Source organism: Pimephales promelas, chromosome 2 (assembly GCF_988280905.1).
Source record: "Pimephales promelas chromosome 2, fPimPro1.hap1.1, whole genome shotgun sequence".
Classification (NCBI taxonomy): Eukaryota; Metazoa; Chordata; class Actinopteri; order Cypriniformes; family Leuciscidae; genus Pimephales; species Pimephales promelas.
The window spans coordinates 15,390,354-15,867,077 of NC_142770.1; the positions used below are offsets into that span (position 1 = coordinate 15,390,354).

Here is a 476,724-nt window from a genome sequence, read left to right on the forward strand (position 1 = left end):
TCTGTCTGCCCGCATACTGATTTATTTATTTTACTTTCTTTTATTTGTTCATTTAATTTAACTTTTTTTTGCAGAACAATATTGTTTACAATCATTTACAATGGATGGGATGACTAGTTGACTATAAATAATAAATGATAGTTGTTGTTTTTTTGTTGATAAATGTTCATAATACGCATCTTTTCTTGATTTAGATGTTAAATGTTCAACAATTAAGTCTAAGATCTTGAGTAATAGGGTAAAGGGTAACCCTTTATTCGGTGCTCGGGCCCTCTTGGAATTGCTCTGTTTATTATCATTCTTCTCCGAAATGAATCGCATTTTTGAGGGCCTAAACATGCACGAAAACTCACGAAAATTTGCACAAGCGTCAGAACCGGCGAAAATCTACATCTGATGTGCATTTCAGAATTGGGCGGGTGAATGACTCGATAGCGCCACCTATAAAGGTTCAACGGAGTCCGCCTCCCGCTATGTTTCGCGTACATGTGAGAAATTCGGTACACATGTATAATGGCCCAATACCTATTAAAAAGTATCTTGGAGTGTATCCCTAAACGCACAAGGAAGTCAGCCATTTTGAACTTCCTCTCAGATTATTGTGCAGTTTTTGACATACTTTAACGAACTCCTCCTACAGTTTTAATTTTACATTTGTCTTTGTTTACAGGTCAATTATGCAAACTTAAATTAAACTAAGCCTAACGTAATCAGATTACTTTTTTCAAGTAACTAAAGTAACGTTACTTTTAAATTTACAACAAAATATCCGGGTTACATTTTCAAACCCAAGTCGCTTTGTTTCCCATGTATTGGCTGACATATCTCCTGTCCCCATGTTGAGAGAAATGTTGAGTAAGTGCAGAGGCGTTGTGTGTGTGAACATGATGGCTATTGTACTGTAGTTTTTAAACTAAATGTGAGCAGGCATTTAATTTTCACTTGTACGAGAACAGATTCAGGATTCCACACTATGAATAAAAATTTACGAATATTACGCAGACATACAATAATTACATATGTTAAATTAAATACACAAATATACTTACCCTAGGTTTCACAGACAAGTCCCAGACTAAAATGCATGTTTGAGCTGTTTTAACTGAAAGCTTAAAATATATCGGAGCCATTGTTCTGTCTCAATGTGCACACCAGTTTTTTTTTGTTTTGTTTTTTTTGTTTTTTGGTTTTTATTTTATTTTATTTATTTTTTTACTATGGCATGTTTATAAAAGTCCTAATTGAACTAAGATCTAATCCTGGCTTAATCTTAGCCCTGTCTGTGTAATCTCACTTTATTATCAATGTCTTTTTGCATGACTTATAAACATCACATTTGTGTTTCTTTAGTTTTTATTGCTGAAGTAAGAGTAAAACTTTCTTCTTCTGCAATTCAGAATGGCAGCACCACTGAAAGGTTTGTTTGAGCTGCGCCATCTACTGTACAGGTATATGTCCTTCAGCCTGAGGTGTATTTGTTTTGTAAGGATCTTTACATTTGCCAAAAATAGAACTTTTGTTTTTAGTTATTAAAACATAAAATGTTTTAGTTAAAAAGTATGGAAGCGTATTGCATTCACTTGAGGAAACAAAATCTACTCTGTTTTCCTGAAATAACAAGTTAATTATCTCAGAATTACGTGAGAATTTTGCATGGAAAAAAGTTTTTGCTCTATTTTTCTGAATTAATGAGTTAATTATCTCAGAATTACAAGATAGTTTTTCATGGAATTTTTTTTTTTGCTCTGTTTTTCTGAATTAATGAGTTAATTATCTCAAAAACTCAGAAATTCAGAAAAACAGAGCAAAAACTTTTTTCCACGAAAAATGATATCGTAATTCTGAGACAATTAACTCATTAATTCAGAAAAACAGGGCAAATACTTTTCCCATGAAAAATTCTCTCATAATTCTGAGATAATTAACTCGTTATTTCAGAAAAACATAGATTTTGTTTCCTCAAGTGAATGCAATATGCTTCCGTACTTTTTAACTAAAAATTGTATGTTTTAATAACTAAAAACAAAAAATCTACACTGTTTACTGAAATAATGAGGTAATTCTGATAATATTTTGTTTCCTCAAGTGAATGCAATATGCTTCCGTAAAAAAGTAATTAAAACTTTTTAAAGTGTCCCCAACATTGATATTAGTTCTTAAATGTATAATTACACTTTAACAAGGGAAGTGCACCCTTAAATAATGCCCTCAGATTTTCCCCTACTTTTTTTTAAACTCGCCTCAAAAACCAAATAAATCAGAAGTGCTTGGTTTCTAGGATGATGGCTTCACTTCATCTTTCGATAAGAAATGAAACCCAGACAGGAAATCTGCCATTTATTTGGTACCTGCCCAGATGCTGATTTATTTTATATATATATATATATATATATATATATATATATATATATATATATATATATATTCATAACATGATCTATTTTACGTTTGCAATTGCAATGAAGCATTAAGCCGCTGAAAACAGGCTAAACAATGGCACCAAAATTAAATAAAAATGACTAGTTGACTATAAATAATAGATAGGTTTGGATTTATACATTAGAAAAAGCATCTTTTCTTGTCAAGAATTAAGTCCAAGATTGAGTATCAGAATAAATGAAGTATTTATCAATATCTTAAGACTGAAAAACATTTGACCAAATTATAGATGTGTTGTCTCCTTTGCTTCACACACCTGAGTAAAATTGCGTAACATTACGCAATAGACGCTGAAACAAGTCATTCACTGGAATGACTCATAAACAAGTCATTTAGCCTATACAATCTGACTTCACTTGAACTTTAAAAAACGATGAAACTTTCTCTCTTCAAACTACAGTTCTTCGCCTCATGATGATAAGATGAAATGCAAATTTCCCGTAGCCTAATTGCCCTTTAAGAAAACCTCGTAATGTTATATTTGCTTTTTTCACAATTGAAAGCAGTCAGTGTTGTCTGACCACGCCCTCGGAGACTATCTGTGACTCCCGTCCCGCTCTCCTCCCTAAAACTCTCGAGATCAAACTTCAGCAGATACTTCACCGAGAGAGTCGCGCAGTCTTGGAGTCACGCCGGATTCGAGCCATACTTCGGACTAACGTTACTAATGGAGAGTGAGCTGAGAACCTGACGAGTCTGTCTAGGTAAGAGAGCTTTTATCTATCACTGCACATTATTGTAGCTACGAGTTTCATACATTTAGTTATGCTTTTAAGGGTATAACGTTAATAGCCTACTCCTGAAACTTGTTTTCACGTGAAATTTTGATTGATTTGATTTGTTTTGTTAGTGTCCTGAGGTGGAACATGTATGTAAAACTATTTGATTAAAATTGTGCTAAAATAAGGGACTTGTTTGGACTATTAAAAAAAAGTATAACAATTCAGTAAAAAGGTATGAACTTAAATGTTATTAAACCCTTCGTAAGTTTATAGTTTATTTAACAATTTAATACAGATACTTTTATGGTAAGATGTAATTTTATTTATTTTACAATGACTTTTTTGTGGAAATGAATGGAAGCTTATTTATACCACGGAATACAAAAGGTAGCAGGTCTACCTTCCAATTCAGACTTTTTCCCTTGCACTTATAAAGAAGAAGAAAAAAAGAAAAAACAGTATAGCAAGATATTTAAACTCAGAATGTGAGATAAGTACAAGCAATTCAAGAAAATTCAGATTTGTGAGATGTAAACTTGAAACTTTAAGGGGGAAAAGTTGAATTGTGAGAGAAAGTTAGAAAAACAACAACAAAAACATTGTTTTATTTCATGGCGGAACCAAGCTTCCATAGAAAGGGCCACCATAATCACATTTATTTGGATTTTATTGAAAAAGTTAGTCTATCGTTTATCAGTCATGTACATTTGAGTATTTGTTGCATTTTATGTTGTTAAGTATTGCATTTGTCTGTATTGCGTCATGTCTGTTACCCTGATGGCATTTATTTGTCTTTAAATCATAGGTTTTCCTATAAATGAGTCATGAAAAACAAACTGAACCATTATAGTTCAGACAGTACACTTATATTGTTGTTTTTCTTTCCAGTCATAGTGTTTTTTTGTCTAAAGATGGCAAAAAATAACACTTGCAACTATGATAAGCCCATGGACTTTTTCTACAACAACAGCAACATAACCTCAGATGAATGGGACCAAACGCAGCTCATCCTAGTTCAGTGTGCTGGATCCATCTGCTGTTGCTTCATCCTAGTGGCCAACGCCATGATCATTGCAGCGGTGGTGACAAACAGGAGGTTTCACTACCCCTTCTACTATCTCCTCGCCAATCTCGCCGCCTCAGACTTTCTCGCCGCGATCGCCTACGTGTACCTCATGTTCAATACAGGCAAAATATCTCGGGATCTAACCGTTCAAGGCTACTTCTTTCGACAGGGTTTGCTGGATGCGAGTCTCTCCGCATCCCTGACCAACCTCCTGGTGATCGCTCTCGAACGTTACATCTCCATCATGAACTGGAAGGTCCACAGTAACCTCACCAAACGTCGAGTGACCCTGTTGATCGCCTTTGTGTGGGGTGTATCGATATTCATGGGGGCCGTACCTAGTTTGGGCTGGAACTGCATCTGTAGTCTTGACCTGTGCTCCAAACTGGCTCCCATCTTTAGCCGGAGCTACCTGATCTTCTGGTCCATGTCCAACCTGGTGCTCTTCCTCATTATGGTGTGCATATATTTGAGGATATACATCTATGTAATGAAAAAGACTGCCGTCTTGAAGGCGCACACTGCAGGATCTTTAAATCGGAAGAGGACGCCAGTCAAACTCATCAAAACTGTGATGACCGTACTAGGTAAGTTCTTGAGATGTTCCTGTAGATTTGGTCTTCCGAAAGGGATAGTGGGCTACATCCAAAAATGAAAATTCGCACTTTATTTTAAGTTGTCCTTGTTGTAATGTAATTATACATTTAAGGTCTGAGTAATAATAATTAACTACATGCACTTATGATAGGGTTAGAATTAGGGTTTGGTTTAGGCTTAGTTGGATGTAATTATGCATACTTTACTGTTATCACTAGAGTAAGTGCATGTAACATATGTAACAAGGACACTGTAAAATGAAGTGTTACCAAAAACTCATGTCATACCAAACTTGATTTACTTTCTTCTGTGTAACATAAAATAATTGCTTTTGATTTCTTTACTTTATTCTTTCACCGTTAAAACATTCATCAAAATATTTTCTTTTGGATCTTTCTTTATACAAGTTTGTATTAATGCACTGAAATTCTATCAAACGTAGATAATTTTTGATTTTTGGCCTTAATAGTTTTTGATGGCTCATTTTGTGCACACAGCATGGATTAGCTACTGCAGGTAAATATCAGCAATGATGACACAATTTATCAAAAATATTTATTTTTTAGTTTAAATAGCAATATTTAAACTACTTAGCTGAAATATCGAGAGGCGACTCGTTGCCAAAGACCTGTAATATGAAGTATTTTTATACACCCTGAATAGCATAAAGAGTTGAATTACCCATCCCAAACTTCAATTTTAGTTTTGGTTTGTAGCTAAATGAAAAATTCTGTGGACAACTGATATGGTAAGTACTAGAGAGAGATGTGACTTTAGATTGTTTTTTGATAAAGGGATCGTTCAACTGTCATACCAAACCTGTATGACTGACTGACTTCTGTAAAACACAAAATCATTTATTTTGAAACTTAGTGGTGTCCAATTTGTGGTTTTGGACCCAATTGACTTTCATTTTATAGTCAAAACAGTTGAAACATTTATTCTTTCCATTTAGGGCTGTCAAACGATTAATCGCGATTAATCGAATCCAAAATAAAAGTTTGTGTTTATTTGTGTAATTATATTATATAAAATATAATAATTTTTATATATATAAATACACACACGTACGCTTGTATATATTTAAGAAATATTTTCATGTATATAGATTTATATACAAGTTGTATATAAATATAAATATCTTTTTAAAATTGCTTATACAGACTTATGATTAGTATTTTAATGATGTGTACTGTAATGATTATTTTTGTATTCCTTTTGTACTTGTATTTTACTTGTTTTTATTGTTTGTAGCGCTTTGGGTTTTAGAAAAGCGCATTATAAATAAAATGTATTATTATTATTAAATATTTTATATATGAATGATTTTTTTCTTAAATATACATGTGTGTATACTTATATATAAACAAAATAATTATACACAGTCCACCCACATATATTATGTAAACACAAACTTTATTTTGGATGCGATTAATCGCGATTAATCGACATGATGTTGAGGAAATGATAACTGAATTATTCATGGGTGATATATCCATTAGTATAGCAATACTACATTAATACAAGCAGCCTGACAAAATGGGAAGTGGAGTCATTGCAGCGTGTTGATGCACCACATGCATTCCAGGCTGTGATGTATGTATTCGCCAGAATGCACCATCACTCCTCAGTCACTCAAAGTTCAATGGCAATTAGAGTATATGTTGGTTTATAGTTTCCCCACAAGCATTCATAGCTCTGATGAGCTGTCCAAAGTCCACGCCTTTGGTCTGTAAGTGTGATAAACGCTCCCAGACTGCTGAATATGTTAATTTAGCTCACAACATAGGCCTGTGGGGTCTGAAACATTTCTTAAGAAACCCGTAACCCACCCAACGTTGGGTGATGTGGGACTGGGTGGGTAAATATTTTTGTGATGTTTTTTCTTTTCTTTTTACAGCCATAGCAAATATTTAGATTGGAAGGATGTGCTCATATCCTGTTAACCACAGGCAGACATCAAGTATATATACATTATACATCTTGCTTCTAAGAATTTGAGAACTTGATGAGATGTACACGATAAACTGAAGAGTTAACGTGCAATGAGACGCAGGTGTTAAAAATGAGACTCGGAACACGAAACCTCCCACCCTTGCGTTAGCTGATTGCTATCAGAAGTTCAAAGGTTGGGTTTCTTTAGCCTCTTGTATTTCTTTCTTTCATTATGAGTCTCATGTTCAAACAATCAACCAGACGTTTTGTCTGTGGGCAGGCCAATGATAAATAAGAGGGCACTTGATACATTTTTTTAGCAATCTAATATCAAGTTTTTAGAAATGTGCTTGTTCATGTAAAAACAAATTACATATTTTCCTACACCCGGAATATATGAGAATGGATGAGAACATGTACACATCTTAATTCTTTTTTAGAATTTAGAAGTAAATTCCTGTTCACACCGACGTTTAACGCCTCATGACTAAACAATGGGCGCCAATGTGAGTGTTCACACCGACGCGAAAAACGGCACACGTAAAAGCGTCATTTTTAAAAAAAACGCCTCGGGTTCGTTTTTTTGGTTTGACGCGCCGCATCAAAACCTATCCGACCAACGAGATTGGCGGGTTTGCTCACATGTCTGGTACTTCTGAAGTTACAGTTAAGACAAACTGCTGCTGTACAGTATAGCATAGTATATGAATTACCTATAGCAGATCTATACAGGTGGGCCTGGGGAAGGTGGGGGGTTTCTGAAAGCGCGCTGAACTGCTAAGGCTACGTCCACATTAATCCGGATACATTTGAAAACGGCGTTTTTGTTTAAAAACGCTCTCCGTCCACACTAGCGTTTTCAGGCGTTTTCCGACGTTTCAGTGTGGATGAGAAACTTCTAAATTCACCTTACTGAGCATGCGTGAAAACTCACCTAGACGAAACAGATGGAAAAATAAATAATAAAGTTCTCGCGCAATTCTTCTAACAGGATAATTTTATTTAGCAAAATACCTCACCATCACTGATGGTCGCACTCAGTCACCATATGTTTGGTCTAAAACTCAACTGCTATCCTGTAGCTATTGCCGCAGGACAGCAAATGTGACTACATTATCTGTCATCTTTGCAGTACTGTGCTATGAAGAATGTGCAAATTGACACATTTTAGCAACAGCGTAAAAGTGAATAGCACATAACAGGCACTATACCTGTAAACATGAATATCTATTGGTACTACATGGATCACATGACTGAATTGACATCATCGTTTTCAAATACCTCCGGCTTCACAGTCCACACTAAAACGCGAAAACTGTGTTTTCGAATTTATCAGCTTTGGAGAGCGTTTTCCAAAAGTTACATTTTCATTGACTTAAAACGCCGTCTCCGTGTGGACGGAAGGCCAAAATGGAGAGAAAAATATACGTTTTCAAACGAAAACGTATTAGTGTGGACATTGTCCATTGGCCGTGTGTCCACCAAAGCGTTTTTCCACGCGCCTGTCATTTGTTTTCAATTGTTTTCAATGGGAGCGCCGCGTTTTTTAAACGCCATTAGCGTACAGAGGCGCTGAGCGTTTTTTTTTTTCACACTGAAGCGCCGAGCGCCCAGCGTTTTTTACTGAAAATGTTCAACTTTGGATAAACCGCAGCAGCGCTCATCACTGTCACTTTTTACCCAGCCGTCCAATCACAGTGGAGAGGGGCGTGACTAATACCACACCGACCAACTGTCACAACATTCAAACGGCTGCAGATATTCTGTATCATAACAACGAAACGTCTTAACGGAAAAAACGCTGCGCTGCCAAAACGTTCTCTGGCGTTTTCAGCTGGCTAAAAACGCTTTGGTGGACACACAGCCTAAGGCAAATGCTAACCGAGTGTTTGAAGGTTGAGCAGTGAGCTCATTCACTACTGATACAGCAGGAACCTATCAGGTGTGCCCTGTAGATAATGATGTGTTTACAAGCAGATTGAGTTACGGACCTTTCAGCCTGTGACATCTAGAGTTTCATGACACAACCTTAGATATTTTAGTCTAATATTATATAAATCATATGTTTTTTTTGGAGTTGCACTACATGACATTTTACAACCCGAACGAACCTTGACTTTGAAAGTAAAACATGTGTATATATAAAAGGTTGTACCAAACTTATTTTTTTTCATAAACTTTTTATTTCTTTTAATACATCATTTACTTTGCCCCTTTTTACTTTTTACATAAAGCTGGTTTTAGGAGTATCTCTTACTACTGCAAATTGCAGATAGGGCCAAAGTGGAGGAGCCGTCTCTTCCCAGCACAACAGACTTCCTCAGGCCTGTATAATTATCTTGCACAAGGTCGCTCTTTACACTGCCTGGCATCTGAATCGAACCACCAGCGCGAGTGGCCTGTGGCCTTGAAGAGAAACAACATGAACCTCATAGTAGATGCGTGTCTCTCTTTCAAACCAATTGCTCACATGTGTGAAACCCCGTTTTTGGTCTGACGAGTTTGATTTGAAGGTTTACAAAATGTGTCTGGGAGACTTTGGATAATGCCGATATGTGAAGATTCACAGTCCGTTACTCATCAGTTATTTTCTTGAACGAACTGCTAATAAAAGCAGACGCCTGCGTTTCAGAAGCACGCTACATTCTTGCTTTTGTTGTTTTGTGGCATGTTTGGAGGTAAAGGTTACATTAATCTGTTGCACGACTCTTCTTTTGAAAAGGGAGAAAATTCTTTGTTTAAAAAGAAAAAAAAGCCCACTTTTGTCCTGTAAATATTAACTTCCTCACAGCTATATTTGCTTACATTCTGTGCAAATGTTGACAGTTTGAGATGTTTTGTTCTTCAGCTTGTATCGAGATAAAAATTGCAAGCATTACAGGATCATTTCTTGAAAATGCCTGTGCACACTGAACGTGAAACTGCTGGGTGACGTGACACTATCACACCCGATCAGAAAATATTTGATTTTACTTCGACTTGATGTACACTTTTTGAGTTCCTGCTACTTCTTTTGAATAAATGCATATTTTGCGAGTATTACAAAAGAATGTTCTATATGTGTGTAGAATGAATAGTCAGTAATACAATCATCATATTGTCATCAGCATCAGTTGCATTGTTCACAAACCCTCTCCTGTGGCCTCATGGGATAGTAAAGTGTCCGACGTGGGCACTTCAGAATCTCGCCAGAAGTAGTAGGTCATGTTTTGTGAATACTGTGAATTCTCACATACGACTCGCATGCATTAGATGCCAAAGTTGTTTATGCCTGTATGGTGTTTCAGCCGTGCTGCCATTATAGGGGTTTTCACCCACATTTAAAGTCTTCTTTTAAAATAGTTGTGGCCCCTTTGAGATTCTGTGGCCCTGTGGTACCCGGCCCTTTCAGCACTGCTGTTCATTATGCTTAGAAAACACGCTGTGTAATAAATTCATGCATGCAAAGAGCGCTTATACCACTGTGCACATCTGCAACAAACATGGCGTGCCGTTCTCCTCCAGACGCTGTTTGATATGATTAAAGAGAAAGAGTGTTCCCTTGAATGGGGAACTTACTAGAACCCACAGAGGAGCCCCCATTTGATGAGGTTTTGTCATAACCTCCGTATGTCCTTCTCTAGTAAGCGCTTCTGGAGCCAAATAAGCACATTTATCACACTTTTAACCTTACAAAAACTTTTAATCAGTGTGTATTTCATGTTTCAAGGAAGTTTAGATATTTATTTTTATATTTAAAAATATTTAATATTTAAAAATATTTAAAAAGTTACAAAGTTATAAAGTTAAAAAGTTTAATATTTAAAAAGTTACTTCGCTAAAGAAATGAATGAACAAAATAGTAAAGAATTATATATTTATATTGATTATTTCTTGTTTGAAGCAAACATCTTTATGCAGAAACGTTTATTCAAGAGTCTTGGAGATGTTGCCGCAGTTCTTCTGCATTTAGTCCATCTCAGTTTTTTTCTGTTTCTTCATGTAATCTCAGACAGACTGGATGATGGTGACATCATTATCATTCCAGCGGTTGTCAGACTCAAATACAAACATACAAATAATATCACTGGATTATTACAAGTAATGGGAAAATGAATGAATATGTCCGATGACACACTACAGCAAGAGAATGAAGAGATATACTGTAAATAACTGGCTTAACCATTTTATTTAGGGTGGAAATACTAACGTGCCCAAGACTTTTGGACAGTACTGTGTGTGTGTACATGGATCACAAAACGTACCAAATGTAAGGATGGGTATTCAATATTAGCTAATCAATAGCTACTATTTTTTTTTATACATACCAGAGGACTACTGATAACTACCATATTCAGGTTCATAATTAACTTGAATAATGCATAATATATCATTAATTATAAAGTGAAGGTACTGGTAACCCACACTAGTAATGACTTGAGCGTCATTGTGAGGTTTGGTATTTTATTTATTTTTTTGTAAGGTTTTGGGTTGTAATTCCTTCCATTGGATTTGGTAACACTCGAGTCATTACTAATGTGTTAACATGATCCTCACATTAGAATACTGATCCAAATAATTAATAATTCCTTCTGAAGGATTTGTCATTAGTTTGGACTAGTCATTACTAGTGGGTTACCATGATCTTTACTTTAGAACTAATTGTACATTATCCACATTAATTATGACCCTGTATAGTAATTATTATTAGTAGTCCTCTGGGAGGTATGAAAAAATAGTTTTTGATCAACTATAATAGTGAAAAACCACATTCAACTGAGCGCTATCACTTACTATCCATTAATGATGGAACAGTATTCGAAAGTGTTACCAACAATCTTTATATGAAGCGTAACATTAGTTTGGTCAATTACTCAGTTTGTGGCTGCAAAATATTTTCATGATTTTAATCACAACATTTTTCTTTCGTCAAATCAACTTAGATAATGTATGTAGTTCAGATAACATAATATTTTGAGTTTCTGATGATTACATCAATCTCCTTCATTGTATTAACTCAATTTTTCCATTTCAATGAACTTAAAATTTTAAGGAACTTTTAAATTTTAAATATATATATATATTTTTTACAGTGTACCAATAATGTTTGCAAAACAGAACTTATATATATATATTAAGAAAACTACTTTTCTGTAAAACCAGAGATTGGTTTTCAGGAGAAGCTCTGCCATTTGCAAACAACCATCTCCTTTGTTCATTATAGTCACACGAGTGTTTTCGACCTTGAAAGACATGCCGCTACATGCTCTCCACCTGAGATCCGTCCTGTTTGTCTAATCTTGTTTTGTGGTGCAGGCAGGACTTGATGGTGCTTGAAAGAATTAAGTGGAACTGCGACTAAAGGCTGGTTTGTTGCTGTGAGTCACCATATCGAAGCTCGGAAAAGAGTTTTTTGAACATGTTGGGGCAGAGAAACGCATTCTCTAAATTAAAACACACTATGAAAAAAATCACTGCGGTGTCTACAGCAGTGCAAGATAACAATTTGTGTTAAAGGTTTAACTTAGGGGTGCAGCAAAGCCATACTTTTTATGAGAAATTGTGGAACCTGCTTGCACTAGAAACCAATGACAACTTTCTCTGTTTTCATTTCCTTAAAATGATTCACAACACAAGGCTAGGTAATTAACCTATAAAACTGTCAACACGTATATGTATTTGTAGATTTTTTTGGGGTTTTCTTTTTCGTAGGTTTTTACACTCGAAAAGAAAAGAGGTAAATGATCTTGCACACTTGTTTTTTGCAAGTCTTTTTTTCCAGCAAGTGTTTTTTTAATTTTCAGGATTATGCATATATTTTTGTATACTTTTTAAAGGTATGCATATTTACACATTTTGTGCCTAATTGTTTGTGTGATATACACAATTATACATGTAAATTGGAAGATATGTGATGCGATCTAGGGAAACCCGTCGGATGTCGCGCTGGTACGTTTCAAGGTCTAAAAACAGATCGAATGTCAGTCTTTTTTGTCAAAATTGGGTTTTCAGTGAATTATTATTCTATAACATCTGGCTTATCATCTCTGAAAATATCTTGGGAAAATTCACTAGTTTAGTGCAGAAAAATAGATTTATACTGGCAAGCTGAAATTGTCTTTCTCTTTAAGAACATGCATGGCGTAGCAGAGAGGCAAAAAACAACAAAATCGCCATTTAGCTGTCATCTTAACACTACAAAGACAGTTCACCTATCAAAATAAACCACATAACAGAATAAAGGTCCCGCCAGTTCTGTGTAAACTACAACGGCACGCAAGTTTTTATTTATTTGTTTTTATTTTAATATTTTATTTGTTGAATTTTGAGTTTGTATAAGCTTTCGAATGATACCTAATCTATGATTATTACTAAAATATGTGATACGAAAAAAAGGAGCGCCAGTCGTCCCGCTAGCAGGACGTGACCGTTAATTAAACCTGTTTTTTCTCAAAATTCCGTTTCTGAAACGGACTTCAGGACTTTGTTACAGACAAACAATAAAAGAAATAAAAACAGATTTGGAAAGGACTAGAACCCAGCTTTAATATGATCTCAAAACCTGTAATATGTCACATTTGACCATGTGGTGGGTTTTCCCAGATCGCATCACATATATCTAGATCAGTCATGAAACCCTAGTTCAGGCTGATCTCCTCAACAACACCAATGTGCAGCATCCACTTGGTATGTCTATTTATGCAGCAGCAGCATATCTTACATGCTTGCTCACAGCAGTGTGTCGGTGTATCTATTAGCAGTAGCAAGTCCATCCTTAGTGCTATATATATATATATATATATATATATATATATAGCTATATATTAGGGCTGAAACGATTCGTCGACAATAAAAAATTGTCGACAAATATCTTTGTTCTTGAGTACTCGTTTGATCTCACGTGACCTAATGTAAGGCCGTGCGATATCGCGATTTGACCGCCTACGGCACTGTGGCGCTAGAGTGTAATGCAGCCCTTGCTGTTGCGGTAAAAGAAAAAACAGCGCGAATAGTTGACGGGAAAACAACTATTTCAAAAGCTGAACTGATTTTCATTTTTAATATATTAGAGTAAGAATACAGTATGTTAACTCAATGTTTTAACTAATTGAAAAAGATGAATAACCGTTCCAGACTTACTGATAAGCCGGCAAAATAATCGACGATTAGTCGACTAATCGTTCTAATAATCGTTAGATTAAGCAATTATCAAAATAATCATTTGTTGCAGCCCTATATGCTGTTTATATATGCATTTTACATTGTAAATGTACAGTATACGTGTTAAAATTTTAAAAAAAAATTGTGTCTTTTTTAGGGGCCTTTGTGATCTGTTGGACCCCTGGACTTGTGGTTCTGCTCATGGATGGCCTCGATTGCGATCGATGCGATGTCCTGAAGTTCAAACGCTGGCTGCTGCTCCTCGCCGTCCTCAACTCCGTCTTAAACCCGATCATCTACTCCTACAGAGATGAGGAAATGTGGACCACCATCAAGAACCTGATGCGCTGCGTTCGCGTCGGGACGAGGCGACAGAGGTCGTCCAAAGCCAACATTCAACGGGGCTCCGGTCGGGAGACAACCAGCAGCCTGAAAGAGAATGCAGAAGAGGACAGCAAGGTGTCCACACAGGAGATGCTGAAGTCTTGAAGGTGAAATCTCGTTTTTAACTCCACGAAAACCATTCCTAGCAAGATGGCTTGCCATTGCTCTGAAATACTTCCGCAGACTGCGGTCAGAGATGAAAAATTAGACCAGAACTCAAAGAGAGAATTTAATGATGACAGTACAAAGCAATGCACTTGTGCAACTTATATTGTTAGTCACCCACATGAAACATGTCTGAGGATGTGTACTACACCCACCAGGCCACATCTTCAATAGCAATGCTCATTAAGTCAGCATTTACAACGGTTTTTCAGAATCAGAAGCGGCTTTCATACCAGTGTAAAATCTGTGTGAACTTGTTGATTACTTCCTAAGTGTACTGTATCTTTTAAACAAACTCTTGACTTTTTTTATAAATCTTAAAATGATGTATGTAGATGTTGTAGATATTAATGTAAGCATTTGAGTGATTTCATATGCATTTCACAGTCATCATATGTAAGAATAATGATTATTTAAAGGTCTGTACTGTATATTGCCGATTACTATCATGATTATGTGGTCCTGCATGATTAAGTGGGCAATTATGCCAATGTAAATACATAGCGGTACTGCTAATTTGTATCTGTGGTTTCATGTGAAAAAAATAAATGTCTTTTATAACAAATGTTAAAAGTAAAGTCGTGGTTCTATTGGAGTTGTTAAAGTGCTCATGAGAGTATTAAAGAGTCGTTTTTTAATGGAAACTCACCAAAGACTCACTTTTAGAGGGAGAAAGGAAGTTTTAAGTTCTCTAAAAGTATGGAAAACATTAATAATGGTGTCATACAGTATTTTCTGCAGTTATGTGGATGAATCTAAATGTAATTTAGATAAAGTTGAAATATTAGATAACTTATTTTTTATAAATTAAATATAATAATAATATAATTTTATATACTAAATTAAATAAGTATTAACTCTGAAATAAAAATAAATATCAAAATGAACAACATTAAATTTAATTAAAATTACTAACATGTAAAATACATTTGAAAATGAAAACTTAAAATAATAAAATATCCCCTATTTATTCTGAAGTGGAAACTAGCTTCCAAAATATGAACAATTTATTAAAATATTAAATGGTTAACAATCTTGGGTTCTTATTGAAGGTTTCATCTTAACCACTCCCAATATGTGTTAAGATGATGGTCTGAAATACAAACTGCTGGGTCAGGGGTACAGAATAAACCGGTTTCCTTTCTTCCCTTTCCTAACTTGCGCAATTCTGATGCAATGAGCTGCTGCACATCGTCTCACCTGAGCTCCTCAGTCAAGATCCTGGAGTTGCGCCACAGGCTAATTACAACATGATGAAACCACCGTGCTTCAGTTTGTGAATCCTGGGAAACAAGCTTTTCCTGTTGACGCTTGGACAAAAACGTTCTCGATGACCACCCGCAGGTTCTTTTGAGAGTGTCACGTATTCAAGCCCGAACATGATGGTTTATTCCGGTGTGGGCACTGATTCCAGAAAGATAAACTACACTGGAATCATGTCACTTCACTGCTGTAAACAGGAAAGTACCCATCGTCTAACATAGTGGCTTTTGTTTTAGTGGCTCGTAACACTCAGGCTGCATCCAAAAGTATACTTTCCCTACTTATGTGACAAATTAAGTATGTCTGAATTCACAGTGCTCATAAAAAAGTATGCAAAAAGTACCCGGATGACCTACAGTACTTTGTCCGGCGAGATTCTGAAGTGCATGCGCATACGATGGATACTTCACTATCCCATAAGTCCATTGGAGGGAGAGGAGTTGTGAATGGCAGTGAAGCGACACAACTGATGCTGGTAGGTCATGGTGAATGCAATACATCCTTACACAATCATACTATTTAGAACACACTTTTACCGCGGTCGTTAGGTAGACTTATTCAAAATAAGTACTTTTAGCGCTTTTAACAATATGGACACGAAGCAGTTTCAAAGCAGCTTTACAGAGAAGTGGTCAATACTGCCGACTCATCTGAGAGACATTTGTTGACTCGAGCAGGCAGAGTAAGCCAACCCAATCAGCGTTGTCAGGACTAAGTCAGTACTTGGCTAAAAAACTAAACTAAAATCAAGAATGGAAATTATAACTAGGTGTCCCTCGTTAATTAAACCAACTTTGTTTGCTCATACCTCACTTATACTTTATTTATCTACTATTGATGTTAACGTCACTGTGGCGACCCCTGTTAAAGGAATTGGGTAACACAAATAAAACCAGTCTAGTGTCTACACTCACATGAGGTGCATGTGTATTTCTCGACATTCTACAATTATAAACATCGTATTTTGCCTGTTAATGCCTGCAGTGCAGAAAATTATATGACAACTATAAGGTCTAAACGTAACTGGCCCCAGCTTGGCCCCTCCAGTTGAAATGGTCTCGAACCACCACTGTTCATCTGGGAAGTGGGAACGCAACGCAGTGCTTGCCATTTCACAAGATTTGTAACGTAACTCATTAATAAATATAGCCTATGCCAACACAGGAGAATACATAAATATTTTTCTAAATATGCAAATTGTTGTTCATCGCGATTTCAAAATAAAAGTTTAACCCCTCGCTCCGAATTTGCATGTGCACATGTTCTTGTTCAAGAAATTACAGCGGCTGTTGCATTTTATCGTACAGAAGTGACCAAATATTAAAGATTAAGTGGACATTTGAATTAAAGATTTGATCATTTCGTAATGTAACAACAAGTAACACCACGCCAATTATTGTTGCTTATTATTTGTATTTTAAGTCGCTTTACAGGCTGTTGTTCACATTGTTTTTTTATCACAATTTTATATCCGATTACTCGATTAATCGATTAAATAATCGACAGAATACTCCATTACTAAAATAATCGATAGTTGCAGCCTATCCCACATGTATAGTATATGGTATCAGTATATGGTTTCTGCATGTGTGCTGACACATAACCTAAACTACAAGTGGAGGCTGAAGGTGAGTTGGATCTCCTTGGGAGAGTGTTTGTGATTAGCGTGAGCTCTCCAACTGATAGAATAATTAGGGGGCTATTGAGGCCACAAGAAAAGAAAGAAAAAATAGACAAGAGGCAGCCCCTTCTTACCAAGTCAGTCTACACGGTGCATCCAAACAGACAAGCAAGACAATATGGGTCTGCGGGAAACTTGCGCTGTCCTTTTCCTTGTGGTAAGTGTTGAATTATTTGATCACTTTGATAGGTCTGAAACCGGTGATGGTGTTTTGGTGTTTAAGATACCATGTTTTATAGTGATAGATGTATTCATTGAAGGGACTGGATCAGACAGTATCACGCTTGGCTTTTGTGGCCGTGTCAGAAACACTTGTGGCCAGAATTAGGCGGTAAAGGACAAACCTGTGATTTCACCAAAAACGGAAATGAGTTAGAGTTATATTTTGCACATCATGGTGATATATATATATATATATATATATATACAGTATATATATATATATTTTTTTTACATACCATGGTAATAGTCAGAGCTACTGGGAACCACAACAAATTCCTTGTGTGTTTATGCACATTTGGTGAATATTGAGTGTTTATGCACATTTGTTGAATAATGAGTTGCCATATTTTATCAGATAAAAACACAAATAATTATGAAATGTTTCAGATTCTGACTGTTGATGGATGGCATGACCTGGACAACACTGAATATGACTGCTGGCCCATAGTTGAACCAAATGATTACAACATGATTAGCTGTGGCGGTAAGTGCGTCTTTTTAAGATAATGAGTGTAATTAGCTACACTCTTTCATTGTTGATGATAATTCCTTAAAGACACAGTTCACCCAAAAATTAAATTTTTGTCTTCATCCTAACATCGATATAAACCAGTATGACTTGTGTACTACCGAAAAATATGGTCAAATTCATGAACAAATAGTTGTTTTGATTCAGATCTTTTCAGTGAATCATTGATCAAGTTCACTAAAAAAACAGTAAATGATTCGTTCATGAACCTTTTTGATGAACTGTCCCTTTAAGAATTGCAGACGAGACCTTAAATTTACAAACCAACAACTTAAAGGAAGTTTCTAATCAGGAGGCCAACAAAATAAGTGCCGTTCATTTGAAAATTGATTCAACAGTGCGTCTATACCGTATACCATGCAAGAAGATAAACATTTGCTTTGCTAGATCTCTTGGATATTTCAGAGGGTTAAGCTTCCTTTAACACTTTACACCCACATGTTTTCACAGGCTTAGAAATGGCTTGGGTTCACCGTCCACCAGAAAAGGTCACAGATGGGGAGGAGTTCAACGTTACCTATTCTGTCACTGCCACAGATTCCTTTTATGAATATGCCGTTCAAAACAAGATTTTCCAGTTCAGGTTAGCACGACTCACAATGCCGGCCATCTCAAATGTGCTTCATTATGTTTAGAAACAACCATTTACTCCATTGAACTTTTTGTTGTCGCATTGAACATTGAGTTTTCCTTGAATGTAATATTATGTTAACAATGAATGTAGGAATGTTGGCTTATGTTACTATACGCTCCACTTTCTCCCACAGTAATGCTTCCGAGGCCAAAAGATTCTGCCTTGAGCACGAATGTCCCACAAACTGGAACAACGCCAATGAAGACAACTGCTGCGTGTACCATGCCAACATTCACTCCTGTCCTCTTACGCTCATGGTCTGTATCGTTATGGTCGATGTAAAACCTACACTGGTGCAAGCGATTTAATCACACTGGTGCTGAAATGTTTGAAATAAAAAGTCGACTAAACATGGCACATTTTGGCATGATATCAGAGGCCACAAAATGATAATATTGCAGACCAATTGCAATAAATGCCCTGTGGCGGTTGCACACAGTATATGAGCGTGTGTTTGAGTTTCAAACCTAGGCTTTGGGAAACAATTTGCTGAAACTTTGTAAGCTAAATCCATAGACAGTAAAAGAAATGGACAGAGCGATCTCATTGGAACTCCATTGAGACGATTGAAGCCCATTTTTGGCGATTTTTTTTTTAGCACTTCCGTCCCTGACGCGCAGACTCAAACAGAGCTTCACTACGTAGTGGGACGTTAGTGACCCGTCTGTCTTCTAGTACTGTGGCATGCGAAATCTGAATCATTCCCTTCCGAAACATGCAGAGGCGGAGAATGTGAATAGGAGCTGTCCATGAGCTAGGAGAAGGAGACAATTTTAATAGGTATTCTGAATTATTTTGTCATTTTGCCTCCACGGTTCCCCGATTGCGCGCGAGCTTCTTCTCCTGTCCATACGGTAATCTCTCTAGGTGCGACAGAGAGTCACGTGGGGATGACGCAATCGTTAGCCTACTTTCACTAAAACTGCTTCTACGGGGCCATAACATAAGCTACAAGGTAATGGAGCTATTTATACATTGTCGTGTTTCTTTAGAAATAAATAAAGGACAAATGGGGTCTTCAAACGCCTCAGATGTAAAGTTATTCGCTGTCAAAGTGACGCCAAAATGAATGGGAGTCAATGGGAATGCTAACGCAAGTAAAGTTCTGCTACAAGATGTCAGCTCCCGCGAGGCTTCAATTTCCGGTCGATGGATTACCCCCTTGGCTAAATCTGATGAAACTTTTCACGGATATCATATTGTTTTTAAAAAGTGATTAAAAGAGATTTAATTGAATTAATTAATACTTAAATGAAAAAAAAAATGACTATGTATATATAAGTATATTTTTGCTCACTGAGACATTTGATCAAAATCACAGCAAAAAAACAGTAATATTGTCAAATATTATTAGAATTTTAATACCAGTTTTGTATTTTAATATAGTTTAAAATGTAATTTAGTCCTGTGTATCAAAGCTGAATTTTCAGCATTGTCATTAGTCACATGATTCTTCATTCTAATATGATGATTCTACGCTACCTCACGACCAATTCATACGAATTCGACGAATGATTAAAAAATGGCTAATTCGTACCAATTCGTACGACCTCACTCGTATGAATTTGTACGATTCGTCTAAACCCACGTGATGGGTAGGTTTAGGGGCGGGGTAAGGGGTAGGTCATTCGTACGAATTCATACGAATTGGCCAATTCGTAAAATATGTACGATTTAGCAAAATCGTACGAATGAGGTCGTATGAATTTGTACGATTTGTCTAAACCCACGTGATGGGTAGGTTTAGGGGCGGGGTAAGGGGTAGGTCATTCGTACGAATTCATAAGAATTGGCCAATTCATAAAATATGTACGATTTAGCAAAATCGTACTAATTCGTACGAGTGAGGTCGTATGAATTGTTACGAATTAGCCACTTTTTAATCATTCGCCGAATTCGTACGATTTGGTCGTGAGATCGGGTTGGATGATTTGCTGCTCAAGAAACATTTCTTATTATTATCAGTGTTGAAAACAGTTGTGGTTCGTATTTATAAATCCATTATGTAGATCATACATTATAAATGTCTACTAATGCCAAAAATGTTGAACAGTGGTGTATATTTGGATAGAGTAGGTATACAGTATAAGCTTTAAATACTGTAATACGAACAGGAGAAGTCTATGGTAGGTCCTGTGTTTGTGTGTGAGAGAAAGTGCTGGGAGGGGCAGACCCTCATCAATGGGAAGTGGGCCAACCTTGATGAGCACTTAATCAGGTTCTATTTAAACTGGTGCCATTGATTGTTCAGTATGGTAAGCTGTTATTAAAGTTTGTGCATGATGTTTGAGAGTCAATATTACCCTTGATTGCTCCACATCCCATTAAACCTTGAAACAGTCACTATCAGGCAACTACATTTTGTCTGTTTAGAGAGGTGGAGGGATTTGTGGTCCCTGGATTCCAGATGATGGCAAAATTGTAACCCACACAGTATCTAAAGCTGGCAAAATAAACCAACTGCTCTGGACGTCAAAGGTTACAAGCAAAGCTATATGAATATAACGTTTTTTTATTAAGAGTTTTATTTCTAAGTTTTATTTTATATTTCATGGGGATTTTAATTTTTTAACACAGGTGGTGCTGGTCCATTTAGGAGTAACCTCGGTTATTGCTCACATCAAAGTGGGACAGATGCATGCAGCACTGGAGTCCAAAGTGCTAGTAGTGAGCGCTCAAGGTTAGTAAAATTATGTCTATAAACAACTGGTACAACAAGGATATCGATGTTACTTAAAAAGCACCTATAGAAAGTGTTTGAATAAGCAAGGCTAATTGTTGACATATTCTAATATGGTCCAGGAAATAATTTTTCATGTTAAAAAGAAAGTAATATTTGTCTATGGATGTTTATGTGGACTTTCATTTCTGCATGTGCGTCAGTGTGTGGAGACAACACCTGTGAGCTGGAGGAGAATTGTCTGACATGCCCTGCTGACTGTGGTGTTTGTCCTATGCCTACATCCATCAAAGTGGTCATTGGGCTTCCTGTTGCCTTGTTCTGCAGTGGTTTTTTCTTTACGTTGGTGGTGAGAATGCTGGTTCAATGCTTGACAAATGTTTGCTCATATGCAAATGCAAATATTTCACAGGGAAGCACCACTCACATTTTTACAGAGTTTAAAGGGACATGGTGATGGAATAATATGAGATTGGAGAATGATCAATTGTTTTGCCATTCCCCAGAGCAATTTTGCGTTATTTCATAAAAAGCATTATGTTTCCTCAAAATACTTTTATTCTCTCAAAGAGTATCGTGTTCCCTTTAGAGTACGCTCAAGGCCCTGTAAAGGTTACATCTGGCCTCAAGGGTAAGGCTTATGAGGCAGTGGGTCAGGCTGGTGCGTCGCTGCATACAATGCACAACGCCAATTCGCACCCTTCCATTGGTGAGAACTGCAGCCGTCAGTGTCCCTAAATGGCGCTGACATCTTGGGACTTGAGTCTGCGCAGTAGCGATCTCGGGACCAGACCTGCACAATAGTGAGCAGGAAGTAAAGCCACAAAATCAATGCCCTGCCCTCACTCTCTGTTCTTTAGGCTGTTTCTCTGAGAGTGTGTGAGAATGCGCACTCCCAGCACCTTTTTTTAAAGGGCCTATGTCTGGTCTGTTGCTCTGTTTTGCTCCAATTTTGATGTCTGTTGATTGCAGTACAACAAGAGGCTTGTTTAAATAAAGTAAATACAATCTCCTCAGTCCTCTGATGCCCCAACAGACTTTTTTTCAGGATCTTCGGTGTCAATCATAGCTATCAATCATGACGTTACACACTACCGTTTTTATAGCATCACGAAACAAATTAAAACAAACTTATTTTAAAAACAGACACCACCTTTGGAAAAAAGATATTTGAAGTGTAATTGAAATGTTTGGTTGATCTCATGACCCGTTGAATACCATGGGGAGGCAGGGTTTAAGACCTATACTAGGACCAGCCATCGAGACGCTTTGGCTTCACTTTTCAGGGCTTGGGGACACTCTTGGTGTAGGCGTGCCAGCCTGACCTACTGAAAGACCTAGACTCTGGCGAGGGAGTAGACCCTGTGTCAGTGAGGGAACTCTGGAGACCATAGATCTGGCTGGTTGTGCCACAAAGCAGACAGCCTGCTTCATCGGCCATGCAATGTTTGCCACGGAGAGACATCTGTGCCTCAACCTCTTTGGCATCAAGGAAAAAGACAAATGATTCCAGTTGGATGCCCCAGTTTTACCTCTGGCCTATTTGGTGATGCAGTCAATACTGTTGTTGTTAGTTTTGAAGCTTTCGGCTTCAGGAGGGATCTGGGTGTCGCTCATAGCCATCCAAGCCCTGATGGTCATGGCCACAGAGAGTTGAGGGCATGCCCTCTTTGGAGAAGAGATTGTGGCACCACTACATCGTGCCTCATCTCTTCCTCAAAGCCCTTCTGAGGACTGCTCTGTTTACCACACCAACTCTGGTGTTTCCAGGGCTTTCATTTGGGCTGGAATCCTTTCCAAAGTGGTACACTTTCCCCCCAATCGCTCTGCTCCCATGTGTTCTAGCTAGAGTCGGCGGGATAGAGTTAGGCTATTGCTAGTTGACCTTTTCCGGCTGGTCTGGAGTGTGGACCTTTCTCAGACCTGATGTCTCTCCCTGGGAGATTCTGTCTAGGCGGGATCTTCTCTTCCAGGCCTGGGCCACGATATTTCACCCCAGGCCAGAGATTTGGAAGCTGTGGGTCTGGTTCCTGAGGGGTACCAGCTCATATATTGCACTCAAGACCGGGTTACTTTCCAAATGTGCCGTTTTTGACTGTCTATTCACTTGTCCTTCAAACCTATTTTCCTCCGCAGTTTCATTTGCTAGAACAAGAAAATCTTCCTCTCTTGTGTCCAGTCAGAGCCTTGAGGATGTACGTTTACCGCTTAGCCTTGTAGCGTAAATCCGATCAATTAATTGCCACGACAGAGGTTCCCCTGTCCCCAACCAGCGTCTATCCCGTTGAATTGTTTGCACAATTTCTTTTGCCTATGAGGCACATGGAATGGCTTTTCCTGTAGGCATCAGAGCTCACTCTACTAGGAGTATGGCTTCTTCAAAGGCACTAGCAAAGGGTGAACCGTTGCAAGATATTTGTGCTGGCAGGCTGGTCCTGGATTCAACCCAAGGATCTCAGGCCCTTACTGGTTAATCCTTCTTTACTGGTTGAATGTTTATAAAGGCATCAACCTCACCATACTAGTATCAACCTCATCATACCAGTAGTGGGGTTTCTTTAGGTGCTTTAGGTGGGGATTCGAGAGGCTTTTTCTGAGGATACACCTTCAGTTCCTCTTCAGGCCTATAAGGTGTGCGGCATGCTTCGCCACTAGGGTATCCTAAAGAATACACCCCTCAGTATTTCAAGTTTACCTGTGGGATGCACAGTGGGCCTCATCCCTGAGTAACAGAGCCTACTTCACAGAAAAGGAGTGTGTGTCTCTTGGGAATTTATTTTATTTATTGCGGCAGGCTGGACCTTTCCACACACATTCATGGATATTATTGAATTGGATTGACCTCAGGCTTGAGTCCTTTGGGTTTATCCATTCCATTCATTTCAGGCCTCTATTTATGGTCCCGGTTTTGCGCTGACACTATGTCACCTGACCACACATGTTTCCACACATGCTTCAGACACCGGCTCATGCAGGAGCGTTCCCTGTAGCGTCATTGTCATCGCTCAGTGTTAGTAATGTATTATTCTGCCTATGTTTTACAATTTGTTACAAACTATATACTGTATTGTTTTGTCCCATTATGAATATTTAAAATTATTACATTTTCCTAGTGGCTGCAGTACCAAAAACAGAAAATGTTTTGGGATGAGAGCTGGATCATCAACTACAATAATATCATATTTGGTAAGAGTTTTTAGACTCATCCACTGCCTTTAAATGTGTCGCTGCCAAAACATTTTTTTTTAAGTATAATTTAGCATGAGAAAATAATTTACATAATTTCAAGTCAAATCATTGTTTTGCTCCATTATCACATTTTACCTTAAAAAAAAAAAATGTTTGGGCCTTATATGTAAAGTATGCTACACAGGTTTTTGTAGCACCACTAGTCTTTCTACAAAGAGGAACTCCAGTGTGAGTAGAGTTACAGATGTGACGGTCTGCACTGCAGTGAACACAAACTTCAAACCGCGCTTCATTCAGGCCGGCATCTAGTGAGTGTTTGCCAGTGATACTGCCTATTTGGCACTGTAATGTATTTTCTGAAAACTAATGTTTTGTGTTTGTTTGATTGTATTGTCTTGTCTTTGTTTTGTTGTCTTTTGTTGTTTTATTTTGTTTTGTTTTTACAGTGATGGAAGGACTGTAGCGATAAAACACATCCAGAAGAAATACTTCACCCTGACTAAAACAATCAGAAAAGAAGTCAAAGAGGTCAGGTGAGTAGCCGTAGCCACGAATCTTAGAAATGACATTAACCAGACCAAATCATTATACGCCTATGTTAGATTTTAACTAACATGTAAATTAAGATTTTTGCCAGAGTTTTCTTTTCCTGTTTTTTTTTTTTTTTTTTAACACCAGGGAGCTTGATCACCCAAATCTCTCAAAGTTCATTGGAGGCTGTATTGAAGTTCCGTTCATAAGCATTATCACAGAGTACTGTCCAAAGGGAAGCCTGGCAGACGTGCTGTTGAACGAGGACATCCCCATCAACTGGGGTTTCCGGTAAATATGTCTTGTGGCACTGTGGGAAAGCTCTTTATAAGCTCCATAATGGAACTTTATAGATAAAAAACACTTTTGTCTAGATTGTCTTTTGCTACTGATATTGCCCGAGGGATGGCTTACCTGCACCAGCACAAAATGTTTCACAGCCGCCTTCATTCGCATAACTGTGTGATTGACGATCGGTGGGTCTGCAAAATATCAGGTAGACACGATTTTTAAGAGGTGCATTTATCCAACAATTATCCTATAATGAATTAGGACATATTTAATTATACAGATTATGGGCTGATTGCCTACAGAAAGGAGGACTTTGAGGACATAAGCACCAATTACGAATGTCAAAACCTCTATCACATTTACTGCGCCCCTGAAGTTCTTCTGAGACTCAGCACTAGTTTCACAGCCGCAGCTGATGTGTACAGGTAGGAGAAATGTTTTTTTTTTTTTTTTTACCATCCGTTTAAGGATTTTTCTAACAAAAACATGTTTGGAAATGCTTTAAGTGAGGTTAAAAATCTGGAAAATGTTTTAATTAAAAAAAGCCTGAACATTCACTTCTCTGTTGAATTATTTGTGACAAACAACAAACATAAATATATATATATATATATATATATATATATATATATATATATATATATATATATATATATATAACTGATAAGAAAATTGTCAATAAATAAGCTAATAATCAATAAATAGACATGATGGGGACTATTAAATGTACTGCAACAGTTGTGACAGTGTTTTTTTTAATTAATTAAATTTTTTATCTTTGCACACATGGACATGCTTTGTATATTTTAAATATGCATCCCAGAGCAGCAATTTGTTCTCAAATAAAACACAATCTCTCAGAAGCATGAAATAAACATTTCTTTTCTTCCCATATCTCAAGCTACTCTGTTATTTTGGTGGAAATCGCCACTCGCCGTGACCTCATTTCAGTAAGTATACAAGCATCAGGAAGTTTTTTTTGTTGGTTTTTTTTTTGGATATGAGGTGATGATAAGAAGTCCAATTATTGAGCAGGAACAGGCAGATTCAGTGAAGCTTGATGTTACGTGGCGCCCACCGCTTCCCAAACTAGAGGCTGGGAAATCAGACAACGATTGCCCGGATCCAGATGATTACTGTGAGGTTTGTATTGATGTAACTGATGCATTGCACTTGAACGCTATTTACTTCAGCACATTTCCTCTTTTTGATTTACTTTGAATGAATTTGCTCTTGATGAGATAAATGAAAAGCACTCAGTGTTCATAGTCAAATTTCACACAGCTAATAAAGAGATGCTGGTCCCACAATGTCACCATGAGGCCGACGTTTGAGCAGGTGAAAAAGATTCTTGAAAAAATGAACCCGCACAAGGTCAGCCCTGTGGATATGATGATGAACCTGGTATGTATCTTGTCTTGTCAAGCTTTTCAAGTTTTATTCCAGTTTGGACACATACACACACAAACACACACACACACATATACACGCACACAGTACTGTGCAAGTAAAAGCTTATTCGAAAAAGTTAATAAAATTATATACAGTTTATATATATATATATATATATATATATATATATATATATATATTAGGGCTGTCAAATTATTAATCGCGATTAATCGCATCCAAAATAAAAGTTTGTGTTTACACAATATATGTGGGTGCACTGTGTATAATTATTTTGTATAAATAAATACACACACATGCATGTATATTTAAGAAAAAAATATTATTTATATATAAAATATTTCAGTAAAATTCAGTTTGATATTTAGTAATTTTATTATGTTTTTAGGTCTAATTTTTACTTTTTTTTGTAGGTTTTGTTTTTTATTTATTTACAGTTAATACAATTTTACTTAATTCAGGTTATTTCCAAGGCAACACTTCTAATTTTCCTTTAGTTTTAGTTTTTATTATTGTTATTTTCATAATGTTTTTTTTATTATAGTTTATTCTATACCAGATTTATAATGTTTCTAAAAGTATTATTAAATAATAATAAAAAAAAATTAAATCACCTTTGTTGTTTTGATTTTCTAGATGGAAAAGTACAGTAAACATTTGGAAACCATTGTAGCTGAGAGAACACAGGATCTTCTTCAGGAGAAGCAGAAGACAGACCGTTTACTCTACAGTATGGAAGTGTTTATGGCTGATGAAAGTTAATTATCCAAAATCATTTTTTCAGACAAGAAAAAAAAAAGACTTTCAATGAATGAATTTCCAAATGGTTCCACCTACTGGACATTGAAAGTACTTGTGCTGTGACGGTTTCCAGCTTGACCATTTGTGTGCATTTATTACATAAATTGTGTATATATATATATATATATATATATATATATATTTTTTTTTTTGTGTCAGGCATGTTACCAAAGCCAGTAGCTGATGATCTTCGTCAGGGATGCACAGCAGAGGCCCAGAGTTACTCCAATGCCACTGTATATTTCAGGTAAGAATGAAAACTATTAAGGACTGAAACAATAAATATTTGCTTTTAAAGTGACTTTGGGTTATATATAGTACTACTGTTCAAATGTTTAGGTTTGTTAAGATTTTTTTTTAATTTCTTCTCTGCTCACCAAAGGCTGCATTACATCAAAAAAAAAAAACAGTACTATCCAGCAATATCATTCCAATTTAACTTTTCTTTGAGTATTTTTTTAAATGGAGTCAGAACAGATTTTTTTTATTGTACCAGTTACTTACAGTTTAATCTATTCTTCTGAATAACAGTTCCAATCTTGAACTCGTTAAAACTATAAATTATTATATGATATATTAATGAATATAAATTATTTTGGGCAGTGACATAGTGGGATTCACACAACTCTCAGGCTCCAGCACTCCTCACCAGGTTGTGGATTTTCTCAACAAGCTTTACACAACATTTGATGACATCATCGACAACTATGATGTCTACAAAGTGGAAACTATAGGAGATGCATGTGAGTGCGATTACAGATATCCTGCTTCCATTGTTTGTCACACGTTCGCATCAAATTGCACAAAAATCAATGAAAATCCCCTTCCTCCACAGATATGGTAGTCTCAGGAGTACCGAAAGAGAACGGGATCAATCACGCTGGGGAAATTGCCAGCATGGCGCTGGACTTGATCAGCGTCTGTCACACGTTTAAAATCCCACACAAGCCCACCACACAGCTGAAGATACGGGCTGGGATTCACTCGGGTCAGCATGGCTTCCATTAATCATCTTTCCTTGAAATTAGCCGTCAAGCTGGCTACCATTTTAAACACATTCTAAACTCTGTCCTTTGGACGAGACAGTATTTCATGAACATTATTTACAGTGTTTTTATGTTATCTTAGGCCCCGTTGTAGCTGGGGTGGTTGGCACCAAAATGCCCCGATACTGCTTATTTGGTGACACGGTAAACACCGCGTCCCGAACGGAGTCCACCAGTGAAGGTATTTGGGGAAAACGCAGCTGTTTACACAGCGTCAATTAGTAACTGACCCTGTCTGACACTTCCGGGGCGAAAGGAATCTTGTAAATATTTGTCTTTAAGTACTGTTTTATTGGACATAAAAGGATAAAACTGAATGTTGGTTACGGTTGGATCTAAATAATAGCTAAAGCGTGTTTTGGATCATTATACAACTTTTTGAAAACTTGTCTTTTCCATTCCATGTGCCTTTATATTTTGTATTGTTGTTATGATGCTTATAGCTTTAAAGATCCAGTGCAGTGGCTCTTCTGCTGACCTTCTACACACACTTGGCGGATACGTGCTGATGTGTCGTGGGTCTCTCAATGTGAAGGTAAGATGGTCAGTTCAGAGCACTTGTTTGCGTATGCAAAGAAACCACCCACAGAGCTATCATTTTGCCTGTCGTAAATTTAGTGGCAAAATATTTCGTCCATTCACCCTGGTTGCCATGGTTAACTTGTAATCTTTGCATACTATGAAGCCCCTAAAGGGATTTGGTGATGAAAAGAAAAAGTGATGAAAAGTTTCCTCAAGAAAGTTTGTGTTCAAAATAAGTTTTTACTATAAAATAGACATCAAATAAGCTTTAGTTAGACAGTTTCTGCTCGTATGTTAAATATATAGTATGTTTTGTCAAAAAATAAACTAATCAACTGTTATACAATGCAAGCTAATGCAATGCACATATCAAAATAATGAATCCTTAACTTTGAAATATTTCTTTTTAAGATGTTTCCAACTCTAGATTTGAACCAATTGTACACAATGGCCCATATAACCTATTTGACCAGGATTTGTTTCCAGGTATGACTAAAAATGGGTTTTTGACTTTCATTTATATTTTGACGCATAAACAATATTCTCTCAAAAATACAAACATGTGCATACATGTTGCTCACATATTATGGTAGCCCTCTTTGTGCTAAATATAGTGTAATTTCACGTGTGCCATTGATATGTTTATAAGCAACTGAAAAAAAAAATACAAATGTCAGGGCATGTCAGAACATCTCAAGGACCCCAAATACACCTTGGTCCCCAGGGGGTTAAACTTTTGTGATGAAATGACACATTTCGGAAATTTGTAACAATTTTACATTTTGGCAAATTGGTGGCAAATTTGTATGAATCCGTAAAATCTTTCATGTTTTTGTACGATTTGCTTATGTGTTCTTGATGTGTATAGGCCTACTTTTTTTTCTAACAATCATACTTTTTTGTAATATTCACATTGTACAAAACATTTGTAAGAGAACGCAAAAGTTTCTCGGTGGAACGCAATATTTTGTAAGAGAATGCAAAAGTTTTGTGAGTGAATGGAAATTTTCTTGGGGGAAAGCAATCCATTTGAGAATGCAAAATATATGTGAAGGATTACAATGTTTCTCCGTGGAACACAACACCTTTGTGAGAAGAAGCTACATATTTATGAGCAAGCAAAAAGACATTCTTTTTTTTCCTCCCATCAAATGTTTCTTCAATCTTCATATCCCTTAGGTGCTCCATCGCATTAGCTTGACACGAAGATTAATGTGCTGATACATGTTGTGGAAAAAATAAACACCATATTATCGGTTAAAATAGATGCATAGCTTAGCCTAAATAATGTTTAAAAAAAGAGTAAGTAACTCAATGACAGTTATGAAGTAAGAAATATTTTTGCTCAAACTAGGCGCGCTCAACTGCCAAGACGTTTTTTGGGTGCGAGTTATAAAACAGTGATCAAAGTAAAGAAGAAGAACCGCACTCTCTAGTTAAATCTCATGAAGATGTATTCATTCACCATGTCCACAGAACTAAGAAATAATTTTAAGAAATATTTTTGTCAAAATGATTTTTGAGCTCATCCTCATTATTTTTTTTTTCAAATATTTATTTTATTATATATTATTGTCTACTAATTGTCTATTATTGTCCCGTTGTTACCAATGCAATTCAACGAAACTTGACTAGTTGGCTTTCAGAAAACGCAGCTCTGGTAGATCTACCAAATCAATCTTCTATTGATATTTTTCTTCCTGAAATGATGGTATATGGTCCCCAGAGGCTGAACTCTGATCTCAGCTCAGCTGTGCCTCTCAATTAGGACTTGTCCTCAGCTGGCTTTTGTGTTTTCACTTGTGTGTTCATTATGTACAAGCAAATACACACCTCTGCTCAGTCGTGCTCTCTCCCTTCGTCCCCTCATTGTTTCTATTGTGTGATGCTGTCCTTCAGGGCATTGTGTTTAGAAGATTTACTGATTGCGACTTTTTGTTAAACAGGGCAAAGGCGAAATGACAACTTGGTGGCTGGAGGCCAAGATAGATCCTTTGTCACGGGAAGACGAACCTTTGGGTCTTCCCATTCCTGTTAGCAATTAACTTATGTGCTGCAGTATAAGCACAGTCATGACAGAAACTTTAACAAATAAAAGTGTTTAGCAAATATGCTAAAGGATTTCTACTGTAGGTGTATATGCATGTGCAAAGTATTATGATTGCTGCTATGCCGAAATGTTGCTGCTTTCATTGTATATTTGACTACAGTGTTGTAAAATGTATTTTTTTTTTTCTGGAATAGGCTTTTGTCATAGGAATGTATTTGTACATTTCATTAAAAATGTGCTTATTTTATCTTCATCAGTAAATAGTTGTGTTTGAAAGTTATGCTGAAATAAAATGGACAGACAAAAACGTTGCTTGTCTGATGTAAATGTCCTTATATTTAGTATAGCATTTTGGTATATTTTTACTATAACTAGCCTATTTTTATGTTCTTAGCACCTGCATTGACTGCGACGAAGTCTATTGGTCTGTATTTCGCGGGGGTGCATGAGTTACAGCCAATGACACGCCCTCGTATTCGTTGCATGGCAACGCGTTTGCTTGTGACTGTTTTCGTTCAAGGTTGAGCCTGTGGAGAACAGAACGCGGTGCCTGCATCAATGTAACTACGTGCCACAATAAGACGGTTTATTACGCAAACTTCCCGGGAAAATGTATCAGTCTGTGCAAATGTCTTGAAAAGAAGCTGTCAAGCCTCACAACACAAGTGCTCTTGAATCTCAAAATATACGCGGTAAGTCTTCGTTTGTTAACCATCTGTATGTTATTCTATAGACTATAGTATAGTAAAGATGTAAATATCGCTTATATGTCTCATTATCATCATGTCATTTGAGTAAATTCAGCGTCCTAATGCAGAAATCCTTCTTCTCACCTTAACCTACTTTATACTTGATCATTTTGGTGTGTTGCTTACTATCCAATAATAGCCTGAGCTTCTCATGGATTGCTGTGTTCATATATATATATATATAACATAGCCTAGCTTTATAGCAATTTTGTGTTTTCCATGCATGGAAGAGTAATGTTACATTTGAAAATATTGGAAATTGCTACAGTGATTTTTAATCACTAGGCCTATATATAATTGGTTATAAATGCTCTTTATGAGTGCAATTTCTTTAAAATGAGGACTAGAAAAGTCATTGAAAATGAGGTGGAATCTTATAGATGGAAAAAGTGGTTGTTGGTCATTTAAACCTTTAACATGCCAGTTTTATTATTTATACTAAATTTTTTCTAGACTTTTAAATGGAGAATTTTCTCCATAAAGCTTGTGTGATATATTCCAAATACCATATGATATGTCTGTGAGGAAAAGACTGAATTTTAAGTAGCTTTAATAAGATTCTTGTCAATGGATTACGATCACCTCACATTGGATTCATTGGTTATCACCTTCATTGGTTATCATTTTCTTTGTAACTATGTTTACACGTCAACTATGTACTACAAACAGACAACAACGTTGTCAAAACGTTCCCGTTCACGGTGATCTGCGAAAAGGTTGTATTAGGCTGACAGGCCTGTAGTTGGCGATGTCACTTTGTCAAGAAACACTCCGTAAACACGTAATATGCATACAGTAGGTGACCATGAAATACGCATGCATGATGTCACGTTTTCACAAATTCACGTTTTTGTTGTTTGCATGGAGACCATAAAGAGATTATTTTGGACTTTGAATCATGTTTTCAAAAGTTTGCGTTTTCAGGCCCCCAAAACTCGAAATGAACGGCCTTCTAACTATACCATGCAGTATTTTACTTGAGAACTTTGGTGGATGGTGGAAAGTTTTTAATTCTTAACCTAAATTTCAATCTGTTCTTTCGAAAAATCTATCGCTAAACTTCATTATTCAGACTTTTGATATGGTGCACGAGTCATAGTTTATATCTAGAGTGTTTTCATTGAGTTTTTTCTCCATTTTTGAGCTTGGCAAATGTGGTAACAGAGGTGCTTGTACAAATTAAAATCTTAAAAATGCCTGCTTCGGAGGGCACATTGCAAGGTAATTATGACATGGCTTGAATGCAGCACATCATAACAGTTTTGGCATGACCAAGGCAAGTAAATAATGAAAATGTCGAAATATTCATCAATTGCATTTGGCATATTAAGTCATTACTGAGAAAATAGTTGATATTAGTAACAGAGATTTCACATCCGTGCTCCAGATAACCAAAGTCCTGTGGGAAAAGGGAAGGATTAGGTGACTCAAAATACTGTGGAAAGTTATTTTAAGGACAGGCTCCCCTCCTAACCTCATTTAGGGCAGTATTCACATTCACTTGTTGTAACCGTAACAGCATGTACTAGTAATCATCTGAGAAATCTTTACACTTATTAGTGTTTTTTTGATTGTGGATTATTTTATGTATGTGTACGTTTCTTTTCCTTTCCAGAACTTATACGCATTATTGACTAAAATGTCTCCTTCAAGACTCTACACAGCATCTGTGATGCCTCCTCTGCCTTTAAGTTCTTTCAGTGTCTCAAGCAACTTCTGCACGGAAGAAAATATCAATGAGTGCATTCTGTACATCAATCAGGTAGGTGCTCTTATGTAAACAGCTTTTCTTGTACTGTACAGTATGTTTGAAGAAGAAGAATCTTAAATCTCGTATTATTAATGGACTCTTTACATTCACAGGAGTTGTCCTCCCTGTGCTTTCCACCAATTTCCCGTAACTCAGACGGCATTCGTGATCTGGATGCTGTGGTTTCCCTAAACAACATACATGGCTTGCTTCAGCTACACCGTCGAGCTGTTGGAATGATGGAGGATCTGGAGGTGGAGCAGCTCAAGTCCAGCAGTGACCTCCACTACCAACACCTCACCAACTCCAGACTAAAGGTATGACTTTGTTACTACATACAAACATATAATAATTTTTTTTTTTTAATGAAAGCTTGTTTTCGCCATGGAATAAAAAAAAAAGTAAAAGATAATTGCATCTCACATTTTTTTCTATTTTAATTGCGAGTTATAAATTATATGATATAAACTCGCAGTTGCGAGAAATTAAGCTTTTTTTTCTCCAACTGCGAATTTCAATCTCAAAATTCTGACTTCTTTCTATAAACTCACAATTGCAATAAAAAAGTCTAAATTGTGAGATATAAACTTAGTTTAATTTCTCACAACTGAGCTATAATTTATAACTCAATTGTATAGAAAAAAATGTGACTTCATTTCTCTTTCTATAAGAGAAAAGTTAAAATTGTGAGGAACAAAAAGTCAGAATTGCAAATGATCTCAAGTCTGACTTTTTTGCTCGCAATTGTGAGTTCTGGAAATTCAGACTTTTTCCTCTGAATTGTGATATAAATGTGCAATTCTGACTTTTTTCTCAGGATTGTGATATAAACGTGCAATCGCGAGTTATAAAATCAGAATTGTGAAATTCAAATTTGCAATTCTGACTTTTTTTCCTCAGAATCAGAATTGTGAGATATAAACCCACAATTCTGAGAAAAAGTCAGAATTGCAAGTTTGTATCATGCAAGAATTGTGAGATTAGTCGCAATTACCTTTTTAATTTTTTATTTAGCAGAAACAAGCTTCCATAAATTTTCAGTAAAACTAAAAAAACAAAAACAAACTTGTAACTGTTTTGTAGGACCAGCTTGATCTTTCGAAGAAGGAAAACATGCGTTTGCACGAGAGAGAGCGTCAGCTGGAAACAAATATAAAGACTTTGCAAAATTGCCTAAAAGATGCAAAAGAAGAGGTATGAAAATTGAATGAGAAAGCTGCGAAGTTGGTTTTTTGGTTCTACAGTGGTGGTGATCCTCAGTCGTCTGTCAAATCAGATTTGGTCTTTACTTTAATAGATCCAAAGGCTACAGGGTATCATTGCAAGCCGTGCCACACAATACAACCATGACATCAAAAGAAGAGAAAGGGAGCATAACAGAGTAAAGGAGCGCCTCAATCAACTACTCATTGCCAAAAAGGAAAATAAACAAGGTAATATGAATTACTTATATATAAACCAATAATATTACTGCATACAGTATAGTGAATATTTTTAATAATAGATACAATATTAGGAAGGCTGTGTCACCAAGGCTGCATTTATTCTTTCAAAAATATTTTGAAATATTATTACAATTACTTTGTCAGGAATGGAAGTTTTGAATTATGTTGGAAGGTCAGACGGGAGGAGATGTCTTTGGAAAACTGGAAAAACGGAATCCAGGTAAAGTACATAATCGTTTGTTTTATGTTGTTGTTGCAGTTTTAATTGTTCCCCTTCAGTATAATATCATTAATATATATATATATATATATATATATATATATATATATATATTTGTTATTTTTTTTAGACATGAGGGAGAGATGTACAAAACTCTTCTCAATGAATTGGATACCCGTCAGAGGGAGCTAATGATGGAGAACATAGAGCTAAAGAAAGTGCTTCAACAAATGAAACGAGAAATGGTGGTCGTCTTAAATTCAAAGAAGACATGCCAAAAGGAAGAGAAACAAAGCAATAATATGGATCAGGTTTGAATGTCCATATCAACCATTTTACACTAAAGACTTATAACATGCTTGCTGTATAAGTGTTTTTTTTATTTTTAAGATGAAGAGTTGATCTCTCAAACGTTTTGCACTTTATAGGACCTTTTTTTTTATCTTTTTGTTGCCTCTGTTGAAGTATAATAAACAAACTGCCCTATTTGTTGTGTACAGATCCTTTATTCTACTTTTTGATTTATGCTCCCAGTAAGTTTTGTGACATATACATTTGGCGCTACACCATTTCTTTCACCATATTTTTAAGCTATTGACATTTTTTTATCCAACAAAAAGAAAAAAGAAGAATGATTTTGGTCATATTTCAGTTGACTCTACAGACAAATTCAGATGACGAGGAACCTTTGAAAGGACATCCCGAGATGTCCTGTGATCACGCTCGGGAGAAACTGACCAACAGCATTCGTCAGCAGTGGAGGAAACTCAAACATCATGTTGAGAGACTGGACAGCCAAGGTAGAGGATTAGAATTAAGAGTGTGTTTACACTTGGCAGGTTTGGTTCGATTAAAACGAACTCTGGTGCGATTGCTCTTTTAGTGCAGTGAACCCTGGTGCTACGTTGCCTATTACGTTCGAAACAGGCGTCAGAAACTGTCTCCTTGCAGCAGATCTTTATTTGTTTTGCAGGGAAGGTTTTCTGCCACTGTTTTGACTCCTTTACACAGACTCATAAACTCTTCATGAGTTCTCGGGTGGTAAAAAGACCATCGTTGTGCGCACATACAACGAGCGCATTTAGTCCAGCATTGTTTTGGATGTTCGGTAAAGTCCGTCACAAAATATACCTCATGAAAGCTGTTTTGTTACATGTGTAGTAGTAAAAATGTCAATGTGAATGCTAAGCAAACCTGGTCTGAAGGGCCGTTCACACTAAAAATGATAACTACAAACCACTTTAAATGCTCAAGCTCATAAAAAAGAATTGATTCTGATTGGCTGTCGATGTTTTTATCGTTCTGAAATATTGAATTGCACAATATATTGAAGTGTGGACCCTGCTATTCTTTTACTGTATGTTTAGAATGATTTTTATAACAACTGTATATCTTCATCATTTTCATTACAATTACAATGCAGCCTCAAATGTTTCGGTCCGGACCAAAAGAACCAAGAGAACTGAACTACAAGTGCAAACACACCCTAAGTCTCACCTTTTTGTTCATCACCGCCTTTTCTGATTTATTTATTTTGTGGCTTTATCAGTCAATACACACAACTTAGACACACAAAGTTATTGTAAAATAAATACACAGATGCTGTTTTATTTTATTATGCAACATCAATGGTGTAAGCTGGAGACAGCGAAGAGATGATGGCCAAACAACTCCATGAAGAGGAGATAGAGAGGCTCAAACAAGAAATTCAGCAGTGCAAGGAGTTTATTCAGACTCAACAACAACTTCTGCAAGTGAGTAGAGGCACAGTCAAAAAAATCCATTCCGATTTGAAGCTTGTGACATATAAACACGCCCATCACTTTATTTAGCGTTCCGATTCATTAAGATGTCTGTTTAAATATAGCTGTTAATGCTTAAAAGTACAAGTAAACACAGCTGCTTTCCTAGACCAGCTTTTGTTTTTTACAGCAACAGCTCAACACATCCTGTGATGAGGAGACTGCAGCTGTTCTGAACGATTCCTACATGCTGGAAGAGAAGGAACGCTTGAAAGAAGAGTGGAGAGAGTTTGAAGAACAGAGGAAAAATTTTGAAATGGAAAGGAGAAATTTTACAGAGGCTGCCATCAGATTGGGCCATGAGGTTCTGACCTGTGTCCAGTTTTTATGGACTTCTGAATTCAGTTCTTTATTCATCTTGATTTTACCACGTTGTTCTCTTCTTTCAGAGGAAGTCTTTCGAGGACGATCGTGCAACATGGCTCAAACATCAGTTTCTGAACACAACATTTGCAGACCAGATGAAACCACAAAGTCGCACGACGGAAGAACTTTCAAAGTGTGAGTGATTTTTTTTTTTTTACTAGTTTAATTTCTCTTTAAAATAAAACATGAAATTAGTTTTCTGATTTTGCAGACTCCGCTCATGAGGAGAAACTCATTTCAATTTCTGGTAAAGTCAGTAAATCTCATCTTTAGTCTTTCCATGTGGAACTGCTTGCAAATGGAGCTACATTTTCTTCCAACATAGGAGGAGAGATACTCGGAGCCAATATGAACGAGTTTGAATGTGATTTAAGTCCACCAATATCTTTATGAAGAAATTACAACAACCAGACAGGAATATTTAACAGAATCGTGGAAAAGATTGTCAGAGACTTAATCGTGCTGAATCTTACAAACCTCTGAATTGTGTACGTTTTGAACGAAGCGATGTTTTAAATATGATCATGTTGACTTTTTGAAACATTTTGCATTTTCATTTAGCAAATCCATTTCATTTTAAATCCATTTCCATTTAGAAATTATTTAGAATTTTATTCATATTGTGTTTTGCTAGTAGATATTAAATGTATTAGTTATTTTTTATGGTTTACTTTTAGGTACTTGGATAATCTTATGCATCATGTGTTGTTACACCTTTTATTTAATTTTATTTTTATTTTTTTTACTGAATATGGCGTAAGTTGTAAGGAAAAAGTATGACTTATCTAGATCAAATAGTTTATATGTCTATTGTATTTATTGTGCATTTGCATTTAAACGATTTATTTTATCTTTTAGACTTTTTATAGCTAATCAGTGTACCACCATTATTGTTTACATCACCTCCAAAACCACAAAGTTTTGATTTCCTGTTTCATATGGATAAAGTGCTTAATATATCATACTAACAAGGGACTGATTCTAAAATTAATGTATTTTAGATATAAAACAGGCTTTTAAGGAATAAGCATTGTTTAACTGAAATAATACTGTAGACAGTGTTTCGTAATGCTATAAGTAATATTTATTCGAATAAAGATGTTGTCTCAATGCAATGGTAAATGTTTTTGAAAAATAACATTTTACTTTTTGAAGCATTTACATGTAATTTGTCCGTTGGGATGTAAACTTACTTTTGGTAAAGGATTAGTTCACTTTAAAAAAAAAAAAAAAAAAAAAAACTTTTGCTGATAATTTACACCTAAGATGTCTTTGTGTTTCTTTCTTCAGTCAAAAAGAAATTAAGGTTTTTGAAGAAAACATTACAGGATTTTTCTCCATATAAAGGACTTAAATAAACTGTCAACACAGTCAAAGAGTCATTTTGTTTGTTGAATGAACGAAATAACTTTAAGATTTGTTCATTTTGATGAACGAGTTCGAACAGGAGAGTCACAAACGCGCATCACAGAAGAGAGAAAGGCGAGCATTTGTGCTTGTAAAACTTAAACTTTTTTATTTATTTTTAAAATGACCAATTGTTTCACTAGATAAGACCCTTATTCATCGTCTGTTAGTATTTAAAGCCCTTTGAAACTGCACTAAACTCAGTTGGACCTTGAAACTGTTGGAGTCCATTGAAGTCCATTATATGGAGAAAAATCCTGCATGTTTTCGTCAAAAACCTTAATTTTTTTTCGACTAAAGAAAGAATGACATTGATATCTTGGTTGACATGAGGTTGAGTAAATTATCAGCAGAAGTTTTTTAAAGTTTTTTGTGTTCTCATCATTTTAATGACGAATCATTCAAAAACATAAATTCAAATGTGGATTCGCAAGCCGGTTGTTCCCGAAGGAGGGCTCAGTATCCAGCATATGGATCAGGTTCGTCCTACTCCGAATCACAATCTGTAAGTATTATTAATAATGTTTGCTGTTAATGTTTTCTGTAGCATGCACAATATAGTTATATTGTGTTGTGTGTGTTGTGTACACCCCGCGCAGCTTCTAAGCGGGGTAAAGTTAGTTTTGTTTTTGATATTCACCAGACATTGAAAAATGGCTATTACCTCCTAAACGACTTGGCCAAATATGACTTAGCTCTCTATAGACCATTTCACAAGATGTAAACAACACTGGTCCAGAAACACTTCCTGTTTCAGTTTGTAACTGTTTTCTTTATTTCACATGTAAAGAAAACATCTTAAAGATGTTTGTTTAACTTTTTGATTCAGTTTTAAATGTTCTGTTGGTTGTATTTTATCCCAGCTTTTATGGGATACCTGATCTTCAGAACAAATCTGTAAATCTGAAAGAACATTATCTGCTTTATTCGGAAGCCCTGAATTGCAATGTAAAAAATAAATAAAAAATATCTAGCATTTTGTTGCAACGTTGCAAATCATAAATGTGCAAGAACCGGCAGCGTGGTCTGCTACATTTACCCGAATTTAAATGGTTACAGGATTTGCACATTTGTAGCTTCTGTGGCGGTGCTCATGCACATTTGTAGCTTCTGTGGCGGCGCCTATACAGGGTTACAGGGTCTGCTCTCAACAAAAGAGGAGACTCTCCTATTGAAGTCGTTTGCACTGGTTGTGGCGTGAGGCACGTAGCTGGTGCATTTTGCGGTGCTCGTTCCCCGGGCAGGAAAGAGAGGCATGATGCTGTTGAGTGGGCCTCTGAAGTGTGACCAAAAACACATCACAAAACAGCTATACAGCATATTACAAAACAAAATAATAATTCATAATTTCAATTTCTGAACATTGACTCTTTATTCAACTTTTTTATGCATGGTTTCTCAGTAGAAATCATAGAAGTAACAGAATATCACAGTTCTAATAGGGGCTCATTGTAACACAGACTCTTGGAAATGCAGAAAATAGACTCACCTAAAGGATTAGGAACACCATACTAATACTGTGTTTGACCCCCTTTCGCCTTCAGAACTGTCTTAATTCTACGTGGCATTGATACAACAAGGTGCTGAAAGCATTCTTTAGACGCCCCAAATTGATAGGATAGCATCTTGCAGTTGGAGATTTGTGGGATGCACATCCAGGGCACAATAAAGCTCCCGTTCCACCACATACCAAAGATGCTCTATTGGGTTGAGATCGGGTGACTGTGGAGGCCATTTTAGTTCAGTGAACTCATTGTCATGTTCAGGAAAACAATTTCAAATGATTCGAGCTTTGTGACATGGTGCATTATCCTGCTGGAAGTAGCCATGGCTGTGCCAAGAAAAAGTGTGCCAATAAAACATCCCCCACACCATCACACCACCACCACCAGCCTGTGTAAGGATGATAAAATTGATGTAATAGCCTGATACATTGAATGGGTTGATGCAAGTTAGAAGATACTTAATATTGTTCATATCAATGCATTGCTGCACTGTTTGGTTAAGAAATATTTAATTATAAGAAACATTCATTTCTTTAAAACAGGAGAAAGAAAAAACATGATCGGTAGATCAGTGATCCATTGCTTTGTGAGTAAAGGAGGCTAAAGAGCTTAATAGGATAAACAGACGATATGTGTTTAAAATCCTTATTTAACTTCTATAACATTTTTGCGTAATGCACTTTAATTTACATTATGCAGTGTTTGCTTGTTTATATAAGTTTCACTTTCTTTTGCTGTAAATTTAAGTTCCGGTTTGTGATGGGAGGATCTGTTAACGATTGCTAATGCCTTGTTCAGCCTGTGTACGGATTGGAACGTGCGGCTTACGTTCGTCCACAACATTGGACTTGACTGAGGCCACATCGTGGCCGTGTCATGTTTTCTATTTCCCTTTTTAACAGGTAAGAAAGTGGGCTGTAATTTGTTTGAACGATTATATGTTTAATACCATAAGGAACATGCAGGGAGTAAATTTAGTGATTAGTAAATTTGATGCACATTTAGCAGGCTAACCGTGATGTGTTGCTCCAGTGTTGCCTGTATGCTAGCTATGTCACGTGGGCCGAGATTAAAGCGTGGTGGTAATGTAATAGTGCAGGCACCGCCATTTTCTCTGTGTATTTGTTTTATATCATAAAAAAAGGTAAAAGTGTTAGTTTATGCCAAAATAGTGTTTAATGTGAAGAGGCAATATACTTTCTGTGTTAAGTGCAATGAAACTACTGAGGTTAAAAATGTGTATTCTAAATGAATGACTATAAAACAGTAGTATTTAGCATTACAGATGTTCTATTGTGCTGTTTGTATTTTCCAAGTAATTCAAAGGGTTAAGTTAAATCTTTGTTTAAATAGTCTGTTTTATTAATGTACTTTTTCAAGGTTATTTGCCAGTGTTGTTTTAAGATGCTGTAAAAATACTTTGATATATTTTTGGGTAAATAACTTTAAAGGTTAATTCAGATATTTTGTATGGAGTTATTACTGACTAGGTGATGTTTTTCCTAATTGTGTAATTCTTAGAGGGTCATTATTATGTCGTGTAAAGAGAAAATTACATGGTTAATTGTAGGGCTGACTTCTAATAGTTGAGGATTCGACGATTCGATTCGGAGAGGTCTGATTCGACTATGAACGTTATAGTCGAATAGTACACGGCCAGTTCAACCTGGTATAAATCAGGTTATGTGTGTCTCCCGCTCCCGAGCGCTCACTCTTAACAGTCACACGAACAGACACACTGTCCCCGGCGCTGCTCGCGCGTCACAGAATGTTCATCAAGCGCTCCCCGTTCACAGTAACCGGGTCGTCTCATTCAAAACAGCCAGCCGTTGCTGTCAGCGAGCCGACGCACATTGAATACTCATGAGTCAGGCTGCGAATGTAAGTCACGTGCCCGCCCCAGTGCGCTCACATTAATAAAAGCCTAAACACCGGCGCCGCGCACTCGCTACATTCCCAGCACATCTAGCATAACTTAGACCCAGTCAAACGTTTGACTGCAGTATCTTATGCGCCTCATAATCCGGTGTGCCTTAAAGTGCGGAAAATACAGTATACATGCGTTTTATATTTAGCTTGAAATAGACAAGCATTCATGCGTGACAAAAAATCTTTACGTTTTAGGAGGCAAAATATATTTTTTGTAATTCTGTGAATTACACTGCTCAAATGAGAGGTAGGGTTGGCTCTCCACAAAACATAAAATGTTATTTTTCGTTTTCACAGAGGAAAAAACAATGTTACAGACGTGACAGTTCTCCGACAGGCACGAGCGCTCTGAAGCAGCACTTAAAGGTGCAATACCTAAGATTTTTGCATTAAAATATCCCAAAATCACAAGGCCAGTGTTATATATTTAGTAAAGATGATAACTCACAATATTCCAAATGTTTCAAACAATGTTTAAATCCCGAGAAAATTGAGATTTTAACCAAGGAAACGGAACGTGTCAGCAGGGGTGAGCTGGGAGTCGCGAGTCAATCGCGTCATATCCGCTTACCTCGGTTTCCGCTCTTACTACGTGTAGTCCTGGACAAATGCGGTAGTTGTAGTTGTGCGTTAGCGTCTATCAAACGACAACTTGTTTCGCGCATTTGTTATGGAATGGAGCACATATATTCTTTTCATTTATTCTCGGAATGTGAACTGTTGGCTGTAAAGGGGGTCGCACACCGGACGAGAAGCGCCGCGCCACATTAGGACAACTCCGCAGTAACGTTATCGAACACCGGACGCGCACTTTCTCATCAGTGCATGGCCAGCAATATTGTTATGTTTAATGACAGAAAATGAAGATAATGTCTGTTCTATGTTATTGTACTGTACAATTAAGTACAATCGTTGCTGAGTCTGCATTCTGAAAACTTTACCTCAGAGAATCCGTTCACAGAATGAATTGAGAATCTCACCTGAAAAATCTAATAATAATCAGTAATTGTCATTCAAGCAGCTGATTTCTGTAAATTACTGCAAAACTAAATGCATATTGCAGCATAGGGCAAAGTCAGGATCCATTAGCAACGGTTTGAGGCAAAAATAATTGCAATTTTATATAAAACTATGTAAATGGCGCTCTGTGGCGCAGCAGGGTTTTGAATTGAACACGGTCCTGAACAGACGCGGACAGACGCCGAATGGCGCCGCCGGTATGTGTACACTTGTAGATAATAATGTGTTCGAATAATTATGTGGTGCGACGCGGCGCTGCAGCTTCTCGTCCGGTGTGCGACCCCCTTAACCTTAACCCTTTCACGCGTACGATCACACCGGTGTGATCAGTCTTGGCTGGTCCCTGGAGCGTACGATCACACCGGTGTGATTAGAACGTTCAGTGCACACGTCAGCAACTGCTAAATTCAAACTTGCTCTCGCGCGTTGGCTGGCGCTCAGCCAGAGACAGACGCACTCAGTGCTGTCATATATCACAACTATTGAGAGTTTTCAACCACATAATGTTTATTTTAGGTTTCAGACATTTAAATACACATATGTACTAGCAAAACAATGATTTTGAGTTTGTAAAATACTATGGAAGCGGCAATAATAATCCTTTCAATTATAATAAGACGACACATTTTATTCATATCAGATACACATTGTGTAAGTAGCTTAACATTTGATCCTATTCTTCTCCCAGTTCACCAGCCACTTACTATCATGTATTTCGTGAGAAGTGGATGAATTGACGTTATAAATCCAACAGATCCGATTCTCTGAACTGAAAACGAAACTAAAATGGCGCCGCCCGTTGTGCATACAGCTCAACTAACGCGATCGTTATAAAGATGTCTAAACAACAAAACCCATACACTTGCACATATTTGACAATCGGAATATCAGTGTTTCATGATATAGCTAATACATTTTTGAATATTTTTAATAAAAAAGGAAAAATGACATAAAAGCAGATCATCATTCATTCCGCGCTCTGTTCTGGTTATGCTGTGTCACGTGACAAGCAATGACGCGTCGCCATGGAAACATTAAAGTGGCAAGTTCTAAATAACGGTCGCCTTGAAAAACTCACGCTGGGGGGTCAGTTAGAATATTTTAAACTTACGTGTGAAAGGGTTAATTTTGTGAAAATGTAGCTGTGGTTGAATACTTACACGACATGAAAAGATGTGTCAAATGTACATTGCAGACATCCCAAGTCTCCCGTAAGTTCCGGGAGTCTCCCGCATATTGATAGCGTTTCCCTGATGCCCGCAAATTAGTTCAAATCTCCCGGGATATAATGTTAGAGCGAGACATACTGCGCGCATAACATACAGCGCGCTGCGCGTGCACTGTACAGAGGGAGAGACTTTGCGAGTGTGCCTCGCGAACGCGAAAGTTAGCCTTCCCTCCCACCCCCACAATCTTGTTATCGAAATATACCTCCCGGAAATGAATTCTTGCAGGTTGGGATAACTGATTAAATTGATTTTTTTATTTTTATAAAGTTACCAAGTAGGACCAACCACGTCAACTCCTTGCAAGAGACCTGCCCCTTCAAACCCTCTCCACCATAGCTTCGTCCAGTGACTCGTACAGTAACATCTGTGATAACTAATTTACTTTTAAACCTGACTTTTCTTGCGCGGTTATTTCAGTTTAATGAAAAACAAGCATGTCATTAAACGCAACGTTTATAGAAATCGAACTTTACCTCATCCATGACAACTAATTTTCGATTCCCATCTGACTGATTTATCCACGGTGGAGTTGAAAACAACAGTTCCCATCATTCCGCGTTCCTCCACGTCGTCATCAAGCAAAGCCATTGTTGTTGTTTTGAATGTAGCGCCCTCTAGCGGCATCTAAATCTTAGGTATTGCACCTTTAAAGACTGCTTTAAAACTTTCACAGACCTCAAATAGATTTCTGTGAGAGCAATTTCTCTGTTTTTAACAGGGGTGCAACACCTGCACAGTGGTAACAAGGCATGATGGATCCATGTTCTCATTCTGTTTACGCCAAATTCTGACTCTACCATCTGAATGTCTCAAACGATATCGAGACTCATCAAACCAGGCAACATTTTCCAAGCCTTCGACTGTCCAATTTTGAGCTCTTGAAAATTGTAGCCTCTTTCCTATTTGTAGTGGAGATGAGTGGTACCCGGTGGGGTCTTCTGCTGCTGTAGCCCATCCGCCTCAAGGTTATGTGTGTTGTGGCTTCACAAATGCTTTGCTGCATACCTCGGTTGTAACGAGTGGTTATTTCAGTCAAAGTTGCTCTTCTCTCAGCTTGAATCAGTCGGCCCATTCTCCTCTGACCTCTAGCATCAACAAGGCATTTTCGCCCACAGGACTGCCGCATACTGGATGTTTTTCCCTTTTCACACCATTCTTTGTAAACCCTAGAAATGTTTGTTTATGAAAATCCCAGTAACTGAGCAGATTGTGAAATACTCAGACTGGCCTGTCTGGCACCAACAACCTTGCCACACACAAAATTTCTTAAATCACATTTGTTTCCCATTCTGACACTCAGTTTAGAGTTTAGGAGATTGTCTTGACCACACCCCTAAATGCATTGAAGCATCTGCCATGTTATTGGTTGATTAGATAATTGCATTAATGAGAAATTGAAGACTGACGACTCACTTTCCATTTACCTTAGTCCATAATATAAACTAAAATATATGCTCATACTTCATAAAAATCATGTAAACGTTATATTATCTCTTACAAAGTCTCATTTTCATACCTAAATTCTGTTATGATAACCGTTATCGCTAACTATTAGGCTGATAGTTTGACTTTGGTGGCCACCTAGCTGTCAACATAATCTTACAATGAACAAATACAACTAAAAACAACTGTCTTGTCTGTGGAAGGTAATTCCACAAGATCTGGTTTGGATCAAACAACGGTTTGTAAAACCTCAGAATAGTCAGGCACCTTTTTTTCAGTTATGAGAGTTAGGGAAAGTTGCCTGTAGAAATATGGCGTCGCTGTTGACATACACGGCCAATGTATTTATGACAATCACAACACACTTGGCTAGCTAACCAATCACATAACATTTTGTATTTCGGAAGCAGAGGCTTCATCAAAACAAGAAATAAAGGGCACATTCTAGTCAGTCTAGGGAGAGAGGTGCTGTAATAATGTAAAATATGTGAAAATTGTCTTTTGAACAGTCAAGTATGAAAGAATATATTAGTACAACCCCAAAACAAAATCAAGACTTCATAAAAGAGTATTATTATAGGACCACACATCAGTAACTTGCAGGGTGTTTATTAGTGTTACTTGCATTAAAACAGTGGTAAAATAAAATAAAATTGTCAAAGAACAATCAATTCCGCATAATCAACTCCACACTGCTCACTTACGAAAATGTTAAATGTAATTCTTCATTTCTTATTCTTCCTTGATATGTTTCTGGATCCAGGAGAGAATGTCCTCATCGATATGAATGGAAAAAGTTCCATCTGGATTGATGGGAACAGCGACAGGGAGACGAATATCCATCCTTGAAAGTGTCATCTAGAGCAGGAGGAAGAAAAATAATTAGTTGTATTTTCTTATATCTCTGTGAGAGTCATAATTTAACAGAAAACTATTTCACCTCTGGAATCCTAGCAATGACATTCAAGGATCTCTGAGTTGGCAAGGCTGCAGTCAGTTCAATCTCTTTCTCACTGTTCGTCGCTCTTTCAAGTCTAAAGCCCGCCTGTAAAGCCGCCATAGGAATGTACTTAGACAGCCTAATTGGGAAGGGATGCACAAAGAAGAGCAGATTAAACCAGTGCCTTTTTCTAAACTCTACAATACATTTGTCATTTAGTGTTACTGAACATTACTTTTTGGCGTATGTGGTGACAATTATTGGCAGCCTCTCCCATTCCAGCTCTAGACGTGCAGCAGGGAATTCGCCCAGGACACCGGCTTCAGCTTTAGCAGTGACTGCATACTGTTGGCATTCTTGACCCCAAGCAACCTTGGCCTGAAGGACATTTGTGTTCAAAGGATGGTATTGATATAAATTATTTCACTTGAGAAATTAATTTCTGACAATAGTTCCAGTCTTACAGTGACTTTGTGCTTGCTCAGCAGGGCACCATCAGCACAGATCTTCAGATTGTCATTTTCAGCGATGGAGGAAACGATGAGCTGCACTCTTGCTGTTGGCTTGTCAAAGTATGCAGCAAGTTGGTAACCCAGCAGCTTGTGGTCAACTCTCACAGCACGGGCAATGACAGCAAAAACAGGTGGAAGAGCACTTCCAAGGAACTTAGCCTGAAAGCATAAACAATATTCGATTCATTCTGATTTTAGTGCAAATTCTTTGGGGTTTTATGTTATTATGAAAAAAAACAAATTACTCTAATTGATTCACCTGTTTCTGGAGAGCCTCAAAGCTAGATGCAGTGCTTCCACTGCTAACTGCCTTTGAGGTGCCATGGGGTGCCATGAACTGCAAGCAAAAGACATTACAGACATGATAATTGATTTTCTAAAAAGAAAAGAAAAAATTTAACAAAAATAATTATTGGTATAGTTACCCGGTCTTTGTGGAACTTCCTGAAGGGCTCTATGATGGTTGCAGTCTGAAAATCCATATAAAATGAGTGTAAATGCATATTTATAACACAAATATTGGCTACCTAACCAACACACAGTGGTGGTTCTACTTTGAACTACACCCAGGGCGAGACCACTTTCGAAGTTATTTTGCTAGATTAATCTAACTTTCAAGGGAGGAACCATTAGCACATTGGTTACTGCCTTGAATTATATGCATGGCACACTTTTAGTTATGACTTGTTAAACTATACTTTTTCACGAAATGGAGTTTTTAAGTGAAAGGGTCAGAGAGATACTTATGTAGTAACACAATATTTAGGCCATCTCTTAAATAATTTTGAACAGCTCTCATATTAACAACTATCCAAACTGTTATAGACCTAAAATAGCTTTTGTAGCCCTATGTCACTCTTAAAATGTTAGAGAAAAGGACAGAATCAGAGATTATTTAGAAAATAGAAAATTGTACTTTGCATATTATAGGCTACTGTAAAAACACATAATTAAAGTTGATTTTAGTTGATCATTATGGAAATTATTTTCATTTCATGAATATAGTGACCAAAATGATCACATACACAGAATATTGTTCAAAAAGCCTAATACACAAAGAAATCAATTCACCAAGTTAATAACATTAAAGATTTCTTTTAAAGGAGTGTCTTTTATGTTACCTACTAAACTTAAAAAAGGTTAACACAAAAAAGGTTTTACAAAAAGATAAACCTCATATTTCAGCATTTAAATCATCTCTATAAAAAGAATGAGTTAATAAAGATACATTCCTGACATTTATATTACAAAGTAGCTAATCTTTTATTATTAATAGTAAAATTCGGTCCGATTTCCCCTTGGCTGTCATTGCTTTACAACTGCTTTAGCACTGCGCTCTCCACAACGACTAACACTTGCTGTAGCTCTGCTCTGCTAAAAGATTTATTTACGGAGACGAGAAAAAACACAAGTGTTTGGGTGCATGTGCTGAAAAGTTTATGAGCGCACTTCCCCTGAGTGCATAATGAGCACACTTCCTGTGTGCCTATTTGAAATAACGACCTTGCGCGCACAAAAGACGCGATACGTGAACTGGAGACGCCCTTGACATCGCTTCTGTTCTGTGCACGCCTCCTTCTCAGCAAGCATTGCCAATAATTGAATCAAAATGATAAAAAATAGAAAACCTTCGCGGCACAGAGGATTTTTTTAACTGCTCGTGCCGCCCCCCGTGTGACATGAAGAAATGCCGCCCCGGGCGACTGCCCGGTTCGCCCGTGCCTAAAACCGCTACTGCCAACACGCTTTCACATCCTCACCTTACTCATACGAGAGCTGGACATGGAGGAGCTTGAACTGCTGCTGCTGCTGCTACTGCTGCGGCTCCTGCGGCTGCTACTGCTGCTTTCAGAAGAGACAGGCGCATTTTTGTCTTCAGTCTCGAGGATTTCCCTCAGTTTCAGCAGGAAGGCCTTTCCTTCTGGAGTCTCCTCATCAATGAGGCTGATTTGCTTAAGGAGTCTCTCAGCAGCTCTAGGACCAACTTGGACTTCAAGCTCCAGTCTTTCAACTGCAGGACCTTCAGCTAAAGCCAGGATGATAATTATAATTTTGTCTGCAAATTTATGATTTTAATCAATGTAATCTTTCCTGAATGAATACCTCTTGACAGTGCAGCACGAGCTGAGTGCTGTCCAATTATGTAGAAGAGAGGAGAATTTCTGATAAAAGCAGCGTTGTGAGAGTGCACCTCAACGCACCCCTTGATTTCAATGTATGGGACAGCAAGACAGAGAGTCTTTTGAAATGGTGTAGCAGCTCTCACAGAATTCTCATCTTGTGTTTCAGAGGACTGAAAAGAATAATTAAATATTTTATGCCTTGCGGTTTTAAAACTTAAAGCAAAAGAATATTCATAATACTAACACATCCATCATGTGGGTTCAAAATTTACCAAATAATCAGCACGAGTCTCGGGTACTAAGGGAACAATCCTCTCAGCGCTGGGCTCTTCAATGTTTCTGACCACAGCAAGAGTCTCAAAGCTGTTGAAACAAAAAAAGATGAATCTCACTTTCAGAAACCTTTTGAATTGTTTAAGCATTGTTTCAGTATGTTTGCTACACTGGTCTGACTAATATTCCATTACCTGACATCAGCAATGTGTTCAGGAAGATTAACAGGCAGAGCCTCCACCTTGTAGTTGCCCTTGAGAATGTCTGCTCTTGCAACCATTTTTCCTGGGGCAATAGTACGGATCTTTCCTCTTGCCATAACAGCAGCTTGGATCAAGGCAGTGTTCACTCCCATCACAGCAAAGGTCTGGAGAGCAACACTGAAATAAGAATAAGAGAGATTGTTTGTAAAACTGTTGTCGAGTATATTATATCTCATCTTCATGAATGTAGCTTCAAAAGTCTACCTTGGTCTAGCTTCAGCTTGGAGTTGAACATCAGTCTTCTTGAGCTGTTCAAGAGTCATAGTCTCAATCTCCTCAGGGAGAGGAGGTGTAATGGTGGCCTTAACTAGAAGGATGAACAGAGGAACATCAAACTTTGACGTGACTCCCTCTTATCCAAGGAAAGATCAAAACATTCTAAGAAAAAAAAAACACACCATTGACACTTGCAGCAGCAACAGCAGCAGTGTACAAACTGAGCTCCATGGGCAAACCAACTGCTGTTGGCAAGATACGACGCACTTCAGATGCAAGCAGGGGTTTGGCATACTGGAAGGCAACTCCTTCCTGCAAAGCTTTAAGGGCACGCTTCAACAGTTCACGTGGTTTGGGTCCAGAGGCAATCTGAGGATAATGTTTATGAGAAAATTTATTCTAATTGTGAGAACAAATTTTTAGACAGATCACAAACAAATGTTTTAATGAGAGAGAAGATATAAAGTACAGCACAGTACCGGTATTGCTTCTTCAATGATGGTCTTGTCAATGTTGATATAAGCCACTTCTTGTCCAAGTAATTTGACATAGGCTGAAGCCAATGGCTGATTGGTTGGTAAGTCCTTCCAGTTTGTGAGCTTGAGGTGTTAAAACAGAGAAGTTATATACATTTTGCCTATATCATGTTTATAATATTACTTAAAAGTACACAATTATACTGTACACTGGACATGAAAACTTACAGCTCTCAGGGTGCGCTTGATCTTTGTGATACGGTCAACACTTTCATCTGCAGCAGGAGATTTCAGAAGAGCCTCCTGGATTCCTTCAGTTCTCACACCGATCTGTTTGAAAGGATCAATTGATTAAAGCCTGGAAATATTTTAAAACCATGAATCTTTTTTTTAAGTATTGGTTGTCAAACCTCAAGAACATCAGCAGCAGCTCCAGCCAGGTAAGCACGTGCTTTAGCTACAACAGCTCTGGGCAGGATGGTGGCGGCGTCATTGATCATGTAGGCACTACCAGCAGCTCCAATCATAAGAGGAGCTGCACAGGGACAGAGGTAAGAATACATTTAATGTGTCAGGAGAATTCTTTACACATTTTAAGAAACTATTTTTTAGCTCTCTCTCTCTCACTCAAAAAGTGGCAAGACTCACTGTGATAGAAGTCCAGCTGAATGGCTCTGCTGAAACGGAAACTAAGCCTGTCCAGTTTGCGACTCATGAGCTTGATGGCAACATTAGCTGCACCCGCACTGAAATGGAAATACCACAATTACCTCTGGCTTGTGCTCAGTTCTGTCTGTTAAATTAAAATATATGAAAACAAATATTTGTTAATCTTACACAGGTGCCATATCGGGTGCAGTGATTCTGGTCAAGGACTTGATGTGGGAATAGGCAAAGCTTGCAACATGCATGTTCGTCTCAGTCTTCAAAGCACCAGCAAGATTGGAGACGAGAGCCACTGAGGGCTTGGCCTCGAACAACACAATACAAGCAACCATACGCAGTTCAGGGTGGAGAGCCCTGTCCAATACAAGTTGCAGGGCCACTGGCTGAACCTGGGGCAGAAAACAAGGTTAGTATATTCTTGAATGAAAATGTTTGTAATCTTTACAGTAATTGATTCCTACAGTGTCTGACACTGACCAGTTTGTGCTCTTTCTTGGCAATGTTCCTCAGAGCCAAGATGGCATCAACCTGGACTTTAAGAGGCAGAGAAGTAGCTGCAGTTCTCAGTCCAGGTAGGAGCTTCATGATGGTTTTAAGACTAGCAGGGTGACCAGCATTTCCCAGAACTTTCAGAGCCAAAGTGATTTCAGGAATGTCATTCTTGGAAATGGCATCTGCAGCAATATCATGGATGGGCTGAGGAGTTTGAGGCACATACAGTTAGACAAATATAAAATATTATGTTATGTCCATGACAGAAATGTATGGATGTCTTGAGGTGTTTACCCTGAGGAGCTCGGCGGGGCAAGTGGGAACTGCAACGCAGTGTTTGGCAATCATGGAGCCATATCCAAGCATGACGACTTCACGCAGAGCTGGGATTGTGGCGATTTTCTCGTGCATAGCCAAACTCTGTTCAGCAACATACAGAAATTATTCATTTCACTTAGGTAAGATTTAAAGAACAGCACTTTGAGGTTAGTAAGATGTACCCACAGCTGTCAACTGGATGGTCTCCAAATCAGCAGTGACCATTTGCAGAGCAACCACAAGAGCCTGAATGAACTCAGGAATGGTAAGATCACCAGCCAGGAACTTCTCCTTGATGAATTTTACAATGACTGGTGTGCCAACAGCAGGAAGAGCATCCAGAAGCCATCGCCTAACAGATTCAGTGTTTAAAATATATTCATAATAAAAAAATTGCCATTGAACTTTATTTATATTAACTTATTGCTCAAATATTGTACCTGTAAACTGGTTTGTCTTTGAACTGAGCCCAGATAGCCTCAGTATTCTCCAAGGTGGCAGCACGCAGGAGCTGGATGAGCTCAACAAACTTAAGTGGAGCATCATCATGGACCATGGCCACATTGTTTTCAACAAGGTGCTTTAAGACCTCAGTAATCTAGAAAGAGTAAGGGCAACACTCAGATGCCGTCTTCATGGATCAAAGGCTTTGACTTGGAGACTTTTAAAGATGTTAAGTAATGAATTATACCTGAGCACGTGCATCACTGATCTTCATGAGTTGAATGGGGGTCTGAAGAATTTCAGTTGATAACTCGTACTGCAAGGAGCCACGGGCCAAGTAATCAGCTTTGATTGGAACAATGGGCGTCTTCTCCATCTCAACAAAAGCCAAAGTTTGTCTGGGAAAAAATGATTATTATTAATATTGTTACTTAATATTTTAAGAAAAATCTCACAAAGGATCAATCTTACTTTGCTTCCATCTGGGCAGCACCATGGATCTCATTGAAGGGTGAAAACTGATGCACTTCCTCAACTGTGGCTTCAGCGATCAGTACACCGGCGGCAGATGGTTTCATGATGTAGTTGTAAGATGCAGTTTCAATCAGACTCTTGACCCTCTGTCGGGAGAAAGGTATGTGACCACTTTACTCTTGGCATTTTCATTATATTGAGTAAATATTTCAATTCTTTCTAGTCTTTTTCATTACCTCTGTGCATTCGGCACACCTCTCAGTGTATGCCAAACCAACATCCTTCATGATTCTCTCCTGACACTGGTTCAGATCCTTAGACTTGGTGACAATAATGTGGTTGGCCTTTGTATCCTCATTGATGATGTAGTGGGTCCTGCACACTCCCTGAACTCCAGCCTTGAAGGACAAGTCAAAGAATTAGATTGCAGAACTCAAAATGGATCAAGTGTACTAGGATCACTTTCTTACCTCTTGCAGCTCATAGATGTTCTGGGTCTTCTTGAGGTTGAGCTGAAGGATGTTGAGGATTCCTCTGTGCAGATTCAGTACTGTAGGGGAGACTCCTGCAGGGGCGAATACCTTTCCAACCACACCATTAGCATACTCAAACTTGATGGGAATCTGAAGCTGAGCAGCCAGAGCTGAGGTGAGCTTAGTGGCAGGAACAAATGGATCCTTGGGCCAAATGCCAGCATACTCGTGGAGTAGAGGATCAATGAGCTGTAAGGAAACATATTTACTTTAAATGAGGGAATTGTTGCTATTGCAGCTAGAGCTTGTTAACACTTTAGTTTCCTGTCAGTGTGGAACACCTACTGTATTTACAGTTCTCAATAGTCATTACCTTCATCAGGAAGGTGTTCTCTGTCACGGCACTGAGGTGAACCTTGCTGCTGACTTTTATTCCTGCTCTGGCCAGACCTTCTTGAGGAAGACCACCCAAGAGCAGAGCCTCATACTTGTACACATAGGTCTTATCAGGGGCAAACTCAGGAACTGAAATGTGTACAGTATTTTTGATCTCAGTCAATTGTTAGGGTCATTATTTTTAAGCAATAATGTAGTATAAATTAACCTTAAAACTAATTTGCTATATCATATTACTTACCAAGGTTGATCTGTTGAGCCGCTGAAAGAAACAGAAAAAATTGTTAATGAAATCATTTTGGGGTAACACTTTACGGTAAGGGTACATGAATTATCATGAATGTATAAATTCATTCATGAATTATGCATTAATTCATGCATTAATATCTTATGAATCATCAGGAACCAACACGAGTTCAACGTTTTTTATTCATGACTTCATGGATGAACAACACCTTAATTAAAACATTAACATGTACATCATCATGAATCATGAGTACATCATCATGAATTATGATTTATTACGCATGATCATGATGTTTTTTTTTTTTTGCTCAAAGTTATGCCACTTTTAAGAGCACATTGTTCATCAGTGTTTCAAAGGACCAAGTCACCACTTTAGTTAAGGGGCCACACACGATAAAGTCATTGATAGATAATGCTTAGTTAATGATGACTTCTGTATTTGATTTACAGAATGTGTGCGCTATGAGCTGTGATTGGTCTATTATGGTGTCTGTCCAATAGTCATCATTAACTAAGCATTAATATATTAATGACTTCATCATGTGTGTGGCCCCTCAACTAAAGTGGTGACTAGGTCCTTTGAAACACTGATGAACAATGTGCTCTTAAAAGTGGCATAACTTTGAACAAAGAAAACATCATGATCATGTGTAATAAATCATAATTCATGATGATGTACTCATATTAGTTAATGTTTTAATTAAGGCGTTGTTCATCCATGAAGTCATGAATGAAAAACGTTGAACTCGTGTTGGTTCCTGATGATTCATTAGATATTAATGCATAATTCATGAATGAATTTATACATGAATTCATGATAATTCATGTACCCTTACCGTAAAGTGTTACCCATTTTGGTTTTCAAAAATGTGGTTTTCAAGAGGTTCATAATTTTCCAAACAAGTTCTTCTACAGAGCTAAAAAGAGAGAGATGGAAAAATATATAAATCCATTTTCACTTACCCACAAGGGCTACAGTCAGGGCAAGCACAACAGCTCTCATGGCTGATGGTTTGTGAAGAGCTACTCAGAGAAACGGACCTTTTATAGCATTTTCTTGCTGACCAAGTACTAATTCTTAATTTAATTATTAACCAATGTCTTTAAAGGAATATCAAATTGTACACAAGACAAGACTTCTGTCAACTTATTTGAACATAATCACCAGTAGAGGTTAGGTTACCCTGGCCTGTCATCACGTCATTCTTCAGCCAATATCCACAGTGAAATCATGCTGATCATTTGTTTTTTATGTTCAAAAAGGTGATTTTTTTCCCCCCCGTATCATATAAAATAATGCTAAAACAACAAAATTATCTTTGGAGATATTGTTACAGAACATGGTAACACTTTAAATAATAGTACATGAATCATCATGTACTAACACCTGAATTAATAATTAGTTTACTATGAACTAATGATGAGTCAATTCCACTGATCTATATAGAATGATATGGATATGACATGTCATTATATATTTCAGTGGTTAAGACGTATACTAATGAGGAACTAACCTTAACTACGACTTGAGTCATATGAATCCCTCCATGAAAATACCATCTTAACTACACGTTAGTAAGTGCTTGTTAATTAATGTATTAATTAACATTTCGGGGTGAACTAAATCAAACTTGCTCTAGTAAATGGACATATTTTGTGGCCCAAAAGTAGAGCAAGAACCCTAACTGACTAACATTCAACTGCATTATGATATAAAGACAGTAAACCAATCCATAAAATAACCATATAAATAACCATCTAATCATCTGTGCTAACACTGATTTTAATTTTGAAAATTGCATCTGTCAATGACTATGTTAGTGTATTTCAGTCTTGATGGCAGCAGTAGAATTACTTAAAACAGAATGAGATGAAATTGTTTTTAATGCTGAATGCATCATTGTGTGTTCAATGAGTACGGTTAAATGTAAACATTGCAACATTGCACATTTATGAACAATTTTACATTGTGCTCTTTTAGTACATATTTCTTTTGATCTAGAACATGTTTGATATAGTTTACCCCAAAATGTTAATTAATGCATTAATTAACAAGCATGTTCTAATGTGTAGTTAAGATGGTATATTCATACAGGAATTCATATGACTCATGTCATAGTTAAGGTTAGGTCCTCATTAGTACATGTCTTAATTCATCATTAGTTCATAGTAAAGTAATTATTAATTCAGGTATTAGAATATACATTGAATATTATTCATGTACTGTTATTGTAAAGTGTTACCCAGAAAACGTATTCAATATTACTGTAAATTGTTATACAAATAATAATTGTGGTTAACAGCCTTGAATTGAAGGAAAATCTTAGCTATCAGTTTTGGGTTAGGTTACCCTGGCCCTTAATCTAAAAACTTGTTAAAGTCCATATTTATACATGTTATTGAAAGACTGGTCAAATAACATTGGATGGACTTTGGAACTAGATGTGGAATGATCTGTGGACAGTTTTATAATTGTTAATGCAAGTAATATTTGTCAAACACATAAAAACTATTAGTACAACCTACAAAGAAAAACTATAATGTACTCAACAGCAGTAGACTGCATATGAGCTCTGCACCTCGTATTAAAAGTCAATAGTGATAGAATCGGAGGCAGCCGGTCAAAAAAATAAAGAATTGTATTTAGTTTGTTTTGTGTGTGTGAGGCTCCGGATAAATGGCTGTCCATAAACTTTTGAAACGCTTGTGACTATTGAGGCTGAGCTCTAATAGGCTTGTTTCCTCAGGGCGTAGAGCGCCGTACCCCAGACCCTCCTGCTTTTGATTTATGTAAATCATCCATCCATCCATCTTCTTCCGCTTCATCCGGGGCCGGGTCGCGGGGGCAGCAGTCTAAGCAGAGATGCCCAGACTTCCCTCTCCCTAGACACTTCCTCCAGCTCTTCTGGGGGGACACAGAGGCGTTCCCAGGCCAGCCGGGAGACATAGTCTCTCCAGCGTGTCCTATGTCTTCTCCGGGGCCTCCGCCCAGTTGGACATGCCCGGAACAACTCCCCGGGGAGGCGTCCAGGAGGCATCCGCCATCCTGAGATTGTGCGCGTTGTTGAGAGGTTCCGACTAGAGATAGAGATCACCTCTACGCATGGCTTGGGCTCTGGAACCACACTCCTTATGTAAATCAATATAGTCTATATGTTGAGGGTCACATGACCAAACCAGAATTCTGAGCTTGTTTAGCACCGACAAAAGGTTGCAAAACTTTTCTTAAACGGAAATGGTGATGCATTGAACACCCTGTTCTGATGACGCAAGAGTTGCAACTATGGCAGCTGAGAAGGCCATTCTTTTTGTTCTTTTCAAATAATTTTGGAGCCTGATGAAATCAGTTCTACCAGAAAGACTCGAGAGAATAAATACTGTAACATTAAATACATTTATTGATAGCCCAACAAGCAATAAAGTTATTTGGCGTAGGCCCCGTCCATAGCTCTCAAGTTGAGGGTCCGGACTCTGCATTTCCTGCCTGAAGACGAAGCGCAGCCGACCCATCTTGGAACCATCTTGGAGGTGGTGGGGAGGATGGAGGTCAATGGAAGCATCAGCATCTGCAAACTCAAACATGTGTAAGTACCGGACTTTTATACCACAAGCATTAGACATTAGACACGAGGGAGACAGAGCAACACAGCGCTCGCCCGTGTTGTTTGAAGACATGAGAGTGCGCGTGGCCGCGGAGGTATTTCTGGAGGTATGCTGCCTCCATCTGGTATGGAATATGGTGTATGATTTGATTTTTTTATCCCAGAGGGCACCTTTAAAGCTCTGCATGGACTGGCACAAAAATACATTTCTGAGCTTTTTTAAAATTTTAGTTGCTCTCACAGGTCTCTGACATGCCAAAATCCGCTGCTCCTAGAAATTCCTCGGTCACACTTAATAAGTTAAGGAGATTAAACTTTCTCAGTTGCTGCCCATGTTCCATGTTGTGGAATGGTTTACCAATGTCTGATCATCTACCTCTGTAAACATGTTTAAAACTCGTCTTAATGTTACAATATGTAATTATTTTTTCGCCGCTAAGGGGTCGCTAACCTCTTACAATAACCAAGGCCATTGGTTGATGCCGCAAAGCATTTAAGCGGAAATCTTGACATCAGGTTGATGGATCTAATAATGTTTATGGATGAGTGAATACATTGATGTTTTTAACATGACTGTGGTATGAAGCAAGGCATGATTGCTATTGAGAGACAGATATCAGTGCCACATGTGAGTCCCGTGGATAAGTAGAATTTAATTCTACCGAACTACATGCAATTGGGTCCCACCGTGGCAGTCTTGCCTGTTTTGTCACTGTTTAATGTTTCCTTGTTTGTCTTGTGCTTGAGCACATGGCTTTGGCTTGAGCACATGGCTTTGTCTTTGTATGTGTTGGCCATGTGCTCCTCTTGTCCCGTCTCCTTGTTTTCCTTATGTGCTCTCGCCCACAGATATCCATATAAAGGCTAGATGTCTCATGGCGGAGTCTTTATCGTCATCACCGGTGGCCATCTTGTCACAGGTAGGCTTTCTGGCGGGCTCTGTAGTATCTGATGTAAGCTGAGTGATCAGCACAAACACAAATACTCCAGTTCAAATCTCGTTAAAATCTTGACGGATTTACAACTGTTTGGTTTCTTACAAACGTTAATTCTGGATGATTATTTATTTATACACTTATTATTCATAAGTATGCAGTCACAGTGTCATCACTACGTCTTGACGTTTATAACAAACCAGACCGGTAGAAAATTAAGCAAGTTATGGTGATTTAAAAAGTACATGCACCATTAAAACTATGTTACGAGTGAGCGAGCTGCCTGTGACAAGATGGCCGCTAGGTGCAGACGTCGACCTCCATTGGCCAGCAGCGCGGACGAGATATCTAGCCTTTATATGGATATCTATGCTCTCGCCACTTTATATTGTGCCTTTGTAACGGAGGCCAGCTAGTAGTTGCTGTGTGAGTAAACCTCACTCCCTGATCTCAATAGCGACAGACTCTAGAGGCTGCAGTCTTTAGCCTCCTTGTTAGAGCGCCTGACTCTCATGTCGGAGACCCGGGTTCGAGGCCCGCTCGGAGCGGGTTGAGTGGGACCCGGGTGTGAGGGGTTACACCTTTTTCCCTCTAATCTTTGCTGGTTCGTTTTGTGTGCTTTGTGTATGGTTAAACCGAGTTCTTGTTGTGATATTGATCTATCTGGCTTTAGTGTCTCCTTCTGTTTTTTTTTTTTTTTTTTTGTTTGTTTGTTTTCTCCTTGCAGTCTTAGTCTAGTTAGTTTTAGTCTTTTGTTTTTTATAGAGATGCACCGATTACAGTTTTTTTTTTTCTAACCACTTTAAAGCACACAAACATTTATTTTCTCTCTTTTCTTTAGTAGAACATTTTCCATAGAACATTTTGAACAGTAATCGCTATAAAATAGGATTATATAAATTACTCCTGGTGTGGGAAATTCACACACATCTAAAGTGCAGTGTTATAGAAGAACCATTTCCTTCTTTTCACATCTAATATCAAACAAAAAAAATGTGTTCATTTTAAAAAGAAAATTCATTTTCTTTTCTGACATATACTCCAGTTCTTGACAAAACACCCCAGACATGCAAATTTTGGGCACTTTTGTGTGGACACTCTGTGCTGAAACCCGCGCTTCACCGCTGCTCTTGCTCAACGATCACGCGCCGCTCCTGCTCCCGTTGTGAATGCACTCACTGATTTACATTCATGCCGGAAATAATACGTGCTGCTCACGTTTGCTGTGTGAAATGGCCGTAATTCACGAGGTTTCCTGCATGTGCGTTTCATGTGCACGTGTGATGCTGAACGTACCACTGGGCATAACCCAGTTGTCAATGTCTGTCCCATGATTACTATGGCTGTACGAGTGGAAAGCGAGAGTAATGCGGATATGACGCAAATTGACTGGCGCTCCTGTTCAAATGTCCCGGTTCCTTGGTTAAAATCCTTGGAAAATTTAGGATGTTGTAAGTAATCAACTAAACAAAATATATAGCACTGACCTGGTGGATATTTTTTTGCAAAATTCTTACATAGTTCACCTTCAAGACGTTTTTCTTTTGTTTGATGAGGACTTTTAGTGTTATTGTAAAATGAAAGCAGTTCACACATTGCTGACACTTGCAGGGTATTTATTAATATTAGATCGCATTATATTACACATCATAACATTGTTAATGTATTTAATTAAACTGTCAAAGACCAATAAATTATTTAAATACAGCTCACATTTTCTTGTGTAAATGTGAGCAGTAAAATGTATTTCTTCAAGTCTTATTCTTCCTTGATATGTTTCTGGATCCAGGAGAGAATGTCCTCATCGATATGAATGGAAAAAGTTCCATCTGGATTGATGGGAACAGCGACAGGGAGGCGAATATCCATCCTTGACAGTGTCATCTGGAGCAGGAAGAAAAATAATTAGTTGTTTTTTCGTATATCTCTGTGAGAGTCATAATTTAACAGAAAACTATTTCACCTGTGGAATCCTAGCAATGACATTCAAGGATCTCTGAGTTGGCAAGGCTGCAGTCAGTTCAATCTCTTTCTCACTGTTCGTTGCTCTTTCAAGTCTAAAGCCCGTCTGGTTAGCCGCCATAGGAATGTGCTTAGACAGCCTAATGGTGAAGAGATGCACAAAGAAGAGTAGATTAAACCAGTGCCTTTTTCTAAACTGTACAATACATTTGTCATTTAGTGTTACTGAACATTACTTTTTGGCGTATGTGGTGACGATTATTGGCAGCCTCTCCCATTCCAGCTCTAGACGTGCAGCAGGGAATTCGCCCAGGACACCGGCTTCAGCTTTAGCAGTGACTGCATACTGTTGGCATTCTTGACCCCAAGCAACCTTGGCCTGAAGGACATTTGTGTTCAAAGGATGGTATTGATATAAATTATTTCACTTTAGAAATTAACTTCTGATAATAGTTCTACTCTTACAGTGACTTTGTGCTTGCTCAGCAGGGCACCATCAGCACAGATCTTCAGATTGTCATTTTCAGCGATGGAGGAAACAATGAGCTGCACTCTTGCTGTTGGCTTGTCAAAGTATGCAGCAAGTTGGTAACCCAGCAGCTTGTGGTCAACTCTCACAGCACGGGCAATGACAGCAAAAACAGGTGGAAGAGCATCTCCGAGGAACTTAGCCTGAAAGCATAAACAATAATCAATTTGAAGTGGAATTTAGTACAAAATGTCACCTTTGGATTATATGTTATTAACAACACTAATTTATTCACCTGTTTCTGGAGAGCCTCAAAGCTAGCTGCAGTGCTTCCACTGCTTACTGCCTTTGAAGCACCATGGGGTGCCAAGAACTGCAAGCAGAAATGAGTTTTGTAATAAGTAATCAACATAATCTAAAGTAATAATATTAAAAATATTATTTTTAGTAGTTACCCGATCTTTGTGGAATTTTTTGAAGGGCTCCATGACCATGGCAGTCTACAAAATCATATAAAATGATTCAGAGAAAAAAAATATTTATGACAAAAATATTGGCTACCTAACCAACACGCTACATTTCCACGTCCTCACCTTACTCATACGAGAGCTGGACATGGAGGAGCTTGAACTGCTGCTGCTGCTGCTGCGGCTCCTGCGGCTGCTACTGCTGCTTTCAGAAGAGACAGGTGCATTTTTGTCTTCAGTCTCCAGGATTTCCCTCAGTTTCAACAGGAAGGCCTTTCCTTCTTGAGTCTCCTCATCAATGAGGCTGATTTGCTTAAGGAGTCTCTCAGCAGCTCTAGGACCAACTTGGACTTCAAGCTCCAGTCTTTCAACTGCAGGACCTTCAGCTAAAGCCAGAATGATAATTATAATTTTGGCTGAAAACATTTGATTTTAATCAATTAAATCTTTCCTGAATGAATACCTCTTGACAGTGCAGCACGAGCTGAGTGCTGTCCAATTATGTAGAAGAGAGGAGAATTTCTGATAAAAGCAGCATTGCGAGAGTGCACCTCAACGCACCCCTTGATTTCAATGTATGGGACAGCAAGACAGAGAGTCTTTTGAAATGGTGTAGCAGCTCTCACAGAATTCTCATCTCGTGTTTCAGAGGACTGAAAAGAATAATTAAATATTTTATGCCTTGCGGTTTTAAAACTTAAAGCAAATGAATGTTCAGAATACTAACACATCCATCATGTGTGTTCAAAATTTACCAAATAATCAGCAGGAGTTTCGGGTACTAAGGGAACAATCCTCTCAGCGCTGGGCTCTTCAATGTTTCTGACCACAGCAAGAGTCTCAAAGCTGTTAAACAAAAAAGAAAAGGTGAATCTCACTTTCAGAAACCTTTTGAATTGTTTAAGAATTGATTCAGAATGTTTGCTACACTGGTCTGACTAATATTTCATTACCTGACATCAGCAATGTGTTCAGGAAGATTAACAGGCAGAGCCTCCACCTTGTAGTTGCCCTTGAGAATGTCTGCTCTTGCAAACACTTTTCCTGGGGCAATAGTACGGATCTTTCCTCTTGCCATAACAGCAGCTTGGATCAAGGCAGTGTTCACTCCCATCACAGCAAAGGTCTGGAGAGCAACACTGAAATAAGAATAAGGGAGATTGTTTGTAAAACTGTTGTTGTGTACATTGTAGCTCATCTTCATGAATGTAGCTTCAAAAGTCTACCTTGGTCTAGCTTCAGCCTGGAGTTGAACATCAGTCTTCTTGAGCTGTTCAAGAGTCATAGTCTCAATCTCCTCAGGGAGAGGAGGTGTAATGGTGGCCTTAACTAGAAGGATGAAAAGAGCAACATCAAACTTCGAAGTGACTCCCTCATATCCAAGGAAAGATAAAAAAAAATTCTAAGAAAAAAACACACACACCATTGACACTTGCAGCAGCAACAGCAGCAGTGTACAAACTGAGCTCCATGGGCAAACCAACTGCTGTTGGCAAGATACGACGCACTTCAGATGCAAGCAGGGGTTTGGCATACTGGAAGGCAACTCCTTCCTGCAAAGCTTTAAGGGCACGCTTCAACAGTTCACGTGGTTTGGGTCCGGAGGCAATCTGAGGATAATGTTTATGAGAAAATTTATTCTAATTGTGAGATTTATTTTTGAGACAGATCACAAAAAATATATTAATGAGAGAGAAGATATAAAGTACAACACAGTACCGGTATTGCTTCTTCAATGATGGTCTTGTCGATGTTGATATAAGCCACTTCTTGTCCAAGTAATTTGATATAGGCTGAAGCCAATGGCTGATTGGTTGGTAAGTCCTTCCAGTTTGTGAGCTTGAATAGTTAAAACAGAGAAGTTATATACATTTTGCCTATATCATGTTTATAATATTACTTAAAAGTACACAATTATACTGTACACTGGACATGAAAACTTACAGCTCTCAGGGTGCGCTTGATCTTTGTGATACGGTCAACACTTTCATCTGCAGCAGGAGATTTCAGAAGAGCCTCCTGGATTCCTTCAGTTCTCACACCGATCTGTTTGAAAGGATCAATTGATTAAAGCCTGGAAATATTTTAAAACCATGAATCATTTTTTTAAGTATTGGTTGTCAAACCTCAAGAACATCAGCAGCAGCTCCAGCCAGGTAAGCACGTGCTTTAGCTACAACAGCTCTGGGCAGGATGGTGGCGGCATCATTGATCATGTAGGCACTACCAGCAGCTCCAATCATAAGAGGAGCTGCACAGGGACAGAGGTAAGAATACATTTAATGTGTCAGGAGAATTACATTTTAAGAAACTATTTTTTTTAGCTCTCTCTCTCTCTCTCTCTCTCTCTCTCAAAAATGGCAAGACTCACTGTGATAGAAGTCCAGCTGAATGGCTCTGCTGAAACGGAAGCTAAGCCTGTCCAGTTTGCGACTCATGAGCTTGATGGCAACATTAGCTGCACCCGCACTGAAATGGAAACCACCATAATTACCTCTGGCTTGTGCTCAGTTCTATCTGTTAAATTAAAATATGTTAAAACTTTTTGTTATTCTTACACAGATGCCATATCAGGTGCAGTGATTCTGGTCAAGGAATTGATGTGGGAATAGGCAAAGCTCGCAACATGCATGTTCGTCTCAGTCTTCAAAGCACCAGCAAGATTGGAAACGAGAGCCACTGAGGGCTTGGACTCAAACAACACAATACAAGCAACCATACGCACTTCAGGATGGAGAGCCCTGTCCAATACAAGCTGCAGGGCCACTGGCTGAACCTGAGGCAGAAAACAAGGTTAGTATATTATTGAATGAAAATGTTTGTAATCTTTACAGTAATTGATTCCTACAGTGTCTGACACTGACCAGTTTGTGCTCTTTCTTGGCAATGTTCCTCAGAGCCAAGATGGCATCAACCTGGACTTTAAGAGGCAGAGAAGTAGCTCCAGTTCTCAGTCCAGGTAGGAGCTTCATGATAGTTTTAAGACTAGCAGGGTGACCAGCATTGCCCAAAACTTTCAGAGCCAAAGTGATTTCAGGAATGTCATTCTTAGAAATGGCCTCTGCAGCAATATCATGGATGGGCTGAGGAGTTTGAGGCACATACAGTTACAAATCTACAAATCTAAAATATTATAGTAGGTTCATGACAGAAATGTATGGATGTCTTGAGGGTTTTACCCTGAGGAGCTCGGCGGGGCAAGTGGGAACTGCAACGCAGTGTTTGGCAATCATGGAGCCATATCCAAGCATGACGACTTCACGCAGAGCTGGGATTGTGGCGATTTTCTCATGCATAGCCAAACTCTGTTCAGCAACATACAGAAATGATTAATTTCATTCTGGTAAGATTTGAAGAACAGCACTTTGAGGATAGTAAGATGTACTCACAGCTGTCAACTGGATGGTCTCCAAATCAGCAGTGACCATTTGCAGAGCAACCACAAGAGCCTGAATGAACTCAGGAATGGTAAGATCACCAGCCAGGAACTTCTCCTTGATGAATTTTACAATGACTGGTGTGCCAACAGCAGGAAGAGCATCCAGAAGCCAGTGCCTAACAGATTCATTGTTTTCAAAATATATTCATAACAAAAATTTGCTCTTGAACTATATTGCAATGAACTTATTGCTCAAATATTGTACCTGTAAACTGGTTTGTCTTTGAACTGAGCCCAGATAGCCTCAATATTCTCCAAGGTGGCAGCACGCAGGAGCTGGATGAGTTCAATAAACTTCTGTGGTGCATCATCATGGACCATCGCCACATTATTTTCAACAAGGTGCTTTAAGACCTCAGTAATCTAGAAAGAGTAAGGGCAACACTCAGATGATGGATCCAAAACTTTGACTTGGAGACTTTTAAAGATGTTAAGTAACGAATTATACCTGAGCACGTGCATCACTGATCTTCATGAGTTGAATGGGGGTCTGAAGAATTTCAGTTGATAACTCGTACTGCAAGGATCCACGGGCCAAGTAATCAGCTTTGATTGGAACAATGGGCGTCTTCTCCATCTCAACAAAAGCCAAGGTTTGTCTGAAAGAAAAATATATATATTTATTAATAGTAATTTTGTTACTTAATATTTTAAGAGAAATCTCACAGAGGATCAATCTTACTTTGCTTCCATCTGGGCAGCACCATGGATCTCATTGAAGGGTGAAAACTGGTGCACTTCCTCAACTGTGGCTTCAGCGATCAGTACACCGGCGGCAGATGGTTTCATGATGTAGTTGTAAGATGCAGTTTCAATCAGACTCTTGACCCTCTGTTGGGAGAAAGGTATGTGGTCATTTGACTCTAGGCTTTTTCATTATTTTGAGTAAATATTTCAATTCTTTCTAGTCTTTTTCATTACCTCTGTGCATTCGGCACACCTCTCAGTGTACGCCAATCCAACGTCCTTCATGATTCTCTCCTGACACTGGTTCAGATCCTTAGACTTGGTGACAATAATGTGGTTGGCCTTTGTATCCTCATTGATGGCGTAGTGGGTCCTGCACACTCCCTGAACTCCAGCCTTGAAGGACAAGTCAAAGAATTAGATTGCAGAACTCAAAATTGATCAAAAACATAATAGGATCATTTTCTCACCTCTTGCAGCTCATAGATGTTCTGGGTCTTCTTGAGGTTGAGCTGAAGGATGTTGAGGATTCCTCTGTGCAGATTCAGTACTGTAGGGGAGACTCCTGCAGGGGCGAATACCTTTCCAACCACACCATTAGCATACTCAAACTTGATGGGAATCTGAAGCTGAGCAGCCAGAGCTGAGGTGAGCTTAGTGGCAGGAACAAATGGATCCTTGGGCCAAATGCCAGCATACTCGTGGAGTAGAGGATCAATGAGCTGTAAGGAAACATATTTACTTTAAATGAGGGAATTGTTGCTATTGCAGCTAGAGCTTGTTAACACTTTAGTTTCTTGTCAGTGTGGAACACCTACTGTATTTACAGTTCTCAATGGTCATTACCTTCATCAGGAAGGTGTTCTCTGTCACGGCACTGAGGTGAACCTTGCTGCTGACTTTTATTCCTGCTCTGGCCAGACCTTCTTGAGGAAGACCACCCAAGAGCAGAGCCTCATACTTGTACACATAGGTCTTATCAGGGGCAAACTCAGGAACTGAAAAGTGTACAGTATTTTTGATCTCAGTCAATTGTTAGGGTCATTATTTTTAATCAATAATGTAGTATAAATTAACCTTAAAACTAATTTTCCATATCATATTACTTACCAAGGTTGATCTGTTGAGCCGCTGAAAGAAACAGAAAAAATATTTGATGAAAATCATTTTGGTTTTCAAAAATGTGGTTTTCAAGAGGTTCATAATTTTCCAAACAAGTTCTTCTACAGAGCTAAAAAGAGAGAGATGGAAAAATATATAAATCCATTTTCACTTACCCACAAGGGCTACAGTCAGGGCAAGCACAACAGCTCTCATGGCTGATGGTTTGTGAAGAGCTACTCAGAGAAACAGACCTTTTATAGCATTTTCTTGCTGACCAAGTACTAATTCTTAATTTAATTATTAACCAATGTCTTTAAAGGAATATCAAATTGTACACAAGACAAGACTTCTGTCAACTTATTTGAACATAATCACCAGTAGAGGTTAGGTTACCCTGGCCTGTCATCATGTCATTCTTCAGCCAATATCCACAGTGAAATCATGCTGATCATTTGTTTTTTATGTTCAAAAAGGTGATCCCCCCCCCCCCCCGTATCATATAAAATAATGCTGAAACAACAAAATTATCTATTGAGGTATTGCTACAGAACATGGTAACACTTTAAATAATAGTACATGAATCATCATGTACTAACACCAGAATTAATAATTAGTTTACTATGAACTAATGATGAGTTAAGACCACTGATCTATATACAATGATATGGATATGATATATCATTATATAGTTCAGTGGTTAAAACTAAAATCCCTCCATGAAAATACCATCTTAACCACATAAATAACCATCTAATCATCTGTGCTAACACTGATTTTAATTTTGAAAATTGCATCTGTCAATGACTATGTTAGTGTATTTTAGTCTTGATGGCAGCAGTAGAATTACTTAAAACAGAATGAGATGAAATTGTTTTCAATGCTGAATGCATCATTGTGTGTTCAATGAGTACGGTTAAATGTAAACATTGCAACATCGCACATTTATGAACAATTTTACATTGTGCCCTTTTAGTACATCTTTCTTTTGATCTAGAACATGTTTGATATAGTTTACCCCAAAATGTTAATTAATGCATTAATTAACAAGCATGTTCTAATGTGTAGTTAAGATGGTATATTCATGCAGGAATTCATATGACTCATGTCATAGTTAAGGTTAGGTCCTCATTAGTACATGTCTTAACTCATCATTAGTTCATAGTAAAGTAATTATTAATTCAGGTATTAGAATATACATTGAATATTATTCATGTACTGTTATTGTAAAGTGTTACCCAGAAAACGTATTCAATATTACTGTAAATTGTTATACAAATAATAATTGTGGTTAACAGCCTTGAATTGAAGGAAAATCTTAGCTATCAGTTTTGGGTTAGGTTACCCTGGCCCTTAATCTAAAAACTTGTTAAAGTCCATATTTATACATGTTATTGAAAGACTGGTCAAATAACATTGGATGGACTTTGGAACTAAACGTGGAATGATCTGTGGACAGTTTTATAATTGTTAATGCAAGTAATATTTGTCAAACACATATAAAAACTATTAGTATAACCTACAAAGAAAAACTATAATGTACTCAACAGCAGTAGACTGCATATGAGCTCTGCACCTCGTATTAAAAGTCAATAGTGATAGAATCGGAGGCAGCCGGTCAAAAAAATAAAGAATTGTATTTAGTTTGTTTTGTGTGTGTGAGGCTCCGGATAAATGGCTGTCCATAAACTTTTGAAACGCTTGTGACTATTGAGGCTGAGCTCTAATTGGCTTGTTTCCTCAGGGCGTAGAGCGCCGTACCCCAGACCCTCCTGCTTTTGATTTTTGTAAATCAATATAGTCTATATGTTGAGGGTCACATGATCAAACCAGAATTCTGAGCTTGTTTAGCACCGACAAAAGGTTGCAAAACTTTTCTTAAACGGAAATGGTGATGCGTTGAACACCCTGTTCTGATGACGCAAGAGTTGCAACTATGGCAGCTGAGAAGGCCATTCTTTGTGTTCTTTTCAAATAATTTTGGAGCCTGATGAAATCAGTTCTACCAGAAAGACTCGAGAGAATAAATACTGTAACATTAAATACATTTATTGATAGCCCAGCAAGCAATAAAGTTCTTTGGCGTAGGCCCCGTCCATAGCTTGCAATCCGAGGGTCCGGACTCTGCATTTCCTGCCTGAAGACGAAGCGCAGCCGACCCATCTTGGAACCATCTTGGAGGTGGTGGGGAGGATGGAGGTCAGTGGAAGCATCAGCATCTGCGAACTCAAACATGTGTAAGTACCGGACTTTTATACCACAAGCATTAGACACATTTGATATATGAGAAGGTAATTAGTGATGCAACAATTGAGTCTTCCTGGCAGAACTTAACGCTAAAGCTTCCATTTTCAAGCAGATGTCTTAATAAATGTAAGTAGACTTTACATGAAGACACTAAAGAATCATACCAACTTGTGGAAAATGGGCACCTGATAACCCCTTTAAAGGCTACCGGTTTGCGCAGATTCGGATAGCTTTTTGATTGCTAAACTGGTTTTAGTTCTTGCCGCACGCACTTGCAAACTTCCCTAAGCACTTCTCCCCGGGGGAATCCCTGCTGCCATTTTGAATTGCGTTCCAATTCGTGAAGTAGATGAGGGAAGTTTATATGAACAGACCCTCTGATTATTTATTTATATACTTATTATTCATAAGTATGCAGTTTCATCACTACATCTATGACGTTTATAACAAACCAGACCGGTAGAAAATTAAGCAAGTTATGGTGATTTAAAAAGTACATGCACCATTAAAACTATGTTACGAGTGAGCGAGCTGCCTGTGACAAGATGGCCGCTAGGTGCAGACGTCGACCTCCATTGGCCAGCAGCGTGGACGAGATATCTAGCCTTTATATGGATATCTATGCTCTCGCCCCTTTATATTGTGCCTTTTTCCCTCTAATCTTTGCTGGTTCGTTTTGTGTGCTCTGTGTATGGTTAAACCAAGTTCTTGTTGTGATATTGATCTTTCTGGCTTTAGTGTCTCCTGTTTTTTTTGTTTGTTTTTTCTTGCAGTCTTAGTCTAGTTAGTTTTAGTCTTTTGTTTTTTATAGAGATGCACCTATTACAATTTAATTTTTTTCTAACCACTTTAAAGCACACAAACATTTATTTTCTCTCTTTTCTTTAGTAGAACATTTTCCATAGAACATTTTGAACAGTAATCGCTATAAAATAGGATTATATAAATTACTCCTGGTGTGGGAAATTCACACACATCTAAAGTGCAGTGTTATAGAAGAACCATTTCCTTCTTTTCACATCTAATATCAAACAAAAAAAATGTGTTCATTTTAAAAAGAAATTTCATTTTCTTTTCTGACATATACTCCAGTTCTTGATAAAACACCCCAGACATGCAAATTTTGGGCACTTTTGTGTGGACACTGTGCTGAAACCCGCGCTTCACCGCTGCCCTTGCTCAACGATCACGCGCCGCTCCTGCTCCCGGTGTGAATGCACTCACTGATTTACATTCATGCCGGAAATAATACGTGCTGCTCACGTTTGCTGTGTGAAATGGCCGTAATTCACGAGGTTTCCTGCATGTGCGTTTCATGTGCACGTGTGATGCTGAACGTACCACTGGGCATAACCCAGTTGTCAATGTCTGTCCCATGATTACTATGGCTGTACGAGTGGAAAGCGAGAGTAATGCGGATATGACGCAAATTGACTGGCGCTCCTGTTCAAATGTCCCGGTTCCTTGGTTAAAATCCTTGGAAAATTTAGGATATTGTAAGTAATCAACTAAATAAAATATATAGCACTGGCCTGGTGGATATTTTTTTTGCAAAATTCTTACATAGTTCACCTTCAAGACGTTTTTCTTTTGTTTGATGAGGACTTTTAGTGTTATTGTAAAATGAAAGCAGTTCACACATTGCTGACACTTGCAGGGTATTTATTAATATTAGATTGCATTATATTACACATCATAACATTGTTAATGTATTTAATTAAACTGTCAAAGACCAATAAATTCTACATAAATACAGCTCACATTTTCTTGTGTAAATGTGAGCTGTAAAATGTAATTCTTCAAGTCTTATTCTTCCTTGATATGTTTCTGGATCCAGGAGAGAATGTCCTCATCGATATGAATGGAAAAAGTTCCATCTGGATTGATGGGAACAGCGACAGGGAGGCGAATATCCATCCTTGACAGTGTCATCTAGAGCAGGAAGAAAAATAATTAGTTGTATTTTCTTATATCTGTGTGAGAGTCATAATTTAACAGAAAACTATTTCACCTGTGGAATCCTAGCAATGACATTCAAGGATCTCTGAGTTGGCAAGGCTGCAGTCAGTTCAATCTCTTTCTCACTGTTCGTCGCTCTTTCAAGTCTAAAGCCCGTCTGGTTAGCCGCCATAGGAATGTACTTAGACAGCCTAATGGTGAAGAGATGCACAAAGAAGAGTAGATTAAACCAGTGCCATTTTCTAAACTGTACAATACATTTGTCATTTAGTGTTACTGAACATTACTTTTTGGCGTATGTGGTGACGATTATTGGAAGCCTCTCCCATTCCAGCTCTAGACGTGCAGCAGGGAATTCGCCCAGGACACCGGCTTCAGCTTTAGCAGTGACTGCATACTGTTGGCATTCTTGACCCCAAGCAACCTTGGCCTGAAGGACATTTGTGTTCAAAGGATGGTATTGATGTAAATTATTTCACTTGAGAAATTAATTTCTGACAATAGTTCCAGTCTTACAGTGACTTTGTGCTTGCTCAGCAGGGCACCATCAGCACAGATCTTCAGATTGTCATTTTCAGCGATGGAGGAAACAATGAGCTGCACTCTTGCTGTTGGCTTGTCAAAGTATGCAGCAAGTTGGTAACCCAACAGCTTGTGGTCAACTCTCACAGCACGGGCAATGACAGCAAAAACAGGTGGAAGAGCATCTCCGAGGAACTTAGCCTGAAAGCATAAACAATAATTAATTTAAGTGGAATTTAGTACAAAATGTCACCTTTGGATTATATGCAATTAATGACACTAATTGATTCACCTGTTTCTGGAGAGCCTCAAAGCTAGCTGCAGTGCTTCCACTGCTTACTGCCTTTGAAGCACCATGGGGTGCCAAGAACTGTAAGCAAAAATGAGTTTTGTAATAAGTAATCAACATAATCTAAAGTAATAATATAAAAAATATTATTTTTAGTTACCCGATCTTTGTGGAATTTTTTGAATGGCTCCATGACCATGGCAGTCTACAAAATCATATAAAATTATTCAGAGAAAAAAAAATATTTATGACACAAATATTGGCTACTTAACCTACATTTCCACATCCTCACCTTACTCATACGAGAGCTGGACATGGAGGAGCTTGAACTGCTGCTGCTGCTACTGCTGCGGCTCCTGCGGCTGCTACTGCTGCTTTCAGAAGAGACAGGTGCATTTTTGTCTTCAGTCTCCAGGATTTCCCTCAGTTTCAGCAGGAAGGCCTTTCCCTCTGGAGTCTCCTCATCAATGAGGCTGATTTGCTTAAGGAGTCTCTCAGCAGCTCTAGGACCAACTTGGACTTCAAGCTCCAGTCTTTCAACTGCAGGACCTTCAGCTAAAGCCAGGATGATAATTATAATTTTGGCTAAAAACATTTGATTTTAATCAATGTAATCTTTCCTGAATGAATACCTCTTGACAGTGCAGCACGAGCTGAGTGCTGTCCAATTATGTAGAAGAGAGGAGAATTTCTGATAAAAGCAGCGTTGTGAGAGTGCACCTCAACGCACCCCTTGATTTCAATGTATGGGACAGCAAGACAGAGAGTCTTTTGAAATGGAGCAGCCGCTCTCACAGAATTCTCATCTTGTGTTTCAGAGGACTGAAAAGAATAATTAAATATTTTTATGCCTTGCGGTTTTAAAACTTAAAGCAAATGAATGTTCATAATACTAACACATCCATCATGTGTGTTCAAAATTTACCAAATAATCAGCAGGAGTCTCGGGTACTAAGGGAACAATCCTCTCAGCGCTGGGCTCTGCAATGTTTCTGACCACAGCAAGAGTCTCAAAGCTGTTGGAACGAGAAAAAAGGTGAATCCCACTTTCAGAAATCTTTTGAATTGTTTAAGCATTGATTCAGAATGTTTGCTACACTGGTCTGACTAATAATTCATTACCTGACATCAGCAATGTGTTCAGGAAGATTAACAGGCAGAGCCTCCACCTTGTAGTTGCCCTTGAGAATGTCTGCTCTTGCAAACACTTTTCCTGGGGCAATAGTACGGATCTTTCCTCTTGCCATAACAGCAGCTTGGATCAAGGCAGTGTTCACTCCCATCACAGCAAAGGTCTGGAGAGCAACACTGAAATAAGAATAAGAGAGATTGTTTGTAAAACTGTTGTTGTGTACATTGTAGCTCATCTTCATGAATGCAGCTTCAAAAGTCTACCTTGGTCTAGCTTCAGCTTGGAGTTGAACATCAGTCTTCTTGAGCTGTTCAAGAGTCATAGTCTCAATCTCCTCAGGGAGAGGAGGTGTAATGGTGGCCTTAACTAGAAGGATGAAAAGAGCAACATCAAACTTCGAAGTGACTCCCTCATATCCAAGGAAAGATAAAAAAAAATTCTAAGAAAAAAACACACACACCATTGACACTTGCAGCAGCAACAGCAGCAGTGTACAAACTGAGCTCCATGGGCAAACCAACTGCTGTTGGCAAGATACGACGCACTTCAGATGCAAGCAGGGGTTTGGCATACTGGAAGGCAACTCCTTCCTGCAAAGCTTTAAGGGCACGCTTCAACAGTTCACGTGGTTTGGGTCCGGAGGCAATCTGAGGATAATGTTTATGAGAAAATATATTCTAATTGTGAGAACTAATTTTTAGACAGATCACAAACAAATGTATTAATGAGAGAGAAGATATAAAGTACAACACAGTACCGGTATTGCTTCTTCAATGATGGTCTTGTCGATGTTGATATAAGCCACTTCTTGTCCAAGTAATCTGACATAGGCTGAAGCCAATGGCTGATTGGTTGGAAAGGCCTTCCAGTTTGTGAGCTTGAGGAGTTAAAACAGAGAAGTTATATACATTTTGCCTATATCATGTTTATAATATTACTTAAAAGTACACAATTATACTATACACTAGACATGAAAACTTACAGCTCTCAGGGTGCGCTTGATCTTTGTGATACGGTCAACACTTTCATCTGCAGCAGGAGATTTCAGAAGAGCCTCCTGGATTCCTTCAGTTCTCACACCGATCTGTTTGAAAGGATCAATTGATTGAAGATTGGAAATATTTTAAAACCATGAATCATTTTTTTAAGTATTGGTTGTCAAACCTCAAGAACATCAGCAGCAGCTCCAGCCAGGTAAGCACGTGCTTTAGCTACAACAGCTCTGGGCAGGATGGTGGCGGCATCATTGATCATGTAGGCACTACCAGCAGCTCCAATCATAAGAGGAGCTGCACAGGGACAGAGGTAAGGATACATTTAATGTGTCAGGAGAGGTCTTTACACATTTTAAGAAACTATTTTCTCATTTAAACTATTTTTAGCGCTCTCTCTCTCTTTATCAAAAGTGGCAAGACTCACTGTGATAGAAGTCCAGCTGAATGGCTCTGCTGAAACGGAAGCTAAGCCAGTCCAGTTTGCGACTCATGAGCTTGATGGCAACATTAGCTGCACCCGCACTGAAATGGAAGAAAACATAATTACCTCTGGCTTGTGCTCAGTTCTTTCTGTTAAATTAAATAAAAATTTGTTATTCTTACACAGATGCCATATCAGGTGCAGTGATTCTGGTCAAGGACTTGATGTGGGAATAGGCAAAGCTTGCAACATGCATGTTCGTCTCAGTCTTCAAAGCACCAGCAAGATTGGAGACGAGAGCCACTGAGGGCTTGGACTCAAACAACACAATACAAGCAACCATACGCACTTCAGGATGGAGAGACCTGTCCAATACAAGCTGCAGGGCCACTGGCTGAACCTGAGGCAGAAAACAAGGTTAGTATATTATTGAATGAACTATTGAATTGTAATCTTTAAAATAACTGATTCCTACAATGTCTGACACTGACCAGTTTGTGCTCTTTCTTGGCAATGTTCCTCAGAGCCAAGATGGCATCAACCTGGACTTTAATAGGCATAGAAGTAGCTCCAGTTCTCAGTCCAGGTAGGAGCTTCATGATGGTTTTAAGACTAGCAGGGTGACCAGCATTGCCCAAAACTTTCAGAGCCAAAGTGATTTCAGGAATGTCATTCTTAGAAATGGCCTCTGCAGCAATATCATGGATGGGCTGAGAAGTTTGAACAACATAGAGTTAGAGACGTAATATAAATATTATTAGTAAGATCATATTTACTATAATAGAAAAAAATATTATAGTATGTCCATGACAGAAATGTATGGATGTCTTGAGGGTTTTACCCTGAGGAGCTCGGCGGGGCAAGTGGGAACTGCAACGCAGTGTTTGGCTATCATGGAGCCATATCCAAGCATGACGACTTCACGCAGAGCTGGGATTGTGGCGATTTTCTCGTGCATAGCCAAACTCTGTTCAGCAATATATAGAAATTATTAATTTCATTTAGGTAAGATTTGAAGAACAGCACTTTGAGGTTAGTAAGATGTACTCACAGCTGTCAACTGGATGGTCTCCACATCAGCAGTGACCATTTGCAGAGCAACCACAAGAGCCTGAATGAACTCAGGAATGGTAAGATCACCAGCCAGGAACTTCTCCTTGATGAATTTTACAATGACTGGTGTGCCAACAGCAGGAAGAGCATCCAGAAGCCAGCGCCTAACCGAGTCATTGTTTAAAATATATTCATAAAAAAAATGCCCTTGAACTATATTTATATTAACTTATTGCTCAAATATTGTACCTGTAAACTGGTTTGTCCTTGAACTGAGCCCAGATAGCCTCAATATTCTCCAAGGTGGCAGCACGCAGGAGCTGGATGAGTTCAATAAACTTCTGTGGTGCATCATCATGGACCATGGCCACATTGTTTTCAACAATGTGCCTTAAGACCTCAGTAATCTAGAAAGAGTAAGGGCAACACTCAGATGACGTCTTCATGGATCCAAAACTTTGACTTGGAGACTTTTAAAGATGTTAAGTATTGAATTATACCTGAGCGGGTGCATCACTGATCTTCATGAGTTGAATGGGGGTCTGAAGAATTTCTGTTGAAAACTCGTACTGCAAGGATCCACGGGCCAAGTAATCAGCTTTGATTGGAACAGCAGGCGTCTTCTCCATCTCAACAAAAGCCAAGGTTTGTCTGGAAAAAAAATAATAGATAAACATCTTCAAGAGTATTATTGTTGCTATTTATGAGAATTATTGTTACTTCATATTTTAAGAGAAATCTCACAAATCTTACTTTGCTTCCATCTGGGCAGCACCATAGATCTCATTGAAGGGTGAAAACTGGTGCACTTCCTCAACTGTGGCTTCAGCGATCAGTACACCGGCGGCAGATGGTTTCATGATGTAGTTGTAAGATGCAGTTTCAATCAGACTCTTGACCCTCTGTTGGGAGAAAGGTACGTGGCCATTTGACTCTAGGCTTTTTCATTATATTGAGTAAATATTTCAATTCTTTCCAGTCTTCTTCATTACCTCTGTGCATTCGGCACACCTCTCAGTGTACGCCAAACCGATGTCCTTCTTGATTCTCTCCTCACAGTGGTTCAGATCCTTAGACTTGGTGACAAAAATTTGGTTGGCTTTTGTATCCTCATTGATGATGTAGTGGGTCCTGCACACTCCCTGAACTCCAGCCTTGAAGGACAAGTCAAAGAATTAGATTGCAGAACTCAAAATGGATCAAACGTACTAGGATCACTTTCTTACCTCTTGCAGCTCATAGATGTTCTGGGTCTTCTTGAGGTTGAGCTGAAGGATGTTGAGGATTCCTCTGTGCAGATTCAGTACTGTAGGGGAGACTCCTGCAGGGGCGAATACCTTTCCAACCACACCATTAGCATACTCAAACTTGATGGGAATCTGAAGCTGAGCAGCCAGAGCTGAGGTGAGCTTAGTGGCAGGAACAAATGGATCCTTGGGCCAAATGCCAGCATACTCGTGGAGTAGAGGATCCATGAGCTGTAAGGTAACATATTTACTTTAAATGAGGGAATTGTTGCTTTTAACAGTCAGTGCTTGCTAACGCAGTTTTAGTTTTTTTTGGTGTAAGCAGTTTTAGTATGGAATCAGCTGCAATCATTGCACCAGGTTACCAAATCTATAGACTTGATAGAGTGAAATCTAAAGGAGGCGGAGTTATGGTCTATATAAAGAATAGTATTTAGTGTGAGGAGATAAACTTGACAAACTGTGACCTGGAATGTATCGGGCTGAAAATTATTTTATCACCACATATGTATTTTAGACCATGCTCGTACGCTCTAGGGACCAGCCAAGACTGATCACACCAGTGTGATTGTATGTACGAAAGGGTTAACAGTCAATGCTTGCTAACGCAGTTTGAGTTTTTCTAAAATGAAATGGTCATTACCTTCATCAGGAAGGTGTTCTCTGTCACGGCACTGAGGTGAACCTTGCTGCTGACTTTTATTCCTGCTCTGGCCAGACCTTCTTGAGGAAGACCACCCAAGAGCAGAGCCTCATACTTGTACACATAGGTCTTATCAGGGGCAAACTCAGGAACTGAAAATGGTAGAGTATCTCGTTGGTTGAGTTTAAGCAATTATGCAACGGTTGTAAATGAACTAGAATTTACAAATGACCAAGTTACAATTTTGTTACTTACCAAGGTTGATCTGTTGACATGCTAAAAGAATGAGAAAATATTATTTGAAAATGACTTAATTTAACTAATTTATTTTTTAAGCGGTTCTAATTTACATTCTTAAAGATAAATATTTTATGAAAAGAGATACAGGAACGTCTTAAGTTGGAAAACAAAACTTACCCACAAGGGCTACAGTCAGGGCAAGCACAACAGCTCTCATGGCTGATGGTTTGTGAAGAGCTACTCAGAGAATCAGATCTTTTATATTAGTTTTTTGCTGACCAAGTATTAATTTTTAAATGAATTATTAACAAATGTCTTTAAACCTAAAAAGACTGTTGGGTCAACTTATCTGAACATATCAATTAGAGATTAGGTTGCCCTGTCCTGTCATGTCACCCTCAAGAGCAATGACCAATGTCAATTTTGTATTTGTCTTCATTTGCCAGAAAGTTGATTAATAAAATGTATCATTGCCTAATTATTTCATGTATACATGTCCACTGCAAAATTATCAGTTTCTCTGGATTTATTATTTAGAGCAAAAGAAAACAAGTTTTTATTCACTTTTAAACAACACAATTCTGTTTTAATTTAGGTGAGTTCAGAAATCAATATTTGGTGGACTAAGCCTGATTTCCATTCACAGCTTTCATGGGTCTTCTTGGCATGCTCCCAATCAGTCGGTCACATTTCTTTTGGTTTACTTTAATCCACACCTAATGAAAAACTTTATTTGATGGCTGGTGACCATCTTGCTTACATTCTAGAGGTTTTAATTGGTTTCAGCTTTGGAGATTGTGATGGCAATTACAGGGGCTTGATCTGGTGGTTCTTCATCCACACCTTGATTGGCCTAGCAGTGTGGATTGAAGCTTTGTCCTGCAAAAAAAAAAAAAAATCCTTTGAGTTGAGGAACATTGTCAGAGTTTATACACTGAACAAAATTATAAAAGCAACACTCCTGTTTTTGCCCCCATTTTTCATTTTTCACAAAAGGCATATTTCTCTCAAATTTTGTTCACAAATCTGTGTTAGTGAGCACTTCTCCTTTGCCAAGATAATCCATCCACCCCACAGGGTAACACTTTAGAATACGGTTCCTTCGTTAATGAATAACTACACAAGAACCAATAAGTAACACAACTATTATTAACTAACAAGAAACTCTGATTAACGAACTAGTAAGTAATTATGCACAGATGAAAGTGGTAGTTCACTATTAACTAATCAAACTAATGCTTTCCAAAGAACTACTGAAAAAGTTTATTAACAATCTAGTAACTACTATCAAAAAAAGAAAAAAAAACTCTGATTAACAAATTAGTAAGTAATAGTGCACAGATGAAAGTGTTACTACATACTTCTATGGGAATTACTAATTATTTGGATCCGTATTATAAAGTGAAGATCATGGGAGCTAATTAGTAATGACTCAAAATAACCGTGATTTTAACGGTAAAATACTGTAAAAATGCTACAGTGCAAAACTGTTTACAGGAGGTTTTCGTACTATACAAGGTAAATAACTGTGATATAATTTTACAGTAAAATACCGTTAAATTTACAGTTTTTTTAAAGTGAAAAAGAACAAATCATTGTATAATTTACAGGAAAAAAAAAACGTAAATTGACATTCCCACAATTCCCTTTGTGACACTTCACAATTGATGAGTTTTGGTTGAAATAACTATAGTTCCTCATAGTTTTTTTTTTTTTCCCTAATCAGTTATGTACATTAGGGTTTTATTTTACATTTAATGTTGTTAAATGAATGTTTATTGATTTTTTTTTTTATTTCATGTGTGTTACCATGATGACACTGTGCAGCTTCTTTATATAAGTATTACTTTATATAAGTATTCACATGTGATGAACTGTGATTGCGCATGTAACTCTCATCACTGCTGTGATGATTGTTGGTTGTCAGAATATTACAATTGTCTAAAACTAACAGATATCAATAAGTCAACAAGTTGGTAAATTAACTTTTTATCAGAAAATAAAATATGGTTTATTACTGTAAATTTTAAGTTTAGTCTGTAAAACCATTAACGTTGCTATCGTATTTTTAACGGTAAAGTTCTGGCAACCACAGCTGCCATTTTTTACAGTAAAAATTACGATTTTATTTTTTACAGTGTACATACTTCTAAAGAATTTTTCTAAAAGTGTACTAAAGTTCACCAAGGACTTTAGTGTTTGGTTGCACAAGTCATGACTTGTAGATCATGTAACACTTGAGTCATTAGTTAGTTCCAATGATCTTCACTTTAGAATACGGAACCAAATAATTAGTAACAATTATGAAGTACCACTTTACGTGTGCTATTACTTACTAATTCGTTAATCAGAGTTTTTTTTTTAAAGTTAAGAGCAGTTACTAGATTGTTAATACATTTTTCAGTAGTTCTCTGGGAAGCATTAAAAAATTGTAGTTATTGATTAGTTAATAGTGAACTACCACTTTCATCTGCGCTATTACTTACTAGTTTGTTTAATCAGAGTTTCTTGTTAGTTAATAATAGTTACTAGATTGTTATATTGTGTTACTCTTTGGTTCTTGCATAGTTAAGTTAAGTTAGTTGTGGCATATCGAGATGCTGATTAGACAGCATGATTATTGGATCATGGATGGATTATCTCGGAAAGGAGAAGTGCTCACTAACATAGATTTAGACAAATTTGTGAACAATATTTGAGAGAAATAGACCTTTTGTGTACATACATTATCATTGAGCTCAGTTCATGAAAAAAGGTGGCAAAAACAAAAGTGTTGCATTTCTAATTTTGTCTATGCCTGTGTGAATGCGTGTATAATCAGTGTATGTATGTATATGGGCCATTCTACAGAATTGGTTTAAAGAACACACAGAAACTAAATTTTATTGAATAAAAATAAGTGTTTGGTAGCTATGTTACTTAAAGTTACACACAGATTGTAAGACTTTTAAACTCATTTACCTCAATATGATGGGCCCTATCTACTCACCTATTGTACATCAAGCCGGTTGTTCTCTCAAAGTAAACCCCCAACAGGCTAATGTTTCCATCAGCCTGAAGTGGGTTTGTTTTGAGAGAACAACAGGCTGGATGTGCATTATCCTGCTTATTACAGGGCTACTTTCCACATAAGTAAATAATTAGAGACGAAATATTGATCTGAGTTGAAATATTTTATTAGCTCTTTAAAAACAAAACTTCTGCAGAGAAAGCTGTTGCAGCAGGGACATTCAAGAGATACAGTACAGTCATACCACTTATTACACAGTATTTTGTCACATAAATATTAATGAGATAAGAGATACTGATTTCTGATTAAACTGTTTTAAAACCATACCTGTTAGTATCTTATAACCCAACAGTGTACAAAACTGAAGTCACAAAATGGCACCAATTGCATTTGTATGAAACAAGAGAGAGTGAGTCAATGATAATGGATGTCATTATTAAATAACTGTAAAAAAAAAATGATTTGTAGTTTTATTAGCTCAGCAAATGCAAAACTTGCACAAGGGGAAAAAAAAAAAAACGTTCCTATAGCAGGCGCACAGCATGCTGACTTCAGTAACCCAGATGAGCCTGCGTTATCTGTTTTTAGAGGTTTGGGAATAACATCCCGCTCAATGACACGATTGACCAATCCGAATCAAGTATTCCACAGAGCTGTGTAATAAGTAGCTAAAAGAGAGAGGGACACAGGAATATTTCCTAATCAAAAATCAGTCTCAGACAATTAATGGACTAAAACGAACACTGTTTCGGTAGTGACATAAAAATATGGGACACATTCTTTTGTGACATAAAAAGAAAATATAATATAAATATTTTATTTATATTTATAAAATATTTATTTATATTATATTTTATACAACAACAATTATTTTAATATAATTTACATAAGTTGAAATTTAGGGGTTAGGGTTCAGGACCAATGTCCCCCAATTGAAAGTTCCCAATAAATTATGATTGTATATATATTAAGCTTACTGATATTTTAAATGTCATTGTGGGCTTCAAAAGATAATAAAAGGATCTTCATTGACATCTAAGATTTTAAAATTTTTTTTTTTTTTTTTTTTTTTTTGGGACAGCAGTTTGCAGCTTGGACAAAACGGTATTAGATTTTCTTTAGATTGCATTCAGTAATTTTACTGAATCTGAATACAAGCCAATAAAATAAAATAACCACACTTTTATTTAAAGTAACACACCAAAATTGGACAGAAAATATATTAAAATAATATTAAATGTCTACATATTTGTCACAGGCTGGTTGAAGCAGAATCTGAATGCAGCAGTTTTGAACTTTAATTGCAAGAACAAACTGAATAGAATAGAATAGAACATAATAAATGGAACAAGGGTCACAAACAGAACAACCAGCGTGACATACTGTACAACTGACAATGAAATGAAAGAGAAACAGCAAACACAGGAACTACTGAGACTAATTAACGAGAAACACCTGAACAGAACTAACTCAGTTACCATAGAGACGCTTCCGAGTTTCATGGGCGGGATTTGTCAACTTTGTGCATGTCCACTTCCGACGCAGTTCAACAATGGCTGAGACGAAGGCTATATATGTCACTGCTCTGTTCCACTTTGTAAATCTAACCAACAACGCCCAAAAATTACCAAAAATTAACCAAAAATTAAAATGGGCAAAGAGGCGGGACGCGGGTGGAGCTGAGGTGCTAATGCTATGCTACTGCCCTCACGCTGAATTGACAGCTGATTGAAAAAGTAAAGCCAGTGGTTAAAGTTCATGTTTTGCCCTTCGAAAAATTATAATAGTTAAGATGTAACTAAAAGTGAGACTATTTACTTTTCTATCAACTTTATGCGAGGGAAACAGCTGGAAACACAGCGCTGGTTGTTCTCTCCATACTCAACACGACGGAATCCAACGGCGTGCACGGGCGAAGGTGTAATACATGTATTAAATTGTATGAAATAATCCCGGAAAAGCACAAACACAGGGCGACTGTGAGACAGCAGACAAACGACTAGTGAAAGCGGTGGCAAGAATCCACCTGTCACTCAAGTGGCCACGCCCTTAATTATGCAGAGGCTTAAATATAATTTAAACAGATGAGTTGTAAAAAAATTCACCCCCCTCACAGTTGTCATGAAGGGAAAAATGAGCTCTATAGACCAAAGCCACTTTTTGCTCCAGGCTGTAAACATGTTTTTTTCTGCTGTAAAGTTGGGCATTTTAACATGGGGGAGATACAGATTTGACTCGCTTCTGCAGCCTGCCTCAAGTGGCCAATAAATAAATAAATCGATAAATTGCAGTTTAATTCACTTCCGTGTTGGCTTCAAGAGAGAGACGACGGGGAGGTTGCCGCTTGATGAAAACATACACAACACGTGACACTGCCCTTTCCCTCATAGAAGGTGTGTGGGCGCAGGCAGCTCAGGCTAAATGTTTCCTTGTTGGCCTATATTATTTTATGTTCTTACATAATCTTTTAACATTTATTGCTAATGAACTTAATTTGAATGATGTCTAGCGAACAATATAATATATTATTATAAAATAAAGGTTCAAATTATAATTTCTTCTGCACTTTTTTAATCCTTACGTTAAAATATTATTTTATGACCAATATCTATTTCTGATATATTTCCATGTTGCTATGGCCACAGTTTTTTTTTTTTTATCACATTAAACTCATGGCCACAAGAAATACAGTGTATGTTGTTCCCTCAAAATAATAATTCATGGCCACAAGAAAAGTATGTCTTAACAGGATCATAAGCCACGACTTCACATATTGTGCCCATAACATAAAAATGTTGTTGTTTCCTCGACAAAATACACCACGACATCTTACGTTCCCAAAAATGAATATGTCATGATGACCACGACAAAACTATGCAAACCAAACGTCCCTTCTCGGTCGAGGTATTTTACATATCTTTCATAAATAAATGATAACATTCACCTTTATGAACTTAATTGTCAAGTCTTAAAAAAATAATGTTTACTGTTTATGTTTATGATTACTGAGTAATTTTGTAAAATAAAATCAGTTCACACAATTCAGACACTTGCAGGGTATTTATTAGCATTAGATTGCATTACATTACGCATATCACAAAAGAGGCAATGTATTTAATTAAACTGAATGTGAAAATGTAATTCATTTCTTATTCTTCCTTAATATGTTTCTGGATCCAGGAGAGAATGTCCTCATCGATATGAATGGAAAAAGTTCCGTCTGGATTGATGGGAACCGCGACAGGGAGGCGAATATCCATCCTTGAAAGTGTCATCTAGAGCAGGAGGAAGAAAAATAATTAGTTGTATTTTCTTATATCTCTGTGAGAGTCACAATTTAACTGAAAACAAGTTCACCTCTGGAATCCTAGCAATGACATTCAAGGATCTCTGAGTTGGCAAGGCTGCAGTCAGTTCAATCTCTTTCTCACTGTTCGTCGCTCTTTCAAGTCTAAATCCCGTCTGGAAAGCTGCCATAGGAATGTGCTTAGACAGCCTAATGGTGAAGAGATGCACAAAGAAGAGTAGATTAAACCAGTGCCATTTTCTAAACTCTACAATACATTTGTCATTTAGTGTTACTGAACATTACTTTTTGGCGTATGTGGTGACCATTATTGGCAGCCTCTCCCATTCCAGCTCTAGACGTGCAGCAGGGAATTCGCCCAGGACACCGGCTTCAGCTTTAGCAGTGACTGCATACTGTTGGCATTCTTGACCCCAAGCAACCTTGGCCTGAAGGACATTTGTGTTCAAAGGATGGTATTGATGTAAATTATTTCACTTGAGAAATTAATTTCTGATAATAGTTCCAGTCTTACAGTGACTTTGTGCTTGCTCAGCAGGGCACCATCAGCACAGATCTTCAGATTGTCATTTTCAGCGATGGAGGAAACAATGAGCTGCACTCTTGCTGTTGGCTTGTCAAAGTATGCAGCAAGTTGGTAACCCAGCAGCTTGTGGTCAACTCTCACAGCACGGGCAATGACAGCAAAAACAGGTGGAAGAGCATCTCCGAGGAACTTAGCCTTAAAGCATAAACCATAAATTTAAGTGGAATTTAGTACAAAATGTCACCTTTGGATTATATGCAATTAATGACACTAATTGATTCACCTGTTTCTGGAGAGCCTCAAAGCTAGCTGCAGTGCTTCCACTGCTTACTGCCTTTGAAGCACCATGGGGTGCCAAGAACTGCAAGCAGAAATAAGTTTTGTTATAAGTAATCAATAAAATCTAAAGTAATAAATTAAAAATAGTATTACTAGTAGTTACCCGATCTTTGTGGAATTTCCTGAAGGGCACCATGACCATGGCAGTCTGAAAATCCACATAAAATGATTCAGTGAAAAAATATATTTATAACACAGATATTGGCTACCTAACCAACACGCTACATTTCGTCCTCACCTTACTCATACGAGAGCTGGACATGGAGGAGCTTGAACTGCTGCTGCTGCTGCTACTGCTGCGGCTCCTGCGGCTGCTACTGCTGCTTTCAGAAGAGACAGGCGCATTTTTGTCTTCAGTCTCCAGGATTTCCCTCAGTTTCAGCAGGAAGGCCTTTCCTTCTGGAGTCTCCTCATCAATGAGGCTGATTTGCTTAAGGAGTCTCTCAGCAGCTCTAGGACCAACTTGGACTTCAAGCTCCAGTCTTTCAACTGCAGGACCTTCAGCTAAAGCCAGGATGATAATTATAATTTTGTCTGCAAATTTATGATTTTAATCAATGTAATCTTTCCTGAATGAATACCTCTTGACAGTGCAGCACGAGCTGAGTGCTGTCCAATTATGTAGAAGAGAGGAGAATTTCTGATAAAAGCAGCGTTTTGAGAGTGCACCTCAACGCACCCCTTGATTTCAATGTATGGGACAGCAAGACAGAGAGTCTTTTGAAATGGAGCAGCAGCTCTCACAGAATTCTCATCTTGTGTTTCAGAGGACTGAAAAGAATAATTGAATATTATATGCCTTGCTGTTTTAAAAATTAAAACAAACGAATGTTCATAATACTAACACATCCATCATGTGTGTTCAAAATTTACCAAATAATCAGCAGGAGTCTCGGGTACTAAGGGAACAATCCTCTCAGCGCTGGGCTCTGCAATGTTTCTGACCACAGCAAGAGTCTCAAAGCTGTTGGAACGAGAAAAAAGAAAAGAAAAGGTGAATCTCACTTTCAGAAATCTTTTGAATTGTTTAAGCATTGTTTCAGTATGTTTGCTACACTGCTCTGACTAATATTCCATTACCTGACATCAGCAATGTGTTCAGGAAGATTAACAGGCAGAGCCTCCACCTTGTAGTTGCCCTTGAGAATGTCTGCTCTTGCAAACACTTTTCCTGGGGCAATAGTACGGATCTTTCCTCTTGCCATAACAGCAGCTTGGATCAAGGCAGTGTTCACTCCCATCACAGCAAAGGTCTGGAGAGCAACACTGAAATAACAATAAGGGAGATTGTTAGTAAAACTGTTGTCGAGTATATTATATCTCATCTTCATGAATGTAGCTTCAAAAGTCTACCTTGGTCTAGCTTCAGCTTGGAGTTGAACATCAGTCTTCTTAAGCTGTTCAAGAGTCATAGTCTCAATCTCCTCAGGGAGAGGAGGTGTAATGGTGGCCTTAACTAGAAGGATGAACAGAGCAACATCAAACTTTGAAATTACTCCCTCATATCCAAGGAAAGGATAAAACATTCTAAGAAAAAAAAACACACCATTGACACTTGCAGCAGCAACAGCAGCAGTGTACAAACTGAGCTCCATGGGCAAACCAACTGCTGTTGGCAAGATACGACGCACTTCAGATGCAAGCAGGGGTTTGGCATACTGGAAGGCAACTCCTTCCTGCAAAGCTTTAAGGGCACGCTTCAACAGTTCACGTGGTTTGGGTCCAGAGGCAATCTGAGGATAATGCTTATGAGAAACTTTATTCTAATTGTGGGATTTATTTTTGAGACAGATCACAAAAAAAAAAAAAAAAAAAAAAAAAAAAACACCTATTAATGAGAGAGAAGATATAAAGTACAACACAGTACCGGTATTGCTTCTTCAATAATGGTCTTGTCAATGTTGATATAAGCCACTTCTTGTCCAAATAATTTGACATAGGCTGAAGCCAATGGCTGATTGGTTGGAAAGTCCTTCCAGTTTGTGAGCTTGTGGTGTTAAACAGAAAAGTTAAATACATTTTGTCTATTTTATGTTTATAACATTACTTAAAATACACAATTAAACTTTACACTGGATATGAAAACGTACAGCTCTCAATGTGCGCTTGAGCTTTGTGATACGGTCAACACTTTCATCTGCAGCAGGAGATTTCAGAAGAGCCTCCTGGATTCCTTCAGTTCTCACACCGATCTGTTTGAAAGAATCAATTGAGTAAAGACTGAAAATATTTTAAAACAATGAATCAGTTTTTTTTTAAGTCTTGGTTTTCCCACCTCAAGAACATCAGCAGCAGCTCCAGCCAGGTAAGCACGTGCTTTAGCTACAACAGCTCTGGGCAGGATGGTGGCGGCATCATTGATCATGTAGGCACTACCAGCAGCTCCAATCATAAGAGGAGCTGCACAGGGACAGAGGTAAGGATACATTTAATGTGTCAGGAGAATTACATTTTAAGAAACAGCCAAGAAACCATTTTTTATTGAGTTGTTGCTCAAAAATGGCAAGACTCACTGTGATAGAAGTCCAGCTGAATGGCTCTGCTGAAACGGAAGCTAAGCCTGTCCAGTTTGCGACTCATGAGCTTGATGGCAACATTAGCTGCACCCGCACTGAAATGGAAACCACCATAATTACCTCTGGCTTGTGCTCAGTTCTATCTGTTAAATTAAAATATGTTAAAACTTTTTGTTATTCTTACACAGATGCCATATCAGGTGCAGTGATTCTGGTCAAGGACTTGATGTGGGAATAGGCAAAGCTTGCAACATGCATGTTCGTCTCAGTCTTCAAAGCACCAGCAAGATTGGAGACGAGAGCCACTGAGGGCTTGGACTCAAACAACACAATACAAGCAACCATACGCACTTCAGGATGGAGAGCCCTGTCCAATACAAGCTGCAGGGCCACTGGCTGAACCTGAGGCAGAAAACAAGGTTAGTATATTGTTGAATGAAAATGTTTGTAATCTTTACAGTAATTGATTCCTGCAATGTCTGACGCTTACCAGTTTGTGCTCTTTCTTGGCAATGTTCCTCAGAGCCAAGATGGCATCAACCTGGACTTTAAGAGGCATAGAAGTAGCTCCAGTTCTCAGTCCAGGTAGGAGCTTCATGATGGTTTTAAGACTAGCAGGGTGACCAGCATTGCCCAAAACTTTCAGAGCCAAAGTGATTTCAGGAATGTAATTCTTAGAAATGGCCTCTGCAGCAATATCATGGATGGGCTGAGGAGTTTGAGGCACATACAGTTACAAATCTACAAATCTAAAGTATTAAAGTATGTCCATGACAGAAATGTATGGATGTCTTGAGGGTTTTACCCTGAGGAGCTCGGCTGGGCAAGTGGGAACTGCAACGCAGTGTTTGGCAATCATGGAGCCATATCCAAGCATGACGACTTCACGCAGAGCTGGGATTGTGGCGATTTTCTCATGCATAGCCAAACTCTGTTCAGCAATATACAGAAATGATTAATTTCATTCTGGTAAGATTTGAAGAACAGCACTTTGAGGATAGTAAGATGTACTCACAGCTGTCAACTGGATGGTCTCCAAATCAGCAGTGACCATTTGCAGAGCAACCACAAGAGCCTGAATGAACTCAGGAATGGTAAGATCACCAGCCAGGAACTTCTCCTTGATGAATTTTACAATGACTGGTGTGCCAACAGCAGGAAGAGCATCCAGAAGCCAGCGCCTAACCGAGTCATTGTTTAAAATATATTCATAAAAAATGCCCTTGAACTATATTTATATTAACTTATTGCTGAAGTATTGTACCTGTAAACTGGTTTGTCTTTGAACTGAGCCCAGATAGCCTCAATATTCTCCAAGGTGGCAGCACGCAGGAGCTGGATGAGTTCAATAAACTTCTGTGGTGCATCATCATGGACCATGGCCACATTGTTTTCAACAATGTGCCTTAAGACCTCAGTAATCTAGAAAGAGTAAGGGCAACACTCAGATGACGTCTTCATGGATCCAAAGCTTTGACTTGGAGACTTTTAAAGATGTTAAGTAATGAATTATACCTGAGCGCGTGCATCACTGATCTTCATGAGTTGAATGGGGGTCTGAAGAATTTCTGTTGAAAACTCGTACTGCAAGGATCCACGGGCCAAGTAATCAGCTTTGATTGGAACAACAGGCGTCTTCTCCATCTCAACAAAAGCCAAGGTTTGTCTGAAAGAAAAAGAAAAAAATATATATATATTGTTATGTTAACAATGAAGTATTGTTACTTCATATTTTAAGAGAAATCTCACAGAGGATCAATCTTACTTTGCTTCCATCTGGGCAGCACCATGGATCTCATTGAAGGGTGAAAACTGGTGCACTTCCTCAACTGTGGCTTCAGCGATCAGTACACCGGCGGCAGATGGTTTCATGATGTAGTTGTAAGATGCAGTTTCAATCAGACTCTTGACCCTCTGTTGGGAGAAAGGTATGTGGCCATTTGACTCTAGGCTTTTTCATTATATTGAGGAAATATTTCAATTCTTTCTAGTCTTTTTCATTACCTCTGTGCATTCAGCACACCTCTCAGTGTACGCCAAACCGATGTCCTTCATGATTCTCTCCTGACACTGGTTCAGATCCTTAGACTTGGTGACAATAATGTGGTTGGCCTTTGTATCCTCATTGATGGCGTAGTGGGTCCTGCACACTCCCTGAACTCCAGCCTTGAAGTACAAGTCAAAGAATTAGATTGCAGAACTCAAAATTGATCAAAAACATAATAGGATCACTTTCTTACCTCTTGCAGCTCATAGATGTTCTGGGTCTTCTTGAGGTTGAGCTGAAGGATGTTGAGGATTCCTCTGTGCAGATTCAGTACTGTAGGGGAGACTCCTGCAGGGGCGAATACCTTTCCAACCACACCATTAGCATACTCAAACTTGATGGGAATCTGAAGCTGAGCAGCCAGAGCTGTGGTGAGTTTAGTGGCAGGAACAAATGGATCCTTGGGCCAAATGCCAGCATACTCGTGAAGTAGAGGATCCATGAGCTGAAAAGGAATAATTTCACTTTTAAACAAGGGAATTGTTGCTTTTAACCCTTTCACACATAAGTTTAAAATATTATAACTGACCTCCCAAGGTGAGCTTTTTCAGGCGACTGTTATTTAGAACAGTCATTGCTTGTCACGTAACACAGTGCAACCAAAACACAGTGCTGAATCATTGATAATCTGCTTTTGTCATTTTTCTTTTTTTTATTAAAATATTCACAAATGTATTAGCTATAGCATGAAACACTGATATTCCGTAATTTGAGCTGTATGCACGATGGGCGCCGCCATGTTAGTTTTTGCCGTAGACGCAGTTCAGATAATTGGATTAGATGGATCTACAACACATAAATTCCTCCACTTCTTATGAAATAGATGAAAGTAAGTGGCCGGTGAACTGGGAGAAGAATAGGGAAAAATATAAGGCTACTTACACAATGTGTATTTGATGTGAATAAAATGTGTCGTCATATTAAAATGGAAAGGATTATTATGCCGCTTCCACAGACATCAGTGTATATTTTACAAACTCAAAATCATTATTTTGCCAGTACTAATGTGTATTTAAATGTCTGAAACCTAAAGTAAACATTATGTGGTTGAAAACACTGAATAGTTGTGATATATGACTCCAATGAGCACATCAGTCTCTGGCTAAACTCACGAAAGCACGTTTGAATTTAGCAGTTGATCACTTGATGCACTGACCGTTCTAATCACACCAGTGTGATTGTATGCTCCAGGGACCAGCCAAGACTGATCACACCGGTGTGATTGTACGTGCGAAAGGGTTAACAGTCAATGCTTGCTAACGCAGTTTGAGTTTTTCTAAAATGAAATGGTCATTACCTTCATCAGGAATGTGTTCTCTGTCACGGCACTGAGGTGAACCTTGCTGCTGACTTTTATTCCTGCTCTGGCCAGACCTTCTTGAGGAAGACCACCCAAGAGCAGAGCCTCATACTTGTACACATAGGTCTTATCAGGGGCAAACTCAGGAACTGAAAATGGAAGAGTATCGCGTTGGTTGAGTTTAAGCAATTATGCAACGGTTGTAAATGAACTAGTATTTACAAATGACCAAATTGCAATTTTGTTACTTACCAAGGTTGATCTGTTGACATGCTAAAAGAAACAAATGAGAAAATATGCTTTGAAAAATACTTAATTCAACTAATTTATTTTTAAGAGGTTCTAATTTACTTTCTTAAAGATAAATATGTTACGAAAAAAGATACAGGAACTTCTTAAGTTTGAAAACAAAACTTACCCACAAGGGCTACAGTCAGGGCAAGCACAACAGCTCTCATGGCTGATGGTTTGTGAAGAACTACTCGGAGAATCAGATCTTTTATATTAATTTTTTGCTGACCAAGTATTAATTTTTAAATGAATTATTGACAAATGTCTTTAAACATAAAAAGACTGTTGGGTCAACCTATCTAAACATATCAATTAGAGATTAGGTTGCCCTGTCATGTCATGTCACCCTCAAGAGCAAAGACCAATGTCAATTTTGTATTTGTCTTCATTTGCCAGAAAGTTGATAAGCAAAAGTTATCTTTGCCTAATTCATCATGAGCCCACTGCAAATTAACAGATATTTATATGAATCTGTTTGAGTAAAATTAATATTTTTTTATAACTACTGACAACATCTCTTGCAAAGTTCAAATAGAAATTTAGTAATTTAGAGCATTTATTTTGCAGAAAATGACTACTGGTCATAATAACGAAAAAATATTTTCTGTTTCAGTCCTCAAATAATGCAAAGAAAACAAGTTTTTATTCACTTTTAAACAACACAATTCTGTTTTAACTTAGGTGAGTTCAGAAATCAATATTTGGTGGACTAAGCCTGATTTCCATTCACAGCTTTCATGGGTCTTGCCATGCTCCCTGTCAGTCGGTCACACTGCTGTTGGGTGACTTTAATCCACTCCTGGTGAAAAATTTAAAGCAAGACTTTATTAGATGGCTGGTGACCCTCTTGCTTACATTCCAGAGGTTTTTAGTGGGTTTCAGCTCTGGAGATTGTGATGGCAATGACAGGGTCTTGATCTGGTGGTTCTTCATCCACAACTTGATTGGCCTAGCTGTGTGGATTGGAGAAAACCAGTCAGTATCTGGTGTGATCACCATCTTCCTCACGCAGTGCAACACGGCTCCTTCGTTTAAAGTTGATCAGGTTGTTGATTGTGGCCTATGGAATGTTGGTGCACTCCTCTTGATTGGCTGTGCAAAGTTGCTGGATATTGGAAGGACCTGGAACACGCTGTTGTGCCGATCCAGAGCATCCCAAGCATGCAATGACAATCCAATCACGTTTGAGAGGGAAACAGCAAATTGAGGGTTTCCGAGATTTTTCTTTTTCCATTTTTTTTTTTTTTTTAAGTAGTAACGAGTATTCACGGTGGAAGAGTAGATGAAGAAGAAGATGAAGAAGAGTACAATACTTCCCTCTCAAACGTACTTGAGTAAAGTCCTCAAGTACTTGAGTACTTGACCCAGATAGCAAACTGACATTGAATCAACATGGAACCGACGTCTCTCATGACATTGAAACAACATTGATTTTGCTCATCGAATTAACGTTGAACCAACGTCAGACGCGGCATTCTTCAAAGCTAAATGAAAATCGAAAATTGGTTTGCTTTCATAACGTTGAAACAACGCGTTGATTTCAAGTTGATTTTCCGTTAGTTTTGAAAGAATGACGCGTCTGACGTTGGTTCAACGTTAATTCGATGAGCAAAACACTGTCTGATCAACGTTGTTTCGATGTCATATTTCCACGTTGATTCAATGTCAGTTTGCTATCTGGGGAGTACTCCCCAAAAATGATACTCGAGTAAAGTACAGATCCCTCAAAATTGTACTTAAGTACTGTACTCAAGTAAATGTACTCCGTTACTGTCCAGCTCTGGTGTAGTTACACATGGTCTTCGGTTGTGAGGCTGGTTGGATATACGCCAAATTCTCTGAATTGCCTTTGGAGGCTTGTTTATTGTAGAGAAATTATAATTCAATTCACCGGCACCAGCTCTGGTGGACATTTCTGCAGTCAGCATGCCAATTGCATGCTCCCTCATACTTGCGACATCTGTGGCATTGTGCTTTGTGATAAAACTGCACATTTTAGAGTGGCCTTTTTGTGGCCGGCCTAAGGCACACCTGTGCAATGATCATGCTGTTTAATCAGCATCTTGATATGCCACACCTGTGAGGTGGATGGATGATCTCTGCAAAGGAGAAGTGCTCACTAACACAGATTTAGACAGATTTGTGAACCATATTTTTGAGAAATGTGCCTTTTGTGTACATAGAAAAAGTCTTAGATCTTTGAGTTCAGCTCAAAAATGGGGGTAAAAACAAAAGTGTTGCGTTTATTATTTTGTTTAGTCTATGTATTCGGGCCATTCTACATAACTGGTTTAAAGAACACACAGAAACTTACATTTTATTGAATAACACCCAAAACAGTGTTGAATCTGGACGTTATGTCACGCCCTCTTTTATCAAAAGTGCGTACACCAAATTTTCAGCGTACACCTTGCGTAAAACCACGGTGACTTTGAGATTTATCAATATGGACGTTGGCATACGGCACGCTCAAATCCTACACCAGCTCAGGAGGTGGTGTACGCACGTTTTGAGTTAGTGAGGAAATGCGCAGAAAAATTCCTAACACCACAAAACGCACTGACAAACTAAAAGATATGATATATTATGACCCACTGTAAAAAAAATTCTAAATAAACAAACAAAAAAACAGCATAGTACTTATAAATTTCAGTGTTTATTTTTGTGCAATGTGGACTTCAATGTTTAATTTGTGTGACTTTACCAAAGCATTTGATTTGTAAGCATATGTATTCCTTCAGTTGCTAGCCTGTGCGCTTTACCCTGACGTTTCAGGATTATCCCCAGCATGCGCACGGTTCGGTAATGAAAGGCTTTCAATGACCAAAAAATATTTCAGACTGACAAAATAATAAAAAATACATTCTTCTTCTTTTAAATGATAATAATATTACAAATAATAATAACGACATCCTTCTTCTAAATAACAATAAGCGTCATTAAAACAAATCATAATAATAAGAAGAATATTACAAATTGTCATACATTTATTAATGTGAATGAATGGTACTTCACATCACATCATCATCGTCACTATTATACATGTGACGTGATTCGAAATTAAATGCTCAAGTCATTTCAAAAGACGTGCTGTAAAATAATGCATTGTGATAGGTCATTTCGGCTCCACGTCTGAGAAGTTTCTTTTCTTTGCCGTATTCTGTGTGTCCATAGTGTAAAATGAGGGCGTGGGGGGAGCGGAGACTTGAATATTTTAGGGCGTATTATTCTAATGACGATCATTTTCGGCCGCGGGATTTATCAAGGGCAGGTATTGCATACACCTGGATTTCAAAGGTTCGCACAGCTTCATAAATCTGGCGGTGAGAGGAGTGTAAGCATAATCTTACGCCAAAATACACGCCCGTTTCTTCGCAAAAATGAGGGCCATTGTTTATGACAAAACAGGCAAACAAAAAGACAACATGCAAATTCCAAAATTTATTTATGGAACATTTTGCCTGATCTCATGAAATGGCATTTCCATATCTTCCTCATGTAATTCGTATTTCCATTTTTGGCGTGCTATCAACACGCATGATCGTTTTTCAGCGTGTTTATGAACGCCATTGACTTAACGTTACATTACTGTATAAATAAATAAATGACCTACCCCAACCCTGTCCCTAAACCTACCCGTCACTGGGGTTAATACGATTTATGAGTCTCCCCCTACCATCCTAAGAAAAAAAAAATATCGCTCTCAAGATGTAGATCAACATTTTGCTTCGTTTCGCTCGGACATTTCACGGTGTAGACATATGTGTCGTGTATGTTTAGTATCTCAGTATTTGTGAATGACTGTCAAGTCAGCATACATTGAGCAAACTAAAAGTTTGAACTTTTGAAAGAAAAGCAAAAATTAATTAACAAAAAACAATATCTGCCTTGTAGACCTCTACTTTAAGCATTTTTTTTTCCCTTGACCTTGTTTTTGGTTATTGTGCTTTAGAGAAGCTCTGCCCATGTACATTCAAGAGAATCTTCTGCATCACTTCAAAAGTGCATTTGAGGTCTGGTGGGTAGCTCAGATTCAGACAGTATATTAGTACAAATAACAAAGCACAGGCCTCCCCAATATTTCGCAATCCACACCTTCGACCAGGACACTGATGTCCTCTGGGTCATCTCCAGCACACGCACCATCATTTTGAATGACATACACTCCCATCTCAGTTTGCTCCATGGAAGCGCTGGCCTCGAGATCTGTGTTTTGTGGGATGTTTTAGGTTAAATGTTTTATGAGAGCTTGAATATGAAGTCATTTATATTCATTTTATTTCATGTGTGTAAATACGTTTACATATGGATACACACACACACACACATTAATAAAACACTTAATACTAGTTAGTTAACACTTAGTAATTTTTGAAAAAAAAAACACCAATTAATTTTTCACATTGCACCTTCTCTGAATTTATCATACCAAGTAGTGATGTAACAATACGCTCAACATCAACGCCACTTTGAAATCTTGCTGTTTTCATTAATACAAAATTTGTGTGACAAAATTTGCTAATAAACTTAATTTTAATCCTGTCTAGCACACAAGATAATATGATATAGTATAACATAGGTTTATATAATAATTTCTTCCGCACTTTCATTCTTTCTTTTAAATAAAATATTCATTTATGAACAATATCAATTTCTGACATACCCATGGTGCTATGGTCACGCAGGTTTGTTATATGGCCACAAGTAATAGAGTTGATGCAAGGACCCAGAACCAGATATATGATGAATGAAGACCCAGAGTCAGAATTATAATAAATTTAAGAAAAGTTTTACTGAAGATAGTTTGCAGTTTCATCAACAGAAGCGTGCTTCAAGACTCACACAGGAGATTGTAGGTTGCCCCACTTACAATTACAAAGATCACAGCAATTATACCCTACACCAAGGTCTAAGCTATGTCCTTGCTTCAGGTCAAAGGTAAGAAATAGATAAACATTGTAATTATCCACACATATACAGATAGACTGAGGCCTATCTCCATCGATTATGTAGCTGACACTCGGACCCTGAATTTAGGCATGTCGTGACCTTCCAGGTCGAAGGTTTGGGTTGCTAGGTGCCGACATGCCCAGAACAAAAACTCAGTCAATCTCCAATAATGCCAGTGGTACCTTAAAGGGTTAGTTCACCCAAAAATGAAAATTAAGTCATTAATTACTCACCCCCATGCTGTACCAACCCCGTAAGACCTTCGTTCATCTTCGGAACACAAATGAAGATATTTTTGATTAAATTTGAGAGCTGTATAACTACCACATTGGCTCCTAAGGGACTGCCTCTTGACGGCCCAGAAAGTCAATGAAGAAAATGTTTGTTTGTTTTTTCGCACAAAAAGTATTCGCGTCGCTTGATAAACATATAGTTGAGCCACGGTAGTCACTTGGGATATTTAAACATTTTCTTCATTGACTTTCTGGGCCGTCAAGAGGCAGTCCCTTAGGCAGCCAATGTGGTAGTTATACAGCTCTCAAATTTAATCAAAAATATCTTCATTTCTGTTCCGAAGACGAACGAAGGTCTTACGGGGTTGGTACAGCATGGGGGTGAGTAATTAATGACTTAATTTTCATTTTTGGGTGAACTAACCCTTTAACCTGTAAGCAAAAGGTCTAACACAAACACCGACACACAGCTTTTCCCAGGTTGGATTTGGTCAAATCTAATAAGCCTATAGAAGTCATCCAACTCATGTGATGTTTAGAAGGAAAAATATTGATTAAAGTGGGAGTTGATTGGAATTTCACTTTTTTCATTTTAAATAGTGTGTAATGTTGCTGTTGGTGCATGAACAGTATCTGCAAAGTTACAGCACTGAAAGTTCAATGTAAGCAGAGATATCGTCTTTTTAAAATCAGGAAGTTTAATGCCTACAAAAACGTCTCAAATGGGGCTACAACGGGTTTTATATGTAACTAACCCATACATTAACCCTCCCTTAGCCAATCACAACACACCGGCCCAAACTAACCAATCTGAGCCCACTGCCTGTTTCTGATGGAGTGGTTTCATAGACTCAGGAAGTCAACCGGTCGTTCAAATGACAGAGGAGAAAGCGGCATACAATTAAAGGGAAATTTATGAAAAATAAGACTTTTAAAAAAAGAATATATATAAACAGCAGTGGATTCCAAAATCCACCCCCTCAACATAAGAATTCATGGCCACAAGAAAGATACGTTATTCCCTCGACATAGGATCTTAAAACCACGACTTCGCATCATGTGGCCAGAACATACAAATGTTGTTGTTACTCGACACAATTATCTTTTGGTCACGACATCACATTTCCACAAATTAATATGTCATGAACACGACAAAATATGCAAAGCGAACATGTCCCCTCTCGGTCAGTGTAAAAAATATATACTTTTGTAAGTACGATTGTAAAATAAAAACAGTTCACACAATTCTGACACTTGCAGGGTATTTATTAGCATTAGATTGCATTACATTGCATGTACAAGATTAAGTTCAATTAAACTGAATGTGAAAATTTAAAACGGGAAGTCTTATTCTTCCTTGATATGTTTCTGGATCCAGGAGAGAATGTCCTCATCGATATGAATGGAACAAGTTCCGTCTGCATTAATGGGAACAGCGACAGGGAGGCGAATATCCATCCTTGACAGTGTCATCTAGAGCAGGAGGAAGAAAAATGATTAGTTGTATTTTCTTATATCTCTGTGAGAGTCATAATTTAACAGAAAACTATTTCACCTGTGGAATCCTAGCAATGACATTCAAGGATCTCTGAGTTGGCAAGGCTGCAGTCAGTTCAATCTCTTTCTCACTGTTCGTCGCTCTTTCAAGTCTAAAGCCCATCTGGTTAGCCGCCATAGGAATGTGCTTAGACAGCCTAATTGGGAAGGGATGAACAAAGAAGAGTAGATTAAACCAGGGCCATTTTCTAAACTCTACAATACATTTGTCATTTAGGGTTACTAAACATTACTTTTTGGCGTATGTGGTGACCATTATTGGCAGCCTCTCCCATTCCAGCTCTAGACGTGCAGCAGGGAATTCGCCCAGGACACCGGCTTCAGCTTTAGCAGTGACTGCATACTGTTGGCATTCTTGACCCCAAGCAACCTTGGCCTGAAGGACATTTGTGTTCAAAGGATGGTATTGATGTAAATTATTTCACTTGAGAAATTAATTTCTGATAATAGTTCTACTCTTACAGTGACTTTGTGCTTGCTCAGCAGGGCACCATCAGCACAGATCTTCAGATTGTCATTTTCAGCGATAGAGGAAACAATGAGCTGCACTCTTGCTGTTGGCTTGTCAAAGTATGCAGCAAGTTGGTAACCCAGCAGCTTGTGGTCAACTCTCACAGCACGGGCAATGACAGCAAAAACAGGTGGAAGAGCATCTCCGAGGAACTTAGCCTGAAAGCATAAACAATAATCAATTTAAGTGGAATTTACAAAATGTCACCTTTGGATTATATGCAATTAATGACACTAATTGATTCACCTGTTTCTGGAGAGCCTCAAAGCTAGCTGCAGTGCTTCCACTGCTTACTGCCTTTGAAGCACCATGGGGTGCCATGAACTGCAAGCAGAAATAAGTTTTGTTATAAGTAATCAATAAAATCTAAAGTAATAAATTAAAAATAGTATTACTAGTAGTTACCCGATCTTTATGGAATTTCCTGAAGGGCACCATGACCATGGCAGTCTGAAAATCCACATAAAATGATTCAGTGAAAAAATATATTTATAACACAGATATTGGCTACCTAACCAACACGCTACATTTCGTCCTCACCTTACTCATACGAGAGCTGGACATGGAGGAGCTTGAACTGCTGCTGCTGCTGCTACTGCTGCGGCTCCTGCGGCTGCTACTGCTGCTTTCAGAAGAGACAGGCGCATTTTTGTCTTCAGTCTCCAGGATTTCCCTCAGTTTCAACAGGAAGGCCTTTCCTTCTGGAGTCTCCTCATCAATGAGGCTGATTTGCTTAAGGAGTCTCTCAGCAGCTCTAGGACCAACTTGGACTTCAAGCTCCAGTCTTTCAACTGCAGGACCTTCAGCTAAAGCCAGGATGATAATTATAATTTTGGCTGAAAACATTTGGTTTTAATCAATGTAATCTTTCCTGAATGAATACCTCTTGACAGTGCAGCACGAGCTGAGTGCTGTCCAATTATGTAGAAGAGAGGAGAATTTCTGATAAAAGCAGCGTTTTGAGAGTGCACCTCAACGCACCCCTTGATTTCAATGTATGGGACAGCAAGACAGAGAGTCTTTTGAAATGGAGCAGCAGCTCTCACAGAATTCTCATCTTGTGTTTCAGAGGACTGAAAAGAATAATTTAATATGTTATGCCTTGCTGTTTTAAAACTTAAAGCAAATGAATGTTCATAATACTAACACATCCATCATGTGTGTGTTTAAAATTTACCAAATAATCAGCAGGAGTCTCGGGTACTAAGGGAACAATCCTCTCAGCGCTGGGCTCTGCAATGTTTCTGACCACAGCAAGAGTCTCAAAGCTGTTGGAACAAAAAAGAAAAGAAAAGAAAAGGTGAATCTCACTTTCAGAAATCTTTTGAATTGTTTAAGCATTGATTCAGAATGTTTGCTACACTGCTCTGACTAATATTTCATCACCTGACATCAGCAATGTGTTCAGGAAGATCAACAGGCAGAGCCTCCACCTTGTAGTTGCCCTTGAGAATGTCTGCTCTTGCAAACACTTTTCCTGGGGCAATAGTACGGATCTTTCCTCTTGCCATAACAGCAGCTTGGATCAAGGCAGTGTTCACTCCCATCACAGCAAAGGTCTGGAGAGCAACACTGAAATAACAATAAGGGAGATTGTTAGTAAAACTGTTGTCGAGTATATTATATCTCATCTTCATGAATGCAGCTTCAAAAGTCTACCTTGGTCTAGCTTCAGCCTGGAGTTGAACATCAGTCTTCTTGAGCTGTTCAAGAGTCATAGTCTCAATCTCCTCGGGGAGAGGAGGTGTAATGGTGGCCTTAACTAGAAGGATGAACAGAGCAACATCAAACTTTGAAATTACTCCCTCATATCCAAGGAAAGGATAAAACATTCTAAGAAAAAAAAAACACACCATTGACACTTGCAGCAGCAACAGCAGCAGTGTACAAACTGAGCTCCATGGGCAAACCAACTGCTGTTGGCAAGATACGACGCACTTCAGATGCAAGCAGGGGTTTGGCATACTGGAAGGCAACTCCTTCCTGCAAAGCTTTAAGGGCACGCTTCAACAGTTCACGTGGTTTGGGTCCAGTGGCCATCTGGGGATAGTGTTTATGAGAAACTTTATTCTAATCGAGAGAATTTTTTTTGATACAGATCACAAAAAATATATATTCATGAGAGAGAAGATAAAAAGTACAGCACAGTACCGGTATTGCTTCTTCAATGATGGTCTTGTCAATGTTGATATAAGCCGCTTCTTGTCCAAATAATTTGATATAGGCTGAAGCCAATGGCTGATTGGTTGGAAAGTCCTTCCAGTTTGTGAGCTTGAGGAGTGAAAACAGAGAACTCATTTACAAATGCCTATGTCATGCTTATAAAATTACTTAAAAGTACACAATTATACTGTACACTGGACATGAAAACTTACAGCTCTCAGGGTGCGCTTGATCTTTGTGATACGGTCAACACTTTCATCTGCAGCAGGAGATTTCAGAAGAGCCTCCTGGATTCCTTCAGTTCTCACACCGATCTGTTTGAAAGGATCAATTGATTGAAGACTGGAAATATTTTAGGAGCATGAATCTTTTTTTTTTTTTTTTTGGTATTGGTATTGACAAGTATTGGTTGTCAAACCTCAAGAACATCAGCAGCAGCTCCAGCCAGGTAAGCACGTGCTTTAGCTACAACAGCTCTGGGCAGGATGGTGGCGGCATCATTGATCATGTAGGCACTACCAGCAGCTCCAATCATAAGAGGAGCTGCACAGGAACAGAGGTAAGAATACATTGAATGTGTCAGAAGAATTTAACACATTTTAAGAAAAACCCAAGACACTGTTTGTTTTTTAGCTTTCTTATAAAAATGGCAAGACTCACTGTGATAGAAGTCCAGCTGAATGGCTCTGCTGAAACGGAAGCTAAGCCTGTCCAGTTTACGACTCATGAGCTTGATGGCAACATTAGCTGCACCCGCACTGAAATAGACAACCTCAATTACCTCTGACTTGTGCTCGTGTGATGAAGTAAAATACGTGAGAAATGTTGTTCTTACACAGATGCCATATCAGGTGCAGTGTTTCTGGTCAAGGACTTGATGTGGGAATAGGCAAAGCTCGCAACATGCATGTTCGTCTCAGTCTTCAAAGCACCAGCAAGATTGGAGACGAGAGCCACTGAGGGCTTGGCCTCAAACAACACAATATAAGCAACCATACGCACTTCAGGATGGAGAGCCCTGTCCAATACAAGTTGCAGGGCCACTGGCTGAACCTGAGGCAGAAAACAAGGTTAGTATATTATTGAATGAACTATTGAATTGTAATCTTTAAAATAACTGATTCCTACAATGTCTGACACTGACCAGTTTGTGCTCTTTCTTGGCAATGTTCCTCAGAGCCAAGATGGCATCAACCTGGACTTTAAGAGGCAGAGAAGTAGCTGCAGTTCTCAGTCCAGGTAGGAGCTTCATGATGGTTTTAAGACTAGCAGGGTGACCAGCATTGCCCAAAACTTTCAGAGCCAAAGTGATTTCAGGAATGTCATTCTTAGAAATGGCATCTGCAGCAATATCATGGATGGGCTGAGGAGTTTGAGGCACATACAGTTAGACAAATGTAAAATATTATAGTAGGTCCATGACAGAAATGTATGGATGTCTTGAGGTGTTTACCCTGAGGAGCTCGGCGGGGCAAGTGGGAACTGCAACGCAGTGTTTGGCAATCATGGAGCCATATCCAAGCATGACGACTTCACGCAGAGCTGGGATTGTGGCGATTTTCTCATGCATAGCCAAACTCTGTTCAGCAACATACAGAAATGATTAATTTCATTCTGGTAAGATTTGAAGAACAGCACTTTGAGGATAATAAGATGTACTCACAGCTGTCAACTGGATGGTCTCCAAATCAGCAGTGACCATTTGCAGAGCAACCACAAGAGCCTGAATGAACTCAGGAATGGTAAGATCACCAGCCAGGAACTTCTCCTTGATGAATTTTACAATGACTGGTGTGCCAACAGCAGGAAGAGCATCCAGAAGCCAGCGCCTAAACAACAAATTAATTGTTTTCAAAATATATTCATACCAAAAATTTGTTCTTGAACTACATTGCTATGAACTTATTGCTCACACATTGTACCTGTAAACTGGTTTGTCTTTGAACTGAGCCCAGATAGCCTCAATATTCTCCAAGGTGGCAGCACGCAGGAGCTGGATGAGTTCAACAAACTTCTGTGGTGCATCATCATGGACCATGGCCACATTGTTTTCAACAATGTGCTTTAAGACCTCGATAATCTAGAGAGAGTAAGGGCAACACTCACTTGATCATGGATCAAAGGATTTGACTTGGAGACTTTTCAAGATGTTAAGTAATGAATTCTACCTGAGCGCGTGCATCACTGATCTTCATGAGTTGAATGGGGGTCTGAAGAATTTCTGTTGAAAACTCGTACTGCAAGGATCCACGGGCCAAGTAATCAGCTTTGATTGGAACAACAGGCGTCTTCTCCATCTCAACAAAAGCCAAGGTTTGTCTGGATTTTTTATATTTTATTTAATTATTAGTCATTCATTTTACAACTTCAATTTTAAAGGGAAATCTCACAGAGGATCCATCTTACTTTGCTTCCATCTGGGCAGCACCATGGATCTCATTGAAGGGTGAAAACTGATGCACTTCCTCAACTGTGGCTTCAGCGATCAGTACACCGGCGGCAGATGGTTTCATGATGTAGTTGTAAGATGCAGTTTCAATCAGACTCTTGACCCTCTGTTGGGAGAAAGGTATGTGATCACTTTACTCTTAGCATTTTCATTATATTGAGTAATTATTTCAAGTCCTTGGTGTTTTTTTTTTTCATTACCTCTGTGCATTCGGCACACCTCTCAGTGTACGCCAAACCAACGTCCTTCATGATTCTCTCCTGACACTGGTTTAGATCCTTAGACTTGGTGACAATAATGTGGTTGGCCTTTGTATCCTCATTGATGGCGTAGTGGGTCCTGCACACACCCTGAACTCCAGCCTTGAAGGACAAGTAAAAAAATTAGATTGCAGAACTCAAAATTGATCAAAAACGTACTAGGATCACTTTCTTACCTCTTGCAGCTCATAGATGTTCTGGGTCTTCTTGAGGTTGAGCTGAAGGATGTTGAGGATTCCTCTGTGCAGATTCAGTACTGTAGGGGAGACTCCTGCAGGGGCGAATACCTTTCCAACCACACCATTAGCATACTCAAACTTGATGGGAATCTGAAGCTGAGCAGCCAGAGCTGAGGTAAGCTTAGTGGCAGGAACAAATGGATCCTTGGGCCAAATGCCAGCATACTCGTGGAGTAGAGGATCCATGAGCTGTAAAGGAACATTTTCACTTAAACAAGGGAATTGTTGCTTTTAACAGTCAATGCTTGCTAACGCAGTTTTAGTTTTTCTTTACTGTTGGTAATGGTCATCACCTTCATCAGGAAGGTGTTCTCTGTCACGGCACTGAGGTGAACCTTGCTGCTGACTTTTATTCCTGCTCTGGCCAGACCTTCTTGGGGAAGACCACCCAAGAGCAGAGCCTCATACTTGTACACATAGGTCTTATCAGGGGCAAACTCAGGAACTGAAAATGGTAGAGTATCTTGTTGGTTGAGTTTAAGCAATTATGCATACCTATTTACAAATTACTAAATTACAATTTTGTTACTTACCAAGGTTGATCTGTTGACATGCTAAAGGAAACAAATGAGAAAACATGCATTGAAAATTACTTAATTTAACAAATTTTATTTTTAAGACGTTCTAACTTACTTTCTTAAAGATAAATCTTTTAAGAAAAGAAATACAGTAAACAAAACATAAACTTACCCACAAGGGCTACAGTCAGGGCAAGCACAACAGCTCTCATGGCTGATGGTTTGTGAAGAGTGACTCAGAAAATCAGATCTTTTATATTAGTTTATTGCTGACCAAGTATTATTTTTTAAATGAATTATTAACAGATATCTTTAAGCACAACACGCCTGTTTGGTCAACCTATCTGAACATCAATATCTGTTAGAGGTTAGGTTACCCTGGCCTGTTATGTCACCCTCAAGAGCAATGACCAATGTCAATTTTGTATTTGTCTCCATTATAAAGTTGATCAGGAAAAGTTATCTATATCTAGAGTAAATGTATCTGTTTGAGTAAAATTTATATTTTTGATTTATTCTACAAACTACGGACAACATTTCTTGCAAAGATCAAATATAAATATATTAACTTAGAGCATTTATTTGCTGAAAATAACGAAATAATGCAGAGAAAACAAGTTTATATTAGTTTTTAAACACAAATCCATTTAAACTTAGGAAGAAATCAAGTTTAGTTAAGAAATCAACATTTACTGGAATAAGCCTGATTTTCAATCTCGCTTTCAAAGCTTTCATGCGTCCTATCAGTCAGTCACATTGCTTTTGGTTGACTTTATTCCACTCCTGATGAAATATTTAAAGCTGTGTGGATTAAAACATTGTTTCCGAAAAAAAGAAAAAGAAAAAATGTTCTTGATTGTGGCCAATGGAATGTTGGCCCATTCCTTTTCAATGGCTGTATGAAGTTGCTGGGCATTGGCAGGACCTGGAATACGCTGTCGTATACACTTATCCAGAGCATCCCAAACCTATTCATTTATGCTGACTGCAGGAATGTCCACCATAGCTGTTGCCCATTAATTGAATGTTCATTTCTCTACCATAAGTCATCGCCAAAGGCGTTTCAGAGAATTTGGCAGTACATCCAACCGGCCTCGCGACCACTGACCCCGTGTAACTACACCAGCCTCTACATCTAGCTTCTTAACCTCCAAGACCGAGACCAGCCACCAGCTGCTGCAACAATCAGTTTGCATAACCAAAGAATTTCTGCGTAACCTGTCAGAAACCATCTCAGAGAAGTATGTTCGTCAAGCATCTGCATGCTCGTCATCCTCATCTGGGTTTTGACCTGACTGCAGTTCGTCGTCGTAACCAACGGCAAGTGGGCAAATATCCAGCTAATTCGCTCAGCCATTGAAGAGGAGTGCACCAACATTTCATAGGCCACAATCAACAACCTTCTCCCTCATCAACAACCAAACCCATCAAAGGTTAAAAATGTAATTGATGTTCAACAAATAAAAACAGATCTAATAAAGATGAGCAAACGACGAACCTAGGGTTGCTGAATATTCAGTCCCTTAATTCAAAAGCGCTCATAGTTAATGATATGATTTCAGATTATAACCTAAATGTGCTGTGTTTGGCAAAAACATGGTTAAAACCAATTGGTTACATTCCTTTAAATGAGTCAACCCCACAAGATTACAGTCATAAACATGAGCCTCGTCCGTAAGGCAAATGGGGGAGGTGTAGTATCGTTAATTTATAGTAATATTTTCAAAAGATACATCTAGTTTTATATATACTTCTTTTGAAGTGTTGGTGCTTAATGTAAAATTATATAGTGTAAACAATAAATCACATTTGAGAATTCTGCTGGCCACCAGGGCACCATAAAGATTTTATCAGAAATGGTATTGGCTGTAGAAAAAGTACCAATAGTTGGTTATTTTAATATACGAATAGATAATGAAAAAGATGCATTGGGATTGGCATTTAAAGGCGTTGTAAACTAAATTGATGTAAAATTAAATAAAATCAATATTTACCTAGTAATAATAGCAATCTCTCTCTCTCGTGTCCCGCAAAATCAGGTCTGCTGATATAATCAAATAAAATCGTAGTTGTAACTCTATATTTACAGAAGGCATAATTCTCATTGTGTACATGCAGCATGAGACCAAGACAATCTTCTGTTCGTGAACAGTTGTATTTCATTCATTAATCTGACTTTGCATCCATGCATTTAATTGCCATTTGCTCGTGTGATAGTAATATATATCTCAGTAGTATTTTAAATGATATAGTTAATTCTATAAACAACTATAAGAGATAATTTTCGTCTTTCTGCGGCTCTATACCGGTGTAAAGCGAAACCGGAAGTGTCCAGTCGCACACTCGCAGATCAGAAATCCAAAATGGCAGCCACGTGCAACTAGGGAATGGTCAGTAATTAGGAGAACCTGCTCATTTAGATGATACCGTATCCAAGGATTTTCCACAATTCTACAAATTATTCAGACATTTATATCCTGTGCAAGTGGATGTCTTAATATTCGGTATCTGATAGTGTAAGCCCCTAATGTTTTATTTTAATTCATCTTAAAATATCATAACTATCTGTCATTGAAAACCCCATTGTATCTAACCTCCCACCCAGTATCTATCGTTGCTACAGCAGAAGTATAGGCAACAATTCGAGGTAGAGCTCCAGTTGTTAAATAAAGAAAAAAGCAGTTGACAGGAGACAAATTTTGAGAATGCTCATTCAGATTTATTGAAATTAAGGCATTATTTTACAGTAGCTTCAAAAATGTTCCATTAAGTTCTGCTGAGCCAAGAATTGGGTTTAAGCACACTGCTCAGAGCAGCGACAGGCCACATGAGCATCTGTAGTCTCTCTCAAGTCCACACTCTTCTCATAGATTCCATCAAACATGTTGAGGTTGGAGTCTGTAACACAGGATATAAAAATGGAAGTGACATTTAGAAACCAAAATGTTATATTTTCCCATTCATATGGGCTGACACCGCCATTAGTGTATGAATGAGTGTATGAATGGGTGAATGTGAGGCAATAATGTACAGCGCTTTGGTGACCATTAGGTCTATGAAAGCGCTATGTAAATGCAGTCCATTTACCTTGTATCATGTTAGTTCATGATAATATTATAATGTCAGCGCTTAATTTTAACTTAAGGTAACGCTTGTAGTTAGTTAGGAGTTAACATGCGCAAAACATGTTAACTCCTAACTAACTACAAGCGTTACCAACGCTTGTAGTTAGTTAGGAGTTAACATGTTTTTCACTTTAAAATAATGGGCCACATCACTAGTAGTTCCTGCGGGATGACAAGGTAACGCTTAAGTAGTTATTGAGGAGTTAACATGTTTTTCACAAATGATACAAGTAATTTAATTTTATATTTGACACATACTGTACAGGTTCTGTGAGGCACTAATATTCTAACAAACACTGTAATCTGGTAGATGTGGTTTTGCGCTTATCGTAACATAAATGCAGCCAATTTCTTCCTTAAAGATACTAATTGTTTTTGACAAGTGAACTCCATTGCTACAGAGAAACAGCTGATTGAAGTTATGAAAAACACAGGTATATATAGGTATAAATACATATGGTTTAACAAAATAACAAGACTCACCTCGGAACAATCAAGACTAATGAACAGGTGAACCAATCAACAAAAGGACTATAAAAGTCGACAAAACCTAACACTGGAACTGAATATAGGCAGTGAACACAGAAACAATAGCAACAGAAAAAAAAACACAACACAGGGGAACACAAGACAACATCTTAAATGTCAGATTGAAAAAAAATCAACAGTTTCATAAAATGACCCCATTTTCTGGTCTGTCAAGTTATGTCTTACCTTCCACTGGTCAGAGGAATAATAGACCTCTTGAAGACCATGGCCTGGTGCATAGAGAGCAACACCTTGACCTTTCTGTTCAATTCGTATGGTTCCTACATAAACATAAAAAAGCCTAATAAATGTACAGTAGAACACACCAAGACTTCCTTCCCAAGGCATTAACCAGCATCCCATTAAACGTTATATTTAATTGCATAAAATGCATTTGAAATCCTTTTTTTTTTCTAAATGCATGTCAAGTCTAAAAATGTAATTGCCAATGCAAGCAACAAACTTAATGTGGAGGAAACTTCAACCTGTTGGGTGCTGGTATGAAATATTCTTGGTTGGCACATCAATTCCATTCACTTTAACCTTCACTGCACTCTCCTGGTGGTATATGTCAACATCACTGTTGTGGAAGGAAACATTCAATATTGCAGTGAGGTTGCATTTGTATAATGGAACTAGTAATATCAGTAAGCTGGACTTACATGTCTGACACCTTAATGTTTAAGTCTTCATGCTCAAAGACATTCTCTTTTTCATTAGAACTACGAATTTATGTTCTGAAGTGCAGTCTTGAACTAAGACTTGGTAGCAGGACAGGGGAATTTCATAGTTGTACACCCTACGGTTAAACGTAGCCAAGGTCTTTCTGACCACACTGCATTTAGCTAAACAGTGAGAAAAAAAAACAATTTGTGAAAAAAAAAAAAAATCAATTTACAAAAAACGAAAGGCCACTTATTACACTTTACTAACCTGAACTAGCCTCTGTATAAAGGTTTTGATTTATGTTCATGACATCTTCTTCTGGATAGGCCTGGACAGCCTCAAAAGGCAAAGCGATTGGAAGAACCAAGTTTGACTTCGACGTGGTCATCTGCAAATTGATAAATTTCATAAATTGCTTTTAAAAAAGGCATAGTAAACCAATCTTTGGATTGTTGCTCACCTTTGGGGTCTTAATAATGATGTCCAGGGCCCTTTCAGTTGGGACAAGTATGAACAGTTCAATCAGTCTCTCTGAGTTTTTTTCATAGCTAATGGCCAATCCCGTCATTTGAGCTGCACCAGGAATGTATTCAGCCAAACTTGAATAGAAAATAAAGGTAAAACTTTATTTTACGACCCGCAAACAACTGTGTAAGTACACTGAAATTACGATTTACGTTTCTGTAATTTTAGTGTACTTCCGTGTAGGTAAGGGAACAATATGTTAAGTTTGGGGTAATAAAGGGGTAACAAACATATACAACCTGCAAGTAACTTTGTAAGTACACTGAAATTACGGTGTACGTTTCTGTAATTGTAGGGTACTTCCGTGTAGGTAAGGGAACAATATGTTAAGTTTGGGGTAATAAAGGGGTAACAAGTAGATATACAAGCAAATTATTTAATTAGTTAAAAATAACAGGTACCTATTCTGTTAATCTATTCCAGGAAAAAAAATGTACATCTGTTGTTTATAAAACATATCACATTTCTGGCAAAATATGTTCTTATGCAATGTTACAGGGTAATTTTGACATCTGTGGGTTAAAAATTAAACACACACACACACACACACACATATATATATATATATACCATGATAAAAATTAAATTTATTGGCTTTTCTTACTAGATTACTTAATGTTAAGTCAAAATAATTTGTTTTTGCTATGATTTTAATTTAGACCTTACCATGTTGTAATTAGTACTTACCTTATCCCATTGAATTGCAATGAGACTTAAATGCCAGGGCAAATATATTGTGTAATTAACTTTTTTTTTTTTGATAACAGTACCTTTCTCTGTAATTATTACAGTGCAACTAGTGTTGATTTGTATTGCTACATAGTAAGCAGCGTTTGTTACCCCCTTGTTCTGTGTAGTTACAGGGTAAGTGTAACTCCTGCGAGCTGTAAATTAAAGTGGTGCTTGATACACCCTTGTTCTGCATAGTTACTGGGTAAGTGTAACTCCTGCGGGCTGTAAATTAAAGTGGTGCTTGTTACCCCTTTATTACCCAAAACTTAACATATTGTTCCCTTATACCTATACACGGAAGTACACTATAATTATAGAAACGTACACCGTAATTTCAGTGTACTTACACAGTTGTTTGCGGGTCGTAAAATAAAGTGTTACCAAAATAAAAATAAAAAATGTGTTTATTTTTTGGCAATTTTTAAGTGGAACCTTTGTGAAATGAAGAGTAACCAAACCTCTTGGCATAGGTGATAATAATTCTGGGCACCTTCTCATACTTCACTTTGAGATATGCCATAGGACTTGAACCATGTTGGCCAATCCCTGCGTTAATGGAAATTGCATATTGTTGGCACTCTTCACCCCAGGCAATCCTTGCCTAGATAGAGAGTGATAGATTGTCCAGTCCTGGCCACTATCCTGTAGAGTTTGGCTCCAATCCCACTTAAAGAGTATTACTAAACACAATTGTTTTTTTATGCAGGTTGAAGCTAAACTCTACACAACACTGGCCATCCAGGAGCAAGATTGTATTCCCTTGACATAACAAAAATGGGTAACCCGAAACCTAAACCCATTTCATCAAATTTCTTACAGCCGCTTTGTGCCTGCTCGGTAGAATGCCATCTGCACACATCTTCCAGTTGTCCTTCACTGCAATGGAGACCACAATGATCTGCACTCTTGAGGTGGGCCTGTCCAGGTAAGCAAAAAACTAGTACCCCAACAACTTGCGATCAACTCTCACAACTCGTGCAATGATAGCCATCACTGGAGGAACTGAGTCTCCAATGAATCTAGCCTGCTGCCATGTAAATACATTTACCAATTAATTGATGTAAAAAAAAAATTAAAAATAGTTTATCAGAGATATTCTGATAGGATCTATGTCATACCACCTCTTGAAAGGCATTGAAACTTTCACTACTTTGTCCACTGGGGAGTTCCTAGTGATCCCGAATAAAAATAAAGTAGTTTTAAAAGTAAAACACTTACACATTGACTTCAGTAAATTATTGTTTTTCTTTTATATATTTCCTAATGTCAGCCACACGCTACACAATTTTAGCCCATAGTTGAAGGAGATCACCATCAAAAGCCCAAAATTCGAGGCTCTTTCACAAACACAGTGACGATCACTGTGCTATTTGAGTGAAACCTGATTGGTGGCAGTTGCCTGAGAGATGTTTAGCAGGTTAAATATCTAGACCTGACTGGGGTCTGACCAAGTCCTGTTTTCCGAGAAGTGATTTAACTAGAACTGACATCGGAGATGATAGTTGTGTAGTATGAAAAGAACAGTAATCTAGTGACTTTAAAAGTTGTGTAGCGTGCGGGCGGCATAATAAATAGAAAATTCTGAAATGACCTTTGTGATAATGAAACAAAAACTCACTTTGGACAGATGAGAGTTGGAAAAGTACACAGAACTGCTGGAACTAATGCTGTGGCTGCTGGTGCTTCTTGGGGAAAACAATATATTTTGGTTGAAGAACCTGGAATTATTGTTCCTCTGTCCACCCTTCAGGTGGACTGGAATCTTAACCTTGGGAGTCTCTGCGTCAACAATGTTGATTTCTTTTAGGAGCTTTTTAGCAGCTCTTGGACCCAGTTTGACCTCTAGCTCTAGTCCCTCAACAGCAGGAACGTCAGCTATCAATTAAAAATGATAAGATAACAAAATGTTCAATAACAAATACACAGTTCTGGACAAATTCTGAAGATGTCATTTATATAGGTTTAATTTCAGATACTTGCCTCGAGCTATTGTAATATGTACTCCATGCGTTCCAATCATGTTATAAAGGGTAGTGTTTTTGATGAAGTCAGCATTACAGGACATAATCTCCATGCATGCTTTGACTCCAATATGAGGTACAACAGAACAAAGAGTTCTGTGAACTGGACCAATAGTCCTCATTTCAGGTTCCTCGGGAAGTGGCTTAACAGTCTGTATGGATGAATAAAACATTAGACAACAAATCATTAGGAATTCTCTTTTTTAACATGTATGTCTTTTTACAGTAACATACCAAATCTCCAGGTGACATCATGGAGGTAAGTTTTTTCTTGGGAATGTTGCACAACTACCACCTCTGGTACAATGGGTGTAATTCTCTCTGCATTGACCTCCTTAATGTTTCTGGCTGCTACCAAAGTTTCAAAGCTAGTGTAAGACAAGAAGCACAAAATTCCACTTGAGTTATGAGGTAGACAGTGGTGAAATGAGACAGACAGTGGTGAGGGACTACTCAAAATATTCTGCACCGTGCAGTCACAGCATGCACCGGAAGTACAATAGGAAAGGCCTGTATCTTAAAATTAGCATTCGGAAGGTCAAACTTTACTTCCACTTTTAGATGAAAAAAATGTACTGATGTTTCCTCTGGCCATAGAAGCAGCTTGAATGAAGCCAGTGTTCAGTCCCATTACAGCAAAAGTCTGTAAGGCAATTCTCGGTGAAACTTCAGCAGTTCACTTCACATCTGTTTTCATTAGATGAGCAACACTGATGGTTTCAGTTAGAGGTGGTGTAATAATAGCCTGGACTGGACATGATGGTAATAAGAAAGAAGTTAAAAGGTACATTTCTGTATGTATTTCTCTGTTCCCAAAGAGAACAACTTTAAACTGACTACTGTGCTTTTTAGACTGTTTTACCCTTCAGATTAGCAGCAGCCACAGCAGCAGTGTACAAACTAAACTCCATGGGTACACACCAGCTACGGATGGGAAGATATGACACACTTCAGACACCAGGATGGCCTTGGCATATTTAAAAGCAATGCCATTCTGCAGTGCTTTAAGTGCTTCCCCTGCCAGCTCTGGTAAATAGCCTCCAGTAGTAAGCTGTAAATAAAATGTGATTGTTAGCCCCATGTTTAAAAGTCTTTTTTAAAGTTTTAGAAGACAATGCAAATCATTTCATATGACAGGATATGTTCACACTTGTAGTTTGGCTTGGTTCTTTTTTGTCCGGACCAAAAAGAAACTGATACATTTAGGTTTACTTAGCATTCACAGTCTAGTTTTTAACACTGAACTTCAGGCATATACAGTATTTTGCAATGGATCTCATAAAAAATCCCAAACTATACTGTTTTGGGCTATATGTACTTGTTGTATGTTTATACATATGATTATATTTTTAACCCCCTCAGACCTGAAATGTTTCAAGTTTCTGAAAAATATAAAAGTACATTTTCCCAGCTCATGAGGCTTCTATAAATTAAAACAAATGAAAAAAAATATATATATAATTGCTTTGATTGTGATTTTTTTTGTCCATTCCAATGGACATCAGGTCAAAACAGGTGTACTTCCAAAAAATTTACCAACGTGAAATAAATTAATAAACATGAACTTTGTTGGTCTATACTTTAAGCTTTTTCTCAAGGTCAAAAACAGTCCAGCAGTATACCATTTCAACTATAATTTTGAGGTTTTTGTTTTACAGATTGCACATTGTTTGTAACAAACTAAATATCTTTGAATCAATCAATCTGGTCTTATGAGAGTCATTTTCTGTGTGCAACATTCTGTGTGCAACCTGAACATTATAACATTACAACTTTAATCGTAAAGTTTTTCCTTTATAAATTGCACATTTGTTAATTCATGACAAAACAAACCTAGGAATCAATCAATGCATTCATGTTAGAGTCATTTCCTGTGTGCATTGGACGAGTTCCCGGACACACCCCCATCCCACGACCCACTTTTTGTCCAATAACCCACAATTTTTTAAAAGTACTAACCCTGGCCTTCATGTGTCAGTGTCGTTTTTTTTTTTTTTTTGGTTGCGAAAAAATATTTTTCTCCAATCTTCTAAAAACTCTGGATTCTGATATAGGGCCATGGGACTTAAGGCCAATTTATACTTCTGCGTAGGGTGCGCGCAGTAGGTACGGCGTTGCATACGCACAGACGCGTCCCATTGCGCGTACCCTTCGCCGTCGCCTGAAGGCCAATTTATACTTCTGCGTCGAGGGTACGCCGTAATGTGCGGCGTTGGCTACGCACGTAGGCGACGCCGTTATGAGCATTTATACTTCTGCGTTCAGGTCTTGTTGCTCTGCAGTACTGCTCCGAAACGCTAGTTGGCGGCGGAGAGTTTTAATGTTCCACTGTGTTTAGATTCCTCACGGCTAGGTTACTACAAGCAATAGCGATTGAAAGAGAGTGGATCATGTTGGAGTTGGAGCTTATTGAGGTGGAAAAACAGTTCACTTTAGTGAAATTACTAAAACTGAAAGGCAGAAATGAGAGAAGACGTCGGAGGAGATGGTACGTGTGGAAATCATAGACAGTGATGGAAATGTGTGAGAAGGTACGTGCGGAAATGCGTAGGAGGAAATGCGATGCTACCAAGCCGACCAATCACCGATCTTGCGGTCCACGTCGTCGCGACGTGTAGTTACATTTTTGAGGAGGTGCGCGTCAGGCGACGGCGAAGGGTACGCGCAATGGGACGCGTCTGTGCGTATGCAACGCCGTACCTACTGCGCGCACCCTACGCAGAAGTATAAATTGGCCTTGACGCGCACCTCCTCAAAAATGTAACTACACGTCGCGACGACGTGGACCGCAAGATCGGTGATTGGTCGGCTTGGTAGCATCGCATTTCCTCCTACGCATTTCCGCACGTACCTTCTCACACATTTCCATCACTGTCTATGATTTCCACACGTACCATCTCCTCCGACGTCTTCTCTCATTTCTGCCTTTCAGTTTTAGTAATTTCACTAAAGTGAACTGTTTTTCCACCTCAATAAGCTCCAACTCCAACATGATCCACTCTCTTTCAATCGCTATTGCTTGTAGTAACCTAGCCGTGAGGAATCTAAACACAGTGGAACATTAAAACTCTCCGCCGCCAACTAGCGTTTCGGAGCAGTACTGCAGAGCAACAAGACCTGAACGCAGAAGTATAAATGCTCATAACGGCGTCGCCTACGTGCGTAGCCAACGCCGCACATTACGGCGTACCCTCGACGCAGAAGTATAAATTGGCCTTTAGACCTGAGTGCTAAAATGGAGGCTCTAGACCCTTCCAGAGCTGAGATATTGAGATCCCACGTAGCATTTATGCCAGTTACATCTGAGTAATGTAATGTTATGTGTGCTATTATGAAGGATAATTCACTGTTGTCAACACTACTTACATTAGACAAATGTGCTGTAAATAAGTTAAATAAACAAATCTATAAAGTAACTAAACATGTTATATTTAATTTGTCCCTTATTAGTGTTGATGTATTGAGGAACATTTAAGTTAAGTAATCAACCTCAGCATGTAAATTCAGTGTTGAGCTCGTAATGTGAATCTTGTCTGTATGTTACAGGGACAGAAGAACACATGTGTGTTTATCCAGTGGAGAGAGGCTCATGATGCTGAATGCTGTCATCAAGGGCTTTGAGTGAGTATACTACAGAAATGGATAACAAAATCTATTAAATCTTAAGTTGTAGTTTATTTGAATTATTGTAAATTCAAGTAGAGAAATTACAACACTTTTCTGATTCTTGATTTCTGTGCATTTGCTGCAGAGCTTTTGTGGTGGAGCAGGACCTGCAAGGAAAGATGATGGCAGCATTTGTTTTAGGGATTTTACTCAAATGTAAAGTAAGGTTATTTTTAATACATAAATCAAATGACATTGTGTGTTAAAATGACTGCTTTTGTATAATGTTTGTGCATTTTTGTAGGATCTGAAATGTCTGCAGACTGCATCCTGGAAGTGGTCCCAGAGCCCAGAGATGCATCCTGGAAGTGGTCCCATAGATGAGACCCTCCATCGCTCCACCTGCCCTTACGAGACCCTCTATCTCTCCACCTGCCCTTATGAGTCCTTCTATCGCTCCACCTGCCCTTATTGCCTCAGATCGTGAAGCGCAGCAACAAGCTCTGGGACGAAGGCACAGTCCCCTCTGGTGAATTCATCAGAATAAAGCTGCAGAATGGGAACCGCTGTGTTGAGACGGCAGTAGGATGTGGTGTTCAGCGCCTGTAAATACATGCTTGTAGTTTGAATAAAGCTTTGTTTCATTTGTTGTTGACTTGTATATGCATTTGTTTATTAGGGCCCAAGCCCTGAAAGGGCGAAGGCCCTATTGTTTTCCTTGGGATTATTTATTCTTATTATTATTTTACTACCTTTTTGGCACTTTTGGAGCCCTTAACATGCTCAAAAACTCTTGAAACTTTGCACACGGGTCAGAACCCGTGGCCATCAGAGCCGGGCTGAAGCTGGTACCGGGGCGTGGCAGGGGGCCTCGTCAGCGCCCCCTGGAACGGGGTCCGAACACTCAGTCCATAACTCAAACACGATTGCATGTAATAATATGAAACTCGCTACACATGAAGATCTCATCGTTTCATCTATACCTCGCACTCTTACTTTTTACCCCAGCCCAACAGGAAGTCGGCTTTTGAGGTTTGTTTGTAAAACGCTCGCAATGGAATTTGAAATACTCCTCCTAGAGAATTCAAACACATGGCACGAAACTCGGTCAGCATGAAGTCAAGACATTGAGGATGAAAGCTTGTGTGGGGATTTTTGATGTCTCGAACGGTTTGGCCGTGACGAGGAAACAAAATTATGGCGAGAAACGTGAAACAGGAAGTGTGTTATAACTTCAGCATACTTTAACTGATCTTGATGAAACATCAGCAGTGTGTTCGCTGTAAGAGGCCGATCACATGGATGTGACTATTGTGAGTCAAATTTATAGCGCCACCAACTGGCAGCAGGAAGTGTGTCAGTTTCAAAATGCTTTGAAATCACCCTCTTATTTTTACCCAATTTGCTTCAAACTTCATCTCTATAATGTAAATACATAGCAGATGAAGACCTGTGAATGGATTCTTGATATCTTTGATACTGTTGCCGTGGCAACGCATTAAACTTTAAAATTATTTTTTTTTGATGATTTTGAGACTCTTAGCGGCTTTTGGAGCTCTTAACGGGTTTGAAAACTCTTGAAACTTTGCACACAGGTCAGATCCCACAGCCATCAGGCCCGGGCTGAAGATGGTACCTGGGCGTGGCAGGGGGGCTAGATAGCGCCCCCTGGAACGGGGTCCATAAATCAAACACGCTTGCATGTAATAATATGAAACTCGGTACACAGGTTGATCTCATCGTTTCATATATACTACTACTCTTACTTTTTACCCCAGCCAAGAAGTCGGCTATTGAGGGTTGTTTGTAAAACACACGCAATGGAATGTGAAATACTCCTCCTAGAGCACTGATCCAAATTCGACGAAACACAATCAGGGTGAAGTCAAGACATTGAGGATGAAAGCTTGTGTGGGGATTTTTGATATCTCGAACGGTTTGGCCGTGGCGAGGAAACGAATTTATGGCGAGAAACGTGAAACAGGAAGTGTGTTATAACTTCAGCATACATTAACTGATCTTGATGAAACTTCAGCAGTGTGTTCGCTGTAAGAGGACAATCACATGGACTATTGTGAGTCAAAGTTATAACGCCACCAATTGGTAGCAGGAAGTGTGTCACTTTCAAAATGCTTTGAAATCACCCTTTTATTTTTACCCGATTTGCTTCAAACTTCATCTGTATAATGTAAACATACGACAGATGTAGACCTGTGAATGGATTCTTGATATCTTTGATACTATTGCCGTGGCAACGAATCAAACTTTGACATTCTTTTTTGATGCTTTTGGGACTCTTAATATGCTTGAAATTGCTTTAAACAGATAGATACAGATAGCTCGACAGATACATCACATTTATTAGCAAGTAGACATGTGCAACTATGGCAAAAGATTAAAGTAATGTCAAAAAAGTAAACACTAAAAGCCTCATATCTTCTAAAAATGTAATTATACATCATTTGTTTATAAATTAAATTATACAAATATTATAACTAAACCAATTTTTCCCTTTTTTTCATTTAAGAATTATGTTTACGTTCAAAAACAGCCAGAATGGTTGTAAAATTCTGAAGAAAAAAAAATCTGAGTCATGCGTATTGTTATACTGCCCTCTTGTGTTCAATATCAGGTAGGCCTGTTGTGTATATTCCCACCGGTTAATCAACGTGCGACTCCGCTGGGACTTGGGAGCTTTTAAATCGCTTACTTAAAACCGAAAGTCAAGGTGTGGTGTGGAGTAGAGCGAGCGTTTTAAATAAATTCCTATTAAGTAGGATTGAACTAAACAGAAAGAATGTTCACTCTGTTCTGCTGGTTCCTCGCTGGTGGATCATATGATTATTTTGTCATAATCTATGACACAAATGCTATTATAAACTATATTAATGGATAACATGCATTGCTCTTTGTATTGTTGAAAAATACATTCATGAAAAACAAGATAACAAGAATCAAAAAGATATAGCCATGGCTACTATAAAATTGCTACTAAACATTTTTGAAATGTATAGCACAGATGTTTAATGAGGCAGCAACATATAATTGAAAGGCAATTAATAATCTGTCATTGCGTCACTGCATGATGATATTAAAGGCTCCAATACAGTGCAGCACAAAGCGCTTATGTGCATCCCGAGCGGAGAATGATGTGCTTGAAGCCACATGAAGTTGCGTGTTGAGTTCAAAAGTTCAAAGCACAAAGGAAATACATATTTATGAACAGTGTATTATACATTATCTATCTATGCAATTAGTTTATTGAGCCTTTTCTTTTAACAGTTTTAAATATCAGTTACTGTGTGCGTGAAGAACAATTATATTGCTCTGACTCTACTGTTGTGATCTAACCGACAGCGTCCGACACCCGGTAGAAAGTAACACGATTAAGTTAAAGCAATAAAGTCCAGCAAGAAAAAGTTTCTTCACTTGAAACCATAGATACCTTTATCTTAAAGATCAAGTATAATAGGATTAATATTGAATCATCTTGAAGATCGTTTCATCATTGACTGTAACCGAATGCGACGCGCTATTTGAATGCTGAATGGAGAATGACTGACAGCCGCAGAGAGGGAAAAGTTTACGTGTTCTTGAATTTAATGACTTAAATATTAACTTATATATCACATAATGGCTTCAGAACAATTATAATACAGTACACGAAAACTTTATGGTACTTTAGAAAGTTTTTGTGCCTTTTGTGGGGATTAACAATAACATAGAATAGCATGTGCACAATATAGGATTTGAATCAGCCTCGTCTGATCAATACCTGATCCGGCAAAGATGGCAGTATCAGAGCCGATACCGATCCTGAGTATGTAATCGGCGCATTGCTAACTACTAAAATGTAAACACATGGCAGATATAGACCTGGATGTACACTTGACCTTTCAGAAGGTTGCTCACGCATACTTTGTGGTTGATATGTGCCCTCGACGCGCACTTTTGCAGAGCCCTCACTGATGCAAGCTCTTCAGCACACTTCTTTTCGACAGTCAAAGCGGGGGTTACGTTTTTGCACATCGTGCAGAACAGAATAACCCTAAAGGCACCAAGGTGGCGGTGCCACCAGCTACAGACACATACACATATATATATATATAGCTGTGAGCAGGATGTGATGAAGGGCCAAAGCAGGCGGTACCACAACCCCGGTGCCTTTAGGTAACTAAAGGCACTGTTCGCAATCGCTGTTCGCAATCGTTTTATTAAATTATATTTTTAGTATGTAAAAAAGTTTTATTATTAAGTATTGGTCAGCATTTAATATTATTGTTGTGTTTAAGTTTTGCAGTGTGTGTGTGCGTGTGCACCTGCTGTCTGGTCTAGTGCACAGTAGTGCAGTGCCAGATCAGTGTTGTGTGTATTAAGCCCAGCAGTGTTTATGTCGATGAGGGCGTGTTGGCACTGATTGTGTCCTCTTCACATCCGTTCCTCCAGCACCTGACTGCCAACACTCACTTCAGTCCCTAATATGAAGTCATGATGTGATCGATCCGTGTCAATATCGGGATTCTGATAACACCTGCTTTGGCCTATACATCCTTTAACATTCCCAGTTATTTAAGCCTCTAAATGTGTGTGTTGTGTGCCGTTATAACCGATCTTCAGGCAGTTTCAGGGGATTATGTAACACATTGGCCCCCCCTTTTTTGTAGGGAAAGTGTTGGATATATAATGGCATAAATGCTATGTTGGGATCTTCATATCTCAGCTCTGGAAGGGACTAGAACCTCCATTTTTGCACTCAGGTCTAAGTCTCCTGGCCCTCTGTCAGAATCCAGAGTTTTGAGCAGATTGGAGAAACTCAAAATTTCGACCCCCCAAAAAAACGACATAGGTTCCCCTTTCGTTTTTCTTTGGGGGGGCCAAAAATTAAGTTTCAAAACTTAATTGGCAAAATGGAGGCTCTAGCCCCTTCCAGAGCTGAGATATCGAAACTCAAAAATTCGGCCCGAAAAAAAAAACGACAGTGGTACCCCTTACGTTTTTTTTTGGGGCGAAAAATTAAGTTTCTCCAATCTTCCCGAAACTCTGGATTCTGATAGAGGGCCATGAGACTTAGACCTGAGTGCAAAAATGGAGGCTCTAGCCCCTTCCAGAGCTGAGATATCGAAACTCAAAAATGCAGCCCGAAAAAAAAACGACAGTGGTACCCCTTACGTTTTTTTTTTTGGCCGAAAAATTAAGTTTCTCCAATCTTCCCAAAACTCTGGATTCTGATAGAGGGCCATGAGACTTAGACCTGAGTGCAAAAATTGAGGCTCTAGCCCCTTCCAGAGCTGAGATATGGAAACTCAAAAATTCGGCCCGAAAAAAAAACGACAGTGGTACCCCTTACGTTTTTTTTTTTTTGGGCGAAAAATTAAGTTTCTCCAATCTTCCCAAAACTCTGGATTCTGATAGAGGGCCATGAGACTTAGACCTGAGTGCAAAAATGGAGGCTCTAGCCCCTTCCAGAGCTGAGATATCGAAACTCAAAAATTCGGACCGAAAAAAAAAAAACGACAGTGGTACCCCTTACGTTTTTTTTTTGGGCGAAAAATTAAGTTTCTCCAATCTTCCCAAAACTCTGGATTCTGATAGAGGGCCATGAGACTTAGACCTGAGTGCAAAAATGGAGGCTCTAGCCCCTTCCAGAGCTGAGATATGGAAACTCAAAAATTCGGCCCGAAAAAAAAAAACGACAGTGGTACCCCTTACGTTTTTTTTTTTTTTTTGGGCGAAAAATTACGTTTCTCCAATCTTCCCAAAACTCTGGATTCTGATAGAGGGCCATGAGGCTTAGACCTGAGTGCAAAAATGGAGGCTCTAGCCCCTTCCAGAGCTGAGATATGGAAACTCAAAAATTCGGCCCGAAAAAAAACCGACAGTGGTACCCCTTACGGTTTTTTTTTTTGGGCGAAAAATTAAGTTTCTCCAATCTTCCCAAAACTCTGGATTCTGATAGAGGGCCATGAGACTTAGACCTGAGTGCAAAAATGGAGGCTCTAGCCCCTTCCAGAGCTGAGATATCGAAACTCAAAAATTCGGACCGAAAAAAAAAAACGACAGTGGTACCCCTTACGTTTTTTTTTTGGGCGAAAAATTAAGTTTCTCCAATCTTCCCAAAACTCTGGATTCTGATAGAGGGCCATGAGACTTAGACCTGAGTGCAAAAATGGAGGCTCTAGCCCCTTCCAGAGCTGAGATATGGAAACTCAAAAATTCGGCCCGAAAAAAAAAACGACAGTGGTACCCCTTACGGTTTTTTTTTTTTTGGGCGAAAAATTACGTTTCTCCAATCTTCCCAAAACTCTGGATTCTGATAGAGGGCCATGAGGCTTAGACCTGAGTGCAAAAATGGAGGCTCTAGCCCCTTCCAGAGCTGAGATATCGAAACTCAAAAATTCGGCCCGAAAAAAAAACGACAATGGTACCCCTTACGGTTTTTTTTTGGGCGAAAAATTAAGTTTCTCCAATCTTCCCAAATTTTGATAGAGGGCCATGAGGCTTAGACCTGAGTGCAAAAATGGAGGCTCTAGCCCCTTCCAGAGCTGAGATATCGAAACTCAAAAATTCGTCCCGAAAAAAAAACGACAGTGGTACCCCTTACGTTTTTTTTTTTTGGGCGAAAAATTAAGTTTCTCCAATCTTCCCAAAACTCTGGATTCTGATAGAGGGCCATGAAACTTAGACCTGAGTGCAAAAATGGAGGCTCTAGCCCCTTCCAGAGCTGAGATATCGAAACTCAAAAATTCGGCCCGAAAAAAAAAACGACAGTGGTACCCCTTACGTTTTTTTTTTTGGGCGAAAAATTAAGTTTCTCCAATCTTCCCAAAACTCTGGATTCTGATAGAGGGCCATGAGACTTAGACCTGAGTGCAAAAATGGAGGCTCTAGCCCCTTCCAGAGCTGAGATATGGAAACTCAAAAATTCGGCCCGAAAAAAAAAACGACAGTGGTACCCCTTACGGTTTTTTTTTTTTGGGCGAAAAATTAAGTTTCTCCAATCTTCCCAAAACTCTGGATTCTGATAGAGGGCCATGAGACTTAGACCTGAGTGCAAAAATGGAGGCTCTAGCCCCTTCTAGAGCTGAGATATCGAAACTCAAAAATTCGGCCCTAAAAAAAACCGACAGTGGTACCCCTTACGGGTTTTTTTTTTTGGGCGAAAAATTAAGTTTCTCCAATCTTCCCAAAACTCTGGATTCTGATAGAGGGCCATGAGACTTAGACCTGAGTGCAAAAATGGAGGCTCTAGCCCCTTCCAGAGCTGAGATATCGAAACTCAAAAATTCGGCCCGAAAAAAAAACGACAGTGGTACCCCTTACGTTTTTTTTTTGGGCGAAAAATTAAGTTTCTCCAATCTTCCCAAATTCTGATAGAGGGCCATGAGACTTAGACCTGAGTGCAAAAATGGAGGTTCTAGCCCCTTCCAGAGCTGAGATATCGAAACTCAAAAATTCGGCCCGAAAAAAAAACGACAGTGGTACCCCTTACATTTTTTTTTTGGGCGAAAAATTAAGTTTCTCCAATCTTCCCAAATTCTGATAGAGGGACATGAGACTTAGACCTGAGTGCAAAAATGGAGGCTCTAGCCCCTTCCAGAGCTGAGATATCGAAACTCAAAAATTCGGCCCGAAAAAAAAACGACAGTGGTACCCCTTACGTTTTTTTTTTTGGGCGAAAAATTAAGTTTCTCCAATCTTCCCAAATTCTGATAGAGGGCCATGAGACTTAGACCTGAGTGCAAAAATGGAGGCTCTAGCCCCTTCCAGAGCTGAGATATCGAAACTCAAAAATTCGGCCCGAAAAAAGAAACGACAGTGGTACCCCTTACGTTTTTTTTTTTGGGCGAAAAATTAAGTTTCTCCAATCTTCCCAAATTCTGATAGAGGGCCATGAGACTTAGACCTGAGTGCAAAAATGGAGGTTCTAGCCCCTTCCAGAGCTGAGATATCGAAACTCAAAAATTCGGCCCGATAAAAAAACGACAGTGGTACCCCTTACGTTTTTTTTTTTGGGCGAAAAATTAAGTTTCTCCAATCTTCCCAAATTCTGATAGAGGGCCATGAGACTTAGACCTGAGTGCAAAAATGGAGGTTCTAGCCCCTTCCAGAGCTGAGATATCGAAACTCAAAAATTCGGCCCGATAAAAAAACGACAGTGGTACCCCTTACGTTTTTTTTTTGGCGAAAAATTAAGTTTCTCCAATCTTCCCAAATTCTGATAGAGGGCCATGAGACTTAGACCTGAGTGCAAAAATGGAGGCTCTAGCCCCTTCCAGAGCTGAGATATCGAAACTCAAAAATTCGGCCCGAAAAAAAAAACGACAGTGGTACCCCTTACGTTTTTTTTTTTGGGCGAAAAATTAAGTTTCTCCAATCTTCCCACATTCTGATAGAGGGCCATGAGACTTAGACCTGAGTGCAAAAATGGAGGTTCTAGCCCCTTCCAGAGCTGAGATATCGAAACTCAAAAATTCGGCCCGATAAAAAAACGACAGTGGTACCCCTTACGTTTTTTTTTTTGGCGAAAAATTAAGTTTCTCCAATCTTCCCAAATTCTGATAGAGGGCCATGAGACTTAGACCTGAGTGCAAAAATGGAGGTTCTAGCCCCTTCCAGAGCTGAGATATCGAAACTCAAAAATTCGGCCCGAAAAAAAAAACGACAGTGGTACCCCTTACGTTTTTTTTTTTGGGCGAAAAATTAAGTTTCTCCAATCTTCCCAAATTCTGATAGAGGGCCATGAGACTTAGACCTGAGTGCAAAAATGGAGGTTCTAGCCCCTTCCAGAGCTGAGATATCGAAACTCAAAAATTCGGCCCGATAAAAAAACGACAGTGGTACCCCTTACGTTTTTTTTTGGGCGAAAAATTAAGTTTCTCCAATCTTCCCAAATTCTGATAGAGGGCCATGAGACTTAGACCTGAGTGCAAAAATGGAGGTTCTAGCCCCTTCCAGAGCTGAGATATCGAAACTCAAAAATTCGGCCCGAAAAAAAAAAAACGACAGTGGTACCCCTTACGTTTTTTTTTTTTGGGCGAAAAATTAAGTTTCTCCAATCTTCCCAAAACTCTGGATTCTGATAGAGGGCCATGAAACTTAGACCTGAGTGCAAAAATGGAGGCTCTAGCCCCTTCCAGAGCTGAGATATCGAAACTCAAAAATTCGGCCCGAAAAAAAAAACGACAGTGGTACCCCTTACGTTTTTTTTTTTTTGGGCGAAAAATTAAGTTTCTCCAATCTTCCCAAAACTCTGGATTCTGATAGAGGGCCATGAGACTTAGACCTGAGTGCAAAAATGGAGGCTCTAGCCCCTTCCAGAGCTGAGATATGGAAACTCAAAAATTCGGCCCGAAAAAAAACCGACAGTGGTACCCCTTACGGTTTTTTTTTTTGGGCGAAAAATTAAGTTTCTCCAATCTTCCCAAAACTCTGGATTCTGATAGAGGGCCATGAGACTTAGACCTGAGTGCAAAAATGGAGGCTCTAGCCCCTTCCAGAGCTGAGATATCGAAACTCAAAAATTCGGACCGAAAAAAAAAAAACGACAGTGGTACCCCTTACGTTTTTTTTTTGGGCGAAAAATTAAGTTTCTCCAATCTTCCCAAAACTCTGGATTCTGATAGAGGGCCATGAGACTTAGACCTGAGTGCAAAAATGGAGGCTCTAGCCCCTTCCAGAGCTGAGATATGGAAACTCAAAAATTCGGCCCGAAAAAAAAAAACGACAGTGGTACCCCTTACGTTTTTTTTTTTTTTTGGGCGAAAAATTACGTTTCTCCAATCTTCCCAAAACTCTGGATTCTGATAGAGGGCCATGAGGCTTAGACCTGAGTGCAAAAATGGAGGCTCTAGCCCCTTCCAGAGCTGAGATATCGAAACTCAAAAATTCGGCCCGAAAAAAAAACGACAGTGGTACCCCTTACGTTTTTTTTTTTGGGCGAAAAATTAAGTTTCTCCAATCTTCCCAAATTCTGATAGAGGGCCATGAGGCTTAGACCTGAGTGCAAAAATGGAGGCTCTAGCCCCTTCCAGAGCTGAGATATCGAAACTCAAAAATTCGGCCCGAAAAAAAAACGACAGTGGTACCCCTTACGTTTTTTTTTTTGGGCGAAAAATTAAGTTTCTCCAATCTTCCCAAATTCTGATAGAGGGCCATGAGGCTTAGACCTGAGTGCAAAAATGGAGGCTCTAGCCCCTTCCAGAGCTGAGATATGGAAACTCAAAAATTCGGCCCGAAAAAAAAAACGACAGTGGTACCCCTTACGTTTTTTTTTTTTTTTTGGGCGAAAAATTACGTTTCTCCAATCTTCCCAAAACTCTGGATTCTGATAGAGGGCCATGAGGCTTAGACCTGAGTGCAAAAATGGAGGCTCTAGCCCCTTCCAGAGCTGAGATATCGAAACTCAAAAATTCGGCCCGAAAAAAAAACGACAGTGGTACCCCTTACGTTTTTTTTTTTGGGCGAAAAATTAAGTTTCTCCAATCTTCCCAAATTCTGATAGAGGGCCATGAGGCTTAGACCTGAGTGCAAAAATGGAGGCTCTAGCCCCTTCCAGAGCTGAGATATCGAAACTCAAAAATTCGTCCCGAAAAAAAAACGACAGTGGTACCCCTTACGTTTTTTTTTTGGGCGAAAAATTAAGTTTCTCCAATCTTCCCAAATTCTGATAGAGGGCCATGAGACTTAGACCTGAGTGCAAAAATGGAGGTTCTAGCCCCTTCCAGAGCTGAGATATCGAAACTCAAAAATTCGGCCCGAAAAAAAAAACTACAGTGGTACCCCTTACGTTTTTTTTTTCGGGCGAAAAATTAAGTTTCTCCAATCTTCCCAAATTCTGATAGAGGGCCATGAGACTTAGACCTGAGTGCAAAAATGGAGGTTCTAGCCCCTTCCAGAGCTGAGATATCGAAACTCAAAAATTCGGCCCGAAAAAAAAAACGACAGTGGTACCCCTTACGTTTTTTTTTTTTGGGCGAAAAATTAAGTTTCTCCAATCTTCCCAAATTCTGATAGAGGGCCATGAGACTTAGACCTGAGTGCAAAAATGGAGGTTCTAGCCCCTTCCAGAGCTGAGATATCGAAACTCAAAAATTCGGCCCGAAAAAAAAACGACAGTGGTACCCCTTACGTTTTTTTTTTTGGGTGAAAAATTAAGTTTCTCCAATCTTCCCAAATTCTGATAGAGGGCCATGAGACTTAGACCTGAGTGCAAAAATGGAGGTTCTAGCCCCTTCCAGAGCTGAGATATCGAAACTCAAAAATTCGGCCCGAAAAAAAAACGACAGTGGTACCCCTTACGTTTTTTTTTTCGGGCGAAAAATTAAGTTTCTCCAATCTTCCCAAATTCTGATAGAGGGCCATGAGACTTAGACCTGAGTGCAAAAATGGAGGTTCTAGCCCCTTCCAGAGCTGAGATATCGAAACTCAAAAATTCGGCCCGAAAAAAAAACGACAGTGGTACCCCTTACGTTTTTTTTTTTCGGGCGAAAAATTAAGTTTCTCCAATCTTCCCAAATTCTGATAGAGGGCCATGAGACTTAGACCTGAGTGCAAAAATGGAGGTTCTAGCCCCTTCCAGAGCTGAGATATCGAAACTCAAAAATTCGGCCCGAAAAAAAAAACGACAGTGGTACCCCTTACGTTTTTTTTTCGGGCGAAAAATTACGTTTCTCCAATCTTCCCAAATTATGATAGAGGGCCATGAGACTTAGACCTGAGTGCAAAAATGGAGGTTCTAGCCCCTTCCAGAGCTGAGATATCGAAACTCAAAAATTCGGCCCGAAAAAAAAAAACGACAGTGGTACCCCTTACGTTTTTTTTTTGGGCGAAAAATTAAGTTTCTCCAATCTTCCCAAATTCTGATAGAGGGCCATGAGACTTAGACCTGAGTGCAAAAATGGAGGTTCTAGCCCCTTCCAGAGCTGAGATATCGAAACTCAAAAATTCGGCCCGAAAAAAAAACGACAGTGGTACCCCTTACGTTTTTTTTTTCGGGCGAAAAATTAAGTTTCTCCAATCTTCCCAAATTCTGATAGAGGGCCATGAGACTTAGACCTGAGTGCAAAAATGGAGGTTCTAGCCCCTTCCAGAGCTGAGATATCGAAACTCAAAAATTCGGCCCGAAAAAAAAAACGACAGTGGTACCCCTTACGTTTTTTTTTTCGGGCGAAAAATTAAGTTTCTCCAATCTTCCCAAATTCTGATAGAGGGCCATGAGACTTAGACCTGAGTGCAAAAATTGAGGTTCTAGCCCCTTCCAGAGCTGAGATATCGAAACTCAAAAATTCGGCCCGAAAAAAAAAACGACAGTGGTACCCCTTACGTTTTTTTTTTTTGGGCGAAAAATTAAGTTTCTCCAATCTTCCCAAATTCTGATAGAGGGCCATGAGACTTAGACCTGAGTGCAAAAATGGAGGTTCTAGCCCCTTCCAGAGCTGAGATATCGAAACTCAAAAATTCGGCCCGAAAAAAAAACGACAGTGGTACCCCTTACGTTTTTTTTTTGGGGCGAAAAATTAAGTTTCTCCAATCTTCCCAAATTCTGATAGAGGGCCATGAGACTTAGACCTGAGTGCAAAAATGGAGGTTCTAGCCCCTTCCAGAGCTGAGATATCGAAACTCAAAAATTCGGCCCGAAAAAAAAACGACAGTGGTACCCCTTACGTTTTTTTTTTTGGGCGAAAAATTAAGTTTCTCCAATCTTCCCAAATTCTGATAGAGGGCCATGAGACTTAGACCTGAGTGCAAAAATGGAGGTTCTAGCCCCTTCCAGAGCTGAGATATCGAAACTCAAAAATTCGGCCCGAAAAAAAAACGACAGTGGTACCCCTTACGTTTTTTTTTTGGGCGAAAAATTAAGTTTCTCCAATCTTCCCAAATTCTGATAGAGGGCCATGAGACTTAGACCTGAGTGCAAAAATGGAGGTTCTAGCCCCTTCCAGAGCTGAGATATCGAAACTCAAAAATTCGGCCCGAAAAAAAAACGACAGTGGTACCCCTTACGTTTTTTTTTTCGGGCGAAAAATTAAGTTTCTCCAATCTTCCCAAATTCTGATAGAGGGCCATGAGACTTAGACCTGAGTGCAAAAATGGAGGTTCTAGCCCCTTCCAGAGCTGAGATATCGAAACTCAAAAATTCGGCCCGAAAAAAAAACGACAGTGGTACCCCTTACGTTTTTTTTTTTGGGCGAAAAATTAAGTTTCTCCAATCTTCCCAAATTCTGATAGAGGGCCATGAGACTTAGACCTGAGTGCAAAAATGGAGGTTCTAGCCCCTTCCAGAGCTGAGATATCGAAACTCAAAAATTCGGCCCGAAAAAAAAACGACAGTGGTACCCCTTACGTTTTTTTTTTCGGGCGAAAAATTAAGTTTCTCCAATCTTCCCAAATTCTGATAGAGGGCCATGAGACTTAGACCTGAGTGCAAAAATGGAGGTTCTAGCCCCTTCCAGAGCTGAGATATCGAAACTCAAAAATTCGGCCCGAAAAAAAAAACGACAGTGGTACCCCTTATGTTTTTTTTTTCGGGCGAAAAATTAAGTTTCTCCAATCTTCCCAAATTCTGATAGAGGGCCATGAGACTTAGACCTGAGTGCAAAAATGGAGGTTCTAGCCCCTTCCAGAGCTGAGATATCGAAACTCAAAAATTCGGCCCGAAAAAAAAAACGACAGTGGTACCCCTTACGTTTTTTTTTTCGGGCGAAAAATTAAGTTTCTCCAATCTTCCCAAATTCTGATAGAGGGCCATGAGACTTAGACCTGAGTGCAAAAATTGAGGTTCTAGCCCCTTCCAGAGCTGAGATATCGAAACTCAAAAATTCGGCCCGAAAAAAAAACGACAGTGGTACCCCTTACGTTTTTTTTTTTGGGCGAAAAATTAAGTTTCTCCAATCTTCCCAAATTCTGATAGAGGGCCATGAGACTTAGACCTGAGTGCAAAAATGGAGGTTCTAGCCCCTTCCAGAGCTGAGATATCGAAACTAAAAAATTCGGCCCGAAAAAAAAAACGACAGTGGTACCCCTTACGTTTTTTTTTTTGGGCGAAAAATTAAGTTTCTCCAATCTTCCCAAATTCTGATAGAGGGCCATGAGACTTAGACCTGAGTGCAAAAATGGAGGTTCTAGCCCCTTCCAGAGCTGAGATATCGAAACTCAAAAATTCGGCCCGAAAAAAAAACGACAGTGGTACCCCTTACGTTTTTTTTTTTTGGGCGAAAAATTAAGTTTCTCCAATCTTCCCAAATTCTGATAGAGGGCCATGAGACTTAGACCTGAGTGCAAAAATGGAGGTTCTAGCCCCTTCCAGAGCTGAGATATCGAAACTCAAAAATTCGGCCCGAAAAAAAAACGACAGTGGTACCCCTTACGTTTTTTTTTTTTGGGCGAAAAATTAAGTTTCTCCAATCTTCCCAAATTCTGATAGAGGGCCATGAGACTTAGACCTGAGTGCAAAAATGGAGGTTCTAGCCCCTTCCAGAGCTGAGATATCGAAACTCAAAAATTCGGCCCGAAAAAAAAACGACAGTGGTACCCCTTACGTTTTTTTTTTTTTGGGCGAAAAATTAAGTTTCTCCAATCTTCCCAAATTCTGATAGAGGGCCATGAGACTTAGACCTGAGTGCAAAAATGGAGGTTCTAGCCGCTTCCAGAGCTGAGATATCGAAACTCAAAAATTCGGCCCGAAAAAAAAACGACAGTGGTACCCCTTACGTTTTTTTTTTCGGGCGAAAAATTAAGTTTCTCCAATCTTCCCAAATTCTGATAGAGGGCCATGAGACTTAGACCTGAGTGCAAAAATGGAGGTTCTAGCCCCTTCCAGAGCTGAGATATCGAAACTAAAAAATTCGGCCCGAAAAAAAAAACGACAGTGGTACCCCTTACGTTTTTTTTTTTGGGCGAAAAATTAAGTTTCTCCAATCTTCCCAAATTCTGATAGAGGGCCATGAGACTTAGACCTGAGTGCAAAAATGGAGGTTCTAGCCCCTTCCAGAGCTGAGATATCGAAACTCAAAAATTCGGCCCGAAAAAAAAACGACAGTGGTACCCCTTACGTTTTTTTTTTTTGGGCGAAAAATTAAGTTTCTCCAATCTTCCCAAATTCTGATAGAGGGCCATGAGACTTAGACCTGAGTGCAAAAATGGAGGTTCTAGCCCCTTCCAGAGCTGAGATATCGAAACTCAAAAATTCGGCCCGAAAAAAAAACGACAGTGGTACCCCTTACGTTTTTTTTTTTTGGGCGAAAAATTAAGTTTCTCCAATCTTCCCAAATTCTGATAGAGGGCCATGAGACTTAGACCTGAGTGCAAAAATGGAGGTTCTAGCCCCTTCCAGAGCTGAGATATCGAAACTCAAAAATTCGGCCCGAAAAAAAAACGACAGTGGTACCCCTTACGTTTTTTTTTTTTTGGGCGAAAAATTAAGTTTCTCCAATCTTCCCAAATTCTGATAGAGGGCCATGAGACTTAGACCTGAGTGCAAAAATGGAGGTTCTAGCCCCTTCCAGAGCTGAGATATCGAAACTCAAAAATTCGGCCCGAAAAAAAAACGACAGTGGTACCCCTTACGTTTTTTTTTTCGGGCGAAAAATTAAGTTTCTCCAATCTTCCCAAATTCTGATAGAGGGCCATGAGACTTAGACCTGAGTGCAAAAATGGAGGTTCTAGCCCCTTCCAGAGCTGAGATATCGAAACTCAAAAATTTCGGCCCGAAAAAAAAAACGACAGTGGTACCCCTTACGTTTTTTTTTTTTGGGCGAAAAATTAAGTTTCTCCAATCTTCCCAAATTCTGATAGAGGGCCATGAGACTTAGACCTGAGTGCAAAAATGGAGGTTCTAGCCCCTTCCAGAGCTGAGATATCGAAACTCAAAAATTCGGCCCGAAAAAAAAACGACAGTGGTACCCCTTACGTTTTTTTTTTTTGGGCGAAAAATTAAGTTTCTCCAATCTTCCCAAATTCTGATAGAGGGCCATGAGACTTAGACCTGAGTGCAAAAATGGAGGTTCTAGCCCCTTCCAGAGCTGAGATATCGAAACTCAAAAATTCGGCCCGAAAAAAAAACGACAGTGGTACCCCTTACGTTTTTTTTTTTTGGGCGAAAAATTAAGTTTCTCCAATCTTCCCAAAATCTGATAGAGGGCCATGAGACTTAGACCTGAGTGCAAAAATGGAGGTTCTAGCCCCTTCCAGAGCTGAGATATCGAAACTCAAAAATTCGGCCCGAAAAAAAAACGACAGTGGTACCCCTTACGTTTTTTTTTTCGGGCGAAAAATTAAGTTTCTCCAATCTTCCCAAATTCTGATAGAGGGCCATGAGACTTAGACCTGAGTGCAAAAATGGAGGTTCTAGCCCCTTCCAGAGCTGAGATATCGAAACTCAAAAATTTCGGCCCGAAAAAAAAAACGACAGTGGTACCCCTTACGTTTTTTTTTTTTGGACGAAAAATTAAGTTTCTCCAATCTTCCCAAATTCTGATAGAGGGCCATGAGACTTAGACCTGAGTGCAAAAATGGAGGTTCTAGCCCCTTCCAGAGCTGAGATATCGAAACTCAAAAATTTGGCCCGAAAAAAAACGACAGTGGTACCCCTTACGTTTTTTTTTTTGGGCGAAAAATTAAGTTTCTCCAATCTTCCCAAATTCTGATAGAGGGCCATGAGACTTAGACCTGAGTGCAAAAATTGAGGTTCTAGCCCCTTTCAGAGCTGAGATATCGAAACTCAAAAATTCGGCCCGAAAAAAAAACGACAGTGGTACCCCTTACGTTTTTTTTTTCGGGCGAAAAATTAAGTTTCTCCAATCTTCCCAAATTCTGATAGAGGGCCATGAGACTTAGACCTGAGTGCAAAAATGGAGGTTCTAGCCCCTTCCAGAGCTGAGATATCGAAACTCAAAAATTCGGCCTGAAAAAAAAACGACAGTGGTACCCCTTACGTTTTTTTTTTTGGGCGAAAAATTAAGTTTCTCCAATCTTCCCAAATTCTGATAGAGGGCCATGAGACTTAGACCTGAGTGCAAAAATGGAGGTTCTAGCCCCTTCCAGAGCTGAGATATCGAAACTCAAAAATTCGGCCCGAAAAAAAAACGACAGTGGTACCCCTTACGTTTTTTTTTTCGGGCGAAAAATTAAGTTTCTCCAATCTTCCCAAATTCTGATAGAGGGCCATGAGACTTAGACCTGAGTGCAAAAATGGAGGTTCTAGCCCCTTCCAGAGCTGAGATATCGAAACTCAAAAATTCGGCCCGAAAAAAAAACGACAGTGGTACCCCTTACGTTTTTTTTTTGGGCGAAAAATTAAGTTTCTCCAATCTTCCCAAATTCTGATAGAGGGCCATGAGACTTAGACCTGAGTGCAAAAATGGAGGTTCTAGCCCCTTCCAGAGCTGAGATATCGAAACTCAAAAATTCGGCCCGAAAAAAAAAACGACAGTGGTACCCCTTACGTTTTTTTTTTCGGGCGAAAAATTAAGTTTCTCCAATCTTCCCAAATTCTGATAGAGGGCCATGAGACTTAGACCTGAGTGCAAAAATGGAGGTTCTAGCCCCTTCCAGAGCTGAGATATCGAAACTCAAAAATTCGGACCGAAAAAAAAACGACAGTGGTACCCCTTACGTTTTTTTTTTCGGGCGAAAAATTAAGTTTCTCCAATCTTCCCAAATTCTGATAGAGGGCCATGAGACTTAGACCTGAGTGCAAAAATGGAGGTTCTAGCCCCTTCCAGAGCTGAGATATCGAAACTCAAAAATTCGGCCCGAAAAAAAAAAACGACAGTGGTACCCCTTACGTTTTTTTTTTTGGGCGAAAAATTAAGTTTCTCCAATCTTCCCAAATTCTGATAGAGGGCCATGAGACTTAGACCTGAGTGCAAAAATGGAGGTTCTAGCCCCTTCCAGAGCTGAGATATCGAAACTCAAAAATTCGGCCCGAAAAAAAAACGACAGTGGTACCCCTTACGTTTTTTTTTTCGGGCGAAAAATTAAGTTTCTCCAATCTTCCCAAATTCTGATAGAGGGCCATGAGACTTAGACCTGAGTGCAAAAATGGAGGTTCTAGCCCCTTCCAGAGCTGAGATATCGAAACTCAAAAATTCGGCCCGAAAAAAAAAAACGACAGTGGTACCCCTTACGTTTTTTTTTTCGGGCGAAAAATTAAGTTTCTCCAATCTTCCCAAATTCTGATAGAGGGCCATGAGACTTAGACCTGAGTGCAAAAATGGAGGTTCTAGCCCCTTCCAGAGCTGAGATATCGAAACTCAAAAATTCGGCCCGAAAAAAAAAACGACAGTGGTACCCCTTACGTTTTTTTTTTTTGGGCGAAAAATTAAGTTTCTCCAATCTTCCCAAATTCTGATAGAGGGCCATGAGACTTAGACCTGAGTGCAAAAATGGAGGTTCTAGCCCCTTCCAGAGCTGAGATATCGAAACTCAAAAATTCGGCCCGAAAAAAAAAACGACAGTGGTACCCCTTACGTTTTTTTTTTTGGGCGAAAAATTAAGTTTCTCCAATCTTCCCAAATTCTGATAGAGGGCCATGAGACTTAGACCTGAGTGCAAAAATGGAGGTTCTAGCCCCTTCCAGAGCTGAGATATCGAAACTCAAAAATTCGGCCCGAAAAAAAAAACGACAGTGGTACCCCTTACGTTTTTTTTTTTGGGTGAAAAATTAAGTTTCTCCAATCTTCCCAAATTCTGATAGAGGGCCATGAGACTTAGACCTGAGTGCAAAAATGGAGGTTCTAGCCCCTTCCAGAGCTGAGATATCGAAACTCAAAAATTCGGCCCGAAAAAAAAACGACAGTGGTACCCCTTACGTTTTTTTTTTTGGGCGAAAAATTACGTTTCTCCAATCTTCCCAAATTCTGATAGAGGGCCATGAGACTTAGACCTGAGTGCAAAAATGGAGGTTCTAGCCCCTTCCAGAGCTGAGATATCGAAACTCAAAAATTCGGCCCGAAAAAAAAAACGACAGTGGTACCCCTTACGTTTTTTTTTTTGGGCGAAAAATTAAGTTTCTCCAATCTTCCCAAATTCTGATAGAGGGCCATGAGACTTAGACCTGAGTGCAAAAATGGAGGTTCTAGCCCCTTCCAGAGCTGAGATATCGAAACTCAAAAATTCGGCCCGAAAAAAAAACGACAGTGGTACCCCTTACGTTTTTTTTTTTTGGGCGAAAAATTAAGTTTCTCCAATCTTCCCAAATTCTGATAGAGGGCCATGAGACTTAGACCTGAGTGCAAAAATGGAGGTTCTAGCCCCTTCCAGAGCTGAGATATCGAAACTCAAAAATTCGGCCCGAAAAAAAAACGACAGTGGTACCCCTTACGTTTTTTTTTTCGGGTGAAAAATTAAGTTTCTCCAATCTTCCCAAATTCTGATAGAGGGCCATGAGACTTAGACCTGAGTGCAAAAATGGAGGTTCTAGCCCCTTCCAGAGCTGAGATATCGAAACTCAAAAATTCGGCCCGAAAAAAAAACGACAGTGGTACCCCTTACGTTTTTTTTTTTGGGCGAAAAATTAAGTTTCTCCGATCTTCCCAAATTCTGATAGAGGGCCATGAGACTTAGACCTGAGTGCAAAAATGGAGGTTCTAGCCCCTTCCAGAGCTGAGATATCGAAACTCAAAAATTCGGCCCGAAAAAAAAAACGACAGTGGTACCCCTTACGTTTTTTTTTTCGGGCGAAAAATTAAGTTTCTCCAATCTTCCCAAATTCTGATAGAGGGCCATGAGACTTAGACCTGAGTGCAAAAATGGAGGTTCTAGCCCCTTCCAGAGCTGAGATATCGAAACTCAAAAATTCGGCCCGAAAAAAAAAACGACAGTGGTACCCCTTACGTTTTTTTTTTCGGGCGAAAAATTAAGTTTCTCCAATCTTCCCAAATTCTGATAGAGGGCCATGAGACTTAGACCTGAGTGCAAAAATGGAGGTTCTAGCCCCTTCCAGAGCTGAGATATCGAAACTCAAAAATTCGGCCCGAAAAAAAAAACGACAGTGGTACCCCTTACGTTTTTTTTTTCGGGCGAAAAATTAAGTTTCTCCAATCTTCCCAAATTCTGATAGAGGGCCATGAGACTTAGACCTGAGTGCAAAAATGGAGGTTCTAGCCCCTTCAAGAGCTGAGATATCGAAACTCAAAAATTCGGCCCGAAAAAAAAAAACGACAGTGGTACCCCTTACGTTTTTTTTTCGGGCGAAAAATTACGTTTCTCCAATCTTCCCAAATTCTGATAGAGGGCCATGAGACTTAGACCTGAGTATCGAAACTCAAAAATTCGGCCCGAAAAAAAAAACGACAGTGGTACCCCTTACGTTTTTTTTTTGGGCGAAAAATTAAGTTTCTCCAATCTTTCCAAATTCTGATAGAGGGCCATGAGACTTAGACCTGAGTGCAAAAATGGAGGTTCTAGCCCCTTCCAGAGCTGAGATATCGAAACTCAAAAATTCGGCCCGAAAAAAAAACGACAGTGGTACCCCTTACGTTTTTTTTTTTGGGCGAAAAATTAAGTTTCTTCAATCTTCCCAAATTCTGATAGAGGGCCATGAGACTTAGACCTGAGTGCAAAAATGGAGGTTCTAGCCCCTTCCAGAGCTGAGATATCGAAACTCAAAAATTCGGCCCGAAAAAAAAAACGACAGTGGTACCCCTTACGTTTTTTTTTGGGGCGAAAAATTAAGTTTCTCCAATCTTCCCGAAACTCTGGATTCTGATAGAGGGCCATGAGACTTAGACCTGAGTGCAAAAATGGAGGCTCTAGCCCCTTCCAGAGCTGAGATATCGAAACTCAAAAATGCAGCCCGAAAAAAAAACGACAGTGGTACCCCTTACGTTTTTTTTTTTGGCCGAAAAATTAAGTTCCTCCAATCTTCCCAAAACTCTGGATTCTGATAGAGGGCCATGAGACTTAGACCTGAGTGCAAAAATTGAGGCTCTAGCCCCTTCCAGAGCTGAGATATGGAAACTCAAAAATTCGGCCCGAAAAAAAAACGACAGTGGTACCCCTTACGTTTTTTTTTTTTTGGGCGAAAAATTAAGTTTCTCCAATCTTCCCAAAACTCTGGATTCTGATAGAGGGCCATGAGACTTAGACCTGAGTGCAAAAATGGAGGCTCTAGCCCCTTCCAGAGCTGAGATATCGAAACTCAAAAATTCGGACCGAAAAAAAAAAAACGACAGTGGTACCCCTTACGTTTTTTTTTTGGGCGAAAAATTAAGTTTCTCCAATCTTCCCAAAACTCTGGATTCTGATAGAGGGCCATGAGACTTAGACCTGAGTGCAAAAATGGAGGCTCTAGCCCCTTCCAGAGCTGAGATATGGAAACTCAAAAATTCGGCCCGAAAAAAAAAAACGACAGTGGTACCCCTTACGTTTTTTTTTTTTTTTTGGGCGAAAAATTACGTTTCTCCAATCTTCCCAAAACTCTGGATTCTGATAGAGGGCCATGAGGCTTAGACCTGAGTGCAAAAATGGAGGCTCTAGCCCCTTCCAGAGCTGAGATATGGAAACTCAAAAATTCGGCCCGAAAAAAAACCGACAGTGGTACCCCTTACGGTTTTTTTTTTTGGGCGAAAAATTAAGTTTCTCCAATCTTCCCAAAACTCTGGATTCTGATAGAGGGCCATGAGACTTAGACCTGAGTGCAAAAATGGAGGCTCTAGCCCCTTCCAGAGCTGAGATATCGAAACTCAAAAATTCGGACCGAAAAAAAAAAACGACAGTGGTACCCCTTACGTTTTTTTTTTGGGCGAAAAATTAAGTTTCTCCAATCTTCCCAAAACTCTGGATTCTGATAGAGGGCCATGAGACTTAGACCTGAGTGCAAAAATGGAGGCTCTAGCCCCTTCCAGAGCTGAGATATGGAAACTCAAAAATTCGGCCCGAAAAAAAAAACGACAGTGGTACCCCTTACGGTTTTTTTTTTTTTGGGCGAAAAATTACGTTTCTCCAATCTTCCCAAAACTCTGGATTCTGATAGAGGGCCATGAGGCTTAGACCTGAGTGCAAAAATGGAGGCTCTAGCCCCTTCCAGAGCTGAGATATCGAAACTCAAAAATTCGGCCCGAAAAAAAAACGACAATGGTACCCCTTACGTTTTTTTTTTGGGCGAAAAATTAAGTTTCTCCAATCTTCCCAAATTTTGATAGAGGGCCATGAGGCTTAGACCTGAGTGCAAAAATGGAGGCTCTAGCCCCTTCCAGAGCTGAGATATCGAAACTCAAAAATTCGTCCCGAAAAAAAAAACGACAGTGGTACCCCTTACGTTTTTTTTTTTTGGGCGAAAAATTAAGTTTCTCCAATCTTCCCAAAACTCTGGATTCTGATAGAGGGCCATGAAACTTAGACCTGAGTGCAAAAATGGAGGCTCTAGCCCCTTCCAGAGCTGAGATATCGAAACTCAAAAATTCGGCCCGAAAAAAAAAACGACAGTGGTACCCCTTACGTTTTTTTTTTTGGGCGAAAAATTAAGTTTCTCCAATCTTCCCAAAACTCTGGATTCTGATAGAGGGCCATGAGACTTAGACCTGAGTGCAAAAATGGAGGCTCTAGCCCCTTCCAGAGCTGAGATATGGAAACTCAAAAATTCGGCCCGAAAAAAAAAACGACAGTGGTACCCCTTACGGTTTTTTTTTTTTGGGCGAAAAATTAAGTTTCTCCAATCTTCCCAAAACTCTGGATTCTGATAGAGGGCCATGAGACTTAGACCTGAGTGCAAAAATGGAGGCTCTAGCCCCTTCTAGAGCTGAGATATCGAAACTCAAAAATTCGGCCCTAAAAAAAACCGACAGTGGTACCCCTTACGGGTTTTTTTTTTTGGGCGAAAAATTAAGTTTCTCCAATCTTCCCAAAACTCTGGATTCTGATAGAGGGCCATGAGACTTAGACCTGAGTGCAAAAATGGAGGCTCTAGCCCCTTCCAGAGCTGAGATATCGAAACTCAAAAATTCGGCCCGAAAAAAAAACGACAGTGGTACCCCTTACGTTTTTTTTTTGGGCGAAAAATTAAGTTTCTCCAATCTTCCCAAATTCTGATAGAGGGCCATGAGACTTAGACCTGAGTGCAAAAATGGAGGTTCTAGCCCCTTCCAGAGCTGAGATATCGAAACTCAAAAATTCGGCCCGAAAAAAAAACGACAGTGGTACCCCTTACATTTTTTTTTTGGGCGAAAAATTAAGTTTCTCCAATCTTCCCAAATTCTGATAGAGGGCCATGAGACTTAGACCTGAGTGCAAAAATGGAGGTTCTAGCCCCTTCCAGAGCTGAGATATCGAAACTCAAAAATTCGGCCCGAAAAAAAAAAACGACAGTGGTACCCCTTACGTTTTTTTTTTGGGCGAAAAATTAAGTTTCTCCAATCTTCCCAAATTCTGATAGAGGGCCATGAGACTTAGACCTGAGTGCAAAAATGGAGGTTCTAGCCCCTTCCAGAGCTGAGATATCGAAACTCAAAAATTCGGCCCGAAAAAAAAACGACAGTGGTACCCCTTACGTTTTTTTTTTCGGGCGAAAAATTAAGTTTCTCCAATCTTCCCAAATTCTGATAGAGGGCCATGAGACTTAGACCTGAGTGCAAAAATTGAGGTTCTAGCCCCTTCCAGAGCTGAGATATCGAAACTCAAAAATTCGGCCCGAAAAAAAAAACGACAGTGGTACCCCTTACGTTTTTTTTTTCGGGCGAAAAATTAAGTTTCTCCAATCTTCCCAAATTCTGATAGAGGGCCATGAGACTTAGACCTGAGTGCAAAAATTGAGGTTCTAGCCCCTTCCAGAGCTGAGATATCGAAACTCAAAAATTCGGCCCGAAAAAAAAAACGACAGTGGTACCCCTTACGTTTTTTTTTTTGGGGCGAAAAATTAAGTTTCTCCAATCTTCCCAAATTCTGATAGAGGGCCATGAGACTTAGACCTGAGTGCAAAAATGGAGGTTCTAGCCCCTTCCAGAGCTGAGATATCGAAACTCAAAAATTCGGCCCGAAAAAAAAACGACAGTGGTACCCCTTACGTTTTTTTTTTGGGGCGAAAAATTAAGTTTCTCCAATCTTCCCAAATTCTGATAGAGGGCCATGAGACTTAGACCTGAGTGCAAAAATGGAGGTTCTAGCCCCTTCCAGAGCTGAGATATCGAAACTCAAAAATTCGGCCCGAAAAAAAAACGACAGTGGTACCCCTTACGTTTTTTTTTTTTGGGCGAAAAATTAAGTTTCTCCAATCTTCCCAAATTCTGATAGAGGGCCATGAGACTTAGACCTGAGTGCAAAAATGGAGGTTCTAGCCCCTTCCAGAGCTGAGATATCGAAACTCAAAAATTCGGCCCGAAAAAAAAAACGACAGTGGTACCCCTTACGTTTTTTTTTTTGGGCGAAAAATTAAGTTTCTCCAATCTTCCCAAATTCTGATAGAGGGCCATGAGACTTAGACCTGAGTGCAAAAATGGAGGTTCTAGCCCCTTCCAGAGCTGAGATATCGAAACTCAAAAATTCGGCCCGAAAAAAAAACGACAGTGGTACCCCTTACGTTTTTTTTTTTTGGGCGAAAAATTAAGTTTCTCCAATCTTCCCAAATTCTGATAGAGGGCCATGAGACTTAGACCTGAGTGCAAAAATGGAGGTTCTAGCCCCTTCCAGAGCTGAGATATCGAAACTCAAAAATTCGGCCCGAAAAAAAAACGACAGTGGTACCCCTTACGTTTTTTTTTTTGGGCGAAAAATTAAGTTTCTCCAATCTTCCCAAATTCTGATAGAGGGCCATGAGACTTAGACCTGAGTGCAAAAATGGAGGTTCTAGCCCCTTCCAGAGCTGAGATATCGAAACTCAAAAATTCGGCCCGAAAAAAAAACGACAGTGGTACCCCTTACGTTTTTTTTTTTTGGGCGAAAAATTAAGTTTCTCCAATCTTCCCAAATTCTGATAGAGGGCCATGAGACTTAGACCTGAGTGCAAAAATGGAGGTTCTAGCCGCTTCCAGAGCTGAGATATCGAAACTCAAAAATTCGGCCCGAAAAAAAAACGACAGTGGTACCCCTTACGTTTTTTTTTTCGGGCGAAAAATTAAGTTTCTCCAATCTTCCCAAATTCTGATAGAGGGCCATGAGACTTAGACCTGAGTGCAAAAATGGAGGTTCTAGCCCCTTCCAGAGCTGAGATATCGAAACTAAAAAATTCGGCCCGAAAAAAAAAACGACAGTGGTACCCCTTACGTTTTTTTTTTTGGGCGAAAAATTAAGTTTCTCCAATCTTCCCAAATTCTGATAGAGGGCCATGAGACTTAGACCTGAGTGCAAAAATGGAGGTTCTAGCCCCTTCCAGAGCTGAGATATCGAAACTCAAAAATTCGGCCCGAAAAAAAAACGACAGTGGTACCCCTTACGTTTTTTTTTTTTGGGCGAAAAATTAAGTTTCTCCAATCTTCCCAAATTCTGATAGAGGGCCATGAGACTTAGACCTGAGTGCAAAAATGGAGGTTCTAGCCCCTTCCAGAGCTGAGATATCGAAACTCAAAAATTCGGCCCGAAAAAAAAACGACAGTGGTACCCCTTACGTTTTTTTTTTTGGGCGAAAAATTAAGTTTCTCCAATCTTCCCAAATTCTGATAGAGGGCCATGAGACTTAGACCTGAGTGCAAAAATGGAGGTTCTAGCCCCTTCCAGAGCTGAGATATCGAAACTCAAAAATTCGGCCCGAAAAAAAAACGACAGTGGTACCCCTTACGTTTTTTTTTTTTGGGCGAAAAATTAAGTTTCTCCAATCTTCCCAAATTCTGATAGAGGGCCATGAGACTTAGACCTGAGTGCAAAAATGGAGGTTCTAGCCCCTTCCAGAGCTGAGATATCGAAACTCAAAAATTCGGCCCGAAAAAAAAACGACAGTGGTACCCCTTACGTTTTTTTTTTCGGGCGAAAAATTAAGTTTCTCCAATCTTCCCAAATTCTGATAGAGGGCCATGAGACTTAGACCTGAGTGCAAAAATGGAGGTTCTAGCCCCTTCCAGAGCTGAGATATCGAAACTCAAAAATTTCGGCCCGAAAAAAAAAACGACAGTGGTACCCCTTACGTTTTTTTTTTTGGGCGAAAAATTAAGTTTCTCCAATCTTCCCAAATTCTGATAGAGGGCCATGAGACTTAGACCTGAGTGCAAAAATGGAGGTTCTAGCCCCTTCCAGAGCTGAGATATCGAAACTCAAAAATTCGGCCCGAAAAAAAAACGACAGTGGTACCCCTTACGTTTTTTTTTTTTGGGCGAAAAATTAAGTTTCTCCAATCTTCCCAAATTCTGATAGAGGGCCATGAGACTTAGACCTGAGTGCAAAAATGGAGGTTCTAGCCCCTTCCAGAGCTGAGATATCGAAACTCAAAAATTCGGCCCGAAAAAAAAACGACAGTGGTACCCCTTACGTTTTTTTTTTTTGGGCGAAAAATTAAGTTTCTCCAATCTTCCCAAAATCTGATAGAGGGCCATGAGACTTAGACCTGAGTGCAAAAATGGAGGTTCTAGCCCCTTCCAGAGCTGAGATATCGAAACTCAAAAATTCGGCCCGAAAAAAAAACGACAGTGGTACCCCTTACGTTTTTTTTTTCGGGCGAAAAATTAAGTTTCTCCAATCTTCCCAAATTCTGATAGAGGGCCATGAGACTTAGACCTGAGTGCAAAAATGGAGGTTCTAGCCCCTTCCAGAGCTGAGATATCGAAACTCAAAAATTTCGGCCCGAAAAAAAAAACGACAGTGGTACCCCTTACGTTTTTTTTTTTTGGACGAAAAATTAAGTTTCTCCAATCTTCCCAAATTCTGATAGAGGGCCATGAGACTTAGACCTGAGTGCAAAAATGGAGGTTCTAGCCCCTTCCAGAGCTGAGATATCGAAACTCAAAAATTTGGCCCGAAAAAAAACGACAGTGGTACCCCTTACGTTTTTTTTTTTGGGCGAAAAATTAAGTTTCTCCAATCTTCCCAAATTCTGATAGAGGGCCATGAGACTTAGACCTGAGTGCAAAAATTGAGGTTCTAGCCCCTTTCAGAGCTGAGATATCGAAACTCAAAAATTCGGCCCGAAAAAAAAACGACAGTGGTACCCCTTACGTTTTTTTTTTCGGGCGAAAAATTAAGTTTCTCCAATCTTCCCAAATTCTGATAGAGGGCCATGAGACTTAGACCTGAGTGCAAAAATGGAGGTTCTAGCCCCTTCCAGAGCTGAGATATCGAAACTCAAAAATTCGGCCTGAAAAAAAAACGACAGTGGTACCCCTTACGTTTTTTTTTTTTGGGCGAAAAATTAAGTTTCTCCAATCTTCCCAAATTCTGATAGAGGGCCATGAGACTTAGACCTGAGTGCAAAAATGGAGGCTCTAGCCCCTTCCAGAGCTGAGATATGGAAACTCAAAAATTCGGCCCGAAAAAAAAAAACGACAGTGGTACCCCTTACGTTTTTTTTTTTTTTTTGGGCGAAAAATTACGTTTCTCCAATCTTCCCAAAACTCTGGATTCTGATAGAGGGCCATGAGGCTTAGACCTGAGTGCAAAAATGGAGGCTCTAGCCCCTTCCAGAGCTGAGATATGGAAACTCAAAAATTCGGCCCGAAAAAAAACCGACAGTGGTACCCCTTACGGTTTTTTTTTTTGGGCGAAAAATTAAGTTTCTCCAATCTTCCCAAAACTCTGGATTCTGATAGAGGGCCATGAGACTTAGACCTGAGTGCAAAAATGGAGGCTCTAGCCCCTTCCAGAGCTGAGATATCGAAACTCAAAAATTCGGACCGAAAAAAAAAAACGACAGTGGTACCCCTTACGTTTTTTTTTTGGGCGAAAAATTAAGTTTCTCCAATCTTCCCAAAACTCTGGATTCTGATAGAGGGCCATGAGACTTAGACCTGAGTGCAAAAATGGAGGCTCTAGCCCCTTCCAGAGCTGAGATATGGAAACTCAAAAATTCGGCCCGAAAAAAAAAACGACAGTGGTACCCCTTACGGTTTTTTTTTTTTTGGGCGAAAAATTACGTTTCTCCAATCTTCCCAAAACTCTGGATTCTGATAGAGGGCCATGAGGCTTAGACCTGAGTGCAAAAATGGAGGCTCTAGCCCCTTCCAGAGCTGAGATATCGAAACTCAAAAATTCGGCCCGAAAAAAAAACGACAATGGTACCCCTTACGTTTTTTTTTTGGGCGAAAAATTAAGTTTCTCCAATCTTCCCAAATTTTGATAGAGGGCCATGAGGCTTAGACCTGAGTGCAAAAATGGAGGCTCTAGCCCCTTCCAGAGCTGAGATATCGAAACTCAAAAATTCGTCCCGAAAAAAAAAACGACAGTGGTACCCCTTACGTTTTTTTTTTTTGGGCGAAAAATTAAGTTTCTCCAATCTTCCCAAAACTCTGGATTCTGATAGAGGGCCATGAAACTTAGACCTGAGTGCAAAAATGGAGGCTCTAGCCCCTTCCAGAGCTGAGATATCGAAACTCAAAAATTCGGCCCGAAAAAAAAAACGACAGTGGTACCCCTTACGTTTTTTTTTTTGGGCGAAAAATTAAGTTTCTCCAATCTTCCCAAAACTCTGGATTCTGATAGAGGGCCATGAGACTTAGACCTGAGTGCAAAAATGGAGGCTCTAGCCCCTTCCAGAGCTGAGATATGGAAACTCAAAAATTCGGCCCGAAAAAAAAAACGACAGTGGTACCCCTTACGGTTTTTTTTTTTTGGGCGAAAAATTAAGTTTCTCCAATCTTCCCAAAACTCTGGATTCTGATAGAGGGCCATGAGACTTAGACCTGAGTGCAAAAATGGAGGCTCTAGCCCCTTCTAGAGCTGAGATATCGAAACTCAAAAATTCGGCCCTAAAAAAAACCGACAGTGGTACCCCTTACGGGTTTTTTTTTTTGGGCGAAAAATTAAGTTTCTCCAATCTTCCCAAAACTCTGGATTCTGATAGAGGGCCATGAGACTTAGACCTGAGTGCAAAAATGGAGGCTCTAGCCCCTTCCAGAGCTGAGATATCGAAACTCAAAAATTCGGCCCGAAAAAAAAACGACAGTGGTACCCCTTACGTTTTTTTTTTGGGCGAAAAATTAAGTTTCTCCAATCTTCCCAAATTCTGATAGAGGGCCATGAGACTTAGACCTGAGTGCAAAAATGGAGGTTCTAGCCCCTTCCAGAGCTGAGATATCGAAACTCAAAAATTCGGCCCGAAAAAAAAACGACAGTGGTACCCCTTACATTTTTTTTTTGGGCGAAAAATTAAGTTTCTCCAATCTTCCCAAATTCTGATAGAGGGCCATGAGACTTAGACCTGAGTGCAAAAATGGAGGTTCTAGCCCCTTCCAGAGCTGAGATATCGAAACTCAAAAATTCGGCCCGAAAAAAAAAAACGACAGTGGTACCCCTTACGTTTTTTTTTTGGGCGAAAAATTAAGTTTCTCCAATCTTCCCAAATTCTGATAGAGGGCCATGAGACTTAGACCTGAGTGCAAAAATGGAGGTTCTAGCCCCTTCCAGAGCTGAGATATCGAAACTCAAAAATTCGGCCCGAAAAAAAAACGACAGTGGTACCCCTTACGTTTTTTTTTTCGGGCGAAAAATTAAGTTTCTCCAATCTTCCCAAATTCTGATAGAGGGCCATGAGACTTAGACCTGAGTGCAAAAATTGAGGTTCTAGCCCCTTCCAGAGCTGAGATATCGAAACTCAAAAATTCGGCCCGAAAAAAAAAACGACAGTGGTACCCCTTACGTTTTTTTTTTCGGGCGAAAAATTAAGTTTCTCCAATCTTCCCAAATTCTGATAGAGGGCCATGAGACTTAGACCTGAGTGCAAAAATTGAGGTTCTAGCCCCTTCCAGAGCTGAGATATCGAAACTCAAAAATTCGGCCCGAAAAAAAAAACGACAGTGGTACCCCTTACGTTTTTTTTTTTGGGGCGAAAAATTAAGTTTCTCCAATCTTCCCAAATTCTGATAGAGGGCCATGAGACTTAGACCTGAGTGCAAAAATGGAGGTTCTAGCCCCTTCCAGAGCTGAGATATCGAAACTCAAAAATTCGGCCCGAAAAAAAAACGACAGTGGTACCCCTTACGTTTTTTTTTTGGGGCGAAAAATTAAGTTTCTCCAATCTTCCCAAATTCTGATAGAGGGCCATGAGACTTAGACCTGAGTGCAAAAATGGAGGTTCTAGCCCCTTCCAGAGCTGAGATATCGAAACTCAAAAATTCGGCCCGAAAAAAAAACGACAGTGGTACCCCTTACGTTTTTTTTTTTTGGGCGAAAAATTAAGTTTCTCCAATCTTCCCAAATTCTGATAGAGGGCCATGAGACTTAGACCTGAGTGCAAAAATGGAGGTTCTAGCCCCTTCCAGAGCTGAGATATCGAAACTCAAAAATTCGGCCCGAAAAAAAAAACGACAGTGGTACCCCTTACGTTTTTTTTTTTGGGCGAAAAATTAAGTTTCTCCAATCTTCCCAAATTCTGATAGAGGGCCATGAGACTTAGACCTGAGTGCAAAAATGGAGGTTCTAGCCCCTTCCAGAGCTGAGATATCGAAACTCAAAAATTCGGCCCGAAAAAAAAACGACAGTGGTACCCCTTACGTTTTTTTTTTTTGGGCGAAAAATTAAGTTTCTCCAATCTTCCCAAATTCTGATAGAGGGCCATGAGACTTAGACCTGAGTGCAAAAATGGAGGTTCTAGCCCCTTCCAGAGCTGAGATATCGAAACTCAAAAATTCGGCCCGAAAAAAAAACGACAGTGGTACCCCTTACGTTTTTTTTTTTTGGGCGAAAAATTAAGTTTCTCCAATCTTCCCAAATTCTGATAGAGGGCCATGAGACTTAGACCTGAGTGCAAAAATGGAGGTTCTAGCCCCTTCCAGAGCTGAGATATCGAAACTCAAAAATTCGGCCCGAAAAAAAAACGACAGTGGTACCCCTTACGTTTTTTTTTTTTGGGCGAAAAATTAAGTTTCTCCAATCTTCCCAAATTCTGATAGAGGGCCATGAGACTTAGACCTGAGTGCAAAAATGGAGGTTCTAGCCGCTTCCAGAGCTGAGATATCGAAACTCAAAAATTCGGCCCGAAAAAAAAACGACAGTGGTACCCCTTACGTTTTTTTTTTCGGGCGAAAAATTAAGTTTCTCCAATCTTCCCAAATTCTGATAGAGGGCCATGAGACTTAGACCTGAGTGCAAAAATGGAGGTTCTAGCCCCTTCCAGAGCTGAGATATCGAAACTAAAAAATTCGGCCCGAAAAAAAAAACGACAGTGGTACCCCTTACGTTTTTTTTTTTGGGCGAAAAATTAAGTTTCTCCAATCTTCCCAAATTCTGATAGAGGGCCATGAGACTTAGACCTGAGTGCAAAAATGGAGGTTCTAGCCCCTTCCAGAGCTGAGATATCGAAACTCAAAAATTCGGCCCGAAAAAAAAACGACAGTGGTACCCCTTACGTTTTTTTTTTTTGGGCGAAAAATTAAGTTTCTCCAATCTTCCCAAATTCTGATAGAGGGCCATGAGACTTAGACCTGAGTGCAAAAATGGAGGTTCTAGCCCCTTCCAGAGCTGAGATATCGAAACTCAAAAATTCGGCCCGAAAAAAAAACGACAGTGGTACCCCTTACGTTTTTTTTTTTGGGCGAAAAATTAAGTTTCTCCAATCTTCCCAAATTCTGATAGAGGGCCATGAGACTTAGACCTGAGTGCAAAAATGGAGGTTCTAGCCCCTTCCAGAGCTGAGATATCGAAACTCAAAAATTCGGCCCGAAAAAAAAACGACAGTGGTACCCCTTACGTTTTTTTTTTTTGGGCGAAAAATTAAGTTTCTCCAATCTTCCCAAATTCTGATAGAGGGCCATGAGACTTAGACCTGAGTGCAAAAATGGAGGTTCTAGCCCCTTCCAGAGCTGAGATATCGAAACTCAAAAATTCGGCCCGAAAAAAAAACGACAGTGGTACCCCTTACGTTTTTTTTTTCGGGCGAAAAATTAAGTTTCTCCAATCTTCCCAAATTCTGATAGAGGGCCATGAGACTTAGACCTGAGTGCAAAAATGGAGGTTCTAGCCCCTTCCAGAGCTGAGATATCGAAACTCAAAAATTTCGGCCCGAAAAAAAAAACGACAGTGGTACCCCTTACGTTTTTTTTTTTGGGCGAAAAATTAAGTTTCTCCAATCTTCCCAAATTCTGATAGAGGGCCATGAGACTTAGACCTGAGTGCAAAAATGGAGGTTCTAGCCCCTTCCAGAGCTGAGATATCGAAACTCAAAAATTCGGCCCGAAAAAAAAACGACAGTGGTACCCCTTACGTTTTTTTTTTTTGGGCGAAAAATTAAGTTTCTCCAATCTTCCCAAATTCTGATAGAGGGCCATGAGACTTAGACCTGAGTGCAAAAATGGAGGTTCTAGCCCCTTCCAGAGCTGAGATATCGAAACTCAAAAATTCGGCCCGAAAAAAAAACGACAGTGGTACCCCTTACGTTTTTTTTTTTTTGGGCGAAAAATTAAGTTTCTCCAATCTTCCCAAAATCTGATAGAGGGCCATGAGACTTAGACCTGAGTGCAAAAATGGAGGTTCTAGCCCCTTCCAGAGCTGAGATATCGAAACTCAAAAATTCGGCCCGAAAAAAAAACGACAGTGGTACCCCTTACGTTTTTTTTTTCGGGCGAAAAATTAAGTTTCTCCAATCTTCCCAAATTCTGATAGAGGGCCATGAGACTTAGACCTGAGTGCAAAAATGGAGGTTCTAGCCCCTTCCAGAGCTGAGATATCGAAACTCAAAAATTTCGGCCCGAAAAAAAAAACGACAGTGGTACCCCTTACGTTTTTTTTTTTTGGACGAAAAATTAAGTTTCTCCAATCTTCCCAAATTCTGATAGAGGGCCATGAGACTTAGACCTGAGTGCAAAAATGGAGGTTCTAGCCCCTTCCAGAGCTGAGATATCGAAACTCAAAAATTTGGCCCGAAAAAAAACGACAGTGGTACCCCTTACGTTTTTTTTTTTGGGCGAAAAATTAAGTTTCTCCAATCTTCCCAAATTCTGATAGAGGGCCATGAGACTTAGACCTGAGTGCAAAAATTGAGGTTCTAGCCCCTTTCAGAGCTGAGATATCGAAACTCAAAAATTCGGCCCGAAAAAAAAACGACAGTGGTACCCCTTACGTTTTTTTTTTCGGGCGAAAAATTAAGTTTCTCCAATCTTCCCAAATTCTGATAGAGGGCCATGAGACTTAGACCTGAGTGCAAAAATGGAGGTTCTAGCCCCTTCCAGAGCTGAGATATCGAAACTCAAAAATTCGGCCTGAAAAAAAAACGACAGTGGTACCCCTTACGTTTTTTTTTTTGGGCGAAAAATTAAGTTTCTCCAATCTTCCCAAATTCTGATAGAGGGCCATGAGACTTAGACCTGAGTGCAAAAATGGAGGTTCTAGCCCCTTCCAGAGCTGAGATATCGAAACTCAAAAATTCGGCCCGAAAAAAAAACGACAGTGGTACCCCTTACGTTTTTTTTTTCGGGCGAAAAATTAAGTTTCTCCAATCTTCCCAAATTCTGATAGAGGGCCATGAGACTTAGACCTGAGTGCAAAAATGGAGGTTCTAGCCCCTTCCAGAGCTGAGATATCGAAACTCAAAAATTCGGCCCGAAAAAAAAACGACAGTGGTACCCCTTACGTTTTTTTTTTGGGCGAAAAATTAAGTTTCTCCAATCTTCCCAAATTCTGATAGAGGGCCATGAGACTTAGACCTGAGTGCAAAAATGGAGGTTCTAGCCCCTTCCAGAGCTGAGATATCGAAACTCAAAAATTCGGCCCGAAAAAAAAAACGACAGTGGTACCCCTTACGTTTTTTTTTTCGGGCGAAAAATTAAGTTTCTCCAATCTTCCCAAATTCTGATAGAGGGCCATGAGACTTAGACCTGAGTGCAAAAATGGAGGTTCTAGCCCCTTCCAGAGCTGAGATATCGAAACTCAAAAATTCGGACCGAAAAAAAAACGACAGTGGTACCCCTTACGTTTTTTTTTTCGGGCGAAAAATTAAGTTTCTCCAATCTTCCCAAATTCTGATAGAGGGCCATGAGACTTAGACCTGAGTGCAAAAATGGAGGTTCTAGCCCCTTCCAGAGCTGAGATATCGAAACTCAAAAATTCGGCCCGAAAAAAAAAAACGACAGTGGTACCCCTTACGTTTTTTTTTTTGGGCGAAAAATTAAGTTTCTCCAATCTTCCCAAATTCTGATAGAGGGCCATGAGACTTAGACCTGAGTGCAAAAATGGAGGTTCTAGCCCCTTCCAGAGCTGAGATATCGAAACTCAAAAATTCGGCCCGAAAAAAAAACGACAGTGGTACCCCTTACGTTTTTTTTTTCGGGCGAAAAATTAAGTTTCTCCAATCTTCCCAAATTCTGATAGAGGGCCATGAGACTTAGACCTGAGTGCAAAAATGGAGGTTCTAGCCCCTTCCAGAGCTGAGATATCGAAACTCAAAAATTCGGCCCGAAAAAAAAAAACGACAGTGGTACCCCTTACGTTTTTTTTTTCGGGCGAAAAATTAAGTTTCTCCAATCTTCCCAAATTCTGATAGAGGGCCATGAGACTTAGACCTGAGTGCAAAAATGGAGGTTCTAGCCCCTTCCAGAGCTGAGATATCGAAACTCAAAAATTCGGCCCGAAAAAAAAAACGACAGTGGTACCCCTTACGTTTTTTTTTTTTGGGCGAAAAATTAAGTTTCTCCAATCTTCCCAAATTCTGATAGAGGGCCATGAGACTTAGACCTGAGTGCAAAAATGGAGGTTCTAGCCCCTTCCAGAGCTGAGATATCGAAACTCAAAAATTCGGCCCGAAAAAAAAAACGACAGTGGTACCCCTTACGTTTTTTTTTTTGGGCGAAAAATTAAGTTTCTCCAATCTTCCCAAATTCTGATAGAGGGCCATGAGACTTAGACCTGAGTGCAAAAATGGAGGTTCTAGCCCCTTCCAGAGCTGAGATATCGAAACTCAAAAATTCGGCCCGAAAAAAAAAACGACAGTGGTACCCCTTACGTTTTTTTTTTTGGGTGAAAAATTAAGTTTCTCCAATCTTCCCAAATTCTGATAGAGGGCCATGAGACTTAGACCTGAGTGCAAAAATGGAGGTTCTAGCCCCTTCCAGAGCTGAGATATCGAAACTCAAAAATTCGGCCCGAAAAAAAAACGACAGTGGTACCCCTTACGTTTTTTTTTTTGGGCGAAAAATTACGTTTCTCCAATCTTCCCAAATTCTGATAGAGGGCCATGAGACTTAGACCTGAGTGCAAAAATGGAGGTTCTAGCCCCTTCCAGAGCTGAGATATCGAAACTCAAAAATTCGGCCCGAAAAAAAAAACGACAGTGGTACCCCTTACGTTTTTTTTTTTGGGCGAAAAATTAAGTTTCTCCAATCTTCCCAAATTCTGATAGAGGGCCATGAGACTTAGACCTGAGTGCAAAAATGGAGGTTCTAGCCCCTTCCAGAGCTGAGATATCGAAACTCAAAAATTCGGCCCGAAAAAAAAACGACAGTGGTACCCCTTACGTTTTTTTTTTTTGGGCGAAAAATTAAGTTTCTCCAATCTTCCCAAATTCTGATAGAGGGCCATGAGACTTAGACCTGAGTGCAAAAATGGAGGTTCTAGCCCCTTCCAGAGCTGAGATATCGAAACTCAAAAATTCGGCCCGAAAAAAAAACGACAGTGGTACCCCTTACGTTTTTTTTTTCGGGTGAAAAATTAAGTTTCTCCAATCTTCCCAAATTCTGATAGAGGGCCATGAGACTTAGACCTGAGTGCAAAAATGGAGGTTCTAGCCCCTTCCAGAGCTGAGATATCGAAACTCAAAAATTCGGCCCGAAAAAAAAACGACAGTGGTACCCCTTACGTTTTTTTTTTTGGGCGAAAAATTAAGTTTCTCCGATCTTCCCAAATTCTGATAGAGGGCCATGAGACTTAGACCTGAGTGCAAAAATGGAGGTTCTAGCCCCTTCCAGAGCTGAGATATCGAAACTCAAAAATTCGGCCCGAAAAAAAAAACGACAGTGGTACCCCTTACGTTTTTTTTTTCGGGCGAAAAATTAAGTTTCTCCAATCTTCCCAAATTCTGATAGAGGGCCATGAGACTTAGACCTGAGTGCAAAAATGGAGGTTCTAGCCCCTTCCAGAGCTGAGATATCGAAACTCAAAAATTCGGCCCGAAAAAAAAAACGACAGTGGTACCCCTTACGTTTTTTTTTTCGGGCGAAAAATTAAGTTTCTCCAATCTTCCCAAATTCTGATAGAGGGCCATGAGACTTAGACCTGAGTGCAAAAATGGAGGTTCTAGCCCCTTCCAGAGCTGAGATATCGAAACTCAAAAATTCGGCCCGAAAAAAAAAACGACAGTGGTACCCCTTACGTTTTTTTTTTCGGGCGAAAAATTAAGTTTCTCCAATCTTCCCAAATTCTGATAGAGGGCCATGAGACTTAGACCTGAGTGCAAAAATGGAGGTTCTAGCCCCTTCAAGAGCTGAGATATCGAAACTCAAAAATTCGGCCCGAAAAAAAAAAACGACAGTGGTACCCCTTACGTTTTTTTTTCGGGCGAAAAATTACGTTTCTCCAATCTTCCCAAATTCTGATAGAGGGCCATGAGACTTAGACCTGAGTATCGAAACTCAAAAATTCGGCCCGAAAAAAAAAACGACAGTGGTACCCCTTACGTTTTTTTTTTGGGCGAAAAATTAAGTTTCTCCAATCTTTCCAAATTCTGATAGAGGGCCATGAGACTTAGACCTGAGTGCAAAAATGGAGGTTCTAGCCCCTTCCAGAGCTGAGATATCGAAACTCAAAAATTCGGCCCGAAAAAAAAACGACAGTGGTACCCCTTACGTTTTTTTTTTTGGGCGAAAAATTAAGTTTCTTCAATCTTCCCAAATTCTGATAGAGGGCCATGAGACTTAGACCTGAGTGCAAAAATGGAGGTTCTAGCCCCTTCCAGAGCTGAGATATCGAAACTCAAAAATTCGGCCCGAAAAAAAAAACGACAGTGGTACCCCTTACGTTTTTTTTTGGGGCGAAAAATTAAGTTTCTCCAATCTTCCCGAAACTCTGGATTCTGATAGAGGGCCATGAGACTTAGACCTGAGTGCAAAAATGGAGGCTCTAGCCCCTTCCAGAGCTGAGATATCGAAACTCAAAAATGCAGCCCGAAAAAAAAACGACAGTGGTACCCCTTACGTTTTTTTTTTTGGCCGAAAAATTAAGTTCCTCCAATCTTCCCAAAACTCTGGATTCTGATAGAGGGCCATGAGACTTAGACCTGAGTGCAAAAATTGAGGCTCTAGCCCCTTCCAGAGCTGAGATATGGAAACTCAAAAATTCGGCCCGAAAAAAAAACGACAGTGGTACCCCTTACGTTTTTTTTTTTTTGGGCGAAAAATTAAGTTTCTCCAATCTTCCCAAAACTCTGGATTCTGATAGAGGGCCATGAGACTTAGACCTGAGTGCAAAAATGGAGGCTCTAGCCCCTTCCAGAGCTGAGATATCGAAACTCAAAAATTCGGACCGAAAAAAAAAAAACGACAGTGGTACCCCTTACGTTTTTTTTTTGGGCGAAAAATTAAGTTTCTCCAATCTTCCCAAAACTCTGGATTCTGATAGAGGGCCATGAGACTTAGACCTGAGTGCAAAAATGGAGGCTCTAGCCCCTTCCAGAGCTGAGATATGGAAACTCAAAAATTCGGCCCGAAAAAAAAAAACGACAGTGGTACCCCTTACGTTTTTTTTTTTTTTTTGGGCGAAAAATTACGTTTCTCCAATCTTCCCAAAACTCTGGATTCTGATAGAGGGCCATGAGGCTTAGACCTGAGTGCAAAAATGGAGGCTCTAGCCCCTTCCAGAGCTGAGATATGGAAACTCAAAAATTCGGCCCGAAAAAAAACCGACAGTGGTACCCCTTACGGTTTTTTTTTTTGGGCGAAAAATTAAGTTTCTCCAATCTTCCCAAAACTCTGGATTCTGATAGAGGGCCATGAGACTTAGACCTGAGTGCAAAAATGGAGGCTCTAGCCCCTTCCAGAGCTGAGATATCGAAACTCAAAAATTCGGACCGAAAAAAAAAAACGACAGTGGTACCCCTTACGTTTTTTTTTTGGGCGAAAAATTAAGTTTCTCCAATCTTCCCAAAACTCTGGATTCTGATAGAGGGCCATGAGACTTAGACCTGAGTGCAAAAATGGAGGCTCTAGCCCCTTCCAGAGCTGAGATATGGAAACTCAAAAATTCGGCCCGAAAAAAAAAACGACAGTGGTACCCCTTACGGTTTTTTTTTTTTTGGGCGAAAAATTACGTTTCTCCAATCTTCCCAAAACTCTGGATTCTGATAGAGGGCCATGAGGCTTAGACCTGAGTGCAAAAATGGAGGCTCTAGCCCCTTCCAGAGCTGAGATATCGAAACTCAAAAATTCGGCCCGAAAAAAAAACGACAATGGTACCCCTTACGTTTTTTTTTTGGGCGAAAAATTAAGTTTCTCCAATCTTCCCAAATTTTGATAGAGGGCCATGAGGCTTAGACCTGAGTGCAAAAATGGAGGCTCTAGCCCCTTCCAGAGCTGAGATATCGAAACTCAAAAATTCGTCCCGAAAAAAAAAACGACAGTGGTACCCCTTACGTTTTTTTTTTTTGGGCGAAAAATTAAGTTTCTCCAATCTTCCCAAAACTCTGGATTCTGATAGAGGGCCATGAAACTTAGACCTGAGTGCAAAAATGGAGGCTCTAGCCCCTTCCAGAGCTGAGATATCGAAACTCAAAAATTCGGCCCGAAAAAAAAAACGACAGTGGTACCCCTTACGTTTTTTTTTTTGGGCGAAAAATTAAGTTTCTCCAATCTTCCCAAAACTCTGGATTCTGATAGAGGGCCATGAGACTTAGACCTGAGTGCAAAAATGGAGGCTCTAGCCCCTTCCAGAGCTGAGATATGGAAACTCAAAAATTCGGCCCGAAAAAAAAAACGACAGTGGTACCCCTTACGGTTTTTTTTTTTTGGGCGAAAAATTAAGTTTCTCCAATCTTCCCAAAACTCTGGATTCTGATAGAGGGCCATGAGACTTAGACCTGAGTGCAAAAATGGAGGCTCTAGCCCCTTCTAGAGCTGAGATATCGAAACTCAAAAATTCGGCCCTAAAAAAAACCGACAGTGGTACCCCTTACGGGTTTTTTTTTTTGGGCGAAAAATTAAGTTTCTCCAATCTTCCCAAAACTCTGGATTCTGATAGAGGGCCATGAGACTTAGACCTGAGTGCAAAAATGGAGGCTCTAGCCCCTTCCAGAGCTGAGATATCGAAACTCAAAAATTCGGCCCGAAAAAAAAACGACAGTGGTACCCCTTACGTTTTTTTTTTGGGCGAAAAATTAAGTTTCTCCAATCTTCCCAAATTCTGATAGAGGGCCATGAGACTTAGACCTGAGTGCAAAAATGGAGGTTCTAGCCCCTTCCAGAGCTGAGATATCGAAACTCAAAAATTCGGCCCGAAAAAAAAACGACAGTGGTACCCCTTACATTTTTTTTTTGGGCGAAAAATTAAGTTTCTCCAATCTTCCCAAATTCTGATAGAGGGCCATGAGACTTAGACCTGAGTGCAAAAATGGAGGCTCTAGCCCCTTCCAGAGCTGAGATATCGAAACTCAAAAATTCGGCCCGAAAAAAAAACGACAGTGGTACCCCTTACGTTTTTTTTTTTGGGCGAAAAATTAAGTTTCTCCAATCTTCCCAAATTCTGATAGAGGGCCATGAGACTTAGACCTGAGTGCAAAAATGGAGGCTCTAGCCCCTTCCAGAGCTGAGATATCGAAACTCAAAAATTCGGCCCGAAAAAAGAAACGACAGTGGTACCCCTTACGTTTTTTTTTTTGGGTGAAAAATTAAGTTTCTCCAATCTTCCCAAATTCTGATAGAGGGCCATGAGACTTAGACCTGAGTGCAAAAATGGAGGTTCTAGCCCCTTCCAGAGCTGAGATATCGAAACTCAAAAATTCGGCCCGATAAAAAAACGACAGTGGTACCCCTTACGTTTTTTTTTTTGGGCGAAAAATTAAGTTTCTCCAATCTTCCCAAATTCTGATAGAGGGCCATGAGACTTAGACCTGAGTGCAAAAATGGAGGTTCTAGCCCGTTCCAGAGCTGAGATATCGAAACTCAAAAATTCGGCCCGATAAAAAAACGACAGTGGTACCCCTTACGTTTTTTTTTTGGCGAAAAATTAAGTTTCTCCAATCTTCCCAAATTCTGATAGAGGGCCATGAGACTTAGACCTGAGTGCAAAAATGGAGGCTCTAGCCCCTTCCAGAGCTGAGATATCGAAACTCAAAAATTCGGCCCGAAAAAAAAACCGACAGTGGTACCCCTTACGTTTTTTTTTTTGGGCGAAAAATTAAGTTTCTCCAATCTTCCCACATTCTGATAGAGGGCCATGAGACTTAGACCTGAGTGCAAAAATGGAGGTTCTAGCCCCTTCCAGAGCTGAGATATCGAAACTCAAAAATTCGGCCCGATAAAAAAACGACAGTGGTACCCCTTACGTTTTTTTTTTTGGCGAAAAATTAAGTTTCTCCAATCTTCCCAAATTCTGATAGAGGGCCATGAGACTTAGACCTGAGTGCAAAAATGGAGGTTCTAGCCCCTTCCAGAGCTGAGATATCGAAACTCAAAAATTCGGCCCGAAAAAAAAACGACAGTGGTACCCCTTACGTTTTTTTTTTTGGGCGAAAAATTAAGTTTCTCCAATCTTCCCAAATTCTGATAGAGGGCCATGAGACTTAGACCTGAGTGCAAAAATGGAGGTTCTAGCCCCTTCCAGAGCTGAGATATCGAACTCAAAAATTCGGCCCGATAAAAAAACGACAGTGGTACCCCTTACGTTTTTTTTTGGGCGAAAAATTAAGTTTCTCCAATCTTCCCAAATTCTGATAGAGGGCCATGAGACTTAGACCTGAGTGCAAAAATGGAGGTTCTAGCCCCTTCCAGAGCTGAGATATCGAAACTCAAAAATTCGGCCCGAAAAAAAAAAAACGACAGTGGTACCCCTTACGTTTTTTTTTTTTTGGGCGAAAAATTAAGTTTCTCCAATCTTCCCAAAACTCTGGATTCTGATAGAGGGCCATGAAACTTAGACCTGAGTGCAAAAATGGAGGCTCTAGCCCCTTCCAGAGCTGAGATATCGAAACTCAAAAATTCGGCCCGAAAAAAAAAACGACAGTGGTACCCCTTACGTTTTTTTTTTTTTGGGCGAAAAATTAAGTTTCTCCAATCTTCCCAAAACTCTGGATTCTGATAGAGGGCCATGAGACTTAGACCTGAGTGCAAAAATGGAGGCTCTAGCCCCTTCCAGAGCTGAGATATGGAAACTCAAAAATTCGGCCCGAAAAAAAACCGACAGTGGTACCCCTTACGGTTTTTTTTTTTGGGCGAAAAATTAAGTTTCTCCAATCTTCCCAAAACTCTGGATTCTGATAGAGGGCCATGAGACTTAGACCTGAGTGCAAAAATGGAGGCTCTAGCCCCTTCCAGAGCTGAGATATCGAAACTCAAAAATTCGGACCGAAAAAAAAAAAACGACAGTGGTACCCCTTACGTTTTTTTTTTGGGCGAAAAATTAAGTTTCTCCAATCTTCCCAAAACTCTGGATTCTGATAGAGGGCCATGAGACTTAGACCTGAGTGCAAAAATGGAGGCTCTAGCCCCTTCCAGAGCTGAGATATGGAAACTCAAAAATTCGGCCCGAAAAAAAAAAACGACAGTGGTACCCCTTACGTTTTTTTTTTTTTTTTTGGGCGAAAAATTACGTTTCTCCAATCTTCCCAAAACTCTGGATTCTGATAGAGGGCCATGAGGCTTAGACCTGAGTGCAAAAATGGAGGCTCTAGCCCCTTCCAGAGCTGAGATATCGAAACTCAAAAATTCGGCCCGAAAAAAAAACGACAGTGGTACCCCTTACGTTTTTTTTTTTGGGCGAAAAATTAAGTTTCTCCAATCTTCCCAAATTCTGATAGAGGGCCATGAGGCTTAGACCTGAGTGCAAAAATGGAGGCTCTAGCCCCTTCCAGAGCTGAGATATCGAAACTCAAAAATTCGGCCCGAAAAAAAAACGACAGTGGTACCCCTTACGTTTTTTTTTTTGGGCGAAAAATTAAGTTTCTCCAATCTTCCCAAATTCTGATAGAGGGCCATGAGGCTTAGACCTGAGTGCAAAAATGGAGGCTCTAGCCCCTTCCAGAGCTGAGATATGGAAACTCAAAAATTCGGCCCGAAAAAAAAAACGACAGTGGTACCCCTTACGTTTTTTTTTTTTTGGGCGAAAAATTACGTTTCTCCAATCTTCCCAAAACTCTGGATTCTGATAGAGGGCCATGAGGCTTAGACCTGAGTGCAAAAATGGAGGCTCTAGCCTAGGGGTGTCCAAACTACGGCCCGCGGGCCAACTGCGGCCCGCGGCCCAGTTTTTATTGGCCCGCAGCAAATTCTGAAAATATAATTGAATATGGCCCACACAAGAAACTTGAGCTCAACTGTTCTCTGCACTTCTCAGTTTTAACACTAGATGGAGCCAGGCAGCCCACCACAGAAACGGTGCCTCTCGTAGCTAGTAGAAAAACTTTTACCGCGAGTCACCAGAAATGGCAGCACCCAAGAAACGAAAAATAGCAAATGAGTGTAGAAGATTTCAAACAAGGTGGGAAAATGACTATTTTTTCAAAGAAATCAACGGAAAGTGTGTCTGTTTGATTTGCAATGAAGATGTTGCTGTGATGAAAGAGTATAATGTCCGTCGGCACTATGAAACCAAACATCAGAGCTACACATCGTACACCGGTGCCGAACGAACGCAGAAAGTCAAACAAATGGCAGCTAGCCTGCAAGCTCAACAACAGTTTTTTTTCCGTGCTAACAAAATACAAGAAAACGCCACAACAGCAAGCTATGAAGTCGCTAAACTTATTGCCCAGCACGGCAAACCGTTCTCAGATGGTGCTTTCATAAAGCAGTGCTTCATTAAAGTCACAGAAATAATGTGCCCGGAGAAAGTGCAGGATTTCAACAACGTGAGCTTATCCAGAAATACTATAGTGCGGAGAATCGAGGACTTGTCTGCTAACTTGAAACTTCAGCTGAGAGACAAAGCTTGTGCTTTTGATTTTTACTCGATTGCATGCGATGAGAGCACGGATGCTACAGACACCGCGCAGCTGTTAATTTTTTTGCGGGGAGTAGATGATAATTTTTGCTGTACGGAGGAGCTGCTTGATATGAAGAGCCTAAAAGGCACAACGACAGGTAGAGATATTTTTGAAGCTGTGTCAGAGGCAGTTGAAAAGATGGGGCTTAAATGGGACAAGCTCTGTGGAGTAACAACTGATGGAGCTCCGGCCATGACGGGCGATCGCAAAGGAATGGCATCGATGGTCTGCGCCAAGGTAAAAGAGAGCGGGGGCGAGGCTTTTAAGATGCACTGCATAATTCACCAAGAAGCACTGTGTGCCAAGACTGTACAGCTGGGCGATGTGATGAACACTGTTGTAAAAACTGTCAACATAATTCGAGCTAGAGGACTGTACCACAGAGAATTTCAAGCTTTCCTTTCTGAGGTGGATGCTGAATACGGGGATGTGCTCTACCACTCTGAGGTGCGCTGGCTGAGCCGGGGCTTAGTGCTGCAGCGGTTTTATTCATTGAGATCAGAAATCGATCGGTTTATGAAAGAGAAGGGCCGACCTCTTCATGAACTCAGTGACCCTCTGTGGCTGGCCGACCTGGCATTTTTAGTTGATCTTACTCATCATCTGAATACACTAAACAAGAACCTACAGGGCAAAGAACAGCTGTTGCCACACCTGTATGCGCACGTGAAAGCCTTCCGTGTAAAGCTCCGCCTGTTTGAGACACAACTACGAAGCTTTAATGTTGCTCACTTTCCTGCACTGTCTGAAATCAAGTCTGCTTTTCCAACGGCCGACCTTTCTTCTAAAAAGGAGAAATATGTGTCTGTGTTTGCATCTCTCGTGACAGAATTCAACCAGCGTTTCCAAGATTTTTCTGTCATTGAAAAACAAATCAAGCTGTTCTCGACCCCCTTCCTGGTGGATGCAGAAGAAGTGGAAGAGAATCTGCAGTTAGAACTGATTGAAATGCAATGCGATGATTCTCTGAAGAGTCAACATCAGCTTCTCTCCCTCCCTGACTTCTATCAGAGTTTGGATAGTGCTAAGTTTCCTCTGATGAGACGCCAGGCAAAAAGAATGATGAGCCTGTTCGGCTCAACATACATATGTGAACAAACGTTTTCTCTGTTAAATCAGAACAAAAGCAGATTGAGAACCAGAATGGCTGATAGCCATCTCTGTGAAGTCCTTCGTGTCTCAACCACCAAACTTTCTCCTGACATGTCAGCCATCCTTCAATCCAAAGGACAGCATCACTGCTCCCACTGAGTACAATGTTCTTCACATTATAGAATTATCAGTTCACATTAAACAGCAATAAAGCTAAAAGCAGCGCACACATGACCTTGAACCTTGTTGCACCTTCTTCCTCTTTGTCGCTTTTGAATTGTGTGCATTAGTTTTGAAGTATTTTATTTATTTATGAGAATTGTTCTTTAGGCGAATTAACAGTCTCTTGAAATTGCCTCAGATTAGTCTGTCAAGTCCTGCTAAATATGGCAAACCTTAATTACAGACAGTTTACACATGTTCATGTTTTCAATGAATATAATTGAAAGTAGAACGGGGCTAGTTGTCACAAGGGCTCTATCCAAGTAAATAGGAGGTTTTGAGTAAAAAAAAAAAAAACTATCAACATCTGTATTTTCTCCAGCAAGGTTTTGTTTCATCAAAGTATGTTGGTTTTCACTTAACCTTAAAAAAAAAAAATGTATATACTAAAAGTAGTTTTTAAACTGAAAGTATTTTTTTTCATAAATATCAACCTGGGGCAAATTGTCACATGTTTTCACTATCCATTGATATGTACATTGAGTGCAATGTTCTTCACATTATAGGTGAGTTACAATGTTAGGACCACCTGTGCCACCTACAGGCCTGTCCAGTGCATGGGCAGTGCAGTTCCAGTTATTAACCTGACTCTTTGCAAACACACACAACTGACACTGTATTAAGTGTATTTAATTCATACCACATTTTTTACTTTAATAATAAACATTTCTTTATTTATTTAAAATGTTAAAACCCAAACTGTTTGTGTGTGTTTCTTTTTTATGTAGAGACCTTGAGTAACAAGCCAGGTCTTAAAAACGCAGTATTCATGTGTCAATATAGTGTGTGGCCCGGCCCACTGTTTATTTTTCTGTATTTGGCCCTCACTAAAAAAAGTTTGGACACCCCTGCTCTAGCCCCTTCCAGAGCTGAGATATCGAAACTCAAAAATTCGGCCCGAAAAAAAAACGACAGTGGTACCCCTTACGTTTTTTTTTTTGGGCGAAAAATTAAGTTTCTCCAATCTTCCCAAATTCTGATAGAGGGCCATGAGGCTTAGACCTGAGTGCAAAAATGGAGGCTCTAGCCCCTTCCAGAGCTGAGATATCGAAACTCAAAAATTCGTCCCGAAAAAAAAACGACAGTGGTACCCCTTACGTTTTTTTTTTTTGGGCGAAAAATTAAGTTTCTCCAATCTTCCCAAATTCTGATAGAGGGCCATGAGACTTAGACCTGAGTGCAAAAATGGAGGTTCTAGCCCCTTCCAGAGCTGAGATATCGAAACTCAAAAATTCGGCCCGAAAAAAAAAACGACAGTGGTACCCCTTACGTTTTTTTTTTCGGGCGAAAAATTAAGTTTCTCCAATCTTCCCAAATTCTGATAGAGGGCCATGAGACTTAGACCTGAGTGCAAAAATGGAGGTTCTAGCCCCTTCCAGAGCTGAGATATCGAAACTCAAAAATTCGGCCCGAAAAAAAAAACGACAGTGGTACCCCTTACGTTTTTTTTTTTTGGGCGAAAAATTAAGTTTCTCCAATCTTCCCAAATTCTGATAGAGGGCCATGAGACTTAGACCTGAGTGCAAAAATGGAGGTTCTAGCCCCTTCCAGAGCTGAGATATCGAAACTCAAAAATTCGGCCCGAAAAAAAAACGACAGTGGTACCCCTTACGTTTTTTTTTTCGGGCGAAAAATTAAGTTTCTCCAATCTTCCCAAATTCTGATAGAGGGCCATGAGACTTAGACCTGAGTGCAAAAATGGAGGTTCTAGCCCCTTCCAGAGCTGAGATATCGAAACTCAAAAATTCGGCCCGAAAAAAAAACGACAGTGGTACCCCTTACGTTTTTTTTTTTCGGGCGAAAAATTAAGTTTCTCCAATCTTCCCAAATTCTGATAGAGGGCCATGAGACTTAGACCTGAGTGCAAAAATGGAGGTTCTAGCCCCTTCCAGAGCTGAGATATCGAAACTCAAAAATTCGGCCCGAAAAAAAAAAACGACAGTGGTACCCCTTACGTTTTTTTTTCGGGCGAAAAATTACGTTTCTCCAATCTTCCCAAATTATGATAGAGGGCCATGAGACTTAGACCTGAGTGCAAAAATGGAGGTTCTAGCCCCTTCCAGAGCTGAGATATCGAAACTCAAAAATTCGGCCCGAAAAAAAAAAACGACAGTGGTACCCCTTACGTTTTTTTTTTTGGGCGAAAAATTAAGTTTCTCCAATCTTCCCAAATTCTGATAGAGGGCCATGAGACTTAGACCTGAGTGCAAAAATGGAGGTTCTAGCCCCTTCCAGAGCTGAGATATCGAAACTCAAAAATTCGGCCCGAAAAAAAAACGACAGTGGTACCCCTTACGTTTTTTTTTTCGGGCGAAAAATTAAGTTTCTCCAATCTTCCCAAATTCTGATAGAGGGCCATGAGACTTAGACCTGAGTGCAAAAATGGAGGTTCTAGCCCCTTCCAGAGCTGAGATATCGAAACTCAAAAATTCGGCCCGAAAAAAAAAACGACAGTGGTACCCCTTACGTTTTTTTTTTCGGGCGAAAAATTAAGTTTCTCCAATCTTCCCAAATTCTGATAGAGGGCCATGAGACTTAGACCTGAGTGCAAAAATGGAGGTTCTAGCCCCTTCCAGAGCTGAGATATCGAAACTCAAAAATTCGGCCCGAAAAAAAAAACGACAGTGGTACCCCTTACATTTTTTTTTTTGGGCGAAAAATTAAGTTTCTCCAATCTTCCCAAATTCTGATAGAGGGCCATGAGACTTAGACCTGAGTGCAAAAATGGAGGTTCTAGCCCCTTCCAGAGCTGAGATATCGAAACTCAAAAATTCGGCCCGAAAAAAAAAACGACAGTGGTACCCCTTACGTTTTTTTTTTTTGGGCGAAAAATTAAGTTTCTCCAATCTTCCCAAATTCTGATAGAGGGCCATGAGACTTAGACCTGAGTGCAAAAATGGAGGTTCTAGCCCCTTCCAGAGCTGAGATATCGAAACTCAAAAATTCGGCCCGAAAAAAAAACGACAGTGGTACCCCTTACGTTTTTTTTTTGGGGCGAAAAATTAAGTTTCTCCAATCTTCCCAAATTCTGATAGAGGGCCATGAGACTTAGACCTGAGTGCAAAAATGGAGGTTCTAGCCCCTTCCAGAGCTGAGATATCGAAACTCAAAAATTCGGCCCGAAAAAAAAACGACAGTGGTACCCCTTACGTTTTTTTTTTCGGGCGAAAAATTAAGTTTCTCCAATCTTCCCAAATTCTGATAGAGGGCCATGAGACTTAGACCTGAGTGCAAAAATGGAGGTTCTAGCCCCTTCCAGAGCTGAGATATCGAAACTCAAAAATTCGGCCCGAAAAAAAAACGACAGTGGTACCCCTTACGTTTTTTTTTTTGGGCGAAAAATTAAGTTTCTCCAATCTTCCCAAATTCTGATAGAGGGCCATGAGACTTAGACCTGAGTGCAAAAATGGAGGTTCTAGCCCCTTCCAGAGCTGAGATATCGAAACTCAAAAATTCGGCCCGAAAAAAAAACGACAGTGGTACCCCTTACGTTTTTTTTTTCGGGCGAAAAATTAAGTTTCTCCAATCTTCCCAAATTCTGATAGAGGGCCATGAGACTTAGACCTGAGTGCAAAAATGGAGGTTCTAGCCCCTTCCAGAGCTGAGATATCGAAACTCAAAAATTCGGCCCGAAAAAAAAACGACAGTGGTACCCCTTACGTTTTTTTTTTTGGGCGAAAAATTAAGTTTCTCCAATCTTCCCAAATTCTGATAGAGGGCCATGAGACTTAGACCTGAGTGCAAAAATGGAGGTTCTAGCCCCTTCCAGAGCTGAGATATCGAAACTCAAAAATTCGGCCCGAAAAAAAAACGACAGTGGTACCCCTTACGTTTTTTTTTTTGGGCGAAAAATTAAGTTTCTCCAATCTTCCCAAATTCTGATAGAGGGCCATGAGACTTAGACCTGAGTGCAAAAATGGAGGTTCTAGCCCCTTCCAGAGCTGAGATATCGAAACTCAAAAATTCGGCCCGAAAAAAAAACGACAGTGGTACCCCTTACGTTTTTTTTTTGGGGCGAAAAATTAAGTTTCTCCAATCTTCCCAAATTCTGATAGAGGGCCATGAGACTTAGACCTGAGTGCAAAAATGGAGGTTCTAGCCCCTTCCAGAGCTGAGATATCGAAACTCAAAAATTCGGCCCGAAAAAAAAACGACAGTGGTACCCCTTACGTTTTTTTTTTTGGGCGAAAAATTAAGTTTCTCCAATCTTCCCAAATTCTGATAGAGGGCCATGAGACTTAGACCTGAGTGCAAAAATGGAGGTTCTAGCCCCTTCCAGAGCTGAGATATCGAAACTCAAAAATTCGGCCCGAAAAAAAAACGACAGTGGTACCCCTTACGTTTTTTTTTTTGGGCGAAAAATTAAGTTTCTCCAATCTTCCCAAATTCTGATAGAGGGCCATGAGACTTAGACCTGAGTGCAAAAATGGAGGTTCTAGCCCCTTCCAGAGCTGAGATATCGAAACTCAAAAATTCGGCCCGAAAAAAAAACGACAGTGGTACCCCTTACGTTTTTTTTTTCGGGCGAAAAATTAAGTTTCTCCAATCTTCCCAAATTCTGATAGAGGGCCATGAGACTTAGACCTGAGTGCAAAAATGGAGGTTCTAGCCCCTTCCAGAGCTGAGATATCGAAACTCAAAAATTCGGCCCGAAAAAAAAACGACAGTGGTACCCCTTACGTTTTTTTTTTGGGGCGAAAAATTAAGTTTCTCCAATCTTCCCAAATTCTGATAGAGGGCCATGAGACTTAGACCTGAGTGCAAAAATGGAGGTTCTAGCCCCTTCCAGAGCTGAGATATCGAAACTCAAAAATTCGGCCCGAAAAAAAAACGACAGTGGTACCCCTTACGTTTTTTTTTTCGGGCGAAAAATTAAGTTTCTCCAATCTTCCCAAATTCTGATAGAGGGCCATGAGACTTAGACCTGAGTGCAAAAATTGAGGTTCTAGCCCCTTCCAGAGCTGAGATATCGAAACTCAAAAATTCGGCCCGAAAAAAAAAAACGACAGTGGTACCCCTTACGTTTTTTTTTTCGGGCGAAAAATTAAGTTTCTCCAATCTTCCCAAATTCTGATAGAGGGCCATGAGACTTAGACCTGAGTGCAAAAATTGAGGTTCTAGCCCCTTCCAGAGCTGAGATATCGAAACTCAAAAATTCGGCCCGAAAAAAAAACGACAGTGGTACCCCTTACGTTTTTTTTTTTGGGCGAAAAATTAAGTTTCTCCAATCTTCCCAAATTCTGATAGAGGGCCATGAGACTTAGACCTGAGTGCAAAAATGGAGGTTCTAGCCCCTTCCAGAGCTGAGATATCGAAACTAAAAAATTCGGCCCGAAAAAAAAAACGACAGTGGTACCCCTTACGTTTTTTTTTTTGGGCGAAAAATTAAGTTTCTCCAATCTTCCCAAATTCTGATAGAGGGCCATGAGACTTAGACCTGAGTGCAAAAATGGAGGTTCTAGCCCCTTCCAGAGCTGAGATATCGAAACTCAAAAATTCGGCCCGAAAAAAAAACGACAGTGGTACCCCTTACGTTTTTTTTTTTTGGGCGAAAAATTAAGTTTCTCCAATCTTCCCAAATTCTGATAGAGGGCCATGAGACTTAGACCTGAGTGCAAAAATGGAGGTTCTAGCCCCTTCCAGAGCTGAGATATCGAAAATCAAAAATTCGGCCCGAAAAAAAAACGACAGTGGTACCCCTTACGTTTTTTTTTTTTGGGCGAAAAATTAAGTTTCTCCAATCTTCCCAAATTCTGATAGAGGGCCATGAGACTTAGACCTGAGTGCAAAAATGGAGGTTCTAGCCCCTTCCAGAGCTGAGATATCGAAACTCAAAAATTCGGCCCGAAAAAAAACGACAGTGGTACCCCTTACGTTTTTTTTTTTCGGGCGAAAAATTAAGTTTCTCCAATCTTCCCAAATTCTGATAGAGGGACATGAGACTTAGACCTGAGTGCAAAAATGGAGGTTCTAGCCCCTTCCAGAGCTGAGATATCGAAACTCAAAAATTCGGCCCGAAAAAAAAACGACAGTGGTACCCCTTACGTTTTTTTTTTCGGGCGAAAAATTAAGTTTCTCCAATCTTCCCAAATTCTGATAGAGGGCCATGAGACTTAGACCTGAGTGCAAAAATGGAGGTTCTAGCCCCTTCCAGAGCTGAGATATCGAAACTAAAAAATTCGGCCCGAAAAAAAAAACGACAGTGGTACCCCTTACGTTTTTTTTTTGGGCGAAAAATTAAGTTTCTCCAATCTTCCCAAATTCTGATAGAGGGCCATGAGACTTAGACCTGAGTGCAAAAATGGAGGTTCTAGCCCCTTCCAGAGCTGAGATATCGAAACTCAAAAATTCGGCCCGAAAAAAAAACGACAGTGGTACCCCTTACGTTTTTTTTTTTTGGGCGAAAAATTAAGTTTCTCCAATCTTCCCAAATTCTGATAGAGGGCCATGAGACTTAGACCTGAGTGCAAAAATGGAGGTTCTAGCCCCTTCCAGAGCTGAGATATCGAAACTCAAAAATTCGGCCCGAAAAAAAAACGACAGTGGTACCCCTTACGTTTTTTTTTTTTGGGCGAAAAATTAAGTTTCTCCAATCTTCCCAAATTCTGATAGAGGGCCATGAGACTTAGACCTGAGTGCAAAAATGGAGGTTCTAGCCCCTTCCAGAGCTGAGATATCGAAACTCAAAAATTCGGCCCGAAAAAAAAACGACAGTGGTACCCCTTACGTTTTTTTTTTTTGGGCGAAAAATTAAGTTTCTCCAATCTTCCCAAATTCTGATAGAGGGCCATGAGACTTAGACCTGAGTGCAAAAATGGAGGTTCTAGCCCCTTCCAGAGCTGAGATATCGAAACTCAAAAATTCGGCCCGAAAAAAAAACGACAGTGGTACCCCTTACGTTTTTTTTTTCGGGCGAAAAATTAAGTTTCTCCAATCTTCCCAAATTCTGATAGAGGGCCATGAGACTTAGACCTGAGTGCAAAAATGGAGGTTCTAGCCCCTTCCAGAGCTGAGATATCGAAACTCAAAAATTTCGGCCCGAAAAAAAAAACGACAGTGGTACCCCTTACGTTTTTTTTTTTTGGGCGAAAAATTAAGTTTCTCCAATCTTCCCAAATTCTGATAGAGGGCCATGAGACTTAGACCTGAGTGCAAAAATGGAGGTTCTAGCCCCTTCCAGAGCTGAGATATCGAAACTCAAAAATTCGGCCCGAAAAAAAAACGACAGTGGTACCCCTTACGTTTTTTTTTTTTTGGGCGAAAAATTAAGTTTCTCCAATCTTCCCAAAATCTGATAGAGGGCCATGAGACTTAGACCTGAGTGCAAAAATTGAGGTTCTAGCCCCTTTCAGAGCTGAGATATCGAAACTCAAAAATTCGGCCCGAAAAAAAAAACGACAGTGGTACCCCTTACGTTTTTTTTTTCGGGCGAAAAATTAAGTTTCTCCAATCTTCCCAAATTCTGATAGAGGGCCATGAGACTTAGACCTGAGTGCAAAAATGGAGGTTCTAGCCCCTTCCAGAGCTGAGATATCGAAACTCAAAAATTCGGCCTGAAAAAAAAACGACAGTGGTACCCCTTACGTTTTTTTTTTTTGGGCGAAAAATTAAGTTTCTCCAATCTTCCCAAATTCTGATAGAGGGCCATGAGACTTAGACCTGAGTGCAAAAATGGAGGTTCTAGCCCCTTCCAGAGCTGAGATATCGAAACTCAAAAATTCGGCCCGAAAAAAAAAACGACAGTGGTACCCCTTACGTTTTTTTTTTCGGGCGAAAAATTAAGTTTCTCCAATCTTCCCAAATTCTGATAGAGGGCCATGAGACTTAGACCTGAGTGCAAAAATGGAGGTTCTAGCCCCTTCCAGAGCTGAGATATCGAAACTCAAAAATTCGGCCCGAAAAAAAAAAACGACAGTGGTACCCCTTACGTTTTTTTTTTTTGGGCGAAAAATTAAGTTTCTCCAATCTTCCCAAATTCTGATAGAGGGCCATGAGACTTAGACCTGAGTGCAAAAATGGAGGTTCTAGCCCCTTCCAGAGCTGAGATATCGAAACTCAAAAATTCGGCCCGAAAAAAAAAAGGACAGTGGTACCCCTTACGTTTTTTTTTTTGGGCGAAAAATTAAGTTTCTCCAATCTTCCCAAATTCTGATAGAGGGCCATGAGACTTAGACCTGAGTGCAAAAATGGAGGTTCTAGCCCCTTCCAGAGCTGAGATATCGAAACTCAAAAATTCGGCCCGAAAAAAAAAACGACAGTGGTACCCCTTACGTTTTTTTTTTTGGGTGAAAAATTAAGTTTCTCCAATCTTCCCAAATTCTGATAGAGGGCCATGAGACTTAGACCTGAGTGCAAAAATGGAGGTTCTAGCCCCTTCCAGAGCTGAGATATCGAAACTCAAAAATTCGGCCCGAAAAAAAAACGACAGTGGTACCCCTTACGTTTTTTTTTTGGGCGAAAAATTACGTTTCTCCAATCTTCCCAAATTCTGATAGAGGGCCATGAGACTTAGACCTGAGTGCAAAAATGGAGGTTCTAGCCCCTTCCAGAGCTGAGATATCGAAACTCAAAAATTCGGCCCGAAAAAAAAACGACAGTGGTACCCCTTACGTTTTTTTTTTTGGGCGAAAAATTAAGTTTCTCCAATCTTCCCAAATTCTGATAGAGGGCCATGAGACTTAGACCTGAGTGCAAAAATTGAGGTTCTAGCCCCTTCCAGAGCTGAGATATCGAAACTCAAAAATTCGGCCCGAAAAAAAAACGACAGTGGTACCCCTTACGTTTTTTTTTTGGGCGAAAAATTAAGTTTCTCCAATCTTCCCAAATTCTGATAGAGGGCCATGAGACTTAGACCTGAGTGCAAAAATGGAGGTTCTAGCCCCTTCCAGAGCTGAGATATCGAAACTCAAAAATTCGGCCCGAAAAAAAAACGACAGTGGTACCCCTTACGTTTTTTTTTTCGGGTGAAAAATTAAGTTTCTCCAATCTTCCCAAATTCTGATAGAGGGCCATGAGACTTAGACCTGAGTGCAAAAATGGAGGTTCTAGCCCCTTCCAGAGCTGAGATATCGAAACTCAAAAATTCGGCCCGAAAAAAAAACGACAGTGGTACCCCTTACGTTTTTTTTTTGGGCGAAAAATTAAGTTTCTCCGATCTTCCCAAATTCTGATAGAGGGCCATGAGACTTAGACCTGAGTGCAAAAATGGAGGTTCTAGCCCCTTCCAGAGCTGAGATATCGAAACTCAAAAATTCGGCCCGAAAAAAAAACGACAGTGGTACCCCTTACGTTTTTTTTTTCGGGCGAAAAATTAAGTTTCTCCAATCTTCCCAAATTCTGATAGAGGGCCATGAGACTTAGACATGAGTGCAAAAATGGAGGTTCTAGCCCCTTCCAGAGCTGAGATATCGAAACTCAAAAATTCGGCCCGAAAAAAAAAAGGACAGTGGTACCCCTTACGTTTTTTTTTTTCGGGCAAAAAATTAAGTTTCTCCAATCTTCCCAAATTCTGATAGAGGGCCATGAGACTTAGACCTGAGTGCAAAAATGGAGGTTCTAGCCCCTTCCAGAGCTGAGATATCGAAACTCAAAAATTCGGCCCGAAAAAAAAAACGACAGTGGTACCCCTTACGTTTTTTTTTTCGGGCGAAAAATTAAGTTTCTCCAATCTTCCCAAATTCTGATAGAGGGCCATGAGACTTAGACCTGAGTGCAAAAATGGAGGTTCTAGGCCCTTCAAGAGCTGAGATATCGAAACTCAAAAATTCGGCCCGAAAAAAAAAACGACAGTGGTACCCCTTACGGTTTTTTTTCGGGCGAAAAATTACGTTTCTCCAATCTTCCCAAATTCTGATAGAGGGCCATGAGACTTAGACCTGAGTATCGAAACTCAAAAATTCGGCCCGAAAAAAAAAACGACAGTGGTACCCCTTACGTTTTTTTTTTGGGCGAAAAATTAAGTTTCTCCAATCTTTCCAAATTCTGATAGAGGGCCATGAGACTTAGACCTGAGTGCAAAAATGGAGGTTCTAGCCCCTTCCAGAGCTGAGATATCGAAACTCAAAAATTCGGCCCGAAAAAAAAACGACAGTGGTACCCCTTACGTTTTTTTTTTTGGGCGAAAAATTAAGTTTCTTCAATCTTCCCAAATTCTGATAGAGGGCCATGAGACTTAGACCTGAGTGCAAAAATGGAGGTTCTAGCCCCTTCCAGAGCTGAGATATCGAAACTCAAAAATTCGGCCCGAAAAAAAACGACAGTGGTACCCCTTACGTTTTTTTTTTCGGGCGAAAAATTAAGTTTCTCCAATCTTCCCAAATTCTGATAGAGGGCCATGAGACTTAGACCTGAGTGCAAAAATGGAGGTTCTAGCCCCTTCCAGAGCTGAGATATCGAAACTCAAAAATTCGGCCCGAAAAAAAAAAACGACAGTGGTACCCCTTACGTTTTTTTTTTTGGGCGAAAAATTAAGTTTCTCCAATCTTCCCAAATTCTGATAGAGGGCCATGAGACTTAGACCTGAGTGCAAAAATGGAGGTTCTAGCCCCTTCCAGAGCTGAGATATCGAAACTCAAAAATTCGGCCCGAAAAAAAACGACAGTGGTACCCCTTACGTTTTTTTTTTGGGCGAAAAATTAAGTTTCTCCAATCTTCCCAAATTCTGATAGAGGGCCATGAGACTTAGACCTGAGTGCAAAAATGGAGGTTCTAGCCCCTTTCAGAGCTGAGATATCGAAACTCAAAAATTCGGCCCGAAAAAAAAACGACAGTGGTACCCCTTACGTTTTTTTTTTCGGGCGAAAAATTAAGTTTCTCCAATCTTCCCAAATTCTGATAGAGGGCCATGAGACTTAGACCTGAGTGCAAAAATGGAGGTTCTAGCCCCTTCCAGAGCTGAGATATCGAAACTCAAAAATTCGGCCCGAAAAAAAAAACGACAGTGGTACCCCTTACGTTTTTTTTTGGGGCGAAAAATTAAGTTTATCCAATCTTCCCAAATTCTGATAGAGGGCCATGAGACTTAGACCTGAGTGCAAAATGGAGGTTCTAGCCCCTTCCAGAGCTGAGATATCGAAACTCAAAAATTCGGCCCGAAAAAAAAACGACAGTGGTACCCCTTACGTTTTTTTTTTTGGGCGAAAAATTAAGTTTCTCCAATCTTCCCAAATTCTGATAGAGGGCCATGAGACTTAGACCTGAGTGCAAAAATGGAGGTTCTAGCCCCTTCCAGAGCTGAGATATCGAAACTCAAAAATTCGGCCCGAAAAAAAAACGACAGTGGTACCCCTTACGTTTTTTTTTTTGGGCGAAAAATTAAGTTTCTCCAATCTTCCCAAATTCTGATAGAGGGCCATGAGACTTAGACCTGAGTGCAAAAATGGAGGTTCTAGCCCCTTCCAGAGCTGAGATATCGAAACTCAAAAATTCGGCCCGAAAAAAAAAACGACAGTGGTACCCCTTACGTTTTTTTTTTTGGGCGAAAAATTAAGTTTCTCCAATCTTCCCAAATTCTGATAGAGGGCCATGAGACTTAGACCTGAGTGCAAAAATGGAGGTTCTAGCCCCTTCCAGAGCTGAGATATCGAAACTCAAAAATTCGGCCCGAAAAAAAAACGACAGTGGTACCCCTTACGTTTTTTTTTTTGGGCGAAAAATTAAGTTTCTCCAATCTTCCCAAATTCTGATAGAGGGCCATGAGACTTAGACCTGAGTGCAAAAATGGAGGTTCTAGCCCCTTCCAGAGCTGAGATATCGAAACTCAAAAATTCGGCCCGAAAAAAAAACGACAGTGGTACCCCTTACGTTTTTTTTTTCGGGCGAAAAATTAAGTTTCTCCAATCTTCCCAAATTCTGATAGAGGGCCATGAGACTTAGACCTGAGTGCAAAAATGGAGGTTCTAGCCCCTTCCAGAGCTGAGATATCGAAACTCAAAAATTCGGCCCGAAAAAAAAACGACAGTGGTACCCCTTACGTTTTTTTTTTTGGGCGAAAAATTCAGTTTCTCCAATCTTCCCAAATTCTGATAGAGGGCCATGAGACTTAGACCTGAGTGCAAAAATGGAGGTTCTAGCCCCTTCCAGCTGAGATATCGAAACTCAAAAATTCGGCCCGAAAAAAAAACGACAGTGGTACCCCTTACGTTTTTTTTTTCGGGCGAAAAATTAAGTTTCTCCAATCTTCCCAAATTCTGATAGAGGGCCATGAGACTTAGACCTGAGTGCAAAAATGGAGGTTCTAGCCCCTTCCAGAGCTGAGATATCGAAACTCAAAAATTCGGCCCGAAAAAAAAACGACAGTGGTACCCCTTACGTTTTTTTTTTTTGGGCGAAAAATTAAGTTTCTCCAATCTTCCAAAATTCTGATAGAGGGCCATGAGACTTAGACCTGAGTGCAAAAATGGAGGTTCTAGCCCCTTCCAGAGCTGAGATATCGAAACTCAAAAATTCGGCCCGAAAAAAAAACGACAGTGGTACCCCTTACGTTTTTTTTTTTGGGCGAAAAATTAAGTTTCTCCAATCTTCCCAAATTCTGATAGAGGGCCATGAGACTTAGACCTGAGTGCAAAAATGGAGGTTCTAGCCCCTTCCAGAGCTGAGATATCGAAACTCAAAAATTCGGCCCGAAAAAAAAAACGACAGTGGTACCCCTTACGTTTTTTTTTTTTGGGCGAAAAATTAAGTTTCTCTAATCTTCCCAAATTCTGATAGAGGGCCATGAGACTTAGACCTGAGTGCAAAAATGGAGGTTCTAGCCCCTTCCAGAGCTGAGATATCGAAACTCAAAAATTCGGCCCGAAAAAAAAACGACAGTGGTACCCCTTACGTTTTTTTTTTCGGGCGAAAAATTAAGTTTCTCCAATTTTCCCAAATTCTGATAGAGGGCCATGAGACTTAGACCTGAGTGCAAAAATGGAGGTTCTAGCCCCTTCCAGAGCTGAGATATCGAAACTCAAAAATTTCGGCCCGAAAAAAAAAACGACAGTGGTACCCCTTACGTTTTTTTTTTTTGGGCGAAAAATTAAGTTTCTCCAATCTTCCCAAATTCTGATAGAGGGCCATGAGACTTAGACCTGAGTGCAAAAATGGAGGTTCTAGCCCCTTCCAGAGCTGAGATATCGAAACTCAAAAATTCGGCCCGAAAAAAAAACGACAGTGGTACCCCTTACGTTTTTTTTTTTTGGGCGAAAAATTAAGTTTCTCCAATCTTCCCAAATTCTGATAGAGGGCCATGAGACTTAGACCTGAGTGCAAAAATGGAGGTTCTAGCCCCTTCCAGAGCTGAGATATCGAAACTCAAAAATTCGGCCCGAAAAAAAAACGACAGTGGTACCCCTTACGTTTTTTTTTTTGGGCGAAAAATTAAGTTTCTCCAATCTTCCCAAATTCTGATAGAGGGCCATGAGACTTAGACCTGAGTGCAAAAATGGAGGTTCTAGCCCCTTCCAGAGCTGAGATATCGAAACTCAAAAATTCGGCCCGAAAAAAAAAACGACAGTGGTACCCCTTACGTTTTTTTTTTTGGGCGAAAAATTAAGTTTCTCCAATCTTCCCAAATTCTGATAGAGGGCCATGAGACTTAGACCTGAGTGCAAAAATGGAGGTTCTAGCCCCTTCCAGAGCTGAGATATCGAAACTCAAAAATTCGGCCCGAAAAAAAACGACAGTGGTACCCCTTACGTTTTTTTTTTGGGCGAAAAATTAAGTTTCTCCAATCTTCCCAAATTCTGATAGAGGGCCATGAGACTTAGACCTGAGTGCAAAAATGGAGGTTCTAGCCCCTTTCAGAGCTGAGATATCGAAACTCAAAAATTCGGCCCGAAAAAAAAACGACAGTGGTACCCCTTACGTTTTTTTTTTCGGGCGAAAAATTAAGTTTCTCCAATCTTCCCAAATTCTGATAGAGGGCCATGAGACTTAGACCTGAGTGCAAAAATGGAGGTTCTAGCCCCTTCCAGAGCTGAGATATCGAAACTCAAAAATTCGGCCCGAAAAAAAAACGACAGTGGTACCCCTTACGTTTTTTTTTTGGGCGAAAAATTAAGTTTCTCCAATCTTCCCAAATTCTGATAGAGGGCCATGAGACTTAGACCTGAGTGCAAAAATGGAGGTTCTAGCCCCTTCCAGAGCTGAGATATCGAAACTCAAAAATTCGGCCCGAAAAAAAAAACGACAGTGGTACCCCTTACGTTTTTTTTTTCGGGCGAAAAATTAAGTTTCTCCAATCTTCCCAAAATCTGATAGAGGGCCATGAGACTTAGACCTGAGTGCAAAAATGGAGGTTCTAGCCCCTTCCAGAGCTGAGATATCGAAACTCAAAAATTCGGCCCGAAAAAAAAAACGACAGTGGTACCCCTTACGTTTTTTTTTTTTGGGCGAAAAATTAAGTTTCTCCAATCTTCCCAAATTCTGATAGAGGGCCATGAGACTTAGACCTGAGTGCAAAAATGGAGGTTCTAGCCCCTTCCAGAGCTGAGATATCGAAACTCAAAAATTCGGCCCGAAAAAAAACGACAGTGGTACCCCTTACGTTTTTTTTTTCGGGCGAAAAATTAAGTTTCTCCAATCTTCCCAAATTCTGATAGAGGGCCATGAGACTTAGACCTGAGTGCAAAAATGGAGGTTCTAGCCCCTTCCAGAGCTGAGATATCGAAACTCAAAAATTCGGCCCGAAAAAAAAAACGACAGTGGTACCCCTTACGTTTTTTTTTTTCGGGCGAAAAATTAAGTTTCTCCAATCTTCCCAAATTCTGATAGAGGGCCATGAGACTTAGACCTGAGTGCAAAAATGGAGGTTCTAGCCCCTTCCAGAGCTGAGATATCGTAACTCAAAAATTCGGCCCGAAAAAAAAACGACAGTGGTACCCCTTACGTTTTTTTTTTTGGGTGAAAAATTAAGTTTCTCCAATCTTCCCAAATTCTGATAGAGGGCCATGAGACTTAGACCTGAGTGCAAAAATGGAGGTTCTAGCCCCTTCCAGAGCTGAGATATCGAAACTCAAAAATTCGGCCCGAAAAAAAAACGACAGTGGTACCCCTTACGTTTTTTTTTTCGGGCGAAAAATTAAGTTTCTCCAATCTTCCCAAATTCTGATAGAGGGCCATGAGACTTAGACCTGAGTGCAAAAATGGAGGTTCTAGCCCCTTCCAGAGCTGAGATATCGAAACTCAAAAATTCGGCCCGAAAAAAAAAAACGACAGTGGTACCCCTTACGTTTTTTTTTCGGGCGAAAAATTACGTTTCTCCAATCTTCCCAAATTCTGATAGAGGGCCATGAGACTTAGACCTGAGTGCAAAAATGGATGTTCTAGCCCCTTCCAGAGCTGAGATATCGAAACTCAAAAATTCGGCCCGAAAAAAAAAACGACAGTGGTACCCCTTACGTTTTTTTTTTTGGGCGAAAAATTACGTTTCTCCAATCTTCCCAAATTCTGATAGAGGGCCATGAGACTTAGACCTGAGTGCAAAAATGGAGGTTCTAGCCCCTTCCAGAGCTGAGATATCGAAACTCAAAAATTCGGCCCGAAAAAAAAAACGACAGTGGTACCCCTTACGTTTTTTTTTTCGGGCGAAAAATTAAGTTTCTCCAATCTTCCCAAATTCTGATAGAGGGCCATGAGACTTAGACCTGAGTGCAAAAATGGAGGTTCTAGCCCCTTCCAGAGCTGAGATATCGAAACTCAAAAATTCGGCCCGAAAAAAAAACGACAGTGGTACCCCTTACGTTTTTTTTTTTTGGGCGAAAAATTACGTTTCTCCAATCTTCCCAAATTCTGATAGAGGGCCATGAGACTTAGACCTGAGTGCAAAAATGGAGGTTCTAGCCCCTTCCAGAGCTGAGATATCGAAACTCAAAAATTCGGCGCGAAAAAAAAACGACAGTGGTACCCCTTACGTTTTTTTTTTTGGGCGAAAAATTAAGTTTCTCCAATCTTCCCAAATTCTGATAGAGGGCCATGAGACTTAGACCTGAGTGCAAAAATGGAGGTTCTAGCCCCTTCCAGAGCTGAGATATCGAAACTCAAAAATTCGGCCCGAAAAAAAAACGACAGTGGTACCCCTTACGTTTTTTTTTTGGGCGAAAAATTAAGTTTCTCCAATCTTCCCAAATTCTGATAGAGGGCCATGAGACTTAGACCTGAGTGCAAAAATGGAGGTTCTAGCCCCTTCCAGAGCTGAGATATCGAAACTCAAAAATTCGGCCCGAAAAAAAAACGACAGTGGTACCCCTTACGTTTTTTTTTTTGGGCGAAAAATTAAGTTTCTCCAATCTTCCCAAATTCTGATAGAGGGCCATGAGACTTAGACCTGAGTGCAAAAATGGAGGTTCTAGCCCCTTCCAGAGCTGAGATATCGAAACTCAAAAATTCGGCCCGAAAAAAAAACGACAGTGGTACCCCTTACGTTTTTTTTTTTGGGCGAAAAATTAAGTTTCTCCAATCTTCCCAAATTCTGATAGAGGGCCATGAGACTTAGACCTGAGTGCAAAAATGGAGGTTCTAGCCCCTTCCAGAGCTGAGATATCGAAACTCAAAAATTCGGCCCGAAAAAAAAACGACAGTGGTACCCCTTACGTTTTTTTTTTCGGGCGAAAAATTAAGTTTCTCCAATCTTCCCAAATTCTGATAGAGGGCCATGAGACTTAGACCTGAGTGCAAAAATGGAGGTTCTAGCCCCTTCCAGAGCTGAGATATCGAAACTCAAAAATTCGGCCCGAAAAAAAAACGACAGTGGTACCCCTTACGTTTTTTTTTTTGGGCGAAAAATTCAGTTTCTCCAATCTTCCCAAATTCTGATAGAGGGCCATGGACTTAGACCTGAGTGCAAAAATGGAGGTTCTAGCCCCTTCCAGAGCTGAGATATCGAAACTCAAAAATTCGGCCCGAAAAAAAAACGACAGTGGTACCCCTTACGTTTTTTTTTTCGGGCGAAAAATTAAGTTTCTCCAATCTTCCCAAATTCTGATAGAGGGCCATGAGACTTAGACCTGAGTGCAAAAATGGAGGTTCTAGCCCCTTCCAGAGCTGAGATATCGAAACTCAAAAATTCGGCCCGAAAAAAAAACGACAGTGGTACCCCTTACGTTTTTTTTTTTTGGGCGAAAAATTAAGTTTCTCCAATCTTCCCAAATTCTGATAGAGGGCCATGAGACTTAGACCTGAGTGCAAAAATGGAGGTTCTAGCCCCTTCCAGAGCTGAGATATCGAAACTCAAAAATTCGGCCCGAAAAAAAAACGACAGTGGTACCCCTTACGTTTTTTTTTTGGGCGAAAAATTAAGTTTCTCCAATCTTCCCAAATTCTGATAGAGGGCCATGAGACTTAGACCTGAGTGCAAAAATGGAGGTTCTAGCCCCTTCCAGAGCTGAGATATCGAAACTCAAAAATTCGGCCCGAAAAAAAAAACGACAGTGGTACCCCTTACGTTTTTTTTTTTTGGGCGAAAAATTAAGTTTCTCTAATCTTCCCAAATTCTGATAGAGGGCCATGAGACTTAGACCTGAGTGCAAAAATGGAGGTTCTAGCCCCTTCCAGAGCTGAGATATCGAAACTCAAAAATTCGGCCCGAAAAAAAAACGACAGTGGTACCCCTTACGTTTTTTTTTTCGGGCGAAAAATTAAGTTTCTCCAATTTTCCCAAATTCTGATAGAGGGCCATGAGACTTAGACCTGAGTGCAAAAATGGAGGTTCTAGCCCCTTCCAGAGCTGAGATATCGAAACTCAAAAATTTCGGCCCGAAAAAAAAAACGACAGTGGTACCCCTTACGTTTTTTTTTTTTGGGCGAAAAATTAAGTTTCTCCAATCTTCCCAAATTCTGATAGAGGGCCATGAGACTTAGACCTGAGTGCAAAAATGGAGGTTCTAGCCCCTTCCAGAGCTGAGATATCGAAACTCAAAAATTCGGCCCGAAAAAAAAACGACAGTGGTACCCCTTACGTTTTTTTTTTTTGGGCGAAAAATTAAGTTTCTCCAATCTTCCCAAATTCTGATAGAGGGCCATGAGACTTAGACCTGAGTGCAAAAATGGAGGTTCTAGCCCCTTCCAGAGCTGAGATATCGAAACTCAAAAATTCGGCCCGAAAAAAAAACGACAGTGGTACCCCTTACGTTTTTTTTTTTCGGGCGAAAAATTAAGTTTCTCCAATCTTCCCAAATTCTGATAGAGGGCCATGAGACTTAGACCTGAGTGCAAAAATGGAGGTTCTAGCCCCTTCCAGAGCTGAGATATCGAAACTCAAAAATTCGGCCCGAAAAAAAAACGACAGTGGTACCCCTTACGTTTTTTTTTTGGGCGAAAAATTAAGTTTCTCCAATCTTCCCAAATTCTGATAGAGGGCCATGAGACTTAGACCTGAGTGCAAAAATGGAGGTTCTAGCCCCTTCCAGAGCTGAGATATCGAAACTCAAAAATTCGGCCCGAAAAAAAAACGACAGTGGTACCCCTTACGTTTTTTTTTTTGGGCGAAAAATTAAGTTTCTCCAATCTTCCCAAATTCTGATAGAGGGCCATGAGACTTAGACCTGAGTGCAAAAATGGAGGTTCTAGCCCCTTCCAGAGCTGAGATATCGAAACTCAAAAATTCGGCCCGAAAAAAAAAAACGACAGTGGTACCCCTTACGTTTTTTTTTTTCGGGCGAAAAATTAAGTTTCTCCAATCTTCCCAAATTCTGATAGAGGGCCATGAGACTTAGACCTGAGTGCAAAAATGGAGGTTCTAGCCCCTTCCAGAGCTGAGATATCGAAACTCAAAAATTCGGCCCGAAAAAAAAACGACAGTGGTACCCCTTACGTTTTTTTTTTCGGGCGAAAAATTACGTTTCTCCAATCTTCCCAAATTCTGATAGAGGGCCATGAGACTTAGACCTGAGTGCAAAAATGGAGGTTCTAGCCCCTTCCAGAGCTGAGATATCGAAACTCAAAAATTCGGCCCGAAAAAAAAACGACAGTGGTACCCCTTACGTTTTTTTTTTTGGGCGAAAAATTAAGTTTCTCCAATCTTCCCAAATTCTGATAGAGGGCCATGAGACTTAGACCTGAGTGCAAAAATGGAGGTTCCAGCCCCTTCCAGAGCTGAGATATCGAAACTCAAAAATTCGGCCCGAAAAAAAAACGACAGTGGTACCCCTTACGTTTTTTTTTTTGGGCGAAAAATTAAGTTTCTCCAATCTTCCCAAATTCTGATAGAGGGCCATGAGACTTAGACCTGAGTGCAAAAATGGAGGTTCTAGCCCCTTCCAGAGCTGAGATATCGAAACTCAAAAATTCGGCCCGAAAAAAAAACGACAGTGGTACCCCTTACGTTTTTTTTTTCGGGCGAAAAATTAAGTTTCTCCAATCTTCCCAAATTCTGATAGAGGGCCATGAGACTTAGACCTGAGTGCAAAAATGGAGGTTCTAGCCCCTTCCAGAGCTGAGATATCGAAACTCAAAAATTCGGCCCGAAAAAAAAACGACAGTGGTACCCCTTACGTTTTTTTTTTTTGGGTGAAAAATTACGTTTCTCCAATCTTCCCAAATTCTGATAGAGGGCCATGAGACTTAGACCTGAGTGCAAAAATGGAGGTTCTAGCCCCTTCCAGAGCTGAGATATCGAAACTCAAAAATTCGGCCCGAAAAAAAAACGACAGTGGTACCCCTTACGTTTTTTTTTTTTGGGCGAAAAATTAAGTTTCTCCAATCTTCCCAAATTCTGATAGAGGGCCATGAGACTTAGACCTGAGTGCAAAAATGGAGGTTCTAGCCCCTTCCAGAGCTGAGATATCGAAACTCAAAAATTCGGCCCGAAAAAAAAACGACAGTGGTACCCCTTACGTTTTTTTTTTGGGCGAAAAATTAAGTTTCTCCAATCTTCCCAAATTCTGATAGAGGGCCATGAGACTTAGACCTGAGTGCAAAAATGGAGGTTCTAGCCCCTTCCAGAGCTGAGATATCGAAACTCAAAAATTCGGCCCGAAAAAAAAACGACAGTGGTACCCCTTACGTTTTTTTTTTTGGGCGAAAAATTAAGTTTCTCCAATCTTCCCAAATTCTGATAGAGGGCCATGAGACTTAGACCTGAGTGCAAAAATGGAGGTTCTAGCCCCTTCCAGAGCTGAGATATCGAAACTCAAAAATTCGGCCCGAAAAAAAAACGACAGTGGTACCCCTTACGTTTTTTTTTTTGGGCGAAAAATTCAGTTTCTCCAATCTTCCCAAATTCTGATAGAGGGCCATGAGACTTAGACCTGAGTGCAAAAATGGAGGTTCTAAGCCCCTTCCAGAGCTGAGATATCGAAACTCAAAAATTCGGCCCGAAAAAAAAACGACAGTGGTACCCCTTACGTTTTTTTTTTGGGCGAAAAATTAAGTTTCTCCAATCTTCCCAAATTCTGATAGAGGGCCATGAGACTTAGACCTGAGTGCAAAAATGGAGGTTCTAGCCCCTTCCAGAGCTGAGATATCGAAACTCAAAAATTCGGCCCGAAAAAAAAAACGACAGTGGTACCCCTTACGTTTTTTTTTTTTGGGCGAAAAATTAAGTTTCTCTAATCTTCCCAAATTCTGATAGAGGGCCATGAGACTTAGACCTGAGTGCAAAAATGGAGGTTCTAGCCCCTTCCAGAGCTGAGATATCGAAACTCAAAAATTCGGCCCGAAAAAAAAACGACAGTGGTACCCCTTACGTTTTTTTTTTCGGGCGAAAAATTAAGTTTCTCCAATTTTCCCAAATTCTGATAGAGGGCCATGAGACTTAGACCTGAGTGCAAAAATGGAGGTTCTAGCCCCTTCCAGAGCTGAGATATCGAAACTCAAAAATTTCGGCCCGAAAAAAAAAACGACAGTGGTACCCCTTACGTTTTTTTTTTTTGGGCGAAAAATTAAGTTTCTCCAATCTTCCCAAATTCTGATAGAGGGCCATGAGACTTAGACCTGAGTGCAAAAATGGAGGTTCTAGCCCCTTCCAGAGCTGAGATATCGAAACTCAAAAATTCGGCCCGAAAAAAAAACGACAGTGGTACCCCTTACGTTTTTTTTTTTTGGGCGAAAAATTAAGTTTCTCCAATCTTCCCAAATTCTGATAGAGGGCCATGAGACTTAGACCTGAGTGCAAAAATGGAGGTTCTAGCCCCTTCCAGAGCTGAGATATCGAAACTCAAAAATTCGGCCCGAAAAAAAAACGACAGTGGTACCCCTTACGTTTTTTTTTTCGGGCGAAAAATTAAGTTTCTCCAATCTTCCCAAATTCTGATAGAGGGCCATGAGACTTAGACCTGAGTGCAAAAATGGAGGTTCTAGCCCCTTCCAGAGCTGAGATATCGAAACTCAAAAATTCGGCCCGAAAAAAAAACGACAGTGGTACCCCTTACGTTTTTTTTTTGGGCGAAAAATTAAGTTTCTCCAATCTTCCCAAATTCTGATAGAGGGCCATGAGACTTAGACCTGAGTGCAAAAATGGAGGTTCTAGCCCCTTCCAGAGCTGAGATATCGAAACTCAAAAATTCGGCCCGAAAAAAAAACGACAGTGGTACCCCTTACGTTTTTTTTTTGGGCGAAAAATTAAGTTTCTCCAATCTTCCCAAATTCTGATAGAGGGCCATGAGACTTAGACCTGAGTGCAAAAATGGAGGTTCTAGCCCCTTCCAGAGCTGAGATATCGAAACTCAAAAATTCGGCCCGAAAAAAAAAAACGACAGTGGTACCCCTTACGTTTTTTTTTTCGGGCGAAAAATTAAGTTTCTCCAATCTTCCCAAATTCTGATAGAGGGCCATGAGACTTAGACCTGAGTGCAAAAATGGAGGTTCTAGCCCCTTCCAGAGCTGAGATATCGAAACTCAAAAATTCGGCCCGAAAAAAAAACGACAGTGGTACCCCTTACGTTTTTTTTTTCGGGCGAAAAATTACGTTTCTCCAATCTTCCCAAATTCTGATAGAGGGCCATGAGACTTAGACCTGAGTGCAAAAATGGAGGTTCTAGCCCCTTCCAGAGCTGAGATATCGAAACTCAAAAATTCGGCCCGAAAAAAAAACGACAGTGGTACCCCTTACGTTTTTTTTTTTGGGCGAAAAATTAAGTTTCTCCAATCTTCCCAAATTCTGATAGAGGGCCATGAGACTTAGACCTGAGTGCAAAAATGGAGGTTCTAGCCCCTTCCAGAGCTGAGATATCGAAACTCAAAAATTCGGCCCGAAAAAAAAACGACAGTGGTACCCCTTACGTTTTTTTTTTTGGGCGAAAAATTAAGTTTCTCCAATCTTCCCAAATTCTGATAGAGGGCCATGAGACTTAGACCTGAGTGCAAAAATGGAGGTTCTAGCCCCTTCCAGAGCTGAGATATCGAAACTCAAAAATTCGGCCCGAAAAAAAAAACGACAGTGGTACCCCTTACGTTTTTTTTTTTTGGGCGAAAAATTAAGTTTCTCCAATCTTCCCAAATTCTGATAGAGGGCCATGAGACTTAGACCTGAGTGCAAAAATGGAGGTTCTAGCCCCTTCCAGAGCTGAGATATCGAAACTCAAAAATTCGGCCCGAAAAAAAAAACGAAGTGGTACCCCTTACGTTTTTTTTTTTGGGCGAAAAATTAAGTTTCTCCAATCTTCCCAAATTCTGATAGAGGGCCATGAGACTTAGACCTGAGTGCAAAAATGGAGGTTCTAGCCCCTTCCAGAGCTGAGATATCGAAACTCAAAAATTCGGCCCGAAAAAAAAACGACAGTGGTACCCCTTACGTTTTTTTTTTGGGCGAAAAATTAAGTTTCTCCAATCTTCCCAAATTCTGATAGAGGGCCATGAGACTTAGACCTGAGTGCAAAAATGGAGGTTCTAGCCCCTTCCAGAGCTGAGATATCGAAACTCAAAAATTCGGCCCGAAAAAAAAACGACAGTGGTACCCCTTACGTTTTTTTTTTTCGGGCGAAAAATTAAGTTTCTCCAATCTTCCCAAATTCTGATAGAGGGCCATGAGACTTAGACCTGAGTGCAAAAATGGAGGTTCTAGCCCCTTCCAGAGCTGAGATATCGAAACTCAAAAATTCGGCCCGAAAAAAAAACGACAGTGGTACCCCTTACGTTTTTTTTTTCGGGCGAAAAATTAAGTTTCTCCAATCTTCCCAAATTCTGATAGAGGGCCATGAGACTTAGACCTGAGTGCAAAAATGGAGGTTCTAGCCCCTTCCAGAGCTGAGATATCGAAACTCAAAAATTCGGCCCGAAAAAAAAACGACAGTGGTACCCCTTACGTTTTTTTTTTGGGCGAAAAATTAAGTTTCTCCAATCTTCCCAAATTCTGATAGAGGGCCATGAGACTTAGACCTGAGTGCAAAAATGGAGGTTCTAGCCCCTTCCAGAGCTGAGATATCGAAACTCAAAAATTCGGCCCGAAAAAAAAACGACAGTGGTACCCCTTACGTTTTTTTTTTTGGGCGAAAAATTAAGTTTCTCCAATCTTCCCAAATTCTGATAGAGGGCCATGAGACTTAGACCTGAGTGCAAAAATGGAGGTTCTAGCCCCTTCCAGAGCTGAGATATCGAAACTCAAAAATTCGGCCCGAAAAAAAAACGACAGTGGTACCCCTTACGTTTTTTTTTTTGGGCGAAAAATTAAGTTTCTCCAATCTTCCCAAATTCTGATAGAGGGCCATGAGACTTAGACCTGAGTGCAAAAATGGAGGTTCTAGCCCCTTCCAGAGCTGAGATATCGAAACTCAAAAATTCGGCCCGAAAAAAAAAACGACAGTGGTACCCCTTACGTTTTTTTTTTTGGGCGAAAAATTAAGTTTCTCCAATCTTCCCAAATTCTGATAGAGGGCCATGAGACTTAGACCTGAGTGCAAAAATGGAGGTTCTAGCCCCTTCCAGAGCTGAGATATCGAAACTCAAAAATTCGGCCCGAAAAAAAACGACAGTGGTACCCCTTACGTTTTTTTTTTGGGCGAAAAATTAAGTTTCTCCAATCTTCCCAAATTCTGATAGAGGGCCATGAGACTTAGACCTGAGTGCAAAAATGGAGGTTCTAGCCCCTTTCAGAGCTGAGATATCGAAACTCAAAAATTCGGCCCGAAAAAAAAACGACAGTGGTACCCCTTACGTTTTTTTTTTCGGGCGAAAAATTAAGTTTCTCCAATCTTCCCAAATTCTGATAGAGGGCCATGAGACTTAGACCTGAGTGCAAAAATGGAGGTTCTAGCCCCTTCCAGAGCTGAGATATCGAAACTCAAAAATTCGGCCCGAAAAAAAAAACGACAGTGGTACCCCTTACGTTTTTTTTTTTGGGCGAAAAATTAAGTTTCTCCAATCTTCCCAAATTCTGATAGAGGGCCATGAGACTTAGACCTGAGTGCAAAAATGGAGGTTCTAGCCCCTTCCAGAGCTGAGATATCGAAACTCAAAAATTCGGCCCGAAAAAAAAAACGACAGTGGTACCCCTTATGTTTTTTTTTTTGGGCGAAAAATTAAGTTTCTCCAATCTTCCCAAATTCTGATAGAGGGCCATGAGACTTAGACCTGAGTGCAAAAATGGAGGTTCTAGCCCCTTCCAGAGCTGAGATATCGAAACTCAAAAATTCGGCCCGAAAAAAAACGACAGTGGTACCCCTTACGTTTTTTTTTTGGGCGAAAAATTAAGTTTCTCCAATCTTCCCAAATTCTGATAGAGGGCCATGAGACTTAGACCTGAGTGCAAAAATGGAGGTTCTAGCCCCTTTCAGAGCTGAGATATCGAAACTCAAAAATTCGGCCCGAAAAAAAAACGACAGTGGTACCCCTTACGTTTTTTTTTTCGGGCGAAAAATTAAGTTTCTCCAATCTTCCCAAATTCTGATAGAGGGCCATTAGACTTAGACCTGAGTGCAAAAATGGAGGTTCTAGCCCCTTCCAGAGCTGAGATATCGAAACTCAAAAATTCGGCCCGAAAAAAAAAACGACAGTGGTACCCCTTACGTTTTTTTTTCGGGCGAAAAATTAAGTTTCTCCAATCTTCCCAAATTCTGATAGAGGGCCATGAGACTTAGACCTGAGTGCAAAAATGGAGGTTCTAGCCCCTTCCAGAGCTGAGATATCGAAACTCAAAAATTCGGCCCGAAAAAAAAAACGACAGTGGTACCCCTTACGTTTTTTTTTTTGGGCGAAAAATTAAGTTTCTCCAATCTTCCCAAATTCTGATAGAGGGCCATGAGACTTAGACCTGAGTGCAAAAATGGAGGTTCTAGCCCCTTCCAGAGCTGAGATATCGAAACTCAAAAATTCGGCCCGAAAAAAAAAACGACAGTGGTACCCCTTACGTTTTTTTTTTCGGGCGAAAAATTAAGTTTCTCCAATCTTCCCAAATTCTGATAGAGGGCCATGAGACTTAGACCTGAGTGCAAAAATGGAGGTTCTAGCCCCTTCCAGAGCTGAGATATCGAAACTCAAAAATTCGGCCCGAAAAAAAAAACGACTGTGGTACCCCTTACGTTTTTTTTTTCGGGCGAAAAATTACGTTTCTCCAATCTTCCCAAATTCTGATAGAGGGCCATGAGACTTAGACCTGAGTGCAAAAATGGAGGTTCTAGCCCCTTCCAGAGCTGAGATATCGAAACTCAAAAATTCGGCCCGAAAAAAAAAACGACAGTGGTACCCCTTACGTTTTTTTTTCGGGCGAAAAATTAAGTTTCTCCAATCTTCCCAAATTCTGATAGAGGGCCATGAGACTTAGACCTGAGTGCAAAAATGGAGGTTCTAGCCCCTTCCAGAGCTGAGATATCGAAACTCAAAAATTCGGCCCGAAAAAAAAAAACGACAGTGGTACCCCTTACGTTTTTTTTTTTGGGCGAAAAATTAAGTTTCTCCAATCTTCCCAAATTCTGATAGAGGGCCATGAGACTTAGACCTGAGTGCAAAAATGGAGGTTCTAGCCCCTTCCAGAGCTGAGATATCGAAACTCAAAAATTCGGCCCGAAAAAAAAACGACAGTGGTACCCCTTACGTTTTTTTTTCGGGCGAAAAATTACGTTTCTCCAATCTTCCCAAATTCTGATAGAGGGCCATGAGACTTAGACCTGAGTGCAAAAATGGAGGTTCTAGCCCCTTCCAGAGCTGAGATATCGAAACTCAAAAATTCGGCCCGAAAAAAAAACGACAGTGGTACCCCTTACGTTTTTTTTTTCGGGCGAAAAATTAAGTTTCTCCAATCTTCCCAAATTCTGATAGAGGGCCATGAGACTTAGACCTGAGTGCAAAAATGGAGGTTCTAGCCCCTTCCAGAGCTGAGATATCGAAACTCAAAAATTCGGCCTGAAAAAAAAAACGACAGTGGTACCCCTTACGTTTTTTTTTCGGGCGAAAAATTAAGTTTCTCCAATCTTCCCAAATTCTGATAGAGGGCCATGAGACTTAGACCTGAGTGCAAAAATGGAGGTTCTAGCCCCTTCCAGAGCTGAGATATCGAAACTCAAAAATTCGGCCCGAAAAAAAACGACAGTGGTACCCCTTACGTTTTTTTTTTTGGGCGAAAAATTAAGTTTCTCCAATCTTCCCAAATTCTGATAGAGGGCCATGAGACTTAGACCTGAGTGCAAAAATGGAGGTTCTAGCCCCTTTCAGAGCTGAGATATCGAAACTCAAAAATTCGGCCCGAAAAAAAAACGACAGTGGTACCCCTTACGTTTTTTTTTTCGGGCGAAAAATTAAGTTTCTCCAATCTTCCCAAATTCTGATAGAGGGCCATGAGACTTAGACCTGAGTGCAAAAATGGAGGTTCTAGCCCCTTCCAGAGCTGAGATATCGAAACTCAAAAATTCGGCCCGAAAAAAAAAACGACAGTGGTACCCCTTACGTTTTTTTTTTTGGGCGAAAAATTAAGTTTCTCCAATCTTCCCAAATTCTGATAGAGGGCCATGAGACTTAGACCTGAGTGCAAAAATGGAGGTTCTAGCCCCTTCCAGAGCTGAGATATCGAAACTCAAAAATTCGGCCCGAAAAAAAAAACGACAGTGGTACCCCTTATGTTTTTTTTTTTGGGCGAAAAATTAAGTTTCTCCAATCTTCCCAAATTCTGATAGAGGGCCATGAGACTTAGACCTGAGTGCAAAAATGGAGGTTCTAGCCCCTTCCAGAGCTGAGATATCGAAACTCAAAAATTCGGCCCGAAAAAAAACGACAGTGGTACCCCTTACGTTTTTTTTTTGGGCGAAAAATTAAGTTTCACCAATCTTCCCAAATTCTGATAGAGGGCCATGAGACTTAGACCTGAGTGCAAAAATGGAGGTTCTAGCCCCTTTCAGAGCTGAGATATCGAAACTCAAAAATTCGGCCCGAAAAAAAAACGACAGTGGTACCCCTTACGTTTTTTTTTTCGGGCGAAAAATTAAGTTTCTCCAATCTTCCCAAATTCTGATAGAGGGCCATTAGACTTAGACCTGAGTGCAAAAATGGAGGTTCTAGCCCCTTCCAGAGCTGAGATATCGAAACTCAAAAATTCGGCCCGAAAAAAAAAACGACAGTGGTACCCCTTACGTTTTTTTTTCGGGCGAAAAATTAAGTTTCTCCAATCTTCCCAAATTCTGATAGAGGGCCATGAGACTTAGACCTGAGTGCAAAAATGGAGGTTCTAGCCCCTTCCAGAGCTGAGATATCGAAACTCAAAAATTCGGCCCGAAAAAAAAAAACGACAGTGGTACCCCTTACGTTTTTTTTTTTGGGCGAAAAATTAAGTTTCTCCAATCTTCCCAAATTCTGATAGAGGGCCATGAGACTTAGACCTGAGTGCAAAAATGGAGGTTCTAGCCCCTTCCAGAGCTGAGATATCGAAACTCAAAAATTCGGCCCGAAAAAAAAAACGACAGTGGTACCCCTTACGTTTTTTTTTTCGGGCGAAAAATTAAGTTTCTCCAATCTTCCCAAATTCTGATAGAGGGCCATGAGACTTAGACCTGAGTGCAAAAATGGAGGTTCTAGCCCCTTCCAGAGCTGAGATATCGAAACTCAAAAATTCGGCCCGAAAAAAAAAACGACTGTGGTACCCCTTACGTTTTTTTTTTCGGGCGAAAAATTACGTTTCTCCAATCTTCCCAAATTCTGATAGAGGGCCATGAGACTTAGACCTGAGTGCAAAAATGGAGGTTCTAGCCCCTTCCAGAGCTGAGATATCGAAACTCAAAAATTCGGCCCGAAAAAAAAAACGACAGTGGTACCCCTTACGTTTTTTTTTCGGGCGAAAAATTAAGTTTCTCCAATCTTCCCAAATTCTGATAGAGGGCCATGAGACTTAGACCTGAGTGCAAAAATGGAGGTTCTAGCCCCTTCCAGAGCTGAGATATCGAAACTCAAAAATTCGGCCCGAAAAAAAAAACGACAGTGGTACCCCTTACGTTTTTTTTTTTGGGCGAAAAATTAAGTTTCTCCAATCTTCCCAAATTCTGATAGAGGGCCATGAGACTTAGACCTGAGTGCAAAAATGGAGGTTCTAGCCCCTTCCAGAGCTGAGATATCGAAACTCAAAAATTCGGCCCGAAAAAAAAACGACAGTGGTACCCCTTACGTTTTTTTTTCGGGCGAAAAATTACGTTTCTCCAATCTTCCCAAATTCTGATAGAGGGCCATGAGACTTAGACCTGAGTGCAAAAATGGAGGTTCTAGCCCCTTCCAGAGCTGAGATATCGAAACTCAAAAATTCGGCCCGAAAAAAAAACGACAGTGGTACCCCTTACGTTTTTTTTTTCGGGCGAAAAATTAAGTTTCTCCAATCTTCCCAAATTCTGATAGAGGGCCATGAGACTTAGACCTGAGTGCAAAAATGGAGGTTCTAGCCCCTTCCAGAGCTGAGATATCGAAACTCAAAAATTCGGCCTGAAAAAAAAAACGACAGTGGTACCCCTTACGTTTTTTTTTCGGGCGAAAAATTAAGTTTCTCCAATCTTCCCAAATTCTGATAGAGGGCCATGAGACTTAGACCTGAGTGCAAAAATGGAGGTTCTAGCCCCTTCCAGAGCTGAGATATCGAAACTCAAAAATTCGGCCCGAAAAAAAAAACGACAGTGGTACCCCTTACGTTTTTTTTTTGGGCGAAAAATTAAGTTTCTCCAATCTTCCCAAATTCTGATAGAGGGCCATGAGACTTAGACCTGAGTGCAAAAATGGAGGTTCTAGCCCCTTCCAGAGCTGAGATATCGAAACTCAAAAATTCGGCCCGAAAAAAAAACGACAGTGGTACCCCTTACGTTTTTTTTTCGGGCGAAAAATTACGTTTCTCCAATCTTCCCAAATTCTGATAGAGGGCCATGAGACTTAGACCTGAGTGCAAAAATGGAGGTTCTAGCCCCTTCCAGAGCTGAGATATCGAAACTCAAAAATTCGGCCCGAAAAAAAAACGACAGTGGTACCCCTTACGTTTTTTTTTTCGGGCGAAAAATTAAGTTTCTCCAATCTTCCCAAATTCTGATAGAGGGCCATGAGACTTAGACCTGAGTGCAAAAATGGAGGTTCTAGCCCCTTCCAGAGCTGAGATATCGAAACTCAAAAATTCGGCCCGAAAAAAAAACGACAGTGGTACCCCTTATGTTTTTTTTTTCGGGCGAAAAATTAAGTTTCTCCAATCTTCCCAAATTCTGATAGAGGGCCATGAGACTTAGACCTGAGTGCAAAAATGGAGGTTCTAGCCCCTTCCAGAGCTGAGATATCGAAACTCAAAAATTCGGCCCGAAAAAAAAAACGACAGTGGTACCCCTTACGTTTTTTTTTTGGGGCGAAAAATTAAGTTTCTCCAATCTTCCCAAATTCTGATAGAGGGCCATGAGACTTAGACCTGAGTGCAAAAATGGAGGTTCTAGCCCCTTCCAGAGCTGAGATATCGAAACTCAAAAATTCGGCCCGAAAAAAAAACGACAGTGGTACCCCTTACGTTTTTTTTTTCGGGCGAAAAATTAAGTTTCTCCAATCTTCCCAAATTCTGATAGAGGGCCATGAGACTTAGACCTGAGTGCAAAAATGGAGGTTCTAGCCCCTTCCAGAGCTGAGATATCGAAACTCAAAAATTCGGCCCGAAAAAAAAAACGACAGTGGTACCCCTTACGTTTTTTTTTTCGGGCGAAAAATTAAGTTTCTCCAATCTTCCCAAATTCTGATAGAGGGCCATGAGACTTAGACCTGAGTGCAAAAATGGAGGTTCTAGCCCCTTCCAGAGCTGAGATATCGAAACTCAAAAATTCGGCCCGAAAAAAAAAACGACAGTGGTACCCCTTACGTTTTTTTTTTCGGGCGAAAAATTAAGTTTCTCCAATCTTCCCAAATTCTGATAGAGGGCCATTAGACTTAGACCTGAGTGCAAAAATGGAGGTTCTAGCCCCTTCCAGAGCTGAGATATCGAAACTCAAAAATTCGGCCCGAAAAAAAAAACGACAGTGGTACCCCTTACGTTTTTTTTTCGGGCGAAAAATTAAGTTTCTCCAATCTTCCCAAATTCTGATAGAGGGCCATGAGACTTAGACCTGAGTGCAAAAATGGAGGTTCTAGCCCCTTCCAGAGCTGAGATATCGAAACTCAAAAATTCGGCCCGAAAAAAAAAAACGACAGTGGTACCCCTTACGTTTTTTTTTTTGGGCGAAAAATTAAGTTTCTCCAATCTTCCCAAATTCTGATAGAGGGCCATGAGACTTAGACCTGAGTGCAAAAATGGAGGTTCTAGCCCCTTCCAGAGCTGAGATATCGAAACTCAAAAATTCGGCCCGAAAAAAAAAACGACAGTGGTACCCCTTACGTTTTTTTTTTCGGGCGAAAAATTAAGTTTCTCCAATCTTCCCAAATTCTGATAGAGGGCCATGAGACTTAGACCTGAGTGCAAAAATGGAGGTTCTAGCCCCTTCCAGAGCTGAGATATCGAAACTCAAAAATTCGGCCCGAAAAAAAAAACGACAGTGGTACCCCTTACGTTTTTTTTTTCGGGCGAAAAATTACGTTTCTCCAATCTTCCCAAATTCTGATAGAGGGCCATGAGACTTAGACCTGAGTGCAAAAATGGAGGTTCTAGCCCCTTCCAGAGCTGAGATATCGAAACTCAAAAATTCGGCCCGAAAAAAAAAACGACAGTGGTACCCCTTACGTTTTTTTTTCGGGCGAAAAATTAAGTTTCTCCAATCTTCCCAAATTCTGATAGAGGGCCATGAGACTTAGACCTGAGTGAAAAAATGGAGGTTCTAGCCCCTTCCAGAGCTGAGATATCGAAACTCAAAAATTCGGCCCGAAAAAAAAAAACGACAGTGGTACCCCTTACGTTTTTTTTTTTGGGCGAAAAATTAAGTTTCTCCAATTTTCCCAAATTCTGATAGAGGGCCATGAGACTTAGACCTGAGTGCAAAAATGGAGGTTCTAGCCCCTTCCAGAGCTGAGATATCGAAACTCAAAAATTCGGCCCGAAAAAAAAACGACAGTGGTACCCCTTACGTTTTTTTTTCGGGCGAAAAATTACGTTTCTCCAATCTTCCCAAATTCTGATAGAGGGCCATGAGACTTAGACCTGAGTGCAAAAATGGAGGTTCTAGCCCCTTCCAGAGCTGAGATATCGAAACTCAAAAATTCGGCCCGAAAAAAAAACGACAGTGGTACCCCTTACGTTTTTTTTTTCGGGCGAAAAATTAAGTTTCTCCAATCTTCCCAAATTCTGATAGAGGGCCATGAGACTTAGACCTGAGTGCAAAAATGGAGGTTCTAGCCCCTTCCAGAGCTGAGATATCGAAACTCAAAAATTCGGCCCGAAAAAAAAAACGACAGTGGTACCCCTTACGTTTTTTTTTCGGGCGAAAAATTAAGTTTCTCCAATCTTCCCAAATTCTGATAGAGGGCCATGAGACTTAGACCTGAGTGCAAAAATGGAGGTTCTAGCCCCTTCCAGAGCTGAGATATCGAAACTCAAAAATTCGGCCCGAAAAAAAAAACGACAGTGGTACCCCTTACGTTTTTTTTTTTGGGCGAAAAATTAAGTTTCTCCAATCTTCCCAAATTCTGATAGAGGGCCATGAGACTTAGACCTGAGTGCAAAAATGGAGGTTCTAGCCCCTTCCAGAGCTGAGATATCGAAACTCAAAAATTCGGCCCGAAAAAAAAACGACAGTGGTACCCCTTACGTTTTTTTTTCGGGCGAAAAATTACGTTTCTCCAATCTTCCCAAATTCTGATAGAGGGCCATGAGACTTAGACCTGAGTGCAAAAATGGAGGTTCTAGCCCCTTCCAGAGCTGAGATATCGAAACTCAAAAATTCGGCCCGAAAAAAAAACGACAGTGGTACCCCTTACGTTTTTTTTTTCGGGCGAAAAATTAAGTTTCTCCAATCTTCCCAAATTCTGATAGAGGGCCATGAGACTTAGACCTGAGTGCAAAAATGGAGGTTCTAGCCCCTTCCAGAGCTGAGATATCGAAACTCAAAAATTCGGCCCGAAAAAAAAACGACAGTGGTACCCCTTATGTTTTTTTTTTCGGGCGAAAAATTAAGTTTCTCCAATCTTCCCAAATTCTGATAGAGGGCCATGAGACTTAGACCTGAGTGCAAAAATGGAGGTTCTAGCCCCTTCCAGAGCTGAGATATCGAAACTCAAAAATTCGGCCCGAAAAAAAAAACGACAGTGGTACCCCTTACGTTTTTTTTTTCGGGCGAAAAATTAAGTTTCTCCAATCTTCCCAAATTCTGATAGAGGGCCATGAGACTTAGACCTGAGTGCAAAAATGGAGGTTCTAGCCCCTTCCAGAGCTGAGATATCGAAACTCAAAAATTCGGCCCGAAAAAAAAACGACAGTGGTACCCCTTACGTTTTTTTTTTCGGGCGAAAAATTAAGTTTCTCCAATCTTCCCAAATTCTGATAGAGGGCCATGAGACTTAGACCTGAGTGCAAAAATGGAGGTTCTAGCCCCTTCCAGAGCTGAGATATCGAAACTCAAAAATTCGGCCCGAAAAAAAAAACGACAGTGGTACCCCTTACGTTTTTTTTTTCGGGCGAAAAATTAAGTTTCTCCAATCTTCCCAAATTCTGATAGAGGGCCATGAGACTTAGACCTGAGTGCAAAAATGGAGGTTCTAGCCCCTTCCAGAGCTGAGATATCGAAACTCAAAAATTCGGCCCGAAAAAAAAACGACAGTGGTACCCCTTACGTTTTTTTTTTTGGGCGAAAAATTAAGTTTCTCCAATCTTCCCAAATTCTGATAGAGGGCCATGAGACTTAGACCTGAGTGCAAAAATGGAGGTTCTAGCCCCTTCCAGAGCTGAGATATCGAAACTCAAAAATTCGGCCCGAAAAAAAAAAACGACAGTGGTACCCCTTACGTTTTTTTTTTGGGCGAAAAATTACGTTTCTCCAATCTTCCCAAATTCTGATAGAGGGCCATGAGACTTAGACCTGAGTGCAAAAATGGAGGTTCTAGCCCCTTCCAGAGCTGAGATATCGAAACTCAAAAATTCGGCCCGAAAAAAAAACGACAGTGGTACCCCTTACGTTTTTTTTTTCGGGCGAAAAATTAAGTTTCTCCAATCTTCCCAAATTCTGATAGAGGGCCATGAGACTTAGACCTGAGTGCAAAAATGGAGGTTCTAGCCCCTTCCAGAGCTGAGATATCGAAACTCAAAAATTCGGCCCGAAAAAAAAACGACAGTGGTACCCCTTATGTTTTTTTTTTCGGGCGAAAAATTAAGTTTCTCCAATCTTCCCAAATTCTGATAGAGGGCCATGAGACTTAGACCTGAGTGCAAAAATGGAGGTTCTAGCCCCTTCCAGAGCTGAGATATCGAAACTCAAAAATTCGGCCCGAAAAAAAAAACGACAGTGGTACCCCTTACGTTTTTTTTTTCGGGCGAAAAATTAAGTTTCTCCAATCTTCCCAAATTCTGATAGAGGGCCATGAGACTTAGACCTGAGTGCAAAAATGGAGGTTCTAGCCCCTTCCAGAGCTGAGATATCGAAACTCAAAAATTCGGCCCGAAAAAAAAACGACAGTGGTACCCCTTACGTTTTTTTTTTCGGGCGAAAAATTAAGTTTCTCCAATCTTCCCAAATTCTGATAGAGGGCCATGAGACTTAGACCTGAGTGCAAAAATGGAGGTTCTAGCCCCTTCCAGAGCTGAGATATCGAAACTCAAAAATTCGGCCCGAAAAAAAAAACGACAGTGGTACCCCTTACGTTTTTTTTTTCGGGCGAAAAATTAAGTTTCTCCAATCTTCCCAAATTCTGATAGAGGGCCATGAGACTTAGACCTGAGTGCAAAAATGGAGGTTCTAGCCCCTTCCAGAGCTGAGATATCGAAACTCAAAAATTCGGCCCGAAAAAAAAACGACAGTGGTACCCCTTACGTTTTTTTTTTTGGGCGAAAAATTAAGTTTCTCCAATCTTCCCAAATTCTGATAGAGGGCCATGAGACTTAGACCTGAGTGCAAAAATGGAGGTTCTAGCCCCTTCCAGAGCTGAGATATCGAAACTCAAAAATTCGGCCCGAAAAAAAAAAACGACAGTGGTACCCCTTACGTTTTTTTTTTGGGCGAAAAATTAAGTTTCTCCAATCTTCCCAAATTCTGATAGAGGGCCATGAGACTTAGACCTGAGTGCAAAAATGGAGGTTCTAGCCCCTTCCAGAGCTGAGATATCGAAACTCAAAAATTCGGCCCGAAAAAAAAACGACAGTGGTACCCCTTACGTTTTTTTTTTTGGGCGAAAAATTAAGTTTCTCCAATCTTCCCAAATTCTGATAGGGGGCCATGAGACTTAGACCTGAGTGCAAAAATTGAGGTTCTAGCCCCTTCCAGAGCTGAGATATCGAAACTCAAAAATTCGGCCCGAAAAAAAAACGACAGTGGTACCCCTTACGTTTTTTTTTTCGGGCGAAAAATTAAGTTTCTCCAATCTTCCCAAATTCTGATAGAGGGCCATGAGACTTAGACCTGAGTGCAAAAATGGAGGTTCTAGCCCCTTCCAGAGCTGAGATATCGAAACTCAAAAATTCGGCCCGAAAAAAAAACGACAGTGGTACCCCTTACGTTTTTTTTTTTTGGGCGAAAAATTAAGTTTCTCCAATCTTCCCAAATTCTGATAGAGGGCCATGAGACTTAGACCTGAGTGCAAAAATGGAGGTTCTAGCCCCTTCCAGAGCTGAGATATCGAAACTCAAAAATTCGGCCCGAAAAAAAAACGACAGTGGTACCCCTTACGTTTTTTTTTTTTGGGCGAAAAATTAAGTTTCTCCAATCTTCCCAAATTCTGATAGAGGGCCATGAGACTTAGACCTGAGTGCAAAAATGGAGGTTCTAGCCCCTTCCAGAGCTGAGATATCGAAACTCAAAAATTCGGCCCGAAAAAAAAACGACAGTGGTACCCCTTACGTTTTTTTTTTTGGGCGAAAAATTAAGTTTCTCCAATCTTCCCAAATTCTGATAGAGGGCCATGAGACTTAGACCTGAGTGCAAAAATGGAGGTTCTAGCCCCTTCCAGAGCTGAGATATCGAAACTCAAAAATTCGGCCCGAAAAAAAAAACGACAGTGGTACCCCTTACGTTTTTTTTTTTGGGCGAAAAATTAAGTTTCTCCAATCTTCCCAAATTCTGATAGAGGGCCATGAGACTTAGACCTGAGTGCAAAAATGGAGGTTCTAGCCCCTTCCAGAGCTGAGATATCGAAACTCAAAAATTCGGCCCGAAAAAAAAAACGACAGTGGTACCCCTTATGTTTTTTTTTTTGGGCGAAAAATTAAGTTTCTCCAATCTTCCCAAATTCTGATAGAGGGCCATGAGACTTAGACCTGAGTGCAAAAATGGAGGTTCTAGCCCCTTCCAGAGCTGAGATATCGAAACTCAAAAATTCGGCCCGAAAAAAAACGACAGTGGTACCCCTTACGTTTTTTTTTTGGGCGAAAAATTAAGTTTCTCCAATCTTCCCAAATTCTGATAGAGGGCCATGAGACTTAGACCTGAGTGCAAAAATGGAGGTTCTAGCCCCTTTCAGAGCTGAGATATCGAAACTCAAAAATTCGGCCCGAAAAAAAAACGACAGTGGTACCCCTTACGTTTTTTTTTTCGGGCGAAAAATTAAGTTTCTCCAATCTTCCCAAATTCTGATAGAGGGCCATTAGACTTAGACCTGAGTGCAAAAATGGAGGTTCTAGCCCCTTCCAGAGCTGAGATATCGAAACTCAAAAATTCGGCCCGAAAAAAAAAACGACAGTGGTACCCCTTACGTTTTTTTTTTCGGGCGAAAAATTAAGTTTCTCCAATCTTCCCAAATTCTGATAGAGGGCCATGAGACTTAGACCTGAGTGCAAAAATGGAGGTTCTAGCCCCTTCCAGAGCTGAGATATCGAAACTCAAAAATTCGGCCCGAAAAAAAAAAAACGACAGTGGTACCCCTTACGTTTTTTTTTTTGGGCGAAAAATTAAGTTTCTCCAATCTTCCCAAATTCTGATAGAGGGCCATGAGACTTAGACCTGAGTGCAAAAATGGAGGTTCTAGCCCCTTCCAGAGCTGAGATATCGAAACTCAAAAATTCGGCCCGAAAAAAAAAACGACAGTGGTACCCCTTACGTTTTTTTTTTCGGGCGAAAAATTAAGTTTCTCCAATCTTCCCAAATTCTGATAGAGGGCCATGAGACTTAGACCTGAGTGCAAAAATGGAGGTTCTAGCCCCTTCCAGAGCTGAGATATCGAAACTCAAAAATTCGGCCCGAAAAAAAAAACGACAGTGGTACCCCTTACGTTTTTTTTTTCGGGCGAAAAATTACGTTTCTCCAATCTTCCCAAATTCTGATAGAGGGCCATGAGACTTAGACCTGAGTGCAAAAATGGAGGTTCTAGCCCCTTCCAGAGCTGAGATATCGAAACTCAAAAATTCGGCCCGAAAAAAAAAACGACAGTGGTACCCCTTACGTTTTTTTTTCGGGCGAAAAATTAAGTTTCTCCAATCTTCCCAAATTCTGATAGAGGGCCATGAGACTTAGACCTGAGTGCAAAAATGGAGGTTCTAGCCCCTTCCAGAGCTGAGATATCGAAACTCAAAAATTCGGCCCGAAAAAAAAAAACGACAGTGGTACCCCTTACGTTTTTTTTTTTGGGCGAAAAATTAAGTTTCTCCAATTTTCCCAAATTCTGATAGAGGGCCATGAGACTTAGACCTGAGTGCAAAAATGGAGGTTCTAGCCCCTTCCAGAGCTGAGATATCGAAACTCAAAAATTCGGCCCGAAAAAAAAACGACAGTGGTACCCCTTACGTTTTTTTTTCGGGCGAAAAATTACGTTTCTCCAATCTTCCCAAATTCTGATAGAGGGCCATGAGACTTAGACCTGAGTGCAAAAATGGAGGTTCTAGCCCCTTCCAGAGCTGAGATATCGAAACTCAAAAATTCGGCCCGAAAAAAAAACGACAGTGGTACCCCTTACGTTTTTTTTTTCGGGCGAAAAATTAAGTTTCTCCAATCTTCCCAAATTCTGATAGAGGGCCATGAGACTTAGACCTGAGTGCAAAAATGGAGGTTCTAGCCCCTTCCAGAGCTGAGATATCGAAACTCAAAAATTCGGCCCGAAAAAAAAAACGACAGTGGTACCCCTTACGTTTTTTTTTTTTGGGCGAAAAATTAAGTTTCTCCAATCTTCCCAAATTCTGATAGAGGGCCATGAGACTTAGACCTGAGTGCAAAAATGGAGGTTCTAGCCCCTTCCAGAGCTGAGATATCGAAACTCAAAAATTCGGCCCGAAAAAAAAAACGACAGTGGTACCCCTTACGTTTTTTTTTTTGGGCGAAAAATTAAGTTTCTCCAATCTTCCCAAATTCTGATAGAGGGCCATGAGACTTAGACCTGAGTGCAAAAATGGAGGTTCTAGCCCCTTCCAGAGCTGAGATATCGAAACTCAAAAATTCGGCCCGAAAAAAAAACGACAGTGGTACCCCTTACGTTTTTTTTTTTGGGCGAAAAATTAAGTTTCTCCAATCTTCCCAAATTCTGATAAAGGGCCATGAGACTTAGACCTGAGTGCAAAAATGGAGGTTCTAGCCCCTTCCAGAGCTGAGATATCGAAACTCAAAAATTCGGCCCGAAAAAAAAAACGACAGTGGTACCCCTTACGTTTTTTTTTTTGGGCGAAAAATTAAGTTTCTCCAATCTTCCCAAATTCTGATAGAGGGCCATGAGACTTAGACCTGAGTGCAAAAATGGAGGTTCTAGCCCCTTCCAGAGCTGAGATATCGAAACTCAAAAATTCGGCCCGAAAAAAAAAACGACAGTGGTACCCCTTACGTTTTTTTTTTTCGGGCGAAAAATTAAGTTTCTCCAATCTTCCCAAATTCTGATAGAGGGCCATGAGACTTAGACCTGAGTGCAAAAATGGAGGTTCTAGCCCCTTCCAGAGCTGAGATATCGAAACTCAAAAATTCGGCCCGAAAAAAAAACGACAGTGGTACCCCTTACGTTTTTTTTTCGGGCGAAAAATTAAGTTTCTCCAATCTTCCCAAATTCTGATAGAGGGCCATGAGACTTAGACCTGAGTGCAAAAATGGAGGTTCTAGCCCCTTCCAGAGCTGAGATATCGAAACTCAAAAATTCGGCCCGAAAAAAAAACGACAGTGGTACCCCTTACGTTTTTTTTTTCGGGCGAAAAATTAAGTTTCTCCAATCTTCCCAAATTCTGATAGAGGGCCATGAGACTTAGACCTGAGTGCAAAAATGGAGGTTCTAGCCCCTTCCAGAGCTGAGATATCGAAACTCAAAAATTCGGCCCGAAAAAAAAACGACAGTGGTACCCCTTACGTTTTTTTTTTTGGGCGAAAAATTAAGTTTCTCCAATCTTCCCAAATTCTGACAGAGGGCCATGAGACTTAGACCTGAGTGCAAAAATGGAGGTTCTAGCCCCCACCAGAGCTGAGATATCGAAACTCAAAAATTCGGCCCGAAAAAAAAAACGACAGTGGTACCCCTTACGTTTTTTTTTTTCGGGCGAAAAATTAAGTTTCTCCAATCTTCCCAAATTCTGATAGAGGGCCATGAGACTTAGACCTGAGTGCAAAAATGGAGGTTCTAGCCCCTTCCAGAGCTGAGATATCGAAACTCAAAAATTCGGCCCGAAAAAAAAACGACAGTGGTACCCCTTACGTTTTTTTTTTTGGGGCGAAAAATTAAGTTTCTCCAATCTTCCCAAATTCTGATAGAGGGCCATGAGACTTAGACCTGAGTGCAAAAATGGAGGTTCTAGCCCCTTCCAGAGCTGAGATATCGAAACTCAAAAATTCGGCCCGAAAAAAAAACGACAGTGGTACCCCTTCCTTTTTTTTTTTTGGGCGAAAAATTAAGTTTCTCCAATCTTCCCAAATTCTGATAGAGGGCCATGAGACTTAGACCTGAGTGCAAAAATGGAGGTTCTAGCCCCTTCCAGAGCTGAGATATCGAAACTCAAAAATTCGGCCCGAAAAAAAAACGACAGTGGTACCCCTTACGTTTTTTTTTTTGGGCGAAAAATTAAGTTTCTCCAATCTTCCCAAATTCTGATAGAGGGCCATGAGACTTAGACCTGAGTGCAAAAATGGAGGTTCTAGCCCCTTCCAGAGCTGAGATATCGAAACTCAAAAATTCGGCCCGAAAAAAAAAACGACAGTGGTACCCCTTACGTTTTTTTTTTTCGGGCGAAAAATTAAGTTTCTCCAATCTTCCCAAATTCTGATAGAGGGCCATGAGACTTAGACCTGAGTGCAAAAATGGAGGTTCTAGCCCCTTCCAGAGCTGAGATATCGAAACTCAAAAATTCGGCCCGAAAAAAAAACGACAGTGGTACCCCTTACGTTTTTTTTTCGGGCGAAAAATTAAGTTTCTCCAATCTTCCCAAATTCTGATAGAGGGCCATGAGACTTAGACCTGAGTGCAAAAATGGAGGTTCTAGCCCCTTCCAGAGCTGAGATATCGAAACTCAAAAATTCGGCCCGAAAAAAAAACGACAGTGGTACCCCTTACGTTTTTTTTTTCGGGCGAAAAATTAAGTTTCTCCAATCTTCCCAAATTCTGATAGAGGGCCATGAGACTTAGACCTGAGTGCAAAAATGGAGGTTCTAGCCCCTTCCAGAGCTGAGATATCGAAACTCAAAAATTCGGCCCGAAAAAAAAACGACAGTGGTACCCCTTACGTTTTTTTTTTTGGGCGAAAAATTAAGTTTCTCCAATCTTCCCAAATTCTGACAGAGGGCCATGAGACTTAGACCTGAGTGCAAAAATGGAGGTTCTAGCCCCCACCAGAGCTGAGATATCGAAACTCAAAAATTCGGCCCGAAAAAAAAAACGACAGTGGTACCCCTTACGTTTTTTTTTTTGGGGCGAAAAATTAAGTTTCTCCAATCTTCCCAAATTCTGATAGAGGGCCATGAGACTTAGACCTGAGTGCAAAAATGGAGGTTCTAGCCCCTTCCAGAGCTGAGATATCGAAACTCAAAAATTCGGCCCGAAAAAAAAAACGACAGTGGTACCCCTTACGTTTTTTTTTTCGGGCGAAAAATTACGTTTCTCCAATCTTCCCAAATTCTGATAGAGGGCCATGAGACTTAGACCTGAGTGCAAAAATGGAGGTTCTAGCCCCTTCCAGAGCTGAGATATCGAAACTCAAAAATTCGGCCCGAAAAAAAAAACGACAGTGGTACCCCTTACGTTTTTTTTTCGGGCGAAAAATTAAGTTTCTCCAATCTTCCCAAATTCTGATAGAGGGCCATGAGACTTAGACCTGAGTGCAAAAATGGAGGTTCTAGCCCCTTCCAGAGCTGAGATATCGAAACTCAAAAATTCGGCCCGAAAAAAAAAAACGACAGTGGTACCCCTTACGTTTTTTTTTTTGGGCGAAAAATTAAGTTTCTCCAATTTTCCCAAATTCTGATAGAGGGCCATGAGACTTAGACCTGAGTGCAAAAATGGAGGTTCTAGCCCCTTCCAGAGCTGAGATATCGAAACTCAAAAATTCGGCCCGAAAAAAAAACGACAGTGGTACCCCTTACGTTTTTTTTTCGGGCGAAAAATTACGTTTCTCCAATCTTCCCAAATTCTGATAGAGGGCCATGAGACTTAGACCTGAGTGCAAAAATGGAGGTTCTAGCCCCTTCCAGAGCTGAGATATCGAAACTCAAAAATTCGGCCCGAAAAAAAAACGACAGTGGTACCCCTTACGTTTTTTTTTTCGGGCGAAAAATTAAGTTTCTCCAATCTTCCCAAATTCTGATAGAGGGCCATGAGACTTAGACCTGAGTGCAAAAATGGAGGTTCTAGCCCCTTCCAGAGCTGAGATATCGAAACTCAAAAATTCGGCCCGAAAAAAAAAACGACAGTGGTACCCCTTACGTTTTTTTTTCGGGCGAAAAATTAAGTTTCTCCAATCTTCCCAAATTCTGATAGAGGGCCATGAGACTTAGACCTGAGTGCAAAAATGGAGGTTCTAGCCCCTTCCAGAGCTGAGATATCGAAACTCAAAAATTCGGCCCGAAAAAAAAAACGACAGTGGTACCCCTTACGTTTTTTTTTTTGGGCGAAAAATTAAGTTTCTCCAATCTTCCCAAATTCTGATAGAGGGCCATGAGACTTAGACCTGAGTGCAAAAATGGAGGTTCTAGCCCCTTCCAGAGCTGAGATATCGAAACTCAAAAATTCGGCCCGAAAAAAAAACGACAGTGGTACCCCTTACGTTTTTTTTTCGGGCGAAAAATTACGTTTCTCCAATCTTCCCAAATTCTGATAGAGGGCCATGAGACTTAGACCTGAGTGCAAAAATGGAGGTTCTAGCCCCTTCCAGAGCTGAGATATCGAAACTCAAAAATTCGGCCCGAAAAAAAAACGACAGTGGTACCCCTTACGTTTTTTTTTTCGGGCGAAAAATTAAGTTTCTCCAATCTTCCCAAATTCTGATAGAGGGCCATGAGACTTAGACCTGAGTGCAAAAATGGAGGTTCTAGCCCCTTCCAGAGCTGAGATATCGAAACTCAAAAATTCGGCCCGAAAAAAAAACGACAGTGGTACCCCTTATGTTTTTTTTTTCGGGCGAAAAATTAAGTTTCTCCAATCTTCCCAAATTCTGATAGAGGGCCATGAGACTTAGACCTGAGTGCAAAAATGGAGGTTCTAGCCCCTTCCAGAGCTGAGATATCGAAACTCAAAAATTCGGCCCGAAAAAAAAAACGACAGTGGTACCCCTTACGTTTTTTTTTTCGGGCGAAAAATTAAGTTTCTCCAATCTTCCCAAATTCTGATAGAGGGCCATGAGACTTAGACCTGAGTGCAAAAATGGAGGTTCTAGCCCCTTCCAGAGCTGAGATATCGAAACTCAAAAATTCGGCCCGAAAAAAAAACGACAGTGGTACCCCTTACGTTTTTTTTTTCGGGCGAAAAATTAAGTTTCTCCAATCTTCCCAAATTCTGATAGAGGGCCATGAGACTTAGACCTGAGTGCAAAAATGGAGGTTCTAGCCCCTTCCAGAGCTGAGATATCGAAACTCAAAAATTCGGCCCGAAAAAAAAAACGACAGTGGTACCCCTTACGTTTTTTTTTTCGGGCGAAAAATTAAGTTTCTCCAATCTTCCCAAATTCTGATAGAGGGCCATGAGACTTAGACCTGAGTGCAAAAATGGAGGTTCTAGCCCCTTCCAGAGCTGAGATATCGAAACTCAAAAATTCGGCCCGAAAAAAAAACGACAGTGGTACCCCTTACGTTTTTTTTTTTGGGCGAAAAATTAAGTTTCTCCAATCTTCCCAAATTCTGATAGAGGGCCATGAGACTTAGACCTGAGTGCAAAAATGGAGGTTCTAGCCCCTTCCAGAGCTGAGATATCGAAACTCAAAAATTCGGCCCGAAAAAAAAAAACGACAGTGGTACCCCTTACGTTTTTTTTTTGGGCGAAAAATTAAGTTTCTCCAATCTTCCCAAATTCTGATAGAGGGCCATGAGACTTAGACCTGAGTGCAAAAATGGAGGTTCTAGCCCCTTCCAGAGCTGAGATATCGAAACTCAAAAATTCGGCCCGAAAAAAAAACGACAGTGGTACCCCTTACGTTTTTTTTTTTGGGCGAAAAATTAAGTTTCTCCAATCTTCCCAAATTCTGATAGGGGGCCATGAGACTTAGACCTGAGTGCAAAAATTGAGGTTCTAGCCCCTTCCAGAGCTGAGATATCGAAACTCAAAAATTCGGCCCGAAAAAAAAACGACAGTGGTACCCCTTACGTTTTTTTTTTCGGGCGAAAAATTAAGTTTCTCCAATCTTCCCAAATTCTGATAGAGGGCCATGAGACTTAGACCTGAGTGCAAAAATGGAGGTTCTAGCCCCTTCCAGAGCTGAGATATCGAAACTCAAAAATTCGGCCCGAAAAAAAAACGACAGTGGTACCCCTTACGTTTTTTTTTTTTGGGCGAAAAATTAAGTTTCTCCAATCTTCCCAAATTCTGATAGAGGGCCATGAGACTTAGACCTGAGTGCAAAAATGGAGGTTCTAGCCCCTTCCAGAGCTGAGATATCGAAACTCAAAAATTCGGCCCGAAAAAAAAACGACAGTGGTACCCCTTACGTTTTTTTTTTTTGGGCGAAAAATTAAGTTTCTCCAATCTTCCCAAATTCTGATAGAGGGCCATGAGACTTAGACCTGAGTGCAAAAATGGAGGTTCTAGCCCCTTCCAGAGCTGAGATATCGAAACTCAAAAATTCGGCCCGAAAAAAAAACGACAGTGGTACCCCTTACGTTTTTTTTTTTGGGCGAAAAATTAAGTTTCTCCAATCTTCCCAAATTCTGATAGAGGGCCATGAGACTTAGACCTGAGTGCAAAAATGGAGGTTCTAGCCCCTTCCAGAGCTGAGATATCGAAACTCAAAAATTCGGCCCGAAAAAAAAAACGACAGTGGTACCCCTTACGTTTTTTTTTTTGGGCGAAAAATTAAGTTTCTCCAATCTTCCCAAATTCTGATAGAGGGCCATGAGACTTAGACCTGAGTGCAAAAATGGAGGTTCTAGCCCCTTCCAGAGCTGAGATATCGAAACTCAAAAATTCGGCCCGAAAAAAAAAACGACAGTGGTACCCCTTATGTTTTTTTTTTTGGGCGAAAAATTAAGTTTCTCCAATCTTCCCAAATTCTGATAGAGGGCCATGAGACTTAGACCTGAGTGCAAAAATGGAGGTTCTAGCCCCTTCCAGAGCTGAGATATCGAAACTCAAAAATTCGGCCCGAAAAAAAACGACAGTGGTACCCCTTACGTTTTTTTTTTGGGCGAAAAATTAAGTTTCTCCAATCTTCCCAAATTCTGATAGAGGGCCATGAGACTTAGACCTGAGTGCAAAAATGGAGGTTCTAGCCCCTTTCAGAGCTGAGATATCGAAACTCAAAAATTCGGCCCGAAAAAAAAACGACAGTGGTACCCCTTACGTTTTTTTTTTCGGGCGAAAAATTAAGTTTCTCCAATCTTCCCAAATTCTGATAGAGGGCCATTAGACTTAGACCTGAGTGCAAAAATGGAGGTTCTAGCCCCTTCCAGAGCTGAGATATCGAAACTCAAAAATTCGGCCCGAAAAAAAAAACGACAGTGGTACCCCTTACGTTTTTTTTTTCGGGCGAAAAATTAAGTTTCTCCAATCTTCCCAAATTCTGATAGAGGGCCATGAGACTTAGACCTGAGTGCAAAAATGGAGGTTCTAGCCCCTTCCAGAGCTGAGATATCGAAACTCAAAAATTCGGCCCGAAAAAAAAAAAACGACAGTGGTACCCCTTACGTTTTTTTTTTTGGGCGAAAAATTAAGTTTCTCCAATCTTCCCAAATTCTGATAGAGGGCCATGAGACTTAGACCTGAGTGCAAAAATGGAGGTTCTAGCCCCTTCCAGAGCTGAGATATCGAAACTCAAAAATTCGGCCCGAAAAAAAAAACGACAGTGGTACCCCTTACGTTTTTTTTTTCGGGCGAAAAATTAAGTTTCTCCAATCTTCCCAAATTCTGATAGAGGGCCATGAGACTTAGACCTGAGTGCAAAAATGGAGGTTCTAGCCCCTTCCAGAGCTGAGATATCGAAACTCAAAAATTCGGCCCGAAAAAAAAAACGACAGTGGTACCCCTTACGTTTTTTTTTTCGGGCGAAAAATTACGTTTCTCCAATCTTCCCAAATTCTGATAGAGGGCCATGAGACTTAGACCTGAGTGCAAAAATGGAGGTTCTAGCCCCTTCCAGAGCTGAGATATCGAAACTCAAAAATTCGGCCCGAAAAAAAAAACGACAGTGGTACCCCTTACGTTTTTTTTTCGGGCGAAAAATTAAGTTTCTCCAATCTTCCCAAATTCTGATAGAGGGCCATGAGATTTAGACCTGAGTGCAAAAATGGAGGTTCTAGCCCCTTCCAGAGCTGAGATATCGAAACTCAAAAATTCGGCCCGAAAAAAAAAACGACAGTGGTACCCCTTACGTTTTTTTTTTTGGGCGAAAAATTAAGTTTCTCCAATTTTCCCAAATTCTGATAGAGGGCCATGAGACTTAGACCTGAGTGCAAAAATGGAGGTTCTAGCCCCTTCCAGAGCTGAGATATCGAAACTCAAAAATTCGGCCCGAAAAAAAAACGACAGTGGTACCCCTTACGTTTTTTTTTCGGGCGAAAAATTACGTTTCTCCAATCTTCCCAAATTCTGATAGAGGGCCATGAGACTTAGACCTGAGTGCAAAAATGGAGGTTCTAGCCCCTTCCAGAGCTGAGATATCGAAACTCAAAAATTCGGCCCGAAAAAAAAACGACAGTGGTACCCCTTACGTTTTTTTTTTCGGGCGAAAAATTAAGTTTCTCCAATCTTCCCAAATTCTGATAGAGGGCCATGAGACTTAGACCTGAGTGCAAAAATGGAGGTTCTAGCCCCTTCCAGAGCTGAGATATCGAAACTCAAAAATTCGGCCCGAAAAAAAAACGACAGTGGTACCCCTTACGTTTTTTTTTTTGGGCGAAAAATTAAGTTTCTCCAATCTTCCCAAATTCTGATAGAGGGCCATGAGACTTAGACCTGAGTGCAAAAATGGAGGTTCTAGCCCCTTCCAGAGCTGAGATATCGAAACTCAAAAATTCGGCCCGAAAAAAAAAACGACAGTGGTACCCCTTACGTTTTTTTTTTTGGGCGAAAAATTAAGTTTCTCCAATCTTCCCAAATTCTGATAGAGGGCCATGAGACTTAGACCTGAGTGCAAAAATGGAGGTTCTAGCCCCTTCCAGAGCTGAGATATCGAAACTCAAAAATTCGGCCCGAAAAAAAAACGACAGTGGTACCCCTTACGTTTTTTTTTTTGGGCGAAAAATTAAGTTTCTCCAATCTTCCCAAATTCTGATAAAGGGCCATGAGACTTAGACCTGAGTGCAAAAATGGAGGTTCTAGCCCCTTCCAGAGCTGAGATATCGAAACTCAAAAATTCGGCCCGAAAAAAAAACGACAGTGGTACCCCTTACGTTTTTTTTTTTGGGCGAAAAATTAAGTTTCTCCAATCTTCCCAAATTCTGATAGAGGGCCATGAGACTTAGACCTGAGTGCAAAAATGGAGGTTCTAGCCCCTTCCAGAGCTGAGATATCGAAACTCAAAAATTCGGCCCGAAAAAAAAAACGACAGTGGTACCCCTTACGTTTTTTTTTTTCGGGCGAAAAATTAAGTTTCTCCAATCTTCCCAAATTCTGATAGAGGGCCATGAGACTTAGACCTGAGTGCAAAAATGGAGGTTCTAGCCCCTTCCAGAGCTGAGATATCGAAACTCAAAAATTCGGCCCGAAAAAAAAAACGACAGTGGTACCCCTTACGTTTTTTTTTCGGGCGAAAAATTAAGTTTCTCCAATCTTCCCAAATTCTGATAGAGGGCCATGAGACTTAGACCTGAGTGCAAAAATGGAGGTTCTAGCCCCTTCCAGAGCTGAGATATCGAAACTCAAAAATTCGGCCCGAAAAAAAAACGACAGTGGTACCCCTTACGTTTTTTTTTTCGGGCGAAAAATTAAGTTTCTCCAATCTTCCCAAATTCTGATAGAGGGCCATGAGACTTAGACCTGAGTGCAAAAATGGAGGTTCTAGCCCCTTCCAGAGCTGAGATATCGAAACTCAAAAATTCGGCCCGAAAAAAAAACGACAGTGGTACCCCTTACGTTTTTTTTTTTGGGCGAAAAATTAAGTTTCTCCAATCTTCCCAAATTCTGACAGAGGGCCATGAGACTTAGACCTGAGTGCAAAAATGGAGGTTCTAGCCCCCACCAGAGCTGAGATATCGAAACTCAAAAATTCGGCCCGAAAAAAAAAACGACAGTGGTACCCCTTACGTTTTTTTTTTTCGGGCGAAAAATTAAGTTTCTCCAATCTTCCCAAATTCTGATAGAGGGCCATGAGACTTAGACCTGAGTGCAAAAATGGAGGTTCTAGCCCCTTCCAGAGCTGAGATATCGAAACTCAAAAATTCGGCCCGAAAAAAAAACGACAGTGGTACCCCTTACGTTTTTTTTTTTGGGGCGAAAAATTAAGTTTCTCCAATCTTCCCAAATTCTGATAGAGGGCCATGAGACTTAGACCTGAGTGCAAAAATGGAGGTTCTAGCCCCTTCCAGAGCTGAGATATCGAAACTCAAAAATTCGGCCCGAAAAAAAAACGACAGTGGTACCCCTTCCTTTTTTTTTTTTGGGCGAAAAATTAAGTTTCTCCAATCTTCCCAAATTCTGATAGAGGGCCATGAGACTTAGACCTGAGTGCAAAAATGGAGGTTCTAGCCCCTTCCAGAGCTGAGATATCGAAACTCAAAAATTCGGCCCGAAAAAAAAACGACAGTGGTACCCCTTACGTTTTTTTTTTTGGGCGAAAAATTAAGTTTCTCCAATCTTCCCAAATTCTGATAGAGGGCCATGAGACTTAGACCTGAGTGCAAAAATGGAGGTTCTAGCCCCTTCCAGAGCTGAGATATCGAAACTCAAAAATTCGGCCCGAAAAAAAAAACGACAGTGGTACCCCTTACGTTTTTTTTTTCGGGCGAAAAATTAAGTTTCTCCAATCTTCCCAAATTCTGATAGAGGGCCATGAGACTTAGACCTGAGTGCAAAAATGGAGGTTCTAGCCCCTTCCAGAGCTGAGATATCGAAACTCAAAAATTCGGCCCGAAAAAAAAACGACAGTGGTACCCCTTACGTTTTTTTTTCGGGCGAAAAATTAAGTTTCTCCAATCTTCCCAAATTCTGATAGAGGGCCATGAGACTTAGACCTGAGTGCAAAAATGGAGGTTCTAGCCCCTTCCAGAGCTGAGATATCGAAACTCAAAAATTCGGCCCGAAAAAAAAACGACAGTGGTACCCCTTACGTTTTTTTTTTCGGGCGAAAAATTAAGTTTCTCCAATCTTCCCAAATTCTGATAGAGGGCCATGAGACTTAGACCTGAGTGCAAAAATGGAGGTTCTAGCCCCTTCCAGAGCTGAGATATCGAAACTCAAAAATTCGGCCCGAAAAAAAAACGACAGTGGTACCCCTTACGTTTTTTTTTTTGGGCGAAAAATTAAGTTTCTCCAATCTTCCCAAATTCTGACAGAGGGCCATGAGACTTAGACCTGAGTGCAAAAATGGAGGTTCTAGCCCCCACCAGAGCTGAGATATCGAAACTCAAAAATTCGGCCCGAAAAAAAAAACGACAGTGGTACCCCTTACGTTTTTTTTTTTTGGGCGAAAAATTAAGTTTCTCCAATCTTCCCAAATTCTGATAGAGGGCCATGAGACTTAGACCTGAGTGCAAAAATGGAGGTTCTAGCCCCTTTCAGAGCTGAGATATCGAAACTCAAAAATTCGGCCCGAAAAAAAAACGACAGTGGTACCCCTTACGTTTTTTTTTTCGGGCGAAAAATTAAGTTTCTCCAATCTTCCCAAATTCTGATAGAGGGCCATGAGACTTAGACCTGAGTGCAAAAATGGAGGTTCTAGCCCCTTCCAGAGCTGAGATATCGAAACTCAAAAATTCGGCCCGAAAAAAAAAACGACAGTGGTACCCCTTACGTTTTTTTTTTTGGGCGAAAAATTAAGTTTCTCCAATCTTCCCAAATTCTGATAGAGGGCCATGAGACTTAGACCTGAGTGCAAAAATGGAGGTTCTAGCCCCTTCCAGAGCTGAGATATCGAAACTCAAAAATTCGGCCCGAAAAAAAAAAACGACAGTGGTACCCCTTACGTTTTTTTTTCGGGCGAAAAATTAAGTTTCTCCAATCTTCCCAAATTCTGATAGAGGGCCATGAGACTTAGACCTGAGTGCAAAAATGGAGGTTCTAGCCCCTTCCAGAGCTGAGATATCGAAACTCAAAAATTCGGCCCGAAAAAAAAAACGACAGTGGTACCCCTTACGTTTTTTTTTTTGGGCGAAAAATTAAGTTTCTCCAATCTTCCCAAATTCTGATAGAGGGCCATGAGACTTAGACCTGAGTGCAAAAATGGAGGTTCTAGCCCCTTCCAGAGCTGAGATATCGAAACTCAAAAATTCGGCCCGAAAAAAAAACGACAGTGGTACCCCTTACGTTTTTTTTTCGGGCGAAAAATTACGTTTCTCCAATCTTCCCAAATTCTGATAGAGGGCCATGAGACTTAGACCTGAGTGCAAAAATGGAGGTTCTAGCCCCTTCCAGAGCTGAGATATCGAAACTCAAAAATTCGGCCCGAAAAAAAAACGACAGTGGTACCCCTTACGTTTTTTTTTTCGGGCGAAAAATTAAGTTTCTCCAATCTTCCCAAATTCTGATAGAGGGCCATGAGACTTAGACCTGAGTGCAAAAATGGAGGTTCTAGCCCCTTCCAGAGCTGAGATATCGAAACTCAAAAATTCGGCCCGAAAAAAAAAACGACAGTGGTACCCCTTACGTTTTTTTTTTTGGGCGAAAAATTAAGTTTCTCCAATCTTCCCAAATTCTGATAGAGGGCCATGAGACTTAGACCTGAGTGCAAAAATGGAGGTTCTAGCCCCTTCCAGAGCTGAGATATCGAAACTCAAAAATTCGGCCCGAAAAAAAAAAACGACAGTGGTACCCCTTACGTTTTTTTTTCGGGCGAAAAATTAAGTTTCTCCAATCTTCCCAAATTCTGATAGAGGGCCATGAGACTTAGACCTGAGTGCAAAAATGGAGGTTCTAGCCCCTTCCAGAGCTGAGATATCGAAACTCAAAAATTCGGCCCGAAAAAAAAAACGACAGTGGTACCCCTTACGTTTTTTTTTTTGGGCGAAAAATTAAGTTTCTCCAATCTTCCCAAATTCTGATAGAGGGCCATGAGACTTAGACCTGAGTGCAAAAATGGAGGTTCTAGCCCCTTCCAGAGCTGAGATATCGAAACTCAAAAATTCGGCCCGAAAAAAAAACGACAGTGGTACCCCTTACGTTTTTTTTTCGGGCGAAAAATTACGTTTCTCCAATCTTCCCAAATTCTGATAGAGGGCCATGAGACTTAGACCTGAGTGCAAAAATGGAGGTTCTAGCCCCTTCCAGAGCTGAGATATCGAAACTCAAAAATTCGGCCCGAAAAAAAAACGACAGTGGTACCCCTTACGTTTTTTTTTTCGGGCGAAAAATTAAGTTTCTCCAATCTTCCCAAATTCTGATAGAGGGCCATGAGACTTAGACCTGAGTGCAAAAATGGAGGTTCTAGCCCCTTCCAGAGCTGAGATATCGAAACTCAAAAATTCGGCCCGAAAAAAAAACGACAGTGGTACCCCTTACGTTTTTTTTTTCGGGCGAAAAATTAAGTTTCTCCAATCTTCCCAAATTCTGATAGAGGGCCATGAGACTTAGACCTGAGTGCAAAAATGGAGGTTCTAGCCCCTTCCAGAGCTGAGATATCGAAACTCAAAAATTCGGCCCGAAAAAAAAACGACAGTGGTACCCCTTACGTTTTTTTTTTCGGGCGAAAAATTTAGTTTCTCCAATCTTCCCAAATTCTGATAGAGGGCCATGCGACTTAGACCTGAGTGCAAAAATGGAGGTTCTAGCCCCTTCCAGAGCTGAGATATCGAAACTCAAAAATTCGGCCCGGAAAAAAAACGACAGTGGTACCCCTTACGTTTTTTTTTTCGGGCGAAAAATTAAGTTTCTCCAATCTTCCCAAATTCTGATAGAGGGCCATGAGACTTAGACCTGAGTGCAAAAATGGAGGTTCTAGCCCCTTCCAGAGCTGAGATATCGAAACTCAAAAATTCGGCCCGAAAAAAAAACGACAGTGGTACCCCTTACGTTTTTTTTTTCGGGCGAAAAATTAAGTTTCTCCAATCTTCCCAAATTCTGATAGAGGGCCATGAGACTTAGACCTGAGTGCAAAAATGGAGGTTCTAGCCCCTTCCAGAGCTGAGATATCGAAACTCAAAAATTCGGCCCGAAAAAAAAACGACAGTGGTACCCCTTACGTTTTTTTTTTCGGGCGAAAAATTTAGTTTCTCCAATCTTCCCAAATTCTGATAGAGGGCCATGAGACTTAGACCTGAGTGCAAAAATGGAGGTTCTAGCCCCTTCCAGAGCTGAGATATCGAAACTCAAAAATTCGGCCCGGAAAAAAAACGACAGTGGTACCCCTTACGTTTTTTTTTTCGGGCGAAAAATTAAGTTTCTCCAATCTTCCCAAATTCTGATAGAGGGCCATGAGACTTAGACCTGAGTGCAAAAATGGAGGTTCTAGCCCCTTCCAGAGCTGAGATATCGAAACTCAAAAATTCGGCCCGAAAAAAAAACGACAGTGGTACCCCTTACGTTTTTTTTTTGGGCGAAAAATTAAGTTTCTCCAATCTTCCCAAATTCTGATAGAGGGCCATGAGACTTAGACCTGAGTGCAAAAATGGAGGTTCTAGCCCCTTCCAGAGCTGAGATATCGAAACTCAAAAATTCGGCCCGAAAAAAAAACGACAGTGGTACCCCTTACGTTTTTTTTTTCGGGCGAAAAATTAAGTTTTTCCAATCTTCCCAAATTCTGATAGAGGGCCATGAGACTTAGACCTGAGTGCAAAAATGGAGGTTCTAGCCCCTTCCAGAGCTGAGATATCGAAACTCAAAAATTCGGCCCGAAAAAAAAAACGACAGTGGTACCCCTTACGTTTTTTTTTTGGGCGAAAAATTAAGTTTCTCCAATCTTCCCAAATTCTGATAGAGGGCCATGAGACTTAGACCTGAGTGCAAAAATGGAGGTTCTAGCCCCTTCCAGAGCTGAGATATCGAAACTCAAAAATTCGGCCCGAAAAAAAAACGACAGTGGTACCCCTTACGTTTTTTTTTTCGGGCGAAAAATTAAGTTTTTCCAATCTTCCCAAATTCTGATAGAGGGCCATGAGACTTAGACCTGAGTGCAAAAATGGAGGTTCTAGCCCCTTCCAGAGCTGAGATATCGAAACTCAAAAATTCGGCCCGAAAAAAAAAAACGACAGTGGTACCCCTTACGTTTTTTTTTTGGGCGAAAAATTAAGTTTCTCCAATCTTCCCAAATTCTGATAGAGGGCCATGAGACTTAGACCTGAGTGCAAAAATGGAGGTTCTAGCCCCTTCCAGAGCTGAGATATCGAAACTCAAAAATTCGGCCCGAAAAAAAAAACGACAGTGGTACCCCTTACGTTTTTTTTTTCGGGCGAAAAATTAAGTTTCTCCAATCTTCCCAAATTCTGATAGAGGGCCATGAGACTTAGACCTGAGTGCAAAAATGGAGGTTCTAGCCCCTTCCAGAGCTGAGATATCGAAACTCAAAAATTCGGCCCGAAAAAAAAAAACGACAGTGGTACCCCTTACGGTTTTTTTTCGGGCGAAAAATTACGTTTCTCCAATCTTCCCAAATTCTGATAGAGGGCCATGAGACTTAGACCTGAGTGCAAAAATGGAGGTTCTAGCCCCTTCCAGAGCTGAGATATCGAAACTCAAAAATTCGGCCCGAAAAAAAAACGACAGTGGTACCCCTTACGTTTTTTTTTTCGGGCGAAAAATTACGTTTCTCCAATCTTCCCAAATTCTGATAGAGGGCCATGAGACTTAGACCTGAGTGCAAAAATGGAGGTTCTAGCCCCTTCCAGAGCTGAGATATCGAAACTCAAAAATTCGGCCCGAAAAAAAAAAACGACAGTGGTACCCCTTACGTTTTTTTTTCGGGCGAAAAATTACGTTTCTCCAATCTTCCCAAATTCTGATAGAGGGCCATGAGACTTAGACCTGAGTGCAAAAATGGAGGTTCTAGCCCCTTCCAGAGCTGAGATATCGAAACTCAAAAATTCGGCCCGAAAAAAAAACGACAGTGGTACCCCTTACGTTTTTTTTTTTGGGCGAAAAATTAAGTTTCTCCAATCTTCCCAAATTCTGATAGAGGGCCATGAGACTTAGACCTGAGTGCAAAAATTGAGGTTCTAGCCCCTTCCAGAGCTGAGATATCGAAACTCAAAAATTCGGCCCGAAAAAAAAACGACAGTGGTACCCCTTACGTTTTTTTTTTCGGGCGAAAAATTAAGTTTCTCCAATCTTCCCAAATTCTGATAGAGGGCCATGAGACTTAGACCTGAGTGCAAAAATGGAGGTTCTAGCCCCTTCCAGAGCTGAGATATCGAAACTCAAAAATTCGGCCCGAAAAAAAAAACGACAGTGGTACCCCTTACGTTTTTTTTTTCGGGCGAAAAATTAAGTTTCTCCAATCTTCCCAAATTCTGATAGAGGGCCATGAGACTTAGACCTGAGTGCAAAAATGGAGGTTCTAGCCCCTTCCAGAGCTGAGATATCGAAACTCAAAAATTCGGCCCGAAAAAAAAACGACAGTGGTACCCCTTACGTTTTTTTTTTGGGCGAAAAATTAAGTTTCTCCAATCTTCCCAAATTCTGATAGAGGGCCATGAGACTTAGACCTGAGTGCAAAAATGGAGGATCTAGCCCCTTCCAGAGCTGAGATATCGAAACTCAAAAATACGGCCCGAAAAAAAAACGACAGTGGTACCCCTTACGTTTTTTTTTTTGGGCGAAAAATTAAGTTTCTCCAATCTTCCCAAATTCTGATAGAGGGCCATGAGACTTAGACCTGAGTGCAAAAATGGAGGTTCTAGCCCCTTCCAGAGCTGAGATATCGAAACTCAAAAATTCGGCCCGAAAAAAAAACGACAGTGGTACCCCTTACGTTTTTTTTTTCGGGCGAAAAATTTAGTTTCTCCAATCTTCCCAAATTCTGATAGAGGGCCATGAGACTTAGACCTGAGTGCAAAAATGGAGGTTCTAGCCCCTTCCAGAGCTGAGATATCGAAACTCAAAAATTCGGCCCGGAAAAAAAACGACAGTGGTACCCCTTACGTTTTTTTTTTCGGGCGAAAAATTAAGTTTCTCCAATCTTCCCAAATTCTGATAGAGGGCCATGAGACTTAGACCTGAGTGCAAAAATGGAGGTTCTAGCCCCTTCCAGAGCTGAGATATCGAAACTCAAAAATTCGGCCCGAAAAAAAAACGACAGTGGTACCCCTTACGTTTTTTTTTTGGGCGAAAAATTAAGTTTCTCCAATCTTCCCAAATTCTGATAGAGGGCCATGAGACTTAGACCTGAGTGCAAAAATGGAGGTTCTAGCCCCTTCCAGAGCTGAGATATCGAAACTCAAAAATTCGGCCCGAAAAAAAAACGACAGTGGTACCCCTTACGTTTTTTTTTTTCGGGCGAAAAATTAAGTTTTTCCAATCTTCCCAAATTCTGATAGAGGGCCATGAGACTTAGACCTGAGTGCAAAAATGGAGGTTCTAGCCCCTTCCAGAGCTGAGATATCGAAACTCAAAAATTCGGCCCGAAAAAAAAAACGACAGTGGTACCCCTTACGTTTTTTTTTTGGGCGAAAAATTAAGTTTCTCCAATCTTCCCAAATTCTGATAGAGGGCCATGAGACTTAGACCTGAGTGCAAAAATGGAGGTTCTAGCCCCTTCCAGAGCTGAGATATCGAAACTCAAAAATTCGGCCCGAAAAAAAAAAACGACAGTGGTACCCCTTACGTTTTTTTTTTCGGGCGAAAAATTAAGTTTCTCCAATCTTCCCAAATTCTGATAGAGGGCCATGAGACTTAGACCTGAGTGCAAAAATGGAGGTTCTAGCCCCTTCCAGAGCTGAGATATCGAAACTCAAAAATTCGGCCCGAAAAAAAAAAACGACAGTGGTACCCCTTACGTTTTTTTTTCGGGCGAAAAATTACGTTTCTCCAATCTTCCCAAATTCTGATAGAGGGCCATGAGACTTAGACCTGAGTGCAAAAATGGAGGTTCTAGCCCCTTCCAGAGCTGAGATATCGAAACTCAAAAATTCGGCCCGAAAAAAAAAACGACAGTGGTACCCCTTACGTTTTTTTTTCGGGCGAAAAATTAAGTTTCTCCAATCTTCCCAAATTCTGATAGAGGGCCATGAGACTTAGACCTGAGTGCAAAAATGGAGGTTCTAGCCCCTTCCAGAGCTGAGATATCGAAACTCAAAAATTCGGCCCGAAAAAAAAAACGACAGTGGTACCCCTTACGTTTTTTTTTTTGGGCGAAAAATTAAGTTTCTCCAATCTTCCCAAATTCTGATAGAGGGCCATGAGACTTAGACCTGAGTGCAAAAATGGAGGTTCTAGCCCCTTCCAGAGCTGAGATATCGAAACTCAAAAATTCGGCCCGAAAAAAAAACGACAGTGGTACCCCTTACGTTTTTTTTTCGGGCGAAAAATTACGTTTCTCCAATCTTCCCAAATTCTGATAGAGGGCCATGAGACTTAGACCTGAGTGCAAAAATGGAGGTTCTAGCCCCTTCCAGAGCTGAGATATCGAAACTCAAAAATTCGGCCCGAAAAAAAAACGACAGTGGTACCCCTTACGTTTTTTTTTTCGGGCGAAAAATTAAGTTTCTCCAATCTTCCCAAATTCTGATAGAGGGCCATGAGACTTAGACCTGAGTGCAAAAATGGAGGTTCTAGCCCCTTCCAGAGCTGAGATATCGAAACTCAAAAATTCGTCCCGAAAAAAAAACGACAGTGGTACCCCTTACGTTTTTTTTTTCGGGCGAAAAATTAAGTTTCTCCAATCTTCCCAAATTCTGATAGAGGGCCATGAGACTTAGACCTGAGTGCAAAAATGGAGGTTCTAGCCCCTTCCAGAGCTGAGATATCGAAACTCAAAAATTCGGCCCGAAAAAAAAACGACAGTGGTACCCCTTACGTTTTTTTTTTCGGGCGAAAAATTAAGTTTCTCCAATCTTCCCAAATTCTGATAGAGGGCCATGAGACTTAGACCTGAGTGCAAAAATGGAGGTTCTAGCCCCTTCCAGAGCTGAGATATCGAAACTCAAAAATTCGGCCCGAAAAAAAAACGACAGTGGTACCCCTTACGTTTTTTTTTTCGGGCGAAAAATTAAGTTTCTCCAATCTTCCCAAATTCTGATAGAGGGCCATGAGACTTAGACCTGAGTGCAAAAATGGAGGTTCTAGCCCCTTCCAGAGCTGAGATATCGAAACTCAAAAATTCGGCCCGAAAAAAAAAACGACAGTGGTACCCCTTACGTTTTTTTTTTCGGGCGAAAAATTAAGTTTCTCCAATCTTCCCAAATTCTGATAGAGGGCCATGAGACTTAGACCTGAGTGCAAAAATGGAGGTTCTAGCCCCTTCCAGAGCTGAGATATCGAAACTCAAAAATTCGGCCCGAAAAAAAAACGACAGTGGTACCCCTTACGTTTTTTTTTTGGGCGAAAAATTAAGTTTCTCCAATCTTCCCAAATTCTGATAGAGGGCCATGAGACTTAGACCTGAGTGCAAAAATGGAGGTTCTAGCCCCTTCCAGAGCTGAGATATCGAAACTCAAAAATTCGGCCCGAAAAAAAAAACGACAGTGGTACCCCTTACGTTTTTTTTTTCGGGCGAAAAATTAAGTTTCTCCAATCTTCCCAAATTCTGATAGAGGGCCATGAGACTTAGACCTGAGTGCAAAAATGGAGGTTCTAGCCCCTTCCAGAGCTGAGATATCGAAACTCAAAAATTCGGCCCGAAAAAAAAAACGACAGTGGTACCCCTTACGTTTTTTTTTTGGGCGAAAAATTAAGTTTCTCCAATCTTTCCAAATTCTGATAGAGGGCCATGAGACTTAGACCTGAGTGCAAAAATGGAGGTTCTAGCCCCTTCCAGAGCTGAGATATCGAAACTCAAAAATTCGGCCCGAAAAAAAAAACGACAGTGGTACCCCTTACGTTTTTTTTTTCGGGCGAAAAATTAAGTTTCTCCAATCTTCCCAAATTCTGATAGAGGGCCATGAGACTTAGACCTGAGTGCAAAAATGGAGGTTCTAGCCCCTTCCAGAGCTGAGATATCGAAACTCAAAAATTCGGCCCGAAAAAAAAAACGACAGTGGTACCCCTTACGTTTTTTTTTTCGGGCGAAAAATTACGTTTCTCCAATCTTCCCAAATTCTGATAGAGGGCCATGAGACTTAGACCTGAGTGCAAAAATGGAGGTTCTAGCCCCTTCCAGAGCTGAGATATCGAAACTCAAAAATTCGGCCCGAAAAAAAAAACGACAGTGGTACCCCTTACGTTTTTTTTTCGGGCGAAAAATTAAGTTTCTCCAATCTTCCCAAATTCTGATAGAGGGCCATGAGACTTAGACCTGAGTGCAAAAATGGAGGTTCTAGCCCCTTCCAGAGCTGAGATATCGAAACTCAAAAATTCGGCCCGAAAAAAAAAACGACAGTGGTACCCCTTACGTTTTTTTTTTTTGGGCGAAAAATTAAGTTTCTCCAATCTTCCCAAATTCTGATAGAGGGCCATGAGACTTAGACCTGAGTGCAAAAATGGAGGTTCTAGCCCCTTCCAGAGCTGAGATATCGAAACTCAAAAATTCGGCCCGAAAAAAAAACGACAGTGGTACCCCTTACGTTTTTTTTTCGGGCGAAAAATTACGTTTCTCCAATCTTCCCAAATTCTGATAGAGGGCCATGAGACTTAGACCTGAGTGCAAAAATGGAGGTTCTAGCCCCTTCCAGAGCTGAGATATCGAAACTCAAAAATTCGGCCCGAAAAAAAAACGACAGTGGTACCCCTTACGTTTTTTTTTTCGGGCGAAAAATTAAGTTTCTCCAATCTTCCCAAATTCTGATAGAGGGCCATGAGACTTAGACCTGAGTGCAAAAATGGAGGTTCTAGCCCCTTCCAGAGCTGAGATATCGAAACTCAAAAATTCGGCCCGAAAAAAAAAACGACAGTGGTACCCCTTACGTTTTTTTTTTCGGGCGAAAAATTAAGTTTCTCCAATCTTCCCAAATTCTGATAGAGGGCCATGAGACTTAGACCTGAGTGCAAAAATGGAGGTTCTAGCCCCTTCCAGAGCTGAGATATCGAAACTCAAAAATTCGGCCCGAAAAAAAAACGACAGTGGTACCCCTTACGTTTTTTTTTTTGGGCGAAAAATTAAGTTTCTCCAATCTTCCCAAATTCTGATAGAGGGCCATGAGACTTAGACCTGAGTGCAAAAATGGAGGTTCTAGCCCCTTCCAGAGCTGAGATATCGAAACTCAAAAATTCGGCCCGAAAAAAAAAACGACAGTGGTACCCCTTACGTTTTTTTTTTCGGGCGAAAAATTAAGTTTCTCCAATCTTCCCAAATTCTGATAGAGGGCCATGAGACTTAGACCTGAGTGCAAAAATGGAGGTTCTAGCCCCTTCCAGAGCTGAGATATCGAAACTCAAAAATTCGGCCCGAAAAAAAAAAACGACAGTGGTACCCCTTACGTTTTTTTTTTTGGGCGAAAAATTAAGTTTCTCCAATCTTCCCAAATTCTGATAGAGGGCCATGAGACTTAGACCTGAGTGCAAAAATGGAGGTTCTAGCCCCTTCCAGAGCTGAGATATCGAAACTCAAAAATTCGGCCCGAAAAAAAAACGACAGTGGTACCCCTTACGTTTTTTTTTCGGGCGAAAAATTACGTTTCTCCAATCTTCCCAAATTCTGATAGAGGGCCATGAGACTTAGACCTGAGTGCAAAAATGGAGGTTCTAGCCCCTTCCAGAGCTGAGATATCGAAACTCAAAAATTCGGCCCGAAAAAAAAACGACAGTGGTACCCCTTACGTTTTTTTTTTCGGGCGAAAAATTAAGTTTCTCCAATCTTCCCAAATTCTGATAGAGGGCCATGAGACTTAGACCTGAGTGCAAAAATGGAGGTTCTAGCCCCTTCCAGAGCTGAGATATCGAAACTCAAAAATTCGGCCCGAAAAAAAAACGACAGTGGTACCCCTTACGTTTTTTTTTTCGGGCGAAAAATTAAGTTTCTCCAATCTTCCCAAATTCTGATAGAGGGCCATGAGACTTAGACCTGAGTGCAAAAATGGAGGTTCTAGCCCCTTCCAGAGCTGAGATATCGAAACTCAAAAATTCGGCCCGAAAAAAAAACGACAGTGGTACCCCTTACGTTTTTTTTTTCGGGCGAAAAATTAAGTTTCTCCAATCTTCCCAAATTCTGATAGAGGGCCATGAGACTTAGACCTGAGTGCAAAAATGGAGGTTCTAGCCCCTTCCAGAGCTGAGATATCGAAACTCAAAAATTCGGCCCGAAAAAAAAACGACAGTGGTACCCCTTACGTTTTTTTTTTCGGGCGAAAAATTAAGTTTCTCCAATCTTCCCAAATTCTGATAGAGGGCCATGAGACTTAGACCTGAGTGCAAAAATGGAGGTTCTAGCCCCTTCCAGAGCTGAGATATCGAAACTCAAAAATTCGGCCCGAAAAAAAAAACGACAGTGGTACCCCTTACGTTTTTTTTTTCGGGCGAAAAATTAAGTTTCTCCAATCTTCCCAAATTCTGATAGAGGGCCATGAGACTTAGACCTGAGTGCAAAAATGGAGGTTCTAGCCCCTTCCAGAGCTGAGATATCGAAACTCAAAAATTCGGCCCGAAAAAAAAACGACAGTGGTACCCCTTACGTTTTTTTTTTTGGGCGAAAAATTAAGTTTCTCCAATCTTCCCAAATTCTGATAGAGGGCCACGAGACTTAGACCTGAGTGCAAAAATGGAGGTTCTAGCCCCTTCCAGAGCTGAGATATCGAAACTCAAAAATTCGGCCCGAAAAAAAAACGACAGTGGTACCCCTTACGTTTTTTTTTTGGGCGAAAAATTAAGTTTCTCCAATCTTCCCAAATTCTGATAGAGGGCCATGAGACTTAGACCTGAGTGCAAAAATGGAGGTTCTAGCCCCTTCCAGAGCTGAGATATCGAAACTCAAAAATTCGGCCCGAAAAAAAAACGACAGTGGTACCCCTTACGTTTTTTTTTTTGGGCGAAAAATTAAGTTTCTCCAATCTTCCCAAATTCTGATAGAGGGCCATGAGACTTAGACCTGAGTGCAAAAATGGAGGTTCTAGCCCCTTCCAGAGCTGAGATATCGAAACTCAAAAATTCGGCCCGAAAAAAAAACGACAGTGGTACCCCTTACGTTTTTTTTTTCGGGCGAAAAATTAAGTTTCTCCAATCTTCCCAAATTCTGATAGAGGGCCATGAGACTTAGACCTGAGTGCAAAAATGGAGGTTCTAGCCCCTTCCAGAGCTGAGATATCGAAACTCAAAAATTCGGCCCGAAAAAAAAACGACAGTGGTACCCCTTACGTTTTTTTTTTTGGGCGAAAAATTAAGTTTCTCCAATCTTCCCAAATTCTGATAGAGGGCCATGAGACTTAGACCTGAGTGCAAAAATGGAGGTTCTAGCCCCTTCCAGAGCTGAGATATCGAAACTCAAAAATTCGGCCCGAAAAAAAAACGACAGTGGTACCCCTTACGTTTTTTTTTTTTGGGCGAAAAATTAAGTTTCTCCAATCTTCCCAAATTCTGATAGAGGGCCATGAGACTTAGACCTGAGTGCAAAAATGGAGGTTCTAGCCCCTTCCAGAGCTGAGATATCGAAACTCAAAAATTCGGCCCGAAAAAAAAACGACAGTGGTACCCCTTACGTTTTTTTTTTCGGGCGAAAAATTAAGTTTCTCCAATCTTCCCAAATTCTGATAGAGGGCCATGAGACTTAGACCTGAGTGCAAAAATGGAGGTTCTAGCCCCTTCCAGAGCTGAGATATCGAAACTCAAAAATTCGGCCCGAAAAAAAAACGACAGTGGTACCCCTTACGTTTTTTTTTTTTGGGCGAAAAATTAAGTTTCTCCAATCTTCCCAAATTCTGATAGAGGGCCATGAGACTTAGACCTGAGTGCAAAAATGGAGGTTCTAGCCCCTTCCAGAGCTGAGATATCGAAACTCAAAAATTCGGCCCGAAAAAAAAAAACGACAGTGGTACCCCTTACGTTTTTTTTTTTGGGCGAAAAATTAAGTTTCTCCAATCTTCCCAAATTCTGATAGAGGGCCATGAGACTTAGACCTGAGTGCAAAAATGGAGGTTCTAGCCCCTTCCAGAGCTGAGATATCGAAACTCAAAAATTCGGCCCGAAAAAAAAACGACAGTGGTACCCCTTACGTTTTTTTTTTTGGGCGAAAAATTAAGTTTCTCCAATCTTCCCAAATTCTGATAGAGGGCCATGAGACTTAGACCTGAGTGCAAAAATGGAGGTTCTAGCCCCTTCCAGAGCTGAGATATCGAAACTCAAAAATTCGGCCCGAAAAAAAAACGACAGTGGTACCCCTTACGTTTTTTTTTTCGGGCGAAAAATTTAGTTTCTCCAATCTTCCCAAATTCTGATAGAGGGCCGTGAGACTTAGACCTGAGTGCAAAAATGGAGGTTCTAGCCCCTTCCAGAGCTGAGATATCGAAACTCAAAAATTCGGCCCGGAAAAAAAACGACAGTGGTACCCCTTACGTTTTTTTTTTCGGGCGAAAAATTAAGTTTCTCCAATCTTCCCAAATTCTGATAGAGGGCCATGAGACTTAGACCTGAGTGCAAAAATGGAGGTTCTAGCCCCTTCCAGAGCTGAGATATCGAAACTCAAAAATTCGGCCCGAAAAAAAAACGACAGTGGTACCCCTTACGTTTTTTTTTTGGGCGAAAAATTAAGTTTCTCCAATCTTCCCAAATTCTGATAGAGGGCCATGAGACTTAGACCTGAGTGCAAAAATGGAGGTTCTAGCCCCTTCCAGAGCTGAGATATCGAAACTCAAAAATTCGGCCCGAAAAAAAAACGACAGTGGTACCCCTTACGTGTTTTTTTTTCGGGCGAAAAATTAAGTTTTTCCAATCTTCCCAAATTCTGATAGAGGGCCATGAGACTTAGACCTGAGTGCAAAAATGGAGGTTCTAGCCCCTTCCAGAGCTGAGATATCGAAACTCAAAAATTCGGCCCGAAAAAAAAAACGACAGTGGTACCCCTTACGTTTTTTTTTTGGGCGAAAAATTAAGTTTCTCCAATCTTCCCAAATTCTGATAGAGGGCCATGAGACTTAGACCTGAGTGCAAAAATGGAGGTTCTAGCCCCTTCCAGAGCTGAGATATCGAAACTCAAAAATTCGGCCCGAAAAAAAAAACGACAGTGGTACCCCTTACGTTTTTTTTTTCGGGCGAAAAATTAAGTTTCTCCAATCTTCCCAAATTCTGATAGAGGGCCATGAGACTTAGACCTGAGTGCAAAAATGGAGGTTCTAGCCCCTTCCAGAGCTGAGATATCGAAACTCAAAAATTCGGCCCGAAAAAAAAAAAACGACAGTGGTACCCCTTACGTTTTTTTTTCGGGCGAAAAATTACGTTTCTCCAATCTTCCCAAATTCTGATAGAGGGCCATGAGACTTAGACCTGAGTGCAAAAATGGAGGTTCTAGCCCCTTCCAGAGCTGAGATATCGAAACTCAAAAATTCGGCCCGAAAAAAAAAACGACAGTGGTACCCCTTACGTTTTTTTTTCGGGCGAAAAATTAAGTTTCTCCAATCTTCCCAAATTCTGATAGAGGGCCATGAGACTTAGACCTGAGTGCAAAAATGGAGGTTCTAGCCCCTTCCAGAGCTGAGATATCGAAACTCAAAAATTCGGCCCGGAAAAAAAACGACAGTGGTACCCCTTACGTTTTTTTTTTCGGGCGAAAAATTAAGTTTCTCCAATCTTCCCAAATTCTGATAGAGGGCCATGAGACTTAGACCTGAGTGCAAAAATGGAGGTTCTAGCCCCTTCCAGAGCTGAGATATCGAAACTCAAAAATTCGGCCCGAAAAAAAAACGACAGTGGTACCCCTTACGTTTTTTTTTTGGGCGAAAAATTAAGTTTCTCCAATCTTCCCAAATTCTGATAGAGGGCCATGAGACTTAGACCTGAGTGCAAAAATGGAGGTTCTAGCCCCTTCCAGAGCTGAGATATCGAAACTCAAAAATTCGGCCCGAAAAAAAAACGACAGTGGTACCCCTTACGTTTTTTTTTTTCGGGCGAAAAATTAAGTTTTTCCAATCTTCCCAAATTCTGATAGAGGGCCATGAGACTTAGACCTGAGTGCAAAAATGGAGGTTCTAGCCCCTTCCAGAGCTGAGATATCGAAACTCAAAAATTCGGCCCGAAAAAAAAAACGACAGTGGTACCCCTTACGTTTTTTTTTTGGGCGAAAAATTAAGTTTCTCCAATCTTCCCAAATTCTGATAGAGGGCCATGAGACTTAGACCTGAGTGCAAAAATGGAGGTTCTAGCCCCTTCCAGAGCTGAGATATCGAAACTCAAAAATTCGGCCCGAAAAAAAAAACGACAGTGGTACCCCTTACGTTTTTTTTTTCGGGCGAAAAATTAAGTTTCTCCAATCTTCCCAAATTCTGATAGAGGGCCATGAGACTTAGACCTGAGTGCAAAAATGGAGGTTCTAGCCCCTTCCAGAGCTGAGATATCGAAACTCAAAAATTCGGCCCGAAAAAAAAACGACAGTGGTACCCCTTACGTTTTTTTTTCGGGCGAAAAATTACGTTTCTCCAATCTTCCCAAATTCTGATAGAGGGCCATGAGACTTAGACCTGAGTGCAAAAATGGAGGTTCTAGCCCCTTCCAGAGCTGAGATATCGAAACTCAAAAATTCGGCCCGAAAAAAAAACGACAGTGGTACCCCTTACGTTTTTTTTTTCGGGCGAAAAATTAAGTTTCTCCAATCTTCCCAAATTCTGATAGAGGGCCATGAGACTTAGACCTGAGTGCAAAAATGGAGGTTCTAGCCCCTTCCAGAGCTGAGATATCGAAACTCAAAAATTCGGCCCGAAAAAAAAACGACAGTGGTACCCCTTACGTTTTTTTTTTCGGGCGAAAAATTAAGTTTCTCCAATCTTCCCAAATTCTGATAGAGGGCCATGAGACTTAGACCTGAGTGCAAAAATGGAGGTTCTAGCCCCTTCCAGAGCTGAGATATCGAAACTCAAAAATTCGGCCCGAAAAAAAAACGACAGTGGTACCCCTTACGTTTTTTTTTTCGGGCGAAAAATTAAGTTTCTCCAATCTTCCCAAATTCTGATAGAGGGCCATGAGACTTAGACCTGAGTGCAAAAATGGAGGTTCTAGCCCCTTCCAGAGCTGAGATATCGAAACTCAAAAATTCGGCCCGAAAAAAAAACGACAGTGGTACCCCTTACGTTTTTTTTTTCGGGCGAAAAATTAAGTTTCTCCAATCTTCCCAAATTCTGATAGAGGGCCATGAGACTTAGACCTGAGTGCAAAAATGGAGGTTCTAGCCCCTTCCAGAGCTGAGATATCGAAACTCAAAAATTCGGCCCGAAAAAAAAACGACAGTGGTACCCCTTACGTTTTTTTTTTCGGGCGAAAAATTAAGTTTCTCCAATCTTCCCAAATTCTGATAGAGGGCCATGAGACTTAGACCTGAGTGCAAAAATGGAGGTTCTAGCCCCTTCCAGAGCTGAGATATCGAAACTCAAAAATTCGGCCCGAAAAAAAAACGACAGTGGTACCCCTTACGTTTTTTTTTTTGGGCGAAAAATTAAGTTTCTCCAATCTTCCCAAATTCTGATAGAGGGCCATGAGACTTAGACCTGAGTGCAAAAATGGAGGTTCTAGCCCCTTCCAGAGCTGAGATATCGAAACTCAAAAATTCGGCCCGAAAAAAAAAACGACAGTGGTACCCCTTACGTTTTTTTTTTTGGGCGAAAAATTAAGTTTCTCCAATCTTCCCAAATTCTGATAGAGGGCCATGAGACTTAGACCTGAGTGCAAAAATGGAGGTTCTAGCCCCTTCCAGAGCTGAGATATCGAAACTCAAAAATTCGGCCCGAAAAAAAAACGACAGTGGTACCCCTTACGTTTTTTTTTTTGGGCGAAAAATTAAGTTTCTCCAATCTTCCCAAATTCTGATAGAGGGCCATGAGACTTAGACCTGAGTGCAAAAATGGAGGTTCTAGCCCCTTCCAGAGCTGAGATATCGAAACTCAAAAATTCGGCCCGAAAAAAAAACGACAGTGGTACCCCTTACGTTTTTTTTTTCGGGCGAAAAATTAAGTTTCTCCAATCTTCCCAAATTCTGATAGAGGGCCATGAGACTTAGACCTGAGTGCAAAAATGGAGGTTCTAGCCCCTTCCAGAGCTGAGATATCGAAACTCAAAAATTCGGCCCGAAAAAAAAACGACAGTGGTACCCCTTACGTTTTTTTTTTCGGGCGAAAAATTAAGTTTCTCCAATCTTCCCAAATTCTGATAGAGGGCCATGAGACTTAGACCTGAGTGCAAAAATGGAGGTTCTAGCCCCTTCCAGAGCTGAGATATCGAAACTCAAAAATTCGGCCCGAAAAAAAAAACGACAGTGGTACCCCTTACGTTTTTTTTTTGGGCGAAAAATTAAGTTTCTCCAATCTTCCCAAATTCTGATAGAGGGCCATGAGACTTAGACCTGAGTGCAAAAATGGAGGTTCTAGCCCCTTCCAGAGCTGAGATATCGAAACTCAAAAATTCGGCCCGAAAAAAAAAACGACAGTGGTACCCCTTACGTTTTTTTTTTCGGGCGAAAAATTAAGTTTCTCCAATCTTCCCAAATTCTGATAGAGGGCCATGAGACTTAGACCTGAGTGCAAAAATGGAGGTTCTAGCCCCTTCCAGAGCTGAGATATCGAAACTCAAAAATTCGGCCCGAAAAAAAAAACGACAGTGGTACCCCTTACGTTTTTTTTTTCGGGCGAAAAATTACGTTTCTCCAATCTTCCCAAATTCTGATAGAGGGCCATGAGACTTAGACCTGAGTGCAAAAATGGAGGTTCTAGCCCCTTCCAGAGCTGAGATATCGAAACTCAAAAATTCGGCCCGAAAAAAAAACGACAGTGGTACCCCTTACGTTTTTTTTTTTCGGGCGAAAAATTAAGTTTCTCCAATCTTCCCAAATTCTGATAGAGGGCCATGAGACTTAGACCTGAGTGCAAAAATGGAGGTTCTAGCCCCTTCCAGAGCTGAGATATCGAAACTCAAAAATTCGGCCCGAAAAAAAAACGACAGTGGTACCCCTTACGTTTTTTTTTTTGGGCGAAAAATTAAGTTTCTCCAATCTTCCCAAATTCTGATAGAGGGCCATGAGACTTAGACCTGAGTGCAAAAATGGAGGTTCTAGCCCCTTCCAGAGCTGAGATATCGAAACTCAAAAATTCGGCCCGAAAAAAAAACGACAGTGGTACCCCTTACGTTTTTTTTTCGGGCGAAAAATTAAGTTTCTCCAATCTTCCCAAATTCTGATAGAGGGCCATGAGACTTAGACCTGAGTGCAAAAATGGAGGTTCTAGCCCCTTCCAGAGCTGAGATATCGAAACTCAAAAATTCGGCCCGAAAAAAAAAACGACAGTGGTACCCCTTACGTTTTTTTTTTGGGCGAAAAATTAAGTTTCTCCAATCTTCCCAAATTCTGATAGAGGGCCATGAGACTTAGACCTGAGTGCAAAAATGGAGGTTCTAGCCCCTTCCAGAGCTGAGATATCGAAACTCAAAAATTCGGCCCGAAAAAAAAAACGACAGTGGTACCCCTTACGTTTTTTTTTTCGGGCGAAAAATTAAGTTTCTCCAATCTTCCCAAATTCTGATAGAGGGCCATGAGACTTAGACCTGAGTGCAAAAATGGAGGTTCTAGCCCCTTCCAGAGCTGAGATATCGAAACTCAAAAATTCGGCCCGAAAAAAAAAACGACAGTGGTACCCCTTACGTTTTTTTTTTCGGGCGAAAAATTAAGTTTCTCCAATCTTCCCAAATTCTGATAGAGGGCCATGAGACTTAGACCTGAGTGCAAAAATGGAGGTTCTAGCCCCTTCCAGAGCTGAGATATCGAAACTCAAAAATTCGGCCCGAAAAAAAAAACGACAGTGGTACCCCTTACGTTTTTTTTTCGGGCGAAAAATTAAGTTTCTCCAATCTTCCCAAATTCTGATAGAGGGCCATGAGACTTAGACCTGAGTGCAAAAATGGAGGTTCTAGCCCCTTCCAGAGCTGAGATATCGAAACTCAAAAATTCGGCCCGAAAAAAAAACGACAGTGGTACCCCTTACGTTTTTTTTTTTGGGCGAAAAATTAAGTTTCTCCAATCTTCCCAATTCTGATAGAGGGCCATGAGACTTAGACCTGAGTGCAAAAATGGAGGTTCTAGCCCCTTCCAGAGCTGAGATATCGAAACTCAAAAATTCGGCCCGAAAAAAAAACGACAGTGGTACCCCTTACGTTTTTTTTTTCGGGCGAAAAATTACGTTTCTCCAATCTTCCCAAATTCTGATAGAGGGCCATGAGACTTAGACCTGAGTGCAAAAATGGAGGTTCTAGCCCCTTCCAGAGCTGAGATATCGAAACTCAAAAATTCGGCCCGAAAAAAAAACGACAGTGGTACCCCTTACGTTTTTTTTTTCGGGCGAAAAATTAAGTTTCTCCAATCTTCCCAAATTCTGATAGAGGGCCATGAGACTTAGACCTGAGTGCAAAAATGGAGGTTCTAGCCCCTTCCAGAGCTGAGATATCGAAACTCAAAAATTCGGCCCGAAAAAAAAAACGACAGTGGTACCCCTTACGTTTTTTTTTTCGGGCGAAAAATTAAGTTTCTCCAATCTTCCCAAATTCTGATAGAGGGCCATGAGACTTAGACCTGAGTGCAAAAATGGAGGTTCTAGCCCCTTCCAGAGCTGAGATATCGAAACTCAAAAATTCGGCCCGAAAAAAAAACGACAGTGGTACCCCTTACGTTTTTTTTTTTGGGCGAAAAATTAAGTTTCTCCAATCTTCCCAAATTCTGATAGAGGGCCATGAGACTTAGACCTGAGTGCAAAAATGGAGGTTCTAGCCCCTTCCAGAGCTGAGATATCGAAACTCAAAAATTCGGCCCGAAAAAAAAAACGACAGTGGTACCCCTTACGTTTTTTTTTTCGGGCGAAAAATTAAGTTTCTCCAATCTTCCCAAATTCTGATAGAGGGCCATGAGACTTAGACCTGAGTGCAAAAATGGAGGTTCTAGCCCCTTCCAGAGCTGAGATATCGAAACTCAAAAATTCGGCCCGAAAAAAAAAACGACAGTGGTACCCCTTACGTTTTTTTTTTTGGGCGAAAAATTAAGTTTCTCCAATCTTCCCAAATTCTGATAGAGGGCCATGAGACTTAGACCTGAGTGCAAAAATGGAGGTTCTAGCCCCTTCCAGAGCTGAGATATCGAAACTCAAAAATTCGGCCCGAAAAAAAAACGACAGTGGTACCCCTTACGTTTTTTTTTCGGGCGAAAAATTACGTTTCTCCAATCTTCCCAAATTCTGATAGAGGGCCATGAGACTTAGACCTGAGTGCAAAAATGGAGGTTCTAGCCCCTTCCAGAGCTGAGATATCGAAACTCAAAAATTCGGCCCGAAAAAAAAACGACAGTGGTACCCCTTACGTTTTTTTTTTCGGGCGAAAAATTAAGTTTCTCCAATCTTCCCAAATTCTGATAGAGGGCCATGAGACTTAGACCTGAGTGCAAAAATGGAGGTTCTAGCCCCTTCCAGAGCTGAGATATCGAAACTCAAAAATTCGGCCCGAAAAAAAAACGACAGTGGTACCCCTTACGTTTTTTTTTTCGGGCGAAAAATTAAGTTTCTCCAATCTTCCCAAATTCTGATAGAGGGCCATGAGACTTAGACCTGAGTGCAAAAATGGAGGTTCTAGCCCCTTCCAGAGCTGAGATATCGAAACTCAAAAATTCGGCCCGAAAAAAAAACGACAGTGGTACCCCTTACGTTTTTTTTTTCGGGCGAAAAATTAAGTTTCTCCAATCTTCCCAAATTCTGATAGAGGGCCATGAGACTTAGACCTGAGTGCAAAAATGGAGGTTCTAGCCCCTTCCAGAGCTGAGATATCGAAACTCAAAAATTCGGCCCGAAAAAAAAACGACAGTGGTACCCCTTACGTTTTTTTTTTCGGGCGAAAAATTAAGTTTCTCCAATCTTCCCAAATTCTGATAGAGGGCCATGAGACTTAGACCTGAGTGCAAAAATGGAGGTTCTAGCCCCTTCCAGAGCTGAGATATCGAAACTCAAAAATTCGGCCCGAAAAAAAAAACGACAGTGGTACCCCTTACGTTTTTTTTTTCGGGCGAAAAATTAAGTTTCTCCAATCTTCCCAAATTCTGATAGAGGGCCATGAGACTTAGACCTGAGTGCAAAAATGGAGGTTCTAGCCCCTTCCAGAGCTGAGATATCGAAACTCAAAAATTCGGCCCGAAAAAAAAACGACAGTGGTACCCCTTACGTTTTTTTTTTTGGGCGAAAAATTAAGTTTCTCCAATCTTCCCAAATTCTGATAGAGGGCCATGAGACTTAGACCTGAGTGCAAAAATGGAGGTTCTAGCCCCTTCCAGAGCTGAGATATCGAAACTCAAAAATTCGGCCCGAAAAAAAAACGACAGTGGTACCCCTTACGTTTTTTTTTTGGGCGAAAAATTACGTTTCTCCAATCTTCCCAAATTCTGATAGAGGGCCATGAGACTTAGACCTGAGTGCAAAAATGGAGGTTCTAGCCCCTTCCAGAGCTGAGATATCGAAACTCAAAAATTCGGCCCGAAAAAAAAACGACAGTGGTACCCCTTACGTTTTTTTTTTTGGGCGAAAAATTAAGTTTCTCCAATCTTCCCAAATTCTGATAGAGGGCCATGAGACTTAGACCTGAGTGCAAAAATGGAGGTTCTAGCCCCTTCCAGAGCTGAGATATCGAAACTCAAAAATTCGGCCCGAAAAAAAAACGACAGTGGTACCCCTTACGTTTTTTTTTTCGGGCGAAAAATTAAGTTTCTCCAATCTTCCCAAATTCTGATAGAGGGCCATGAGACTTAGACCTGAGTGCAAAAATGGAGGTTCTAGCCCCTTCCAGAGCTGAGATATCGAAACTCAAAAATTCGGCCCGAAAAAAAAACGACAGTGGTACCCCTTACGTTTTTTTTTTTTGGGCGAAAAATTAAGTTTCTCCAATCTTCCCAAATTCTGATAGAGGGCCATGAGACTTAGACCTGAGTGCAAAAATGGAGGTTCTAGCCCCTTCCAGAGCTGAGATATCGAAACTCAAAAATTCGGCCCGAAAAAAAAACGACAGTGGTACCCCTTACGTTTTTTTTTTTTGGGCGAAAAATTAAGTTTCTCCAATCTTCCCAAATTCTGATAGAGGGCCATGAGACTTAGACCTGAGTGCAAAAATGGAGGTTCTAGCCCCTTCCAGAGCTGAGATATCGAAACTCAAAAATTCGGCCCGAAAAAAAAACGACAGTGGTACCCCTTACGTTTTTTTTTTCGGGCGAAAAATTAAGTTTCTCCAATCTTCCCAAATTCTGATAGAGGGCCATGAGACTTAGACCTGAGTGCAAAAATGGAGGTTCTAGCCCCTTCCAGAGCTGAGATATCGAAACTCAAAAATTCGGCCCGAAAAAAAAACGACAGTGGTACCCCTTACGTTTTTTTTTTTGGGCGAAAAATTAAGTTTCTCCAATCTTCCCAAATTCTGATAGAGGGCCATGAGACTTAGACCTGAGTGCAAAAATGGAGGTTCTAGCCCCTTCCAGAGCTGAGATATCGAAACTCAAAAATTCGGCCCGAAAAAAAAAAACGACAGTGGTACCCCTTACGTTTTTTTTTTTGGGCGAAAAATTAAGTTTCTCCAATCTTCCCAAATTCTGATAGAGGGCCATGAGACTTAGACCTGAGTGCAAAAATGGAGGTTCTAGCCCCTTCCAGAGCTGAGATATCGAAACTCAAAAATTCGGCCCGAAAAAAAAACGACAGTGGTACCCCTTACGTTTTTTTTTTTGGGCGAAAAATTAAGTTTCTCCAATCTTCCCAAATTCTGATAGAGGGCCATGAGACTTAGACCTGAGTGCAAAAATGGAGGTTCTAGCCCCTTCCAGAGCTAAGATATCGAAACTCAAAAATTCGGCCCGAAAAAAAAACCGACAGTGGTACCCCTTACGTTTTTTTTTTCGGGCGAAAAATTAAGTTTCTCCAATCTTCCCAAATTCTGATAGAGGGCCATGAGACTTAGACCTGAGTGCAAAAATGGAGGTTCTAGCCCCTTCCAGAGCTGAGATATCGAAACTCAAAAATTCGGCCCGAAAAAAAAACGACAGTGGTACCCCTTACGTTTTTTTTTCGGGCGAAAAATTAAGTTTCTCCAATCTTCCCAAATTCTGATAGAGGGCCATGAGACTTAGACCTGAGTGCAAAAATGGAGGTTCTAGCCCCTTCCAGAGCTGAGATATCGAAACTCAAAAATTCGGCCCGAAAAAAAAACGACAGTGGTACCCCTTACGTTTTTTTTTTCGGGCGAAAAATTTAGTTTCTCCAATCTTCCCAAATTCTGATAGAGGGCCGTGAGACTTAGACCTGAGTGCAAAAATGGAGGTTCTAGCCCCTTCCAGAGCTGAGATATCGAAACTCAAAAATTCGGCCCGGAAAAAAAACGACAGTGGTACCCCTTACGTTTTTTTTTTCGGGCGAAAAATTAAGTTTCTCCAATCTTCCCAAATTCTGATAGAGGGCCATGAGACTTAGACCTGAGTGCAAAAATGGAGGTTCTAGCCCCTTCCAGAGCTGAGATATCGAAACTCAAAAATTCGGCCCGAAAAAAAAACGACAGTGGTACCCCTTACGTTTTTTTTTTGGGCGAAAAATTAAGTTTCTCCAATCTTCCCAAATTCTGATAGAGGGCCATGAGACTTAGACCTGAGTGCAAAAATGGAGGTTCTAGCCCCTTCCAGAGCTGAGATATCGAAACTCAAAAATTCGGCCCGAAAAAAAAACGACAGTGGTACCCCTTACGTTTTTTTTTTTCGGGCGAAAAATTAAGTTTTTCCAATCTTCCCAAATTCTGATAGAGGGCCATGAGACTTAGACCTGAGTGCAAAAATGGAGGTTCTAGCCCCTTCCAGAGCTGAGATATCGAAACTCAAAAATTCGGCCCGAAAAAAAAAAACGACAGTGGTACCCCTTACGTTTTTTTTTTGGGCGAAAAATTAAGTTTCTCCAATCTTCCCAAATTCTGATAGAGGGCCATGAGACTTAGACCTGAGTGCAAAAATGGAGGTTCTAGCCCCTTCCAGAGCTGAGATATCGAAACTCAAAAATTCGGCCCGAAAAAAAAAACGACAGTGGTACCCCTTACGTTTTTTTTTTCGGGCGAAAAATTAAGTTTCTCCAATCTTCCCAAATTCTGATAGAGGGCCATGAGACTTAGACCTGAGTGCAAAAATGGAGGTTCTAGCCCCTTCCAGAGCTGAGATATCGAAACTCAAAAATTCGGCCCGAAAAAAAAAAACGACAGTGGTACCCCTTACGTTTTTTTTTCGGGCGAAAAATTACGTTTCTCCAATCTTCCCAAATTCTGATAGAGGGCCATGAGACTTAGACCTGAGTGCAAAAATGGAGGTTCTAGCCCCTTCCAGAGCTGAGATATCGAAACTCAAAAATTCGGCCCGAAAAAAAAAACGACAGTGGTACCCCTTACGTTTTTTTTTCGGGCGAAAAATTAAGTTTCTCCAATCTTCCCAAATTCTGATAGAGGGCCATGAGACTTAGACCTGAGTGCAAAAATGGAGGTTCTAGCCCCTTCCAGAGCTGAGATATCGAAACTCAAAAATTCGGCCCGGAAAAAAAACGACAGTGGTACCCCTTACGTTTTTTTTTTCGGGCGAAAAATTAAGTTTCTCCAATCTTCCCAAATTCTGATAGAGGGCCATGAGACTTAGACCTGAGTGCAAAAATGGAGGTTCTAGCCCCTTCCAGAGCTGAGATATCGAAACTCAAAAATTCGGCCCGAAAAAAAAACGACAGTGGTACCCCTTACGTTTTTTTTTTGGGCGAAAAATTAAGTTTCTCCAATCTTCCCAAATTCTGATAGAGGGCCATGAGACTTAGACCTGAGTGCAAAAATGGAGGTTCTAGCCCCTTCCAGAGCTGAGATATCGAAACTCAAAAATTCGGCCCGAAAAAAAAACGACAGTGGTACCCCTTACGTTTTTTTTTTTCGGGCGAAAAATTAAGTTTTTCCAATCTTCCCAAATTCTGATAGAGGGCCATGAGACTTAGACCTGAGTGCAAAAATGGAGGTTCTAGCCCCTTCCAGAGCTGAGATATCGAAACTCAAAAATTCGGCCCGAAAAAAAAAACGACAGTGGTACCCCTTACGTTTTTTTTTTGGGCGAAAAATTAAGTTTCTCCAATCTTCCCAAATTCTGATAGAGGGCCATGAGACTTAGACCTGAGTGCAAAAATGGAGGTTCTAGCCCCTTCCAGAGCTGAGATATCGAAACTCAAAAATTCGGCCCGAAAAAAAAAACGACAGTGGTACCCCTTACGTTTTTTTTTTCGGGCGAAAAATTAAGTTTCTCCAATCTTCCCAAATTCTGATAGAGGGCCATGAGACTTAGACCTGAGTGCAAAAATGGAGGTTCTAGCCCCTTCCAGAGCTGAGATATCGAAACTCAAAAATTCGGCCCGAAAAAAAAAAACGACAGTGGTACCCCTTACGTTTTTTTTTCGGGCGAAAAATTACGTTTCTCCAATCTTCCCAAATTCTGATAGAGGGCCATGAGACTTAGACCTGAGTGCAAAAATGGAGGTTCTAGCCCCTTCCAGAGCTGAGATATCGAAACTCAAAAATTCGGCCCGAAAAAAAAAACGACAGTGGTACCCCTTACGTTTTTTTTTCGGGCGAAAAATTAAGTTTCTCCAATCTTCCCAAATTCTGATAGAGGGCCATGAGACTTAGACCTGAGTGCAAAAATGGAGGTTCTAGCCCCTTCCAGAGCTGAGATATCGAAACTCAAAAATTCGGCCCGAAAAAAAAAAACGACAGTGGTACCCCTTACGTTTTTTTTTTTTGGGCGAAAAATTAAGTTTCTCCAATCTTCCCAAATTCTGATAGAGGGCCATGAGACTTAGACCTGAGTGCAAAAATGGAGGTTCTAGCCCCTTCCAGAGCTGAGATATCGAAACTCAAAAATTCGGCCCGAAAAAAAAACGACAGTGGTACCCCTTACGTTTTTTTTTCGGGCGAAAAATTACGTTTCTCCAATCTTCCCAAATTCTGATAGAGGGCCATGAGACTTAGACCTGAGTGCAAAAATGGAGGTTCTAGCCCCTTCCAGAGCTGAGATATCGAAACTCAAAAATTCGGCCCGAAAAAAAAACGACAGTGGTACCCCTTACGTTTTTTTTTTCGGGCGAAAAATTAAGTTTCTCCAATCTTCCCAAATTCTGATAGAGGGCCATGAGACTTAGACCTGAGTGCAAAAATGGAGGTTCTAGCCCCTTCCAGAGCTGAGATATCGAAACTCAAAAATTCGGCCCGAAAAAAAAACGACAGTGGTACCCCTTACGTTTTTTTTTTCGGGCGAAAAATTAAGTTTCTCCAATCTTCCCAAATTCTGATAGAGGGCCATGAGACTTAGACCTGAGTGCAAAAATGGAGGTTCTAGCCCCTTCCAGAGCTGAGATATCGAAACTCAAAAATTCGGCCCGAAAAAAAAACGACAGTGGTACCCCTTACGTTTTTTTTTTCGGGCGAAAAATTAAGTTTCTCCAATCTTCCCAAATTCTGATAGAGGGCCATGAGACTTAGACCTGAGTGCAAAAATGGAGGTTCTAGCCCCTTCCAGAGCTGAGATATCGAAACTCAAAAATTCGGCCCGAAAAAAAAACGACAGTGGTACCCCTTACGTTTTTTTTTTCGGGCGAAAAATTAAGTTTCTCCAATCTTCCCAAATTCTGATAGAGGGCCATGAGACTTAGACCTGAGTGCAAAAATGGAGGTTCTAGCCCCTTCCAGAGCTGAGATATCGAAACTCAAAAATTCGGCCCGAAAAAAAAAACGACAGTGGTACCCCTTACGTTTTTTTTTTCGGGCGAAAAATTAAGTTTCTCCAATCTTCCCAAATTCTGATAGAGGGCCATGAGACTTAGACCTGAGTGCAAAAATGGAGGTTCTAGCCCCTTCCAGAGCTGAGATATCGAAACTCAAAAATTCGGCCCGAAAAAAAAACGACAGTGGTACCCCTTACGTTTTTTTTTTTTGGGCGAAAAATTAAGTTTCTCCAATCTTCCCAAATTCTGATAGAGGGCCATGAGACTTAGACCTGAGTGCAAAAATGGAGGTTCTAGCCCCTTCCAGAGCTGAGATATCGAAACTCAAAAATTCGGCCCGAAAAAAAAAACGACAGTGGTACCCCTTACGTTTTTTTTTTTGGGCGAAAAATTAAGTTTCTCCAATCTTCCCAAATTCTGATAGAGGGCCATGAGACTTAGACCTGAGTGCAAAAATGGAGGTTCTAGCCCCTTCCAGAGCTGAGATATCGAAACTCAAAAATTCGGCCCGAAAAAAAAAAACGACAGTGGTACCCCTTACGTTTTTTTTTTTGGGCGAAAAATTAAGTTTCTCCAATCTTCCCAAATTCTGATAGAGGGCCATGAGACTTAGACCTGAGTGCAAAAATGGAGGTTCTAGCCCCTTCCAGAGCTGAGATATCGAAACTCAAAAATTCGGCCCGAAAAAAAAACGACAGTGGTACCCCTTACGTTTTTTTTTTTTGGGCGAAAAATTAAGTTTCTCCAATCTTCCCAAATTCTGATAGAGGGCCATGAGACTTAGACCTGAGTGCAAAAATGGAGGTTCTAGCCCCTTCCAGAGCTGAGATATCGAAACTCAAAAATTCGGCCCGAAAAAAAAACCGACAGTGGTACCCCTTACGTTTTTTTTTTCGGGCGAAAAATTAAGTTTCTCCAATCTTCCCAAATTCTGATAGAGGGCCATGAGACTTAGACCTGAGTGCAAAAATGGAGGTTCTAGCCCCTTCCAGAGCTGAGATATCGAAACTCAAAAATTCGGCCCGAAAAAAAAACGACAGTGGTACCCCTTACGTTTTTTTTTCGGGCGAAAAATTAAGTTTCTCCAATCTTCCCAAATTCTGATAGAGGGCCATGAGACTTAGACCTGAGTGCAAAAATGGAGGTTCTAGCCCCTTCCAGAGCTGAGATATCGAAACTCAAAAATTCGGCCCGAAAAAAAAACGACAGTGGTACCCCTTACGTTTTTTTTTTCGGGCGAAAAATTAAGTTTCTCCAATCTTCCCAAATTCTGATAGAGGGCCATGAGACTTAGACCTGAGTGCAAAAATGGAGGTTCTAGCCCCTTCCAGAGCTGAGATATCGAAACTCAAAAATTCGGCCCGAAAAAAAAACGACAGTGGTACCCCTTACGTTTTTTTTTTTGGGCGAAAAATTAAGTTTCTCCAATCTTCCCAAATTCTGATAGAGGGCCATGAGACTTAGACCTGAGTGCAAAAATGGAGGTTCTAGCCCCTTCCAGAGCTGAGATATCGAAACTCAAAAATTCGGCCCGAAAAAAAAACGACAGTGGTACCCCTTACGTTTTTTTTTTCGGGCGAAAAATTAAGTTTCTCCAATCTTCCCAAATTCTGATAGAGGGCCATGAGACTTAGACCTGAGTGCAAAAATGGAGGTTCTAGCCCCTTCCAGAGCTGAGATATCGAAACTCAAAAATTCGGCCCGAAAAAAAAACCGACAGTGGTACCCCTTACGTTTTTTTTTTCGGGCGAAAAATTAAGTTTCTCCAATCTTCCCAAATTCTGATAGAGGGCCATGAGACTTAGACCTGAGTGCAAAAATGGAGGTTCTAGCCCCTTCCAGAGCTGAGATATCGAAACTCAAAAATTCGGCCCGAAAAAAAAACGACAGTGGTACCCCTTACGTTTTTTTTTCGGGCGAAAAATTAAGTTTCTCCAATCTTCCCAAATTCTGATAGAGGGCCATGAGACTTAGACCTGAGTGCAAAAATGGAGGTTCTAGCCCCTTCCAGAGCTGAGATATCGAAACTCAAAAATTCGGCCCGAAAAAAAAACGACAGTGGTACCCCTTACGTTTTTTTTTTCGGGCGAAAAATTAAGTTTCTCCAATCTTCCCAAATTTTGATAGAGGGCCATGAGACTTAGACCTGAGTGCAAAAATGGAGGTTCTAGCCCCTTCCAGAGCTGAGATATCGAAACTCAAAAATTCGGCCCGAAAAAAAAACGACAGTGGTACCCCTTACGTTTTTTTTTTTGGGCGAAAAATTAAGTTTCTCCAATCTTCCCAAATTCTGATAGAGGGCCATGAGACTTAGACCTGAGTGCAAAAATGGAGGTTCTAGCCCCTTCCAGAGCTGAGATATCGAAACTCAAAAATTCGGCCCGAAAAAAAAACGACAGTGGTACCCCTTACGTTTTTTTTTCGGGCGAAAAATTAAGTTTCTCCAATCTTCCCAAATTCTGATAGAGGGCCATGAGACTTAGACCTGAGTGCAAAAATGGAGGTTCTAGCCCCTTCCAGAGCTGAGATATCGAAACTCAAAAATTCGGCCCGAAAAAAAAACGACAGTGTTACCCCTTACGTTTTTTTTTTTGGGCGAAAAATTAAGTTTCTCCAATCTTCCCAAATTCTGATAGAGGGCCATGAGACTTAGACCTGAGTGCAAAAATGGAGGTTCTAGCCCCTTCCAGAGCTGAGATATCGAAACTCAAAAATTCGGCCCGAAAAAAAAAACGACAGTGGTACCCCTTACGTTTTTTTTTTTGGGCGAAAAATTAAGTTTCTCCAATCTTCCCAAATTCTGATAGAGGGCCATGAGACTTAGACCTGAGTGCAAAAATGGAGGTTCTAGCCCCTTCCAGAGCTGAGATATCGAAACTCAAAAATTCGGCCCGAAAAAAAAAACGACAGTGGTACCCCTTACGTTTTTTTTTTCGGGCGAAAAATTAAGTTTCTCCAATCTTCCCAAATTCTGATAGAGGGCCATGAGACTTAGACCTGAGTGCAAAAATGGAGGTTCTAGCCCCTTCCAGAGCTGAGATATCGAAACTCAAAAATTCGGCCCGAAAAAAAAACGACAGTGGTACCCCTTACGTTTTTTTTTTTGGGCGAAAAATTAAGTTTCTCCAATCTTCCCAAATTCTGATAGAGGGCCATGAGACTTAGACCTGAGTGCAAAAATGGAGGTTCTAGCCCCTTCCAGAGCTGAGATATCGAAACTCAAAAATTCGGCCCGAAAAAAAAACGACAGTGGTACCCCTTACGTTTTTTTTTTGGGCGAAAAATTAAGTTTCTCCAATCTTCCCAAATTCTGATAGAGGGCCATGAGACTTAGACCTGAGTGCAAAAATGGAGGTTCTAGCCCCTTCCAGAGCTGAGATATCGAAACTCAAAAATTCGGCCCGAAAAAAAAACGACAGTGGTACCCCTTACGTTTTTTTTTTTGGGCGAAAAATTAAGTTTCTCCAATCTTCCCAAATTCTGATAGAGGGCCATGAGACTTAGACCTGAGTGCAAAAATGGAGGTTCTAGCCCCTTCCAGAGCTGAGATATCGAAACTCAAAAATTCGGCCCGAAAAAAAAACGACAGTGGTACCCCTTACGTTTTTTTTTTCGGGCGAAAAATTAAGTTTCTCCAATCTTCCCAAATTCTGATAGAGGGCCATGAGACTTAGACCTGAGTGCAAAAATGGAGGTTCTAGCCCCTTCCAGAGCTGAGATATCGAAACTCAAAAATTCGGCCCGAAAAAAAAACGACAGTGGTACCCCTTACGTTTTTTTTTTTGGGCGAAAAATTAAGTTTCTCCAATCTTCCCAAATTCTGATAGAGGGCCATGAGACTTAGACCTGAGTGCAAAAATGGAGGTTCTAGCCGCTTCCAGAGCTGAGATATCGAAACTCAAAAATTCGGCCCGAAAAAAAAACGACAGTGGTACCCCTTACGTTTTTTTTTTCGGGCGAAAAATTAAGTTTCTCCAATCTTCCCAAATTCTGATAGAGGGCCATGAGACTTAGACCTGAGTGCAAAAATGGAGGTTCTAGCCCCTTCCAGAGCTGAGATATCGAAACTCAAAAATTCGGCCCGAAAAAAAAACGACAGTGGTACCCCTTACGTTTTTTTTTTTTGGGCGAAAAATTAAGTTTCTCCAATCTTCCCAAATTCTGATAGAGGGCCATGAGACTTAGACCTGAGTGCAAAAATGGAGGTTCTAGCCCCTTCCAGAGCTGAGATATCGAAACTCAAAAATTCGGCCCGAAAAAAAAACGACAGTGGTACCCCTTACGTTTTTTTTTTTGGGCGAAAAATTAAGTTTCTCCAATCTTCCCAAATTCTGATCGAGGGCCATGAGACTTAGACCTGAGTGCAAAAATGGAGGTTCTAGCCCCTTCCAGAGCTGAGATATCGAAACTCAAAAATTCGGCCCGAAAAAAAAAACGACAGTGGTACCCCTTACGTTTTTTTTTTTGGGCGAAAAATTAAGTTTCTCCAATCTTCCCAAATTCTGATAGAGGGCCATGAGACTTAGACCTGAGTGCAAAAATGGAGGTTCTAGCCCCTTCCAGAGCTGAGATATCGAAACTCAAAAATTCGGCCCGAAAAAAAAACGACAGTGGTACCCCTTACGTTTTTTTTTTTGGGCGAAAAATTAAGTTTCTCCAATCTTCCCAAATTCTGATAGAGGGCCATGAGACTTAGACCTGAGTGCAAAAATGGAGGTTCTAGCCCCTTCCAGAGCTGAGATATCGAAACTCAAAAATTCGGCCCGAAAAAAAAACGACAGTGGTACCCCTTACGTTTTTTTTTTTGGGCGAAAAATTAAGTTTCTCCAATCTTCCCAAATTCTGATAGAGGGCCATGAGACTTAGACCTGAGTGCAAAAATGGAGGTTCTAGCCCCTTCCAGAGCTGAGATATCGAAACTCAAAAATTCGGCCCGAAAAAAAAACGACAGTGGTACCCCTTACGTTTTTTTTTTTTGGCGAAAAATTAAGTTTCTCCAATCTTCCCAAATTCTGATAGAGGGCCATGAGACTTAGACCTGAGTGCAAAAATGGAGGTTCTAGCCCCTTCCAGAGCTGAGATATCGAAACTCAAAAATTCGGCCCGAAAAAAAAAACGACAGTGGTACCCCTTACGTTTTTTTTTTCGGGTGAAAAATTAAGTTTCTCCAATCTTCCCAAATTCTGATAGAGGGCCATGAGACTTAGACCTGAGTGCAAAAATGGAGGTTCTAGCCCCTTCCAGAGCTGAGATATCGAAACTCAAAAATTCGGCCCGAAAAAAAAACGACAGTGGTACCCCTTACGTTTTTTTTTTTTGGGCGAAAAATTACGTTTCTCCAATCTTCCCAAATTCTGATAGAGGGCCATGAGACTTAGACCTGAGTGCAAAAATGGAGGTTCTAGCCCCTTCCAGAGCTGAGATATCGAAACTCAAAAATTCGGCCCGAAAAAAAAAACGACAGTGGTACCCCTTACGTTTTTTTTTTCGGGCGAAAAATTAAGTTTCTCCAATCTTCCCAAATTCTGATAGAGGGCCATGAGACTTAGACCTGAGTGCAAAAATGGAGGTTCTAGCCCCTTCCAGAGCTGAGATATCGAAACTCAAAAATTCGGCCCGAAAAAAAAACGACAGTGGTACCCCTTACGTTTTTTTTTTTGGGCGAAAAATTAAGTTTCTCCAATCTTCCCAAATTCTGATAGAGGGCCATGAGACTTAGACCTGAGTGCAAAAATTGAGGATCTAGCCCCTTCCAGAGCTGAGATATCGAAACTCAAAAATTCGGCCCGAAAAAAAAACGACAGTGGTACCCCTTACGTTTTTTTTTTCGGGCGAAAAATTAAGTTTCTCCAATCTTCCCAAATTCTGATAGAGGGCCATGAGACTTAGACCTGAGTGCAAAAATGGAGGTTCTATCCCCTTCCAGAGCTGAGATATCGAAACTCAAAAATTCGGCCCGAAAAAAAAACGACAGTGGTACCCCTTACGTTTTTTTTTTCGGGCGAAAAATTTAGTTTCTCCAATCTTCCCAAATTCTGATAGAGGGCCATGAGACTTAGACCTGAGTGCAAAAATGGAGGTTCTAGCCCCTTCCAGAGCTGAGATATCGAAACTCAAAAATTCGGCCCGGAAAAAAAACGACAGTGGTACCCCTTACGTTTTTTTTTTCGGGCGAAAAATTAAGTTTCTCCAATCTTCCCAAATTCTGATAGAGGGCCATGAGACTTAGACCTGAGTGCAAAAATGGAGGATCTAGCCCCTTCCAGAGCTGAGATATCGAAACTCAAAAATTCGGCCCGAAAAAAAAACGACAGTGGTACCCCTTACGTTTTTTTTTTTGGGCGAAAAATTAGTTTCTCCAATCTTCCCAAATTCTGATAGAGGGCCATGAGACTTAGACCTGAGTGCAAAAATGGAGGTTCTAGCCCCTTCCAGAGCTGAGATATCGAAACTCAAAAATTCGGCCCGAAAAAAAAACGACAGTGGTACCCCTTACGTTTTTTTTTTTGGGCGAAAAATTTAGTTTCTCCAATCTTCCCAAATTCTGATAGAGGGCCATGAGACTTAGACCTGAGTGCAAAAATGGAGGTTCTAGCCCCTTCCAGAGCTGAGATATCGAAACTCAAAAATTCGGCCCGGAAAAAAAACGACAGTGGTACCCCTTACGTTTTTTTTTTCGGGCGAAAAATTAAGTTTCTCCAATCTTCCCAAATTCTGATAGAGGGCCATGAGACTTAGACCTGAGTGCAAAAATGGAGGTTCTAGCCCCTTCCAGAGCTGAGATATCGAAACTCAAAAATTCGGCCCGAAAAAAAAACGACAGTGGTACCCCTTACGTTTTTTTTTTCGGGCGAAAAATTAAGTTTTTCCAATCTTCCCAAATTCTGATAGAGGGCATTGAGACTTAGACCTGAGTGCAAAAATGGAGGTTCTAGCCCCTTCCAGAGCTGAGATATCGAAACTCAAAAATTCGGCCCGAAAAAAAAACGACAGTGGTACCCCTTACGTTTTTTTTTTGGGCGAAAAATTAAGTTTCTCCAATCTTCCCAAATTCTGATAGAGGGCCATGAGACTTAGACCTGAGTGCAAAAATGGAGGTTCTAGCCCCTTCCAGAGCTGAGATATCGAAACTCAAAAATTCGGCCCGAAAAAAAAAACGACAGTGGTACCCCTTACGTTTTTTTTTTCGGGCGAAAAATTAAGTTTCTCCAATCTTCCCAAATTCTGATAGAGGGCCATGAGACTTAGACCTGAGTGCAAAAATGGAGGTTCTAGCCCCTTCCAGAGCTGAGATATCGAAACTCAAAAATTCGGCCCGAAAAAAAAACGACAGTGGTACCCCTTACGTTTTTTTTTTTGGGCGAAAAATTAAGTTTCTCCAATCTTCCCAAATTCTGATAGAGGGCCATGAGACTTAGACCTGAGTGCAAAAATGGAGGTTCTAGCCCCTTCCAGAGCTGAGATATCGAAACTCAAAAATTCGGCCCGAAAAAAAAACGACAGTGGTACCCCTTACGTTTTTTTTTTCGGGCGAAAAATTAAGTTTCTCCAATCTTCCCAAATTCTGATAGAGGGCCATGAGACTTAGACCTGAGTGCAAAAATGGAGGTTCTAGCCCCTTCCAGAGCTGAGATATCGAAACTCAAAAATTCGGCCCGAAAAAAAAAACGACAGTGGTACCCCTTACGTTTTTTTTTTGGGCGAAAAATTAAGTTTCTCCAATCTTCCCAAATTCTGATAGAGGGCCATGAGACTTAGACCTGAGTGCAAAAATGGAGGTTCTAGCCCCTTCCAGAGCTGAGATATCGAAACTCAAAAATTCGGCCCGAAAAAAAAACGACAGTGGTACCCCTTACGTTTTTTTTTTTCGGGCGAAAAATTAAGTTTCTCCAATCTTCCCAAATTCTGATAGAGGGCCATGAGACTTAGACCTGAGTGCAAAAATGGAGGTTCTAGCCCCTTCCAGAGCTGAGATATCGAAACTCAAAAATTCGGCCCGAAAAAAAAACGACAGTGGTACCCCTTACGTTTTTTTTTTGGGCGAAAAATTAAGTTTCTCCAATCTTCCCAAATTCTGATAGAGGGCCATGAGACTTAGACCTGAGTGCAAAAATGGAGGTTCTAGCCCCTTCCAGAGCTGAGATATCGAAACTCAAAAATTCGGCCCGAAAAAAAAACGACAGTGGTACCCCTTACGTTTTTTTTTTTGGGCGAAAAATTAAGTTTCTCCAATCTTCCCAAATTCTGATAGAGGGCCATGAGACTTAGACCTGAGTGCAAAAATGGAGGTTCTAGCCCCTTCCAGAGCTGAGATATCGAAACTCAAAAATTCGGCCCGAAAAAAAAACGACAGTGGTACCCCTTACGTTTTTTTTTTTCGGGCGAAAAATTAAGTTTCTCCAATCTTCCCAAATTCTGATAGAGGGCCATGAGACTTAGACCTGAGTGCAAAAATGGAGGTTCTAGCCCCTTCCAGAGCTGAGATATCGAAACTCAAAAATTCGGCCCGAAAAAAAAACGACAGTGGTACCCCTTACGTTTTTTTTTTTTGGGCGAAAAATTAAGTTTCTCCAATCTTCCCAAATTCTGATAGAGGGCCATGAGACTTAGACCTGAGTGCAAAAATGGAGGTTCTAGCCCCTTCCAGAGCTGAGATATCGAAACTCAAAAATTCGGCCCGAAAAAAAAAACGACAGTGGTACCCCTTACGTTTTTTTTTTTGGGCGAAAAATTAAGTTTCTCCAATCTTCCCAAATTCTGATAGAGGGCCATGAGACTTAGACCTGAGTGCAAAAATGGAGGTTCTAGCCCCTTCCAGAGCTGAGATATCGAAACTCAAAAATTCGGCCCGAAAAAAAAACGACAGTGGTACCCCTTACGTTTTTTTTTTTCGGCGAAAAATTAAGTTTCTCCAATCTTCCCAAATTCTGATACAGGGCCATGAGACTTAGACCTGAGTGCAAAAATGGAGGTTCTAGCCCCTTCCAGAGCTGAGATATCGAAACTCAAAAATTCGGCCCGAAAAAAAAACGACAGTGGTACCCCTTACGTTTTTTTTTTTGGGCGAAAAATTAAGTTTCTCCAATCTTCCCAAATTCTGATAGAGGGCCATGAGACTTAGACCTGAGTGCAAAAATGGAGGTTCTAGCCCCTTCCAGAGCTGAGATATCGAAACTCAAAAATTCGGCCCGAAAAAAAAACGACAGTGGTACCCCTTACGTTTTTTTTTTCGGGTGAAAAATTAAGTTTCTCCAATCTTCCCAAATTCTGATAGAGGGCCATGAGACTTAGACCTGAGTGCAAAAATGGAGGTTTTAGCCCCTTCCAGAGCTGAGATATCGAAACTCAAAAATTCGGCCCGAAAAAAAAACGACAGTGGTACCCCTTACGTTTTTTTTTTTGGGCGAAAAATTACGTTTCTCCAATCTTCCCAAATTCTGATAGAGGGCCATGAGACTTAGACCTGAGTGCAAAAATGGAGGTTCTAGCCCCTTCCAGAGCTGAGATATCGAAACTCAAAAATTCGGCCCGAAAAAAAAAACGACAGTGGTACCCCTTACGTTTTTTTTTTCGGGCGAAAAATTAAGTTTCTCCAATCTTCCCAAATTCTGATAGAGGGCCATGAGACTTAGACCTGAGTGCAAAAATGGAGGTTCTAGCCCCTTCCAGAGCTGAGATATCGAAACTCAAAAATTCGGCCCGAAAAAAAAACGACAGTGGTACCCCTTACGTTTTTTTTTTTTGGGCGAAAAATTAAGTTTCTCCAATCTTCCCAAATTCTGATAGAGGGCCATGAGACTTAGACCTGAGTGCAAAAATGGAGGATCTAGCCCCTTCCAGAGCTGAGATATCGAAACTCAAAAATTCGGCCCGAAAAAAAAACGACAGTGGTACCCCTTACGTTTTTTTTTTTTGGGCGAAAAATTAAGTTTCTCCAATCTTCCCAAATTCTGATAGAGGGCCATGAGACTTAGACCTGAGTGCAAAAATGGAGGTTCTAGCCCCTTCCAGAGCTGAGATATCGAAACTCAAAAATTCGGCCCGAAAAAAAAACGACAGTGGTACCCCTTACGTTTTTTTTTTGGGCGAAAAATTACGTTTCTCCAATCTTCCCAAATTCTGATAGAGGGCCATGAGACTTAGACCTGAGTGCAAAAATGGAGGTTCTAGCCCCTTCCAGAGCTGAGATATCGAAACTCAAAAATTCGGCCCGAAAAAAAAAACGACAGTGGTACCCCTTACGTTTTTTTTTTCGGGCGAAAAATTAAGTTTCTCCAATCTTCCCAAATTCTGATAGAGGGCCATGAGACTTAGACCTGAGTGCAAAAATGGAGGTTCTAGCCCCTTCCAGAGCTGAGATATCGAAACTCAAAAATTCGGCCCGAAAAAAAAAAACGACAGTGGTACCCCTTACGTTTTTTTTTCGGGCGAAAAATTACGTTTCTCCAATCTTCCCAAATTCTGATAGAGGGCCATGAGACTTAGACCTGAGTGCAAAAATGGAGGTTCTAGCCCCTTCCAGAGCTGAGATATCGAAACTCAAAAATTCGGCCCGAAAAAAAAAACGACAGTGGTACCCCTTACGTTTTTTTTTCGGGCGAAAAATTAAGTTTCTCCAATCTTCCCAAATTCTGATAGAGGGCCATGAGACTTAGACCTGAGTGCAAAAATGGAGGTTCTAGCCCCTTCCAGAGCTGAGATATCGAAACTCAAAAATTCGGCCCGAAAAAAAAAAACGACAGTGGTACCCCTTACGTTTTTTTTTTTTGGGCGAAAAATTAAGTTTCTCCAATCTTCCCAAATTCTGATAGAGGGCCATGAGACTTAGACCTGAGTGCAAAAATGGAGGTTCTAGCCCCTTCCAGAGCTGAGATATCGAAACTCAAAAATTCGGCCCGAAAAAAAAACGACAGTGGTACCCCTTACGTTTTTTTTTCGGGCGAAAAATTACGTTTCTCCAATCTTCCCAAATTCTGATAGAGGGCCATGAGACTTAGACCTGAGTGCAAAAATGGAGGTTCTAGCCCCTTCCAGAGCTGAGATATCGAAACTCAAAAATTCGGCCCGAAAAAAAAACGACAGTGGTACCCCTTACGTTTTTTTTTTCGGGCGAAAAATTAAGTTTCTCCAATCTTCCCAAATTCTGATAGAGGGCCATGAGACTTAGACCTGAGTGCAAAAATGGAGGTTCTAGCCCCTTCCAGAGCTGAGATATCGAAACTCAAAAATTCGGCCCGAAAAAAAAACGACAGTGGTACCCCTTACGTTTTTTTTTTCGGGCGAAAAATTAAGTTTCTCCAATCTTCCCAAATTCTGATAGAGGGCCATGAGACTTAGACCTGAGTGCAAAAATGGAGGTTCTAGCCCCTTCCAGAGCTGAGATATCGAAACTCAAAAATTCGGCCCGAAAAAAAAACGACAGTGGTACCCCTTACGTTTTTTTTTTCGGGCGAAAAATTAAGTTTCTCCAATCTTCCCAAATTCTGATAGAGGGCCATGAGACTTAGACCTGAGTGCAAAAATGGAGGTTCTAGCCCCTTCCAGAGCTGAGATATCGAAACTCAAAAATTCGGCCCGAAAAAAAAAACGACAGTGGTACCCCTTACGTTTTTTTTTTCGGGCGAAAAATTAAGTTTCTCCAATCTTCCCAAATTCTGATAGAGGGCCATGAGACTTAGACCTGAGTGCAAAAATGGAGGTTCTAGCCCCTTCCAGAGCTGAGATATCGAAACTCAAAAATTCGGCCCGAAAAAAAAACGACAGTGGTACCCCTTACGTTTTTTTTTTCGGGCGAAAAATTAAGTTTCTCCAATCTTCCCAAATTCTGATAGAGGGCCATGAGACTTAGACCTGAGTGCAAAAATGGAGGTTCTAGCCCCTTCCAGAGCTGAGATATCGAAACTCAAAAATTCGGCCCGAAAAAAAAACGACAGTGGTACCCCTTACGTTTTTTTTTTCGGGCGAAAAATTAAGTTTCTCCAATCTTCCCAAATTCCGATAGAGGGCCATGAGACTTAGACCTGAGTGCAAAAATGGAGGTTCTAGCCCCTTCCAGAGCTGAGATATCGAAACTCAAAAATTCGGCCCGAAAAAAAAACGACAGTGGTACCCCTTACGTTTTTTTTTTCGGGCGAAAAATTAAGTTTCTCCAATCTTCCCAAATTCTGATAGAGGGCCATGAGACTTAGACCTGAGTGCAAAAATGGAGGTTCTAGCCCCTTCCAGAGCTGAGATATCGAAACTCAAAAATTCGGCCCGAAAAAAAAAAACGACAGTGGTACCCCTTACGTTTTTTTTTTCGGGCGAAAAATTAAGTTTCTCCAATCTTCCCAAATTCTGATAGAGGGCCATGAGACTTAGACCTGAGTGCAAAAATGGAGGTTCTAGCCCCTTCCAGAGCTGAGATATCGAAACTCAAAAATTCGGCCCGAAAAAAAAACGACAGTGGTACCCCTTACGTTTTTTTTTTTGGGCGAAAAATTAAGTTTCTCCAATCTTCCCAAATTCTGATAGAGGGCCATGAGACTTAGACCTGAGTGCAAAAATGGAGGTTCTAGCCCCTTCCAGAGCTGAGATATCGAAACTCAAAAATTCGGCCCGAAAAAAAAACGACAGTGGTACCCCTTACGTTTTTTTTTTTTGGGCGAAAAATTAAGTTTCTCCAATCTTCCCAAATTCTGATAGAGGGCCATGAGACTTAGACCTGAGTGCAAAAATGGAGGTTCTAGCCCCTTCCAGAGCTGAGATATCGAAACTCAAAAATTCGGCCCGAAAAAAAAACGACAGTGGTACCCCTTACGTTTTTTTTTTCGGGCGAAAAATTAAGTTTCTCCAATCTTCCCAAATTCTGATAGAGGGCCATGAGACTTAGACCTGAGTGCAAAAATGGAGGTTCTAGCCCCTTCCAGAGCTGAGATATCGAAACTCAAAAATTCGGCCCGAAAAAAAAACGACAGTGGTACCCCTTACGTTTTTTTTTTGGGGCGAAAAATTAAGTTTCTCCAATCTTCCCAAATTCTGATAGAGGGCCATGAGACTTAGACCTGAGTGCAAAAATGGAGGTTCTAGCCCCTTCCAGAGCTGAGATATCGAAACTCAAAAATTCGGCCCGAAAAAAAAAACGACAGTGGTACCCCTTACGTTTTTTTTTTCGGGCGAAAAATTAAGTTTCTCCAATCTTCCCAAATTCTGATAGAGGGCCATGAGACTTAGACCTGAGTGCAAAAATGGAGGTTCTAGCCCCTTCCAGAGCTGAGATATCGAAACTCAAAAATTCGGCCCGAAAAAAAAACGACAGTGGTACCCCTTACGTTTTTTTTTCGGGCGAAAAATTAAGTTTCTCCAATCTTCCCAAATTCTGATAGAGGGCCATGAGACTTAGACCTGAGTGCAAAAATGGAGGTTCTAGCCCCTTCCAGAGCTGAGATATCGAAACTCAAAAATTCGGCCCGAAAAAAAAACGACAGTGGTACCCCTTACGTTTTTTTTTTGGGCGAAAAATTAAGTTTCTCCAATCTTCCCAAATTCTGATAGAGGGCCATGAGACTTAGACCTGAGTGCAAAAATGGAGGTTCTAGCCCCTTCCAGAGCTGAGATATCGAAACTCAAAAATTCGGCCCGAAAAAAAAACGACAGTGGTACCCCTTACGTTTTTTTTTTTGGGCGAAAAATTACGTTTCTCCAATCTTCCCAAATTCTGATAGAGGGCCATGAGACTTAGACCTGAGTGCAAAAATGGAGGTTCTAGCCCCTTCCAGAGCTGAGATATCGAAACTCAAAAATTCGGCCCGAAAAAAAAACCGACAGTGGTACCCCTTACGTTTTTTTTTTCGGGCGAAAAAGTAAGTTTCTCCAATCTTCCCAAATTCTGATAGAGGGCCATGAGACTTAGACCTGAGTGCAAAAATGGAGGTTCTAGCCCCTTCCAGAGCTGAGATATCGAAACTCAAAAATTCGGCCCGAAAAAAAAACGACAGTGGTACCCCTTACGTTTTTTTTTCGGGCGAAAAATTAAGTTTCTCCAATCTTCCCAAATTCTGATAGAGGGCCATGAGACTTAGACCTGAGTGCAAAAATGGAGGTTCTAGCCCCTTCCAGAGCTGAGATATCGAAACTCAAAAATTCGGCCCGAAAAAAAAACGACAGTGGTACCCCTTACGTTTTTTTTTTCGGGCGAAAAATTAAGTTTCTCCAATCTTCCCAAATTCTGATAGAGGGCCATGAGACTTAGACCTGAGTGCAAAAATGGAGGTTCTAGCCCCTTCCAGAGCTGAGATATCGAAACTCAAAAATTCGGCCCGAAAAAAAAACGACAGTGGTACCCCTTACGTTTTTTTTTTTGGGCGAAAAATTAAGTTTCTCCAATCTTCCCAAATTCTGATAGAGGGCCATGAGACTTAGACCTGAGTGCAAAAATGGAGGTTCTAGAACCTCCAAAAAACGACAGTGGTACCCCTTACGTTTTTTTTTTCGGGCGAAAAATTAAGTTTCTCCAATCTTCCCAAATTCTGATAGAGGGCCATGAGACTTAGACCTGAGTGCAAAAATGGAGGTTCTAGCCCCTTCCAGAGCTGAGATATCGAAACTCAAAAATTCGGCCCGAAAAAAAAACGACAGTGGTACCCCTTACGTTTTTTTTTTGGGGCGAAAAATTAAGTTTCTCCAATCTTCCCAAATTCTGATAGAGGGCCATGAGACTTAGACCTGAGTGCAAAAATGGAGGATCTAGCCCCTTCCAGAGCTGAGATATCGAAACTCAAAAATTCGGCCCGAAAAAAAAACGACAGTGGTACCCCTTACGTTTTTTTTTTCGGGCGAAAAATTAAGTTTCTCCAATCTTCCCAAATTCTGATAGAGGGCCATGAGACTTAGACCTGAGTGCAAAAATGGAGGTTCTAGCCCCTTCCAGAGCTGAGATATCGAAACTCAAAAATTCGGCCCGAAAAAAAAACGACAGTGGTACCCCTTACGTTTTTTTTTTTCGGGCGAAAAATTAAGTTTTTCCAATCTTCCCAAATTCTGATAGAGGGCATTGAGACTTAGACCTGAGTGCAAAAATGGAGGTTCTAGCCCCTTCCAGAGCTGAGATATCGAAACTCAAAAATTCGGCCCGAAAAAAAAACGACAGTGGTACCCCTTACGTTTTTTTTTTGGGCGAAAAATTAAGTTTCTCCAATCTTCCCAAATTCTGATAGAGGGCCATGAGACTTAGACCTGCGTGCAAAAATGGAGGTTCTAGCCCCTTCCAGAGCTGAGATATCGAAACTCAAAAATTCGGCCCGAAAAAAAAAACGACAGTGGTACCCCTTACGTTTTTTTTTTCGGGCGAAAAATTAAGTTTCTCCAATCTTCCCAAATTCTGATAGAGGGCCATGAGACTTAGACCTGAGTGCAAAAATGGAGGTTCTAGCCCCTTCCAGAGCTGAGATATCGAAACTCAAAAATTCGGCCCGAAAAAAAAACGACAGTGGTACCCCTTACGTTTTTTTTTTTGGGCGAAAAATTAAGTTTCTCCAATCTTCCCAAATTCTGATAGAGGGCCATGAGACTTAGACCTGAGTGCAAAAATGGAGGTTCTAGCCCCTTCCAGAGCTGAGATATCGAAACTCAAAAATTCGGCCCGAAAAAAAAACGACAGTGGTACCCCTTACGTTTTTTTTTTCGGGCGAAAAATTAAGTTTCTCCAATCTTCCCAAATTCTGATAGAGGGCCATGAGACTTAGACCTGAGTGCAAAAATGGAGGTTCTAGCCCCTTCCAGAGCTGAGATATCGAAACTCAAAAATTCGGCCCGAAAAAAAAAACGACAGTGGTACCCCTTACGTTTTTTTTTTGGGCGAAAAATTAAGTTTCTCCAATCTTCTCAAATTCTGATAGAGGGCCATGAGACTTAGACCTGAGTGCAAAAATGGAGGTTCTAGCCCCTTCCAGAGCTGAGATATCGAAACTCAAAAATTCGGCCCGAAAAAAAAACGACAGTGGTACCCCTTACGTTTTTTTTTTTCGGGCGAAAAATTAAGTTTCTCCAATCTTCCCAAATTCTGATAGAGGGCCATGAGACTTAGACCTGAGTGCAAAAATGGAGGTTCTAGCCCCTTCCAGAGCTGAGATATCGAAACTCAAAAATTCGGCCCGAAAAAAAAACGACAGTGGTACCCCTTACGTTTTTTTTTTGGGCGAAAAATTAAGTTTCTCCAATCTTCCCAAATTCTGATAGAGGGCCATGAGACTTAGACCTGAGTGCAAAAATGGAGGTTCTAGCCCCTTCCAGAGCTGAGATATCGAAACTCAAAAATTCGGCCCGAAAAAAAAACGACAGTGGTACCCCTTACGTTTTTTTTTTTGGGCGAAAAATTAAGTTTCTCCAATCTTCCCAAATTCTGATAGAGGGCCATGAGACTTAGACCTGAGTGCAAAAATGGAGGTTCTAGCCCCTTCCAGAGCTGAGATATCGAAACTCAAAAATTCGGCCCGAAAAAAAAACGACAGTGGTACCCCTTACGTTTTTTTTTTTCGGGCGAAAAATTAAGTTTCTCCAATCTTCCCAAATTCTGATAGAGGGCCATGAGACTTAGACCTGAGTGCAAAAATGGAGGTTCTAGCCCCTTCCAGAGCTGAGATATCGAAACTCAAAAATTCGGCCCGAAAAAAAAACGACAGTGGTACCCCTTACGTTTTTTTTTTTGGGCGAAAAATTAAGTTTCTCCAATCTTCCCAAATTCTGATAGAGGGCCATGAGACTTAGACCTGAGTGCAAAAATCGAGGTTCTAGCCCCTTCCAGAGCTGAGATATCGAAACTCAAAAATTCGGCCCGAAAAAAAAAACGACAGTGGTACCCCTTACGTTTTTTTTTTTGGGCAAAAAATTAAGTTTCTCCAATCTTCCCAAATTCTGATAGAGGGCCATGAGACTTAGACCTGAGTGCAAAAATGGAGGTTCTAGCCCCTTCCAGAGCTGAGATATCGAAACTCAAAAATTCGGCCCGAAAAAAAAACGACAGTGGTACCCCTTACGTTTTTTTTTTTCGGCGAAAAATTAAGTTTCTCCAATCTTCCCAAATTCTGATACAGGGCCATGAGACTTAGACCTGAGTGCAAAAATGGTTGTTCTAGCCCCTTCCAGAGCTGAGATATCGAAACTCAAAAATTCGGCCCGAAAAAAAAACGACAGTGGTACCCCTTACGTTTTTTTTTTTGGGCGAAAAATTAAGTTTCTCCAATCTTCCCAAATTCTGATAGAGGGCCATGAGACTTAGACCTGAGTGCAAAAATGGAGGTTCTAGCCCCTTCCAGAGCTGAGATATCGAAACTCAAAAATTCGGCCCGAAAAAAAAACGACAGTGGTACCCCTTACGTTTTTTTTTTCGGGTGAAAAATTAAGTTTCTCCAATCTTCCCAAATTCTGATAGAGGGCCATGAGACTTAGACCTGAGTGCAAAAATGGAGGTTCTAGCCCCTTCCAGAGCTGAGATATCGAAACTCAAAAATTCGGCCCGAAAAAAAAACGACAGTGGTACCCCTTACGTTTTTTTTTTTTGGGCGAAAAATTACGTTTCTCCAATCTTCCCAAATTCTGATAGAGGGCCATGAGACTTAGACCTGAGTGCAAAAATGGAGGTTCTAGCCCCTTCCAGAGCTGAGATATCGAAACTCAAAAATTCGGCCCGAAAAAAAAAACGACAGTGGTACCCCTTACGTTTTTTTTTTCGGGCGAAAAATTAAGTTTCTCCAATCTTCCCAAATTCTGATAGAGGGCCATGAGACTTAGACCTGAGTGCAAAAATGGAGGTTCTAGCCCCTTCCAGAGCTGAGATATCGAAACTCAAAAATTCGGCCCGAAAAAAAAACGACAGTGGTACCCCTTACGTTTTTTTTTTTGGGCGAAAAATTAAGTTTCTCCAATCTTCCCAAATTCTGATAGAGGGCCATGAGACTTAGACCTGAGTGCAAAAATGGAGGATCTAGCCCCTTCCAGAGCTGAGATATCGAAACTCAAAAATTCGGCCCGAAAAAAAAACGACAGTGGTACCCCTTACGTTTTTTTTTTTGGGCGAAAAATTAAGTTTCTCCAATCTTCCCAAATTCTGATAGAGGGCCATGAGACTTAGACCTGAGTGCAAAAATGGAGGTTCTAGCCCCTTCCAGAGCTGAGATATCGAAACTCAAAAATTCGGCCCGAAAAAAAAACGACAGTGGTACCCCTTACGTTTTTTTTTTGGGCGAAAAATTACGTTTCTCCAATCTTCCCAAATTCTGATAGAGGGCCATGAGACTTAGACCTGAGTGCAAAAATGGAGGTTCTAGCCCCTTCCAGAGCTGAGATATCGAAACTCAAAAATTCGGCCCGAAAAAAAAAACGACTGTGGTACCCCTTACGTTTTTTTTTTCGGGCGAAAAATTAAGTTTCTCCAATCTTCCCAAATTCTGATAGAGGGCCATGAGACTTAGACCTGAGTGCAAAAATGGAGGTTCTAGCCCCTTCCAGAGCTGAGATATCGAAACTCAAAAATTCGGCCCGAAAAAAAAAACGACAGTGGTACCCCTTACGTTTTTTTTTCGGGCGAAAAATTACGTTTCTCCAATCTTCCCAAATTCTGATAGAGGGCCATGAGACTTAGACCTGAGTGCAAAAATGGAGGTTCTAGCCCCTTCCAGAGCTGAGATATCGAAACTCAAAAATTCGGCCCGAAAAAAAAAACGACAGTGGTACCCCTTACGTTTTTTTTTCGGGCGAAAAATTAAGTTTCTCCAATCTTCCCAAATTCTGATAGAGGGCCATGAGACTTAGACCTGAGTGCAAAAATGGAGGTTCTAGCCCCTTCCAGAGCTGAGATATCGAAACTCAAAAATTCGGCCCGAAAAAAAAAAACGACAGTGGTACCCCTTACGTTTTTTTTTTTTGGGCGAAAAATTAAGTTTCTCCAATCTTCCCAAATTCTGATAGAGGGCCATGAGACTTAGACCTGAGTGCAAAAATGGAGGTTCTAGCCCCTTCCAGAGCTGAGATATCGAAACTCAAAAATTCGGCCCGAAAAAAAAACGACAGTGGTACCCCTTACGTTTTTTTTTCGGGCGAAAAATTACGTTTCTCCAATCTTCCCAAATTCTGATAGAGGGCCATGAGACTTAGACCTGAGTGCAAAAATGGAGGTTCTAGCCCCTTCCAGAGCTGAGATATCGAAACTCAAAAATTCGGCCCGAAAAAAAAACGACAGTGGTACCCCTTACGTTTTTTTTTTCGGGCGAAAAATTAAGTTTCTCCAATCTTCCCAAATTCTGATAGAGGGCCATGAGACTTAGACCTGAGTGCAAAAATGGAGGTTCTAGCCCCTTCCAGAGCTGAGATATCGAAACTCAAAAATTCGGCCCGAAAAAAAAACGACAGTGGTACCCCTTACGTTTTTTTTTTCGGGCGAAAAATTAAGTTTCTCCAATCTTCCCAAATTCTGATAGAGGGCCATGAGACTTAGACCTGAGTGCAAAAATGGAGGTTCTAGCCCCTTCCAGAGCTGAGATATCGAAACTCAAAAATTCGGCCCGAAAAAAAAACGACAGTGGTACCCCTTACGGTTTTTTTTTCGGGCGAAAAATTAAGTTTCTCCAATCTTCCCAAATTCTGATAGAGGGCCATGAGACTTAGACCTGAGTGCAAAAATGGAGGTTCTAGCCCCTTCCAGAGCTGAGATATCGAAACTCAAAAATTCGGCCCGAAAAAAAAAACGACAGTGGTACCCCTTACGTTTTTTTTTTCGGGCGAAAAATTAAGTTTCTCCAATCTTCCCAAATTCTGATAGAGGGCCATGAGACTTAGACCTGAGTGCAAAAATGGAGGTTCTAGCCCCTTCCAGAGCTGAGATATCGAAACTCAAAAATTCGGCCCGAAAAAAAAACGACAGTGGTACCCCTTACGTTTTTTTTTTCGGGCGAAAAATTAAGTTTCTCCAATCTTCCCAAATTCTGATAGAGGGCCATGAGACTTAGACCTGAGTGCAAAAATGGAGGTTCTAGCCCCTTCCAGAGCTGAGATATCGAAACTCAAAAATTCGGCCCGAAAAAAAAACGACAGTGGTACCCCTTACGTTTTTTTTTTCGGGTGAAAAATTAAGTTTCTCCAATCTTCCCAAATTCTGATAGAGGGCCATGAGACTTAGACCTGAGTGCAAAAATGGAGGTTCTAGCCCCTTCCAGAGCTGAGATATCGAAACTCAAAAATTCGGCCCGAAAAAAAAACGACAGTGGTACCCCTTACGTTTTTTTTTTTTGGGCGAAAAATTACGTTTCTCCAATCTTCCCAAATTCTGATAGAGGGCCATGAGACTTAGACCTGAGTGCAAAAATGGAGGTTCTAGCCCCTTCCAGAGCTGAGATATCGAAACTCAAAAATTCGGCCCGAAAAAAAAAACGACAGTGGTACCCCTTACGTTTTTTTTTTCGGGCGAAAAATTAAGTTTCTCCAATCTTCCCAAATTCTGATAGAGGGCCATGAGACTTAGACCTGAGTGCAAAAATGGAGGTTCTAGCCCCTTCCAGAGCTGAGATATCGAAACTCAAAAATTCGGCCCGAAAAAAAAACGACAGTGGTACCCCTTACGTTTTTTTTTTTGGGCGAAAAATTAAGTTTCTCCAATCTTCCCAAATTCTGATAGAGGGCCATGAGACTTAGACCTGAGTGCAAAAATGGAGGATCTAGCCCCTTCCAGAGCTGAGATATCGAAACTCAAAAATTCGGCCCGAAAAAAAAACGACAGTGGTACCCCTTACGTTTTTTTTTTTGGGCGAAAAATTAAGTTTCTCCAATCTTCCCAAATTCTGATAGAGGGCCATGAGACTTAGACCTGAGTGCAAAAATGGAGGTTCTAGCCCCTTCCAGAGCTGAGATATCGAAACTCAAAAATTCGGCCCGAAAAAAAAACGACAGTGGTACCCCTTACGTTTTTTTTTTGGGCGAAAAATTACGTTTCTCCAATCTTCCCAAATTCTGATAGAGGGCCATGAGACTTAGACCTGAGTGCAAAAATGGAGGTTCTAGCCCCTTCCAGAGCTGAGATATCGAAACTCAAAAATTCGGCCCGAAAAAAAAAACGACTGTGGTACCCCTTACGTTTTTTTTTTCGGGCGAAAAATTAAGTTTCTCCAATCTTCCCAAATTCTGATAGAGGGCCATGAGACTTAGACCTGAGTGCAAAAATGGAGGTTCTAGCCCCTTCCAGAGCTGAGATATCGAAACTCAAAAATTCGGCCCGAAAAAAAAAACGACAGTGGTACCCCTTACGTTTTTTTTTCGGGCGAAAAATTACGTTTCTCCAATCTTCCCAAATTCTGATAGAGGGCCATGAGACTTAGACCTGAGTGCAAAAATGGAGGTTCTAGCCCCTTCCAGAGCTGAGATATCGAAACTCAAAAATTCGGCCCGAAAAAAAAAACGACAGTGGTACCCCTTACGTTTTTTTTTCGGGCGAAAAATTAAGTTTCTCCAATCTTCCCAAATTCTGATAGAGGGCCATGAGACTTAGACCTGAGTGCAAAAATGGAGGTTCTAGCCCCTTCCAGAGCTGAGATATCGAAACTCAAAAATTCGGCCCGAAAAAAAAAAACGACAGTGGTACCCCTTACGTTTTTTTTTTTTGGGCGAAAAATTAAGTTTCTCCAATCTTCCCAAATTCTGATAGAGGGCCATGAGACTTAGACCTGAGTGCAAAAATGGAGGTTCTAGCCCCTTCCAGAGCTGAGATATCGAAACTCAAAAATTCGGCCCGAAAAAAAAACGACAGTGGTACCCCTTACGTTTTTTTTTCGGGCGAAAAATTACGTTTCTCCAATCTTCCCAAATTCTGATAGAGGGCCATGAGACTTAGACCTGAGTGCAAAAATGGAGGTTCTAGCCCCTTCCAGAGCTGAGATATCGAAACTCAAAAATTCGGCCCGAAAAAAAAACGACAGTGGTACCCCTTACGTTTTTTTTTTCGGGCGAAAAATTAAGTTTCTCCAATCTTCCCAAATTCTGATAGAGGGCCATGAGACTTAGACCTGAGTGCAAAAATGGAGGTTCTAGCCCCTTCCAGAGCTGAGATATCGAAACTCAAAAATTCGGCCCGAAAAAAAAACGACAGTGGTACCCCTTACGTTTTTTTTTTCGGGCGAAAAATTAAGTTTCTCCAATCTTCCCAAATTCTGATAGAGGGCCATGAGACTTAGACCTGAGTGCAAAAATGGAGGTTCTAGCCCCTTCCAGAGCTGAGATATCGAAACTCAAAAATTCGGCCCGAAAAAAAAACGACAGTGGTACCCCTTACGGTTTTTTTTTCGGGCGAAAAATTAAGTTTCTCCAATCTTCCCAAATTCTGATAGAGGGCCATGAGACTTAGACCTGAGTGCAAAAATGGAGGTTCTAGCCCCTTCCAGAGCTGAGATATCGAAACTCAAAAATTCGGCCCGAAAAAAAAAAACGACAGTGGTACCCCTTACGTTTTTTTTTTCGGGCGAAAAATTAAGTTTCTCCAATCTTCCCAAATTCTGATAGAGGGCCATGAGACTTAGACCTGAGTGCAAAAATGGAGGTTCTAGCCCCTTCCAGAGCTGAGATATCGAAACTCAAAAATTCGGCCCGAAAAAAAAACGACAGTGGTACCCCTTACGTTTTTTTTTTCGGGCGAAAAATTAAGTTTCTCCAATCTTCCCAAATTCTGATAGAGGGCCATGAGACTTAGACCTGAGTGCAAAAATGGAGGTTCTAGCCCCTTCCAGAGCTGAGATATCGAAACTCAAAAATTCGGCCCGAAAAAAAAACGACAGTGGTACCCCTTACGTTTTTTTTTTCGGGCGAAAAATTAAGTTTCTCCAATCTTCCCAAATTCTGATAGAGGGCCATGAGACTTAGACCTGAGTGCAAAAATGGAGGTTCTAGCCCCTTCCAGAGCTGAGATATCGAAACTCAAAAATTCGGCCCGAAAAAAAAACGACAGTGGTACCCCTTACGTTTTTTTTTTCGGGCGAAAAATTAAGTTTCTCCAATCTTCCCAAATTCTGATAGAGGGCCATGAGACTTAGACCTGAGTGCAAAAATGGAGGTTCTAGCCCCTTCCAGAGCTGAGATATCGAAACTCAAAAATTCGGCCCGAAAAAAAAAACGACAGTGGTACCCCTTACGTTTTTTTTTTCGGGCGAAAAATTAAGTTTCTCCAATCTTCCCAAATTCTGATAGAGGGCCATGAGACTTAGACCTGAGTGCAAAAATGGAGGTTCTAGCCCCTTCCAGAGCTGAGATATCGAAACTCAAAAATTCGGCCCGAAAAAAAAACGACAGTGGTACCCCTTACGTTTTTTTTTTTGGGCGAAAAATTAAGTTTCTCCAATCTTCCCAAATTCTGATAGAGGGCCATGAGACTTAGACCTGAGTGCAAAAATGGAGGTTCTAGCCCCTTCCAGAGCTGAGATATCGAAACTCAAAAATTCGGCCCGAAAAAAAAACGACAGTGGTACCCCTTACGTTTTTTTTTTTTGGGCGAAAAATTAAGTTTCTCCAATCTTCCCAAATTCTGATAGAGGGCCATGAGACTTAGACCTGAGTGCAAAAATGGAGGTTCTAGCCCCTTCCAGAGCTGAGATATCGAAACTCGAAAATTCGGCCCGAAAAAAAAACGACAGTGGTACCCCTTACGTTTTTTTTTTCGGGCGAAAAATTAAGTTTCTCCAATCTTCCCAAATTCTGATAGAGGGCCATGAGACTTAGACCTGAGTGCAAAAATGGAGGTTCTAGCCCCTTCCAGAGCTGAGATATCGAAACTCAAAAATTCGGCCCGAAAAAAAAACGACAGTGGTACCCCTTACGTTTTTTTTTTTTGGCGAAAAATTAAGTTTCTCCAATCTTCCCAAATTCTGATAGAGGGCCATGAGACTTAGACCTGAGTGCAAAAATGGAGGTTCTAGCCCCTTCCAGAGCTGAGATATCGAAACTCAAAAATTCGGCCCGAAAAAAAAAACGACAGTGGTACCCCTTACGTTTTTTTTTTCGGGCGAAAAATTAAGTTTCTCCAATCTTCCCAAATTCTGATAGAGGGCCATGAGACTTAGACCTGAGTGCAAAAATGGAGGTTCTAGCCCCTTCCAGAGCTGAGATATCGAAACTCAAAAATTCGGCCCGAAAAAAAAACGACAGTGGTACCCCTTACGTTTTTTTTTCGGGCGAAAAATTAAGTTTCTCCAATCTTCCCAAATTCTGATAGAGGGCCATGAGACTTAGACCTGAGTGCAAAAATGGAGGTTCTAGCCCCTTCCAGAGCTGAGATATCGAAACTCAAAAATTCGGCCCGAAAAAAAAACGACAGTGGTACCCCTTACGTTTTTTTTTTGGGCGAAAAATTAAGTTTCTCCAATCTTCCCAAATTCTGATAGAGGGCCATGAGACTTAGACCTGAGTGCAAAAATGGAGGTTCTAGCCCCTTCCAGAGCTGAGATATCGAAACTCAAAAATTCGGCCCGAAAAAAAAACGACAGTGGTACCCCTTACGTTTTTTTTTTTGGGCGAAAAATTACGTTTCTCCAATCTTCCCAAATTCTGATAGAGGGCCATGAGACTTAGACCTGAGTGCAAAAATGGAGGTTCTAGCCCCTTCCAGAGCTGAGATATCGAAACTCAAAAATTCGGCCCGAAAAAAAAACCGACAGTGGTACCCCTTACGTTTTTTTTTTCGGGCGAAAAAGTAAGTTTCTCCAATCTTCCCAAATTCTGATAGAGGGCCATGAGACTTAGACCTGAGTGCAAAAATGGAGGTTCTAGCCCCTTCCAGAGCTGAGATATCGAAACTCAAAAATTCGGCCCGAAAAAAAAACGACAGTGGTACCCCTTACGTTTTTTTTTCGGGCGAAAAATTAAGTTTCTCCAATCTTCCCAAATTCTGATAGAGGGCCATGAGACTTAGACCTGAGTGCAAAAATGGAGGTTCTAGCCCCTTCCAGAGCTGAGATATCGAAACTCAAAAATTCGGCCCGAAAAAAAAACGACAGTGGTACCCCTTACGTTTTTTTTTTCGGGCGAAAAATTAAGTTTCTCCAATCTTCCCAAATTCTGATAGAGGGCCATGAGACTTAGACCTGAGTGCAAAAATGGAGGTTCTAGCCCCTTCCAGAGCTGAGATATCGAAACTCAAAAATTCGGCCCGAAAAAAAAACGACAGTGGTACCCCTTACGTTTTTTTTTTTGGGCGAAAAATTAAGTTTCTCCAATCTTCCCAAATTCTGATAGAGGGCCATGAGACTTAGACCTGAGTGCAAAAATGGAGGTTCTAGAACCTCCAAAAAACGACAGTGGTACCCCTTACGTTTTTTTTTTTCGGGCGAAAAATTAAGTTTCTCCAATCTTCCCAAATTCTGATAGAGGGCCATGAGACTTAGACCTGAGTGCAAAAATGGAGGTTCTAGCCCCTTCCAGAGCTGAGATATCGAAACTCAAAAATTCGGCCCGAAAAAAAAACGACAGTGGTACCCCTTACGTTTTTTTTTTTGGGCGAAAAATTAAGTTTCTCCAATCTTCCCAAATTCTGATAGAGGGCCATGAGACTTAGACCTGAGTGCAAAAATGGAGGATCTAGCCCCTTCCAGAGCTGAGATATCGAAACTCAAAAATTCGGCCCGAAAAAAAAACGACAGTGGTACCCCTTACGTTTTTTTTTTCGGGCGAAAAATTAAGTTTCTCCAATCTTCCCAAATTCTGATAGAGGGCCATGAGACTTAGACCTGAGTGCAAAAATGGAGGTTCTAGCCCCTTCCAGAGCTGAGATATCGAAACTCAAAAATTCGGCCCGAAAAAAAAACGACAGTGGTACCCCTTACGTTTTTTTTTTCGGGCGAAAAATTAAGTTTTTCCAATCTTCCCAAATTCTGATAGAGGGCATTGAGACTTAGACCTGAGTGCAAAAATGGAGGTTCTAGCCCCTTCCAGAGCTGAGATATCGAAACTCAAAAATTCGGCCCGAAAAAAAAACGACAGTGGTACCCCTTACGTTTTTTTTTTGGGCGAAAAATTAAGTTTCTCCAATCTTCCCAAATTCTGATAGAGGGCCATGAGACTTAGACCTGAGTGCAAAAATGGAGGTTCTAGCCCCTTCCAGAGCTGAGATATCGAAACTCAAAAATTCGGCCCGAAAAAAAAAACGACAGTGGTACCCCTTACGTTTTTTTTTTCGGGCGAAAAATTAAGTTTCTCCAATCTTCCCAAATTCTGATAGAGGGCCATGAGACTTAGACCTGAGTGCAAAAATGGAGGTTCTAGCCCCTTCCAGAGCTGAGATATCGAAACTCAAAAATTCGGCCCGAAAAAAAAACGACAGTGGTACCCCTTACGTTTTTTTTTTTGGGCGAAAAATTAAGTTTCTCCAATCTTCCCAAATTCTGATAGAGGGCCATGAGACTTAGACCTGAGTGCAAAAATGGAGGTTCTAGCCCCTTCCAGAGCTGAGATATCGAAACTCAAAAATTCGGCCCGAAAAAAAAACGACAGTGGTACCCCTTACGTTTTTTTTTTCGGGCGAAAAATTAAGTTTCTCCAATCTTCCCAAATTCTGATAGAGGGCCATGAGACTTAGACCTGAGTGCAAAAATGGAGGTTCTAGCCCCTTCCAGAGCTGAGATATCGAAACTCAAAAATTCGGCCCGAAAAAAAAACGACAGTGGTACCCCTTACGTTTTTTTTTTTGGGCGAAAAATTAAGTTTCTCCAATCTTCCCAAATTCTGATAGAGGGCCATGAGACTTAGACCTGAGTGCAAAAATGGAGGTTCTAGCCCCTTCCAGAGCTGAGATATCGAAACTCAAAAATTCGGCCCGAAAAAAAAACGACAGTGGTACCCCTTACGTTTTTTTTTTCGGGCGAAAAATTAAGTTTCTCCAATCTTCCCAAATTCTGATAGAGGGCCATGAGACTTAGACCTGAGTGCAAAAATGGAGGTTCTAGCCCCTTCCAGAGCTGAGATATCGAAACTCAAAAATTCGGCCCGAAAAAAAAACGACAGTGGTACCCCTTACGTTTTTTTTTTCGGGCGAAAAATTAAGTTTCTCCAATCTTCCCAAATTCTGATAGAGGGCCATGAGACTTAGACCTGAGTGCAAAAATGGAGGTTCTAGCCCCTTCCAGAGCTGAGATATCGAAACTCAAAAATTCGGCCCGAAAAAAAAACGACAGTGGTACCCCTTACGTTTTTTTTTTTGGGCGAAAAATTAAGTTTCTCCAATCTTCCCAAATTCTGATAGAGGGCCATGAGACTTAGACCTGAGTGCAAAAATGGAGGTTCTAGCCCCTTCCAGAGCTGAGATATCGAAACTCAAAAATTCGGCCCGAAAAAAAAAACGACAGTGGTACCCCTTACGTTTTTTTTTTTGGGCGAAAAATTAAGTTTCTCCAATCTTCCCAAATTCTGATAGAGGGCCATGAGACTTAGACCTGAGTGCAAAAATGGAGGTTCTAGCCCCTTCCAGAGCTGAGATATCGAAACTCAAAAATTCGGCCCGAAAAAAAAACGACAGTGGTACCCCTTACGTTTTTTTTTTTCGGCGAAAAATTAAGTTTCTCCAATCTTCCCAAATTCTGATACAGGGCCATGAGACTTAGACCTGAGTGCAAAAATGGAGGTTCTAGCCCCTTCCAGAGCTGAGATATCGAAACTCAAAAATTCGGCCCGAAAAAAAAACGACAGTGGTACCCCTTACGTTTTTTTTTTTGGGCGAAAAATTAAGTTTCTCCAATCTTCCCAAATTCTGATAGAGGGCCATGAGACTTAGACCTGAGTGCAAAAATGGAGGTTCTAGCCCCTTCCAGAGCTGAGATATCGAAACTCAAAAATTCGGCCCGAAAAAAAAACGACAGTGGTACCCCTTACGTTTTTTTTTTCGGGTGAAAAATTAAGTTTCTCCAATCTTCCCAAATTCTGATAGAGGGCCATGAGACTTAGACCTGAGTGCAAAAATGGAGGTTCTAGCCCCTTCCAGAGCTGAGATATCGAAACTCAAAAATTCGGCCCGAAAAAAAAACGACAGTGGTACCCCTTACGTTTTTTTTTTTGGGCGAAAAATTACGTTTCTCCAATCTTCCCAAATTCTGATAGAGGGCCATGAGACTTAGACCTGAGTGCAAAAATGGAGGTTCTAGCCCCTTCCAGAGCTGAGATATCGAAACTCAAAAATTCGGCCCGAAAAAAAAAACGACAGTGGTACCCCTTACGTTTTTTTTTTCGGGCGAAAAATTAAGTTTCTCCAATCTTCCCAAATTCTGATAGAGGGCCATGAGACTTAGACCTGAGTGCAAAAATGGAGGTTCTAGCCCCTTCCAGAGCTGAGATATCGAAACTCAAAAATTCGGCCCGAAAAAAAAACGACAGTGGTACCCCTTACGTTTTTTTTTTTGGGCGAAAAATTAAGTTTCTCCAATCTTCCCAAATTCTGATAGAGGGCCATGAGACTTAGACCTGAGTGCAAAAATGGAGGATCTAGCCCCTTCCAGAGCTGAGATATCGAAACTCAAAAATTCGGCCCGAAAAAAAAACGACAGTGGTACCCCTTACGTTTTTTTTTTTGGGCGAAAAATTAAGTTTCTCCAATCTTCCCAAATTCTGATAGAGGACCATGAGACTTAGACCTGAGTGCAAAAATGGAGGTTCTAGCCCCTTCCAGAGCTGAGATATCGAAACTCAAAAATTCGGCCCGAAAAAAAAACGACAGTGGTACCCCTTACGTTTTTTTTTTGGGCGAAAAATTAAGTTTCTCCAATCTTCCCAAATTCTGATAGAGGGCCATGAGACTTAGACCTGAGTGCAAAAATGGAGGTTCTAGCCCCTTCCAGAGCTGAGATATCGAAACTCAAAAATTCGGCCCGAAAAAAAAAACGACAGTGGTACCCCTTACGTTTTTTTTTTCGGGCGAAAAATTAAGTTTCTCCAATCTTCCCAAATTCTGATAGAGGGCCATGAGACTTAGACCTGAGTGCAAAAATGGAGGTTCTAGCCCCTTCCAGAGCTGAGATATCGAAACTCAAAAATTCGGCCCGAAAAAAAAAAACGACAGTGGTACCCCTTACGTTTTTTTTTCGGGCGAAAAATTACGTTTCTCCAATCTTCCCAAATTCTGATAGAGGGCCATGAGACTTAGACCTGAGTGCAAAAATGGAGGTTCTAGCCCCTTCCAGAGCTGAGATATCGAAACTCAAAAATTCGGCCCGAAAAAAAAACGACAGTGGTACCCCTTACGTTTTTTTTTCGGGCGAAAAATTACGTTTCTCCAATCTTCCCAAATTCTGATAGAGGGCCATGAGACTTAGACCTGAGTGCAAAAATGGAGGTTCTAGCCCCTTCCAGAGCTGAGATATCGAAACTCAAAAATTCGGCCCGAAAAAAAAAACGACAGTGGTACCCCTTACGTTTTTTTTTTCGGGCGAAAAATTAAGTTTCTCCAATCTTCCCAAATTCTGATAGAGGGCCATGAGACTTAGACCTGAGTGCAAAAATGGAGGATCTAGCCCCTTCCAGAGCTGAGATATCGAAACTCAAAAATTCGGCCCGAAAAAAAAACGACAGTGGTACCCCTTACGTTTTTTTTTTCGGGCGAAAAATTAAGTTTCTCCAATCTTCCCAAATTCTGATAGAGGGCCATGAGACTTAGACCTGAGTGCAAAAATGGAGGTTCTAGCCCCTTCCAGAGCTGAGATATCGAAACTCAAAAATTCGGCCCGAAAAAAAAACGACAGTGGTACCCCTTACGTTTTTTTTTTCGGGCGAAAAATTAAGTTTCTCCAATCTTCCCAAATTCTGATAGAGGGCCATGAGACTTAGACCTGAGTGCAAAAATGGAGGTTCTAGCCCCTTCCAGAGCTGAGATATCGAAACTCAAAAATTCGGCCCGAAAAAAAAACGACAGTGGTACCCCTTACGTTTTTTTTTTCGGGCGAAAAATTAAGTTTCTCCAATCTTCCCAAATTCTGATAGAGGGCCATGAGACTTAGACCTGAGTGCAAAAATGGAGGTTCTAGCCCCTTCCAGAGCTGAGATATCGAAACTCAAAAATTCGGCCCGAAAAAAAAACGACAATGGTACCCCTTACGTTTTTTTTTTCGGGCGAAAAATTACGTTTCTCCAATCTTCCCAAATTCTGATAGAGGGCCATAAGACTTAGACCTGAGTGCAAAAATGGAGGTTCTAGCCCCTTCCAGAGCTGAGATATCGAAACTCAAAAATTCGGCCCGAAAAAAAAAACGACAGTGGTACCCCTTACGTTTTTTTTTTTGGGCGAAAAATTAAGTTTCTCCAATCTTCCCAAATTCTGATAGAGGGCCATGAGACTTAGACCTGAGTGCAAAAATGGAGGTTCTAGCCCCTTCCAGAGCTGAGATATCGAAACTCAAAAATTCGGCCCGAAAAAAAAACGACAGTGGTACCCCTTACGTTTTTTTTTTTGGGCGAAAAATTAAGTTTCTCCAATCTTCCCAAATTCTGATAGAGGGCCATGAGACTTAGACCTGAGTGCAAAAATGGAGGTTCTAGCCCCTTCCAGAGCTGAGATATCGAAACTCAAAAATTCGGCCCGAAAAAAAAACGACAGTGGTACCCCTTACGTTTTTTTTTTTGGGCGAAAAATTAAGTTTCTCCAATCTTCCCAAATTCTGATAGAGGGCCATGAGACTTAGACCTGCGTGCAAAAATGGAGGTTCTAGCCCCTTCCAGAGCTGAGATATCGAAACTCAAAAATTCGGCCCGAAAAAAAAACGACAGTGGTACCCCTTACGTTTTTTTTTTTGGGCGAAAAATTAAGTTTCTCCAATCTTCCCAAATTCTGATAGAGGGCCACGAGACTTAGACCTGAGTGCAAAAATGGAGGCTCTAGCCCCTTCCAGAGCTGAGATATCGAAACTCAAAAATTCGGCCCGAAAAAAAAACGACAGTGGTACCCCTTACGTTTTTTTTTTGGGCGAAAAATTAAGTTTCTCCAATCTTCCCAAATTCTGATAGAGGGCCATGAGACTTAGACCTGAGTGCAAAAATGGAGGCTCTAGCCCTTTCCAGAGCTGAGATATCGAAACTCAAAAATTCGGCCCGAAAAAAAAACGACAGTGGTACCCCTTACGTTTTTTTTTTTGGGCGAAAAATTAAGTTTCTCCAATCTTCCCAAATTCTGATAGAGGGCCATAAGACTTAGACCTGAGTGCAAAAATGGAGGTTCTAGCCCCTTCCAGAGCTGAGATATCGAAACTCAAAAATTCGGCCCGAAAAAAAAACGACAGTGGTACCCCTTACGTTTTTTTTTTCGGGCGAAAAATTAAGTTTCTCCAATCTTCCCAAATTCTGATAGAGGGCCATGAGACTTAGACCTGAGTGCAAAAATGGAGGTTCTAGCCCCTTCCAGAGCTGAGATATCGAAACTCAAAAATTCGGCCCGAAAAAAAAACGACAGTGGTACCCCTTACGTTTTTTTTTTTTGGGCGAAAAATTAAGTTTCTCCAATCTTCCCAAATTCTGATAGAGGGCCATAAGACTTAGACCTGAGTGCAAAAATGGAGGTTCTAGCCCCTTCCAGAGCTGAGATATCGAAACTCAAAAATTCGGCCCGAAAAAAAAACGACAGTGGTACCCCTTACGTTTTTTTTTTTGGGCGAAAAATTAAGTTTCTCCAATCTTCCCAAATTCTGATAGAGGGCCATGAGACTTAGACCTGAGTGCAAAAATGGAGGCTCTAGCCCTTTCCAGAGCTGAGATATCGAAACTCAGAAATTCGGCCCGAAAAAAAAAAACGACAGTGGTACCCCTTACGTTTTTTTTTTTGGGGCGAAAAATTAAGTTTCTCCAATCTTCCCAAATTCTGATAGAGGGCCATGAGACTTAGACCTGAGTGCAAAAATGGAGGTTCTAGCCCCTTCCAGAGCTGAGATATCGAAACTCAAAAATTCGGCCCGAAAAAAAAACGACAGTGGTACCCCTTACGTTTTTTTTTTTTGGGCGAAAAATTAAGTTTCTCCAATCTTCCCAAATTCTGATAGAGGGCCATGAGACTTAGACCTGAGTGCAAAAATGGAGGCTCTAGCCCTTTCCAGAGCTGAGATATCGAAACTCAAAAATTCGGCCCGAAAAAAAAACGACAGTGGTACCCCTTACGTTTTTTTTTTTGGGGCGAAAAATTAAGTTTCTCCAATCTTCCCAAATTCTGATAGAGGGCCATGAGACTTAGACCTGAGTGCAAAAATGGAGGCTCTAGCCCTTTCCAGAGCTGAGATATCGAAACTCAAAAATTCGGCCCGAAAAAAAAACGACAGTGGTACCCCTTACGTTTTTTTTTTTGGGGCGAAAAATTAAGTTTCTCCAATCTTCCCAAATTCTGATAGAGGGCCATGAGACTTAGACCTGAGTGCAAAAATGGAGGTTCTAGCCCCTTCCAGAGCTGAGATATCGAAACTCAAAAATTCGGCCCGAAAAAAAAACGACAGTGGTACCCCTTACGTTTTTTTTTTTTGGGCGAAAAATTAAGTTTCTCCAATCTTCCCAAATTCTGATAGAGGGCCATGAGACTTAGACCTGAGTGCAAAAATGGAGGCTCTAGCCCTTTCCAGAGCTGAGATATCGAAACTCAAAAATTCGGCCCGAAAAAAAAACGACAGTGGTACCCCTTACGTTTTTTTTTTTGGGGCGAAAAATTAAGTTTCTCCAATCTTCCCAAATTCTGATAGAGGGCCATGAGACTTAGACCTGAGTGCAAAAATGGAGGTTCTAGCCCCTTCCAGAGCTGAGATATCGAAACTCAAAAATTCGGCCCGAAAAAAAAACGACAGTGGTACCCCTTACGTTTTTTTTTTTGGGGCGAAAAATTAAGTTTCTCCAATCTTCCCAAATTCTGATAGAGGGCCATAAGACTTAGACCTGAGTGCAAAAATGGAGGTTCTAGCCCCTTCCAGAGCTGAGATATCGAAACTCAAAAATTCGGCCCGAAAAAAAAACGACAGTGGTACCCCTTACGTTTTTTTTTTCGGGCGAAAAATTAAGTTTCTCCAATCTTCCCAAATTCTGATAGAGGGCCATGAGACTTAGACCTGAGTGCAAAAATGGAGGTTCTAGCCCCTTCCAGAGCTGAGATATCGAAACTCAAAAATTCGGCCCGAAAAAAAAACGACAGTGGTACCCCTTACGTTTTTTTTTTTCGGGCGAAAAATTAAGTTTCTCCAATCTTCCCAAATTCTGATAGAGGGCCATGAGACTTAGACCTGAGTGCAAAAATGGAGGTTCTAGCCCCTTCCAGAGCTGAGATATCGAAACTCAAAAATTCGGCCCGAAAAAAAAACGACAGTGGTACCCCTTACGTTTTTTTTTTTCGGGCGAAAAATTAAGTTTCTCCAATCTTCCCAAATTCTGATAGAGGGCCATGAGACTTAGACCTGAGTGCAAAAATGGAGGTTCTAGCCCCTTCCAGAGCTGAGATATCGAAACTCAAAAATTCGGCCCGAAAAAAAAAAACGACAGTGGTACCCCTTACGTTTTTTTTTTGGGCGAAAAATTAAGTTTCTCCAATCTTCCCAAATTCTGATAGAGGGCCATGAGACTTAGACCTGAGTGCAAAAATGGAGGTTCTAGCCCCTTCCAGAGCTGAGATATCGAAACTCAAAAATTCGGCCCGAAAAAAAAACGACAGTGGTACCCCTTACGTTTTTTTTTTTTTGGGCGGAAAATTAAGTTTCTCCAATCTTCCCAAATTCTGATAGAGGGCCATAAGACTTAGACCTGAGTGCAAAAATGGAGGTTCTAGCCCCTTCCAGAGCTGAGATATCGAAACTCAAAAATTCGGCCCGAAAAAAAAACGACAGTGGTACCCCTTACGTTTTTTTTTTTGGGCGAAAAATTAAGTTTCTCCAATCTTCCCAAATTCTGATAGAGGGCCATGAGACTTAGACCTGAGTGCAAAAATGGAGGCTCTAGCCCTTTCCAGAGCTGAGATATCGAAACTCAAAAATTCGGCCCGAAAAAAAAACGACAGTGGTAGCCCTTACGTTTTTTTTTTTGGGGCGAAAAATTAAGTTTCTCCAATCTTCCCAAATTCTGATAGAGGGCCATGAGACTTAGACCTGAGTGCAAAAATGGAGGTTCTAGCCCCTTCCAGAGCTGAGATATCGAAACTCAAAAATTCGGCCCGAAAAAAAAACGACAGTGGTACCCCTTACGTTTTTTTTTTTGGGGCGAAAAATTAAGTTTCTCCAATCTTCCCAAATTCTGATAGAGGGCCATGAGACTTAGACCTGAGTGCAAAAATGGAGGCTCTAGCCCTTTCCAGAGCTGAGATATCGAAACTCAAAAATTCGGCCCGAAAAAAAAACGACAGTGGTACCCCTTACGTTTTTTTTTTTGGGGCGAAAAATTAAGTTTCTCCAATCTTCCCAAATTCTGATAGAGGGCCATGAGACTTAGACCTGAGTGCAAAAATGGAGGCTCTAGCCCTTTCCAGAGCTGAGATATCGAAACTCAAAAATTCGGCCCGAAAAAAAAACGACAGTGGTACCCCTTACGTTTTTTTTTTTGGGGCGAAAAATTAAGTTTCTCCAATCTTCCCAAATTCTGATAGAGGGCCATGAGACTTAGACCTGAGTGCAAAAATGGAGGTTCTAGCCCCTTCCAGAGCTGAGATATCGAAACTCAAAAATTCGGCCCGAAAAAAAAACGACAGTGGTACCCCTTACGTTTTTTTTTTTTGGGCGAAAAATTAAGTTTCTCCAATCTTCCCAAATTCTGATAGAGGGCCATGAGACTTAGACCTGAGTGCAAAAATGGAGGCTCTAGCCCTTTCCAGAGCTGAGATATCGAAACTCAAAAATTCGGCCCGAAAAAAAAACGACAGTGGTACCCCTTACGTTTTTTTTTTTGGGGCGAAAAATTAAGTTTCTCCAATCTTCCCAAATTCTGATAGAGGGCCATGAGACTTAGACCTGAGTGCAAAAATGGAGGTTCTAGCCCCTTCCAGAGCTGAGATATCGAAACTCAAAAATTCGGCCCGAAAAAAAAACGACAGTGGTACCCCTTACGTTTTTTTTTTTGGGGCGAAAAATTAAGTTTCTCCAATCTTCCCAAATTCTGATAGAGGGCCATAAGACTTAGACCTGAGTGCAAAAATGGAGGTTCTAGCCCCTTCCAGAGCTGAGATATCGAAACTCAAAAATTCGGCCCGAAAAAAAAACGACAGTGGTACCCCTTACGTTTTTTTTTTCGGGCGAAAAATTAAGTTTCTCCAATCTTCCCAAATTCTGATAGAGGGCCATGAGACTTAGACCTGAGTGCAAAAATGGAGGTTCTAGCCCCTTCCAGAGCTGAGATATCGAAACTCAAAAATTCGGCCCGAAAAAAAAACGACAGTGGTACCCCTTACGTTTTTTTTTTTCGGGCGAAAAATTAAGTTTCTCCAATCTTCCCAAATTCTGATAGAGGGCCATGAGACTTAGACCTGAGTGCAAAAATGGAGGTTCTAGCCCCTTCCAGAGCTGAGATATCGAAACTCAAAAATTCGGCCCGAAAAAAAAAAAAACGACAGTGGTACCCCTTACGTTTTTTTTTCGGGCGAAAAATTACGTTTCTCCAATCTTCCCAAATTATGATAGAGGGCCATGAGACTTAGACCTGAGTGCAAAAATTGAGGTTCTAGCCCCTTCCAGAGCTGAGATATCGAAACTCAAAAATTCGGCCCGAAAAAAAAAAACGACAGTGGTACCCCTTACGTTTTTTTTTTGGGCGAAAAATTAAGTTTCTCCAATCTTCCCAAATTCTGATAGAGGGCCATGAGACTTAGACCTGAGTGCAAAAATGGAGGTTCTAGCCCCTTCCAGAGCTGAGATATCGAAACTCAAAAATTCGGCCCGAAAAAAAAACGACAGTGGTACCCCTTACGTTTTTTTTTTTTGGGCGAAAAATTAAGTTTCTCCAATCTTCCCAAATTCTGATAGAGGGCCATAAGACTTAGACCTGAGTGCAAAAATGGAGGTTCTAGCCCCTTCCAGAGCTGAGATATCGAAACTCAAAAATTCGGCCCGAAAAAAAAACGACAGTGGTACCCCTTACGTTTTTTTTTTTGGGCGAAAAATTAAGTTTCTCCAATCTTCCCAAATTCTGATAGAGGGCCATGAGACTTAGACCTGAGTGCAAAAATGGAGGCTCTAGCCCTTTCCAGAGCTGAGATATCGAAACTCAAAAATTCGGCCCGAAAAAAAAACGACAGTGGTACCCCTTACGTTTTTTTTTTTGGGGCGAAAAATTAAGTTTCTCCAATCTTCCCAAATTCTGATAGAGGGCCATGAGACTTAGACCTGAGTGCAAAAATGGAGGTTCTAGCCCCTTCCAGAGCTGAGATATCGAAACTCAAAAATTCGGCCCGAAAAAAAAACGACAGTGGTACCCCTTACGTTTTTTTTTTTTGGGCGAAAAATTAAGTTTCTCCAATCTTCCCAAATTCTGATAGAGGGCCATGAGACTTAGACCTGAGTGCAAAAATGGAGGCTCTAGCCCTTTCCAGAGCTGAGATATCGAAACTCAAAAATTCGGCCCGAAAAAAAAACGACAGTGGTACCCCTTACGTTTTTTTTTTTGGGGCGAAAAATTAAGTTTCTCCAATCTTCCCAAATTCTGATAGAGGGCCATGAGACTTAGACCTGAGTGCAAAAATGGAGGCTCTAGCCCTTTCCAGAGCTGAGATATCGAAACTCAAAAATTCGGCCCGAAAAAAAAACGACAGTGGTACCCCTTACGTTTTTTTTTTTGGGGCGAAAAATTAAGTTTCTCCAATCTTCCCAAATTCTGATAGAGGGCCATGAGACTTAGACCTGAGTGCAAAAATGGAGGTTCTAGCCCCTTCCAGAGCTGAGATATCGAAACTCAAAAATTCGGCCCGAAAAAAAAACGACAGTGGTACCCCTTACGTTTTTTTTTTTTGGGCGAAAAATTAAGTTTCTCCAATCTTCCCAAATTCTGATAGAGGGCCATGAGACTTAGACCTGAGTGCAAAAATGGAGGCTCTAGCCCTTTCCAGAGCTGAGATATCGAAACTCAAAAATTCGGCCCGAAAAAAAAACGACAGTGGTACCCCTTACGTTTTTTTTTTTGGGGCGAAAAATTAAGTTTCTCCAATCTTCCCAAATTCTGATAGAGGGCCATGAGACTTAGACCTGAGTGCAAAAATGGAGGTTCTAGCCCCTTCCAGAGCTGAGATATCGAAACTCAAAAATTCGGCCCGAAAAAAAAACGCCAGTGGTACCCCTTACGTTTTTTTTTTTTGGGCAAAAAATTAAGTTTCTCCAATCTTCCCAAATTCTGATAGAGGGCCATAAGACTTAGACCTGAGTGCAAAAATGGAGGTTCTAGCCCCTTCCAGAGCTGAGATATCGAAACTCAAAAATTCGGCCCGAAAAAAAAACGACAGTGGTACCCCTTACGTTTTTTTTTTCGGGCGAAAAATTAAGTTTCTCCAATCTTCCCAAATTCTGATAGAGGGCCATGAGACTTAGACCTGAGTGCAAAAATGGAGGTTCTAGCCCCTTCCAGAGCTGAGATATCGAAACTCAAAAATTCGGCCCGAAAAAAAAACGACAGTGGTACCCCTTACGTTTTTTTTTTTCGGGCGAAAAATTAAGTTTCTCCAATCTTCCCAAATTCTGATAGAGGGCCATGAGACTTAGACCTGAGTGCAAAAATGGAGGTTCTAGCCCCTTCCAGAGCTGAGATATCGAAACTCAAAAATTCGGCCCGAAAAAAAAAAACGACAGTGGTACCCCTTACGTTTTTTTTTCGGGCGAAAAATTACGTTTCTCCAATCTTCCCAAATTATGATAGAGGGCCATGAGACTTAGACCTGAGTGCAAAAATGGAGGTTCTAGCCCCTTCCAGAGCTGAGATATCGAAACTCAAAAATTCGGCCGGAAAAAAAAAAACGACAGTGGTACCCCTTACGTTTTTTTTTTGGGCGAAAAATTAAGTTTCTCCAATCTTCCCAAATTCTGATAGAGGGCCATGAGACTTAGACCTGAGTGCAAAAATGGAGGTTCTAGCCCCTTCCAGAGCTGAGATATCGAAACTCAAAAATTCGGCCCGAAAAAAAAACGACAGTGGTACCCCTTACGTTTTTTTTTTCGGGCGAAAAATTAAGTTTCTCCAATCTTCCCAAATTCTGATAGAGGGCCATAAGACTTAGACCTGAGTGCAAAAATGGAGGTTCTAGCCCCTTCCAGAGCTGAGATATCGAAACTCAAAAATTCGGCCCGAAAAAAAAACGACAGTGGTACCCCTTACGTTTTTTTTTTTTGGGCGAAAAATTAAGTTTGTCCAATCTTCCCAAATTCTGATAGAGGGCCATAAGACTTAGACCTGAGTGCAAAAATGGAGGTTCTAGCCCCTTCCAGAGCTGAGATATCGAAACTCAAAAATTCGGCCCGAAAAAAAAACGACAGTGGTACCCCTTACGTTTTTTTTTTTGGGCGAAAAATTAAGTTTCTCCAATCTTCCCAAATTCTGATAGAGGGCCATGAGACTTAGACCTGAGTGCAAAAATGGAGGCTCTAGCCCTTTCCAGAGCTGAGATATCGAAACTCAAAAATTCGGCCCGAAAAAAAAAAACGACAGTGGTACCCCTTACGTTTTTTTTTTTGGGGCGAAAAATTAAGTTTCTCCAATCTTCCCAAATTCTGATAGAGGGCCATGAGACTTAGACCTGAGTGCAAAAATGGAGGTTCTAGCCCCTTCCAGAGCTGAGATATCGAAACTCAAAAATTCGGCCCGAAAAAAAAACGACAGTGGTACCCCTTACGTTTTTTTTTTTTGGGCGAAAAATTAAGTTTCTCCAATCTTCCCAAATTCTGATAGAGGGCCATGAGACTTAGACCTGAGTGCAAAAATGGAGGCTCTAGCCCTTTCCAGAGCTGAGATATCGAAACTCAAAAATTCGGCCCGAAAAAAAAACGACAGTGGTACCCCTTACGTTTTTTTTTTTGGGGCGAAAAATTAAGTTTCTCCAATCTTCCCAAATTCTGATAGAGGGCCATGAGACTTAGACCTGAGTGCAAAAATGGAGGCTCTAGCCCTTTCCAGAGCTGAGATATCGAAACTCAAAAATTCGGCCCGAAAAAAAAACGACAGTGGTACCCCTTACGTTTTTTTTTTTGGGGCGAAAAATTAAGTTTCTCCAATCTTCCCAAATTCTGATAGAGGGCCATGAGACTTAGACCTGAGTGCAAAAATGGAGGTTCTAGCCCCTTCCAGAGCTGAGATATCGAAACTCAAAAATTCGGCCCGAAAAAAAAACGACAGTGGTACCCCTTACGTTTTTTTTTTTTGGGCGAAAAATTAAGTTTCTCCAATCTTCCCAAATTCTGATAGAGGGCCATGAGACTTAGACCTGAGTGCAAAAATGGAGGCTCTAGCCCTTTCCAGAGCTGAGATATCGAAACTCAAAAATTCGGCCCGAAAAAAAAACGACAGTGGTACCCCTTACGTTTTTTTTTTTGGGGCGAAAAATTAAGTTTCTCCAATCTTCCCAAATTCTGATAGAGGGCCATGAGACTTAGACCTGAGTGCAAAAATGGAGGTTCTAGCCCCTTCCAGAGCTGAGATATCGAAACTCAAAAATTCGGCCCGAAAAAAAAACGACAGTGGTACCCCTTACGTTTTTTTTTTTTGGGCGAAAAATTAAGTTTCTCCAATCTTCCCAAATTCTGATAGAGGGCCATAAGACTTAGACCTGAGTGCAAAAATGGAGGTTCTAGCCCCTTCCAGAGCTGAGATATCGAAACTCAAAAATTCGGCCCGAAAAAAAAACGACAGTGGTACCCCTTACGTTTTTTTTTTCGGGCGAAAAATTAAGTTTCTCCAATCTTCCCAAATTCTGATAGAGGGCCATGAGACTTAGACCTGAGTGCAAAAATGGAGGTTCTAGCCCCTTCCAGAGCTGAGATATCGAAACTCAAAAATTCGGCCCGAAAAAAAAACGACAGTGGTACCCCTTACGTTTTTTTTTTTCGGGCGAAAAATTAAGTTTCTCCAATCTTCCCAAATTCTGATAGAGGGCCATGAGACTTAGACCTGAGTGCAAAAATGGAGGTTCTAGCCCCTTCCAGAGCTGAGATATCGAAACTCAAAAATTCGGCCCGAAAAAAAAAAACGACAGTGGTACCCCTTACGTTTTTTTTTTCGGGCGAAAAATTACGTTTCTCCAATCTTCCCAAATTATGATAGAGGGCCATGAGACTTAGACCTGAGTGCAAAAATGGAGGTTCTAGCCCCTTCCAGAGCTGAGATATCGAAACTCAAAAATTCGGCCCGAAAAAAAAAAACGACAGTGGTACCCCTTACGTTTTTTTTTTGGGCGAAAAATTAAGTTTCTCCAATCTTCCCAAATTCTGATAGAGGGCCATGGGACTTAGACCTGAGTGCAAAAATGGAGGCTCTAGCCCTTTCCAGAGCTGAGATATCGAAACTCAAAAATTCGGCCCGAAAAAAAAACGACAGTGGTACCCCTTACGTTTTTTTTTGGGCGAAAAATTAAGTTTCTCCAATCTTCCCAAATTCTGATAGAGGGCCATGAGACTGAGACCTGAGTGCAAAAATGGAGGTTCTAGCCCCTTCCAGAGCTGAGATATCGAAACTCAAAAATTCGGCCCGATAAAAAAACGACAGTGGTACCCCTTACGTTTTTTTTTGGGCGAAAAATTAAGTTTCTCCAATCTTCCCAAATTCTGATAGAGGGCCATGAGACTTAGACCTGAGTGCAAAAATTGAGGTTCTAGCCCCTTCCAGAGCTGAGATATCGAAACTCAAAAATTCGGCCCGAAAAAAAAAACGACAGTGGTACCCCTTACATTTTTTTTTTTTGGGCGAAAAATTAAGTTTCTCCAATCTTCCCAAATTCTGATAGAGGGCCATGAGACTTAGACCTGAGTGCAAAAATGGAAGTTCTAGCCCCTTCCAGAGCTGAGATATCGAAACTCAAAAATTCGGCCCGAAAAAAAAAACGACAGTGGTACCCCTTACCTTTTTTTTTTTTGGGCGAAAAATTAAGTTTCTCCAATCTTCCCAAATTCTGATAGAGGGCCATGAGACTTAGACCTGAGTGCAAAAATGGAGGTTCTAGCCCCTTCCAGAGCTGAGATATCGAAACTCAAAAATTCGGCCCGAAAAAAAAACGACAGTGGTACCCCTTACGTTTTTTTTTTGGGGCGAAAAATTAAGTTTCTCCAATCTTCCCAAATTCTGATAGAGGGCCATGAGACTTAGACCTGAGTGCAAAAATGGAGGTTCTAGCCCCTTCCAGAGCTGAGATATCGAAACTCAAAAATTCGGCCCGAAAAAAAAACGACAGTGGTACCCCTTACGTTTTTTTTTTTGGGCGAAAAATTAAGTTTCTCCAATCTTCCCAAATTCTGATAGAGGGCCATGAGACTTAGACCTGAGTGCAAAAATGGAGGTTCTAGCCCCTTCCAGAGCTGAGATATCGAAACTCAAAAATTCGGCCCGAAAAAAAAACGACAGTGGTACCCCTTACGTTTTTTTTTTTCGGGCGAAAAATTAAGTTTCTCCAATCTTCCCAAATTCTGATAGAGGGCCATGAGACTTAGACCTGAGTGCAAAAATGGAGGTTCTAGCCCCTTCCAGAGCTGAGATATCGAAACTCAAAAATTCGGCCCGAAAAAAAACGACAGTGGTACCCCTTACGTTTTTTTTTTTGGGCGAAAAATTAAGTTTCTCCAATCTTCCCAAATTCTGATAGAGGGCCATGAGACTTAGACCTGAGTGCAAAAATGGAGGTTCTAGCCCCTTCCAGAGCTGAGATATCGAAACTCAAAAATTCGGCCCGAAAAAAAAAACGACAGTGGTACCCCTTACGTTTTTTTTTCGGGCGAAAAATTAAGTTTCTCCAATCTTCCCAAATTCTGATAGAGGGCCATGAGACTTAGACCTGAGTGCAAAAATGGAGGTTCTAGCCCCTTCCAGAGCTGAGATATCGAAACTCAAAAATTCGGCCCGAAAAAAAAACGACAGTGGTACCCCTTACGTTTTTTTTTTTTGGGCGAAAAATTAAGTTTCTCCAATCTTCCCAAATTCTGATAGAGGGCCATAAGACTTAGACCTGAGTGCAAAAATGGAGGTTCTAGCCCCTTTCAGAGCTGAGATATCGAAACTCAAAAATTCGGCCCGAAAAAAAAACGACAGTGGCACCCCTTACGTTTTTTTTTTTTGGGCGAAAAATTAAGTTTCTCCAATCTTCCCAAATTCTGATAGAGGGCCATGAGACTTAGACCTGAGTGCAAAAATGGAGGCTCTAGCCCTTTCCAGAGCTGAGATATCGAAACTCAAAAATTCGGCCCGAAAAAAAAACGACAGTGGTACCCCTTACGTTTTTTTTTTTGGGGCGAAAAATTAAGTTTCTCCAATCTTCCCAAATTCTGATAGAGGGCCATGAGACTTAGACCTGAGTGCAAAAATGGAGGTTCTAGCCCCTTCCAGAGCTGAGATATCGAAACTCAAAAATTCGGCCCGAAAAAAAAACGACAGTGGTACCCCTTACGTTTTTTTTTTTTGGGCGAAAAATTAAGTTTCTCCAATCTTCCCAAATTCTGATAGAGGGCCATGAGACTTAGACCTGAGTGCAAAAATGGAGGCTCTAGCCCTTTCCAGAGCTGAGATATCGAAACTCAAAAATTCGGCCCGAAAAAAAAACGACAGTGGTACCCCTTACGTTTTTTTTTTTGGGGCGAAAAATTAAGTTTCTCCAATCTTCCCAAATTCTGATAGAGGGCCATGAGACTTAGACCTGAGTGCAAAAATGGAGGCTCTAGCCCTTTCCAGAGCTGAGATATCGAAACTCAAAAATTCGGCCCGAAAAAAAAACGACAGTGGTACCCCTTACGTTTTTTTTTTTGGGGCGAAAAATTAAGTTTCTCCAATCTTCCCAAATTCTGATAGAGGGCCATGAGACTTAGACCTGAGTGCAAAAATGGAGGTTCTAGCCCCTTCCAGAGCTGAGATATCGAAACTCAAAAATTCGGCCCGAAAAAAAAACGACAGTGGTACCCCTTACGTTTTTTTTTTTGGGGCGAAAAATTAAGTTTCTCCAATCTTCCCAAATTCTGATAGAGGGCCATGAGACTTAGACCTGAGTGCAAAAATGGAGGTTCTAGCCCCTTCCAGAGCTGAGATATCGAAACTCAAAAATTCGGCCCGAAAAAAAAACGACAGTGGTACCCCTTACGTTTTTTTTTTTTGGGCGAAAAATTAAGTTTCTCCAATCTTCCCAAATTCTGATAGAGGGCCATGAGACTTAGACCTGAGTGCAAAAATGGAGGCTCTAGCCCTTTCCAGAGCTGAGATATCGAAACTCAAAAATTCGGCCCGAAAAAAAAACGACAGTGGTACCCCTTACGTTTTTTTTTTTGGGGCGAAAAATTAAGTTTCTCCAATCTTCCCAAATTCTGATAGAGGGCCATGAGACTTAGACCTGAGTGCAAAAATGGAGGCTCTAGCCCTTTCCAGAGCTGAGATATCGAAACTCAAAAATTCGGCCCGAAAAAAAAACGACAGTGGTACCCCTTACGTTTTTTTTTTTGGGGCGAAAAATTAAGTTTCTCCAATCTTCCCAAATTCTGATAGAGGGCCATGAGACTTAGACCTGAGTGCAAAAATGGAGGTTCTAGCCCCTTCCAGAGCTGAGATATCGAAACTCAAAAATTCGGCCCGAAAAAAAAACGACAGTGGTACCCCTTACGTTTTTTTTTTTTGGGCGAAAAATTAAGTTTCTCCAATCTTCCCAAATTCTGATAGAGGGCCATGAGACTTAGACCTGAGTGCAAAAATGGAGGCTCTAGCCCTTTCCAGAGCTGAGATATCGAAACTCAAAAATTCGGCCCGAAAAAAAAACGACAGTGGTACCCCTTACGTTTTTTTTTTTTGGGGCGAAAAATTAAGTTTCTCCAATCTTCCCAAATTCTGATAGAGGGCCATGAGACTTAGACCTGAGTGCAAAAATGGAGGTTCTAGCCCCTTCCAGAGCTGAGATATCGAAACTCAAAAATTCGGCCCGAAAAAAAAACGACAGTGGTACCCCTTACGTTTTTTTTTTTGGGGCGAAAAATTAAGTTTCTCCAATCTTCCCAAATTCTGATAGAGGGCCATGAGACTTAGACCTGAGTGCAAAAATGGAGGTTCTAGCCCCTTCCAGAGCTGAGATATCGAAACTCAAAAATTCGGCCCGAAAAAAAAACGACAGTGGTACCCCTTACGTTTTTTTTTTTTGGGCGAAAAATTAAGTTTCTCCAATCTTCCCAAATTCTGATAGAGGGCCATGAGACTTAGACCTGAGTGCAAAAATGGAGGCTCTAGCCCTTTCCAGAGCTGAGATATCGAAACTCAAAAATTCGGCCCGAAAAAAAAACGACAGTGGTACCCCTTACGTTTTTTTTTTTGGGGCGAAAAATTAAGTTTCTCCAATCTTCCCAAATTCTGATAGAGGGCCATGAGACTTAGACCTGAGTGCAAAAATGGAGGTTCTAGCCCCTTCCAGAGCTGAGATATCGAAACTCAAAAATTCGGCCCGAAAAAAAAACGCCAGTGGTACCCCTTACGTTTTTTTTTTTTGGGCAAAAAATTAAGTTTCTCCAATCTTCCCAAATTCTGATAGAGGGCCATAAGACTTAGACCTGAGTGCAAAAATGGAGGTTCTAGCCCCTTCCAGAGCTGAGATATCGAAACTCAAAAATTCGGCCCGAAAAAAAAACGACAGTGGTACCCCTTACGTTTTTTTTTTCGGGCGAAAAATTAAGTTTCTCCAATCTTCCCAAATTCTGATAGAGGGCCATGAGACTTAGACCTGAGTGCAAAAATGGAGGTTCTAGCCCCTTCCAGAGCTGAGATATCGAAACTCAAAAATTCGGCCCGAAAAAAAAACGACAGTGGTACCCCTTACGTTTTTTTTTTTCGGGCGAAAAATTAAGTTTCTCCAATCTTCCCAAATTCTGATAGAGGGCCATGAGACTTAGACCTGAGTGCAAAAATGGAGGTTCTAGCCCCTTCCAGAGCTGAGATATCGAAACTCAAAAATTCGGCCCGAAAAAAAAAAACGACAGTGGTACCCCTTACGTTTTTTTTTCGGGCGAAAAATTACGTTTCTCCAATCTTCCCAAATTATGATAGAGGGCCATGAGACTTAGACCTGAGTGCAAAAATGGAGGTTCTAGCCCCTTCCAGAGCTGAGATATCGAAACTCAAAAATTCGGCCGGAAAAAAAAAAACGACAGTGGTACCCCTTACGTTTTTTTTTTGGGCGAAAAATTAAGTTTCTCCAATCTTCCCAAATTCTGATAGAGGGCCATGAGACTTAGACCTGAGTGCAAAAATGGAGGTTCTAGCCCCTTCCAGAGCTGAGATATCGAAACTCAAAAATTCGGCCCGAAAAAAAAACGACAGTGGTACCCCTTACGTTTTTTTTTTCGGGCGAAAAATTAAGTTTCTCCAATCTTCCCAAATTCTGATAGAGGGCCATAAGACTTAGACCTGAGTGCAAAAATGGAGGTTCTAGCCCCTTCCAGAGCTGAGATATCGAAACTCAAAAATTCGGCCCGAAAAAAAAACGACAGTGGTACCCCTTACGTTTTTTTTTTTTGGGCGAAAAATTAAGTTTGTCCAATCTTCCCAAATTCTGATAGAGGGCCATAAGACTTAGACCTGAGTGCAAAAATGGAGGTTCTAGCCCCTTCCAGAGCTGAGATATCGAAACTCAAAAATTCGGCCCGAAAAAAAAACGACAGTGGTACCCCTTACGTTTTTTTTTTTGGGCGAAAAATTAAGTTTCTCCAATCTTCCCAAATTCTGATAGAGGGCCATGAGACTTAGACCTGAGTGCAAAAATGGAGGCTCTAGCCCTTTCCAGAGCTGAGATATCGAAACTCAAAAATTCGGCCCGAAAAAAAAAAACGACAGTGGTACCCCTTACGTTTTTTTTTTTGGGGCGAAAAATTAAGTTTCTCCAATCTTCCCAAATTCTGATAGAGGGCCATGAGACTTAGACCTGAGTGCAAAAATGGAGGTTCTAGCCCCTTCCAGAGCTGAGATATCGAAACTCAAAAATTCGGCCCGAAAAAAAAACGACAGTGGTACCCCTTACGTTTTTTTTTTTTGGGCGAAAAATTAAGTTTCTCCAATCTTCCCAAATTCTGATAGAGGGCCATGAGACTTAGACCTGAGTGCAAAAATGGAGGCTCTAGCCCTTTCCAGAGCTGAGATATCGAAACTCAAAAATTCGGCCCGAAAAAAAAACGACAGTGGTACCCCTTACGTTTTTTTTTTTGGGGCGAAAAATTAAGTTTCTCCAATCTTCCCAAATTCTGATAGAGGGCCATGAGACTTAGACCTGAGTGCAAAAATGGAGGCTCTAGCCCTTTCCAGAGCTGAGATATCGAAACTCAAAAATTCGGCCCGAAAAAAAAACGACAGTGGTACCCCTTACGTTTTTTTTTTTGGGGCGAAAAATTAAGTTTCTCCAATCTTCCCAAATTCTGATAGAGGGCCATGAGACTTAGACCTGAGTGCAAAAATGGAGGTTCTAGCCCCTTCCAGAGCTGAGATATCGAAACTCAAAAATTCGGCCCGAAAAAAAAACGACAGTGGTACCCCTTACGTTTTTTTTTTTTTGGGCGAAAAATTAAGTTTCTCCAATCTTCCCAAATTCTGATAGAGGGCCATGAGACTTAGACCTGAGTGCAAAAATGGAGGCTCTAGCCCTTTCCAGAGCTGAGATATCGAAACTCAAAAATTCGGCCCGAAAAAAAAAACGACAGTGGTACCCCTTACGTTTTTTTTTTTGGGGCGAAAAATTAAGTTTCTCCAATCTTCCCAAATTCTGATAGAGGGCCATGAGACTTAGACCTGAGTGCAAAAATGGAGGTTCTAGCCCCTTCCAGAGCTGAGATATCGAAACTCAAAAATTCGGCCCGAAAAAAAAACGACAGTGGTACCCCTTACGTTTTTTTTTTTTGGGCGAAAAATTAAGTTTCTCCAATCTTCCCAAATTCTGATAGAGGGCCATAAGACTTAGACCTGAGTGCAAAAATGGAGGTTCTAGCCCCTTCCAGAGCTGAGATATCGAAACTCAAAAATTCGGCCCGAAAAAAAAACGACAGTGGTACCCCTTACGTTTTTTTTTTCGGGCGAAAAATTAAGTTTCTCCAATCTTCCCAAATTCTGATAGAGGGCCATGAGACTTAGACCTGAGTGCAAAAATGGAGGTTCTAGCCCCTTCCAGAGCTGAGATATCGAAACTCAAAAATTCGGCCCGAAAAAAAAACGACAGTGGTACCCCTTACGTTTTTTTTTTTCGGGCGAAAAATTAAGTTTCTCCAATCTTCCCAAATTCTGATAGAGGGCCATGAGACTTAGACCTGAGTGCAAAAATGGAGGTTCTAGCCCCTTCCAGAGCTGAGATATCGAAACTCAAAAATTCGGCCCGAAAAAAAAAAACGACAGTGGTACCCCTTACGTTTTTTTTTTCGGGCGAAAAATTACGTTTCTCCAATCTTCCCAAATTATGATAGAGGGCCATGAGACTTAGACCTGAGTGCAAAAATGGAGGTTCTAGCCCCTTCCAGAGCTGAGATATCGAAACTCAAAAATTCGGCCCGAAAAAAAAAAACGACAGTGGTACCCCTTACGTTTTTTTTTTGGGCGAAAAATTAAGTTTCTCCAATCTTCCCAAATTCTGATAGAGGGCCATGGGACTTAGACCTGAGTGCAAAAATGGAGGCTCTAGCCCTTTCCAGAGCTGAGATATCGAAACTCAAAAATTCGGCCCGAAAAAAAAACGACAGTGGTACCCCTTACGTTTTTTTTTGGGCGAAAAATTAAGTTTCTCCAATCTTCCCAAATTCTGATAGAGGGCCATGAGACTGAGACCTGAGTGCAAAAATGGAGGTTCTAGCCCCTTCCAGAGCTGAGATATCGAAACTCAAAAATTCGGCCCGATAAAAAAACGACAGTGGTACCCCTTACGTTTTTTTTTGGGCGAAAAATTAAGTTTCTCCAATCTTCCCAAATTCTGATAGAGGGCCATGAGACTTAGACCTGAGTGCAAAAATTGAGGTTCTAGCCCCTTCCAGAGCTGAGATATCGAAACTCAAAAATTCGGCCCGAAAAAAAAAACGACAGTGGTACCCCTTACATTTTTTTTTTTTGGGCGAAAAATTAAGTTTCTCCAATCTTCCCAAATTCTGATAGAGGGCCATGAGACTTAGACCTGAGTGCAAAAATGGAAGTTCTAGCCCCTTCCAGAGCTGAGATATCGAAACTCAAAAATTCGGCCCGAAAAAAAAAACGACAGTGGTACCCCTTACCTTTTTTTTTTTTGGGCGAAAAATTAAGTTTCTCCAATCTTCCCAAATTCTGATAGAGGGCCATGAGACTTAGACCTGAGTGCAAAAATGGAGGTTCTAGCCCCTTCCAGAGCTGAGATATCGAAACTCAAAAATTCGGCCCGAAAAAAAAACGACAGTGGTACCCCTTACGTTTTTTTTTTGGGGCGAAAAATTAAGTTTCTCCAATCTTCCCAAATTCTGATAGAGGGCCATGAGACTTAGACCTGAGTGCAAAAATGGAGGTTCTAGCCCCTTCCAGAGCTGAGATATCGAAACTCAAAAATTCGGCCCGAAAAAAAAACGACAGTGGTACCCCTTACGTTTTTTTTTTTGGGCGAAAAATTAAGTTTCTCCAATCTTCCCAAATTCTGATAGAGGGCCATGAGACTTAGACCTGAGTGCAAAAATGGAGGTTCTAGCCCCTTCCAGAGCTGAGATATCGAAACTCAAAAATTCGGCCCGAAAAAAAAACGACAGTGGTACCCCTTACGTTTTTTTTTTCGGGCGAAAAATTAAGTTTCTCCAATCTTCCCAAATTCTGATAGAGGGCCATGAGACTTAGACCTGAGTGCAAAAATGGAGGTTCTAGCCCCTTCCAGAGCTGAGATATCGAAACTCAAAAATTCGGCCCGAAAAAAAACGACAGTGGTACCCCTTACGTTTTTTTTTTTGGGCGAAAAATTAAGTTTCTCCAATCTTCCCAAATTCTGATAGAGGGCCATGAGACTTAGACCTGAGTGCAAAAATGGAGGTTCTAGCCCCTTCCAGAGCTGAGATATCGAAACTCAAAAATTCGGCCCGAAAAAAAAAACGACAGTGGTACCCCTTACGTTTTTTTTTCGGGCGAAAAATTAAGTTTCTCCAATCTTCCCAAATTCTGATAGAGGGCCATGAGACTTAGACCTGAGTGCAAAAATGGAGGTTCTAGCCCCTTCCAGAGCTGAGATATCGAAACTCAAAAATTCGGCCCGAAAAAAAAACGACAGTGGTACCCCTTACGTTTTTTTTTTTTTGGGCGAAAAATTAAGTTTCTCCAATCTTCCCAAATTCTGATAGAGGGCCATAAGACTTAGACCTGAGTGCAAAAATGGAGGTTCTAGCCCCTTTCAGAGCTGAGATATCGAAACTCAAAAATTCGGCCCGAAAAAAAAACGACAGTGGCACCCCTTACGTTTTTTTTTTTTGGGCGAAAAATTAAGTTTCTCCAATCTTCCCAAATTCTGATAGAGGGCCATGAGACTTAGACCTGAGTGCAAAAATGGAGGCTCTAGCCCTTTCCAGAGCTGAGATATCGAAACTCAAAAATTCGGCCCGAAAAAAAAACGACAGTGGTACCCCTTACGTTTTTTTTTTTGGGGCGAAAAATTAAGTTTCTCCAATCTTCCCAAATTCTGATAGAGGGCCATGAGACTTAGACCTGAGTGCAAAAATGGAGGTTCTAGCCCCTTCCAGAGCTGAGATATCGAAACTCAAAAATTCGGCCCGAAAAAAAAACGACAGTGGTACCCCTTACGTTTTTTTTTTTTGGGCGAAAAATTAAGTTTCTCCAATCTTCCCAAATTCTGATAGAGGGCCATGAGACTTAGACCTGAGTGCAAAAATGGAGGCTCTAGCCCTTTCCAGAGCTGAGATATCGAAACTCAAAAATTCGGCCCGAAAAAAAAACGACAGTGGTACCCCTTACGTTTTTTTTTTTGGGGCGAAAAATTAAGTTTCTCCAATCTTCCCAAATTCTGATAGAGGGCCATGAGACTTAGACCTGAGTGCAAAAATGGAGGCTCTAGCCCTTTCCAGAGCTGAGATATCGAAACTCAAAAATTCGGCCCGAAAAAAAAACGACAGTGGTACCCCTTACGTTTTTTTTTTTTGGGGCGAAAAATTAAGTTTCTCCAATCTTCCCAAATTCTGATAGAGGGCCATGAGACTTAGACCTGAGTGCAAAAATGGAGGTTCTAGCCCCTTCCAGAGCTGAGATATCGAAACTCAAAAATTCGGCCCGAAAAAAAAACGACAGTGGTACCCCTTACGTTTTTTTTTTTGGGGCGAAAAATTAAGTTTCTCCAATCTTCCCAAATTCTGATAGAGGGCCATGAGACTTAGACCTGAGTGCAAAAATGGAGGTTCTAGCCCCTTCCAGAGCTGAGATATCGAAACTCAAAAATTCGGCCCGAAAAAAAAACGACAGTGGTACCCCTTACGTTTTTTTTTTTTGGGCGAAAAATTAAGTTTCTCCAATCTTCCCAAATTCTGATAGAGGGCCATGAGACTTAGACCTGAGTGCAAAAATGGAGGCTCTAGCCCTTTCCAGAGCTGAGATATCGAAACTCAAAAATTCGGCCCGAAAAAAAAACGACAGTGGTACCCCTTACGTTTTTTTTTTTGGGGCGAAAAATTAAGTTTCTCCAATCTTCCCAAATTCTGATAGAGGGCCATGAGACTTAGACCTGAGTGCAAAAATGGAGGCTCTAGCCCTTTCCAGAGCTGAGATATCGAAACTCAAAAATTCGGCCCGAAAAAAAAACGACAGTGGTACCCCTTACGTTTTTTTTTTTGGGGCGAAAAATTAAGTTTCTCCAATCTTCCCAAATTCTGATAGAGGGCCATGAGACTTAGACCTGAGTGCAAAAATGGAGGTTCTAGCCCCTTCCAGAGCTGAGATATCGAAACTCAAAAATTCGGCCCGAAAAAAAAACGACAGTGGTACCCCTTACGTTTTTTTTTTTTTGGGCGAAAAATTAAGTTTCTCCAATCTTCCCAAATTCTGATAGAGGGCCATGAGACTTAGACCTGAGTGCAAAAATGGAGGCTCTAGCCCTTTCCAGAGCTGAGATATCGAAACTCAAAAATTCGGCCCGAAAAAAAAACGACAGTGGTACCCCTTACGTTTTTTTTTTTGGGGCGAAAAATTAAGTTTCTCCAATCTTCCCAAATTCTGATAGAGGGCCATGAGACTTAGACCTGAGTGCAAAAATGGAGGTTCTAGCCCCTTCCAGAGCTGAGATATCGAAACTCAAAAATTCGGCCCGAAAAAAAAACGACAGTGGTACCCCTTACGTTTTTTTTTTTTGGGCGAAAAATTAAGTTTCTCCAATCTTCCCAAATTCTGATAGAGGGCCATAAGACTTAGACCTGAGTGCAAAAATGGAGGTTCTAGCCCCTTCCAGAGCTGAGATATCGAAACTCAAAAATTCGGCCCGAAAAAAAAACGACAGTGGTACCCCTTACGTTTTTTTTTTCGGGCGAAAAATTAAGTTTCTCCAATCTTCCCAAATTCTGATAGAGGGCCATGAGACTTAGACCTGAGTGCAAAAATGGAGGTTCTAGCCCCTTCCAGAGCTGAGATATCGAAACTCAAAAATTCGGCCCGAAAAAAAAACGACAGTGGTACCCCTTACGTTTTTTTTTTTCGGGCGAAAAATTAAGTTTCTCCAATCTTCCCAAATTCTGATAGAGGGCCATGAGACTTAGACCTGAGTGCAAAAATGGAGGTTCTAGCCCCTTCCAGAGCTGAGATATCGAAACTCAAAAATTCGGCCCGAAAAAAAAAAACGACAGTGGTACCCCTTACGTTTTTTTTTTCGGGCGAAAAATTACGTTTCTCCAATCTTCCCAAATTATGATAGAGGGCCATGAGACTTAGACCTGAGTGCAAAAATGGAGGTTCTAGCCCCTTCCAGAGCTGAGATATCGAAACTCAAAAATTCGGCCCGAAAAAAAAAAACGACAGTGGTACCCCTTACGTTTTTTTTTTGGGCGAAAAATTAAGTTTCTCCAATCTTCCCAAATTCTGATAGAGGGCCATGGGACTTAGACCTGAGTGCAAAAATGGAGGCTCTAGCCCTTTCCAGAGCTGAGATATCGAAACTCAAAAATTCGGCCCGAAAAAAAAACGACAGTGGTACCCCTTACGTTTTTTTTTGGGCGAAAAATTAAGTTTCTCCAATCTTCCCAAATTCTGATAGAGGGCCATGAGACTGAGACCTGAGTGCAAAAATGGAGGTTCTAGCCCCTTCCAGAGCTGAGATATCGAAACTCAAAAATTCGGCCCGATAAAAAAACGACAGTGGTACCCCTTACGTTTTTTTTTGGGCGAAAAATTAAGTTTCTCCAATCTTCCCAAATTCTGATAGAGGGCCATGAGACTTAGACCTGAGTGCAAAAATTGAGGTTCTAGCCCCTTCCAGAGCTGAGATATCGAAACTCAAAAATTCGGCCCGAAAAAAAAAACGACAGTGGTACCCCTTACATTTTTTTTTTTTGGGCGAAAAATTAAGTTTCTCCAATCTTCCCAAATTCTGATAGAGGGCCATGAGACTTAGACCTGAGTGCAAAAATGGAAGTTCTAGCCCCTTCCAGAGCTGAGATATCGAAACTCAAAAATTCGGCCCGAAAAAAAAAACGACAGTGGTACCCCTTACCTTTTTTTTTTTGGGCGAAAAATTAAGTTTCTCCAATCTTCCCAAATTCTGATAGAGGGCCATGAGACTTAGACCTGAGTGCAAAAATGGAGGTTCTAGCCCCTTCCAGAGCTGAGATATCGAAACTCAAAAATTCGGCCCGAAAAAAAAACGACAGTGGTACCCCTTACGTTTTTTTTTTGGGGCGAAAAATTAAGTTTCTCCAATCTTCCCAAATTCTGATAGAGGGCCATGAGACTTAGACCTGAGTGCAAAAATGGAGGTTCTAGCCCCTTCCAGAGCTGAGATATCGAAACTCAAAAATTCGGCCCGAAAAAAAAACGACAGTGGTACCCCTTACGTTTTTTTTTTTGGGCGAAAAATTAAGTTTCTCCAATCTTCCCAAATTCTGATAGAGGGCCATGAGACTTAGACCTGAGTGCAAAAATGGAGGTTCTAGCCCCTTCCAGAGCTGAGATATCGAAACTCAAAAATTCGGCCCGAAAAAAAAACGACAGTGGTACCCCTTACGTTTTTTTTTTTCGGGCGAAAAATTAAGTTTCTCCAATCTTCCCAAATTCTGATAGAGGGCCATGAGACTTAGACCTGAGTGCAAAAATGGAGGTTCTAGCCCCTTCCAGAGCTGAGATATCGAAACTCAAAAATTCGGCCCGAAAAAAAACGACAGTGGTACCCCTTACGTTTTTTTTTTTGGGCGAAAAATTAAGTTTCTCCAATCTTCCCAAATTCTGATAGAGGGCCATGAGACTTAGACCTGAGTGCAAAAATGGAGGTTCTAGCCCCTTCCAGAGCTGAGATATCGAAACTCAAAAATTCGGCCCGAAAAAAAAAACGACAGTGGTACCCCTTACGTTTTTTTTTCGGGCGAAAAATTAAGTTTCTCCAATCTTCCCAAATTCTGATAGAGGGCCATGAGACTTAGACCTGAGTGCAAAAATGGAGGTTCTAGCCCCTTCCAGAGCTGAGATATCGAAACTCAAAAATTCGGCCCGAAAAAAAAACGACAGTGGTACCCCTTACGTTTTTTTTTTTTTGGGCGAAAAATTAAGTTTCTCCAATCTTCCCAAATTCTGATAGAGGGCCATAAGACTTAGACCTGAGTGCAAAAATGGAGGTTCTAGCCCCTTTCAGAGCTGAGATATCGAAACTCAAAAATTCGGCCCGAAAAAAAAACGACAGTGGCACCCCTTACGTTTTTTTTTTTTGGGCGAAAAATTAAGTTTCTCCAATCTTCCCAAATTCTGATAGAGGGCCATGAGACTTAGACCTGAGTGCAAAAATGGAGGCTCTAGCCCTTTCCAGAGCTGAGATATCGAAACTCAAAAATTCGGCCCGAAAAAAAAACGACAGTGGTACCCCTTACGTTTTTTTTTTTGGGGCGAAAAATTAAGTTTCTCCAATCTTCCCAAATTCTGATAGAGGGCCATGAGACTTAGACCTGAGTGCAAAAATGGAGGTTCTAGCCCCTTCCAGAGCTGAGATATCGAAACTCAAAAATTCGGCCCGAAAAAAAAACGACAGTGGTACCCCTTACGTTTTTTTTTTTTGGGCGAAAAATTAAGTTTCTCCAATCTTCCCAAATTCTGATAGAGGGCCATGAGACTTAGACCTGAGTGCAAAAATGGAGGCTCTAGCCCTTTCCAGAGCTGAGATATCGAAACTCAAAAATTCGGCCCGAAAAAAAAACGACAGTGGTACCCCTTACGTTTTTTTTTTTGGGGCGAAAAATTAAGTTTCTCCAATCTTCCCAAATTCTGATAGAGGGCCATGAGACTTAGACCTGAGTGCAAAAATGGAGGCTCTAGCCCTTTCCAGAGCTGAGATATCGAAACTCAAAAATTCGGCCCGAAAAAAAAACGACAGTGGTACCCCTTACGTTTTTTTTTTTTGGGGCGAAAAATTAAGTTTCTCCAATCTTCCCAAATTCTGATAGAGGGCCATGAGACTTAGACCTGAGTGCAAAAATGGAGGTTCTAGCCCCTTCCAGAGCTGAGATATCGAAACTCAAAAATTCGGCCCGAAAAAAAAACGACAGTGGTACCCCTTACGGTTTTTTTTTTTGGGCGAAAAATTAAGTTTCTCCAATCTTCCCAAATTCTGATAGAGGGCCATGAGACTTAGACCTGAGTGCAAAAATTGAGGCTCTAGCCCTTTCCAGAGCTGAGATATCGAAACTCAAAAATTCGGCCCGAAAAAAAAACGACAGTGGTACCCCTTACGTTTTTTTTTTTGGGGCGAAAAATTAAGTTTCTCCAATCTTCCCAAATTCTGATAGAGGGCCATGAGACTTAGACCTGAGTGCAAAAATGGAGGTTCTAGCCCCTTCCAGAGCTGAGATATCGAAACTCAAAAATTCGGCCCGAAAAAAAAACGACAGTGGTACCCCTTACGTTTTTTTTTTTTGGGCGAAAAATTAAGTTTCTCCAATCTTCCCAAATTCTGATAGAGGGCCATAAGACTTAGACCTGAGTGCAAAAATGGAGGTTCTAGCCCCTTCCAGAGCTGAGATATCGAAACTCAAAAATTCGGCCCGAAAAAAAAACGACAGTGGTACCCCTTACGGTTTTTTTTTCGGGCGAAAAATTAAGTTTCTCCAATCTTCCCAAATTCTGATAGAGGGCCATGAGACTTAGACCTGAGTGCAAAAATGGAGGTTCTAGCCCCTTCCAGAGCTGAGATATCGAAACTCAAAAATTCGGCCCGAAAAAAAAACGACAGTGGTACCCCTTATGTTTTTTTTTTTCGGGCGAAAAATTAAGTTTCTCCAATCTTCCCAAATTCTGATAGAGGGCCATGAGACTTAGACCTGAGTGCAAAAATGGAGGTTCTAGCCCCTTCCAGAGCTGAGATATCGAAACTCAAAAATTCGGCCCGAAAAAAAAAAACGACAGTGGTACCCCTTACGTTTTTTTTTCGGGCGAAAAATTACGTTTCTCCAATCTTCCCAAATTATGATAGAGGGCCATGAGACTTAGACCTGAGTGCAAAAATGGAGGTTCTAGCCCCTTCCAGAGCTGAGATATCGAAACTCAAAAATTCGGCCCGAAAAAAAAAAACGACAGTGGTACCCCTTACGTTTTTTTTTTTGGGCGAAAAATTAAGTTTCTCCAATCTTCCCAAATTCTGATAGAGGGCCATGAGACTTAGACCTGAGTGCAAAAATGGAGGTTCTAGCCCCTTCCAGAGCTGAGATATCGAAACTCAAAAATTCGGCCCGAAAAAAAAACGACAGTGGTACCCCTTACGTTTTTTTTTTTTTTGGGCGAAAAATTAAGTTTCTCCAATCTTCCCAAATTCTGATAGAGGGCCATAAGACTTAGACCTGAGTGCAAAAATGGAGGTTCTAGCCCCTTCCAGAGCTGAGATATCGAAACTCAAAAAATCGGCCCGAAAAAAAAAACGACAGTGGTACCCCTTACGTTTTTTTTTTTGGGCGAAAAATTAAGTTTCTCCAATCTTCCCAAATTCTGATAGAGGGCCATGAGACTTAGACCTGAGTGCAAAAATGGAGGCTCTAGCCCTTTCCAGAGCTGAGATATCGAAACTCAAAAATTCGGCCCGAAAAAAAAACGACAGTGGTACCCCTTACGTTTTTTTTTTTGGGGCGAAAAATTAAGTTTCTCCAATCTTCCCAAATTCTGATAGAGGGCCATGAGACTTAGACCTGAGTGCAAAAATGGAGGTTCTAGCCCCTTCCAGAGCTGAGATATCGAAACTCAAAAATTCGGCCCGAAAAAAAAACGACAGTGGTACCCCTTACGTTTTTTTTTTTTGGGCGAAAAATTAAGTTTCTCCAATCTTCCCAAATTCTGATAGAGGGCCATGAGACTTAGACCTGAGTGCAAAAATGGAGGCTCTAGCCCTTTCCAGAGCTGAGATATCGAAACTCAAAAATTCGGCCCGAAAAAAAAACGACAGTGGTACCCCTTACGTTTTTTTTTTTGGGGCGAAAAATTAAGTTTCTCCAATCTTCCCAAATTCTGATAGAGGGCCATGAGACTTAGACCTGAGTGCAAAAATGGAGGCTCTAGCCCTTTCCAGAGCTGAGATATCGAAACTCAAAAATTCGGCCCGAAAAAAAAACGACAGTGGTACCCCTTACGTTTTTTTTTTTTGGGGCGAAAAATTAAGTTTCTCCAATCTTCCCAAATTCTGATAGAGGGCCATGAGACTTAGACCTGAGTGCAAAAATGGAGGTTCTAGCCCCTTCCAGAGCTGAGATATCGAAACTCAAAAATTCGTCCCGAAAAAAAAACGACAGTGGTACCCCTTACGTTTTTTTTTTTGGGCGAAAAATTAAGTTTCTCCAATCTTCCCAAATTCTGATAGAGGGCCATGAGACTTAGACCTGAGTGCAAAAATGGAGGCTCTAGCCCTTTCCAGAGCTGAGATATCGAAACTCAAAAATTCGGCCCGAAAAAAAAACGACAGTGGTACCCCTTACGTTTTTTTTTTTGGGGCGAAAAATTAAGTTTCTCCAATCTTCCCAAATTCTGATAGAGGGCCATGAGACTTAGACCTGAGTGCAAAAATGGAGGTTCTAGCCCCTTCCAGAGCTGAGATATCGAAACTCAAAAATTCGGCCCGAAAAAAAAACGACAGTGGTACCCCTTACGTTTTTTTTTTTGGGCGAAAAATTAAGTTTCTCCAATCTTCCCAAATTCTGATAGAGGGCCATAAGACTTAGACCTGAGTGCAAAAATGGAGGTTCTAGCCCCTTCCAGAGCTGAGATATCGAAACTCAAAAATTCGGCCCGAAAAAAAAACGACAGTGGTACCCCTTACGTTTTTTTTTCGGGCGAAAAATTAAGTTTCTCCAATCTTCCCAAATTCTGATAGAGGGCCATGAGACTTAGACCTGAGTGCAAAAATGGAGGTTCTAGCCCCTTCCAGAGCTGAGATATCGAAACTCAAAAATTCGGCCCGAAAAAAAAACGACAGTGGTACCCCTTACGTTTTTTTTTTTCGGGCGAAAAATTAAGTTTCTCCAATCTTCCCAAATTCTGATAGAGGGCCATGAGACTTAGACCTGAGTGCAAAAATGGAGGTTCTAGCCCCTTCCAGAGCTGAGATATCGAAACTCAAAAATTCGGCCCGAAAAAAAAAAACGACAGTGGTACCCCTTACGTTTTTTTTTCGGGCGAAAAATTACGTTTCTCCAATCTTCCCAAATTATGATAGAGGGCCATGAGACTTAGACCTGAGTGCAAAAATGGAGGTTCTAGCCCCTTCCAGAGCTGAGATATCGAAACTCAAAAATTCGGCCCGAAAAAAAAAAACGACAGTGGTACCCCTTACGTTTTTTTTTTGGGCGAAAAATTAAGTTTCTCCAATCTTCCCAAATTCTGATAGAGGGCCATGGGACTTAGACCTGAGTGCAAAAATGGAGGTTCTAGCCCCTTCCAGAGCTGAGATATCGAAACTCAAAAATTCGGCCCGAAAAAAAACGACAGTGGTACCCCTTACGTTTTTTTTTTCGGGCGAAAAATTAAGTTTCTCCAATCTTCCCAAATTCTGATAGAGGGCCATAAGACTTAGACCTGAGTGCAAAAATGGAGGTTCTAGCCCCTTCCAGAGCTGAGATATCGAAACTCAAAAATTCGGCCCGAAAAAAAAACGACAGTGGTACCCCTTACGTTTTTTTTTTTTGGGCGAAAAATTAAGTTTCTCCAATCTTCCCAAATTCTGATAGAGGGCCATAAGACTTAGACCTGAGTGCAAAAATGGAGGTTCTAGCCCCTTCCAGAGCTGAGATATCGAAACTCAAAAATTCGGCCCGAAAAAAAAACGACAGTGGTACCCCTTACGTTTTTTTTTTTGGGCGAAAAATTAAGTTTCTCCAATCTTCCCAAATTCTGATAGAGGGCCATGAGACTTAGACCTGAGTGCAAAAATGGAGGCTCTAGCCCTTTCCAGAGCTGAGATATCGAAACTCAAAAATTCGGCCCGAAAAAAAAAACGACAGTGGTACCCCTTACGTTTTTTTTTTTGGGGCGAAAAATTAAGTTTCTCCAATCTTCCCAAATTCTGATAGAGGGCCATGAGACTTAGACCTGAGTGCAAAAATGGAGGTTCTAGCCCCTTCCAGAGCTGAGATATCGAAACTCAAAAATTCGGCCCGAAAAAAAAACGACAGTGGTACCCCTTACGTTTTTTTTTTTTGGGCGAAAAATTAAGTTTCTCCAATCTTCCCAAATTCTGATAGAGGGCCATGAGACTTAGACCTGAGTGCAAAAATGGAGGCTCTAGCCCTTTCCAGAGCTGAGATATCGAAACTCAAAAATTCGGCCCGAAAAAAAACGACAGTGGTACCCCTTACGTTTTTTTTTTCGGGCGAAAAATTAAGTTTCTCCAATCTTCCCAAATTCTGATAGAGGGCCATAAGACTTAGACCTGAGTGCAAAAATGGAGGTTCTAGCCCCTTCCAGAGCTGAGATATCGAAACTCAAAAATTCGGCCCGAAAAAAAAACGACAGTGGTACCCCTTACGTTTTTTTTTTTTGGGCGAAAAATTAAGTTTCTCCAATCTTCCCAAATTCTGATAGAGGGCCATAAGACTTAGACCTGAGTGCAAAAATGGAGGTTCTAGCCCCTTCCAGAGCTGAGATATCGAAACTCAAAAATTCGGCCCGAAAAAAAAACGACAGTGGTACCCCTTACGTTTTTTTTTTTGGGCGAAAAATTAAGTTTCTCCAATCTTCCCAAATTCTGATAGAGGGCCATGAGACTTAGACCTGAGTGCAAAAATGGAGGCTCTAGCCCTTTCCAGAGCTGAGATATCGAAACTCAAAAATTCGGCCCGAAAAAAAAAACGACAGTGGTACCCCTTACGTTTTTTTTTTTGGGGCGAAAAATTAAGTTTCTCCAATCTTCCCAAATTCTGATAGAGGGCCATGAGACTTAGACCTGAGTGCAAAAATGGAGGTTCTAGCCCCTTCCAGAGCTGAGATATCGAAACTCAAAAATTCGGCCCGAAAAAAAAACGACAGTGGTACCCCTTACGTTTTTTTTTTTTGGGCGAAAAATTAAGTTTCTCCAATCTTCCCAAATTCTGATAGAGGGCCATGAGACTTAGACCTGAGTGCAAAAATGGAGGCTCTAGCCCTTTCCAGAGCTGAGATATCGAAACTCAAAAATTCGGCCCGAAAAAAAAACGACAGTGGTACCCCTTACGTTTTTTTTTTTGGGGCGAAAAATTAAGTTTCTCCAATCTTCCCAAATTCTGATAGAGGGCCATGAGACTTAGACCTGAGTGCAAAAATGGAGGCTCTAGCCCTTTCCAGAGCTGAGATATCGAAACTCAAAAATTCGGCCCGAAAAAAAAACGACAGTGGTACCCCTTACGTTTTTTTTTTTTGGGGCGAAAAATTAAGTTTCTCCAATCTTCCCAAATTCTGATAGAGGGCCATGAGACTTAGACCTGAGTGCAAAAATGGAGGTTCTAGCCCCTTCCAGAGCTGAGATATCGAAACTCAAAAATTCGGCCCGAAAAAAAAAAACGACAGTGGTACCCCTTACGTTTTTTTTTTGGGCGAAAAATTAAGTTTCTCCAATCTTCCCAAATTCTGATAGAGGGCCATGAGACTTAGACCTGAGTGCAAAAATGGAGGCTCTAGCCCTTTCCAGAGCTGAGATATCGAAACTCAAAAATTCGGCCCGAAAAAAAAACGACAGTGGTACCCCTTACGTTTTTTTTTGGGCGAAAAATTAAGTTTCTCCAATCTTCCCAAATTCTGATAGAGGGCCATGAGACTTAGACCTGAGTGCAAAAATGGAGGTTCTAGCCCCTTCCAGAGCTGAGATATCGAAACTCAAAAATTCGGCCCGAAAAAAAAAAACGACAGTGGTACCCCTTACGTTTTTTTTTTCGGGCGAAAAATTAAGTTTCTCCAATCTTCCCAAATTCTGATAGAGGGCCATGAGACTTAGACCTGAGTGCAAAAATTGAGGTTCTAGCCCCTTCCAGAGCTGAGATATCGAAACTCAAAAATTCGGCCCGAAAAAAAAACGACAGTGGTACCCCTTACGTTTTTTTTTTTGGGCGAAAAATTAAGTTTCTCCAATCTTCCCAAATTCTGATAGAGGGCCATGAGACTTAGACCTGAGTGCAAAAATGGAGGTTCTAGCCCCTTCCAGAGCTGAGATATCGAAACTCAAAAATTCGGCCCGAAAAAAAAAACGACAGTGGTACCCCTTACGTTTTTTTTTTTTGGGCGAAAAATTAAGTTTCTCCAATCTTCCCAAATTCTGATAGAGGGCCATGCGACTTAGACCTGAGTGCAAAAATGGAGGTTCTAGCCCCTTCCAGAGCTGAGATATCGAAACTCAAAAATTCGGCCCGAAAAAAAAACGACAGTGGTACCCCTTACGTTTTTTTTTTTGGGCGAAAAATTAAGTTTCTCCAATCTTCCCAAATTCTGATAGAGGGCCATGAGACTTAGACCTGAATGCAAAAATGGAGGCTCTAGCCCTTTCCAGAGCTGAGATATCGAAACTCAAAAATTCGGCCCGAAAAAAAAAACGACAGTGGTACCCCTTACGTTTTTTTTTTTTGGGCAAAAAATTAAGTTTCTCCAATCTTCCCAAATTCTGATAGAGGGCCATGAGACTTAGACCTGAGTGCAAAAATGGAGGCTCTAGCCCCTTCCAGAGCTGAGATATCGAAACTCAAAAATTCGGCCCGAAAAAAAAACGACAGTGGTACCCCTTACGGTTTTTTTTTTTGGTCGAAAAATTAAGTTTCTCCAATCTTCCCAAATTCTGATAGAGGGCCATGAGACTTAGACCTGAGTGCAAAAATGGAGTCTCTAGCCCCTTCCAGAGCTGAGATATCGAAACTCAAAAAGTCGGCCCGAAAAAAAAACGACAGTGGTACCCCTTACGTTTTTTTTTTCGGGCGAAAAATTAAGTTTCTCCAATCTTCCCAAATTCTGATAGAGGGCCATGAGACTGAGACCTGAGTGCAAAAATGGAGGTTCTAGCCCCTTCCAGAGCTGAGATATCGAAACTCAAAAATTCGGCCCGATAAAAAAACGACAGTGGTACCCCTTACGTTTTTTTTTGGGCGAAAAATTAAGTTTCTCCAATCTTCCCAAATTCTGATAGAGGGCCATGAGACTTAGACCTGAGTGCAAAAATGGAGGTTCTAGCCCCTTCCAGAGCTGAGATATCGAAACTCAAAAATTCGGCCCGAAAAAAAAAACGACAGTGGTACCCCTTACGTTTTTTTTTTTGGGCGAAAAATTAAGTTTCTCCAATCTTCCCAAATTCTGATAGAGGGCCATGAGACTTAGACCTGAGTGCAAAAATGGAGGTTCTAGCCCCTTCCAGAGCTGAGATATCGAAACTCAAAAATTCAGCCCGAAAAAAAAACGACAGTGGTACCCCTTACGTTTTTTTTTTCGGGCGAAAAATTACGTTTCTCCAATCTTCCCAAATTCTGATAGAGGGCCATAAGACTTAGACCTGAGTGCAAAAATGGAGGTTCTAGCCCCTTCCAGAGCTGAGATATCGAAACTCAAAAATTCGGCCCGAAAAAAAAACGACAGTGGTACCCCTTACGTTTTTTTTTTTGGGCGAAAAATTAAGTTTCTCCAATCTTCCCAAATTCTGATAGAGGGCCATGAGACTTAGACCTGAGTGCAAAAATGGAGGTTCTAGCCCCTTCCAGAGCTGAGATATCGAAACTCAAAAATTCGGCCCGAAAAAAAAACGACAGTGGTACCCCTTACGTTTTTTTTTTGGGCGAAAAATTAAGTTTCTCCAATCTTCCCAAATTCTGATAGAGGGCCATGAGACTTAGACCTGAGTGCAAAAATGGAGGTTCTAGCCCCTTCCAGAGCTGAGATATCGAAACTCAAAAATTCGGCCCGAAAAAAAAACGACAGTGGTACCCCTTACGTTTTTTTTTTTGGGCGAAAAATTAAGTTTCTCCAATCTTCCCAAATTCTGATAGAGGGCCATGAGACTTAGACCTGCGTGCAAAAATGGAGGTTCTAGCCCCTTCCAGAGCTGAGATATCGAAACTCAAAAATTCGGCCCGAAAAAAAAACGACAGTGGTACCCCTTACGTTTTTTTTTTTGGGCGAAAAATTAAGTTTCTCCAATCTTCCCAAATTCTGATAGAGGGCCACGAGACTTAGACCTGAGTGCAAAAATGGAGGCTCTAGCCCCTTCCAGAGCTGAGATATCGAAACTCAAAAATTCGGCCCGAAAAAAAAACGACAGTGGTACCCCTTACGTTTTTTTTTTGGGCGAAAAATTAAGTTTCTCCAATCTTCCCAAATTCTGATAGAGGGCCATGAGACTTAGACCTGAGTGCAAAAATGGAGGCTCTAGCCCTTTCCAGAGCTGAGATATCGAAACTCAAAAATTCGGCCCGAAAAAAAAACGACAGTGGTACCCCTTACGTTTTTTTTTTTGGGCGAAAAATTAAGTTTCTCCAATCTTCCCAAATTCTGATAGAGGGCCATAAGACTTAGACCTGAGTGCAAAAATGGAGGTTCTAGCCCCTTCCAGAGCTGAGATATCGAAACTCAAAAATTCGGCCCGAAAAAAAAACGACAGTGGTACCCCTTACGTTTTTTTTTTCGGGCGAAAAATTAAGTTTCTCCAATCTTCCCAAATTCTGATAGAGGGCCATGAGACTTAGACCTGAGTGCAAAAATGGAGGTTCTAGCCCCTTCCAGAGCTGAGATATCGAAACTCAAAAATTCGGCCCGAAAAAAAAACGACAGTGGTACCCCTTACGTTTTTTTTTTTGGGGCGAAAAATTAAGTTTCTCCAATCTTCCCAAATTCTGATAGAGGGCCATGAGACTTAGACCTGAGTGCAAAAATGGAGGCTCTAGCCCTTTCCAGAGCTGAGATATCGAAACTCAAAAATTCGGCCCGAAAAAAAAACGACAGTGGTACCCCTTACGTTTTTTTTTTTGGGGCGAAAAATTAAGTTTCTCCAATCTTCCCAAATTCTGATAGAGGGCCATGAGACTTAGACCTGAGTGCAAAAATGGAGGTTCTAGCCCCTTCCAGAGCTGAGATATCGAAACTCAAAAATTCGGCCCGAAAAAAAAACGACAGTGGTACCCCTTACGTTTTTTTTTTTTGGGCGAAAAATTAAGTTTCTCCAATCTTCCCAAATTCTGATAGAGGGCCATGAGACTTAGACCTGAGTGCAAAAATGGAGGCTCTAGCCCTTTCCAGAGCTGAGATATCGAAACTCAAAAATTCGGCCCGAAAAAAAAAACGACAGTGGTACCCCTTACGTTTTTTTTTTTGGGGCGAAAAATTAAGTTTCTCCAATCTTCCCAAATTCTGATAGAGGGCCATGAGACTTAGACCTGAGTGCAAAAATGGAGGTTCTAGCCCCTTCCAGAGCTGAGATATCGAAACTCAAAAATTCGGCCCGAAAAAAAAACGACAGTGGTACCCCTTACGTTTTTTTTTTTTGGGCGAAAAATTAAGTTTCTCCAATCTTCCCAAATTCTGATAGAGGGCCATAAGACTTAGACCTGAGTGCAAAAATGGAGGTTCTAGCCCCTTCCAGAGCTGAGATATCGAAACTCAAAAATTCGGCCCGAAAAAAAAACGACAGTGGTACCCCTTACGTTTTTTTTTTCGGGCGAAAAATTAAGTTTCTCCAATCTTCCCAAATTCTGATAGAGGGCCATGAGACTTAGACCTGAGTGCAAAAATGGAGGTTCTAGCCCCTTCCAGAGCTGAGATATCGAAACTCAAAAATTCGGCCCGAAAAAAAAACGACAGTGGTACCCCTTACGTTTTTTTTTTTCGGGCGAAAAATTAAGTTTCTCCAATCTTCCCAAATTCTGATAGAGGGCCATGAGACTTAGACCTGAGTGCAAAAATGGAGGTTCTAGCCCCTTCCAGAGCTGAGATATCGAAACTCAAAAATTCGGCCCGAAAAAAAAAAACGACAGTGGTACCCCTTACGTTTTTTTTTCGGGCGAAAAATTACGTTTCTCCAATCTTCCCAAATTATGATAGAGGGCCATGAGACTTAGACCTGAGTGCAAAAATGGAGGTTCTAGCCCCTTCCAGAGCTGAGATATCGAAACTCAAAAATTCGACCCGAAAAAAAAAAACGACAGTGGTACCCCTTACGTTTTTTTTTTGGGCGAAAAATTAAGTTTCTCCAATCTTCCCAAATTCTGATAGAGGGCCATGAGACTTAGACCTGAGTGCAAAAATGGAGGCTCTAGCCCTTTCCAGAGCTGAGATATCGAAACTCAAAAATTCGGCCCGAAAAAAAAACGACAGTGGTACCCCTTACGTTTTTTTTTGGGCGAAAAATTAAGTTTCTCCAATCTTCCCAAATTCTGATAGAGGGCCATGAGACTGAGACCTGAGTGCAAAAATGGAGGTTCTAGCCCCTTCCAGAGCTGAGATATCGAAACTCAAAAATTCGGCCCGATAAAAAAACGACAGTGGTACCCCTTACGTTTTTTTTTGGGCGAAAAATTAAGTTTCTCCAATCTTCCCAAATTCTGATAGAGGGCCATGAGACTTAGACCTGAGTGCAAAAATTGAGGTTCTAGCCCCTTCCAGAGCTGAGATATCGAAACTCAAAAATTCGGCCCGAAAAAAAAAACGACAGTGGTACCCCTTACATTTTTTTTTTTTTGGGCGAAAAATTAAGTTTCTCCAATCTTCCCAAATTCTGATAGAGGGCCATGAGACTTAGACCTGAGTGCAAAAATGGAGGTTCTAGCCCCTTCCAGAGCTGAGATATCGAAACTCAAAAATTCGGCCCGAAAAAAAAAACGACAGTGGTACCCCTTACGTTTTTTTTTTTGGGCGAAAAATTAAGTTTCTCCAATCTTCCCAAATTCTGATAGAGGGCCATGAGACTTAGACCTGATTGCAAAAATGGAGGTTCTAGCCCCTTCCAGAGCTGAGATATCGAAACTCAAAAATTCGGCCCGAAAAAAAAACGACAGTGGTACCCCTTACGTTTTTTTTTTGGGGCGAAAAATTAAGTTTCTCCAATCTTCCCAAATTCTGATAGAGGGCCATGAGACTTAGACCTGAGTGCAAAAATGGAGGTTCTAGCCCCTTCCAGAGCTGAGATATCGAAACTCAAAAATTCGGCCCGAAAAAAAAACGACAGTGGTACCCCTTACGTTTTTTTTTTTGGGCGAAAAATTAAGTTTCTCCAATCTTCCCAAATTCTGATAGAGGGCCATGAGACTTAGACCTGAGTGCAAAAATGGAGGTTCTAGCCCCTTCCAGAGCTGAGATATCGAAACTCAAAAATTCGGCCCGAAAAAAAAACGACAGTGGTACCCCTTACGTTTTTTTTTTCGGGCGAAAAATTAAGTTTCTCCAATCTTCCCAAATTCTGATAGAGGGCCATGAGACTTAGACCTGAGTGCAAAAATGGAGGTTCTAGCCCCTTCCAGAGCTGAGATATCGAAACTCAAAAATTCGGCCCGAAAAAAAAACGACAGTGGTACCCCTTACGTTTTTTTTTTCGGGTGAAAAATTAAGTTTCTCCAATCTTCCCAAATTCTGATAGAGGGCCATGAGACTTAGACCTGAGTGCAAAAATGGAGGTTCTAGCCCCTTCCAGAGCTGAGATATCGAAACTCAAAAATTCGGCCCGAAAAAAAAACGACAGTGGTACCCCTTACGTTTTTTTTTTTTGGGCGAAAAATTAAGTTTCTCCAATCTTCCCAAATTCTGATAGAGGGCCATGAGACTTAGACCTGAGTGCAAAAATGGAGGTTCTAGCCCCTTCCAGAGCTGAGATATCGAAACTCAAAAATTCGGCCCGAAAAAAAAACGACAGTGGTACCCCTTACGTTTTTTTTTTCGGGCGAAAAATTAAGTTTCTCCAATCTTCCCAAATTCTGATAGAGGGCCATGAGACTTAGACCTGAGTGCAAAAATTGAGGTTCTAGCCCCTTCCAGAGCTGAGATATCGAAACTCAAAAATTCGGCCCGAAAAAAAAAACGACAGTGGTACCCCTTACGTTTTTTTTTTCGGGCGAAAAATTAAGTTTCTCCAATCTTCCCAAATTCTGATAGAGGGCCATGAGACTTAGACCTGAGTGCAAAAATGGAGGTTCTAGCCCCTTCCAGAGCTGAGATATCGAAACTCAAAAATTCGGCCCGAAAAAAAAAACGACAGTGGTACCCCTTACGTTTTTTTTTTCGGGCGAAAAATTAAGTTTCTCCAATCTTCCCAAACTCTGATAGAGGGCCATGAGACTTAGACCTGAGTGCAAAAATTGAGGTTCTAGCCCCTTCCAGAGCTGAGATATCGAAACTCAAAAATTCGGCCCGAAAAAAAAACGACAGTGGTACCCCTTACGTTTTTTTTTTTGGGCGAAAAATTAAGTTTCTCCAATCTTCCCAAATTCTGATAGAGGGCCATGAGACTTAGACCTGAGTGCAAAAATGGAGGTTCTAGCCCCTTCCAGAGCTGAGATATCGAAACTCAAAAATTCGGCCCGAAAAAAAAAAACGACAGTGGTACCCCTTACGTTTTTTTTTTTTGGGCGAAAAATTAAGTTTCTCCAATCTTCCCAAATTCTGATAGAGGGCCATGAGACTTAGACCTGAGTGCAAAAATTGAGGTTCTAGCCCCTTCCAGAGCTGAGATATCGAAACTCAAAAATTCGGCCCGAAAAAAAAAACGACAGTGGTACCCCTTACGTTTTTTTTTTCGGGCGAAAAATTAAGTTTCTCCAATCTTCCCAAATTCTGATAGAGGGCCATGAGACTTAGACCTGAGTGCAAAAATGGAGGTTCTAGCCCCTTCCAGAGCTGAGATATCGAAACTCAAAAATTCGGCCCGAAAAAAAAAACGACAGTGGTACCCCTTACGTTTTTTTTTTCGGGCGAAAAATTAAGTTTCTCCAATCTTCCCAAACTCTGATAGAGGGCCATGAGACTTAGACCTGAGTGCAAAAATTGAGGTTCTAGCCCCTTCCAGAGCTGAGATATCGAAACTCAAAAATTCGGCCCGAAAAAAAAACGACAGTGGTACCCCTTACGTTTTTTTTTTTGGGCGAAAAATTAAGTTTCTCCAATCTTCCCAAATTCTGATAGAGGGCCATGAGACTTAGACCTGAGTGCAAAAATGGAGGTTCTAGCCCCTTCCAGAGCTGAGATATCGAAACTCAAAAATTCGGCCCGAAAAAAAAAAACGACAGTGGTACCCCTTACGTTTTTTTTTTTTGGGCGAAAAATTAAGTTTCTCCAATCTTCCCAAATTCTGATAGAGGGCCATGCGACTTAGACCTGAGTGCAAAAATGGAGGTTCTAGCCCCTTCCAGAGCTGAGATATCGAAACTCAAAAATTCGGCCCGAAAAAAAAACGACAGTGGTACCCCTTACGTTTTTTTTTTTGGGCGAAAAATTAAGTTTCTCCAATCTTCCCAAATTCTGATAGAGGGCCATGAGACTTAGACCTGAGTGCAAAAATGGAGGCTCTAGCCCTTTCCAGAGCTGAGATATCGAAACTCAAAAATTCGGCCCGAAAAAAAAAACGACAGTGGTACCCCTTACGTTTTTTTTTTTTGGGCAAAAAATTAAGTTTCTCCAATCTTCCCAAATTCTGATAGAGGGCCATGAGACTTAGACCTGAGTGCAAAAATGGAGGCTCTAGCCCCTTCCAGAGCTGAGATATCGAAACTCAAAAATTCGGCCCGAAAAAAAAACGACAGTGGTACCCCTTACGGTTTTTTTTTTTGGTAGAAAAATTAAGTTTCTCCAATCTTCCCAAATTCTGATAGAGGGCCATGAGACTTAGACCTGAGTGCAAAAATGGAGTCTCTAGCCCCTTCCAGAGCTGAGATATCGAAACTCAAAAAGTCGGCCCGAAAAAAAAACGACAGTGGTACCCCTTACGTTTTTTTTTTCGGGCGAAAAATTAAGTTTCTCCAATCTTCCCAAATTCTGATAGAGGGCCATGAGACTGAGACCTGAGTGCAAAAATGGAGGTTCTAGCCCCTTCCAGAGCTGAGATATCGAAACTCAAAAATTCGGCCCGATAAAAAAACGACAGTGGTACCCCTTACGTTTTTTTTTGGGCGAAAAATTAAGTTTCTCCAATCTTCCCAAATTCTGATAGAGGGCCATGAGACTTAGACCTGAGTGCAAAAATGGAGGTTCTAGCCCCTTCCAGAGCTGAGATATCGAAACTCAAAAATTCGGCCCGAAAAAAAAAACGACAGTGGTACCCCTTACGTTTTTTTTTTTGGGCGAAAAATTAAGTTTCTCCAATCTTCCCAAATTCTGATAGAGGGCCATGAGACTTAGACCTGAGTGCAAAAATGGAGGCTCTAGCCCTTTCCAGAGCTGAGATATCGAAACTCAAAAATTCGGCCCGAAAAAAAAACGACAGTGGTACCCCTTACGTTTTTTTTTTTGGGGCGAAAAATTAAGTTTCTCCAATCTTCCCAAATTCTGATAGAGGGCCATGAGACTTAGACCTGAGTGCAAAAATGGAGGTTCTAGCCCCTTCCAGAGCTGAGATATCGAAACTCAAAAATTCGGCCCGAAAAAAAAACGACAGTGGTACCCCTTACGTTTTTTTTTTTTTGGGCGAAAAATTAAGTTTCTCCAATCTTCCCAAATTCTGATAGAGGGCCATGAGACTTAGACCTGAGTGCAAAAATGGAGGCTCTAGCCCTTTCCAGAGCTGAGATATCGAAACTCAAAAATTCGGCCCGAAAAAAAAAACGACAGTGGTACCCCTTACGTTTTTTTTTTTGGGGCGAAAAATTAAGTTTCTCCAATCTTCCCAAATTCTGATAGAGGGCCATGAGACTTAGACCTGAGTGCAAAAATGGAGGTTCTAGCCCCTTCCAGAGCTGAGATATCGAAACTCAAAAATTCGGCCCGAAAAAAAAACGACAGTGGTACCCCTTACGTTTTTTTTTTTGGGGCGAAAAATTAAGTTTCTCCAATCTTCCCAAATTCTGATAGAGGGCCATAAGACTTAGACCTGAGTGCAAAAATGGAGGTTCTAGCCCCTTCCAGAGCTGAGATATCGAAACTCAAAAATTCGGCCCGAAAAAAAAACGACAGTGGTACCCCTTACGTTTTTTTTTTCGGGCGAAAAATTAAGTTTCTCCAATCTTCCCAAATTCTGATAGAGGGCCATGAGACTTAGACCTGAGTGCAAAAATGGAGGTTCTAGCCCCTTCCAGAGCTGAGATATCGAAACTCAAAAATTCGGCCCGAAAAAAAAACGACAGTGGTACCCCTTACGTTTTTTTTTTTCGGGCGAAAAATTAAGTTTCTCCAATCTTCCCAAATTCTGATAGAGGGCCATGAGACTTAGACCTGAGTGCAAAAATGGAGGTTCTAGCCCCTTCCAGAGCTGAGATATCGAAACTCAAAAATTCGGCCCGAAAAAAAAAACGACAGTGGTACCCCTTACGTTTTTTTTTCGGGCGAAAAATTACGTTTCTCCAATCTTCCCAAATTATGATAGAGGGCCATGAGACTTAGACCTGAGTGCAAAAATGGATGTTCTAGCCCCTTCCAGAGCTGAGATATCGAAACTCAAAAATTCGACCCGAAAAAAAAAAACGACAGTGGTACCCCTTACGTTTTTTTTTTGGGCGAAAAATTAAGTTTCTCCAATCTTCCCAAATTCTGATAGAGGGCCATGAGACTTAGACCTGAGTGCAAAAATGGAGGCTCTAGCCCTTTCCAGAGCTGAGATATCGAAACTCAAAAATTCGGCCCGAAAAAAAAACGACAGTGGTACCCCTTACGTTTTTTTTTGGGCGAAAAATTAAGTTTCTCCAATCTTCCCAAATTCTGATAGAGGGCCATGAGACTGAGACCTGAGTGCAAAAATGGAGGTTCTAGCCCCTTCCAGAGCTGAGATATCGAAACTCAAAAATTCGGCCCGATAAAAAAACGACAGTGGTACCCCTTACGTTTTTTTTTGGGCGAAAAATTAAGTTTCTCCAATCTTCCCAAATTCTGATAGAGGGCCATGAGACTTAGACCTGAGTGCAAAAATTGAGGTTCTAGCCCCTTCCAGAGCTGAGATATCGAAACTCAAAAATTCGGCCCGAAAAAAAAAACGACAGTGGTACCCCTTACATTTTTTTTTTTTGGGCGAAAAATTAAGTTTCTCCAATCTTCCCAAATTCTGATAGAGGGCCATGAGACTTAGACCTGAGTGCAAAAATGGAGGTTCTAGCCCCTTCCAGAGCTGAGATATCGAAACTCAAAAATTCGGCCCGAAAAAAAAAACGACAGTGGTACCCCTTACGTTTTTTTTTTTTGGGCGAAAAATTAAGTTTCTCCAATCTTCCCAAATTCTGATAGAGGGCAATGAGACTTAGACCTGAGTGCAAAAATGGAGGTTCTAGCCCCTTCCAGAGCTGAGATATCGAAACTCAAAAATTCGGCCCGAAAAAAAAACGACAGTGGTACCCCTTACGTTTTTTTTTTGGGGCGAAAAATTAAGTTTCTCCAATCTTCCCAAATTCTGATAGAGGGCCATGAGACTTAGACCTGAGTGCAAAAATGGAGGTTCTAGCCCCTTCCAGAGCTGAGATATCGAAACTCAAAAATTCGGCCCGAAAAAAAAACGACAGTGGTACCCCTTACGTTTTTTTTTTTGGGCGAAAAATTAAGTTTCTCCAATCTTCCCAAATTCTGATAGAGGGCCATGAGACTTAGACCTGAGTGCAAAAATGGAGGTTCTAGCCCCTTCCAGAGCTGAGATATCGAAACTCAAAAATTCGGCCCGAAAAAAAAACGACAGTGGTACCCCTTACGTTTTTTTTTTCGGGCGAAAAATTAAGTTTCTCCAATCTTCCCAAATTCTGATAGAGGGCCATGAGACTTAGACCTGAGTGCAAAAATGGAGGTTCTAGCCCCTTCCAGAGCTGAGATATCGAAACTCAAAAATTCGGCCCGAAAAAAAAACGACAGTGGTACCCCTTACGTTTTTTTTTTCGGGCGAAAAATTAAGTTTCTCCAATCTTCCCAAATTCTGATAGAGGGCCATGAGACTTAGACCTGAGTGCAAAAATGGAGGTTCTAGCCCCTTCCAGAGCTGAGATATCGAAACTCAAAAATTCGGCCCGAAAAAAAAACGACAGTGGTACCCCTTACGTTTTTTTTTTTGGGCGAAAAATTAAGTTTCTCCAATCTTCCCAAATTCTGATAGAGGGCCATGAGACTTAGACCTGAGTGCAAAAATGGAGGTTCTAGCCCCTTCCAGAGCTGAGATATCGAAACTCAAAAATTCGGCCCGAAAAAAAAACGACAGTGGTACCCCTTACGTTTTTTTTTTCGGGCGAAAAATTAAGTTTCTCCAATCTTCCCAAATTCTGATAGAGGGCCATGAGACTTAGACCTGAGTGCAAAAATTGAGGTTCTAGCCCCTTCCAGAGCTGAGATATCGAAACTCAAAAATTCGGCCCGAAAAAAAAAACGACAGTGGTACCCCTTACGTTTTTTTTTTCGGGCGAAAAATTAAGTTTCTCCAATCTTCCCAAATTCTGATAGAGGGCCATGAGACTTAGACCTGAGTGCAAAAATGGAGGTTCTAGCCCCTTCCAGAGCTGAGATATCGAAACTCAAAAATTCGGCCCGAAAAAAAAAACGACAGTGGTACCCCTTACGTTTTTTTTTTCGGGCGAAAAATTAAGTTTCTCCAATCTTCCCAAACTCTGATAGAGGGCCATGAGACTTAGACCTGAGTGCAAAAATTGAGGTTCTAGCCCCTTCCAGAGCTGAGATATCGAAACTCAAAAATTCGGCCCGAAAAAAAAACGACAGTGGTACCCCTTACGTTTTTTTTTTTGGGCGAAAAATTAAGTTTCTCCAATCTTCCCAAATTCTGATAGAGGGCCATGAGACTTAGACCTGAGTGCAAAAATGGAGGTTCTAGCCCCTTCCAGAGCTGAGATATCGAAACTCAAAAATTCGGCCCGAAAAAAAAAAACGACAGTGGTACCCCTTACGTTTTTTTTTTTTGGGCGAAAAATTAAGTTTCTCCAATCTTCCCAAATTCTGATAGAGGGCCATGCGACTTAGACCTGAGTGCAAAAATGGAGGTTCTAGCCCCTTCCAGAGCTGAGATATCGAAACTCAAAAATTCGGCCCGAAAAAAAAACGACAGTGGTACCCCTTACGTTTTTTTTTTTGGGCGAAAAATTAAGTTTCTCCAATCTTCCCAAATTCTGATAGAGGGCCATGAGACTTAGACCTGAGTGCAAAAATGGAGGCTCTAGCCCTTTCCAGAGCTGAGATATCGAAACTCAAAAATTCGGCCCGAAAAAAAAAACGACAGTGGTACCCCTTACGTTTTTTTTTTTTGGGCAAAAAATTAAGTTTCTCCAATCTTCCCAAATTCTGATAGAGGGCCATGAGACTTAGACCTGAGTGCAAAAATGGAGGCTCTAGCCCCTTCCAGAGCTGAGATATCGAAACTCAAAAATTCGGCCCGAAAAAAAAACGACAGTGGTACCCCTTACGGTTTTTTTTTTTGGTAGAAAAATTAAGTTTCTCCAATCTTCCCAAATTCTGATAGAGGGCCATGAGACTTAGACCTGAGTGCAAAAATGGAGTCTCTAGCCCCTTCCAGAGCTGAGATATCGAAACTCAAAAAGTCGGCCCGAAAAAAAAACGACAGTGGTACCCCTTACGTTTTTTTTTTCGGGCGAAAAATTAAGTTTCTCCAATCTTCCCAAATTCTGATAGAGGGCCATGAGACTGAGACCTGAGTGCAAAAATGGAGGTTCTAGCCCCTTCCAGAGCTGAGATATCGAAACTCAAAAATTCGGCCCGATAAAAAAACGACAGTGGTACCCCTTACGTTTTTTTTTGGGCGAAAAATTAAGTTTCTCCAATCTTCCCAAATTCTGATAGAGGGCCATGAGACTTAGACCTGAGTGCAAAAATGGAGGTTCTAGCCCCTTCCAGAGCTGAGATATCGAAACTCAAAAATTCGGCCCGAAAAAAAAAACGACAGTGGTACCCCTTACGTTTTTTTTTTTGGGCGAAAAATTAAGTTTCTCCAATCTTCCCAAATTCTGATAGAGGGCCATGAGACTTAGACCTGAGTGCAAAAATGGAGGTTCTAGCCCCTTCCAGAGCTGAGATATCGAAACTCAAAAATTCGGCCCGAAAAAAAAACGACAGTGGTACCCCTTACGTTTTTTTTTTTGGGCGAAAAATTAAGTTTCTCCAATCTTCCCAAATTCTGATAGAGGGCCATGAGACTTAGACCTGAGTGCAAAAATGGAGGTTCTAGCCCCTTCCAGAGCTGAGATATCGAAACTCAAAAATTCGGCCCGAAAAAAAAACGACAGTGGTACCCCTTACGTTTTTTTTTTCGGGCGAAAAATTAAGTTTCTCCAATCTTCCCAAATTCTGATAGAGGGCCATGAGACTTAGACCTGAGTGCAAAAATTGAGGTTCTAGTCCCTTCCAGAGCTGAGATATCGAAACTCAAAAATTCGGCCCGAAAAAAAAAACGACAGTGGTACCCCTTACGTTTTTTTTTTCGGGCGAAAAATTAAGTTTCTCCAATCTTCCCAAATTCTGATAGAGGGCCATGAGACTTAGACCTGAGTGCAAAAATGGAGGTTCTAGCCCCTTCCAGAGCTGAGATATCGAAACTCAAAAATTCGGCCCGAAAAAAAAAACGACAGTGGTACCCCTTACGTTTTTTTTTTCGGGCGAAAAATTAAGTTTCTCCAATCTTCCCAAACTCTGATAGAGGGCCATGAGACTTAGACCTGAGTGCAAAAATTGAGGTTCTAGCCCCTTCCAGAGCTGAGATATCGAAACTCAAAAATTCGGCCCGAAAAAAAAACGACAGTGGTACCCCTTACGTTTTTTTTTTTGGGCGAAAAATTAAGTTTCTCCAATCTTCCCAAATTCTGATAGAGGGCCATGAGACTTAGACCTGAGTGCAAAAATGGAGGTTCTTGCCCCTTCCAGAGCTGAGATATCGAAACTCAAAAATTCGGCCCGAAAAAAAAAAACGACAGTGGTACCCCTTACGTTTTTTTTTTTTGGGCGAAAAATTAAGTTTCTCCAATCTTCCCAAATTCTGATAGAGGGCCATGCGACTTAGACCTGAGTGCAAAAATGGAGGTTCTAGCCCCTTCCAGAGCTGAGATATCGAAACTCAAAAATTCGGCCCGAAAAAAAAACGACAGTGGTACCCCTTACGTTTTTTTTTTTGGGCGAAAAATTAAGTTTCTCCAATCTTCCCAAATTCTGATAGAGGGCCATGAGACTTAGACCTGAGTGCAAAAATGGAGGCTCTAGCCCTTTCCAGAGCTGAGATATCGAAACTCAAAAATTCGGCCCGAAAAAAAAACGACAGTGGTACCCCTTACGTTTTTTTTTTGGGCGAAAAATTAAGTTTCTCCAATCTTCCCAAATTCTGATAGAGGGCCATGAGACTTAGACCTGAGTGCAAAAATGGAGGTTCTAGCCCCTTCCAGAGCTGAGATATCGAAACTCAAAAATTCGGCCCGAAAAAAAAACGACAGTGGTACCCCTTACGTTTTTTTTTTTTGGGCGAAAAATTAAGTTTCTCCAATCTTCCCAAATTCTGATAGAGGGCCATGAGACTTAGACCTGCGTGCAAAAATGGAGGTTCTAGCCCCTTCCAGAGCTGAGATATCGAAACTCAAAAATTCGGCCCGAAAAAAAAACGACAGTGGTACCCCTTACGTTTTTTTTTTTGGGCGAAAAATTAAGTTTCTCCAATCTTCCCAAATTCTGATAGAGGGCCACGAGACTTAGACCTGAGTGCAAAAATGGAGGCTCTAGCCCCTTCCAGAGCTGAGATATCGAAACTCAAAAATTCGGCCCGAAAAAAAAACGACAGTGGTACCCCTTACGTTTTTTTTTTGGGCGAAAAATTAAGTTTCTCCAATCTTCCCAAATTCTGATAGAAGGCCATGAGACTTAGACCTGAGTGCAAAAATGGAGGCTCTAGCCCTTTCCAGAGCTGAGATATCGAAACTCAAAAATTCGGCCCGAAAAAAAAACGACAGTGGTACCCCTTACGTTTTTTTTTTTGGGCGAAAAATTAAGTTTCTCCAATCTTCCCAAATTCTGATAGAGGGCCATAAGACTTAGACCTGAGTGCAAAAATGGAGGTTCTAGCCCCTTCCAGAGCTGAGATATCGAAACTCAAAAATTCGGCCCGAAAAAAAAACGACAGTGGTACCCCTTACGTTTTTTTTTTTCGGGCGAAAAATTAAGTTTCTCCAATCTTCCCAAATTCTGATAGAGGGCCATGAGACTTAGACCTGAGTGCAAAAATGGAGGTTCTAGCCCCTTCCAGAGCTGAGATATCGAAACTCAAAAATTCGGCCCGAAAAAAAAACGACAGTGGTACCCCTTACGTTTTTTTTTTTTGGGCGAAAAATTAAGTTTCTCCAATCTTCCCAAATTCTGATAGAGGGCCATGAGACTTAGACCTGAGTGCAAAAATGGAGGCTCTAGCCCTTTCCAGAGCTGAGATATCGAAACTCAAAAATTCGGCCCGAAAAAAAAACGACAGTGGTACCCCTTACGTTTTTTTTTTTGGGGCGAAAAATTAAGTTTCTCCAATCTTCCCAAATTCTGATAGAGGGCCATGAGACTTAGACCTGAGTGCAAAAATTGAGGTTCTAGCCCCTTCCAGAGCTGAGATATCGAAACTCAAAAATTCGGCCCGAAAAAAAAACGACAGTGGTACCCCTTACGTTTTTTTTTTTGGGCGAAAAATTAAGTTTCTCCAATCTTCCCAAATTCTGATAGAGGGCCATGAGACTTAGACCTGAGTGCAAAAATGGAGGTTCTTGCCCCTTCCAGAGCTGAGATATCGAAACTCAAAAATTCGGCCCGAAAAAAAAAAACGACAGTGGTACCCCTTACGTTTTTTTTTTTGGGCGAAAAATTAAGTTTCTCCAATCTTCCCAAATTCTGATAGAGGGCCATGCGACTTAGACCTGAGTGCAAAAATGGAGGTTCTAGCCCCTTCCAGAGCTGAGATATCGAAACTCAAAAATTCGGCCCGAAAAAAAAACGACAGTGGTACCCCTTACGTTTTTTTTTTTGGGCGAAAAATTAAGTTTCTCCAATCTTCCCAAATTCTGATAGAGGGCCATGAGACTTAGACCTGAGTGCAAAAATGGAGGCTCTAGCCCTTTCCAGAGCTGAGATATCGAAACTCAAAAATTCGGCCCGAAAAAAAAACGACAGTGGTACCCCTTACGTTTTTTTTTTGGGCGAAAAATTAAGTTTCTCCAATCTTCCCAAATTCTGATAGAGGGCCATGAGACTTAGACCTGAGTGCAAAAATGGAGGTTCTAGCCCCTTCCAGAGCTGAGATATCGAAACTCAAAAATTCGGCCCGAAAAAAAAACGACAGTGGTACCCCTTACGTTTTTTTTTTTTGGGCGAAAAATTAAGTTTCTCCAATCTTCCCAAATTCTGATAGAGGGCCATGAGACTTAGACCTGCGTGCAAAAATGGAGGTTCTAGCCCCTTCCAGAGCTGAGATATCGAAACTCAAAAATTCGGCCCGAAAAAAAAACGACAGTGGTACCCCTTACGTTTTTTTTTTTGGGCGAAAAATTAAGTTTCTCCAATCTTCCCAAATTCTGATAGAGGGCCACGAGACTTAGACCTGAGTGCAAAAATGGAGGCTCTAGCCCCTTCCAGAGCTGAGATATCGAAACTCAAAAATTCGGCCCGAAAAAAAAACGACAGTGGTACCCCTTACGTTTTTTTTTTGGGCGAAAAATTAAGTTTCTCCAATCTTCCCAAATTCTGATAGAAGGCCATGAGACTTAGACCTGAGTGCAAAAATGGAGGCTCTAGCCCTTTCCAGAGCTGAGATATCGAAACTCAAAAATTCGGCCCGAAAAAAAAACGACAGTGGTACCCCTTACGTTTTTTTTTTTGGGCGAAAAATTAAGTTTCTCCAATCTTCCCAAATTCTGATAGAGGGCCATAAGACTTAGACCTGAGTGCAAAAATGGAGGTTCTAGCCCCTTCCAGAGCTGAGATATCGAAACTCAAAAATTCGGCCCGAAAAAAAAACGACAGTGGTACCCCTTACGTTTTTTTTTTTCGGGCGAAAAATTAAGTTTCTCCAATCTTCCCAAATTCTGATAGAGGGCCATGAGACTTAGACCTGAGTGCAAAAATGGAGGTTCTAGCCCCTTCCAGAGCTGAGATATCGAAACTCAAAAATTCGGCCCGAAAAAAAAACGACAGTGGTACCCCTTACGTTTTTTTTTTTTTGGGCGAAAAATTAAGTTTCTCCAATCTTCCCAAATTCTGATAGAGGGCCATGAGACTTAGACCTGAGTGCAAAAATGGAGGCTCTAGCCCTTTCCAGAGCTGAGATATCGAAACTCAAAAATTCGGCCCGAAAAAAAAACGACAGTGGTACCCCTTACGTTTTTTTTTTTGGGGCGAAAAATTAAGTTTCTCCAATCTTCCCAAATTCTGATAGAGGGCCATGAGACTTAGACCTGAGTGCAAAAATGGAGGTTCTAGCCCCTTCCAGAGCTGAGATATCGAAACTCAAAAATTCGGCCCGAAAAAAAAACGACAGTGGTACCCCTTACGTTTTTTTTTTTTGGGCGAAAAATTAAGTTTCTCCAATCTTCCCAAATTCTGATAGAGGGCCACGAGACTTAGACCTGAGTGCAAAAATGGAGGCTCTAGCCCCTTCCAGAGCTGAGATATCGAAACTCAAAAATTCGGCCCGAAAAAAAAACGACAGTGGTACCCCTTACGTTTTTTTTTTGGGCGAAAAATTAAGTTTCTCCAATCTTCCCAAATTCTGATAGAGGGCCATGAGACTTAGACCTGAGTGCAAAAATGGAGGCTCTAGCCCTTTCCAGAGCTGAGATATCGAAACTCAAAAATTCGGCCCGAAAAAAAAACGACAGTGGTACCCCTTACGTTTTTTTTTTTGGGCGAAAAATTAAGTTTCTCCAATCTTCCCAAATTCTGATAGAGGGCCATAAGACTTAGACCTGAGTGCAAAAATGGAGGTTCTAGCCCCTTCCAGAGCTGAGATATCGAAACTCAAAAATTCGGCCCGAAAAAAAAACGACAGTGGTACCCCTTACGTTTTTTTTTTCGGGCGAAAAATTAAGTTTCTCCAATCTTCCCAAATTCTGATAGAGGGCCATGAGACTTAGACCTGAGTGCAAAAATGGAGGTTCTAGCCCCTTCCAGAGCTGAGATATCGAAACTCAAAAATTCGGCCCGAAAAAAAAACGACAGTGGTACCCCTTACGTTTTTTTTTTTTTGGGCGAAAAATTAAGTTTCTCCAATCTTCCCAAATTCTGATAGAGGGCCATGAGACTTAGACCTGAGTGCAAAAATGGAGGCTCTAGCCCTTTCCAGAGCTGAGATATCGAAACTCAAAAATTCGGCCCGAAAAAAAAACGACAGTGGTACCCCTTACGTTTTTTTTTTTGGGGCGAAAAATTAAGTTTCTCCAATCTTCCCAAATTATGATAGAGGGCCATGAGACTTAGACCTGAGTGCAAAAATGGAGGTTCTAGCCCCTTCCAGAGCTGAGATATCGAAACTCAAAAATTCGGCCCGAAAAAAAAACGACAGTGGTACCCCTTACGTTTTTTTTTTTGGGCGAAAAATTAAGTTTCTCCAATCTTCCCAAATTCTGATAGAGGGCCATAAGACTTAGACCTGAGTGCAAAAATGGAGGTTCTAGCCCCTTCCAGAGCTGAGATATCGAAACTCAAAAATTCGGCCCGAAAAAAAAACGACAGTGGTACCCCTTACGTTTTTTTTTTCGGGCGAAAAATTAAGTTTCTCCAATCTTCCCAAATTCTGATAGAGGGCCATGAGACTTAGACCTGAGTGCAAAAATGGAGGTTCTAGCCCCTTCCAGAGCTGAGATATCGAAACTCAAAAATTCGGCCCGAAAAAAAAAACGACAGTGGTACCCCTTACGTTTTTTTTTTGGGGCGAAAAATTACGTTTCTCCAATCTTCCCAAATTCTGATAGAGGGCCATGAGACTTAGACCTGAGTGCAAAAATGGAGGTTCTAGCCCCTTTCAGAGCTGAGATATCGAAACTCAAAAATTCGGCCCGAAAAAAAAACGACAGTGGTACCCCTTACGTTTTTTTTTTCGGGCGAAAAATTACGTTTCTCCAATCTTCCCAAATTCTGATAGAGGGCCATAAGACTTAGACCTGAGTGCAAAAATGGAGGTTCTAGCCCCTTCCAGAGCTGAGATATCGAAACTCAAAAATTCGGCCCGAAAAAAAAACGACAGTGGTACCCCTTACGTTTTTTTTTTTTGGGCGAAAAATTAAGTTTCTCCAATCTTCCCAAATTCTGATAGAGGGCCATGAGACTTAGACCTGAGTGCAAAAATGGAGGCTCTAGCCCTTTCCAGAGCTGAGATATCGAAACTCAAAAATTCGGCCCGAAAAAAAAACGACAGTGGTACCCCTTACGTTTTTTTTTTTGGGGCGAAAAATTAAGTTTCTCCAATCTTCCCAAATTCTGATAGAGGGCCATGAGACTTAGACCTGAGTGCAAAAATGGAGGCTCTAGCCCTTTCCAGAGCTGAGATATCGAAACTCAAAAATTCGGCCCGATAAAAAAACGACAGTGGTACCCCTTACGTTTTTTTTTGGGCGAAAAATTAAGTTTCTCCAATCTTCCCAAATTCTGATAGAGGGCCATGAGACTTAGACCTGAGTGCAAAAATGGAGGTTCTAGCCCCTTCCAGAGCTGAGATATCGAAACTCAAAAATTCGGCCCGAAAAAAAAAACGACAGTGGTACCCCTTACGTTTTTTTTTTTGGGCGAAAAATTAAGTTTCTCCAATCTTCCCAAATTCTGATAGAGGGCCATGAGACTTAGACCTGAGTGCAAAAATGGAGGTTCTAGCCCCTTCCAGAGCTGAGATATCGAAACTCAAAAATTCGGCCCGAAAAAAAAAAACGACAGTGGTACCCCTTACGTTTTTTTTTCGGGCGAAAAATTACGTTTCTCCAATCTTCCCAAATTATGATAGAGGGCCATGAGACTTAGACCTGAGTGCAAAAATGGATGTTCTAGCCCCTTCCAGAGCTGAGATATCGAAACTCAAAAATTCGACCCGAAAAAAAAAAACGACAGTGGTACCCCTTACGTTTTTTTTTTGGGCGAAAAATTAAGTTTCTCCAATCTTCCCAAATTCTGATAGAGGGCCATGAGACTTAGACCTGAGTGCAAAAATGGAGGCTCTAGCCCTTTCCAGAGCTGAGATATCGAAACTCAAAAATTCGGCCCGAAAAAAAAACGACAGTGGTACCCCTTACGTTTTTTTTTGGGCGAAAAATTAAGTTTCTCCAATCTTCCCAAATTCTGATAGAGGGCCATGAGACTGAGACCTGAGTGCAAAAATGGAGGTTCTAGCCCCTTCCAGAGCTGAGATATCGAAACTCAAAAATTCGGCCCGATAAAAAAACGACAGTGGTACCCCTTACGTTTTTTTTTGGGCGAAAAATTAAGTTTCTCCAATCTTCCCAAATTCTGATAGAGGGCCATGAGACTTAGACCTGAGTGCAAAAATTGAGGTTCTAGCCCCTTCCAGAGCTGAGATATCGAAACTCAAAAATTCGGCCCGAAAAAAAAAACGACAGTGGTACCCCTTACATTTTTTTTTTTTTGGGCGAAAAATTAAGTTTCTCCAATCTTCCCAAATTCTGATAGAGGGCCATGAGACTTAGACCTGAGTGCAAAAATGGAGGTTCTAGCCCCTTCCAGAGCTGAGATATCGAAACTCAAAAATTCGGCCCGAAAAAAAAAACGACAGTGGTACCCCTTACGTTTTTTTTTTTTGGGCGAAAAATTAAGTTTCTCCAATCTTCCCAAATTCTGATAGAGGGCAATGAGACTTAGACCTGAGTGCAAAAATGGAGGTTCTAGCCCCTTCCAGAGCTGAGATATCGAAACTCAAAAATTCGGCCCGAAAAAAAAACGACAGTGGTACCCCTTACGTTTTTTTTTTGGGGCGAAAAATTAAGTTTCTCCAATCTTCCCAAATTCTGATAGAGGGCCATGAGACTTAGACCTGAGTGCAAAAATGGAGGTTCTAGCCCCTTCCAGAGCTGAGATATCGAAACTCAAAAATTCGGCCCGAAAAAAAAACGACAGTGGTACCCCTTACGTTTTTTTTTTTGGGCGAAAAATTAAGTTTCTCCAATCTTCCCAAATTCTGATAGAGGGCCATGAGACTTAGACCTGAGTGCAAAAATGGAGGTTCTAGCCCCTTCCAGAGCTGAGATATCGAAACTCAAAAATTCGGCCCGAAAAAAAAACGACAGTGGTACCCCTTACGTTTTTTTTTTCGGGCGAAAAATTAAGTTTCTCCAATCTTCCCAAATTCTGATAGAGGGCCATGAGACTTAGACCTGAGTGCAAAAATGGAGGTTCTAGCCCCTTCCAGAGCTGAGATATCGAAACTCAAAAATTCGGCCCGAAAAAAAAACGACAGTGGTACCCCTTACGTTTTTTTTTTCGGGCGAAAAATTAAGTTTCTCCAATCTTCCCAAATTCTGATAGAGGGCCATGAGACTTAGACCTGAGTGCAAAAATGGAGGTTCTAGCCCCTTCCAGAGCTGAGATATCGAAACTCAAAAATTCGGCCCGAAAAAAAAACGACAGTGGTACCCCTTACGTTTTTTTTTTTGGGCGAAAAATTAAGTTTCTCCAATCTTCCCAAATTCTGATAGAGGGCCATGAGACTTAGACCTGAGTGCAAAAATGGAGGTTCTAGCCCCTTCCAGAGCTGAGATATCGAAACTCAAAAATTCGGCCCGAAAAAAAAACGACAGTGGTACCCCTTACGTTTTTTTTTTCGGGCGAAAAATTAAGTTTCTCCAATCTTCCCAAATTCTGATAGAGGGCCATGAGACTTAGACCTGAGTGCAAAAATTGAGGTTCTAGCCCCTTCCAGAGCTGAGATATCGAAACTCAAAAATTCGGCCCGAAAAAAAAAACGACAGTGGTACCCCTTACGTTTTTTTTTTCGGGCGAAAAATTAAGTTTCTCCAATCTTCCCAAATTCTGATAGAGGGCCATGAGACTTAGACCTGAGTGCAAAAATGGAGGTTCTAGCCCCTTCCAGAGCTGAGATATCGAAACTCAAAAATTCGGCCCGAAAAAAAAAACGACAGTGGTACCCCTTACGTTTTTTTTTTCGGGCGAAAAATTAAGTTTCTCCAATCTTCCCAAACTCTGATAGAGGGCCATGAGACTTAGACCTGAGTGCAAAAATTGAGGTTCTAGCCCCTTCCAGAGCTGAGATATCGAAACTCAAAAATTCGGCCCGAAAAAAAAACGACAGTGGTACCCCTTACGTTTTTTTTTTTGGGCGAAAAATTAAGTTTCTCCAATCTTCCCAAATTCTGATAGAGGGCCATGAGACTTAGACCTGAGTGCAAAAATGGAGGTTCTAGCCCCTTCCAGAGCTGAGATATCGAAACTCAAAAATTCGGCCCGAAAAAAAAAAACGACAGTGGTACCCCTTACGTTTTTTTTTTTTGGGCGAAAAATTAAGTTTCTCCAATCTTCCCAAATTCTGATAGAGGGCCATGCGACTTAGACCTGAGTGCAAAAATGGAGGTTCTAGCCCCTTCCAGAGCTGAGATATCGAAACTCAAAAATTCGGCCCGAAAAAAAAACGACAGTGGTACCCCTTACGTTTTTTTTTTTGGGCGAAAAATTAAGTTTCTCCAATCTTCCCAAATTCTGATAGAGGGCCATGAGACTTAGACCTGAGTGCAAAAATGGAGGCTCTAGCCCTTTCCAGAGCTGAGATATCGAAACTCAAAAATTCGGCCCGAAAAAAAAAACGACAGTGGTACCCCTTACGTTTTTTTTTTTTGGGCAAAAAATTAAGTTTCTCCAATCTTCCCAAATTCTGATAGAGGGCCATGAGACTTAGACCTGAGTGCAAAAATGGAGGCTCTAGCCCCTTCCAGAGCTGAGATATCGAAACTCAAAAATTCGGCCCGAAAAAAAAACGACAGTGGTACCCCTTACGGTTTTTTTTTTTGGTAGAAAAATTAAGTTTCTCCAATCTTCCCAAATTCTGATAGAGGGCCATGAGACTTAGACCTGAGTGCAAAAATGGAGTCTCTAGCCCCTTCCAGAGCTGAGATATCGAAACTCAAAAAGTCGGCCCGAAAAAAAAACGACAGTGGTACCCCTTACGTTTTTTTTTTCGGGCGAAAAATTAAGTTTCTCCAATCTTCCCAAATTCTGATAGAGGGCCATGAGACTGAGACCTGAGTGCAAAAATGGAGGTTCTAGCCCCTTCCAGAGCTGAGATATCGAAACTCAAAAATTCGGCCCGATAAAAAAACGACAGTGGTACCCCTTACGTTTTTTTTTGGGCGAAAAATTAAGTTTCTCCAATCTTCCCAAATTCTGATAGAGGGCCATGAGACTTAGACCTGAGTGCAAAAATGGAGGTTCTAGCCCCTTCCAGAGCTGAGATATCGAAACTCAAAAATTCGGCCCGAAAAAAAAAACGACAGTGGTACCCCTTACGTTTTTTTTTTCGGGCGAAAAATTAAGTTTCTCCAATCTTCCCAAACTCTGATAGAGGGCCATGAGACTTAGACCTGAGTGCAAAAATTGAGGTTCTAGCCCCTTCCAGAGCTGAGATATCGAAACTCAAAAATTCGGCCCGAAAAAAAAACGACAGTGGTACCCCTTACGTTTTTTTTTTTGGGCGAAAAATTAAGTTTCTCCAATCTTCCCAAATTCTGATAGAGGGCCATGAGACTTAGACCTGAGTGCAAAAATGGAGGTTCTTGCCCCTTCCAGAGCTGAGATATCGAAACTCAAAAATTCGGCCCGAAAAAAAAAACGACAGTGGTACCCCTTACGTTTTTTTTTTTTGGGCGAAAAATTAAGTTTCTCCAATCTTCCCAAATTCTGATAGAGGGCCATGCGACTTAGACCTGAGTGCAAAAATGGAGGTTCTAGCCCCTTCCAGAGCTGAGATATCGAAACTCAAAAATTCGGCCCGAAAAAAAAACGACAGTGGTACCCCTTACGTTTTTTTTTTTGGGCGAAAAATTAAGTTTCTCCAATCTTCCCAAATTCTGATAGAGGGCCATGAGACTTAGACCTGAGTGCAAAAATGGAGGCTCTAGCCCTTTCCAGAGCTGAGATATCGAAACTCAAAAATTCGGCCCGAAAAAAAAACGACAGTGGTACCCCTTACGTTTTTTTTTTGGGCGAAAAATTAAGTTTCTCCAATCTTCCCAAATTCTGATAGAGGGCCATGAGACTTAGACCTGAGTGCAAAAATGGAGGTTCTAGCCCCTTCCAGAGCTGAGATATCGAAACTCAAAAATTCGGCCCGAAAAAAAAACGACAGTGGTACCCCTTACGTTTTTTTTTTTTGGGCGAAAAATTAAGTTTCTCCAATCTTCCCAAATTCTGATAGAGGGCCATGAGACTTAGACCTGCGTGCAAAAATGGAGGTTCTAGCCCCTTCCAGAGCTGAGATATCGAAACTCAAAAATTCGGCCCGAAAAAAAAACGACAGTGGTACCCCTTACGTTTTTTTTTTTGGGCGAAAAATTAAGTTTCTCCAATCTTCCCAAATTCTGATAGAGGGCCACGAGACTTAGACCTGAGTGCAAAAATGGAGGCTCTAGCCCCTTCCAGAGCTGAGATATCGAAACTCAAAAATTCGGCCCGAAAAAAAAACGACAGTGGTACCCCTTACGTTTTTTTTTTGGGCGAAAAATTAAGTTTCTCCAATCTTCCCAAATTCTGATAGAAGGCCATGAGACTTAGACCTGAGTGCAAAAATGGAGGCTCTAGCCCTTTCCAGAGCTGAGATATCGAAACTCAAAAATTCGGCCCGAAAAAAAAACGACAGTGGTACCCCTTACGTTTTTTTTTTTGGGCGAAAAATTAAGTTTCTCCAATCTTCCCAAATTCTGATAGAGGGCCATAAGACTTAGACCTGAGTGCAAAAATGGAGGTTCTAGCCCCTTCCAGAGCTGAGATATCGAAACTCAAAAATTCGGCCCGAAAAAAAAACGACAGTGGTACCCCTTACGTTTTTTTTTTTCGGGCGAAAAATTAAGTTTCTCCAATCTTCCCAAATTCTGATAGAGGGCCATGAGACTTAGACCTGAGTGCAAAAATGGAGGTTCTAGCCCCTTCCAGAGCTGAGATATCGAAACTCAAAAATTCGGCCCGAAAAAAAAACGACAGTGGTACCCCTTACGTTTTTTTTTTTTGGGCGAAAAATTAAGTTTCTCCAATCTTCCCAAATTCTGATAGAGGGCCATGAGACTTAGACCTGAGTGCAAAAATGGAGGCTCTAGCCCTTTCCAGAGCTGAGATATCGAAACTCAAAAATTCGGCCCGAAAAAAAAACGACAGTGGTACCCCTTACGTTTTTTTTTTTGGGGCGAAAAATTAAGTTTCTCCAATCTTCCCAAATTCTGATAGAGGGCCATGAGACTTAGACCTGAGTGCAAAAATGGAGGTTCTAGCCCCTTCCAGAGCTGAGATATCGAAACTCAAAAATTCGGCCCGAAAAAAAAACGACAGTGGTACCCCTTACGTTTTTTTTTTTGGGCGAAAAATTAAGTTTCTCCAATCTTCCCAAATTCTGATAGAGGGCCACGAGACTTAGACCTGAGTGCAAAAATGGAGGCTCTAGCCCCTTCCAGAGCTGAGATATCGAAACTCAAAAATTCGGCCCGAAAAAAAAACGACAGTGGTACCCCTTACGTTTTTTTTTTGGGCGAAAAATTAAGTTTCTCCAATCTTCCCAAATTCTGATAGAGGGCCATGAGACTTAGACCTGAGTGCAAAAATGGAGGCTCTAGCCCTTTCCAGAGCTGAGATATCGAAACTCAAAAATTCGGCCCGAAAAAAAAACGACAGTGGTACCCCTTACGTTTTTTTTTTTGGGCGAAAAATTAAGTTTCTCCAATCTTCCCAAATTCTGATAGAGGGCCATAAGACTTAGACCTGAGTGCAAAAATGGAGGTTCTAGCCCCTTCCAGAGCTGAGATATCGAAACTCAAAAATTCGGCCCGAAAAAAAAACGACAGTGGTACCCCTTACGTTTTTTTTTTCGGGCGAAAAATTAAGTTTCTCCAATCTTCCCAAATTCTGATAGAGGGCCATGAGACTTAGACCTGAGTGCAAAAATGGAGGTTCTAGCCCCTTCCAGAGCTGAGATATCGAAACTCAAAAATTCGGCCCGAAAAAAAAACGACAGTGGTACCCCTTACGTTTTTTTTTTTTGGGCGAAAAATTAAGTTTCTCCAATCTTCCCAAATTCTGATAGAGGGCCATGAGACTTAGACCTGAGTGCAAAAATGGAGGCTCTAGCCCTTTCCAGAGCTGAGATATCGAAACTCAAAAATTCGGCCCGAAAAAAAAACGACAGTGGTACCCCTTACGTTTTTTTTTTTGGGGCGAAAAATTAAGTTTCTCCAATCTTCCCAAATTATGATAGAGGGCCATGAGACTTAGACCTGAGTGCAAAAATGGAGGTTCTAGCCCCTTCCAGAGCTGAGATATCGAAACTCAAAAATTCGGCCCGAAAAAAAAACGACAGTGGTACCCCTTACGTTTTTTTTTTTGGGCGAAAAATTAAGTTTCTCCAATCTTCCCAAATTCTGATAGAGGGCCATAAGACTTAGACCTGAGTGCAAAAATGGAGGTTCTAGCCCCTTCCAGAGCTGAGATATCGAAACTCAAAAATTCGGCCCGAAAAAAAAACGACAGTGGTACCCCTTACGTTTTTTTTTTCGGGCGAAAAATTAAGTTTCTCCAATCTTCCCAAATTCTGATAGAGGGCCATGAGACTTAGACCTGAGTGCAAAAATGGAGGTTCTAGCCCCTTCCAGAGCTGAGATATCGAAACTCAAAAATTCGGCCCGAAAAAAAAAACGACAGTGGTACCCCTTACGTTTTTTTTTTGGGGCGAAAAATTACGTTTCTCCAATCTTCCCAAATTCTGATAGAGGGCCATGAGACTTAGACCTGAGTGCAAAAATGGAGGTTCTAGCCCCTTTCAGAGCTGAGATATCGAAACTCAAAAATTCGGCCCGAAAAAAAAACGACAGTGGTACCCCTTACGTTTTTTTTTTCGGGCGAAAAATTACGTTTCTCCAATCTTCCCAAATTCTGATAGAGGGCCATAAGACTTAGACCTGAGTGCAAAAATGGAGGTTCTAGCCCCTTCCAGAGCTGAGATATCGAAACTCAAAAATTCGGCCCGAAAAAAAAACGACAGTGGTACCCCTTACGTTTTTTTTTTTGGGCGAAAAATTAAGTTTCTCCAATCTTCCCAAATTCTGATAGAGGGCCATGAGACTTAGACCTGAGTGCAAAAATGGAGGTTCTAGCCCCTTCCAGAGCTGAGATATCGAAACTCAAAAATTCGGCCCGAAAAAAAAAACGACAGTGGTACCCCTTACGTTTTTTTTTTTGGGCGAAAAATTAAGTTTCTCCAATCTTCCCAAATTCTGATAGAGGGCCATGAGACTTAGACCTGAGTGCAAAAATGGAGGTTCTAGCCCCTTCCAGAGCTGAGATATCGAAACTCAAAAATTCGGCCCGAAAAAAAAACGACAGTGGTACCCCTTACGTTTTTTTTTTTGGGCGAAAAATTAAGTTTCTCCAATCTTCCCAAATTCTGATAGAGGGCCATGAGACTTAGACCTGCGTGCAAAAATGGAGGTTCTAGCCCCTTCCAGAGCTGAGATATCGAAACTCAAAAATTCGGCCCGAAAAAAAAACGACAGTGGTACCCCTTACGTTTTTTTTTTTGGGCGAAAAATTAAGTTTCTCCAATCTTCCCAAATTCTGATAGAGGGCCACGAGACTTAGACCTGAGTGCAAAAATGGAGGCTCTAGCCCCTTCCAGAGCTGAGATATCGAAACTCAAAAATTCGGCCCGAAAAAAAAACGACAGTGGTACCCCTTACGTTTTTTTTTTGGGCGAAAAATTAAGTTTCTCCAATCTTCCCAAATTCTGATAGAGGGCCATGAGACTTAGACCTGAGTGCAAAAATGGAGGCTCTAGCCCTTTCCAGAGCTGAGATATCGAAACTCAAAAATTCGGCCCGAAAAAAAAACGACAGTGGTACCCCTTACGTTTTTTTTTTTGGGCGAAAAATTAAGTTTCTCCAATCTTCCCAAATTCTGATAGAGGGCCATAAGACTTAGACCTGAGTGCAAAAATGGAGGTTCTAGCCCCTTCCAGAGCTGAGATATCGAAACTCAAAAATTCGGCCCGAAAAAAAAACGACAGTGGTACCCCTTACGTTTTTTTTTTCGGGCGAAAAATTAAGTTTCTCCAATCTTCCCAAATTCTGATAGAGGGCCATGAGACTTAGACCTGAGTGCAAAAATGGAGGTTCTAGCCCCTTCCAGAGCTGAGATATCGAAACTCAAAAATTCGGCCCGAAAAAAAAACGACAGTGGTACCCCTTACGTTTTTTTTTTTTGGGCGAAAAATTAAGTTTCTCCAATCTTCCCAAATTCTGATAGAGGGCCATAAGACTTAGACCTGAGTGCAAAAATGGAGGTTCTAGCCCCTTCCAGAGCTGAGATATCGAAACTCAAAAATTCGGCCCGAAAAAAAAACGACAGTGGTACCCCTTACGTTTTTTTTTTTGGGCGAAAAATTAAGTTTCTCCAATCTTCCCAAATTCTGATAGAGGGCCATGAGACTTAGACCTGAGTGCAAAAATGGAGGCTCTAGCCCTTTCCAGAGCTGAGATATCGAAACTCAAAAATTCGGCCCGAAAAAAAAACGACAGTGGTACCCCTTACGTTTTTTTTTTTGGGGCGAAAAATTAAGTTTCTCCAATCTTCCCAAATTCTGATAGAGGGCCATGAGACTTAGACCTGAGTGCAAAAATGGAGGTTCTAGCCCCTTCCAGAGCTGAGATATCGAAACTCAAAAATTCGGCCCGAAAAAAAAACGACAGTGGTACCCCTTACGTTTTTTTTTTTTGGGCGAAAAATTAAGTTTCTCCAATCTTCCCAAATTCTGATAGAGGGCCATGAGACTTAGACCTGAGTGCAAAAATGGAGGCTCTAGCCCTTTCCAGAGCTGAGATATCGAAACTCAAAAATTCGGCCCGAAAAAAAAACGACAGTGGTACCCCTTACGTTTTTTTTTTTGGGGCGAAAAATTAAGTTTCTCCAATCTTCCCAAATTCTGATAGAGGGCCATGAGACTTAGACCTGAGTGCAAAAATGGAGGCTCTAGCCCTTTCCAGAGCTGAGATATCGAAACTCAAAAATTCGGCCCGAAAAAAAAACGACAGTGGTACCCCTTACGTTTTTTTTTTTGGGGCGAAAAATTAAGTTTCTCCAATCTTCCCAAATTCTGATAGAGGGCCATGAGACTTAGACCTGAGTGCAAAAATGGAGGTTCTAGCCCCTTCCAGAGCTGAGATATCGAAACTCAAAAATTCGGCCCGAAAAAAAAACGACAGTGGTACCCCTTACGTTTTTTTTTTGGGCGAAAAATTAAGTTTCTCCAATCTTCCCAAATTCTGATAGAGGGCCATGAGACTTAGACCTGAGTGCAAAAATGGAGGCTCTAGCCCTTTCCAGAGCTGAGATATCGAAACTCAAAAATTCGGCCCGAAAAAAAAACGACAGTGGTACCCCTTACGTTTTTTTTTTTGGGGCGAAAAATTAAGTTTCTCCAATCTTCCCAAATTCTGATAGAGGGCCATGAGACTTAGACCTGAGTGCAAAAATTGAGGTTCTAGCCCCTTCCAGAGCTGAGATATCGAAACTCAAAAATTCGGCCCGAAAAAAAAAACGACAGTGGTACCCCTTACGTTTTTTTTTTGGGCGAAAAATTAAGTTTCTCCAATCTTCCCAAATTCTGATAGAGGGCCATGAGACTTAGACCTGAGTGCAAAAATGGAGGTTCTAGCCCCTTCCAGAGCTGAGATATCGAAACTCAAAAATTCGGCCCGAAAAAAAAACGACAGTGGTACCCCTTACGTTTTTTTTTTTTTGGGCGAAAAATTAAGTTTCTCCAATCTTCCCAAATTCTGATAGAGGGCCATAAGACTTAGACCTGAGTGCAAAAATGGAGGTTCTAGCCCCTTCCAGAGCTGAGATATCGAAACTCAAAAATTCGGCCCGAAAAAAAAACGACAGTGGTACCCCTTACGTTTTTTTTTTTGGGCGAAAAATTAAGTTTCTCCAATCTTCCCAAATTCTGATAGAGGGCCATGAGACTTAGACCAGAGTGCAAAAATGGAGGCTCTAGCCCTTTCCAGAGCTGAGATATCGAAACTCAAAAATTCGGCCCGAAAAAAAAACGACAGTGGTACCCCTTACGTTTTTTTTTTTGGGGCGAAAAATTACGTTTCTCCAATCTTCCCAAATTCTGATAGAGGGCCATGAGACTTAGACCTGAGTGCAAAAATGGAGGTTCTAGCCCCTTCCAGAGCTGAGATATCGAAACTCAAAAATTCGGCCCGAAAAAAAAACGACAGTGGTACCCCTTACGTTTTTTTTTTTTGGGCGAAAAATTAAGTTTCTCCAATCTTCCCAAATTCTGATAGAGGGCCATGAGACTTAGACCTGAGTGCAAAAATGGAGGTTCTAGCCCCTTCCAGAGCTGAGATATCGAAACTCAAAAATTCGGCCCGAAAAAAAAACGACAGTGGTACCCCTTACGTTTTTTTTTTTTGGGCGAAAAATTAAGTTTCTCCAATCTTCCCAAATTCTGATAGAGGGCCATAAGACTTAGACCTGAGTGCAAAAATGGAGGTTCTAGCCCCTTCCAGAGCTGAGATATCGAAACTCAAAAATTCGGCCCGAAAAAAAAACGACAGTGGTACCCCTTACGTTTTTTTTTTCGGGCGAAAAATTAAGTTTCTCCAATCTTCCCAAATTCTGATAGAGGGCCATGAGACTTAGACCTGAGTGCAAAAATGGAGGTTCTAGCCCCTTCCAGAGCTGAGATATCGAAACTCAAAAATTCGGCCCGAAAAAAAAAACGACAGTGGTACCCCTTACGTTTTTTTTTTTTCGGGCGAAAAATTAAGTTTCTCCAATCTTCCCAAATTCTGATAGAGGGCCATGAGACTTAGACCTGAGTGCAAAAATGGAGGTTCTAGCCCCTTCCAGAGCTGAGATATCGAAACTCAAAAATTCGGCCCGAAAAAAAAAACGACAGTGGTACCCCTTACGTTTTTTTTTCGGGCGAAAAATTACGTTTCTCCAATCTTCCCAAATTATGATAGAGGGCCATGAGACTTAGACCTGAGTGCAAAAATGGAGGTTCTAGCCCCTTCCAGAGCTGAGATATCGAAACTCAAAAATTCGGCCCGAAAAAAAAAAACGACAGTGGTACCCCTTACGTTTTTTTTTTGGGCGAAAAATTAAGTTTCTCCAATCTTCCCAAATTCTGATAGAGGGCCATGAGACTTAGACCTGAGTGCAAAAATGGAGGCTCTAGCCCTTTCCAGAGCTGAGATATCGAAACTCAAAAATTCGGCCCGAAAAAAAAACGACAGTGGTACCCCTTACGTTTTTTTTTGGGCAAAAAATTAAGTTTCTCCAATCTTCCCAAATTCTGATAGAGGGCCATGAGACTGACACCTGAGTGCAAAAATGGAGGTTCTAGCCCCTTCCAGAGCTGAGATATCGAAACTCAAAAATTCGGCCCGATAAAAAAACGACAGTGGTACCCCTTACGTTTTTTTTTGGGCGAAAAATTAAGTTTCTCCAATCTTCCCAAATTCTGATAGAGGGCCATGAGACTTAGACCTGAGTGCAAAAATGGAGGTTCTAGCCCCTTCCAGAGCTGAGATATCGAAACTCAAAAATTCGGCCCGAAAAAAAAAACGACAGTGGTACCCCTTACGTTTTTTTTTTGGGGCGAAAAATTACGTTTCTCCAATCTTCCCAAATTCTGATAGAGGGCCATGAGACTTAGACCTGAGTGCAAAAATGGAGGTTCTAGCCCCTTTCAGAGCTGAGATATCGAAACTCAAAAATTCGGCCCGAAAAAAAAACGACAGTGGTACCCCTTACGTTTTTTTTTTCGGGCGAAAAATTACGTTTCTCCAATCTTCCCAAATTCTGATAGAGGGCCATAAGACTTAGACCTGAGTGCAAAAATGGAGGTTCTAGCCCCTTCCAGAGCTGAGATATCGAAACTCAAAAATTCGGCCCGAAAAAAAAACGACAGTGGTACCCCTTACGTTTTTTTTTTTGGGCGAAAAATTAAGTTTCTCCAATCTTCCCAAATTCTGATAGAGGGCCATGAGACTTAGACCTGAGTGCAAAAATGGAGGTTCTAGCCCCTTCCAGAGCTGAGATATCGAAACTCAAAAATTCGGCCCGAAAAAAAAAACGACAGTGGTACCCCTTACGTTTTTTTTTTTGGGCGAAAAATTAAGTTTCTCCAATCTTCCCAAATTCTGATAGAGGGCCATGAGACTTAGACCTGAGTGCAAAAATGGAGGTTCTAGCCCCTTCCAGAGCTGAGATATCGAAACTCAAAAATTCGGCCCGAAAAAAAAACGACAGTGGTACCCCTTACGTTTTTTTTTTTGGGCGAAAAATTAAGTTTCTCCAATCTTCCCAAATTCTGATAGAGGGCCATGAGACTTAGACCTGCGTGCAAAAATGGAGGTTCTAGCCCCTTCCAGAGCTGAGATATCGAAACTCAAAAATTCGGCCCGAAAAAAAAACGACAGTGGTACCCCTTACGTTTTTTTTTTTGGGCGAAAAATTAAGTTTCTCCAATCTTCCCAAATTCTGATAGAGGGCCACGAGACTTAGACCTGAGTGCAAAAATGGAGGCTCTAGCCCCTTCCAGAGCTGAGATATCGAAACTCAAAAATTCGGCCCGAAAAAAAAACGACAGTGGTACCCCTTACGTTTTTTTTTTGGGCGAAAAATTAAGTTTCTCCAATCTTCCCAAATTCTGATAGAGGGCCATGAGACTTAGACCTGAGTGCAAAAATGGAGGCTCTAGCCCTTTCCAGAGCTGAGATATCGAAACTCAAAAATTCGGCCCGAAAAAAAAACGACAGTGGTACCCCTTACGTTTTTTTTTTTGGGCGAAAAATTAAGTTTCTCCAATCTTCCCAAATTCTGATAGAGGGCCATAAGACTTAGACCTGAGTGCAAAAATGGAGATTCTAGCCCCTTCCAGAGCTGAGATATCGAAACTCAAAAATTCGGCCCGAAAAAAAAACGACAGTGGTACCCCTTACGTTTTTTTTTTCGGGCGAAAAATTAAGTTTCTCCAATCTTCCCAAATTCTGATAGAGGGCCATGAGACTTAGACCTGAGTGCAAAAATGGAGGTTCTAGCCCCTTCCAGAGCTGAGATATCGAAACTCAAAAATTCGGCCCGAAAAAAAAACGACAGTGGTACCCCTTACGTTTTTTTTTTTTTGGGCGAAAAATTAAGTTTCTCCAATCTTCCCAAATTCTGATAGAGGGCCATAAGACTTAGACCTGAGTGCAAAAATGGAGGTTCTAGCCCCTTCCAGAGCTGAGATATCGAAACTCAAAAATTCGGCCCGAAAAAAAAACGACAGTGGTACCCCTTACGTTTTTTTTTTTGGGCGAAAAATTAAGTTTCTCCAATCTTCCCAAATTCTGATAGAGGGCCATGAGACTTAGACCTGAGTGCAAAAATGGAGGCTCTAGCCCTTTCCAGAGCTGAGATATCGAAACTCAAAAATTCGGCCCGAAAAAAAAACGACAGTGGTACCCCTTACGTTTTTTTTTTTGGGGCGAAAAATTAAGTTTCTCCAATCTTCCCAAATTCTGATAGAGGGCCATGAGACTTAGACCTGAGTGCAAAAATGGAGGTTCTAGCCCCTTCCAGAGCTGAGATATCGAAACTCAAAAATTCGGCCCGAAAAAAAAACGACAGTGGTACCCCTTACGTTTTTTTTTTTTGGGCGAAAAATTAAGTTTCTCCAATCTTCCCAAATTCTGATAGAGGGCCATGAGACTTAGACCTGAGTGCAAAAATGGAGGCTCTAGCCCTTTCCAGAGCTGAGATATCGAAACTCAAAAATTCGGCCCGAAAAAAAAACGACAGTGGTACCCCTTACGTTTTTTTTTTTGGGGCGAAAAATTAAGTTTCTCCAATCTTCCCAAATTCTGATAGAGGGCCATGAGACTTAGACCTGAGTGCAAAAATGGAGGCTCTAGCCCTTTCCAGAGCTGAGATATCGAAACTCAAAAATTCGGCCCGAAAAAAAAACGACAGTGGTACCCCTTACGTTTTTTTTTTTGGGGCGAAAAATTAAGTTTCTCCAATCTTCCCAAATTCTGATAGAGGGCCATGAGACTTAGACCTGAGTGCAAAAATGGAGGTTCTAGCCCCTTCCAGAGCTGAGATATCGAAACTCAAAAATTCGGCCCGAAAAAAAAACGACAGTGGTACCCCTTACGTTTTTTTTTTTGGGCGAAAAATTAAGTTTCTCCAATCTTCCCAAATTCTGATAGAGGGCCATGAGACTTAGACCTGAGTGCAAAAATGGAGGCTCTAGCCCTTTCCAGAGCTGAGATATCGAAACTCAAAAATTCGGCCCGAAAAAAAAACGACAGTGGTACCCCTTACGTTTTTTTTTTTGGGGCGAAAAATTAAGTTTCTCCAATCTTCCCAAATTCTGATAGAGGGCCATGAGACTTAGACCTGAGTGCAAAAATGGAGGTTCTAGCCCCTTCCAGAGCTGAGATATCGAAACTCAAAAATTCGGCCCGAAAAAAAAAACGACAGTGGTACCCCTTACGTTTTTTTTTTTTGGGCGAAAAATTAAGTTTCTCCAATCTTCCCAAATTCTGATAGAGGGCCATAAGACTTAGACCTGAGTGCAAAAATGGAGGTTCTAGCCCCTTCCAGAGCTGAGATATCGAAACTCAAAAATTCGGCCCGAAAAAAAAACGACAGTGGTACCCCTTACGTTTTTTTTTTCGGGCGAAAAATTAAGTTTCTCCAATCTTCCCAAATTCTGATAGAGGGCCATGAGACTTAGACCTGAGTGCAAAAATGGAGGTTCTAGCCCCTTCCAGAGCTGAGATATCGAAACTCAAAAATTCGGCCCGAAAAAAAAACGACAGTGGTACCCCTTACGTTTTTTTTTTTCGGGCGAAAAATTAAGTTTCTCCAATCTTCCCAAATTCTGATAGAGGGCCATGAGACTTAGACCTGAGTGCAAAAATGGAGGTTCTAGCCCCTTCCAGAGCTGAGATATCGAAACTCAAAAATTCGGCCCGAAAAAAAAAACGACAGTGGTACCCCTTACGTTTTTTTTTCGGGCGAAAAATTACGTTTCTCCAATCTTCCCAAATTATGATAGAGGGCCATGAGACTTAGACCTGAGTGCAAAAATGGAGGTTCTAGCCCCTTCCAGAGCTGAGATATCGAAACTCAAAAATTCGGCCCGAAAAAAAAAACGACAGTGGTACCCCTTACGTTTTTTTTTCGGGCGAAAAATTACGTTTCTCCAATCTTCCCAAATTATGATAGAGGGCCATGAGACTTAGACCTGAGTGCAAAAATGGAGGTTCTAGCCCCTTCCAGAGCTGAGATATCGAAACTCAAAAATTCGGCCCGAAAAAAAAAACGACAGTGGTACCCCTTACGTTTTTTTTTTGGGCGAAAAATTAAGTTTCTCCAATCTTCCCAAATTCTGATAGAGGGCCATGAGACTTAGACCTGAGTGCAAAAATGGAGGCTCTAGCCCTTTCCAGAGCTGAGATATCGAAACTCAAAAATTCGGCCCGAAAAAAAAACGACAGTGGTACCCCTTACGTTTTTTTTTCGGGCGAAAAATTACGTTTCTCCAATCTTCCCAAATTATGATAGAGGGCCATGAGACTTAGACCTGAGTGCAAAAATGGAGGTTCTAGCCCCTTCCAGAGCTGAGATATCGAAACTCAAAAATTCGGCCCGAAAAAAAAAACGACAGTGGTACCCCTTACGTTTTTTTTTCGGGCGAAAAATTACGTTTCTCCAATCTTCCCAAATTATGATAGAGGGCCATGAGACTTAGACCTGAGTGCAAAAATGGAGGTTCTAGCCCCTTCCAGAGCTGAGATATCGAAACTCAAAAATTCGGCCCGAAAAAAAAAAACGACAGTGGTACCCCTTACGTTTTTTTTTTGGGCGAAAAATTAAGTTTCTCCAATCTTCCCAAATTCTGATAGAGGGCCATGAGACTTAGACCTGAGTGCAAAAATGGAGGCTCTAGCCCTTTCCAGAGCTGAGATATCGAAACTCAAAAATTCGGCCCGAAAAAAAAACGACAGTGGTACCCCTTACGTTTTTTTTTTTGGGCGAAAAATTAAGTTTCTCCAATCTTCCCAAATTCTGATAGAGGGCCATAAGACTTAGACCTGAGTGCAAAAATGGAGGTTCTAGCCCCTTCCAGAGCTGAGATATCGAAACTCAAAAATTCGGCCCGAAAAAAAAACGACAGTGGTACCCCTTACGTTTTTTTTTTCGGGCGAAAAATTAAGTTTCTCCAATCTTCCCAAATTCTGATAGAGGGCCATGAGACTTAGACCTGAGTGCAAAAATGGAGGTTCTAGCCCCTTCCAGAGCTGAGATATCGAAACTCAAAAATTCGGCCCGAAAAAAAAACGACAGTGGTACCCCTTACGTTTTTTTTTTTTGGGCGAAAAATTAAGTTTCTCCAATCTTCCCAAATTCTGATAGAGGGCCATGAGACTTAGACCTGAGTGCAAAAATGGAGGCTCTAGCCCTTTCCAGAGCTGAGATATCGAAACTCAAAAATTCGGCCCGAAAAAAAAACGACAGTGGTACCCCTTACGTTTTTTTTTTTGGGGCGAAAAATTAAGTTTCTCCAATCTTCCCAAATTCTGATAGAGGGCCATGAGACTTAGACCTGAGTGCAAAAATGGAGGTTCTAGCCCCTTCCAGAGCTGAGATATCGAAACTCAAAAATTCGGCCCGAAAAAAAAACGACAGTGGTACCCCTTACGTTTTTTTTTTTTGGGCGAAAAATTAAGTTTCTCCAATCTTCCCAAATTCTGATAGAGGGCCATAAGACTTAGACCTGAGTGCAAAAATGGAGGTTCTAGCCCCTTCCAGAGCTGAGATATCGAAACTCAAAAATTCGGCCCGAAAAAAAAACGACAGTGGTACCCCTTACGTTTTTTTTTTCGGGCGAAAAATTAAGTTTCTCCAATCTTCCCAAATTCTGATAGAGGGCCATGAGACTTAGACCTGAGTGCAAAAATGGAGGTTCTAGCCCCTTCCAGAGCTGAGATATCGAAACTCAAAAATTCGGCCCGAAAAAAAAACGACAGTGGTACCCCTTACGTTTTTTTTTTTCGGGCGAAAAATTAAGTTTCTCCAATCTTCCCAAATTCTGATAGAGGGCCATGAGACTTAGACCTGAGTGCAAAAATGGAGGTTCTAGCCCCTTCCAGAGCTGAGATATCGAAACTCAAAAATTCGGCCCGAAAAAAAAAACGACAGTGGTACCCCTTACGTTTTTTTTTTTGGGCGAAAAATTAAGTTTCTCCAATCTTCCCAAATTCTGATAGAGGGCCATGAGACTTAGACCTGAGTGCAAAAATGGAGGTTCTAGCCCCTTCCAGAGCTGAGATATCGAAACTCAAAAATTCGGCCCGAAAAAAAAACGACAGTGGTACCCCTTACGTTTTTTTTTTCGGGCGAAAAATTAAGTTTCTCCAATCTTCCCAAATTCTGATAGAGGGCCATGAGACTTAGACCTGAGTGCAAAAATGGAGGTTCTAGCCCCTTCCAGAGCTGAGATATCGAAACTCAAAAATTCGGCCCGAAAAAAAAACGACAGTGGTACCCCTTACGTTTTTTTTTTTTGGGCGAAAAATTAAGTTTCTCCAATCTTCCCAAATTCTGATAGAGGGCCATGAGACTTAGACCTGAGTGCAAAAATGGAGGCTCTAGCCCTTTCCAGAGCTGAGATATCGAAACTCAAAAATTCGGCCCGAAAAAAAAACGACAGTGGTACCCCTTACGTTTTTTTTTTGGGGCGAAAAATTAAGTTTCTCCAATCTTCCCAAATTCTGATAGAGGGCCATGAGACTTAGACCTGAGTGCAAAAATGGAGGTTCTAGCCCCTTCCAGAGCTGAGATATCGAAACTCAAAAATTCGGCCCGAAAAAAAAACGACAGTGGTACCCCTTACGTTTTTTTTTTTTGGGCGAAAAATTAAGTTTCTCCAATCTTCCCAAATTCTGATAGAGGGCCATAAGACTTAGACCTGAGTGCAAAAATGGAGGTTCTAGCCCCTTCCAGAGCTGAGATATCGAAACTCAAAAATTCGGCCCGAAAAAAAAACGACAGTGGTACCCCTTACGTTTTTTTTTTCGGGCGAAAAATTAAGTTTCTCCAATCTTCCCAAATTCTGATAGAGGGCCATGAGACTTAGACCTGAGTGCAAAAATGGAGGTTCTAGCCCCTTCCAGAGCTGAGATATCGAAACTCAAAAATTCGGCCCGAAAAAAAAACGACAGTGGTACCCCTTACGTTTTTTTTTTTCGGGCGAAAAATTAAGTTTCTCCAATCTTCCCAAATTCTGATAGAGGGCCATGAGACTTAGACCTGAGTGCAAAAATGGAGGTTCTAGCCCCTTCCAGAGCTGAGATATCGAAACTCAAAAATTCGGCCCGAAAAAAAAAACGACAGTGGTACCCCTTACGTTTTTTTTTTTGGGCGAAAAATTAAGTTTCTCCAATCTTCCCAAATTCTGATAGAGGGCCATGAGACTTAGACCTGAGTGCAAAAATGGAGGTTCTAGCCCCTTCCAGAGCTGAGATATCGAAACTCAAAAATTCGGCCCGAAAAAAAAACGACAGTGGTACCCCTTACGTTTTTTTTTCGGGCGAAAAATTACGTTTCTCCAATCTTCCCAAATTCTGATAGAGGGCCATAAGACTTAGACCTGAGTGCAAAAATGGAGGTTCTAGCCCCTTCCAGAGCTGAGATATCGAAACTCAAAAATTCGGCCCGAAAAAAAAACGACAGTGGTACCCCTTACGTTTTTTTTTTTGGGCGAAAAATTAAGTTTCTCCAATCTTCCCAAATTCTGATAGAGGGCCATGAGACTTAGACCTGAGTGCAAAAATGGAGGTTCTAGCCCCTTCCAGAGCTGAGATATCGAAACTCAAAAATTCGGCCCGAAAAAAAAACGACAGTGGTACCCCTTACGTTTTTTTTTTTGGGCGAAAAATTAAGTTTCTCCAATCTTCCCAAATTCTGATAGAGGGCCATGAGACTTAGACCTGAGTGCAAAAATGGAGGTTCTAGCCCCTTCCAGAGCTGAGATATCGAAACTCAAAAATTCGGCCCGAAAAAAAAACGACAGTGGTACCCCTTACGTTTTTTTTTTTGGGCGAAAAATTAAGTTTCTCCAATCTTCCCAAATTCTGATAGAGGGCCATGAGACTTAGACCTGCGTGCAAAAATGGAGGTTCTAGCCCCTTCCAGAGCTGAGATATCGAAACTCAAAAATTCGGCCCGAAAAAAAAACGACAGTGGTACCCCTTACGTTTTTTTTTTTGGGCGAAAAATTAAGTTTCTCCAATCTTCCCAAATTCTGATAGAGGGCCACGAGACTTAGACCTGAGTGCAAAAATGGAGGCTCTAGCCCCTTCCAGAGCTGAGATATCGAAACTCAAAAATTCGGCCCGAAAAAAAAACGACAGTGGTACCCCTTACGTTTTTTTTTTGGGCGAAAAATTAAGTTTCTCCAATCTTCCCAAATTCTGATAGAGGGCCATGAGACTTAGACCTGAGTGCAAAAATGGAGGCTCTAGCCCTTTCCAGAGCTGAGATATCGAAACTCAAAAATTCGGCCCGAAAAAAAAACGACAGTGGTACCCCTTACGTTTTTTTTTTTGGGCGAAAAATTAAGTTTCTCCAATCTTCCCAAATTCTGATAGAGGGCCATAAGACTTAGACCTGAGTGCAAAAATGGAGGTTCTAGCCCCTTCCAGAGCTGAGATATCGAAACTCAAAAATTCGGCCCGAAAAAAAAACGACAGTGGTACCCCTTACGTTTTTTTTTTCGGGCGAAAAATTAAGTTTCTCCAATCTTCCCAAATTCTGATAGAGGGCCATGAGACTTAGACCTGAGTGCAAAAATGGAGGTTCTAGCCCCTTCCAGAGCTGAGATATCGAAACTCAAAAATTCGGCCCGAAAAAAAAACGACAGTGGTACCCCTTACGTTTTTTTTTTTGGGCGAAAAATTAAGTTTCTCCAATCTTCCCAAATTCTGATAGAGGGCCACGAGACTTAGACCTGAGTGCAAAAATGGAGGCTCTAGCCCCTTCCAGAGCTGAGATATCGAAACTCAAAAATTCGGCCCGAAAAAAAAACGACAGTGGTACCCCTTACGTTTTTTTTTTGGGCGAAAAATTAAGTTTCTCCAATCTTCCCAAATTCTGATAGAGGGCCATGAGACTTAGACCTGAGTGCAAAAATGGAGGCTCTAGCCCTTTCCAGAGCTGAGATATCGAAACTCAAAAATTCGGCCCGAAAAAAAAACGACAGTGGTACCCCTTACGTTTTTTTTTTTGGGCGAAAAATTAAGCTTCTCCAATCTTCCCAAATTCTGATAGAGGGCCATAAGACTTAGACCTGAGTGCAAAAATGGAGGTTCTAGCCCCTTCCAGAGCTGAGATATCGAAACTCAAAAATTCGGCCCGAAAAAAAAACGACAGTGGTACCCCTTACGTTTTTTTTTTCGGGCGAAAAATTAAGTTTCTCCAATCTTCCCAAATTCTGATAGAGGGCCATGAGACTTAGACCTGAGTGCAAAAATGGAGGTTCTAGCCCCTTCCAGAGCTGAGATATCGAAACTCAAAAATTCGGCCGAAAAAAAAACGACAGTGGTACCCCTTACGTTTTTTTTTTTTTGGGCGAAAAATTAAGTTTCTCCAATCTTCCCAAATTCTGATAGAGGGCCATAAGACTTAGACCTGAGTGCAAAAATGGAGGTTCTAGCCCCTTCCAGAGCTGAGATATCGAAACTCAAAAATTCGGCCCGAAAAAAAAACGACAGTGGTACCCCTTACGTTTTTTTTTTTGGGCGAAAAATTAAGTTTCTCCAATCTTCCCAAATTCTGATAGAGGGCCATGAGACTTAGACCTGAGTGCAAAAATGGAGGCTCTAGCCCTTTCCAGAGCTGAGATATCGAAACTCAAAAATTCGGCCCGAAAAAAAAACGACAGTGGTACCCCTTACGTTTTTTTTTTTGGGGCGAAAAATTAAGTTTCTCCAATCTTCCCAAATTCTGATAGAGGGCCATGAGACTTAGACCTGAGTGCAAAAATGGAGGTTCTAGCCCCTTCCAGAGCTGAGATATCGAAACTCAAAAATTCGGCCCGAAAAAAAAACGACAGTGGTACCCCTTACGTTTTTTTTTTTTGGGCGAAAAATTAAGTTTCTCCAATCTTCCCAAATTCTGATAGAGGGCCATGAGACTTAGACCTGAGTGCAAAAATGGAGGCTCTAGCCCTTTCCAGAGCTGAGATATCGAAACTCAAAAATTCGGCCCGAAAAAAAAACGACAGTGGTACCCCTTACGTTTTTTTTTTTGGGGCGAAAAATTAAGTTTCTCCAATCTTCCCAAATTCTGATAGAGGGCCATGAGACTTAGACCTGAGTGCAAAAATGGAGGCTCTAGCCCTTTCCAGAGCTGAGATATCGAAACTCAAAAATTCGGCCCGAAAAAAAAACGACAGTGGTACCCCTTACGTTTTTTTTTTTGGGGCGAAAAATTAAGTTTCTCCAATCTTCCCAAATTCTGATAGAGGGCCATGAGACTTAGACCTGAGTGCAAAAATGGAGGTTCTAGCCCCTTCCAGAGCTGAGATATCGAAACTCAAAAATTCGGCCCGAAAAAAAAACGACAGTGGTACCCCTTACGTTTTTTTTTTTGGGCGAAAAATTAAGTTTCTCCAATCTTCCCAAATTCTGATAGAGGGCCATGAGACTTAGACCTGAGTGCAAAAATGGAGGCTCTAGCCCTTTCCAGAGCTGAGATATCGAAACTCAAAAATTCGGCCCGAAAAAAAAAACGACAGTGGTACCCCTTACGTTTTTTTTTTTGGGGCGAAAAATTAAGTTTCTCCAATCTTCCCAAATTCTGATAGAGGGCCATGAGACTTAGACCTGAGTGCAAAAATGGAGGTTCTAGCCCCTTCCAGAGCTGAGATATCGAAACTCAAAAATTCGGCCCGAAAAAAAAACGACAGTGGTACCCCTTACGTTTTTTTTTTTTTGGGCGAAAAATTAAGTTTCTCCAATCTTCCCAAATTCTGATAGAGGGCCATAAGACTTAGACCTGAGTGCAAAAATGGAGGTTCTAGCCCCTTCCAGAGCTGAGATATCGAAACTCAAAAATTCGGCCCGAAAAAAAAACGACAGTGGTACCCCTTACGTTTTTTTTTTCGGGCGAAAAATTAAGTTTCTCCAATCTTCCCAAATTCTGATAGAGGGCCATGAGACTTAGACCTGAGTGCAAAAATGGAGGTTCTAGCCCCTTCCAGAGCTGAGATATCGAAACTCAAAAATTCGGCCCGAAAAAAAAACGACAGTGGTACCCCTTACGTGTTTTTTTTTTCGGGCGAAAAATTAAGTTTCTCCAATCTTCCCAAATTCTGATAGAGGGCCATGAGACTTAGACCTGAGTGCAAAAATGGAGGTTCTAGCCCCTTCCAGAGCTGAGATATCGAAACTCAAAAATTCGGCCCGAAAAAAAAAAACGACAGTGGTACCCCTTACGTTTTTTTTTCGGGCGAAAAATTACGTTTCTCCAATCTTCCCAAATTATGATAGAGGGCCATGAGACTTAGACCTGAGTGCAAAAATGGAGGTTCTAGCCCCTTCCAGAGCTGAGATATCGAAACTCAAAAATTCGGCCCGAAAAAAAAAAACGACAGTGGTACCCCTTACGTTTTTTTTTTGGGCGAAAAATTAAGTTTCTCCAATCTTCCCAAATTCTGATAGAGGGCCATGAGACTTAGACCTGAGTGCAAAAATGGAGGTTCTAGCCCCTTCCAGAGCTGAGATATCGAAACTCAAAAATTCGGCCCGAAAAAAAAACGACAGTGGTACCCCTTACGTTTTTTTTTTTTGGGCGAAAAATTAAGTTTCTCCAATCTTCCCAAATTCTGATAGAGGGCCATAAGACTTAGACCTGAGTGCAAAAATGGAGGTTCTAGCCCCTTCCAGAGCTGAGATATCGAAACTCAAAAATTCGGCCCGAAAAAAAAACGACAGTGGTACCCCTTACGTTTTTTTTTTTGGGCGAAAAATTAAGTTTCTCCAATCTTCCCAAATTCTGATAGAGGGCCATGAGACTTAGACCTGAGTGCAAAAATGGAGGCTCTAGCCCTTTCCAGAGCTGAGATATCGAAACTCAAAAATTCGGCCCGAAAAAAAAACGACAGTGGTACCCCTTACGTTTTTTTTTTTGGGGCGAAAAATTAAGTTTCTCCAATCTTCCCAAATTCTGATAGAGGGCCATGAGACTTAGACCTGAGTGCAAAAATGGAGGTTCTAGCCCCTTCCAGAGCTGAGATATCGAAACTCAAAAATTCGGCCCGAAAAAAAAACGACAGTGGTACCCCTTACGTTTTTTTTTTTTGGGCGAAAAATTAAGTTTCTCCAATCTTCCCAAATTCTGATAGAGGGCCATGAGACTTAGACCTGAGTGCAAAAATGGAGGCTCTAGCCCTTTCCAGAGCTGAGATATCGAAACTCAAAAATTCGGCCCGAAAAAAAAACGACAGTGGTACCCCTTACGTTTTTTTTTTTTGGGGCGAAAAATTAAGTTTCTCCAATCTTCCCAAATTCTGATAGAGGGCCATGAGACTTAGACCTGAGTGCAAAAATGGAGGCTCTAGCCCTTTCCAGAGCTGAGATATCGAAACTCAAAAATTCGGCCCGAAAAAAAAACGACAGTGGTACCCCTTACGTTTTTTTTTTTGGGGCGAAAAATTAAGTTTCTCCAATCTTCCCAAATTCTGATAGAGGGCCATGAGACTTAGACCTGAGTGCAAAAATGGAGGTTCTAGCCCCTTCCAGAGCTGAGATATCGAAACTCAAAAATTCGGCCCGAAAAAAAAACGACAGTGGTACCCCTTACGTTTTTTTTTTTTGGGCGAAAAATTAAGTTTCTCCAATCTTCCCAAATTCTGATAGAGGGCCATAAGACTTAGACCTGAGTGCAAAAATGGAGGTTCTAGCCCCTTCCAGAGCTGAGATATCGAAACTCAAAAATTCGGCCCGAAAAAAAAACGACAGTGGTACCCCTTACGTTTTTTTTTTCGGGCGAAAAATTAAGTTTCTCCAATCTTCCCAAATTCTGATAGAGGGCCATGAGACTTAGACCTGAGTGCAAAAATGGAGGTTCTAGCCCCTTCCAGAGCTGAGATATCGAAACTCAAAAATTCGGCCCGAAAAAAAAACGACAGTGGTACCCCTTACGTTTTTTTTTTTGGGCGAAAAATTAAGTTTCTCCAATCTTCCCAAATTCTGATAGAGGGCCATAAGACTTAGACCTGAGTGCAAAAATGGAGGTTCTAGCCCCTTCCAGAGCTGAGATATCGAAACTCAAAAATTCGGCCCGAAAAAAAAACGACAGTGGTACCCCTTACGTTTTTTTTTTCGGGCGAAAAATTAAGTTTCTCCAATCTTCCCAAATTCTGATAGAGGGCCATGAGACTTAGACCTGAGTGCAAAAATGGAGGTTCTAGCCCCTTCCAGAGCTGAGATATCGAAACTCAAAAATTCGGCCCGAAAAAAAAACGACAGTGGTACCCCTTACGTTTTTTTTTTTGGGCGAAAAATTAAGTTTCTCCAATCTTCCCAAATTCTGATAGAGGGCCATGAGACTTAGACCTGAGTGCAAAAATGGAGGTTCTAGCCCCTTCCAGAGCTGAGATATCGAAACTCAAAAATTCGGCCCGAAAAAAAAAACGACAGTGGTACCCCTTACGTTTTTTTTTTTCGGGCGAAAAATTAATTTTCTCCAATCTTCCCAATTTCTGATAGAGGGCCATGAGACTTAGACCTGAGTGCAAAAATGGAGGTTCTAGCCCCTTCCAGAGCTGAGATATCGAAACTCAAAAATTCGGCCCGAAAAAAAAACGACAGTGGTACCCCTTACGTTTTTTTTTTTTGGGGCGAAAAATTAAGTTTCTCCAATCTTCCCAAATTCTGATAGAGGGCCATGAGACTTAGACCTGAGTGCAAAAATGGAGGTTCTAGCCCCTTCCAGAGCTGAGATATCGAAACTCAAAAATTCGGCCCGAAAAAAAAACGACAGTGGTACCCCTTACGTTTTTTTTTTGGGCGAAAAATTAAGTTTCTCCAATCTTCCCAAATTCTGATAGAGGGCCATGAGACTTAGACCTGAGTGCAAAAATGGAGGTTCTAGCCCCTTCCAGAGCTGAGATATCGAAACTCAAAAATTCGGCCCGAAAAAAAAACGACAGTGGTACCACTTACGTTTTTTTTTTTGGGCGAAAAATTAAGTTTCTCCAATCTTCCCAAATTCTGATAGAGGGCCATGAGACTTAGACCTGAGTGCAAAAATGGAGGCTCTAGCCCCTTCCAGAGCTGAGATATCGAAACTCAAAAATTCGGCCCGAAAAAAAAAACACAGTGGTACCCCTTACGGTTTTTTTTTTTGGGCGAAAAATTAAGTTTCTCCAATCTTCCCAAATTCTGATAGAGGGCCATGAGACTTAGACCTGAGTGCAAAAATGGAGGTTCTAGCCCCTTCCAGAGCTGAGATATCGAAACTCAAAAATTCGGCCCGAAAAAAAAACGACAGTGGTACCCCTTACGTTTTTTTTTTTGGGCGAAAAATTAAGTTTCTCCAATCTTCCCAAATTCTGATAGAGGGCCATGAGACTTAGACCTGAGTGCAAAAATGGAGGCTCTAGCCCTTTCCAGAGCTGAGATATCGAAACTCAAAGATTCGGCCCGAAAAAAAAAACGACAGTGGTACCCCTTACGTTTTATTTTTGGGCGAAAAATTAAGTTTCTCCAATCTTCCCAAATTCTGATAGAGGGCCATGAGACTGAGACCTGAGTGCAAAAATGGAGGTTCTAGCCCCTTCCAGAGCTGAGATATCGAAACTCAAAAATTCGGCCCGATAAAAAAACGACAGTGGTACCCCTTACGGTTTTTTTTTTGGTCGAAAAATTAAGTTTCTCCAATCTTCCCAAATTCTGATAGAGGGCCATGAGACTTAGACCTGAGTGCAAAAATGGAGTCTCTAGCCCCTTCCAGAGCTGAGATATCGAAACTCAAAAAGTCGGCCCGAAAAAAAAACGACAGTGGTACCCCTTACGTTTTTTTTTTCGGGCGAAAAATTAAGTTTCTCCAATCTTCCCAAATTCTGATAGAGGGCCATGAGACTGAGACCTGAGTGCAAAAATGGAGGTTCTAGCCCCTTCCAGAGCTGAGATATCGAAACTCAAAAATTCGGCCCGATAAAAAAACGACAGTGGTACCCCTTACGTTTTTTTTTGGGCGAAAAATTAAGTTTCTCCAATCTTCCCAAATTCTGATAGAGGGCCATGAGACTTAGACCTGAGTGCAAAAATGGAGGTTCTAGCCCCTTCCAGAGCTGAGATATCGAAACTCAAAAATTCGGCCCGAAAAAAAAACGACAGTGGTACCCCTTACGTTTTTTTTTTTTGGGCGAAAAATTAAGTTTCTCCAATCTTCCCAAATTCTGATAGAGGGCCATAAGACTTAGACCTGAGTGCAAAAATGGAGGTTCTAGCCCCTTCCAGAGCTGAGATATCGAAACTCAAAAATTCGGCCCGAAAAAAAAACGACAGTGGTACCCCTTACGTTTTTTTTTTCGGGCGAAAAATTACGTTTCTCCAATCTTCCCAAATTCTGATAGAGGGCCATAAGACTTAGACCTGAGTGCAAAAATGGAGGTTCTAGCCCCTTCCAGAGCTGAGATATCGAAACTCAAAAATTCGGCCCGAAAAAAAACGACAGTGGTACCCCTTACGTTTTTTTTTTTGGGCGAAAAATTAAGTTTCTCCAATCTTCCCAAATTCTGATAGAGGGCCATAAGACTTAGACCTGAGTGCAAAAATGGAGGTTCTAGCCCCTTCCAGAGCTGAGATATCGAAACTCAAAAATTCGGCCCGAAAAAAAACGACAGTGGTACCCCTTACGTTTTTTTTTTTGGGCGAAAAATTAAGTTTCTCCAATCTTCCCAAATTCTGAAAGAGGGCCATGAGACTTAGACCTGAGTGCAAAAATGGAGGTTCTAGCCCCTTCCAGAGCTGAGATATCGAAACTCAAAAATTCGGCCCGAAAAAAAAACGACAGTGGTACCCCTTACGTTTTTTTTTTTGGGCGAAAAATTAAGTTTCTCCAATCTTCCCAAATTCTGATAGAGGGCCATGAGACTTAGACCTGAGTGCAAAAATGGAGGTTCTAGCCCCTTCCAGAGCTGAGATATCGAAACTCAAAAATTCGGCCCGAAAAAAAAACGACAGTGGTACCCCTTACGTTTTTTTTTTGGGCGAAAAATTAAGTTTCTCCAATCTTCCCAAATTCTGATAGAGGGCCATGAGACTTAGACCTGAGTGCAAAAATGGAGGTTCTAGCCCCTTCCAGAGCTGAGATATCGAAACTCAAAAATTCGGCCCGAAAAAAAAACGACAGTGGTACCACTTACGTTTTTTTTTTTGGGCGAAAAATTAAGTTTCTCCAATCTTCCCAAATTCTGATAGAGGGCCATGAGACTTAGACCTGAGTGCAAAAATGGAGGCTCTAGCCCCTTCCAGAGCTGAGATATCGAAACTCAAAAATTCGGCCCGAAAAAAAAACCACAGTGGTACCCCTTACGTTTTTTTTTTTTGGGCGAAAAATTAAGTTTCTCCAATCTTCCCAAATTCTGATAGAGGGCCATGAGACTTAGACCTGAGTGCAAAAATGGAGGTTCTAGCCCCTTCCAGAGCTGAGATATCGAAACTCAAAAATTCGGCCCGATAAAAAAACGACAGTGGTACCCCTTACGTTTTTTTTTTTTTGGGCGAAAAATTAAGTTTCTCCAATCTTCCCAAATTCTGATAGAGGGCCATGAGACTTAGACCTGAGTGCAAAATGGAGGTTCTAGCCCCTTCCAGAGCTGAGATATCGAAACTCAAAAATTCGGCCCGAAAAAAAAACGACAGTGGTACCCCTTACGTTTTTTTTTTGGGCGAAAAATTAAGTTTCTCCAATCTTCCCAAATTCTGATAGAGGGCCATGAGACTTAGACCTGAGTGCAAAAATGGAGGTTCTAGCCCCTTCCAGAGCTGAGATATCGAAACTCAAAAATTCGGCCCGAAAAAAAAAACGACAGTGGTACCCCTTACGTTTTTTTTTTCGGGCGAAAAATTAAGTTTCTCCAATCTTCCCAAATTCTGATAGAGGGCCATGAGACTTAGACCTGAGTGCAAAAATGGAGGTTCTAGCCCCTTCCAGAGCTGAGATATCGAAACTCAAAAATTCGGCCCGAAAAAAAAACGACAGTGGTACCCCTTAAGTTTTTTTTTTCGGGCGAAAAATTAAGTTTCTCCAATCTTCCCAAATTCTGATAGAGGGCCATGAGACTTAGACCTGAGTGCAAAAATGGAGGCTCTAGCCCCTTCCAGAGCTGAAATAAAGAAACTCAAAAATTCGGCCAGAAAAAAATAACGACAGTGGTACCCCTTACGTTTTTTTTTTTTGGGCGAAAAATTAAGTTTCTCCAATCTTCCCAAATTCTGATAGAGGGCCATGAGACTTAGACCTGAGTGCAACAATTGAGGTTCTAGCCCCTTCCAGAGCTGAGATATCGAAACTCAAAAATTCGGCCCAAAAAAAAAACGACAGTGGTACCCCTTACGTTTTTTTTTTTGGGCGAAAAATTAAGTTTCTCCAATCTTCCCAAATTCTGATAGAGGGCCATGAGACTGAGATCTGAGTGCAAAAATGGAGGTTCTAGCCCCTTCCAGAGCTGAGATATCGAAACTCAAAAATTCGGCCCGAAAAAAAAACGACAGTGGTACCCCTTACGTTTTTTTTTTTGGGCGAAAAATTAAGTTTCTCCAATCTTCCCAAATTCTGATAGAGGGCCATGAGACTGAGACCTGAGTGCAAAAATGGAGGTTCTAGCCCCTTCCAGAGCTGAGATATCGAAACTCAAAAATTCGGCCCGAAAAAAAAAACGACAGTGGTACCCCTTACGTTTTTTTTTTCGGGCGAAAAATTAAGTTTCTCCAATCTTCCCAAATTCTGATAGAGGGCCATGAGACTTAGACCTGAGTGCAAAAATGGAGGTTCTAGCCCCTTCCAGAGCTGAGATATCGAAACTCAAAAATTCGGCCCGAAAAAAAAACGACAGTGGTACCCCTTACGTTTTTTTTTTCGGGCGAAAAATTAAGTTTCTCCAATCTTCCCAAATTCTGATAGAGGGCCATGAGACTTAGACCTGAGTGCAAAAATGGAGGCTCTAGCCCCTTCCAGAGCTGAGATATCGAAACTCAAAAATTCGGCCCGAAAAAAAACGACAGTGGTACCCCTTACGTTTTTTTTTTGGGGCGAAAAATTAAGTTTCTCCAATCTTCCCAAATTCTGATAGAGGGCCATGAGACTTAGACCTGAGTGCAAAAATTGAGGTTCTAGCCCCTTCCAGAGCTGAGATATCGAAACTCAAAAATTCGGCCCAAAAAAAAAACGACAGTGGTACCCCTTACGTTTTTTTTTTGGGCGAAAAATTAAGTTTCTCCAATCTTCCCAAATTCTGATAGAGGGCCATGAGACTTAGACCTGAGTGCAAAAATGGAGGCTCTAGCCCTTTCCAGAGCTGAGATATCGAAACTCAAAAATTCGGCCCGAAAAAAAAAACGACAGTGGTACCCCTTACGGTTTTTTTTTTTGGGCGAAAAATTAAGTTTCTCCAATCTACCCAAATTCTGATAGAGGGCCATGAGACTGAGATCTGAGTGCAAAAATGGAGGTTCTAGCCCCTTCCAGAGCTGAGATATCGAAACTCAAAAATTCGGCCCGATAAAAAAACGACAGTGGTACCCCTTACGTTTTTTTTTTGGGCGAAATATTAAGTTTCTCCAATCTTCCCAAATTCTGATAGAGGGCCATGCGACTTAGACCTGAGTGCAAAAATGGAGGTTCTAGCCCCTTCCAGAGCTGAGAAATCGAAACTCAAAAATTCGGCCCGAAAAAAAAACGACAGTGGTACCCCTTACGTTTTTTTTTTGGGCGAAAAATTAAGTTTCTCCAATCTTCCCAAATTCTGATAGAGGGCCATGAGACTTAGACCTGAGTGCAAAAATGGAGGCTCTAGCCCTTTCCAGAGCTGAGATATCGAAACTCAAAAATTCGGCCCGAAAAAAAAAACGACAGTGGTACCCCTTACGTTTTTTTTTTTTGGGCAAAAAATTAAGTTTCTCCAATCTTCCCAAATTCTGATAGAGGGCCATGAGACTTAGACCTGAGTGCAAAAATGGAGGCTCTAGCCCCTTCCAGAGCTGAGATATCGAAACTCAAAAATTCGGCCCGAAAAAAAAACGACAGTGGTACCCCTTACGGTTTTTTTTTTGGTCGAAAAATTAAGTTTCTCCAATCTTCCCAAATTCTGATAGAGGGCCATGAGACTTAGACCTGAGTGCAAAAATGGAGTCTCTAGCCCCTTCCAGAGCTGAGATATCGAAACTCAAAAAGTCGGCCCGAAAAAAAAACGACAGTGGTACCCCTTACGTTTTTTTTTTCGGGCGAAAAATTAAGTTTCTCCAATCTTCCCAAATTCTGATAGAGGGCCATGAGACTGAGACCTGAGTGCAAAAATGGAGGTTCTAGCCCCTTCCAGAGCTGAGATATCGAAACTCAAAAATTCGGCCCGATAAAAAAACGACAGTGGTACCCCTTACGGTTTTTTTTGGGCGAAAAATTAAGTTTCTCCAATCTTCCCAAATTCTGATAGAGGGCCATGAGACTTAGACCTGAGTGCAAAAATGGAGGTTCTAGCCCCTTCCAGAGCTGAGATATCGAAACTCAAAAATTCGGCCCGAAAAAAAAAACGACAGTGGTACCCCTTACGTTTTTTTTTTTGGGCGAAAAATTAAGTTTCTCCAATCTTCCCAAATTCTGATAGAGGGCCATGAGACTTAGACCTGAGTGCAAAAATGGAGGTTCTAGCCCCTTCCAGAGCTGAGATATCGAAACTCAAAAATTCGGCCCGAAAAAAAAACGACAGTGGTACCCCTTACGTTTTTTTTTTCGGGCGAAAAATTACGTTTCTCCAATCTTCCCAAATTCTGATAGAGGGCCATAAGACTTAGATCTGAGTGCAAAAATGGAGGTTCTAGCCCCTTCCAGAGCTGAGATATCGAAACTCAAAAATTCGGCCCGAAAAAAAACGACAGTGGTACCCCTTACGTTTTTTTTTTTGGGCGAAAAATTAAGTTTCTCCAATCTTCCCAAATTCTGATAGAGGGCCATGAGACTTAGACCTGAGTGCAAAAATGGAGGTTCTAGCCCCTTCCAGAGCTGAGATATCGAAACTCAAAAATTCGGCCCGAAAAAAAAACGACAGTGGTACCCCTTACGTTTTTTTTTTCGGGCGAAAAATTAAGTTTCTCCAATCTTCCCAAATTCTGATAGAGGGCCATGAGACTTAGACCTGAGTGCAAAAATGGAGGTTCTAGCCCCTTCCAGAGCTGAGATATCGAAACTCAAAAATTCGGCCCGAAAAAAAAACGACAGTGGTACCCCTTACGTTTTTTTTTTTGGGCGAAAAATTAAGTTTCTCCAATCTTCCCAAATTCTGATAGAGGGCCATGAGACTTAGACCTGAGTGCAAAAATGGAGGTTCTAGCCCCTTCCAGAGCTGAGATATCGAAACTCAAAAATTCGGCCCGAAAAAAAAACGACAGTGGTACCCCTTACGTTTTTTTTTTTGGGCGAAAAATTAAGTTTCTCCAATCTTCCCAAATTCTGATAGAGGGCCACGAGACTTAGACCTGAGTGCAAAAATGGAGGCTCTAGCCCCTTCCAGAGCTGAGATATCGAAACTCAAAAATTCGGCCCGAAAAAAAAACGACAGTGGTACCCCTTACGTTTTTTTTTTGGGCGAAAAATTAAGTTTCTCCAATCTTCCCAAATTCTGATAGAGGGCCATGAGACTTAGACCTGAGTGCAAAAATGGAGGCTCTAGCCCTTTCCAGAGCTGAGATATCGAAACTCAAAAATTCGGCCCGAAAAAAAAAACGACAGTGGTACCCCTTACGTTTTTTTTTTTTGGGCGAAAAATTAAGTTTCTCCAATCTTCCCAAATTCTGATAGTGGGCCATGAGACTTTGACCTGAGTGCAAAAATGGAGGCTCTAGCCCTTTCCAGAGCTGAGATATCGAAACTCAAAAATTCGGCCCGAAAAAAAAACGACAGTGGTACCCCTTACGTTTTTTTTTTTGGGCGAAAAATTAAGTTTCTCCAATCTTCCCAAATTCTGATAGAGGGCCATGAGACTGAGACCTGAGTGCAAAAATGGAGGTTCTAGCCCCTTCCAGAGCTGAGATATCGAAACTCAAAAATTCGGCCCGATAAAAAAACGACAGTGGTACCCCTTACGTTTTTTTTTTCGGGCGAAAAATTAAGTTTCTCCAATCTTCCCAAATTCTGATAGAGGGCCATGAGACTTAGACCTGAGTGCAAAAATGGAGGTTCTAGCCCCTTCCAGAGCTGAGATATTGAAACTCAAAAATTCGGCCCGAAAAAAAAACGACAGTGGTACCCCTTACGTTTTTTTTTTTGGGGCGAAAAATTAAGTTTCTCCAATCTTCCCAAATTCTGATAGAGGGCCATGAGACTTAGACCTGAGTGCAAAAATGGAGGTTCTAGCCCCTTCCAGAGCTGAGATATCGAAACTCAAAAATTCGGCCCGAAAAAAAAACGACAGTGGTACCCCTTACGTTTTTTTTTTTGGGCGAAAAATTAAGTTTCTCCAATCTTCCCAAATTCTGATAGAGGGCCATAAGACTTAGACCTGAGTGCAAAAATGGAGGTTCTAGCCCCTTCCAGAGCTGAGATATCGAAACTCAAAAATTCGGCCCGAAAAAAAAAACGACAGTGGTACCCCTTACGGTTTTTTTTTTCGGGCGAAAAATTAAGTTTCTCCAATCTTCCCAAATTCGGATAGAGGGCCATGAGACTTAGACCTGAGTGCAAAAATGGAGGTTCTAGCCCCTTCCAGAGCTGAGATATCGAAACTCAAAAATTCGGCCCGAAAAAAAAACGACAGTGGTACCCCTTACGTTTTTTTTTTTTTGGGCGAAAAATTAAGTTTCTCCAATCTTCCCAAATTCTGATAGAGGGCCATAAGACTTAGACCTGAGTGCAAAAATGGAGGTTCTAGCCCCTTCCAGAGCTGAGATATCGAAACTCAAAAATTCGGCCCGAAAAAAAAACGACAGTGGTACCCCTTACGTTTTTTTTTTTTGGGCGAAAAATTAAGTTTCTCCAATCTTCCCAAATTCTGATAGAGGGCCATGAGACTTAGACCTGAGTGCAAAAATGGAGGCTCTAGCCCTTTCCAGAGCTGAGATATCGAAACTCAAAAATTCGGCCCGAAAAAAAAACGACAGTGGTACCCCTTACGTTTTTTTTTTTGGGGCGAAAAATTAAGTTTCTCCAATCTTCCCAAATTCTGATAGAGGGCCATGAGACTTAGACCTGAGTGCAAAAATGGAGGTTCTAGCCCCTTCCAGAGCTGAGATATCGAAACTCAAAAATTCGGCCCGAAAAAAAAACGACAGTGGTACCCCTTACGTTTTTTTTTTTGGGCGAAAAATTAAGTTTCTCCAATCTTCCCAAATTCTGATAGAGGGCCATAAGACTTAGACCTGAGTGCAAAAATGGAGGTTCTAGCCCCTTCCAGAGCTGAGATATCGAAACTCAAAAATTCGGCCCGAAAAAAAAACGACAGTGGTACCCCTTACGTTTTTTTTTTTCGGGCGAAAAATTAAGTTTCTCCAATCTTCCCAAATTCTGATAGAGGGTCATGAGACTTAGACCTGAGTGCAAAAATGGAGGTTCTAGCCCCTTCCAGAGCTGAGATATCGAAACTCAAAAATTCGGCCCGAAAAAAAAACGACAGTGGTACCCCTTACGTTTTTTTTTTTGGGGGCGAAAAATTAAGTTTCTCCAATCTTCCCAAATTCTGATAGAGGGCCATAAGACTTAGACCTGAGTGCAAAAATGGAGGTTCTAGCCCCTTCCAGAGCTGAGATATCGAAACTCAAAAATTCGGCCCGAAAAAAAAACGACAGTGGTACCCCTTACGTTTTTTTTTTTGGGCGAAAAATTAAGTTTCTCCAATCTTCCCAAATTCTGATAGAGGGCCATGAGACTTAGACCTGAGTGCAAAAATGGAGGTTCTAGCCCCTTCCAGAGCTGAGATATCGAAACTCAAAAATTCGGCCCGAAAAAAAAACGACAGTGGTACCCCTTACGTTTTTTTTTTTGGGCGAAAAATTAAGTTTCTCCAATCTTCCCAAATTCTGATAGAGGGCCATAAGACTTAGACCTGAGTGCAAAAATGGAGGTTCTAGCCCCTTCCAGAGCTGAGATATCGAAACTCAAAAATTCGGCCCGAAAAAAAAACGACAGTGGTACCCCTTACGGTTTTTTTTTCGGGCGAAAAATTAAGTTTCTCCAATCTTCCCAAATTCTGATAGAGGGCCATGAGACTTAGACCTGAGTGCAAAAATGGAGGTTCTAGCCCCTTCCAGAGCTGAGATATCGAAACTCAAAAATTCGGCCCGAAAAAAAAACGACAGTGGTACCCCTTACGTTTTTTTTTTTTGGGCGAAAAATTAAGTTTCTCCAATCTTCCCAAATTCTGATAGAGGGCCATAAGACTTAGACCTGAGTGCAAAAATGGAGGTTCTAGCCCCTTCCAGAGCTGAGATATCGAAACTCAAAAATTCGGCCCGAAAAAAAAACGACAGTGGTACCCCTTACGTTTTTTTTTTTTGGGCGAAAAATTAAGTTTCTCCAATCTTCCCAAATTCTGATAGAGGGCCATGAGACTTAGACCTGAGTGCAAAAATGGAGGCTCTAGCCCCTTCCAGAGCTGAGATATCGAAACTCAAAAATTCGGCCCGAAAACAAAAACGACAGTGGTACCCCTTACGTTGTTTTTTGGGCGAAAAATTAAGTTTCTCCAATCTTCCCAAATTCTGATAGAGGGCCATGAGACTTAGACCTGAGTGCAAAAATGGAGGTTCTAGCCCCTTCCAGAGCTGAGATATCGTAACTCAAAAATTCGGCCCGAAAAAAAAACGACAGTGGTACCCCTTACGTTTTTTTGGGGGGTGAAAAATTAAGTTTCTCCAATGTTCCCAAATTCTGATAGAGGGCCATGAGACTTAGACCTGAGTGCAAAAATGGAGGTTCTAGCCCCTTCCAGAGCTGAGATATCAAAACTCAAAAATTCGGCCCGAAAAAAAAACGACAGTGGTACCCCTTACATTTTTTTTTTGGGCGAAAAATTAAGTTTCTCCAATGTTCCCAAATTCTGATAGAGGGCCATGAGACTTAGATCTGAGTGCAAAAATGGAGGCTCTAGTCCCTTCCAGAGCTGAGATATCGAAACTCCAAAATTCGGCCCGAAAAAAAAACGACAGTGGTACCCCTTACGTTTTTTTTTTTTGGGCGAAAAATTAAGTTTCTCCAATCTTCCCAAATTCTGATAGAGGGCCATGAGACTTAGACCTGAGTGCAAAAATGGAGGTTCTAGCCCCTTCCAGAGCTGAGATATCAAAACTCAAAAATTCGGCCCGAAAAAAAAACGACAGTGGTACCCCTTACATTTTTTTTTGGGGCGAAAAATTAAGTTTCTCCAATCTTCCCAAATTCTGATAGAGGGCCATGAGACTTAGACCTGAGTGCAAAAATGGAGGTTCTAGCCCCTTCCAGAGCTGAGATATCGAAACTCAAAAATTCGGCCCGAAAAAAAAACGACAGTGGTACCCCTTTCGTTTTTTTTCCGGGCGAAAAATTACGTTTCTCCAATCTTCTCAAAAGTCTGGATTCTGATAGAGGGCCATGAGACTTAGACCTGAGTGCAAAAATGGAAGCTCTAGACCCTTCCAGAGCTGAGATAACGAAACTCAAAATTTCGACCCGAAAAAAAAACGACAGTGGTATCCCTTTCGTTTTTTTTTTTTTTTTTTTTCGGGCGAAAAATTAAGTTTCTCCTATCTTCTCAAAACTCTGGATTCTGATAGAGGGCCATGAGACTTAGACCTGAGTGCAAAAATGGAGGCTCTAGACCCTTCCTGAGCTGAGATATTGAGATAACAAGTAACATTAATACCATTATAAATATCTTAATATCTCAGCTCTGGAACGGTCTAGAGCCTCCATTTTTGCACTCAGGTCTAAGTCTCAAGGCCCTCTATCAGAATCCAGAGTTTTGAGAAGATCAGAGAAACTCAAAATTTTGACCCAAAAAAACGACATTTGTACCCCTTTCGTTTTTTTTTTTTGTTTTTTTTTTTTGGGGGGGGGGGGGGGCAGAAATTAAGTTTCTCCAATCTTCTCAAAACTCTGGAGTCTGATAGAGGGCCATGAGACTTAGACCTGAGTACAAAAATGGAGGCTCTAGACCTTTCCAGAGCTGAGATATTGAGATTCCATGTAGCATTTATGCCATAAGAAATATTTCAATGTCTCAGCTCGGGAAGGGTCTAGAGCCTCCATTTTGGCACTCAGGTCTAAGTCTTTATATTTTCTGCTTTATATTTTGCGGTGAAGTGTGATCAGGATCTGGTTTTGATGAGATTCACACACTGACTGCGGTGTGTGTGTGTGTGTGTGTGTGTGTGTGTGTGTGTGTGTGTGTGTGTGTGTGTGTGTGTGTGTGTGTGTGTGTGTGTGTGTGCGTGTGCACCTGCTGTCTGGTCTAGTGCACAGTAGTGCAGTGCCAGATCAGTGTTGTGTGTAATAAGCCCAGCAGTGTTTATGTGGATGAGGGCGTGTTGGCACTGATTGTGTCCTCTTCACATCCGTTCCTCCACTCCTCCAGCATCTGACTGCCAACACTCACTTCAGTCCCTAATATGAAGACATGTTGTGATGGATCCGTGTCAATATCGGGATTCTGATAACACCTGATTTGGCCTATACTGAGTGCAAAAATGGAGGCTCTATACCCTTCCAGAGCTGAGATATCGAAACTCAAAATTTCAACCCGAAAAAAAAAGAGACAGAAGTACCCCTTTTGTTTTATTTTTTTCGGGCGAGAAATTAAGTTTCTCCAATCTTCTCAAAACTCTGGCTTCTGATAGAGGGCCATGAGACTTAGACCTGTGTGCAAAAATTGAGGCTCTAGGCCCTTCCAGAGCTGAGATATCGAAACTCAAAATTTCGACCCGAAAAAAAAAACGACAGTGGTACCCCTTTCGGGGGTTTTTTTCCGGGCGAGAAATTAAGTTTCTCCAATCTTCTCAAAACTCTGGATTCTGATAGAGGGCCATGAGACTTAGACCTGAGTGCAAAAATGGAGGCTCTAGCCCCTTCCAGAGCTGAGATATCGAAACTCAAAATATCGACCCGAAAAAAAAACGACAGTGGTACCCCTTTCGTTTTTTTTTCCGGGCGAAAAATTAAGTTTCTCAAATCTTCTCAAAACCCTGGATTCTGATAGAGGGCCATGAGACTTAGACCTGAGTGCAAAAATGGAGGCTCTAGACCCTTCCTGAGCTGAGATATTGAGATCCCACGTAGCATTTATGCCATAATAAATATCTCAATATCTCAGCTCTGGAAGGGTCTAGAGCCTCCATTTTGGCACTCAGGTCTAAGTCTTTATATTTTCTGCTTTATATTTTGGGGTGAAGTGTGACCAGGATCTGGTTTTGATGAGATTCACACACTGACTGCGGTGTGTGTGTGCGTGTGCACCTGCTGTCTGGTCTAGTGCACAGTAGTGCAGTGCCAGATCAGTGTTGTGTGTAATAAGCCCAGCAGTGTTTATGTGGATGAGGGCGTGTTGGCACTGATTGTGTCCTCTTCACATCCGTTCCTCCACTCCTCCAGCACCTGACTGCCAACACTCACTTCAGTCCCCAATATGAAGACATGTTGTGATCGATCCGTGTCAATATCTGGATTCTGATAACACCTGGTTTGGCCTATACATCCTTTAACGAGAAATTAATTTTCTCCAATCTTCTCACAACTCTGGATTCTGATAGAGGGCCATGAGACTTAGACCTGAGTGCAAAAATGGAGGCACTCGACCCTTCCAGAGCTGAGATATTGAGATCCCACATAGCATTTATGCCAGTTACATGAGACCATTCGCAGCTCTGGGTGAAGATCTTTGTTTACAAAAATCTGCAGAACTATGTTCTGGACCTGAAATGCAAAGCGAGATGCATATAATAACCAGTGTTGGGTGTAATGTGTTACTAAGAAATTAATTACTGTAATTTTATTTATTTTCCCTTGAAAAAGTAAAGAAAGGGTTTACTCAAACATTTTCTGTAATTTAATTTACATGTAATTGCATTAAATACAGTTTAGACTAAGGAACAAAAATGTTATGTCTACTGTTAAAATGTATGTTTTTAATGTAACCTTATCCCTTTAAATTCTGTGGTCAGTTCAGAATAATTTATGTAATTTTACAGTATTTATTTGAAAGAATTAAAGGGGTCATGAACTGCATTGTTTTATTGTTTTATAATATTTCGGGGTGCACTAATAATGTTAGTACATTATACAATGTTGTTGGGTTTTTTGGGGTTTTTTTTACATTTACTGATTTTAGCCCTCTGATTTGAATGACCTTTTATATGTGAAAAGCTCAAATAAATTTGATTTCTCAGTTAATGACCCCTTTAAACGAGTAGTTTCGTTTCTGTCCTTGTATTGTTCAACTGGTCAAGTTTGATATGGGATTTAGAAAGTAATCAGAAACACGTATTGCAATATTTTTTAGAAAGAGTAATTTGTACAGTAATCTATAACCATGTTGAAGATGTAATTAGTTGATAGAAATGTATTACTTTTTTTACATACCCAACAGTTGAGAAACACTATAGTAAACCATTTGATCAGTATGACGAAGCATGACTCAAATCTCTGACTAACCAGTTTTGGTTCCTTTTTAGCAACGGTCTTCAGAGCCAAAATTGCACACACTTGAACTCTCAAGGGAAATGTAGGGATTTGGGTCCCAAATATTGGTAGAAACTTTGTGAAGTATTTAATGCTAGCAGGGTGACCAGCATTGCCCAGTACTTTCAGAATCAAGGTGATCTCTGCAATGTCAGTCTTTGCAGTCGCCTCAGAAACAATCTCATGGATGGGCTAGAAGAAAAAGAGCAAGTTGTCCATATATCCGCACATACATTCAATCGAATAATAGGTAACTTCAGTCCTGGTGGGCCACTGTCCTGCAGAGTTTATCTCCAACCCTGATAAAAACTCACTAGCCTGTAGCTTTCTAGTAATCTTATTTTAGTAATCTTAGACATTAATAATCTTGTTAAAGGGATACTCCACTTTTTTTGGAAATAGGCTCATTTTACAACTCCCAGAGTTTAACAGTTGAGTTTTCGAATTCATTCTGCCGATTTTCTGATATTTAGAAGAATATCAGTAACCAGGTAGTTTCTGGTCTCATTGACTACCATAGTATATATATGTGTTACTACTATGGAAGTCAATGAGACCAGAAACTGTCTGGTTACTGATATTCTTCTAAATATCAGAAAATCGGCTGAATGGATTCGAAAACGGTAAAACTCAACTGTTTAACTCTGGGGGAGTTGTAAAATGAGCCTATTTCCAAATAAAAGTGGAGTATCCCTTTAAGGTGTGTTTGATTAGGGTTGGATCTAAACTCTGCAGGACAGTGAACAGCCAGGACTGAAGTTAACCATCCTTGATATAGAATAAGCTTTACCTTCAGAAGCTCCACTGGACATTCAAGAGCATCACTGCAATACCTGCCAATCATTGTCCCATAGCCAAGCATAGCCACATCACGTAGAACTGGTGTTTCTTGAACTTTGTGACTCAAAGCCAGACTCTGTGTTGGTTACAAGTTCAGATATTATTTCTCATGCTAAATAAGGAGTTTAAGCTTTGAGTCAATCTTCAGATATGAGTGTACACACAGAGTATATGGTAACACTTTACAATACGGGTGCACTAATATGCATTAATTCATGCTTAACTAAATGCACAGATAATCATGAGTTAATGTATAACTAATGAAGAACTAAACCATTAATTGATGATTACTGCATCAGCAACTAATAAAGAGTCTATATGATTAATAGATTAAGTAATACATGAAATGCTATTAATTCAATGTGTCATTGTGTATTAATTCCTTAATAACACATTTTATTAACTAACAGTGTAAATTAATGTGTTAATTACCACAATTAGCCAAAGCTATGCACTTCAACTTCCAGTTGCCTGCTTTAATTAATCATTAGCTAATGATTTGCAAAGGTATCATTATATTATGACTTTACTTGTTGAGGCACATCATTATTAACTAGTCATTTAGTAATTGTAGTAATTTGCACATGAATTTGCACTAACAATGAAGTAATTAATCATGTATTAATGCATATTAGTGTACCTGTCATATTATCTGGAAGTTGAAATACAAGGCTTTGGCTCAATCAGGTAATTAACATATTAATTAACACTATTAGTTAAAAAATGAGTTATTATGGAATTAATCCACAATTACATATTTAATTAATAACAATTAATGTATGAAATAATACATGAAATTTACAGACTCTTAATTAGTTCCTAATGTGGTAATCATTAATGAATAGATTAGATAATCATTAGTTACACATTAATTCAGTATTATCTGTGCATTAGTTAAGCATGAATGAATGCTTATTAGTGCACCCGTATTGTAAAGTGTTACCGAGTATATCTTAATGGTGTCCAAGTTAGCAGTGACCATGTGCACAGTGGCCAGAAGGACTTGAGTGAACTCAGGGATGGAAAGTTTATCTGCCAAGAAGATCTTCTTGATGAATGTTAAAGCATCTAGGGTGCCAACTGCAGGAAGAGCATCTAAGATCCATTTCCTTAGAGGAAAGATGAGTGAAAATTTAAAGAAAAAGAAAAAAGCTTTTCAGACTGTTAAATTGATTTTTTCTTTTTTTCTTTTTTTGTTGTTGATGTACCTGAAATTTGGTCTGGTTTTAAACTGAGACCAGATTCCCTCAACAGCATCCACACTCGCAAAATGCATAAGCTGGATGAGCTGAATATATTTCAGAGGAACATGTTCAGGGACTTCTTCTAGTTTTTTGGTTGCCAGATGATTCAGAGCATCTACTATCTTGATGAATGCCAGTAAAACAAAAAGGAGAGTTAAAATACTACTATTATTTATTAAGAAAAAAATGAAGATGAGGTTAAAGATATCAAATGAAAAATTACAATATGAAATATGTTCTCACTTGAGCCTGTGGATTACTGATTCTCATGAGCTGAATTGGACTCCAGAGAGTCTCAGTGCTAAATTCATAATGTAATGATCCACGGTCTAAATATTCAGCACTGATTGGAATTATGAGAGATACCACAATCTCCAGAAAGGTCAAGGTTTGTCTGAAAAATTGAAAATAAAACACACACAAAATTACACAAACATAATTAAAACAGAACGCGAGTGCATGAACAAATATCTCGCCTGGTTTCCATCTGGGTAGCATCACCAGTCTCGTAATTGATGAATCTCTTGGACTGTTGCTTCAGTAAACACAAAACCACTTGGAGTTGGCTTCATGAAGTAGTTGTAGGTCGCAGCCCCAGAGAGACTCTTTCTCCTCTGTCCAAGAATATATAGATCATATTGATATTTAAAGACACACATCTACTGGTATATATTGATCATTTCAGGTGAGGTCATAAACCCCAGTATTTTTATAGACCCACATTGATAGGTAAATACGTTTTTGACCTGACCTGCTGACATTCAGTGCACTTTTCAATGTAAGTCAAGCCAACATCCTTAATGATTCTCTCTTGGCAATGGGTCAGATCCCTGGACTTAGTGATGATGGTTTGGTTGTTTTCTACATCTTCACTAATCAGATATTGGGTCTCGCAAATACCTTGAACCCCATCCTTATCAGAAAGAAGACTCAGCTCAATCTAGCTCAATAGTATTGTGAATTAAACTTAATTTTAGCGAGTCTAACCTCTTGAACCTCATAGATGCTCTGGGTGTTCTTGAAGTTGAGCTGAAGTATGTTCAGAATTCCTCTGTGCAGGTTGATGACGGTAGTTGGGACCACAGAAGGGGTGAATATCCTTCCAACCTTACCATTGGTGTACTCAAACTTAATGGGAATCTGAAGCTGAGCAGCCAGTTCGGAGGTAAGCTTGGAAGCGACAAAAGTATCTGTGGGCCAGATGCCACTGTACTCAAACAGCTGAGGTTTCGAGAGCTAAAACGAATGGGAACACTTTGAGTTTTTTTTTTCAATTACACGTGGGCAGTAAGAGATCAAAGCTCCATGATTGGCATTAAAGTTCGGGTACCTTAAGCAGGAATACATTCTCAGCTGCAGCACTGATTAAAACCTTGCTGCTGATCTTTATGCCAGCTCTGGCCAGACCTTCCTGGTGAAGACCACTGAAGAGCAAAGTAGGCATATTTGTAGGCATAGCTCTGGGTCCTTGCTAAATCAGGGACTAAAAGTGCAAAAAAAAATACACATATAGTACTGTAGAAAAATATCCTTTTATCACTAGTAAAATTAGATTAGCTACTTACGAAGATTCACACGTTGACTTGCTGAAACATCAGAAAAGGAGTAATATTCATTTAAAAATGTCCTACAGTAGTAATTTTGTCAAATTATGATATGCTATGATATGCAATCAAATTATGTCATTTAAAAGTTGTAGGTTACTTACCCACAAGAGCAATAGTCAAGGCCAATACAACAGTTCTCATGATCAGCGGTTGTGCAAAAACACCATGTCTGTTTTAAAGTCAAGCTTTTTCTGGCCAAATACTGATCTCAAAATGTATGATTAACCAGTTGTTTAGCAGAACCAACCGGTTGTGTTTCTCCTGACAGCTCATTGGTCTAACTTGGCAATCCAGTAGAACCTGGACTTTAGTGCTCAATCCTGTAATACTCTTGTATATATATATATATATATATATCTATTTATATAAAGCATGTTATATTTATTATATATAACTCAAAGTAATTATATTTCTTTTATTTAGTACTTGTGAGCAATCAAATAGTTAAAAAAAGGCATAGTATCTCTCATGTACAGTCAAACTATTGCAAAAAGATTTCTTACATGAAGCAGAGGTATCATTCTGAAGGGATGACCAGCTGAATATACATTATTCTGCCTATTGAGCACATTATTCGGCTTCTTACCAAAAAACAAAAATTAACATGAAATATTGATTTAAACTGTAATTATTTTATTATGCAATTAGAGAAAGAGTGTGGAGTGATACTTGTGTGGGATACAAGTGGAAATCGGTAGCTGGGGTGTGGACAACAATGAATTATGCAAGTTATATAGGTAACACTTTACAATACGGGTGCACTAATATGCATTAATTCATGCTTAACTAATGCACAGATAATCATGAGTTAATGTATACTAAAGAAGAACTTAACCATTAATTAATTAATGATTACTGCATCAGCAACTAATAAAGAGTCTAAATGATTAATAGATTAAGTAATACATGAAATGCTATTAATTCAATGTGTCATTGTGTATTAATTCCTTAATAACATATTTTATTAACTAATAGTGTAAATTAATGTGGTAATTAGCACAATTATCCAAAGCTATGCACTTCAACTTCCAGTTGCACTTACAATGAAGTAATTAATCATATATGAATGCATATTAGTGTACCTGTCATATTATCTGGAAGTTGAAATACAAGGCTTTGGCTCATTCTGGTAATTAACATATTAATTAACACTATTCGTTAAAAAAATTAGTTATAGAATTAATCCACAATTACATATTAAATTAATAACAATTCATGTATGAACTAATACATTAACCTTACAGACTCTTAATTAGTTTCTAATGTGGTAATCATTAATGAATAGCTTAGATAATCATTAGTTACAAATGAATTCAGTATTATCTGTGCATTAGTTAAGCATGAATTAATGCTTAATAGTGCACCCATATTGTAAAGTGTTACCGTTATATATCTCAAATGCAATAATATGATTAGCTCACTAGAGGGTAACAGTGTGTTATTTGAACATGACAGTGGAATAGTGGACATCCTCAGTTTCTCTGGTGTATGTTTCATATAAGGCTGTAGGGATTGAAGATGCATCTTTTGTTTTAAAACTAATGCTGGAATATTGAATGTCTTGATTGTCAGCATCTGCTTTCTGCATGAGGTCAGAGGATGCAGCATTATCGTGCACCGAGTCATACTGTTGGGGGAAACACAATAAAAAATAAGAAAAGTTACATTTTTAAATAAATGTGTGTAAAACTAAATTTAGAGTCATCCATTCTCACCAGCACCTCCTCCTTTTCAACCTTGTGGGTTTTAGACAAGGCACATCTTCTCCTCCTTAAAGAAATACAACTATAAAGTACACAGTGGGGCCCAAATTCAATTAAAAAAATAATAATAATGTTTTTATTACAAATTATATTAAAATATTATATGGTAACTCTTTCTATGAAGCCTGTATTTATAATACATCCCAAAGCATCATAAAACATGCATCATTCATGCCTTATATATTGCCAATAATCATAACAACAGGTACAATATATTATAATACTTACCTAATTGTGGTTATAACGTTTAAGAGTACAATGCATTATAACAGCCTGGATTTATAATGCATCATAGGGGTGTTCTTAATGCATTATAATACACACCTTATATAGTGTGTTGTATAATTATTAAATAATTGTAACAACATACCTATTTGTGGTTATAACTCTCAAGTATGATCATCATAATTTATAACACACAATGATTGTATTTTATATATCCCATAGTTTAGTATCTTTTACTTTCCCAAGTCTCATATCTTGACATTGTTTACTTAGATCTGCAAAGTATCACACTTCATTTTATGAGTGATCTATAGTGCAAAACTGTTAATTGGTTAACAAAAGGTTTCCGTACTATACGGTAAAGAACTGTGATAGATCTCATGGTACATTTAATACCGTTAAATTTACAGTTTTTAAAAGTGAAAAAGTGAGTGAAAAACTCATTGTATAATTTACACTGAAAAACCATCCCACAATTCCCTGTGTGACACTTCACATTTTATGTATTTTTGTTGAAATAACTATGTTTCCTCATAGTTTTCTTTGTTTTTTTAATCAGTTATGAAGGGTTTTATGTTACATTTAATGTTGTTAAATTAATGTTTACTGCATTTTTTTTAATATTCCGTGTGTGTTACCATGATTAACTTTTTATTTAATTATAAACCTTTTTGTGGAAGATCTGCTTGTGTTTTGATGAGCTTTGATTGATCATGTAATTCTCATCACTGGTGTGATGATTGTTGGTTGTCAGTGTATTACAATGGTACAAAACAGATATCACAACTTTAATAGGTTGGTAAATTAACATTATATCAGATATTGAAATACGGTTTATTGCTGTAAATTGTGATGCAAGTTAAATCTGTAAAACCAATAACGTTGCTGCCATATTTTTGACGGTAAAGTTCTGGCAACCACAGCTGCCGTTTTTTTACCGTAAAAATTACGGTTTTATTTTTTACAGTGCACTTCTAAATATCAATTAAAAATGTTTGAAGTGTTAAAAGTGAGTTTTTATTTTATTTTTTTGCTTATAAACATATTAATGGCACAGGAGAAATTACACTCTATTTACCACAAACAGGGCATGAATATAACATGATTTGCATTGTGAATGTATTGTTCTTTTGTACTTTTCCTCATAAAATTTTATTTTGACCTTGAGTGAAATGCCTTATAACCACGTCATGATAATAATAATAATAATAATTCATTACATTTATATAGCGCTTTTTTTTTCTGGAAACTCAAAGCGCTTCACATAGAGGGGGGGGGGGGGGATCTCCTCAACCACCACCAATGTGCAGCATCCACCTGGATGATGCGACGGCAGCCATATTGCGCCAGAACGCTCACCACACACCAGCTTACTGGTGAAGAGGAGACAGTGATGAAGCCAATTGGTGTATATGGGGATGATTAGGAGGCCATGATGGAAAGAGGCTACTGGGCAAATTTGGCCAGGATGCCGGGGTTACACCCCTACTCTTTCGAAAGACATCCTGGGATTTTTTATGACCACAGAGAGTCAGGACCTCGGTTTAACGTCTCATCCGAAGGACGGTAATATGATATCTTATGGCTGTTTGAAAGAAGGCTTAACTTTTTACTTTACTTAAAGCAGACAAAGACCACTTGGAAATACCAAATTAAAAAGCTTTTTAGATGTTTAAAATAAAACTTTACTTTAAGCAGTAAAAGACCAGATGAAGTGTGATACTGTCATGAATCGCGCCTCTGTGGCTCTCTCCGCTCAACCCAGAGCTCCATCTCCTGAGTACTGAACTCCATTTCCCATAAGCCCCGTACCTAGGTCTAATCACCGACACAGGTGTTCCTCATTTACCTCTCCATATAAGCAGCCCTCTGACTCTGTATCAGTGCGAAGTCTTGTTTTGCCCCGGCGACATTTCTGAGCGGTTCTATACTGATTATCTGGATTGCCCGTGTATCGACCCGTGACTGTTCTAGGACTTTGATTCTCTGTTTGCTGCCTGCCCCGACCCTTGCCTGTCTCTTCTGGATTACGATTGTTGCCGCCTGTCCTGACCTCTGCCTGGTATTGTTTATGCTCTGGATTACCTGCTCTATATTGTATGCTGATCGTTGACTTCTGCCTGTCTGACCATTCTTAATAAATATACAGTATACTGCGCATGGATCTGCACGCTTCTGACTCTGCTTCACAGATACTATGCATAGGCTATCTAAGTGAACAATGTCAAGATATGAGACTTGGCAAAGTAAAATAGGGGATATATAATCCATTATAACTTAAGTGGATAAAATTATGTTCATTGTGTGTTATAAATGATCATACTCAATAGTTATAACCACAGGTATTATTGTTGTTATGATTATTTATGATATGATACAATACACTATAAGGCATTATGTGTGTATTATCAACGCATTCTCATCCTTTAGCGTCATATAGGTGACGCTATATAACAAAACGGCGCTATACTACGCACATGGCACCCGTTACACGCGCTGTGATGGGTAGGTTTAGTTGTGGGGAAGGGTAGGGTAGTCTCATATATGGTAAAGGATTTATGACGCCTTGGGTTCGCGTTATATTAACGATAAAGGGTGCTATGTGCGTGGTATAGTACCTTTTTGTCATATAGAGTTTTATGTGACACTAAAGCATGCTTCGTGTGTTATAATGCATTGTACTCTTAAAAGTTATAACCACAAATAGGTACGCACATATTATAATGTATTGTACCTGATGTTATGATTATTTATAAGATGATACAACATATTATAAGGTTGTTATAATACATTATAACAGAATCTTAAATATTTCTAATTACTTTAGCTCATAATTTTAGGTTTTTCAAAATCCTTCAACCTAAAACAAAATTTACTGACCTATAACACAGGACTCCTATGAACGTAAGAGTCAAAAACCCACACAGTACGACTACAGTGTTGCGTAGTGCTGTGCTTTCCTTTCTGTCTGTAAGCAATAAATAATCATATAAGAAACACTCAGACTGCTGCAATCATTTCAGACTAAAGCACATGTGACATGTATCATGAGAGAAGTGTCACCTTCTACAGCACAGGAATACTCCTTAAGATCTTCATTGATGACTGAGTCCAGGTACAGCTTGTTGGCTTTAGTGAATCCATCCGTTACCTGCCGTCCGTTCTTGTACCAGCTGTAAGTATGTTTGTTGTTCAGGGTGCATTTAGTTGAACAGCTTAATATCACTTCCTGTCCCTCTGATATAATGTTTGGGCTGCTTATCACTGTCGTATCTGAAAAACAGAGTTGAAGTATTTCAAGTTGGGCCTAACATTGATTTTGACTGACATGGAAAACAAAATCTTCAAATGTGTATAGTATAGACCATTTCACAAGATGTAAACAACACTGGTCCAGAAGCACTTCCTGTTTCAGTTTTTTTAACACTACATAAAAGGTGGGATAAAATACAACCAACAGAACATTTAAAACTGAATCAAAAAGTTAAACAAACATCTTTAAGATGTTTTCTTTACATGTGAAATAAAGAAAACAGTTACAAACTGAAACAGGAAGTGCTTCTGGACCAGTGTTGTTTACATCTTGTGAAATGGTCTATAGTATGTATAGTATAGTATAGTATAGAATAAAATGGAATATAGTTGATGGCAGTAAATTTTCTGTGAATCTTCTAATTAAAATGTTACCAAATCCATCATGATCAGTTTACCTGTGACAGTAAGCATGACTCCAGGTGATCCAGAGTATTTTCCTTCTGCTGTGTCAGTGATGATCCTGAATCTATATTCTCCAGAGTCACTCATCTTGAGCTCTTTGATTCTCAGTGTGTTTCCCTCATACTCCACACGACCAGCAAACTGATGCTCCTCACGCAGATCATTGAAGTCACCAGGCTGAACGTAATGCCAGAATGTTTTATTTAGAATGTAACCAGAGGGATGTGAGTATGTGCTGGAAATATCTACTGTTGAGCCCATCAAAGCACAGACACTTCTAGAGGAGTAAGACACATCCCAGCAGCCACTCTTAGAAATACCTGAAAGAGTCACAGATGAACATGTAAAACTCACACTTACTTTAAAACATGTTTAAATATACACATGGATGAACAAACTGTACCGCATTGTGTGTATTATTTGACACTCACACACAGAAGAGGAGTGATGTTTAAGGTTAAAATCAAGACCACAGGAATATCTGCCAGCCTCTGTGCTGGGTGACACAAGTATGTTGTTAGACCATGTATATTTTAAATACTTTCCATCCTTCATCCAGGAATAATACCCATGAGTGGTGCAGGAAGAATCACAGGTCAGTTTTATACTCTGATCTCTCGGGTCTGTTGTTGCAGGATTCATTCTCACCTGCAAGTCTGAATTATAGTAAAAATAAGAAATATTTCATCACATGACAAAAGAAAACAGCTGAAGCGACGAGAATCTAGACTCAGTTTCACCTGTGACTGTTAGATTGACGGCGACTGAGCTGAGACGTTTAACTCCATCCTTCATGATGAACATGAGCTGATATTCTCCAGAGTCTCTCTCTCTCAGGTCTGATATTGTGAGTGTTGAACGGCCGTATAAGACCTCCTGCTTCACCCGTCCTGAGTAGTCCGAGTCTAAAGTCAAATCTTCAGGTTCATCATTCTTTCTCCAGTTTGTACTTTGTTTCTGGCTGAACCAGAACACAGTTTTGATGTTGATGTGGGAGAAATGACAGCTCAGTGTCTTCTGAAACTCCTTCACAGAACAAATATTCTCTTGATCACAGGACACAGAGAGGAGGTCCAATGTTACAAAGCCTGAACAAGAAAACATTTTATTACTGAGATGAAGTTTACATACAGACAGAGGAGAGATCCTCAATTGTTACAATCCAGAGTCACCAATCTGCTGCTCACACACACCACCATGATGATCAATTTAGGTCAATTTTAAATATTGTCAAAAAAGTTTTTTTTTTTTTTTTTTTTTTTTTTACATGTAGCATCTGGATAAATTCGTCCGTTCATCTGAACACAAATAATGCACACTGCTTCTGAAATCCAAAGCTTTTACACTCTGAACTCCAGGACTCACAGCAATCTATATTACCGGCATGGTGCACACATGTCTGGGATTCGATTGCTTTCTGACTACATTTACAACTTTGCGATCCTCTCCAGAGACCATCGTGCACTCCTCTCTACTCACTTTGGCCGAATCAAAGGAATTCCAAGCAAGATGTGACGCAAGGTTGTGTCATTTTCCTTTGAATATGGCCATGCACTATTGTACTGAATCAGACTATACAGTATATATTCTGAGTAATGCACTGATATTTAATGACATTTAAAGCAATCTTGATGTTGAATGATTATGAAGTGGTGCACTATTTAATAATGAGATGTAATCAAAGTGCTGAAAGTATTCTTTAGAAATGTTAGCCCATATTGATAGGATCGCATCTTGCAGTTGATGGAGATTTGTGGGATGCACATCCAGGACACAAAGCTCCTAACACAGTCTCATCCCAAGACGTCATATAACTGATGCTTTTGACCATACGTCAACATTCACCTTTTTAGGGTACCCTTAAACGTCGGTTAGATGACGATCCTGGGGCGTCATTCAACTGACGCTTTACCTTTAACGTCAGTTAGGTGACGGGGTAGGTTTAGGTCTGGGGTAGGGTTAGAATTCGATAACGTCAGCTAACCGACGTTGGTACCCTAAAACGGCGGATGTTGACGTATGGTCAAAAGCGTCAGTTGTATGACGTCTTGGGATGAGACTGCGCTGAATCTCCCGTTCCACCACATCCCAAAGATGCTCTATTGGGTTGAGATCTGGTGACTGTGGGGGCCATTTTAGTACAGCGAACTCATTGTCATGTTCAAGAAACCAATTTGAAATGATTCGAGCTTTGTGACGTGGTGCATTATCCTGCTGGAAGTAGCCATCAGAGGATGGGTATGGTGGCCATAAAGGGATAGACATGGTCAGAAACATTTAAACATTGCATTTAAATGAACCCAATAGCTTGTTTTCATATGACGTCACGCCACTGCGTTGCCATGGCGCGAAATGCAGATGGAGGGCAGGAAGTGATTTTCTATATTTAGGAAGTACTATAACACACTCAAAATGCCTATGTTTTGCGTCGTTTATGGTTGCTCAAATGGATCAAACCACGAGGAGTTTTTGTCGTGTGCCAAAAGTTGTTGTTCAGAAGGGGGGAAAATACAAGAAATTGACAGAAAAACACCGGGAAAAATGCCTAGCAAACCTACGTCTGCGGTTGGGAGGAGCCGAATGGGAAAATGCCTGTGTGTGTGTGTGTGTGTGTGTGCAGTGATCACTTCGTCAAATGTGAGTTAATACATTTATGTGGCTTATAATTACATTATTCAGGTGTTTAAATAGACTTATGTGGCTGTTTGTGTAACGTACCAGTTTCCGAACTTTGTAAAGTCAGCCTCGATGGCAGGAAAATCTCTCAATTCAGTTAAAAATCGGTCCTCTTCATAACGTAAGGATCACGTCCAACATATGTTTCAATTTTCTGTTTATATATGTCTCTTGTAATAGCGTCTAAAGTGGTACAGTATGGATTTTCCTCCATCCCGTCCATTGTGCTCTTCACTCCTTGCCCTCCATCTGCATTCCGTGCATGCGTCAACACAATCACGTGACTGCAAACCCCCTATTGGCATTAAGGGGCCTAAAGTGTGCCAAGAAAACATCCCCCACACCATTACACCACCACCACCAGCCTGCACAGTGGTAACAAGGCATGATAGATCATGTTCTCATTATGTTTACGTCAAATTCTGACTCTACCATCTGAATGTCTCAACAGAAATCGAGACTCATCAGACCAGGCAACATTTTTCCAGTCTTCAACTGTCCAGTTTTGGTGAGCTCTTGCAAATTGTAGCCTCTTTTTCCTATTTTTAGTGGAGATGAGTGGTACCCGGTGGGGTCTTCTGCTGTTGTAGGTTGATTTGATAATTACATTAATGAGAAATTGAACAGGTGTTCCTAATAATCCTTTAGGTGAGTGTATTTGTGATGCTTGGAACCAGTGTTACTTAATGCTTAAGTCCTGTTTTGTATAGGCTAGGGTTTATGTGTGGATGGCAAGCCACTAGGCCTCGAAGTGAAGATTTAGGTGCAGTAGGAAGCTCTGAAGCCGCTCCCTTCCACACATTAATACTGATCTCATAAACTTTTCTTCTGACTCATTGGACTCTGCCCGGTTTGTGGATTGTGTGTGTGAACTGATGTGGCTTCGAGCACTGATCGTTGAGTATGAATTCTGAAACTGCTTGTATATGCTCATTTACAACTTTGTCAATATTGTAAATGCTTGTTGTCTTGTATCACTATAATACAATCTCTAATGTGGCACAATCGGCAACCTTGTGTCTGTGTTTCATTAAACTTCGCCTTTTCCTCCTTGAGCCCAACCTAGTTCATTTCTGATACTGGTCTACTATTTTTATTTACTATTGCAGCACTTATGCATGCTACATACCGGTATACGCAGTTTTCATTTATTGACTCTGTCTATTGCTCATATTGCAAAGTACCTAAAATGTTCAATCTAAGCTACAAACTTTACAATTGATGATACCTTAAATAGCATTTTTATAGAAAAGGGAAGTTATTTTTCATGGACAGAGAAATTGCCTTTCTTGAGAGTCTATAAGAAGGATAACTTTTCTTGAGAGTTGATGAAAGATCGTACAGTCAGTTTGCTGGACCAACAGATTAATCAATAACAAATTAATTCCATTAATGGTTATCCTGACAATCTATCTATTCTAGACAATTGATATATTAATATTTAATTGTGATTGATTATATATATATATATATATATATATATATATATATATATATATATATATATATATATACTATTGATCTTTTTTTGCCTACCTGTATGGATAATTGATTATAATACATTCTATTTAGTTGTCCATACTAAGGAACATTACATTGGCAAAGTATCATTACTTTACATTAAAACCTGACCGATGAGAATAAGACAGTAATTGTCAAACCTGTATTGTGCAGCAGCAAGAGGATCAGAGATAAGAGTCTGGAGTTCATGTTCTTCACTTTCTGTACATTCAGATTCAATGAAACACACAGAGCTGCTCGTCCTGAGAGAGAAAAAAGACACAGTCATTGAGTTTGACTGAAACACTTGAAGGGTCTTTACAGTCAGAATCATAAATCATTAAACAACCTTCAGAAGATCATGCTTAAAATCATATTTAATTTAATGTTTCAATGCAACAAACGATTGGATTTACCTACATTACAATTTGCTGTCTTTCTCGGGGTTATATTTTCTGTCTGTTTTAGAATTTGTGCAGACTTTCTGGTCATCTTATTTCCTTCCCTTTTCTTACTAACTCACAAAAAAAGGAGATGCTTACGCTTCAGAAAATGTTTACTGTCAAACTCAGCTCAGGAAGTCAGCATTAGCCATTGTCACATGATCTTATTAATCAGTTTAAATTAATTAAATATTGAGATTTATTACTTTCTATATTTTTTAAGTAAAATTAGACATAAATCTAAACAGACAAAAAATAATATTTAAATATTCCAGAACTGCATAAATTAAAGGCAAATATTATATAATTATTTCTCCTTAAATCACTTTTATTTTATATTTTATAGGCACATTATGGGAATATAGACATATAGGCAGGATTATGGGAAATAATCCTGCCTATATGTCTATAGTTGAGTCCGAGTCAAGACAGAGACCAAAGTGAGTTGAGTCTGAGTGGAGACCGAGACCAAAGAGAGTCGAGACCGAGACCAAAGTGAGTCGAGTCCAAGTCGAGACCAAGACCAAAGAGAGTCGAGTCTGAGTCGAGACCGAGATCAAAGAGAGTCGAGTCCGAGTCGAGACCGAGAGCAAAGGGAGTCGAGTCCGAGTCGAGACAGAGACCAAAGAGAGTCGAGTCTGAGTCGAGACAGAGACCAAAGAGAGTCGAGTCGGAGTCGAGACAGAGACCAAAGAGAGTCGAGACCGAGACCAAAGTGAGTCGAGTCCAAGTCGAGACCAAGACCAAAGAGAGTCGAGTCTGAGTCGAGACCGAGATCAAAGAGAGTCGAGTCCGAGTCGAGACCGAGAGCAAAGGGAGTCGAGTCCGAGTCGAGACAGAGACCAAAGAGGGTCGAGTCCGAGTTGAGACAGAGACCAAAGAGAGTCGAGTCGGAGTCGAGACAGAGACCAAAGAGAGTCGAGTCGGAGTCGAGACAGAGACCAAAGAGAGTCGAGTTTGAGTCGAGACAGAAACCAAAGAGAGTCGAGTCTGAGTCGAGACCGAAACCAAAGAGAGTCGAGTCTGAGTCGAGACAGAAACCAAAGAGAGTCGAGTCCAAGTCGAGACAGAGACCAAAGAGAGTTGAGTCCGAGTCGAGACAGAGACCAAAGAGAGACGAGTCAGAGTCGAGACTGAAACCAAAAAGGTTTCTTGATACTTGAATTCCATAACTTTTTGTCAGCACTGCCTGGAGATAATCTGGTTCAATTTTAGTGAAAATCGGACGAACCGTCTAGGACGAGTTCGCAAAAGTAGGTTTTTTGGACCATTCAAAATGGCGGCCATATTTGTATGACAGAAGATGACGTCATGGGATGTGATCGAATCGTCATGTGCTCAGGGATAAGATGAAAAAAGACTTATGTTGATAGGCCTCACGGTTCCAGAGTTATTAGCGCAAAATTAGTCAAATTTTGGACAGGTGGTGGCTCTAGAGGGATTGATTTTGAGATGCCAAATTTGCACTGGTGACTTTTGAGACTATCCTCTATCAGTGTGACAAATTTCACAACTTTCCCGCAAGCGGTTCTATGGGCTGCCAAAGACTCCAATGGCGGAATAATAATAAAAATTATAGGAACGCTAACATCGCTCCACAACATCGGTGCTTGGCCCCTAATTAACATACAGTAATAATCATGACATATTTTGAATGGGACTTGAGTGGACTTGGAATAAGTCAGAGTCCTAATCTGTTCGAGTGCTTGTCAATTGCGAGTCCATGACAAGACAGAGACCATTAAAAAAATGGTTTTGAGTTCACAACACTGCTGAGAACCCCTGCCAAAGAGTGTCATCTCTTTCAAAGACATTTTGACACTGGCAGCTGATGTTTTTCCCCTAATCTTTTTAAAAATATAGTTTTTATAATTGAAGTCAGTTGAAAAAATGTCGTCTAAGCTGCTTTGTCCTCAATCCCCATCACCAGTTTTTGACAAATTGTTAAAATATTTCCCACAATAAAAGGCATCATTATTGTTGTTACAGTTCTTCTACTGAAATATAGACCATTTTGCAAGATGTAAACAACACTGGTCCAGAAACACTTCCTGTTTCAGTTTGTAACTGTTTTCTTTATTTCACCTGTAAAGAATTTTTTTTAAAGATGTTTGTTTAACTTTTTGATTCAGTTTTACATGTTCTGTTGGTTGTATTTAATCCCAGCTATTATGTAGTGTTAAAAAAAACTGAAACAGGAAGTGCTTCTGGACCAGTGTTGTTTACATCTTGCAAAATGGTCTATAAAATGAAAGCGCACACTAATACAATAAAGAAATCATAAGATAAAGATACACAGTACACAAACACCCATCATTAGGAAGTATCAATAAATAAATACCTTTATTTTATTTTTTTTATTGAAGGAACATCTTACATTTAGCAAAAGGAGGAAAAACATGGATGACTAAAACCTGTACAATCGTTTTGTTTGATTATGAAAACTGGGCAGTGATTGATAAGTCACTGGATATGACATCACTGATGTTGCTGCTGCTGACAGTTCTGACTGTTGCTAGGTGATGATCTCACAATGGAAGAACACAATGACATCACTCCACCAGCTCTGATGGACAGACAGCAGTTGAACAGATGTGGAACATGAGATTCTGAAACAGACGAATAGAAAGACATTAAATACATTTACAATGTTTCTCGTTGCATGTCTTATAACAGATTCTTTATATAAATCATTTCTCACCTTCACTTTTGTCTTCAGTTTGGCTTTGAGATTAGATGCATTCTGATGAAAAAGCTGTTGAATCATAATTTACAATCTTATAATCTGAATTCATTTAATTATATTCTCTGTACATCATGCAATTGTGAATTCTCTGGATGTTTTACTCACCACATCCACAGAGCCGCTATAATGAGAAACTGAGGTAAAAACACCAGCAGAATGACTGTATAATGGCTGAACGCTGTGCTGTCCACTGGACCGTCACAACACAAAGAAGTGAATTGAATCATGGCCATCAGAGAAACAATCATTTCAGACTAAAGCTCATAAATCATGAGAGAAGTGTCACCTTCTACAGCACAGGAATACTCCTGAAGATCTTCATTGCTGACTGAGTCCAGGTACAGCTTGTTGGCTTTAGTGAATCCATCCGTTACCTGCCATCCGTTCTTGTACCAGATGTAAGTATGATTGATGTTCAAGGTGCATTTAGTTGAACAGCTTAATATCACTTCCTGTCCCTCTGATATAATGTTTGGGCTGCTTATCACTGTCGTATCTGAAAAACAGAGTTGAAGTATTTCAAGTTGGGCTTAACATTGGTTTTGACTGACATGAAACAAAAATAAAAAAAAATCTGTGAATCTTCTCATTAAAATGTTACCAAATCCACCATGATCAGTTACCTGTGACAGTAAGCATGACTCCAGGTGATCCAGAGTATTTTCCTTCTGCTGTGTCAGTGATGATCCTGAATCTATATTCTCCAGAGTCACTCATCTTGAGCTCTTTGATTCTCAGTGTGTTTCCCTCATACTCCACACGACCAGCAAACTGATGCTCCTCACGCAGATCATTGAAGTCACCAGGCTGAACGTAATGCCAGAATGTTTTATTTAGAATGTAACCAGAGGGATGTGAGTATGTGCTGGAAATATCTACTGTTGAGCCCATCAAAGCACAGACACTTCTAGAGGAGTAAGACACATCCCAGCAGCCACTCTTAGAAATACCTGAAAGAGTCACAGATGAACATGTAAAACTCAAACTTACTTTAAAACATGTTTAAATATACACATGGATGAACAAACTGTACCGCATTGTGTGTATTATTTGACACTCACACACAGAAGAGGAGTGATGTTTAAGGTTAAAATCAAGACCACAGGAATATCTGCCAGCCTCTGTGCTGGGTGACACAAGTATGTTGTTAGAGCTTGTATGTCTTAAATACTTTCCATCCTTCATCCAGTAATGATGCCCATCAGTGGTGCAGGAAGAATCACAGGTCAGTTTTATACTCTGATCTCTCGGGTCTGTTGTTGCAGGATTCATTCTCACCTGCAAGTCTGAATTATAGTAAAAAAATAAGAAATATTTCATCACATGACAAAAGAAAACAGCTGAAGTGACGAGAATCTAGACTCAGTTTCACCTGTGACTGTTAAATTGGCGGCGACTGAGCTGAGACGTTTAACTCCATCCTTCATGATGAACATGAGCTGATATTCTCCAGAGTCTCTCCCTCTCAGGTCTGATATTGTGAGTGTTGAACGGCCGTTCAAGACCTCCTGCTTCACCCGTCCTGAGTAGTCCGAGTCTAAAGTCAAATCTTCAGGTTCATCATTCTTTCTCCAGTTTGTACTTTGTTTCTGGCTGAACCATAACACAGTTTTGATTTTGATTTTGGAATAAGAACATATCAGCTCCACAGGGCTTTTGCTCGGAGCACAAACATCTTTACGGGTCACAGAGAGGGAGTCCAGTGTTAGAGAACCTGATGAAAAAGAAAACACTTAGACCAAAAAGTTGATGAAGGAAAGATCCTATTATAACAACCACATGACAGCAGTTTTGATGTTGATGTCAAAGAAATAACACCTCAGTGTCTTCTGAAACCCCTTCACAGTACAAATATTCTTTTGATTCATGGGCGTAGGAGCCATTATACGTGGCTCCTCAAATTTTTTGGCTGTGCACTCGTAATGACAAAATGACAAGGATGTTAAGGATAAAAGCAGGTTTAGAACTTGCCTCATTGAAGTCAACAGGGTGCGACTTTTAAAAAGAGGATAACACGGTGTAGGCAACACGTAATTTTACTGACAGCACTCCAAATGTACAAAAAAAAATTAGCTCAGTTTTAAAATTGACTGGAGTTCTCCTTTCTTAAGAAAAATCCAGGTCGTGTACATTTTTATTTTTTTTATTTATTTTGCATATAGCATATTTTGAATATTCAAACCCCTTCTAAAAGTGACTGTATGATGTTGACATCTATCTATTCACACCGAGGACAACAGAGGGACTCACACACACAACTATTACAAAAGGTGAAAGATAAGTTAAGTTAAAGATAAGTTAAAGTAAATGACAATATCGACAATACAAGACAATGTCTGTTGTTGTTCATTACAGTGTGCTTTTATTTGTTCTGGTCCATTGTTCTGATCTGGTCAATGTCACTTTTAAATGACCGATTTCTAAAGAAATTTTGAATCAATAAGTATTGTAATTGTATTTTTTACTGATTAAATGTTAATATACAGTGTTTTTTTCAGTCAGTATGCATTATAGACGTTAAGATATGTAATGTAACCCTAATAAATCTGTTGATGTGAAAAACAAAACTTGGTTTAATGATTTATAATTTATTTAAAATAATTAATAAGTCAACAAAATATAAACTGGAAAGTTTGAGATTAGTCTGTTTGTCTTTTAAGTTACCTTTACTTAGTTAATTCAATGTGAAGACCACATTAGGTCAACTCAATTAATTAAGTTTGAATTTTGCCATTAATCAAAAAAACGTACGCAACCACTTTCCTCAAATAATTTGAGTAGTCTCAACTTATTAGGGTTTACAGTGTACATATATATATATATACACTGATCACTTTTTAGTCAACTGATCACTTTTTACAATCGCTTTACAAATGTTTAGGGTCATATTGACCCCCAAACACCACAAGTGTAAACAGGAAACGAGGAGAACATTAGGGTTAAGTTAAAACAATCACTTTTGGAACATGTTAAAGATAATTAGAGCCACGTTTAAATTAAAAGCCGACAGATGAGAATAAGACAGTAATTGTCAAACCTGTATTGTGCAGCAGCAGCAGGATCAGAGGTAATAGTCTGGAGTTCATGTTCTTCACTTTCTGTACATTCAGATTCAATGAAACACACAGAGCTGCTCGTCCTGAGAGAGAAAAAGACACAGTCATTGAGTTTGACTGAAACACTTGAAGGGTCTTTACCGTCAGAATCATAAATCATTAAACAAACTTCAGAAAATAATAATTAAAATGACAGTTAATGTAATGTTTAAATACAATGAAAGATAGATTTACCTGCATTACAGTTCGCTGTTCTCAGAGTTGTATTTTCTGTCTGTTTAAGAAGCTTTGCAGACTTTTCTGATGATCTCATGTCCTTCCCTTTTCTTATTAACTCACACATAAAAAAAGAAAGGGGATGCTTAAATTTATAAATATAGATTTTTTGTCTATTTAGATTTCTATTTAATGTTTATTAAAAATATGAAATGACACAAAACTCAACTAAAACTGACTTTCAAAGTTGAGTTTGATTGATCATTTTCTAAAATCATTCAAACTCAACTCAGGTAGACAGTTTTAGTTGATTTTTTCCCCCTAATTTTAATAAACATTAAATACAAATCTAAATAGACAAAAACATATTTTAAATATTCCAAGACAGTATAAATTAAAGGCAAACATTATTTGATCATTTTCCTGAATTAACTCTGTGAATCATAAGTTTAATGAAACACACACATTTATATATTAATGCAGTCAGCAGATGCATTTTTTCTTACATTTTATGTTGAGCAACAGTAGCTCATAATTTCCAGAGTGAATCTCTTGAAAACATTCCACTACACTCCTCCCTTAGTGTCGACTCATTGGTAATTAGTAACCCATAGATTTTAAGGTTGTTAAATCACATTTTATATTTATAGGCATATGACAAACCATTGCATTTGACTAGCACGTATCTTGACTCAAGATAATCCAGGACACATTATGAGGACCAGCATTTGTCTTTTTTTTTTTTACATTACATATAATTATTTGAACATTTTTTAATTTTCCCCATTTTTTTTTTGATGATGAAGATGATGAACAAATGTTGAGAAACAGCATTTATTTGAAATAAAAATCTTTTGACAATCTGACATAATTTATTAGTTTAATCTAAAGACATACACGCAATTTAAGCAGGCAATAAAAGTGTTTGATAAAAACATGCATTATAAAGATTATTACTCATGTCACTCATTACAAAATCCTCCATATTTTTGAATAATTTAAGAAAAATTCTGTTTTAAACTACAGAAAAACCATAGACATTTGGCAAGAGCAAAAGCTTGTTCACAATATGGCTGTAGTTCAGTTAGTAGTTTTTTTAATAGCGGGTCTAAACGGGTCTACTGAACTTCACAGATTCATAGTGAACATCATCTGACGTTGAATGTACAGTAGTAGGTGCCAAAGATGTGTTCTTCACGTGAGACTGTTTGAAAATAATAGTTGAATAATGAACGTCCTGATCTTTCATGTGAAGCACTTCATCCTGTGTACAGACCATAGATAAGGGTTCAGCATTATCATAGAGTGTTGCTGAACCCGACTGAGAGTTAAGGGAGAAAAGAGAGCATAATACAAAATATAAGTGACAGAACACAAAATATTTTTAATAACCTGTTTGGTCAGACGCTCTCACCTGTACAACATCCTTAGCGTCTTCGTGCTGTTGAGATGAATTATTCCTTCTCCTCCTGTTTAAACTGCATCATGTCAAAAGAAAAATATTTTTTAATGGGGTTCAATGTACTAAAACAAACTATACATTTTAAAACTCAAAATTTCCTCCCAATCCAAACAGACTTACTGAAATGAGCTGTTTTTGCAGCTCGTTTCAGTAAGTCTGTCAGTAAGTCTGTTTGGACTTACTGAAACGTTAACCGACATTAACCGACATTTATACAATCACCACACGCATTTATACAACAGCAATGACTTTGCCCAAAAAATCATGGTAAATCAATTAAGCCATGACGATAAGTAGAATAGAATAGGGTCAAGTTTGTGTTGCTCCTGATGGGTAAAAAACATTTTCATGATTTGTAATCACAACATTTTTTCTTTTGTCAAATCAACTTAGATTATTTATCAGATAACATAATATTCTGAGTTTATGGTGATTAATTTAATCTCCTTCATTGTATTAACTCAATTTTTCCATTTTAATGAACTTAAAATTTTAAGGCAACCAGGTTACTTATTTTTTTTAAGTTAAACCAACAATATTTTTTACAGTGTACTGCTCTGCAGATCGTTCTGAAGGATCTCAAGAGTTGGAAAGACTTCAAATGGACCCTGATTATTTGAGTCTGACTGTAACAATTAGAGAGAGCAGCATTCATGCGTACAGTCCATGAGAAAGCAAAAGAGGATGTTTGAACCGAAGGCTTGAAGAGGCGGTAACACTTTAGAATACGGTTCCTTCGTTAATGAATAACTACACAAGAACCAATGAGTAACACAATATTAACTATCTAGTAACTATTATTAACTAACAAGAACCTCTGATTAATGAACTAGTAAGTAATAGCGCACAGACGAAAGTGGTAGTTCACTATTAACTAATCAATAACCAGTGTTGGGAGTAACGCATTACAAAAGTAATACATTACAGTAACATATTACTTTTTGCTGTAACGCAGTAGTGTAAGGCATTACTAATCAATTTTCAGTAATATTTTACTCGTTACATGTTCAGTGAGGCTTGTATTACAGTTGTATTACAGTGTATTGTCTGCTTTTACTTCTTAAAGGCAACAGACTATGTGAAAGTTTTAAAGCAGTCTTTTAGTGCCAGTTCAGAGCGGTCGCGTCTGTAACATTGTTTTTTCCTCATAAATGCGAACATGAAAACTAAAATAAAATGAATATTTTAAGTTCTATGGAGACTGGAGAGCCAACCCTTCCTCATCCGATTTGCGCAGTGTAATTAACAGAATTACAAAAAATATATTTTGCCTCCTATTTTTTTGTCACGCATGAATGTGTGTCTTTTCCCTAATATTAAAAATAAAACATAGACTGATATTTGTCTAATGTCTGGAGTCCTTTAAGGAAGTAGCCTATATACGTTTCAATACATGTATTTTCTGAGAATTTTTATTTCAAGTTTTGACTGCAAATGTCATGTCCATAATGCTGGACTTCCCCAATTTTAAATAATTTATCCTCAACTAGTTTTGTGTTGTAGGTCTATGTATTTTATAATGTTAACTTCAAATAATACTAATAGCCTAATTTAAAGATAAGGCAGCATTGGATCTGGACGGTAAGGAGAATAACGCTGGAGTTGGAAGAGGTGTGTCGCGATTCTGTAGGTTCGTTGATCTGAGTCGTGTGGCGAATCGCGATTTCGGTTTCATATTGCATATCGTTACAGCCCCAAAGTTAAGTTCTACTTAGTTATTTTGGTGAAAGTAACTCAAAAGTAATACATGAGTAATGTAACGCATTTCAATTCTGGGACAGTAATATTGTAAGGTAATGAATTACTTTTAAATAACAGTAACAAGTAATACCTAATGTATTACAGTTTGGAAGTAACTTGCACAACACTGTCAATAACTAACTATTTTTTTAATACTTCCCAGAGAACTACTGAAAAAGTTTATTAACAATCTAGTAACTACTATTAACTAAAATAAACTCTTATTAACGAATTAGTAAGTAATAGCTCACAGATGAAAGTGTTACTAGATACTTCTGTGGGAATTACTAATTATTTGGATTCGTATTATAAAGTGAAGATCATTGGAACGAACTAGTAATTACTCAAGTGTTACTACATGATCTAGTCATGATTTGTGCAACCGTTTGAGATTTTTGGAGAACTTTAGTATACTTTTAGAAAATGTCTTTAGTAATACTTGAGTCATTACTTGTTAGTTCCAATGATCTTCACTTTATAATACAAATCCAAATAATTCCCATAGAAGTATAGTAACACTTTCATCTGTGAGCTATTCCTTTACTAATTCATTAATAAGAGTTTCTTTTAGTTAATAGTAGTTACTAGATTGTTAATAAACTTTTTCAGTAGTTCTCTGGGAAGTATTAAAAAATAGTAGTTATTGATTACTTAATACTGAACTACCACTTTCGTTTGTGCGCTATTACTTACTAGTTCGTTAATCAGAGTTTCTTGTTAGTTAATAATAGTTACTAGATTGTTAATATTGTGTTACTCATTGATTTTTGTGTAGTTATTCATTAACGAAGGAACCGTATTCTAAAGTGTTACCGAATACATAATAGAAACATTTTTTTACCTATACCACAGGACTCCTATGAATGTAATGATCAGAAACACGGACAGTGTGATGACAGCGATCAGTAAAGATGTTTTCCTCTTTGGACTTTCTAGTATAAGACACAAGTTACAGATACACAAATATTTAAAATACGCTTATAACATTAAAACTTTGATTACATATCAAGTACATCAGGTGTCACCTTCTACAGCACAGGAATACTCTTGAAGATCTTCATTGCTGACTGAGTCCAGGTACAGCTTGTTGGCTTTAGTGAATCCATCCGTTACCTGCCGTCCGTTCTTGTACCAGATGTAAGTATGATTGTTGTTCAGGGTGCATTTAGTTGAACAGCTTAATATCACTTCCTGTCCCTCTGATATAATGTTTGGGCTGCTTATCACTGTCGTATCTGAAAAACAGAGTTGAAGTATTTCAAGTTGGCCAAACATTGATTTTGACTGACATGGAAAACAAAAATACAAAAAACTTCTGTGAATCTTCTAATTAAAATGTTACCAAATCCACCATGATCAGTTACCTGTGACAGTAAGCATGACTCCAGGTGATCCAGAGTATTTTCCTTCTGCTGTGTCAGTGATGATCCTGAATCTATATTCTCCAGAGTCACTCATCTTGAGCTCTTTGATTCTCAGTGTGTTTCCCTCATACTCCACACGACCAGCAAACTGATGCTCCTCACGCAGATCATTGAAGTCACCAGGCTGATCGTAATGCCAGAATGTTTTATTTATAGTAGAACCAGAGGGATGTGAATATGTGCTGGAAATATCTACTGTTGAGCCCATCAAAGCACAGACACTTCTAGAGGAGTAAGACACATCCCAGCAGCCACTCTCAGAAATACCTGAAAGAGTCACAGATGAACATGTAAAACTCAAACTTACTTTAAAACATGTTTAAATATACACATGGATGAACAAACTGTACCGCATTGTGTGTATTATTTGACACTCACACACAGAAGAGGAGTGATGTTTAAGGTTAAAATCAAGACCACAGGAATATCTGCCAGCCTCTGTACTGGGTGACACAAGCATGTTGTTAGACCTTGTACGTTTTAAATACTGTCCATCCTTCATCCAGTAATAATACCGATCAGTGGTGCAGGAAGAATCACAGGTCAGTTTTATTCTCTGATCTCTCGGGTCTGTTGTTGCAGGATTCATTCTCATCTGCAGGACTGAATTAAAGTAAAAATAAGAAATATTTCATCACATGACAAAAGAAAACAGCTGAAGTGACCAGAATCTAGACTCAGTTTCACCTGTGACTGTTAGATTGACGGCGACTGAGCTGAGACGTTTAACTCCATCCTTCATGATGAACATGAGCTGATATTCTCCAGAGTCTCTCTCTCTCAGGTCTGATATTGTGAGTGTTGAACGGCCGTATAAGACCTCCTGCTTCACCCGTCCTGAGTAGTCCGAGTCTAAAGTCAAATCTTCAGGTTCATCATTCTTTCTCCAGTTTGAACTCTGTTTCTGGCTGAACCATAACACAGTTTTGATTTTGATTTTGGCATAAGAACATCTCAGCTCCACAGGGCTTTCAGTCGGAGCACAAACATCTTTACAGGTCACAGAGAGGGAGTCCAATGTTAGAGAACCTGATGAAAAAGGTAACACTTAGACCAAAAAGTTGCATTGATGAGGGAAAGATCCTCTTTTGACAACCATGAGACAGCAGTGGCATCTCTCCTTCGTGTTTAAAATATTTTGATATTAATTATGATAAGACATTGATACTCTACAAACCATTAACATAATAATCTTACCCGAGATGTGTAGAAGTAGGATCAGTGATATGAGTCTGAAGTCCATGCTTAAAATTTGACAATATTTCACTTGTTTGTCCAGAACGAAAAAAAAAAAACAAAACAAAAAAATGTGGAGAGAGGCACACATTAATCATTTATCTAAATAACTCCTTCATGAATTGTATTTGTTTAAAGTTAGAACATAGTTAAGGAAATGTCAATTTAACAATTTTCTTAAAACAAATTTTAATGAGAGATTTACATACTTACATGTTGCAGATTTCTCCAGCTTTGAAGAAGTTGTGTGCTGTTGCAAAAGTGTTGTGAATGTCTAAAAAAAAGACCAGGCCAACAGATGTTAATATTTCCTTCCTTTTTCTGAAGCTGAACCTGAGCATCTTCATGTTTTATAGCTTTAAGTTCACTTTTAGGCTTTACATTTCCCAAACAGTCGAGTCAATGACAAATCTCGTTTAAAACATGATTCAAATTTACAGAAAATAGTTTTTTTTTTAATTTCATATGTTTTTGAAAACCGTTCTTAACAGTTAATTGAACGATTTTTGACTTATCGAAAATATTTTCTAAGATGGCTCCTGTCTGTATAGATGAAGTGAACTGTCTTCATAAAATGTCTTCTTATTAAATGGTCTGTACACTTACAAAGTTCTCAATGCTTTGTTTTGCGTGTATGGAGCCTCATTATGTTACTGCGTTAGTATGGGGCTATTTTGAGCATTGTTAGTGTTCTTTTTACTTAGTCAATGCCCCCATTACTAGCATTATACGGTAAACAGTTTTTAGAGATAAAACTGGTAACACTTTACAATAAGGTTCGTTAGTTAACATTAGTTAACTAGATTAGTTAATATGAACTAATAATGAATAGCACATATACAGCATTTGTTAATCTTTGTTAATGTTATTTTCAACATTTACTAATACTTGATTAAAATCTTGTTAACATTAGTTAATGCACCGTGAACTAACATGAACAAACAATGAACAGCTGTATTTTCATGAACTAACATGAACAAAGATGAACAAATGCAGTAACAAATGTTTTGGTCATGGTTAGTGCATGTTAGTAAATACATTAACTAATGTTAACTAACGAACCTTATTGTAAAGTGTTACCATAAAACTCTTTACATTCGATTATCATGAAAACAAATCTCAGAGAACGATTGACTAGGTACCGATGTTTTATTAGACCAAAGGTTCATTGTTCGCCAGAGTTCTCCTTTAATGAAACGTCATATGATGAAACAATTAATTCATAAAAATTCAGTTTTTGAGGAGTCGCACCACATGACATTTTACAACCTAAAATAATCTTCCTTTGTCATAAACAGATTTCTGATATTTAGAGACTAGTAAGTCTTTTACTAAAATCTGTTGACTTTAGCAAGCCTTGTTCCATTATACATGGGAAAAAGCAATTTACATGTTTTCTCTCCAAAGTTTGTATGCCTGTAACTCAAGAACTATTAAAGATATCGTATTTAGTGCTGTCAATCGAGTTAAAAATATTAACTTATTCATCGCACTTTTTCTGTAATTAACATTAAATATATTTTAATATTGTAATACTTTCACATTGAATCTAGTAAGCTCAGATTCGTGCTTTGCTTGTAAATAAATTCTGAATGATCTAACGATAATATGAAGATATAATGACAGTTGGATAATGTATTTATATATTTAAATAGGCTTACTTACCTGTTCTCTGCTGACTCTGAGAGTTTGGTACTTATATAATATTCATGATTTATACGTCACTTGCAAACATTTCGTTTTCAATTTTGTCTCAAATCATGCAACAAGCAACTGGTCGCAGATGGTAATAATCCACTTTATTTAACATTAATTTAAAACCCTATAATGTGTCATTGATTTGTTATACAACACAACATAGATCTAAATAATATCACATCAATCCCCAGGGTAATCAGTGATGTCATCATATATGACATCACTGAGATGTTGATGCTGCACCAGACAGTCTTGGATGGTTTGAATGACTGTTGCCAGGCGACGGTCAAGGGCCAAAAGATGTGGCTCAGTAAGGAGGGGTGCCACTGCTGTAAGGGGATCCTGAGACAAAGATGCACGCATGACATCGCTCAACCGATACATCGGGAGAGAGAGCAGATGTAAACGAAGTAAGGTGGAACGACGTATTCTGAGGGAAAGAACGAGGAAATAAGAAGCTGATAATAAAAACAACCCCTTTAAATTGTTACTTATAATATGTTCACTCTACCTGCAGCACTGCACAATAGGAGCCAATATAGAAGGTTCATCTTTGGAGTGACGTCCAAACCTACAATACACATAAGTCCCACACAGAAGCATCACGCCCAATCAAACTGAGCCAAACAAAACTTTGTCAGAAAACCTCTTGGACTCCTGATTTTGAATACTCACGCTCTTCCATTGTCCAAGTGTATGAGAAATGTGTCATTGCCAAACTTCTGAAATGTATCATAGTGGTGCCTATCCATGTTACCTGAAGATGGTAGATGGAAAGTATCAGGAAATCATGATGATTTAAAAAAAGAGAGTAGTATGATGGCTTACATCAACTCAATGAAAGCTAGGTATTTCAAAGAATTTCATGGTTTGAGTCCAAAAACATGGTTTTCCTGTGATATACAAAGAAAACTATAATACTTTTTTGTAAGTGTTCACCCTTGAGTTATCTTAACTGATCCATTACTCACTCATGAGAAAGTCGAGAATGCTCATGTCAATCAGATCCACCAATCGAGTGCCTCGGTCGTAGGGAGGAGACTTTTTTACTGAGTCACAGTAGTTGGTATCTGTTTCCCAACTGTTACAGAAATAATCATTGGTTAGCCACTATGGTTCCTCAATTGTGAATTACACTAAATATTTGCAAAAACAACAACAAAGACGAAGGTAAAAAAGAAACTTTGAAAGTCAAATGGGTCCAGAAAACAACTTTGGACCGCACCCCATTCACTTTCACTGTATTAGAAAAGAAAATACCAAAAATGTCCAAAATGTCTTATTTTGTGTTCAATAGAAGAATCATAAAGATTTAGAATGTCCTGAGGGTGAGGAAATGATGACAAAGTGTTTATTTTTGGATTAACTATCCTTTTAAATAACACAAACACACTCCACCCACAGAGCCAGACTGCTCCGGCTGTAGGACCGCTTCCAGGGGTTCTTCCACGTGCGGCGCTGTGCCAACGACGGGTCTGGCAGCATAGCAGCCAAAGACCCCTCAATCATGACGGGACGCCCACAGATAGCATGCTCCGTGGAGCAGTAATAGGAACACTGGCCGTAAAAACACATATTCCCCACTGTAGAAAGAGAAAGACAGATGGTGACTTACAAATACACCATTCTTCAGAGGAAGTGATGGAGAGGAGTCAAGTGGGACGAACCTGGGGACGTGAAAAATGTTGAGACCAGTCTATGATCAGTGGTGATATCTTTGATCTCTTTTTTTATATTAATAAGCCTCCCAACCACTGGAGGGATCCTCCTGAAACCCAGTATCCTTAATGTGAAAGAAAAGAGTTATGTTCAGAATTGAATGCAGAATGTTCAGTATAATGTCTACTAAAACTTGTTTTATGTAAAATAGCAGAAAATATACAAAGGTAAACAGTTTTAAATAGCTGTAATTTTATTGTCAAGTGATCTTCTTTCCAGTGTGGTGGTATCACATTACAAGTAATCATCATCAGAATACTTTAACTATGAATCGGATTATGTAACTTGCTAAAACTATCTAACCAGTAAAGTAACACATTACTTTTAAATTTACAACACAATTCCAATCCTTATTCCAATCCTTTTTCAAATAAATAAGTAAGTTCTTTTCTTATTTATTGACTGAGAGTCAATAGTCAGCTGCTCTTCCCTGGTGGAGGGATGGGAAGAGAATCTTTTGTTTACTTTTGTACACATATTCTCAGTAAGGGCAGCTTCTCTATCTCTGGGTCTCAAGTAGACACAGATGGCAGTGAGCGACGCTTCCATGCCTTGCCACTCCTGTCCCCCCTATCACCAGTGGGCAGCAATGCCCGTATCGGGGCCGCACCAGGCCTTCCCACGCACCCTATGCCACACCCTGGAACCAGGTAGTGTTGCACAGCACACTCAGACTCCACTTCAGGCTGCCTTAGTGCCTCCCAAGTAGAGTCCATGTGTTTCACCTCGCTGCTCCCCTCCGGTAACATCCGTAGTCCCGTTGGTCCCGCACGGTGTCTTGGAGCTGGCTCATCCATACCATCAGACTCGGCTATCCGATTCAGTTCGCCCGGCGCCCTCCTAGTAAAGGACATGATCGAGCTGGTCCCTCCAGCCAATATGAAGACAGGGTTCTACAGTCCCTACTTCATTGTACAAAAGAAAGGGGGTGGCTTTTGGCCAATCATGGACTTGCGAACCTTGAGTCAGGCCCTGTAAAAGCTCCCGTTCAAGATGTTAACGCAGAAACACATTTTCGTAAACATCCGTCCCCAAGATTGGTTTGCAGCGATCAATTTGGAGGATACGTACTTTCATGTCTCGATTCTCCCTCGACACAGACCTTTCCTGCACTTTGCGTTCAAGGGATGTGCATATCAGTACAAAGTCCTACCCTTCGGTCCATCCCTGTCGCCGTGTGTCTTTAAGAAAGTCATGGAGACAGCCATTGTTCCACTCAGAGGACATGGCATTCGCATTCTCAACAATCTCGACGACTGGCTGATTCTGGCTCAGTCTCCTGATCAGTTGTGTGAATATAAGGACATGGTGCTCAGCCTGTTGGGACTTTGGGTCAACTGGGAAAAGAGCAAAAGAGCAAACTCTCCCTAGTGCAGAGGATCTATTTTCACAGTATGGAGTTGAGATGTCTGTTCAGTGTTGAAATACTTGAGTACTATCAAGAACAAGACAGCGGTCCCACTGAAAAATTTTCAGAGGCTCATTGGGCATATGGTATCCACAGCTGCAGTGCCACTCGGGTTGCGTCATATGAGCTTCATGTACCTGCTGTCTGCACACGCAAGGTCTCTCGGTCGCTTACCTCTCTGCTGCAGTTTGGACCACAATATCTGTCTCGCATGCACGCTCGCTCTAGATTACGGGATATTTGCTGTATAACTAGTTGATCACGAGTGGCTCAACGGGTAGATATATCGATAAACTCATCTCTCAGGGATTTGACCGACCAGGCTGAAACTTCAGCATGAGAAATTGGGGGTGTGGCGTGAGAGCGTGAGACTTGGGTCAATTGCGCGAGCGCAGCCCATGTCAGAAGCATCTGAGGTAGCTTAATGCTATTCATATCCCTGGCATGCCCAATCGTGTAGCTGACGAGCTCTCACGACAGCCTATGCTTCCAGGAGACTGGCATTTCCTTCCCCAGGCGATCCAGTTGATATGGGACTTATTCAGAGCTGCACAGGTAGATCTGTTGCCTCTCCAAACTTGACCCATTGCCAGTTGTTTTTCCCCCTGTCCAAGTGGACCCTTGGCATGGATGCTCTGGTGCACAGCTGACCCCAGGGCCTACGCAAGTATGCGTTACCCCCAGTGAGTCTTCTCGCACAGACTCAAAGTCTTGCAAAGTCAGGGAGGAATAGGAGCAGGTCTTAATAGTTGTGCCATACTGGCCCAACCGGACCTGGTTCCCAGAACTCATGCTCCTCACGACAGTACTCCATGGCCCATTCCTCTGAGGAAGGACCTACTTTCTCAGAGATGGGGCACTCTATAGCACCCCAGGCGTTGGTAGACACCATCACTTCTGCTAGAGTCACCCCAACAAGGTGCCTCTATGCACTAAAGTGGAACCTGTTTGTTGAGTGGTGTCATTCCTGCAAGATGGGTTGGAGCGAAGGCTGTCTCCCTCCACCCTCAAAGTGTATGTTGTCACTATTGCCACACATCATGACGCAGTTGAAGGTAAGTCATTGGGAAAGCATGACCTGATAGTCAGGTTCCTGAGAGGAGCGAGGAGACTAAATTGTTTCCCAAGGAGGGAATGGAGATGTCCGTCCCAACGTCACAGTTGCTGGCTGAGTCACAGTTGTATGGCTCAAGCTCAAGCAGGCTCCTCAGCAAAAAACAAATATGCAATACACCTGCTGCTCTTTATATGCTCTCACCGCTGTGGCATCATGAGAGGGTATGTCACAGAGGCAAGGTATGTGCTGTCTAGGTGGTTGCAGCATGGGGACTACAAACGATGATGACCACTTGGTCCCGGACTACAGTTACCAGGTTCTTTAGCAGTGGGGACACAACTGTTGCGAGTGAAGGAGAAAAGCTGTTAATGAGCTGAGAACAGAGAGACTGGCTGTTTTTTTGTTAGAGACCATAAAGAGAACCTGGAAGAGAGTTTTGGTTCAAAAAGTGTTGGAGTTTTGAGGTGATTATTAAAAAGAAACCAGTGACTTCAGTGATCTAGTGATCTCTGTCTTGACTCGATTTGTGAAGCAACCCACACTTTGGTGATACCCTACCTCTCACGATGCTACACCGCGATGCACAGCAGCTGTTTACACACGAAGTGGATTGGTCTCTCAAGTGAGATCCCCTATTTGTCAGCATCTCTGACGTACGCCAGTTCCTGGGGAACCTCGGGGAACGAGGGTTACCATACGTAACCAAGACGCTTTCAAATGCAATGAATGCAGAGAAAGTACTTTTTTAGACTCCAATGAATGCAGAGGAAATGTCTCTTTAAATGGTTACCACCACTGACGTGCCATCATACCAACACTGTCAGTAGCTCTTCTTCTGGGTTTGAAGAACACTAGTACAAGATGATTGCAGAGCAGAATCAATGAAACTTTCAGCTCCGAAGCGAAAGCTTTAATGAGCAAGTGCAGCGTGCATCCTTATATACAAACTTCGTGGGGGCAGGGTTTGAAATGTAGATCTTGCTTCCCAATGACCATTGGTTTGTTTTGTTTAACCTCAAAGGTGATTGGGATCTCAGGTTAGATCTCAATTCGTCAGTTCACTTCTGACGTAACGTTGAACGTGATTGACAGATAGGGAACTAAGTAATGTTCCCTACTGAAGTATTCATTCAGAGTGATTTGTGAACTGTGACTGATTCACTGAAAAGAACTGACTCATAAAAACAATTCACTTACAAATTAATTATATGGCTGTCCATGTAATAAACAGTCTCTCTTACCTGTCCAGGTGGAAGGCTGCGATCTCAGCATTGTGCCTCTCAAAGTCAGAGAAATAATACAGATTCACATTGGTCTCCTCCTGTCGTTCCTGTCTTCAGTTGAACGAGAATGATTTTTAATTAAATTAATATAATAATCTGTGCTACTTTACTGTTTTCTTACAATGTCTTAGGGCTCGTTAAATAGTTCAATAGAACAACCATTGCACAATTTTGCATTTCACTGCACTGCATTGCCATTGTTTTTCATTTAATTTTTCAGTGTTTTAGTGTTGCACTTGACACAACATTCGAAAAAAAGTGCCATTTAAGTTTTTATATATATATATATATATATATATATATATATGTATATGTATATGTATATATATATATATATATATTTCTATAACTCACTGCACTGGGTTTCATTTTTTTAAATTCTGCTTGGTGCCGGTTCACACAGGACCCATTTTTCCATTTAAAAATGTGAGACAGGGAAATGAAATTTAAAAAGTGCAAATTTATTTTAACCTACGTGTCATGTGTGAAATGCTGCAAAAGACACAAGCACAATGTCTTTCTATCACTTGTTTATGTTAAAAAAAACAATGGAAAAGTAGTGTAGTGCAATGCAAAAACGCATTATCTGTTATGTTACCTTAAATTATATTAAGTTTATCTCTGTAGAGCTGCTTTGAAACAATCTACATTGTTAAAAGCGCTATATAAATGAGGATGACTTGACTTGACAAGTAAATAGAAAAAGTCTCTATCAAACAGTAACTTAAACTATACTCATACATACACAAAAACACAAATACAATGACTTGTTATATTAAAATGCACATGATTGGGTCTTACTTCATGGGTTTGAAGAGTGCCTGTCCATAATTACGAAATGACATCACCAACTTCAGCTGTGTCCCACCTGATTTTTGCACTGAAAAGTACCATAAAAACCTGTAAATGAGACTTCATTTCTCACAATTACAACTTTATTTTCATATTTGCATCTTTATTTCTCAAATGTAGTATTCATTTTGTATCTCACAACTGCATTTGTTTATTTCTCATAATTTCATGTCTGACAATTGACTTCAAAATTTTGAATTTTGGATTTTACCTTAAACTTTGTCTCACAATTTACTTATTACATTACTGGAAGGTGGAAACGTCTATACACATTTAATCCTCTTTCCTCCTTCTTTCTCATATAAAGGCCTTGCCTTGCCAAATTTAAGGTCACCTACCTGCACTGACGATGCGGTGGGTGGCCAGTTGCTGAGTCAGCGCTGACAGGATGGGATCATTGTGCTGATACATCTCCCACCGAGATATACCAAGGTGAAACCGGAGCCAAGGCGGATGCGTCACAGCACTGGCGTTCCAGAGAATAGGATCATAGCCGTCCTCATTAGCACTCCTCCTAAGAATGCGAATCACTTGTGGGTTTTTGACTGTACAGCAGTCATAATTTAAAGGAGTAGTTCACTTTTAAAAAAACTTTTGCTAATAATTTACTCATCCCCATGTCATCCAAGATATCCATATCATTCTTTCTTCAGTCGAAAAGAAATTAAGGTTCCAGGATTTTTCTCTATATAATGCACTTCACTGGGAACCAAATGGTTCAAGGTCCAAAAGACAGTTTCAGTGCAAACTGCAAACTGTTCAAAGGATAAGGGTCTTAACAAGCGAAACGATCGCTCATATAAGTTTAAGTTTTATAAACTCAAATGCTTGCCTTGCTCTGTTCTGTGTGACTCTCCAGTTTAAACTCATTCATCAAAATGAACAAATCTTTTTCCGAGTCATTTGGTTCATTCAACGAATAAAACGAATGAATTGACTCAGAAAAAGATTTGTTCATTTTGATGAACGAGTTCAAACAGGAGAGTCACACAGAACAGAGCAAGGCAAGCATTAAAACTTAAACTTTGTTATTTATTTATTAAATGAGCGATCGTTTCACTTGATAAGACCGTTATTCATCGTCTGGAATCGTTTAAAGCCTTTAAACAGTTTGCAGTTTGCACTGAAAGTGTCTTTTGGACCTTGAACCGTTTGGTTACCTTAATTTCTTTTCGACTGAAGAGAGAAAGATATGGACATCTTGGATGACATGGGGGTGAGTAAATTATCAGCAAAAGTTTTTTTTTTAAAGTGAACTACTCCTTTAAGGTGCACCAAGTAATTATGCACAAAGGACATTAAACTGACATCTAGAGGACAGGATGCTGTATCACACCAAATTTAATGTTTTCCAGACTGATCTCATGAAGTAGCGTGTGTATGACACGCCAATTCGTATTTCCATTTTTTGCATGCTATCAAGACGCATAATCGCTTTTTAGCGTGTTTATCAACGCCGTTGACTTAACGTTATATTACTGTATATATAAATATATGACTTACCTTAACCCCGTCCCTAAACCTAACCGTCACTGGGGTTAATGGCATTTATGACTGTTCCCTTACCATCCTAGGAACAAAAAAAGATCACTCCCCAGATGTAGATCTACATTTTGCTTCGTTTCATGCGGACATTTGACGGCGTGTACAGACACACGGAATCACTCGGACGTTAATGGCGTAGACATACACGCATACACGCAGATAGCTCAAAATGCATTGAGATAAGTTTACGCAAAAGTTTAGTGCGTTTTCGGTCGTGGTTATCTTGATACAGACTGATTTGTGAACAAGTTATATCTGAATCATTGGCCCTGTTTACAGCTTAAGAAGCAGTTTGGTCAATCGTATTAGTGGACAATGCTAAATGCATGTGTAAAGGGCAATTTACGGCTCAAAAAAAAAAAGTTTTGAGCTTGTCCACTTCCGACCACTTTCAGAAGTAGTTGAAAACGCATCTGATTGGATTGCTTTCATAGAGAAAATGCTAATGTGGTCGAATGTGTTCTAACAGTTTCCTCTCCCCTACTAACCTAATGCATAAACATTATGTGCTAGCCAGGCAGGATTTAAACTTTACCGGCTGAAACCCAAATTTGGTTTGAAGACGAAAAAAGTACCAAGCACAATGTTCTCTCACCATTCCTGATTTCTAATCTGATGTCTTATGGTTATCAAAGCAGAAACGAAAGATGATGTTTTTCATCTTTCATCTTTTCGTCAAAAAAAAAATCAGGACAGAAGTGGTCGCAAGTGGACAAAATAGACAGATTAAAACATGTTGTAAACGGGAATATGTCTCCCTCGTCTACTTGTGATCCAATCAAACAAAACGCATTTTAATACCAGGTGTAAACCGTAGCATCGAAAAGATCACTATGATTTACAATAGGTTTTACAACATAGCCTGGATTAGAAGAACAAGCAAAACCACATGTAGCCAAAAATAATAAAAATAAATTATGTAATAAATTCCTCACCACTGCTGTATGCTACTCCCTTCCTCTTTTTTTTCCGTTCGGACTTTCAGCAGCCAATCACCTTCAGGCACAGATGGGGTGGGAGTATTATACAGTGGATGGGAGTACAGAGCCTCCAGTTTGGCAAGGTCATCTACTGTGCTGTCTGTTTCCTCCTCCAGGGTGTCACTTTCTGCAGTAGCCATTGTGTTTGTTGAAGTAGATGTATTCTGGACGAAGAAGCTGATGGAGGTCCGGATGTCAGGGTGTGAGCGGGGCTCACAAGTAGTGTGGTATGTTGACAGGACAAGTGAAACCACAAGCAAATGCAGACTCAGGAAGACAATTAATAGCCACATACGCAATGTCTGTGAACGTCGACGTGTGCATACTCGCATTGTACTGAAATGAGATGGCAAAGGTAATTAATTTCAACTCTACAGTCGTCTGTAGTATAGAATATAGAGCAAAACATACCCGGCTTCCAGATTAAGGTGTTTTCGTCTCCGTATGCCTGGACTAAAAGGAAGCTTGGTTTGTCCTTTAGACCTTCATTCCCCTGTTTGTTACCTTGCACTCTCTGTTTCTCTCAAACATTACAAAGGAGAGGTGCCAGGTTAGGCTGATCTGAATGGACGTGTTTACTTTCCCCCCTGCAATGTCTAGCACACATCAGGGTTGTAGTGTATTCTCTACTCAGAAGAACCTGAATTGACTGTTAAGGGAGAGCGGGGCAAACTGTGCCACTTTTTACCAAAGTTGAAAGTTGTTTGGTCACATTTATGAAGGAATTCATGAAGACGATTATGTATTGTATTTTAAGGCCATGAGTATCTTACAGAGGCTTTACAGTGATACCAAATGTTGGGGGTTTGGCCATGAAAACGTAAACTTGAATCAAATTTTATATATTTCTGACATTCATAGTGAATTATTCATAGATTTTTGCCATTAATACACTCAATAGATCATGCAATGCAAAAATATAATGATGTGGGAAGGATTTTTTTTTTCTGTGTGCCAAGAAGCAAAAAGGTAAGGAAAAGATTTTATACAAGAAACTATTTAATAACAAATTATCCAATTCCATCTACAGTAGTATAGCAAATCAGACAACGCTAAGACAATGCTATTTATATTGACAATAAAATAAAACTTAAAAAATATATATTTTCAGTATTTTGTTTTGTTGTGCATTAAGTTTTTATAAACAAAATTTTTTTTGATAATTATAGAAATAAACAAATTTTATTTAAAAAAACAGTTAAAAATAATAACAAAATATTTTAAGAAAATATTAATATTAAAATTAGAATAAAACAGTGAACATGTAATAAAATATTTCTATTTTATTGTGTATTATTCTTTATCTTTTATTTTCAACTATTTGTTTGTCCAATTTTTTTAAACAATTTACATTCTTGATAATAAAAAAGCAGGCAAAAAAAAATAAAAAATCCTTGGTTGGACTAAACAAACAAATTATGAAATGTTGCTCCTTCATTTCCCCCAGTATTCCCTGTTATATGCTTTTTAAATGCATATATTATATGCATTTAAACCGCCATGTAGAGTACAAACCAAAGTCTACTAGACCATTCCAAATCAGGTGAGACAGGTGCACAAATGCTCTTTTGGGTCTCATAATCTCAACCTATATCTGATGGGGGACCTCCTCACCATTGTAACTCTGACACAAATCGGCATGTGCATCTCTCAAGCACACATGCGCCCACATTAACCACATTCACATCTAATCGTGCCCCAGCAGAAGAACAGCTCACACCACATGGTGCTTTTGCGATCAAATCTGCATGTTTGTTAATCTTGCATCATGGCTTGCAATCAGAAATCTGAAGTCAAAGTTTATGGCGTCTAAGCCAATGATGATACATATAGTGACACAGAAGTTCATGTTCACATTTAGAATTAGTTCTCATTCAGCACCCTGTATAAGTGGACGGTTTTTTCTGGGTTGCTAAGTAACAGTTTTAAAATGAAGCTGATCAAAAGGGAGACGCCAGAAGGCCAAACAATTAAATCAAAGTTGTTTAGAGTGTGGGAGGCTGTTTTCATTAAGTGCTGCAGACCAAAAGATTGACTGTGGTTTGATAATATGGCAGGCATATTACCTTCTTACAAACCCAAACAATGTTTTTTTTCCAGTATTACGGGATCATATTGGTGCCTGCAATTGTACAAATCATAACCGTATATTTCTTTAAGTGATATAATGTTAATATACCAATCTTTGACTATCAAAAATATAAATCCTTTTACTGTTTTCATCATATATTTTAGTAATTTATAGCTTTTACTTGCGAAAAAACAGATTTGGAAATATTATACAGTAAAATAAGCAACATACATATACACATATATATATATATATATATATATATATATATATATATATATATATATGAAAAAAAACATATATATATATAAAGTTTGTGTTTACATAATATTTGTGTGTGTGCAGTGTGTATAATTATTTTGTATATATAAATACACACGTATGCATGTATATATTTAATAAAAATGTTTTATCAATATATCAAATATTTATATTTTTGTCTAATATTAATTTTGTAGTAATATATATAAAGTATACATGCAAATATTTCTTAAATATACACGCATGTGTGTGTATTTACACAAAATTATACACGGTCCACCCACATATATTATGTAAACACAAACTTTTATTTTGGATGCGATTAATCGCGATTAATCGTCAGAGCCCTAATATATATTTATTAAGCTTGACAGCACCTGTGCCCATGCACTTTCATTGAAAGTAAAAGAGCAGCCTGAACATTCTGCTAAATGTCTGTTTGTTGTGCTCCACAGAAGCATGACGTTCGTAAATGATGACAAAATTTGGTTAATTATTACTTAAGAATAATGTGCTATACCTGATGCACAAGTGGATGTACTTTTGCTGTAGGTCTAAAAAAGGTGAGCAAAGAAAGGTTACTGTGTGGATATGGGAAGGAGGGCAGGGTGATCTGACAGCAGGTCAGTGTGTGTGTGTGTGTGTGTGTGTGTGTAAACAGATGCTCTAAGCCAGATTTCTACACTCCCTTGTGCAATAATGTGTCAATAAAATGAGCCTCGACAACTCAACATTTGAACCCATGCTCTTTAAAACCACTTATATCGCCCGACACAGGATGTGGTTCTGACCAAAGGATAATGGTATTTTTCTCCATTGACAACCATTTAAAAGTACTGTTGGGGAAGTTTTCCAGGGATGGCTTACTTTTCTGTCATTTTAAGTTAAGTGGACTCTTCAAAATAAAGGTTCTTTATTGCCACTTTGGTTCCATGAAGAACCATCAACATCAATGGAATGTTTATCATTCTACAAAAGGTTCTTTATAGTGGAAAACGGTTCTTTACATTTTTAAGATGTTGTTCATTCAAAGAATTTATAAGAAGTTATAAAATTATAACTTATGGTGCAAAAAGCCTCCCTTAAGGGGTTAGTTCACCCAAAAATGAAAATTCTGTCAGTATTTACTCACCCTCATGTTGTTCCAACCCCGTAAGACCTTCGTTCATCTTCGGAACACAAATTAAGATATTTAAGATATTAAGATCGCTCCTGCATACAGTCCATAGGCTTCTTGAGGGACTGGCTCTTGCTGTCCCCGAAAAGTCATTAAAGACATCGTTAAAATAGTCCAAGTGACTACAGGGGCTCAATCTTAAGTTTATCAAACGACGAGAACACTTTTGTGCGCAAAAAAAACAACAAAAATAACGACTTTATTTCAACTATTCACTTCCTTCTCCATGAGCCTGTAATTCAGTTAACGTAGTGTGATTGCGTAGAGCTACGTCACACGTAGGCTCACTATTGGCCGACGCTAGTCATGTGTGTGTGATGCGTGTGACGTACAATAACAGAAGCTTACGCTATTAAACTAGTAACCTGACTCGCGCAGAGGGAGAAATAAACGAATAGTTGAAATAAAGTCGTTATTTTTGTTGTTTTTTTGCGCGCAAAAGTGTTCTCGTCATTTGATAAACTTAAGATTGAGCCCCTGTAGTCACTTGGACTATTTTAACGATGTCTTTAATGACTTTTCGAGGACAGCAAGAGCCAGTCCCTCAAGAAGCCTATGGACTGTATGCAGGAGCGATCTTAATATCTTAAATATCTTAATTTGTGTTCCGAAGATGAACGAAGGTCTTACGGGGTTGGAACAACATGAGGGTGAGTAAATACTGACAGAATTTTCATTTTTGGGTGAACTAACCCTTTAAGAGTGTAAGATAAAAAGGTACAAAAGAGTTTCACTTCTATTGGGGTTTTATTACACAAGACAATGACATAATAGTCATTAATAAAAACAAACACACATTGCAGCTGTACAAAATGTACAACTCTTATAAAATATCGGAAGTATTCAAAACAGATCATACGTATTCACATATTAATTAAAAAAATAGTATTTTGTCTTAGAAAAATACTTTATCCATTCATAAAAAATGGAAGGAATAGAAATGATAAACAGGACGGACAGAAAGGAGACAGATGGAGAAAAAGAATGGCAGAGATGGACAATAAAACCCACAGATGGCCTGCCAGCCAACTGTTAATATGAAGATGAAAACAAAAAAATGCTACACTAAAAATGCAATGTACAAAATGATGCACCCTGTTCAGTACAGGATATATAATCAAACAATAAAGAAACATATAAATACTTGTGGCACATTCATTATAAAGTCAGAAAGCACATGAAAAATGTTAGGAACACTTCCATACGCACACCGCCAGACTTCCACCGAAGAACATGTAAAGAAGATTCTTCACTTCGTGTGTAATTTCGAAACCAAAGCCCTCGCCAATCACCACATGCCAAGAGTTCCCAAACTTCTTATCCATTGACTCCTTAATCATTTTAGCGGCGCTCTGTTGAGCAGGAAATAACGTTAGGAATCACAAAGGAGATCTTATTAATATCTCAACTACTTCTTCTAGATGGGAATGTGAGCTAACCTCATTATTAGAGGCAAACTTCTCGCACGCCGTAACGCAGAGCTCCATGGTTTCCACCCGCATCTCCTCAGGCATATCTGTGTGCTGTGGAGGGAATATATGTAGCGGCTCAATTTGACCCACATCGATTTTTGGTGGTTTGATATTTTTCTTGAAGTTTTGTGATTTGACGACACTCTGACGTGTAGAGTTTATGCGTGTGACGTCACCGTCGGCCGGAGTGCCTGAAGTTACTCACAGCGAGTGGCAAAAAGACTGACCGGCTGTATTTGTTATTAGCGTGAATGCCGCGAAAAACAAACACAACACATATAAAGTGGGAAAGAGCTTTGCGATTGACTGTACAACTAGATTTGACAAAAAAATCAGAGGTATATTTTTACAGACTGCTAGAAAGAGGAGCAAATGGATCGCTGCAATTCACAGAAACAACTGGACTCCAGTCAGCAAAAGGTGGATTTGTAGTTATCATTTTGTGTCAATATGCTGAATTTAGCTGTAAAACCATACCCATATATTTTGTAGTGTTATATATATTAACAACTCATCAATTAAATATTTATCATTGTATATTCTGCATTATTGGATGTTTTTTTAATAAACACTGACCAAAAAAAAGAAAAAACGGACGATATGATGATATATATAGGCTATATAACACTGATATAAGTGATCACCCAGATTTAGACCGACCTATATTGTATTTATAAAAAACGTTCACAGGGAAATTTGCTTTATGTTTAGGTCTATATTGCTTTTATTTCCCCGGTGTTGAAATCAGACAAACATAAATGTCAGGCAACATGATTCCTGGCTGCATGTCAATATCCATGGATCACTGGATCTTTAGTAAGTTGGAAGGAACACTATTTTGAGTCCAACATTTAGTTTAAATTGATAAAATTGTTCGTTTTAGTCGAATTTTCACAGTTTCCACTATTAAATCCAGTCACGCAGCAGATCTTTTGCCACTCAGTCAGGCTTGTTCCGGCGGGAAAGTGACGTCAATGCATTCCCTCTATTGTGGAATGTGCGTACAACATTTTTATAATTATGATGTTTCGACCCGCATATTTCATGGTTAAAGGCAGCTGCACAGACACAAAATAAAACCTTTTTGTGTGATGCCAGTTTCTCACATACTGTCTGAGGGTACTATTGACAGTAGAGTTGCGCGATTCTCCCATGATCCTGAACAGACAACTAAACACAACGTAATTTACTAGAGGTTCTGACAAAACTGCTGCAGTCTTTTTCAAATGTTTTCTTAAAGCGTAAATTGCAGGTTAAATTTTTCACAAAGATACATAAAGTATACTAAACATAATGTAATCAACCGCCCACAATTGTGTGACGTCATAAAAGGGACTCCAAAGCTTTTACTGTCTATGCCTGGTCTATGCTCCAAGAGTTACAGTTAGTCTAAACGGCAAGTAGGCTAGCAGTTATACTGGAGACCTAGTTAGCAAAAATGGTTTGTGCGGGATGTACGAATACATCAAAAGCGGGTGAGAGGCTCCACAAGTGGCAGAGAGAAGTTTCCACTGTTTATAATATTCATAACTTGTGGAAAAAAAATTATTTGTATGGTGATTTTATACATCAAATGTTCTACTTCTAATGTTTTTTGGAAACACTTTGCCATTAGGTTTCATTGGCTAACTATTGTCAACACAAACTAAGTATTAATAATACTTTTACAGCATTTATTAATCTTAGTTAATGTTAATTTTAACATTAATGCACTGTGAGAACTAACATGAAAAAACAAAGAATGACTTATTTTTATTTACTAACATTAACAAAGATTAATAAATAGGCCTACTATATTGCTCATTGTAAAGTTCATGTTAGTTTATACATTAACTAATGTTAACAAATGAGACCTTATTGTAAAGCGTTTCCTATTTTCTTTTCTTTTATTTATGAGAGAGAAGTATTAATGTTACACGATTTTTTGCTGGTTTGGCAAGTGTGACTTTTGGTAAATTTGTATTTGACAAGCTGCACCACGAAAAAAATCATGCCCAGAATTTGAACCTATTACAATGAGATTGAGAAAAATTCAATTCCATTTAGACAACAGTTTTTGTTTTTACCCGTATGAGAGGAAAGCTGTGTAGTCTCTTATAGTCTGCCTCGTCCTTCTTGCCATCAACTGTCTCTGCCATGATGTTTAGCTCTAGATGAGGAAACATTAACAGATGTAAGAGACCAGAATTCATAAATATTTTAATAAATCTAAGATGGGTATGGGAAACAGTGGTATCATTAATATCATGGTATTTTTATACCATAGAACAGAAAACGTACTTCAAAGAATACAATGATATTTCTATTATAAGGGTTTATTGGCATGATTTTACCATTCTACATTGTCCAAATAACACATTTAATACCATAATACTATTTGAACAATACAAATGCAATATAGAAGCATATTTTAAGGTGGTTACTAATAGTTCAGCACGTTTCTGAAGCTGACTTTGCTTTGGAAAGCAAACAGTATAATATTAGGGAACCTGCTAGCTTGTTAGCATTGTTAGCTCACTTGATTGGCTCGGTCTCTAGCTTTTATTTCCACGAGTCGTTTCACTACCCAAGCATATAACGTTGCATATAAACGAACCCGGAAGGTGTAAAGAGACATTTACGTACCGTAGTGAAAGAAAACTCAAGTTATATGAGCTTAAACCGACGTCGCTAAGGAGACATGTCCACCATGGCAACCACTCCTGCGCGTCAGCTGAGAGCGTAGCCCCGCCTCTCCCAAAATTAAGCTCATCTTGATTGGTCCTTTGGCGTGTCGGTCAAGGAGTTCAAGAATACGCCATGCACCTGTATTTTATCGATTGTCGAGATTTTCTTTTATTTCGTAATGTCGTAATGTTTGTGGGAAAATGGAACAATTTGAATTTGTTTTATTTTAATTGCATTTACTCAAGATTATTTTGGAAGAATTATTTTGAAAGAAAACTGTGGTGTATGGAATAGGATAAAGATTAAAAGGCTAGATACATTGAGCAATGTTTTTAATTTTATTAAGAAACCGAATTCACAAGAATTTGGATATTTGCAATCCACATTTATACATTGTATAGCAAGCAAAACCATGCTTTACTGGCAAAAAAAAGAAACAATAGTTTATAGACTTAAAATTATAAATAAAAGTTTTGGAAATAACTTAAAACAACACAAAAGCAATTAAAACATGTAATGTAGAATATTATTTAACTTCTTTGTCTGGCAGCTGGTGTTACAGTAATAACACAGGCTAATACCTCTTGTTATTGTGGCGTTGAATAATAAATAATGATCATTTCATTGGTCTATTCTGGAAAAGGTTACTTTAAACATTCAAAGGATCTCTTCTGTTATGTATAAGTCAACATCAATCAGAAGTTATGATTGTCTTTAATTCCCCAATGTGACCTATATCTAAATGAAATGGCTTCTGAACAAATGACTTGGTTTTTTGGTTAATTGTTTGGATAGCTGGTTTGCTATTGGTCGATCTCATGTGAGTGACAGGTTTCCCCGCCAATGTGCCAGTAAAAGCATTATCAACAATGAATATAAGCTATGTTATTATTTTCTTACCTTCATGTCATTCCAAAACTTTATGCTGCATATTAACATATCATATCCACACAACAAGTAAATGAAAACAGAATTGTTTTGGTAAACTATCCATTTAAGCTCAGTACTTTATGAGGGCAGACAGCATCTGTGTCAGAAAACTGCCCTCTAGATGCTACATCTGTCCCACTGCATTCATCTTTGTTGTTTTCTCTCACTTTTTACTGACCTGCATTAAGCTCTTTGCACAGCTGCTGAGTTTGGCCCAGATAACTGTCACACTGATCTGAGACCTGCAGCAAGAGTTTACAGTTATGTTATATTACATTATAATTTACACTACTGCAGTACTCTCGTTTTTTATAAAATAATCACTTACTTGACCTTATAAAAACGTTTTTAATTCCCCATTTCAGACAAATAAAAGGCATGAATTATAGCTCTGCGGTTAAACGTTAACAGCAGATAAACTTTACAACAGTGCAATAAAGTGTGTGATTTTAAATACTTTCTCCTCTATCCCAATTTGGTATATTCAGGGATAGTGTTAAGCTAGCCATTTGTGGGTTAGGATATACAGTATGCGTTCGGATTTTGCGGCACAGCGTTTGATAATCTAAAAGCTTTCCGTGAGTTTCCCAGACAGAGCATGCTTTGATTTGTGGATTATAGGGGATTTTCAGTTACTAGATAGATTTACAAATAAAAGCAGGGGGAGGGGATAATCTAACCTCTAGTGTGAGCAAGAATATAAAAGGAGGTTAAGAGTGGTACCTAATGAGAAAAAGAGAAGAGGCTTGCAACAGAAGAGAGTCTGGCTGCACATTGAACACAGTGACACTTACAGGGCGTTACTAGAAAAGTCACTTTGTGAATGTGTCGAACAGATGCTGCAGGGAATAATGGTAGCCTTTGTACACCATCCTTGTTATGGTATTATTTTTATGTGATTTTGTTTTCTTGCCCAGCTGCTTTTTTATGATTTAACTTAAACATTATTGAAAAGATGAAATTAATTGAAATGTCAAATACAGGTTGTACAGAGCAGAGGACATGCAAACACACACACACACACACACACACACACACACACACACACACACACACACACACACACACACACACACACACACACACACACACACACACACACACACACACACACACACACAGAGAGAGAGAGAAAAGGTTTCTGGGGGGAGAGAAGTCAGTGAGTGTGATGGAGGGTGTGGTTAACACTCATCTATTATTCAGCAGCATGTAGAGAGTGAATGAGAGCATGAGAATGAGAATAACCAGGATTTGCATTTTCATTCTAAACATTGAGCCAATTATAATCTCATTGTGTATGAACAGTGTTACTTCATGTATATGTTTTGCTTTGGATTGGTCTAAGTAGTAGTCATGACTAATAAATTCAATTTACTGTAAACTCATAGCAGTCATGATCAAATTAGATAGATAGATAGATAGATAGATAGATAGATAGATAGATAGATAGATAGATAGATAGATAGATAGATAGATAGATAGATAGATAGATAGATAGATAGATAGATAGATAGATAGATAGATAGATAGATAGATAGATAGATAGATAGATAGATAGATAGATAGATAGATAGATAGATAGATAGATAATCTAGATTGGATGGATGGATGGATGGATGGATGGATGGATGGATAGATGGATAGATGGATAGATGGATAGATGGATAGATGGATAGATGGATAGATGGATAGATAGATAGATAGATAGATAGATAGATAGATAGATAGATAGATAGATAGATAGATAATCTATCTAGAATAGATGGATGGATGGATGGATGGATGGATGGATGGATGGATGGATGGATGGATGGATGGATGGATGGATGGATGGATGGATGGATGGATGGATGGATGGATGGATGGATGGATGGATGGATGGATGGATGGATGGATGGATGGATGGATGGATGGATGGATGGATGGATGGATGGATGGATGGATGGATAGATAGATAGATAGATAGATAGATAGATAGATAGATAGATAGATAGATAGATAGATAGATAGATAGATAGATAGATAGATAGATAGATAGATAGATAGATAGATAGATAGATAGATAGATAGATTTTTTGACATTTCATGACATTTAAAAAGTAAATATACTTACAAGACAATGCACTCTCATGTTTATTTTCTTCACCTTTTTAATATTTTCAGCCACATTCGTCACAATATCATTGTAGATCCTTGGTGGTGCAAATATATGAAGAAGCACTACACTGACATTACAGCTGATCATCACCCAATAGCAAGAGTCAAAGAAACAGACAGGCACTTCCCTAAGCTTTTCTCTGTGATGGGGCAAGGAGGGCTATAGGTGCAATGCAAAGGTAACACGACAAGATGCTAAATACTGTTATACATTCATATTTTCATAGTGAGTGGGCTGCACATTAGATCTTCATAATTTTGTGTGACGTTTAAGATACTAAGCTTCAAATAACACATTTTGGTTCAAATATTTTAGGATCTCGCTGAACCTGTGAGAGAAAATACATTGCAGAGTAAGGACCCATTTCACCAGATGCAAAAATATCAACATTTTAAGACGTATTCTGATAAAGATAAGACAGACTGAAAAAAAAACAGTGTAATAAAAAAACAAGAAAGCAAAAGGCTGCTCTGGGAAAGAGAAACAGATGCTGCAGGGAATAATGGTAGCCTTTGTACACCATACTTGTTATGGTATTATTTTTTATGTGATTTTGTTTTCTTGCCCAGCTGCTTTTTTATGATTTAACTTAAACATTATTGAAAAGATGAAAAAGCGAAAGCTCCACTTTACACAAATGATGAAACAAGAGCAAGACAAGTGCTGTGATTATGAGCCACATCCATCTTATTAGAAAAACATTCTCTAAATCTGAAGGGACCACTGTGTGGTTATGCTTTAAGAAGAAGGGCATGAAATAACACAAGCAACACGAGACACAAACAAGCCATCGGCAGCAGCTCTATCCGAACAAACACAATCACACACAGACAAATCCCTCCACTGCAGAAACGAACACTCAGAGAGAGTGTAGCTCTACGGTAAACACATTCTTTAACTAGACCGGGACCACAGCACAATTGCCATACATTTCAAGCCTTTTTTTTTTCTTATTTACCACCTCCTTAAAAAAGAAAGGTATGAACCCATGGTCCCGTTCATTGCCTCGGATGGGAGCTCTGAATACAGGGGTCCACATGGTCCTTGACAGCCCCACCAAACACGTCCACATCTCGGTCCGTCCAGGGCACCACGTTCCCCAGCCGTGGCGATTCTGGGCAAGACGCCAGAGCGGCCACTTCTGTTGGCGACAACACCCGGTCCCAAAGGTTAAATAATGAAAGCTCCCCAACAAGAGCCTGGGATGCATCAAACCGCCCACCAAGGGTGTCCTGCAGTTAAGCCAAGGAGAACCGAAGGGTTACACATCGATAAAAACAATGTGCAAAAGTGATACCTTCAAGGAACAACACTTTGTCAAAGGGGTACACCTTTGTACCTTAACGACTCCTGAAGGATGCAAACAGTGTCAGGGAAAAAATTGCAAACATTGTAACTTAAGGGGTAAAACAGCTTACTGGTGCAGGAAAAGGACAATTTTGTACCTTATCAACCCCTAAAAGGTGCGTTTGGGTAGTTGAAACTTTTAGGAGTGCGAATGGTACTGCCTCATTGACAAGATGTTGCACGCCTAAAACTTAAAATTTCAGCAAATTTTTCTGAGTGAAGGTGTACTTTCAAGACTCTTCCAGAACTCCCTGTATGCTCACCTGTTCCTGTCCCAATATCAAGACGCCCCCGGATTTGATTGGGTGCCATGCGGATAACCCTTCACCCCGTCCTCTCAACTTTCCGCCTTGATATGCTTTCCAAACTCCATCCCGTAGGGTCCAACTCACACATATGTGCTGCCAGATGCCCTGCGGCAAAGATAGAGGCAGCTGTGCCACCTGTAAATGGAGGGAACGGTTGAGTCCATCAACTGTATTCTGCAAGGTTGCTGCGGATGGAAGTTGTGGCGGGTCTTACCTTATCATTGATGAGTAGTTCTGCAGGATTATGAATTCCCTGCAACAGGACAATTTCATTGGGTTGTTCCGGTATGGCATAGGAAAATGGTGTCCCAATTCCACTCTCGGCAGGCTTGAGCCACAGACATGCGGTGAAGGCGTACATCTCTGGAATATTCCGCCTGACAAGCCCATACATGTAGTTAGTCCGCACGGGGAAGGAAAGTTTGTACCCTTGGGGGTAACTGTATTCTGTAAGACCTGAGGAGAAAAGATTAAGAGAATGAGTTTAAAATTGAGAGACGATTTCCCCCCATTTCCCCTGTGTTGGACCTAACCCTCGTCCTTACTCTGTTCCAGCTCTGCAATACGCTCTTGCAAGGTGTTGAGTCCTTGGTCGATGTGCTGGTGGTGGCTCTGGGTCTCTTTGCGCAGGTTCTTCCTCTCCTTCTCCAGCAGTCTAATCTTCTTTTCCAGCTCTCCCTCCAGATCCTCCACAGGCCTGCCGGGCTCGCCCACCACTACGCTCCCCAATGTGCTCACAGTGTGCTCAGTGTGGTTCAACGCTGCAGGGCCGATTTCCAACTGAGAGAGAATTATGCAAGAGGTCATTATCGCAAAACCTAATTTATCCTGTTTAGCATGTTTGTCTGATTATATTAGATTCCTTTTGCTTTACAAGAACTAAAAAAAATATGTGCAGTTGAACTAGAAAAAACTTAGAGCAAGAGCTGATGTTAGTATTATTTCTGATCCTCAAACACCTATTATGTGTTTTTAAAAGACTTGGAATATGATGCATGAGTTATACAAACTACTGTACTTTTTAAATGTTTTTTTTTTTGTTGCTTTTACATCCTTTTGGATGCTTGAGCGCTCCTAATTGCATAGAAAAGATCGATCACTACATTCTTCAATACGTATTGTTCCTCAGAATAGTCAGAGTCATATGGCTTTGCAATGACATAAGGTTGAGTAAATTCAATTCACATTTTTGTATAGCACTTTTCACAATAGGCTATATAGTTTCAAAGCTGTCAATTTTTTTTATTTTTTTTCAGTTATAATTTTGGCAATTTTAGTACTTCAATTTATTTCATTTCAGTTAGTTGACCAGTTTTCAATATATATATATTTTTAACTCTGGTCCATAAGTCTATTTCACGTCATCTCCAAATCAGCTGAGAACCTGTACTATTCTTTCATCCCTCATGATTTATGCATATGCCTTTGAGGAGATGAACAAGATGGAGGGGAAAGGAATCACTGTCAAGGTGAGAAAGAGACACAGAGACATACTACAATAACTATGAACGGAGACACTTCTCCCCAAAACTCCCAAGCATTTTGATGCATCTTTGCAAACACGTTTATTTACAAAACTGTTTCCCCTGCCCCATGGGCCATGGCACCAAATTCCCTTTCAGACAGATAATTATACTGTCAAGTTTTAAATAGCTTATTATAGCCTAATTACCAACCTCCAACTTCTCTATGCGATCTTTAAGTTGAAGAATCGCTCTCTCCAGTTCCTCCACAGCCCGCGCCGTCTGCAGCTGTACTGCAACCGAGCTGCTCACATCATCCCCGGCCATGTGGCGCCGGTTGCTCGCCCACACTCCCATACTCCGCTCATTCAGAGTCCTCTCCTCCAGTCCGTTCTCGCACTCCGTGAGTTTCCCGGTTAGCTCCGTGATGGTCCTCTGGTCCATGATGATCTGGTCGTTTTGTTGCATGACGAGCTGTCGGAGCTCCTCAGCAGTGGTGCGGAGGCTCCAGTCCTCCTCGTCGGCAAACGGGTCATCGGCTTGTTGTCTCAAATCCCTTGATTTGCAATCACTTATGGGAACAGGGGTACAAATGAGTCGATCGAGAGTGAACTGTTTGGGACTCGGCCCAGTCACGTCCCCGGTGCTCAATTCATTGAGGGACGGTATCTCCAGGCCGATGTCCAATCCGCCTCCTTCGTATGATTCAGCACCATGGAGAGCTCCGAGCGGGCCGGCGCGCGCCACGGATCCCGGCAGCGGCTCCAGCAGTGAGAGCGAGCGGTTGTCGGAGAGCGCCTGGGGCGCGGCGGCCGATGATCGCGAGTACACGCTGGCGATGATGCAGATGACCGCGCCAAGAAAAGCCAGGAGGCCGGCGGACACCAAAACCACGACGAACTTCATCGCGCCAATTGAGATTTACTATAAAAGCGCTGAATGTACCTTTAAAGGTGTTTAATAACTACAAAACAAAACGTAAACGAGATCACATTCAGTTTTCTCCATCAGAAGCTGGTGTGGATGTAATGAAGGTCGATGCATCGGTTGTTTTTCCTTCGTTCTCGGTAGATGATGCTGCGCCTCCTCCTCTCGTGTTGCTAAGCGCCCCTCTGGCCGGTAACTATGGCTACTGCGCGCGAGACAGTGATAAAAAATGCGTGATATGTCACATAGGCTCGATGTAATAAACACCTTTCGGTCTCTTCATCATCTATGAATGCTTTGGCAGTACATGCGAACAGACCGAGATGCTGAACATAATGAGTGAATTAAAATTGTTTTACCAAAATTTAGAGATTCCATTTTGAACACAAGCATTGTGATTGTAGGACACAATGCATTTATAACTTTTAAGTTTACCCAATATACACCATTTAATGGTTTGGGGTTCGTGAGATTTTTAAATGTTTCTGAAAGAAGTATCTGAACAAGGCTGCATTTATGTGATCAAAAATACAGTAAAAACACGAATATTGTGAAATATTATTACTATTTAAAATAAAAACTTTCGATTTGAATATATTTTAAAATGTAATTTATTCCTGTGATCAAAGCTGAATTTTCAGCATTACTCCAGTCTTCAGTGTCACATGATCCTTCAGAAATCAGTCTACGATTTTATAATCAATAAACGTTTCTTATGGTTATTATTAATGTTGAAAGCAGTTGTGCTGATTGACATTGTTGTGGAAACCGTAATACAACTTTTTTAGGATTATTTGATTAATAGAAAGGTCAAAAAAAGATCATTTATTTGAAGGTCATTTCACCAATGCTTAATGTATCCTTGCTGAAAAAAAATGTATGAAAACAGTAGTTTGTGTTATTTATCAGGTATTTATATATAATATACATATGATACTGTAAAGAGTATATTTTATACACAACATTGCCAATTATTTTGTCTATTTTCGCTCCATCGCGACAACTGTACCAAACAAAGCCAAACCATACCACGTGACTACGTTTTGTATGCACTAAATACAACTTAAACAATCATAGCGCAAATTACTAACTTGAATTTAAAATCGTCCGAATAAGTAAACTAAGGAGTCCCAAAAATAAAATAAAACCCGGAAATAATAATTTAAAAAAAAAACGTTCAAGTGAGCAAATTTTAAAGGCGTTTAAGAACATCTGAAGCATTATATTAACCATGTCATTATACTGTATGTCAGAACTTTTTTTAATTACCTAAAATGTGAAATTATGTAATATGACATAAAGTGCAAAATTATAAAATAAAATATTTTTAATATATAAAATATGCCCCATCATTACAGTTGTCTTCACAAATGCTTTGTCTGTAAATATATTTTTCATTTGCAATTTTTGTAAATCACAAATGCAGATTCAAGTCTTTTTTAACGTGACGTCAGTGCTGATTTATTGAATTTGTCTTATTAAAAAAAAAACATAAGCGTCATCAACAATCTGCTAAAGTATAGATGCAGTGCATTGAAATTATAGAGGTGCACAAACACAGTCCAATATATAGACTACCAAATTATCGAATCTTTATTTATTGAAATGGTTGAGGTATATCTTTAAAGACATATCTATGGGTGAAAAAAAAAAACACTTCAGTCTTTTTATGACTTCAAATGTAAGCTGCTTCTTATCCACTAACCGTAGCTCTGCTTGTTTCATTAAAGCCATTAATGTTCAATATAAATAAAAGAAATCTTCAGCTGCATCGAATCGCTGCATGAAAAATACTTTCTCCACAGAGAAAAACAAAGACATCCGCTGGGCTGGTCAGAAGTCCAGCCACTCAACCATGTAAACACAGTTAGATGGAGAGATTTCACCTCCTTCATGACAGTCATCAAACACCTATAACACAAAGAGGTAACTTAGCACATTAAACCACATGATGTAATCAACTAAAATATGTTGTATCCTATTTATTATTAGGGCTGACAACTTTTTGCCCCAATATATTGAACTTTAGGAGCTCCATAAGTTCCATTATGCAGTAAATTGTCACCAAACAACTCTATGAAATATAAGATGAACTACATAGGTCTGGAATGGGGCGGGTGCATACGCATTTTAACACATTATATTTTCCATGTTAAATCGACAGCCAATTCAGACTTTTGATGATTTATACTAAATATATCAACATTACCGGACACAATCCACACGGTGTTTTGACCAGGCCTGTGGGTTGAATTATGGGATTCACTCCCCTGTAGAGCTTCATCTGTCCATCGACACTCCCCACCGTCCCCTCTTTAGCAGCGATTATGGTCATCTCCACCTTGCCATCAAAGATCAGTGTGTTTAGGATGGTCTCGATGTCCTCCATGGACAGATCTACCTGCGCACAGGAACATCACCATATCTAATAAACCTCTTCAGTTTAATAACTCTGCATTATTAAGATATTATTCCCACTCACTTTGCTGATGCCAAGCTCACAGATGTACTTCCACACTTCATGAGACGTGGCGAATGAGCTGTTTCTTTGCACCATGGGGCTCTGCTTACTGTCTCTCGCTGCTTCGGCCTATAAACAAACACATTTCTATTAACTCTTCATTTCCGTCACAACACATTACCGCAATTGATGGATTTTTTTCCTTCATTTCCGACACAACGCTGATGGAATCGTCTATAATTTACAACACTTTACCGCCATTTAATTTTTTTTGTTTTGTTTTCTGCTTTCAAAAAATGTCTGTTTTCACTGTTATACGGTAGGGGGCGCTATTACACCTCTTCTGAAAAAATACAAAATCTTCAGATCAAAACACAGGCAAAGCAGAAGTAACATTCCATAAAAGCATCGCTTACGCATAGGTAAGCTAATGAGATCATGAAATATTAATCATCATATAAATCAAAAACTGCCTAATGTTACCGAATGAAATGTCGAGCCCAGGAAAATGTATAGGACTGTGAAGCTTTGGGGGTGTTGATGGACTCGATCTACCCGATCATTGTTCTGAATCAGATCCGGATGTAGTCTTTTCTTGTTTGTTTTTTTGTTCAAAATTTTGCTAAATGATTTTTGTTTGTTTTAAAGCAGAGGCACTGTTCTTTCTTTTGATATATTTTATGCTCCTATATTCATACAACAATATATTCTGGGGGCCATGACATTTTTGTGAAAATTATTAAATGTTGACACTGACTGATAACCTTTTTTTATGCTAACGAGGAACGAGCAGAATTCAAAGTGTGGAAAAATGCAAAAATCACAAAGATTAAGAGGATTATTAAATATTACAATCTAACCTTACTTTGCAGGAACTTAAAGCACTGTTGGTTGAGAACCTCAACAAACTCGGACTCGAAATCTTGATCGCTATACCAGGCGCCTCCTGTCACAGATCGGTCCGGCTGCAGGTTGTACAGCATGTAGACCTTCTTCTTAGAAGCCTGGATGGAAAAAATCCAAGACTTTTCAGTAGGTCGAAGGCAAATTAAACATTTTAAACATCTAAATGTTTGAAGGTCAACTCACTGCAACAGACTTCACCGCTTTGATGAGTTTCTTACTCTCGAGATTCTTCAGGATTTTATTGATTTCTGTGAGTGGAAGGTTACTCTTATATCTGATGTCTCTGCTCCAAATTCCTTTAGAAAACAGAAAAAGCAATTAAAAAGAAACTCTTTATCAATATAAATAGATCAGTCGCTTAATAAAACAATGCTAAACGCAAACAATAAAAACTGCATTTTACCTTTATTTCCAGCATCCTCTATGATTTGGTAAACTAGTTTTTCTTGGTTATCAGAGCCTTTTACTTTACTGTGAAAAATAAATGCATAAATTAAACATAATAAATTACATTTAAGTGCATTTATGTGCATATAAACATATAAATTTGTACATATATATATATATATATATATACACAAATGTATATATAGCAAATTAAGATGATGTGCTTGCATTTAAAGAGACAAACCTTGCAGACTGAACATCTTTAAGCCTGTATAAAAGGCCATTGCTGTTCTTGAGCAAGTCTAACTGACCCTGAGAACAGAAATGAAGAATCACACATGAGTAAGAGCATAGACACGTTTCATGCACCGTCAACTGGAGCTGAACATCTCACCACAGACAGCAGTCTGTTGATGGCCGAGGCTCGCTGCTGCGCCTCAACGTGTGGCATGTCATTCTGGATGACCTGGTCTGTGATCCCATGTGGAAACTGCTGACACAGCTCTTTTATGCTTTAACAGAGGGGGAAAAAATAAGGTCATTGAGCAAAATCACCCACATTTGCTGAAATACTCGGCACAGCACACAAAAAAAATTCTTTGCTCTTCATTATGTTAAATGGGTGATAAAAAAATCTTCCTGTCTCAGTTAGTGTAAAAATAAAGATCAAAACTGAACATTTAATTCCGACTAAAAACACTTAAAGGGATAGTGCACCCGAAAATGAAAATTCAGTCATCATTTACTCACCCACAAATTGTACCAAACCTGTAAGTTTCTTCTGATGAAAACAAAAGAAGATATTTGTAAGAAGGTCAGAAACTAAATGGTTAATGGACCCCATTGACTTTCATAGTATTTTGTTGTTGTTGTTGTTGTTGTGAGTAAATTATGACAGAATTTTCATTTTGGGGTGCACTATCCCTTTAAACTTTCTCAACATTAAAAACATATCATTACCACCACGCTCATCTTCTGGATCTAAACTTGGTTCGTTTTTGCTATGAACTCAAGTACTTGCAATAAAGTCTACAAAATAGCTCTGATGTTAACTGTAATTGCTTCTAAAAATCTGTCCACGCGTTATTTTGTCTTTAAGTTAACTTACTGTTTACAGGCCAAGATCGCATGTTAAAACTGCGCTGAACTCACCGATTCTCGATATCTACAGGGTCCGTTGACTCTTTTTTGACTTTAACTTCTGTCATCGTTCATGAGAAAGGGATTACTTGAGGAGAAAGTCAAATGTCAACAATAATAGTAATAATACATTCATTTGAAGTTGAAGTGAAACGCTGTAAATGTCAGTCTGCACCAGAGTCTTGCGGTAGGCGGGGAGAGTTTACAGGCGGCTGGGTTGCCAGATCGCGCTAAATAAACAAGCAAACGCGTTATCAAACACTAGCAAACATTAGCGACTTCCTTCTTCTAAATAAGTTAAAATAAGCTTTTTTTTTGTCGTTAACACTTTAATCCTCAAGTATGTCGATAAATCCCATAAATGCGATAAACAATATTTATAATCAAAACAAGTGCAAAGTCACGAATAAAAGGAAGACATGGCAACAAAGACAAGCAGATTCTGACCTGAACCAAGTAAAATCTTCATACCGCCACCTACTTTCTGGAGTAATAGAAGAACTTCCCACATCATAAGAAGATTTTGTTGTTGTTTATTTCTTTCCTGTTTGTTTGGTAATCCTTATTACTTCTCCTACTGATATCCATTTTAAAATATACCATGTCAATACATTTTTTTCATATTTGATATTGTCTGTTGGACTGATATTGTCTGTGTGTTTGTGCATCTCTAACCTCTACTGCATAAAAAAAAATGTTAAAAGAAGATTCCTAATGACACTTATCTTCTTTTGTAAGAATAATTAAATAAACAATCAGACATTTCTGTTAAAAAGGTTGGGTTTGTGGAAAAACTAAAATGAAGCATCAGTGTGTTTCCTTTTCCATTGACGGACATATCTTATGAAATACATTAAATACATAATTGGCCTACATATCTATACAAAATGTGTTCTGTATTAAACATGTATCGTTTCATAAGCATTATTTGAGAAATGCATAACTGGCCTGTAGGGGGAAGCATTGGCTCACACACATTTTTTTATGTAGAATTTATAATAAATAATTATACATAATATATGAAATAATAATAATGAATAATTCATTCACTTTAGGTAAATATTGTCTTTCACATTTCTGCTTGTAATTCCTCTGTTGGATGACAATTGTAGGCTATGATGACAATTTTTTTAAAATATAATATTTAGCCTATTTATATTTAATACGTTTTTTTTTTTCATATTTTTTGTTATTTTAATCTTATTATTGATGTATTTGTGCACTTTTTTAGGGGCCCCTGTGGACTCCTGCGGGGGTTAACTGGTTATTTTTGCAGGCATAACTCAAAAGGTCAGTAGCTGAGTAAATCATTATTTTGACAAGTGTTTCCATTTTTTATGCAATATGAATTCGACAGTCAGTATGGGCTGTAACTAAGTTACAAAGAAATCGTTTAATTGTATTTAAGTGTTTAAATCAACGCAACAACACAGTGATACAACCATACAGTGTACGTTTTATATTTCATATCATCTAATATTTAATGTGCTTTGTCAAAAAACGCATTATCTCCGAACTTTTGGATTCTTTAATCAAAATGGAGAGGGGGGGGGGGGGGTGCGCATGCGTACTAGGCTATTCAGTTGCTATGGGATACGTGACGACTCAACAGCGTTTCGTGTACAGCAGCGTCGTTGGATACAGCGGTGCACTGCGAGTATTTCCGCAACGTTAATTTCTTTAATTTTACAGGTGCGAGCTACTTAAAACACAAATAGTCAGGATAGTAGCTCATATTTTCTATAGCCTAATGTACTTAACCTTTTAATGCATGTGCTGAATTAAACGCATCTATAGTTTTGTTCAAATGTATTTTCCGTCCTATATTGCAGGTTGAAGAGTGCAAACATGACAGCAGGTTCAGTGGCAGCACCTCAAATAATTCCCATTCGCATGCCACCTCCGGGTAAAGCCAAGCATGAGATTGACTCCTGCACTCCTGTAGAGATCAAATCAGGTGAGTCAGTGCGGTTTTAACGCACGCTTTTTGTTGCTCGGTATGTGATTGATATATGGCACATGTATCCCAGAATCCTCTGATGTGAGTGTGCTGCTGTACACATTGGATGGCAGTAAGCCCGAGGAGATGAAGAGACTGGGCTCTGGTGGCAACAGCACTATGAAGTTCACTGAACCTATTCGCTTACCTGTGGGGAAAGTGTCTGTGAGAGCCATGGCTGTCACCGCGTGGGTACATTTTATAGTGTGTTGTTGATAACGTTGCTGGGTGTTTCTTCAACTATGGGTACAATTATGTTCCAGGGCCAGGGGAAATTGTTTTTTATTAAAACTAAGATTTTTTTATACATTTTTTATATTCTGTGCATTAAGTTACATTAAAACGGTGCCTTGAATGTATTTATTTATATTTATTTATATTCCAAAACCCCATAGAGCCCCTAAGATGACATGGCTTTTAAAAAGATGATATGGGAGGAAAAATTTCAATGCGTTTTGGCATTCACTCACAAAACCTTTGCGCTCTCTCACTAAAGTATTGCGCCCCCCTGAGAAAATTTGCATTACCTCACAAAACGATTGTGTTATCTAGAGAAACTTTGCATCTGGAAAAGTGTTGCGTTCCCCTTGCAAACTTTGCATTAGGTTGCAAAAATATTTGAATTGTCTTTCAAAAGTGTTGCTTTTCCCCGACAAACTTTGCGTTCGCTCACAAAATATTAGAGTTCCCTTTCAAAAGTATCGCGTTCCTCTGACAAACTGCATTACCACACACAAATATTTCGTAAGCTTAACGAAACTTTGCGTCTAGAAAAGTATTGCGTTTCCCTGACAAACTTAGCATTCGCCTGCTAAATGTTTTTGTACCTCACAAAACTATTGCTTTATCTAGAGAAACTTTTCTTCTAGAAAATTATAGAAGTTCCCCTGGAAAACTTTGCGTTCTCTTGCAAAACGTTTGCGTTACCTCACAAAAGTATTGCATTCTCTAGCAAAAGTATTGTGTTTCCCTGACAAACTTAGTGTTTGATCCCAAATTTTGTTCTCTTTCAAAAGTGTTGTGTGTGTTCCCTTGCAAAACATTACCTCATAAAAGTATTGTTTTCTTTAAGAAACTTTGCATTCTCTAGCAAAATTATTGCTTTTCCGTGACAAACTTGGCATGTTACTTTAAGAACTATTCTATTCCAAAAATGTGTAAAATGTTGTTTTTGTGACTGTAATTTCCGTAAGCGAATGCTATTAAACACAATTTTAAAATGGGGTGGAAATAATGTGAAAAATTAAATAAAAACCACAGAATTCTCATTTGATACGTGAGAGAGTTTATTTTCTAAAAGCCAAAAATGCCCAGGTGGGGAAACACCCAGCAACAAATTTAACTTCAAATCGACCCAAATAAAGACCATTTGTAATGTAATGCAGCGATGGCCGACAGAGTGCTGTCGTCACCAAGGTTTTCATAGTGGATCCCGCTTCAGATGAGGATCATGGGGAGGACTCGATGAAGAATAGTGGACCAATCAATGGCAAGAATGTCAGTTTTAAACACATTATCGATTTTTTCCCCCCATAATAACATTGCATGTATTTAAGAGTATGTATTACAAACATTACTTTATGTTGAACAGGATTCATCAAAGAGTTTGAAGGGGAGCGAAAATGGAGCTGGCATTTCCTCTATTCAATTTTTAGGTAAACCTTTTGGTTTAAGTCAGTGTACATTTCTCACAAATTATTATGCATTATTTTTTTAAAAATGCTAATAATTTTTACTTCATTACGGTAATGAGAATAATATTATTCACATTTCAGTAGGCTATTTGGGCAAGGGAGTTTTAATGTGCCATGTCATACGTTGACATGAAAACAATGTAACAACGCAAAAAATATATATATATATATAGTTATTGAAAATATCAATTATTATTTAAAATAATTGTTATGAATCTCAAAATACATACTCAGTTACATGTCCTTTGACTTTCTTGTGCCTTTTTTTGCATTCTGTTATGTCAGATAGTGAATCTCGAAGAGCTCTGAAAGGTCCTCGATTCCTCTCACAGCGTCTCGGCCCCGGTTCATCTGCACGGCCGACAGATGAAAACCAAGTAAAGGTTTACAACATATGCAAAACACTCTCCAACAACCCTCAATATATTCAGTGTCATCTCAAGCAGGAAACTGAAACAGAACACTTCCTGTTTAACGTCAACATTCTCAATCCCACCAGAACCAGAGTACAGATGTTGTGGAAAGTCCCTTAAGAAGCTTGACAAGCACTCAGACATCACGGATTCAGAGAGAGACGGATTTCCTAAGGTGAGCGAGAGGGAGAGATGTTATTTTGAGAATGAAATTATTTAATAGATCATATATGTAACACCTATTGGCGCTTTTCCACTGCTGGTACGTCTCAGTACGGTTCGACTCGGCTCGACACGGCAAAGCTCGGTTCGCTTTAGCTCGGTTGCTTTTCCACTGCAGTTAGTACCGCGTTAGAGTGGGTGGGATATAGACTGTTCGATAACAGTGGTGGCTGTTACTGGCTATTTAAATCTAGCAGGTTTGGTTTCTCTTGTCGATGTCTTTTGGTTGCAAATACAATGACGCTGGTAGTGACGATTCTGTCTGACCAATAGGGTTGGGTATCGTTTGAATTTGAACGATCCTGATTCCGATTCCGATTCCTTGTTTCGATTCCGGTTCCTAACGATTCTCGATTCCGATTCTTTTAAGAGGCAGGGTCAAAAAAGTTTAGCTAACCTTGCTAACCAACGGTCTTTCTGAAGGACATAATCCTTTCTGAAGGAAATACTCCTTCTGTCACAAATACTCCTTTTGTCACAAATTTTGTATTTTGCCGAGATTTCGTTATTTTTTAGAAAAGTGAAGCCACACTTTGGACCGCCGACGTAAGCTACTCATGTTCGACTCGCGCGGTTATGCCAACACTTCCGGTAGACGCTTCTTCGTTGGTGTTGTTCAGCGGTTTCTTCTTCTGCTCGGCGGACTGTGAATATCGAAACTAGGAATCGAAATTTTAACTTTTGAACGATTCCGGGAAAAACGAAAAGTTAGTCCCGATTCCAATCGATACTCGATTCTCGATACCCAACCCTACTGACCAATCAGTGATCTGCAGTGTTTCACGTCACATTTTAGTACCAGTGCGGTACGCTTGGAACCTCAACAGACCAGGTACCATTTAAACCGAGCCGAAGTGAGCCGTACCGTACCATGCAGTGGAAAAGCGCCACAAGTGAGCCGTACCGAGCCGAGCCACACCGTACCATGCAGCGGAAAAGCGCCATATGTTTCTATTCGGACTGCTTCGAGCAGGATTTGAACCGGTGTTTCCGCCATGGGATGCAGGTCCACTAACAAGGACACTAAATTCTGCAGCCTCTATTGCACCTCTTGTGGCCAGGGGAGTGAGGTTAACTTAACACCCACAGCTCTTACTTGCTGGCCTCTGTTACAATCACCCCCTAAACCTCACTCCCATCCGGGTCACGGCACCAATAGATGCGTTTCCACTGCCGGGCCAGGGCCGAACCGTGCTAGTGCGTACCAGGGCCAGTCGCATTTCCACCGTCACTTCCGGGGCTTACTCGGGGTCAGGATTTCTGGCCCGTCGAATACCTTGGGCAAAAGTGGGCCAGCTCGGGCTAGAGGCGTGCTCATCTGAGCATTTGGGCAGAAGAAAGGGCACAACGTCAATGTGACACGTGTAAAGAAACGAGGACGTTCTAAAGTACATTGATGCTAAACTTGTGTAATATCTTTCTGAAGATGTCCAAAGTGCCTGAATCATCGCCCTTCAGACCCTTTTGCCCGATTCTGTCTGCACTGTGGATCACCAGTACCTCCAATACCTGGTCAAAGACTCCCCCCTACTGAAGGAGGACAGGTAATACATACTTTGTTACTACTCAATACCATGGCATTCAGATCATCAGTAATCATTTCCCAATCATATGAGTATTTGCTGTGCTTTATCACAGATGGGTCTGTGCGTGCACTGTAAAACCATGGTGCCTCTCAATACGGCCACATGTGTGGTGTGCGAGTCTCCATTGGCTCAACAACTGCAGCCGCAGGCTAGTCTGAGACTACAGGTAAATGTCTATCCGTAGAGGATCAATTAAATGGATTAATTAAACTAAATCAGAACATCGTATCACTATTATTCTAGGATAAGTTAATCTGTGGCTCGTGTGGGACAGGAAACCCCTCTCACATCACACATTGCGTCACTTGTGAATCCCAGCTGCTTCAGCAAACCACAGTAAGAGCCCCACCTTCCAGAAATCAGCATGAATCAGAAGTCTGCTGAATCATTGCTAGGATTGTTATAGGAGGACACTACAGTGGTTGTAATGGTGCTTTATCATTCCACAGCCCATTTTAAGTGGACAGAGAGCTGCACCTGTACCCAGTTCACAGGGCAAAATGGTCTCCTGCTCCAGGTGCAATAGAGTCAACCACTCGGATGCTCGATTCTGCGACTGGTGCGGTGCAAAGGTGACAAAACACTTTACATTTTGATTTCATGGGGACTTTAAAGGTTCTGTGACTTTTACCATTTAATCAAAATATCATTGTGTATATTTAACGAAGTTTGGTCTATATAAACAAAATGCTGTGTGGTTTTGTGTTGATACATGCAGCCGGGCCACAAAGCCAGCGCTGTGACGTGCTCTCAGTGTGGAGCTAGCAGCCACCCGTATGCTAATCACTGTGGTGCCTGTGGTGTCTTTCTGGACGGCCCACCCAGAACGCCCTCACAAGTAAACCAGGGACAGGACGCACAGGAAGCTGATCAGGTACAGCACACACACTGTTTGGGACTCACAGAGTGTTATACCATTCTCTCTCTCACTCTTGCTCATATAGCCCTCAGCCACCTGGGAGGCAGTTCCTGCGCCTGAATCTACAACCGTGCCTCCAGCTGCGGGTTTGCGCACGTGTGCAGATGCACAGACGCAGACAGTCGGTCTGTTTTTCCCATCCAGCACTGAGCTGAAAAAACAGAGACAACAGAGGGAGGCGGAGCTTAGCAGACAGGATCAGATGAGTGACAGGAAGCCCCTCCTCACTGCCATTAGTCCAGGCCGAGGTAGGCTACTTTACAGTACATTTTTTTTATAAACAAATGAATATGCATGACTTTTTGTATTTGCTTTTACTGTTTGTATTACTCAGGGTTCTGGAGGAAGCAGGTGGACCACATCTGTGCTCATCTGCGCAGCTACACACAGAATAATAATGAGTTCAGAGCTCTGATTGGAGAACCGCGGCTGGGCAGAGTAGGACCTCTAAAATTGACACATTTTACATGTATTTTTATTCCTAAAATGTATTTCTTTACTTGCACTAATGTTATTGTATATATGCATATCCTGAATATGTTTTTGCTCTCCAGGTGATCTCTGCTGTTATTCAGGAGGACAGCTATGAAGTCAGTTTGCACATCAATTTCATCTGTGCCTCACCGGAGGGATCTAGGGTAAGAAACACTTCTGAAAGCTTTTATATTGAGTCTGACGAGAGTATCTTGAGCATTGCATGTTTTTTAGTGCATGTTGCCTTTTTTTCCAGTCGTCTTCTGCAGGACAGCAGAGCCGATCTGTGGCATCAGAGAGTCTGAACCTCAGTGCTGTGACAGAAGGCAGGAATTCAGCCAGTTCGGGTAAAAAAAACCCCACATGATTGTTTTTCTGTTATGTTTCCGGTGACTTCTACTGCTGTTATACCGAACTAATGATATTTTCTATTGCCTACTAAGCCTCAAACAAATGTCATTACGAGACCTTTTACATGACACTCACATTTTCATGGTGAGGTCCCTTTGACTGGCCCTAATTATTAACTTAATCACGCAAGAGAAATATATATATATATATATATATATATATATATATTTAATTATTATTAAGTAATAAAATATTGGTCCTTGTAATATTTAATAGTACTTTAATATGTTTATTAAGCCATTTTCCCTGTGGGACAGTTGACTGACCCCTGTTACTTGAGAACTTAATTGTTTCCATTATTAATATTTTCAATTAGTAACGCCATCTTAATTATTAAAATAATAAATTTTTCATGTGCATTTGTTTCTCTTACTACTCTTTTTGATACATCTATTTATTATTTACTCATTAAAAGAAAATGATCAAAGTGACTATTTTTTTATGTGACTATGTTGTTTGTACAGAGAGTAACATTAATACAACAGGATTATCAGCCAAAAGAAAGAAGCAGAAAATGATCAGGACCCCAGACGCTACAGAAAAGCAGTCGGTCAGCATCACACACACACACACACACACACACACACAATAACACAATAACCCTTTTCATAAGACAAAGAATAGAATGTTAATCTCTTTCTCAGGAGTCTAAAGACAGTGTTCTCCTTAAGGAGGTGGGGCCTGAGGGGCGGGGCCGGATCTCAGTGGTGCAGCAGCTATTGGATGAGGTGAGGCTAAAGAAGCAATCACAGCACTCCAAACATCAGCAAAATTCATAGCTTGAAATTACTCAAAGGGTTAGTTTACCCAAAAATGTCAATTCTGTCAGTACGGTAATAACTCACCCTTGTGTTATTTCAACCCCATAAGACACTCAACTTGCCGAGCCAGAAAAGTTATTAAAGACATCGTTAAAATAGTCCCAGTGACTACAATGGCTCAATCTTAAAGAGCAACTAAACCCTAAACAACTTTTTTTAGTTAATGATCTGTAAGAATGGATCTTTATTAATACCAGTCATTGATTCGAGTAACTTTTTTGACATTTGTGTATAAAGTGTTTTATTTCAACAATTTATGATGTAAAAACGTCTTAGCGCTGCCCTCTTCAGGTTGAACGGTGGCTACTGCAGTTGAATTTTCCTATTGGATGTTAGCGGTTCTTCGTGACGTACGCACGTTTCAGCTCATCACGCTCTTGGTACGAGCTACGCCCTTGGCAGTATAAAAACCAGCTTGTTTCATCAAAACCACTGTAGCGAGTCAGGAGTTGGAATTGCGAGTACTGAAAACGATCAGGATAGAGTGTTTTAGCATCTATTTCGTCCCCTCTATCTCCGCTGGGGTCTTCTCTGTATAACTCATCTAGACAATTTCTAATAATTCTAAGAGGAAAAAAGTCAATAATTGCGAGTTATAAAAGTCAGTAATTACCTTTTTTTAATTCTGTGATTGAAACAAGCTTTCATAGGGTTAATTGCGCAGCTATATAAACATGCAAAAGGTGCGTTTTAAATGCGTCTCTGCAGGGTGCTGATCCAGCATGCGTGGGAAGTGAAGGGCGTCCTGCTCTGATTGCTGCAGTGCTAAACGGGCATCATGATGTCATTCCTGTGCTGGTGCAGAGAGAAGCTGACGTTAACCAAGCATCTGGACCGTGAGTTCGAAAACAAGCTTCAAGGTAATTTTGATATGTCCAGTAATAATCTGAGCTAAACTCTGTGTTGGTCGCAGGTTGAATAACACGGCCCTGCATGAGGCTGCAGCTCTGGGAAATGAAGGTCTGAAGAGCGTTGAGATACTCCTGGGGTGAGATTCACAAACACAAATGGTGTTAAAGTTACTAAGGCTTGATTTTAAAATAATATATCTCGGTCTTGTATAGGTGTAACGCAAGTGTCAGAAAGCAGAATGATCGGGGCCAGACGCCGTATGATATTGCCGTGGCCGCCGGAAGCAGTTCTGTGCTCTCTCTGATGGCCGCTCACATGGGACAAGGTCTGCTACAGCGCCACACCAAGGCCAGGAGCGTGTTTGGACTGGATACGTTCTCATGAGACAATCCACATCTCACTCAAACCAAATCTAATCAGCGCAATACTGTACTTGGGGAGTTGTTTAGGTCCTCCTGGATTTAAAATCTCCACCTTTTGTCCCTGCATTGACAGCTACTCAACTAGACTCGATTGTAAAATTATCCATATGAATTGACTGGTTTAGTCAAAATTTTCTGAGGAAACATCATCGCCTTGATTAACAAATTGAATTTAGGCTTTTAAAAAGATTAAAATTATGCTTTTATTCACATAATCAGTGAACATAAACAAAAGCTCAATCGAACCTGCTTAGCGCGCGAAAACAAACCTCTTTGGTTGGTCTAGCTCAAACGTGCTGCGCAACACGAGAATGAACCTCATTGGTTCTCGCATGCGTGCACTTCCGTTCACCACAGCTGATGTCTTTATGAATGTTTATGTGAATAAAAGCCTCGTTTAATTGTTCGTTATATAAAATGAGAAAATTCGCACTAAACCATACGATTCATTGTTTTACGATCGCTTTATGAATTTTTTCGAAGCGCCAAAGTATCAGTTGCGTAGCTGTCAATGGATGGATAGAAATCTATTAGATTTCATCAAAAAGATCTTCATTTGTTTTCTGAAAATGGAACGAAAGTCTTACAGGTTTGTAACATGAGGGTGAGTTATTAATGAAAGAATGAAAACATTTTGGTGAATCCAAAATTTGCGTAAACAACTTGAACGCATTGCATCTCGAAAGTATTGGATTTCGCCTGTGAACGCTCACAGAATAACGCTGAATTAAAATCTCTGAAATTGATTTAAATTAAACGTATAACTAGGGAGTTTCATTTCCTTTCCTTACCCGTTTAAGAAAATGCAGCATCTTGGTTTCATTGTGTGTATGCCATTCCGGTAATTACACACATTTATTTGTCTTGTCTGTTTTTTAAGTTTTTTTGAGACTGTACAGGTACTGATTCCCATTGTTTCCATTGATGAAGCAAGACGATAATTGTGCTCTGTTTAATTTTCGCTCTTTCCAAACTACACTGTGCCATTGGCGCATCTAAAGGCGGCACCCAATGAGCGTGAGGATTTTCTCCGACCATTTACTGTATAATTAAAACACTTACTGTATTAATAGAAAAAAAATCTATTATGAGTAGACTTCATCTCATGTGAGTGAAGACCATTCAGTTGACTCTTAATATTAGCACCAAACTACTGAATCCAGCTTTAACAAGAAAAATAAAAAAAAGACACAATATTGAATATTTCAATATTTAATTAACAGGTGGCATCATTTTTATAATTGTGTGTGCATTCAAAAACACCAATTTTTCAACTACAAAAAAGACGCATTAAAGGAATAAGAGACTTATCATCACGGTGTGTATTCAGAAACAAAATATCCTTCGCTTTGTTTTAAACATCGAACCACACAAAAAAAGAAATAGCATGTCAAACTAAGCCTCAAACGGGAAGTAACGCAACAAATATGACTGAAAACACCAACAAACACTCCCAGACTTACATTTCTGTTTCCGGTTTGTGTGTGCTTCATGTGATGTCCTCAGCGGCGCAACCGCAGGAAGAAAGCGTGTCTGCACTCTTTGCTGTCCACCGGGTAATATTTATCATAGAAGTCCAGGATGTACTCCTCTGTCTTGAAGCCGAACTTCTGGTAGAGCAGCATGGCAGGGTTGCTCGCCGATACGTGAAGGGTCACATCCTTTCCCATACATGTCTAGACGAGACAGGAAAGAGATCCCTGTATGAACTAGGGCTGCACAATTTGGGGGGAAAAATCTAAGTGCGATTTAAAATGTGCTAAAAAAAAATATATGAACTGTTCTGAAACAAGCAGCGCATTTAATTAATTAATTAAATGACACCCTAAACCATATCACGATTTCAGTTTCTCACCTGAATGAGATGGTAAATCATGAACGTGGCGATACCAGCTCGCCTCCATTCCGGATGCACCAGCAGGAAGGAGATGTAGGCCTCGTTGTACTTCACATCTGGCACCATGAAACCAAAACCGATCACGATTTTCTTGTAAAGCACCACTACGCTGAAGTCTGGGTACTGGAGGCACTCTGATAGGTCGATACCTGATGGGCAAAAGACCCCATTTTTATTCCTTCAGGAACTAGTTTTATCCAAAAATCTGTATTTGACGGGATGAAATGATGATTACCAGGCCAGAAGATTTCTTGGCACATGGAGTTGACAGAAGGGATGTGATTGGGCCGTACGTAGCAGTAGTCTATAGGTGCGTCAGGTTCAGCTTCCCAAGTCGGGTCCTTCTTGTGATGGTACGCTCGGATCTCTGAGAGTAAACGCATCTTCAGCGGCCGACTCTCGTAGTCTCTCCTACACATAAACACACACAAAGCTATTGAGCAGGATTCTGTAACATGGTTGAGTCATATGTTAATGTCCTCAAGGCTCATAACTGTGACTCAGGATTGAAGCTTAGTTTCCATAAATTATTTGGGTGGAATGAACATCAACTAGGGGTGCATTTGTAAAAAACATGGTCATTAGGAATATACAAAATTTTATTACCAGTCATAAGTTTGGGGTCAGTAAAAAAAAATTCAAAAGAAATTAATCCTTAAATGCATTAAATTGATCAAGTGACAGTAAAGACTAGAGCCAGACCGATATTATCGGACGATATTAGGCATTTTCGAAACTATCGTATCGTCAGTTATAATGGCCGATAAATGAATATTTCAAAAATAACATAAAAACAGACGAAACACGCTTGAACCATGTCATGAGTGTTGGAGTTGTATAGTTTGTCCACTCTACACCGTTCCTGTTGGCAACACTCGTTGAATTGTACACGATACACATACATTGCTTGAATAACAATTAAAAGATCATCCCTATCAGTTCTCTTAACTCAAATAAGCATGACAAAATTTGTGACTATCATGTCCGGTTGAAAAAAATAAATAAAAAAAATAAATAAAATATCGGCCGATATATCGGAATATCGGATTTTAAAACCCCAAAATATTTGTATCGGTATCGGCCTTCAAAATCCTTTATCGGTCGGGCTCTAGTAAAGACATTTATTATGTTGCGCTAATTTGCACTATATTAACTAAATGTGTTTCTTCTCTATTTATCAAAAATATGAATATGAAGCAGCACAACAACACTGATAATAACAAATAATAAATGTTTCTTGAGCAGCAAAGCAGCATATTAGAATAATGATGCTGCAAATTCAGATTTACATCATAAAAATAAATTGGATCTTAAATTTTAAAATAAAAAAAACAGTCCTTTTAAATTGTAGTAATATTTCACAAAATTACTGTTTCACTGTATTTTTGGTCACATAAATGCAGCCTTGGTGAAAAGGCTCATTTAAATAAATGTCTCACTGTGTATACTTATAAATGATAACTTTAAATATTAAAAACATCATCATATTAAAAAAAATGGTTATATCTCTAAAAAAAAACTTTGAAAATCTGTAATTGTCTATGTTGAAAGCCATTTCCAAAGTTTCGTTCCTGTACTAAAAACTAATAAAAATATGTAAAAAAAAAAAAAAAAAAAAAAAATTCCATGGGTCAACACGGACATGAATGCAATAGGAAAACAAAACAGAAAGAAATCCAAATAAAGGGTATAAAATATAAAATATTTTCTACATTTCAAAATGGACTTGCCACCTGTTTTTTTTTTGACATATTGAGTCAATGCTCCGATGTGTCCATGTGTGTACCTGATGTATGGCTTGAGCACTCTGGATGTGTAGGGACTCTTGATGGTCTGATCCATGCAGGCATCAGAACCCATTAGCCTGTGCCAGAAGGACACTGTCGGCTGATAGAACCCTTTCCTTATGGACACTGTTGACTGAAAAAACAAAACACAAGTCATCAAAACAAGCTTCTCAGTTGAAGTTAAATTACATAACCATACAGGTTTTCTTCTAGCTTACCTGAAAGCGATCGAGAATACGAAGGTCCTGGCTGGTGGTTCGGTATTTCTCCTCTCTGCTTGTCCTGTGGCTGGCCAAACCCCCATGTGCCCCGTACACGCCCCCCACCAGGCTGAGTGTAGCACTCACGGCCTGATCCACATCCAGCAGGGGAAGCCCTCGCTCTCTTTTCGCCTGCCGCACGAGTAGCTTGCGATGCAGCCTTTTGGCCTGTGGCGTGACGGCCAGCGCTTGCGGACAGGCCTCTAGCTTGTGGAGCAGCATGCGCTCCTCGTAAAGGCTGATGAACGTGTAACGAGGGGCGGGCAAAGACACGCAACCCTCACCCTTATCCTGGAGAACCTTCCTCCGCTCTATACCGCACCCCCGTCCCGTCGGCAACAAGGCTTCATCCTGGCCCTCGTCTTCCTCGCCATCTCTACCCCGCTCCTCGTCTTCACTCTCCAGTTCTTGTTTGATCAGCTCGGCCGGACGTAGCTTTTTCCTGACCATGATAGTGCCAGTGGCCAAAGGCATGCTGGGAGGGGGTATATACTCCATCCCGGGGTCGATAACACCCTCAGCATCCAATTCTTCATCGTCTGAAGGAAAGTCATACAGTGATTGGAGATGAAGTGAATGAATTTTAAAATATCAATATATCAGCTATAAAACAAGGAGTGGTTGGACATTTTTAGGGTGTTGAAAAGGTGCTCTGATTGGGCACTAGGGCGTTTCTATGGTTCTTCGAATGTTACTATGTGAGTGCTACCTGGTATCAAGATAAAGACCCCTCAAGGTAAGTCTATGCCATCTTTTCACCTATTTTAGCATCTATCAGGTGGAAACTGTAAGGCCCTGTGTCCACCAAACCGTATTTTTCCAATTGTTTTCAATGGGAGCGCCGCGTTCTTAAAACGGCAGGGGCGTAACTAGGCGCTGAGCGTCTTATTTCACACTGAAGCCCTGAGCGCTCTGTGTTTTTTACCAGTCGCCGAGAGTTGTGTTTAACTTTGGGTAAAACGCAACGCTCATCGCTGTTACTTTTTACCCAGCCGTCCAATCACAGTGGAGGAGGGGCGGGACAAATACCACACCGACCAAATGCCACATTCTGCTTATACAACGTCAACAGATGAAAACAACAGGCACAGTAGCTGAACAAAATCATTCAAAACAAGAGCCAGAGCAAATAGTTGACAATGTATCGAAATGAGATCATAGTAACACTTCCGCTCATATTCTTTATCAACTTAAAAAAAACGCTGCGCTGCCAAAACCCTCTCAAGCGCCCATCGCTAAGCGTTTTCAACTGTTGGACACACGGCCTCAGTTTGTTTAGAAAAGTAACTAAGGCCTTGTCCACACGAACTTGGGTATTTTTATAACCGTGACTTTTTTTACGCGGTTCGGCCGTTCGTCCACACGGAAACGCAGTATCAGGACACTGAAACTGAACATTTTAGAAAACCTTGTAAATTGAGGATTTTCAGAAATTCCAGTTAGTGTTGTCGTGTAGACAGTAAAACAAAGGTTTTTGCATTGCGACGTCAGATTGTGCGCCATTATCTGCCTAGCAGACAACTTTTTGTTAGGCTTCTGATTGGCCAACGTGGCTTTACGGTTAGGGTTCTATCGCCTGCTGGTGTGGCATGCTCTTGATAGCATGTTTTTTGCGTGTTGATGTGGACAGGATTGTATTTTTTAAATGCAGGAGGAAAACCCCGTGTCCGTGTGGAAAAGGCCTTAGTGTTTGTTCAGTAAGCTTGAGCATCATCTCACCGTGGAACAGAGCTTGAGGGGGCATGACATCCGGGATGAGATCGGCCTCTGACAGCAGACTGGGCGTAGCAGAGTGTGAGGCGGGCGTTCCAGGGGCGGAGAAGTCGGGCGAGGGGGAGGGGGAGGGAGAGGTGAGCGGGGTCCTGTCCGACGAGCTGAGAGAGGAAAAATCAATGACTTCGCCCTTCTCCAGATACGGATCCGAGCGGCGCCCACGGTTGCCCAGTTTTACAGGTGTGGACGAGGCACTGCGGTCAAGGAACCCGGCCGCCTCCTTCTGTGCACGACGGATCTCTTTGGCCTCCTGTGTTCGGGAACGCTTTTCTTTCAGTTGCATGGCGCTCTCCACCGGATTCCGACTTCCACGCTTCCTCAAACCCTCCACAGTGATTATGGGGTCGAGTGACGGCTTCGACACGGCTGGAATACCAACATGCAGACCCCAAAGTGTTAACATTTTCATTTAAAATGAAGGAAAATATACTGCATTACTAAAGTTGTCAAAAGTACCAACTTCGGTACAGAAATTTTAAAATGTGATGATACCAGCATTTCCCTCTAGTATTTTGACCACTGTTGAAGGGATTCTTAAACACCACTGTTTGACCATTGTGTTGACATGCTCAACATATATGTCTCTGATTGGCCATTGTGTTGACACACTCAACATATATGTCTCTGATTGGCCATTGTCTTGACACACTCAACATATTTGTCTCTGATTGGCCATTGTGTTGAAGTGCTCAACATATATGTCTCTGATTGGCCATTGTGTTGACATGCTCAACATATATGTCTCTGATTGGCCATTGTGTTGACATGCTCAACATATATGTCTCTGATTGGCCATTGTGTTGACATGCTCAACATATATGTGATTGGCTAAAATGATCAATGATCAAAAACATGTTGTCTTTGACGCTCTTCATTGGGCGCTTGAAAGCGGGCGTCTATCAGTGGATCTATTAGGGATCTGCTGATAGACGCCTGCTTTTAAACGCTCCCTTGTGTATCTATGCAAGCGCTCGTTGAAAAGCGTCAAAGGTGTCATTGTAGCCAATCACTATGCTAGAGGGAAATGCTTGGATTGGAAATGGATTGAAATGCTGTTTCAGGATCAAGAAAGATGCTGATCTTACCAAGACTTGGTAAAATCACGTTCACCAAACTACTATACCTTTGGCCTTTATTGAGGCCGCAGAGCTTTTCTCCCCCTCGGGCCTCAGAGTTGGTGGCCGGTTCTGGACTAGCTTCCACCAGCCGGGTTCTCCGAATTCCTGCGCACCGGAGCGGAAAAATGTTGGGCTGCCGACAGACAGACACCCTGCCACAGTGCTCCACCACGTGGACGTCTTCTTTCTGAGCATGTATAAATCATAAAATATAAACGTACTCACCTTTAAAAATCAGGTGATTTTAAAACTAAATACAACAGTTTTGATACTCAGTCTCACCTGGAACCAAGAAGGAACGTCCAGTGCCGACTAATAAATGCACAAATATCTTCCTTCCATCTGAAGTAACCTTGTCGTCCGGTGCCCTCTAAAGACAGGTTATACATGGCCAACATAACCACCTATAAGCATAAAAATAAAACAATTCAGAGACCTTTTTTAGTCTTTATTTGAAAATTTTCCATTTTTGTAATGCTATTTTAGGTTTATAAACACAGATTTCCATTCAGGAAAAATCCTTAAATGCGTTTTCAGATACTTTTGTCAAGCTAACTAAATAAGTTTTTTGTTTATTTCAATTGCTCCCGAATGCATACCTGCTGCCAGGTCAGCCTCATCCTCTCAAAACTCTCCTTCCCATCTTCCGCACAATCCGAGCAGATGAACTTGAAGAAGTTGTCTCCTTTCAGGTAGCTGGGCTGCTCTCCACGTAGCTGAGCTGAACCAAACAAGTGAACAAAATCAAGGAGAAGACAGCTGAGACCAAGCACACTTTTTTCAGATCAGTCTTTATTGAGTGAACAAAGGCAGCCCAAGTTGAACATCAAAACATCATAAAACTGGTCACATATGGGTGCATCAGACATGTCGTCCCTTGTTAATGGTCTTCTCACCGGCCGGGATCCATTTGTGGCACTTGTCGCAGTAGAACGACATGTCCTCGTTCCAGCTCCCCTCTCCGTCCTCACCGACGTCACTGTTCAGAGAGTCTCCGCTCTGGTCATGAGACAGATCCACAGATGCCTGGTCCTCCGATTCCACAATGAGGAGAGTTTCTCCCTCCACCTCGCCTTCCTCCAGACCCTCAGAGGCTGACGTGCACATGGTCTCCTCGTCCTGTGCCGTGAGACCCCTCTGGTCCCCACTGTCCATTTTTCCACCTAACAGATGAGACGAAGCGATTAGATACAGGGCTCGACAATAAGGGCTGCCCGATGGACCGGGACCAGCATGAAAGACGCTCAGGACAGTTGTAAGGCATTGTTTCGAATTTCCACTTAATTAAGTCTTGCCAATTTAAACATTCAAGACACAAAAGAGAACTCAATTCTAGAGCCAGACCGATATATCGGCAGGCCGATATTATCGGCCGATATTAGGCATTTTCTAAAATATTGGTATTGGCAGTTATAATGGCTGATAAATGAATATTTCAAAAATAAAATAAAAATGGACGAATCACGCCTCAACCATGTCATGAGTGTTGGAGTTGTATAGTTTATCCACCACAGGGCACTCTACACCGTCCCTGTTGGCAACACTCGTTAATAACAATAATAACGTCGGCCGATATATCGGAATATCGGATTTTAAAACCAACAAATATTTGTATCGTATCGGCCTCGGCCTTCAAAATCCTTTATCGGTCGGGCTCTACTCAATTCAGTACTCGTGCACTGACGGTTTTCTCAGTGCAAACACCAGAAGAAAGAAGCTAAGAACTGAACTGCATTCTCTTTTGCCGCACATGCTTGAATGGATACACACAAATTTTGTTAAAATGTACGTCTTGGTGAGTATCCTCGCAGTCGGTTATGGCTTAAGTGAATGTAAACACTTAATTTATATGCTACTGTTTCTGTTGTTAATTTTAAGCAAAGAAAATATGCTCTTGACTGAATAACTTCTGCAGCTTTAATGTATACACTGAAGACTATGCGTTGTTATTTCGCAATTGATTATTTTTCATATTCTGTAGCATTTTCTTACCTGAATACACCTTTGTTAAACCTAAGCATTTATTTCTTGCTTGTTTCATTTGTATATTTTTTGCATTATTTTGTTCATTGGACTGTTTATTTGTCTTTAATAATGTTTGAACATCTTATTAGCTATGCAAGTAACCTAACGGTAGTTTTCACTGTGGTATAGAAATTGCCTGATCTAAAATGTTGGTGTCATTAGTATTACAACCTTATTTAATAGAAGTGTACAATGGATCATATACAACGAAAACAATAACAGTTATTATTACGGTTACACTTCATTTTAAGGTGACGTAGTTACAGTGTACTTATTCAAAAAAGTACTGAGTAATATGAATTAACAACATACTACTTACTATATAGTTACAGTTAGGGTTATTTGTAATTATGCATATTACTATACACGTATTAGCGTGTGACTATGCCTTAAAACAAAGTGCTACCATTATTATTTATCAAAATAATGTTTTAACTTTGTGTGTGTGTGTGTGTGACAATCATGGACTGTAAAATGTAGACACTATTAGAAACCGAGGTATTTCGTCAGAGAAACACGAGTAATAGTTATACAACTGTAAATTCATTATTAATAATAGTATGTTGTACCAGTCGGTTTATGAGCTGTGTGTCCCCGGCGTGTCAGCCTCTTGTCGGTCTCGCGCGGCCACGAGCTCTCTTGTCAGTAGTATCTGTTCCTCGAGCACGCGCAGGTTCTCGCGCTTCCGCTCCACGCGCTCCAGGTCGCGCAGCACTCCGTCGTGCAGCCTCTGCGAACAAACACATCATCATCTTACATATGAACACTGCATGTTTTATACTAAGATGCGACATTTGAAGTAACGTTAACCCCCTGATAATAATCTCACAGGTAAAACTACAGATATGCCCTTATTACAATGATAAAATACTATATAAATGTATTTGAAATTAAGCAGTAGCTTAAACAGTAACACACGTAAACTGAAACAACTGCCTGAGAATAAAACGATTCCCTCTGAACAGAACATGTCACTCAGCCAAGAGATACCCGAGTAGTTACCGTAAAATTGTGTGTTTTGCATAAGACAAAACATAAAAAAACACTCTATTTGCACATCTGTACTTGTTTTGTTTGCACACATACTGCACACTAAAGGTTAAACAGAATGGACACTTCAATAACAGAGGCTCATAAAGTCATGGTGCTCATTTGGCTAGTAGGACAAGAGTGTTTTTTTACCTGTCTGTCCCAGTTCTGCTTGAGATGAACGCCTGCAACGGTGCCGATAGTGAGCACTATCGATAATCCCAAGACAAGCTTAGAGACCGTAGACATAGTTATGAAGCATTACTTTGAATACAGTTACAGTAGGATCATAGATGGCTAGAGCACTTTGATAACAGAATGGAGCTGAATCCTTTGTGGTGGTTTGGTTTCAATAGGACAGCACGCTCTTTACTGCCGCCTGCCGACCAGGAGCGGAAATATGCCCAGTGCGCATGCGCAATTTAACATAATCTCGTGTTATTCATAGACTGTAAAAAGGTTTAATTATTTGATCGGACTGACTAAATTGTTAGGATATTTTGCACAGAGTATTGAATTAAAAAATATTTTTGATTTCCAGTGTATACCAAAATAGCCAAATATTTTATGTGATTATTTTATCAAATAATGATTGCTGTCATAATTAGTCACAAAGGAAATTGAAAACCAAGTATTCGTCAAGTTTGTGAAATATCCCACATATTAAGTCTGTTGTGTACTGCACATTTTTGGAAAATGTATATATTGCATAATATGTACATGCTGCATGTATAATATGCAGAAATAAGCTATTCAAGCAAAACTGTTTAGCCCTAATCCATTTAAAAGTTTATCTTTACTACTTGCAATCTATCCAACATGTTTTTTTTTAATCAAAAGTCCCATGTCTGGAGCAAACTAAGACAGATTAGGCTATATATTGATCTGTCACCAAAAAATCAATAAAAGGGCAGCGGGTTACACAAAGGTCTTCACTAATGTAGAAATGCAAGAGAGTTGTTTTGAGAAATTACATCTTTGGTTCCTCCCCTCATTCGTCACTTCCTCTCGTCCAAAGTCTGAATCCACATGTGGAGAGTCATAGTGTATTCTGCACACCATCCCGGGATTTTGTCCGACCATTCCGAACACTTTTCCCCTTTGAAATGTGAGAGAAAACAGAGAATGCAGATTTGTAATTCAAATGTGAACTCAAGGAAGTATAAATAAAACAAAAAAACACTCTACTACATATTCCCTAAATTAAAGTGTATTTTTCTTTGTTTTGTTTTTATATCACCCATGAACATTTTACACTCTTTACATCTACAATGAAGAACCTTCAACATCCATGAAACCGTTTCAATTGAAACCTTTTGTGCATTTGAAACGCTTCATGGATGCCAAAGGTTCTTCGTGGAACCACGGATGGTAATAAAGAATCTTTATTTTTAAGAGTGTAATTGTTTTACTGCATGTGGAAAATATGTATGCGTCTATGCGAGTCAAAGCCTGAGTCAGGAGGAGGAACATGCACATCTGGTGCTCAGAGTTCCTCAGCTGTGGGGCTGCCATAAAGGTTTGTTTGATGGGACACCCCTAGTCAGTGACAGCTAAAGCAAACATCCAGCTTTCCCAAACACCACCCCACCCCCCTCACCTCCACGGCTCTGTAATTGTGAGCTTTGGTTGTTCCCAGAAACAGCTTGGGCTCAAACAGAGATTTTGGAAATAGGGAAACATAAAGGAGTAGTTCACTTTTAAAAAAACTTTTGCTGATAATTTACTCACCCCCATGTCATCCAAGATATTCATGTCATTCTTTCTTCAGTCGAAAAGAAATTAAGGTTTTTGATGAAAACATTCCAGGATTTTTCTCCGTATAATGGACTTCATTGGGAACCAAACGGTTCAAGGTCCAAATGAGAGTTTCAGTGCAAACTGCAAACTGTTCAAATGGCTTTAAACGATTCTAGACGATGAATAAGGGTCTTATCAAGCGAAACCATCGCTCATTTAAAAAAAAAAAAGTTTATGTTTTATAAGCTCAAATGGTCGCCTTTCGGTGTTCTATGTGACTCTGTTTGAACTCGTTCATCAAAATGAACGAATCTTTTTCCAAGTCAATTTGTTCGTTGAATGAACCAGATGGCACGAAAAAAGATTCGTTCATTTTGATAAACCAGTTCGAACAGGAGAGTCACGAACGCGCATCACAGAACAGAGCAAGGCGACCATTTGAGCTTACAAAACGTAAACTTTGTTATTTATTTATTAAATGAGCGATCGTTTCACTTGATAAGAACCTTATTCATTGTCTGGAATCGTTTAAAGCCCTTTGAACAGTTTGTAGTTTGCACTGAAACTGTCATTTGGACCTTGAACCGTTTGGTTCCCATTGAAGTCCATTATATGGAGAAAAATCCTGGAATGTTTTCATCAAAAACCTTAATTTCTTTTCAACTGAAGAAAGAAAGACATGGATATCTTGGATGACATGGGGGTGAGTAAATTATCAGCAAAAGTTTTTTTGAAAGTGAAATACTCCTTTAACCAAATATGTTGCCTTAACACTTTCAATTTTTAGATTTGTAGGTCATGAACATTGGGAATTGTATCTCGGAAATGATGCTGTTGTGTGTGTTGGCACACATAAACATGATTACATCTCCTCTCTCCTTCATCATTTTTTTTGGTCCGTCTCATACCGTTTTGACGTGCTGCCAACAACAACACCTTTAAAGTGAAGCAGACTTGTCAGCAGGGTGCTACTCAGCATGGGAATGGACGTCTTGGAACTAAATAAGCAGATTTCCTGGCTGTTTGTTGATCTGTCCCATCCTTTTCTTTATCAGGTCTGGAAATGATGTGTGAACCGCCTTCCTCCAGATGATACAATGTTTTACCTTGCCTCACTTTAACCTGTTTCTGAGAAAAGGAAACATTCTGTGTTAGTGCGAGTGGGTGGATGTGTTAAGTGTTTTAGATGTATCTTCAAACATTCAATGAACTTTGGAGCAATGCTTTGTGAACACTATATTAGTAAAATAGAAGCCAGTTTCCACCTACGGTCATTGCACGTTTTTTTTGTTCTGTTTTTTGTCTCTCAATGTGACTTTATATCTCTCTGAATTTATATTTTGAAATTTGACTGTTTCTCAGTTGCGACTTTATATCTCACAATGAGATTACAATTTCTTGTAATTGTGACAATACGTTCACTGTAAAAAGTGTTCAGTTGACTTAGCTTAATAATTTTAACACAACAGGTTTCCTCACTTTTTTAAGTAAATAAACTATGTATTGAAAAAAACAAGTTATGTGAACTTATTTTTTTCAATTACGCATTGTTTTCTTATTTAATAATTAAGGCCACGGGTTTCCTCACTTTTTAAAAAAAAAAAAGTTCACTTTTTACAATGAATGTGACTTTATATCTTGCAAATATGACTTTATTTATCACAGTGTGACTATTATGATGACACATTTATTTCAAACAATTGTGCCTTTTATTTCTCATAATTGCAACTTTATTTCTTTCAATGAGAATTTATACACTGTAAAAATGTATACGCTTTATCTAATCAATATAATTGTGGCAACAGATTACAAGCAATTCATTAAATGTATCAAATTAGAATTGAGTAATAATTAATCAAATTATTCCTTAAAAGTTAACCATTTAAAATGAGTAAAGTTTACACCAAAAAAAAAAAAATAACAAAAATATCTGAATAACAGACAGATGTCAAAGATTAATTAAGAACTATTTATGTTATATTGCCAACATTGAAGACACCCAATATTAACAAGCAGAATCACTGAAGGAGAAAACTGTAATTTTAAAACAAACACCGATCACCATAATGGTGACTTAAATTTATGTTTTTTTTTTTTTTTTTTTTTGGTTGTTGTAATTTTTACTCATTTTTAATGGCTAACTTTTAAGGAATTAATTTGATTAATTATTACTCAATTCTAATTTGTTAAATTGAATTGGGCTAATAATATTGTAATCTTGTAATCTATAGCCACAATTTTTTGATTAGATAAAGCATATTCATTTTTACAGTCTATCTAATAATTGCTGTTTTTCTCATTATGTGGCTTTATATCTTGCAATTAAATATATCTCAAACAATTGCGTTTTTACTTCCCATAATTGTGACTTTATTTTGCATAATTTCAATGTTGTTTACCAAAAGTGCAACTAGGCTGTAAAAAATGAATATGCTTTGTATAATCAATAAAATTGTGGCAACAGATTACAAGCAATATTATTAATTAAATTGAACACATTATAATTGAGTAATAATTTATCAAATTATTCCTTAAAAGTTAACTATTTAAAATGAGTAAAGTTTACACCAAAAAAAATATATATATCTGAATAACAGACAGATGTCAAAGATTAATTATTTTATATTATCTTTAATTTATATTGGCAACATTGAAGACATCTGATGTTAACCATAAAGAAAATCGTAATTTTAAAACAAACCTAAAACAAACACTGATCACCATAATGGTGACTTAAAGTACATTTTTGGGTAACTCATTTTAAATGGTTAAGTTTTAAGGAATAATTTTAATTTTTTATTAAGCAATAATTTGATTAATTGTTACTCAATCTTGAATTTAATTAATAATATTGCTTGTAATCTGTTGCCACATTTTTTTTTGATTAGATAAAGTGCATTCATTTTTACAGTATCGTAAATTTCACATTTGCATTTATATCTCACATCATTTTAAGTCTCTAAGGTGAAAATGAGCTTCCGCAAACTAAAAATGCGCAAGTAGATTTTCACATTTCTTGAAGCAACATTGTCTTTCTTTATACCCACTTAAAAGTAATTGCACATCTCATCAGCAAGCTGTGTCATTTACACTAGCACAAACAGAGCTGCGCACTGAAGTTTAAACCTCAATCTGGAATTTTCAGATCTTTAACCTTAAATCTGCGGAATACTTGTATCTAAATTAGAAAGCACCATTTATAATGATCATACAAACATACAACTACAGTAGAAGTTTGTTAGCAAAGACTTCAATCCTTAGCGAACAGACGGCAATGGCCCTGTGCTTGTTTGTTTAATGAATGACTGATGTTAAACACACTTTTTGGGAAGAGTTTCAGTCAATTATTTCTCATCTTAATATCAAGGCCTTTCAGCACATCCTACATCTCAACAAACAGTACAACACCTTAAGACTTAAGTATAATAGTAAACTAGCCTATTGATTTTCAGTTACCCTGTGACATTTATTTGCACTCAGTGTAATAGTTAGGACTATCTCAGATTACTGGAAGTCGTTCCAGAGCTAATAATTACATCACCTACACATGTTTGAGGGGAACATTTGTCATTTAAGCTTTATTCAAGCTGATAGGAAAATATAATGGGTTTTGCAATTGCTTTACAGCATTGTACACTTTTCTCCGCTTCTTGTTCAGTCAGAACTACTTCAAGTTTTTTGTGTGTGTTTTTTTCCCACCCTAACTCTAAATTAGTTTTACTTTTTTAAGACAAGCATTTAACAGGGGTTAGTGTGACATTTAACCGTGGTCTTCCTGACATATCAAACTAACAGAGCAGTAACTGTACTATGATAGCGACCACTGAAGTACTTTTGTAAGGGTGGTATTACAAAAATTGATTACTTTAATGCATAAGTATTGCTTTTAAAGTATTAATTTCTCTGTTTTATGTTTACATTTTAAAAAGTTTTGACTATCATTCGACGTCCCACCGAACACTCACAGCCCTCTGCTGCCCACCTTTTGGATACTACGCGTGACGCGGTTGGTTTAAAGGGCGTTGATTGACAGGCGTTAATCCAATCAGATGGCAGTATCAGGTCGCGTATAAGCTTCACAGGCGGGCGCTGCGCCAACTCGCAGAAAGTGCCACGACTCCAAAAGTCAGCGGCGATTCTTTATCACTGTATATTTGAACGCAGGTAAGCGCATGCTTTTTTACTACCGTTATGTGTTTTTTCACCACCATTGAAAAAGTTAAAGTTTGTCAGTCTGACAGTCAATGTTTTTGATATTCATGTTTAGGCTGTATTTGAAAATAATTTGTATTCTCAGATAGTTTGAATTTTGCATTGTGATAAATAATCTAATTCTAAGCATCCTTCTTCTGCTCGAGCGTACGTGTCCTTACTGATGCTTCCATTTACTTGGTCACTTAGTTTTAGTCTTTCGTTATATAATGTCTTGCTGCGCTTACTGCCTTGAACCGTTCTGAGTAGTAAAGATATTGTTTTTGTTTGTTTATTTGTCTATTACATTTGATTTAACATGCTATTCGAGTTCGGAGGTGTTTCATCAAGCATAAGAGCAAGTTCATTTTTAAGCTTTAACAATTGCAAAATTATCCAAAAGTTAATTGTATCTCCGTAAAAATTTAATGAGTGAATTAATAATTATCCAAAAATCCATTTCTATTTACCTTCATTTTTTACGAACTTTATATTTGCTCTTTTTTGTAATCATCATGAAAATGTGATTAATACTATATGATTTTTCAAGAGGAGAAGAGTTAAAACGTTAAAAAAAAAACTACACTTTTTAAAAGCAAATATGTAGCCTATCATTAAGAGGACAATTGGGAGGGAAATAGCCCTATGGCAAAGTCCACAAATATTTTTTTTAAAAACTGAATTCTTTCAGCCATTATTATGCAACGTCAGCGACTCAGCAATGTTGCTGAAAGGGTTAATGTCCGACATATGAAAGCAGCCCCCTTTCACTGAGATGAGGAGTCCTGCTTCTGCATGTAACTGCATTTCCTGTGTTTGCTGAGTTCTCCCTCTTCTGAACCACATGGATCCATTTTAGGATAGCCAGATACCCACATCGATCATTTCAGGAAAATAATTGCAAGAAATGGGCTTTTGTAATTAAAAGACCTATATGGTAAAAAAAAAAAAAAAAAAGTATTTGCTTGTTTTGGATGACAACTAGATCTGAGGCTTTCATGGTCACCAGCAGCGTTACCATGATTTTGGACATGCACCATTATAATACCATGAGTTCATCGTAGTACTTCATAAATACCATGGCAATTGTTTCGTAGAAGTGTTTTTTTATTTTATTAATTATTTTAAATGGGTTGCATTATAGACTATTCAATAAAAGCAAAGCAGTGATTATAATGCATAAGTTATATGCTGTTAAGAGTAGACTATTTAATTTAAGCCCAGTCAGTATTCTCCCCTTTACCTGAGTGCCTGAGTAAGATATTTAAAGACCCCTCTCTAAAACTTCCATGCAAGTGTTTCACTGGCTGCTAGTTAAAATATGAGGTTTGAGGAAAGTTATTGTGGTCTGCTGCACACAGACCTGTCCTCTGGAAACTGTATGCCCCTCTGTTTGTGTGAGGGAATGTTGAAGAGTGTGGTCTCTGTGGGGTGTTGCATAACATGAACTCTAGTGGGCAAAAGATATAGAGGTGCTGGTTTCATAACTTTTTTTTCCACATTGTCTCAAGGCAAAAAAAAGAACATTCTGACATCCACTCAGCTCTGCAATTTAGTCTTTTATTATTTATCTTTTTTTACCCCCTCATGGAAGCCAAATATGACCCTAACTTGTAGGTAACTGAAATGCTGGTGAATAGGATATTATTGTCAGTAACTGAAAGCTTTTGCTTTTTCTCAATGCTGCATCCATATGTGGAAGTATAAAGTTATAGACCACAGTTGTATTAGCCAACGAAACATTAACAAAACTTTAGTGAAAACATTATAATAAAAAAACAAAAAAAAAGAAAATATAGCTGCAAGCAGCAATTAACGGGGCCAAGCACAATCAGACGACAAGACATGCCAACATGTGTCAGACCAACTGCAGTAAGGAGCAATTGAAGGAAGCAGCATCAACAGCAGTGCATAGCCGTTGATGCAAGGAATCCATAGAAACCACAATTCTGATTTTCTGACAAAGTGCTTCCAATGAAGTGTACCAATTTTTGTTTCGTTTGATCAAACTTTGGCCAAGATACAGCCTCTTAGCCAATTTTGGGTGGACCTCGTTAAGTTTGTGACACCATAACTTTTGAACAAAGATGAAAAAAAAAAAAAAAAAAAAAAAAATCGGGAACAGGACTTTTATGTGGCTCAGTCTGAAGATCATTTGAGTGCATGTTTGGAGAAAATTGGACAAAATTTGAAGGAGGAGTAGCGAAAAAACTGAGAACTTTACATTTCAAAATGGCCTCTACTGTAATGGGCAAGGTCTTAATGTCCAGTATTCGTTGTGATCAGCATGATGAGTGGAATCAGGTGTACTAAGTTCCATGTCTGTGGAGCAAAAGGTTCAAAAGTTATAACCATTTCAATGTTGAATTTTTGAACTGGTGGTGGCACTATAGAGTTGGTCCTGGAGACTCAAAAATTGGTCCAATTACTATTCATTAACATCACTACAAGTGTGCCAAATGTCATTATTTTCCTATGTATGGTTCATAGGGCTGCCATAGACTTCCATTTACGGAATAATAATAATAAGAAAACCAACAGATACAATAGGTGCCTCAGCACCTTTGGTGCTTGGCCCCTAAAAATCTACAACAGGACAGGAGTTGTTGATTGGGGCATTTACCTGTGACACGTTACTTTACATGATATACTTTAGCAGTGGTTCTTTAGTCTATCCTACGACTTCTTGTGTGAAATTCTCAGAGGACGTTGTTGTCTATGAACATTGAATAGTCCTTGTTTGCACATTTGAGTGTGTCAACAAAACATAACCTATTCTTAGAAGATGCTGATGGCTTTTGTACTTTTGTAGGATTGGGGGGACAGGACTGAGCAAAGATGGATGTGTACGACCCTCAAACTCTGGGAATTGTGGTGTTTGGTGGCTTCATGGTGTTCTCCGCCATTGGCATTACGCTCGTTTCAACTTTTTCCATGAAGGAGACATCTTACGAAGAAGCCCTGGCCAAACAACGGCAAGACTCCGGCAAGATCCAACCCCAGCGCTCTGACAAGAAGAAAAAGGTATCTGAAAAGAAAAACAAGGCCAAGAAGAAGGAGGAGAAGCCAAATGGGAGCCTTCCAGAATCTGAGCTCGAGTCCATCCCTGAACCTGTGGTAGAAAACAGTGAACCCAATGCATTACTCCAAGTTGAAGCAGAACCCCAACCTGAACCTGTGCCTGTTCCCAAGCCTGAACCTGAAGTTAAGCCCAAGCCAGTTGTACCTGAACCAGCACCTAAGATTGTTGAGTGTGCTGCCCCTCCTACTGTGTGTGCAGTGGTGGCCCCACTTGCTCCTTCCCCAAAAGAGAAGAAAAAGAAAAAGGTAGCCAGGGTGGAACCGGCCTCTGTCAAGCCTGCGGAGGTCCCAGAAGTTGTAGTTAAGGTGGAACCAGTGGCTGCAGAGGTGGTGGTGAAAGCAGCAGTTGCTCCTGAGGTTGCTGCTCCCCCTAAAGATGAAGAGCCCAAAACTGAAGCTCCAACCAAGAAGAAGTCTAAGAAGAAAGCTGAGCCAGGTGAATCTACTTGGTCATATCCATCTAGGACGGATGTAATAGTAGGGATTGAAACATGCTCTGCTCACTTCAGTCTATACTAATTTCAACTTTTTTTTAAGTGGTTTCTGTAGAAACGGTTGATGTCCCCCAGCCGTCACCATACAAAACTCTGGTCTCCAGTCTGAATAGTGCAACGTTCAGTGAATCCGAGACCCAGAAACTCTTTGAGATCATCAGCAAGAAGGCAGGAAAGGACTCCTGCCAACAGGTACTAATTCGATACCTAATAAACCCTTCTTCAAACTGCTAATAGTTACAGTATATCATTCTTTTAGCACTCATGTCTCTTTCCTTCTTTCATTGGCAGGCAGCTCAGAAGGGTGACCCCTTGGCGCTGTTGAAGAAGCAGCTGGAGGAGAAGGAAAAGCAGTTGAGCGCTGAGCAGGGCAACGTAGCTGCTGCCAAAAACCGTGTCCGAGAGCTTACCAAGGTAATACGTGCCAGCATAGACAAACCAATGAGGTTCAAACTAGTTTCTACCCCTAATCAAGCTTCATCACTGCAAGGTCATGAGTACCTGTTGAAAATAATTTTGTTGGTCCTGGAGCATTGTTCAGCGATGGTCTAGCCATCCATCTATGGTATTTCCCTGTATATGCCTGAGATGCTTGGATGTGCTCCAGCATCCCTGTGAAGCTACAAAGAACAAGGAGTTTGGAGAATGGGTGGAGCAATGTTCCTGTTGAAAACTAGTCTTAAGCAAATCCATGCCCGTGCCCAAACAATTAACCATCTAGTACATTAAAATCAGAAATACCATTGGTTGATAACACACCACCCTAAGCACCCAATTCTAACCTTTTCCCAATCTCAAACATTTGATTGGTTGATAAATATTTTGATCAGGAACATGTTCTATTTGTCAAAATGACATTAACCCCGAGGGTCTTGGTCATTAACCAGATCTCTGACTCATTGCTCTGGCCAATAGGAGCTGAGTTCTGCAAAGGGCAAGATGACATCCTTAGAGACCCGTATAAGCTCTGAGCTGAGCGCCCGTGGCCAGGAAATTGCAGCTCTACAGGCTCAAATGCAGACTTCCTACCAGGAGCACATCAAGGAGACACAACAGCTCAACGGCAAGGTCACAAGTCAACAGCCTCTCACTCTTTTTTCCCCTCTTGCTATGCTGTGTAGTGTGTTGTTAGATTATTAAATGAGTTGTTTGTGTGTTTCCACAGATCCAAAGTCTGCAAGAGCAGTTAGAGAATGGTCCGAATGCTCAGCTGGCCCGTCTGCAGCAAGAGAACTCTATTCTCAGAGATGCCCTCAATCAAGCCACTAGTCAGGCTGAAAGCAGGTATTGAACATATTGCCTTTATAAACCCTTAAGGCCTGTTCACACCGGGACGGATTTTGCGTGTAATTCGCCGACGTTAAACGCCTCGTGACTAAACAAAGGGCGCCAATGTGAGTGTTCACACTGGCACATAAATCGCCACACGTAAAAGGTTCATAAAAAAAAAACGCATCGGGTTTAGCGCTGCGTCAAAAACTATCCGACCAATGAGATTGCCGCTTTTGCTCATGTGTTTGGAGCTTCTGAAGTTACAGTAAAACACAACTTGGAGGCACTCAAACACAAAACGGTCTTGCCGAGCACACATATGCAAAGAAGAAGATGTACGCCAAGTAGTGTCGCCACCTACACTGCCAGGAAGAAATAAGACGAGGAAGATGCAAGGCAAGATGAATGTAGAGCTGCAGTTCTCGTTGGTGTTAGAACATAAAGAACTAAATGACAAACATGACAGGGACTACAAACATCTTGATAAAAAAAACTGAAATGGAGTGGTATTGCAGAGCAAATTGGCGCCATCTAATGTCAGGGAATGAATTTGCATTCAAACCATTGCCAAAGCATGCCACCTCATTTTGCCCAGGCAAGGTTTTTCTTCAGAAAATATAAAAATCGAATTGTTCAAATACATTTAATTGGCACAGAAATGACAGAAAGCACATTAATTATCCTTAGTGTTCATTTTTGGAGATGCAGGTTCATATCTAACATGTGTCATGTACTGATCCCATTCCCCCTCTTGTAATTTCCTAGCAAAAGCCATAAAATAAAAGCTACACAACTCAAGCTAACACTAAACCTGCCTCCAGCTATAAAATGTATTATCTAACCATTTCCCTTTTGTAAATCTGTGGCTTTTCCACATGCACAGGCAGAATGCAGAGTTGGCAAAGCTGCGTCAGGATTGTGTGCGTCTAAACCGAGAGCTGAATGAGCGCACGGCTGCTCAGCATGCTGAGGAAGAGCGCAGGAAGACTCTTGAAACCAAGATCTCCACTGCTGAAGAACAGCTAGCGCAAACACAAGTAAGCCCTGACCTTTTCCCTTTTATCTCATCTCTCTTAGGTGACTGTGGTCTTTGTACCATGACAATTCTGTTGCTGAGGACCCTGTTGGAATTGCTCAGTTTATTTACATTTGTTGTTCCAAACATGCATGCATATACAATGAAAGTTGTTGGTGAACAGGGGTTATCAGGTTCCAAATCTGAATCTGTACAATAACTTTGCAATATATTTGGTGCTGTTTTGGGGGGGAACTATTCCTTTGACAATCCTCTGTGTCTGTGTTAGGCGTCCCGTGTGGTGACAGAGAAGGCTCTGCAGCAGAAGTTAGATCGAGTCTATGAAGAACTACATGAGGCTCAGCGCGGAAGCACAATCCTACAGACTCAAGTAGATGCATCAAAAGAGCAAACCAAGGCCCTTACTGGTCAGTACACTCAAACACATCTTGTTTCACTTATTATGCATTGCCTTGGCTCAGTTTACAAATGGAAAAAAGTGAGTATGTTTTTGTACCTTTTAAGATGGAAATAACTTCTGTTACAGAACTCCAGGAGCGTATGCGTGTTACAGAAAAAGAGCTAAAAGACAGATGTGAAGAGCTGGAGATATTGAGAGCACAGCTGTCTCAGACACCACAGGTTACTGAGGAAAAGCCCTCGGTGGAAACAGAAGCAACAGTACAGGCTGAGATCCAGGTACAAATTTGTGTGATCTAGTTGCCAATGCAAAGCAGCAGAACCCGGTTTTTGACATAATCATTGAGATTGTGATATCAGATACTGTTCAGAGTACAGTGCCTATCGATTCTTTCATATCTACCCAGCCGGTCTGACCATATCTACCTTACCTGTGCGTCCATATCTACCAACTTGTCCATCTACCTACATGTGTCCATTCATATCTACCCAGCATATCCATCCAGATCTACTCACTCGTCTGTCTATATCTACCTGTCTGTTCATGCCTACCTACATATCTGTCCATATCTACCCAGCCTGTCTGACCATATCTGCCCAGCCCATTCAAATATATCTACTTGTCCATCCATATCCACACTCTGCCTACCTTTACGTCCATCTACCCAACCTTTAATTTGGGAATTTATCTGTCAATCCTTATCTATTCAACCCATCTGTCCATATATACCCACTCATTCATCCATACCTACTTGCCCAACCAGGTTTTTGACATGATCATTGAGATTGTAATATCAGATACTGTACTTTGTGTAACTTTTGGAATAACAAACAATGTTATTCTCCTCCCTATATTGATTCTGTACAGAATATCAACTGCGAGGAGGTTGAACAGTTGAGGAGCAGGTATTGTGAACTGTTCACGTTTAATTTGAGTCACTACATTTACAGTTTCATTTTTAATTGACATGTTCCTGGATCAACACATTTTGCTTCCTGAAAATTTTGTCCCAACCCTACTCATAAGTTATCCCTCAAATCAGAGGGAATTTATGTGAATAACACTAAGACTAAATTTGACATAAACGATAAACGTGTCCCTCAAATCTGATTGGCTAATTGGAATGTTGTTCTAGGCTCAACAAAGATGTTGATCCAGGAACTTATTTCACTTGGTGAAACCACATTCACCATGTTTTGATTTATTGTGTGTAGTCTGAAAGAGAGGGAGGACCAGCTGACATCAATGGAGACAGAGCTTAATCAGATGAGGGAGGAGCTTGACGCATTAAAGAGAGCTCAGTCTGAGGAGACTCAGAATAGGTACTGGCTTTGTGATTTAAACTTGATGAATTTAATTACCTTCAAATTAAGATCGATTCAACGACTCCAGTTGTTTCAAGACCTCAGGGAATGTGCCACTCTCTGGTGTCTGATCTAAACATGGACTTTTCAGGGTTAATGAGGCGGACACGGAACGAAGGGAATACACAGCTGAGATCGACCAACTGAAAGCTAGGTATTCAATACAGCTGATGCTTTCTTCAAGTATATTTTGTAGACAATATGGATTAAATGCATTACTTTCTCACTATCCCTCAGTCTGAAAGAAAAGGAAGATTCGGTGGCATCTCTACAGGCTCAGCTGGAGAAAATGGAAAGTGTGAGTTGAGCATTTAATCATTTGATAATATTTGCATGTGTGTAATTACATGCGATTTGGTATATCATTTTATATCCACAGGCTGAAACTGTTGAAGCTGAACCGCCGTTTGAGAAGTAAGATTTCTTTTAATTCCTCCAGATATTGGTCTTCCTTTTTTTTCTTTCCTGGATGCTTCTGATAATGACTGACTTTTGTTTTTGTGTCTGACAGTCTGGAGAAGGACGCACGCATGATCTCGCTGGAGGAGGAACTTCAACAGCTTAAAGAAGAGATGGAGCGAGTAAAGGCCAAGAGCAACGTGAGTTTATCTCTACTCTACACGTCCATCCATATGTATTCATGTCTACCCAAACTGTTGGTCCATGCTTGCCTATCGGTTCTTTCTTATCTACCCAGCCGGTCTGACCATATCTACCTTACCTGTGCGTCCATGTATACCAATTTGTCCATCTACCTACATGTGTCCATTCATATCTACCCAGCATATCTATCCATATCTACTCACTCGTCTGTCTATATCTACCTGTCTGTCCATCCCTACCTACATAACTGTCCATATCTACGTGGCCTGTCAAATATAATTCAAATATATCTACTTGTCCATCCATATCCACACTCTGTCTGAACATTCCTAGCCTACCTTTACGTCCATCTACCCAACCTTTAATTTGGGAATTTATCTGTCAATCCTTATCTAACTGCTATCTATTCAACACATCTGTCCATATATACCCACTCATTCATCCATACCTACTTGCCCATCCATGTATTGCCTGGTTCAGATTACACGATTTTAGCCTGATTTTGGCACAATCCGTTTGACGTAGGGTGTAGTGGGGATTCGTAAACGACAACGGCCATCGGGACGCAAGATTCGATCGTATCATCTCGTATAGCGTGTCATCGTGGGCGACAACCTACGTCGCGTCTGCGATGCTTCACCACAAAAAGACTAGCATGTTGAATTTTTTTTAACAGTCGTCCACGACAGTTTCGTCACATGTATGAGGTTGACCAATATGAGCACAAACTTTTACACAACTTTCAAAAATTGCAAAACGAAAGAGAGACGACAGTGCTAACTTAAAACTAAAAGTAACAATATTTTACCTCAAGTTCTCTTTGATTGACAGCCCATACTGTCCTCTTCGAGCAATCCAGGAACGTGTTCATTGTCGGGTTTTCTCTCTTTTTTTTTTAAACTTTTTTTCTGAACACAGGACAGCCAATACAACACTCACCGCTTCATCCATTGTTTGTTTACGCTCGTTTCCGGAAGTCACTAGCTACTATTTTCGCCTGCTCGATGACATCACGCGCGCCGTTAAAGACGGCATGCGATGACTGGTCAGGAAGCAACGTGTAGTCTGACGTGTGTCTTGCCCTCGACACAAGATTTTAGGAGTAAAAATCGCGTAATCTGACACCGTGACTATCATAACAGACAAAAAAAAATCATGTAATCTGAACCAGGCGTATATCTGCCTTTCCCATCTGTCCATATCCAACCTGCTCGTCCATACATATTGATTACCTCTCAGTTCATATTTAAGTACCTGTTTATCTATCCATCCATCCACATCTAACTGTGGTGTGTGTTCAGGAACTGCGAGATAAAAACTATGCCACAGTGGAAGCCCTATCTGCTGCTGAGAGGCTGAGTGAAGAAAGACTGAGCCAGGCCAAGGCCGCACGGGTAACCCTGATATAAACATGTGCTTTCTTCTATATCTACACAATACACACAAACCATGATGAATGAGGTGTTCATTATCATCAAAAGGCTGTAGTTGGCTATAACTATTAAACATTTTGTGTGGCGTAATTTAATGTAGTGATCAAAGGCTTATGTGTGTGTAGAGTGAAGTTGAGCAGCAGCTGAGCTCTTTCCAGACAGACACCAGAAAAGCTTTCCAGACGCTCTTCCCTCACATCAGCATAGAAACGCATCAGGTTAGAATTCTGTATTAATTCCTGTGAATAAATGTATTAAATATGTGAATAAGTTTAGAGCACAGGTCATTTTAAAATTAAATAGTATGTTATTTGTATACTCAATTTTTTTGCTATGTATGTTGTAGACAAACTGGCTGGAAGCATTCACACATGAAGCACAGAAGAACCTGACAGAAAATCAGCAGAGTCCAGCAGAAGAGCAGCACATAATGTCCAGTTCAGATGTGACGGTGAGAGATCATCTCTAAGGACACACACCTGCATTGCACGGTTGTTCTCTTCTCACGTCTTATTTATCTGATTATGTGTCAGGATCTGCAGCAGAAACTCGCCCTATCAGAAGAGAGACAGAGGTCACTTCAGACTGAGTGTGAGCAGTACAGATCAACTCTCAGTGAAACGGTACCGTGGCATGCACACATTTATCATGCATTTTAAAGTGAAATTTACAGATATGTTTAAACTCATTTACACTCTCATGAGAAAAACAGAGAAGAGAAACCGGAGAATCACTCATCTTGCATGAGATTTAAAATTGATGGCCGCCATGTTGGAACTAAAACCAAAACCTTAATACATCCAAGCCAGTAGGTGTCAGCACTGCAGGGTCTAAAATTAACACTTCAGTCACCAAGCACCAAATGAAATTATATGAAACTGTCAATCTCCAGTTGGCTAGTAATATTTGTGAATTCAATGCATTTTTTTTAAGAACATGAACGTAAAAAATGTGAACAAGGTTTGGGACAGTTGACACGCCAGTGTTGCATGGTCACAAGAGTTTAAGGCTTAATTGGCAATTTAAATATTCAAGAGCAAGACGCACTCAATTCGTTACTGTGTGGGAACTGTTCTGTGCGCAAACATCCAAAGCACAGGCCCAGAAATCTGCGTCTCAGACAGAGACAAATACAGAATACAGAATTGAGCTCGATCCCTTTCATGTCGTCTTGCACAGAAATTCACCAAAAAAAAAAAAAAGACATTTTGGCCAGTATCCTGGTAGTTGGTTTTGGCTTAGTGAATGTAAATAATTGAGAAAAATGTGTATTAGTATATTGGTTCCTTACAATGGGTCTTATAACGACAGCAGCCTAATATTCCTGCTGCTTTCTGTGTTTATAATGTTAATCAAGCAACAAAGAGAAAAATCATTCACTGCTCTTGGCTGCTACATTTTAACAAGGATTCATCTGTTTAATTTATACAGTGTTATCCAGTGTTATTTTACAAGTACTTTACTTTAACTGTCTCCACCTGAAAAATATCAATTAATAATGTTGTGATGTTTGTTTTTAGGAAGAAGAATGAAACCATAATATCAAAGTTTGTAAATGTTGCATTTATAATTACTTAAAAAAAAAAAAAAAAAAAAACTCACACACCTCATGGTCTGCGGATTCCAGTCTTGACTTTTTGAAAAAGGGTTTTGGCTGAATGTTGTGTGTTTTGTACAGGAGAGTGCGCTGAAAGTTCTGCAGAGTAGTATGGAGGATGGCGAACTCATGTGGAAGTCAAAGCTTTCAGATGCTGAGAAGGAAAAACAGACGGTAAGAACATCCTTCACTGAAGCTGGATTTGCGTGACTGTTTAGTACACTTCAGTTCAAGTGTGAATCTTCCACAGGCTCTGGATCAGGTAAAGGTCCTGGAGGAGACAATAAATGTGGAAAGACAGGACACCAATCAGGTTCATGCTTACATTTGACATTGTTCTTTGGTTTTGGGGACTGGGTTTCTCACTCACATTGCTCTAAATTTTTTTCTTTTTTTTCTGTGAAATGCAAAAGGAGAAGCTTTGATGAATGTTCATGCTGCACTTGTAGAAACGTACTTTTCCTCTGTTCTCTGTAGCTGAAGGGCCAGGTGATGCTTTTGGAAGCCCAGCTAGAGAAACAACTGGAATCCATAACCATCAGTCAGACGTATGCAGAAGAAATGTCTCAGGTGAAACGACTCGCTGACTCTGAGGCCCCGTCCACACTACTACGTTTTCGTTTAAAAACGGAGAATTAAAACGAAAACGATCTTCGTCCACACCAGTGTTTTATCTGCGTACTAGAATTGATCTCCGTCCACATTAAAACGACTGAAAACGTGCCGAGCGTGAGCCTCTGCGTCATCATTTCCAAACTCTACACTAAAACGCCCTCCGGAGATTCAAAACACAAAACGGAGGTGCAGCGTTTCTAAACTTCTCCGTTTTAGGTCTTCGTTTTTTCCGTTTAAGTCTGGACGGGAGGTGCAAACGTAGCTAAAGGTCTCCGTTTTTAAACGAAAACGCAGTAATGTGGACAGGGCCTGAGGTTCCTGTATAGTTTTGACCGGAAGAGTAAATCTTTTTTTTTTTTAATGTTTATTATATTAATGTTTATTTGTTTCAATTAGTTTTATTTAAAAAGAGAAGATGTGTCTAAGCCGTTTACATGACAACTAAAAAAACTTTTATGGGGACCTGAAAATGCAAACCATTGAAAACTGGGGTCAAAGTTTAAAGAAAAATTATACTGTTATCGTCACTGTGTAAACTACAAAAACATAAATTCATGAAAGTGATGATTATTATGTATTTCGTGTTCAGTCTATATGCGCGTATAGTGCTTCTTTACAAAGTGACATCGCCATCTACTGGCCTGGCATGGATAATGCAGTGTTTTACTCGCAGTGTTATGTGTGAACATTCACGTTAACATGTTTGAATATGTTGTCATATCCTTCTTTATATTCTACTCAGCTGAAGGCATTGTTATCAGAAACGCAGGTCCAGCTGGTATCGGCCAAAGCAGAGGCTCAGGAACAGAGAGCAGAACTTTCACTGGTAAGTTTAACATCGGTTTGTCTTATGTTACACATGTGGCTTTCTACTTTGAGTGACTGCTGTGCTGTGCATTACAGGTCAAGCAGGAGCTACAGGAAGTGAGTCGGCAGGTAGAGAACGAGAAGAGCGCACAGTCCACTCAGGTCAATACTGCTTGTGTGTGTGTTCATGTGTATTAACTCTTTTTGATTAAACTCTTTTGTTTTAATATTTAATTTTATCTGGGTTGAATTTTTTTTTCGTTTAATTTTCAGTTTAATTTGTTTTATTTTTGTTTGTTTTTTTCATTTTATTTTAGATTACAAGTATTTGAATTTTAGTTTGTTTTTATTTTTTTATATACATGTAATATATTTTTCTTTCCTTAACTAGTAATTTAACTTATTTTTTAAATAAGTTTTAATTTATAATATAATTTAAACTGTTATAGCATTTGAAATGCTAGGGGTGCTCACACATGTATTTTTCCACTCAGGCGCAGAAGTGCGACAGGGATCTCGAGCCTCCATTAGAAAAGCTGGAAGCTGCTGGTGAAGGACCAACTGAAGAGCTAAAGGTTCCTACAACGCCTCTTCAAAATCTCAGGTGTGGACCAGCATATAGAAGATCTCCGCTCTCTGATGGTGTGTGGTTTGTTTGTGTCTATGTCAGGAGAGAGTGGAGAACGAGACGAAGCTGATGCAAGACCTCGGCCAGGCAGCCTCTGAACTGCAGCAGGTCCTGAAAAGCTCTCAGGAAGAGCTGGATGAAGAGAAGAACCTGCCGGAACAGTTACAGGACAAGGTACATTATTAACACTCTCCATACATTCACAAGAGTATTTAGTATTTCTACACTGTAGAAGAAAATAGTTCACAACAGCATTATCAGAGAAGAGATGATGCAGCAAGAGGGAGGGGAAGTTGGTGTGGTTAATATTATAAGGGCACTTGAATTTAAAAATAAATAAATAAATAAATCATGAAAAATCATTCATAATAAATGGAGGTTGATTTTGTGATGTCTAATTCATTTGATTTTCTCTACAGGAAACTGAAGAGTCAAAAGAAGGAACGTCTGTTTGACAGAAAAAAATCCAACAACCTCGTGCCTTACTATTCTTATGCATTATTTACTTTTGTATTCTCTGCTACTGTGGCCAATGTGCCGACTGTTATTAGCCAGTGAGGATTGTTAAGGGAGGAAGCATAATATATTTGTTTTGTTTTATTGGAGCTGTTATTAGGTGACTGAACACCTCCTAAAGTTATTGTAAAACCGCTCAGTGTTGAAAGAGAGAAGTGCTTGAGTCAAAGATACAGTACAGGATGATTTGTGCAATTGCTCTTATCTTTTGTTTGCATGTTCTCATAAGAGTCATAGGAAGGAACATTTCCTGTTGCAGAAATGCAATACTAGCTACTACACTTTTGTAGTTGGCTGTTAACAAATGTGATTATATAATAATAAAATACTGTATGTACTTTGACTTGTGTGTTGGTCTACTTTACTATAAGTTTGGGGTCAATAAGATTTGATTCAGCAAGAATGCATTAACAGTCACGACATTTACATTACAAATCATTTCTATTACAAATGAATGCTTTTCTTGTGAATTTTCTTTCCATCAAATAACCCTGAATATATATATATATATATATATATATATATATTACATACCAAACAGTTACGCCACTTAAGTGACAACTTTTGTCTGTAACACAGTTGACAAAACAATTAATTGAATATTTATTTTCATTAAAATATTTAAAAAGTAATTTGTGCTTAAGCTTGCAAACTAATGAATTTAGAACAATATTATGGAAAGTGGAAACAACTAGATTATTTTGCAGAATTTCACACTGATTTCTTCACTTTTTTGTTGATCTGAAATGTACCTTTAATTATATAATCACCCTGAATTAGTAAATATAATTGTTTTATACATTTAGAATATTACACAAATCACATGTTTAAGATTAATATTTTATCTTAATGATAATTCATATTTTTTCTGAACATTATAATAATAATATAATGTATGTACATAACATTTTTATATATATTTTGAATGTATTTCTTCATTGTCATGTTTAGCTTCAGTTTCATTTCATTCTCGTCGCTGATTGGACGCTGCCGTTTGACGCTAGGACTCGGCAAGATGGCTGCGCGCATAGTGTTGGGGAAACAGCTCCACTGTGCACTTTCAAATATAAAATTATGCACTGTATTGACGGGAATAAGAACGTGCTCTGTCTTGTCCAAATCAACATCTCATGAAGAATTCACATCTAAAAAAGTACGGCAGAAGTTTATCGACTTTTTCAAGGAAGGTTATGAACACCGAGTGGTGCCGTCCTCCTCCGTGCGTCCGAGAGGAGACCCGAGTCTTCTGTTCGTCAATGCAGGAATGAACCAGGTAACTTACGCAAAACCAATAACGATACATGCAAGATATTAAACGTATAAAACCGATCAGCCATGTCAAAGTGCAATGGCACTGCTATGTTTTTTGGACACGTATCATGGTAATGCTGTAAGGAAAATGTTGGTTGTTTACTCTTTAAAAAACATATAATAAACAAATAAAGCAAAAACAAAATAGATTAATAATATAAACTTTAAAGTTATTTATTATATATTTATAATATTAAAAGAGTGCATTTTTTTTTTTAAATTGTGGTTTAAGTGTTTTTGGGGCCGTTGTCTTCTGTAATGTAATGGTCTCTGACTATTGTCCCAAAGTTTAAGCCAATTCTCCTTGGCTGTGCGGACCCCCGCAGTGAGATGGCATCATACAGGCGGGTGGTGAACAGTCAGAAGTGTGTCCGCGCTGGAGGCAAACACAACGACCTGGAGGATGTGGGGAAAGACCTGTACCATCACACCTTCTTCGAGATGCTGGGGAACTGGTCGTTTGGTGATTACTTCAAGGTTTGGTAAATAATTTCGTTCTTTTAATTAGGATTTTTTTTCTTCTTCTTTGTGACATCAGGACATTTTACGACACTAAAAAATATCAAAATAAATTTCATGAATATGTTCATGCAAGAAGTTTATTCAAGATGTTACGTGGGAAAATATACAAGATGGGGGAAAAACTAGGCATTTTCTCTCAAAACTATTGAGGTCACAGAGAAACTTGTGTTCTTTCTCAAAACCATCACGATCCCAGAGAAAAAGCCTGACAAAGTTTCTCAGGGGACGCAAAAGTTTTGAGAGTGAATGCAAATGCATTGAAATATTTTTTTTCCAGCCATCTCATTTGTAATTTTTTCCCCATCCATCACTATATACAATTATGGGCTCTGTAGCATTTTCATGTTTTTTTGATTAAATGAATGATTCACAATCCAGGTGGAAGCCTGTGCAATGGCCTGGCGTCTTTTAACGGAAGAGTATGGCATTCCTGCAGAGCGCTTGTATATCTCGTACTTCTCTGGGGACGTGGCCAATGGTCTCCCTGCTGATGAGGAAACGCGGCAAATATGGCTCAGCATAGGGTACGTTCAAAGCAGTGCAAACCAAAATTGCTTAGTTTACCGTTGGAGATTCACTGGATTGTTTTGACATTTCCACGCAGAGTGCAGCCGGATCACGTGTTGCCGTTTGGAATGAAGGATAATTTCTGGGAAATGGGCGAGACTGGTCCGTGTGGCCCCTGCACCGAGATTCACTACGATCATGTTGGGAATCGGAACGCCACCTCGCTGGTCAATGCGGACAGTCCGGATGTGGTGGAAATCTGGAATCTAGTTTTTATGCAGTATAACAGGTTAGAAACGTCACTTCCAGTGTTATTTTACACGCACACACATATATATATTATTAGGGCTGTCAAACGATTAATTGCATCCAGAATAAAAGTTTGTGTTCACATAATATATGTGGGTGAACGGTGTATAATTATTTTATGTATATATATATATATATATATATATATATATATATAAAAAATACACACACATGCTTGTATATATTAAAGAAATATTTTGCTGTATATGCTGTGTATATATATATATATATAAATATATATATATATAGAAATATTTTATATATATAAATAATATTTTTTTCTTAAATATACATGCATGTGTGTGTATTTATATACAAAATAATTATACAGTTCACCCACATATATTATGTAAACACATGTATATATACTGTACATATATATGTAAACTTTTATTTTGAATACGATTAATCGTGATTAATTCACTCTATTAATACTAACGATTAATTCAATCTGAAGATATGATCAAAATTATAATAAACATACTTTTTTGGTTTAGTTTATTTTTATTTAGGTTTTAGTTGTTTTTTTTTTCCAGTTAGTAATTTTAGTACTTCCTTCAGTTAGTTGCCATGGCAACATTTCCAAATGTTTTTTTTTAATCTAATATTTATAATTTATTTCTGCTATTTTTTTTTTAAATTAACAAAAATGATTAACAATTTTTTCCTTCCTGTTGCCTCCATTTATTTGTGGAATAATATGTTAATAACACACATTGTGAGGATTTGAAAATGGACTCTCTTTATGCTATAGGGAGGGCAATGGTAGCCTGCGAGCTCTGCCCCAGTGCAGCGTGGATACTGGGATGGGTTTAGAGCGACTGGTGACCGTACTGCAGGGAAAACACTCCAACTATGACACAGATCTTTTCACACCTCTATTGTCCGCCATCCACCAGGTCTCTTCTCTAACCTTCATTTAACGTTTTAAAAGAATAATATTCCAGGTTCAATATAAATGAAGCCACATTATCTCTGTCTGTGCATGTAGTGCTCTAAGGCTCCTGCATATCAGGGCAGAACTGGAGAGGCCGATGCGGGTCAGGTGGACATGGCCTATAGGGTCGTGGCGGACCACATTCGAACAATCTGCGTGTGTATCGCTGACGGAATTTATCCAGGCATGACAGGCGCTGAGTGAGTTTGACTTCATGGAAGTATGCAGGGTAATTTAACACGTACAATTTCTGAAATATGCCGTCTTTGTGATAGGCTGGTGTTGAGACGTATATTGAGACGCGCCGTAAGGTTTTCTACAGAAGTGCTGCAGGCCCCCGAGGGTACGCTAGCAAGCCTGGTGCCTACTGTAGCTCATATACTGGTGAGATGCCCATCAGTTTATTACTGTCATCACTGCATCATGTCTTAAGTTTCATATTCCCTCTCGCTTCCCTTTTCTTAGGGTGATGCTTATCCTGAGCTGAACACTGAGTCTGAGAGGGTGAGCATGTTACAAAACACCTTAGTATTTCGTTTCTTACAAAAATATATACTAATGCGATACTTTTTTATTTTATTTAGCAAGGATGAATTAAATTGTTTAAAATTGACAGGAAAGATACTTTCTATCTTTGCATATTAGACTGATTTCTGACGGATCATGTGACACTGAAGACTGGAATGATGCTGAAAACGTTGCTTTGCATTGCAAAAATAAATTACATTCTAAAATATATTAAAGTAGAAAACAGTTATTTTGAATTGTAATAATATTTCACAATATTACTGTTTATCTGTATTTTTTTATCTAATAAATGCAGCCTTGGTGAACGGTAGTGTATTGCCATGTTCTAAAAAGCAATTCAAGTGAATCTTTAAAAACACGAATAATTTAATAACACTGTTAAATGTAATATTAAACAAATCTCAAAATGATGCTTAAATTTATTTGTAGCATTTGAAACAATATCAGCCGTAATATGAAAATAGTTAATGGTTTATCTGCATTAGCCTCAATTTTAATATTTGCGAATCCGTAATTCTGTGTTTATAGTATATATCAGTATACCGTGTCTTTTTTCAATTTAGAAAACCTGCCATGAATTATGTTTTCTACCCATGATATATTTGTAAAACAGTTGCGTTCTTCCTCTGTAGATCATTGATCTCATTAATCAAAATGAAGCCCAGTTCCTGTCATCGCTAAGGCAGGGCAGGAGGGTGATTGACAGGACTCTCAGCAATATGGACGAAGACTCTGCTGTTTTTCCAGGTAAACCCACAAAGTGGTGTAATTCGCTTTATTCCCTTTATTATCTGTGCAGGCTCTGTAATAATAAGTGCATTTCATGGAAACTTTTATCCCAATCAATTTGTTGTTCACGGGCATAATGATAACTGCAATGTCTCTTGTAGGATTTAAACCAGCCCTGATCTTTAACAACCACACACTACCCTATTTTCAGTGAATAGCACATGCATGAATATTTATTTCTGTGTCTTTGATTTGTTCTACTCTTATTGTGTTGTATCTATTAATCAGCCTCGGTTGCCTGGTCGCTACATCGTAACCTAGGCTTCCCTCTCGATCTCATTGACCTGATGCTGGAGGAGAGGGGCAAAATGGTTGATAAAAAAGAAATGGAGGTTCTTGAAGATGAATATGAGAAGGTACTGGTATTAGCAACTGCCTTTCTTGATTTATTGATTTATCTGTTATTGTGGGTATATGGACTAACTTGTTATTTGTTGTTTTCTCAGTTGAGGTTTCAGTCAGAGGAGGATGATGGAGATAGGGTGGACCAGTTGGATATTCATAGCCTGGCGGAGCTTCAAAGCCGAGGAGCTCCTCACACGGATGACTCCCTGAAATACTGTTACAGTCTGGGGTCCGATGGACAATATGGTACTGGAGGGTTAAAAGATTTTTGTGTAAGAGTTTGTAAGGCAGTTAAAGGAGTAGTTCTCTTTTAAAAAAAAAAATGTTTGCTGATAATTTACTCACCCCCATGTCATCCAAGATATCCATGTCTTTCTTTCTTCAGTCGAAAAGAAATGAAGGTTTTTGATGAAAACATTCCAGGATTCTTCTCCATATAATGGATTTCAGTGGGAACCAAACGGTTCAAGGTCCAAAAGACAGTTTCAGTGCAAAATTCCAGACGATGAATAAGTGTCTTATCAATCGAAACGATCGCACATTGGTTCATTTCGTTCGTTGAATGAACCAAATGCCACGAAAAAAGATTAGTTCATTTTGATAAACGAGTTAGAACAGGAGAGTTATTATGGAGTAATATGATTTATTGCCTGTCGCTTTATTAAATCACACCAGGTTGGGACACTGTATAGACCATTTTGCAAGATGTAAACACTGGTCCAGAAGCACTTCCTGTTTCAGTTTTTTAACACTACACAAAAGCTGGGATGAAATACAACCAACAGAACATGTTGGAACACAGAATCAAAAAGTTAAACAACATCTTTAAGATGTTTTCTTTACCTGTGAAATAAAGAAAACAGTTACAAACTGAAACAGGAAGTGTTTCTGGACCAGTGTTGTTTACATCTAGCAAAATGCAGACATCCCAAGTCTCCCGGAAGTCTCCCGCATATTGATAGCGTCTCCCTGATGCCCGCAAATTAGTTCAAATCTCCCGGAATCTAGAGCGAGACATACTGCGCGCATAACATACACAGCGCGCTGCGCGTGCACTGTACAGAGGGAGAGACTTTGCGAGTGTGCCTCGCGAACACGAAAGTTAGCCCTCCCTCCCACCCCCATAATCCTGTTACTGAAATATACCTCCCGGAAATGAATTCTTGCAGGTTGGGATAACTGAAAATGGTCTATAAGACTAAACAATGACCCTGACTCTTTTCCTCTCTCTCAGTGTTTGAGCCTTGCAGAGCATCAGTCCTGGCACTCTACTGTGAGGGGTCTTTGGTTTCAGAGGTGCGTGAGGGTCAGCGCTGTGGTGTGATTTTGGACCGGACCAGCTTTTATGCAGAGCAGGGAGGGCAGGCGCACGACCAGGGTTACTTTACCAAGGATGGATTACAGGTTATTGATCACATCCCATATCATCTCATTTGACAAGATGACAAGATTAACTTACCATTTGCAGTTATGTTTTTCAGGATGTGCTGTTCCCTGTGAATTGTGTCCGTCTGGCTGGGGGTTACGTGGTACATCAAGTCACGGCAGCAGAGACTTTGAGAACTGGAGACCAAGTGCATCTTCATGTGGATGAGGTGGGAGAAGTAGGAGTTAAAGTACCATCAGACATGGTAACGCATCATGCAAATACCTATGGTAAGTGTTGCGTTTCCAACTGTAGGCTCGGCGTCTGGGCTGCATGGTGAACCACACTGCCACACACGTGTTAAACTTCGCCCTGCGAGAGCTGCTTGGTCCCTCTGTTAGACAGCGAGGGTCACACTGCACTGCCACCCGCCTCCGATTCGACTTCAGTGTGAAGGTACAGTGGCTGTGTGGCTGGCTCAGGGATTTAATGATTTCCAAACTGGCTAATACATGTATTTGATTGTATAAAGGGCTCCCTTAGTGTATCTGAGCTACAGCAAGTTGAGGAGTTGGTCCAGGGCATCATCCATCAAAATGCAGAGGTGCACATAGAAGAGGTCCCTCTGTCCAGAGCTAAACTGATTCCAGGTCTGAGAACTATAGATGAGGTAAATAAGGATGGCTTGATTCCCACTTTTCCAATGTCAATCCAATGCCAGAATCTTTTATTGCGCAAAACAATTGGTGTATCCCTGAATTGAAAATGTCATTAGACAGCTGCAGGTGAGAGAATGGTTTCTGTGAACTTAATTATATGGTCTATTCCTCAAGTAAAGCTATCAAATGTCTTAAACGCCTGGAATATAGTGCATGACATTGACATCATTTATGGTGCTTTCAAAATACTTTTTTCGAGCTTTACAGTATTAACCATTACGCACAGTATCAGATTTTGACCAGTCCTATCTGACCTACTCCTGATCTGACAAAAAAAAACCCTCAACAGATTAACAGATTGGCACATCCCTAGAGGTAGCAAATGTATTTCAAAGGTATAAGACAGGGGTGTCCAATTCTGCTTCTGGAGAGCAAACGTCCTGCCTCAACACATTTGCCTGGAAGATTCTAGTGATCCTGAAGAACTTGCTTAGCTGGTTCAGGTGTGTTTAAGAGAGAAACACCGAAGCATAGTGGCCCTCCAGAAGCAGGATTGGACAGCCCAGATGTAAGTTAATAGGTAAGCCCAGATGTAAGTTAATGTAACTATGGCTTTCCTCAACAGAACTTTCTATTCTTTGGTGGTAATGGGGCCAGAACTTTGGCCCCACACCTTGTTGATGGAAACTGGGGTATATGTAAGGTGTTGACCATGTTTGTTTCAGGTGTATCCGGATCCAGTGCGAGTGGTGTCCGTGGCTATGCCTATTTCAGATCTGCTTACCTCAAACAATGCTAGACATGCTTCAGTGGAGTTTTGCTGTGGCACGTAAGGTTCTTCTGAAACTGCTGGAACTCTTTGGACCAGGGGTTAGCCATCCCGGCTCCTGAAGGGCTGCTACTTCCTGCAGACTTCAATTCCAACTTTTCACCTGCATGTTATTTTCAAATAATCTTGAACACCTTGATTGGCTGGTTCAGATGTGCCATGTATAGGATTGGATTTTAAAGTCTTACCAGTTTGAACTTCTGATATGTTTTCCAGTCACACAGCTCATAGCGTTGCACTTAACCTGTCAAAAAACAGAAGGTTTACATAAACACAATCAGTTATGCCTCAAGTGAATGTGAACAGCTGGGAACGAAATCGCATGTAGTTGAGAATATTGCATCTGTGCATTAAGTGACTGTAGCCTAATAATCCTAATGCTTTCCCCCGGTTTCAAAGACAAGGCTTAAGATAGTCCCAGACTAAAATGTAATTTAATCTAAGCCCTGTTTGCGAAACTGGGCCTTTTTTTTTTGTAATCTATCTTATTCTTTCATGTTCTTTCATCTTGTTGGCCTAAATGTTTTAAATGCGGAAATTAGTTTGACTATTGTTAAGTAACTTGAAAAAATGGTCTTAGAATCCAACAAAATCGTGTCTGAAAAGAATTGCGATATGGTATTTTGCCATGTCACCCATCTCTAAGCCAAGCTCACCGATATGTTGTTGCTTTTATCAGGCATTTATTGAGGACGGAAGCAATTGGAGACTTCGTCATCGTGTCTGAACGACAGATGGTGAAAGGCATTAGCCGTATCATAGCCGTTACTGGAGATGACGCCAAAAAGGTTCGAAAAACGACTTCTACCATTGGGCAGCAGTTCAGTTTCTGTGAAGCTAACTGTTCTTGTGACACAGGCTCGTGAGGCGGGCCAAGCCATGCTGGAGGAGTTGGAGTCTTTGGTGGCACGGATAGAAGTTGCAAGCGTCCCGTCTATATCAGCAGCTCAGAAACTCTCCAAAGAGATCGGCCTCCTAATGAATGTGCGTAACTCCATAACCTCTCGTCTTCATTGGAAAGTCAGTTCATGATGTATGAATTTCGTTTGTCTATATCGTGTTATGTGTTTTAGGTGGTTGATAACACACCTGTCCCACAATGGCAGAGACGAGAGATGCAGACTCGCCTGAAAGCGATGCAGAAGAGCAGCAACACCGCCATCAGAAAATTGGAGATCACGGAGGTAGAAACGTCTATAGGTGATCTAGTTGTTGATTTGGGCATATGGTTTATGGTTTCTTCTGCTTTAGGCTGCCTTGAAAGCCAAAGAGCTGCTGGACAAACACTCTAATAAAACTGTGCTGGTGGACTTGATCCAGGCGGACTCGATATCGGTATGTTTTGTGGTAATCTTTGACGATTATTTTTGTATCAAATGTTTACATTAGGTATGCATGTTTTCGTGTTTAGGTGCTGATGAAGACTGTGCTCAAGCTGAGCAAGAGCAGTCCAAATTCCCAGGTCATGTTGTTTGCTCACCTGCAGCAGTCAGGGAAGGTGCTTTTTGCCTGCCAAGTACCCAAGGTACAGCACACACAAAAAAAAATTACACAATTACAGTATAACCTCACAGGTGTGAGATTGCTTTCATTCTGTCTTCTAAGGGCTCTGCTGCTGGTTCAGCGATCGAATGGGCTCTTCATGTGTGCGCACGCTTGGAAGGAAATGCAGATGGCTCAAATGAGGTTGCTAAAGGTGTGGGAAATGCAACCAAAATCTCAGATGTTACAGAGGTCCTACAGTGGGCTGAAGAATTTGCTCACAACCAAATCAGAAATGCATCATGACCAAAATAATCTTGGATAATCATTGATACAGTATCAGCGTACCACAAAATGCTTCCTCAAAATTAGCACATTTTTACCCTGTTCCTTTGTTTTAAAAGGGTAGGGCATATATTATATATTATGAATAAATAATTAATGCGTCTGTGTCAGTAATATAATCATAGATGAAATAAAAGCATTGTTCATTGTGTCAGAGTGCCGCCCTGCTGGCTAGAATCTTCTATTATTCTTCATCGGAGAATCACAGTATTCTGTCACCAAAGGGAAACAATATATATATATATATATATATATATATATATATATATATATATATATATACATTTAGTGGAATGTGGAAAACTTTTTTACAGGGTTCCCACGGGTCCTTGAAATCCTTAAAAGTTTATGAATCTGAAAAAAAATATTCAAGGCCCTGCAAAGTTTTTGAAAATAAACATTCATAGATATAGGTCCTTGAAAGTGCTTAAATTTGTTTTGTTTTATATACTAGTTTGCTTGATTTACATTAGTTACATGCATTTACGCTTTACGTTAAGTGTTTTCTGCGTGAGGTACTTTGTGTTGTATGTTGCCATGACATTTACGTGTGCACAAAATGGTACGATGGAACCTCAATGTTATTTGTTGGACAACAGATGTGTCCCACATTAAGTCTTTGAATTTGAGGGTATTGAATCTGGAAAGTCCTTGAATTTAAAGTTAACCCAGGTGTGGGAACCCTGTTTTTAGTAAAACATCATCAGTTATATAGTACACAATCTCAAATCAAGAAAAGTTGGAACATTTTGTAAAATGCAATACAATCAAGAATCCAGGACAAAAGTGTAAAGTAATGATTCCCAGTGATTTCACTGGACAACTTAATTGTATTCTGTGAGTATAAACAAATTTAGATTTTGATGGCTGCTACACACAAAAAAAGTGGTGAATCACTATAAAAGTGCAATAACTTTCTTCACGCTAGAATTCTTCTAAAAAGTCATTGTGAAAGTTGCAATAGAGGACTACTCACCCCATTTTCATCTCTGCATCCAATGGCTGCTACATGCCAGATATGTGCTGGTCCCATTGACCCCCTCGACCTTCACCAGTACTGTCACCTGCCTGGGCCTTACCCACGCCGAGGCGCCACTGACGTACGGCACGTGTGCCCACTGTCGAGGTGCCAGTGCGCGCCCTCAGAGGCAGAAAAGCAGGCAACAGCGGGGATGTGGCCAACTGCTGCCAGCTGGTGGGCCCTCCCTCGCCCGAAGATGAGTTTGACGTGGTCAGCTTTGGGGATGCAAGCTCATGCCGCGACAAAAAAAATGTCCTTCTTAGCTGGCGGGAAGACTCCATATTGCTCTCGCCATAGGAAAAGGAGGAAGAGGAGCTTGTTTAGGTCCTCGGCAAAGCCATCACATCTCACTTGGAACACTCCGGACGAGCCTGTGGAAAGTAAGCTGGACTGGTAGTTCCTCAAGTCGAGCTGCCGCTAGACCACAATTGAGAAGAACCCAAGAAACTTCTTCCCGGACGATTTTTTTTTTTTTTACCAAATTATTAACCAATTCTTTCCAGAAATAATGTTAATGCTGTATAGTTGTGCTAACGGTAAAGGCCTTGGTTCAGTCCAAAATGGCGACATCAGCGCCATTTAGCAATTGTTGTCAAAACTGCAATGAAGTTTCGCCTCTTGGTACTTCTATACTCTTTGCCGTAGTTTTTGACAAGCGTCCTTGACAGGGCAGCCAGAGCTTCTTTGCCTCTCAAGTCAGCGGCGGTGTGAACGTACAAACAGAATTGTTCTCATATATAATAGTTTCATGGAAGACAATGGGGTTATTAAAAATGTATGACTCATCCTCACTTGAATCAGAAGTTCTGGTTAAAAAAAAAAAACAGAAAAGAAACTTGAACTATTGATGTTAAGTAATAGTTCATCAAACATAAATAGTCACCATAAAAACATGAAATTTGTGGAAAGTTCCTCTTATAATACTATTGAAGGAGATTCAGTTACATCACAAATTCAGTCATCCCGATGCACAGCTCCACCCAGCAAACAACTAATTATAAAAAGATGAACTATTCAAAAAACCTGATGCATGTTACGGAAGTTCATTTACATGCAGTCAGGACATTTGGAAGCATGTGGAACAGGTATGGCCCTTTTTTTATTTGCTGTTTATGTGCTTTTCATTCGTGCTATAAAATCAACACTTTAATGAACATCATGCAGTAGCCTAACTTACTTCCATAATAGCCAAAACAATTATGAGTAAATATGAGGTTTTAATTTGTCATATTTGATCCTTTATACTTATACTGATCTATGCATTAGTGTTTATATTTCCTTGTAATACCCTAGCATTTTCAGTTTTTAAAAACTCTTTAATGCATGAATTGAAAAAAAAAAATTGGTATCTTATATGCGATGGTCCGTGTAATGCACAATTCAAATTTTTAGACCATGCAATGCAAATATGAAAAATGGAAACCAGACATCCATTTTTTTCCAGTTACATCATCAATGGATAGTTGCATTTGTCTCCCTTTTTCAATTTTACTTGTGTTAAATTTTGACTTCAGAAACACACATTTGAATAAATGAAAATACATGTTTAACCCAAAGGACAGTTTTTATTGATAATAACTGAACTGTTAGCCCTTGCTGTAAAAAAGGGGCCAAATTCTGACAGTATCAAACCATTTTCCATTAAAAAATGTTGCTAGTATTTAGGCTACTGTAAATAAGGTCTGCGGTTGCACCAAACGCGAATAGAGCGTCAAATTCGCGCCTAGCACGTCTAGTTGGGCATGAACATTTTGAATGCTTTCGTAAAAAGCAAACGTTTGAAGCGCAATTGACACGCGTCGGCGAATACGCGTCTTGTGGGAGAGGCAAGTGCTATGTTGATCGAGCATTCATCGAGAGTCACCGCAATGTATTTGCTCTGTAGAGCAGAACAGCAGCGCATGGGTCAACAACACGTACTTGCGTCCACCAGACCTGGAGAACCAGTTTGCCGAGTTTCACCATTTGCTCACTTCGGGACCTGCGTGACGGCCGCTTTCAGCAGTAGGCTACTTCCGCCTGTCCCACGCTCAGTTTGATGGTCTGTTGTCCCGCATCGGAGCGAGGATTACCCTAGCCCTCATCCACCTTATATCTGTCATTTATTTTTGTTTTCACGAAAAATGAAACCAGCCTCCAAAAGTCATTAATCTGAGATTTTTCTCGCTCACACAACAAGAACTATGTTCTTATGCACTTTAGTAGTTGTCTTTACATTCGAATAATAATTTATATAATTTATATAATAATAAGAATTTACATAAATCTAGATATGGAATAAAAAAGCATTACAAAATGAATATGTCTCATTCATACCCGCTCTCTGATCTTTATAGGCTACATGGATGGGCTATATATATGGATAGGCTATTTCTAGTTCTGATTTGCAAATGGGCTTACTGCACTAATAATTTGATTTTATTATTTATTTTATTACTAATTATTTGTAAACAATTTATGAAACACTGTTTTAATGGAAAATGGTTTGATATTGTCTGAATTCTGCCCTTTTTTACAGCAAGAGTTGACACACAGGACGAGATTTTTCACCCAAAGTGACAGTTTTTATTGAAGTGAATTGATTGAAGTTTTTAATGAGTGACAGTGTAAGTTGCATCAATGAAATGACAGTAAAGTTAGTCCACGGCCACACCCCTGTGCTAATGGTACTGCCCACGGCGCAAATTACAAGACGAAAATTGAAAAATCAGTTAGATTTCATTTATTCAAATGTTTGTTTCTGAAGTCACAATTTAGCACAAGTAAAATTGAAAAAAAGGGAGGAAAAGGCAACTATTCGTTGATAATGTAATTGGTAAAACAAAAAAAAATGAATTTCTGGTTTCCATTTTTGTATTTGCGTTATATGGTCCGAAAATTGAATTGAGAAGCGTTACACGGACCTAGGATTATAGTCTTTATTAACTTTTTAAATAAGATTTAAAATTCCCTTAAGTTAATTGTGTGCTTCTGTCATGTTTTTTAGTTTCTGTTTTCTGTATTTTAACTTTATCTCAACTTTTCAATCACATTTTTTTTAAAAATAGTTTTAGTCATAGTTAACAACAAGTGGAAACAAACAGTGGCTGAGTCCATACCAACTATGCACTACTGACCAAAGTGCATGAAGGTAAAGATGAAAATCTCAGTTACAAATGTAAACCTCGTTCCCTGAGTAGGGAACAGAGACATCACATTGTATGATGACGAATGGGGTTTCGCTTAGGAAGCCTCTTTCTATACTTCGAGTATAGAAAAGGAGCCAATGGCAAAGAAGATGCCATGGGTCTGCGGAATTTCTGAGGAGGAGCCGAGATTGAACTCAGGCAATCCCCGCGGTATAGCGGAAATTGGCAGGAAGACAACAAAATGGAATGTCTCAGTTACGGATGTAAACCTCATTCCCTTTCGTTGTCACTCCGAGTTCCTTCGGATGATGACGAATGGGGTTACTAGTCTAATCACGCCACCTTCACAGCTGTCTTCCAGCTGTGTGCCCTGCTAGCACGGACGAAGGACTCCTATTTAGACGGGACGCACCTAGCCAACACGCAGGCAATAGACATTGGCGTCAACGTCAGCAGTGCTGGAGGAACTCAGGGCTTTCGGAGAAGCTCTCCTGAGGAAAATATTGCACATATTCAGTCCGTGGAGTGGAATGGCGAGCAAGCAAAGACACCTGAGCGGGTCCGCTACTAGCTGGCTCCACTTGGAAATTGTAGAATCTGGCAAATGTGTTGGGTGGCGCCCAGCCTGCAGCTCTGCAGATGTCTGTTTGCAAGGCGCCATGCGCTAGACCCCAAGAGGATGCCACATTCCGGGTGGAGTGGGCAGTCACACCAAGGGGGCACAGTCGACCTTGCTGCTGGTATGCCAAAGCAACGGCGTCCACTATCCAGTGAGACAGCCTCTGCTTGGAAAGTGCCTTTCCCTTCAGCTTCCCACTAGAGTCCTGCGCGGGACTGTTTTCTTCATCCCGCTCCTGCCCGCGCCCGCCGAATTTCTGACCATTACCGCCCGCTCCCGCAACGTATGTGTTCCGCTCCCGCCCGCACCCGCAAAATGTATGTCCACTCCCGCCCGCACCCGCAAAACTGAGAATTTATTCCCGCACAATAATAGAGATGCATTGATTTTGTGTCTTCTCCCGTCCCGCAGGAAAAAGAACACTTATTTGTATTGCTATTATTAAAGAGATTCATGGGGTTGTTTGTTTCGTTTCCCTGGCCCGCATGTATTCTGATGCACTGATCAGGAAGATGAATCCTGGCTATCGTTCGGGGACATTTAAAATGCTTAGGCTACCGTGCGTTTCTCAAGTACTTTGATTTTGGCTATTGTATTCCGTCAGGCTTGATAATAATGTAATTATTGTAAATGAACAGAAAGCAAGTCTGAAAGCAGCTACTGTAGCTTGTGAGAACACAGAAAGACAAAACACAATACATCCAAATATAATTTCATTTTTATCAAAACCTTTTAAACCTTTTTTTTAACATTTATCAAGCACCATCACAGGGCACATAAAAATAGACTGCTTTGCAAAAAAAAAAAAAAAATATATATATATATATATATATATATTTTTTTTGCAAAGCAGTCTATTTTTATGTGCCCTGTGATGGTGCTTGATAAATGTTAAAAAAAGGTTTAAAAGGTTTTGATAAAAATGAAATGTATTTGTATTAAATAAATGTATAAATGTATTTATATATAAATACAATAGGCTATAGACGAGTATTTTTGCACATTTGTCACAATAAATAAAGTCCAGTTCCTTTCCGTCTTTGTCACAGACAATTGAGAAACTTCTCCAAATGTCAGACTTGCCTTTCTTAGTTTTTGTGCTGAAAATACCTCTTTCGAGGTTATTTTCCACGTCATTTATTGACATTTTCTCATTCTCCATCATGTGAAGGCTACGTCCTGATCCCGCAGCCGTTTTTTTTCGCCGCCCATTCCCGCCCGCATCAAAGTTCAAACCGCCCGCTCCCGCGAGATTTGCGTTGGGTCCCGCGGGACCCGGCGGGACCCAATCCCAATGCAGCCCTCTACTTCCCACCATAACAGAATGGTCTGAGGTCCTGAAACACTGTGTTCTGTCTACATAGGTGCGGAGAGCATTTACTGGACAGAGCAGTGCTACGGCTGGGTATGTCTCCTCCAGGGGCAGCACTTGCACCTCCCCTCTTTTTGGAGGCCAATGCAACCAGGAGTGCTGTCTTCATAGACAGGAACTTCACACCACTAATTGCAAAGGCTCAAAGGGAGCACTCTGCAAGGCAGTTAGAGCCACCGAGAGGTCCCATGAGGGAAGAAGAGGAGGGTGAGGAGTATTCAGTCTCCTCACTCCTCTCAGGAACCGGACGATCATGTAGTGCTTCCCTACAGACTTACCTTCCACTGTATCATGGTGTGCGGCAATAGCAGCAACGTGTGCTTTGAGGGTGGAGGGAGACAGCCTTCGCTCCGAAGAGGTTCCACTTCAACGCGTAGGCATGTCATGTGGACAACGCTCTAGCGGAAGTGATAGTAACCACCACCACTGGTGGTAGGGTACTCAAACCTGCCTCAAGGGCACTCAAAGGGTGCCCCGTCCCTGAGAAAAGAGGTCCTTCCTCAGAGGAATTGGTCAGGGAGGTGCATTCACGAGGAGTACAAGTTCGGAGAATCAGGTCTGGATGGGCCAGTGTGGCGCAATCAAAATGACCTTCTCCTTGTCCTCCCTGACTTTGCATATATTTGTGGCCCCATGGCCAGCTGTGTGCCAATGCATCCATCCATGAATAATACAGGGTGCAATGGGTCGAGTTGTGAGAGGCAAACAGATCTATCTGTGAAAGTCAGGCACGGTCACTTTTGTACAGCTATTCATGAGATGGATCGGCTTCAAACCATATTTGAATGTCAAATACGGTACAGACAAATGGTAATTTGTATGTGTTTGATATTAATACCAACAGCAAACAGTGCGATCTTTTATGATCAAATTATGGTATAATGGTGTTATTGTCACTGGCAGTGTGTGTCTGGCACTTAAACTTACTCAGGTTTCGCTGAGTTGCATGGAAAAAATAAATGTAGTGCAACTCAATCTTTTGATATGATTAGGATTGATTGTGGCAAAAACTAATCATTGAGATCATTGAATATTTTAATGTTTCTCTTTCTCCTTCTTCAGATGCGGTTTGACTCCAGATAAAGCTTTAACGTGTCCAACAAGATTCATTCTGATGCTCACTATTACATTATCATTGTCTACTATGGCTTATATCTATTTCTCTCTCAAGCAAGTTACACACCATCACAAAATGTTTAATGTTGTAAATCAGACTCAGGCCTATACTAAGGGGTTGTCTGGCAAACTTTTTTTCTGGAAAATCAAGCAAACACCTACAGCTCTGAACAAACCCACTGCATCCATTAGCACCAAACCCATTTCAGTGCATTATCATATAGCTCATCCAAGCAACTATCATTACATTCTGGATGAACCTGATAAATGTCAGCAGAGTCCGTTCCTGGTCTTGATGGTCCCCGTGGCGCCCCATCAGGTAGAAGCTCGAAACGCCATCCGGAGCACGTGGGGGAATGAGAGCACAGTCCAGGGAAAAGCAGTGATGACTCTCTTCTTGGTGGGTTTGACTGGAGGATCCGACTCTGAAAAAGCTCAACAGCAGCTGGAGGAAGAGAGCCGACAACACGGAGACTTACTGCAGAGCAACTTTGTGGACTCGTACTTCAACCTGACCATAAAGACGATGGTGATCATGGACTGGTTGGCCACTCGATGCCCTCAAGCCAATTTCAGTATGAAGGTCGATTCTGACATGTACTTAAACATGGAAAACTTGATGACTCTTCTATTGGCACCCAACACACCCCGACAGAACTACATCACTGGTTTTTTGATGTTGAACCAGCATGTCATTAGAAACAAAAAATCTAAATATTACGTCACAGAGGAGCTATACCCCGAAACGAAATACCCCACATATGTGCTGGGAGTGGGATATGTTTTCTCCAATGACCTTCCCAAAAAAATAGTTGAGGCTTCAAAGGACGTTAATCCCTTTAACATAGAGGACGCATATGTAGGCACTTGTCTAAAACGGTTGGGCATTAAACCCTCACGCGCACCAGATCCTTCTCAGTTTCGGACTTTTATGAAGGATTCTGAAACTCACAACCTTTCCAAGGTCATTACAACAATTGCGAGGTCACCGAAGCAGATAATAGAGTTCTGGCAAAGTGTAGTAAAAAATATCCCACTGACATTTTTGTCTTGATACTGTGATACTTGATACTGTCTTGTTAAATTTTATTTACAAATTATAAACATGCACAATTTAAAGTGGTGAATTCAAGTCATTACGTGTTGCAATGTCAAGGTATTTTTGTATAAATTTACACAAAAGGGGCCGTATCCACAAACAATTTTATCTTACCACTAATTTCCGTGAACCGATTGATCCAGAACAGTTCTGGATTTTGGCGTTTGCTTGTACGGTGGCTCTGAATTGTCAAAACACCAATCAAAATACTTGCAAGGATGCGAAATACACAGACAATTGAACCCGATCCTAATTTTTATGAGTTTATGTTTCGGAGTTAGGTGTGTAAACGTAATTGACGTAGGCTATTTATTTTTTATTGTGCAAATATTTTGGATGAGAATTTCAGACACAGTGTGCAGACATCAGGTTAATTTTTCTGCATTGTTCGCATGCATTTTAAGAGGTGTTATGACAAATCAGAGACACTGAATACAAAAAAAAAAACATGATGCAAGGACTTTGCCAGGACACTGCCCAGATCTGGGCCGGATCTGGGCCGACACTATGCTGCTGTCTGGAGACCGTATCCCAGATAGCAAATTGGCTTTGGGCAAAAAAGTCTAACTGCACAATGTTGCCCTGAGGCAACAAAAAAAAAAACACACACAGTTTTAGTATATAAAAACAAAATAAATCTTTAAACAATCAAACATACTTATTTACATACTGATGCGCATGCATATAATATTAATATGAGGTTATTTAAAGGGGTCATATAATGCCATTTTTGTACAATTTAATATGAATCTTTAGGGTCTAAATGAAAACATTGCAAAATGATAATGAGCTTCGCTCACTCCCACCTCCGTTCTGCCAGCGTTTTGACAACACAGGTCATGAGTTTAGTGTTAGGTTAGGGTTGGGAATAGGCTGCATCCTTCACAGTCCACAGCCTTCAAAGGATGCAGCCTTCACATTGGGACAATTTTTGAATTGAGACAGCCTTCGTCGCGCCACTGTGACGCAATCAACCTTCAAATACGGCCTTCGGAGGATGCAGCCTTCGCATTGGGACACAGCTAATGTCTCAATGGTCTCAATGAGCTGCCATCACTTTAAGAGCAGATTGAGCCACTAGAGGGCGGCATCACAGCTGTACTGTCGATACAGGACTATCATTAGTAACGGGAAAGAAATGTGATGGTAATTTACGAGAGTTTTTTTTTTTTTTTTTGCAGCATTTCGTTCTCTAAACAGTGGCTAAAAACATTCAGTGTAACTAGGTTTTTAATGCCAACATAATCTTGAAAGGGTTGAAGAAAGTGTTTACTTCTCTGATCGCTAATTATCCCTAACCACACAATTGACCTTATGCACAGCTGCACTACTTACTGAACTTAAGCCAGCTCCTTGTTTCCTGTCCGCCATTATTGGCCGAACTTGATTAATTCAGGTGTGTCTGATTATTGTTGCCATGACTACTGAGCTGGATTAATCACCTGGATTTATCAATTTGTCCAATAATGACAGACAGGAAACAAGGAGCTGGCTTAAGTTCAGGGAGTAGTGCAGTTGTGCATAAAGTCAATTACATACCAACTCAGAGAACAAAATGACTATATCCTGGTATAACACATGCGTCCTGTTCCTGTTTTTGATAACAAGGCTCGTAAATGTATCTGGTTCCTTTAAACAGTTGAACAATTGTTTGAGGGATTTTTTTTTTTTACCTCAATCTGCTTTAGGCCATGTGCTCAATATGTTTTTCTTCCGCCTCCTTTATGGCTGCCTATAATTACATTGTGGTAAAATTTGATTACTCTGGTTCTGTTTTCATAAAAACTGGTTTCACCCTGTTACCTGAAACCTATTTTGCATGCTGTTGGACGTTTAATGTGAGTTTCAGGTTTGAGGGCATGATGAGTGAATAGGCTTAGGGTAGAGCAGGGCACAACGTAGCCTAATGCTTTTTGACTTTCTCAATTTGTGTAAATCTACTTAGGGTTTAGAGTATTTATTTTCCCCCACATTAATTTCACATGTCTAGTACAAGTATGTTAGCCTGGTTTAAACCAGACCATTCTCAGTTGTAACCATAGACTGTAAAAAAAAAAAAAACATATGGACAAAGCGTCTGTTACGTCACCCATAGACTTTGTGAAGAACGGCTTTGAGGCTGTTTCTGGGGGGTATGGGCGGCACCATACTGTAAAATCTTGGGAAATACAATATAGAAATGTTCAGAAAGGATACAGAGGTGGTATGATGTGTTGTCAGATCATGGCCGAGACATCAAATTCCACTAGGCGCAGCCCGTTATCAGCCGTCAATCAAAGTTAACCGCCTGTATTTATCATACATTTTATATATAAATACGATCTAAACTAACGAGTTAGAAAAAAATTTCACCCCCCTCACAGTTGTCAGGCACGAAGAACATATTGAAGATTACAATAAAAGTCCATGGGACTAAACTGTAAAAACATGAATTTATATAAGTGATATCTTGAATTTTGGCACAATTTATTATATATACAGATATGGCAACTAGTAAATACACTAAGTTTCGTATATTTAAAACAAGTGTGTTACAAGTGTGTAGCCCGCGTTATTGTGCCCTGCTCTCCCCTAACCATCATTAAAAGATGGTCTTTGTTCTTAAAAAAATGTAAATTCTAAATCAAAACACAACAATATTGAAATACTACGTATTAGTGGACTGGGACAAAAATGCAGCACTGGCACATATAGCCACAACAACCGGCACATTCACTACATGTGTAGGGGAGCGCAGGGCACAAAGTAACGCAGGGCTAGTTGTAACACGTTTGTTTTAAATACTTCCACACATGCTGGCATGACAAAACTTGGTGTATTTACTAGTTGCCATTTCAACAGCCGAAATTCTGAAATCTTTTTAAGATATTACTGAACACTTGTTTAACCATAGCAAAAGTACATTTCTTACTTAGGTTAATTTTTCATCTCTATTTTTTTTTTGTGTTTATTTAAAATTAGACAAATCTGATATTATTTTAATCTCCAAACTGTTGTTTAACAGTTGATATAGTTCTTTAATGCTTCGCAAACTAGCAGGGTTTAAACCCCAGTTGTGCAGTTGGGGCATGTTGTAACACTGTTGCATTGTGCCCCTAGAAATATGCTATTACATTATATACTTTTCTGAATTCAATTGAGAAAACATGAGAAACGTGTAAATAAAGACTGAGAATCAATGTTCAGAAATTATTAATTATTATTTTGTTTTGCACTATGCTGTATATCTGTGTTTTCTGGTGGATTTGTCGTCAAACTGAAAAATTTGTTTATTTTTAATTATTAAAAAATGCCATCATTGTATATGAAAAAGTTAATATTTGTATTTTATTAAGAAAATATTTTGGTTAGAATTGTATATGTTTTTGATTAGCATTGAGATCGCATTTTAAGCTGTCATATTGTGATGTTACAATGTACCCCACCTATGGGGCATGTCACATTTCACTTCCATTCTTTCAGGGTAAATCAAGAAAAAAAGTATACACTGTATTAAAAAAAGAAAACCACATAATTGTGCTAGACATGTGGGTAGAAAATTATACTCTAAACCCCACGTAGATGGTGAAATAATAGCAGCAGTACTAAATGTAACAGATAAACTGTTACTGGGGGGGGGGGGGGGGGGAGGCGACTTCTTTCTCACTGGTTCCATCACAAAACTAAAATAATGGTGTAAAGGTGTGTGTGTGTCACCAGTTCAACAGGTTCCTTCATCCTAATAGATAATGAATGACAATTTTAAGAAATTGGCAGAATCTGTGTTAGTAGTTATTAGTTACACCCAACACTGCCTAAGTAGTTAGTTACTGTAATTTAAAGGTGCCCTCTGGCATAAAAAAAAAAAAAATCAAATCATACACCCAGTGGCGTCATGCCCATTCAAAGTGAGGGGGCACGTGCCCCCTCAGATTTTTCCTCCCTGATAATTTTTTTTTAAATTCTTTTAAAATTTCTTTTAATTTTTTTCCTGATTCCTTTATTCCTATTATGCTCCATAATTACCAGAGCCTATAACGACTCAAATATATTCTTTTTCTTGATGTGTGATAATAAATCGGTCAGCATTAGCCCGCCCGTTTTTCCTAATATGGTGTCTGTCTGTGTATCAAATCTACGCGCGTAGAGCAAAGCTTTAGAATCTTTGCTGTGTATGTTCCGGCGGTACAAGCAGCTCGCACGTTGAACTGGCGAGTGGTAAGTTGGAAATGCAACAAATCGGCATTGAATTAGTTATCGGATGATATTAAAAGGTAGTGGGATTATTTATGGTTGACCTGGACATTTTAACTTGATCAAAAGTTATGGAATTGATATTAGCTGCGAATTCAGAGCATTAACAATGTTATGCAGTGTAACGTTATCAATAGCTAGCCTAGTGTAACCGTAAACTAGTTGGCTAACGTTACTGCCTGCCATACAAAACTCTTGCAACTTGCTCTCTCCCTGTCTCCCACCCTCGCACATATTATTAATCAAAATAAATCGACACGGTGGTAAAAGGTCGGAAGATGAAAGTTTAATGTGGAGCATTCTGTGTTTTTCCCCCTTATTTACCGCTGGGTGTGAATTGTGCTAAATAAGTTGCCTTATCTTCTCTGAGAAGCGTTCTGGACATTCAGTTGACATAAACATGACATCCATGTCCTAACAGCTAATCACACAACGCGCATAACACGTCCAATTCGCGAACTAATGACTCATTTGAACCGATTCATTTTAATGAATGGTTAAAACAACTGATCTTTCCAACAGTGAACTCGGGAGACGTCTGAATCGGTGTATAACTAATCAGTAACACTTTACAATAATGTTCTGTTTATTACTTGATTACATAAAAAGTACAGTTTGCTTAGGCTACTCAAGCTTAAGATTTAAAAAAAAAAAAAGCACATGACTACATTTTTCCACAAAATGCTATCAAGAATCAATAAGAGAATCGTTAAAGAATCTGATTCTGATTCTAAAGAATCGGATCGATAAACAGAACGTCATTGGCATTATTATTGTTAAAATCTTATCAATTCCATCCATATGGTAAGACAGTAAAATTATAATCTAATGTTAAAGAACATACATGTTTTTTAATAGTTTTTTTGAGAGTTAAAAGATTAAAACATTTTGCTAACATGAGGTCTTTGTGTCACTGTCAGTCTTTTTACAACTAGGGTACGCAGATTAAGACCACTGTTCATCAGCATGCACTGATTTATCCCATGGCATGTAGAAAAGAAAAAAAAAAGGTGCGACAAAATCATATGCTCAAATAAACGGGGTAGTGTTAACCTTATTCAGCACTGAAATCTGTCAAACTTCTTTCAAAGTCCTTCATCACATATTGATATTAAAATAAATTAATTTCAGAGAACCACAAAGTCAGACCTTAGCCCCTTTATACTGTATACCTTTAATGTAAGATCGTTCTTAGGTCACATACCTATTTAAAATCATAACATAAAAACTGCAATGGTACTGTTTTTAAAAACATGTGTAGAAGGCCTAAGTGTACAGTAAGTGTGTGTGTAAATATGCTTTAATGAAGTAGACTTCAAAAGCTTTTGAATTTGAGCTTACAGTTCTTTCATCAACCTGTCTTTTACATAAACTTACAAAAAAAGATACTTTAACTTAGTCCTCAGATAGAGGAGGGTTGCTGCTAGCTCCATTAAGGTATTTCTGTCCCTCCCAAACTGCATTGAAATGGTATGTTTAGCAGCCAGAATTTAAAAAAATTTCAGGGGGAGAAACCCCCTGACCCCCCCTTACATGACCACTCATCAGGAAACAATTGCAACATCTCAGATTGTGCCCCCCCAGAATTTTGGCTTGCATGACGCCCCTGCATACACCATATTCCATACTAGATGGAGGCAGTATACCTCCAGAAATACCGCGTGCACTCTCGTGTCTTCAAAAAACATGGGCGAGCGCTGTGTTGCTCTGTCTCCCTCGCGCATATTAATCAAATCAATTGACACGATAGTAAAAGGTTGGAAGACCGCAGATTCACGTGGAGCATTTGGAGATTTTTAGAGATTGGAGACTAAATTAACAACATCTCAATACTAAATTATAAAGGCCGTCTCATAGACAAATCGGTGCATTTCGACGATATGGGAAAATTAAAGCCCAGGCTATTATTTCTAGTTTTATGGTATTCGTTTTGTTTATATTACATTTTTATCATTAGTTTGAATTAATTTGACAGACAGCATTCCCTGATGTGGACCAAGCTAGCGCCTTTCAGAGCTGCCAACTCTCACAAATTCACCGTGAGACACACGCAATTGACACTTTTCACACACTCTCACGCCACACATCAATTATGTCACGCACAGAAAAGGACACGGAGACCGATCTCAGCTCTCAGATTCTGTTAATTTTATTACGCAATTCAAACAATAAATACCGTTTTAGCGTTTTGTACATGTTACACGACAGATCCCTAGCGCACGTGAACCGATCATCTGTACTAGCTAATGGTAAAACGACACGAACACTGTTCAGGTTAATATCTCGGCAGCACTATACCTTGTCATTTTTTAAATGACATCATCAACCTTATTTCTTCTCATTCTTTTGATGCGTGTAGCTCATTTTTGGGATATTTTAACCTCAATTTTTACAGAGGGCAATTTACAGAGTAATTTTTACAATTACTTTTCCCTTGAAAATGTAAAGTAAGGGATTGCTCTTCATTTATCTATAATTTAATTACAGTTACTTCTGATGTAATTGAGGTAAATACCGTGTATAGATCAATCCGATCTCACAGCGATTCATATGCATTTTATGAGGTGTCTAAATCGTACGACCGCACACGTACAAATTCGTATATGAATTATTATAAAATATGTATGAAAAAAAGTGTGAAATGTCATGAGATCAGACATAAAACAATAGTGGGTTTAACATCAAAATGTATCTGATGTTAAAAAGTATGTTTTAATAATGTAACCTTCTCCACCTTGGTCAGTTTAAGGATAATTCATGCAATTTTATAGTATTTATTTGAAAGAATTAAAACAGATTCATGTCTATCCTTGTATTATTCAGCTGGTTAAGATTGAAAAGGGATTTTGAAAGTAATTAGCAATTAAAAGTAATTAAACACTTTTAGAGAGAGCAATTAGTACAGTAATCTAATTACACTGTTGAAGAGGTAATTGGTAACTAGTAATACTGGTGTTAGGGTGTGTTGTGTCTCTTTCATTGCTGTCTTCTTAAGTCCATGCAACGTGACTCTACTGTTTGTTCATCTATTCAAAACTAGAATGTTGTGGGCCCAGTACAAACAATTCAGACAAGGAAGAACAAAAGTAAGTGAGTGATTAAACAGACAGAGCATATAGATGCTTTCATCAGACGCGTTGCCATGGTGATGAGCTGGCCCAAAGTTAACTTCCGTTGTGTTCGTTTATTAGTGTTTACTGCATAATATGGCATTGACTACAAATGCAGTAAAAGTTAAGGTGATGAGCAGGTTGTTGAGCTGTGGGGTGCAACCTGACCAAGGGAGCAAACGCAATTTTTAAAAATAAAAATGTCAAGGTTTCCTATGAGGGAGACGGCGGTATTAAAATAGCCTAGCTATGTTTATCTGAGTGATAACCGGTGCAGTGTTTCCCACACATTTATTAGTGGCAGCCCACCACATTATCAGCGCTGACCGCCACATATTGATTTCCGTGTTTAACGATTTAAGATGGGAAAAGTTGTAATTGACTGCAGAGTTGCGTGCAGCGTATATTCGCACGCTCTCTCTCTCTCTCGCAAACACATTGACAGCGGACCAGTCTGTGTATTGAATGGTTAGTATCATAAACAGCGCTGCACAGATCCATCCAACATGCTGTCAATGTGGAGACCCACC

The 476,724-nt window shown here is 40.0% G+C and overlaps 20 protein-coding genes and 3 pseudogenes across 34 annotated transcripts; 8 read left to right on the forward strand and 15 right to left on the reverse strand.

The window, feature by feature from the left end:
- The first annotated feature begins 2,635 nt into the window (after positions 1–2,635).
- lpar3 (lysophosphatidic acid receptor 3) lies at positions 2,636–15,013 on the forward strand. Its single transcript, XM_039668686.2, has 3 exons — positions 2,636–3,143; positions 4,050–4,814; positions 14,057–15,013. Exons 2-3 carry the CDS (start codon positions 4,073–4,075, stop codon positions 14,386–14,388), a joined length of 1,074 nt encoding a protein of 357 aa, XP_039524620.2. The 5' UTR covers positions 2,636–3,143; positions 4,050–4,072; the 3' UTR covers positions 14,389–15,013.
- Positions 15,014–18,006: 2,993 nt separating this feature from the next.
- On the forward strand, positions 18,007–31,829 carry LOC120477207 (atrial natriuretic peptide receptor 2-like). Its single transcript, XM_089116836.1, has 22 exons — positions 18,007–18,098; positions 18,594–18,726; positions 18,911–19,034; positions 21,151–21,255; positions 21,355–21,457; positions 21,661–21,806; positions 24,571–24,643; positions 24,831–24,954; positions 25,093–25,179; positions 25,325–25,468; positions 25,552–25,673; positions 25,749–25,893; positions 26,370–26,418; positions 26,504–26,611; positions 26,753–26,872; positions 27,515–27,608; positions 27,839–27,926; positions 28,283–28,422; positions 28,515–28,667; positions 28,808–28,906; positions 29,169–29,260; positions 31,194–31,829. The coding sequence occupies exons 1-22, from the start codon at positions 18,083–18,085 to the stop codon at positions 31,290–31,292; spliced, it is 2,364 nt and encodes a 787-aa protein (XP_088972962.1). The 5' UTR covers positions 18,007–18,082; the 3' UTR covers positions 31,293–31,829.
- Positions 31,830–31,843: 14 nt separating this feature from the next.
- On the forward strand, positions 31,844–38,739 carry ssx2ipb (synovial sarcoma, X breakpoint 2 interacting protein b). Of its 3 annotated transcripts, XM_039668685.2 has the most exons (13): positions 31,844–31,989; positions 33,662–33,808; positions 33,910–34,113; positions 34,880–34,990; positions 35,094–35,229; positions 35,386–35,461; positions 35,592–35,772; positions 36,114–36,261; positions 37,100–37,215; positions 37,394–37,567; positions 37,653–37,764; positions 37,841–37,876; positions 37,955–38,739. In XM_039668685.2, the coding sequence occupies exons 2-13, from the start codon at positions 33,686–33,688 to the stop codon at positions 38,020–38,022; spliced, it is 1,485 nt and encodes a 494-aa protein (XP_039524619.2). In that variant the 5' UTR covers positions 31,844–31,989; positions 33,662–33,685; the 3' UTR covers positions 38,023–38,739. The 3 variants fall into 3 exon arrangements, with proteins under 3 accessions (XP_039524619.2, XP_088972976.1, XP_088972970.1); XM_089116850.1 differs by having other exon boundaries at positions 37,825–38,739; XM_089116844.1 differs by having other exon boundaries at positions 37,841–38,739.
- Positions 38,740–46,755: 8,016 nt separating this feature from the next.
- LOC120477206 (vitellogenin) lies at positions 46,756–55,489 on the reverse strand. Its single transcript, XM_039668681.2, has 28 exons — positions 55,438–55,489; positions 54,470–54,490; positions 54,206–54,357; positions 53,830–54,081; positions 53,596–53,757; positions 53,357–53,505; positions 53,133–53,283; positions 52,882–53,039; positions 52,628–52,793; positions 52,418–52,543; positions 52,109–52,327; positions 51,803–52,020; positions 51,614–51,711; positions 51,376–51,500; positions 51,194–51,295; positions 50,969–51,088; positions 50,672–50,858; positions 50,478–50,580; positions 50,205–50,390; positions 50,010–50,100; positions 49,718–49,907; positions 49,375–49,640; positions 48,040–48,084; positions 47,874–47,951; positions 47,567–47,773; positions 47,338–47,480; positions 47,103–47,241; positions 46,756–47,020 (listed from the first exon to the last, which is right to left on the reverse strand). The coding sequence occupies exons 1-28, from the start codon at positions 55,475–55,477 to the stop codon at positions 46,895–46,897; spliced, it is 4,020 nt and encodes a 1,339-aa protein (XP_039524615.2). The 5' UTR covers positions 55,478–55,489; the 3' UTR covers positions 46,756–46,894.
- A 5,121-nt stretch (positions 55,490–60,610) lies between these two features.
- On the reverse strand, positions 60,611–67,352 carry LOC120477204 (vitellogenin). The gene is made up of 28 exons (XM_039668679.2): positions 67,313–67,352; positions 67,146–67,166; positions 66,882–67,033; positions 66,506–66,757; positions 66,270–66,431; positions 66,031–66,179; positions 65,797–65,947; positions 65,554–65,711; positions 65,299–65,464; positions 65,089–65,214; positions 64,774–64,992; positions 64,468–64,685; positions 64,281–64,378; positions 64,036–64,160; positions 63,854–63,955; positions 63,629–63,748; positions 63,333–63,519; positions 63,136–63,238; positions 62,863–63,048; positions 62,665–62,755; positions 62,373–62,562; positions 62,036–62,295; positions 61,898–61,942; positions 61,738–61,815; positions 61,439–61,645; positions 61,210–61,352; positions 60,975–61,113; positions 60,611–60,895 (listed from the first exon to the last, which is right to left on the reverse strand). The coding sequence occupies exons 1-28, from the start codon at positions 67,350–67,352 to the stop codon at positions 60,770–60,772; spliced, it is 4,014 nt and encodes a 1,337-aa protein (XP_039524613.2). The 3' UTR covers positions 60,611–60,769.
- A 3,676-nt stretch (positions 67,353–71,028) lies between these two features.
- Positions 71,029–78,130, reverse strand: LOC120477201 (vitellogenin). Its single transcript, XM_039668677.2, has 28 exons — positions 78,062–78,130; positions 77,900–77,920; positions 77,645–77,796; positions 76,981–77,232; positions 76,747–76,908; positions 76,508–76,656; positions 76,255–76,405; positions 76,004–76,161; positions 75,753–75,918; positions 75,543–75,668; positions 75,193–75,411; positions 74,884–75,101; positions 74,705–74,802; positions 74,450–74,574; positions 74,268–74,369; positions 74,043–74,162; positions 73,746–73,932; positions 73,549–73,651; positions 73,276–73,461; positions 73,079–73,169; positions 72,786–72,975; positions 72,446–72,708; positions 72,314–72,358; positions 72,157–72,234; positions 71,859–72,065; positions 71,630–71,772; positions 71,395–71,533; positions 71,029–71,315 (listed from the first exon to the last, which is right to left on the reverse strand). Exons 1-28 carry the CDS (start codon positions 78,099–78,101, stop codon positions 71,190–71,192), a joined length of 4,017 nt encoding a protein of 1,338 aa, XP_039524611.2. The 5' UTR covers positions 78,102–78,130; the 3' UTR covers positions 71,029–71,189.
- Positions 78,131–83,939: 5,809 nt separating this feature from the next.
- LOC120477205 (vitellogenin) lies at positions 83,940–91,397 on the reverse strand. Its single transcript, XM_039668680.2, has 28 exons — positions 91,348–91,397; positions 91,182–91,202; positions 90,927–91,078; positions 89,823–90,074; positions 89,587–89,748; positions 89,348–89,496; positions 89,098–89,248; positions 88,847–89,004; positions 88,598–88,763; positions 88,388–88,513; positions 88,073–88,291; positions 87,767–87,984; positions 87,580–87,677; positions 87,342–87,466; positions 87,157–87,258; positions 86,934–87,053; positions 86,613–86,799; positions 86,420–86,522; positions 86,147–86,332; positions 85,940–86,030; positions 85,648–85,837; positions 85,305–85,570; positions 85,170–85,214; positions 85,011–85,088; positions 84,716–84,922; positions 84,487–84,629; positions 84,252–84,390; positions 83,940–84,169 (listed from the first exon to the last, which is right to left on the reverse strand). The coding sequence occupies exons 1-28, from the start codon at positions 91,385–91,387 to the stop codon at positions 84,044–84,046; spliced, it is 4,020 nt and encodes a 1,339-aa protein (XP_039524614.2). The 5' UTR covers positions 91,388–91,397; the 3' UTR covers positions 83,940–84,043.
- Positions 91,398–97,651: 6,254 nt separating this feature from the next.
- LOC120477202 (vitellogenin) lies at positions 97,652–104,389 on the reverse strand. Its single transcript, XM_039668678.2, has 28 exons — positions 104,273–104,389; positions 104,116–104,136; positions 103,876–104,027; positions 103,520–103,771; positions 103,284–103,445; positions 103,041–103,189; positions 102,803–102,953; positions 102,557–102,714; positions 102,298–102,463; positions 102,088–102,213; positions 101,779–101,997; positions 101,470–101,687; positions 101,295–101,392; positions 101,053–101,177; positions 100,847–100,948; positions 100,623–100,742; positions 100,325–100,511; positions 100,131–100,233; positions 99,858–100,043; positions 99,649–99,739; positions 99,355–99,544; positions 99,012–99,277; positions 98,877–98,921; positions 98,718–98,795; positions 98,423–98,629; positions 98,194–98,336; positions 97,959–98,097; positions 97,652–97,876 (listed from the first exon to the last, which is right to left on the reverse strand). The coding sequence occupies exons 1-28, from the start codon at positions 104,310–104,312 to the stop codon at positions 97,751–97,753; spliced, it is 4,020 nt and encodes a 1,339-aa protein (XP_039524612.2). The 5' UTR covers positions 104,313–104,389; the 3' UTR covers positions 97,652–97,750.
- A 2,505-nt stretch (positions 104,390–106,894) lies between these two features.
- LOC120477199 (vitellogenin-like) lies at positions 106,895–111,949 on the reverse strand (annotated as a pseudogene).
- A 45,912-nt stretch (positions 111,950–157,861) lies between these two features.
- LOC148995819 (general transcription factor II-I repeat domain-containing protein 2 pseudogene) lies at positions 157,862–159,737 on the forward strand (annotated as a pseudogene).
- Positions 159,738–160,229: 492 nt separating this feature from the next.
- On the reverse strand, positions 160,230–358,808 carry LOC120492977 (vitellogenin-like; annotated as a pseudogene).
- Positions 358,809–359,705: 897 nt separating this feature from the next.
- LOC120492981 (sialoadhesin) lies at positions 359,706–375,223 on the reverse strand. 4 transcript variants are annotated; one of them, XM_089116873.1, is made up of 14 exons: positions 375,028–375,223; positions 374,775–374,876; positions 373,110–373,451; positions 372,799–373,023; positions 372,361–372,687; positions 372,024–372,233; positions 368,710–368,811; positions 365,113–365,460; positions 364,804–365,028; positions 364,366–364,692; positions 363,719–363,928; positions 363,536–363,623; positions 360,389–360,452; positions 359,706–360,294 (listed from the first exon to the last, which is right to left on the reverse strand). In XM_089116873.1, the coding sequence occupies exons 1-14, from the start codon at positions 375,134–375,136 to the stop codon at positions 360,106–360,108; spliced, it is 2,868 nt and encodes a 955-aa protein (XP_088972999.1). In that variant the 5' UTR covers positions 375,137–375,223; the 3' UTR covers positions 359,706–360,105. The 4 variants fall into 4 exon arrangements, with proteins under 4 accessions (XP_088972999.1, XP_088973004.1, XP_039547260.2 ...); XM_089116878.1 differs by having other exon boundaries at positions 360,389–360,437; positions 375,028–375,222; XM_039691326.2 differs by having other exon boundaries at positions 360,383–360,452; positions 375,028–375,222.
- A 604-nt stretch (positions 375,224–375,827) lies between these two features.
- On the reverse strand, positions 375,828–382,535 carry LOC120492982 (uncharacterized). 2 transcript variants are annotated; one of them, XM_089116919.1, is made up of 10 exons: positions 381,085–382,535; positions 380,833–380,901; positions 380,323–380,664; positions 380,151–380,238; positions 380,014–380,078; positions 379,576–379,902; positions 379,237–379,446; positions 379,053–379,143; positions 376,424–376,487; positions 375,828–376,330 (listed from the first exon to the last, which is right to left on the reverse strand). In XM_089116919.1, the coding sequence occupies exons 2-10, from the start codon at positions 380,876–380,878 to the stop codon at positions 376,118–376,120; spliced, it is 1,446 nt and encodes a 481-aa protein (XP_088973045.1). In that variant the 5' UTR covers positions 380,879–380,901; positions 381,085–382,535; the 3' UTR covers positions 375,828–376,117. The 2 variants fall into 2 exon arrangements, with proteins under 2 accessions (XP_088973045.1, XP_088973034.1); XM_089116908.1 differs by having other exon boundaries at positions 380,014–380,238.
- Positions 382,536–382,650: 115 nt separating this feature from the next.
- fam20cl (family with sequence similarity 20 member C, like) lies at positions 382,651–392,507 on the reverse strand. 2 transcript variants are annotated; one of them, XM_089116896.1, is made up of 11 exons: positions 391,825–392,507; positions 391,369–391,749; positions 389,227–389,399; positions 388,838–388,916; positions 387,995–388,087; positions 384,237–384,352; positions 383,972–384,152; positions 383,541–383,650; positions 383,245–383,326; positions 383,081–383,140; positions 382,651–382,999 (listed from the first exon to the last, which is right to left on the reverse strand). In XM_089116896.1, the coding sequence occupies exons 2-11, from the start codon at positions 391,743–391,745 to the stop codon at positions 382,750–382,752; spliced, it is 1,521 nt and encodes a 506-aa protein (XP_088973022.1). In that variant the 5' UTR covers positions 391,746–391,749; positions 391,825–392,507; the 3' UTR covers positions 382,651–382,749. The 2 variants fall into 2 exon arrangements, with proteins under 2 accessions (XP_088973022.1, XP_039547258.2); XM_039691324.2 differs by having other exon boundaries at positions 389,227–389,402; positions 391,825–392,505.
- A 3,143-nt stretch (positions 392,508–395,650) lies between these two features.
- dnal4b (dynein, axonemal, light chain 4b) lies at positions 395,651–399,164 on the reverse strand. Its single transcript, XM_039691325.2, has 4 exons — positions 399,020–399,164; positions 398,461–398,543; positions 396,362–396,445; positions 395,651–396,274 (listed from the first exon to the last, which is right to left on the reverse strand). Exons 2-4 carry the CDS (start codon positions 398,530–398,532, stop codon positions 396,110–396,112), a joined length of 321 nt encoding a protein of 106 aa, XP_039547259.1. The 5' UTR covers positions 398,533–398,543; positions 399,020–399,164; the 3' UTR covers positions 395,651–396,109.
- Positions 399,165–402,106: 2,942 nt separating this feature from the next.
- Positions 402,107–406,459, reverse strand: nptxrb (neuronal pentraxin receptor b). The gene is made up of 5 exons (XM_039691322.2): positions 405,481–406,459; positions 404,350–404,584; positions 404,019–404,260; positions 403,760–403,939; positions 402,107–403,381 (listed from the first exon to the last, which is right to left on the reverse strand). Exons 1-5 carry the CDS (start codon positions 406,171–406,173, stop codon positions 403,148–403,150), a joined length of 1,584 nt encoding a protein of 527 aa, XP_039547256.1. The 5' UTR covers positions 406,174–406,459; the 3' UTR covers positions 402,107–403,147.
- A 1,305-nt stretch (positions 406,460–407,764) lies between these two features.
- Positions 407,765–411,372, reverse strand: polr3f (polymerase (RNA) III (DNA directed) polypeptide F). Its single transcript, XM_039691321.2, has 9 exons — positions 411,101–411,372; positions 410,343–410,460; positions 410,193–410,260; positions 409,965–410,032; positions 409,745–409,857; positions 409,516–409,659; positions 408,677–408,784; positions 408,404–408,595; positions 407,765–408,105 (listed from the first exon to the last, which is right to left on the reverse strand). Exons 1-9 carry the CDS (start codon positions 411,154–411,156, stop codon positions 408,028–408,030), a joined length of 945 nt encoding a protein of 314 aa, XP_039547255.1. The 5' UTR covers positions 411,157–411,372; the 3' UTR covers positions 407,765–408,027.
- Positions 411,373–412,936: 1,564 nt separating this feature from the next.
- Positions 412,937–423,123, forward strand: dzank1 (double zinc ribbon and ankyrin repeat domains 1). Of its 2 annotated transcripts, none has more exons than XM_039691318.2 (20): positions 412,937–413,045; positions 413,119–413,275; positions 414,473–414,584; positions 414,679–414,742; positions 415,067–415,164; positions 415,281–415,369; positions 416,843–416,960; positions 417,055–417,168; positions 417,246–417,338; positions 417,452–417,574; positions 417,721–417,876; positions 417,947–418,169; positions 418,256–418,359; positions 418,476–418,559; positions 418,652–418,742; positions 419,271–419,356; positions 419,451–419,534; positions 420,336–420,463; positions 420,541–420,615; positions 420,692–423,123. In XM_039691318.2, exons 1-20 carry the CDS (start codon positions 412,937–412,939, stop codon positions 420,861–420,863), a joined length of 2,280 nt encoding a protein of 759 aa, XP_039547252.2. In that variant the 3' UTR covers positions 420,864–423,123. The 2 variants fall into 2 exon arrangements, with proteins under 2 accessions (XP_039547252.2, XP_039547253.2); XM_039691319.2 differs by having other exon boundaries at positions 415,067–415,158.
- kat14 (lysine acetyltransferase 14) lies at positions 415,065–428,891 on the reverse strand. Of its 4 annotated transcripts, none has more exons than XM_039691317.2 (11): positions 428,633–428,891; positions 428,336–428,457; positions 428,019–428,140; positions 427,742–427,923; positions 426,565–426,984; positions 424,804–425,384; positions 424,585–424,718; positions 423,034–423,209; positions 422,757–422,947; positions 422,365–422,577; positions 415,065–415,364 (listed from the first exon to the last, which is right to left on the reverse strand). In XM_039691317.2, the coding sequence occupies exons 1-10, from the start codon at positions 428,889–428,891 to the stop codon at positions 422,404–422,406; spliced, it is 2,361 nt and encodes a 786-aa protein (XP_039547251.2). In that variant the 3' UTR covers positions 415,065–415,364; positions 422,365–422,403. The 4 variants fall into 4 exon arrangements, with proteins under 4 accessions (XP_039547251.2, XP_088973052.1, XP_088973058.1 ...); XM_089116926.1 differs by lacking the exon at positions 415,065–415,364 and adding an exon at positions 416,029–418,072; XM_089116932.1 differs by lacking the exon at positions 415,065–415,364 and adding an exon at positions 419,229–420,610.
- A 1,446-nt stretch (positions 428,892–430,337) lies between these two features.
- pet117 (PET117 cytochrome c oxidase chaperone) lies at positions 430,338–431,153 on the reverse strand. Its single transcript, XM_039694971.2, has 2 exons — positions 430,944–431,153; positions 430,338–430,491 (listed from the first exon to the last, which is right to left on the reverse strand). Exons 1-2 carry the CDS (start codon positions 431,037–431,039, stop codon positions 430,339–430,341), a joined length of 249 nt encoding a protein of 82 aa, XP_039550905.1. The 5' UTR covers positions 431,040–431,153; the 3' UTR covers position 430,338.
- Positions 431,154–436,590: 5,437 nt separating this feature from the next.
- rrbp1b (ribosome binding protein 1b) lies at positions 436,591–450,910 on the forward strand. 3 transcript variants are annotated; one of them, XM_089116955.1, is made up of 27 exons: positions 436,591–436,694; positions 439,534–440,238; positions 440,340–440,488; positions 440,588–440,710; positions 441,212–441,364; positions 441,462–441,580; positions 442,452–442,605; positions 442,873–443,011; positions 443,131–443,282; positions 443,872–443,909; positions 444,219–444,326; positions 444,460–444,522; positions 444,606–444,659; positions 444,747–444,782; positions 444,880–444,967; positions 446,273–446,365; positions 446,530–446,622; positions 446,751–446,855; positions 446,938–447,027; positions 448,083–448,175; positions 448,252–448,314; positions 448,479–448,571; positions 449,359–449,442; positions 449,520–449,585; positions 449,918–449,998; positions 450,094–450,225; positions 450,471–450,910. In XM_089116955.1, the coding sequence occupies exons 2-27, from the start codon at positions 439,560–439,562 to the stop codon at positions 450,504–450,506; spliced, it is 3,084 nt and encodes a 1,027-aa protein (XP_088973081.1). In that variant the 5' UTR covers positions 436,591–436,694; positions 439,534–439,559; the 3' UTR covers positions 450,507–450,910. The 3 variants fall into 3 exon arrangements, with proteins under 3 accessions (XP_088973081.1, XP_088973085.1, XP_039550788.2); XM_039694854.2 differs by having other exon boundaries at positions 436,592–436,694; positions 444,606–444,666; positions 444,748–444,782; XM_089116959.1 differs by lacking the exon at positions 446,938–447,027 and having other exon boundaries at positions 444,606–444,666; positions 444,748–444,782.
- A 648-nt stretch (positions 450,911–451,558) lies between these two features.
- aars2 (alanyl-tRNA synthetase 2, mitochondrial (putative)) lies at positions 451,559–460,647 on the forward strand. 2 transcript variants are annotated; one of them, XM_039694910.2, is made up of 22 exons: positions 451,559–451,840; positions 452,167–452,355; positions 452,779–452,924; positions 453,005–453,196; positions 453,971–454,115; positions 454,208–454,353; positions 454,429–454,537; positions 454,619–454,657; positions 455,314–455,428; positions 455,699–455,826; positions 455,917–456,061; positions 457,050–457,219; positions 457,297–457,410; positions 457,497–457,637; positions 457,714–457,851; positions 458,566–458,669; positions 459,349–459,457; positions 459,528–459,653; positions 459,743–459,853; positions 459,921–460,004; positions 460,081–460,194; positions 460,275–460,647. In XM_039694910.2, exons 1-22 carry the CDS (start codon positions 451,583–451,585, stop codon positions 460,455–460,457), a joined length of 3,006 nt encoding a protein of 1,001 aa, XP_039550844.2. In that variant the 5' UTR covers positions 451,559–451,582; the 3' UTR covers positions 460,458–460,647. The 2 variants fall into 2 exon arrangements, with proteins under 2 accessions (XP_039550844.2, XP_039550845.2); XM_039694911.2 differs by lacking the exon at positions 451,559–451,840 and having other exon boundaries at positions 452,222–452,360.
- A 6,024-nt stretch (positions 460,648–466,671) lies between these two features.
- On the forward strand, positions 466,672–468,806 carry LOC120495466 (beta-1,3-galactosyltransferase 5-like). Its single transcript, XM_089119138.1, has 2 exons — positions 466,672–466,850; positions 467,699–468,806. The coding sequence occupies exons 1-2, from the start codon at positions 466,672–466,674 to the stop codon at positions 468,804–468,806; spliced, it is 1,287 nt and encodes a 428-aa protein (XP_088975264.1).
- Positions 468,807–476,724: the final 7,918 nt, after the last annotated feature.

Bases quoted from the DNA above. Each gene is read 5' to 3' on its own strand.
- lpar3 (XM_039668686.2), top strand. From the start codon at position 4,073: ATGGCAAAAAATAACACTTGCAACTATGATAAGCCCATGGACTTTTTC. The intron at 4,815-14,056 runs GTAAGTTCTTGA...TGTCTTTTTTAG, and splicing joins AACTGTGATGACCGTACTAG to GGGCCTTTGTGATCTGTTGG.
- LOC120477207 (XM_089116836.1), top strand. The intron at 26,873-27,514 runs GTATGTATCTTG...TTGATTTTCTAG, and splicing joins TGGATATGATGATGAACCTG to ATGGAAAAGTACAGTAAACA. The intron at 27,609-27,838 runs GTATGGAAGTGT...TTTTTGTGTCAG, and splicing joins GACAGACCGTTTACTCTACA to GCATGTTACCAAAGCCAGTA.
- ssx2ipb (XM_039668685.2), top strand. From the start codon at position 33,686: ATGTCTCCTTCAAGACTCTACACAGCATCTGTGATGCCTCCTCTGCCT. The intron at 35,773-36,113 runs GTTTGAATGTCC...GTCATATTTCAG, and splicing joins AAAGCAATAATATGGATCAG to TTGACTCTACAGACAAATTC. The intron at 36,262-37,099 runs GTAGAGGATTAG...CAATGGTGTAAG, and splicing joins TGAGAGACTGGACAGCCAAG to CTGGAGACAGCGAAGAGATG.
- LOC120477206 (XM_039668681.2), bottom strand. From the start codon at position 55,477: ATGAGAGCTGTTGTGCTTGCCCTGACTGTAGCCCTTGTGG. The intron at 47,481-47,566 runs GTAAGACTGGAA...AATGTCCTTCAG, and splicing joins TGAGCAAGCACAAAGTCACT to GCCAAGGTTGCTTGGGGTCA. The intron at 47,242-47,337 runs GTAATGTTCAGT...CTTCCCAATTAG, and splicing joins GTCACCACATACGCCAAAAA to GCTGTCTAAGTACATTCCTA.
- LOC120477204 (XM_039668679.2), bottom strand. From the start codon at position 67,352: ATGAGAGCTGTTGTGCTTGCCCTGACTGTAGCCCTTGTGG. The intron at 67,167-67,312 runs GTAAGTGAAAAT...TGTTTCTTTCAG, and splicing joins CCTGACTGTAGCCCTTGTGG to CGGCTCAACAGATCAACCTT. The intron at 63,239-63,332 runs GTGTGTGTGTTT...TCATCCTTCTAG, and splicing joins TGCTGCTGCAAGTGTCAATG to TTAAGGCCACCATTACACCT.
- LOC120477201 (XM_039668677.2), bottom strand. From the start codon at position 78,101: ATGAGAGCTGTTGTGCTTGCCCTGACTGTAGCCCTTGTGG. The intron at 73,652-73,745 runs GTGTGTGTGTTT...TCATCCTTCTAG, and splicing joins TGCTGCTGCAAGTGTCAATG to TTAAGGCCACCATTACACCT. The intron at 73,170-73,275 runs GTAATGAATTAT...TCGTTCCAACAG, and splicing joins GAACACATTGCTGATGTCAG to CTTTGAGACTCTTGCTGTGG.
- LOC120477205 (XM_039668680.2), bottom strand. From the start codon at position 91,387: ATGAGAGCTGTTGTGCTTGCCCTGACTGTAGCCCTTGTGG. The intron at 91,079-91,181 runs GTAAGTAACAAA...TTCCATTTTCAG, and splicing joins ATGTCAACAGATCAACCTTG to TTCCTGAGTTTGCCCCTGAT. The intron at 85,089-85,169 runs GTAACTACTAGT...TTCTGCTTGCAG, and splicing joins GGAAATTCCACAAAGATCGG to TTCTTGGCACCCCATGGTGC.
- LOC120477202 (XM_039668678.2), bottom strand. From the start codon at position 104,312: ATGAGAGCTGTTGTGCTTGCCCTGACTGTAGCCCTTGTGG. The intron at 104,028-104,115 runs GTAAGTAACAAA...TACCATTTTCAG, and splicing joins ATGTCAACAGATCAACCTTG to TTCCTGAGTTTGCCCCTGAT. The intron at 103,446-103,519 runs GTAAGAAAGTGA...TTGTCCTTCAAG, and splicing joins ACATCTATGAGCTGCAAGAG to GCTGGAGTTCAGGGTGTGTG.
- LOC120492981 (XM_039691326.2), bottom strand. From the start codon at position 375,136: ATGTGTGAGTTAATAAGAAAAGGGAAGGACATGAGATCATCAGAAAAG. The intron at 373,024-373,109 runs GTGAAACTGAGT...ACTATAATTCAG, and splicing joins CGCCAATTTAACAGTCACAG to ACTTGCAGGTGAGAATGAAT. The intron at 368,812-372,023 runs GTGACACTTCTC...TTTCTCTCTCAG, and splicing joins GTATTCCTGTGCTGTAGAAG to GACGAGCAGCTCTGTGTGTT.
- LOC120492982 (XM_089116908.1), bottom strand. From the start codon at position 380,878: ATGGACTTCAGACTCATATCACTGATCCTACTTCTACACATCTCGG. The intron at 380,239-380,322 runs GTGAAACTGAGT...ACTTTAATTCAG, and splicing joins CGTCAATCTAACAGTCACAG to TCCTGCAGATGAGAATGAAT. The intron at 379,447-379,575 runs GTAACTGATCAT...TCTGTTTTTCAG, and splicing joins AGTCATGCTTACTGTCACAG to ATACGACAGTGATAAGCAGC.
- fam20cl (XM_039691324.2), bottom strand. From the start codon at position 391,745: ATGCGAGTATGCACACGTCGACGTTCACAGACATTGCGTATGTGGCTA. The intron at 383,327-383,540 runs GTGAGTAATGGA...TACCATCTTCAG, and splicing joins CATTCTCGACTTTCTCATGA to GTAACATGGATAGGCACCAC. The intron at 383,000-383,080 runs GTAGAGTGAACA...TCTTTCCCTCAG, and splicing joins CCTATTGTGCAGTGCTGCAG to AATACGTCGTTCCACCTTAC.
- dnal4b (XM_039691325.2), bottom strand. From the start codon at position 398,532: ATGGCAGAGACAGTTGATGGCAAGAAGGACGAGGCAGACTATAAGAGA. The intron at 396,446-398,460 runs GTAAAAACAAAA...TTCCCTCCACAG, and splicing joins ACAGCTTTCCTCTCATACGG to CACACAGATATGCCTGAGGA. The intron at 396,275-396,361 runs GTTAGCTCACAT...CCTGCTCAACAG, and splicing joins AGTTTGCCTCTAATAATGAG to AGCGCCGCTAAAATGATTAA.
- nptxrb (XM_039691322.2), bottom strand. From the start codon at position 406,173: ATGAAGTTCGTCGTGGTTTTGGTGTCCGCCGGCCTCCTGGCTTTTCTT. The intron at 404,585-405,480 runs GTTGGTAATTAG...ATTCTCTCTCAG, and splicing joins ATCGCATAGAGAAGTTGGAG to TTGGAAATCGGCCCTGCAGC. The intron at 403,382-403,759 runs GTGAGCATACAG...GCTTAACTGCAG, and splicing joins TGATATTGGGACAGGAACAG to GACACCCTTGGTGGGCGGTT.
- polr3f (XM_039691321.2), bottom strand. From the start codon at position 411,156: ATGACAGAAGTTAAAGTCAAAAAAGAGTCAACGGACCCTGTAGATATC. The intron at 409,660-409,744 runs GTGAGTTGACCT...TTTTCCATCCAG, and splicing joins AAGCGGTGAAGTCTGTTGCA to GCTTCTAAGAAGAAGGTCTA. The intron at 408,596-408,676 runs GTGAGTGGGAAT...TCCTGTGCGCAG, and splicing joins GTGAGCTTGGCATCAGCAAA to GTAGATCTGTCCATGGAGGA.
- dzank1 (XM_039691318.2), top strand. From the start codon at position 412,937: ATGACAGCAGGTTCAGTGGCAGCACCTCAAATAATTCCCATTCGCATG. The intron at 413,276-414,472 runs GTGGGTACATTT...AATGTAATGCAG, and splicing joins AGAGCCATGGCTGTCACCGC to CGATGGCCGACAGAGTGCTG. The intron at 417,339-417,451 runs GTAAGAGCCCCA...ATCATTCCACAG, and splicing joins AGCTGCTTCAGCAAACCACA to CCCATTTTAAGTGGACAGAG.
- kat14 (XM_039691317.2), bottom strand. From the start codon at position 428,891: ATGGACAGTGGGGACCAGAGGGGTCTCACGGCACAGGACGAGGAGACC. The intron at 428,141-428,335 runs GTATGCATTCGG...TTATGCTTATAG, and splicing joins TGAGGCTGACCTGGCAGCAG to GTGGTTATGTTGGCCATGTA. The intron at 423,210-424,584 runs GTACACACATGG...GTTTATGTGTAG, and splicing joins GTGCTCAAGCCATACATCAG to GAGAGACTACGAGAGTCGGC.
- pet117 (XM_039694971.2), bottom strand. From the start codon at position 431,039: ATGTCTACGGTCTCTAAGCTTGTCTTGGGATTATCGATAGTGCTCACT. The intron at 430,492-430,943 runs GTAAAAAAACAC...GTTTGTTCGCAG, and splicing joins AGCAGAACTGGGACAGACAG to AGGCTGCACGACGGAGTGCT.
- rrbp1b (XM_039694854.2), top strand. From the start codon at position 439,560: ATGGATGTGTACGACCCTCAAACTCTGGGAATTGTGGTGTTTGGTGGC. The intron at 440,239-440,339 runs GTGAATCTACTT...CTTTTTTTTAAG, and splicing joins TAAGAAGAAAGCTGAGCCAG to TGGTTTCTGTAGAAACGGTT. The intron at 441,365-441,461 runs GTCACAAGTCAA...GTGTTTCCACAG, and splicing joins CACAACAGCTCAACGGCAAG to ATCCAAAGTCTGCAAGAGCA.
- aars2 (XM_039694910.2), top strand. From the start codon at position 451,583: ATGGCTGCGCGCATAGTGTTGGGGAAACAGCTCCACTGTGCACTTTCA. The intron at 454,658-455,313 runs GTGAGCATGTTA...CTTCCTCTGTAG, and splicing joins TGAACACTGAGTCTGAGAGG to ATCATTGATCTCATTAATCA. The intron at 459,654-459,742 runs GTGCGTAACTCC...TATGTGTTTTAG, and splicing joins AGATCGGCCTCCTAATGAAT to GTGGTTGATAACACACCTGT.
- LOC120495466 (XM_089119138.1), top strand. From the start codon at position 466,672: ATGTCTCCTCCAGGGGCAGCACTTGCACCTCCCCTCTTTTTGGAGGCC. The intron at 466,851-467,698 runs GTATTCAGTCTC...CTCCTTCTTCAG, and splicing joins GAAGAAGAGGAGGGTGAGGA to ATGCGGTTTGACTCCAGATA.